This window comes from Prionailurus bengalensis, chromosome A2 (assembly GCF_016509475.1).
Source record: "Prionailurus bengalensis isolate Pbe53 chromosome A2, Fcat_Pben_1.1_paternal_pri, whole genome shotgun sequence".
Lineage (NCBI taxonomy): Eukaryota > Metazoa > Chordata > Mammalia > Carnivora > Felidae > Prionailurus > Prionailurus bengalensis.
The window spans coordinates 86,937,098-87,480,160 of NC_057348.1; the positions used below are offsets into that span (position 1 = coordinate 86,937,098).

Sequence of the window (543,063 nt, forward strand, 5' to 3'; positions counted from 1 at the left end):
CCATGATAGACTATTAGGGACAAAGGGTCTAGTGCTGGGATAAAAGAGGATATCAGTACCTACAATATATTAGGCAGTTACAGCAAATGGCTGAAGCATGAGGCATGATAAGTTATCAGAAATTAGGATATGGGAAGTTAATGAGAAACTCAGGGATTTGGGCTAGATACCCAGGAAATTATAAAGCAAAGACATAACCTTCAAGGTGTAAGGCGCCAGAAGGACTGAAAATTTTCTACTGCATCTTCCTTATGTCTTTGCTGCTTCTCTCATCCCCTCTTGGCCATGATCTCATCTCCTATATCTTTCTCTCCATTCCAATGGTTACTAATCCACAAGAGTATTCCCTTCCTCTTCTGAGAACCATTTTGCCTGACTATTTCTGATAGCAGTGGATTTCAGCTGATACCTTCTGCTAAAGCACTATAAATTTCCACTCGTTTTCTGGGACAGAACACTCCTTCTGAGCCTTTTAAACTCAGAGTTTGAAATAACTTAAGACATGGGGTTTTGAATGATTCTTCTACATTGATTATACAGATAACTAGGACTTAACCATAGCTCAGAGAATTTTTGTTACTACTGCAAGAAGAGATTGAGAGAGGAACGTGGTTTTAAAGTGAGAGAAACAGAGATAGAGAGAGACAAAGAGACAGAGAGAAACATCTGTTACATACAGGGGAGTCCCTGTAAGATTATCAGCAGATTTTTCAGCAAAAGTCTTTCAAGCCAAAACGGACTGGCATGATATATTTAAAGTGCTGAAAGAAAAGCAAACAAAAAAAAGCTTCCAACCAGGATACTCTACCCAGCAAAGTTATCATTCAGATTTAAAGGGGAGATACAGAGTTTTCCAGACAAGCAAAAGCTAAGGAGCTCAGACAACTAAAATGGCCTCAAAAGGAAAAAAAAAAAAAAAAAAAAAAACCTTACAAGAAATGTTAAAGAAACTTTTTTTTTTTAAGCTGAAAAGAAAGGGCACTAATTGGAAAACATATGGAAGAATCAATCTCACTGGAGAGGTGAATATACAGTAAAGGTAGTAGAATAGTCACCTATAAATCTAGTATGAAGGTTAAAAGATAAAAGTTGTAAAAGTAATTATGATTATAATAATTGATACACAAATAAAATTTGACATCAAAAATATAAAACTGAGTGGGTACCTTGGTGGTTTGGTCAGTTGATCGTCTGACTTTGGCTCAGGTCATGATCTCACAGTTCATGAGTTCAAGCCCCATGTCAACTCCCCTGCTTGCTCTCTCTCTCTCTCTCTCTCTCTCTCTCTCAAATATAAACAAATATTTAAAAACTGGGGCTAAATATAAACTGGCTAAATAAAAAGTTGGGCTAAAATTGTCAAGCTTTAGAATAGGATCAAATGTAAATTGCTATCAACTTAAAATAGACTGTTATTAAGTTGTTATATATAAGAAAAAAACCTATAGTCAATACACCAAAGAGAAAAAGAATTTAAGTATACCACTAAAGAAAAAATCAATCCACACAGGAAAAGAATAAGAGAAGAAGAAAGAAACAGAGAGGAACCACAAAACAGCCAGTAAACGATTAATAAAATGTCAATAAGTACATACCAATGAATAATTACATAGAATGTAAAAAGACTAAATGCTCCAATCAAGAGACACAGAGTAACTGAATAGGTAAAAACAACAACAACAACAACAAGGAGGATGCATCTGTATGCTGCCTACAAGAGACTCACTTTAGCTATAAGAACACACACAAACTGAAAGGGAAGGTATATAAAAAGATATTCCCAGCAAATGGAAGTCAAAAGATAGCAGGAGTAGCTTATACTTGTATCAAACAAAATAGACTTTGAAACAAAGAATGTAATAAGAGACAAATATGGGTGTTGCATAGTGATAAAGAGGTCAAACCAACAAGAGGATATACCATTTGTAAATATCCATGCACCCAACATAGGAGGACCTAAATATATAAAGCAAATATTAACACCCCTAAAGGGAGAAATAGACATCAGTACAATACTAGTAGGTAATTTTAATACCCTACTTACATTAAAGGATAGGTCATCCAACCAGAATATCAATAAGGAAACATAGGCTTTAAATGACACATTAGAAAAAATGGATGTAATAAATACATACAGAACATTCCATCCAAAAGCAACAGAATACACATTTTACTCAAATACACATGGAATATTTTCTAGGATAGATTATATATTTGGCCACAAAACAGATCCTAAAAAATTTAAGAGGATTGAAACTCGTTTCTGACCACAATGGTTTGAAACCACAATGGTATGTAATTAGAAAAGAATTACCTGGTGGCACCTGGGTGGCTCAATCAGTTGGGTGTTCAACTTCCACTCAGGTCATGATCTCATGGTTTGTGAGTTCTGGGCCTGCATCAGGCCCTCTGCTGTCAATGCAGAGCCCACTTCCGATCCTCTGTCTCTCCTCTCCCTCTCTCCCTGCCCCTCACCCGCTCTCTCCCTCTCTTGCTCTCAAAAATAAAAATAAACATAAAAAAAAAGAATTACATGAATAAAATAGAAAAATTCACAAATATGTGGAGAGTAAGCAACATGTTACTGAAAAACGAACAACCTTGTGGTCCTTGTGGTCACGGAAGATATCAAAAGAGAAATTTCAAAAATACCTTGTGACAAATTAAAATGGAAATATAATATACCAAAATTGGCGGGACACAGCAAAAGGAGTCCTTTTTATTTTTTTTAATTTTTTTTAATGTTTACTTATTTTTGAGAGAGACAGAGACAGAGTATGAGCGGGGGTGGGGCAGAGAGAGAGGGAGACACAGAATCCAAACCAGGCTCTGAGGTGCCAGCACAGAGCCTGATGCAGGGCTTGAATTTGCAGACCATGAGATCGTGACCTGAGCCAAGTCAGTTGCTCAACCAACTGAGCCACCCAGGGTCTCAGCAATAAAAGCAGTTCTAAGAGGAAAGTTCATAGTCATAAATACCTTCCTCAAGAAACAAAATCTCATATAAACAACCTAACTTTATACACCATCGAACTAAAAGAAAAGAAGAAATGAAGACCAAAGTTAACAGAAGAAAGGAAACAAAGATTAGAGCAGAAATGAAATGGGGACTAAAAAGGAAAAGGAAATAGGAAAGATCAAAGAAACTAAGAGTTGGTTCTTTGAAAAGATTAACGATAATGAGAGGCCTTTAACTAGACTCACTGAGTTATGGCTCCAAGGCAGACAAGGCAGATAGATCTGAGTTCTGTAGTTTGATGACAAGTTTTAAAACAAACCATAATGAAAAGAGAGGACATATGTAATTCCTTTGGCTCCTACGGCAGCCAAGAAAGGACACTACTCAGGATTCCCATAAGAAAGGGCCAGCTGAAAGTTGTGTAGTCAGCTGATGGTCTTTAGCTGATGCTCTCTCCCAGGGCAACTTGATGGGTGGGTGTGGTAGGGATACTTAGGTCTGGTCATTTCTTCCCAACGCTGAACTCACCCACCTTTGCATCTGCTTTCCAGAAGACTTGAACTGATGCAGCTCCAACTGAATTTTTCCAGAGCCAGATATGGAGGGACATCTTAAAAAACTTCTTCCATAGTGTAGGGAAAATATTCCTATCTTTTACAACATCTTAGCATACAGCATCGATGATAAAGAAAGAGGATGTTACTTACAGTAAGAAGAAGAAAAGCTCACCTTTTCTGGTCTGGAAGATTGTGGACAGGAGTGAGACGTAGGAAAGCCTAAGTGTAAGAAATGTATATGAACGTTCTGCTAAGAGAAGCACTCTGCCATAGAACTTAAGTGTTCCTGCATTTTCTTGCTAGGTATGGCAAAAATGCAAAGACTTGACTGCATTTACCTGGGCCATTTCTCAGTGTTGTACTGGTAGGAAACAACCTTAAGGGATGATATAATGTTTCCTTCCAGAACAAAGACGAGGCGTAATGTAAAAGCAGCAGATTTCCCAAGATCAATGTTCTTCAGCATTGAATCAAACTCATTATAGGCTCAGTGATCACCTGGGCCACTTTTTATCACCTCCGTGGAAATTGGGGTCAAAGGTAACCAGTGCCAACATCATACTCGTGCTGCTTGCTGTGTTAAAATAAAGTCCTTTGTCTCTGACCCAGAGACCTTGTGTCTTCTACCAGCATCTATGAAACAATAACAGGCTACCCTGTTAACTTCAAAGTAGGGTACAATCTCAGGCCTTGACACGTTCTCTCTCCCAGTTTTGAATCTCTAAGCCATAGAAAAATGGGTGACAAGAAGAGGTCCCTGGAGGTAGAAGAACCCATATCCCACCTGGAAGAGTTAGAGCAGACTGCTTTATAGATGATCCATATGCGGACTTGGAACTAGGTCTCACCAAAGAAACCTTGTGGCACAGTGGTAGATTAGGTTGACAGAGTCCTGGACATTAACTTACAAAGTATACCTGAGTTTCCCTGAGTTGAATGGAATTCTAGAATTTCTTGTGCTCCTTGTGAAAAGAAATTAAAGATAGTCAAGGGTGCTGGCCAGTTAGCTTATGGGAAGAGGAATAGTGATAGTGCAGATGGACCATCTGGGCTAAGCATTTCATGGGTGGCATAGCCAGATGCCAGTGAAACTAAACACCAGAGATTTGGGAGGTGAGGCTGAAATATCAAGGCCTTGAGACAAAATAAATTTTTTTAATGGCATTTTAATTCAACTTACGACCCTAGGTGCCTTAGGACTCTAGGACTTAATTTAGCTTAAGACTCTAGGACACTCTAGTGCCCTCTAGAGGACACTCTAAGGCATGGCTTGGATGTGAAGACACATTAACAGTAACACAAGATCACAGAGGTTTCCCTTCCTACAACCCTGGGAACCCTCTTCCTGAGAGAACTTGGGGGAGACAGCACTTAGCCACTTAAAACACTGTTAGTGTCCGAAGAGAATTGTGGACTGCCTGAAAGGACCGTCAAACTCACTTCATCATACCTAATTGAAATCAGAAGGGCTAAAGTGCTTTTCCTGCTATCTGGATTTTGAGAGCTTGTGGCAAAGAACCAAGTGATGATAAAGACAGTAAAGGAACAGGGTCTCCTGGGTGGCTTGGTTATGTGTCCGACTTCAGCTCAGGTCCTGATACCATGGTTTGTGAGTTTGAGCCTCGTGTTGGGCTGTGTGCTGACAGCTCAGAGCCTGGAGCCTGCTTGGGATTCTGTGTCTCCCTCGCTCTCTGCCCCTCCCCCTGCTAGCTCTCTCTCTCTCTCTCTCTCTGTCTCTCAAAAATAAATAAACATTTAAAAAGTCCTTTAAAAAGACAGTAAAGAACCATAGTTCCTCTGCTGAGTTGCAAAGGGAGTGGCTTTTGTGGCTCCATTTTATAACATGCCAACAGATGAGAGTAGAAGGTAAAAAATTTAAAACGCTAGGTGTACTTGGTCAGTTTTCTCAGTTGGTGTATAGTGTAGAATGTGTAAGAGATAATGCAGTTGCCTTGAAAAGCCTATTAAGGAGTTTTAGCTCTATTCTGTGCAAAGAGTAGGGTCTTTGGAGGGGATTTTTATGAGGGTAATCAGAGCTTGTTTGGAGGTTCTAGCAGGGGAGCACAGCTACTCGTATACCCTTGACAGAAGAACGCTCCTCCTCTATCGGGGAAGGTCGTCCTCTTCCACCGAGCGCGCAGCTTCCAGAGGGACGCACATGCAGCGGTGAGGGAGGAAGGGGACACCCGCCTAGCCAGCCAGATCAGCCAAATCAACGCTGGCGATCAATTGGGTGACATGTTGTAGCCAGATCACCCTCACATCCTAGGAGGGTAATAAGAGAATCCGTGATGTAATTTGCAGAAGTTCCTTCAATTAAAAAAATATGCATCCATTACTGGGTTCTACTCCTAAAGCCAAGACTAGACTGTATGTTAGTGAACTTGAATATACATAAAAAGAAAAAAAAATAATAATAAAAGGAAAAAATAAAAAAAGACGTATATGTATACATATATATGTGTATATATATATATACACATATATATGTGTGTATATATATGTATATATGCCTCCAGACACATAAGTATAAAGAATTGGAAGAAGAATGACACGAGGCAGTAGACTGGTATTAAAAGGCTGAATTGAGGCAGTCCCTTGATGCAGAGAAAATTTTTACTTAACACAGAGAGAACCTTGCCCTGTAGCAAATACAGCATCTACCACATCCCTCAAACGTGATAGATGAACTGATGTATGTAGCAAATGAAATAGTGATCTCCTCAGGAAAGTGCTTCAGTATTTCATATATGGATTTTCTGAAATCATTTTGTAGTATTTTTTCTGCTATGGCGAGCTATATCATAAAATGTGGTAAAAATGAATTCAGTTTTAAAGTCTCCCGTTTAGAAATGCTTTGACTGCTGGTCTACATATAGATGTGACAAACCGGAATAAATAAATTTACAGAGTTCCAGTGTGTGTCCTTTTTAAATAGAATTAATTAGTTGAAGAAATGAGACATTCTCACATTTAAAAATAAACTCCAAGCTAATTTTCAGATTGTTACCAAGAATATATCTGCAATCTCACTCTTGATAGAGTAAAAATGATACAGTAAATACTCATTTATGCACAAATTTTAGGGATTAGTTTATTTTTGACATATTGTTCTACTTATTGTAATAGTCTGGTTAATAAAAAAACAACAAGATACTCACATAAGCATTTCATATTTAAGAAGATGGCATTCCAAAAAAAAAATATATATATATATATTAGCACTAAGATTATTCTGCATGTACTTAAATCTTTGAGGATTTAGATGGCGTTTTATGATGACGTCACATAGAAAACTGTGCTCAAACGGACAGGCTGCATTGCTTTGCAAACTAATTTGGCGACTCAAAAAAGTACTCTAAGGAAATCGTGTTGTAAACTGCTATTAGATTATTTTGAGAATCCGTAAGAATCTTTGCAACCAGTGTGTCCCAGAAATACTTCACCCGTGTTAGCCAGCCTGCGTTCTGCTCCCTGAGAGTTAAGTATCCCCAGTGAGGAAAGGAAGAGACAGAAGGCACTGGCGTCTGAGAACTCAAGAAGTGGACAATAGAAGCGAGCAACTGACCGGAAGTGTTCACCAGGAACGGCATTAGAAGAAGCTTTTTAAAACTAACTCTTGTTCTGAATAAACGGCAAAAAACTATAGGGAAAATGGCATAAAAAGTCATTTTATTGCTTATTTGCCTTTTTCTTATGCCTGAGGACACATTCTTCTTTGTTATTCTAAGTCTCTCAACCAAGGGCTGAACTTTCCCCTTAAAGTATTCCTTTCTAAAAACCCTAATAGCTTTTTCCCTCCCCTGGTTTCCTTCTTCCACCTCCACCCCATCAAAAATGTCATTTGAACAGTTCAGGTGACCCCAAATGGCTTTTAGGTGGTTGACGAATTGATACTGCTTATGTGAATTCTAGCCCACTTAATTCTACAAGAGTTAGTAGCGTTTTAAAGAAGGTTACTTGATAAATCAAAGACATCTTTATTATATTAAAAAATTTTTTTTAAGTTTATTTATCCATTTTGAGAGAGAGAGAGAGGAGGGGCTGAGAGAGAGGGGGAAAGAGAATCCCAAGCAGTCTCTGTGCTGTCAGAGCGAAGTCTGACAGGACTCGAACTCATGAACTTGGAGATCATGACCTGAGCTGAAATCTAGAGTTGGATGTGGAACCGACTAAGCCACCTAGGCACTGCTACTTGACAGAATTTTTAAGATGAGACTGAAAGACTTTCTTCATATGTGCAAATGTTGCACATGCGAAATTATACCATTAAGTCTGGTAGGTCATCTTGATTCAGCTAAACTAAGATTTCTACAGTTGATTTTATTCATCAAAAGTTTCCATGGCAATTCCATGGGGGGAATAATTTTTTCAACAAATGGTTGAAATGGTTGGGAATAGATGAGTAGCCATATGTAAAGAAATAAATCCTGGCACATACTTCACAGCATACACAAAACTAATTTCAAATGGGTATACATCCAAATGTAAAAGCTAAGGCTATAAAAGTTCTTGAAGAAAAAAAAATTGAAAAAAATCTTAGTAATCTTATGTTTGACAAGAATTTCTTAAATTCAACACAAAAAACTGAAATGTCAAAAATTGGACTTAGTAAAAATGCTGCTAAGACATTGTTACCAAAATAAATGGAAACATGAAGACAGAGAAATATTTACAAAATCTGTATCTAACAAAGACTCTGTATCTAAAATATATAAAGAGCTCCTGCAACTTAATAATGAGAAGATATACAGCCAAATAAAAATGGGCAAAATATTTGAGCAATCATATCCCCCCAAAAGACATATAACAAGCACACGAAAAGATGCTCAACATTGTCAGTCATTGGGCTAATGTAAATGAAAAACCAAGATGAGATACTAGTGCACACCTAGTATTTATGACCAAAATTGAAAAGACTGAACATACCAAGTGCTAGAATGGGTATGGAAGAAATGGAACTCTCATACGCTGCTCATGGAAAGGTAAAATTGTACAATTACTTTGGAAAACAATTTAACAGTTTCTTCAAAAATTAAATATACACCAACTACACAAGCTGGAAACTCCATTCCGAGGTTTCTACCCAGGAAAAATAAATGGCTACATCTATCAAAGACTCGTGCATGAGTGTTCAAAGCAATTTTATTTGTAATAGGTGAAAAGAAAAAAAAAAGTCCATCACAGATTTATATACCCATCACAATGGTAATAAAAAGGAAGAAATTACTGAGACGTTCAACAACTGGGCAGAATCTGAAAATAATTATGTTTAGTGGAAGAAACTAGACACACAGAGAATATACTGTATTTTTCCACTTGCATACAGTTTAGAAAACACAAACTACTCTACAGTATCATAAACAGATGAGGGGTTCCCCAGGCATGGGGAGGGGCGAGGAGAAAGAAAGAAATTAACAAGGGGAATGAGGATATTTTGGGGCATAATAGATATATTCAGTATCTTGATTGTAGTAGTTTCACAGATGTACATATATATGAAAACTCAGAAAATTGCACATTTTAAATATGTACAGTTTATTTTACATCAACTTTGTGTCAATAAAGCTTTAAAAATAACAGTTTAAAGATAAAGTATTTTGGCCTCCATACTAAAGAGTTTGATTTTTCTCTGTAAGTACTTGAACATAGTCTTTGGATCCCTTTTTATAGGATCAAACAATGTTATAAATGGTAAGTATTCCAAATTCATCTGGTCCAATCACTTCATTTTACATATTTGGTAGCCAAAATATATTTTACATATTTGGAAGCAGAGAAACTAAATGGGTTTTCTAAGTTATCTGTCAACATGACAACTAGAATTGCATTCTGCTGGCTTCAGCTAGGATACCTTTCACACATTTCTGGAGTTTTTTGCTGTACTGTCCATGAGACCAAATTTCCTAATATGAACAGTGACAAAACTGACAAGGAACAGACATTCCAAGAAAGCTCCAAAAGTGTCTCTGCTTCTGCCATCTGTTCCTTAAGAATTGCATGATGAGAAAAAAAAAAAAATGTGCTGTCCTTTTATGTCTTATAAAATGTAAATCCTGAATACTCCTTTTGGTATCAATATTTTGCCCTTTTGCTTCAATTATGTAAAATGACTTTTTTTTTTGGTAAAATGACTCTTTATCCACAGTTAACATATTTTCAGAAAGCTTGCCCAAATACGACTTTCTCATAAACTATTGTGGCAAAAATTAAAATGTGTAGACTTTACCAACAAAATAATAGATTTTTTTTACATTGCCTGAATATAATGTTTTGCCAAAATTTGGATTTTTAAGCAGAGTGTTAAATCTCTGAATTATCAGTTCAGGAGGATGGATGAGTTCCTTGCCTATACCACACCAGTGTTACTAATTTTAATTTAAACTTTTCAATTTACTTGTTGCCTCAACAGATGATGTCTGTAGCAGATGATGCCTTTTTCTACTCAATCTCTCTCTCTCCCACTGTCTTTTTTTTTTTTTTTTTTTTTCTGATAGCTATGTTCGTCTCCTAGTGTAGGGTTAGAAACTACCTTTCCTGGATTCCCTGATGTAGGTGCTGACATGATCCTGATGTGCAAGTCTTCTGGAGGCTTTGGTTTGGTTGGGATGGACAGATAATCTTTCCTTGAGCACTGTCCTTAGCACATTTTGTGGAAAAAAAAAAAATACCTAGACCATCTGCTCGAGGACAAAGTCAATGCCCAGGATAGCAGAAGGAAAGATAAAAATTACCCGAGCCATTTAGGAATCCAGGGGGTGGGATGGAGAGCCCAGAGGGCAAAATGTAAACTCAGAGAGGGCAAAGGCAAGAGTCATAGCATATTCCTAGGCCTTGAAACCTAATATGGAGATTTCAAACCTAATCCTGCTACTTAAACCTAATCCTGCTATTAAACTACTTTGGATGGTGACTCCATTTTACCTACTCGTTTTCCCTGTTAGAACCAGAATATCTAGAAACTATTAACCTATGTCTGTCCCATCATTGTACGTTGGAATCAGAAAACAAATTCCTTTAGTTTCAAAGAGCCACACAGAGAAAAAAATTGTGCCCTAGTGGGTATTTGATAGATTATACCAAGAGCCTCATCTGCACCTGATGTAGAAGACAGATGATGAGATTCGGGATTTTTCAGCTGATGCCATAACAGAATGAGAACTTTGGGGACCTTAAGATGGGATAAACATAATTTGCATTTGCGAAGAATGTAAATTTTGGGAGGCCAGGGTATGGATTGCGATGCTCCAAATATGGCCACATCCTAATCCCCAGAACCTGAAAATATGTTGCGTTGCATGGCAAAAGGGACTTTGCTGTTGTATTTAAGGTAATAAATCTTTAAAGAGAGAGATTAGTCTGGATTATCTGGGTGGGTCCAGTCTCATCACACAAACATGAAAAGCTGAGAAGTTTCTCCAGTTGGAGGCACAGAAATGTTGTGGAGAAAGTCAGAGATGCCAAGCCTGAGAAGGACTCGACTGTCCATTGTTGACATTCAATGTGGAGGGCAGGGGGCAGGGATCTCAGTCCTAGAACCACAAGAACCAGAATTTTCCCAATTACCTGGATTCTTTCCCAAAGCCCAGGCAGCTGGTGCATTGACATTGGTCTGCTGAGATCTTAAGCAGAGAATCCAGCTAAGACATGTCCCTTGACTTTGGACTTACAAAATTCACAACATGATAAACTTGAGTTGTTTTGTGCTGCTTAAAACAAACAAATGTGTAAAATAAGAAACTCTTTAACGATTCTTTCAAATTAGATCAAATTCATGGAATAATCTCCAAGAGATCATTTCACTTGTCACTAATTTTTTTTTTTTTTGGTTGATAATTGAGTTCATAATTTTGTATTCTCCTTCCCCAGAAACCTAATTCTGATCCACAGAGAAGAAATCAGCTACAGTTTGGAAACACCTACAATTTGCAAACTGATATAAGCCAGCAGTCATCTTTGCTGAGAGGCCACCTTTCCCACATATCACTGTTTATTTAACTTGAGGTATTTTCAGATGTTTTGGAAATGTATCTATTGGCTTATTTTGCATGTTTCTGTGTATGCTTAACCTCTGCACCTTTCTTTCCTTTCCTTCAAGTATTAGTCTGCTAAGGCTGCTATAAGAAAATACCATAGGGGCACCTGGGTGGCTCAGTCAGTTGAGCGTCTGACTTTGGCTCAGGTCATGGTTCCAAAGTTGGAGCCCTGCACTGGGCTCTGTGCTGACAGCTTAGAGCCTGGAGCCTGCTTTGGATTCTGTGACTCCCCCTCTCTCTGTGTGTCTCTCCCCTCATCTCTCTCTCAAAAATAAACAAACATTAAAAAAATATATTTATTTATTTTGAAAGAGACAGAGTGTGGGCAGAGGAAGAGCAGAGATATAGGGAGACAGAGAATCCCAAGCAGGCTCTGTGAGGTCCGGGCACAGAGCCCCGACACAGGGCTCCAACTCATAAAACCCTGAGATCATGACCTGAGCCGAAATCAAGAGGTGGAAGCTTAAGCAACTGAGCCACTCCGGCACCCCGAATGCATTTGAAAAGCTAAGCTCTTATAAGGTTTCAAGCTGCATCAAGTGAAAAATAGGATTTGGAATTTTTTTCAATAACAGCTGTAGACACATTCTAAGAACAAATACAACTCAATTTTTCTTTATTGATCTAACTCAATGGCATTATTAACACTTCTACGCTTTAGGAAACACCTGGTCCAGTGCCTGGCATATAGTTTTTGAATATAAAAAATGGGTGCATGTTTTGGTTCCCTTGAATAACAGGCAAGAAAGTACTATGACCATAACCGTTTCTCTACTTTCCCTGGACCGATGACTGTTTATCGAAACAGCAGTTTCCTTGGGTTCCTCAAATACTACAGAAGTAGGCCCTGTATTATAAATGAGTGCGAGCTTGAAACAAGTATAAACCGTTACCATTAATGGCGTCCTATCATAAAGCTGCCAGAAACACTGTCTGGAAGCTGCCGCCAGATTCTTGCTTTAAAGCTTTGTAACTAATTACTGACCAAAACAACAATTTTCCTTAAAAAGAGAACTCCCAAAGAGAGTTTCATTTAACACCAAATCTCATTTAAATGACCTCTCCAAGGTCTAATAAAAATAGCAGAGAAAATGGCAATTTACATACATTAAGGTAAATGTTGTGGCCTGCAAAAATTGTCAATATGCTACTTGTTACCATTTCAAAAGCATTCATTCCCCATATCTCTTATCTGGATGATGCAGCTTCGAAAGGAATTTCAGGCTGCTGGTTCTAGAAACAAGATGTGGCAGAAAGAGACCCACACGCTTCAACGTAATGAGACCAATGGACTTTTTCCTTCTTAAGAAAGTTGACTGACATTTTCAAGGAAAGAGAAGTGAATTCTTTTCTAACTTCTTAAAGAAAACGAACACTAGTCTAGCATTGAATGTTTACATTTAGGCTTGACACGTTAGGAAACTTGAGTTTAACGGGCAAAAACTTAGGAAACATTCCTCAGACAGCACTTAAGGGTTCAGTAAATATTTATTTCTTTAGCATCTAAGTTGAGCTAAATACAAATTGTACATAATAGTACAGGCAAATGATGCAGTGCATAGCGGCAAATCCATAGGATAGTCAAAGGGACACACTGTCCATGGTCTTTGCACCTTACCACTAGATGATAATAAGTCTCATGGCTTATAATCAGTGAAAGAAATAAGAAAGCACATGCTGTTATGGGCCCAGGCAAATAAAAGGAAGCCATATAGGCCAGAACACCCCAATACAGTACTCTAGCTATAAGCCACTTAAACACAAACAGAACACATTCAATTATAATGAGAGCCAAAATATAACGCTACCTTCCCGAGAAAAAATAAACATACCAGCTTAAATAACACACTCCAATCAAAACAGCGTTCGTGGAAAATCTATTATTTATACCTGATTCAAATGCAACAGGTGTTGGCCTGAAAACTGAGCACTGCTTTCGAAAAAGCAACTTGATGTGATGATACTCTGCTGTAAGAGCAAGAACATGGACTCCTTATTGTCATCATAACTGCAAGCACTTTCTCCCGGGATCTCAAGTTTCCACACGAGGCTAAGCAGTTCTCTTAATGTCCCTGTCAGGCTAAAGACAACTCACTTTTAAGGTCAACAGCTGTTGTGTTTGTTTCATGCTTAACACCAACAGGCAGAACTATGTATCATAGTTTACAAATTGTACAAATGCTCATAATCGCTACGAAGATTTACAAAGCCCTACACCCTATTGCAAATATTAAACACTCAATAAAAACATCCTAACTGTTCAGCTAATTTGGGGAAACACAAAAACTCCAAAATATATACAGAATTGCCGCTTACTAAACAGGCAAAGACTTTCTGCTCCCTTTTATGTAGATTTCTTATTCGCGTTTATTTCTAGTTTAATCCCTGTTTCTCCAAGTTAATAGCTTTGCATTGAAATTTTCAGTGATAAACACATAGGAAAAAAATTAGCAATGTAGAATGTTAGACATGGAAGAGACCTCACAGATCACGAAGTGAACCCTCTTGGAGTTGTAATCCTACTTGCTAACAAATCTTCATCTCTGTATAGCTGACATAGAACTGAACGAGGAGGTGTGCACAGCTTGACCTCAAGGCTCATCCTATACACCGGGCCTCTCCGCTTACAGAGAATGTCCTAGCATTGGTCTGAAAAAGCAGGAGACCGATCCTGCATGGAGGTGCCTCTTTGAACCTAGGATGGGCAGTTACGATTCTTTCTCAGCTTAATGTTTGTTCCTAGAGGGCATGATTTCTCTTCACCAGGTCTCTGTCTGGGGAAAATACGGTGAGTCAGGGCCGACTCTTAATTCCCCCAAGTCTTGTAGGTAGCTAAGTACATGCCCTTCCTGAGTTCAAGAAAAAGAGGATAAAGCTGATCAACACATTAGTGATTTTCTAAACCTGGACATTTCTCAAAGGAGACCCTGAATTTGAATTCTGACGCCAGACCGAATAAAAGACTGGGAAGGCGTTCTGTGGTAGGTTTCAGATTCTCAAGGACAGCCACATAGGTTGTTGGTTTGTCTTTTGAGAGGGCAATACAGCTTTATCTTAAAGTACATCGTGATGTGTTCCTGTGGTGCAATGCATCTGCACACGTTTGGGGGAAGAAATGGGGAGACAGTAAGAAAAGGGAAAAAAGTATGTATGTATGGAAATTTAGTGCTCTTACTCAATTGTGGACTTGAGTCGTCAACATTTTCTTATCAAGATGCTCTTAAATTAGCATTTTAAAAAGCTCCCTCTCCTTAATGGTCATCTCATATTCCTTGAACAGCTTCAAAGTATATTTAATTCTTAAGACTTATTATCAAAGTTATTTTCCTCAGTCTTATCTCTTCAGTTATGAAATATTTTAGCTCATAAAGGACATTACTGTTATCCTTGTTAACAACTGCTTATATGCGCTATTGGGATTAAAATGTCAACTACGTAGGTGCTATATGCCTTACTTAAAAAAAAAAAAAAACCTGAAGAGAAAATCCTGCTTTCCTTTTTCCTGTATTAATGGAAGAATATTTTCAATAAATCGTGCTTTACTGACTTATCTGTTCACTTCGAGTATTTCAGACATAAACTTTGCTAAGGACCCCTGTGATCTGTGGTTAGGGTTCTACTTCTCCACACTGGGTGGGATTTTATTGAAATACACGCTGTTTCCAGTTAATACTGGTGGGCGGCAATGACCTCCGGTGGATTCTTGAGGAAACAGCAACTGGGTTTTTCAGAGAACGTTCTTTTTCAAAATATTTCTATCCTTCAGAACTTTTGGAGCTTCATGGCTTAACAAACGAACTTCTTAGACTTTCTTAAAACACTTTTGTATTTGTTAATTTTCAAATGAAAGTATAAGCTATTCCAAGTTCTCCACACCTTAACTTTCTTAATTATATACTCTGTAAGCTAGCTTTGAAAGTTGAAATGAATATCTAAATATTTAAATAAACATTCGTAATTGTTTTCACGTGTAATTCACTTGTTTTTAATTTTTATTTAAATGAAAAATCTCAACAAAACTTCCTATATTAGAAAGGTAATCACTACATTAAAAGGGGAAGGACGGACTTCAAGAAATAAGCATTCTCAAAAACTTTGGGTACTATTTATAAAAGTAAACGTGCTCTGGATATCTCGGTAGTTAAGTGACCCCGTGAAACAATTTTGTTATTTGTTAACATAAAATAGCGAGGAAAATTAGATATCTGAGCACAAATTGCTTTAATATTTTAAAGACAATAAACATGTTTCTGGAATGTCCTTTATATTTGAGGGAAGATTATTTAGAAGGCATAAAATTTAAGTTTTAATAGAGCTTCAGGGCTATAATATCTTCATTTTTGGCCTGTGAGGTAATAAATTATTCATAAACACATTATTTCCATCTTAAAGCATGACATAAGCAGTGAGACATTTTTAAGTTTTTTTTTTCTTCTGAAAATGGACAGGATGTATTAACAGAAACTGCTTTCAAATCTTTACTAGACAATCTGTAAAAAGAGAAAAAAGAGAATACACTTTTTCTACCACAAGAGGGTAGCAAAAACTTTTTCAGTTAGATTTCTAACTGTAACTTCATCTGTTTTTGGCATATTTTGCTATCTTTCTGAGAAGTTATCTTAATGTCATTCTTTCTGCACTGGAGTGAAATTCAAAGGATGTGTTTTCATCATGAAATGTAACTGTAGAGAATGTGGCTTATTGAATATTTTATGAAGGGCATGAGCCTCAAGGTGACCATAATTTTTCTTTCATGGTTTACAATAATTTCAACACACCTGGCTTCATAAAACTCATGGTTTAGATACTAACACAAGTTTTGTTTTGTTTTTTTTTCCCACTAATAAAATTCTTAAAAAGTACAGACAGTTCATGTGAGAATGATAAAGTATTTGGTATTCTTTACCTTTTACATCGTAGTGGAAAGGTAGAATTCAGAAAGATTAAAATATATATTTAATTTTCACATGATTATTAACATCTCTAATTTTTCAATATTCCAATAACCGTAAGTCTTCCAAGAGAAAATAATAATTGCCATGGAAAAGCAGCCAGGTACTCAAAACTACAGACAAGGTCACTTTTTGATAAATATTGTTTAGCAAAGTTAGTTAACTTTATGTGATTTTTAACCAGTCAAATGAGTACGTATAATAATTTATCATAATACCTTCACAGTCATTTCTGTATTACAGAAATCTGTTAAGCGATACGAAGCTGGATGGTTTCTCATTTTGTTCGTTTTCGGTTCCAAACATAAATTCTTCAGAAGCCAGGAGACGGTGTCACGGTGTCAGGAATCCAGCGTGTGCCTGGGCAGGCGATAGTGCTCAGCTTTGGGACGAAGCTTCTTCTCCTGTGGGTTGGCGTACTTCCACTTGGAAGGTGACATTTTAAGCTTTTTCCTCTTCTTATCTGTGCACCAGACCTTTTCACAGTATTCTTCCACTCTCTGGAAGTTGCTATAACCAATCAGCTGTAAGAATTCCTTGTACCATGGTTTTGCCCCCTGTGGGATGATACTCTGGGCAGGACAAGGCATCTTGGGAGGCCCATCCTCTTCCAAGTCTTTGTGAAACATCTCCTCTACTCTCTCCTCTTCTACTACCTCCAGAGTAATTTTGCGGACGGTATGGACAAAACCATGCTCTACTGTCTGGCAAAAATAGGTCCCGGCATCCATTTTTCGTACCCTAAGGAAGAGTAAGCCGAGGTCCATCTTGACCACTCTGTCATCTGTCTTCACCTGCAAGAACAAGAAAATCAATGGCACTGGAGTATTATCTAGGAGAGAACACCAGCCTATAACCCTTTTACTATCATCAGATTTTTAATTTTTGTTATTACATGATGAAATCCTGAGAGTCATACATACATATGAGAGAGAGCAAGAGAGTGAGAGTGACTGAGAGAGGGGGAATGACTAATTAAATCAGGTGTGTGTGTTGAACTTACTTGAGATCACTTCATATAATGACTTTGACGTCATTTCACATCAATATTATTAAGAGGCGAGTGAAAGAGCTTTCTCCCTAATGATTTCAATTAATCATTAGAAAAAAATATCTACTTCAGTACAGCACTCAGAGTTAGACTAAAATGAAGATCTATCAAATTTATTTTTTTTCTTAGTAGACAGCACAAATGCCATTTCTCCCATCAGTAGATCAAGGGTTCTTCCCTGATCATAAAGACCTGGGTCTTCCCCAGATCATAAAGACCAACATTTCCATAAGGATCTCTCTTAAGAGAGGTGAGAAACCTTCACTCTCTTTCTTTACCAAAAAAAAAAAAAAAAAAATCATCCATTAAATGAGCATGCTTATATTTCTACAAGGCTTTCTATTTAACAGAGACTTAAAATCAAGCCAGAAACATCCATATTCTTCTCGGAAGAATTTCACACCCTAATAATTTTAAGTTTGCATATAACTTCAGGACTCAAATACCTTATGTTTGTGAAATAATAGGTTATGCACATTATTTCTATAAATTATTACAATTCAAGGTAAGAAGAGCCCAATAAAGCTTTTGATAAACAGCTCATATCTTATTACTGATAGTTGTACTAGTGAGTATATGATTTCACATTAGACAAATCTAAATTGAAATTTTGGCACTAACTGTGTGATCTGGGGCATTTATGTATATTCTCTTAGTTTTCTTTGTAAAAATGCAGATAATCCAAATGTCACTTGAATGTTGTGACGTTTCCATAAAATAATGTATAAGTGAGAACACTTTGTACAGGGCTATCAACACCGACCTCTACCTTTCCTGTATACATTCTTCTAGCTAAAAACAAACTGGTTTTTGTTTTCAGATGACCCCAGATCATGCCATGATGGTATCAAGGTGACTCACACCTTACTGGCTGACTTCTCCCTTGAGAATACAAAACAAAAGCGATATTCTCCTTTGCCAGTATAAAAGGGGCATACGGACAACCAGAACCACTTTGGCAGCAAAGACCATTAAGACAAGCACACTTTTGCCCCAGTGGCAGGTATTGGCAAGACCTGCTGGGCTCACCTTTCCTGAACCTTAATCAGTTCCGGCACGTCCAAAGTTGCAATGTAATTACTCATGTGGACTCATTTATAGAATCTGTGAATAATGTGACAAAATGGCATTAGCAGTGTAGTAAGAGATGCATCTCAAATAGGAATGTTAAAGACAAATTATGAGACACTCAGAGGGTGTTTTTTTTCTTCAGCCACGTAGGTAAATAAATTACTCAGCAGCTTTAGAGTGACACAGTTGGGTGAAGGGGCTCCATATATCCTTGATATAGGCTTCATTTAACTTGATAGGACTATGTCCAAGTAGGCAAAACGTTAGCTCCACTAACTCAGGAAGTTCTCCCGTGAGGGATCAGGAAGAGCTGTCATGCCATAAAACACACTACATACGTCACTACATAAAACAGTTGCTTACTTGGTGACAGGTTTTGCTGAGAAAGTATCCTTGGCAACTGCCACAGCCAATACCTCTTAAATGACTTGGAGTCACTGCTCACATTTACCCCTACTTAATCCATAAATTCACCACCATGCCTTGGATGCTTCTGACTCTGAAACACAACCTCCATTGTTTTTAAACTTATGGCTGCATTTGACATAGAGGGACCCGCCTTCTTAAACTTTTTTCTGTGTGGTACCTGCCATTTTACTATCTTGGCTCTCCTCTTGGTTCTTTCTTGGTCTCTTGGTGTAGATTTCTCATTCTCTCTGAGGCACAATCCTCTACCCTTCCCTGATCTCATGTTTTATTTGCATTCATTTGGTAAGTCTTCTGTTTCCTCATTTCAACCAGCTTCCCTAAGACCGATCTCACACACAGATTATCCACTGTTTTGTATTTCCTGTTAATTACAAAACACTGACCGAAACTTACACCATCCTTCATTATTTACAATCCAGTGTCTCTCCACACAAACTGCACCTCCCCATTTACTAACTTCCCTATTCCTGACAATTACATTATTCTTCTTCTAGTTCCTCTGTCCTCATGTGTTGTCATACTTCTTACTCATTATTATGCCTTCATAGCCAACACATCACAAATTCCTATCAACATCTCTTCTGTGGTGATGGTGGGAAACATTCATTCCATTTCACCATTTTCCCACGTTAGACTTTCCCATGTTAGGCTCTTCTATTTTGTGACTGATTCGTTGACTTTATCTCATGGTAGATTGCTCCCAAATCTTCCTGCTTTCTGTGTCTGCTGCTATGCGCAGCTTGATTCTGTTTCGGGACCTATGCTGTTGTACCTGCCTGTAGGGACTTCCCCACTGCTGGTTCCTTATTGGAAAAGACTGAATGAAAATGTCATCTCTTCAAACAGGCCTCCCTCACAGCACTGTAAGAGTGTACTCCTTCCCTTATTACCACCATGTCATCTGTCAACCTTTCTACAAGTGGGCATGCAAAATTACCTGCAAAAAAGAACAAGTCCTTCAAGTAAGTTTCTTTTGACTAATACCTTTCCCCTTTATTTCAACAAATGTGTATTATTTTACTCTGTTTCAAATTTCATTTCCTTTTATCATGCTCCTTATTCAGATTCTATTGCTTGCCCAAGCAAGTGAAAATTGTTCAGTTAACCAGATCTTGCTTTTTCTTTTTTTAGAGAGAGAGAGAGAGCAAGCAAGAGAAAGAGAAAGCAGGGCAGAGGTGCACAGGGAGAGAGAATCTTAAAGAGGCTCCATGCTTAGTGTGGAACCTGACACGGGGCTCGATCCCATGACCCTGGGATCATGACATGAGCCGAAATCATGCGTTTGACACTCAACTGACTGAGCCACCAGATGCTCCCAAATCCCGCCTTTCTAAATCCGTATTCCAAAACAGCTTACTGCAGTGTTTCTCATAGGTTTGGTGGAATAGATACGTTTCTGGTGATCAATCAGTTTTATACAAAGACTTCGACTATTGTGTTTAGTTTTCATGATAATGTAAATTAATAAACTGTATTTGGGATCGTGGGGAAGATCAACTTCATTGTTAGTATTGGTGTTTATCATAGATTCTGAACTATTTTCAAAGCTTTAACAGTTTCCAGCTGCTGAGAACAAAGATGAATGTAGTATGTTAATGGTACGTTCCAGCCAGATGAAAACCAAACAACATCCCGATGTAGTAACGTACATAAAAAGTTTTGAAGTCACTTGTATCAAGTGTTAGGGGGATTGAGTCATCACACAGCAAAAAGTGCTCCAGGCAGATGTTTTATACACTCATGGACACACACACATATATAGTTGTCTGTGTCCCATGTTATGTTCATGGAGATGCCTTATTTCAGTGAAAAAAAAAATAACACATTAGATAAAGATTAAAAAATGCAAGTATTTATATCTTATTCGTGAATTTATTTTGTTTCTACATTTGAATAAAAGTTACAAGCAAAAATATGCACTCGTTTTATTCTTGTGCATATTTAATAAACATTTTAATATAAATTCTGCCAGCAGCACAGGACGTTTTACATTCAATGGCACAAGGTGGGAACAACCTGTAGATACACCAGAGTCAAATCTTCCTCTTTGTAACTCCTGTACTCATTTCCTTGTAGTGCCCCTTTATCGCTTCCATGTCTTATTCTAGTCTTACCCTTGCTTTCTGATAGCGAACTCCCTTATACTGTCTACCAATCCACTTTTTAAAATTTCTTTCCAAGTTTACATTTTCATTTCTTAATGAATATTTTCTTTTCAGCCAGATAGGTCTCATTTCTTTTTGTAAGTCACTAAGCATTCACATGTGTAGCACACAAGCTGGTATTTGCTCCTCTTCAAATAATTTTGTGATGCAAGTTTTTTCCCTTTAACCATATGACAAGTTTCATAAGAACAAAGGTCTATCTCTTAATTATTCTAAATAGTCCATAATGAGTAGTGTGCTCAGAATACAGAGAAATGACAACATACTGATTAGTCCAGAGTGTGCAAGAATGCAAGACAATGGGATACCCCAGTAACGATATATCCAGAAGTTATTCACTTGTGGATTTACTCCAGAAGTAAATCCAATAAGGATTTAGACGGAAGGAAGCAAAGATGATTTGAGGAGCAGTTAGTAACTATTGAAAGGGCTATGCTTTGCAGATATAAATAGGAAAACCACTTGTAGGACACTGTTTTCACCTGAAAGGAATCTGCATACCAACACCCTCACTGAATACGATCCTTTATCTTCTCCCTACTCTATATCCTGTGCGAATGCAAATATGAAAACAGGAAAGTCATCTATCCTAGTTTCTGGCATATACCAACCAGTTTATGAAAGTGTTCTAAAATAAAACAAAAAGCAGAAATGAAGATAAATACAAATCCTTGACCACTGGATTAGGAGTGCTTATTTTTTCAAGCATGTATTTCTTTCAAAATCAGAAACCCAACTTGAGAAACACCACACTGTGTATATATAAAGTCCACACTGGTTCAAAGATGTGGAGGCATGACAATTACAATGGGAGCTGTCCTACATCATTTATTTGCACATTGGAGATAGTTCCTGTCTCAGAATGTAGGTCTCCCCTCTTGGTTATGGTGTTAGAAATTGAGAAATAAAAGACATTTCAATTCTGAAATCTGGACGGCTGTATGCTATATGGACGTTAAATCGCCTTGAAAGTTAAATGTATCTTCCATAGCCTATGGATACCCAAAAATAAAAAAATGACTTAGAAATTTGTATTTGAAGTCCTTCCATGATTTAATCTTTCCACTTGAGTCCACATGGGCACCTTCGACAGCAAATCTTGATTACACAATTGTTTTCATCAGCTGTGCTTTCTCTATGTCTGAAGACCTGATTTCCTTGTTCAAGAAGATGATACATAATACATCCCTTTATCAAATATTCCTACAGGCAATCTACAAAAATAAAGCATTTCTTACTCAAAGTGGTTTTAATATTCTGAGTTATAAAGATTGATTCAGTATGTTTCGTAATGTCTAACAAAAAAAAAAGGTAATTGAACAAAGAACTCTGCACATCTGGTAGCTGGTCAGGAAGAAGGAGTGATTTCCATGTGTATCAACCATATGGTTCTACACTTTTCATAGGAAAAGAACAGACACAGGCCTTGAATTGGTTTCTTTCAGAATATATTTAACAATGAAATTAGTTTTAGTCAAGAAATAAAGGCCAACAATTTATATAATTGTTTGCTTATCCGGCCTACCTTCAATACAAAAAAAATATTGGTTGACTTACAAAAAATATGTCATAATACAGCATAAAAATTAAGCAAAACTTCTTTTATAAAAACACTTTCTAAATCTGCCTTATGATAGAGAGTATTACCCAACAGAAACAGAGTGAATTACTTGATGGCACATTTAGGGAAACCTATCACACTATATAAAGAAATAAAGTTGTAGGTATATACTTCAGATTAAAGACCCAAATGTGGAAAACCTGTTTCTTTTAAGTTTATTCATTTATTTATTTAAAGAGAGAGCTTGAGTGAGAGAGAGAGAGAGAGAGAGAGAACGCATGCATACGTGTGAGTGGGGAAGGGGCAGAGAGAGGAGGCGAGAGAATCCCCATCAGGCTCCGTGCGGTCATGAACCATGAGATCATGACCTGAGCCAAAATCAAGAGCCAGACTCTTAACCACCCAGGTGCCTCAATTAAAACGCATTTCTAATACAAAAAGATGCCGAGAGGTCATAAATATGAACTCAAAACCATACTGCAAAAACAATGTTACACTGAAAAACATCAACTATATCTATATCAGAGAAAAGCTTGAACATTTATATTCAAGAACTAATTAATGTACAGAAGATTCAAAGGACTCTAACGAGAAAAATAGGGAAAAAATATATAAACAGGCAAATCAGAGAAAAAACAACCCAAATGTTTAATAAGTATGCAAGTTAATGTTCAATCTTACTAGTAATTTTAGAAATACGAATTTAAATAACACAGCACCTTATCCCAATAAGAGAGGCACAAGTTAGAAAATACCAAAATTGGTGAGAGTGTGGGAAAATGAGAATCCACATAAACTGCTTTGATGGTACAGATGATGCCAAAATTCTGGAAAGCAAGCTGACAAAACTGTAGAAATGAAGGCTGTCAGAAGGCAAGAATGCAGAGATTTGCACTCACATCTGTAGGAGGTTATGTGAAGAGATGATCCTTAAAGATGTCATAGTGGGAATTAATTGGTCCACTCTTAGGGGTGTTGATCAACTAAGAGCAATGAATGAATGCTGTGGGATATGGGATATTGAGTTGCAGTCAGAAACAATGAAATAAAGACGCACACGGCAACAGTGATCAACTATAAAAACACAGTGTTGAGTTATAAAGAGAAACAGAGTAAGATCTCTAACTCAATAGCTTTATTTTTACAGTTCACGAATACTCAAAATGCTATATTCTTGTTCAATATAGTACAAATGATGTAGTACTGGACTTAATCCAATCATTACAATGCATGCATATGGCAAAGCAAAGATGAAAGTGGAGAAGGGTGGTCCAGGAAAAATTAAGTCAAACAAGAAAGGAGATCTGTGTGAACCCATTACGACAATGTGCTATGAACTAAATAATATGACTATAGTGATTATCTTGGTTTGGCAACCAATAAACCAGGTCTATAAGATCTGTTCAAGCTATGGTATACTGTTCAAGCTATAGAAATCATATGATTTCAGAAATAATGCTAAAAAAATAAACAGCAGTGTAAGGGTAATGTTTTATTAAAAATTTCCAAAGATAAGAATAATCAGGACAATCTAGATGAAGGGAAAATAGGAGAGGATCAAAGAAAGATAATGTTTGGACACATAAATGCTTATCATAAGGCACTAAACAACTACCATATTTGGAGTAGAAAGTCAACACTAAATTACCTAGTGACCAAAGCAAAGGGGAGAGTATGATAAATTCTAAGACCTGAATGTCTCTAAAGTATATTTTTGAAGTTATTCTTTATCATAGGGAATATAGTCAATGATATTGCAATAGCCTTGTATAGGGACAGATGGCAGCAAGCATAGCACAGCCTATACAGAAGCTGAATCACTATGCTGTACATCTGAAGATAATGCGACATTGTGTGTCAACTATACTCAAATAAAAAATTATTAAAAAGTAAAGGTACTCCTTATGTCAAGTACACCTTTCTCTGGCAATGAGGTCTGAGAAAAAAATCTCTTCTGTGTTTTCATAAAATGAGATATAGGTGTCCAAACAGCAGCACGACAGTAAACACAGTAAATGCAAGTACAGTTCAGTATAAGCTATTCTTTGGGACTAACACGATGTGGTACGGATACACAGTTCTATGTTCTTGTATCTTCATGCAGATGTACCCTTTTTATTATCTAGAAGACTATGTGAACTATAACTTTCACTGGAACAAAAGAAATTAAAAAGAGAATTCCTATGTTTGCTCTTTTTGAAGGTCTACCATGTGCTTGACACCGGCCTTGCTGCATTACCATGTTAGTGTAATCAGAAGCCTCGAGTCAGAGTAATCTTAGTGGGATAAAACATAGATCTGCATTTGATTCCAAAGATATGGGAATTTTAGTTTTCAAAGATGTTAAGTATTCTCTTGGAAAATTAACCAGAGAGGGTTCTATCTAAACCACTAGATCAACTTCCATCCTTAAGACCACAAACTTGCTCTATGTTTTCCTTTTACAGGAACTGTGTCTTTACCACTGTGAAGGAAAAAATGAAACTAATGGGCTCTACTAATTATTTCAGAACTAAAATATGGAGCAAATGACATAAAAATATGCTTGTCAAGGCTGAAAATGTAAATTATGAGTATCTACTTGTAAAGAATTGTTAGCTTAGAAAAGATGAACCGAGTTTTTTTTAAAGACTGAAATGGAAACACCAAAAAGGCTAAGCAGATGTTTCAAATGAGGCAGGGTTCATGCACTTTATGTTATGACAACAAGAAAAACAAATAATATTCATGTAGAACAAACCTCATGCTTTCAGTACATGTATATAAAGACAAAATCGCAAACTTATGGCTGTCATTGATCCCCTAGGCTTCCTGTCATGGGTTACCATTGGGAAGGTCAAGAAAATATGGGTCATCTAGCAAACGAGATAGAATAAGGATGAAATTTCACATCATATCTCTTTCAGTTTTGATGACATAATAAATGTGCAACATCAAGAGATGTAACTTGTATACTCCATTTTTCTTTGTTCTGTTTTTACAAGAGAAGCTGTCTCCACAATGTGCTGAATCATCAATAAAATTATGTTTTACTTAAAGCTGTACAAATTCTGTGTGGATGCAGTGAACTCTGGAAGGGACTGCTGGCGGATAAGGTAACCATGCCTCTTAGATTTCTCAGCAGTAATTAGATGACTCTGATGAATTTATCCTACTCAGTAGGTGGTCTGAAAGCAGAGTTCAAAGTGACAACTTGTGCCATCCAGTTAACAAACAGAATTGAGAGAGTGGGGTGAAACTGAAGTCTTGGGGTTTTGATGTCAACTTACATTCTCTCTTGGATTTTTTATAATAAACATGAACATGCGCATCTGTGCATTATTTAAGCAATCTGCACAATACATATAATCAGCTATTTTAAAGTGAGAGACTTTATTTTTAAGACACATAAGCACACACAAAAAACATTTTCCCTTAAATAAAGAATCTACAATGGAAAGATCAATGAGGATTAAGGGGAAAATGAAACTTCCATGCTTACCAAAGAATAGATTGTGATGCTGATCCTATGGGCCAGCAACTTTCTCACGTGCCTTTTATCACTTTGGAGAATATTTTATATGTTTTGGGATTGCCCTCCCCCAGTTTCTTCACTTGGAATTTACATACATTTATTCAATTTCTTCGTGGAACTCTACCTTGTTTACAGTGTCTTTGGGACACATTGGTTTTATCAATAAAGGTCTAATGAACAAAGTCTGAAACAACACACTCCAAGAAACTATTCATATTGTTTGGTTTTAATGAAAACTCATTCCAATGACATTATAGTTGCGCAGCACAAAATGGTGGCTTAGTTATTCGTGAAAATATTTTTTTTCTCCAAAATACAGAGATATTTTTCAGAATAATACTTATTTAATAAAGCTTCACTCTACCTCAAATCAGAGGCCAAAAAACTTCCTGTAAAGAGCTATATAGTAAAGGTTTTTGGGGTTTGTAGGTCATATGGTCTCTGTTATAAGTACTCAACTTTGTGGTTATAGGATGGAAACATCCACAGATTCTAGGTAAACACATGGGTGTGGCAGTTTTCAAATAACATTTTATTTACATAAGAGGTGGGAGACCAGATCTGGTCTCCAGACTGTAGTTTGCCAAACTTCTGCTTTAAATCGTCGTCAGGTTCAAAGACATACTCTGTCTTCAGGTTAAGATCATATACTCCAAACTTACAACATTCAAAGTGAGTAATGTATTAAGGTAAAAAGTTATTTACTTATGTTACGAATAGCTTGAACAAATTAAGGTTTTCTTTATCATGATTACTGAGAAGTACACATACTGAATAAACATTTAAAACTAAGCAATAAATACATAAGTAAATTTTCCCTCATTTACTTAGTTTTAAAATGTAGTGTTTGTGCATTCTAGAGAAAGAGAAATGTACAGAGAAATACTTCAATTGTCCAACCAGTGTCGTAACAAGTATGAATTCCTTTCCTTTGGAATGTTACTCATGATGAATTTTTGCATTTTGGGAGCTTATAAATTCAAGTATATGGAACTGAGAATTCATAAACTAGCGTGTATTATTTCCAGTGCTTTAGTTATGTTTATAACAGTTTTGTCCTCTGAAATTACAAAAATATAATTTATATATCCTTACACATATAAAGAAGATTTTAACTGATATTCCAAACTTAAATAATTATGGAATGAATTTGGAACAGCTAAACTTGGATTTTGTGGACGAAATTATCTTCCTTATCCACATACATAAAATCTTTATTTTCTTTTTTTCCCCCTTCAGAAAATGAGTGGTTTTTCTCTTCCTTCTTGAAACTCACAAACTCACAACAAAATTAGAATTTGTCTTCTAATTTTTCCTGGGATGTGGGTTTTTGCCTTGCTTCTAGGCTTTGCTCAAAATCACTTCTTATTTAGTCATTCTCCAAGGTAACCTACACAGTTGGAGGTACCATGACATTGTGACTAAGGGTCTAGAACTGAAAATAGAGTATCTGGTCTGAAACTCAAACTCATTTCACAGGCTATGTAATACTGTGAAAGTAACTCAATCTCTTTGTGCTTCAGTTTCTTCATCTATTAATTGGGGACAACAATACCAGGTATTTCATAAGACTCTTGTGAGGATTAAAAGTATTAAAATATGTAAAATTCACAGAACAGTGCCAGGAACACCGTAAGTGATATTGAAGAATGACTGCTGCTATATTATTCTTACTTTTATTACCTCCATGAATTTAATTACTACCTCTTTGCTGATGTCTCTCACATATCTCTTACCATTCCAAATCTTTCCTTTGAATTCTATATTCCTGAACATACATACACCACAGGAAAGCTCTACCTAAATGCTTTATCGAAGACCTCGGTTCAACATGGCCAAAAATGAATTCAACATCTTCTAAACTTTCTATTCCTCCCTGTGTTCTTTAAATCATTGTTATTGCACCATCTACTACCAAAACATCCAAAGAACATGTCAATCATTATGACTGCTTCTCTTGTATCTCACAAATTAAATGCACAGCGTGTTCTCTTATAAAAATGAAAACCTTTTTTTTTTTTTTTTTCCATTCCTACTACCATTGTTCAGTTCTGGTCAAAAGTCTTCCATGTGACTACTGAAATACCTTCTTAAACAGTCTTCGTGACACCCACTTATCCTCAAAGCTTACAAACAAGATTCAAGAGTAATGTGTCTAAAAGGTTGTCTAAGGTGTTCTCATTGGCTTATAAATAAAGTGAAATGGTTCCTTGATCTGTGTACTCATTTGTGTATCCTCATTTCCAGCCACAGATCTACACATACCACATTGTTTCTCATCCCCATCACATATGCTCATCCTATTCTCTCTGGTAGTTAACTTCTACTCATCCATTAAGACCTAGCTCACATGTCACCTCTGCCTTGAATATTTTCCTGATTGTCTATCATGCAACCTCCATAGCCAACCTGTTGGTTGACAGTTTTTCTTTTCTCGTAGTTTCTTTTTTTTTAATGTTTATTTTATGATTTTGAGAGAGAGCGAGCGAGCGAGCAAGCAGGGGAGGAGCAGAGAGCAAGAGGGAGACACAGACTCTGAAACAGGCTCCAGGCTCTGGGCTATCAGCACAGAGCCCGATGTGGGTCTTGAAGTCACAAACTGTGAGATCATGACCTGAGCCAAAGTCAGACACTTAACCGACAGCCACCCAGGTACCCCATCTTTTCTCATATTCCAACATAACTTTTATTATATTTATTATAAATACAATATATTCAACAATATAATTATCAGTTTACATTCTTGTATTCACTTTAAGACTATAGGCTTCTAAAGGGCTAAGGCCTTTATTCATTACCAATAAGGTATCCTCTGTGTATTTTTTATTTAAAATTGTTTTTCAATGTTTTATTTTATTCAATTGTTTTTAACATCTATTTATTTTTGAGAGCCAGAGAGAGACAAAGCATGACTGGGGAGGGTCAGAGAGAGAGGGAGACACAGAATCTGAAGCAGGCTCCAGGCTCTGAGCTGTCAGCACAGAGCCTGATGTTGGGCTCGAACCCACAAACTGTGAGATCACAACCTGAGCTGAAGTTGGACACTCAACCGACTAAGCCACCCAGGCACCCTTTCTCTGAGTATTTATTGAGCTCAAAACACTAATTGCAGACACTTTAAACAGCGAGGAGACCAGAAAGTTGAAAAAGTATTCATTCCACCTGAGAAGTTACATAGCCTTCAGGATTCTGAATAATAACAGAGGGCATGTGGAAAATCCCATTGCTATTATGTGTATGAGGCAGCCACATGTACATTATTTGACCTTGAATATAAAGGCACACTGAAAGTTAATGCTGCATCACATAAAATTATATATATTATAAAATATATTATATATTATATATTATATTATATTATATAATAATATATTATAATATATTATATTATATATTATATATTATATATTATATATTATATATAACATATATTATAAAAATATATTTATATTTAATATATTTTTATATTTATATATTTTGTTATATATTTTTATAAAATAAAACTTTTATAAATTTTTAATATATTTTATATTTTATGAATATATTTTATATATTTTATATTTACATTTTATATTTATATTTAACAAGTTATATTTATAATATATATTATAAAATATATATTTACATATATGTGTGTGTGTGTGTGTATATATATATATATATATATCTCAAGCAGTATCAAGCAGTATAAGGGTCGTTTTTCAGGTGTCATATTCTAGAATATCTGCTATATAAGGGTTTCCATGTGCTCCATGTCCCAGGGCATCTGAAACTGTATTTAGCCTTCCAATTTCAGAAGGTTGTGTGATTTAGTAGAAAGAACACAGACAGCTGGATTTGAGATGACTTTACTAGCAGTCAGTAACCAGGAAAGTTATTAAACATTCTGTGTTTCAATTGTGTCACATGTAAATCATGTCAAATAAAATGGTACAATCTATAAAATGCACATAGCAAATCGCTCGGTACTTAGACAATGATTAAATGTGAAGCATCTCAGCTATGGAGTCAGGAATATCTGAGTCCAAACCTTGGGTCTGTCACAGATTTTGTTTATGGCCTATACCTCTCTCACATTCCACATTTTTAAGATCAGGTTGATTACTTCTAATGTGCATTTGTGAGATATAAAAACAAAAGGTAAGTCACCTACCCACTATTGCAGCTCCTGTGTTCAGTAGATGCACACAGAAGGGACTTACCTATAAAGCCTCTTCTATTAAATCTTTTCCCTCAGGATATTATAGTAACTGATGCACATCTTAACTGACTAGGTCATTGAGTCTAGGGAAAATACTTCCTTATGAAGTACCTACACAACAGGCTTTCAATAAACATTTATGGAATTCATAAAATGTACAGAGATTGTGTTTCTTGCATGGAATTTAAGAAAGCAGGAGACCATAAAGTGCATCTTTGAGAAAACAGCAGTAATCCAGTCTGGAGCTAGGTAACTGAATTTCTAGATACTTTCTAGAAATTCAGCTATGTAGCATTTCAAAAACTTCATTTGAGCAAAATTTTTATCTACCTCAATATGTGGTTTCCACATAACTTGAGAGGGCTGAGTCTGAATTTGCAGACAGAAGTTCCAGACTCAAAAATTTTGGTTCCAGAAAAGGAACACACACACACACACACACACACACACACACACACACACACACAGTTTTTTACAATCCAAATTTTTTACAAAGCTTATGGTCTGACTGCAAAGCAATGACTTATGGATTGTAGTGTCTGTGATGGATCTTGATGGCTACTGTCAGGTGTAGTCTAAAAGCACTTCCATATGAGGAAAGAAATGGAGTGGACAAACTTAAATATATTATACAATGGTCAAGATTTGATAATAAAATAACTATCTGTCCATAGTAACTACCATCTATACATAAATGGTCTTTAAAAAAATTCTAAAAGCTTCAAAAACAGACTCTAAAATTTAGGACTTTTAAAAAACCCTCAGAGGACACACAAAGTTATTCTGTTTTGTGTATTAAGCATACACATCCATCTTTTTAAGAAGGTAGCAATTTTGTGCTTTGTTCTAGATTGTGAATAAATCAATATATATTGCTATGTATACAGAAACCAAGTATTATATTATTATTACACCTAATGCAGAGTAAATTCAAAATTTCAAATATCACTAAATACATCAGTCATGGAAATTTGAAAAACAGGGACTAAAATTTGGGGAAAGGAGAAGCAGATTATATTAACAATATGAGAAAGAAGCTTATAATTGAACATTGATGGATGCAGCATGTCAAAATGATTTGGAAAGGATTTCCAAATGAGGCAGATTATGGTGAGTTCCAAATTAGAAACAGAACATACTAAGGGAAGAAAACCACTGATGAAAGAATTACTTCTCTGTCTCCTGAAGCCATTCAACCAGAGGAGCTATAGAATATTCCCAGGTCCTCTCCTGCCAAGTGAGTTATGATGGAATTTAAAAATCAAGTTCACATCAGATTTGTGGAATGGAAAATATTTTAGTACCAAATCAACAATGTATTTTAGAGCAATAGGCTGTAACATTTTTGGACAGATGTTTATTCTTATGACGTCATGAAAATTTAGGGGAATTTTCCTGTCTCTGAATGCCTTACTATATTATCTCTAAAAGCCTTTGTTGAGTGCCTTCCTCTGTAATAACTATCCCAGGAAACTGGGATTTATAAATTTAATCATCTTCCAGGATGTATTATATAATTTTGGACCAAAAACATGTAATACTTTTAGTTTCACAGTAGACTAGAAAAAAAAAAAAGGCATCAAAAGTCAATGTGCTGTACATTTGGAATCTATAGTTGATGACTTCATTGATTCACTTTCTATCTACTATGCACGTATTAACTTCTCCCTGGGTCCAAAGATAGGTGTCTAACATTTATTTCCCTAATTCAATTTGCAACCTTCTTTTCACTATGGAACATTTTGCTAGAATTCACCAATATCTATTTCCTTTTAACCAAATTTCATTCTATTTTCATAGTTCCACTTTTGTGAAAATTGAGTTCAAAGCCCACATTAGCATCAACAATGCTTTATCTGCCTTCACTAATTGCTTCATGCCCTTGACTGTGCCAATATACAAGCAGATTTCTAGACTTGCATAAAAAGATTAGCCAGTAACTGCCTCTACAGTATTCCTTATGTGTAATTTAAATGCTAGGGTGCTGAGGAGGCTCAGTTGATTGGGCATCTGACTCTTGATTTCGGATCAAGATCTCACGGTTCATGAGTTCGAGCCCCATATCAGGCTCTGTGCTGACAGTGAGGGGCCTGCTTGGAATTCTCTCTCTTCCTCTCTCTCTGCCCCTCCCCCATTCATGAGCATGCATGTTCTCTCAAAATAAACAAACTTAAAAAAAAACAAACAGATTTTAAACGCTTCCTATTCTTACATCTACAAAAGCAGCCCAACTGATTCCTCTCTTAGATCATAATAAAAATATAATCTCTATTAGTCAATCCACCTAAAAGGACAAACAGATGCGTTTCTTTTATTTCCAGTGGGCAATAATGGGACCCCTATGTTGAATTTTCATATGTGATTCAATTGCTTTATCAAACAAATGTTGCTGGTGTTGTTTTAATTCTATTATCCATATGTCTAAGATATACATGTTAACGGTGTTTGAATTTGTTATTTTTCTAGAACATTACCTTGGGTGATACAATTTAAGACTATCATTTTGACTTGATACTAAAACCATGAAACTATGAGTACCTCCTGAATAAAAATCCAATTTTCAGAATCCAAGTTTATTTTATACACACACACACACACACACACACACACACATATACACACATATATACATATATGTAATTTATTTACATGTGTAGGCACTTTATATTTGATATATATACATATGTATATATATATTTACATGCTACTTATATACATATGAAAAATTTAAATATACACATAGGTTTTTATAGCATTTATAAATTGTATATACATAGAAATCAATGTATTTAAAAATTTTTATATGTATATAAATCACACATAATAAATAAATCCATTCTTTAAATAACATGTATAGCATAATAGACTAATTCATTTTTAAATACCAATAAATCATCATCTATTTACTATCACACACCATATGCAAGACAGCATGGTGTGAATATGCAGCTATGAATTACCTCCTCTTTTCTTGTGTCACGTCCTTTCTGCACGAACCAGATAACTTTGGCTTGCAACGATCGTGGGGTACATTCCAGCAAAGTACTGTTGTTCTCTATGCCATAGGCCAGTCGCTCTTCAGTCTTATCCAAAGCATCCCCTACAATATAAATGTTAATATTAACCTTAAGACTTAAATTTTACCAGTAATATGTTTAAAAGATTATTTATATTTCTGCAGCAAAGTAAGTATCTTTCATTACTTACTGCTAATTTCTATGCACAGTCACTTAAAGTAGTTATTTAGAGACAATGGCATACCAAAATCTAGGCTTTAAAAAGGTAGTGCAGGGTATGGAGAGGACCAGAAGGAAGTAACTGGGAGTGTGGGTCCAAAGGACAGGCAGTCAGTCAGAAAGTACGTCACTGTTAAATGCATGGACAATCAGTGACAATATCCACTGATAACGCAGGCAAGAGAAGAGGAGCACCAAACATTCATGTAAGACATAGGATAAACAAAATTGATGGCAACAAACAAAAATAGAAGGCAGAAATCGAGGTGATACAGCATTACATAATCACAAGCTTGAGTGAGATTTTGTCAAGGGATTGCACTTTATCTAGATATTGGGTTCCTGCATTAAGAAAACAGTACAAAACTGAACTACAGACTTCATGACCCACAGCTTCTTGATTATAATCTGTATCTTGGCCCAGAGAGGCTCTCACTGGACTTGAACTCTAATGTGCATATGGGCAAGTACACTTAACTGCAGTGGGGAATAAAACCAAGTGGACGTATTCACTGGTGTTTTAACCAGTATCAAATTTATTAACCACAACCTGGGATTTTTTCCCTTATGCCTGAGTCCTCCTCACTTTCAAAACTGACCCCTAAGTCTTCCTAGATGAAGATCCTACCTTCCTCCAGCCAATGTTCTCAGAGGCTTACATTCTGAACCAAACCCTCAGTCAGCCTTGGGTCTAGCGAACTGAGGCTGTGTAACCCCTGCACTGTGCATAAGCACTGCTGGTCTCCCAGTCATGATTCTTCATCTCTCTGTCACCTCCTGGTAAAACTGGTGATGCAAATCGCAGCCTGTTCCAACCACCAACACGGTGTGAGGAGTCAAGAGCGTAGTTTTCTCTGTTGTCTGACTTCCTTACATTTGCTGGAGTTGCAATTTCCTCTCATCCTTTACTCATCAGACCACCTATTACCTTTCCTCAGAAACTCACATTTGCACCATCAGCCTGAGCTCTAGGCTTCCTTACTCTAGTGGAAGAGTTAAAGCTTTTCATTTTGTTTTATCCCAAAGCTTAGTGGTGACTTGATATAAGTTGGATCACTCTTGAAAAGATTATTGTAGGTTATGTAACATGGTAAAGATATTCCCAGGGTTGAGATGGAGACAGAGGTCCCACAAATCGCTGTGGCAGAATCTTTTCTAAGATTCCCCTATGGTGAGGTCCAACAGCAAGGTTTCGTGGTGGTATACAGAACTTACTTTCCTAACTAAAAGTTCTATGGCCACATGTAGTTAAAAATTTTGTTTTAAAATTCCACTATGTGGAAGAAAAAAAGAATACTTGCAGTAACATTGTTCTAGTACATATCAATCACAAAGAAAGTAAAGACTCTTTAAAAGAGTTCCCAGTGTCTCTTCACTGTACACCCTGAGTAACCCATAGCAATTGATTTTCTATGGATTACCGACAAACTGCTGTCCAAAGCATTGCTGAGCTGCGTTGCCATGCCGAACATCTTGTCTGCGGAACCGCCTGGAAGAAAGTAAATGTGCTGAGGAGATGTTCAGATTTCAATTTTCCAGACTTGAAAATACAGCCAACCACATAAAAGATTCAAGTAGTATTCTGCTACTGAAAAAAATTGATCAGTCATACAAAACAAGGGTAAAATTCAAGTTTCATAGTTTCCCATATTTTCATTGAATGTTATTCAATGGATAAGATCTACATTCAACTTCTCTTTAAGTGTCCATGTAAGTTTGAATTCTGGATCCTGAAACAATTATTTTTTTTTAAAGTTCGTTTTTTTTTTTTTTTTTTTTTTTTTTTCAGAAAGAGAGAGCAGGGGAGAGGCAGAGAGAGAGAGAGGGAAAGAGAGAATCCCAAGCAGGCTCCATTGCTGTCAGCACAGAACCTGATGCAGGGTTCAAACTCATGAACCGTGAGATCATGACCTGAGCTGGAAACAAGAGTCAGATGCTTAACCAATTGAGCTTAACCCCCTCCAACAATAATTAAAGAAAGCTCTCTTTACGTTTTGTTAAAAATCTAGTGCAACAAGAATTCTTCGGTTTCAAATGGGTGTTTTGGGTGGTAGGGAAGGTATGCCAAAAAGACAATGGGATTTGAGGCAGACTATTTGAATAAAAAAATCATAAAACTCCTTCATATAATGGAAATGCATACAAAAAAGGTAAGGGTATTTGAACCCAAATATTTTGTTCTATTCTTATCATAATCACATAGCAAAAATATACTTAATAAAAAGAGATACACTAATAATATATTCAACTTACTCTTTTATTCAGATATTGTGTGTAGAGATTATCTGCCTCTATTCAATGTGATTGTGTTATACATATTTAATAGGCTGTCTTTCAAAACTGCCTATTAGATTTAGGATCACTTCTGGTGTATTGTCATATTTTATAGATTGCTTATATATATAATAAAAAAATAACAACATTCTTTATCCCTGGGGAAAAAGTTTATAATACAGATCTTGTTTTAAATTTGCAAGCACCTTTCTGAGGGATTAAACAATAGAAATTATTATTAGTACTGAAATTCTAAACTCAAAATTCTCAGTATATTAATTTAGATTAGAGATAAAAATAGAAGTATTACATAAAGGCAGAAAATACCACTTGCTTTTCTAAATCATGGCATTTCTTCAAGATTGAGGGAAAAACAGAAGGCAAAGCAGAAGTTTCACCACAGAGGGAGATGGTGAGGCTTCCAAAGTGACAATGAGATGCTTTAACCATATGCAATGATGAAATTTGAAAAAGGAACCAGATTCAAATCCCAATGCCATCACTCACGTGTTGTTTGATCTTATACATATCTTGTCTGTTTCTTGGTTCTTTCTGTCCCCTTTGTAAAATGAAATTTATCTAAATGACATCTAAAATCTAGTCCAGTCTCATTTTTTTTTTTTTTTCATTCTAGGCTCTCCTCACTGCTCCAAATGATGATAATGGAACATCATTTCAAGAGATGGAGTGCTTTCTCACATATAAGTTCAGATCTTAGTTAACTTAAATAATAATAATACTTAAAAAAAATGGTTTAGGGGCACCTGAGTAGCTCAGTTGGTTAAGCGTCCAACTTTTGATTTTGGCTCAGGTCATGATCTCACAGTTTGTGGGATCTAGGTTTGAACCCTGCTGGGCTCTGCGCTAACAACGGGAAGCCTGCTTGGGATTCTTTCTCCCTCCTCCTCCTGCTCCTCCCCTATGAGCACGTGCATGTGCTCTCTCTTTCTCTCACAATAAATAAACATTTAGAAAACAAAACAGAAAAACAATGGTTTAAGTATTTCCTTATATTATAAGCTAAAGCAGATGAATATTTCCAATCAATTTTTAGAATTAGGACCTGTGTGCAAAAGCATGCTGTTTTAAAATCGAGATTGTAGATTAGAAGAATTTATCTTAAAAACATGGTATTTTATAAAGATTAAAACTGCCGTATGAATCATTCTATTGATTTAAATTGAAAAAACAACTTGACAAAAAAGGAGCTAAAATTAAAAGTTTTACGCTTCTTTATCGTGTTACACTAGCATGTACACAGCTATGTATAACTGAGAGCAGATCTGGGTAAGAATTATACCACTGTTGTTGATCTGTCACTCCATTCAGTATTGTTTTGGTCCTGGGAATGTAAAGTCTACTGAGTATTAAAGAATAATGGAGCAGGGGTAAATCTGTGAAATGGGAAATAGTTTCTACTTTGAAGAAATGTTGTATCAGGTTTATTACACAAATGATGTGAGAGTGAGGGGAGATGGAATCGGATAGTTCTAGATAAGAGATGTGGATAAGAAGCATGCAAAAATTTTGTTTAAATTCACTGAAAAAGAATGCATTTTAAAAAAAGGTATCACATCCCCCAACAAGGTTTAAGTTCATTTTATGCTATCTTAATATAACTGTCTTTTATTTCAGGGTTTTAAAAAGACTGTAAGTGTTCAGGACTTTTAGAAAGGTTAATCAAAGTGGCCTTTTAGTCTCAAAGTCGCATATTTTTCTTATATCTCTTGCCACTTAGAAACTTTTTAAGAGAACACCGGAAATAGACAAAATGCGAGAGCAAGGGGAAGTAAAAGATTTAGCTCTATAACTTATAGTGTATTTTGGAAGACTATTTTAAACAAGTGGTTTGGATTGTGAATTAATGTTTTTTCTCTGTTGACTCATTTTCACTCTGTGAACAGAAAAGTATTTATTTTAATGACTAGTTTTCGATTTCTGCTGCTCGTCAGGTCTGAAGCAAAAACGACCTGCTATAAAAGCAAACTATTTTCCCTTAGTGTGCTGGAGCCTATCCAAAATGTTCTCCTCCAGGGGTGGATGATGGTTCAAAAGAATCTGACACCATGGAAAGATCTCCATTACATGTCACTGAACTGAACTAATTCATTTATGAGCACAGCTCCTGACTCAAACATTGTGCTCCTTCCTAAGATTTTGCCCCTTCATTTAACTTGTACTAAATAACTTTTTGTCCACCCTTTATAAATATATTATCAAGCTTGTGGATATCTACTCTAATAAGATGCACCATGTATCAAGAAATATTTAGCTTTGGAAACTGCTCAGTTAGAATTCATCACCCCTACTGCATGTTATTACAATAACAAAATACAATACTTGTAATTCATAAGTATTTGATTCAAGTCTTGCAAACATTGTTATTGTTGCTAATAACAATAAAATAATTAATTGTATTATTTTTGGTGAAATGACCTTTCCACCCTTCAAACCAGCTACTTTACTCCTAACCTATGGAAATACATGGTTTTCCCTGACCATTCTATGCTTTTTATATAAATTCCCTTTAACTAGACTCATATTTCTAACTACAAGACTGAGCTCAAAGGTTGAGTTATTTTGAAAATCAAATACTATATAATGGATATTGCACTTAGTTCAGTACCTTATACGTGGTAAGTGCTCAGTAGTGACCTGCTATCATTCTTATTTCCAATTCCATTCTCCACTTTAGGTTCTGATCCTGCAGCCAAGGAGTACTGACCTCTTGTTCATACTCCTCGCACATGGTACAGTAGTTAGCATAATGGGTGAATAAATCATTGAACAGTATTTTTACATAGTAACATGGCTATATTCCTTAACAAGAGTTTTTAAATATTAATAAGCATTTGTACAAGATCCATTAATTTGCTCACTGTTTTTTTTTTAACTTTTACTTTTTTTTTTTTTAATTTTTTTTTCAACGTTTATTTATTTTTAAGACAGAGAGAGACAGCATGAACGGGGGAGGGGCAGAGAGAGAGGGAGACATAGAATCGGAAGCAGGCTCCAGGCTCCGAGCCATCAGCCCAGAGCCTGACGCGGGGCTCGAACTCACGGACCGCGAGACCGTGACCTGGCTGAAGTTGGACGCTTAACTGACTGCGCCACCCAGGCGCCCCAACTTTTACCTATTTTTGAGAGACAGAGAGAGAGCATGAATGAGGGAGGAACAGAGAGAGGGGAGACACAGAATCTGAAACAGGCTCCAGACTCTGAGCTGTCAGCACAGAGCCTGAGATGGGGCTCGAACCCACGACCATGAGATCATGACCTGAGCTGAAGTCAGACGCTTAACCAACTAAGCCACCCAGGTGCTCCTTGCTCAGTTCTTTAAAATGGTTGGTAAGTTTAGTTTACAAATGTCCCCTCAAAGTTTCTTTTCACTATCTGTTTATTACGTACTTTCATTAAGTATATAATGATTTCATTAAGTATATAATATATAACATTGGAGTGAATGTTAATGTAACCAATGTCAAGTTAACAAAACTTCTGAATTAGTGGCTACATTTATTAAAAATGAGATTCTACTATATATGTGAACTTATAAAAATAACAACTATATTAAGGTGGGTTAGATTTTTATAAAGGTTTGAAGTAACCCACAGTGGAAGAATCAAAATTACTGAAATTAATAAAAATTAATTTTCAGTAAGGAAACTATACACAGTCCTATGTTTTTGCTTTATATTGTCTTCTGTCACTTGACTAGGAGAAAAAAAAATTGCTTGTTCTATAATAAATAAAAATATCTTCCTTTATTTTGTCCCCCAAAGAATGAACAATTTCATACGGCTCAAGTGAGGGAAGATCTCCAACCTTCAAAATACTTTCTGGACTTCAAGATTTCCTGTTCAAAGTATACCGGGATTTACCTTCTCTTACAAGTGGCAATGACCTCGCTGAATTGTAGACATTAGATTTTGGAAGTCTTTAAGTACCTTTCATTTGTGTTGACTTAAATCACACATTTCATTAATTATACAGGTCATGCATTTGCCTAGGAGTTAAAATATTCACTTTCAAAATGAAATAAATGAAGACCAGCTGGTTTAGAGGACACAGGGCGAATGCAGGATGTATTTTAGAATTTATTTATTTATTTTTCTTTTAAGTCTTTGAATCCCTCATGTGTGGTGCCTTTCCATTTCCACATTTTAAGTTTATCCAAACTGGTTTCATGTCTTGCAGGAAAACCGTCAGTAGGGAGAAGAGTCGATTCAAACATGAGTAAAGAAAAAGGACTCAGCAGCACGCTCCACTCCAATCTCTACACAGTAATTGACAGGAGTTATTTTCAGGGAAAATTCAACTTTCAAAGCTTATATTATGAACAAAACATTACTATGACGGATTTTTTAAACAAAAATAACATGGGTATTTTCATGGAACGTGTGCAGAAAGAAAAATATTTTAAGAAATATTATGGGTTTTCTAAACAAGGTAAATATCCCCTCGAGGACTCTCTCACCTTTTTGCATGAGTGCCCGTTGGGTAATACCGGGAACAGGATATGCCATCCCAGGCACAGTATGGGTCTCGAGCCAGGCAGCAATCAGCACAAGCACTTCCATACATGTCACACTGATGGAATCTCACTTGGGCCACGGCAGAAGCAGATCCGATATACAGCTGTTGCTAGAGACATCAAAGAACAGAGAGGCCACTAGTAGAAACGGGACAGAACTCTCAGTGATCTTCACCTCTGTGAATATTCATTTAAATTACTGCAGTTACTGAGGATGGATAATGGAACATCGATACTTCCATTTTTTCTAAGATGGGAAATACTCCTATAGACCTGGAAGCTCGAGCAACAAAACTGCTTAACTGAGCTTGACAAAATCTTAGGAAGCTGACTTTTCTTTTGTTATCTAAATAGAAAGACTCATCAATTAATGCTGTAGGCCTTTTTAAAAGACCTGGGGGAACGTCCAATAACAGACTGGATAAGTAAATGCTCTTTTGTTGTTGCATCTTTTTTTAAAAAATTTTTCTTAATGTTTTTTTAAATTTATTTTTGAGAGAGAGACAGAGAGAGAGAGAGAGAGAGAGAGAGAGAGAGAGAGAGAGAGAGAGAATGAGTGTGGGAGGGGCAGAGAGAGACAGTGCGACACAGAATCTGAACCAGGCTCCAGTCTCTGAGCTGTCAGCAGAGAGCCTGATGTGGGGCTCCAACTCACAAACTGCGAGATCATGACCTGAGCCAAAGGCAGATGCTCAACCGACTGAGCCACCAGGCATCCCTGTTGTTTCATATTTTAAACTGAGATGTAATTAACAAATAACATTATATTAGTTTCAGTGTATACATAATGATTCCATATTTGCATATTGGGAAATGATCAACATAATAAGTCTGGTTAACACTCTTCAACACGCAGGGAGAGTTGTTCTTGTGTGGTGAAAACTTTTCAAATAAGTATTAGGGTATTATTTAGTATAATCACCATGGCATACATTACATCCCCAGGTCTTCCTTTGTAACTGGAAGTTTGTACCTTAGGATCACCTGCACATTTTGCTCACTTCCCATCCCCTGCCTCTGGGAGCTGCCAAACTGTCCTATTCATGAATTCGTTTTCTGTTGTTGCTTTGTGTGTTTTAATTCCACATATCAGTAAGTTTGTATGGTTTTTGTATTTCTTCGACTTATTTCACTTAGCATAATGCCCTCAAGGTCCATTCACATTGTCACAAATGGAAGGATTTCCTTCTTTTTTGTGGCTGAATAATGTTCCAATATTCCACATATATACATCATTTTCTCTATCCATTCATCCATTGATGGCACTTAAGGTTGTTTCCATGTCTTGGCCATGGTAAATAATACTGCAATAAACATGGGTGCAGATGGCTTCCAGACTGAGTACTTTGTTTCCTTTGGATAAATACCCAGAAATGACACTGCTTAATCATATGCTGGTTCTATTTTTAATAAATTGAGGAAACTCTGCACTGTTTTCCATATTGGCTGTAGCAATCTACACTCCAACCAATAGTGTACATTAACACTAAACATTTAAAAGAGTAACGAAGATACATACAGAGAGAATGACATGGAATCAACTGTAAGATCTGTTGTGAAGTAAATACAAGTAGCAGAGCAATGAACGTTGCATGTTCTTGTTCGCCTAAACATAAATGGTTATTTATAAATAAATTTGAGGGAATATATGTACCAACTACTTCTGGAAAAAGTTTCACCAGTAACTGGTTCTAGTAAAGCGGAGAGGCGTTTGTGTTTCACTGCACATTCTTCTGTGTTACCATCATTACCGTTATTTTTTCCCTTAAAAATGTTAACAAAAAAATTACAGAATAACATCCTATCATGATTATAGAGGTAAATCTACTCTCATGTACTTTCCTCCAATAAGAGAAAATAAAGAAACCTACTACATGTAAACCACTATGTATTTTTACTAGAATACAACTGTAACTTGTTTATGTATAAACACATGTACTTATGCTCTTCATTCTTGCCTTTACTCACATATAGAACACAAACACATAACACACAACTTACTCTCTTTGAAGAAATCTCCATAGAAATAATAGGAACTGGATCCTGCAAGACATTTTTTAAAGTTCTTATTAAAGAAACATAGGAATATACCTTAATATGGTCGCAATCATCTGAACTCCTATTAGGTATGTGAGTGGTTCTATGCTAGTCCATAGCTTTCATTTTAGCAAATCAATAGGAAAACATAATTACATTAAAATATAGCTTTCTTTAAAAAAAAATCTTTTTAATGGAGTAGAACAGATATGTAAGATGAAAAAAGTAGTGGCTAATCTAAGTAGCTTACCATTTGTTTCTGAAATGTAATTTTTGTATTTGGGTTTGAATATTACTCTTGTTTGGGAAACCCAAATATCTCTAAATAAAATAATAAAGGCACAGCATTCTTTCTTACAATTTGAACCAGTAGAAGTGAAACAGTTATGTCTTTCAATTGGTGTTATTATTAGGAAACCATGTGATCTTTAATTGTTTTAATCCAAGTCTAATCAGAATACTTTTCTGTTGGGAGTTATTGTGGTCAAACACTATGAACCCAGGATGCTCTGAGAAAGATGAATAACTTCATTGCCTTAGAAATGCACCAGAGGAAAGAAAATCTATCACAACGTTGTTTTTTTTGTTTTGTTTTGTTTTTTTAATTTTTTTTTCAACGTTTATTTATTTTTGGGACAGAGAGAGACAGAGCATGAACGGGGGAGGGGCAGAGAGAGAGGGAGACACAGAATCGGAAACAGGCTCCAGGCTCTGAGCCATCAGCCCAGAGCCCGACGCGGGGCTCGAACTCACGGACCGCGAGACCGTGACCTGGCTGAAGTCGGATGCTTAACCGACTGCGCCACCCAGGCGCCCCTATCACAACGTTTTGAGAGCCTGTGTGTTATTTTAGGGTTGGTGATTAAAACTAGAGGGTCTCTAATGAGTACCACAACTCAGAAGGATTCTGCAAGCAGACAAGCAAGAGGCAGGTGAGATCTACACGATGGATGATTATTCTTCAAAGAATTATTTTTTGAAAGAGAAAATTTGATCCCGTGTCAATATTTTTTTCAATATTTTAAACTATAGAACACTTTATTCATGCATACATGCACTTATTTATTCATTCAAGTGATAATTTTTTTTTTAGTGTTGATATAAACAAGATACTGTGGGGGAAGGCTCCTAATATAGTAGCTATGGTCACTATTGTGAAATGAAATCTTACATAGAAATCCAATATGCAAGATAGACAAAAACATAGCTGCTCTGGTTGAGATAGGAACATGGTCAGCTTTGGGTGCAGCTATGGGGAATCTAATCTCCAGACAGCTAAGGTGAAATGAACTGTTTTTTATCAATAAAAATATTTTCATACATATTCATAACATACACATACAGTCAATCTTAATAATTTACAGACTGTTTTTTTTTTTTTTTGCAAATTTTCTGAATTGCTTAAATTTATTTGTAATCCCTTCATTAATACTTATGGTGTCCTGTGGTCATTCATGGACATGTGCAGGCACACAGAAGCAATACATTTTAGTTGCCTTATAAGTATGACCCCAACACAGGTCAATCATTGCAACACTCTGCCTTCTTGTTTCAGCTTTTGTATTGTAAACAAGTGTCCTTTCGATGGTCTATTTCATGCTTTGTGTTGGCAATTTTGATGTTTAAAACAGCCTTTAAGCAAAGTGTTGAAGCACTGTATAGTGTTTCTAAGCTTCAAAAGGCTGTGATGTGCATTGTGGGAAAATACATGTGTTAAATAAGATTTGTTCAGGCATGAGTTATAGTGCTGTGGAACAAAGTTCAATGTTAGTTAATAAACTATATGTGAAATAAGGTGTCTTTAAATAAAAACACAAAAAGAACAATGCTGTATATTGATCAGTTGACAAAACTGTTGTGACTAGAGGCCCACAGGAACGTAACCTTCTATTTCCCATAGGAGCATCAGTCAGTATTCACTAATTTAGTGTTCATGGTGATTCTAAAGACCATAACTGCCTTAAATATTGAGACTTGAGTCTGTGTGTGTGTGTGTGTGTGTGTGTGTGTGTGTGTATGCATGCATACAATTGCTTTTGTCATGTCTAATCCTTCCATTATCATTTTGCAGTTTTCTCTTTTTTAGTAAATTCTTTGTGTAATTGCTATGTTATAATAAAAGGCGATATGCTTATCATATCCCAACGTGCACAATATGAAACCTACTGCTTTGTCTGTGTTGACAGTACATTTGTAAAATGAGACTCTGCGATAATGATTCTGGAATTCGTATGTGGTATGTGTTATTTCTTTAAGTCACAGTTCATGCTAGCGAGGTTAATATTAGCATTTTCATTTGAATAGTCTACAATAATCAAACAGATGCATCAGGATTTTAAACCATTTCTCACTTCAGATTCACTCTGAATTCACAACATACCTGTTAGAAGAAAAAAAAAAAGTGAGCCAGCATCTTTAATATTTGCAACTCACTGGCAATTGTTAATACATAAATGTTGGCTATTTCATTTCATTTTATTTTTTTACTAAAAATACCTTGAATATCTGAAGTTCTTCTAGAATTACTTCTTCCATTGATTCTGTTTCTTGGTTATAAATCGTGATTACTTTCAGCACAATTCCATTATCTGTAAGAAAGCAAAAGAAGAGATAAACCAGAAGCTTATCACAATCTGGTTTTCAAAAAATTAAAAACCATGCAGCACCTATGAATTTGAATAAGATTTGAGATCTAGATGTATGAAAATTTTACTCATTGTTAGTTAAAACAATATGACCACTCATACATTCATATCTTAAAATGGCAAAAAAAAAAAAAAATAAAAAGGGCAAAAAATAACTGTATGTCTGGCTAAGAAATAAGACCAAATAATATGTAATTATTTTTCAAATAATGTGATTCAGAAACTCAATTAAAGACTGAGAAATCAAAATATATTAATATATATACAATTATATCTGGTACTATATTACATATATATACACTTTTAATAAGAAAAATGTCAGTATATACTACTGAGAGAACAGCATAAGTCCTCCCGTACTAATCATTTAACTTCTGTAATTATCAATAGTTTTATAAATTTAAATTCATAATTTAAAATTTCACCTAATTTTTATTATACTTGATATTCTGAGCTTGTTCTTTCCAATAAAAATTTTAATAAGACACTAATTTGCTTGTAAGAATAATGTGGTGTAGTGCTAAAAATAGCTCAGGAAAAATAAGCACTTTGAAGGTGCTGGTCTAAGAATTTCTATGGTATGTAAGCAGTTTGTTTAAAAATTACCAAATCATGAGGGTGGGTTAATAAAATTTGATTAAAATAAAATGAGTAAAAATTACCTATATAATACATGAAAAGGAATCCAAACTATAATTTTTAAGCCAAGAATACATAGCACCTTAAAATTATTATATCAAGCAAAACACAAAGATGAAACTCAAATTATTAATTTGCAACTAGTGACTTGCAATAAAGACCCTTCCTATATACAGTATTTTATACACACCCACACAATATTAAAGCACAGGGAAAAATCATTATCATTTGTGAGATTTTCCAATGTACTCACCACACATTCATCAAGTATCTTCTTTTGTGTTGAAAAGCTGTGGCTCAATATGATGGTATCCTTGAGTTAAAAATCATTTACATGATAGCATAAATATTTATCTGATATTTCTGGAATTCTCTCAAATAGCTTTGGTCAATCTAACAAGAAAGTATTTCTAAAAACAGTCTTGGACTGATATACTGTTTATGACCGGTACTTTTCCAGGTCATAAATATGTTAAAAATAACATACCTTTTGCCATGATTAATTTTTATCAAATATTTTTCTTACTTATGACTCTTGAAAAGAAAAAGCTCTATTAATGTCACTATGAGTGAATTCATGGCCAAGTAATTTGAAGTCTATTAAAGAAACGTGACACTTTGTTAATCTTGAATCTGCAGTGCAGAGAATCATGAACATTAACCTCCTAAAATAAGGATAAAATACAGCCTACACCAGAGATCAATTTCTGCAAATCAGATGAAGGTTTCCTTACTGAAATCTTTGCTTTTTAAAAAAGTGTGAGTGGAGAAGCCCAAGCACCAATATTAGTATCATATTCTGGTTCCTGATCTAAGTATATGCAATGTCTCTGTAGAATTATGTCTGTGATTAAAGTTACGTATGGTAGGATGCTTACTCTTCTAAATACCAACTGCTATAGCAATGATTATAATGTATATTAAAAAAAAACGAAACGATAATTTAAAAGATTTTTTAAATGTCTATAGATTTTTAAAGTACTTGACAGAATTTTTATCTATTATCCAGATGCCAAAAGGTCCAAAGATTTCAAATTCTCTACCACAAGCTATATGTATGGAATTGAAGTTATATATTTATTTGAAAATGTCCCTTTTCAGCATATTTCTTTGTTTTATTAATGCAGGATATTATAGCTTTGCTCTAAAAGTTTGCCTCCATTATGGGTAACAAATGCCCCATTTTTGTACAAATGGATGATTCTGATGGGGCCTGATAAGCAGTGTTGTGATTATAGACTCGGGTGAAGTTACTGTCCCAAGCTGTTTAACAAATCTTGAGACCTTACTTAACAGCCAAAGGCGGGAAGGGATCTGGGGACTGAGTGCAGAACCATCCTTGCTATGGCAGCCTACTTCTTCTAGGAGTTCTGTCTGGAACCAATGCTGTTTATGGAAATCAATTAATCCTAATCCATTTATTCAAGGATATTGACTGTGTATCAGGAATTATGGGCTGTAGCCGCCTCAAATCCTCTCTTCCACTGCAGAGAAAAAGCAGTGTGCAGGGGCACTTGGGTGGCTCAGTTGGTTAAGTGTCTGACCTCGGCTGAGGTCATGATCTTGTGGTGTGTGAGTCTGAGCCCCATGTTGGGCTCTGTGCTGACAGCTCAGAGCCTGGAGCCTGCTTTAGATTCTGTGTCTTTCTCTTTCTCTCAAAAATAAATAAAAACATTTAAAAAAAGCAGTGTAAAAATGGGCTAATGGATTAATAGATTTGTTGATAGGTTTTAAAAATATTAATAATGTTAATGATTTTAAGATTCAGTACATGCGTCTCAGTACTTTGTAATCTCTTTACCTGTCCCAATAAACAAGACATCATATTGGCCATCCTCAGCTTCCACTCGATCCACTGCTATTTGTTTCAGGTTATATCTTCCATCTGTTTTTACCAGGATTGGTTTTTTATGGGCAGGTTTTATGGGCTGGTACATAAGTGGATGGCTTCTTGCAAATCGGATGGCTTCATCAGGATAGTCTTTGGTGGTTCCGTACCTCCCACCATTAACTTTGCTGGCACACTGCAATACAAGTGGATAATATTTTTGTCTTACGCATAAAGAGCAAATTTGCAATCAATTATGAAAACAATCAGAAAACTGGATGTGTTCAATGAATTAACTGCAGTTAGAAATACTTAGTAACCACATATCCTTCATTAGAGAAATAAAATCTGCATTAACAATTGCAAATAAAGACTGAACCATCCCAAACATGCAGCACTAGAAAAATACAGAAAGCAGTGATATCTTGGGAAAGTGAAGTATATTTAATACTGTACAATTTGAAGGTGGTAAAAATGAATATCATCATAAATACTGTTATTATTTCCCATTTTCTGAAATTTTTTAATTTTTTCACATTGTAATTTAAGTTTTGAAGATAAACCATGTTTATAACAGAGCAAAAGCCTCTTTGTTGTGCTAAATCCTCCTCCCGAATTAAGGATCACAACTGCACAAAATAGTTTTCCCATTATTGAGACTAAGATAATATGATTGGTGATGGTTTCAGCAGACTCACTGACTATACAATCTTGGTGCTGTAACAAAGAAAACTATTTAAATTCTGTCAGTGTATCGCTTCTCGGCCTTTTGGCTAAGATCAAGTGTAAATTCTGTCAGTGTTAATTAAGAAAAAAAAACCCTCTCCATTCTACTGTAATCTGCATGAATTTATATTATTTCTGTATGGATTCAACACAATAAATTGAGAAAGTGAGAAATATTTGCAAAAACATGCTTAAATTCTTAATTTATTGACTCTAAAAATAAATGTTCAACAGCACCTAAGTAACTTCTTGGAATACCTTTAAGTGTGTTGATTCATGCTTGTTATTAAGCACTCCCTTATTTCGTATATTTCCCTCCAGAATCAGCAGCAATTGCAATGATTATGTTGATAAAGAATTTTCCACTTTAGAGTATAAATACAGTAGTGTAGTAATCAGATTCTGCAAAGAGGGCATTTTTAATGGTCTGTTTTAAAATTCAGGTCATATTTCTTAATTTGGCCTGAATTTTTCACTGGAGTGTACTTACATGATACATAATTGGAAACATTCTGGACCAGCCTGGAAGCAGTTCAGTAACCAGTCACTTCCTCCAAATCTCCTTTAATACCATGTGGTTTCAAGAAGCATTTCCAGCAAAGCCACAGGAGTGGGTTTTCTCCATTTAAATTGTAATTTCAATCAATAGAGTGAAATAAAGTATACTTTATGTCTTACTGGAAGTAATAATTTTAAGCTAGTGAGAATGATTGAAATGGTAAAGCTTTACACTTGTTAATGGAGGTAAGGTTTGTTTCCACTTTGAATTTTGGCTCTGCAAAAATGGTTTCTACTTGACTTGCAAGTACTTGTGGAATGAGCACAGCGATGGGTTTTCACCAGCTGCTCAAGAAAAAGTGTAGACTTTTGACTTGTATGACAAGTTAAATGTTTGTTCTCCGTGGTCTGTGAGCACATACAATGAGCTGACATTTTTCCAACATAGTTTTGCACAGGACACATGACACAAATTCATCATCATTGTCATTGGCATCATCGTTTTTAGATACACATGTAAGTAAAAGCACAAAAGCTTGGCTAATCAGGGAGAATGTCAGCAGCATGAGTTCACAGGTGAGTGGTGAAACTTCTGGAACTCTAGGAGCACTTTTGTATTGGCATTTTCCTTCTAAGAGCCAGGAAGGATGCTGAATGAGATGCTAAGTATACTGGTAAGGTAGAGAAAAAGCTTAATTCAGTGATGCTAAAGTGAGAAGAAAGGAGAAAGTGTGGCTGGGGGAACGTGGAGGCTGACTCAAATATTAGGATGTGAATACATGGTAACTTTCTCACGCTTGGAAATTCTATGTGGCACCAGTTCCTCTGAAGAAATGGAGGAATAGGATACTCTCTTTACTGGATGTTTCTGTGTTCACCAGTTATCTCAAAAATAAATTTTCTTTTGGGGATACTTAGCCAAAATATCAATGACAATCTATAATTTATCAGGCTGCTTAGATGTTCTCACTGTAGATTTTTTTTTCCATTAAATAAAAAGCGTACAACCAGATACAAGAATCGGTATTTCTTTACCATGCAAGTAATGAAGCACATTTTTAGATGTAGAATTTCTTAATTGTTTAATGCAAGTTTTGTAAAGCATCTGAAACACTGAATAAAATATTACTAAAAGAGCCTTTAAAACCTAAGAATACTTTGTTCAATGTCTAAACTTACAGAACCAGGTCTTGGGTAAGGGACTTTTCCTTCATAGAGTGACCAGTGGTATTCAGGTCCTTCCTTATGTGCATATGGTCCATTAAAGGCTGCCCGGATGCTAGACATATGATAGACACATATTGCATGCCCCCTAAATATGTTACTGGAAAAAAAAAGATAATTACTATACTGGAGCTGACTAGCAGTCATCTAATCAAATCCTTCAGACTACAGAAATAAGGATAAAGTCTTTTGGATAAAACAGTTGCAACATCTTAAGTATAGGATATTCTACAAATATGAACTACTGCAATATTTCAAGTACTGGAACTCTAAAACTTACCGTTTCTTTACCTTATTACAAGAAACTGAAAATGGCACTGTTAGACTAAAAAAAGTGACACTTGTCACCTCACTTTATTTCTAAATCTTACATTGTGTCTTTATATTTTTTATTAAGGAAAATATCGCCTGAATATTTAAAAAGATTCATTCCCAAGTTGAATTACTCATTTTGGAGAGAGCATGAGCAGGGGAGGGGCAGAGGGAGAGGGAGAGAGAGAATCCCAAGTAGGCTCCGTGCTGTCAGCACAGAGCCCCATGCAGGGCTCCATCTCAGGAACCATGAGATCATGACCTGAGCCAAAATCAAAAGTCAGATGCTTACGTGACTGAACCACCCAGGTGCCCCTGAATTATTCATTTTAAGCTTTATCTCCTTGTATGCTGTTTCATATTCTGAGTAGACAGTGCTCACCTAATCACTACGCTGTTAGTATTGCTAATTCCGTTCAAATTTTATTTGATTTCTCAATGTATATGATTAAATAACAAGTTAAAGTCTCATGAAACTTTGGGACTTTGTTCCATTCTTCATGTTAGGTCATACAGGCATTAATAAGCTTGCTGTATGTTCCCTTCTCCAGTGACTTCCAGGTCACTGAAACTGCACTAGAGTGGAAAGATGACTGGATTACACTAGATTAATTTGGGGAAAATGACTTAAATTGTATAAAACTCAGAATCTTTACCTCCAGAACTATCAGCAATTAGAATCATTTTTTTAAATAAAACGTTCTACTTATAAAGGATAAAGACACCAGTTGACTACAATGAGTTTTACTGGGGACATTTGTGATAAATTTCTGCAAAAAGGACATTTTTAAATAATTTGTTTTAAAAATCTGGCCATATTTCTTAATTTGGTATTATCTGAACAAATTCAAACATTTCCCCAGCCTCCTCACTGTGAGAAGCAAAATAATTAATGTTTGTGAAAGTGCTTTCAACACAAAGTTTCAACAACACATAGTTCTTTATAAACGTAAAAGTTCCTATACTCTGAGACACCTGTAGAGCAGCAGTTATGTTACTGTCTTAGGACATCAATTCACACATTTTATAACACACCTTGAAGCAATTGGAAATGCCTCCAATAGTGAGAAAACCAGAGATAGTCTCCCAACTAAAGTGGCAATAAACCTTTGATCACTATGCTACAAATATCAACCTTTAAGTCAGGTAACAGCTGGGACACCTTTTCCTCAGATTTATGTAAAAAATGAACAGTCAAAATTGAAATTATGGGAAAAAATAATGTGTTGTCTTTGAAATCTAGACAGTTCCATTATGCTATCATTTAGGAAAGTACTGTACAAAGTGATCATACTAACCTGTGGAAAAACTATTCTGGTTATCCCATAGCTTTTATTTATTATAAAACCATGGGATTAGAATGCAACGTGTAAATTCCTTACAGGCATGAAAGCGAAGATGAAGTTAAAAAAAAAAGTGAGGACTGTGAACTGTGACAACTTCCAATCTACATTCACTAATTTTCTTTGCATCAAGGAAGAACTGATAGCAAAATTGTTTCCATATTTCTCTGCTGAAGAGAAGGTCTCCTTACAATTGCACAATATTTATCAAAAGAACTTTATTATTTTTTTTTCAAAGTGACCATAAGAAATCACCTGCTGAAAAAAACAAACAACTTTGTGGAGAAATCGAGAACAAACAAGGTAAAAATTACAACATAGCTGAAGACCAGTGCAGTGCAAAAGAGGAAGTGAGTTCTGGCATTCTATCCTTGTCTAGAGAATTGAGGGATATTCTTTACTTCTCATTTAGAATTGAGGGATATTCTTTACTTCTCATTCCAGTCATTCAGCTCCAGTCTCTCCTATCTGGAAAGACACACTCAAGAAATTATATGTGTAAACTGTCAACCAAAACTGATGCTAGTAATATTTTTTCATTCATGTACTGCCACACATGAAGTAGTATTTCATTTTTCCCAACACTCCTCAATGGACATAAAATAAAACATGTTAAAGAGAAAAGTAATAGATTCTAGGCCCTAAACTTAAACATCTTATTTAAATTTAAAACATGGAAAGCAAATCATAAATACATGTTCTCTGTGAATCCACATAGGACTGGGACAGCCTGAGTAAGAGAGTGAGCATAAGAGAGAGTGCTCTATTTAAGAGCTCTTGATTAAGGAATCAAGGAGTATTTCTTATAGATGGCAACTGACAAGTACTGGTGAACTGATATAAACCAGTGTTGGAAGACAGTCATTTAAAGCAAGAGAGGTGGGTAAATAAAATCATAGTGATGGGACCCATGGATTCTGTCAAGGTATAATCTAAAAAGCATAACATCAGACAGCCAGAGGAAAAACTTCCAAAACTGAGTAACAGTTGACAAAGACATTTGAAAACCTGACTCGGAAAACTATATGACAATTAAAGTAATTATTCTACCCTCTATAACCCAAAACTCGGATCTTATAAACTATATGAGAAGAAAATCATTCTATTGTAGGTCAGAGAGGGAGGAAATTAGGATACTGAGCACAGAAGGATGCTGGGGTGCTTCAAACAGACACGCAGATCTGAATTGAGATCATGGCTTTAAAAATGAAAGAAAACTTGCAAACATGAGAGCAAAGAGAAATTGGTGACATAAAAAAGAGACAATGACAATGACAATGGGTCAACAGTATTTCCAACTTACAGACGGCATGAAAGGGTAAGGCATATTTTGTTTCATAATGTTTTTATTGACCGTATGCATTTCTCACCTGGTAGTGTTAAAGAGTCCAAATATCACTGGGTTCTTAGGATCTCTGGTATGTAGCAAGAAAATATCCTCTGAAAATTAAAGTCCATTACATTAGTATTTGTAGTCCTCTTTGCATGTAAAGAAAATATATGGACATAAAGTAGCTAAGAATCCATTACAGATATAAGATATCAATGTCTTTCCATACACGGTCATACGACCCTGACCAAATCACAAAAAAGCGAAATACTTGGCTATTCAGGATGACTCTGAGCTGGGCCTTACGGAAGGAACGAGGTGCTGACTGTAAGCTACACAGAGGGATCTCCTGTTCCTGCAACTCCTTTGACCCCACCATGTGGACCTGGCCAAAATGAGAAGAACGGAAACTTGCACACTGCAGGAAGCAAGTCTCCATAAGTTAGATAGTGAGGGTTTATCGAGGGGAACAAACATCAAAGGGTAACATTTAATTCTTTCAATTCAGTAAGATTTACCTAATTCATCAAAATATGTGTCAATTCCATTCATTCCTGGTACTGAGCAAACGAGTCTTGCTTTGAGGAATGTGCTCCACTTATTGACCAGTATTCTCTGTCCTCCTACATCATTCTGTGACAAACAAAATCATGCAAATGAGTACCAAAACAACTTTTTAACAACAAATTTTGCAATATTAAACAGGCAGATGGCAAGAGTTGTAGCTTTTTTATTTAATCTGGAAATTGGAGCCTAATACTCAAATAATACCACAGATGCATTTCCCCATAAACATTCTTTGAGATTTCCACCTTCCGCCTGGTTAGTATACTTTTACTCTGTCCATTAAATATACTTTCCAGGTGTTAAAGAATGCTAATAGACTGGTGTTTCTTATATAAAGCACTGGTAACGGTAACCTTCAATATTATTTTATTGATAAATACGGTATCATAATACGGTAACCTTCAATATTATTTTATTGATAAATAATCTGCTTATCTCAGAAAAAGCACGATTATTTTTTTCTTTTAGAAAAATCTTGAATTACATACACATACATATGCACACACCATACCTATATGTTTGCACACATATATACACACAAATGTACATCCATGGCTATACATATGTATTTATAACTTTCTTCTTCAATTTATTCTGAAATATCAAAGTAACTTAACAGCTGTAATATTATTAGCAATCTGTCAATATATATTGCTCCTTCAGTTGATTTTGAATGTCTCCCAACAGCCTATCTGTTGGTTAAGCGTCCAACTCTTGATTTCAGCTCAGGTCATGATCTCATGGTTTATGGGACTGAGCCCCACATCAGGCTCTGTGATGACAGTGCAGAACTTGCTTGGGATTCTCTCTCTCTCTCTTTCTCTCTCTCTCTCTCTCTCTCCCCCCCCCTCAAAAATAAATGAATGTAAAAAAAAAATATCAAACCTTCAGGAGATGTGAAGTATAATTATTAGACAGCAAATACTGATTTTAGGCAGCCTACAGAATACTAGAAAGTATTTTATAGTAGAAAGCCTACTGGGACACCTAGGTGGCTCAGTCCATTAAACGTCTATCTCTGGATTTTGGCTCAAGTCATTATCTTGCAGTTTGTGAGTTCAAGTCCCGTGTCAAGCTCTGTGCTAACAGCGCAGAGCCTGCTTGGATTTCTCTCTCTCCCTCTCTCTGTGGCCCTCCCCTGCTCACGCTGTCTCTCTCTTGCTCTATCAAGTAAATCAACTTACAAAACTTAAAAAGAAACTTAAAAAATAAAGAAAAAAAAACGAACAAATGACCAAGGCCTGACCATAAATTGTGAGCTAAGCACACGGATGAGAGAGAAAGGCAGTCCTCACCACACAGAGTCTCCCCACTCTGGTGTAAATTGCATGGGCACTGTTTTCTGCCTCTAGGGCCTTCTCGGTAAAAAAGAAATACACTTTGTTGTCATCTCGGTCTTCATTGTCAGGAATCATATATGAACCTACAAATTTTGGTTCTACAGGTATAAAAAGGTAGAAGAAAAGTAAAACAGCTATTACAAGAAAATGACAAGGTTATTCTAATATATTACATATCACACAAACACTTCAGCGTAACTTTCAACATTTCATGAAGAAATAATTTCCTTTAAATGTTGTATGCACACTAAAATCATGTAGATATCTCCATTCTCTTTGCAAACTAACATTTTGTTTGGAACTATTAGAGGCAATTTTAATAGGAAAATAAGAGTCACGAAAGGAAAAATCAGTTTGAAACAGCATACCTTAAAATTCATTCAAAGAACAGATTAGGGGCATGAGGGTGATCATCTGCATAAATTTCCTCCCAAATATATAAAAAGTCAACATAAATACCTAATAGAGATGTTTTAATAGAGAAGTTTATCAGTTTTTTAAGTTCATAGATTATCTATCAGGGTAGCTCACGGAAGACCATTTTAAGGTAGCAAATGTATTTTAAGTCTTTCTGTTTGTAGTCTAAGGGATCTGAGTGAACCCCCTTGACTGATACGGTATGTCAAATATTTTAATGGTAACATGCTGCCAGTAATGACTAAAGGTTAATAAAAAGGCTAAAGATAACAAAAACACTCACTATTAAATGAGACTTTAATCTCTGGATAGGTCAGGGTGCCCAAATATAAACATTATTCCTTATAAAGAATTCTATCAATGAATGGCTACTGATTTTCCTAGGGTTTAATTTGTCTCTAAACACAATGTGATCCTATTAAAACAAGTAAAACAATGGAATCAATTCATCCAAAATTATACCAACTGACAAGAGAAAACAAAGCTACTTACTAGATGAAAGGATTTTTTTGCTTTTCATGTATTTAGTTGCTTTTCTCCATTTAAATTCTGATTTCTACGTATTGTTATGGGGGTAACATGGTTTTATAATAATGTCAATCCATTTTGATATAAAATGTTATATGTATATTGCAGATTTTCAAGAACACTACTAATAAAAAATGCTGAAATTTGTAAAACACTATCAATGGCATTTGTATTATTACTATTATCAAAACATGGCAAGTTTCTCATGAGTTCTAGACTTGTTTTCAGTTCTGATTTACATACTCTTTTCTCCTCAACCCCACCTTTTAACAGGCGCTCGTCGTCATGCTCGGTGCGAATATGAGCCAATCGACCCATGCTCCGGAAGATCGCAGCATCTCTGCCCCAGTAGTCACTGTAGAGGCCAGCAAACAATTCACTACCTACAGGGAAATGTCAGTTAAAAAGAAGTCAGTATTTGTTTCTGGATCTGACGACCATATATAAGCCACAATTACAGTAAACATATCCAGGTTTACTGCACATACAACCTATGGAATTAATATAAGAGCATGGATGGTATATTCATATTGCCAGGCTTGGAATCCTGATTCGACCACTTACTAGCTGTGTGAAATTGGGCTAGGTGCTTAACCTACCTGTGTCTCAGTTTCCTCACATACAAATAGGAATAGCACTCAAAAGTATTATAAAGAGTAAAGCACTTCAAAGAATAGCTGACATATACTAAGACTATATGAGTATTTGATAAGTAATGTGATTCATCTTATTTTATTAAACTTCTTTTAGCCTTCATATGAAGGTGTTATTATTATTATTGGTACTACATGCAAGTCAGCTCACTCGAATCCTTGGAACAAGAAATTGCTTCCATTAACATAATTTTATTTTTCAAATTTTTTTTAATGTTTACTTATTTGTGAGAGACAGAGTGTGAGCAGGAGAGGGACAGAGATAGGGGGAGACGCAGAATCCAAAGCAGGCTCCAGGCTCAGAGCTGTCAGCACAGAGTCTACCCGGGGCTCAAACTCCTGAACTGTGAGATCATGACCTGAGCTGAAGTTGGACACCTAATTGACTGAGCCACCCAGGTGCCCCTCTGTTAACATGATTTTAGTGTAGGAACCACAAAGTCTGACAAAGTCACGTATAATATGATTAGTTATCATTTAATTTTAAGTTTGTGGCTTAGATAGGAATGGCATAAAGGATTTATAACTTAATCAGTCAGAATGAATGAAGTTGGCTCTAACATGCGGTGGAGGTCCCAGACTAAAATCAGACCAAGGAACCACAAATGTATGGTTCCTTGAAATGACAACGTGTCCTTGGTTTCAAGAAATGACAATGTGTCCTTGCAGACAGCCAGAAAGAAAGACATTAAAATAGCTTATGAGAAGGGAATAAAAATAACAAATAGAAAAATAACATAAAGATACAGGGAACTGAGGAAGACCAGCACGTATCAGGGACTTGGAGTTCTCTTTTGTCAAAGGGACAACAAAAGATAATCAGTGTGCCCATGAGTGATGCCAGAAGGATTGTCCCAGGCCTATGCCTGGCAAATAGCTCTGAAAAGAAGCAAATGAGAGTAGCAGAGAGAAGCAGTAACCTCAATTTAGGGTGGTAAAATTCTTATAAAGAATATCATATAACTCTGGTAAGGTTTAAAAATATATAACTGATGACTATACTGAACTCAACATACTAATGTTTTTCTGTTAAATAAGGAATGTGTACAGATATGTGTACACATGGTATTTAAAGTGCTTTACATGTAAGAGAATTGAAATGAATTGTATTTTTATTTAATGAATTTAATTGAATATTTAATTTTAGAATTAGAATTATTAAACTTACAGGTATAAAGATTTAACCAAGTATATAAACAGAATTTAAGAGAACTTGATATCATGTTTATACATTTTATTAATTCAATTTAAAAAATTATTTCAGCATTGATAAAGGGCTTTTTCTAAGTTAAGGCCTTTAAAAGTCTGAAAAATCTTGAGTAGACTATCTTTGTATGGTTGAAAATTTGAAAGAGCAATCAAATATGTTGTAAATAGGACACTTTACAAAGGAGTTTATTTTCAACTTCAGTTAACTGAATTTTTAAAAAGTGAAAATAATTGCTTTTGTTTTACCAGATTTAAAAAATAGAATAAGGAGATACAAGTTGAATTTGAAGGCTTGAGAAAAATAAGTTTTCAGGTATGTTATAATTATAAATTAATTTTCATTTATACAGAGGCAAGGACATAGTTTTTTGTTGTTTTTGTTGTTGTTGGTTCACAAAATCCACTATGAATACTTAAATAAATATAGGAAATACATAAATAAAATCCAGGTTTCCCACAAAGGAATTCACCTTTAAACTATACATAAATATAAAAAGAAAGAAGAGAGACAGAGGCAAATGTGGGAGAATATTAATAATTAATGAATCAAGGTAAATGGTATAAAGATGTAAATTTTATTCCTCTTTCTTCTTTGTATTTGAAATTTTTCAAGATAACAAGTTTAAAGAATGCTGTATTTACTGAGTTCATCTCATATACTCAAATGTATACTAAGTGAGAGGTGTGATAGAGAAGATAATAGAAACTGAAAAAACAAAGATGCTTTATATCTGGACTTAAAATATAATTGGATAGAGGAAAGTATTATCAGAACTCTTATTTAAACATAGTCTTTGGTAACAGGGGAAAAAAACGACACAATTTATATCAAAGTCAGTTAGTGTTATATTCAGCCAAAAGTTATACCTTATGTAGAGAAGGCACATTTTGAGATAAAATGGTATCAATAGTTAGGAATAGGAACCACAGATGGGATGCATTCTGCACTACTTGAGCATGGATAAAATGTTAAATTCATTAAAAGGCCTTGGGGAACATTATGGCCTAAATGAATGAGTTGATGCATAAAAGGGTTAACTGACTACTGAACCACCAGAGTGAGGATTTTTCTGAAATATTTTTGTTGTTAATTATTAAACTTCATGATATTACCCATATAAAATATAAAGTCCATTTTATATAGTTATTCTAAGCAAAACTTATTTTCCTAATATGGGCTTGGCTGAATGCTTTATGCATAATGGGTACAAAAAATAGAATTCTTAAAAATCATGATCGTTTTCTATTCCTTAAGCTTTTAATATTTGATTTAACTTAGTTTCTCAAGCTATTTCTAGAACTCTGATATTTGAAAACGCTACTATTATATGAATATAATCCTATTATTTCACATCAATTTCATTGCACTCACCCAGTCTGAAACACTGTGTCAAAGTTTTACTTGTTTTAATCAGTTTTACCAACTTAACAAACACGTACCCCTTGGAGCCACTAGATGGCAACCTTAGGATAGCAAATACTACTATATCCAAGGCAGGTTATCTGCACAACGGAAAAGATGATAGATTACCAATTTTACCCAATTTCCCTTTTTGTATTCAGATAAAAGAAAACAGTTTGTGAGCAATTCAAATAACACAATATGAACTGTATGACTTGAACTTCAAAGAAACCAGACAGGTGCTAAAAAACTATGCTGTGTAAAACTGAACCAAATGTGTTTCTGTTGGAAATGTTAGGTTTTCCTCAGAAGGGAAAGATTCTCCTTTCATAGCTTATTATCATTGTAAAGAACAAAATAAATCCAGAGCAATAGATAGTAATTATGCTTGATAAAATACTTTCCAAAGGAAAACACTTTAATGATAAACCATAAAGTAGAATAAGGCTTTAGGCACAAATATTACCTAATAGTAATTAAAAGAGCCAAAATATTCAGCATCATTATCATTGATACTGTTTACAACAAATATGTAAACTACATATCACAATATTTTAATCGACAACTTTACTTTAAAATTATAACAATTTGACATAATTAAGATAAATTTGTGAATCAATAGTTTGGTATTTTACAGAGTGCAAAAAATTTCTGGATAAATCATATTTTCATGGATTAAAAAGAAACATGTCTATAGAGACATGATATTCAATAAACACATTAACTTAGCCAGAAATTTAACTAGTATCTTATCTCTTGTTATATACTGAATATAAATAACCAACTTGATTTTTATGCCATACATTACTTTTCATTTGTTATAGCACTGACTTATATTGGAAACTGATGTTATGTTAATTTTAGATGGTCATGTGTGGTTATAATTAGACAATAGAACATCTGCAGGGTATTTTGACAGGTGAATGAAACTTATTATTGTCATGCTCAATGTACTCTCTTTGTACAGATACAACAATAGTTCTGTCTGCACTGGAAATCTGTCATACTAAGTCTCCAGCTCGAAATCTGCTGTTTGGCTGTGGCCAAACTGTTCAATAGCTCATGGTCTTGGTTACCTGTAAAATCAGAGACCAACATGTAATTTCTTGAGCCTGCCAAGCTTTTATGTTCTCTCTGCCTGGGAATGTTTTGCCTGGAACTCTGCATCTCCTTTCCTGTTTTACCTCCCATACCCAGCGACTGCCCATTCCCTCCATGAAGCCTTCCTTGGCTAAACTTTTGTTAGTTGAGTGATTTCTAGTACCACCACAGCCCTGGTGCCTATTTCTATCATACTGCTCATCCTACTATATTTTAACTGCTTATATGTTTGGCACTATGTCTCACTAGAATGTAGGCTTCTTGATATGTCTTGTATATTCTCTTGCACAGCATCTGAAATACAGGAAATGCTCAATCAGCATTTGTTGAATCAGTGAAGAGCATAATGAATTAATAAGTGAGCATATTTAAAAATTATTTTAGGTGTTTAAATTAAGCTATGAAAATACAATAAGAACACTGAGGACAAGATCCTGATTTCTCACAAATCTTCAGGAAAAAAAAATGATTAGGCATTTATATGAAAAACAGAGTTCCTTGAATTTCTGTTCCTTAAAAAGCTATATTTAATCATTTTAATTCATGAACACAGGACTCTATTTTCTTCCAGTATTTGTCCCTTATAGTTTCAGCCCCCAAAACTGTGTCTACACTAAATTGCTTATATGAAAGAAAATAAGACAATCATTTGACACTTTGCAGGATACAAAGTAAATCCAGTGTAAATAATTCCAAGTTACAATGCATCATTCAAATAGTTTTCTACCTAATTCCTTTTTTTACAATACAAACTCTAATTGAAGTTTCAGTTAAACATATTGCATTGCCTTAGTATTTTATGAAAGTTATCAACAGTTTTGCTCATGGGCTGTATACTTACTAATTGATTCAAGATTTTATTCACCATGTTTGAAATACAGATTTTAATTATTCGGTAAGAAAAAATACAGTTTATCTTCTTAAGATTTACTCAAGCATTTCTCCTGTTTATGCTGGAAATGTCTACACATCGAAATAATGTAAAGTATATTTTATATTTGCCTTATGGATAGCACATGGCTGAAGACTGATTTAACTGCCTCATTTTATAACTGAATTCTATAATTCTTTTAGGAAATCATTCTGATATCAGATGCATCATTTTGCAGAATGACTAAAACAGGCATCACGGCAAACAGAAACCAAATGCACTTGAGGGGAGAGGAAGGATACGAATGATCCGTATGTTCCAACATCCACAACCCAGGTCCCACTCACTCTCTGCTTAGGATGCTAAAAGAAATCAGGCAGAAAGTATCCCCCTATTAGTTACAGTTGTTTGGACTTTTTTTTTCTTCTATCCTTATGATTTTTTTGTTTGTTTTGAGGAATCCATAAACAAAATATTCAAAGAGCCCCTTAGAAACTCGTAGTTACAGCCAGAAGCAACAGGAAGCAAGTGGATAATTGGCATTTTGCCAAATGTGAGAGAGCAACAGACTTGGATAAGAAATTATAGAAATTCTTGAGGTGCCTGGGTGGCTCAGTTTGTTGAGCGTCCAGCTTCGGCTTAGGTCACAATCTCATGGTTTGTGAGTTCGAGCCTCGCATTGGGCTCTGTGCTGACAGCTCAGAGCCTGGAGCCTGGTTCAGATTCTGTGTCTCCCTCTCTCTCTGCTCCTCTCCTGCTCATGCTCTGTCTCTGTCTCTCTCTCTCAAAAAAATAAATAAACATTTTAAAAAATTAAAAAAAAAATTATATTCTTTAGGGACAGACGCTATATAAATGGAATGCCTTCAAGAAATAAGCCAATACACTTCACTTGCTATGTTTATAAAGGATGCAATTTTAAAGACATACATTTTACCTTCATTTAGATAGTTTCATTTATTTTTCTAATATTTATGAAGTCATATTTTGTGCCAGAACCATTCATTCATAACTCTGTCCTGAATACAATTAATTTAAAAGGAACATTTATTTAAAAAAAATTTTCATGCTATTAAGAGCTTGAAATAATCACTTAAATTTCCCCATGCATATATTCCAACCTCCTTTCATTCAATCAGCACTGACCTCCAATTCACAGAATATACAATGAGGAAATATATTCACAAAGATCTCATTATTATGAATAAAAGTGCAGGAAGAAAATTTCAGTGGCTATAAACTTTTAAAATTTATTTGCTGAAAAAGGTAATATAGGACCAAAAAAAAAAAAGCATAGAAAGAAAATTTCAGTGAGTAAAATATCTTATTCATGGTTATTTGTTGAAATAAAATTTAGTCTTTAATTTCAGAAATATTCTAAAAATATCCTAACAACAAAGCGAACACTTTGAAAGCAAAGAAAAAGTACACGACAAATTAGAATGATACCCTCCAAATGCTAGTAACATGCATGTTAGCATACTTTAGTCACATCAGGTATGGTAAATATTAAATGGCACCTGGGACTAGTGATACAAATCTGAATCAGAATGAAATGTTAAAAAAAAGGCAACAGAACTGAGAGGGCAAAATATAAGGAAAATCCTGCAGTTGCTGAAGGTGTTATCAACTTAGTAAGAGTACTGCAATATTACACCCAACACAGGTTATGAAAAAGAGTCAGCCAATATTTTCCTTCTGGGCCAAAATGATATATGACATAAAGAAAAGATTTCTTGCATTTTTTGGGTTATTTATTTTGAGAGAGAGACAAAGAGAGCAGGGGAGGGGCAGAGAGAGAGGGAGAGAGAGAGATTCCCAAGCAGGCTCCACACTGTGAGAGCAGAGCTTGATGTGGGGATTGAACCCGCGAAATGTGAGATCATGACCTGAGCTGAAGTCAAAAGTCCGAATGAGCCACCCAGGTGCCCCAAGAACCTTGACTTTTTATTTGGTAGCAAGGTAAGTACTAAGTATCTTTGGATGAAAGGTAGAGGAAAGTAATGTAGCAATTTATTTTACTAAATAATTCATTGTTTCAATAAAGTGTTTTTTTTTAATTTTTTTTTTCAACGTTTATTTATTTTTGGGACAGAGAGAGACAGAGCATGAACGGGGGAGGGGCAGAGAGAGAGGGAGACACAGAATCGGAAACAGGCTCCAGGCTCTGAGCCATCAGCCCAGAGCCTGACGCGGGGCTCGAACTCCCGGACCGCGAGATCGTGACCTGGCTGAAGTCGGACGCTTAACCGACTGCGCCACCCAGGCGCCCCAATAAAGCGTTTTTAAAATCAGGGTGTGATGTCTTATATTCTTCACACAGTTACTTAAGACCATTTAAAATACAATATTACTAATCACAGTGGGGGAGGGGGTGGGAAATGTGGCTAAACATGTAGAAATTTTGCACCTGCAATATGAATTTATATGCTACCAAGATAACATATTAATACCAAGTGGCATTTGAAGAGCAACCTAATTAATATAAGATTTGATATCAAATGATTTCTAAACATAGAGAACATAGCTTGCTTTACTCCTAAAAACCTGTTTCACGTGGAGTCACTGCACGATACAGCATTTCATTTCTACATCAGATTATAAAACATGGTCATCAACTTATCTTTTACCTAGCAAATACTCTTTCTTTAGTTTTTCCATAAGATTTTACTTTATGTGATCTTCAGCTAACTGAATTTAAGTGACTGAAACGAAAACTGTATATAAAGTTGAGAAATTAAAGACGCTCTTTGATTTGCCAGCACATTTATTTTTTTCCCTTTGGGGGCCTTGTTAGTTTTATGAGTATTGTTGCAAATTTGAATTCCTTATCACGACAGCACATCTTAAGGTGAGCAGGCACTAAACAGGTAGCGCGACCTATAATTAACAAGGAAACGAAGAAGTATCATGGCCTAAAGATGGTCATCATTTTGCCGAAGTCTTGTCCTAACCCATCAACAGAGAACACGTGTGGCCATAAAATACATTAACGCATTCTTTCCCTGTCAGTAAGTTACATCAAGCTTGCCAAACTCCAACTCAGGTAGCTCCATTTTTCCAGCCCAAATTCTTGCTGTGTTTTCAATTGGGTGAATTACTTCTACTTCCTCTCTTTTAGAGTTGCTGGCTCACACAGGTTATCAGGTTTCTATCTCAGTGGCTGCTTCATATCTACAATGAGTGAGTGATCTTTCAGAGGTACTTGGGGATGAAAGCTAGTGGATAAATGTCAAGAATTATATTTTTATTTCTTCTCTTTGGAGGGATTATTCCTCTAACTTTCGTGTTTGGTTTGGAGGGCTGTTAGGATTTGATTTCTCTTCTGAATAAGCGAAACAGCCACCCAGATGGCAAGCACTTCACATTTCGGCACAGTGTAATTTGATTTGGAAGTTCAATGAAACTCACTTGGAAATGTCCCTCCAGTAATATTTCCCCTCTTAAAAAATTCAGTTTTAAGTTCCTGGTTTCATGCATAAATAAGCTCCAGGGAGGCTTAGTGGTGAGTGGCAGGGTGACTGAATAAAGTGTTTCAACCTTTTAAATGAAATGTTAAAAATAAATGGAGTTCTAACCTTGGGATTTCTCTACAGATGTAGTGTTCACTCTGTAATTTTCAACTTTCAATATCATTTATAACATTCTTATGAATATTTCAAAATTTGTTTTTGGTTTGTTTGTTGAAGGATATTGACTCTATTCAGTGAATATTTATAGAAGTCCCATTCTGTGCAAGATGTACAGAAAATGGAATAAGAAAATCTATTCCAAACATATTCCAATTTTCAATCTATGAACTTGCCCCCCCACAAAGCACTGAAAGCATTAGAAACAAAAACTGTTTAACAAATACATGTATTTTAATTCATACGCTGCCATTTCTAACATTTATGGATCTGGCATTCATCAAAAGTATCACCCCCCCAAATTTTGATTCCAACTAAAGTTTAAACTTACTTAGCAATCTTATTTTCATATTTAAATTCTCCTTTCCTCATATCTTGTTCATACACACACACACACACACACACACACACACACACACACATACACACAAATAGGTTAGCAGAGGAACACAGCTACCTTAAAATACTATTTTTCTTCAAAATTTTATATTCTTTAAGAATATTACATATCTTTGTTCAACCTTCTGAAGAACTTCACTACTATGTGAAATATCATCTCAGAACTGCACTGTATTTATTTTTAAAAAATCTGCATACACCTGGACCTGTTAAGTTCAAACCTATGTTGTTCAAGGGTCAACTGTATGTATCAACAAAGCTCTGCTTGCTTGGACTTAAGTACCGTGACTGGGCTAGGGAAGCACAGAGAGTGGGATTGGGATCCAAGGCCCATCAAAATCAACTGTCTGGAATAAGTTCAGGGACTATAAAGTTCTTAGAACACACAGGAATATCTTTATTAACACAAAATCAGTGATATGGTATTCTGATTATTTCTCAGTGGGGAGTTTTAAGTGTTAACCCTTTAGTTTGAATCTGATGTCCCTACATGTTATTTTACACTTTCCCATTTTCTGCAAACAGGATGACCTAATAACAGCATACAACTCTAAGCAGCGCACGTGTAATAATAGAAATTTGTACGTCTGTGCCATACCTATAACAGAACCTCACAACACTGTGGGGAAAAAAAAACAGATTTCTAATGGCACCCAGTTAAATGTCAGGGATAGCTCTCTTCAATTTTACACTCGGAAACTCCTCCATTGTATCTTCACAGTGCTGGAGTACTTTGACAAGTGGGCTATTTAAAAATTTTTTTAATGTTTATTTTTGAGACAGAGAGAGAGAGACAGCATGAGTGGGGGAGGGCAGAGAGAGAGGGAGACAAAGAATCTGACACAGGCTCCAGGCTTTGAACTGTCAGCACAGAGCCCAACACGGGGCTCTAACCCACAAACCATGAGATCATGACCTGAGCTGAAGCCGGACGCTTAACTGACTGAGCCACCCAGGCAACCAACAAGTGTGCCATTTTTAAACCCCAAGAATATAAGAGAAAAAGAAAAAGAAGAAAGAGACAAAGATAAAAAGAAAGAAAGAAAAATTTCACTGTCTCTTAAGTGAGGTATTCAGGTACCTCATCTAATTAAATGGAATCAAATGGAAATCTACATCAGACATGCCAGCTTTTTCTATTATTTCAATATGGACATTTAGTACAAAGTTTAAACTGGTCAACCTCTGTAGTTTATATTCTAGATTAACAGGAGTTTAGATAAATAACATTAATTCTCAATTGAGATGACTTTCTACTGATACAGAGAAAGACACCAAGAAGAGAATCTAAGCTCCCCGGAAACCAGAGAGTAAAATATAAGTAACTAACCTATGTTAAAACAGTTCAGTTTCTCTAGCTGGCGATGTTTTTATAAAGTGTTACTATAACTGCATTTTTTGCACGATAAATGGCACACTGCAAGGTGTTTTATATCAGGTCCTAAGTAGAAATTTGTGTTTTCAGAATGAGACAGGCATACTTTATAGCAGCTGCACTTATTTTAGAGTTAAATTGGCTCAATTTAGCATGGTTTGAAATTTAACATTCTCGTGCTTAGAACCAATAAATAAATATGACAAGACAACACATATTAAGAAATGCTAAAAGAATCGGACTGACGTTTCAAAATCAATATGATGACCAACTGATTGTGGCGACAATAATTACCGATTAAGGTAGAGATGAAGGATGAGCTGGGATCAAAAGGGCACCTGCCCCTTCCTCTTTCTGACCTGTGTGGTTCCAGATGAAACAGGGGATCCTAGAAAGAAAACCAGACAAGCCGTTATGTATTTGCCAACTTTAATAAGAATCTAACTGCTCAGAGAAAACATAAACATCTTGACCTTGTACAGAACTGCTATCGGAAACAGGGCACCAGAGAGTAACATCAAGTTATTTAGGAGCAAACTCGGTTTTGTAAATAAATAGATGGGTTTTCAGGCCCACATGGATTCTCTCCCTCCTTCCTAGTAGGTATACAGGTGATGAAATGAAAGAAGTTATTAGCAGTTTTTATCACTTGAGCGAAGAGTATTAATTACTTTGAGATGTGTCAGTTAAATACTCCAAAGAAATGAAAACTTGCAGAAGAAAGGTTACTAAAAGGGACGTTCAGCGATAAATACAGAAATGGTCTTTTATTCCAGAAAGGCCACTATTGATTTTTTTTGAAGCGTCCGTAAAAGAAAAAGATGAAATTTTCTATCAATTTTGATTATTTCCATTTTAATTCTTCATCACATATTCTTTGTATAGACACTTAACTTTAATAATTTAGAGAATGATGGCTGCATAAATAATTACTGGAATATAGACGCATAAATAAATGTCACATTACGAGCAATATGTCAGACTCATGTCACGTAAATGAAACTGGAAAATAAGTATTTCTGTGAAGAACCACTACTACATTGGTTCCTACTGCAAACCCATAACCACAGAATATTCTCTGAATATTCTCGGAATTCAAAACTCTCAGCACATTTTTGTAATTATTATTAAGTGTGCTATAAGTGTTTTGGGTAAAAAAAAAGTACTTTGGAAAAGTGACAATAGGAATCAATATGTAAAATTTTGTAGGAAAAAAAAGCCCACTACTTTGCAATAGAATATTGTTGATACTGCCCATCGGTATCTATGAATAGCCCTGTGCATCTGTAAACTATGAACCTAAAAACAATCCTAATGTCCTGAATAACCTTTGAGAATTGCCAGCACTTTTTTCAAGCTTGATTTTGACTTTCTTAGGCACACTCCTTACTCCATGTTACCTGTTCTGTCCTTCTCTTGAATTGTTATTTGACACATTTTTCTTACTGTCTCTGATTTTCTAATATCACCATTCTGATCCTGTTGTTCTAAAACCTTTCCAGTAAACGCAGAGTTCACCTGACTTCTATAACCTTCCAGTCTTATCCTTGGAATTGACCTGTGGGAATTGACAGCCTATAGAGCAAATGTACGCTCCTGACCCAGAGGTGGCTAAAAGCCATAAAAAAAATTTTTAAGTCCAATTTTTTTCCCTACTCCTACATTTTACACAAATTAGCAGAGAGCAAGAATACCAATAAATAATTGGAGACATTTTTGTTTTTGCTCCTCAGAGGTGAGCAATTTGCAACGACATGAGAAAAAAAAGTTTGTTAAAATGAGACCGAATTCTTGGTCCTCCCACCTAACAGCTGTGCTGAACAGTTTTCATCTATTTGCAAAACTGACCCGCAGCACTATATGAAGGAGAAAGAGATCAAGTGTGTGAATGTAATACTCGTCTGACCTTTAGTCACACTGCCACTTTGTGGATTATTTGAGAAAAGTAGGTAGGACATACATTTTACATTTTTTCTAACACAGTCAAAAGTCCCAATATTTGGTTATAGAAAACCAGTAAAGAGACTGAAGTGCTTTCTTAAATCAAGACTTTCTATAACTTCAAAATTCTGAAACTCAACTTTTTATCACTAATGACAGGTAAAGGTGATTTACCTAATGGATAAAATTAGATAACTTCAGCACTAAAATTGAAGAGAAAAACAAATATGTTGCTTATTTATTCAAGTCAGCACAATATATTAAGTTTAAACTGTCAAGTAGATGAAACATAGAAAATGCAAACGAAGAATTCTAAGATTGAGAGAATCTCAAACTTCAAAGAAGGGTAGTCAGGTGATGGGGATGAAGTCACAGTTTCTTAGAGAGATCACAGGTTTCTTAAGTATAAATCATGACTAGGTTCCTGAAGCTGTTGCTGACTGCTGAATTTCAGCACATGTCTGAGGTATCAATTACCTGGCATATCAGTGTTTTCAGCTTTGAAGAGTAGACTGAATTGACAGAAACCTACATTCAAAAAGATGCCTACCACCCTAACATTTGGCAAACAACTAAGTGGAACCCAGGCTCATGTGGAATTTTTCATTCGATGTGAGTCTGTAAAAGGACATACTCTTTTACATAACCTCAAATTTAAACCTGAGAACAAATGAGTGCCGGACACTCAAATATTTGTATGCCTTATGTCCAAACTTGGATGTACCTTGACAGATCGCTTCCTCTTTTATGCAGAAGATTTCAAATATGTATCTCATTTTATGATTAATGGCTAAGACTATCTCAACGTATAGTCATTGTAAAATAAGTCAAATTAAAACTTTTTTGCCTGCTTTTACATCACTATTAAAAATGCATATTTTTGAATAGTTTAAGGGACAGACGTATCATTTTAATTTAAAAAATGCATGTACTCTTTAGTTTCTAATTGTTTAGCCCACTAGTGAATAAAAAGGAAAAAAAAACGATATACTCCTGGAAGACTTTTGCTTTAGACAAACACCATTATCTTTATGTAGAGAGAGAAGGAAGGTCCAAATCTTTAGAGGACATAGTCATTTCTTCCATACATAGCACTTGGTTAACAATACTCCAAGAGTCAAATAATGTAAAACTAAAAGACAAGGACAAATTGGATTGTAGAGCACGATACTTCTTAAATTTTAAAACTACTGAAATGTGCATTTTGAAGACTATAATATTTGTAACAAGCGAATGAAGAGTTGTTTTGAACACTTGAAGGTTCTGTAACTGCTCTCACAGTGTGGGTACCTGCCATTCTGAACTACTGGCAGGTTTCTGAATATCTCTTTCCCAGGTTCCTCAATGTGTTCTGGGTAATAATGCCCATATAATATTAAAAATTCAGCAGAGACTTTATGACCCCTGGGAATCCTGATCTGATCTCTTTGCCTGCTGTCGAATCTCTTCCTTTTCCTTTTTGTGTCCCTGCAAGCATCATATGAATCCCTCTTTTATACCATGTATTTTTCTGTATTATAATTGTCTATGTGTTTAACTCTCCTTCCTACTGGTTTGCAGGGTTTTCTTGAGGAAATTGCTCATGTGATGTTAATCTCCAATCCTCTGTATCAAATAAATGAACAACTGTTCATGATGTTTGAAAAAATACCACTTTTCTAGAAACATTTTTTTGCCCATGCTTATTTTCTTTTATATCTAAAAGAACTCACAGAACTGCTGTATATAGGTATATTGATTCAAAACTAGATAATATGTACAAGTTATTATGTTGTCCTATGTTGTATATGGTTTCTGAGGGCTACTCATATAGAAACATCATGGTCCTATTTTTTCACCGTATTTTGATTGCTATTGGTTTAGTAAAACTATTACATTATTCAAAAAACTAAAGAAAAGATATATTCTTTATTTCCCCAGCTACTATTTAATGAAGATAACACACTTACATATATACCCTTATGATTTATGATGAATTCTTGCCAGTACTAATGTATTAAGGGTTAGGATAAATATAACATAATTGAATATTCCACTGCATTTATTAAAAGTAAAATCAAATACTTAAGAATAATGGTATTTGTTTTATTCCCAATGACCCTATTATTATTTTTTATAATGTTGGTTTATTTTTGAGAAAGAGAGAGAGAACGAGCATGAGTAAAGCAGGGACAGGGTGGAGGGGAGACAGAGGATCAAAAGTGGGCTCTGTGCTGACAGCAGAGAGCCCAATGTGGGCTTTGAATTCAAGAAATGTGAGATCGTGACCTGAGCTGAACTGAGACCCTTAACCTACTGAGCCACTCAGGCACCCTCTCCACCATGACCTTATTAATGACAATATGTAATTTGAAGTAATAGGGAGGTGTGACATGAAGGTATAATCATTTTTTAGTTAAGGCTTCCCTGTCCCACATGACTGATTTATTTTTATTTTTTACTGAATGTCTTTTGATACTGCGGTGTGTGGTCATGAAACTGCAACACTGAGCTGGGAGTAAAGACTGAGTTCTGAATTCTTATCAAATAACTGACTTGACAGTAGTTTTTAATAATTTACCTGATATTTTGTTTCATGCTTTTAGAGCGGAGGCTTTCTTTACCTTGTTAAGCCACATGTGACAGAACGACACATTGGTTCAATTCATCTTAGTTCCTCAGGACTCAATATATTATTTTCGCAATTTCATACAACAGAGATGTTGAAATTGCTGAGAAGAGGTAAAAAGAAAAAAATTATCCTAGACTGGATAATGCTGATGTTGTAACACAATGCAGGCGAATTCCAAACTTCTATAGCTTTGTTCTGCACAGATCAAGCTGACTTCAAATTAAGTAGTTCCTCCCATTATCTTGAGAGTTCACTATAATCTTAAATGCAGTGTTTAATTTAGTGCACAATCCAATAAAATACTAAAAAGTGAGTAATATCATTTTCTTCCATGAAGTGGAATTCAGCAACCAAACCAACCAGAAAACTTGAGGCACGGTGACACTGTCAATGACCCCAAAGCAACTGCACTTATGGTTCAAGGAATACGTAACGTTGGTGTTTAACCTTATTGAGAATGTTGGCCAGTGCTTCCACTGGCTTTCCATTATCTGTGTTTTAACAGCTGGAATTTCTATGTGAGTAATGTGGCTTAAATTTACAAGACATCACTAGCATTAGAAGTGTGAGCTACACGTTTTGTTTCAGTGTGGCAGGAAGTTTTTCAATGGGTTCTCTTGTGCTCGAGAGGAAGCAGGGCCTATAGTTTGCAAATGCGTGAGCAGATGCACATGCTATTCAAATAACATTTAAAGAATAAACGGTAAGTCTTTCCAGGACAGTTTTTCCCTTTAGGCCTTGAGGGGAGCGCTCAGGATCCAGCAAGCCTGCTGTAAGCTATTTTCAATATGTGAGTTACTGCACATATCACGTGTTAAATGTCATGCCCATTAAATGAAATGATTTTCCCATTAATAAGTCAGCTTGATGAACTATTTGTGCCCTTAGTGTCAATAGTATATTCTGAAAGATGTCAGAGAAAAAAAGAACATTATAAATACTCTAAAACAAATCAAATAATTTCCTATTTTATTAACTATTTCTAATGGTTAGAGAAAAAGCAGTAAAATACACAAGGCACATATACATGTACTCATCAACAATGAAAAATAAAAGATGCAGTTTTGATATGTAAATGTCTAGAATAACCATATCATGTACTTTAATTCTTTACATAATAGCTATCTAATAATCTGCATCAAATTAACTTTAAATATGACTACATAGTTTTTTCCTTTCTTCTGCCAATCAATAAAAACATGTATTAAAGTATATTGGAAACATTTCCCAAAGGCTCAATAAACTAGCAGAAAAAATATGAAAAGGGACTGAAATTTTAAGTAAATGTTTTGACACCAAGGCTAACAGCTTTGCATTTTAATTTTTTTTTTTTTACATTTTTATCTCTAAAAAAATAATGTCATATTTGTATAGTACTTTAAAATTTAGGAACCATTTTTGCCTACATTATTTTGTTTCACCCTCAAAATAAGTCTATGAAGTATAAAAGCGTCAATAATATTGTTCACAAATATTATTTTCCTTTTATAGATGAGAAATCAGAGGCAGGGTGGTGCTTTGCAAATCTAGAAGAGTATCTTCTAACTTCTAGTGCCATATTCATTCTACAATATTATCTACCCTACCTACCAATGGAGATGGAGAAGGCATTACAGATGTGCTGCGGGCATGGCTGAGTGTCTGTTACGAGGTAATTCATGCATAATCAAGGTTTGAATATGTATATGAAGAATTATTTAAAGAAAAAAATACCGTAATGTAGTTATTAAATTACATATTTAAATGTTTTGTTTCCTTTAACATTATTGGAATAGCTTGCAAATGCGACCAAACATTTTTAAAAGGCATATAATACATCTAAGGTAAAATTCTAACTCACTTTTCTTATGCTGAATTTGTAAATAAACATTTGTTTAACCTGTATTTTTAAGAAAAATAATCTTTCCCCCCCCTTCTGTGTTTCCTTTAATTGTTACTTCATGATTCCATTCTCCTCACCCTCATCTTATTCCAACAGTCTCTTAAATTCCACACTATTAGCACAGTCTACCAGAAATGTATGCCTGGTGGAGTAAGAGTACTAGAAATAAATACTCTTCCAACTTTGATTATGTTGTCCTGAAGCCTACTTTTATTAGAAAACAGCGTCAACCTCTTCTTTATCACCCTCTCCAATACAACCATGTTTCTCTCTTAGGTACCTCCTCGCTGTTATAAAGTCTCATCTCCAGAACGGCAGTTCAGGATCTTCACAGGTTGATTTTAGGTTTTTTTCTCCCTCCAGAAACCGCCCCCCTCCAATCAAAACTCTAGCATCACAAGCTAACTGACTTTCTTTAAAGTTGTAGGTATGATAATATCCACAGCTCTTCTATTACATTTTCCCTTGGGGAAAAAAGGAATTCAATTCTTCCTTTTCTCTACAACACAAAAACCCTGTGTAATGAGGAAATACTGTTGAAAGATGCCTTCTTGCTGATATTCTCCAAGACTTCTCTATGCAAACCTTCTTCCACAGACTGTGCTACATATCTCTTGTAACATTATTTCCAATGTATTGTGATTATGCATACAAATGGGTAATTCAACCAACATTTAAGAAGCCTATGACAGCTCAAGCATTCAGTCAATATTCAATTTAGGAAACATGATGCATGCTACTCCTTTTAAACCCTATAAAATTAAGCAAAGCATCCTCTCTAATTGTAAATTTAACAAACAGAAACGCTAAAATGAACAGGTGACTACCACTAACATATTAGTTAATTTTTTATTAATATGTTAAATATAGTTCAATAACTAATAACTATATTTTAATACTTGAATCATATTAGGCAAATACACCACTTCAATGGCAGAAATAAAGTCTCTAATGTTATCTTTTAAACTACTAGGAAAAAGAAGAAGGAAGAGAATGAAAATAGGAATAGGAATAAGAAGTCAAATAAGAGTCAAAAAATGTTTTTCCAAAGAGAGCTAATCTAACATGGAGATAAAAAAGCCTCTGATTTGATCTATGGCTCAAGTCCCATAACCCCATTCAACCTCAATTTCAACACTTGTGAAAAAGAAGAAATAATATTTCCATGCTGCTGTCTCCTATGACTGTTGTGAGAATCAGAGGAAGGAATTTAATATAAAAGAAACTAAAAGCATCAGAAAATCTGAATGTGAAATAACTATATATGGGAAGAAAACTGAGCCCTTACTATATCCAAGGGTTTGCAACCAGATTTCATATCAAACCTGATGGTGCATAATGCTGATTTCATTCAGTATTATTTTATTTTTGTTTTCTGATGTTTTGCAGTTAACTTTAAAACCTTATTCTACCTTATGAGAAGCCATAAGTGTAAGAATGCACATTAATATGGATAGTATTTCAAAGCACTGTGGATAAATGATGGATTATTCGATAAATGGTGTTTGGACAACTGGAGTGCCATATGGAAAAAAATAAAGTTTGATTACTACCTCATGTCCTATAGCCCTATAGCCAAATTCCAGATTGATCAACAATTTAAACATAGGAAATAGGATTATACAAAGGAATAGAAAAAGACATAAAAATTTGGTATGTATCCTTCAGTGTGGTGTGGGAAAGGCCTTTTAAAACAAGACACAAAATCCAGGAGGCATAAAAGAAAGATGGATAAATAATGTAACTTAAAGATTTTGGGGAAAAAAATCTTAAAATGGGAAAACCATAAACATTATTTCACTCAAATAAAAAAGGGTTTCTTCTTTCCTTATTATATAATGAACTCATACATATCAATAAAGACCACAAAATAAATTAAAAAAAAATAGTCTGGTGCCATAAATGTACAAAGTGGCCTTAGAATATCTTTTTATTCTACAAAGCGAAGAAGCTAAGAAAACTATTAGAGTTATATCACAAGGCTTAGAAGAGGGATGTCGACTTGAAGAGGTATCTACTGGACAAAGATGAAACAATTTATTTATCAATAAGGAGAATAAAAGCAATAGACTGAAATAAACCTAAGAAAATAAAGATCTGGATGCTGACTATTTGCTGGACATATAAGGCCACATTAGGAAATGTCCTATTACAATTAAATATCTAGTTCTGAGCTTAAGAAATTTGGTATTTTAATTACGTGAAAAATAAGCAGAGCCAGTCTTGTAATAAGGACATTACTGGTTGTAATTTGTTTCATTTACCTCAAGATCATCTGTGTTTGCTTTTGGAAAAAGTCAACTTTAATGTGATAGAAAATCTATTACAGTATTTCTAGCCAATCCTTGCCTGGACCACCCAGTCAATCTGCTCCTAAATTTACCACTCATACTGAAACTGAAGCACCATTCTGTAATAAACTACTAAGTCACTCACTTGGAATCTCTTTACATCAACAAATTATACAATGTTCAAAGCAGGTCTACATATAAAAAGACTGAAGGAAATAGAGTTTTGCGGTAATGGGCATCATGACCTACTAGATTTCTTAATCTCAGCTGCTTAATAAAATGCCAAGAATTCTAGGGAATGTGAGTACAATCAGCTATCTTTTAAGCAAGTAAGGACTTCTATCCTGTGTAGATATTTTAGGGCAAATTTAGTAGGAAAAAAATCGTGGTAGTAAATATTTGTTCAGCATAAACAGGGTTTAACTTCTGATACTCTCTATACACTGTATAAAATAATTGCTATACCATAAATGAGCAATTATAGTCTGTTTCTTAGAATACATGGTACATATATGATAATTTTTATATGTTTATATAATAATCTACATATTTGACAATATAAGAATTTATATATTTTAACATGTAAAATATTAAGAGATATTAGTATTAAAATACTCCTTATTATAAACAACATTAATATTAATATCAACATGCAACAGAGAATGCTAGAAAAAATCATGAAGAAAACTTCATGTATACCTTAAAAAATTTAACTGAAGGATGGAGGTAATTATTTAGACATTTACACATAAAAAGAAAAGATCCATCTTAACTCCAGTTAGCTTTAAGATCTGGATTTCTTTTCGACACTATTTTTCCTGTCCACCTCTGGATTTGACTACTCTCACTGTTATTCTGACCACACACAATGAAGCAAAAAGCAAGATTCTTTTTTGAGGACAAAGATGCTTTTTATAAAACTATGAATATCTACTTTTCATGGGAAGGAAGTCATAGTCCCTTTTTAGCATACAGACAGCCTTTGGAGCAAGTCCTGATTTCTGAATCCCTGTTCCCTTTCCCTTGGACACATTTGAAAACTCCTCAATCTTATGAGTGTTCCTACTGCTGACTGAGTCATACATGATCACAAAGGATCACAGTCCTGTGTGGAGAAGAAAGAAAAGAATTGCTGGTAAAAGAAAAAATAAATTCACCATCTGCACAGTAAGAGCAGGACAGCTGCAAGGGAAGGGACACTTTCTTTAACAGCTGATTTGTCACTCAGTCCTGGCTGGACCCATACAGCTCTTGGAGTTAATGGTGTCATCAAAGGCAGTTTTGGAAAATAGAGTGAATGGGTAAAGTCTTCCATGGTTAGGAGAGTCTAGGTTAAGGGATTCCTGGCTTTCTCTTGGGGAAAGAGGAAGTCTACATATGAGGAATTGATTCTCTACTGTAGAAATCTTATACAGTTAGAGAAGAGTATTCCAAAATCATTTTCAAAGGTGATAATATTAAAACCCTTTCTGATTTGATGATTCCTGGGCCACGGCTTACTTTGCCATATACTTGAAGTGGGAAGGCCTGTTCCATGACCTTGAGAGTGAGGGTGTATGTTCCACCCTTCTTCTGGCATCTCATCCCTCCCTTTATCAAACCACTAACATCAGCTTATTACACAAACATAAAAGGGATGTGAGCATATTCTTAACATGTTTCTTGTTTTGAATGATTTCTTTGGAGGTCCATGCCTGTAGATACAGATGAGACAGAGATATAATACAATTAAAAGAGACAACAAGCATGTTTCACTAAGATCACATCATCAGTGATAACGGAATGGAGAATAAACACGGTACCTAACATACGCTAAGATATCTTTTCAATGTATATTTCATTCAATGCGCACTTCACAACTCTGCAAAGCACTGTGCAAGGTGCTACAAAAGTAATAAAAGTTCACTTCTGCAGAGCACTTAAAATACAAAACACTTTCACCTAACTATTCTCCTGTATTGCTTATTACAAATCTCTAACATAGGTATTTAAACGTATAGTGATTCTCCAAAAAACATCACAGGACAGGAGCTACATCTTTCAGGCTGTGTAGAGGGGGAATATAATTACTATAATGAGTGCTTCAGTGTGAAAAGTCCTAGAACAAGGTACTAACTATGATGAGAACAAGAACTTGGAACCTAATTTTAGTACTGGAGGTAGAGTGGTCTAGGCTGAGGGAAGGAGGGGTGATACCCTGAAATGTTTTTCTCAGCAAAACAAAAAACAAAACAAAAAAACTAAAGTTAGTGAAGATTTCTATTAGGAACTCTCTACATGTCAGTTATTGTTTTAAGAACATAGCTTATTTGTGTATTTCATTGTTACTGCAACCTAATGAGACATATATATTAAGTTTTATTTTCATTATTTATTTTGAGAGAGAGAGAGAGAGAGAGAGAGCGAGCGAGCATACGTGAGCTCAGGTACATGAGTTGGGGAGGGGTAGGGAGAGAGAAGGAGAGGGAGAATCCCACGCAAGAATCCATGCACTCTCACTATGGAGCTTGATATGGGGCTTGATCTCATGATCGCTGAGATTATGGCCTGAGCCAAAATCAAGAGTCAGACACTTAACAGACTGAGCCATCCAAGTGCCCATAATAACACTGCTTATTTGTTTATTCCACAGTTACTACAACCTGATAAGATAGATATCTGTATCCTATTTTATAAATAAAGTTCCTGAGGCTCAGAGATATAAAGAAACTTACCCAGATTTATATAGCTATTAACAGGAAGATCTAATTCCCAACCTTCCTAATCATTCTGCTAAAGGAAGATATTCTGGAAAGAGAAACAAAACAAAACAAAACAAAAAACACTTCATGATGAAGGGGTGGGTAAGAAAGGAGTAAGGAGTCCTGATTGATGGTAACCAAACTTGTACAGGGAAAGTTTAATGAGCAAAGGAGAGAAGATAGAGTGTAGGTGAGAGACACAATGAAGAACACGGGCTGTCTGAGATAAGGCACTCAGACCTCCTTCACTCGATGTGCAATGGTAAATCATGAATGTTCTGAAAAGACTTATTGTTTAGTGAAGTTAATTTGACAGCAGAGATAAAGCCAGAGTGAAGAGCCAGTGAGACTGTAAGGAAACTCGTGGGAGCGGTTAGGGATAATAATAGTTCTGGCAGAAGGAACAGAAAGAGGAATGAATTGGAAAGGTACTTTAAAGATACAGCTATAAAAAAGCATTGCTCCTAATTCAACTTGGGGGAAAGCTAGGCTGACAACAAAACACTGAGGTTTTAAGCTTGAGTGAAAAAGAAAAGAGTAATATCTTACTCTTTTCAATTACTCTTTTCATAGTAGAAGAGAATGAAATAATTGATTTTTAAGGAAACATGGTAAATTTCATACTAGGAATGTGTCTGATTTACTGATTTTGATACTTTAAAAAATGTTTATTTATTTTGAGATTTTGAGAGAGAGAGAACATGAGCAAGGGAGGAGCAGAGAGAGAGAGGGAGAGGGAGAGAGAAACTTAAGCAGGTTCCACGCTTAGTGCAGAGCCTGGCACGGGGCTCTATTTCATGACCCTGGGATCATGACCTAGCTGAAATCAAGAGTCAGACGCCCAACTGACTGAGCCACACAGGTGCCCCAGATTTGGAAACTTTAAATGACAGGAAGTCATTTATAAGATATCAGATATAAAATATCAAAAGCTATGTGAGAGCTGGGAATTCAAATTTGTGAACGAACATGTGATGGCAATGACTGACACCAACCATTGAAGAGCGTAAAGGAATGAGATGCTCTGGCTGGTGGTGACCATGAGAGTTGGTGATCCCTGGCATTCACTATTTGTCCAGCACTATTCTAGGTGCTTTACTTACATTACTCCAATCCTCATGATGACTCTATACATGGAATACTATTATAAGCTCATTTTATGGAGGAGGACACTGAAGGACACTGACATCGCCTCGAATTAGCCAAAAGGAGACTGGGATTTTAAGCCTACAGGTCTAGAATATAAACACATACACACACATTGAACCAGTATTACCAGTTTGGGTTGAGCACTTCCATAGAGAACATAAGAGGTGAGAGAGCCACAACCCAAATCAGGGGTGGTGGTTTCCTCTGGAGAAGGGAATGAGACTGAAGAGATGTTGAAAAATTGCTCTCAATTTGACTCAGTTCTTTAATTTCCTTAAAAGGAGTGGGCAGTGACTTGTAGGACTATAAAGGACTGAAACAATATCATTAATATTAAATCAATTTGTAATTATGGAGGAAAATATAGAATATTAATAAACTAAGGCTGAAAATAATGATTCTTCATAATCCTAACTAGAGAACCAATGCTGAAGCTGTGTTCTATTTGTGTCCAGTCTTTATAGCATCTTTGATATCTTATTTCCTAGAGCTCACGTTTGGCTGAGTTTACCTGGAGGTCAGACAAAAACTACATTCTATCTCCATTCCTTTAATAAATACTTTTCTATCTCCAGTTCTACAGTATTTTAGGTTCATAACTTTTCTTTAAGCCCCGCGGTTCATGGATTCTTATGTACACATCACTGGAGTGAAAAGGTGTCTACCAGCCTGGTAGGGCTTGAAACGAGGTGAGCGATTTCTCCATTTAAGTATCTCAGTGTCCTCTTGACTCCTGTTACTTCTGTCCTCTCACATATTTAACTGGGGTATAAATGTTGTATTATCTGATCAGTGATTCGGCCACCTGAGAGGAAGGGAATGCGAGTCCTGCGGGAAGTCTGGAAAGGGAGACAACCTGGGTGCAAGGTTCAATGACTTGTGTTTCTCCCTTCCTGCGTTTCCTACGGCTGTTAGCCTGCAGGCCAGTTGTGTGTGTTTGTGTTTTTGTTCTGTGTTATAGGCTTTCTGTATACAGCTTTATGTTTAGGCCAGTCTCTACTTCATGTAAGCAATGTGTTTCACCTAGCCCCTCTCCAGATGTTCCTAGCAAGGTCTGGAGAGTTTGCCCGAAAATCTCTCTGCTTCCCATAAGGAAGCACTGCTCTGTCAAGTAGTACTACTTGACCCTTAGTGCCTTCCTCCAATCTGGTTCTGCATCATAGCTAATAAAATGTCCTTGGACTTTCTAGCATATGGTAGCACTCACTCCTCCTTAGGAGCATATGCTGATGCACGTTTTCTCCTTTGGTAAAATCCTTTCAGTAATTTCAATAGAAAATCAGCAAATAAGTGGTTCCTAAGTGGTAGAAAAAGTAGGCCATTTTTTGTATCAGTCTGGATCCAATCAATGACAAAAAAAAAAAAAGATACAGTGAGTTAAACAGGAGATGTTTAATGTAAACAATGATTAAGTGATGACAAGAGAGCAAGTATGATGAAAGGAAGGCTAAGGAAGGAAAAACCTGGGAGGAGGCTCTCACACCTCACTAGAGAAGGTGTGGTTTCATGCCACTGGAGGGTGGAGTAGCTTGCACTATTGCCAGGGCTGACTGTCAGTGTCCCCAGGCAAGAGCAACAACTCCCAGGCACACAGAGGAAGTCCTGCGTGCAAAGGCCGTTAGGGGAACCTGGAGTTGGAGAGGCCTCCCTCTGCAGAACCTAGCATGCTGGTGTGGTGTGAACTGGGTGGCTCCCCAGATGGCCATCCCCATGGGCCCACAGTGTGTAAATGGTGGGGAAAGGGAGCAGGAGAAGCAGCAATCTGCATGTGCTCTTGGGCTCCCATGCTGCCTCTGCTGGAATTGAGAACTGAAGCCAGGTACTGTAAGAGATGGTGTATCCAGTGGACAGTTCACACTTAGAAAATCACCTGGTCTGGGGAGGGGAATAAAAAGAGCACTCTTTAGAAACCTGGTGAAGAAGCCATACCAGAACAAAGAGGACAGCCTCCACCTTCTGGAATGTCTCTCAGTGCCATCTACTGACAATGTTTAGTAACTGCCAGCTTAAAGAAAACTAATTAGGGACTAATTACACCAGCATACTCCCTTCTCCTTTTTAATACAATACACCCTGATCATGGGTGTGATATCACATCACCTTTGCTATATTCGATTGGGTAGAAGCAAGTTACAAGTCCCCCTCACTCAAGAGGAGGGGATTAGATAAGGCATGACTCCCTAGGCTTATCTTAGAATTTGACCTACCATAAGCTGCATTATTCATAATCACCCCAAACTGGAAAGGACCTCATTGCCGCTCACTATGTAAATGGATAAACAAACCATGATACATCCATGCTATGGAATATGCCTCAGTAATGTAAAGGAACAAATTACTGATATACACACTACTGGATACAATCTCAAATGCTTTACGCTAAGTGACAGAAGCCAATCTCAAAGTCTGACGACTGTATGATTCCACTTAAATCACATTCTCAAAATTATCAAACTATTGGGACAGATTACAGGTCAGTGGCTGCCAAGGGCTCAAGAGGGGCCAAAGAGTTCACCTCTAATCCTGTCAGTGGGGGTGATTTCTAGAATCTATGCATGTGTTCAAAATTCATAAGACAAATTTAGAATAGATGTGTCAAACAAAAGTGTGATTATACTGGATATAAAATTGACTCTTAATAATACTTTAAAAGAAACAAACAAAAAAAGCATGTATATTTTGTTGTTTGCACCAGAAAGAAGAGTTCCTGTTCCATGTTTTTAGTGAATGGTTTCAATGACTACTGCCAGGATTACGTTGGACCCTAAAGGAATAGAGATAGAAATGACAGTCTCTTCCCTAGACACACTCCGGCATTCATAGAGAAATCATTATTTATAATTAGGTTTGTCTTAAGTACAATGGAAATCCAAAGGAGAAGTAATTAACTTCACCAGGTGGAGGTCGAGATAAATATCACGGAGAAGGTGATGTATAAACTTAGACTTGCAAGAGGATTTATGATTTTCAAAGGAGAGAAAAAAGATAAAAGTTGTTCAAGTAAAGAGATCAGCATGAACAAAGCCAGGAGCCAAGGGACTGAATGCACATGATGTTGTGATTGCTTCCTTGGTCTTTTAGGATAAGGTGAGTCTTAAAGGTGGTGTAGGATCCATCTCCTCCCTCATCAGGGAGATTCTCCATCCTTTTCAAACTGAATTTTCAGAGTTTTAGTATTAAAACAACTCTTTCCTCGCAATGTCTCTAGGACATTATTTCATGGGCATCTAGCAGGCATAGGAAATGCAGATTTAGAGTTCTGGACAGAGGTCAAGCTTGGGAAGTAATAATGAGAGCCAACAATAGATAATATAGCCATGTGAATTCATCAGGATGTCAAGGAAAGCCTGAAATATAGAAAAACACATACCAAGGACAGAGCTCCTACAGTCACCCGCATTTAAAGGACTAGGAAGCTAGAATATTCAGAATTTCACAACTATGAAAAAAATTATGGTCCTCAAAACTACAAGAGGAAAGCTTTTATACAGAAATTACAAATGTTCTAGAATGCAATAGAGAAGAAGCATAAAACAAGGTATTAAACAGATACTTATTTGACATCCAGAAGGTCATAAGTAACTAACAGAATCAGTTTTTAAAAAGTGATAAATGTAGCCTGGATTGAAGAACCAATGGAATTTGAGAAAGTAGAGATGGTAAATCCAGACTATAGGCAGTTTTTTTCCCCACATATGATCTCAGAAAACCCATACAATCTGTCAAGCAAGGTATTACAAGAGAGACTTATATTTACAGGTAAAGAAACCAAAGTTCAAACATGTTAAGTAGTGACCCAAAGTCATACAGGTAGTGAGGTGCAGAACCTAGATTTGAAATTTCATCTGTCTAGTCCAAAGTCAATATTCTTCTCGTGCTATCATTTTACCTCCATCTCACCTCCAGAACTGTAGAGACTGCACAATTAAGGACTAACAATGACTGACTAGATGTACATGGGCTCATTTAAATAACAATGGTGATAACCAACATCCTCCAATTGTCTCTAATGATATTCAGAAGTTTCGGAGTCCCAGTGGAGAAAACAAAAGGTTCAAAAGAACCAGGATTAATAAAGAACAAAGAAACAAAGAACAAAGTCATTTGTGGTCGTGTTTTGTCACTTCAGTGAGGTCTACAGTGTTATCAAGAAGGTAGTAAAACCTGGAGATAAAGGATGAGAGAAAATGGAAAATGTCTACAGAAAGCAGATACAAGTCAAGAGTGTGGGAGAGCAGTGAGGAGCACAAATTCACACAGACGATGCCTGCTCACATACAATTATTACTACCATCACTGAACTCTTTATATGACACTTCATAGTTCACAAAATGCCTTCATGCAGTATGTCATGAAGGGAAGCAGCACAGCCTAATGGCAAAAACTTGATTTTAGACCATGAAACCCAAGTTTGGCCACTTAACTGGGTCGCGTTAAGAAGCAACTTTACCCTCTTTTTACTTTCCTCATTTGTTATTTGAGAGCAATAACTCCACCCTTGTGAGAAGTTATGAGTATCAAAGCAAATGAACTAAAACATCTGTCACAAGCATGTAGTCAATACATGATGATTACATTTATTAAGATTCTTAGTGGGATAATTTGATTCTCACAATAAGACTGTGAGCTGCACAGTGTTATTTCACTGATATGCAAATTTTAGATAACAAGATACCTTCTTATCTCATCTTACAAATGAGAAAATGAGGAATTAGAGAAGAAAGCAAACTTTCTTGAGGATGTGGTATTAGGATGAAACTGTACCTTGTCAGTGTTGCTCCAGAATTTAATTCAGGAAATAAAACTGAATCTACGTGTTGATCAATCAATCTACAGAGATGACCATAATCTGACAAATGTTTCAGGCATGAGAATATTGATGGACACATAAAAGCATATTTAACATTTTAATACTGGTTGAGTCTGTTACTTTTTTCTTCATTCTCGTGTTGGAAAACGATGGTGGTAAGCAACACGTCAAGAATCCTGTATTCCTATTGAACTCCACTTTTTCTTACCTTTCTCTGCCTACCTGTTTCATCTATACCAACAAGTCTTCAAGAAAATATATCCACAACATTAAAGAATTTTGAAAGTTAACACAATAAGGGGTGCCTGGGTAGCTCTCGGTTAAATGTCTGACTCTTGATTTCGTCTCAGGTCATGATCTCACAGTTTGTGGGATTGAGCCCTGCATTGGACTCTGTGCTGACAGTGCAGAACCTGCTCAGGATTCTCTCTCTCCCTCTTTCTCTGCCCCTCCTCTGCTCATGCATGTGCATTTTCTCTCTCTCTCTCTCTCTCTCTCTCTCTCTCTCCCTCTCTCTCAAAAATAAAGATGAAAAAAAGTTAACACAATAAATGAGTAAAATTAGAGTTTACTTACTTTAAATGTATCTCCCTTTGAGAATTAAAACCTGACAAAATTCAGTTTGCCAGACTGGAATAAGCAAGTCATTTTAATTAAGCCAATATTTTAATGAGACTACCAAATTTAACTCTATGTACATCTGTTCTATATCATGTTCATGAATTAGCAATATAGAAAGTGATTGAATTTGTAACTAATTTAACTTGACTACACTAATAAAATTCAAGTTGGTTGTAAGGAGCCAACATATCACTTAATCACCTAATGTTACTCAAACGTCTTAGTGAAAACATTCTTGAAAACAAGAAAAACCCACCACGTTAGCATGTTTTCCTCCTTACAGTTACTAAATTTTGATGAATATCAAATGTATCTTTAGAGTGAGATTATTTTATTAATATCCTAAGGTATACATTTTCAAAATTTCTTCAGATACTTTTAGGAGAATATTTAAAAACTGAATCCATTTCACATCACTGCCAACCTAGAGCTACTACAAAACATCTACCATTATTCAGTAGTCCACACAGAAGCATGGAAAGAGATCATCCGTCACGGTATGAGAAATGTGAAAAGTGATAAACTACGATAACATTAAGTTTTTGGCATGAGGTACAAAAGTCCATATCTAGAAAGTCTCTTTTTCTGTGTAAAAGACTTAGATTGTGGACATGGTTCATTATGTTGTTAATGTCCCCTATATAAATAATTATGTCATAATTATATCTCAAAGCTCAAATATGGAAAATGTGATATAAAGTAGCTACTTTCTGTTGAGTACTTACTTCACTATTGGCTGTATTTTTTATTTATATGTGACTTTTATTATAATTTTATACTTTAAATGTTTTTATGTTTAATTTTTAATGTATTTATTTAATTCTCACTACTGATGCTGAAGACAGTATAATTGATAAGCCTGTAAAATATCTAGTTAAGTTACAGGGAAAAAATGAGAACTCAGGTATTCTTGATTCCAAAGCTCATGCCATTAATCTCTAGACTGTTCCTTGTCATGAGAACTATGTAACTCTTTTTTCAAAGTCTTGTCTTGATTGAAAAAAAAGTCAGTATCATAATAAGGAAACAGAAGTTTTACCTCCCTCTCTGTTCCTTCTTTCTCATCTCTTTATATATAATCTAACTGTTATCTTTCACCAATTCCCCCCAATTTTGTTTCTAACCCTTATTTTAAACTTTCTATCAGTTTTGAAAAGCAAAGGAGTTATACTAGAAATCATCTATCAACAGTAGATAATTATTTTCCCCAAAACTGACTGGGATGCTTGATATTTGTTCCCTCACAAAATCCCCCAACAAACCTATGTGGCAAATGTCAAACACATCTTCAATGGACAATCAGAAACTTCAAGAGTGACTCAAAAATTCTAAGCCTCAATAAAAAGAAAAATGTTCAACTTTATTAGTCATCAGGAAAACAAAAACTGAAACCACTATGTGATACCACTACATACCCACCAAAATGGCTACAAAAGAGACATACAAAGCTAAGTACTGTCCGTGGAGTGTGGAGTAATTGAAACACTCTCATCGCTGTAGGGCATTCCAGTACAATGACTGGAAACCAGTTTGGTAGTATTTCCTCAAGTGAGGCAAATGCATCCTCCACAATACATGAATTCCACTCTCAGAAAATACTAAGCAAAAACATATGCATATGTTTACCAAAAGGCATGCACAAGACTGATCAGAGTAGCACAGTAACAGCACAAAGCTATAAACAACTCAAACAGTCATTAAAAGGAGAATGGGTAAATAAATGGAGGTAAATGGAGGTATATCTATACAAAGAAATACTACCCAGCCATGAGAACACATGAACTACAACTACACGTGACACAGATTATCTTACAGCTTTTTAAGCGAAAAAAAAAAAAAAAAATCTGGACACAACAAATACATGCTATGTGATTCTATCTACATAAAATTCTAAAATCGCCAACACTAATCTGTGGTGACAGAAGTCAGAATAGTGGTTATTTGCAGGGAATATATATTCACTGGAAAAGTACACAGCAGAGATTTTGGGGAGCTGGTGATGTTTTATTTCTTGACCTGGATACTGGTTAGGCAGATAGGTTCAATTTGTAAAAACAAATCATGGGTACATTTTGTTTTTCGATCTATACACTTTTCTGTATGCATTTTGTAAGTTAACAAAAAAAAGTATACCTAAAGAATGTCTCTGCTGTGTATATCACGCTGGCTAATTTATATTCTTAGGACCAGAAAAGTAAAAACATATACCTGTTATTATCATGTCATCATCAAACCTTTTCAAGAGTGGACAAAATCTACATAATTAAAAGAAAAACAATGTGTTGGGGAGGGTACTCAAAAATTCTAACTTATAAAAACTTCCACTAATTTCTCAAATTGGAATTCATAGTACCTTAAACAAAGTTTTACATCAAAGTAGAAATGTAACAAAACCCATTCATTCATTAATTCACACTCATTCATTGACTCCAAAGTTATTTCAGTGACTACTAGATTCGAGTACTTGAGGATCTGGGGGAAATTCATAATTATTCTGGTGCTTGGGGAACAAAGGCAAATGCCTGTCAGCACCAGGTGGAGATGACAAACCAGAAAAGAGCCTGGGTGTAAGTGAGAGGGATGGGGACCGTGAAACACTGTTAATAACATGCCCCTATGTAAAGAGTCCAGCAGCAACTACTCAGCACCAACAGATTCTTTTCATGTCACTTCAATGGAAATCACAATGTACAATGTGAAACCAACCAGTTTTCAAATGTAGGCTCTTGAAAAGAGAACAAACAAGAAACACTGTGACAAAGCACATCTGTGAGCCCAATCCAGCATATGGCTGCCAGTTTGTAACATCTGATTAAACTCCAGAGACATGAATGCTTAACTGGTCGACAGCCGTGAGGGGCTCATTTGCACGTTAGGTGCCCAACCCCTCAAGCATCATGCTCATTCTCTGCTTCACTGTAGGCTTAGGATTGACAGTTTAAAAATAAAATGCTTCATTACATACATTATGATTCGTTCTCACAATGAAATACTATGCAGCCATTTAAATGAATGAGACAGAATTACTGTGTCCTAACATATAATGCATTTCCATGAAATATTTTTGAGTTAAAACCAATGAAATCAGGACTTCAAGTGGAGTTTCACATTTTTTATTTTTATACAGACACGCACCCATGTTTAGAAAAAACTAAACATCAAACTCTAATCAGAGGAGTGCCACGGAAGAGGTGGGCAGAAGTTTGGGTGGCAACAATTTCACTTTTTATTTTATTTTCATTTCACTTTTTATTATTTCATATTATCTTTTGACTTCTTCCATGTATTCATGTTTTAGGTGAACAAAAGCCCTAGAGCAGAACTCCCAGTTCCCTGTGGATATGGCCTGCTACTTCTTTCATCAGTTCCAGTTCAGAACCAGTATCAGCCCTGCCTGATCCGGCCTCCAGGGGAAGTTGCTCTGCAACATGGCATCACCCAGTTTTTCTCGGTACCTTCCTCCTGCTCACAATACACAGAGCTGGAGAGAGGGGCTTCTTGTTAACTGCCTCACACTCAGTACGCAAAAGGGAGTCGTTAAGTCAAGTGTGTCAAACGGTTTCTATACGAAACCAAGAGGTTTCATATAGTCATTCTCAGACAAAGAATCCTGTTTTCCTGCTCACCAGATCACGTAACCTGCTTTCACTGTTAAAAGTGACAGAAGAGACGACCTGAAGGAACAGTTCCTCTGTGGAGACATTTTAAAATAACCTTAGGGGTTTTAAAAACCACAAAAATAACAGACTGTGAGCTCCTGATTGAAAGCACCATACTCCCTTTTGATTTCCAGCAAAGAAGGCAGAAGAAACAATGCAGACAATGACTGAGGACCCAGTTGACAAACCATATAATTTCTTTTAAAATATCGGGTCTATTTAAATCTTCTAATGCTAATTTCTAAATCATAAGTCTTGATACAATGTAATATAAAATGTAAAAGAGCCTTGTTTACCTTTTCACAACATTTTTGTCTTCTTTTTTAAAAGAACTATCAACATATTCTCTTTGGTTGCTACTGCGTTAGTATAAATAACTTCTCCTTCCACATTTAATTTTCAATATCCATTTTAATACATATTTCCATTCTCCTTGCTTAAAAATTAAAAAAAAGTATTATTGTAAGGTAATGTCTATTTTCATTGCCCATAATTTCAATGACATTTTCAGTCAAAAATACATAAACAACACCTGGTCTACAGAATGAAAAATATATAGAGTGAGGCCAAAACGAAACCTAAACCTGATTTCATAGGGTGATACGTATTGCCTTTTAATCACTTATTTTAAGGAGGATATAAAAAATTGTCATGATTTTTAAATCAGTAAGACATTTCTATACCCTTTCACATAAATGGATCAGGAAATTACAACCAGGGTTGCCCTATAAAACATGTGACCAATAAGATGGACATTTGTGTTAACTGAAGGCTAGTTTAATTTATTAAAATTATCTGAAAGTATGCATGTTCCCAAATACTTGAAGCAACTCTTCATATATCTATTCAATTCAAATGGGTAATGCACACCCTTGACTGTTACAAAATTATTTTAAAATTATTACCCTTACATTTTTTCACCTACTGTTATGATCATTGCAGTTAAACAAGTGGAAATAAACAGAGGCCTAACAGAAGCCCAGTGAAAGAACAAATTTAAAAATCTTTGTAATATTGTGGGTTTAGAAGCTGGGTGTGGCAAGAATGGGTATTAAACAAAATAATTTGTGAAATAAAAATATACAGATCTCTTTGTGAAAAGCACAAGGAATATTAAATGCATGGGTATACTGATCACAGCTGTGTAAAACAAAACACTAATATCAGTTACACAACTCTAATGGGTAACATTTTTAAGCCACAAGAAGCTGTTACTGGTTTTGTTGGCTATCCAATGGAATTTTACTCTGTACTTTAAACAGGAAAATTTAACTGACCAAGAAACCAATATTAATTAAGTACCTGTTAAAAACCATACTTCATTAAAAAATCCACATATTCATAACATGTATTTTGATCTCTTTTGAATATTTAAAAATTATTGCTTGAAATTATAGTTTTAGTATTTACTGAAAATACAGAGTTCAAACTCTAAAAGGCCAATATGTAAAACATATGGCTCCAAAAGGCAAGAGTCCTGTTGTGTCTAAATTGTAACCTCTTACTGGCATATTATAAAATGTTTAACTACAGAATTAAAAATTTCCAGTCTATGAAATATAAACATGGGCTAATTGTTAGGATCATTACTTGAATACAGTTTCTGACACACTTTCAAAGAGATTTATACTAGATCGAAGGATATGTATAACTCTTATGATTGTGAAGCTGATAATATCCCAACTTAAATAGCTGAGCTGCATTAGAGGAAATGTGTCAAAACCATACACTGAAAATCAAAAAGTGCATTATTGATTGTATTTGGAGCCAAGCATAGTTGCATGACTAATTTAGTCTGCATACTTAAAAAGTGATATAAATAGGCTTAAAATAAAAATACACTGAGAAAATATACCCTACATTAATGAAATATGACAGCAATGTATATTCAAATGTTCATGCCTGCAAGAATAAACCTATTTTCCCATGTTTGGGAAGACAAATTTTGGAGATGGCCCACATATTCATCCCTTAATCCTATGGTTCTTGCAAAAAGGAATGCAGACTTCTTTTAAGAGGAGAGCCACAAAGTTTAGAAACAAATGACTCATTTCTCACCCTTTATCCTATGCCTTTGCTTTGTTTCCCCCCAGAAAGAGCCTGTGAAAACATCTGTGCTAATACAACCTTTCTTTCATATGTAAGACATGGTAGGCAGAGTGTGAAGGGCACCCAAGATTCCAAGCCCTGCACAAAGATGTCCTGGCTAATCCTGCCCCTTCAGTGTGGCCAGAAAGCACAAATATGGTGGCAACCACTCTCTACTCTATAGCACTTTCTATGGTTATGGATGGTACAGCAATTCTCATGACTAGATTATATTGTATCACCCCCTCTTGGTAAACTAAACAGGAATATTGTCCTGCTGGCCTTGAAGAAGTATGCTGCTATGTTGTGATAGGGCCACATGGCAAGGAACTGCAGGTAGAATTCTGTGAGTTGAGAGCTGCCCCTGAGGGACAGACACCAAGAAAATGGACAATTGAGTCCCACAGCTCAGCAAGAACTAAATTCTGTCAACAATCACAAGAACCTAGAATATGACCTTGCACTCCAGAAAGATACGTGAAGTCTTGAAGACACCTCCAGCAGTGAGGCCAGCTGAGTAGCACCCTGGACTCCTGTCCCACAGAAAATGTGAGATAATAAATGTATGTTATTTTAAGCTGCCCAATTTTTGATTTTTTTTTTTTTTGCATCATAGAAAACTAATACAAATAGTAACATGCTAATATGATTTGCTAAAGTCTTTGTGTTCTAAGAGAAACTTAGGTTGTGCAGTAACAAAAACACTTTTAATTTTGCGGCAGTTCAAGGCCTTTTCCAGTTCTCTAGAAATACATGTTTGTTTGTTTTTTTTTTTTTTTTTTCAACGTTTATTTATTTTGGGGACAGAGAGAGAGCATGAACAGGGGAGGGGCAGAGAGAGAGGGAGACACAGAATCGGAAACAGGCTCCAGGCTCCGAGCCATCAGCCCAGAGCCTGACGCGGGGCTCGAACTCACGGACCGCGAGATCGTGACCTGGCTGAAGTCGGACGCTTAACCGACTGCGCCACCCAGGCGCCCCTAGAAATACATGTTTTATACCTGAACTGCTGGGTTTCTTTTTATCTGAACCTCTACATTTCAACACCTAACTTCCACTTTCTTTGGGAGGTGTGTAAAATTAGAAGTAAACACAAATGCATAGTATTTCATGTAGTACTCTATATTTGTAGAGCAGTGTGCTATTTAAAAGGTCCTATGAGTTTCTGCAAGGATACCAGCAGAGGCATATATTCTACCCTCTATAAATTCTCCCAGAAAAAACAGATGGATCAACTAGGGATGCAAAACCAAAAGCTCATTGACAACACTTAGAGCAAAACTGGCTGCTGAGACATCTCCATGAGTAACCAAGTACATGCTGGCGTGGATGAAGCACCATGAGCTATAAACCTCACAGGGTATTCATATATTTCAGGAAGAAGCAGACAGAAGCAACCAGGTTTTGATACACCACAGAAAAAAAGAGCTCTCCAATTTCCAAGGGCTCACAGGGAGTGTAGCATTGCTTTAGAACATCAGTTGAACCTGGTGGGAATTTTTGTGGATTTGATCTCTGAGTGACTGCAAGAAGTCTGTGGGAAAAATGAAGCTCTGTGAACCCTCAGAATTCACCAGTGCACCCCCCCCTTCCAAGAAGAAACTGCTGAAAGTAGAATATCATTTGTCCAAGAAAAAGATAAATAAGGCCAAATAAAAAGCAATATCCTGATAAAAGATGAAAAGATGATAGCCCCGAGATGTGTATACATAGCTCTCCATACTTCTTTTAACACTTCAATGAACAAAACAGAATGGTGAGTTCTAGAACATGAAGGTACTAGAAATCTATTCTGACCCACACTTCCCTTTTAAAAACTTAGGAAGACTAATTCTATATAAAAATGGGCAACAGAGAAAGATCCAGCTAAATCTAGTACAATGTTCTTATAAGAAACAAGAATAAGGAACAGAGTAATATTTACCACAAACCATTAAGGTCTGTCAAAAAAAAAATGCACAAAACAGATAAGAACCCAACCATAACTTAGTATTTCAATGGAATTTAGAATTAAGAAGAAGAAATAAACATAATCACCAATAAAAATTAGAAAAACTAAAAAATGAGGTGACAGTATTAAGGGTTTTGAAATTAAAAAAAAAACAATTTTAAGAATGAATACTAAACTAGAAGGAGCATATGAGCAAAAAATATCCCCAAAGTTTATGATATATGAGGGGGGAAAAAGGTGAAAATAAAAACAAAAAAATAAATCACTGAATCTAGGAAAATGATCTAGCCATTCATTTATTTTATATCCTGTATACTCCTTGTATTTATATTACACTTCAGTAAAAAAAAAAAAAAAAGAAAAGAAAAGAAAAGAAAATAGAGCACTGTGAAAAAGATAAAAGTGCTTCAAGAGAAAGTTGGCCTTAATCTTTAATGCCAGAAGACTATGATCTGCATCCACATTTTAATGAAACTCCTCTCATAAAAGCCTCCAAAGACTTTCTAGGTCCAATGACAGTTTGACTCTTCAAAACTTTTAACCTCGACGATCACTCCTTTATTTCTGCGCTGTCTCACTCTCTGATTTCCCTTCTAAACTTCTTGGTCACTCATTTTTAATCTCTTTGTGGGTTTCTCTTCCTCCACAAGCCTTTCAAGAATTGGTATTTCCAGGCTCCATATTTGGCTATTTTCCCCTTTTACTCAAATTCTCTTCCTAGGCAATGATATCATGCCTAAAGATCTCAGCTTTCACACACACACACATACACACACGCACACATCCACACACATGCTACTGATTCTCAAATCCGTATTTCTACCTTAGGTCTCTCTCTCCTGATATCCGTTTAAATCAAACTGCTGATGAGATCTATTAAATAGCTCACTGTTCCCCTCAGAAAACTTACTTCCCACCTGGCTCACCTTATCTGCAAGAAGTGGCCATTTCCTCTTACTGGATAACTGCTTTTTCTCTATCTGCTATCCTAAGAAAAAACTTCTTTCAACACTCCTATACTTCTTGTAGCTTTCCCTTATTTTTTTTTTTCATTAAGGAAATACAAGGAATCTACTTCTGGATTAAATAGGCAATATTACTATCTTTACTTTGTCACTATTCAGTCACTTAATCTCCTACATTCTAATTATTCATCCCTTTAGCAAACTGCCCTCTCTGTAGAATTGATGATGCTATCATTTTATAATAATTTTTATTATATTTATAATATACATAAATATATATTATTTTACTTATAATAAAATAAATTATATTATATATAATATAATTTAATTATATAATTTAATCATATGTATAATATAATTTTATTATATTATGTATAATTTACAATAATTTTCCCCCTTTCAAGTGTGATTATAAATTCTTTACTACCTGATTTGCCTTATACTACTCTGTCTGCTCAGTCTCTGTTTACACTGATACTCCCTAGACATTCACTGTCACCTATATCATAGAATTTTCCAAGTACTTGGATAAGGTGAGAGGGAGAGAAGGAGTAAGATGGAAGGGTGGAGGGAGGGAGGGAGGGAGGAAGAGAAAGAGAAAGAGAGAGGAGACACATTATGGAACAATTAACTACCTAGGCTTCAATAATTCAACTTATTCTGGTAACACCCTCTCCTAGTACACAGATCAATGTTTCAAATATCTGTACACAGAAATGAAAAAGTTACAACCGAGAAATACTGAGCATTTTTAAATGTTTTCACAAAACCTACTCTGCTTTCTTAGCTCCCTCTTGTTTTTCTTCTGAATCATCAAGAAATAAATTTGGAATGGTTTTTTAATTCCCTTTAATCAGCAACATCCAATAAAATGTTGTTATATAACCTCTCGACCACTAAACAGCTTCTCACATTGGTTCCACACTTCCTTTCCTTTGCTATTGTGACCATACTGTTAAATATCTTCATGATATTACAGACTCTCATAATAGCCTTCTTTAATTTCTGTCTTTCATCTCTCTCTGCTTGAATCAATTCTAAATATTACTAGTGTCATGTCATTCAATCTGCTCAATTCTTTTATGTTCTCTATGCTGTCTTTAGAAGTAACAACAAAATGCCACTGCCTGGCATTAAAATCCTGTGCCAATTTGCTCCCAGTTGTTATCTCCTGACATTCCACAACCTATTCTACTAATGTCTGCAAACCTATCTCATATGTGTGGGCCTCTGTGTTTTTTAAACAAAGTATTTTCCGGAGTGCCTGGGTGGCATAGTCAGCTGGGCAGCCGACTTTGGCTCAGGCCATGATCTCACGGTCCATTACTCTGTGAGTTCGAGCCCTGTGTCAGGCTCTGTGCTGACAGCTCAGAGCTGGGAGCCTGCCTTGAGTTCTGTGTCTCCCTCTCTCTCTGCACCTCCTCCACTCGCACTCTGTCTCTCTCTCAAAAATAAACATTAAAAAAAATATTTTCCTTGCCTATAATAATTTGTAATTTCTCATTCTCTCATACAAAATGTTATCAAGCCTCCAAATGGAGTTTGAGGAATCAATCTCTCACTATTCTTATTATCATATCCCACAAGCTCCTCTTATGCAATGTACAGAATTTTTCAAAATGTGTTTTCATTCATATTGTTACTTAAAAATTACACAAGAAAAAATGTTCAATACCATGCCTATGTAGGTGACTTATAGATCCATCTCTGCTAATGACAATCAGCTAGTCTGGACTCTCACACAGATAATAATGACAAACTAGTCATTTTTTTTTTTTTTAATGATCTTAAGAAAACGGAGATAGTTAAGAGCAAAGACAACAAAGTTTTTCACTCAAGGAAATCCCCTAATCTATATGGTGAGGAATGGCCAGAACTCGAGCAGAAAGCTCCAGACTTAATAGCCTGGAGAGTAAAAAAAAAAAAAAAAAAAAAGAAAAGAAAAAAGAAATTGAAAGTACCAGGTCAGCAGAAATGCAAGAGGAAATATCCAAAAACTGAGGGAGGAGGCGCCCTGAAATCCATGTCTACATTCTTTCCCAAAATCTTGGCGGACACCTGACTACACGTGCAAGCAGAGCATAAAAGGCACCGTCTGGAAAGTTGAAAGAGATTTTTGGCTGCCATCCATCACAAGAGATTTGTGAGTTTGAGTCCAGACAAGTAAGCTGCCTACTAGAATAAAAATCAACTCTCTTTAAAAGATAATCAAACCCACAATCTTGAAAACATATGATGTATAATGTCTGGTACACAATAAAAATTACTAGACATGCAGAGAAACAAGAAAATATGACCTACAGGTAAGAGAAAAAAATCAATCAATGCAAACTTACCTTAAGTTGACCCAGATGTTAAAATTAGCACAGAGGGATTTTAAAACAGCTGTTAAAAATATGTTCAAGAGCTTAAAGAAAAAGATAGTCATGATGAATAAAAATATGGGGAAATGCTCGTTAAAGAAATGAAATATAAACAAAATGAAAGTTTTAGAACTGCAAAGTACAATATCTGTATTGACCATTGACGGGGTTAGCTTAACAGCCCACTGGAGATGTCAGGAGAAAGGATTAGTAAACTTGAAAATAAATCAAGAGAATGTATCCAATTTGCAAAGCAGAGAAAACAAAAACAATAAAAATGGGCAGAATCTCAGTTATTTGTGGCACGATGTCCCCCCGCCCCCCACGAAACCCTGAAGAAGAGGAGGGCATAAAGCAGTAATATTATTTGGAATTATAAGGGCCAAAAATGTGTGAAATTAGATGCGAAACATAAGCTTTTGTGTTAAAAAATGTCAGTATTTCAAGAAATGTAAACACCAATCTCCCACCACCACCACACACAAATAGGGACACTATGGAGAAACTGGTGAAAACCAAACAGGAAGAGAAAATCCTCAAATACAAAGCAACTGCAAACAGGGTAGTATCAGTATGAATGAAACCGGAATTTACATCAGAAAAAGATCAGAAGACATTTGAAGCATTTTGAAATGCTAAAAACAAAACAAAACAAAACAAAACAAAACAAAACAAAACAAACCAACCCTGTGAACCCAAAATTCTATATCCAGGGAAAATTTCCTTCATAAATAAAAATGAAATCAAGGCATTTTCAGATAATGAAAACTGAGAGGATCTGTTGCCAATAGATCTGCACCACAAAATGTATATATTCTGGCTTTATATATATGCATACATGACTGCCAGTATACTTTTTTTAATGTTTATTTATTTTTGAGGGAGGGAGAGAGAGAGAGACAGAGACAGAGAGACAGAGCGAGAGAGCGAGAGAGAGAATGAGCAAGGGAGGGGCAGAGAGAGAAGGAGATAAAAGATCCAAAGCAAGCTCTACTCTGAAAGTCAGCGCTTAACATTGAGCCACCCAGGTGCCTCTGTCTGTATACTTTGTATACATGTAAATATTCTGACTCTGCACAGGGCAGATTTGCCTTATACATCTCCGATTAAAGTTCTTCCAATAGATCAGCTGTCTTTTCTCTTTAAAATAATTCAGTGAATACACTTGATGTGTTTGTGTATGCTACTTAGCTTTAATATACAAGGAGAGGTGGTTACCATTTAAAATAGACTAATCAAAAATCCCGCCTATAAGGACACTTACCAGCTGAAGTATCTCAAATCAGAGGCTCTCTCAAAAGGCAGCTAAAGTAAGCACTTCAGATATTGCTAATTATACGTGCACCTGAGTGTTAACTAGTATAAGGAATATCAGAAGTAATTTTTCACTAGTGAAATGAATGTTATTCTTTATATGTGGTGACTGAAAATATTTTAGGGTCACTGCAGCCCTTTCATAAATACAGTATGAGAATCAAGAGACTATAGACTATCTACATGTACGTTTTATCTGCATCCTGTCTTCATGTAGGATTCTGCCTTCTGACCTAAAAAAAGGGAGCAGATTCTGATGTCAGAATAGCGTTTAATATATTTCAGACTGAAAGTGTGATGTAAGGTGCTTGAAAATATGCCTTATAAATAAGTGAGAGTTGAGAGTTCATCTGACCTGTCAAAACAGGTTATTTGACTGATCTTCAAGCCAACTTGTTGGTCAGTATTATATGCGTGACAGAACTCATCTAAGATTTGTTTTCTTTCACCTAGTAGTGGGTCTGGGGCATACAGCTCTCACTCTTTAATACTTAGCTTCAGTTTGTAATCTCCCTCACTGCTCCCAACTCTACCTCCCTCACTTCACCTGCCTAAAAATAAGAGTAATTACAAAATCAACGTCTTTGCATACCCTTTATAAAATACTATATGTAGTAACTTTGTTTATATAAATTTATTTTTACATATATTCATGGTTGCATTTAGTTTGGCAGTTTACATTAATAAAATTTACATAAGAACACAACAGAGAACGAACAGTTTGATATGAAGTAATATTTTTAAGTGCACAATTAAGTAAATGAATTTGTTCAGGGAATGAATACGTAAAGAATTTATTGATTCACAGATTTTACAGTTGATGAGGATTTTAAAGGTCCAGAGAGATCCTTTCTCTGACTTAGGAAAATTTTACCAGTACATCACAAATGCTTTTCTCTTTCACCAAAGAAAATGCCACAAACTTTTTTTTTCTTTTATTTTTCATTCATTCATTCATTCATTCATTCATCCATTCAATCATTTATTTTTTAGAACATGAGCAGGGAAGAGGCAGAGAGGGAGAGAGAGAGACAATCCCAAGCAGGGTTCTATGCTCTCAGCGTAGAGCCTGACGCAGGGCTTTCTCAGGAACCATTAGATCATGACCTGAGCCAAACCCACTCGGGTGCTTGACTGACTAAGCCACCCAGGCACCCCACCCACTACTTCTCTTTTAAAATACAGTTATTTTAAGCATGACTTTTATTGATATGAGTGAACTTATCTTACCTCCAAATGGTATCCAACCCTGATGAAGGCACAAAGTGGGTCAAAAGCTCCAGTACCACAGGTCAGAAGATGTGTCCTATTATAGTGATGCAAAACTCGAACGTAATTTGCACATTCACTCTATAGCAGGGAAAAAAAAAAAAAGGAAGATACTGGTTAATATAAAAAAAAAAGTTTAGCCCTTTTTAATTTTTGTATTTCCTACCATACAAATCTCATGTTTAAGTCTCCCATGGCTAGTGGGGGCATGTGGGACAGATGACAGAGGGCAAGGAACAGTGGAAGAACAGACTGAGGTGACCAAAGCACACTGCAGTTAGCCACGCTGTGTGAATTACACTTATGATGGGATTCTGTCACTTTTCAGGTATTCTAGAAATGTATTCAATATAAAGATTTGCATGGCAATATGTTCCACTAGGTAATTAAGTTATTCCCAATGCTGTAATTTTTTTAAAGTACATGTAAACAGTGAGTAAGTACAAAGTCAGAAAACCAACAATTAGAGAAAGCTTCATTACTCTCAAGGAAACATGTACAGACTTTAAGGCATTACTGAGTTTTTTAATGGTTAGGGAAAATAAGTCATATATTCATATTCATACATTCACATACAGCACTTTCATAGAGAACTTTCAAAGAAATATATAAAAAGCTAACCAAGAGAAATACTTATTTTATACCTATTACTTTAAGACTGCTGTCCAGGAATCAGCAAAAAAATTTTTATAATGGACCAGGGAATAAATATATTTAGTTGAATGGTCTCTGTTCCAACTACTTACCTCTGTAGATAAGGCATGAAGGCATCCAGAGATAATACAAAAATGATTGTGTGCAACTGGCTTCCAATGAAACGTGATTTACAAAAATAGAAACTTTATTTACAAAAAAGATTACAAAAATAAAAAACTTTAAAACTTTATTTATAAATATATTTGGCCAAGAAGCTCTAGTTTGCCTATACTTGGATCCAAATCTAAGTTTTTTGAGGACAGAGTATTTATTTTACACACCTTTTATTCCCTGCTTCATCAAATACAGTACCAAATATATTGTATATGCTTAAGAAATTTTACTACATAAATCACTAGGTGAGTTTTATGACCAATAGGCTGAATGAAAAGAAGTCTAAAACTGCTCAAACCAACTTGTCTAAGTTAATTACAGCAAACACCTTCTTGGTAAATTAGGTACTGCTATTTCATTCAAAATTTTTTTTAATGTTTATTTGTGTTTGAGAGAGAGAGAGAGCAAGCGAGCAGGGGAGGGACAGAGAGAGAGAGGGGGAGACACAGAATCGGAAGCAGTCTCCAGGCTCTGAGCTGGCAGCACAGAGCCTGACGCGGGGCTCGAACCCACGAACCATGAGATCATGACCTGAGCTGAAGTTGGATGCTCAACCGACTGAGCCACCCAGGCGCCCTGGATACTGTTATTTCATTTAAAATAAGTTACAAAATAATATTTTAATGCTAAATATTACTCTAATATCAATACATGCAATAGTCAGGAAATGTAATGTTTTATAAGGACAGTTTGTCCTTATAAAGTCTCTCATATAACAGTATCGAATGAAAAAGTCACCAGAACTATCTTACCATAAATGATTCATATTATGGCATTCCCTTGGTAAGAATGAGGAACGTACTACTACCTTGATTATTCACAGCATGTAGATATATTTTCTTCAATTTCCAACTCATAGCATTTTATTATGAGAGTGACCCATATCACTGGAAAAATCTAATCATTCAGACATGGAGAAAATATTCTATCACTAGAAGCACCTGCTTTTCATGTCATCAGACGTTGTCACACCTTGAATGAAATGAACAACATTTGGCTCTGCTGGGCTGACAATGGCATAGCCTAAGAGTGTGTTCAATTGGTCTGCATCATGCTACGAACTAAGGCAGCAAGAATGTCTTGACTCACTCCTTGGCTGTGACCCAGTTGCTACAGAGACTCAGGAGTTGGTATAACGTGTGTTAGCCTTTTACATGTTTTTGTTTTTGTTTTCTCTCACTATAAAAAGAGGGAAAAAAAGGATAAGTTAACTTTCGAAAGGAGATGTGCATGCCTTCTTCCAAACACGTGTACTGTGTCATCAGCAGCTACTCCAGGCACAGGGAAGTCCCTTCGTACATGTTTTAGTGTGCTCAGAACTGGGTCGGGGCCACTGCTCCTGCACAAGCTCACACGCTGCAGGGAAGTTATGGAGAGATGGAATGTTAATTCTTCCAGTAAGAGAGACCCTAAGCACATCGTGGAAGAGGTAAAGCATGCATACTGCCTTTGCCTTCTCCTTTCTTTTCACTTTCTCTCCTTTTGTTTCTTTAGTAGGTTCTAATGGACTCATCAAAGCAAAATGAAATCTCACAAAGAATGTGCTTCGCTTTCCCTTGAATTAAAAACTGACCCGAAATTATTTTTTCCACAAATATGTAGGAAATAAGCATTAGTATAAGAAATCCATAAATCTGAGTGGATAAAAATATAATAAAACAAAAACCAAGACCTGCTTTACTCGCTTTACTCTAACCCTTCATTGAAATTAACTTGTAAATGACTATGTCTAAATGTATATGTATATGTATATATGGGTACATGTACATATATTTTTTTCTTCCTGAATCAACTGCATATATGCCTTTTGGAAGCAAATAAAAGGTTAGGGAGTCAGTCCCTTGTGACTGACCAGGGATATAATTGATGATGTGTTTAATTTACAATGAGTAATACTTACTGCGTCTTTTCCTTTCATTATGCATTCTTCTATTTTTAGTGCTGTGCTAGGCCAGTGTATCTGAAATAAAAGACAATGCACTATTATGCAAATGCATACAAAAATAAACCACACTGAAAAACCATTTCATTTTTTCTGGAATTTCAATATGTGTTCATTTTTTTCTATTTCCTCAGAAGATAAATTAAGACTTTATATTCTTTACATCATTATTCGTATAATGAAGGCACTTTCATTTGAGCTTTTATTACAGGCTAAAACTTAGTTAAAAAAAAAAGTCTTTCTTAAGGTTCCTTCAAGTCTCAGCCTTTCAGAAGCCACCCACAATTCAAGCAGCCCTGCTTTGTACTTAACCTGCCCTGAATTCTGCAGTCCAGTCTCTCCCCTGAACCTGACTGTCTGCTCCTCCTGGTCAGGCACCACCTTGAGTTCCCTTTGCATTTTTACCACTGAGCCCAGAGCTTGGCATATGGGGACTTGGTAGTGTTTGCTAAGTGACGGGATGAAAGGATGCATGACTCCTACATCCTGGATGGACACCCACACTGCCTCCAAACCTCTAGCACAACAAACATGGCACATCTTTGTACATGTCCCTCTGAGATCTATAAAAGTGCATCATTGCTATCATATGGTACCAATGGAGCAGGATTGGTATACATGACTCAGAAGTAGAAATACTGGGTCTTAGGCAAACACAAATTTAATCTGTTAACATAGCACCACACTGTTTTCCAGAATGGCAACATGTTCATACTCCACCAGCAATATCCCCGTATCCTCACTGACACCTGCATTACCAGCTTTCTAATTTTTGTACTAAACACCTCAAATTCAGTATTTAATTTAATCCTTACTACAACTTTATCAAAGATATGGTATTACTTCAGGACCTCCTTTTTTAAAACAAAAATTTTTTTTATGTTTATTTACGTTTTGAGAGAGAGAGAGAGAGAGACAGAGAGAGAGAGAGAGAGAGAGAGACACTGGGTGCAAGCCAAGGAGAGACAAAGAGGAAGGAGACACAGAATCCAAAGCAGGCTCCGGGCTCTGAGCTGTCAGCACTGAGGCCTGATGATGGGCTCAAACATACGGACTGCGAAATCATGACCTGAGCCAAAGTCAGAGGCTCAACTGACTGAACCACCCAGGTGCCTGAGGGACCTCCTTTTAAAAACAAAAAATGTGTGTTTCTCTGTCTAGCTCCACGACACATTAGATCTATGGATTGGAACTCAAATGTGATCCATATAAGTGTAACAAGTGGTAAGTTTATCCCCACATCTGCTCGATCAATCACCCACCCCCTCCCAGACTGAAAAAGCTCAACTGAGCCCTTTTGTGTCTCTCAGAATTCTGGGGAGCATCATCTCATGGTAATGTGTCATCTTCATGGTTTCTGCTGACCAAGTGATAGTAAATTCTGTTTTGGGAGATGCTGGCTCTCATGAGAATACTCTAATTTTTTCTTGATTGCCTTCAAAGGTTTTCTCCTTAGATCCACAAGTACTGGGGTACAGGACTGCTAAGAAGTTCTACTTTTTCTACTTCCATGGCACTTTGAGCTAGGCTACATCAGTATTTCTTTGGTTCTCTTCTGTTTTAGGCAATCACTTTCTGTTCTCAAGTTAACATTCTGGTGAAGGAATAGAAACTTTCCAGTAGAGTAGCCTGGAGCTCTTAAGGTATTAATATTTCTACACATAACTTTTTCCTCCTCAGGGTGCTCACGAGTCCCCAGAGGAAGGGTTCAGGGATATCTTTCTACAACTCAGGGTCAATGTTTCCTGTCATTAGAGTATAGTTTAGGCCTGGGCCAGTCAGCCAGACTCTTTTCCTATCTATGGCAATTTGTCCCTTTAAGGTCCCTATTATCTCTCCCTGATTTCTCCCCTCCCTCCACCTACCACCATCCCATTCTGTACTCTGCTAGCCTAAGAAAAAACTCTGGTTATCAAACTCAATATTAGATGTTGCTGATTGGAGGTATTTTTTTTATTTTGTGAGCACACTGTTTAATTATTTTTTAATTAGTCGCCGTTTACAAATGAGAACTTCTGCATAAAAATCAAAACTTTCTGATTTGCTTCAGATTTTTCTTTTACCTAATTGACCCCTGCAGTCATTTGAGTTTTTGAAAACTGATTTTCTATATACATATATATGTGTGTGTGTATATAACTGATTACATGTAACTGATTATAAAACATTATATATATATATATATATATATTTGAATCCCAAATATGGTCAAGATTTAATTTTTTTTAAAGCTATCTCCCATAAAAGTAATAGGTTAGGCATGTAGAAGAGGCTTATCACATACTATGTAGCCAAATCCAATCTGATACATGAATAATATTGGGAATTTATAAAAGTAGGGTCAATGGCATTTTATTCTGACGCTTTTTACATAGCTACATGTATTATCATAAAAACAAGTATTCTATGGCTTGAACTACAGGTGTAACATCTTACTTTGATATTCTTATTAGTGTAACAGGTCCGACCAGGTTTCTTACTAACAGTACTCAACATCAGGTGTTCTTTTGCTTTCCTAATGCAGTATATAAACTTTAAAAAAATCATGTATGTATATTTGTTTTGCAACAGAGCAAAATGACAAAGGAAAAAAGTAGGAGTGTGAAAGAAAACCAACTAAAAAGCCAAAGGCACAACACATAAAATCCTAGAATCGATGTGTATGATGGAAGCGGTGGATCCCGCAGTGAATCACACATGAATCAGGAAGACATCACATAAACACATCAATGTCAGGTTCAGATGCACGCTTGCATCAGCTTCAACAGAGTCACTAATACCATTACAGTGTAAACCTCCTAGAAGTGAAGTTGAATAAAAATTTTAGTGATCCATTATTTTGCAAAACATTTTTGCACCTGGGGTGAGATTTTTTTCATATGATTTCTAAGACCCATTTTCACTTGAGATTCAATTTAGTTTTGGAATTAAGACTTTACTGTAGATGTGTAAACTATTCAAAAGGATATGCTAGAACATGTGCGTATATATATACACAAATATGTGGAATGTATACATAGCATATATTATATATACTGTATATTATATATACACAAGTATAAATACAAATTTATTTTAGGATCATCTATCATTGGAAATATTTTCATGACTAATTCAGTTATCAGCATCAATAAATCAGAAAATACATTTATAATGCTTTATATTCTTTTTTTTTTTTTCAACGTTTATTTATTTTTGGGACAGAGAGAGACAGAGCATGAACGGGTGAGGGGCAGAGAGAGAGGGAGACACAGAATCGGAAACAGGCTCCAGGCTCCGAGCCATCAGCCCAGAGCCTGATGCGGGGCTCGAACTCACAGACCGCGAGATCGTGACCTGGCTGAAGTCGGACGCTTAACCGACTGCGCCACCCAGGCGCCCCAATAATGCTTTATATTCTTAACACACTTAGGACAAGCAGGACGATTCTTAAAATATTAGCATCACTTCGTATCGCTTTTTCATTATGTAAAATGACTTCTTTGCACTGTATTTACACAATTTCAAAGTATGAGATAACCAATTCTTTAGAAAAATATACCAAATTCAGCTTTTCAGTGTTGAAATAGTATCCAGAACAGTAAAACAACCTCAATGTATTACATCCTATATTCCCCTAAATGACTGCTTCATAATGATTATTTATTTCTAGGACTACTTAAATACACTGTTTAGGAAGCAATTTCCTACAAAATTTCTACTCACCTTTTGACACCTTTTGTTCTACATTATCTGCTCAAACAGGCTTAAAGATTGGGATACAACCTCCCTCCAGGGCAAATGAAAGACTAGTTTCCTAGTCTTCCTGACCAAGATAATAAAGATAATGTCTCCCTCTGGACAAAGGCTGAATACATTTGCTAACAGACACCTTAAGAGAGTTCATATTTCCTAAGCTTGAGGTTCATCGGGCATAACACATACTCCCTGTGTGTAGCATCTACCCGGGATGCTATGCACTACCCGCTGTGGGACTTAATGGGGACAAAGAAAATTACTGGAAACATGACGGCCATGCTGTATGCTATGCTGTGGCTAACAGAGTTCTTTGTCTCTGACCCATGAATCTCCTAACTTCTGGCAGCATCTAGGAAACAGTGACAGGTTAACTTGTCTCACAAGTAAGGTAAAATCTCAGACCCTTTACAGTTTTGACACCAACAAAAGATACTGTATTTTGTGATAGTGAATACAATAAATGGCTTGTCTAAGGATGGTCAGAATATGTACTGTTTTTAGCAACAAATGTAATAATGTCAATTGCTCTAAGAACGAAACCTTTCCTGATATCTTTTTATATGATATCTCTCCCTCCTTTGATCCTCTATAGTGTTCTTCTTACTTTCTCTACCTAAGATTATAATTGATTTATGTATGTAAGTTTAGCTCCCATATTAAACTGTAAGTTAGAGAGAACAAGGCATTATCTTATTTCAGTATTCTTACCAACGCACAATCCCAACTAGGCACAATGCCTTCAATGCAGTCACTGCTTATTCAAGGTCTACTGATGGACTTGTATCAATTTATCACATTCTTTGTAAAATCCATTCACTAAAAGAGTTAGTTTACAGTAAAATTTGAGAGATAAGCTTGAATAACATAAAACTGCTGTAACCAGTGGCAAAGGAATGAGACAATTTTCAGTTTAATCAGGAAGAAATTCTATAGGATGTTAACAAAATCTAGGCTTTGAAAGACTTGTAGGATTTCTGAGAGAAATCACTCCGAGAGGATGGAAGGGAGAGATGCAGAAGACTGAATTATGAACACTTCCTAAAATAAAGTGAAATATGGAGAACTCTCCAAAGGAACAATGTAATTATAGATTTACTCAAGTTTGTTGTTCTTTTGGTTTGTTTGTTTGTTTTAATTCAATAGGCTTAGGATGGCACTCGAATGTTCATTCATGTGACAAAAGATGACAGATCAAGGCCTCACTGAAAATGGAGTTATTTTAAAGCCATCATGTACAAATATCCTGTCAGGATAGTAAGGGAAATGACTGTCTTCATTTACTGTAGAAGTCTGGATGGCCTTTGGTTCTGCTCCAGAATTTAGCATCAACAAAAACCCATACAATTAATCTGTTTTCCTGCAGAAAACATTTTTTAAAGGCAGTTAAACTACAGGGTATAATGCTATTTCCAACTTTTCTGTTCCAAAAAGAGGCATAAAAAGCAAAAGGTTAAATATACATCATTTCGTCACAATACTCCTATAATACAATTTAATTGTTCCAATACACATTAATGGACTATTTACTATTCTTGCATATCTCAAAGGAGAAAATAATAAAGTAAAAATTAAATTACAAGGCTATTTTTTCTGGACTCCCTATTGAGTCTCGTAATTATGCTACGATTAAGGATTTAACAGCTTACTGTTACAAGACGTTATGGCACTCAGAGATTTAGGAAAGCAAAAACAAATGCACAAAGAGGGAATAATTTAACTGTCTAAAAAAAGACTTCCATTTTTATTTAAATAAATAAATAAATAAGAAATAAAGTGATCCAGTAAATCTCTCTTCATGGGATATATTTAAATGGCTAAGTCACTATTATGATTTCATCTAATATTATTTTTCTAAATTTTATTATTCTAAAAAAAAATTTTATTTATATTTTGTCTTTCTACATTTTACATCTATGCACAGTACCAGTGTCCATCGATGCATATTTTAACTATTTGTCCTAATAAATAGCATGAAAAGAAAATAGATATAACACATTAAAAAAGTCCTAATGGTTTATAAATGATACTCTTTAACCTATTACTGTTCTCAGTGTTTATGCTTCTGTACTTAATTATAACGACTGTCATTATTCAAGTAGTTTATATGCCAGAATTATAATCTTTTGAACTATAAACAAGATTTGTATTTGAAATGTTTATACTCCAAAGCATTTGAACTAGAACAATATTATTAGTACAGGAACATTATTGGCCTGCTTCATGCCCTTTTTAATGGATGAAATTTACTCAAATGCTATCATTAATGTGAAATACCATCTGCCATTTATATGCAAATTATTTTTAATGCCTGTTCCACCCAGTAAAAAAATTAAATTCTAAAATACAAGAAATTCCTTTACTTTTGATGCGGTAAAGTCGAATAAATGGGAAAAGTATAAATACTTTGAAAAACCAAGTGTCTAAAAGAGTTCTCTGTACAGATATTCCAATTAACTAGTGTAATGTTAGCTAAGAATAATAGTGGTGAGAATAATTTTAGAAAAAAACCCTTAAATTTAGAAAATTAGAGAACAACTGCTGATGAATGTTTGTTAAATTTAAATACTAATATGGGATAGTCTATGAAGTCCCATAAAATATAGCTTACATAAATATATCTATTTTTGATTTCTTTGGGAAATGGAAAAAAAGAAAAGAAAATGTTGTACCTCAAACCAGTATTGCAATCTTCCAGAGAAAAGTTTTTCTTTGTTTTTCAGGAAATTTCAGTAATCCTCAAATGAGCAGATTGCATGGGTCTATAAAGACTAAATACAGTCAAGCTAATCACTTACCATGGCTGAATACTGGAGTTGGCTTGGCTCTCAATCTCCGCCATAAGTAAACAGGTAGAGTAGAGTTCTTTCTTACACTTATCAGTGTTTTTTTCTCCACTCCACTCCTGTCACCAACAACTAACTATTCCACTAGTTCTTCACCATTTCGAAGGTAAAATACAGTCATGCTAAGGAAGAACCAAGGGAAAACAAACACCACGTAACAAAAGGCAGGGCTCATGGTATACTGAAGACTGGTTTGGGGGACATGAAGTTCACACCAAAGCAGTAATTTGCTTCTCAGTGGTGTGTAACAGTGGGAAGAGCATAGGCTTCTCGGACAGACACTTGGTTTTAAATTCTAACTACGACTTACTGGCTTAATGGCTTTATTTTCCTCTTCCTTCCATTCATCCAACATACTAATGCTCAAGTGATCACACATACTATAATAGCAGTTATGTTATGCACATCTTTAGAGCATCTCTCACTGGCTCATACATTGAGTAGATTAGGTTTCAACAGCACAGTGGTCAATATTCTCCATGATCTTATCTCAACCACATTTCCATCTTTAACTCTCACTCCATACCCTGTTCCCACCCACATCCCCCCACTTCACCTGTGTTAGCCATGGTTATTAGTTATTATTTTAAACTATTCTAAAATTTCTGTTCTTTCCTCACTCTGTTCCCACTACCAATCTGTACAGATTAAAATTCCAAGTATCATTAAAAGTCCAATTTAAATTATATCCACTCCAGGAACCCCTACCTCCCAGATTTCGTATACTTTCTTAGCATTTTATTTAGACACTTATTATAGTTTCATTTAAACTGTGCTATATATGACAAATGTATGTGTATGTATCTTCTCCATTATATTACAAATATCTTATGGTAGGGATGGTTCTATTCATTTCTTCATTTTTCATATCCCTATGTGTCTTTCTAAAATGTAGTTGAGGGGTGTCTGGGTGGCTCAGTTGCTTGGGTGTTCAACTCTTGATTTTGGTGCAGGTCATAATCTTGTGGTTCATGGGATCAAGCTCTGCATTAGTCTCTACACTGACAGCACAGAGCCTGCTTGGGATTCTCTCTCCCTCTCTCTCTGCCCCTCCCCCACTTGTGCTCTCTCACTCTCTTTCAACATAAATACACAGACATTAAAAAAAATTAGAATATAGTTGAATGGCCCTAAAATCACGTAGGACTCTTTCACCTTACTTAGAAATGGTAGCACATTAGAATCATGTTCTGATTCTATGTCTAGTTTACAAAATAAATTTTTCTCATGGAACATAGAAAACAGTATAAAAGTATTTTATTTTTATTATTTTTTAAATGTATATTTATTTTTGAGAGAGAGACACACACAGAGTGCAAGGGGGTAGGGGCAGAGAAAGAGGGAAACACAGTAGCAAATATTTAGATGGCACTTAGTATGTTCTAGGCACTGCTTAGGCATTTAATAACTCAATGAATTGTCTCAGAAAAGCTGTGAGATAAGTATTATGATTACCCCTCTGTCACGGATGTGGAATAAGTTGCCCTAGCTCACTCATCTTATAAGTGGCAGACTGGATATGGGAGCCCACAGCAGTGTGAGTATGTACTCTGTGTTCTTGCTACCACATTCTAGTACTTCTCAAAAAGTGTAGTAATATCTGTGAGGGGCCCCTGGCTGGCATCCGACTTCAGCTCAGGTCATGATCTCACGGTTTGTGGGTTTGAGCCCCACACTGGGTTCCATGCTGACAGCTCAGAGTCTGGAGCTTGGAGCCTGGTTGGGATTTGCATTCTCCCCTCGCACTCTGCCCCTCCCCCATTAACACTCTGTCTCTCAAAAATAAACGTTAAAAAAATCTTTTAAAAAATCTGTGAGTTAAAACAGTTAAAATGAAATAAAAAGGAAAATTAATATGTTGGCTATTTTTGCTAACTTTCAAAAAAATATTAACTGTTGGTTAGCTAAACCTTATTCTAGAAATAAAATACTGATCAGAAAAAATGAGGACAAACTTTCAACCAGTAAAGAAACACAAGAAAATATACCAGACCTAACACTTCTTTAATGGTAAATTTAAATAAATGTGATAAACACAAATAAGGAAATAAATTTTTCTCATGGAACATAGAAAGCAGTATAAAAGTATTTTATTTTTATTATTTTTTTAAATGTATATTTATTTTCGAGAGAGAGACACACACAGAGTGCAAGGGGGTAGGGGCAGAGAAAGAGGGAAACACAGAATCCAAAGTAGGCTCCAGGCTCTGAGCTGTCAGCACAGAGCCCGATGCGGGGCTTGAACCCACAAACTGCGTGATCATGACCTGAGCAGAATCGGATGCTTAACTGACTGAGTCACCCAGGCACCGCTAAAATATTTTCAATAATTCTTAGATGCTATATGAAAAAATTTACCTTGTGTAATATCAAGACGTATTTTTATTTTGATTATTACTAGTTTTAGGTTACTAATGAATTTTATCATCACTCATCATTTTGAAATGATATACATTATTAAAATGTTTTAAAGTCACATGAAAAGTTTTTTTTTAAACCTATTTTAAAGGATTGAATTACTACATAATTGTGTAAATACAGGGTTGATTCTTAAATGCTAAGAAGATACCAGCATAATTGTAGCTATTTGTTTTTTTTTTTTTCCTTTCTTGATATATTTGCTAACTTTCAAAAAAAGGTTTTTTTGAAGCATATTTTTGATATATCTAACATATTGAGAGGTTTTTTTTCAAATTGTTTAACTCTAAAAAAACCTTAACTCATTAATTTTGCATGTATCTATATAAATCTTCTTAGATTTAAGTCCAATTATATCACTGATTAAAGTTCAAAAAACTATGCGTTATGGAAAAGTAAAATTTAATTCTTTTGAGTGTCAAGTTGCTCACCAGAGAATTTAATAATAACACAATAAACTATAATTCTCCCTGGTGGCCACATCTCGACTTCTCAAGAGGTACAAACAAATTGAAGGTGGAACATGTGAGAAGAATCATACACATTTCTTTCCAAATGATCTACATTGGAAGTGCTTCCTCAATACAAAACTATAATTTTAAAACTAAGTATTAAATAAAAGAAAATTTAATGACGAATGTTTTAACAGATGAAGAACAAAAGCCAATTTAAACATGAATAGCCCTGGATTCCCATGGTTCGAATCCTATCCCAAGTTAGACACTGTGTTATTTCATCATAAATTGATTTTAAAAGATCCAGGTTGCATCTACAGGAAATCACGTGAAAAGCATCTGCCAGGATGTTATGTCTTCCCCCTTCCACATTTTCTATTCATACTAATGTCCTGGTATTGTCACAATGTAATCAGAACATCTCAAGATGCTTTAATTTTTCACTCATATAATGGTTTCCTCTAATTCATTCAAAACTTTTTATACCAAAGGATTTCAGAAAAAGATAAAAGGCAAAAATAATAATTTCATGGGAAGTTCTTGATGAAATCAGTTTCACCTAAGAAGTCTCACATTATCTGTAGATTTTATAGACCTTTGAAGAGAGCAATTGGCAGAAGCCACCCTTTTATGGCAGGTGTGAGGTTCTCATTAAATAAAATACAACATGAGATAAAACAAATGGAATTATAAAATTGAAATTTTCACAGGGAAGAGTATGATTTAACACGAGGAGTGACTTTTTTCAGTGTGAGTCATAGGGCTTTTATGAATGTAATACAAATACAACAGAGCAGAATTTCATTGCAAAAGACTATTATTACAAAGTCTGGGAAATGCTATGAATGAAAGAAATCATAAAGCAAAACCAGTAACTAAAAAGACTATTAAAAACAGTAAGTCTATTAAATAGTAAGTTCTTATCTATTTCAAAACTGCATAGAAAAAATCATTCTTACGTGCATATATACCCATAAAAATTCTGATTATTATATATAAAAAATTATTTATTTGCATCACATATAGGACCACTATTTCCTAGTGCTTACAGGAGCACATAATCCTTCAGCATTTCACAATCCTGGATGCACATACAATCACCTGAGAGAATTTTTAAAATCCTCACTTCAGCCAAGGGGGAGATGCATCACAGCATACATATTATTTACAAAGTCCTCAGGCATTATTAATGTGCAGCTGAAGTAAAAACTACTGTCACACTGTAAAACAGGATGCAACTTTGTTTGCCAGTGGGGAAGTGGGTAGGTGGTTGGTGGGGTTGGGGGTGGAGGCAGAAGGCAGACAAAATTAACCTTAAAGAAAGTAGAGAATAATTAGTTTTTTTTATGTGGTTCTGGCAACAAGTACAGTGGGATTTGCAAGAAGGCAGACAATGAAGAAAACGTATTTACTGGGTGATGTCAGGATTAACAAGAGATACATTTTTCATTCTTTTACTGTCTACATTCTTTGAGTTCCTGTAACTTCAAACCAGAATATAACATAATACTCACTCTAAAGAAGCTATCTTATAAAGTACACTGGCAAGTAAACAGTCAATTTTAATCAAATGTAAGAATCAAAATCAGACCAAGGTTTAAGAAAGGGAGAATCTTCAAATCTAGTTTAGAAATGAAAGGAAATAGTTTTTTTAAAAAGTGGATGTGTTGAAGGTTAGTCTGGGGAAGGAGAGTGTGTAAGGACAAGGAGTTATTAAAGGACAAAGAGAGGTGCTCAACATCAATAATCATCAAACCACAATAAGGTATCACTTCGGAACCATTAAAATGGCTATTAAAAAATAAAATGGCTATTAAAAAATAAAAAATTCCTCAAAAATTAAAACTAGAATGACCAAATGATCCAGCAATTCCACTTTTAGGTATATATCCAAAGGAAATAAAAAGAGAATCTCAAAGAGATATCTGCATTCCCATGTGGCCTTATTCACAGTAGCCAAGAAATGAAACCAAGTTAAGTGTCTGTCAAAGGGCGAATGGATTAATAAGATGTGGTGTCCATATACACAATGGAATATTATTCAGTCATGAGATAAAAGGAAATCCTGTCATTTACAACAACATGGATAGACCATAAGAGCGTTATGCTAAGTGAGATAAGTCAAAGACAAAATACTATGTGTCACTTAAATGTAGCGTCTCCAACAGTCAGACTCATAGTAACAGAGAGTAGACCAGTGGTTGCCAGAAATGGGGAGTGGGGGGGTGGTGGTGGGCAGGGATGGACATGGGAAGATGTTAATCCAATTTCCAGTTATAAGATGAATATAAGATGAGTAAGTTCTGAGGACCTAATGTACATGGTGTTGATAGTGATGAATACTGTATTATACACTTAAAAGTTGCTAACAGAGTAAATCATAAATGTTCTCACTACAAAACAGAAATGGTAACCATGTGACATGATGGAGGTGTTACCTAACGCTGTGGTGGTAAATCATTTTGCAACATATAAATTTATCACATCAACATGTTATTTAAACTTACATAATGTTATATGCCATTATAACAATAAAATTGGAAAAAGTGAAAACAGAAGTGATGAGTTAGCAATGTGTTGGTGTGGACAAGTGGAGATTACACTAAAAAGGTAGGTAAGAGTAGATCATAAGAACCTATAACTGCTAAACTGAGAACCTGATGTTTATTTTTACTTAAAATTTTTAATGTTTTATAAGATAAAAGTTACGGAGCAAGAGCTGTTAACTATGGCCTGAGAAATCAGGAAATGCATAGGCTTCAAAGAGAAAAAAAACACATCATTATGTATTTGCATAATCTCCAGTGGAAATTTGACATTTCTATCATACAAATGCAGGAAATAAATCAAAGGAGTATTAATATGGAGCTTAATAACCAAGAGAAATAACAGATATTTAATATTACTTTAGAATTGTTATAAGTAGCTCATATTATTAATATTCATCAGTAATTTGGAATTACAGTACTGAAAAGACCAGCTGCTAGGTATTATTATTGTTGTTGTTATTATGTTTTAAAGTTAATATTTACTTTTATTTATTTTTATTTTTTATTTTTTATTTTTAAAAAAAAATTTTTAATGTTTATTTATTTTGGGGACAGAGAGAGACAGAGCATGAACGGGGGAGGGGCAGAGAGAGAGGGAGACACAGAATCGGAAGCAGGCTCCAGGCTCTGAGCCATCAGCCCAGAGCCCGATGCAGGGCTCGAACTCACAGACCGTGAGATCATGACCTGAGCTGAAGTCGGACGCTTAATCGACTGAGCCACCCAGGCGCCCCTATTTATTTTTATTTTTTCTTTTTAAGAGAGAGACAGAGCGAGAGCAGGAGAGGGGAGGGGGACAGAGGGAGAAGGAGGAGAATCCTAAGCTGTCTTCAAGTTCAGTGCAGAACCCAATGTGGGGCTTGAACTCACGACCCTGGGATCACGAACTGAGCCAAAATCGAGAGGTGGATGCTCAACCAACTGAGCCACCCAGGAGCCCCTCTAAGTCTTTTTTTTTTTTTTTTAACGTTTATTTATTTTTGAGACAGAGAGAGAGCATGAACGGGGGAGAGGTCAGAGAGAGAGGGAGACAGAGAATCTGAAACGGGCTTCAGGCTCTGAACTGTCAGCACAGAGCCCGACACGGGGCTCGAACTCACAGACCGTGAGATCATGACCTGAGCCGAAGTCGGACACTTAACCAACTGAGCCGCCCAGGTGCCCCTAGGTCTTTTTATTTAATATACAATTACGAAACTACATGTTTTCGTACTATAAAATGTTATTTTTTTTTTATTTTATTTTAAAGTTTATTTATTTTTGACAGAGAGAGAAAGTGTGAGCTAGGGAGGGGCAGACAGAGAGGGAGACACAGAATTTAAAGCGGGCTCCAGGCTCCGAGCCATCAGCACAGAGACTGACGTGGGGCTCGAACTCACAGACCATGAGATCATGACCTGGGCCGAAGTCGGATGCTTAACAGAATGAGCCACCCAGGTGCCCCCAAAATGTTATTCTTGTAGTGTGGTAGCTGTATTTCAATATATTCATGATTTGATAACTCTTTTCAATATTTTATTTTGTAATCCTACATAATGATTTAATGCATTTAAGGGTCCACAGACTTCCCCAGACTGCCAAATGGATCAATGGCACAAAAAAGGTTGAGAACCCCTATACAAAACTATTATTTGTTGCTGATGTTATACAAAGAGAGGAAATGATATTGTAGAAAAGACAGAAAATAACCAATTCTTAAGAAAAGTCAACAGGGTGCACTATAGAGCGCAGGAAGAAAGAATGGCACTTCATGAAAGGAAAAAGAGCACCTACCCCCCCCCCCCCCCCGTAACAAGGAGGGAGGTATAAAAGTCACACAGAAGCAGCAGACTTGGTGATGGGACAGAGAGGATCCACATGTTTGATGGTTAGTAAAAATGAAGGTTAGTAATCTTCCTGAAGAGATCATCAGGGCTAATCCATTGGAACATAACCCTAGATAGTGGCTGCAGGCCCTATGGGAAGTACTGACGCCCCCCAACCCCAACCCAAGTGATCAACAATCAAGAGCTGGACTCATATCCCCACAAAATGCTCTGTGCAGCTCCCAATCTGACTCCACCCTTCCAAACCTTTCAAACACTTCAATTAAATCATCTCAAATGCCTGGTGTGTCTAGCAAAATCCACTGTAACTTCCACCTCTTTTTCCAGTGTCCTTTTACCTCCTTGCTTTAATTACACCCAGCATGTCCCCTGAAACTACTGTTTCTCAACCAGCCCTTTCTATTGGTAATGGCTTTTTCATTGTAAACCCACATGTTAAGGAAGATGATTTAATTGACCTTTCTTGTCTGTTAACTAATTAATCTTCACTCTCTCTAAATTCATCTACCCAACAGAAATTTAAAACTAAAGAGTGGGGGCACTTGAGTGGCTCAGTCAGTTAAGCATCTGACTCTGTCTCGGGTCATATTTCATAGATCGTGAGTTCGAGCCCCGCAATGGGCTCTGTACTGACAATGTGGAGCCTGCTTGGGATTCCCTATCTCTCTGCTCCTCCCCTGCTCGCTCTCTCTCTCTCTCTCCTCAAAATAAATTAATTAATTAAGAAAATAAAACAAAATAATAAATGTAAAACCCTTGCTATTTTGAAGCTCATGGGATCACAACAATACTTGCTATCTTTCCTTGTAGTCGTCCACCATCATTTTTTGTCACATGCTCATTAGTTGAAAGATTTTTTTTCACCTAGATTACTGTTTTTCTCTTCATAAGGATAAATCATTAGCTATTACCCATGCCAACTGGTGCCCTATCCTCTGATCATTCAATGATCTGGCCCTTGGAATCAACCTCAGCCATACACTCTGATGTTACTTCTCTAGCCCTCCATAGCCCAATATGGGAGCCATTAGTCACACCTGGCTATTGAGCCTTGGAATATGGCTACAAGCCAGGTGGCTTATCAAGTATCACTTCCCTGGAAAATCTTTCCCTGACCACCCTATCTAATGTAGCAACCTTGTAACTGTTGTCTCCCTAACTCTCTTTATTTTTCTTCACAGCACTTATCACTATCTGATACTACAGTATGGTATTCTCTTTTTCCTTTTTTTTAATGCTTATTTATTTTTGAGAGAGAGAGAGAGAGAGAGAGAGAGAGAGAGAGAGAGAGAGAGAGAAAAGGAGGAAGGGGCAGACAGACAGGGAGATACAGAATCCCAAGCAGGCTCCAGGCTCTGAGCTGTCAGCACACAGTCACATGTGGGGCTCCAACTCATGAACTGCGAGATAATGACCTGAGCCAAAGTCAGATGCCCAACCAACTGAGCCACCCAGGCATCCCATTCTTTATTTTCTTTAATATAATCTTTTATAATATATACATCCTGCTTCTGAAATAAAAATTGGGTTATGAAAATTATCATGAAAAAATAAAATCAAAAATAAATAAAAATGCTACTGTAGTTGCAAAGACAGTGAGGTATAAGGTGGGGGTAAACAAATGAATCAAGGGAAGACTAATGAAAAATACGTGGATGAAACAGACCAGTGGAAGGTCTGCAGAGTTTGTGGATCACTAGGAACTCAGACACTGCTAGAGGGAAGAGGCCTTTGTAAAACCACTTTCTACTTTGGAAAAATATTAGGCATTATCTTGTGCAGGTGAACATCAACAGTAATTAACCTATAACCAGCCATTTCACTCCAAAATATACGCCCTGGGGATATTCCTGCAGGAATGTATATTAGGAGATGTTTACAACAGTGATCACAGAAACATCAGTAAAACAAAATACTGGGTACCACCCAACTATCCTTTGACAGGTAATGAGTAAATTGTGCTATATTCATATGATGTAATACATTACATACAAGTCCAAGTGAATAACAAGAGCTTGTAACATAGTATCTAATGTGTGCCAAACATAGCTCTTGGTCCTTTACTTCCATTAACTCATTTTCATCCTCAGAGAAGACTAACACTTTTCCTTTTCCAAATGAGGAAACAGAGGCATAACAGGGTAAAGGAATTTACCAAATGTTATAAATGCAGAGCCAGGATATGAACCTAGAAATCTAATTTGTGTTCCTAATTCACTATTCTATTTCTACAACAAATGGACTACATCAACAAATATGATAACTGAATCTAAGAAATAATACTGAATAAAACAAAAACAAAATAATCCCACAAGACTGTAATATACTATTGTGTATCATTTTTACATAGCTCAAAATTAGTAACTCTAAACAGTATACTATACAGGAAAAAATTATGATAAAATGTTTTAAAATAAAAATAAAAACAAAAACAGCCATAAAATACAGGGTAGTAATTGCCTCTATGTAGCAGAGGCATGTGGAGGGAAAGATGGAGGAAGGTAAAGTGGCCTCTACAATGGGACTGGAGATAACTCTCATTCTTGACTTGGGTGGTGGGTTTACAGGTGTTAGCTTCAATATTATGCTTTATAACATGTTTATATTATTCCTATGTTTTAAGTATAAAATATTGCATTTCAAAAGACATTAAAAGCTAAGAAATAAATACAAAGTGACAAAATAGAGAAAATGGGCTTTGGATATCCTCAAGGTGCTTGATCTCATGGGAAGAAGGAGGGATTTCATGCTACATGGATACATATTTAAGGGTAGTTTTGTTTTTGTTTTTGTTTTTGTTTTTTTCATGGTGGAGTCTGGATCCTGCTTATAGAATGATGGGCTAGACTTAGTGGTTTGACCCTCAGCAATTTTGCCTCTGAAGGGGGATCTGGTAATGTCTGGAGACTTTTAGATTGTCATGACTATGGGGAGAGTTCTATTGGCATCTTGGAGGGAGGCCAGGGAGAGCTAAATAGTCTACAATCCACAGGATGCCCTCTTCCCCAACTTAAACTTGTTTATAGTATCAATAGTACTGAGGTTGAGAAACCCACAGATATATAAAGCAAAACAGAAAAGATTAAAAATATAGTACCAGGTAAATAATCGAGGGAGCAAGGTCCAGAAAAGATGAGAGGAAAGCTCGGCCCAGAGACTGACACACTACACCTTCAGAGCCTGGAAAGTACTGAAGCACCTTCATTCTCAAGTCCACTTCATTCAACAGAGGGTGCATGACATAGACCTAGCTCTAATTCTGCTGTTACTGAAAACAAACACTCAAGTACTAACTGAAGTTTCACCGCTAATCATTCTGTGGAAACAGACGGGGAAGGTACAATGTAACAATTGCAGCAGGGGTGAAGTTACCTCAGAGCTAATGAAACTTAAGCCTCAGGACTCCTTGCTGGTACTTGGCCCTTGTGGGACCCAGGGAAGGACCTTAGCAACTTTGAAACTTATGTTTGAATAAGTCTATTTCCTGAAGAGGTCTACTAAACCATATACACTTCAGGCCCCACAAAATGAGGCTTTACCCTTGAATGTAAGAAAGTTATTGAATTTAATAATTTGTGTAGCTACTTTCCTTGACATCCTTGTGAGATGGCACCCTGAAGCTTCAATAGCCACGTACTAGTCTGTTTAGTTCCCTAAGACACAGTTTATAAAATCCTACCACTCTCCTGCCTAAGGGTACAGTTAGGCCAAAACAATAAAGGAGAATAAGTGCATGATTCAATTTCCTCTGCTCTAAAAGGGGGATCACATTAATGTGGCAAGCTGATACCTCTTGATCTTAGTTCTAAGTAGGAAACAACAGCTGCGGAAAACCATTAGGAGATTCTATGTACATAGCAATCATTTAGAAAGCCTGCTTAAATATGGATTCCAGGGACCATCTCCATGAGGGTTACATGATCCTGACCCAAGGATAACAATTTAAGAACCAGTTCCATAATGCAAAGATTCTTAATCTTCTGGGGTTAAGATCCCTTGAAGGATCTTTCCATATTTACATACTTAAAATGTTAATACAGGGGTTATATTAGTTTATGATGGCTGTGGTATAACAAAACACCATGGATTGGGTGGCTGAAACAACAGAAATTTGTTTTATCTTAGTTCTAGAGGCTGGAAGTCCAAGATCAAGATGTTGGCAAGACTGGTTCCTTCAGAGGCCATTCTTCTTGGCCTATAGACACCTGCCTTCATGCTGTGACTCACATGGTATTTCCTTTCTAGGCATGCACCCCTAATGTTTCTTTGTGTGACCAAATTTCCTCATTTTATAAGGATAAAAATCATATTGCATCAGGGTCCATCCTAATGGCCTCATGTTAATTTAACCACATCTTTAAGACCTTATTTCCAAATACAGTCATATTTGAGGTACTGGGGGTTAGGGCTTAAATATATGAATTTTAGGGGACATTCAATCCACAACAGAGATTGTTCTCTGGATCCCATACTTAGGATCCCTAGCTTAGATATTCCTTCACAGGAAATCAGAGCACGTAGATGATCTGAGAGAAAAAGAAGAGGGCCATATGGTGAACACCACAGTTAGTGGGGGAAAGACATCCAAGCAGAGAGAGAGAGAAAAACCACTGAATTTGACTGGAAAGAGGAGGTCATAGATAGTCTTAGAAACATTTGCATGTGTGTGTGTGTGTGTGTGTGTGTAATATAAATACTATACATATGTTACATATATAAAGAGATAGCATTTCTTTTAAGAACTACTGAGAAAATAAAATTAAAGATGATAGTAAAAAGCAAAGAGTATGTGCTTCCACTCCCTCGTACAACTACTAAAATGACAGTAAAGGACACAGTCCAAAAAGGACAAACAGAACTTGAGTAGAGAAGCCAAAGAAATGTCAGCAACATTTTGGAAGTTCTACGACATATGGAAAAGTGTTGACTGGCTTTGCACACTAGAAAAGCTGAAATCTAAATGCTTGCAAGGTGAAGGGAGCCAATAAGCAAGCTGATTCATGAAAAAGAACTTTAGAAATGCTCAGGAATTCAAAGTCTACGGTCTCTCTGAGAATAGGAATGGTGGGTGTGGGTGAAATCAGGAGAAATGGTCCAAAGTTTGTACAATAAATAGGCCAGAAAACCAAGGGAAAGAGAATCAAGAGGAAAATAAAAAGAAGGAAAAACATTTAACAAATAATGAACATTTTCCAGAGCTGAAGGCCATGAGACCTCCTGTAGAAGGCCCAATGTGGATGAAAAAGATCAACTCTAAGAGAAATTTGAGAAAAATTTGAAACACAGAGGTGCTTGGGGTCAAAATTCAGGGTTAGGTTGCAGGAAACATGTTACATACAAAACTTAGAAATTAAAAAGGCATCAACTTCTCAGAAGCTATACTGAAAATCTGAAAACGATGGAATGATATCCTCAAACTTCTAAAGCCAATGATTTTCATTGGAGAATTTTATACTCACCTATCAATTGTATGTGAAGTTTGAATAATATTATTTTGAAACATAAAAAACTCAACATTTTACTTTGACTCCTTATTCAAGAAGTTACCAGAAGGCACACTTCCCCAAAAGGTCGTAATAAACTCAGAAAGAAGACTCTACAAATAAGAGGGAGAGTGGATGCTCCAGGATAATGGTGAAGTTAAACCCTGGGATGCTAAAAGAACCAGAAAGGATACGTCTAATTTAAAAACTGGTGGGGGGTGGGGCGCCTCGGTGGCTCAGTCGGTTAAGCGCCCAACTTAAGCGCTCAGGTCATGATCTCACAGTTCGGGGGTTCGAGCCCCGCATCGGGCTCTGTGCTGACAGCTCAGAGCCTGGAGCCTGTTTCAGATGCTGTGTCTCCCTCTCTCTCTGCCCCTCCCCTGCTCATGCTCTATCTCTCTGTCTCAAAACTAAATAAACATTGAAATAAAAAAAAAACTGGTGGGGGGATGGGCTAAACAGGTGATGGGCATTAAGGAGGGCGCTTGCTGCGATGAGCACTGGGTGTTATATATAAGCAATGAATCACTAAATTCTACTCCTGAAATTTAAAAAAAAATCTTGAAACTAATGAAAACTGAGAGACGGAGAACAAGTCTGGTAGAGAGTTTGGTGTTTGGTGAAAAATTAGTGAAAGTAATATAAAACTCTAAGCGAATAGAAAAGAAAGGGTGGGGATAATATTTAATCTCGGGATAAAAAAGAAGTGGGATCGATTTTCCTAATTATACTAATCTAAATGGTTATTACTTACTCAAAATTGTGCTATAGCTAAATGAGGGGACAGATAACTAGGGGATGTTGGTATAGTGCAGAGACATTTTAGCTACAGTACTGGAAGAAAAGAACACTAAAGCCTTCATCTTTCTTAAGAGAAAGTGAACAGATACTGTCTAAAATCAATGGTGTCAAGTAAGAACAGTATTAGAAATGTTATTTAGAAAATGGAGGTTAAGAATGAGAAGAAACAACAAAAGAGTTTGAAATAATTTTCTCTAGGGTTTAGGAACTGGCAGAGATGAAGGGATGCTGTTTTTCATCATAAATTCTTTTAAGTGACTTTAAAAACTACGGACATTGATCATTTTGACAAACATAAAAGTAAATGTGTATTATAAGGAAAATGTATTATGTAATATTTTTATGCCAAAAAATACTATTGTCTAAATATTTCTGCATGTTTTAAGATTGATTTGGGTCAGAAAAAAAAATTCAGCTCAACTCAACTCTGTATAAACACAGACTCAAAGTGCTGTCTTTCTCATCACAGTTAACCTTTGCTTGAAAGGCTGAAGGCTTGAAATGCTGGGCACTTGCCTATCTTAATACACTTCAATCCACCGAGTTTAAGGAGCATCCACCTGAATCAATGATATTACCAACAGAACATCAAGGGTTAGCTATATCAAGTTCACACAGCCATTCGTTAGGCTAGGGTTTTTGTAGTATAAATCCTAGATGGATTGTTGGTAAAAGCATGTTCGAACCAAATTCAGATCTCAGGACAGTGGGTGTGGTGACAAGGACCATTATGCAAAGACTAATGTCAAACACACTAATCCAAAGTCTTCTGGGAATACAGGATCAGTGATGTGCTAGAAAAGTTCATTCTTGATAATTTATAAATTTCTCTCAAAATGATTTCATTTTCAATGAATACTTTATTTCTTTCAAAAAGTAATCACTTAGAATATTAAAATGGCTGACAATCAAAAAACTAATTCAAGTAACACCATGCAATAAGTTATCTCCCTCACCCCTTTCTCTCCCTCCTGATACAGTCTGATGTTTCCATACCTCTCGATAGCCATTGCTGATTTGTTCCAAACTGAGAGAATATACAAGATCCTTGCCTCCCACAAAGAGTCTCTCTTGATATTCATCCAGAAGCATTGCGTGGAGATCAAGAAACCCAAAAGGACTATGAAAAATTGATGTTCGATTTAGATCCAAGAGTTCTGAAAGGCAAAAGAAAATGTTCACTCAACAAGTCACAATACCAATACCTTTGTAACACTTTTATCACGGCTCTATTGTCATGCCTATTGGAACTATATAGTTAACATTCATTTTATGACAAATGTAAAGCCTTTAGAATTTATTAATCAAAGGATTAAAAATATGCAGTGCTTCACAATACCATATTGAACACTTGAAAGTTGCTAAGAGAATAGATCTTGAGAGTTCTTATCACAAGAAAAAAATTTGACGTGATGTTATGGATGTTAACTAAACTTGCTGCAGTAGTGTATCCATAATATGTATGTATATCAAATCACGTTGTGCACTTCAAATTTATACAATGCTACATATTAATATTTTCTTGATAAAACTAGAAAAACTAAAAAAAAAAATTGTTCAACCAGTAAAAAAAAGTGTAACTGGGAATAAATTTTAATGTGCACAAAGTAAAATCTTTTATAATTTTGTGACTCTAAAATAAGGTAAATAGTTTATGTTTGTACATAAAGAATTATCTTTCACAATCTTTATGTAAAGTGCTATGTGGAAGAATCATTCTATTATGACTTTTATACTTTTCTATGTGTAACAAAAATTCTAAATATACAAAAAATATTCTTTTTTTTTCACAAAAAAATCTTCTAAAAGTGTTTCCATTTAATTCCAGATGAACACCAACTCACAAAAAAATATATCTATTGAAACTAGTTTTAAAAGTCACATCCATAATCAATTAATTACTACTGACCTTTATTTTACTGATAGAGAAACTTAGGTGCCCAGAAATTAAATGACTGCCCTATACCCCTATACATACATTATTGCAACAAGAGATCACTCAAATTATATATATACACATACCATGAGGATTAAAGTACAACCGATGCGTATGTCATCACAGAAAGTCCTGTAGACTGAGAATCTGAAGAGCCACATTCAAGTCTTTGCTTTGCCATTAACTGCCTGAGTCACCTTGAACAATCACTTAGCCTCTTTATTGACTGATGGTGAGCCTGGCTTCTTCACATGTTAATCACCCTTCTATATTCAAAATTATTAATTCTTTGACTAAACTGCATTTCTAGAGTGGAGGTCATAAAAATACTGTAAAAAAAAACAACAAACCCAACACCCAGATATTTTAGAGAGTCTTTGAAAGTGCAGTATAAAACCTGTATTTTTGGAAGTTTAACAAATGGAAGGAGTATAATTAATAAGTGTAAATATCACATGTGCCATACTTAAGCTTACTTAAAGGGAAGTAGTTAAAATATTCATTTATGACTTTTCATATATTTTAATTATTATAGGGTCTAAGAATACTTTTTTTTTAAGTTGTAAGGAATTTTGGATCTTATTTTGATTTATTTATATTGCCTCGGAGAAATTGCTGCCAAGATACATTTGGATACATTAAATTGAGTATCACACACATGATTTAGGCAAAAAGTCAAGAAATTTCATCACTTATGAAGACACTTCTAGAATAATTCCTCAAGTCACATTAAGTTTTTGAGTTTAGAAGACCCAAAGAATAGACTATCATTTTCTTTAAACATTTTCACAAAATGAGAGAAGTGTCCTGAGTTGCTTCTTCAATTCTCCACTTTGACCATCACCATACAACAGAATAGTGCCAAGGACTGATTCCTAAGATGTTCAAGCATGTCAGTAGATACATTATTTCAGAATCATGATACTGACCAAAACGTATCAATGCGACAATTTATATTTTTCTTATCAATTTCCACAGGCATATATCCTTACTGTGATCCTCAATTTTTGCTAAGACACAAACTGCCCTTCTTAGCTGTCTGTGATTCTCTGACAATCTTGACTTTAAGTCAGAAAAGGTCACAAGTATCCATTATGAGTAAATATTTGTGTTTTAAACGTGTATCTACATATATCTGGAATAATGGACACAGAGGCATTCTACAATAGAAACATTTTTTTTAAGGCTATAGATATTTTATGCTCTAAGATTAACTCTACTTTTCTACTCATTTGATTATTTAACATGCCTCTTCCCAAAAGGATCTGAGATGACTTATACATTCAACTGAGCCAACAAATTTAATGCTAGAGGTATCAAGATGAAGGGGGAAAATAAAGAAAATAAGACTGGAATTAATTTTATTAACTGAAAGTTTTTAATTTAATATCCCTATACATTGTTAAAGAAAATAACAAAATGGAACCCAGACTTCCTAAACTTCAAAGTAAAAGCCACCATAAAACAATAGAAAAACTGTATCAGGTGCTTAGGAATGTTGCTTGGTGTGATGGTTAATCTTATGTATCAGCTTGAGTGGATCAGGACTGCCCAAATACTTGGCTAAATGTTACTTCTGGGTATATCTGTTAAGGTGTTTCTGGATGAGATTAGCATTAATTGATGGACTAACTAAAGCAATATGGGAGGACATCATCCAATGTGTTGAGGGTATCAGAAGAATAAAAGGTAGAGGAAGGAAGAACCCACTCTTTGTTTGTTTGTTTGTTTGTTTTGTTTTTCTACCTGTCTGATTGAGCCAGAATATCAGTTCTCTCCTGCCTCAGACTGAGACTTACATCATCAACTCCCCTGGTGCTTAGGTCTTCAGACTCCAACTAAACCATTATCTTTCCTGTCTCTCTACCTTGCTGACAGAAGCCTGTGTGACTTCTCAGCTTCTGTAATTGCATAAGCCAGTTTCTCATTACATATAAATCAATCAACCCCTCTCTCTCTCTCTCTCTCTCTCTCTCTCTCTCTCTCTCTCTCTCATTGGTTCTGTTTCTTTGGGGGAACCCTGGCTAATATACCTGGTACTAAGGACTAAGAGAAACTTCTCCTGAGGTCCTCTAAATGAATGTGGTGGGAAACACTATGATGAACACCCAACATCACTGAAGAAAATAAGGTATCAAGAGCCATACCTGTGTTTATAATTACATGCTTTGATGCAAGTCAACTGAATTCATATCAAAGTGCAATCTACCAAAAGTGACTTTATGGCCATGATAGCCATGTTAGTAAGGATGTCAATGATTTCAATTAACAGAGATTAATTAAATCAGGCCAACACAGATTCAAGGACAGAAAGTTAAGCCTCATAGTACTGGAAAACCAACAGTAGCACAAGGAATTTGCTTCTTGAGAAATGGTATATCTTTGCTTCTTGCTTTTCTTAATGCCACTTCTTCACTGAATTGATTCTAAGGGGTTTATTCATTAGTTTGTTCATGCTAAATAGGTATGCATTAGCCCCCAAATGTATAACCATCCAGCACTCACCCCACCCCAGCATGACAATAATTTTTGCATCTTTCAATTCAAGTTCCCAAGGAAAAGAATGTAATTGGCTTAGCCAGTGTTCACAATTCATAAATTTTTGGCTTCCTATAGACTGGCTGCTTTGGTATGATCAATTAACCATCCATGGTTAAATGTAGAAGACATGTGCGAAATAGTGTGTTCCCTATAATTATGGGGGGTCAGGACCATCACCATAGCTAAGCCTATCTAGTCTGTCTTTATTCATGAATAAATGTATAGTAACAAATTCATTACAAGCTATATTTCCTGCAGACTGAATAAGTTGAGCCGCAGTTTATATATGTTTGATATAATCTTACTAAATTTTGAAGAACATCTTCAAATATGAACATCTGGGTCTTCATTATCTAATCTGAATCCATCCTTCCTAATAACTGAATTGTTAAAATTCTTCACTCAATTGGAGAATAAACCTCACGGTCTGCACAGAAAATACTACCTCCATTTTTGTTCTCTTTTGGGATAGGGAAACATTCATCTATCTAATCCAAATGAAACTTTTAGGAATTAAAGTATGATTTATAAAAAGAGCACTGTAAAAATTTTTTAAAATTAATAAAAGCAAAGCAGTACACTTGGATAAATTATGCAATTCAAAAATTAAAAAAAAACAGAAAAATATTTATTAAGGAAAAAGTTAGGGAAATGTATTTATCAGAGCATAGATATAAAAAACTTATTGGGGCGCCTGGGTGGCTCAGTTGGTTAAGCGTCCAACTCCTGGTTTTGGCTCAGTTCATTATCTCACAGTTCATGAGTTCAAGCCCCGCATCAGGCTCCAAACCGTCAGTGAGGAGCCTGCTTGAAATTCTCTCTCTCTTTCTCTCTCTGTGTCCCTCTGCCACTCTCTCTCTCTCAAAATAAATAAACTTTAAAAATTTTTAAAAACAAATTATTGACCTTTCAGCATGTTGAAAAAAATTTTAAATAAAGGAAAACATCTATTGTCAACTTTTTGTAAACAGACATGTCATAATGAGAGACTGACAAAAACAAATTCATACAAAAAAGAATTTACCTTCATTAAATACACAAAGAGAAGATGGCGGCTTAGGAGGACGCTAGGCTCACCGCACGTCCTGCTGATCACTTAGATTCCATCTACACCTGCCTAAATAACCCAGAAAACCGCCAGAGGATTAGCAGAACAGAGTCGCCGGAGCCAAACGCAGACGAGAGGCCCACGGAAGAGGGTAGGAAGGGCGGCGAGGCGGTGCGCGCTCCACGGACTGGCGGGAGGGAGCCGGGGCGGAGGGGCGGCTCGCCGGCCAAGCAGAGCCCCCGAGTCGGGCTTGCAAAAGCGGAGGGGCCGGGCGGACTGTGTTCCGACAGCAAGCGCGACTTAGCGTCTGGGAGGTCAGAAATTAACAGCTCTGCTCGGAAAGCGGGAAGGCTGGAGGACAAAGGGAGGGAGAGCTGCTGAGCCCCCTGACAACAGAGCTCAGTTTGGTGGGGAACAAAGGCGCTCGCCAGCGCCATTTCCCCCGCCCATCCCCCAGCCGAAATCCCAAAGGGAACCGGTTCCTGCCAGGGAACTTGCTCGCTCCGCGCAAACACCCAACTCTGAGCTTCTGCGGAGCCAAACCTCCGGCAGCGGATCTGACTCCCTCCCGCTGCCACAGGGCCCCTCCTGAAGTGGATCACCTAAGGAGAAGCGATCTAAGCCTGCCCCTCCTGCCCCAGAGCACCTTGCCTACCCACCCCAGCTAATACGCCAGATCCCCAGCATCACAAGCCTGGCAGGGTGCAAGTAGCCCAGACGAGCCACACCACCCCACAGTGAATCCCGCCCCTAGGAGAGGGGAAGAGAAGGCACACACCAGTCTGACTGTGGCCCCAGCGGTGGGCTGGGGGCAGACATCAGGTCTGACTGCGGCCCCGCCCACCAACTCCAGGTATACACCACAGCACAGGGGAAGTGCCCTGCAGGTCCTCACCACGCCAGGGACTATCCAAAATGACCAAGCGGAAGAACTCCCCTCAGAAGAATCTCCAGGAAATAACAACAGCTAATGAGCTGATCAAAAAGGATTTAAATAATATAACAGAAAGTGAATTTAGAATAATAGTCATAAAATTAATCGCTGGGCTTGAAAACAGTATACAGGACAGCAGAGAATCTCTTGCTACAGAGATCAAGGGACTAAGGAACAGTCACGAGGAGCTGAAAAACGCTTTAAACGAAATGCATAACAAAATGGAAACCACCACAGCTCGGCTTGAAGAGGCAGAGGAGAGAATAGGTGAACTAGAAGATAAAGTTATGGAAAAAGAGGAAGCTGAGAAAAAGAGAGATAAAAAAATCCAGGAGTATGAGGGGAAAATTAGAGAATTAAGTGATACACTAAAAAGAAATAATATACGCATAATTGGTATCCCAGAGGAGGAAGAGAGAGGGAAAGGTGCTGAAGGGGTACTTGAAGAAATCATAGCTGAGAACTTCCCTGAACTGGGGAAGGAAAAAGGCATTGAAATCCAAGAGGCACAGAGAACTCCCTTCAGACGTAACTTGAATCGATCTTCTGCACGACATATCATAGTGAAACTGGCAAAATACAAGGATAAAGAGAAAATTCTGAAAGCAGCAAGGGGTAAACGTGCCCTCACATATAAAGGGAGACCTATAAGACTCGTGACTGATCTCTCTTTTGAAACTTGGCAGGCCAGAAAGAATTGGCAAGAGATTTTCAGGGTGCTAGACAGAAAAAATATGCAGCCAAGAATCCTTTATCCAGCAAGTCTGTCATTTAGAATAGAAGGAGAGATAAAGGTCTTCCCAAACAAACAAAAACTGAAGGAATTTGTCACCACTAAACCAGCCCTACAAGAGATCCTAAGGGGGACCCTGTGAGACAAAGTCCCAGAGACATCACTATAAGCATAAAACATACAGACATCACAATGACTCTAAACCCGTATCTTTCTATAATAACACTGAATGTAAATGGATTAAATGCGCCAACCAAAAGACATAGGGTATCAGAATGGATAAAAAAACAAGACCCATCTATTTGCTGTCTACAAGAGACTCATTTTAGACCTGAGGACACCTTTAGATTGAGAGTGAGGGGATGGAGAACTATTTATCATGCGACTGGAAGCCAAAAGAAAGCTGGAGTAGCCATACTTATATCAGACAAACTAGACTTTAAATTAAAGGCTGTAACAAGAGATGAAGAAGGACATTATATAATAGTTACAGGGTCTATCCATCAGGAAGAGCTAACAATTATCAATGTCTATGCACCGAATACCGGAGCCCCCAAATATATAAAACAATTACTCATAAACATAAGCAACCTTATTGATAAGAATGTGGTAATTGCAGGGGACTTTAATACACCACTTACAGAAATGGATAGATCAACTAGACACACGGTCAATAAAGAAACAAGGGCCCTGAATGAGACATTGGATGAGATGGACTTGACAGATATATTTAGAACTCTGCATCCCAAAGCAACAGAATATACTTTCTTCTCGAGTGCACATGGAACATTCTCCAAGATAGATCATATACTGGGTCACAAAACAGCCCTTCATAAGTTTACAAGAATTGAAATTATACCATGCTTACTTTCAGACCACAATGCCATGAAGCTTGAAATCAACCACAGGAAAAAGTCTGGAAAACCTCCAAAAGCATGGAGGTTAAAGAACACCCTACTAACGAATGAGTGGGTCAACCAGGCAATTAGAGAAGAAATTAAAAAATATATGGAAACAAACGAAAATGAAAATACAACAATCCAAACACTTTGGGACGCAGCAAAGGCAGTCCTGAGAGGAAAATACATTGCAATCCAGGCCTATCTCAAGAAACAAGAAAAATCCCAAATACAAAATCTCACAGCACACCTAAAGGAACTAGAAGCAGAACAGCAAAGGCAGCCTAAGCCCAGCAGAAGAAGAGAAATAATAAAGATCAGAGCAGAAATAAACAATATAGAAACTAAAAAAACTGTAGAGCAGATCAATGAAACCAAGAGTTGGTTTTTTGAAAAAATAAACAAAATTGACAAACCTCTAGCCAGGCTTCTCAAAAAGAAAAGGGAGATGACCCAAATAGATAAAATCATGAATGAAAATGGAATGATTACAACCAATCCCTCAGAGATACAAACAATTATCAGGGAATACTATGAAAACTTATATGCCAACAAATTGGACAACCTGGAAGAAATGGACGAATTCCTGAACACCCACACGCTTCCAAAACTCAATCAGGAGGAAATAGAAAGCTTGAACAGACCCATAACCAGCGAAGAAATTGAATCGGTTATCAAAAATCTCCCAACAAATAAGAGTCCAGGACCAGATGGCTTCCCAGGGGAGTTCTACCAGACGTTTAAAGCAGAGATAATACCTATCCTTCTCAAGCTATTCCAAGAAATAGAAAGGGAAGGAAAACTTCCAGACTCATTCTATGAAGCCAGTATTACTTTGATTCCTAAACCAGACAGAGACCCAGTAAAAAAAGAGAACTACAGGCCAATATCCCTGATGAATATGGATGCAAAAATTCTCAATAAGATACTAGCAAATCGAATTCAACGGCATATAAAAAGAATTATTCACCATGATCAAGTGGGATTCATTCCTGGGATGCAGGGCTGGTTCAACATTCGCAAATCAATCAGCGTGATACATCACATTAACAAAAAAAGAGAGAAGAACCATATGATCCTGTCAATCGATGCAGAAAAGGCCTTCGACAAAATCCAGCACCCTTTCTTAATAAAAACCCTTGAGAAAGTCGGGATAGAAGGAACATACTTAAACATCATAAAAGCCATTTATGAAAAGCCCACAGCTAACATCATCCTCAACGGGGAAAAACTGAAAGCTTTTTCCCTGAGATCAGGAACACGACAAGGATGCCCACTCTCACCGCTGCTGTTTAACATAGTGCTGGAAGTTCTAGCATCAGCAATCAGACAACAAAAGGAAATCAAAGGCATCAAAATTGGCAAAGATGAAGTCAAGCTTTCGCTTTTTGCAGATGACATGATATTATACATGGAAAATCCGATAGACTCCACCAAAAGTCTGCTAGAACTGATCCAGGAATTCAGCAAAGTTGCAGGCTACAAAATCAATGTACAGAAATCAGTTGCATTCTTATACACTAACAATGAAGCAACAGAAAGACAAATAAAGAAACTGATCCCATTCACAATTGCACCAAGAAGCATAAAATACCTAGGAATAAATCTAACCAAAGATGTAAAGGATCTGTATGCTGAAAACTATAGAAAGCTTCTGAAGGAAATTGAAGAAGATTTAAAGAAATGGAAAGACATTCCCTGCTCATGGATTGGAAAAATAAATATTGTCAAAATGTCAATACTACCCAAAGCTATCTACACATTCAATGCAATCCCAATCAAAATTGCACCAGCATTCTTCTCGAAACTAGAACAAGCAATCCTAAAATTCATATGGAACCACAAAAGGCCCCGAATAGCCAAAGGAATTTTGAAGAAGAAGACCAAAGCAGGAGGCATCACAATCCCAGACTTTAGCCTCTACTACAAAGCTGTCATCATCAAGACAGCATGGTATTGGCACCAAAACAGACACATAGACCAATGGAATAGAATAGAAACCCCAGAACTAGACCCACAAACGTATGGCCAACTCATCTTTGACAAAGCAGGAAAGAACATCCAATGGAAAAAAGACAGCCTCTTTAACAAATGGTGCTGGGAGAACTGGACAGCAACATGCAGAAGGTTGAAACTAGACCACTTTCTCACACCATTCACAAAAATAAACTCAAAATGGATAAAGGACCTAAATGTGAGACAGGAAACCATCAAAACCTTAGAGGAGAAAGCAGGAAAAGACCTCTCTGACCTCAGCCGTAGCAATCTCTTCCTCGACACATCCCCAAAGGCAAGGGAATTAAAAGCAAAAGTGAATTCCTGGGACCTTATGAAGATAAAAAGCTTCTGCACAGCAAAGGAAACAACCAACAAAACTAAAAGGCAACCAACGGAATGGGAAAAGATATTCGCAAATGACATATCGGACAAAGGGCTAGTATCCAAAATCTATAAAGAGCTCACCAAACTCCACACCCGAAAAACAAATAACCCAGTGAAGAAATGGGCAGAAAACATGAATAGACACTTCTCTAAAGAAGACATCCGGATGGCCAACAAGCACATGAAAAGATGTTCAGCGTCGCTCCTTATCAGGGAAATACAAATCAAAACCACACTCAGGTATCACCTCACGCCAGTCAGAGTGGCCAAAATGAACAAATCAGGAGACTATAGATGCTGGAGAGGATGTGGAGAAACGGGAACCCTCTTGCACTGTTGGTGGGAATGCAAATTGGTGCAGCCGCTCTGGAAAGCAGTGTGGAGGTTCCTCAGAAAATTAAAAATAGACCTACCCTATGACCCAGTAGTAGCACTGCTAGGAATTTATCCAAGGGATACAGGAGCACTGATGCATAGGGCCACTTGTACCCCAATGTTCATAGCAGCACTCTCAACAATAGCCAAATTATGGAAAGAGCCTAAATGTCCATCAACTGATGAATGGATAAAGAAATTGTGGTTTATATACACAATGGAATATTACATGGCAATGAGAAAAAATGAAATATGGCCTTTTGTAGCAACGTGGATGGAACTGGAGAGTGTGATGCTAAGTGAAATAAGCCATACAGAGAAAGACAGATACCATATGGTCTCACTCTTATGTGGATCCTGAGAAACTTACCAGGAACCCATGGGGGAGGGGAAGGAAAAAAAAAAAAAAGAGGTTAGAATGGGAGAGAGCCAAAGCATAAGAGACTGTTAAAAACTGAGAACAAACTGAGGGTTGATGGGGGGTGGGAGGGAGGAGAGGGTGGGTGATGGGTATTGAGGAGGGCACCTTTTGGGATGAGCACTGGGTGTTGTATGGAAACCAATTTGTCAATAAATTTCAGAAAAAAAAATAAAAAAAAAAAATAAAAAAGTAACTAAAAAAAAAAAAATACACAAAGAAATAAATGTGAAAATATCATTTTAAATGGTATTCTAAAAAATTACAATAAGCAGTAAAAATGAGGCTCACAGTATTACTATTAGGACTCTCTTGGAGGCCAGTGTAACATTTCTATGATTTCCAAACTTTTCCCAGTGAACATGTATCACTTTATTAAAAACACAACTACATCCTTAAAAAAAGGGAAACAAAAGGGAAAGGGATTTTCTCTTGTGTTCTGATAGTGTTCCTTTCAGCCCCGACTCTCAAGGTAGTAATGACAGTTAATATTCATTGAGTAGTTATATGTCACATATTGTGTAGGGACTTGGCATTTACTGTCTCATTTAATCATGTGGCACTTCCATAAAGGAGGACCTACAACTACTCCCATTTTCTAGATGTTGACAGAGATCTGAAGAGATCTGGTGCACAGCTAGGGTTATATGGTCATTGTTGGTACCAAAATTTGTACAAGAGAAGTTGAATGAAGACCTTTGCCTTGAAAAATACATGTGAACTAGTTGTGTCTATCACCACTATGAACTCACACAGCTTAGTCATCTCCCGTCCTGGTACCCGAAGACAAAGGTCAAAAAGACTGACTTATTAAAAGCTCGTTCCTTACTAACACCAATTCCAGAACCCATGATATATAAAACTCTTCAAGAAACAACTGAGAAAAATCTAGTCATTAAGGAATTATAATATGTCTGAAATATAATGCATTTTTACAGAGCCTGATACAAATAGATAAAATGGAAGGTTTTCCCAACACTGAAGAGTTGGTATTAATACAAAATAATTCAACAGTGGCAACATCAACATGAAAATTCATATCAATTTTAGTTTTAATTTCCTTTAATATATGTTTTATAAACTCAAATAACTACAGAATTTTCCATGTTGCCTTGACTTGTAAATTTGTGACATTTTTGGCATCAGTCATCTTTTTTGAAAAAAGGATAATGTTTTTAATTTACCACAGAGTTTCAAAATGTATTGAAGTTTTAAGGTATGTATTAGCGAAAGAAATTCAGGCAAGAAGCTTCCCTCCCTCAGAACTTTTTCCTCTTTTTAGTTTTCAAGCCAGCACTTTGTCATATTAATGATTTTAGCTCCAAATTATAGTCTGTGGACTTGTCATATTTACCAAGCAATGGCTAACTTCTTTATCCATCTGCACTGCTTCAAGCTGCCTAGATGAAAGAATTAGAAAACATACAGGAAGAGGGGGGACAAAAGAAACTCTAATCTCAGGTAATCTCCAGACAACACAGTGCAAATAATGGACAGTGCTGACTCGGTTAAAAGGAGAGAGCTCATCTTGAGTTCTTCCTACTCTAAAAATAACATGAATTACTTGGGGGAGGGACTGGACAAAGAAACAAGACTAAACTGAGATGCACCAACTCAGAGTTCATCCGGAAATTTTCTCAAGAGGCAACTAATTATTACTGCTAAGCTGCATGCTAATTATCAGCTGTCAATGAAGATATACACAACGGATTTAGTCACTTCCTCTCACGGTCTTTCTTTTTTAACCTGTAAGGGAAATAGTTTTAAAAATCATTGACATCAGTATGTTACAGAAACGGTTCTCTACACTCTGTCAAAATATATTTAAATTCCACACACCCATGTGTAGTAAGAAGGGGGAGGAGGGAGGACACATTTTTCAGTTCTCAAACAAAAACAGATTCCCAAGGGAGGAGTGTTTTCTTCCTTTACTGTCACCTGCAAAGTAGCAACTTCCTGAGACCCAGAAATTTAAACTTGTCATTATTGTCTGAATCAATTATTTTATTCATTGCATGTCTTAAAGTTAATTTAACAATACTGAATTCCATACATAGTAAGCACTGCTAACGAAAATGAAATACAGAAATGAAATAACTATTAGAAATTTTCTTAAACTTCTTAATGGTCCCCAAAGGAAAAGGTTTCTTACAAAATGATGATTTTGACAGTTCCAATCAGTGATAGCTAATGGCTGGTAAGAATGTTGAAACAAAGTGGTAAAGAAATAACCAATTAACTTTTTTAAAAACTTTTTTGAAGTTTATTTATTTTTGAGAGAGACAGGCAGAGAGAGAAACCCAAGCAGACTCCACACTGTCAATGAAGAGCCCAATGGGGAGTTTGAGATCACAAACCATGAAATCGTGACCTGAGCCTAAATCAAGAGTCAGACACTTAACCGACTAAGCCACCCAGGTGCCCCTAGCTGGTTTTTGTTGTTGTTGTTGTTGTTTTTTAAGTGTAAACAAGGGATAGCTCAGTGGTTTGCTAATTCCTCTTTCTAGCAATGGAGCGGCTGGCCTTCATGCATTCTCTGAACTTTTAGATTCTATCTTACAAGGCAAAGGTTCACTACAGGCACTGTGGTGTCCCACGTTTTTAACTATTAACCACTTCCAACAAAAGCAAAAAGAGCTCAAATGCACATATAAATAGCCAGACATTAAAGAGATTTTTATTTCCTTGGTGAAGGAAAACAAAATAGTGTCAGAATTATAAGATTCCTTGTCTTCCTATCTTTTGTAAATTATTTAGTATTAAACATGCTGTTCTAGATTATTGGTGTCAGAACTCTACAAACACAAGGTCACAAAAGGGCAAGGTTACAAAGAATCATTGTCCATGAGCTATACATGTATTTGTATGCATGTATTTACTTATTTTCACTGAAGTTTATTTATTTATTTTGAGAGAGGGAGAGAGAAAGAGAGAGAGAATGCAAGCAGGGCAGGGGCAGAAAGAAGAGACAGAATCTCAAGTAGGCTTAGCACTGATAATGCGGAGCCCCATGTGGGGCTCGAACCCACTAACCATGAGATTGTGACCTGAGCCGAAACCAGGAGTTAGACACTTAACCCAGTGAGCCACCAGGCGCCCCTCCATGTATTTAAATTATTGAACAAAATCATAAAATACAAAGTGCTACTCTCTAAAAGTGAGTAACTAAACAATTTATTTTTGATTGCCTCCTGAATGTTTAATTATGATTACATTTCATGGGAGGCCAAAAGAGCAAGTTCTTGGTGAATTAATTTCCTAAACTGAACCTGTGTGCCAGGGGTACTCTGGACTAGGACCCTAGTAGGTCATTCATTCCACATTCTTTTAAGGATGTTGTAAACTAGGGCATGCTATTCTTTTTTTTTTTTTAATTTTTTTTTTCAACGTTTATTTATTTTTGGGACAGAGAGAGACAGAGCATGAACGGGGGAGGGGCAGAGAGAGAGGGAGACACAGAATCGGAAGCAGGCTCCAGGCTCTGAGCCATCAGCCCAGAGCCTGACGCGGGGCTCGAACTCACGGACCGCAAGATCGTGACCTGGCTGAAGTCGGACGCTTAACCGACTGCGCCACCCAGGCGCCCCTAGGGCATGCTATTCTAAGTGTAACAGGAGGGCCATCAAAGGTTTGAAGAGCAATTATATGATCAGATTTACTTAAAAAATACAAATGGCTTTTAATGTGCATAATGAGCAGAAGGGCGCACAAGTTAGATGAAAGGAGTTTTTTGTTTGTTTGTTTGTTTGTTTTAATCAGCAAGTGAGGAAATGGTAGTAGGAAAGCAAATTACCTTGTAAATGCAGAGACCTGAACAACTATGTGGAAGAAACCTGGGCATCAAATTTTATACAATAAGGTAAAGTATTTTTCAAATGTGTATTTATTTTGAGAGAGAGAAAGAGAAAGCGTGAACAGGGAAGGGGCAGAGAAGGAGAGAGAATCATAAGGAGACTCCACACTGTGAGCGCAGAGCCCAATACAGGGCTTGGTCTCACAAAGTGTGAGATCACGACCTGAGGCGAAATCAAGAGTTGCACAGTCAACCAACTGAGCCATCCAGGCACCCCAAAAAGAATTTTTTTTAATATTTAAGTTATTTAGGACTAGGATAACACCATCACTCAATTTGTTGAAAAATTCACTACATATGGACCTCTAGGCACTATCTGGGGGATTTCAGAGAGATATTAAAGATCAACCTAATTCTGTAAAAATAACACAAGTCAGATTTTGGTATCCCTCATTCTATTTCTCTAAAATAATTTTAGATGTGAGGTTTTCCAAGGTTACGTACTTGATATAATTGGGCCCTTTTATTTTATTTTATTCTATTCTATTTTATTTTTAAGGAAATGCACTTTATAGTTCAAAACCAAAAAGAATGCAGAAGGTTATGATGATAAACTCCCTCCTATCTGGACTTCCTCTTCCTCTGCAGTTCTCAGTCCTTTAACCTCAATGGCTTAACCATGTCTAGTTTCTTGGATATTCTTCCAGAGTTTCTAATACATATACAACAAATAAGGTAGACAGGTCTTTAATACCTTCCCAACTTTGTGCACAAAAAAAAATCATAATATAAACTCTGTTCTTTACTTTTTGTTCACTTAATACACCTTGGAAATTTTTCTGTTCAAAACTTAGAGAGGTTATAGTTGCATGGTATTCTATTTTAGGAATCACCTATTGGCATACATTTGAACTCTTTCAAATTTTTGCTATCGCCTTGACAATATTGTATTATTAAAGTTCAGGATTTTTGCTGATCTGATTGGGGAATTATTATGGGCAAAATAAGGCATCTTTTCACATAGAATACTGTGTCTTTATTTTTATCATTTTTCTCTTTAAGTCCATCCATAGCCTATTCTTCCACAAGATTAAAGGTGCTTTGTCAACATCTGAATTTAAGAACTTTTCAAACTTAAAGTTTTATGTGACATGAAGTTATGGTTAGGAGATGGAGGTTAAACCCTTAAACACACGTGTGCTTCAGCCACATTAGAAATATATTTTTAATGTGTTATGTTTTTGCTTTAGTAAATAGAGTTAATTTTTGACTGGGGTAATTAACCAGTTTGCCAATAACAGTACACACACACACAATGTTATGAATCAGAAGTGGCCAGAGAAAATGCTCAGTCTCCCAGAGGCTGAATTTGCATGTGAACAAACTCCTACACACAAATGTTCAGCTGGGCAGTTATGTACAGACAGGCAATGAGTGGCCTTGCCCACAGTGGAAGTGCTTTAGTCACCATGGTGACAATGGTTTTACAACCAGAGGCCTTGGTGAAATGCCTCCTTTCCTAGGACACTGCTAATGATCCAGACTTTTGGGTCCTCTCATTCATCCTCCCTGCCTTCGGGGCCATGTTTTCCATCTGGCCTCTTCAGATTCCAATTCCCTTAGACTTCTCTGGACTTTTCCTACAGCTCCATTTCTGAAGCTCCCTACTGAATCCATTTTGATTCTCTGGGTTTTAACAATTATTTTTAATCATCCATGATTTTCCAAATCTACTACCCTTCCTTAGACAGATTAACTAGGAGTTCTATTAAGAGCAACAATCTAGTATTTTCTTAGTAACTTAATCACGCCAATGAAATACAGGAAATCTGCTCAATATATAATTTCCCAAGGCCAATGCTGTGAAGGTCAATTTTTATTTATGGCCAAGCTTTTACTGAACAGTAACCAATGAGAAAGGCTCTTTCATATGGAGGAAAAAATGATTCACCCAAAACTGACCTTTAAGCCCTACTCTTAACTCTATAGAGATTTTGGGACACTTGTTTATAAGAAATTCAGAATTCCAAGTAACAAATATTTTAGAAAATATGTGAAATATTCAGTCAAAGCAGAAGCTAAGAAAGCCAAGAATATATGTGAAATACTGTAATGTTTTCTGTATGGTTAGTCACTGAAAATTTATGTTTGGGGTGGGATACATTTCTACAAGTCCTACAAAATGCTCTTGGTTTTCTAAGTGTACTACAGGTCTGATCACCATGAGAACACTTTCTTCGAAAATATTTTCATACAGTCTATGATACTGTCTCCAGCAACAAAGCTTTGATTTCATTCATTCATTCATGTGTTACTTATTTTTTAATGTTAGACATATATAAATGCATTCATTCACAGTAATATTTTAAAAGACAGTTTTTCTGGATTATGCCATTTCACTATGGCTCGGCTCTTGTTTAATATTTAAAACTTACAGCATAATAAAATACAATTGCTCTATAAATTTACATCACATTCTGTCAGAATTAGATTTAAAATAAATGAACAATAGCACTGTGTAATTAATTCCCTCTAACATATATTTAACAATCTTGGCTTCTGAGGCTCAGTCTATATCTGCATCAAAAAAATACATTTTGTAAGATGTTTTCTGAATTTTGGAAGTTGGCTAATACATACACAGTTGTAATTAGCTTAACTAGCTATTAAACTATGAATATATTTCAATATTAACTCAGAAATGTTTTATGTTATAAAATTAATGTGTTTTCTATAATCTGTATGTTTAATTGAATTTAAGTCCTGCTAAGAAGGTAAAAAGGTCTATTTTTTCATGTTGTATTTGATCATTTTAGTGTTAGAGTAATATAACTGATTAATACATAGCATAATTTTTTTCTTTTTTCAGTTTTACTGGGATATAACATTATATTACTTTAAGGTATACAAAATAATGATTTGGTGTACATGTATATTAAGAAGTGATTACCACAGTAAATTAATAGCAATCACTTCACATAATTACAATTTTTTTGTGGTAAGAACTTTTATAATCTACTCTTTTAGCAATTTTCAAATACACAATACATTATTGTTAACTACAGTCACCATGCTGTACATTACATCCTTAGGGTTTATTTATTTTATAACTGGAAGACTGTGCCTTTTGAACATCTTCATCCATTTCCATTACCAAACATTTTTCTATTTTTGTTGAAATTATGTATCTTACTCTAACAACAATTTTTATTGACCTTTGGCCTATCACATAAAATATTTTATCTAATAAATAACCATCACATAACAAAAAACAAACAAATTAAAATCTGAATCGTGTTTTTTACCTGATCATATACTGGTTCAAATATTTGATATCTGAAGTTCTTGAAAGAAACATGACTCTATTTTTAGATCCTATATTGACCCCCAAATCCATACTTGTTTAGCTGGTGTCCACTTGCTATTTTCTCTTAGAGTCTTAACAGTCTTCTCTGACTTAGCAAATGAAGAATAAACTCTTGATTTCCACCTATAAACAAACTCCTCTTCCAGTCTTCCACTCTCAGTAAATGGCACTTTGAGTCTTGTGAAGTACTTGTGATTTGTCCTGATTCTTGTGTCTCTGAATACCACATCATGTATCCTCAATATTTCTACTTCCACTCCATGGAAGAACCTCCTATTTTCTACCCTCCTATGCTTCTACCCTCCCTTAGGTCCCCTCCTACTGTTTACCTTGAAGTAGCCAGTGACTCTCCCAAAATATTAACTTGAATCATGAAGTTCCTTCCTCTGAATGAAACCTGGCAACTGTTTCCCAATATCCTTAGATTAAAATCTTAGTTCAAAGTCTGTCACAACCTTATCTGTCAGGCATACAACTCAGGCCAGATGTGGCTCCCACTTCTCCTTTGCTCAGGGAGCTCCAGGACACAGGCTTTAGAGTTTTTCCCTGACTCTCCCCTCTGCCTGATGTGTGCCTCCTGTCTTCTGTGTAGTTAGCTGGTTCCTCACTCTGTGAAGTCTCCCCCATCTGAGGAGTTTCAAGTTCCCATCCAGGCACTTGGTGTGGCATCACTGTCTTGCAACATAATCCTACACTGTGTAAATGTTACTTGGTTTTGTTTTCTGTTTGTATTTTTCCTTACTTGTGTATCTTTTTCCTTTTCTGACAAGAAACAAGTTGCACCAGAAGAGAGACTTTTTCCATCACGGTCACTATGATGACCCCAGAGCCTAGTCCAGGGCTAGCCACTTGTTTAGTAGGCACTGGATAAAGATGTGTGAGACAAACAGAATCTCTCTGAATCTCAACTTTTCATGTATGAAATGGTGATAACGATAACTAATTAGTAGGGTTGCTGTAAGAATCATATAATTCATAACAGATGGTCAATATATACGGATTTCTTTCTCCTTTCTTTGATGTTGATAAATTATTGGGCATTGAATGAAAATTTCCCCTGAAGAAATAGGACTTTCTTAATTATATTCTGTCAAGTGGACATAGTTGCTCTCTAGGCTTCTTGTATAGGCTTAGAGTGAAATAGGAAATTTTGCAAGTACATGATTACTATGATCAGTGTAAAACAGCTAGTCTGTATTTTAAGTTAAAACCTTGCTTTGCTCCCAATAGTACTTTGGAATAATTTTCTATTCCTCCTTTTAGTCTACATTTACCTCAGCTGGCAAGAGAAAATTTATGTGTTTTTTTTTAATCTGCTTCCTTTCTTCATCATTTATATGCTCAATCTATATTATACAAAACTATCTCTACCCTTGAAATTTAAAGTTTAAGTACCAAAAGAGCAGGTAAATAAATATTCTTTCATCACTTTTGCTATTACTATCAAAACTTGAATTTCTAGGAGTTTTCCAGCATTTAATTAGGTAGTTGTTTTTATTAAGAAGAGAGTTGTCAATTTCTAGACAGGTGCATGTTTGACTTCGTGTTAAAACATCACAGCGAAACAGCCTGCGCATTCTCATTTCCTGACCTCTAATAAAGAGCTTCAGTCTCATCTTTAGAAATAACAGAACTTTCTCTAAAGCCATATAATTTAATACTATAAAACATTCTTTCTAAAAAAAATGACTTCCAGACATACCATCTGACCATCTAACACACTGAACACTCGCACCTTTAAAAATATGTGGTTTGCAGACTCGTATCACCATCAAGTAATGACTACTGTGTATCTCTATTAACATCACATTTCCTCATGGCTTCAATTCTTACAGAATAATAACTGAATTTCAAATCCAAGCAGAATTAAAAGCAATTATATCATCTTTTGGTATCCCATTAATTAAATGGAAATTGAATCTACTCATTCACATTATAAGACAAAGAAAATAACACCAATAATACCGTTGGTAGATATACATCTGGATACAGAAATGAGGCTATGTGTTATCTGCCATCATTTGATAGGTTTGGGAAAGCTACACAACCACTAAAAGCTCATTTGCTCTTAAATTACATGCCTCAATTACTGTAGCTGCTGCCATGTGAACCGGATGCCTCTTAATAGGTAATAGGCCCCCTGGGTAGATGAGTTCTCTTCAGATGTGGCCGAGGAACGTGAAGAGAGGAGACAAACCATTGCTATGTGTACAATTCACTGATGACTTTCTTTCACAAAAACCTGCCTTAGTGACTAAGCTGCTAACAAATTCTTCTTCTGTTTTCCTTTTCTGGCAATCCTCAACAAGCATTGATTCAGTTCCCATAAACCCCTGTTGTTTATAACCTGTCACAAGGCAAACAGTACCTTAAAAGACCACCTGTGTTTTCTCTGAAAACTAGGAAGGGAAGAGAACACACATTCACAGAAAGGCTCTTGTGTGGCAGGTCCTGCATGAAATATCCAATGTATATAACTTCATTTGCCCTTCATAGCACTCCAACAATGGATGCATAATGTTCCTCCTTTTACAGATCAAGAAACAGAAGCTCACAGAAAAACTTAAAACCTCCTAGGGTCATACACCAGTTGAATGTCAATACCTCTGGATTGCTTAGTTTGTTATTTGACCATAAGAGAAGAATTTGCGTAATTACATAGTTTCTTCATAAACAGATTAGTCACAGGTTTTCAGTATGGTAAATCTCTCAGGAATATGTTACAGGTTTTTTCCATATGTCATGTGTGTATCAAGTCATATTTACCCATAGTAAATGGCCATGGACACCTTTGGAGCGGCATTTCTTTTCAACCTGTACCTCAGCCCTTTCTCATAACGTGCCTCATGCATCCTAAAAGCTACTGCACGGCAGTCTGTTTACCCTGCACGATCCAATCAAAACAGAAGAAAATGGGATGCAGAGGACCAGACAATGCAGATATCAGAAATAAATGAAATAAAAACCTATAACCTACTGACTTCAAATAAGAGGAGAAAGTGTTCTTAAAAGCAAAAATCTAAAAAAATAAGCACAGGTATCTGTGATTGGTTCCCAACTCTGCCACTGAATATACCACTTACAGGAGATTTAAATTCCCCATTTGCAGGATGAGAAGAATAGATGAAATCATCACTGAAGTTTGTTCACAAATCCTATCACATCATGAACTAGATCATCTCCAGTTAGGGAAAATATAGATCAGAAGCGTCCAAAAGATCCTCTCTAGAATTTTTAGATTTGTTAGTTTTTACCAACTATGAGAACTGCAGAATTCTAGTTATGTTAATTAGTATTAACATAAAGATAAGAATTAGTGCTAAAGGTGCCATTTTATATCAGCCAAGTTATTGTGTCATAAAGTATACCACTATCAGTATAAAAAGCAACAGTTTTATTGCTAGTGATCAGCCTTCCTGTAATTTTTGATAGGCTTTACATATTAAGGGAAGAATATAAATAAAATATTCTCTAACCTCATCATGGTATAACATATGTATTTAAAAAATGAGAAAATATGTGTAGGTCATGCTACATTAGAACTAGAGACCTGACAATACTTTTATAAATTGTAAGACAATCCCCTAAACCAAAACCTTAGTACTCAGGAAACAACTTGGCAAATGTGAATACCCTTCCACATGCCAAGAACAAGAGAATGCATGATAAGTAAGAAAAACCATGGAAAACCTGGAAGACATTTTTATAGGCAAATTAAAATGTTTTGTAGAACTCACTAGAGAAACTTCAAAGTATAAAATTAGCTATAGACAAGCAATTTATTAGTAGAGCAAGTTGAAAGATTGAAACCTAAATTTTGCCATGAAATTCAAGATCAGGTCCTTATTCCATAGTTTATGATGGGACTGTCAATCATCTCCTTTGAGATTCAACTGAATTTATGAAAATATCATTCCTGCCAGCTGGAGGCAAGAGTAAAATGCAGCTAAAAAGAGTAACATGTAGCTACCCTGTCCCCAGCCCCCGACTTTATCAGAACAGATGCCTGTACCCAGGTAACTGGCCATCCATCATCAAGTCAAATATGATTTTACATGTACTTGGATCCTTCTGGCAAGGTCACTGCCCCTATCGGAGAAAAAAATCCCATATAAAATTGGGAACAGGAGGTCAATTTTCTTTTCCTGCTATGACCAAGAAGAGATAGCCTCTGTCACTGGAAAGAGGCAAATGCATTAACCTTCATGACTAGCAGACAACTTTCATAGTGATAATGCAATTTTTTAGAATGCTTGTGGTTGGTAACTGCTAGGATTTATCACCTTCAGAGCTGTGTGTGTGTTTGAGAGAGAGAGAAAGAGAGAGAGAGAGAGAGAGAGAGAGAGAGAGAGAGAAAGAGAGAGAGAAGACATTTAAAGAATGTTAATGTACTGGGGGTGGCAAGCAGGTAGCATAAAAGTTTTCACTTCAACATTTCCACTCACTTTGCAGCAGGTGAAAAAACAAGAAAAATGGTACCTAATAACAAGAAACAATCATTTGGGCTATAGTTCATATTGCTAAAAATAATGCAAATTAACAGACATGATTCTGAGGTATTTAAAGCTATCAAGTCCCAGCCTGCTTTTGTAGAACTTCTCAATGCCAGACCCCCTACAGCCTCCTGATGTCCTATATGAGGAATAAAAACATATATTACTGTACCTAACTTATTACACACTTTTAAATTTGCTAAAATGTTTAGAGGAACAACATTCAAGAACATGGAAAAATGAACGAAATGACTGGTGACATAATTTTCTTTGGCAAAGGCAAGATTACTAACAGAGGCTATAATTCCTACAAAGTCAATTACTTTATTAAAAATTCTATAGTCACCTCATTCATGTCTTTAATGGTCACTGATAAAGCACAGTATATATGACATCTTATAAGGTATTTATGATAAATTATCTAGAATAAATTAAAATTTTGGAAGGCAAGTAATTTGGGTAAATAAAGTTTTTTTAGTGTATCAGTGGCAAATTACTGTGGTCAAAATAAATGACTTTTAACATAACTGACTACCCTACTTCTGTGACCAATAAGACACCATATTTGAGGGGGAAAAAAGACACCATATTGGGAACCAAAAAGACAAAAATTATTATTTTTTTTGATTAGGTAATGGTGAGTCCTCTGAACTTACTATGAACAGAAGCTTAATGTTTTCCAGAGGGACTAACCTAATAAGCAAGACTGCCTCTGTGGTATAATTTAAAGACAGGTAATGTAGAGAGGCCTCTGAGTCCAATTATTTAATCCCCCTCCTGGTTTCTCCAGTTATTAACATTTTACAACTTTGATATTTCTGGCTTTCAAAAGACCCTATTAAAATTTTGGGACCTCTGGGAGGGATTATACCTTAAATCTTTATCAACTAATAACTTGGCCTTGTCTGAATACTTGAACTGGGTCTCCTGCAAATATAGCATTTGATGAGCCTAGAGGAGGGGTGTTTGTCAAGGGGAAAAAAAGGATAATATTAAGTTAGGAATGTGTGGGGGCTTTGGGGGCACGTGGAGGTTGACACCAATACAGTGTTCATGATGTTGCCCGAACAGGCCAGGTTTCAGGTCCTGGCACACAGCTTTGCTATGTTGCCAAAATAGGGAGTCTAGAGCCAACTAAATTGTTCACTTTTGGCCTTGTTTTCTGGAGGCAATCAGACACTCTCCATGACACATGAGGGTATGTCTGAACGATGTCACAAAAGTTGATGTAATCTGGCCAAGAATTTACTTTGGCACCCATCAACCTGACAGAAAAAAAACATTTTCATGGTAAATTCAGGGCTCAGTAAGGGAGATTTTCTTCATGCCAATTTGAATCTGTTTTTTCCTAGAACTTTGGTTGCATGTTGAAATCTCCTGGAAGCTCTAAAAAAGGCTGAAACCTGTTTCCCTCGCCAAGACATGTGGGTATATTTGGTCTGCAACTAGTATTTGTTTTTAAATATCCCCAGGTAATTTTAATATGACAGAAAAACAGAGAACCTCTGCTGTAGAATGATTCTGGTGAAGCTCAGCTATTAGACAAGATTCAACAACTATATGCACATGATCACAGGTGTGCAACTTATGGATCAGTTACAAAGAATTGCCAGAATACCAAATTTACCAAAATGTTCCAGTAATCATCCAATCCTGAGTGAACAAAAGCAGGAAAATCAACTGATCACTGCTTGACATTACAGACAGACCAACAAGAGATGAGAAAAAAATCTTAGTTGACAATTCTATAGACATGATGTGGCTGCTCCAAGGTGTTTATGAACGTATTCCACAATGTGATTAATCAACACTTAGTAGAACGTCCTTCATCTGCCCCAGAAGACACCTCTGAGGTGATGAATCTGTTTGGTACAATGTTCAAGAAGCTAATTATATTTAAGATATCACACATCTTGCATGATGGCTAACTCTTGAATATTTGAACTGTTAATAAAGTTTATTTTTAAAAGATGGCGCTTCAGCATTCTGATTAATGGCAAAAGAATAAACTCAAAACGAAATGTCTGTGTTGAGTTCTGAGAGTTTGATTTTGAGCAGCTTTCAACACTCCAGATTTCTTAATAAATTCTGTTTCCTGTCATCTGCAGGTTTTTAAGGAATTGAGGTAAAAAAAAAAAAAAAGCTGGTTAGTCTAAAAAATGGTAGGCCACATCTAACTCATACACTGCAAAACTGTGGTGGAACAATGTACACAGTGCTTACCGATATTGGAAGTGAATCGTTTCTTTGGGTCAGGCTTAAATGTGTTTATTAAATAGAGAAATAAAACAGACATTTTAGGACACCAACAAACAGAGACTTGTCAAAGGGTTCTAATGTCAAGAATACGAAAACAACGTTCATGATTATTCCGAATGATTGCACTCCTTTGCTCGATAAATGAGCATCCTGTAAAGGTCTGAGCAGATCTAGTCCCTACCTACCAGCAGCTGGAATGCTTCTAAGCGGGAAAGAATTTGGACAAATGAGATCTCCATTCATCCAATGAGGTTAGAGTCAAGGGGAACGTCCCTCTCTCTTCTCTAATAGCAACAATTAAAATAGCAAGAAATCATTGTATGTTCTAGTTGCTGCAGTATATGAAAAGTATTTTCTGAGAAAAGAGCATACAATGTCATTGTTGCCTCTGTACAGGAGAGAAAGATCACAATTTGCTGATGTTATTTGTTTATCCCCTCAAAAATAGAAAAAAAAATTGATTAGAAGGTGAACAGTACAAACTGTTTAGGCCCATAAAGGTAAACTCCAGAAATATCCTAGGGCTGACATTTTCATTCATTTGATTCCCATGGTTAATTTAACTGAAGCGGTCATCCAAGTGGCTGCTCTCCCAAGTCTGTCCTGGTACTTACTGTTCCTTTAAAATTGTGTGCTTGAGGAAAGCAAACACCCTTGCCAGACAAAAAAAAAAAAAAAAAAAAAAAAGAAAGAAAGAAAAAGAAAAAGAAGAAGAGTCTTTGCAGAGGGAGATACCATTAGCAGATAGGCTGGCAAGTCCAAAGAAACTGTGTACACTGTTAAATTACTTATAGCAGAAACTTTTGTTCTGTTTTCATTTCTAGGGCCTCCCAAATCACAGAACTCTTGAAATACAAGCTGTGGATCAGCTGTATTCATTTTATTGTGTCCATAGACATTGGATAAAACAAGGTAGAGGGATGGGCATTATATGTTATTCTGATGTTCTGTGACTCCCAAAAGAAGGAAACAGGGGGGGAATTTAATTAATTGTATTTTAGAGACAGTTGTAGTTAATATTAATTTTGAGCTTAACAAATAGAAACACAATATATGCCAGATTTCCTTATAAGTGCAAACTATTTTGCAATTACAAAAACTAGTCTTAAGAAATAGTATCTGAAATTAGTAATTTATCATCTGAGGTCTGAAACTACAAGGGAGTGTGCTGAAAAGGAACCGGAGCCATAACAAAAGCAATTATGTGAAATTAGGTAAATAAGTGTGTTATAAATATCCTAGCATGTGCTGCCTCTGTACTTTGAATATGACAACATAAATTGTACCTGCTTTTTAATTTTGGCTTAACACAGAAATAAAAATAGTAGGATATATTAATACTACAATTTTAAAAACTTTATTTAATAATCTATAAAACCAAAAATGCTCTGAAAATCAAAGCTTCGCCACGAATGCAACGCATTTTTCTCAGTGCCTCACTAAAGCCAGAATACAGGCTAAACTTACTTGTATTCTTCAAAATGCATTTATACTTTTAAAATATCAAAGGAAGGGTACACATCAATTATAAAAGTCTCTGTCTGCGTATTTGTTTTAATGAACTGCCATTCATATTTGGTTGTTCTGGTTCTTTGTTTTTGGAGTTGTTAAGCCCCATGCTCACTCATTTCCAATTAGCTTGGTGTGTCCTCCCCGGTAATAGGTGGCTACTACATCACAGCTTTCTAGTTTTCAGACTCAATTAAAAAAGTGATAGTGAGTCTTGGCTCAAAATCAAGGCTGTGACCCCTGCACCCATCACATCTCCTTTAATCTCCAACAGTGCTGTTCCCTGACAAATTCCCTGGACAGCATAATTACCCCTTCCCATAACACTTCCAAATGCTCAGCTCAAAGTTCCCAGGGGAATCAGCACAGAGGTGCCATGAAACCTTTTAGATTAGAAGCAAAAAGTACACATTTTTCTCAAAACAAATTATTACAATGATTGTCTAGTGTTGATCGCATAAATGTTAAAATTTTATAAATCTAATTACACCATTGATAGTTAAGGTTAACTTGCTACAAAGTGGAAAGTCTATGAGACCATATTTAGGTTATCTTTTACCATTAAAAGAAAGGTACTTGTGGGTCTCCTTTAAAAAATGCACCTATGTATATATATCTTCATATTATAAGAGAAACCATTTGGCTGGGTGACTTCAGCACGTACATTTAGGAAAACAGTAACAACACTGTGTTCTTAGAACTCAGAAAACTAGGTTTTCAAGTGTCATTAACCAATTATATATGTTTCAAATAAATGCCACACTATTTGATCAAGCTGTCAAAATCTCTTTAACGTTTTTGGTATAAATGTACCAAAGGTACAAATTCAAGATCTAACAAGCTTCCAGTAGATCTCTATAATTTGTTTTTCCTAAAGACTTTTTTTGTTTTCTTAAAAATGACAGAAAATAAAAACTTTATTTATTCTCCAATATGACTGCATGCTAAACTTGACATTAAATATACATTTTATAAACTTTACTGGCTGATGGAATACCATGGTTAATGCGCAATCTAGGGTCTATTTCTCTCTTTAATTGGAAACTACTCAGCAGCATAGTGTAACATTCCTATTCTTAATCTAAGGAGGAAGAGAGACTAATGAAGTCAAGTTAGATTTTCACTGTCATTATTAACTAGACATTCGGTAACAAATTCTGAATAAATAGAAATAGGCTGCTTTCACCTGCATTTGTCAAGATAGTTTTTAAAAGAATCAGGAGACTTAGTAAGAGGGACAGGGAATAGGGGAATACCTGCATCCTAATTAGGTAATTATTAGTATCATATTTACTTAGATGCTTCACCTGCCTACAGGCATACTCTTCTTTCCTATAGGTGTATATACGTGGTAAGTAATAAAATGAAAAAATTATTTTTCCCACGCATGATTCTCTCCTCCCCCTTGAAACAGCAACCACCTTCAGCAGCAGAAGCTTGACTAATTGAAGTGTGCTTTGTCCTTGCCAGGGCAAATAAGAGATTAAATTTAAACAAAGCAGGGGCCTTGGTCAGATGGGAGATGGGGAAACAATCAGTCCACCGGGGGCGTCCCCCACCCAAGGCCTCATCTCCTTTTCCTTCTAGCCACTCCAGGCAGGGGGCAGAGGCCTCCTGGCAACCTCCTGCCCTGCAGGTGTTTTACTTTGTGCAGAGCTTTTGAAACTCAAGAAAGGACTTTTTTATGAAAAGTAGAAATGTCTTCAATTCCTATTAAATGTTGTTACAAAGTACTTGGAGTCTTAAGCATGAATTGTTCTTTTATATTAAAGGTGATCTGATTTCTCAGCACAAATTATCAAGAAAACTAGCAGAAAATGACACTGATTTCTTTAACGTACTGTTTCCTTGTCAAGAAAGCACTGCTTGGAAGAGGGGAGAGTGTGAGATATTCCTCATGTGCATCACCTTCCCATCACAAAATACTGAAAAAGTCCAAGATGTACCTGTACTATGACTGTTTGTCCATCTCCTTAATCCTCAGAGTGTACTATGGAAATAATTATTACCAGGGATCTTTGATGAGAGACTGCTCACCTAGAAATGGTAGGACTTACAGAATGTAAGTAAAAATTGGATTTTATCTTTTTCACAAATACTGAGGTGTTTTTTTTTTTTAACATTTATTTATTTTTGAGACAGAGAGAGCATGAACAGGGGAGGGTCAGAGAAAGAGGGAGACACAGAATCTGAAACAGGCTCCAGGCTCTGAGCTGTCAGCACAGAGCCCGACGCGGGGCTCGAACCCACAGACCGTGAGATCATGACCTGAGCAGAAGTCGGACGCTTAACCAACTGAGCCACCCAGGCACCCCCACAAATACTGAGATTTTACATGAAACAACAAGCTGTCATTATGTTGATGTTTTTATATAACATATCACAATCAACTATCAATTTTCTTCCCTGGAAAGTTAGTTTTACTCACTAATTAAGTATTCTTAGGCACAATACTGATTGCCATGTATAGTAAAGTATAAAATAGTCATGAAGTCATGGCTTCACAGGTACCCTCCTCTAAATGAAATGTTTTTTCTATTCTTTTTTTAATTTAAATATTTGAGGGGGGGAGACAGAGAGAGAGAGAGAGATAGAGAGAGAGAGAGAGAGAGAGAGAGAGAGGCAGAAAGAGCGGGAGAGAGAGAATCCCAACCAGACTCAGTGCTGTCAGCACAGAGCCCTACATGGGACTTGATCCCATGAACCACAAGATCATGACCTCAGCCTAAGTCAAGAGTTGGAGCCAACTGAGCCTCCCAGACACCCCTATTTTCTATTTTAAAGAGGAAATGTTTTCTTTCCAAATAGCCATTTAGACAGTTACATTAATTTTTAAGCATTGTTTGACAGATATACAAAAATCATGTAAAGATATTTTGGTCTACTTTTTTCAACACTGATTTTACTTACAAAAAAAATTCATGGTAAGGCTTATTTAAGGAAAAAATATACAGTAAAACTGTGATTTGCAAGCATAATTCATTATGGAAACATGCTTGTAATCCAAAGCACTTGTATAACAAAGCGAATTTCAAGAACCATTAGCTCAGTTTGATCTGTGACTTTCGGCATCACACATTACTCATGTTGCAAGACATTGCTTCTTTATCAAGTTAAAATTTATTAGAAATGTTTGCTCATCTTGAGGAGCACTCGCAGAACAAGTTATTCACAATCCAAGGTTTTACCATAATTCCATTATAAATAAAGATAATGCAAATCTGAAATCTTTTAGAATGCAAACAATACTCAGAAAATCTTAACGTGAAAGGGCACCTGGGTGGCTCAGTCAGTTAAGTGTCTGACTTCAGCTCGGGTCATGATCTTGCAGTTTGTGTGTTCGAGCCCTGCGCTGGACTCTTTACTGACAGCTCAGAGCCTGGAGATTGCTTTGGAGTCTGTGTCTGCCTCTCTCTCTGTCCCTCCCCTACTTGTGCTCTGTCTCTCTCTGTCCCTCAAAAATAAATAAAATCATCAAAAAAAATTTTTTTTAATATATAAAAAATAAAATCTTAACATGAAAATTATTTTCTATTACTTGATTCTGACACTGCTAAGAGATAATACTTGCTTGGATACCTAAATAGAATAAGTCAGCATTATGTCAACTCAATAATTACAAATAAATGTATATAAATGCTTATAACAGAATACATTTATAATCATCATTAAAGCCAATGTATTCTGATGTTTTCACAGCACCTAATTTTAATAGTTAACATGAGTGGACACAACATGGTGTGTTTTAGTAGTAGGGAATTAAGAGTTTCTTCACCTGCTACGTTGTTTTGAACTGTACCAGACATGCTTCAGAGAGTTTGGTTCTTAACAGTGCCTTCCAGTGAAACTACAGTAATAAATTTTAGTGAAAGTAAGGATGAACAATCAATCAAAGACATCATATATGCCTGTCAGGAGTATATATAGCATATAGTATATATAAAGAGAAGTTGCTACTATGAGAATCCTATATCCATTCAATACAATGTTTTGCTTCTTGAAATACAATTTTAAACTCAATGTACTCTTGTGACCATCAAAATGAAAGAACCGCCACACATCTTTAGAGTTCCTGTGGCACATCGACCCTATTCCTTTCAGGGTCTACAAGCACATGCATTGAAGTTACACATCTGCCTTGACAAGGAAAGACTTCAGCCATGGCCTTGATGCTCCAAATCATGTGTTTTTGCAGCTGCCTTATGCTAGACAGAGCATGAAAGACTGCTCCATGGCCTTTCCACACTCTATTCTGTAAATAACAAGCTGGCTTTGTAGAGGCAGAGGAAGAGTAAGCGATGAAGCACTGATACTTGCAGAGCTCATTCTAAATACATGGACAACTTCGCAAGTTTTATTTATCCAAAAGTTTAGGGAAAGAAAAACTATTCCTATTTTGGAATTTAATTGCATTTATATTACTGGAAATGCTGCTTTTGCTAAACTCCAAGCTCACATAGGGAAAAACATATTAAATAATCATTAAGAATTTGCAATGCACTGTCTACTAGCTTCCTCATTATCACCCACTCTCTTCTAAGGAGAGAGATTATTTTTCCTGAATATCTATTCCATTACCATATCATGAAGAATGTCATGAGGATTAGGGAGAAAAACAGCAGAAGCCTGAAGAAGCAAAATTACCATTAAACACATGAGAGGAAAAAGGAAAGTAGGGGATGAGGAAAAGAGAACATGTAAGCAAAAATACCTTTTGTTCAGGTGCTAGCAAGATACTCCATATACTTAACATGTAATGGAAAATGAGATTTTTTAGCTTCCAACCACTACTGGGATCTGAAGCAAGAGCCATTTGAAAGAGAAGGGACAAAGGTAAAATTTTAGGGGTATCTGAGGTAAATAAGGACGTGTTTATACAGGCATAGTAAATGAGGACCATGATGAAGAAGAGTGGTTTGGGGATCCTGAGTGAGAAAAGTAATTAGTAGAGTTAATTCCATTGGGAGCTTGAAAATCCCAAAGCCACTGTTTGCCTTAGAAGTACATAAATGTGTGAGGGGTGTAAGAAGTGGACAGAAAGAATCTACAGAAGGAATAGAAATGTGAACAAGTGTGCGAAATGGCCTTGGTTTTTCTCATGAAAGGAAAAAAAAAATAGGACATCTTTTGAGGTGGAGATGGAGTTGTAATTGGTACATAAGAATTATAGTCTCAATTTGAAGGTATTTATGGGAACACGCACAGAATGGACCAGATACGTGAGGAAAATTGTCTGGAGAACACTACAAGGATTCGGCTGAAGTTGAACGTGCATTAACAAGTTTGTGTTTTGCCAAATATGTTCATTTGTCCACAAATAAGAGACAGCAGATGAGTGGAACACTTAATAAACCATAGGTAAAGAAAGGAAAAGGTACAAGAAAATCTACAATGATGGTAATGCCAGTGGGTGAAACTGGAGTCTGGAAAAAGTTAAGAGAACATATAACTAGGAAAGAGGCTCACAGACTGGAAAAGCTGTGTAAAAATCAACTCTGGTTTCACCCTGAGTTTAAGCCTAAGCTTCTCTCAAGTATATCATTCTCACTCCCACATGTGCCAGACACAATCTGCACATCCACCCCACAGAGATATTTCTTCATTGCCATTTTATCGAAGAAAAAAACAAGGCACAGAGAGGTTAAATAACTTGCTTAAGATCACAAATCTTGAGGTTCAGAACTAAGACATGAGGTAGGTTGCTTGGTCTGTCCAATCCTCCTAGGCACCGCATTTGCCTCTCTCTCCCCAAACTTGCCACATAGTAGGTGCTCAATAAACATGTGAAGGATGAACAAACATATAAGGTATAGTTGAAGAAGGCTTATAATAAAAGCAATCCTGGTATTCATTTGTCATTGGCACTGCTAAGATATGATCTTTCTTCAGGCAATTTTCTGATCTCTCATGGTAGAATAAGACCCAAACTGTTCTGATCTGGACAGCCTGCATTCATTTAAATATTTACTGAGTGCCATTCACAATTCTCCTTTCAAGTTCTGCCTAGGAGGGTAGAGTTAGTGAATTACATTCATTAGGGGACTGGGGAATCTCAGGAACGGGCTAGCCAGACAGCTGCTGCCGTCTCAGTTACCCAGCCCCTTCGACAACAAAAGGACCTTGGAGAGAAGGGTTTGGCAACAGCATCAATGTTAGCTTTCTCCCTTATCCTCTTTTTTATCAACACCTCCCACCCCTACCATCCCTACAGCTCTACCAGTGGGGAATGGGGCTAACAGCGAATGTGGGCTCAGTGGAAGGAAGGCTGGTGAGGAGCAATGAGAACATGCTCAACACCAGCCATGGGGGGCCAAAGCCTCCTAAGGAATGAAATCCACCTCTCTCATCAGCACCAGAATGTTAACCTCTCTTTCATTTAAGAAAAACATGCAAATATAGCACTTCCAATTCAAATACTGTTTGGAGGACAGACAGGATGGAAGTTACCATTTAAAGACATAGCCACTCTGAGAGAATTTTTAGCCAAACTCAGCCTTGCTGATCACAGCAAATTGGCAAGTTCAAATTCTTTGTAACTGGCCTGTTATAAACACCCGCCCCAGAGAATAAGGTGGAACGCTGCCAGGTCTTGCTGGCCGACTCCCAAGAGCAACCTGCCTTTGCTCTGTTTGGGGCTCTTTGAGTACGGGACATTAGGTTGTAGGGTGAGTAAGATGTCAGCCACATGGCTAACTCCCACTTCTGCAGTCTGCCTGTAAATAGAATATTTTCATTGCAGTTAATAGATGCTTTGGTCCTGTTCTGGGAAGCACCTGGACTTTTTAAGATTTTTTTAAGATCCTGCATAGAGATGCACAAAATGCCAGTGGAAATTTTATAGGGACTTATGTAGCAGTTCATGCCAAGGCACATTTTGTTTTCAAATCACAGTCCCTCCCCGTAGTGTCTTAGAGACCAGCCTCTGCCAGGATGTGGGTTCTGACTTTCTCAACAGAAAAAAAAAAAAAAAAAAACCTTTACCAAGACAAATAGGCAACATTTAGGTCTAGCTGGAGAGGTCTGAGAGCAAATTTAGGCACCAATGTATTCCAATCTTGTACAATCTATAACAATGAATATATGAAAATTACTTAGTCGCTAAGCAACTGAATTATTTCTCATCAGTTAGGAAAAAGATGGTGCTAAGAGTAAAACGATTCTTTCTGGAATTTTGCTTTAAGTTGTATCTTTCCCTTAAGAAAATAAAACGTGTCTAAAATGAGTACAGATATGCAGCATTGTATTAGTCTAGCTGTTACAACAAAATACCACAGACTGGGTAGCTTACACAACAGAAACTTCTTTCTCACAGTTCTGGAGGATGGGAGTACAAAATCAAAGTGTTAGAGAATTCGGTTCCTGATGATGACAGCTCTCTTTCTGGCTTGCAGATGGCTACCTTCCTGATCCATATTCAAGTGATAGAGAACAGAATAAAGGAGCCCTTGGGTATGTCTTGTAAGGACACCGATGACCTTTATGATCTCATTTAACCTTAATTACTTTCTTACTCCACATACAATGACATTAAGGGTTAGGGTTTCAACATACAAATTTTGGGGGGACAGAATTCGGTCTATGGCAGATATCTTAACCAAAACTTAATCATTTGTTATCTAATTAATGCCACGAAGTCACTCAGAGAAGAGATTAAGAATTCACCAGATGCATTCTATGAAGGTGTTCTAAAGATGTTTATACAGGAGCACTACACAGAAATGTCATACAAATGTATCAGACAGGAGCATTATGGTTAATTTGTGAGAAATTAGAAATCAGCTTTCTCTTAAATTCTACCTTAAGCAAAAACTTTAGCCAAAGATAATTTTTAGTGCCTCATCTAGAACCCCTCAAATAATTTTGTTTTCCATTTTTTGTTTCTTTTTGTGTGCTTCTTTAAGTCGGTGGGTTTTTATTTCTAACATCCTGTATTCGCAGCTGCTTTTAGATCACTGCCCTCAGCTACTGGAACTCTTCTGCCAAGAAGTGCCTGCCAATTTATTTATTCAGCCATCCACTGACCAATTATGTGACAGTTGCAACAATATAAAAACCTTTGTTTCAGTCAGGGCACCTCAAGGGGTTAATTTGCAACCTAAAGTCCCCCTATGAGATCAAGTTCAAGCTATTCTTGTCTTTCCCCTAATTCTTTGTCTTGAGCCCCACTCCAGGACCCTTACAAACTTCCCCTGGGAGCACTACTTAAATAAATCATTTGCACACCAATACTCTTTTTTATTTTTAAATATTTTTGAGAGAGAGAGAGAGAGCATACCCACTTGAGAGCTGCGGAGGGGCAGAGAGAGAGGGAGACAGAGAATCTGAAGCAGGCTCTCCACTGAGAGCTGAGGGCCTGATGCAGGGCTCAAACTCACCAGCTGTGAGATCATGACCGGATCCAAAGTCAGATACTTAACTGAATAAGCCAGCCAGGTGCCCCTCACACCAATACACATCTTAGGATCTTCCATGGAATGCAATGTAAGACAGCACTTGAGATAACATCTATGACATTATCAAGAGATACGATGGCATAGAGGAGATATGTTAAGCATTACTGTCTTTTAATATAACATCCTTCTAGTGGTCTTTCTGTTACTAATTCAAATTTAATCTGTCATTCGTTGGTTCACTGTCTCATCTAGAACTTTTATCCCCTTATGCCGTGTCCACCTCCTTGAGACAATTAGCTTCACCTGATTTCTCACCTTTTTCCTAACACTCCTGTTATCCTTAATGAACCACAGAGACAAGTTTCAAGATTGACAGAAATACAGTCAGGAAGGCAAAGAAAAACAAAAATCATGTTCAGTCAACAACTCAAGCGACTTGAATGGCACAGGGTAACAAAAAAACACTAGCATAGAGAGTAGGTGAATCCAAGGAAACACACAGGAGGTTGGCAGACGGCAGTGGCAAAAGAGCTAGTGGGATGTGCCAGAGGAAATGAGCCTCAACGATACCTGTTCAGTGCTGCACACACTATGCACTCAGTTAGTGGTGGTTCTGTCTTTTCTTTATAATTCATGGTATTAGGTACTAAGAAGGCTAACTGCCATCTAATTAACCTCAACTTTTCGTGAGTTAGAAACTCAACAGTTTCGGCTTGTGATTTTCACAGAGAAGAGTGAGTCCAAGAGAAAAAGAGCTTTTGGTTAAGTCAAGAAGGAGAGAGATTATTCAGGAAAGATGCTAGAAAGTGGAGGTGGGATGGAATCAGAGGGTAGTGTTTAATCCATATCAATAGACAAATTTTACTCCAAGTGCTTCCACCTCACCAATCCATGTAAGTTTCATTTAAGAAAATAATCAAACATCTCTGCCCCGTCAAATTTACTAACTTTCCTGTTATTATCTTTTTTCTCTCTCAGTGGCATTTTCCCTCGTAGCCATTCTGCCATCTTGAACTCCATCTGTCCCTGGTTTTCCCGATACTTCCTGTTTGTTTTTTTCTCACTCTGGACCATCACTCTGTCTCCTTAATCTTAAGAAGGATTCCTCAGCTTTTCTTAACCATGGATATTATTCAGACATTTGCCAGTGTATAAATTTTTTTCTGGTGTTCCTACATTACATCTATGATTTCATATGAATTTTACCAAATTATAAGGAATATTGATGTGTTTTTCTTTTTTAAGACTAAATACGCCATTATTAGGGCAAGATCATGCCTTGTCTTTGCAATTCCATCACCTGAGACCTAGATGATAACTAATAACTGACTTTTAAATGAATAAAAAACAGACAATAAAAAAATTTTACACTCTTCTTTGGGAAAACACTTTAAAATCTCATTTAAAAATTCCATAAAAGAGGAAACTTATATTTGCCTAATCTGGAGTGAACTCTGAAACCATTTATTTCTGTATTAACTAAAACTAAGACTTCATAAACTATAACTGTCTAAGCAGAAATTACATTTTTTACTTGTACTTGGTCAAGTGTGCGTTATAAAACTTGCAAGGATAGCTCTCCCCTCCCCTCAACAGAGAAGTCATATCGGTAGAGAAATTTACAACATCCTGAATGCATTAGTATTCTATGCATCTACCTGAAGTACCTTAGTGGACACGAGGTTCTCAAATCTTCTGCATCAGAATAAAATCAAAGGGCCAAACCATCTCTAGGAAACCTGGACCCAATGTTCTCAAGCAAAGACACTTCTGATATCTCTTTGAGTACTTCATCAAAAGAAAAAGAAATTCCAAGTTGTTTCATTACTCACTAAGTTAGCACTTCCGGGAATGCAGAGAACACAATCTGGGCAGGGGCCAGGCCACATTCCTAGAAGCAGGTGGTGTGTTTTATCAATTTATTCAGTCACTGTACATAGCACAGAACTGTGGGTTCTTGAGCTAATACTGTCACTTTTTAAAAGCTTGTCTTTGCACAAAGTGATACATAATAGGAATATGCTTTCTCTCTTCCTGGTCTTCTTCTTAATCATCAGATTTAATATTCTATGGGGTTTTTTTTCCCCTTAGTTTTCTATATGTGTATCACAAATTCAACCCCAAGCTCTGCAGCAGTTGTCTAAATACCTTCTCGAAACTCCAGATGCATTTGGCAGTCCGTCAGCGTCACTGCCCTGGGGAACTCTCTCGGAGCCTCGGCCCAGCAGCAGAGTGGACTGGCTGCACTGTTGGGGCACACTCTCATTATAAAATGATCCATCACTTTTATCCTAGTGATTCATTTTGCTCTTTCCTCACCTGAATCCCTTCGTCCTGGATCTCTCTATTGTTTTGCTCTCTTGTTTTGGCAGACACACCCTCCGACAGTTTCCTAATACTGCATCAAGGTTAACTGAGGACTTGCATGTCTGAAATGTATTCATTCAGCCCCCTAGGTTAATTGATATTTTGGCTAGAGAATTCTACATTGGAAATCATTTCTCTTTGAAATATGAAAGCATTTTTCTGTTGCCTCCTGGCTTTTAGAACTCAATCTATGAACAAAGCATTCTAATCCCTGTAAAGTGCATAACTTACTTATCTTCTCTGGAACTTCACAGAGCCTCCTACTATTCTCCATGTTCTAAAATGTTATAACCTGCTTTGGTATGAATTTGTTTTCATCCATTGTAATGGACTCTCTCAATCTGGAAATAAATTTAAGTACTAAGAAATTTTCTTCAATGACTTTATTGATGACTTCTCTCACATATTCCCTATTTTCTCTATATTCAACGCTTTATTTTTTGAACTTCTGAGTTGGTCCCAAATTTTCTTATTTTATCTTTTTTATATCCTTTTTTTTTCTCTACTTCTGGGATATTAGCACAAATTTAACTTCCAAAACTTCTCTTGTGATTTTTATTCCTCTTAAATTCATGGAGCTGTTTTATTTTCTGCTTTTTTTAAAAAACAGCACCTAGTTGGAGGTGCCTGGCTAGCTTAGTCAGTAGAGCATAAAACTCTTGATCCTGGAGTCGTGGGTTCAAGTTCCACATTGGGTGCAGAGCTTACTTAAAAAAAATGCACCCGATCTTGTTTCATGGATGTAAAAATTATTATGAAGATCTTTTCTTTCTTCAACCATAGTTTTTTCTCTCTTCAGGTTCTTTTATTTTACTGGTCTCTACTTTTTATTTTATAAGCTTTCCTCAGCTGCCTAGTGCTGTCGCATTGAATGCTCATATTTAAGACAGAGTTTAAGAATGGAAGCTCTAAGACATGAGTAGGCTTTGCCACTTGAGACCTTTGCTCTAGAGAGGGTTGGAAGACTCTTTGAGGAAGTCAGGCATCAGTTGTTTCTTAGATTGGTCATATTCCTCTATGAATATTTTAACTGTGTCCTCAGAGGGAAGCCAGCATTTTAAGGCCATAAGAGAAAAGGACAGGCAGTTTTCAATCAGTAATGTGATGGAGCTGATATGAACCTGATCACAAGAAATGAGTGTGTACATATTTTTCCAGTTTTCAATTCAGGGACATCAAGTTAAAAGCTTGAAAATGGGGTTAGTGGTGCTATCTACACCAGGGAAATCAGCTACAAAACAAGGTAGAGAACTAGCTGTTAAACATACATGTGCACACTGCTGGTGTCAACATTTGTTATGTACGTATGTATTTATCCTTCTGCAGTTTCAAGTTTTTATTTAAATTCCAGTGGTTCAACATTCAGTGTATTTTACGTTTCAGGCGTAGACTTTAGTGATTCATCACTTTATATACAACACCCGGTGCTCATCACAACTGCCCTCCTTAATACCCATCACCCATTCAACCTATCTCCACGCCCCCTCACTTACAGCAACACTCAGATTGTTTTCTATGGTTAAAAGTCTGTTTTATAGTTTGTCTCTTTTTTCCCCTCTATGTTCATTTGTTTTGCAAGAGTGAAATCCTATGGTATTTGTCTTTCTCTGACTTACTTCGCTTAGCATAAAAGGCTCTAGACTTTTGTGGGTATACATCTGTATATAGATCACACATGTATCACACACACACACACACACATACCCCTCACAACTTCTTTATCCAACTTCTTTATCACACATATATATCACAACTTTTTTAACCCATTCATCAATTGATAGACATTTGGGCTCTTTCCCATAATTCGGCTGTTGTCGATAGTGCTGCTATAAACATTGGGGTGCATGTGGCCCTTCGAATCAGTTGTTTTTTATCCTTTGGGTAAATACCTAATAGTGCAATTGCTGGGTCATAGGGTAGTTCTATTTTTAACTTTTTGGAGCACCTCCATACTGTTTTCCAGAATGGCTACAGGAGTTTGCATTCCCACCAACAGTGTTAGAGGGTTCCCCTTTCTCTGCATCCTCACTAAAACCTGTTGTTTCTTGTGTTGTTGATTTTAGTCATTCTGATGGATGTGAGGTGGTACGTCATTGTAGTTTTGATTTCAATTTCCCTGACGATGAGTGACGCTGACCACCTTTTCATGTGTTGTTAGCCATCCAGATGTCTTCTCTGGAGAAATGTCTGTTCATGTCTTCTGCCCATTTTTTAAACTGGATTGTTTCTGGGCTGTGGAACTTGGTAAGTTCTTTATAAATTTTGGATACTAACCCTCTGTCAGAATGAGAGTCAATATTTGTCATTTAGTCTTTCACCTGGTTCCACTATTTGCAGTCTAGTTCTTCCAGTGCAGAGATGATCTGTTTTACCAGTCCAAAGGAAAAACCTCCCATCTTTGCAGAGATGTGCGAGAAGTAGTAGCATAGTCTTGCTGGATGAGGTAGATGGTCTAGGGGTTATGAACAGTCTATTATTAAACAGATTTTCAATCAAAGTTCTGAATCCAACCTTCACCCTCACTTCCATAGGTATGCGATGTTTCTAATTCCTGAGGCTTTGGGGGGATTCTAAGGAACAGTCAGGTTGTTTCTTGATTTGTGACCCTTTGGGCTTAGGATTTGGCTCTCTTGGTTTTGCTAAGTCAATTACACTCACTCATGTGCTATCCATTTCCCAAAAATAAGTTGCTATTTTCGGTCCCTTTCTTTTTGTGTAGTGATTTGTACATTTAAAGTCCCTTTACCGTCATTTTTAGAAGGACTGGGGAGAAAATGATTATGTAAATAAATGTACATATATGAAGCATTATCTTCATCCAACTTTTTAATTAATTATTCATATTGAAAGTATGGTAGGAGTGCCTGGATAGCTCAGTTGGTTAAGCATCCGACTTTGGCTTAGAACATGATCTCATGGTTCATCAGTTTGAGCCCTGTATCAGGCTCCGTGCCGACAGCTCAGAGCCTGGAGCCTGCTTCAGATTCTGTATCTCCCTCTCTCTGCCCCCTGCCCACTCACACTCTGTCTTGCTCTCTCAAAAATAAATAAGCATTATTATTTTTTTTTTTTAATATGGCAGAATCCTGTGTTACCTCATGATATGGCTTCCAGCTCTGGCCACTTCCATACCCACATTGTGACTCCCAAAAAGATGTGCCTAAGTCTCAACCATTAGTACCTGTGAATGTGACCTTGTGAGAAACTGAGGTTTTGTAAATGTAATCAAGGTAAGGTGAGGTCGTACTGGTAGGCTCTCATCCAATGACTAGTGTCCTTCTAGGGGATACATTTCTGTTGTTTAAAGCCACTCCATGTGTGGTACTTTGTTAAGGCAGCTCTAGAGAATTAATATAACCCCCAACAATCCACTTCCAAGGTCTGGGTTTTGCGCTTTCTTTGGAGTCGGGTGGGCCAAGAGGGAAAAAGGAAGGCTAAGCAGTCAGCATTCACGTAACTCTTTCATCACTAAGCCCTGATCCTGTGGAATACGTGATGTTTAGGTTCTTGCTCTGCCTACATATTCCCAACTCCCTTTGGTATTCAACCAGCAATGTTGTAATGGCATTATAGTACAAAGGCCTCAGATATATAGGTTCAGATGTATTTGTACTTCAACACTGAAAAGCAACAAGTGACAGAGACAGAATAGCAACATTTTGGTTTAAATATTTCACTTCCCAAATTTAGAAAGTTCAATTTTAGTTGGTAGCAAGACCAGTAATTTCAATGATTTCCTGAACTAAGACAGTATTTTCATTGTAAGTTTCTCTGAAAATCAGATATATTATGAATTACAGAGCCCTTTTAATGAGTTCCTATTTTTTCTTACTTTTGGTCATTAGTGAAGGATGCAAAGCATATCATTCGCAGCAATTATTATAAAAACATCTGCACAGTGAGTACATCTAGAACCTACTGTTTCTACTACAGAAATTGAGTGAAAAAAGATATGAGTGGTTAAAAATAGAATATAAATGAAAGAAAGTTGGCAGACACAATTCATAACCCCTGCTTATGCATATTATGATAATGAATCTCTAATTTATATTTATTACTGCGCTTATATAATTACATGCTTACAGTTTTGGTTATAATTTTTGCATAATTCCCTTTCTGGTGAAACATAAGTAATTGTCATCTCGGTTAGCATAAGGAAGGTTTAGAGTATAAACAAAGTATAAATAGTCTCCAAATAGTATTAGTGGTAAAAAATTAATCTTTAACAAGGGACCTATTAAGCATTTTTAACTTGGGGAATTAAAAAATTAAAATCTTGAAGAAATAATAGAAAGCTAAATATTAAAAATCCCAATTACAACATCCAATATTGTCATCTCTCTCTTTTGAAGTTAGAAGAGCAATGAAATATGATCCAGAACTGAATAGCAGCTTTGTTGGAACTGACAATATGGTTTGTTTAAAACTAGTTGAAATGCACGACAGATTGCCAGGAGGATGGCTGAAGTAATAAAGTGCTAACTAAAAACTTAGAAGATATGCTCATTAAGAGTACAAAGTGTGGCACAAATAAAAACAATACGGTCAAACTTCCTTCATAATCACTTCAACTCACTATTCATTTTTATATTAAATACTCCGTTATCCATAGAGGCAAAAAAAGACTGAATGAATAAAATCCAAGATCTCATTCAAGAAGCTACTATCTAACCTTTATTCATTTTAACACTTTCACTTACTAACTCCGTTTGTGAAGTATGACCTGTAAAATAAAGTATTAACATGGCTACATTCTCAAGTTCTTCAAAAAAAATCTTTAGAACAAATACATTTTCACAAAGTATTACAAGAATAAAAAGATAGAATAAAATTTACATGACACTGTAGTGATTTGTTTCTTTTTTATCTTCAGAAAGACTTTGAGAATTTTTTTTGATGAAATATACTGTAAAAGGCTTAAATATGTGAAAAATACACTTAAGTGGACAAGTAAATACTTTTTAGATGATGAGAGTGCTGTATCTTTAGAAAAATCTTCCAGACAAGGTCTGAGATTAGAAGACCATTCAAGTTGCCTGCTCTACCCTCTAAGGATTATCTTTCAGGTAGAGTATTTTAAATCGTTCATGTAGTGATCCTTGGAATGTAGCATAAGTGTTTTAAATAGTAACTAAAGAATGTTATGACTGCTTACAGAAGCAGCTCTTGAAATAACTAGAAAAATTATATTCTTGCTCAAAGAGGAAAAAGGCCATTTCTCTTCTTCCACATGGCATTGTAACTTGGCATATTCTTTACAGACAGCACCATGCCCTGAAACTACACCAGTAATTGCATCCATGTATCTGCCTTTGTTTTCCTGTGATTTTACTTTCTTGCTAAGGGGGATGGATTCAGAAAGACATTAACCAAGGTATAGAACAGTTAATAGCTGTCTTTGTATACTCCAGATAATTGGTGGAAAATTGAGCTATCTCCATCAAAAGCCAGCAAATATGTCTTATAAAAACATGAGTAGATGGTAAAGAGATTCAATTTCTCATGAAGAAACTAGACCTTGCCTTCAAAAAAAAAAAATTCACAAACATTTTGTAAATGCAGGCAGTCTCTGCATACAAACGTTTTTTAATCCTTGAATAGCTATGGTTAGGTAGGTGGTTGCTCAGGTGATCAGACCATCCACTAGTGACTCTAGCTAGGAGAGATAGGATTTCCTATTACTTGAAAGGGTGTTGGTAAAAGGTTAAGCAGCAACACAGAAACCCCGCCAACGTGTGCGGAATCCATGGAACAGAAACCTAGGCAGAAATACTTAAGCAGAAATCAAATATTAATATTTTCTCAGTGACAGAGACCCAACTCTCATCATACCAAGCATTTTTTAAAAAGCATTCGTCTGACTGATAAGTATATGAACATATTTCATAGAGTCAAAGAATTTGAGCTTCAGGGATTGAAATCAGGGTCTTGACACTAGTAATCTCTCCTCCCTTCACCACTTACTCACTTTATTTATTTGTTTGTTTGTTTGTTTGTTTGTTTGGATTATATTTTCCTCCCTCCGTCTGTAGTCAGGTTCACTCAGTAGGTAAAAAACCGCTTCCAGCAGGCCCAGGGCTTCAGTGTATCTGGACAGACCTCTTGCAACCCAGGGAAAACTACCCTTCTAGCACTACTTCAGAGAATTAAGGGTTGTTATTTTGATTATCCTGACATGCATCTCATGCCCAACCTTTGAACCTAATTTTGTGTTCAGGGATATAGAATAGTGTCAACGACCACTATGCCAAGAATAGGTGAGTGATTTCTGATATTTTGATTGCCGGCCTCCCTAAAGCTACATGGATTCAGGAGTAGATCCCTAAAGAAAAGGAATTACTCTTAGCCAAAAAGGGAAATGAGACAAGAACTACCACAGGCCAGCACGCTCAGACTATGCAATTAGATAAAGAGGATGGGCAAAGTGGACAGTCAGTTTGAGATTATCTAGGCTCTCTTTGGATTATTAGCAACCAGCAATATGACAAAGGTAAATTTCACCTCTGGTTGGTGTAATAAATATCTTCAAATATCTTTTTCTCTCATGTTTGTATGACATTTATTTACTCATCTAAAATTTACTTTCCAATTTAGAACAGATACTAAGTATGAAAATGCATTCTTTTAAGGTGCCAAGATATTTTACTTAATATTTGACTCCATCTTTTATTGTAAAAATTATGGGGGAAATACTTGTTTATTTTCTCTTTGATCAATTCGAACCATCTTAAGACATAAGACAGACACCTATGAAAATAATTTCAATATAAATATTTGCATTCCATTGTTGCATGTGGCCACCCTCAGGAGATGGGACATTTGGCTTTTGGCTCTGAAACCAACACATGGTAAGTGTGACTTTTTAAAAATTAGCATGTGTTGCTGATTGTTATTTCTCCTGGGTAAAAACATGTACAAATTAAGGAAATATACAGTTTCAATGCAATTTCCGCAATTTCAATGCAAATTTTAAGACATTTAAAAAAACAAACCAGGGATTTGTTTTAGAATTCGAGGTTTCTTTGTATCATCACACGTTTATTTTTCTTACTATATTCTTTGCCTTTTTTTTTAATTTAAAGACATAAACTGAAGCTAGGAAGCTGTATTCACATTCTAAAGAATAGGATTTAAAGAAGAGTGACAGACGGGCAAATGTAGGAAACCCATATTCAAGTATCTTTTATCTCCAGAACTGAGTATTTTCAAAGTATCTCTCTCATTTTCAAGGAGTCTGACACACCGTATGGCTCAATGTCATCAGGCATGAGCTTCAAGAAGGCAGAGACACCAAGTCGGCCTCATTCTACTTTTAGAGACAGGCACTGAGTAGAGTGGCACATAACAAGAATTCAGTAAACAGCTTCTCCAAGTGTGAAATGCATGAATGGACTGCATAATAACCTATAGCAAGATGTAACCTTTTCTTTATGAACAGAAAGAAGTTTGCTATGATGGAAACTATCTAACCAGGAATCTAGACACCTGGGATCTACGCCGTCTACACTTATAATCTCTGACTTATTCTCAATACTATTCTCAATAGTAATAAAAAGGGGATGGATGACTGTGCATGATTCTGAACTCCTTTACAGTTTTTACATATAATCTAAGTGAGATTATTACCCATTTCAAAAAAAGAAAAGAAATGTAAATGCAGTCTTGCTTTGCCTGTTTGTGTTAACTCATTAATAAGCACCACACGACCTGTAAGGTAAGGGATGCTCACCAGCGCTTCTGTTCTGTATTTTTAATACAGATGAATTAATTTTCACATGGTTTTCTCCTTCACTCCCTGCAAACCTCTAGGATTTCCCAATCCCCAAAAGAAGTATCTTAACTACACTATTCTAGAGTAACTTCCTTCTGTACCTTTCCCTCTTTTTCCTCCTCCCCCTTGACAGGACATTACCTGAATTTCCTTAGGTAACATATGGACTCCTAGAGTTTACAATCTAAAAGAAAACCTTTTAGAAAACCTTTTTCCTAAAAACCTAAAAGAAAACCTAAAAGAACACCTTTTTCACCTCCCTTTATGTGTAAGTCACACGTGGAAATTAAAAAACAAGCAAGATCCTTTATCTGAGACAAAACAGGGTGGTGAGGGGTTTCAAGACCCTCTTTTGCCTAATCAGGATTTTTCCACCCTAGAACAAACTACCTTCATCCAAAACTTCCTTCCCTTTTCATATTCTGCTTAACTGAGATTTGAATAACTAGAAAGGAAGAGGAAGAGTAGTGTACTATTGGAAGTGTGGTCAGTAAGATGGCCTGGGCACCGCGGATGGGGAAGGTCCTCTACTGCCTGCCTCCCCAGCTGTGTTGCAGGCCACTGTCCCAAAGAAGAGCTCACTCTCCTTGCTAATATCCACCACTGCATTTCTGCAAGGGCTTCTTGCCGCTGGAGTTCTCGTCTTCACCCAAAGTGCTTTCAACAATCCAAGTATCATTCCATGTAACCTATTTCAAAGGAAGTCAGCCTAGCTCTCATGTTAAGCCTATGCAGATTCTAGGTCATTTACCGCAGCTTTCCAAGTTTTTACACCATGCCCGCAGGTAGCGAATAGCTTTCACTTCACAGCCAGTACACGCATCGATGTAAAATATGCCATCTGAAAACAAAGTGCCACAAAGCTGTACGTACTCGGGGCACCTGGGTGGCTCCGTCGGCTGAACATGGGACTTTGGCTCAGGTCATGATCTCACCGTTCATGAGTTCGAGCTCCACATCGGGCTCGCTGTTGTTAGCACAGAACTTGCTTGGGGTCCTCTGCCAACACCCGCCCCCCCCCCCCGCCATTGCTCACTCTCTAACAAAAATAATAAATCGACTTTTGTAAAAATAAATAAATAAATAAAATAAAATGAAATAAAAATGGAAAAATAACAGTACATACTTTTACTACATGCATACATGTAATATATACACACTGATATTTTTCTGATTTTTTTTTTAATCCCCGATCTAAAAATAAATAAATGAAACACTGGCTGGCCCAATTAAATCACCATCTTTTTAGGGTGAGGAGCAGGGGTCAAGTTTTTTTTTTTATGGCGTTCGCCAGGTGATTCCCATGTGTAACTTTGGGACTCTTTTCAGATGGTTCTTTTCGATTTTGGAGCAATTCCGTCTTATCACTTGTAAAGAAGTTTTTATGTTTTCACTTAGTTATATTTCTTCTTCTTCTTTTTTTTTTTTTTTTCTTTTTTGTAATGGTACTTCCCCAAAGTTTTAAAACTTCCTGGACTAGTAACCGAAGCAAGCATGTATTAGAAAAGAAAACCAAACGAAAACTGGCCTTTTCCAGCTGCGGAGCCGCAGGGAGAAGAGCTGTTGTCTGTGCCGGCAGCCACACGTCCCGAGGGCCTTGTTCCTCTGCGCAGGTCATCAGACACCTCGCAGCCACCGCCACCGCCCAACGCAAAAGCCACAAGGGCCTCATCAAAACAAACGCGTGACCCCTAACCTAGCCGCCCTCGCTCCAGTAGAACCTACTGCTTCTGCGTGAGGAGCTGCACATGCGTGGAAGGCCACATCTGCGTGAAGGAGGAGGTCACGTGACCCGGATCTCCTCAATTGCCGGAGCTCTCAGAAGCCGTAGTCACCCATTATTAGAAACACGTGGATGAGGCTTCTGAGAAAGATTATCAAAGACATGCTCATCCAGCATGACCAGACCCTGCTGGTAGCTGATGCCTGTTGCCGCTAATCCAGAAAATTCGGAGGCCCTGGTGCCCTTGCTTGCTACCAGAAATCGTACAAATAAACCCATTATGAGGATCAGAGTTCACCTTTATAATAAACAGGGGTTGTGGAACTTAAGGTTATGCAAATAAATAAAAGATTAGCTGTGGCCTATAAATTGATTGCATATTCTATTAAACAGTCACAACTCCCAGTTTGTAAATCCATTGATTTAGAACTGGAGTCATCAAACTATGGCCCATGGGCCAAATGCAGTCTGCCACCTGTTTTTGTAAATGAAATGGTACTGGCACACAACCACACCGCTTTTTTGTGCATCATCTATGACTGCTTTCCTACCAGTGGGGTGGCAGAGTTGAGTAGCTGTGACAGAGATTATATGACCCACAGCGTCTAACCTGTTTCTTATCTGGCCTTAGAGAAAGTTGGCCTATCCCCCTTATTAAAGTAAGTATTTTGTCTTAGGGGGATAGAATTAGGATAAAATCAAAGAGGTTAGAAAATGAATTAGAATCCAAAATTTGAAAGGTCTTGTACTCAAAGCTAGGTATTGGATTTTATCTCAGGGGCAATAATGAACCATCCCCAGGTAGGAGTAAAACTCTTTTCTGATCAACAGTCTCCAGCTGGGTTCTAGACCATGAATATAAAGCACAATAGGTAGGGATGAAATTATATCTGGTTCCTTGGGTATATCTTCTGCCATAGAAAATGTTACCTATGAATCCCCTATGCACAGCTATGTGCCTTGCTTTGAATGTGAAACTCTTGAATTTTAACTCCCTTCCTATTTTTAGATAAAGGTTTCTATCTGGGTCTCATAACTGAGTTTCATAACTTTAGACTATATTTAGTGAGCATTAAAGGTAGATTTCCCTTATTCTCTCAGGAGCAGCGGTGTTGGGGATCAACTATGCATCCTGCCTGAAGCTATTGTGGTTTTGATAGGACATAAAATAAGCAGCAAGCCCATTAAATTAAAGGTGGTAAAAAAAACAATAAAAAAAAAACAACTCCTTTTTTTTTTTTCAAGCAGGTTATGCTTAATTAATTCATTAAGCTGACATGGTAAACATTTACACTATTCATCTATCTATGAAATATATTTGCTTTTCAGTTATCACAGCAACCATAGAGCTCTTAAGAGCAACTTAGATTCTAGTCACACTTGGTTCAAAGGTAGCATTAAAGACCTGTCATTGAACTTGAGAATCACTACTAAAGCCACATTGTTCTGGTGTTATAATCTAAAGCTGACTTTATGTATCTTTTCATATTCTAAAAGGTATGGTAAGAAAATATGCAGGAGGCAAAAGGTCTCAATTAATTACTGTGTGTTTTCTTTGCCAGGTGGGTTTTATTAACAAAGGTTAGAAAAATAGATCTTCACAACATGCAATAGAGTAGATAAATATATTTAACTTACAAATAAAGGTCCTATAAATGGTTTATGAAAAGATTTCTAAAGGAAAACAAAATTCCAAACCTAAATTATGATTAAATCCGCATTATACATAAAGAAAATGACGGTGGTTTCCAAAGAGAATGGTTATGTGTCAAAGAGAGATGTGAAGAATGCAGAAAGATTAATAAAACCAAGCAGGATCTCATTAATCAAACATCCTCAAGTGGAATGAATTATTTGATTTGAATTTGCTTCTATATACACCAACGATAGAATCTGCTTTTTTTGTGAAGCAGCCAAAATGTCAGCTTGATAAATGGGGTAAGTTTTTCAAAAGTACCTACACTGTAGTTTCTTAATATGTTGATGAATGTAATAGTAAAACTAAGATAAATTGTTTGATAAAAAAAAAAATCTAAATAAAGTTTTGACCACTGACTAAAAAGATTTGATTTTTTTTTTTTAATGACTAGACCAAATAAAACCTTTAAATTGCTGTTTAAAGGATTGAACATACCAGGAAACAACCACATCAAATGATTTCAGTTGGCCTGGAGAACATCGTAGATCAACTAAGACAAATATCTGTTACTAATATCATAGTTAGGGTTTTGAATAATTGATAACAATTTATAAAAATGGAGTAATTGCCTATATATTTCTAGTGTGATATGTACATGCTTGAGGATATTAGTTGTTTCTTTTTTCTCCTGAATCACATGAAAAATGCGGTAAAAAATGTATGCCCAAGTCTACCTAAAATAAAACAAGGAAGCAAAGAAGCAAAACAATCTTGCCTATAAAACAGCCCACTTGGGTTTTTTTTTTCAATAGACCGATATATTTTGATAGTTTTGAAAAACACTGCAAACTTTACAATAACAATTTGACACTATTGCTAAGTGAATATAACTATCCAAAACAAAATAACAACAGTAAGACACTATTCCTTGTCTTGTTAATAACATCCCCAGTGACAGTGACCTCACTGATAATCTAGGAAAGGAACAACTTTTGTGACTAATTTTATTATAGATTTTCTGTGAAAATATTCAGTATTTAGTTTCTATTTTATTCAATGGACATTGCTATGGGCCAAATTTTGTACCCCCAAATTCATATGTTGAACCCCTAACCCCCAATGTGTATTTGGAGATAGGGCTCTTGGGAGGTTATTAAGGTTTTTTTTTTTTTCATAGTTGAATATTTTTATTAATAAGACAAAACAATCAAAGCATAAACGAGGAAAATATCTCACAGAATTGACCAAGATGAAGGATTGATTCATTTAGAATGTCAAAATGCTATAATTTGATCTCCTTTCTTTATGATTCTCTATTTCATTTTTGTTAATTATTTTCCAAAATGTACTTGCCTCAAAATATGGTTTCTATGGAATGATGTATTTTATCCTTGAAGGTATGGTAGGAGTTTTGAAAAATATCAGAGATTTCCATAACAGTGATGTAAACAGGGTAAAATGCGTCCTTTATCTTTTTTTATTCTATCGTGTCCCGGTTGTACAGCTCTCCAAGGCCCAGACAATGGCTTTCCTGAATTGTATCTATTTTTCTTTCATGCAGTCATTTAATAGGTATGTACTTGGTTGTGACTAGCACCGTGCTAAGAGCTGAAGATAAATTCCTCTTGTGGAATTTATAGTGCAAAGCCTGCGAAAATGTGTCCATTAAATATCTCAGGTGTATGAAATGCCAAGCCGCCCTGCGTCCTCTGCTGAAAAAGTAGGGGGGGGGGGTCTCATGAGAACAAATAAAGGAGGTCCAGAATCAATCGAGGGAGTGTCTGTCATCCATGGCATAGGGGTGGGACCTAATCCAATAGGATTGGTGGCCTTGTAAGAGGAAGAGAGCAAGATCTTCCTTCCCATCCTCTTGCCATCTAAAGACTCAGCAGGAAAGCAGCCAACTAAAAGCCAGGAAGATAATGCTCCCTAGAAACTAAATCTTGATCTTGGACTCCCCAGCCTCCAGAACTGTGAAAAATAAACAAATTTCTGTTGCTTAATCAATTCTCTCTGTGGTATCTTGTTATAGCAGCTCAGGAGTAAACACACAAGTTCACACTTTATTTTATTTTATTTTTTTTAGTTTTTAAATTTTTTTTTTTTTATTCTTGGGGCAGAGAGAGACAGAGCATGAGCAGGAGAGGGGCAGAGAGAGAGGGAGACACAGAATCCGAAAGCAGGCTGGAGGCTCTGAGCTGACAGCAGAGTCCAATGTGGGGCTTGAACTCAGGAACCATGAGACCATGACCTGAGCCAAAGTTGGATGCTTAACCGACTGAGCCACCCAGGTGCCCCACACACTCACACTTTAAATAGTCAAGTACTTCTTCAATGTTTCTTATGAAAAATAGCCATGCCTCCACATTGCAGCTCTCCCCATGCTCCAATTCCCAATCACCAGAGCAGTGGTTCTTGACTAGGGAAAACCAACCTTCCCTCCACTGTCAACCCCCATACTGGGCCATTTGGCAATGTTTTGAGACATTTTGGTTATCACTAATGGAAGAAAGGAGAGAGAGTTGCTATTGACATCTGGTGGGTAGAAACCATGATACTCTTTTTTTTTTTTAATTTTTTAATGTTTATTTAGTTTTGAGAGAGAGAGATATGGAGTGCAAATGGGGAGGGGCAAAGAGAGAGGGAGACACAGAAGGTGAAACAGGCTCCAGGCTCTGAGCTGTCAGCACAGAGCCTGACGTGGGGCTCCAACCCACGGACCAAGATCATAACCTGAGCGAAGTCGGACACTGAACCGAATCACCCAGATGCCGCAAGGCCATGGCACACTTCTGCAATGTGCTCTGCACAACAGTGATCTGACCCCAAATGTCAGTAATGCCCACTTTGAGGAACATTGACTTATAGGCACTTTTTTTTTTAAGATTTTATTTTTAAGTAATCTCTACACACAACATAAGGTTCAAACTCAATCTCGAGATCAAGAGTCTCATGCTTCGCTGACTGAGCCTGCTAAGCGTCCCAATCTAGGCAATCTCTTTTAAGCTATAACTTTTTAATGTTTGTCTTCAAATCTGTAAATAAGATGGTTGTTTTCCTGTTTCCTAATTTTCCTTTTAAAAATAGCATAATCATTAAGGGACAATTCACATACACAACTGTATATGTATATACATATGTATACTAAGGTATAATTAAATGGTTTTTAGTATATTCACAGAAAAGTACAACTATCACCATGGTCAATTTTCGAACATATTCATCACCTCAGAAAGAAACCCCTTACACTTTAGCTATCACTCTCTACCACTGCCCCTTCCTTGGTTGCCCCTCTGTCCAAGCCCTAAGCAACTACAAATCTACTATCTGGCTCTATCAATTTCCCAATTCTTATTTTTAAGTTTATTTATTTTAAGAGAGAGAGAGAGAGAGAGAGAGAGAGAGAGAGAGAATCCTATGCAGGCTCTGCACCATCAGCACAGAGCCCAACGCAGGGCTCAAACTCATGAACCCCAAGATCACGACCTGAGCCAAAGTCAGACGCTTAACAGAGGAAGCTCAATTTCCCAGTTCTCACGAATGGAATCGTGTAATATGTGGACTCCTGTGACTGGCTTTTTTGACCTAGCATGTTTTCAAGGTTTATCCAGGCAGCAACATGTTTCAATACTTCATTCCATTGTACAAATACGCCACATTTTGTTTATCCAATTCTTCCAGTGATGGACATTTGGGATGTTTTCAGTTTTTGGCTATTATGGACAACGCTGCTATAAACATTTGTGTACAAGTTTCTGTGCGGACATATGCCTCCATTTCTCTTGGTTATATACCTAGAAGTACTGGGTCATATGGTAATTCTATGTTGAATCATTTGAGGAACTGTCAGCTGTTTTCCAGAGAACCTGCACCATTTTGCATTCCCACCAGTGTAGGTGAGAGTTCTGATTTCTCCACATCTTGGCCAGCACTTATCTTTTTGATTCTGGCCATCCGAGTGGGAGTGAAGTATTATCTTATTGTAGTTTTAATTTGCATTTCCCTGATGACTAATGATGTTGCGCATCTATTCAAGTTCTTACTGGCCATTTGTGTATCTTTCTCGGAGAAATGCCTATTAAGATATCTGTCTCTCGTCCTATCACAGCAATCCCCTTCAAGAACCTGTACACATAATGGAAGAGAATACAAACTGTACTCTTGTTAAATCAATGTTTTGTTGTTACATTATTAGATTATAACTATGTAAACATTTATGACAGCTGAATCATCTAGTATATTGTAATGTCATAACTGACCCCATCCCCCAGAATCATTAGCTTCTTGTTTTCTTCTCTGTACTTCTCAATACCACATCTCAGAACTCTTACTAAGTTGTTACTAATCTCAGATCAATACATTAAAATCAATTTTGTCTTCTTGAATAAATCTCTCCTGGAGCCATCTGAAATACTATCTGGGAAACTCTGTTCACAATCACCTAGGATTTCCCTTCACTCTCTTATGTTGAAAACTGGTTTCTTGGGTCTCCTGACTTTGACTTCCTTGGCTTTCTCTCTTGCACTGGAAGAATGCAATCTCAGGACCTTCCTGAGCAAGTGTACATGGGAAACAAAACTGTTGAGAGTTTACTTCATTCTACCCTTCTATTTATTTGATAATTTGGCTGGGAAGAGACTTCAGGGTTGGAAATTATTTTGCCTCGGAGCCTGGAAGAAATGGGTTACTGCCTTCTAGTTTAGTCCTGTTATTGCGTAGTTCTGTGCCATTCTGACACTTGTCCTTTGTATGAAACTATTCTTTTTTTCTGAAAGTGTTTGGGATCTTCTCTTGGTCCTGGTACTGTAAAATTTAATAATTTAGTTTGAAACTTTTCATCCTTTTCCCTAGTCTTTCAATTCTAGAAAATATTATTTATTTTATTAATTTTTTCCTCTTCTTTGTTTTTTGTCTCCATCTGTTTGTCTTTTTGTTCTTTCACTGGAATTTACTTCACCCTATGTCCAACTCATCTAGTGATTTTTTTTTTCTACATCACGTGTTTAACATAGACAACTCTTTTTCCTCTGATTTTTTTTTTTTTAAGTTGTTTCATGACTGCCGTGAATCCTCTTATCTCTGAGGATATCAGCGAGTTTGTTGGTTTGTTTATTTATTTATCTTCAAGTTTTAAAATTCTAGTTAGTTAACATATGTGGTAAAATTGGGTTCAGGTGTAGAATTCAGTGATTAATCGCTTACATATAACACCCAGTGCTAAATATTTATTTATTTATCCATCCATTTGTTGGTTTGGTGTCCTTGCTTCCATATAACCTCTGTTTTCTCTAAATTGCTTTTAATATGAAAATCTGGATTCTTCAATTTGAAATTTTTAAGTTTATTTATATATTTTGAGAGAGAGAGAGAGAGCGTGCACACCTGTCTATGAGTGAGGGGACCAATACGAGAGGGAGAGAGAGAATTCCAAGCAGGCTCCACACTGTCAGCACAGAGCTGGACTCAGGGCTGGAACCCATGAACTGTGAGAACATGACCTGAGCCAAATTCAAGAGTCGCATGCTTAACCGGCTGAGCCACCCAGGCACCCCCGAATTCTTTATTAAAGTCTTTCCTCAAATACTTGGTGAGACTTACAACTGTCTTTTCATATGTGAGACTGGGACACTAAAAGTTGACTAGAAATTCTAACTGGGAGCGGCTTCTCAACGATGGCCCTGCAGGGTGGTTTTGTTTGGCAGCTTTCTAAGAAAGTATAGCATCTTTCCTTTGGGCTGCTCTCACTCATTGCAGGACTTCTAATCTTTTTGTTAGGTCTAACCTAGTGCCAGCCTCTGCGAGTGCAGAGCGAAAGTGAGCTGGAATTTCAACCTGCTCTAGTAACATTTCTGTTCATCTCCAGATTTTTTAGAAGTTACCCTTCCTTTCAACTGTGCCTGATATGCCACAGTCAGAAAGTCTGTGTGTTATCCTCTACAAATAATACACTTTAACTGTTCTTATGATATAGAAAGTGGCAGACATCTAGTTGCAAAGAAGGGCAAGGAGTCTGCCGTTTACTTCTTAAACAGTCATTCGACCAATCTTCCTGTATTAAATATATGTGTTTGTGTTTTTGTATAATAGATAATTTGATAGAATGTTGTAGTGTTTCAATAGTTGAATGGGCAAAATAAAATCCACAGAGAAAAATCTGACCTTTTGAAATAACATATAATAACTCACCCTAGAAAGGAGACAGAAGATACAGGATTTTTGTTCCTGTCACAGATTGTGTCCATAACTTTTCATTATAGTTATTTGATCTTATAATCAACTTAAATGCCTGTCTCTCTCACTTGACTGTAAATTCCTAAAGAGCAAGGTTTAGGTGGTAATTTATGTTTTCATATGTATTTCTGCCTCTACGCCACTATAACTGATCTATGGTGGATGTTCAAAAACTTTTGACCAAGTTACTAAATTATAAATTCATATTATAACCAGATAAATAATGGAGAAATTTAAACAATAGCCTTTTTGTGCTTTATAAGTCCAAAAATGAGCGATGCTTTATGTATGTACAAACAATAAAAAAGTTAACCAGTCCTGAGGCTTCGGGAAGGTTATTTCCCATGTTAATATGGGTCACAGTGTTTCCCAATTGTATCTACTTGTAGGACTGGTAGAAGAGACTATATACAAATTATTTTTGCATAGTCTGTGCTTGATAAGCAGTAGTTATTATTATTGATGGTCTTGCACTGATAAAACACATGGATGGAGTGACATTGGGTGTGTGGAAACTGAGACAAATAGATGTAAAGTGATCTGGACAAGTCAACCAAAAAGAAAAAAAAAAAATTTCGTCTTATATGCCGTAGTTAATTCCCATGGATACTCCAACATACTGACCTTATTATTCCAAAAGCAATGATAAGATAAAGTTAAATGGGTTTTTCTTTGTGTCTTAGGAAAGATAAAAAGTCAAATCTATTAGTAGCTACAAGTACTAAAATACTTTGTGATTCTAAGGAGGCTGTGTATGTGTCTGGACTAATGTAAACTCAAGTTTGTATTTTGGGTCACTCAGTTTGATAGAGTTCCAACTCCTATCAACCTCTTAACAAGCTCCTTTGTAAAGAGAAGTTTGTGATTTAATGGCTCTAGAAATTTAAGGTGATAGATATGTAAAAATGCTTGTGGGGAATCAACAAGCCAAGACCTTCTATTGTAACTTAATAGTAAAATGAATTCCAGGGCACCTGGGTGGCTTAGTTGGTTGGGCGTCAGACTTCGGCTCAGGTCATGATGTTGCGGTTTGTGAGTTTGAATCCCGCATCGGGCTCTGTGCTGACAGCTCGGAGCCTGGAGCCTGCTTTGGATTCTGTGTGTGTGTGTCTCTCTCTCTGCCCCTCCCCTGCTTGTGCTCTGTCTCTCAAAAATGAATAAATGTAAAAAAAAAAAATTTTTTTTAAATAGTAAAATGAACTCCTTTTGGCAAAAGACGACAGAAATGGGAAGAGGTGGGGGAAATTGGTTAAGTAAGGCTCTTTCCCTAAGCATGTGAATAACTTTTTTTCCCTGGACTTGTCCTTTATGCCTATAAAATGGTGCACTAAACAATGTTGACTTCAGAATTGTAAATAACGCCCCCATTTTTGCTTGGCTATCATAGAAATAAAAACACAAGCTGAAACTTCAGGATCAGGATATTTATACCACTCTTGTTTCAAACTTTTTGATCAGTTTCAACTTTCAACTTTAATTAGGTCAATAATTCTTTAGTCATTATATTTTCCATTTAGCCTTCCTTCTTAAAAATCTTTAAATCGTTGCTTTCTCTTTCCTCTTTCATTGAGTAGGTTCCTTTCAGAATAAAGACATTAATAAAAACAATCCTATAAAGTACCAATTAAATTATTTCCTAAGGCTTCATAAGACATTTTGGAAATAGGCACTGCATAATTGGCTTATAGAAGACATTAACACTTTAAGGGCCTTTAATGGCAGGCAGCTGGTTTAAGTATGTTTAAATGGACTCTACAAATACCTTATATTGTTTCCTTCCTTACCTCACCATTTATTTAAAACCCTAATTACAGATAACTGAGAACTATAGTGCTTAAACAAATCCAGTGTGTGTCCTATCAAATAATATTGTTCAGAAATGGTGTTACTTCTTCATTCGAGCACTGACATATATAAATAATAATCAGTTTTAAACCCCACAGTGATGACTATTTACTGGTATGATGTCTAAGATACTACAGAGGTGCATTTGGGAGGCATGAGAGCTTCCTCGATGAGAGAACGCATTCTGCTGTACTGAGTTCACAATTCACAGTTAACATAATAAGTGCCAGATACCAAGCTCCTACATGTGTACTTTGTGCTAAGTGCTTTATGTGCATTACCTTATTTAACCATGACAACAATTCAATATGGCATATACTAATTATTTTTCTCCATTTTACTCACGGGAACACTGAGACTTAAGATTTACTGCCTATACACAGGTAGAGCTGATGTTCTAAGACGAGGGCCTCTGAATCTAAGCCCTGAAGATGGTTTTCTTCAACTAAGCCAGTAGGGTCTCATGCTGTGGTTTCATACATGTACCACATGGCTACCAAGTGGTTTCATGGCTCCTTAGAGTAGTTATGTATTTTTCAATCCATGATTCAATAGTTTCCTTGACTTGGACCAAAGATGTTAACTGATCAAATCAAAAGCTTTACTTGTTTTCTAATTACGTGCAAAATTAGTCTACTAGGTAAAATCATTTTCAAACTTAAACTGGTGCTAGCTAATAATACTACCAGTTGAAAAAATTTAATGAGCTTGTATCATAAATACACTAATAGGAAACTCACGATCCACTGACTTTGCTAAATCCAACAACTTACTATGACTTGCTGCGCCAGAAATGAATATTTGAAGATGTGCTTTTATTACACATCATCTACCCAATTTAATGTTTGGAAATGGGATCCCCGACTGAGTAAAGTCTACAGGGGGCATGATCCAAATAGAATTACATCCATTTGCTAAAATGGCAAATGTTCATTTTTCTTAAAACTTTTGAAGTCAGGATAACCCCCTTGGGGCTATGGCTTCACCCAGTTTCCAGTCCTATCCAATTTGGGTCCATCCCCCCAGGCTGCAGAGATGTGTATCAGGCCCTCCATAATGACAGAAGTCTCCCTCCAACCTCCAAATGCCCATTGATTTTTCTTGAAAGCTTTTCAAGCCTCTATTAAACCTGTAGTTTTATTTCCAGCATGATACCCCTTCTTTGGCAAAAAATTTTTGTTCAACCCTTCTGGGTCAAAACAGTTCAAGAAAAGCGGAAGCAAAAAATGGTAGAAAGAGGGACCATAGTGGAGAAAATAAACACACGGGCCAACAAGAGTCAAAGTGGGGCCAGTATAGAACAGTGCTGACTTCTAGGTATTAAGGACTTATGACACGGTTCCCTCCCTTCCCTTTAGTGCAGATAGGCTAGGAGAAAACTATGTTAAAAAACCATTTTCTAGTAATACACCAGATATATACATATAAGTATTTCTAAGATGGCCAGTGTTATATGTATCAACTTTGGACATTGGATGATACAGAACTACATGCTTATATTTTATGTTTTACGTTTTCATTTTAGAAACAAAAGTTCCAATGTCAGCCAATGGAATTAACTGTATTAGTACTTTATACTATTCCACAAAAGCACCAATATTTACGGGTGTCTGTCACCTGAACAATACAGGCTTACTGGATAATTTGATAACTTAGGTATATGAATACTAGGTATTTGATGGAATATGTTAAAGATGCATTGCTGTATGTGCATGTTGGGAGGGTGGAAGGAAGGAGAATGTAGTGACAGCAGAACTAGTGTAGGGTTAGTAGCAGAGTAGGGTGTGGGAAGAGGCAGGGAGGGTGTCTCGTAAAGAGACAGGTGTCCGTTTCTTGGCGGGAAGAGAGTAAGAACTGGCAAGATGAAGACCAAAACAAAAAAGACCAACGATTCCTGAGACAATTTTACTCACAACAAGTCTCAAACATGCATTTATGTTTTCTCCATTTGCTCATTTAGATTTCACTTTTGTGTCAATATCCAATATGTTACTTTGTATCAATATCGTTGTGTACTTTGAAATCACTCTTCATCGGTGTCCCTCAAGCTTTTCAATGCTGCTCTCTGAGGCCAGAGAAAGATCTCATTATCCTGTATAGTGTCACATTCTGATGAAGAATAAACCAGTGATAAATTAATACAGTGCACATTCAAGTTATATGGGGTGTATCTCCTTAGCAACAAAGATGTGGCAGGTATGTGTTCAAAACACAAAACATATTAGTTAAGGTAAATGTTACTGAATCCTAAGTCAAAATTCTATTAATGGAGATATTTATATCACTCAAAGTTGTTTGAACAAAAAGTGCATGACAAAATAAATTGAAAATGAAATTAGGGAAGCATAATGTCTGATTATGAAACAACAATGGCAGCAATTGAAAACTACAAGCAACCCAAAATGAGGCTGAGAGCTGTCCTACCTAAAATTTTAACCACCTGCCCATGTGAGTATACCCTAAGAGTTTGTAAAAAAAGTATCAAATGTTAATTGGAGTCAAATGTTCTTCTTAGAATACTGAATTAGAGTCCTGAGTATATTCTAATAGATATTATAATTTTATTCATGAATAAATAATGCATACAAATATAGTTTTATTGTGAATAAATTTGTAATATTTATGACTTTTATTTATTTTATTCATGAATAATTTATATAGTTTACTTTTTGTAAACTTCAACAAGTCATATTTTAAGTTATTTTTAATGTTTCTTTATTTATTTTGAGAGACAGAGAGAGGAAAAGAGAGCATGTGTGTATGAGTGGGGGAGGGGCTGAGAGAGAGAGCAAGAGAGAGAATTCCAAGCAGGCTCAGCGCTGTCAGCACGGAGCCTAACGTGGGGCTCCATTTCATGAAATGTGACATCATGACCTGAGCTGGAATCAAGAGTTGGACCCTGAAACGAATGAGTCACCCAGGTATCCCATATTTGAGGTTTTTTATTTGATTTATTTTTTAAATATTTCTTTTTGAGAGAGAGAGACAGAGAGAGCACAAGCAGAGGAGGGGAGGAGAGAGAGGGAGACACAGAATCCGAAGCAGGCTCCAGGCTCTGAGCTGTCAGCACAGTCGGATGCTTAACTGACTGAGCTACCCCGGTGCCCCAGAGGTTATTTTAATTAACATTTAAACAAAGTCAAAAATCACAGTACATTATGTACCCACAGGTACCACATAAGGTTTGAGATGCTAAGACCAGTTCATCATCACCTGATCTATAACCTTCCCTGGTTTTCTTCATTTGCAAAATTGTTGCTAAAATTTTAGCAAAAAGCCTAGACTTCATGCAAAAATATCATCAATCCAATTTTTGTATGAATGTGACTTCTCATCAAAATAGAATCGCCTATTCTGTTATTTTCACAGCCTAACTAAGGAAGGTGACTCATGGTAGTTTGGTTTGACTGGTCTACTGTGGTCAGACACACTTTGCTACAACCACCCCCAAAATGAAGAATGTATGGTATTATTATACTCTTATCAAATTATGTTTAAAGATTTATGTTTAACCTTAGAAAACTGGCTACTTGCCAAAATCTCTTGGTTGTTGCTAGAGGTGGTTATTAGGTTTGTCTAACACAGACGCAGGCCAAGGCAAATTTTCTTCCACCCACAAAGTTTCAGAGGGGTATATCCTGCCTTTTAGTTGCCAGATGAGGCAAACTGCCAGACTCCAGTAGGCTTACTCAGGCAGACGTATGAAAAACTTCGCCCACTCTGATGCTAGAGTAATCATCAATCTTTCAACAGAAAATAAAACACGTAAGAAGGAGGAATTGGTAGCATTTCCCAGTCTGGACGAGGCTGCCAGATCCACATGGGTGAACTCTCCTCCCCTCGGTAGAATATCTTCTTCCATTTCTGGCTCCAGTGAGTCCAAGATGGGCTCACAAACCAGAACTTTAGTTTCCTTTACTTCCTGTCTTTGTTCCAGGATTAATCTTTCTCTACTCCTCCTTTAACATATCATGTCTATTCCCCAGGCTTTTCCTTTCTCCATTTTCTTACCTATGTTTAAGAGCTTTTGGAGGAATGGAGAACTAGGATGGACTTGATACGTTCTCACACCCACACTGATGCTGTAAATCTGCAGGTAATTACAGACACTTAATTAATTTAAGTTTGCTACACCTTAGAGCCCTACTTTAAGTTCTTCATTGCTTGCTAGAAACAACTCAATGTATAAAGGTTTGTGATTTTCTCCTTTCCAAGATTTTGTTTTTATTTTTATTTTTTAGAAATTATGAGTATTACAGTACTCTATTTAGGCACACAAAATCTCATTATTTATCTAACTAAAATTATATATGACTACACTTTCAATAAAAAGGATGGAGGAGCTTCAGTTTAATGCACTACTGAGACTCCTTTCCTCTCTACAGAGTCTTGAGAGGATCCTTTCGGTCTTTCATATCCAGACATATTATTTAGTGGGCATATTCTCTGGTCTTTGATCCACACTTATCGCTTCTAAAATAATTGTGGTTCCAGGCTGCAGAGTTCCTTAATAGGCTGTCCTTCCTTCTGGTGTTTCTGAAACTTGGGCATTAAAAATTCTTACTGAGGCTGAGAATCCTACTGCCTAGAACACTAAGCACTCTCTCTCTAAGTTAACCACACAGCCTGTTTCTCTTACAACTGATCACCTCCCCAGAGACAGAAAAATGAGGCAAGTATGTGTCCCCACTATTCCTAGGATGCCCTAACTCCCTGGACTTTCTAAGCTAAGGACTCTTCTCACTCATAAATTCAACCCCTACCTCTCCCAGTCTAGACATTAACCCTCAGTATTTTAGGTTTGGGAAAACACAAGCCAGGAAGAGGGCTGACCTTTGTCTGGTAACTTCTTTAATTCATAAGACAAAGGAATATAAAAGTGTGGCTACCTTCTGGGAATTTAGAAATATAAAAATAGAACAAAACAGAAACTGTATCTCATTTTAAGCTGTATTTATTTTCTCACCAAATAATGGAAATTGTCAATAATGGAATTTACATTCTACCACATAAAGAATCAATTTTCCAGGCATGTGGAAGCATTGTAATCAATATCCACACCCCACCAACGTGTCTTTTGTAAACTTCTTTCATTTATGATGTATTTTATCATGCTATCTTATTTAATCACTCAACGAACCAGTACTACCCTCATTATCTCTAAATATTCAGGTATTGTGGTTACATAGTCTACAGGATACAGCTAAGTATAAGACTATCAGATGTACCTGAGTTAGAATCCTGATTCTACCACTTATTAGTCTGATAATCAAATCAAATTATTCTTTTCCAATTTTTGACATTTGTCACTATTTACTTTCCTTGACACACAGTCTAATACAACCTCTTTAATGATGTATTTTTACATTTTTCCCTGTTTGATTTTTATCCCATTTCTATCAGTAAAAATTAATGCACATTGTGCTTTAACTATTTCATCAATTCCCACTGAATCATAATTTCCCTGTTTGTATATCTAATCTATCTTATCTATCTTATCTTTCTTTAATCCCATATCCATAGAACATTTCCACCAATATCATTATCAAACATAAAACAATATTTAAAAATGAGTTAATCCACTTTTTTCCCCATCTTCTGCTAGATCCCAGACAAACGTCTTATAAGTTCTAAGTTTCCCTTTAGTGTCAACAAAGCGAATGTTTTCTCATTTTCCTAGAATATTATCTCATGAGGTCAAATTCAATTCTCTTCCCCCGTTTTGTTCTCTGCCTTCCTTGCTTTACCAATTTCACCTCAGCAATGAATGGTAAATAATCAAATTTAGTAGGAGTTTTCATATTCAAAATCAATAAGTCTTTTTAGTTTAATCCAAACGAACTCAATCATCCACACTATTAATATTGACATGTCTGGACACCCTCCCCCTATTCTGCAGAGATTTACTCTAGCCCATTATCTTTGTAAAGCAAAGACCACAGTTTTATTTACACTATTTGAGGTTACACTTGAGTCAACCCATAGAAAATATGTTAAAGAAATATCCAGAGCCAAGAAAATCAACTGTCTGCATTTATCGAATCCCCCTTCAAAGTTAAACAAATATGGTATTGAACATGAAGGTCACTGATCACTTAGAGAAGGGGCAACACACACATTCACAGTTGTATAAGATAGATGATACTTTGGTTGATCACTGCCTTGAAGGACTGATCAAATTGTTAATATCTTCAAATGGTAATTCTATTCAATTCCCATAGGCTAACTTCTGAATCCCTGTGCATATGTGATATATATAATGTACACAAGCACGATCAGGCAACACTTCACTTTAGCATTTTATATTTATCCTTTCAAAATAGGGGGAAGTAGAGCGCTTTCTTCTCCTTTTGTTGATTCTTTATAAGTTGGGGCAAATCTTTTCCAAAAAGTAAATATAGTAACATATTCTAAGGGTGAACAAGAAGTTACTATTGGACATTCCATTCATTCCGTTCATTTATTCAGGAAACATATGATCTTTTAAGTGATTTTTTGGTTTGTTTTGTATTATAGAATAGCCACCAGCTTCAGTACCTCACACTCTCTATTATTACATTCTGAGAGATTCTAATGAGAAAATACTTAAAAGGGCAAAAATAGGGGCGCCTGGGTGGCGCAGTTGGTTAAGTGTCCGACTTCAGCCAGGTCACGATCTCGCGGTCTGTGAGTTCGAGCCCCGCGTCAGGCTCTGGGCTGATGGCTCAGAGCCTGGAGCCTGTTTCCGATTCTGTGTCTCCCTCTCTCTCTGCCCCTCCCCTGTTCATGCTCTGTCTCTCTCTGTCACAAAAATAAATAAACGTTGAAAAAAAAATTTAAAAAAAAAGGGCAAAAATAAAATATCTCAAAATATAATTCCTTTACTTAACATTCCTTTATCATCTACCATCAGAGATTCATTTTTTAATCAGGTAGTTTGGAGGAGTTGACTAGGAGAAACTCCAACTATTTCTTAGGATCAATAATCCTCAACATTCCACAAAAGAACTGGAAAATATATACAAAGACAAATCGACAACAACAAAAAAATGTAAACAGCCCAACAGAAAACCAGAGTAAAAGATGATTGGACTTTCACCAAAGAGGAAATAAAAGCATCAATACATAAGAAAAGTTTTCAGCCTTATTACTGATAAAATTATAACAATTCAGAGGTTCAATGAGTCTTCATTTTAGACTCACCATATCGGAAAAAATAAAGATATAAGATAATGCTACTGTTGATGAATATGTGAATCAAAAGGAATGTTCTGGAACCAGCAAAGACCCTGAATAGCCAAAGTAATGTTTTGAAAAGCAAAGCAAAGTGAGACGCATCACAATTTCGTCTGTATTACAAAGCTGTAATCATCAAGATAATATGGTACTGGCACAAAAACAGACACAAAAACAATGGTACAGAATAGAGAACTCAGAAATGGACCCACACCTGTATGGTCAACTAATCTTCAACAAAGTTGGAAAGAATATCCAATAGAAAAAAAAAAAAAACAACAGTCTCTTCAAATGGTGTTGGGAAAACTGGACACTGACATGCAGAAAAATGAAACTGGACAGCTTTCTTAAACCATGCACAAAAATAAATGCAAAATGGATGAAAGATCTAAATGTGAGATGTAAAACCCATCAAAATCCTAGAGGAGAACCCAGGTGGCAACCTCTTTGACCTTGATTGTAGCAACTTCTTACTAGACACAGCTCTAGAGGCAAGGGAAACAAAAGCAAAAATGAACTCTTGGGACTTTTTTTGTTTTTGTTTTTTATCAAGATAAAAAGCTTCTGCACAGCAAAGGAAACAATCAACAAAACTAAAAGGCAACTGACAGAATGGGAGAAGATGTTTGCAAATGACATATTGGATAAAGGGCTGGTATCAGAAATCTCTAAAGAACTTATCAAACTCAACACCCAAAACACAAAAATCCAATGAAGAAATGAGCAGAAGACATGAACAGACATTTCTCCAAAGAAGACATACAAATGGCTAACAGACACATGAAAAAATGTTCACCCTCACTCATCATCAGGGAAATACAAATCAAAACCACAATGAGATACCACTTCACACCTGTCAGAAGGGCTAAAATTTAAAAACTCAGGAAACAACAGATGTCAAGGATGTGGAAAAAGGGGAACTCTCTTATACTGTTTGTGGGAATACAAACTGGTGCAGCCAGTCTGGAAAACAGTATGGAGGTTCCTCAAAAAGTTAAAAATAGAACTAACCTATGAACCAGCAATTACACTACTTGGTATTTATCCAAAGGATACAAAAATACTGATTCAAAGGGGCACATGTACCCCAATGTTTACAGCAGCACCTTCGACAATAGCCAAGTTATAGAAAGAGCCGAAATGTCTATCAACTGATGGATGGATAAAGAAGATGTGGTAAATATTTATACAATGGAATATTATTCGACCGTCAAAAAAGAATGAAATTTTACCATTAGCAATGATGCGGATAGAACTAGAGTATATTACACTAGGTGAAATAAGTCAGAGAAAGAAAAATACCATATGATTTCACTCATATGTGGAATTTAAGAAACAAAACAGATGAACTTAGGGGAAAGGAAGGAAAAATAAAATAAGATAAAACAAAGTGGGAGGCATAAGAGACTCTTAACCATAGAGAACAAACTGAGGGTTGCTGGAGGGGAGGCAAGTGGAGGGATGGGCTAAATGGGTGATGGGAATTAAGAAGGGCACTTGTTGTGATGAACACAGGGTATTCTATGTAAGTGATTAATCGCTAAATTCTATTCCTGCAACCAATACTACACTATATGTAAACTAACTTGAATTTAAATAAAAATTTGGAAGAAATTTAAAAAAAAAGTTTGTGGCTAAGTGTGTTCCTTTATCCTTTTTTTCCCCCCAGTCACTTAAATAGGTTTGAAAGAACAAACTACCTGATAAAAGTCACAGCATCTTTTCCCCACTATAGAGATAAATGTATGTGTTTTATCAGCTAAAATGATCTATAACTGAATTATATCTATCTTCTTTGCTATTTACTACCCATTTCTCTCACCAGAGGCAGATAGGTTCCCCATATAAGAAGCTGAGGTTCTCCATATAAGAATACTGAGCTCACAACAGTACAGTCATGAGTTGCCCAGGTTGCAGTGCAAATCCATGAAAGAATCAGCTCATATGACTTTTACAGATGCGAAGACCCCTAGAGATACCTAGCCTTACCCGTTTTACACATGAGGAGACTGGATCTCCTTCTTGCATTCTTATGATGCGTTCTCATTTTTTTTTTCTGGGATATACTAACTTCTCCTACCATGTGTTAGCAAATTCTATTTGATTTTCATTACTAAATTTATGTAACAATTATATTTATGATTCTTCAATTATACGTATTTGAATTAAAATGAATCTTACATAATTTTCACTGGGCAAGTAGTTTTTGTTAATCTATAATTAAGACATAAAATCAAAACAATCACTACTATACATTTTAATAGAAGTATTAATAGTTTATATTAATATAGCTCAATCAATTAGCAAAGCACATTAAAATAGGATTGTATTATAATAAACGTTCTTATTATGGGAAAACAATGTAATTTAATTTATTATTATTTTTTTTAACGTTAGGGGAACCTGGATGGCTCAGTCAGTTAAAGGTCCAACTTCAGCTCAGGTCATGAAGTCTCAGTTTGTGAGTTCGAGCCCCACATTGGGCACTGTGCTGACAGCCCAGAGCCTGGAGCCTGCTTTGCATTCTGTGTCTCTCTCTCTGCCCCTCCCCCATTCACACTCTGTCTTTCTTGCCAGCCAGGGAGGGTCGGAGAGAGAGGTAGACAATCCGACGCAGGATCCAGGCTCTGAGCTGTCAGCACACAGCCAGACATGGGGTTCAAACTCACGAACCATGAGATTATGACCTCAGCCAAAGTCGGACGCTAAACAGACTGAGCCACCCAGACGCCCCTAAGAAAATGATTTAAAATAAATACTAATTCACTATATAATTTCAATGTTCATTATTACTTCCAATTCAAAAATATTAAACAGTGTTCAATAATTATCATGAATGTCAATTATTAAAGAACTCCCAAGGGATACAATTATTTTAAACAAACATTAGCTAATATTTGACAGATTATTCAAGAAAGTTATTTCACAAGTTTCTATAAATTAAAATAAGTTAAGTTCTATACTTTATCTCAGTAAGATGCTAACAGTTGTACAATGGGAAAAATATATTCCTATTTCCTCCGATTCTTCTGAAAAATAAATTACTATGGCTGGTCGCTGGCTGTCTCTTTAGAATAAAGTTTAGCTGATTAAATGTACACTCTTCTATTCTCTGTCTTCCTCAATTAAAAACTATTCTGGAAGGAAGCTGTGAGGCAAACTCTAGCTTAATTCTAGGGAACAAAGCATTATCACTTCATTCAAAATGTATAAAGTAGTATTCAAAAATAATTAGTTTATTTTTACATCTACATAAAGTTGTTAAACTCAGTAAGATGGCTTTTCTATACCAACATCATTTAGAGGGATAACCTTTTTTTTTTCTGTGAACCCAAGTTATAGGAAAAATTGAGGTTCTTGTCCAAATAAGCCCTCCATTTAAGTAGTTAAGTAAGATATATTTCTATTAACTTTCATAATATTTGTAATTTAACAATCTGGGAAGGTAGATGTATTGTAAACAATGTTAATAAATGGTGGGGAGGGGGGGAGCCTTGAGGTAAATTTAGCCATTGAAAAAGAAAAAGACCAACATTTGAAGATATTATCAGTGATGGTTAATTCTGTGTGTCAGCTTGACTGGGCCATGGGATGGGTAGACATTTGGTCAAACATTATCCTGCCTCTGTCTATGAGGGTATTTCTGGATGAGATTAACATTTGAATCGGTAGACCTAGTAAAGCAGATTGTTCTCCTTAATGAGAGTGGGCCTCATCCAATCAATTAAAAACCAGAATAGAACAAAGATGCTGAGTAAGAGAGACTCCACCGATCTCACGAGTTGAGCTGAGATATGATCTGACTCTACGTATGTTTTTTGCCTTTGGACTTGAACTGAAAAATTGGCGCTTCTTGAGTCTCAAGCCTACTGATTTTCAGACTGAAATTATATCATCTCTCTCCTGGGTCTCCAGCTTGCCAACTGCAGATCTTGAGACTTCTCAGCCTCCATAATTACATGAGCCAATTCCTTATAATAACTCTCTGTCTCTCCCTCTATCCATCCAATTGGATCTGTTTCTCTGGAGAACCCTAACCAATATATCACCAAAGGTGCCCTCTTATACCATAAGTAATAACTCAGGTAGTAAAGTTGAAAAAATACCAGCCTTGATTTTTCAAAACAACATATTTTCCACATTGTTTTAATTTATAGGACTAGCACCAAGATTTTACTGAATAACTTTTTTGTGGTCTTCTGTGCTACTGGTATATGGTTTCAAAAGACACATATAGGACTATTTAAAGAGCATTTCTTTAGCAGTTTCCCTTTAAAATATAAAATGTGGCATTTGGGGAGGGAAAGATAGTTATAAAAATATACATTTATCCACTTTTCCAAAATTGCAGTTGTCAAATTATAAAGCAGGAAAACAATAATAGAACCACACTAATATTAGAAGAGATGTATTCCAGATGGGTTTCTTAAATTATGACTATATTTCAGAACTGAACTCACAATTTTAATACATTTTAAATAAAATTATAGTTGAGAATCAATGCTATCATGATAAGCCACAATAAAATGAAGTAATAATCCTTCTATTTTAGCATTCTACAAATGGAAGATTAAAACTCTTACCTTTAGTATTATTGCTAATGACTAATAATGTGTCATGTCTACCTTATTTTGGCTTACAGGTTTCAAATAAAGTGTAAATTTAGCCAGCTACATGGTTAGTTGATGATTGAAGCCCATTTTGGTTTAATAATCACAAGTAAGCATCAATAATTATTGCCGTTCTTTGTATCAATTTTGATGTAGCAAAACAGTATTAGACTTGGAACCAGAGAACCTTGGAACAAGAGAACCAAATCTTCACTGGAACAGTTGATGGCTATGATACTACAGAAAGGTCATACTTTTGAGTCTTAGTTTCCTCTTCTATATGATGATTCTTCTCTCTGATGGTATTTGATAGAATTATAAGACAAACTGTATATATTTTACATATTTATACATATACATTTATAATATATATAAATACATATACATATATTCAATTTACATATACACCTATATGCATACATATATTTGGATATAAAAGACTCTAGTATTGTGTCAAGATAAAAAGCAATCATTAATGGAAACTCAGTCTTAATGCTTTAGTTAATCCATATTTGCTTTAACATTATAAAAATTGTTACTTTTAGAAAATAGCATTTTCAAAGTAGGAAAAACTGTGGTGTCCTGCTTAGCTCACCTAATTGTCTTTCATGTAAAAAAAAATGATAATAATAAAAATGAATTTTGTCCGTAGAAATGCAATTTCATTTTGAGAGTTGGTATGCAATTGATTATTGCCTTAAGGAGAGATGCTTTGCATGTAATCCTAAATTCATGTCAAAGTTCCTTATTGTCCATAGATGCATGGTTCTTGGAATTTCCTTTTGAACTAGTAAGATAATATCTTATTAGATCTCTCTTAAAAAATGAGTTGAATTAATCTTTGATACATATTGATTTAATACTTACATGAGAGAGAATATAAGTTAAAAAAATGTTCTTTAAAACTGCTCTGCATTTTAAAGAAATTATATTATCTATATACCAATGAAATTTGCACTGTAGAAAATAATTTTTCAGAAGTCTATTTTGAGCATAAAATTTTGTTCCCATTATATCTTTTTAACTCTCACATTTGATCTTTTCTGAAGTGTGTAATAGAGTGTCAAACATGGACTGGGGTAAACTAATATTGTCAATTGCATAATACTGCTTCCAAAGCATAGTTTTCTAAAAATGATGTAAAGACACATGATAAACTATGATTTAATTTACTAGAAATTACTAATCTAAAAATCCTAAAGAAAGTATTATATATTATATATGATATGGAAATTTTCATGTCTTTTAATTGTATCCATTAATTGTTCTAAGGAAGTAGAAATATTCTCATAGAAGTAACAAAACCAACAATGAATGTGTATTTGCCAAACTGTACAAAATGGACAGTGTGAAAACACAGGATAAATTGAGAGTTAACCATACTTTTTCAACATGACAGGTGTGAGAACTCACCTTGATCTTCAAAATAACAATCCATTTTAAATGGGTTTTAATATTCCACAAATTAAACGAGAAGGTTTACTCACAGGAAACATCATTCATTCCTTTATTGTTCCTTTATGATAAAAACATTGTTTTCTGATTCCCTTGGGATTTTGACTGCCTACCTCTCTGTTGAGCTTCTAAAATAATTTCACAGTAGAATTTTCAGGTTTTTGCAAACGCTTCAATTTTCTCTTTCCTGTTTTTCAACCTTGCCTGCCTCCTAATCCCTGATCATATTCTTCCCTCTGGCAGGCAACTTCCTTCTTAACACCCTGTCCCTCAAGGAATCAATTGACGCTTTGAATTAAGCTGCTTTTTTTAAGCATATGCCCTTTGCGAGAGCACCCTATTACAATCTCATGAGCTCTCACAATAACGAGATGATAGCGTTTTCAATTCACTCTGGAAATTGTGTGTCAATCTTACCTGCAGGTGCATAATGACAAACTGATTTTAAAAGTTCAGCTATTCGCTTGGGGAAAGTATCCCATCAGTACACTAACAAATGATATTTTGAGATATCCTACTGCTTGTGTGCATAGCATCACTGAGTTTATAGTAAAAAAAATTTAAAAATGGATATTTTAGCTTAGATAAGTGGAGAAGCATACTAATTAGAATCTAAGGATTGAATTTTCCACCAGGTTTCAGCCAAAAAACCCCTCTTGAGAGAAAACTATAGACAAAGTCCCCACTAAGGTCACTATTAACATGGAGCCCTGGTGGGGAGGGGGCATGTGGTCCATGACTTCTATCAGACTCCTACGTGCACATTAGGAAAATGCAGTGCCACAGGATAACCAAGCATATGATGCATAATTCATCAGTCTGATATTCAGCATTTTAGTTAGAATTGAATATGCACATTTGAAATGAAAGCCTTTCAGAGGAAATAGTTGAAAAAGAACATTTTCAAAAGAATAATCTAAAACCACAGAGTTTTCTTAACCTTAAAGTTGAAAACAATCTTCGAGGATGATTTCTGGTTACATTTGGTATCATTTTTGCTGATTTTTTTTTTGGTTGAACATTTTAAATTGAAAAGGGCCTGCTTTTTCCAAACATGGACTCTAAACTGCATTTCTACAATGTGTGAGATGATTGTGTAAACATATTTGCCCACAGGGCTCTGGCTTCTGCCCAGAACCATTCTGAATCCCAGGTACGCAGCCAGGGCGGCAGGTAGTAGTAGGCAGAGTGGACTTTCTAAAATCTCCTTTTCCTGTCAAATGTATAAAATGACCACTACAGCAGGAGCAGTATCTTAGAAAGGCATATTCTATCCAAACTATTCCTTGAGACTGGCAGACATTGACTGTTAAAATGGGATACCTTACTCCAGAGGACCCTTCTTATAGAACACAGCTTGTCTGTAGCAAAGGGCATTTGGTTTCAGGTGACAAAAGGGCCTTCTTCAACTTTTAGGAAAGCCTATTATTTGCAACTGACTGCATGGAAATATGTCCTTAGGTTCTACTGTGGGGTTTTGGTAGCATGAAGCAAAGACATAACCCATCTCTCTCCAAAAAATAGAGGGGAAAGTTATTCGATAGATCCTGGAAAATCTTAGAATAATCCCAGAAGAGGAAGTAATGTAGAGCTAATTTCACGGACACAGGAAAGTCATCTGAAACAGAGGAGCTGCTCTCAAGGATGGTATTACACATCTTCTGAGCTCTCCTCTCTACCTACTGACTTGCTTGTTTACTCGTGGTTTCCACTTCCTTGTGATTTTGGTGGAATCAGTTCCCTTCAGAGCTCCAGTGTTCACTGCGGACAGGCATCCTTCTATGCCTCAGTTCAGATTCCTGAGAATCAGAATCTGGTCCTTAGACAGCTTGTGAATTGAGTAAACTTGCAATCAGGGACAGTGTTACAGATACAGTGATGAACAAGACAAAGTCCTTCATGTGAACCGCATGTAACTTACAGTGTTATGATTATCACTTGTAATGGGACATAGTCTTTTAAAGGTCATAGGACTGTGGAAAGGACAACTTTTCCATGAATGGGCTATAGACAAACAAGCAATGAAATAAATCCCTAGTAGAAGTTGCCCGCAGCTATTTCTCTTGCCATTGGTTTACCTCTGCCACTACTGTTTTTGCTTGTATTGTTGTGTTGACTTTTTTACTCAAAACCTCTTACTCATAACCAGGTACACTCAACGCCAGTATGGTTTCCAGACCAGCAGCTGCAGTAGCAGCTAGGAATTTATTAAAAATGCAAATTTTAGGGTCCTAGCCCAGACCCACCTAATTAAAAAACTCAAGAGTGGGGCCCAGCACTCTGGGTTTTAACAATGTTCTGATGTGTGCCAAAATTGAGAACCAGTGCTTCACGCTTTCAATCCAAATATGTCAACCTACTCTTATTTTACCTATTTTTCCTCAATACTGGAGCCAGGTGAAAACATGCATACATAACTGTATGATTCTCCTATCCCCATTTAGCCTTCCTTTCTCTAAGTTAAACAAAACCTTTTCACATTATTCTTCCTCTTGCCCACAGGAGTCAAAGCTGTTAATCAACTCCTATTTGGTATCTGTCTGGAATACTGCCTAAAATTCAACTCACCGAAAAAGAAATATAATCAATCAATTTTAAATTTAAGATGACAACAATTCAACCACACTGACTAGGTCTCCATTCATTTTTCAACCAGTTCAACCTATCATGTATGAAAACACTGGCAAATAGGAGCTGTCAAACTTCCTAAAATTCTATATGGAAGCCAATTTTAGAAATATAATAAAATACAGAATTAAAATATTATCTCTTAGTGGGTAGTAAGCTCACTTTCTCTAAAAAGTCACTGCATTATATAGCCTTTCAAAACATATTTTGCAAATAAAGCCATTGTAAAAAAATGAACCATAATTTGGGAAAGCTATATTGCAAGGAATTAAAGAAAAAGAGCTTTAAGTATTACACACACACACACACACACACACACACACACACACAATTAAATTACATTCCTGGAATGCCAAGTCCTGGTCTTTCAGGGTCAATGTTCTCCACACACATTCTTACTAATATGTTTTAAAGAGTTTTCAATCAATATATCACTTTCACCTTTGCTAAAATATTCTTACTAAATTCTATTGTTCTTCAGGCACTATTGTTGTTTAACAATTATTAATCATTTTTCCATAATCTTTCCTCCAATGAACTGTCAGTTCTATGAGGGGAGAAAATTGCCTTTGTAATGGCTAGAACTTCAGCACTTGACTCAGTCCCTGGTTCATTTTTGCTGTTCAATATATGTTTGCAGGGATGATGTAATAGAAAGATGGCAGTTATGTGGTTGGCAAAAAAGAATAAAAATATTTTAAAAAGAGAAAATAATGATTAGCTTAGAAATTGTTATGAGCTGAAAATGTTTCCTGGGAATAGACAGCAAATGCAATGAAGATTTCATGTGTTCTGTGATTTATCAATTTTTATATGGGTATCCAGGATATATATTTGATGTCTAAATTTTAATATTATAAGAGCTTTTCTGCTCCACTTTAAAGAAACTAGGACTACAGACTATCTAAACAGAAAAAAAAAGGCTGTCCATGTTTTTCTCTCTTTACAGAGGTGGAAATTTTATGACCTTTAGAATTCTTGCATTTTACCATACTGACAATAAAAAAGGATCCCCTCTGCCACCATAAGGCAGCTTCTTCATACCAATTGCCTCTTCTGAAGAGTCCTTCTCAGAGGTTTTTAAATCTTACCATTGTTCAGTTTTTTAAATGCATTTTAAAGTGATTTATATACTTCCTTTAATGTTTTCACTCTTTTGTGCTAAAAACACCTAACTCATTTAGCTTCTCTCATAGGCTATATTTGCAACCTTACTCAATGATCGAATCTTCTTTGAACTTCTCTTGTATTCCTCAAATTCTATTTCACGTGTGTAATTACAATTTCAGCGTACTCCATACATATTAACTCTTGGCTTCATCCTCTTACACAAGTTCTAATATGACCTAATGTGGTATCAGCTTTTTCTTACTTCAAGAGCAGCCTGTAGGTCCAAGGCAATCTTACTCCATTATACCTTAATGGCTGCCCCCAGTCTAGGCCAGTAGTGTTGACTATTTGTCCCAACATACTTACCTTTTCTAAATTCTAACATGTGTTGAAGAACTACTTCTTTCCCTTGCCTATTCTGTCTACACCATTTTATACATTATCTTTGTTATCTGGAATATTGACACCTATATATGTGTAATCATTGCCTAAAAATTTTCTTACAGAAATCTTATTTCTCCATCCAAGAAACAATTAGAGAAAAAATGTGGCACAGTAACTTTGAACTCTTCTAATTTTGGACTTAGTAGCTATTTGATATTGGACAAGTTAATTTCTCCCTATCAACCTCACTGTAAAGGAATGTGGGCAATATTGTCACAACTATGGAGGACATATCCTGAGCACATAAATAGTCAATGTATACTAGTTATTTTATTTGTAGAATTGTTTAAAAATTATAGAGACTTCAAAATTGGTTTCTAAAGGACACTTATATTGAAGAAAGTCATCAATTTTTATTCAGTCTTTGAGCATCTTTTTTTTAAATTTTTTTTAACATTTATTTATTTTTAAGACAGAGAGAGACAGAGCATGAACAGGGGAGGGTCAAAGAGAGGGAGACACAGAATCTGAAACAGGCTCCAGGCTCTGAGCTGTCAGCACAGAGCCCGACGCGGGGCTTGAACTCACGGACCATGAGATCATGACCTGAGCCGAAGTCGGCCGCTTAACTGACTGAGCCACCCAGGTGCCCCTGAGCATCGTTTTTTAAACTAACCTAAAAGTAATCAAATTTACACTATCATATTTAATAAAAATAAAATTCATACCACGTGTGTCAGTGTAGGGACATATACACAAATGTTTAGTTTGTCTTAAGATAAAATTTTTCATAGGAAAAACTGATATTTTCTGGCAAAAGTTGACATTCTGGGAATGGAAGGGAATATCTAGTTTGTTATGATCATTATTCTGAAATTGGTCAGTTTTAAAAATAACAGGAGGATAGAGACATTTTGATTTACACATAAATAATGACCATATGCTTATAATTTTCTATGATCATTGCAATTAAAGATAACCTTCAAAATTAGCGAGTTAAGTTACTTAATATCAATTATTTTAGCTTCCTTACCTTACCTTTTTAAGGTAAGTAATTCATCATACAGAAATGTATATTTTCATTTTAACCTTTTTAATTTTGGAGATAAAAAAGCTGTTTTACTGTATATCAGATACTCCACTCTTAGGTTCTTATTTATCTTATATAATACTGTTTTCTTTATCATTTTATAGAATGTAATAATTTTAAAAGTAACTATAAGCAGTCTTGTTACTATCTCCTGGAAGCCTGTTTAAAACAAACAAAAAAAAAGGAATTTTAAAGTTTTGAGTAAGGCTTTAAATGGATTAAGACTGTAAATTTTAGAGTTATAAGCTCTCTTTCCCTTGATCAATGCTCAATGTTTTATATGTAAATACTAGGACTGCAGCTTAATCTTCAAATATTAACCTTGACTTCTCCTCCCAGTTCTTTACTAAATAGAAACGCAAACCAAATCCTCAGGGACTTTGTGCAGAATTTTTATTGCTCAGGTCTCCCTTTGCCTGAAGGACATCTCAAGTTTGTTCCCATGACTATTTACAGTTTAAAAACAAATGGAAATAGCTCTGTTTTTTCTAGTAAAAAACCTTTAGTAGAAGTGGGAAATAAAATTAATTTTTAATTTGATGCTTATTTATGTTTGAGAGAGAGAGAGGGACAGAGTATGAGTGGGGGAGGGACAGAGAGGAGACATAGAATCTGAAGCAGGCTCCAGTCTTTGAGCTGTTCACACAGAGCCCAACGCGGGGCTCGAACTCACAGACCGGCAGATCATGACCAGAGCCGAAGTCGGATGCTCAACCAACAGAGCCACCCAGGCACCCCTAATATTAATTTTTAAAGAGCAAAAAGAAAATGGAAAGGCACGGAGTCATGGAAGAGAAGACTTTGTCATGGAAAAGTGATTCCAAAACCTTAACACGTACATTGACAAAGAGGCCATATTCTTAGTATGAGAGAAGAAAAAGAAAGAACCAGAAGGTTTTTTTTTTCTTTTTAAAGAGAGAGAGATGAGAGTGAATCAGATTGCTAGCAATAATAACTCCCTTCCCTGTGTCAGCATCTTTGGGTAATCCTCACCCACATAATCTATGTTAAACTATGTGATTCTCTGGCCAATGAGATGAGAGCAAACGTTATACAAGTGGGACTTTAACAGTGTTCACCTACGGAGCTTTTTTCTCTCTTGCTATACTTGTAACCTGTAGACCACTAAGTGAGCAAGCCTGTACTAACCTGCTGGAGAATGACGGCTCATGTGAGAAGTGAAGAGCCTTAGCCAATATCCACTAGCTGTCCCTCTGCCAACAGCCAGACATTCTGGAGACCATTCTAAACCATTCAGTAGCCAGCCAACCTGGCAGCTGACCAGACACACCAGCGAGCCTAGCGGAGACCAGCCAACCGATCACAGACCAGAAGCACTGCCCATTCCAACCACAGAATCATGAACTAAAGAAACTGGTGTGTTTTAAACCAGTTTGGAGGTTGTTTGATACACAGCAAAAGCTAACTGATATAAGGAACAATAAATAGAAGTGGGAGCAGTAGATTTTCCTGAGGAGTAAAATAAACTCTCCGTGGGGTGGTTCATTTTAGTTGTTGGCTTTTAAACAGGTTATTATGTCACTTCCCTTTGAAATGTGCATTTGTTTGATAAGTCTGATTCATCATAATATGGGGTGCCTGAGTGGCTCAGTCCGTTAAGCGTCCAACTCTTGGTTTCAGCTCGGGTCATGAGCTCATAGTCTGTGACTTCGAGCTCCACGTCGAGCTCTGCACTGACAGCATGAGCCTGCTTGGGATTCTCTGTCTGCCTCTCTCTCTCTCAAAATAAATAATAAACATTTAAAAATAAGTCTGATTCATCATAATTTAAGGGTTTTTTTTGCTGAAAAAGTGAAAAATAACAGCATACTACTATTTCCCTATTTCTAGATGGAGAAGAGTGGCAGGAGACATGGAATATATTAAAATTGTTCTTTGGATAGACAGAGGCAGATCACAGTATCATCACCTGATTCCAAGACAGAATCAAACCAAAGATCGGATCTGGGTTATATTCCAAGGACTATGATATCTTTAACACAATATCATTTAGAGACAAGTAAAAAGCGCTAATTTGTTAATAGTAAGACTTGATAATACAAATATTATTGATTAATTTCATTAACACATACTATTGGATGCGAGTTTTATTTGGTTCCACCATAAATTCAACCGGTATTTATGAAAAGTTACTTTCAATGTGTCTGACATTCTACTCATATTTATGCTTTCTACTCTTTTTGAGATTTAAGAAAGCAAACTTTCATGCAAAAGGGTTTGGTTTCTTTTATTTTTTATGCCAGCCCTTGGGCTTATAATTATCTGGAACAGCTGCAACGCAGTCTGCTCTCGGTGATAATTAAATGTTATTGTAAGCTGTGGGTCATTTTTTTCTGAACATCAAAGATCTACCAAAGATACACCATCTCCTTTCTTTGATTTTTCTAATCTTTGAATAATTGAAAGAGGAAAAATTGTCTAACATTTTTTCCTTGCATTTGGGGGGAAAAGTGCCAATTTACAAATCTTTAATAGGACAAGACTACATGTTATGACCTTCACAGTATAATTTCATCAAACCCACAAACAACTAGATAGATTCATCTATTTACAACACCATGAAGAAAGTTTTATTCACATAGTTAAGCATGTGGGGTTAAATATTTATTTAGTTGTATAGCTTCAAGCCTTGAACAGTGCACTCATTTATATTAGTTTACAAAGAAAGGAAAAGTTCAAGTGAATGGTGTCACATTATCAAAGAATTATCAAAGAATAACACATTATCAAAGAATATGTACTGGAATATATATTGGAATATAAATCTATTGGAGAGATATGTATAAAAGTAAATTTCATTGTAAGAATATTATATAAATTTTAATGAACTAAAAGTATGTTTCTCATAACAATCATCTTATTAAAATAATTTAAATTTTCATTTGCATATGCTAATGTATTGGTCATTCATTTTTCAATTTACCTGAGTACTCTTTAGAAGCTTATCTATCTACTGAATTATGATGGTTAATATTTTCCAACTTTTATTGGAAAATTTCGGATATATGCAAATGTTAGGTAAATAGTATATAAACTGTAAGGAACGATGGGAAATGTAAAGTTTAAAATTCAAGCCCAGCTGAAAATTGGTGTTCTGTTTCGAAAGAGGGAAAGGAAAATGCCACAGCTTAGACAACCATAAAATGGCTAATGCTTACCAAGGAGTTTCTAATGAATGCTCTTTTTCTGTAAGTAAATTTGCTATACAAATGTGTGTTTTTTAGTATCCCACATGAATGTGTAAAATGTCTTATACTGAAAGAACATGACAAAACTGTAGTTCGCGATCTTCATTGTAGCTAAAATTCCAAACAATTTTCATGATAGTTATGTTTGTTTTATATGGTTTCAAAATCTATAAGATGGATTTAATATTCTCTCACTTATGTGATACATTTTATACTCACTTCAATTAAATGTATTATCCATTTAATAACTATTCAAAGCACCAAAGAGTTAGGCCTAAACTTAAAAATAGTTATATTAAAATTTATGTATAAATGGGTAGATATCACATAATGATGGATATATATGGATAGGAGTTTAGATAGGTAGAGAAAGAGAGAGAAAGAGAGAGAAATACATTGATTGGATAGCACTACTTAGTCTCTAACAAGAGAGTTGGGACATATTTTATGTAAAACTCATGAAATCCAAAAGCGAAAGAATAAATTAGTGGACACGGGAAGAATATACAGCTTCTTTTGTCCCATGGGACCAAAACTTGGCACAAAGTGTTAAAAAGTAAATTGCATCCTAGCCCTTTGTTGCATAGTTTGTATTTTCCATACTCATTACTATTTTACCTTAAGTTAGAATTTGAACAATAGGATGTTAGTAACTTTCCAAGATTCAAAATGTTACTCTAATAATTTAGGGGATAATGCAGTATCTAAGACACACTCCAGTAGTTAAAGAAATCAGAGAGGTTTTGCAAGCAGCCACTTGATTAGTACTGTTATTTATTTTACAGATAGTATTGCATTTATTTTACACTTTAAGGTAATATATGGATATGTAATGCTTTGCCTCAATAAGTCTCTAAGAATGCAAACTAGACAAAACTGAAACACATTTTGAAAAGTGTTTTAAGATATCCACTCATTTTAATTCTAGATGGAACGTGATAGATGGCAGAGGGTTTAGAGCAAAGAATAGAGGAATATTGGCTCTACAAGAGAGAATGTAGGATAATTTGTTTAGATTATAAAAAGGTCAAAATAAATATATCTCAATTCAGAGGCTTGGAAATAATGTAATGTTTTGCTATTCCATCATCTTTGTTATAAGTGGAATAATCTTTCAGCATTTATATTTTAACAAATCATAAGGGAATAGCAAAAATGTCGTCCTATAAAATTTTATCTCAATTTTGACACTGTTCTTTTTTATTTTGAAATAAACTAACCTGAAATACATTAATTTGAGGAATCTGTGTAATCTAAGTGCTGCCAGATTTTGAAAAATATCTAAGTATTAACTTGTAATATTGGCACATGTAAGAAAAGGGATGTCTCATCATTTCTACATTTCTAAGGTTTTTGTGAAAGAACAGTTTGCATCCAGTTATGATTGTGACAACTTTCTCATAAGAAAATACTGCAATAAAACAACAACAAGCATTTCACATATTCCCCAAGAACATTTCTTTGGTTTCACATATTCCCCAAGAAACTTAATTTGGTTTCGTGGCTATATGGTTTAACATTGCTCTGTCAATTACCTTTTCTACTGTTGTAGCCATTAAAAGATAGAACCCAGAACTTGGACTATTAAAAGGCATCATCCACTACAGAAAAATGTTTTAAGCATTCCTTGCAATTCATAAAACAAATGAAAGGTTAATTATTAAAATGAAGATAGAGGGGCGCCTGGGTGGCGCAGTCGGTTAGGCGTCCGACTTCAGCCAGGTCACGATCTCGCGGCCCGTGAGTTCGAGCCCCGCGTCAGGCTCTGGGCTGATGGCTCAGAGCCTGGAGCCTGTTTCCGATTCTGTGTCTCCCTCTCTCTCTGCCCCTCCCCCGTTCATGCTCTGTCTCTCTCTGTCCCAAAAATAAATAAATGTTGAAAAAAAAATTAAAATAAAATAAAATAAAATAAAATAAAATAAAATAAAATAAAGATAGAGAATATTTCTTTTCTTCCACGACTATTCCAAAGCAAATTCCCTCTTACAGTAGAATCACTTGTAACTAAGAAGAGAACACCTAGAAATGTAGGACTCACTATAATAAAAAGCAGATGACTTCAGAATAAAAATGCATTATGCCTAAATTTGATTAAATGTAGACATAACAAAAGACAGCTTATTCAAATATCGGCCCTTTAGACCTGTAGAGCTTTGTTAAGTCCTTGGATAATAAAAGACACAGAAGTTATGGAATCAGTTAGTACCAATATTTGAATTAATCAGAATGTGTAGAAATTCAATTAATGACTACTCATATTGTAGTATTGAAGAGTTAAGTTTGGTCACATTTTATTGAGACAGATAGATTCTAAAAGATATAATACAACTTTTCCCATTATAAAATTTAAGTATTACGGATATACACTGAATTTAAGTTTTGTTAGACTTTTCATAGTTGAACGACATATTTAATTATCCTTAACTTTACTAGGACAGAGATTAAAAAAACAACTAATAGGGGAGCCTGGGTAGCTCAGACGGTTGAGAGTCCAACTTTGGCTCAGGTCACTATCTAATGGTTCATGAGTTTGAGCCCCGCGTCGGGCTCTGTGCTGACAGCTCGGAGCCTGGAGCCTGCTTCAGATTCTGTGTCTCCCTCTCTCTCTGCTCCTTCCCTGCTCACATGCTGTCTCTCTCTCAAAAATAAAGATTAAAAAAAAAACAACTAATAGCTGTTGGTTATTTATTATGCATAAACTGTATATTGTGTAACAAATTATATAAATGCAATCCACTTGTATGGTTTCATTGCTTTAGTGTGGTAACCTCGGTTTGAATAAGCAAAACAATACTGAATATTCTTTTTAACTATTACAACCAATTTTTAAATTCAAATTTAAAAATTGAAATTAAAAAATCTTTAAAAAAACTTTTTAAAATCAATTTATCATTTGTAACATACACAAAGAAATCGAATTTAGAGTTGTGTAGCTGTCTAATATATTTTGAGTTGGATTAGAGTAAATCAAATTATGACTAAAACTGGCCCACTACATTGGCAGGTATTTCTACATAACACTCTAACAATACAACCATTAGTATATGCTAAGAAAAATGGTAAAAAGAAAACATGTTAATAGGAATACTGGTTCAATGCAAAATGTTTTGTATAATTTTCTAGTCAATAAATACAATGTAGATTTGAATAAAAACTCTAGGAACAAGTTTGTCAACTTCCACAATTAATTATTTTCCTTTCTTAAATTCGTATTTACCATAGTCAATTTAAGATTGTCTAGTTAGAAAAGGAGCTGACACTAGTCCATAAACCTAGCTTGTTAAATTTGATTTTGAAAGATTAGCAGGGAATGAACTCACTGAAGAGTAAGTCATTCTTAGAAATATGATGAAGATTCTTGCTTTTACCAAGTTTAGTTAAATAAAGCACACTCCACTCTGTGCTTAAACAACCAGTCAATTCAGTTTTATGAATCAATTGCATTAAAAAAAAAATACATGCATTGGGTGCCTGGGTGACTCAGTCAGTTAAGGATCTGACTCTTGATTTTGGCTCAGCTCATGATCTCATGGTTCCTGGGAACCATGTTGGGGCTTTGTGCTGACAGCATGGAGCCTGCTAGGAATTTTCTCTCCCTTTCTCTCTCTGCCCCTCCCCCACTCACATGTGTCTGAGCTCTCACTCTCTCTCTCTCTCTCTCTCTCTGATATAACTTTAAAAAAATGCACAACAGGGGCGCCTGGGTGGCGCAGGCGGTTAAGCGTCCGACTTCAGCCAGGTCACGATCTTGCGGTCCGTGAGTTCGAGCCCCGCGTCAGGCTCTGGGCTGATGGCTCAGAGCCTGGAACCTGTTTCCGATTCTGTGTCTCCCTCTCTCTCTGCCCCTCCCCCGTTCATGCTCTGTCTCTCTCTGTCCCAAAAATAAATAAACGTTGAAAAAAAAATTTTTTTTTAAAAATGCACAACAATCTAGACTTTAGTAAGAGGATGAACTTCATATCATCTTAAATGTCTACAACATTCTTGCTAAAACTCACAGGAATAATCACAAATAGACAAAATATACTAATCTATTTCTTGTTTTAAAATAGGAAATTTCTTGACTGCTCAAGAAATTCTACAATTTATTGATGCTTTACACTCATCATTTCTACTACAAACTAAGTAATGTGGTCAAAAGTAAATTCAGCCTTACCACCACCTTCATTTTAGTTAAAATCACTGACTCGAATGATTTCCTTTCATGCTTCCTTTCAATCAACTCCTTCATTTTCATTTTCTCATGAAATCCTATATATTCTCTCCATCTACTATCATGTGTATCCCTTTCTCTTTACCTTCACTGGCCCTTACTCCATTTAGACTTTGATCATTTCTTTATTGTAGCTTACTAATTGAATAATTTTCCACTTATCTGGAGTGCACTTCCCCACCTCTCCATATACCTAATTCCCACTCTTCCATCAAACATACTTCATGAATTATCCCTAGGAGGCCTTCTTTAACTTGGCAATCTGATAAATTTCATTTCTGTGCTTCCTTACATGAAAGTGTAGACAATATACAATATACTTCCATTTTCCATCGGTTGAATGAAGTTCAAAAGTGAAATCTCTGGGAGCAATCAGTGGTGAGAACAAAGTTGTACAGAAGCACAGACCAGGTAAATAATGATCACGATTTATCAATAATAGACTAATTTCTATTTGGGCAGCCAGATGCTGGCGAGATGGGATTGCCATCTCATCACTTGCTTGAGAGACATTATTTTGAGATCAATATTCTCCTTTACGTTAACAATGAAATAAATATGTCTACTCTACAATACATATAATAATATAGATAATAGGGGGCACCTGGGTGGTTCAGTCAGTTAAGCGTCCGACTTTAGCTCAGGTCATGATCTCATGGTCAGTGAGTTTGTGCCCTGCATCAGGCTCTGTGCTGACAGCTCAGAGCCTGGAGCCTGCTTCAGATCCTGTGTCTCCCTCTCTCTCTGCCCCTCTCCTGTTTGTGCTCTCTCTCTCTCTCTCTCTCTCAAAAATAAATGAATTAAAAAAAATATAGATAATATATTCCACATTTATGGAGTACAAGAATTGGTACTAGGTAATTGAGATATATATATATATCTATATATCTAGATATAGATATAGATATAGATATAGATATAGATATAGATATAGATATATGCCAAGTGTTGACTGCATATATAAACTATTTTTTAAAAGTAGAGTGTACTCTTCATATACTCCAGACACAGACCATCTTTTAAGTAAACTCTGAACAGTGACAGATAATTTTTAAGTTCTCAAAGTCCCTTCACTGGTCCCTCTTCCTACACTCTTGCCACACTCCAATCCATGCTCCATGGAACAACAAAAGCAATCTTCCCAAAAGGAACTCAGTTACATCATTTCCCTACTTAAGCCCTGAGGTGTTTTCCCAGGACACCCAGGGTATATCTTCACTCCTTGCCTTGCCTTGGGCAAGAGTCTTCATCCTCTGGCCCCTGCCTGTTTCACCGTGTGTGATATTCCCACACTAATCATTGTTTCCAGTTCTCTGAAGATGCTAAGCATTCTCTGGTCTCTGGTGCTTCGCACCAGCTGTTCCCTGAGTCTGCAACGCTCTTCCACTGCTCTTCTCATGGGTAAATCTTTCTCTATGCTTACACTTCAACAGCAATGCCCCATTCACAGAGAGGCCTCCCCTGACCACCTTACCTAAACTAGGATCCCTTCCATTGTTCTCTAATAGAGCCTCTCACTGCTTTCATAGCACTCACTAAAGATAGCGATCAGTTTATGTATTTGCCTTCTCTTTTCTTTTCTGTTTATCTCTTTCACTAGCATATACATGGTGACAGGGAGACTTATCTTTTTTTTTTTTTAAACCATTATATCTTGAATATTTAACACAATTCTCTGGCAATCCATAAATGCTGAAGAAGTGAATGACTGAATGCCAATTAAGACGGTGTTGATTTGGAAGGTAAGTATTAAAGTAATGAGATAGAATGTCACAGAAGCCATTTATAATCAGCCTTATTGTATTAGGGTACTAAGACAGCATAAATTGATAAACGGCTGGGTAAATCAGCTCCTTCCGAACACGCTTAACAATTTATAGCTATTTCTCTTCACTATATGTGTCTTCTAGTCTGTATCTCAGCTTATTTGTGTTCATACAGTTTCTATTTTATTAAATAACAAATTCCAAGAGGACTTTAAAAACATTGTTTATTTTTATTTTGGGCAACTCATTGAGCTATCCTTATTAAGCCGTGAGCAGTGAGGATATAAGCCAATCAAGAACTCCACCACTGACTAAACTATGTGAAGTCTGGAAAGATATTTAACTTCTGTAGGTCCTAAGTTCCTCATCTGTGCCACCTACTTTGTAGAATTTTGGTACTATCAAAAGAAATAGCATATTCAATGCCATATACCTAACAAATGATTAATAATGGTAACTATAATAGGTTCAATGGTAGCCTGTCGACATCCCAGAACATGTGGATATAATCTTATTAGGAAATAAGGCTTCCTTATTTGGAAAAGAGTCTTTTGTGGATATAATTAAGGATCTCAAAATGAAATCATTTTGGTGGACATTGAATCCAATGACAAGTATCCTCATATAAGTAACACAAGGACGGAAGAGAAGGAAGCCATGTTAAAATGGAGGTAAAGATTGGGGTCACTTAAGTTCAACTTACGTATATTACAAAAAGCTAAAATATCACTGTACATGTATATGCAAGTAGAGATACATACATATCCCCATGTATCATCTTCATCTTATCAAGTCATTTTTATTTTCTATGAAACAATGGCATTGGGCCAGAGTAGAAGTTGTGAATCTGATATTAGGGGATCTTGTGGGGTACCTCAGGAGTCGTGAACCCCTGCCAATCAAGCAAATGTTGCAGTTACAGTCAAACATATCTTTGTCCTAAGTAGAACATGTATAGTTTTCATCAGAACTCAAATGGGTTTGGGACCATCAAAAGAGTAATAATCTCAAATTTGGAGAATCTTGAAGATCCTTTCTAGCTGTTACATCGATATAATGTTTCAGTTTTATATCACTTTAAAGCAGCCAAAGAGGTTTGGCAGGCTATTTTAATCAGTAAGAACCTATCTTTGAAGACCAAGAACAAGCCAAAGAAGAGACTATAATAGAGGCTGTTTTAAGTAAACTTATCTTCTTCCAAACATTATAATAAAACTCTACAGGTTTCCGTTTCCTCATGTGCAGTCTGTCATTACCCACCATTCTCCAGCAAGGAAATAATCTCTTATAGTCAACAATATAAATACAGACTCCAAGTTTCCTTGAGCTCTGAAATTGCTATATTCAAGTTAAAGGGTCATAGTACCCTTTAAAAGACAGAGAAGAGAAAGTAAATGAAACATACAGAGTTTCCTTATTTCTTCCTGTGCAGGAAACTTCAAGGTCATTCTGACTGGACAGGCATATTTCTGCATTTTGTACATGGAAGGTTATGAAATAAAGGTTAGTGTGAACAAGTATCTGAGAAGTGGATACTATGAAGTTCTTAAAGTTCACTGTTTTTCTTTTATTCCTCTCTGAAGTTTACCAAACAGAAACTGAAGAATTTTCTACAGAATATCATCACATGAAAAAATTTCAGAAGTATAAACATAAAAAATCTTATGTCAAGCAATTTCTTGTAAAGAAATTACGTGTCCCACTTCTTTCAAGTTAACAGAATTCCAAATCAGTTGAAGCTTGCAAGGAATATATTATGGATTATGAGACAATGTCTCTTGATAATTAAAGCAAACTTAGTTTTCAATTCATTCACTATGTATTTATATAAAGAATATGGAGACTACAAATGAAATATTAGATTATAACAAGGTGTGGTAGATCTGGCATAACAGCTCCTTTTATATGGTATAGGCAGAATAAGTGTCCCTTTATTATTTGAAAAGCACAGAAGTAATTAGGTGGGTAAAAGTCTTCCAGGTAAAAGTCATCAAATTGGTTTTAAAAGTTATGCTTTTGAAGAGTGATCGATTTCCCCTAAAACTGAACTTTTATGTGGCTTTGAAAAATAGCCTGGATGAACCGCTGGGTGAGACAATGGTAAACATTGGTTAAGAGTGCAAGCTCTTTCACCAGATTTCCTGCATTCTAGGTTGTTTCCACCACTTAAGAGTTGGGTGACCTTGGCAATTGTTTAACTTATGCACATCTGTTTTCTTTTCTCTAAAATGCAGGTAATAATAGTAATTAACTTAGAGTTGTTTGAGAATCAAATGAGTTAATACTATAAATTCACGGAATAAGTAAGTGTCCAGTGTTAGCTATAATTTTATTTAAAGTTTTATTTTAAAAAAGCTTTTTTTTAAATTAATGAATACTTTCATGAGTTTAAGGCTCATAGGTTATTCTATATGTCAATATCACAGTACTGTAGTTGTTAATAGGCATGTTGATCATTCATTCTTGTATTTAACTTTCATATATTTGGTGTATGCAATTAAAAAATACACAGCATATACTACTAATTCCATTTTGCATTTAATAATTCTTAAAGGAGTTAATCGGAGTGAGACCAGAAATGCAGTCATGTGTCTGTTATCTATTGGGTTAAAATGTTAGTATTTAATTGTGTCTGTAGAAAACAGTTAATGCTTTATCATTTAATGACAGCTGTTTCCCATTAGTACATTCCAATACAGTTTTTATCTCTCTTCAGTTGCATCTATCTTGCACCTTAAGATCTAAAAGACCTAAAAGATTCACCTTTTGGGGCCCTTGGGTGGCTCAGTCCGTTAAGCATCCAACTCTTGGTTTTGGTTCTGGTCATGATCTCACGGTCTTGTGACATGGTAAGTGAGTTCAAGACCCACGTCAGGCTCCGTGTCAGAGCTGACAGTGTGGAGCCTGCTAGGGATTCTCTCTCTCTCCCTCTCTCTTTGCCTGTCCCTTGCTTGCATTCCCTCTCTCAAAATAAATAAATAAAATTTAAAAGACTCACCTTTTTTGCAATTCAGTTTTCATCATATGTCCTATTTCTTTCATGTTGAAATATTTTGAGAAATCATTACTCTCAACTGACATTCCTCAGCCTTGTATTTATTTTAGGTCTTCTTGAACAACTATGTAATGTATTTGTATTTCTCTTTCCAATACTTCTTTTTTTAAGATTTTATTTTTTAAGTAACCTTTACACCCAACACAGGACTCAAACCCACAACCCCTGAGATCAAGAGTCACCTGCTCCGTGGACTGAGCCAGCCCCACTTCCAATACTTTGTATCTCTATCCTTACTATTTCGTTCATTCCAGTTGTTTCCTTCAACTTTCTACACATAACAGTACACTTTATATGGCTTGCTAAATGTTTTTTTTTGTCACACTAAATCTATTATTTTAAATGTTTATTTTTGAGAGAGACAGAGAGAGAGAGCAGGGAAGGGTCAGAGAAAGAGGAAGACAGAGGATCTGAAGCAGGCTCCACAGTGATAGTAGAAAGCCCGATGTGGGGGCTGAACCCACAAACCATGAGATCATGACCTGAGCCAAAGTCAGACAGCCAAACAACTGAATGCATGTATACTAAATCCATGTTTTCAAATTATTCTTTAATCATTTTAATTTTATAATTGAAAATCGTAACAAGTTTACTACAATATTTACTAAGGTGTTTTTCTTTTTTTTAAGGGCAAAAGGAGATGCCATTCATAATGTAAGCAAAAACCCCTCCTTGTTTCATTCACACAGAAACTGCCCACAAAAATCTGTTTTTTCTCCCAATGTCCAAAAACTTTTCTCCTTTCCTTCCTTTACAAATATATTACTTTTCTCTTCCAGAAATAAAGCTGTCCTTTCCAATTCAATCTATCATTTCTGGCATCTACTTTTTTCCTACCCATTACCCTGATTAAGCTTAGCCAGGAGCCAAGCTGGCAGACTCCGAATTTTTTTTAGCAGGCAAGAAGGTAAAGAACTGTGGATATACATATGCTACTTCTTTTTTTTGGGGGGGGGGGGGCGGGCGCTGCAGAGTTCTAAAATGTGTTTTCAGATATTAATCATAGGGAATTAAAAAGAGTTCATTATAATTCTCAGTAGATTTGTTGAGTTCAGTCCTCTGCAAAAGGAATACAGAGCACTTAAATACATTTTATATATATAAATAATATGATTATTTTGCCATTAAAATGCTTCTAAAATTTGCCACTAAAATGCTAATTCATCCAAGCAAAGTATCTGTACATATGTCCGGTATTTGCTGTCATTCTGCCATAGTCACTTAGAGTTTCAGGATGCAATTTTATTTTAATACCGATCACAACCTATAGTCCATAATATCTATTGGGTGTTTGTTGTGTTTTCCCCCCTCAATCAGAAATACTGCTTTATCACAACTATATATTCAGTTCAGAAATCCCCTTTTATACCATCCTTAATGCAGTAAAATTTATCCTCACATCACCAACATAAATGGGAAGCTGTCAACTGTTCACCACACAACGTATTGTTTGACCTTTGGGTATGTTTCTTATGTTTTCTAGATATGTTTTCTTCACATGTAAATGAACATGGTGATTCTAAGTCAACCTCTCACAGATATACTGCTTTTTTTTTTTTTAAATAACCTCTGTGCCCAATGTGGGGCTTGAGCTCACGACCCTGAAATCAAGCGTCCCATACCCTACCAACTAAGCCAGCCAGACACCCCAAGAATCTCAGATATACTGTTGATTGAAAATCAAATTCCCCAATGTTCTATTTTTATATGGTATGAGTTCATTTATGTAGAAGCTAAAAACCATACATACATATATAAAAACATGCCTATATGGTCATGTAAATATATATTATGTACACAAATATATATGTACACAAAAAATAAATAGAACATTTATAAATACATGAGCTTATACAGAAAAATGTTTAAAAGTATACTGCAAAGCTTTTAAAGATAATGATTATATAAAAGGAGTGGAAATAAATATGGGTTGTAAAATTTGCATCTGTGTTACATTTTTTTAACTCAAACACGTATTTGAGAATTTCTTATGTAATAAAAATATTTAAATGCTGCTGTAAGCAGTAGCTTCTCTATTTCTATAACCTTTTATACTTCAGCTATCAGTAGATTAATTTGATTTTCATCTATATGATTTAATTAGATTTGATTGGTATAAAACTGATAATATACTAATAGTTCTTTCGTAGCTTTTTTTTAATGTTAAAAGTCTCTCAGTTATAATGCTGTGTACAATGTATTCTCATATGTTCAAAGAAGCTGAAGAGTTGTTTATTTATTTATTTATTTTTTTTTTTTAAATTTTTTTTTTTCAACGTTGATTTATTTTTGGGACAGAGAGAGACAGAGCATGAACGGGGGAGGGGCAGAGAGAGAGGGAGACACAGAATCGGAAACAGGCTCCAGGCTCTGAGCCATCAGCCCAGAGCCCGACGCGGGGCTCGAACTCACGGACCGTGAGATCGTGACCTGGCCGAAGTCGGACGCCTAACCGACTGCACCACCCAGGCGCCCCTGAAGAGTTGTTTATTTAAAGAATAAAAAGAATCATGAAAACCTCTGTCGATGAATGCAGGCGCAGATGCACATTTAAAAGCGGTGAGGTATTTCTCTGGGTAAGGAGAGAAAGGGTATGGCCAGCTAATGTGAAGAGTCTCTAGTAATTAAGTTGAATAGTAAATCAATGTCACCTATTTGAACTACCAGCCAGTGAAGCAGATGACAAAAGTCACACATTATTATAGACGCATTTGCTAATAGCTCTAAGCTTAAAAGTGTTAGACCTTTTTTCCTCTATCTTAATGGTCTTTAAATGTCCTAATCTTGTTTCTGAATGTTCTAAATTATAGTCCGTATTTGCCTTAGAGCACATTAGCATTTAAAGTAAACAAAGGTCATAATAATAATAATAATAATAAAAACAGTGAAATATGTCATTTTAGCCACAGCTCCACTAGTGTAATCTCTGGAAATCTTGTCCACAAATCCCTATGGCTACTTTCTAAAGCTCCTGGGGGATTTTTCAGTTTCAGCATCTTGCACCTCACTTCCCAGCAGACACTGACAAGCCCATGTCTCTGTGGTGACATCCTCTGGACTTCCAAAGGTCACTTCCCATCTTTAATGGTTCACTCCCTGTTCACTATCATGTTCAATTCCATTATCAAGTTAGAATCAAATATATTCTCAGCTCTCAGTGAGTTGAGTTATGGTTTCAAAGTGCCATAACATACTTCATTGACTCAGTCAACTATCATTTTCTTAAATTGATTGTAATTTTACTCAGTCTTTATTCTGATGAGGCCGGAAGGTAACCTGATTAACAAGATTTTCTATTACTCTCAACACTATTCTTATCCTCTGACTTTTAAAAAATAACCATTCCTTATTAGGTTGATACTCTTCTCTTGTTTCTTCAGAGCAAGTTTCTTTCCCGTCCAAGATCACTATTTATCTAGATTTGCCTATTACATACATCTAGATTTTTTCTTTGAGAGAGAGACAAAGAAAGAGAGACAGAATCTTAGGCAGGCTCCATGCCCTGTGTGGAGCTCAACCTGGGGCTTGATTCCACGACCCTGGGATCATGACCTGAGCTGAAATCAAGAGTCCGATGCTCAACCAACTGAGCCACCCAGGTGCCCCTATACATCTAGATTATAACTTACGATGAGATTCAACAGTGCTTTCGTTCCTGAAAGATTTAAAGATTTGAGTTGCGTAAGTTTAAAGGTTGAGTTTCATAAAGTGGCTGGGCTTTCATGGAGGCTGCTTAGCTCTCACACAACTGAAATCTAACTAGTCCTCTTCAAAAGACATCTAGACAGTGCTGTGCAATAGAAGTACAATACAAGCCACAAATGTGAGTCACATAGGTATCTTTTAGGAGATATGGTTTTAGAAATATAACTAAGAATACGATGAAAATAAGTTTAATGGTTTTATTAGCCTACTATATTCAAAATGTAATTTGAATATATAATCAATATAAAACGTATTGAGATATTTTATAGTTATTGAAACTGAGTATGTATTTTACACTTAGAGCACATCTCATTTTGGACTAGTAATGCTTCAAGTGCTCAATAACTACATGTGGCTAGTGGCTATTTCATTGGAAGCTAGAGATCTGGATAGTTCTGAAATGCCAGGTTTCAAAGTGCCATAACAGTTTAAACTTGGTCTAACAACATGTTTCACATTAATACCTTCCTTAAATACCAAACTTTGGTATATGTCCAATGATGGGATCCTCACAGCTTGAAAATGGTTTCCTCAGATCAATACATAATAGTATGCTACCTGGATGCATATACTCCATTCTGCCTTTTCAAAATTACAGAAAAAAATATTTCCTTTAATACAATCATTTTTGTAATTTACTGCCTAAGCTAGGAAGCCCTATTTTCTGGTTTTCAGTTAAAGGATTGTGCTCGCTTCAGCAGCACATATACTAAAGGATTAACAATATATCCTCACTATAAAAAATCTAACACCATAGAAACATAAATTAAAAAGTAAGTGGTCTCTTCTCATATTCCCTATTTCATTCCATAGAGTTACTTGAGGTTTACTGTGTATCATTCTAGACATCTTTCTGTATCAAAGGGAATTTTAAAACGAGGTATTAAATACCCAAATTTGTTTCTAACATTTTATATAGATTTTCTTCCCCTAAAGGAGGACGAATCACTCATTAGCAAGGTTTAGTGCACAAACATGTTTGGTGACTACTGGAAGTGTTATGTTGCCTAACAACAACGAAGAAAAGCATTGCACTGTTTCTTGCTGTCTGAGCCCCTATTTTGTCTGAGGGCTCACTGTCACCTTTACCATGTGTTCAGAGAAGCGCTAAAAAGTGGGATATTGACCAGTGTTAAGTCCATTAGGTAATTCCCTTCTCCTAGCCAATGACTGACTTTGCCAAAGGTGTGTGATGTAATTTGGTCCAAGGAACAAGGAAGGGAATTTCTTGTTCATGAAAACATGAAGGTGCGTGAAGAGGAACAGTCGTCTTTTTTCTCCTGGACCTTACTGCCTACCTGTCATGCCTGTGATGACAGGAGCTGTGCAGGGGCTCTGAAGGGAATCACCGTAAGGGCAGAAGTGAAAATATCAAGAAGCAGCAGATGAAATGATAAACAAGATCCTTGATATCAATGAAGAACTGGTGTCTTCCTGGGATGGGACAGAATAACCTTCTTAATGCCAACCAGTGTCAGTTGTGTTTTCCGTTACATACAACTTAAAGCATCTGAATTTATGCAAACATCAAAACATGTTTATAGACTTTAGTCAAAATGAGATAGAATCTGTTTTCGTTAGTGAAATGAGAATTTAAGCCACCAGCTCTTGATGAGGAAGTTATTCACTTTGTTAATTTATTTCCATATGGCATCCACACATTATAACTTTATCTTAGATTTACTTGCAAAGAGTAATCCTCCAAAGAATAGATAAATAAATGTTTAGTTTTACTGCCAGGAGAAATAAAATTGACACAATTTAGATAAGCAAAATGTAAACACACCATCAGAGCTGCTTATTTTAGAAATTTTTTATATGTGTGAAAATCTTTATTGGATTATAAGATATCATGGGACATACTGTCAGTAGCAAGCTATAATTGTTATTTTACAGTGTGGTGGTTTTCTTCTTACAGAGGAAGAGGTAATTACTACAGTCTGCAGATCATTTAAGGAGTGTGTCTCGTGTTCCATACATCTTGAAGGAGGGGCTAAATATAAACGTATGCATTATATTTGTGAATCCATACACATTTATCACATATAACATTAACAAAAATAGTTTTAGCGACCATTTCGTAAAGCTGAAATCAAATATCCCTTCAACATTTCTTTTTTTTTTTTTTCAACGTTTATTTATTTTTGGGACAGAGAGAGACAGAGCATGAACGGGGGAGGGGCAGAGAGAGAGGGAGACACAGAATCGGAAACAGGCTCCAGGCTCTGAGCCATCAGCCCAGAGCCTGACACGGGGCTCGAACTCACGGACCGCGAGATTGTGACCTGGCTGAAGTCGGACGCTTAACCGACTGCGCCACCCAGGCGCCCCAGCATTTCTATTTAATGTACAGGTTTTAAACACAGAAATAAAGCAAATAGTTCGGGTAGATTTTTAAAAATATTTATTTATTAATTTTGAGAGAAAGGGTGAGTGCAAGCGGAGCGGGGGAGGGACAAAGAGAGAGGGAGAGAGAGAATCCCAAGCAGGCTCGGCACTGTCTTGAACTCACAAACCATGAGATCATGACCTGAGCCAAAATCAAAAGTCAGACACTTAATCGACTGAGCCACCCAGACTCCCCAATTTGGGTAGATTCAATGGGATGGGATCAAACCATACAAGGAATCAAACAGTGGCAACTTAACATCGTTTGAACTAAAATAAACAGCTAAAACTTTTTCAGAAAATACAAAAACCTGGTATTGTTTTGTATTTCAAAGTTGGTTTTCTTTTTATAATGAGCACCCAAGTGCAGAATGCTTAACTCACTTAAAGAATCCAGAACTAGAGTTCTCCTTGATGTAACAACTATAATATTGCAAATGGGACAAGGATCAAATGAAGATTTTATTTTTGTTGATGTACATCAATTCACCCTATGTAATTCTAAATCTAACATTTTTGAACCACTTATAACGTTAAATCCATCTTGCAAATTCAGTCATACAAAAAAAAAATGCAACCACAACACTGCTTTGTAAGTGTAATGCTCTGTTCTAATAGTGAGAATAAAACTATTTATAAGTACTTGTATGTTAATATACCCTGGTACTCATACGTTAGTGAGTATTTTTAACAGTTTATAGAAAACATAATGAAAAAAAATCTTTGCCGTAAACCTTAAAAATACTGTATATGGTAATACTTCTATTTTTAAAATATTGTATACATGCAAAAGGATGGAATTGGAACTTACAAATTTTTCTACAGCTCTGAGGATCACTATTCGATATCAGACTTATGCTTTGTGCTAAGTGTAGAGCGAAGCTAAATAAAATGAATAAATATATACTTAGGGTTAGGCTAATGGATATGTTGGGGGTAATATTTTGCTTGCTATATTTACAAACCATTAATTATTTCTAGGATTTAAAGTTCAATTGAATCTATCTTGTATTTTTTTATTTGTTTTAATTTTTAATGTTTATTTATTTTTGAGAGACAGAAAGAGACAGAGCATGAGTGGGGGAGGGGCAGAGAGATGGGGAAACACAGAATCCAAAGTAGGCTCCAGGCTCTGAGCTGTTAGCACAGAACCTGATGCAGGGTTCGAACTCACGAGCCATGAGATCATGACACGAGCCGAGTCAGACACTTAACCGACTGAGCCACCCAGGCACCCCAGGGGCTATCTTGTATTTTTAGCATTTTCTCTGGTTCATATAATTTTAAAATAACAGATCCAGATTTACATCTTTTTTCGATCTACCCCACCCTCCCACCACCAATGGCCATTATCCAGATTAAGCCCAAAGGCTTGGAGCTTTCCTAACATCACAGTAATATTTAGAAGTAAAATTATCAATACCTAACGATTGAATATACAGGGACATAGTGAAAGTGGAGAGGAAAGTAATAGGTTCAATTTGTTCTCCAGGAGGATATATAAAGTAGTAGGCAATTGATATGCAGTTTTCAGAGTCAGGAAAGCATCTCAACAGAAGGTGCTAAACTTGGGTGTTACCACCATAGAGGTGCTAGTTAAAATAAAGGGAGTGGGTCAAACAACTGAAGAAAACCCGGTCAGAGAGTGCAATGAACTGAATGTTATGTCTCTTCCAAATTTATATATTGGAAACCTAATACCCCAGGTAATGGTCTTGGGAGGGGGGGTGGTCTTTGGGAAGTACTTAGGTCATAACGGTGGAGTCCTTGTGAAAAGGATTCACACTCTTATAATTGTGACTCCAGAGAACTTTCCTGCCCTCTCTAAGCCATGTAAAGATACAACAAGAATTCAGCAGTCTGCAACACCAAAGAGGGTCCTCACCAGAATCTGGTCAAACTGGCACCATGATCTCAGACTTCCAGCCTCCAGAACTGTGGGAAATAAATTTCTATTGTTTATAAGCACCCTGTCTATGGTACTTTGATACAGTAGCCCAAACTAAGACAAGGAGGGAAGAGAAACAGGAGAGAAAGGTGTCTTGAAGGATGAGAGAAGCAAGGATATTTTAAAAGGAGGACATGAATAAAGTCAATTAGGTTGACACCCAAGAAGGGTTCACTGAAGTAGACTGCTAAGGTAGTGTGTGGCCAAATTACGGACAGCCTTGTTTAAAAAACCTTAATTACTGGATAGCCACCAAATATTTTGAAGCAGGGAGTGACAAGATCATGAAATCAAATCCATGTGGTAATATTTATCTCTGAAAGCTGTGTGAGAGTATGTCTATTTTTGTGTGTTGGGGGAGGGGAAGCTGATGGGACAGGGAGAGAATTTGGGGCCAGGTAGAAAATAGATCCTCTGGGGGCGCCTGGGTGGCTTGGTCGGTTGAGTGTCCGACTTTGGCTCAGGTCATGATCTCACGGTCCGTGAGTTCGAGCCCCGCATTGGGCTCTGGGCTGACAGCTCAGAGCCTGGAGCCTGTTTCCGATTCTGTGTCTCCCTCTCTCTCTGCCCCTCCCCTGTTCATGCTCTGTCTCTCTCTGTCTCAAAAATAAATAAACGTTTCAAAAAAAATTTTTTAAATAATAAAAAAAAAAAAGAAAATAGATCCTCTGTTGTAACAAGATGGCCATTGTGGAAATAGAAAGGAAAGCAAAGATCTAAAAAACACTTAGGTATAAAATCAAGAGCTGGGGCGCCTGGGTGGATCAGTCGGTTAAGCGTCCGACTTCGGCTCAGGTCATGATCTCACGGTCTGTGAGTTCGAGCCCCGCATCAGGCTCTTTGCTGACAGCTCAGAGCCTGGAGCCTGTTTCAGATTCTGTGTCTCCCTCTCTCTCTGCCCCTCCCCTGTTCATGCTCTGTCTCTCTCTGTCTCAAAAATAAATAAACGTTAAAAAAAAAATTTAAAAAAATAAATAAAATCAAGAGCACTTAGAAACTCCACGTGGAGGCTAAAAAGCAGCTAGGAGGAACTGGAGACGGCAATGGGAGTTGAACACGAAGCTCACCAGGGGGCTCTCAGCTCCCAAGGGCTCTCGACTCTAAGCAGACATGCGTGGAGGAGGACAGGTTCAGGATGTCGTCGAATGGATTCCCTCTTGAACAGACTGAGCAGTCAAGGTTTATCAACATTGAGAGAGCCATCAAGCAATGAGATACCTGGGTCTAGAGATAAAAAAGAGCTCAGATCTACAGATGTGGATCCAATTGATCCTCAGTGTAAGGGCATTTTATCCCCATATTTTTTAATGTATTTAAATACATTAAAGAAATATGTAAGAAAATGTGCACTGCATACACTCGTTTCCACTGATGGCATTTGCAAAAGTATAGTTACGTGTAAATAGGTAATAATTTGTAAAACTGTAACTGAAAGCTAAAAAGTGGAAAATACTTGATTTCACATTTGTTAAAAGTTACGCGTATGTCTGGAGGTCCACAAACCCGTTGTGTCCTGTCTTTACAATACACTCACTACTGTCACTGTGGCTGAGGTTTTTCCATAGAGTGAACAGGGCCAACACAGAGAACTTTGCCAGCTTACTCCAATTAAAGATTGTTTCTCTCTAGAGAGCAGGGAATATTTTTACCTTCTCCGTCAGAAGACACTCTTTTGTTTTGCTTCTCACATAACATTTTGTGTGTAAGAAGGTGAGGAGCTTCTGTGAGAACAATTTAAATTTGTTCAGCCAGCAGGAAGCTTACGTAATGCTTTGTTCCTTAATGAGGGCACCTGAATCTTCAAATAAAATTACCCATTTTTCCAGGTGCAGGTGATCAAATTAGGGATGGGAAATTCGCCAAACGTACGTAAACAAAGGAACCATTTCCAAGATGCTGACTGAAACAAGTGGAAACGGATCAGACTAAGCAGTGATGGAATGTAAAGGACTAATAAGTGAACCTACTGGCTCTCACCAGATTGCTGAAATAATTATAGCACGGCTATAGAGAGGACGGGTGCAGACTTTCCCAGTTTTTCTAGAAGGGTGTAAATTGCACATATTCTTTCTATTGTTTCCATATTAGAATATTGACGTATTAGTACCAAATCAAGCATACAACTTTTACTTTGAAAAATTCATTATATCAGACAGTTTCTTTCCTTCCTAATAATCATTTCTCCTTCCTAAGAACTTGAGTTTTGTTCACCTACTTAAACAGCTCCAAGCAGCTCCACACCCCATCCTCAGCTCCAGGGCAGGCAGAGTAGGTGAAATCCCCCGGCCAGTGACTGCTTTTAGAAACCAGGCCCACGACAAATGGTCTGAATGATTTCCTTTGCACCTGCCGTTGGATTAGTAATGAGCATCCAATCCAATTTATTCCAGTTAGGTCTTTGGAGGATGAAGTTTCCTGGGAACTTCTAGGAAAGCAGTCCTTTAGTTACTTTTTTAAGAAAGTCACTGCAATTGGCAGACCTCTTGCTCTGGACACCAGCTCTCAGCCTTGAACTGCTGCAGCTCTCTCGTTACCAGGGTAAGGATTAAGTGGCTTGTGAAGGAAAACTAAAGAGAATCTAAATTAAAAGCCAGAGTCCTGATTGAACATCTTGATCCAGCACCCTTTTATTTCATGATTTGTCCAGTTAAATAAGCAACTGTTTAAGACAATTAACTTGGTTTCTCTGTTACTTGCAACCAAAAGCTTTCAAATAGCAGTGTGCTTAAATAACAGTGCTTTCACAATTCCAAGACATATAAAATGGTTGCTGTTTTCCTTATGAGTCTTAGATTTCCTTTTACTTGATTTTGTGCATTTACTTGATTTTTGTGCATTCACAGAAGAGTTGTGAAAACAGCACAGAGTTTTTATTCATCACACTTTTCACTCGCTTTCCCTAATGTTAAAAACGGACTGTGGTACAATTATCAAAACTAAGAAATTAACATCGGTACAATGCTATTAACTAAATTATAGACTTCCTTCAGATTTCACCAGTTTTCCCACTAATGCTATTTTTTTTGTCTCAGGATCCAATTCAGGATCCCAGATTGCAAGTACTTGTCACTTCCTCTTGGTCTCTCTCTTCTATTCTGTGGTATTTGTTCATTCATTCCTGGTCTTCCATGACCCTGACACATTTAAAATTACTAGTCAGTTGTTTTGCACGATGTCATTAGATTTGGGTTTGTCTGATGTTTTCCCCCAAAAAGATTGAAGTTATGTGTTATTAGGAAGGACACCACAGAGGCGTATCACATCTACACGCATCACACAGAGGGTCATGATCCAGTTAAGTCTGGCGCTGTTTACCCTGATCCCTTGGTTAAGATGGTTGCCACGTTTCTCCACTGTGAAGTTACTATGTTTTTTTTTTCTTTGTAATTAATGTACTTTAGGAAGGGATATTTTGTGACTATGCAAATATCCTGTTTCTCCTTAAACTTCTGTCCACTAATCTCAGCATCTATCATTGTGTCTTGTCCACAGCAGTTATCACTATTGTGTTCTAATGATTTTCTATTGCCTTCATTTCTTCTGCATTTTTAAATTAGAATCCTCTATAAGGGACAGTTGTCCCTTCTCCCATTTACTTACTTAACAAGTTATTTATGTTAGTATGGACTCGTAGATATGTCTGTTGTTCTTTTGGTTACAATACACTACGTCATAATTCATTTGTTATTCAAACTGTTCCAGCATTGACCATTGTGAGCTCTTTCAGGTTGGCTTCTGTGTCCTTTTAATATTCAACCGTTCTTTTCTTTTCCTTCTATCCTTCCTTCCTTCTCTCCTCTCCTCTCCTCTCCTCTTCCTTTTCTTTATAACTCACGCATGATCCTGGTTCTAACCACTTCTAACCACTTCTAACCACTTCTCCAAGGAACCCTGGTTCCTTTTAATGGAGAATGCCGTGTGCTGGATATGCTCATTGCTGCCTGAGTGTCACCGGTTCCAGGTTCTCTCGGTGGATAAAGACAAGAGATATATGTGTGTATATTAACAGATGCATGTGCACTATTGTAGTTTAACTGTATAATAAATATATAACTAAATAAACATGGAAGAGTTTACTTCCATATCTATTTGTATATATATCTTAACAACCCATGAGAATAGTCTGTTAATCTTTCCTTTCCAGACTGCTACCTTCATCTGCTTTTCTACTCTCTGGGAAGAAGATGTTGTTCACCAGCTCTAGGTACCATTTCCCATTCTTATTTGCTGTTCTACCTGACATGGGATCTTGTGCCATGGGTGTCCCCATATCCTTCCCATGCCTTTCCTGTGCCCTCTGATCTCTTGATGGCATCTGGGGCATTTCTATATTTATAGGAACTTTTGTGAATCTTTTGGCTGCTCCCTAAAATTTTCCTAGGTACAGAGAAACAATATTAATAATATTAATATTAACTATTAATTGTTGGGGTCAAATAATCTAATTGAAAATGAGAACTTCTTAAGTCAGGGATTTAGAAAGCTCTCTTACCTGACAGTTCCATTAAAGGTCCTTTGATTTACATCAATTACTGCTTGCCCATTTAAACCTTAAAACGATGACCATGCTAGTCTCAATAAATCTGCAGAATGATGGCTAGACCAACAGGACAGGTGATTGCCTAACACTTCTATAAAGAACACTGATACTCAGCCTATAGAGCCACCAGTGCAATCACCTATGGATAGCACCTACATACTTTATACTCCTGGCAAGGCACAGACCTATAGAAGTATCTCTTCTGACACAAACACTGTGATTCACGAAGTCTAGGCAGACTAGACAAGCACCAGAAAAACAAACCAAAACACTTGAAATCATGATCTAGGCCTACCAAAACCTTGGTCATAGAAGTATCTGGTCACTGTAAGCCTCGGGCCTTATTAAAAAACAAAAAACAAAAAACCCTTGATATTATTTTTTTTTAATATGAAATTTAGTGTCAAATTCTTTCCATACAACCCCCAGTGCTCATCCCAACAGGTGCCCTCCTCAATACCCATCACCCACCCTTCCCTCCGCCCCACCCCCATCAACCCTTGATATTATTTCATGGTAGGTATTTTTGCTAACTGAAATGTGTCACTGCCAAAAAGAGTATTTAGTGATTTTCATTGTCTTAGCACTCAGTTCTTTGTGTTTATCCATTTTACTATCTTGTCTGCTTGCTCTACACATGTTCCTGTATGGTAGCTTTCACTCATTAGCTATGGTTTCTGTGAGCTGTCCTACCTATTAGAAAGTGTCCTATGAACATGTTCATTACATCGTCATAATTTAGCAAGCTGTCTAATTCTCTTACCCATTTCCAATCAGTAAGTGATGCTACATTTCACTGTACCATGTTCAACAATTTTGTCCAAACATAGCTTAAATGTGTATAAGACAATAACACACATCTGTACTTTTTCTTGGTGATTATTGCGGTAAATAGTATGAATTCATGAAATATTCACTCTGTAGATAATATAGGGTCAAGTTGCTGCCAACTCAATTCTAATGCCCCACCTCTCTGGTGTTCTGATAGAATGAATAGACCATACTTTGATATAACAAAAGAACTTAATTATCCTAATGGAAAAAATATTTATGTGTGTGTGTATATGTACATGTACATATAGTTACAGAGGAATACAAGAGACAAGGAATTAGATATAATAAAGATTTTAAAAATGGTCAGGTACATTTTGGTATTGCATTCCTGGAAATTGAGAGGAAGATAAATTTTTGGAAGGCATTGAAACCAACTTTGTACTGTTATTATGCTCATATTAATGTATCACTTGTGGTTCCAAAAGGCTCTCACATATACTATATTATCTCACAAATATGGAGATTAATGGCAGTTGGCTCCAAAGAAACTGAGAACGCCAGAGCAGAGGTGAGTTAGACCCACCTGTGGCAGCAGGATGAATCACCCAGGTCCCAGGTGGTACAAGGACTGTGACAGAACTTAAATGCAGTAAGATCTTGGATCCAGCCATTTTTTTCAGTATCTTTCTGTGTACTTCAAGTTTTCACAATATCAAATGTAATTGTTTTAGAAAGCCTTTCAAAGGCTATAAGAATGACACCCATGATAAATGCGGTCATTATATTCTATTGGTCAACTTTAGTAAATGAGTTAGTGAGGCAACACGCTGAAATAATTAAATAATATATATTGAATACTAGTGGCTTTTATAAATTGATCTTGGGTTTTATTTACCCATTCTTTTTTTGCCCTTATAGATAACCAAGTCAGTGTTTATATATAAAAATCAATGGTGAGTCGATGCTATTATACAGGCCAGAGTCTCCCTTTGGGAATACGCTGCATTGATAATGCTTGCAGTTTGCTGTTGTGTGCATTTGCAGAGCTCAAGCTGGGAGAATTCCAATCTTCTCTTAAAGGGACCGAATCCTCATACTCAACAAGGCTCCTAAGACTTAGCCATAATATAAATTACCTCCAGAAAACCTGTTGTGACACTCTTGGTGCTCCTGGAGCATCTCTACATGTCTTTATCAGCATTTATCCCATTACATGCTACACACTTAACTCCATATCTGTTTTCTCCTTGGGACAAAATCTATCTGGTATGCATTTTTATATCTCTAAGACTCCCTATGTCTAAAAGACTATATGTCTAAATATGTGGCACTTGGTATAATTAAATAAGCGAATAAGCAGTAAACATTAGGACATTTTTCTTTATAAACACAGACACTAGGACATTTTTTTGTAGAAAAAGCAGTTCTAAGTGAAATCAACTTAAATATTTGTATTTATCATTTATCACCCCTTAGAAAATTAATGTCAAATATGAAAGTTATAAGAACTCTAGTTTTTAAAAGGAAAAAATAAAATTAGATAAAGCTCTATGGTTTTGAAAGCCTTAGTGAAGCATTAAGGACACATTTTAATTAAATACAGAATGATGTCATTGTAAGCCACAAGTGTCTAATATTTTCCAGTTCTAGCCCTTTCGAAAATAGTAAATCTAGAGGAAACATTAAGTTACACATAACACAATGTCCCTTTCATTAAAAAGCTATGGGATTATTTTTTTCCCTTCTAGAGGGTAAAGTATTTTGTGGTTAAGCAAAAGTACAAAACTTCCTATGTGAATATGAGACACAGGAGAGAAGCAATTTAATCATTTTAATCTAATGGGTGCCAAAATCGTTCATTTATACTGCGAGCTTACATTCAATAACCCACTTTTCCTCCAGGGCTGATTTATAGCTATTAAATACTTTCATAGTTGGTCCTTAATGACTGTAAAATTAAGTTGGCTTTTGTTAACATAAACATGAACAGTTTTACCCAAGATGAACACAATAGAAATAAGTATTATATATATATGTGTGTATCTATCTATCTATACACACATATATACATAATAAGTATACATATATATATATATACATATATATATGTAAGTATCAATCTGTATATCTACCTATCTATAAATCTATCTATCTATCTATCTATCTAGGTACTTACTACCTAATGGCTATATATTAGACCAATTCCCACATTTAGGAAACCATTCAATACCATTAAAAACCATTAGAACTGCAGAATGAGATAAGTAGAATAAACAAAAGTAGATGTCTATAGTGTCCCAGTCCTGTTGTACAGCCAGCATTGCATGAGGTCTTGCTACAGTGTTGGTGTATTTATGCATGGGGTGTGTGTGCGTGTGTGTGTGTGTACCTGTTTCTAAATAATAAATAATATAATTGTTCTTGAAAGACCTTTTTGGAATTTTAAATGTAGACCCCATGTATATGTAAAGAATGGAAAGCTTTTTAAAATATGGGCATTCTCCACACAATAAACACATTTTAAAATTAATGGATTTGTAAAAAACTTAATTTTGAGGTAACAATCATTTGTCCATCAATCATATTACATAATATATTAATTTAAAAGCTTCCAAAATACAGCTCCCAATCCATGTTCCCTGTCTCAACCTTCCATCAAACATTCCCTACAAACTAAACAGACTATTTCTTGTGGCTATACCATGTGTATCTTCATCTGGGCCTTTGTTCATTAAAATCCTTCCCTTTGCTCCCATCTCTGGGAAATGCCCTTCCTTCATTTTCATCTCTGTCAACATTAAAACTTTGCATCACATTCCACCCCATAAATGGATGGATTACATTAGAAATTAAGGATCTAGAAATTACCAAGACCAAGAAATATTCACTATTGCAAGCATGGAAGAATCTCAAGCAATATAAAGATGAAACAAATAAAAAGAGTACTTTTTACGCCAAACAGAGTCAGAACCTTAGAGAAATATAAAAACTAGAAATGCATGGAAAAAGAGATTGTAAAAAGATTAAAGGATAGATTCCAATGGCAGCACTAAATAGGAATGGACTAGATTCTAGAAAGTTGTGGTAGGCTCTAGAAAGTTGTGGTAGGTGGAATAATGGACTCCCCAAAGATGTTCACACCCTAATTCCTGGAACTTGTGAATATGGTACCTTATATGGCAAAAGAGGATACAGCAATGCAAAGAAGTTCAGGATTATGAGCTGAAGAGATGATCCTGGATTATCTGGGTGGATCCAATGCAATCACAAGGGTCCTCCTAAGAAGGAGGTAGGAGGGTCAGAGTGAGAGAAAAAAAAAAATACAAGATGAGGAGAGCAGGGGTTGGGAGGGGGAAAGGAAGGGGCCCCTCCAAATTATAAAAGGTAAGGAAATGGATTCCTCCTAAGGTATCTAGAAGGAAGAAGGCACCCTCCAACATATTTAAGTCATCTGCCCTCTTGAAATGTTAAGATAATAAATTTGTGTAGTTTAAAGAAACTATGTTTATAATCATTTATTATAGTATCAGTAGGAAACCAATACAAAAGTCAACACAATTCAATGAAAGCTATTTGGGCTTTAAATGCACAATCTGTTCTGAAATCCCATTTTGCCATTTATTTCCTATGTGAACCTGGGTAAACTACTTACCCTCTTTGATTTATCCTCACACTAGGGAATGCACACAAGATCCCTTTTTCTTCTCCTGTCTATATTCCAAGTAAACCTGACTCTCCAGCTAAAGGTTTTTGGATCAGTTTGGGATAGTTAGGAAAGTCTCCCCCCCCCCCCCCCCCGAGAATTTGGACTTGGTCTTGAGAGATAGTCGTTAACGTCAGCTGGTCTCCTGAAATTGTTGCATGACCACCTTTCTCTTGTCCTGTGTACCCATAGAGAAAATCAAGCTAGAGATATAGATAAAACCAAACGTAAAAAACTGAGATCTTCCTTCCTGCGCTCCTAATATATTTTTAGATCTTGATTTTTCTTTCTTGAAGCCTGTTTACATATGGTGCTCTGGTTCATGAACTGTCCCTTATCTTCTAAAGAAATCTGCTCTGTTTGTTTAATCTCATACATGTTATTTTCTTTTACTAGAAAAAAAAATATCTGACATAAAATATACCTTGAAGTGGAGATGTAAGGACAAATGATAATGTAACTAATGTTTTAGCATAATTTTTGACATATACTAAGAGTTCAGAAGACGGTGACTATGCTTATTTCTATACTACCATTACTGCTGGCACCACTACGAGAAGGAAGGGGAGGTGGAAGAGGGCGAGAAGGAGAGAGAAGAGGGAGAAAGAAGGAGGATGTTTTTTTATGAACTCTCTACTATTGAGTAGAGAGGATTCCAATATGCTCCCGGTTACATTGGGAATGGGGTGGGTGGGAATTTTGTCTCTTTAATTCTGTTTCAGGGTAGGAGCAATGCAGTGTTTGTTTCCATCCCTGCCTGATCATGAGGCGACACAACGAAGCCAATAACACCAATAAGGTAAAGTAGAGAACGTGAGAAAAACAACAATATTATGTGAAGTTTTGAGGTAGTCACACATCACGAGTCACTGTTACCATATTAATTACCACTGCCTTCATACAACCTTTCTTGATATTTTATCAAAAGATCCTTTTTCAGGATACCTGGGTGGCTCAGAGTCAGTTAAGTCTCCCAGCGTTGGTTTGGGCTCAGGTCCTGATCTGTGGTTTTGTGGGCTTGCGCCCTTTGTTGGGCTCTGTGCTGGCAATGCAAAGCCTGCTTGGGATTCTCTCTCTTCCTCTCTCTCTGCCCCTCCCTGACTTGTGCTATCCCTGTGTCTCTCAAAATAAATAAATCAAAATTTAAAAATGATAAAAAGTAAAATAAATAAAAATGTTTTTCACATAGGCAATGTTCAATTAATTCCGATAAGCATGGCCCTCTCCATAGCCCCTCCCCCTCCCAAAAATGATGTGCCCTCATGTTCCTTTCAGAGGTCGAAGGCACCTGACACCTAGGAGTATGCTTTTTTTTTCTAGATGAGTCCTTAAATTTGACAGATTCTAATCTTATGACATAATTGAAAGGGTGCCAGGACTAATATCTTTTTGTGTGTGCATCCAGGAGCCAACTAAAGCATCTGAAGCAAAGAAAAATGCTTTTAACTCTATCAACTTTAACCCTCAAATGTAAAACTATTAAAATTGTCCCAACTTACCATACACTTTAAGTGCTCTTAAAAATTGGTTTCATTTTTCCTGCTCTGATTCCTCCCACCTTTTGTCTGTAATGTCCGTCTGCTGCTCTATTTTGCCCATGCTATTCATATTTGTTTAACACGTATGACTATTCCTGTTGTATTATAATTCCCTCAATAGCTGAAAGTACACTTGATCCCTTAGAGCACAAACCTTGTATATAGTAGGTCTTCAATAGATATTTGCTAAGAGAAATTGAAATGTAGCCCACCAAAATTGTGTAATTTTATATTGCTTTATGCGTAGGCCCAAGAAAAAGTAGTTATATAACACTTCTTCAATAAGCTTTTAACCCAACGCTGTATTTCTCCAAGAAATACTATTAACCCACTGCTCAAAGCCCTCTACTTCTGGGAATAATAAAGAATTTAGAAGTGGTAGGAATGTATACATCATTAGCTCCTACCCCTAAAACATCCCCAACATTCATGTGTTAATATGAGGGCTATTTCAGTTCTTGCTGTGTTAAGGAGGTGAAACATAAAAGAGAAAAGGGAGTAAAAACATGAAATATTGTGGCTGATCCTCTCTTGCTTTAAGTGCGAACCGGGATATCTCTAAGTTACTACCGGAGAGAAGGAGTGGAGTTTTATACTCTTATGACTTACATTCTAACACGATTTCAGTAACTTAGAACTACTCAATATAGAAAAATGGAGTATCATTTCAGAATAAAACTAAATGCGGCCGAGGCATTTTATTAAGGAGATCAGAAGCTACTCTACCACTAACATTGGTTTAAAGGTAGTGGTTTAACAAATTAATTCTAATGCCAGCAGTGAGGTGGGTACAATTCTATTTAAAGTGTCAAGAAAAAGACCAAAAGCTTAAAGATTTTCTCACAAAGCAAATGTCTTCTCATCTTTTAAGCCACATTCTTCTTCTATTTTTTTTTTTTTTTCTGCCTGCTATAGACCTTTGCATTCTTTTAAAAAGATATGTATAAAATCCTATTCATTTACTCTTTGGAGCTGCCTATGCGACACAACATACTTATAACAAGTATTTATATAAACACTTGCATACGCCTTTATTTAGATTTGGCCACTCCTTTTGCACATGAAAGTATTTTTTAAAGGCTGTAAGAAGGAAATTAAGGCGCTAAGAAACTGAATAGGAGGTTAAATACGCATAGAGTTTATCTCTTCTTTTAATGTTTATTTATTTATTTTTACGAGAGACAAAGTGTGAGCCGGGGAGGGGCAGAGAGAGGGAGACACAAAATCCGAAGCAGGCTCCCCAGGCTCCCAGCTGTCAGCACAGAGCCTGACACTGGGCTTGAACCCACAAACCATGAGATCATGACCTGAGCCAAAGTCGGACACTTAACCAACTGAGCTGCCCAGGTGCCTGGTGTGTAGAGTTTATCTTGCCAGATCATCCTCTGTCAGAAATGTCTTCAGATCAGAGAGTTGAGATTCATATCCCTAATTGAATGGTTCACATAATGGGCCTGAGGATAACCACATTTCTGGAAAGCAAAACCTGTTCCAACAACTCATAAAGAGCTTCTTCGATGGAATAAAGTGTATTAGTGCATTTGCAAAGCAAACAGATGAAAAGAGGACAGGAATTTCATCCTTCCCCCCAAAAAAGTGAAGCGGAATTAGTTTAATAAGGAATAAGTGTATATAAAGGCAACTCCTCTCTTCGGATGCTTTGTTCCATTTAAGTCCTATGTGTATACTCTGAATCAAGCTATCTACAGTTTATGAAAAACTGCCTGGCTGTTAGGGCTTTTAGACCAAATTCGAGCAGAAGTGATACAATTTTTTGGATTTGGTTTTAAACCTAAGTGGTTTTCTCTTTAGATATGCATAGAAATCTGTTATTATATGAACCCTTAAATTTGTAAGGAGATACAATTTTGAAATGAAAAACATCTGAAACAAATAATAAAATTTTGACATCTGAAGTATTCTATCAAACATTTTGAGACCCAGAGTTCTAATTACCCTTTGGAGAACAGGAATAATGTATCTGGCTGGCATTCAGCAGCCTCAGGTAACTATTCAAAATGGTCAGTGGTTTTTCCTGTCAGTGTGATCTACAAAAGACCAGCAGGTTGATGATTTGGTAGCCTTAATATATTAGCAGTTCATCCATTTGCTGGGCAATCTCGTGAGATTTTTTAAAAAATCAGGTTAGATATTACTGTTTTAAGCAAATACACACATTTTTTCTATTTGCATATTATATTGTGACCAATATTAGATTACAGAATAAGATCTAGTGAAGTGAAACTTCCAAGAAATATTTGAAGTTGAAGCTAAAAATAGTATAATTTCACAATGTTTGTGTTGCATTTAGGCTACTTACTCAGGATATGATATAGACTCCCATTCCTAAAATGTTACATCCACAGGAATATTATGTCAAGCTGTACCAACAACACTTTCTGATTAGTGCAACTAGAAATAGTTCAGAAAGACTAAACTTCTAAATGAGCACTCAAAAGTGTTATTCCAACCACTGAGATGATGCTGAGATTAGCTCCCACTGAGCTAATTTGCCTTTCCTTTTGAAACCACCAGGATGAAATGCCCTAAGGCAGTAGTCACATAACTTTAGAAAAGGACAGATTCCAACAGTCAGCTTTTGAATCCACGTGACAACAAATAACATGTTCAACTCTTTTTTTCAACTTAACTGACTTTGAATGTATGAAAATCACTGGCTATTTTGCGATTGGGTTATCAGCCTGATTCTCAAGAAATAAACTATAAATGTTGTCAATATCTTCTGTACACAAGAAATACATTCTTTCCCCTTATAATTTCACTACTGTGGTATCTTGGAGAGAACTTGCCTTACATATATATTAACCTTAAGGGAAACAGGCTGCCATATTGATTAGTCAGACAATTACAGGGTTTCACCCTCAGTTTTATCTATCTTGAAAAAACTCCCGTTTTCAAATATTTTTAATATTTCATAAAAATATGAACTGGTTTGTGAGTGTAATTTTCACTTATTCTATTTTTAAAAAGCTACAGAATAAAAAATCAGAACGTCGTTAAGTGTGACTGATGCAGTACTCCACTCCAGTTGGAGAATCAATAGGACCTTTCCTGAAGAAGTGATATTGGAGCTGAAATCCAAAGGATGAGTAAGGTTTGGGAGAGGGGAAGCAGGAGGACAAGGGAGTGAATGTGTAAAGTCACGTGTAGAGGCAGAGAGGCAAGGAGGGTGGGCTAGTCCTGGGAAAGGCTGGCGTACTGGGAAAAATGGTTGGAAGATGGGCACAGACCGCTTCATGAAAAGGAGCCTTAGAAACCATTTTCATTATTTATACCCTAAGAACAATTAGAAGCCATTGAGGAGTTTTAATTAGAGTGTGGTATCACCACATTGGAATTTTTAAAAGATTATTTTAGCTTTACCCAAGAGAATAAAAAGGAAAGAAGAATGGATATTCAGTGAACGCTTAAGGGATGATTGCATTTGTTCAGGTCCTGCTATTTGTTTTCAAGGTGCCTCATATTACTATATTATGTTTAATACAAACCAATGTAGCACTAAAAGGAATATTTAAAAAGAAGGAAATACTGATCTGTAATCTCATTATCCTTACAAAACTACTTTCATTTTACATGAGTTTCAAAAATTTTTGTCCAGAGCATGCACATTTTCTCCCATTGTAATCATAGTACATACATAAGTTTGTGTTTTTCTTTTTTCATACTTTTTCATAAACACTCCCTCTGTTCTCTGAATATATTATATTCCATCAACATGGTAAGTCACAGTTGGTACAACCAGGCTTTCACTGTGAGTCTGAAAGCATTGTAATATGAAGCCTGTGGAAACCACGGGTTTGTCTTATGGGAACCCATGAGCTATTTGACATACATATTTTAATTTTTTTTTAATTTTCATTTATTTTTGTGAGAGACAGAGAGACAGAGTATTGGCCGGGGAGGGACAGAGATAGAGGGAGACACAGAATTTGAAGCAGACTCCAGGCTCTGAGCTGTCAACACAGAATCTGATGCAGGGTGTGAACTCACGGACTGTGTGAAATCATGACCTGAGCCGAAGTCGATCAATTAACTGACTGTTCCCCTCCCTGAGTTGTTTCAATTTCTATACAACATTCAGAATGCACATGCAAAGTTTTGTATTTTTCCAGAGAATCCACAGTATTCTTCAGGTTTCAAATGGCATGTAATCCAAAATGAGCACATTTAAGCTGTCATAGTTGGTAAAATCCCAACTCTCATTGTTTGAGAGAGCTAAGTGAAAGAAAAGCAGACTGTGGTAAATTTGTAGCATAAAGTTTCATTCATTTTAAGGATTCAAAGGTTGACTATCAAGAATTAAAAGAAAAGTCATTTGACAAAGTACTAAGTATTGAGAAAGAGAGAGAAATATCTGGCAAATAACTATGTGTTGAGAAGGGTAATTTAAACATTATGCCCTACATCATTTATTGTTACACATACATTGTATCTCTCTTTAAAATTTTTTTGAATAATACTTTAACCACTGCTGTATATTTGATCACATAGCATAACCATGCAAGTTCAAAAAGGCTCCATCAATAATACAAAAAAAATATATGTTGAGATCATGTTAGTCTCCTACTTAAATAATGTGCTATATTTTTTTCTAATTTTCCAGTGTATTTTAAATATTGCAATAATAAAATTAAATACTGCACATTGATTATGGACAGTACATTTTTAAAAATTCAAAGAGACTCCCCTTTAACTGGATAGAAAATATAACTATATGCTACAATGAACTATAGAAAGAAATCAAAATAGTTATAGAACATAGTAAAACTTGAGGGGCTCCTGGATGGCTCAATTGGTTAAGCATCTGACTCTTCATTTCAGCTCACGTCATGATCTCACAGTTCCTGAGTTCAGGCCCTGTGTCAGGCTCTACTCTGATAGTGCACAGCCTGCTTGGGATCCTCTCTCTCCCTCTCTCTGCCTCTCCCCAGCACAGACCCACACCTGCACTCTCTCATAGATAGATAGCTAGATAGATAAATAAATAAATAATCTAAGAAACTAGAAATTATCAAGAGAGAAATTCCAAGGTCTCCCACCCACCATCAGTTTTGTTGACCACCTGTGTCAGTCCTCCTATACTCAGTCGTCCCTGTGCATTTCTGTGGCAGCCCGGCCTCTGCTCTGCTTCAGTCAATCCTAGAGGACTTCAGTCCCACTTTTGCATCATCAATTGTCTCTTCTCGCCAGATCATTTCATCACCAGGCAATCATAGTGTGGATCATCCACTGATAACCATCATTCTGCTTCACCTCGGCCTCCATCCAGCGGTCCACATAATTTCTCTGCATTGCCGCAGTTGCCTCTCCTGCAACCTTCCCCATGGAAGTGGTTACTATACTGTTCCAGTTGTTCAGGACAAAACCCTTGGAATCATCCTTGGCTTCTCTGTACCCTTATAACCTGATACCATCTATCAGCAAATTATATAGCTCTACCTTTAATATTCATAATATCTTTCCTTTCTGCCTCCATCAATACCACGCTCACCCATGCTACCAAATTCTCTTACCTGAACTATCAAAATAGCCTCTGAATTGGTTTTTCTGTTTCAAACTTAAAATCTATCATTGCTTAACCAGCAGTTGGTGTGACCTCTTCAACGTGAAAGTCAGACCAAACCACTTTTAATTCATAACTCCCCAATGGTTTCCCATTCATACAGCCAAAATCCACTCTTTAGTATGGCAGACAAGGCCAACAGATCAGTTCTCCACGGTACCTCACTGATTTCATCTCTCACTATTTCTCTTGCTCCTTTCACTGTTAGAATGGACAGATGATGCTTCAGCTTCAATGCTTCTGTATTTGTCAATATCTCTGTCCATAATGTTTCTTCCCAGGTTCCCATATTCCTTTAGGTCTCTAATATCACCTGATCAGAGACACTCTCTCTGGCCACCCTCTGTAAAAAGGAACCCCTACTATATTCTATCCTTAACCTGTTTCATCTGCTTTATTTAGTTATATTCAGATTATTACTCACTGCTAACGGATACACACACACACACACACACACACACACACACACGCATTTTCCCCAGAGCTAAAGCACAGTGATGACACAATTCCTTTCTTCATGTGTTTTCTCATGTTTTCAGTAAATACTTATAATTTCAAGGTCTTACTATGACAGGCACTGTGATCTAAAGTTTAAATATAATATTCAAATGAATGCAGAAAGTAATCCTCAGCAGGAGATGGGTATATTTTACAAACGGAGAAGTGAATCTTAGCCAGCAAAATACCCAAGGTCACGCAGCCCAAATATGACTGTGTTTTCAACTGATGAGAAAAATAAGCAACCAAGGTAACTGCCCAGTCCCCAGTGCCTTCCTAATGCTGAGAGTATATTTTGATAATTGTATGTGTGCAGTGTAAGCCTACCTTGCCTAATTTTACCTCTGGACTCAGAGTGTTCCACTGTCACTAGGGATGAGGAAAAACACATAAATGTCTATTTCTGGGAAGAACAAGCCCTTTGGAAGCCATGTTATTAGAGTTTATATAGTAAAGCTTCAACAAGATAGGTCCAACTTACAACATAAGTATTATAAAAGTTAATATTTCGTGTAGAAAAATACAATGAAGACTAATCTACGTACCATTGGGAAAGACAGTTTGATATCCTAAGCGGAAAGAGTCTTTCAAAACTATACCCATAACTCAGCCTGTTCTATCAGAAAGAACAGACAGACACTGGTTTGAATCCAGTTTTGTCACTTAACAGCTACATGGATTTACGTGGACAAGGCATTTAAATAATTGAGCCTCTTTTAGCTTATGCATGAAATATGAATAATAATATAAAAATAATTGAAAGATGGTGCATCTACATCATCAAGCACATAGTAGATACTTAAAAACAGTAACTTGGGGCACCTGGGTGGCTCAGGCGGTTGAGCGCCCAACTTTGACTGGGGTCATGATCTCAAGGCTCGTGAGTTCGAGCCCCGTGTTGGGCTCTGTGCTAACAGCTCAGATCCTGGAGCCTGTTTCAGATTCTGTGTCTCCCTCTCTCTCTGACCCTCCCCCGTTCATGCTCTGTCTCTCTCTGTCTCAAAAATAAACGTTAAAAAAAAATTTAAAAAAAAAAACCAGTAACTTTTATTCACATTGGAAGAAGCACCCTAACGTCATAACTATCCTACAACCTGAAAGTAAAGGAAACTGCCTTTTAGTGTCTCAATAAATCCATTTAACCTATCCTGCCCCTCTCACCATCCTCCCATCAATAGGTAAATAACAAACAGAATTAAATCTAAGAGACACAGAAATAAAAAACATGGGAAGGAATTATCAATTCTCCTTTGTGAATCAGGCTGTATGACTGTTTAAAGTAAGCCTCACAATATCATGCTGTTTTTAACAGAGAGCTGTAAACCACAAAACAATATGAAATGACTACTGTTTTCAGAAAATACTCTGTCTTTACTGATTTCATCTAAAATTGAACTAACAAGGAGCTCTATTTATCATTTACATAGAAAAACAGGCTTACTCTGAGCACAAGAAGTCAGGCCTAAGAATATCTCATGTTAATATAATTAACAAAGCTGTTGAATTAAGATTATTGGGGTTTTTTTTCTGCATTTGATATTCTTTTGTATTTTACAATCCACATTTCCATTTTTGTCATAATTAAAAAAATTTTTTAAATACGAAGATGGTAAACTAATGTGAAAAATTAAGGATAAACTCAAGAATGGTAATCTCAAGGGTGGTACAAACAAAATTTAAAAGGCAGTTCTTTCCAGACAACATTTTTTTCACATATCTCTTAGTTCCCACTATAACTACACATTTCATCTTAATTTCTTACTCCTTCCCACTAGAGAATAAGCAATGTAATTTTCTTCATAATCATTTACTGAAAAAAGTACACCCAAAATGACTTCTAAAGATGAAATATCTTTTAAAGCATTTAACATAAAAAATAAAATTCACATATAAAAGCAGACAGAGAAGAATTCTAGAAATCTTCTTGAATCTCTCAGTGAAGAACCAAATATGTGGGGTAGGAGAATGGAAAGGAGGATTACTTTCTTCACCTTTGCGTCTTTCTTGTTATTACTAAGAGTTGCTCTGTTGGCACGGATAATCCCAAATGATTATTCAAAAGCTGTACCTGTCGCAAGTCAATGCATTCTATACTTTGCCTTGTAAAGATGGGAGGCTAAAGAGGGTCAGATTACAATGACACAGGTAAGCCGAGCTCCTCACATTGCGCCAAGGAGCTAAAAATTTGGGAGATCAACAGCCACCAGATCTTACTTCCAATTCAGCACTGTGGACAGCCAGCCAGAAGCAGTTTTCCCGTTCAAATACAACAGCTGCTGTGTTTCTTCCTTGTAAGGAAAGAATTTCACCACATTTAGTGTCGAGAAAGTTGGCCTGGCACAATCAGTTATGCGGAGTGACACCTGAAGGTAATTTATGTGCGTGTGGAGAAAATAGTTTGCTTAGTCATGTCTGGGAGCAAAAATGTTTTCTTCACAAATAAATGTGTTGCCAATTGTCAGTCAAGAAAGGGCAGGCTGTTCCCCAATTAAAAAAAAAAAAAAAAAAAAAACAATGCTGGAAATCTCAAACTCAGTTTACACATCCAAGGCAAGTTTTCAAGTGGGACCCGGCTTAGCAAATAAGTCTGAGACCCAGGTAACAGAGGCCCCATCTTGGCAAGTGCATTTGTGACTGCTGAGGCAAGCAAAGGAAATGTGATAAATCACACTCTCGGTCACAGATTGCAGTTTCTGCACAGCACTGGCAATTGTCAATTCTGACCTCATTTAATTGGCCAGAGCGAGTCACAAAGCCATGCTAATTTCCAAGGGGAGGGAGGGATGGATGTGCAATTCTATCTTGTACCTGATGAAGAATTAAAAGATTAATAAACAGTTCAAATAGGACTTCACAATAATTTAAAGGCTTAAATAGCTTCCTACCTATTGTTCTTCAAGAATAGAACTAATTGAATATATGTAGGCATATATGTATTGAACCGATCAGTGAACAGAACAAAGCACTATATTCCCTGAAGAGAAAAGCGAATAAGATACAGATCCTGCTGTGACGTATTTAGACACTACCATCACTGCCACTTTCACCCTAGCTAATAATAGCAGCTAATTTTAATTGAGCACTTTCTCTGTGCCCAGCACTTTTGGAAGAGTTTCTGTGGCACCTGTCTACTTTTTATCTACTGAAATTACCATCACTGTTATCCTTAGTTTGAGATGTGATTCCTCTAAACTGTTCTAAAATGTTTGTACACTTTATGTTGTACATAGCATTCAATTCGCATCAGATTGTTTTTATACACCCTACTTAACAGATAGTGTGGCACTGAGGGACCTGGAGACAGAATAAAATAACGATGATAAGAAAAATGTAGCAAAAATTTAAGAGCTTGGATTATGGTCCAGAGGTTACAAAAAAAAAAAAAAAAAAAAAAAGGGCTCAGATGGGTTGTACCACAGTGTAGGCAACCATGGATGAATGGAGGGGCTTCTAGAAGCTGGCAGGGTGAGAGTATTTGTATCTTTAAGAAAAGGCAATTTATAGGTTAAAACTACATAACACTTCTAAGGTCATAAGAAGACTAACACTAATAATACCATACTTTATAGATCTCCATCATTGTTTTTACCACTAGAAGAGAGAGGTTTACACACATACACCCACACCTTCCCACTAGAAGGCAGATTATAGTAACTATAAAGCAATTTTACTGTTTTAAGTGAACCATACAACACTAGACAGAATGGTCTTAAATGGAAGATGCATGGGTGAGCTACCATAGATATAATAAAGAATGTGTTTTCAGTAAGCTTTCTGAACACTAAGCTTTGCTAAATACTAAGAGCTGTTGTGCAATCTCTCTCCTGAAAGCTTTGTTTATTAAATGGAATTTTTTCATCAGGAAAGGTTTTAAACAATCCTGCCTAGCTAGAGTAAAATGGCTTAGGTTGATTAAGAAAGGAAAAGAAAAACACGTCTTAAGTACTTGTGTTGTGGCAGGTTCCATCTATGCCCTTGAAGAGATTAGACCATGAGTGAATGAGATAACCTATCAGGGTCCCTTCCAAATCTGTTTTTGTGATTTCAATAATGACATTCAGTTGGGGGTAAATAGCTGCTGTGAATTACATGTGAGTCTATTGTCTTAATCTTTTGACAAGTGTAGTATACAGACTGCAAATAAAGAAAATAGTATTTTGAACAATGGCATCATGATAAGCAAAAGAGAAATGTCTGGATTATTAGAAAGCATGATCTAGGTAGTTAGGGAAATTATCGGTCATGTTATGACGACTTTTACAAAAAACAGATCTTTTCTTTTGCATTTTTCTACTTTTTTTGGTCCAAGTACATTCTAGAGCAAATAGAATTTCATTGTCTCTCTCATTTTGGAGATAACTAGTTCTGAGATGGGCTATTTTGCAGAATAGGAAAAGGAATTACATTTGAATGTTTACTTTTACAAAAATCATAATTTGCCATACTTTAGTAACTTTTAATAAAAAGAACATACCTAGCAAACTGGCCCCAATATACTTACTCAATGTCATTTCCAGCTCTTTTGTTGAAAGTTTGGCTTTCTCCTAAATTTCACTACAACCTCCATCAGTCTTGCCTTTTTGCATCAGCCTGCAAAGCCCATGTTTTTGTTCTCCCTTTAATGAACTCCTACCCATCCTTCAAGTCCCACATAAGATCCCACATCTGCCAGGAAACATTCTTCAAATATTCCAATTCATACTCTTTCTTCATTTAACAATTAAGTGGGTTAAAATTCTAAAATATATGTTAAGAATTATTATTTTATTTTGTTAATTTTAGTTAGTTAACATATAGCATAATATTGGTTTCAGGAGTAGGATTTAGTAATTCATCACTTACATATAAGGAATTCTTACTTTAAATAGCATAGACAAAGTCTAAAAAAATCTTAGCGTCATTTTTAGTAGTTTTGTGGGCAACTATTTCCTTTCCAGCATTAACTTTTATTTTTAATGTTTTATGTTCCTATACAATCCTCATTTTGCAGTAGTATTTTTATATAATCCTCCTTAAGAGAATGACCAATTTCCATTTTCACATATGAGGGCTAATAAATGCCTTACAAAGGTTAAGTATAAAGGAATGAAAGTAACCCCACCAAATATTTTTCCATAACTGTGTCACAGAGTATAAAGAAATTCCACTTCCTTTACTAGAATTTATAATTTGGATACATTGGTAACTAAGTGATTTTATGAAGGGGGAAATTGTAAATCACTGTTTGATGGGCTTTTTAAAAGGCTGTTTCATATACTAGATGTTACCAAAGATGCTGATCTGGAATTTATACAAAGCGGGGTAGTGCTTAAAAAGTATTCTTTCACAACACTGAAGAAATAATATCAACCTAAAAATGATGAATTTTATGGGTAACATATTTACGAATAATTTTGGAATTATCTGTGAACAGGCTATTTATGGCTCTCCTAAGTTAAAGAAAGATTCTTTTGTGCCACTGAAATGTAGCTTTTCCCATGTGTTTCTTGTACAGAATGAACACCCAGAAAAGACCAGTTGGCCATAGCACAACACATTCATCCATATATTTACTGATTTCCTACTCTTTGCTAGGTATGAAGATATATAGTTGTGATATAGTATTCAGTAAAATACAATCTCTATTCCCAACTAGTTTATCCTATAGAGCTTAATATACAAATAGACAATGTAAATCACTTATGAACTATGTATGGAGTGCTCCGGAGGCTAATGGAAGACTGGCAAAGGCATATCATGCCTAAATCGAGTCCTAAAAATGAGCAGTCGTTAAGAGTAAGCAGACGAGGAAGGGACATTGGAGACAAAGGAGAAAGCCATTCGTGGAAGCAGAAGCAATGTACAAAGACTTGGAGGCAAGAAAAGGCTTGACAGGTGTCCAGAATGACATGGAGTTCAGAATCACTGGAGATCGAAACTCAAAAAAGATCTATCACAGGAAAGAAAAGTTAACAGGGCTCAATCACGAAAAGCCTAGTGTACCACGTCAAGAAGGGTGCATTCTCTCTTAAAAGCCATGTATATTCTTCCATTAAAGATTTATCTGGGGGAATGAATGAGTAAGATTTGCATTTTTAATGATCACTCTGCTTATAGTATGACAAGTAGATTGGATTGACAGTAACATATTAGGAGGCTATTGTAATAAAGCAGATGGACCATAAATACATTAGTGGGACCAGAAAGATATAAATTGATTTAAGAAACAATGACTATGTAGTGTTCTTTGGACTTGGTGACCACCTGACTCAATACTATTCTCAGACTCATTCTTCCTCTACATTCAAAATTCCAAAAACGTGTGAGTAGCTCATAAACTAGTAATATAGGAAAAGGACATGCGATGAAGTTAATCCTATAACAAGAACAGAACAGACACCACAAATAAGTTTGATTACAAAATAGATTTTTAAAAATTTCATTTTAATGACATATACTTTTTAACATATAAAATCTCCAGTGAAATAATTTTTCTAGAGCTTACTATTGACTTACAAGGAGTTAATGAAAAAATTATTCTGAAAAATCATATGCCTCTTTTTTTTTTTTTTAATTGCAGTACTTTCTACAAATACCCAGAGAGACTGGCAAATCTACAAAATGACAGCAAATTAAAGTTACAAAATTAAGCAATCACAGCTATGGTGGTATTTTAATTCTGCCATTCTGCCGTGGTGACCATTCCAGATTCTTTTTAAATAAAAATTGTTAAGACATTTAAAAAGTCTCCTATTTTAGCTGTGAAGAAAGGTTGTACTTTATTTCTCCGTATTAAAAAATTTCAGGTTAACCTTTCCCTTACTATAGTTATATAAATTACTTAACAATGTTTATGAAGAAAACCAGCAATAACATCTATTAGTCGGCATCTTCCCTGAAAGCCAAAAGCATAGTAGTTTATATATGCTATAACTTAAAAATTGTCTTAAATGTGGGGTACCTGGATGGCTCAGTCGCTTGAGCTTCTGACTTCGGCTGAGGTCATGATCTCACAGTTCATGGGTTCAGGCCCCGCGTCGGGCTCTGTGCTGACAGCTCAGAGCCTGGACCCTGCTTCGGATTCTGTGTCTCCTTTCTCTGCCCCTCCCCTGCTCACACTCTGTCTCTGTCCCTCAAAAGTGAATGAACGTTAAAAAAAAATTGTCTTAAATGTGTGTTAAACTTCTTCCAAACACTGACATTGTAGAGAAATCCACACAATGTGTATTTTAAATTTTTAAAAATACTTTAAAAGAAATTTCTATACTGAATATAAGTGTTATCATTTCTAACTAGCTAAATTTCCTACAGATAATAAATGTGGAAACTGAGGTTAAGAAAAATTAAACACAAGTGAAAACGGTCTTTGAATGTGGGCACGTCTCACTCCAGAGCTCATGTCCTTCTCCAGGACACCACATGCTGTTATTGTGCTTATGATTCACATTCGACATTAGAGAGAGTGGGAGAGAGTTTTCCTTAACGTCGACGAACAAACCACGCATGCGAAATAAAGGAAAGCATTGGCTTAGAGCCTATGTGAAAAACCTGACAGCAATCTCACCGTAAACCCACAGGTTGGCCTATGTGCCAAATGAGCTACTGTCACTCAGGTGGCTTTAATAAATAAAAGTCGCCAGTTAGCGTAACCACTATTCTGTGAAGGGAGAGGCGTCTGTTGAGTATTGATTGTGGTGCTCCGTTTTGAGGGGGACATTAACAAAGAGGAGGATGGTCGGAACCCTGACAGTACAGTCAGGATAACCATGGCACGAGAAATGTTCACCCCACACCACAAAAGTGCATGATAACTCTCTTTAAACATTTGGAGGTCGGCCATGACCTAGAATCTTACGGCAGGAGAGGAAAGAACTACAACAAAAAGTGAAAAATACAGGGGTTCCTGGGTGGCTCAGTTGGTTAAGCGTCTGACTCCTGATTTCGGCCCAGGTCATGATCTCATAGTTGTGAGTTCCAGCCCTGCATCAGGCTCCTGGTGACACCGGCTTGGGATTCTCTCTCTCCACCCCTCCCCTGCTCATGCACTCTCTAACTAAAAAAAAAGTGGAAAATGCAGTAATATAGATTTGGATTGGGTATGCAAATGCTTTCTCCTCATTAGAATATTCAAAAGTGGAATGGACTTGTGCCTGGCTGGCTCAGTTGGATCTCGTGAGTTTGAGCCCCATGTTGGATGTAGAGATTACTTAAAATAAAAATAAAAATTAAAAAAAAAATGGAATGGACTTCCTTACCAGCTAGCGAATTCCCTTTCCATGAAAATGTACAAATTCAAAATAACAAACTCATCTGACTACCTGTCTGGATGCCACGGCAGAGAAAATACTCTGATGTGGGTAAAATTCCACAAGTATTTTTAAACTCCAGTCTTCTTCTAATCATTTATTTTTATTTTGGTTGGAATAGGTATATGAAATTCTATGCATGTCACATGGGTCTTAACTGCATAAGCGTAATTATTGATTTTTCATATTCCACCAGTAAATTCTCCCTCCTCTCCTCCCTTTCTCCTCATCTTCTCTCCATTTTCTGTCTCCTCTCTCTTGCTCCACTCTTGCTTTCCAGGGCTCTCTACTGTTCTTTCCCTCTCCCTCTCTCCCTCTACTTTCCATCAAACACTTAGCATTGACTAGGCATCGGGCACTATTCTAAATGAATTCCAATGGTCCTTCATTTAATCCTTATTGCAATCAGTGACATAGGTGCTATTTATTTTCCATCGATTTGAGTCAGAGAAGGGCTATGTGTCCGGTATCACATTAATAAATTTGTTTCTGTTACATTTGTTTTCCAAACGGTGTTTCAGAGTGGAAAAAATAACAGTGTGCATTTCAACCAATCTGTCTGGAGCAGCCGGGTCTCAGAGTCACAGCCAGATGAAGGCAACGTTTTGGAAAAACATCGTTTACCTATTTTTTTTTAATTGCCGCAGCAGGAAAGATTATAAAATTAAATGAAATAATAAAGTTAGGAATGGACCCACCCCAAATTATTTAGATGCCAAAGTAAGCCAATCCCAGCTGTTATTCCTTACCCTGGCTGCCATCCTCAGCAAGAGCAGTATGGGGGAGTGTGGGCAACCGGCTGCAGCAGCAGCTGGGTCTATTTGTTAGGAGGAAAAAAATAGTCAGTGAAGACAAAGGGAAATTTCAGGGGCTAGCAGTATGAATGGAAACTTGGAGCCTGGCTGGGGGAACCTTAGAAGTGAAACGCCATGCTGGAGGCAACAACATTGCAATATTCCACAAGCATTTACAGGCACAGCACTGCCTCCAGCAAGCGCCTTGGCTGGCAAGAGTTTTATTCCACAACAGCAAAACTTCCCAATGATACATTGTGGGTAAATGTCCTCCTATTACAGCATTTTGGACACTGGAAAACAAAGCAACATCAAGATCTGTTCCAACGAGGCAGTGGGTATTTATGAGCAGACTAATAGGACAAATGGCATTCTAATCTAAACAAAATCTATTCCTAATTATGTTCATTTATATAGGCATGCAAATGCCTAGTGAGCGTAAGTATATATTCCAAAACGCAACTGCCTACAACAAAATCCTAGTATTCTATTTATTTGACCTCCCTTGAGACCAATATGCTAAAAGGCATCTAATGTGTTTCTGAGTGATTACTGCCTTATTTGTGCGTAGACTTTCTCATTGTTATTAATTTCCTAATCTTTCATTTCTATTCTTGTCTAATTTTATTGATTTTAAGCCTTAGAGACTTCTCTTTTCTTTTCCCCCTCCAGATATGAAAATTTTTTTCTACAATCTTAAAATACATCAGACTTCAGTTTGGGCATACATATTTTGGAGCAAGTAAAAAACATTTGGCAAAAAAATCTGTCAAAAGCAGTGCCCAGTACATAACTTTTATCTTATTTCTGAGAAATATAATGACAAAGATATAATTATATTCTTTTAATTATAAGCATAATTAACTTAACTGTAATATTTTTCTTCTTGCTACGGTTATCTAAATATTACAAGGGAATTCTGCTTTGGGAAATTACTAGAAAATCAAAGCATATTAATGTGTTGAAGTTTAAACATTAACTTCTCATAATTGTAACAATGTAGTAACAAAATTGATTTTTTGGGTGGCTTGTAATACCATTCCAGTGTTTTATAGTCCTAGCTTCTTTCTTCTTTCTTCATTCTAGACAGATTAAAAAGAACTATTAACTTGTCCCTTATGAACAAGAAGATGCAATTATATGGATAATTGAGTACACCAACTAAAATGATAACATTTGACTTTGGAAAAAGGTTTTTTTTTTCTATTTAAATTTTAAACACGGGTGGGATGGCTATTCTAAGAATACACCATATGGTTAACTCAAGTTTAAGCAGACCCTTAAATTTTCAGCAAGCTCAATATTCTAGTACTCTTTCCAAGCAATTGTAAAGTTATCTGTCACATAATCACTCATCTGACCGGAAATATGTGTAGCATTTATGCATCATGATAATGTTGAACTTGAAGTTTCTTTTTCCCTTCCTTTTTTTTGTTTCTGTTTTTGCTTTTGATAAGGAAAAATAGCTATATCAGTTTCATCAATAATGACAGAGCTATTTCAAAAGGAATCGCTTTTATTTTCTGTATTTTACACATTTTACTTTAAAAGTATATTACTTTTACCTTGCTCAAAGTGATCAAAATGATCCTATTTTCTATATATTTATTTGACAACTTGACTTTGGTTTCTAAAAATAAGATAATCAGGTGCTTCCTGTTTCCATATGTATTTACTCCTTATAGTAGAAAGGGACAGTGACAAAATGTGTGCTTTCTCCTGAATTAACTTCACTTTTAACCTTTCTGTTTATGTCCATTAATTTCTGCTTTCACATTAGATGTATTATATTGGAGTAATTAGTATGGTGTTAAAAAAAAAACAACTCAAGTATACAATGATTTCAAAACATATTGTCAATTTTTGTAAGATAAAATCTTAAGGCAAATTTTTCACTGGTTCTTTCTCAATTAACTTGGGCTGGGAAATAAATTGAAGATAACTTGCATAAGCTAATTTAATTATAAAACTTGTACAGAGTGCTTATTCTTCTCACTACATTATTGCCTATAGCCATGCTTTTAGAGCAATAAATGCACAAAACAAAAGCAACATAGTCAAAATATTCATAAATCTTCCTTTCCACAGAGATGAACTGATAAAAACAAAAAACTATTCTTGCTTTTGTTCATTTAGAATATTCTTTGGAAACAAAGGTGTTGAATAAGTTACTACCCTTTTATAGTCTTGCCTTTTTCTGCTTTGTGGCTGATTTCTTTGTCTCTCTTCATAGTTCATCACTCTAGAAATGAATCCGCTGCTACACTGGACACTGGAGATTATGACTGAAGCAAACGGAAAGGTGCTTGAAATGTGACATCTATCATGTAATGGCCCAGATGAATTCAAACCACCTCTGCCAAAGCCTTAAACTGTACCTTCCAATAATATACAGATATTTCCTGAATAATTTAAAAGCAGTTCTGGATTTCTCTTCAAAGCTTTCGTAACAGAAGACCTGAAGCCAAAGTGGGACCTAACATTTTGGAGCAGGGATAGAAGAGAATTATTCTCATCGTTTTTCCTGACTTCTCGAATGCTCCTCCTGCGAGGCCTATCATCTCATTTTGTGCCACCTGTATTAGGAACCTATTTAGATGTGGCATCCAGCTGAAGAATTCAGATTGGTAACATTAAAGTGAATAAATCTAACACTTACATTCATACATTAAATGCAACAGACATAATAAATTTATCAAGTACATAAACCACATTAGCTTCTAAGGATCCAAACAATAAAACAATAAACCTGCCTTCAAAAATTTCAAAATTTACCTGTAAATTTGTATTAATCATATTACTCAAACAAGAAAAGTGAGAATGACTTAAAGTCATATTGAAATGGGGGCGATTTGATTGACCATGAACACAGAGCATTTGTCATACTATTGTGTGTAGGAAAGCTATGAACACAGTGGGATTCAGTTACTTAGATATCCAAGGGCAGCCGTGTTTGTAGGAGGACACAGGGCATTACATGCAGTAGGACGGCAGTCGGAGGGAGGCAGGAATGGTGGCAAGATGGGATTGGACCTGGATGATTTGCTCCACGCTTCTTGCCTAGACTTCTCATCCCCAAGACTGTGCTCTGGTTCTTCTTTCCAACTCCATGCTTCCACAGGCTCTTTGTGTTAACTTCAAGTATAGAAAAAAATCCTGCTTTATCACGACTTGTCTCTTCTTACAACTAGACCTTACGGCTTCACAGGAATACTGCTTGAGTAGAGGTGCTGTGTGTGTGTGTGTGTGTGTGTGTGTGTGTGTGTGTGTTTAATAAACTTGTTACTTTAGAATAGTTTTAGATTTACAGGAAAGTTGTAAAGATAGTGAAGGGAGTCCTCATAAAGCTACACCCAATTTCCCTATTATTAACACCTTACATTAGTATGGTACTTGGTCACAGTTGATAAGCCAATATGGATCCATTATTATTAACTAAAATAAGTTTTACTTTTAATGTTTCCAGGATCCCATCCAGGAAATGCATCGCACTTACAAAACTGTGTTTTTTTAATTATTCTTTTTATTTTTAATTATTTTAATGTTATTTTTGAGAGAGAGAGACAGACAGATAGAGCCAGGGAGGGGCAGAGAGAGAAGGAGACGCACAATCCAGAGCAGACTTCAGGCTGTGAGCTGTCAGCACAGAGCCCGACACAGGGCTTGAACTCCTGGGATTATGACCTGAGCCGAAGTCAGACACTTAACTGAGCCACCCAGGCGCCCTGTGTGTTTTTTATTCTTAAATCCCTAGCATGATGATCAGTCTCTAAAGATGGAAGAAGCTCACCAACTAGTCATGGAATAAGTGAATGGCTGAATAAACAAATATTTCTTAAGAAGATACAGAAGCTTCTGAGTCCCTGAAGGAAAAGATCAGGATGTATAACAACAACAACAACAACAACAACAACAAAAAAAAAAAAAAAAAAAAAAGAAGTAGACCTAATTTCATTAGTCCGAGAAAATATTTCACTGAGAGACGAAGGAGTTCTGGAATCTTATAAACTGCTTTTCCATAATCCACCAATATTCGAGGTTTTCTCATCTGAACTCAGTGATAGCATGACGTGTCCTAATTTACACCATCAATAATCATTAAAAACAGATTTCATTTACATGTTAAATTATTACCCATATGTCATCTAGTAAAAAAAAATAATAGGTAGAAAATGGTATAGTATATAATAGACACTCAGGTATTTAAGTATATTTATTAGGATCAAGGGTGTGATTTGGAAATTTGAATAAACAACACCCCGAACGTAGGCAATGGACCTAAAGGGGAAAAAATGAAAAAGGTAACATAAAAGTGAGGCTCCCCTGGAGCATCATCCCAAACACTTAGCCCAGCGTTTCTCATGCTCCAGTGTGCATGAAGTCACCTGCAGGACTTAAAACACAGCTTCCTAAGCGCCAGAATCACTGATGAAGAAGCTCCCAGGAGAGCTGGTGCTGCCAGTCTCTGACACTTTTCATAGCACCCCAGTGTCTATCTCCTCCGGATCCTAGCTTGGAAGAGGAACAGAAGAAAATCCCAAGCAGCTTCATCTCCTCTGCAATGAAATTCAACTAAGCCTTCTGTCACGCAAATTTTTTAGCAGTAGCTCTATCCCTTCAAAAAAATTAAAGAAGCCTTTATGATTTTGTCATTTTGACCGTAACATGGAAGCCAACGACAATAATAAAAAGTTTTGTTTTGTTTTTATCCCCTAGATGGTCAACACCCAGCCTGTAATTACTGGCTTTAGGAATGATCTGGTAAGTCATTTTATTCTATTCACAAGAGTCCTATCAAAAATATTTTTAAAAATTAAAAAAATTAAATGTTCCTTGCCCTCAAAAATCATAAAATGTTTAAAGACAATTCAATAGACAATATTTTAAGGCACAACAACAAAATGTATGTTTCCATGATACATGTACGTATTCTACAATATTGTACGAGATAGATAGTGTTCATCAGTCCCTTTATACTTGTGAGGAAGCTAACCCTTCGAAGTTCAATGATTTAGCAAGAATAACACAGTGTCAAATAGGATATACGTACTAAACATTCAGACTCAGGATTTTAAAATCGTGAGTCCTTACTTATTCTTTCCACCAGAACATAATGTTTCCTAATAGGAATTTTTAAAGTATTTTGGAGAAGTTCTACACACTGGGAGGTCTAGTAAGGGAAGGAAAAGAGTCCTAGAATTTTAGAATTGGAAAGGATCTCAGGAATCACATGATGCATAATAAACTTTTGGAGTCGGGTTTAGGAAAAAAGCCATCAGGAGGCATGAATAGCTATGTGCAATGCTGTCAGCACATTTCCTCTTTGATTTTAGTTCTATAGCGCATCTTGAGCTTTGAATTTAAAGCCCTCTTCATTTCCCATCATTTCCGGGAAGGGAATTGGTCAGAGGGGAAAAGGTCAGCGTCCCTAGCTGCCCTCTACTTTCTGCCTCTTTTATTCCCATTTTCTTTGCTGCTTTGCTGCTTTGCTTCTGGTTCTGGAATTAGTTTGGCTACCTAAACCCACCACTGAGACTTATTCTTAGGGACGCTGCTCCTCTTGCTCTATCTTGTGAATAAAACCCTCTTTTTATTCTGGTTCCAATGAATTAAAACTTAAAACTCAGAGAAAATGAACTGAAATGGCCTAGAAAAAGATGGGCTTAACATGAAGAATATCCTAACTTACACTTAACCCAAGCCTAGCCAAGGTGTAGAGGCGGGGCATGGTCCCTCCTTCCAGGTACCCTAATTCCCTCCTGCTCCAGTCCCCACAGCCTTGACATAACTGGCAGCATGAGCTGTCCATTAGAAACACAGGTGAGACTCAGGGAGCCTGGGTCGCTCTGTCGGCTAAGCGTCCGACTTCGGCTCAGGTCATGATATCAAGGTCTGTGAGTTCGAGCCCCGCGTCCGGCTCTGTGCCGACAGCTCAGAGCCTGGAGCCTGCTTCAGATTCTGTGACTTCCTCTCTCTCTGCCCCTCCCCCACTCACACTCTGTCTCTGTCTCTCTAAAAAATAAATAAAAAACGTTAAGAAGAAAAAAAAAAGAAACACAGGCGAGACAAAGAGGGTGAGTCGTCCAGGTGGCTAGTAAGTAACTTATTTCCTAAGTCATGAATTTCACCAACTTTTGAATGCCTAATGAGTATAATTAAACTTTGTTGTTTAATTCAAAGGTCCTGTCTTCTGTTGATTAAATTAGAGAATAAAAATGAAACAAATATTGAAGATAAACTGAGGACCAATAAATATACACCATTCACCAGAAATATGTTTTCATTCTACTTTTGGGCTAAGATGAGGGTGAAATAAAAATATCTACCTGGAACAAAAGCAGAGGAGGAGGAAAAAAGGGAGAGAGGGGTGGTGATAGCAACACAGGGGGGTAATCAAAGAATGAAGTGGTAAGAGAAAAAAGGGGAGGTGTCTGGTGATCACCCAGGAAAGACAAATGCAGCAAAAAGTAGAGTAAAGAAGAAGACGTGGGAGAAGTGGGAGGAAGAAGAGGATGAGGAAGAAGAGGAGGAAAAGGAGAAGGAGAAGCAGAAGCAGAAACAGAAGCAGGAGCTGCTGCTTGGTTATAAATGAGCAAATATGGTTAACATGTCTGGAGGCCCTGGTTGCTTCACTACAATGCAGCCCCGAGAGGCCTGAGGGTGACTGGGGAGAGAAAGCCCTAGCCTTGCTCCTAATGCATGCCTCACCGAAGGAGCCATAAACAGTTCTTCAGGATTCCTTTGTTTCCTTGGCGTTCCTCATGCCAACCTCCATCAGACTCTCCTTTACAAAACACGACTCTAAATCGTTTTGTTTCATTTATATACCCACTCAATGCTCACTATTGAACACCTACTAAGAGGTCAGGAGCGGTGCCCCAGCCCAGTTATCTTACCTGTTTGTCCAAGGGAAGATAGAATGGAAAGCTTTCTTTCACTTTCAAAGCAAACAATACATGCTAGGCTGTTAGCTGCTTATAAGACCCTGTTTTGTTTAACTTTTGACTGTGTGGTTCAGTCCTGATAATATTAGTTCTATGTGCTTTACAAAGCTGGGTCTACAATAACCTTTGTTAGTAACTTTTGTTTATGCTGTGGCTTTGGTCTGCTATCTCCAAGGTACCAATCAGAAAAGTTGCAACTTTCCTTTTCCTTGAAGTTCCAACTTCCTAATGAAGGATAAATTAATTCCTTATCCTATCAAAAAATAAATACATCTACAGTGACTTACAAACACGAGAGACCCCAAAATCCCTTGTTCCTTCTAGTCATCTACTCCTATAAGAGCTGGATTTCATGAAATAAAATCTTGGCTTGCAAGTAAAAAACTCTAGTGATTAAGGATCCTCCCTTATTTTAAGTTATAAGTTAATAATTAACTCATGATTGCTTTTAGAATTAAAAAAAAAAAAAAAAAGGAACCAGGGTAGGCTAATTCTCACTGAACCTCTGATTCATTGTATAACCTCTGAAAAGCTTCCTACAGTAAAGTATTTGTTGCGCTAATTTGCATGATCTCATGTAATTCTTTCAGGATATTGCAAGTTACACATTACCCCATTTTACAGATGAGGAAATTCATAGTCAGAAAAGAAAGTAACTTGGGATCATACAGCCAGAAGCAAGATTCATATTAGGTATGCCTCCTTCAAAGTCTACAGAGATTTTAGGCCACTGAAGATACAATGTGAGACAGTTTTGCAATACCTGGGCTTAAACCACTCTTCTGTGTGTACTGTGCCAAGGCCATAAGCTGAGTCCTCAAACAGAGAGCAACAATGGCTGAGAGTTTACTTACCAGAAACAGAAGCAGAAATACATTTCTAAGCCCCAGATATCAAGCAAATCATGGATTTCTCCTTTTCATTTCCACACTAGCTGTGGAGGCAAGGTTACCAGGGCAATGGGGCCATTTGGTGGGCATGCCATGAACCAGGCATTAGAACTAAAGAAGGCTGAAAATTTCTTGAGTAATCAGTTGCCTTGGCCAACCCTAGGGCCATATGAAGTCAAGTTATTAGTTCTTCAGACTTTCTGTTCTTGAAATCAGCACATTCTTTGACAGAAAGTGTTCTCTCAATATCAGAGACTAAAACACTTTGTTCAAATGCGGTATTCACATATCTTTTCATTCATAGTCTAGAAAATCCAACCTATAAAATACCCAGTCTTGTCACTGTCATCCATATCATGAGTACAAAGAATAATGCTTGCTTAAGTCCAAGAAATAACTCATGACATTGATAGTTTCTCTTATGCTTCAAATGTTATTTAAAACCATGCTGTGAAAAAAATCATTATTAAAATAACCATAATCCTTTGTATAATTTATATAATATTCTTCAGTGTCAGATGTTGGGCTGAAGACTATTACCAACATTTAGCCCTGCGTATTGAAACTAAGAAAATAATCTAAATCTTCACTGTGCACTTTTTGGAAAGTGTTTTAATGGTATAATTTTACTTTTGTTTTGTTTTAAATTCTCCGAGACTGAACTTAGAAGACCACTTTAACACTGCAGTGGCTATGTATAAAGGGGCATGCATGCATGCAAAGTGCCATTTCTGGATTCCTGCAGACTAAATTCCTCTACTAAGCCACAGAAGAGTTTTACACACAAAGATAAAGGAGTAAATCTTTGCGCGCTCTCCCACTAAGAACTCCCAATGATGATTCCAATAGATATCTTTGATGAAATAAAACTGACTCTGCAGATTGCTAACAATAATAATTTTCACCAGCAATGACCAACTTGATGTTTGGTTCTTTATTGTGTTGTCATAATAGAACTGAGGCCATCAAGTTGATCTCATCCCAGAGAGACCCTCCCTATGAAATAGTCTGAGGCTACAGGACAACTCTGACATAGACAGCAAAGTGACAATATGGCAACAGATTTTTGAAAGAATATTCCATTGGGACCACATGCCCACTGCATATATTTAAGAGTCAAGAACAAGTATCAGTTCTATATTACGTATAGGACACTCTCTTTATAAAGACTTGAGAAACGATTTTACTCAACTATGTTATTTTTCAGTCCAAAATTGGCCCAGTTCATTTACAAATTCCATTTACTGCTCATGCTAACTCTGACCTCCCTTCGCCCTATCTCTATATTAAAGCACAACGGCTTTACCAATGTAACACCCAATATCCAGGTAAGAAGTAAATAATTCATATTCATTCAGGGACTTCAATATATCCATATGCATTTCTGTGATATGTGAGCAGTATCTGTCTATCATAATATCAAAACTACAAAGGATAGCACCATCTAAAATCCTTACACAGACTTCACCTACAGAAAATATATTCTGGGTAAACCAAACTCAACAAAACATACTGTCATTCCTTTCATCCTACCCAGTACTTTTAATTTCACATAAACTATTTCTTAATAAATCTACCACTTAATTCTCACCGACTCTCCCTGCGGGAGAACTGGCACGAGGTTTGTATTTACTCCTGGGTCCTATTTAGCAACTTTCTTCATGAATCATGCCTTATGACCACTTTTTATTTATTAACCACACAGGGATATGTGACTAATGTCACTATTGATAATACTTTGTTACTGGCTGAAAAACCAAAGCTATGAGCTGGGTCAGGAAAAACTGGCTCAGCCACTGCCTCTTTTTTGTATTTGCTCTGGATATGAAATGAATACAGCCTCCAGGATGATCATTTAAAACATTTCATTTTTGTTATGCTCTTCTACAATTCTATCTCAATTTTCTTTCACATAAGCTAGAAAAAGAAACAGAAAGGTGTGGTGTGAGGTGAATATGTGTAATGAATAGATATACTACATACACACCAATAGCAAAACTATTGGCCATGAATCTTGTAAAAATGCACGGATGCGACCATCTTCTAAATTATTATAACTAGAGATCAAAGGTATGGAAGACGGGATTTGGAGTGAATGCAACCTATCATGGTAAACCATGTATTTTATGCTAATTAAGACCAACTTCTTCTTTCTTCTGTGTTAACATCATCCTAGCATTTATTGATATCCAAACTCAGGCCATTCCCCAAGATTTTTCTCCTTAGGACATGTTTCCATCTAACCTTCTTCGTTTATATCAGTCTTCACAAAACATTGATAAAATAATTTTTAGGTTATAAGGTACTTTCACGGTTTCGTCGTTCCATTTGATTCTCTCAAAAACCCAGTAAGATATACAGCGAAGGCACCATTACCATCCCTATTTTCAAATTAAGGAGACTGAGGCACAGACAGTTACCATTAGTATAAGTGGAAGGAGAGACCTCTGACTCTGCATCTGAAGCTATGACAACTCTGTATTTAATTGGTTATAATATCGAAATACAGATAGACTAACACTCTTTATCCCACTTTTTTATATGGATAGATATATATTCAATGCTCAAATCTACATTTATAACATCAACATCTGCTAAGAACGATCTTCGGCCATATTTATGCCTTCACTTCTGTATCTCCTCACCAAACATCCTCTGATTACACAGCCATTCTCCTTGGCCTCTGTGACTGTGTCACTCTTTATTGGGTCTTTGAATACCTACCCCATCTGCCAAGCTCCCTTGACTGAATTTCTGGGGTTTTCCATGTACGTTGGGATTTCTTCTTTGACGTGGGGCTTTGCTCATTTGTTTTTTCTTGTTTGAGCTCCATGAGCAAGAAGGTTATTTTTGCCTTCCCTGTAACCTCATTAATGCAGGATGGTGAGAGATAAGGAGAGAACAGACATCGACAGAGGGCAGAGGCTGCATCTAGCAGGATTCTTCTCCCTTTATTTTCTTTCCTTCACTTCTGTCATGAGAATCAGAGCTATTTTTCAAGGAAATCCTTGGGTAGAATATTATAAACTTGCAATAATCACACCAATATTATCCTCTTTAGAGTACTGGCTATAAAGTTGGCCATAATTTTTAACTATTCATAAACACTTAAACACTTGCCTGGTACCGTTAATCTCAACTCAAATCTTGACTGAAAAGTCTTACAAAGGAGAACAGCAACTTGCTATAATTTTATTTGTTAACACAATTTATCTTACACCTGTAGAACACATTAAAGATACAGGCATTGCCTCAACAAGAGTAAATGTGTCATCACTTAATCCACTAAGCCTGCTTCTCAGTTAGGGAGAAATTCAATATTTTCCCACTGCAGGTGGAGCGCAGTGGGAAATCAGCAAGAAGATGCTCTATATCTGATACCAATTTTCTACCTTGTCTCACTCCCTCTCTGCCTTTTCCCCCTTTTAGCTCTAATGATCTCTCCTCCTCTTAAACACTGTTTAAGGACATGCCACATCCAAAGATAGAGAAGGATAGAGGAAAAGGGAAAGTCATTGGCATTTTATGTAATTCAGCTCAAACTTTTTATATGATGCTGCAACTTCTACCTCTTTTTGGGGAAGAGACATTAGACTTGTGGTCTCAGGTGCCATCTTGCTAACGAAGGAGGTAAGAAAAATATTTGTCTTTCTCCCATAGAACATAAACCACCGCTATGAAATGAATCCCTGGAATAATCCAGTAGGTCACCTCTAGAGAGCCCTCGAGATTTATCTGCTGGGGGTCAGGCGGCAGTTCAGAGGTGTTACAGTATTTGTATACAGCACTGTTTATATTTTGAAGGACCATGTACTCACTTACAGTATCAATCCACTAATTGATCCATTAGTAAAATTGTACCATTTCTGGTATCATTTAAGGTAGCAAAAGATTATACTCTGAAATACCCCACCCTTAGTTTTTGGATACCTCTAAGACGTCCACTGAATTTCAGAGTGTAAAGAGTGTAAAGGCTGTTTAGAGTGTGAAGAGTAGATGGGGCTAAATATTCCTGCTCCAGCAGTCCTTCCCTTGCACTGAGTCACCTGCAGTGCCTACATTTGCTGCTTCTGGTTGGATCTCCGTGGTGACCTCTCAGCTGATTTTGCTGGCTAACATGCACAAGTGAGAACAGTCTATTTTCAGGTGACTGTATATCGTCTTTGTAGAAAAGCACAACATTGTGCATTTCAGCTAGTGCCATCACATCAAAAGGTTAAGAAAAACCAAAGGGAAATTTTGTGGTACTTTTCGGTCTAGAGTCCACATAGATAGAAGTTCTACTCCCACATCATCTAACACAACCCAAAAAATCCATTCCAGATTCCTCTGATTAAGAGAGGTAGTGGGGTGGGGGGGGAAAAAGATGTAGTCAAGGTGAGTCTGAAAACAATAATATGCATAGCATTTAGTTGCATTAGAGAGTTTGGGTATGCTTTGACCAGATTACAAACTCTCTAATGAAATATTAATATGATATAGCTTCAAAAATATACTGATAGTGAACTACTGAAAACAAGTACCTAATAATGAGGTATAAAAGGTTGATACCAGGTGTAGTTAGAAGAGTGGCTCACCAAAACTGGCAGCTTATCCACTTGGCTACACAAGAAAAACAACCCATTTATTACATTCTTCTCCTGACATCCTTCTTTGTCCATAATTCATCACATCAAATTTTTTACATTTTGATACATTCGATCAAGCTTCTTAGAAATATGCATTTTGATACACACCATGATACATCTTCCCAATTCAAATAATTTGTGCTAATGTTAGGTACTGTATTTTAAATCCTTTACAGATACACTGTCCATGTGTCTCTTAAACTCATGTTATCTACCGGGGAGTACAGTAGGAAAACTATTTAAAAGAAGAAAGTATTCATAGCTTGTTAACTAGTCTAAAAATGAGAAATTTCTATGGTCCAAATCAGCGGATGACTGTCCAATAAAAATAAACAAACAAACAAAAAAGGTCAATCATGACATCTAAATTTGAGGCTTCCCTTTGTGTTTCTCCCTCTGGTAAAGATTACACCTATACTTTAAAAATACAGGTTTCTGTAACCGGGACAATTTAAAATCTTACACAATGGAAAAGTGGTTCTTATGTAATTGTTGTTACTACAACTGTTATCTGTCTTAGTGACTAATGACAGATAATAAATACTTCGTTGCAGAAAATTTTTTCCAAATTACATTTGGGTCAGTAGTCACTTTCTCAATGTGTGGGTTTTGTTTGCTGTTTGTTTGTTTGTTTGTTTGTTTACAGAAGAATCACCAAATCTATTCATGACTGGCTTTTACTGGTCCTGATGCAAAAGCTATCTTTTGATCATTTATTTATGACCAAATGCTGCTTTACAAGACATAGCTCAGAATAAAATATTTAAGCACTTTCTCCTAGATCTTCAGTTAAGCAATATGAATTTACACAAAAAGAATCAATGCTAGTGAATAGTATCCTGATACTTGAATCGATATAAATCAGTTTACAAGGATTGCTAATAAACGCTGAACATTTTTTTTTTGCCAGACATAAAAGAAATTCTAATAATCAGTTCAACTAAAAAGCTAATTTATATCAGTCGTTGGTCATTTTAATTACACGGTGATGACTTTGTCATCATGGGCAAGAAATCATTTTGCTTCTCAGGAATTTCATTTTCCCCTCCTCCTCTCATCCCCATTGTGGACAACACCAAACCTATACTGCACCTCTCTCTGAAGCCCTTCTCCAACATCCGTGTTTCCCATCATGCATAAATTGGTATTCAAATACCTACTGCTAACTTGGATTCAGCCCCTCCAGGCTATTTACAACCTGCTTCCTGTCCTCTTCTGTTGTGTCTGCTAGTGAGTGAACTTCTCATTAATAAAACCCAATATTTACAAGACAAAAATAACATCTCCAAGTTGGCATGCAATTTTGCACTATTCTCAGATGCGGTATGACATGCTAATCAGAGGCACTTAGAGTCTTAGGTCAGTTTGGCAATAATGTTTTTCAGCTGCATTTTAAGGGTCTGTGAAGACCAAAGATCTAGGTTAAAGGGCTTTAATTTTTTTCTCTCTCTTTTTAACAAAAGGATCTAAAAAGGTGACCTACCTTTATGTGACAGACGTAGGCGGGGGTGAGGGGTATCTGCCGTGTGCCCTCCCGTCCAAAGCTCCAGTAAGTAACCCCACAGGAGCCAGGTGACCAGGTTCGCGGCCGATGCCATGCTGCCTGCTCACCGGGCAAGCCCTCCGATCCGCACTTGAAGGCGGGTCTGAGTTTTACTTAGGACTCCCCTCCAGGGGCAGCGCGTGAGAGGCTTTGTCACAAATCGAACGCGTTGTCATCAGAAAGCACGGTCCCAAAGTGCCATTTGCCAGGCTGTATTTGGCTATGTAAGACCTTTCTTCCCCGAGGACAGTTGTTTATAAGCCGGGAGCAGGAGGACATTCCAAGGAGTGAGTCTTTCGAGCCATGTCCTGTCCAGAGCTCTCTTCAGTAACTGTGCGGGTGGACTCGGGAGGAAACTGTGGGGTTTTTTTTTTTAGTCACTTCTGCAAGCGGTTCATTGAGAAAAAAAAAAAAAAAAAAAAAAGCCCTGAGCACACGCACTGCCTTCCCCCCGTGGAGCTCTTCTCTTCTGGCTCCTTGAAGCCTCTCCGAAGTCAGCCTCTTGCACTGACTTGCCAAACAGCTAGTTTTAATTCACCTTTCACCTTGCTAATTAAAAACAAGAAGTGCCATTCCCTCCAGGAGTTGCAGGATCCACCCAGCAGGGATGCGTTCTGTCAGCGAGCTGTGTTTACAGGGAAAGTTCAGGCAGGGTTGAGCTGTTTCTAGGAAGTGTTTCTGATCCACGTGCCCCGCTCCCACCCGCCCTCCCAGTATTACTGGCCCCACGTCACTCAGCGCAGGAGACAAGTCCGCGCTTTGATGGGGAGCGGGGATCAGGAGGGAGAACGGGATATAATAGGCTGATTATTGAAGTACATACAACAGAAGAGGATGGAGCCTCAGGAAGGGCTTTTAAATGCTCGCTCACCAAGATTAACCCTTGAACACACGCAGATTCAGTTTAAATAATGGATGTGTCACCATCCAGCACCCACATTGATTTTTCTTCAGTTTCTGCTGAAATTGTATTTTTTTCACATTTATGGCTTTTTTAAATTGATTACATCTTACTAATGTATTTTCAACTCTCGTATGTTTCTTATATGTTTCAAGAGCCTGGAAAACATGTCATCTGTGATTGTTTCATCTGTTAATGTGTTACTACTAACAAATTATTTTACCTAGGCGAATTCTTCAAACCTATTAAAAGCAAAACCTTTTTTCTTAAAGCAAACCATAAATTTCAGCCCAAGTTTAAGAATACATTTTGAAGTAATTTTCTCCTAGATATGGTAACTATGGAAAAGTTGAGGTTTTCTATAGGACACATCCCAGTAAAGCAGGTATTAGAAAGCACAGGATGTGAAACACGTTAGGATTCCACTGCTATGCACTTTCCGAGTTTATTTTCCAAGAACTATGTTTGTGTAAATAAGCTTAACACAATAGGTCAACTTTACAATCTACTTTCAATCAATCTCAAAAACTAAACCAAACACTCTGCAGCGGTTGGCATGGAAATGAATGTTCCTATTTGAAGATACCAATAAACTTGAATAGGTATTTCATTTGATACTTGAGAGTTAAATGGTAAACAAACGATTTCAGCTATGATAACTTTTCTTAATTCTGTTTTTAAATGGTACTGTTAAGGGCACTTCTTGAGAATTATGTTCTTAAAATCATGTAATTATAACAAATAGATAACGCAGGTTACCCTGATACTTTGCGATACAGGCAAATGTAGAACCAGGCGTTATCTACCCATTTTCCTAAGCATGACATGTACTATTACAAGCAGAGTATATTTAGTAAAATGTAAATGTCACTGGATATTATAAATAATTAGATTTCCAAGGGCTACAAAAGATAACAAACTCTAAACATTATTTAACAGTAGAGCAACATGAAGTATTTAGAGACTTTTAACCTGGGGTGGTCTCTGTAGGCACACGCATATTTTAAAAGCCAGTCTGATGAGCCACAGACCTAAAGGTAACTCTAAGGGTGATATAATGTACCTCTGGAATCCTCTTTTACTCTCTTCCAGAATTGAAGTAACTAGGAAGTAAATAGCAGCTTTTATATGTGTTATCTAATGGTGGGATTCCAGGAAAAGTAAAAGTAGTGTGTATAACTTTTATCATAAATACATGGTTAGTCTTATACAACTGATTTTCCACACAAGATTGTGCAGTGCCTGTTCTAACTCTATGATGGAGCTGAGGCAAGGTAAGGCATTATAACAATTTCATTAGGGTATGAAATTCATATCATTAATGTCCTTGAGACAATAAATGTTATGAATGTAAATTTCATAAGTACCAGCTACATGCAAAGATTCATCTTCAGTGTTACCATCCTTCAGATTACATTAGGGTATTTTGAAGTACATGCCAGAATAACGAACTCCTGTGGATTTCTCAAAATGTGCTCTGGTTTATCCTTCGGTTATCAATGAATGCCATTGCTTATTCCCTTTAACTCCTCTGTGTGTCCTTCTACCTTTCTTTCTAGTCTATAATCTAAAGATGATGCCAAAATTTGGGGCGCCTGGGTGGCGCAGTCGGTTAAGCGTCCGACTTCAGCCAGGTCACGATCTCGCGGTCCGGGAGTTCGAGCCCCGTGTCAGGCTCTGGGCTGATGGCTCAGAGCCTGGAGCCTGTTTCCGATTCTGTGTCTCCCTCTCTCTCTGCCCCTCCCCCGTTCATGCTCTGTCTCTCTCTGTCCCAAAAATAAATAAACATTGAAAAAAAAAATAAAGATGATGCCAAAATTTAAAAAAAGACTATTAAAAATACTAAACATCCAGAACTAACCATTGCCTCGGCTGCTCCCATGTGGTTTTATCAATGGAATGAAGAGTCTTTGAGAACAAATCCATCATTTGCCTCATAAAATAAAACAGGAAGAACCCTCCGGGGCAGAGTAACCTTATTATTTATCATCCAAATGAGAAATGTTTTAAGGGTAAAAGAGTCTTCTGTTAATAATTACATATGGGGGCGCCTGGGTGGCTTGGTCGGTTGGGCGTCCGACTTCGGCTCAGGTCATGATCTCACAGTCCATGAGTTCGAGCCCCGCGTCGGGCTCTGGGCTGACAGCTCAGAGCCTGGAGCCTGTTTCAGATTCTGTGTCTCCCTGTCTCTCTGCTCCTCCCCTGTTCATGCTCTGTCTCTCTCTGTCTCAAAAATAAATAAACATTAAAAATAATCACATATGAGCCCAGACCATTATATTCAAATCAGGACATCATGGTAAGTCAGCCTTCATGGGAGAGATTTCTAGGTACCCCTGGGAAACACGGAAATAGAAAAAAAAATTAAAATACGAAACTGATTTGCCACCAATGTTGAGTGAATAGCTTCAGTGAGCTGAAGAGCTCTGGGACTAGCAACAGTATCTGCTGGTATTATTGTATTCGATGAGAAGAGCTAGGCTGCCGGTTTGAAGAGCCTTAGACAACATGGAAGACCAGGTAAGAAGGGAAATGGCAATTCTGCAGGTATTGCCTGCCAGGCCAAATGTCTCATTCCAAAACCTTAACCCTTTGTTGCTAGGGTCACACAATGAGATAGTGAGGAAGAAAGGGGGTGGGGGGGGGATTGAGTACTCACCAGGAGTTCCATAGTGGATTCTCTCACTGGTTCTCCACTTAATAGTCAAAGACCAACTGGCCTCTGAAATAAGCTTTCCCAGTCTGTGGTCCCAGACAATCTGTGGCTGAATCACACAGGGTATGTGAGAAAAGAACACATTCCTACATCCCACTTGATATTCCCAGTTTGTCTAAAGTTGTACCTACTAAAATTTGAGTTTTACAGTGATTCCTCTTAGGTCAGTGCTATTAAAACATTAGACATCTGTTTGCTACTTTCACCATTTTTATCCTAAGAGCATAGTATTTGCAGATCTTATATGAACATGAACTAAACATAGGTTATGTTACTCTACTTGGTTTGTTACTGTTGCATAACATAGCCTCTCCTAACTAAATGCACACTTTACCTACTGTGCTTTGGGAAACATCCTCTTGGGTGAACACAGAGCATCAATAAGTCACTGATACTGCATTCTTTCCTATCTGTCACTAAGACTTACTTCAGAACTTACTTATGTATAGCCAGTAAGAGATGTGCATACTGAGGACTAAGATACAAAGTGAGTCCCATGTCACTTTTAGAATAAAGTGGGATATGCCCTGAGCTTCTCCCGTTGAACTCTGTACACATAAATGATGCCATAAACAGTATTTATAGGCGAACAAATAGCACATCTCAAGAACATTATGATTAAAATCATTAATACATCAACATATCACAATAGAGAGGATGATGAGTCTTTTAGGAACTAAAGATAAACTTTCCTGATGGTGGTCAGGGCACTTGAGGTTTCCTAATCCTCCTACTCTGGCTAACGCTGCTATCTGGAGCGTCTCAAATGTCCCACCAATGTGACCTGCTGCTGCTGAAGCTGCCGCCATCACAATTACTGGGTTTTACAGGCCAAGATCCCTAATATATTCACTGGTTAGTCAGTCAAGATACCCTATGTCACACACTCTGTGAGAGTTCCAGAAGTCTGGATTGACTGTTTCCCACATTCAGTGATTCAAGAAGATTGGAAAAAATTGATAAGTACATTATCTTGTACATCGTCAAGAGTAGTCCAAAGAATGACATCCCATCAATGAGTCCCATCCAGGATCCATTCCAGTCGCTTGCCTGCAAGAGGTTTGGTTGATGCCATTTCTTACATCGTCATTTAGATAGCTAACAATTCAATACACTGGGTTTTTATCTTTCTATGTTGATCAGCTATTCAAAAAAAACCCTCAAAATTTGAACAAAATTATATTTTATAAAATTTTGAATTCTTTGTTTCTGACTTACACTAGGTTTATTCTAATTTTGTTTTAGGTCTTTGATAGTGAAGAAAAGCAGGATAAGCATTGTGAGTTGAGTATCAGCTTTTAAGTGATTTTAATCAAAGAGTAGCAATGTTCCTCGTGCCCTCTTTATGACAAAATAAAATTGTGTTTGCCATTAACTCTGAAATCCTTTATTTTTTTATTTTCATTTTTATTTATTTTGAGAAAGAGAGAGAGCATGAGTGGGGGAGGGACAAAGAGAGAGGAAGAGAGGGAGAATCCCAAGCAAGCTCTGTGATCGGTCAGTGAGCAGACCCCGACTCGGGGCTCAAACTCACGAACCCTGAGACCATGACCTGCACAAAACGAAGAGTTATATGCTTAACTAACTGAGCCACCCAGGTGTCCTGAAAACCCTTTAATGTGTTGGTCCTGAGAGGTTTTCGTATATTCTTCCTTATGAGTTACAGAGAATTCTTTAAAAAGGTCGAGCTCCAATCAGGTGCTTTAAAAAAATGTAACAGAAACTTCTCGAATATATCATAATTTATTGGTTTATGTCTGTTGTAACATACATTGGCGAGTAACTGGTGGCACCAATGAGGAATTGTTAGTAATATGTGACTGGTATCTGCACCATCTAGCACAGTACTTCAAACTGATTCCATTAATGGAATAAAATTAGCAATATAATTTAATAGTGTTAATTTGTTGCGGTCTATGTATGCTAGGCACCTTGTAAGGCACATTCATATATAATCGAATTTAATCCAGACAACAGCCCCATGCCATAGAAACCATCTTTACTGTCGTTTACTCGTAAGAATCTGGGATACAGATGTCAAGTAATTTGCCTGAAGTGAAAGATGGTAAGTGACAGACCCACCACTTCAAACCCAGACTCTAGGACCTGTGCTCCAACCATTATATTTGTCTTCTTGGAAAATATTATTTAGATAAGACTGCATAGTGACTCTTCCAAATCATTACACTAAAAGGAACTTACCTTTAATAAGTTGATAATGACCTAGGTAGACTATTAGAGGATAAAGTCAAGGCAGTTGGTGCTTCAGTTGACACCAGCCTCTGTGACCGAACTCACCGGATGAAACTCTCCCCCTGAGGTTGTCACAGATGGCACAGCGCACTCTGTTCCTTCTGCTTCCAGTGTCCAGCTGCACAAATGTACTCAGTTTTTAGTTGTCTAGATCTAACTCTTGTAGGCTGTTAGCTTTGTCTTCTTACCTTGGTAATTAGGCACACCCTGGAGCTAAATAATATAGCGGGCAGAATTATTGAAGACTAAATCTGCAAGGGAACTAAGCAAATAGCTTTTATTCCTAATAATATTCTTTATTCTATATTGAAAATATAATAATTGTGTAATAAATAGGTATTTTAAAAAAATTGTCAGGTAATAATAGTTATTCTTATTTCTGGAAATATGTATGCATGTATGTGCACACACACATATTTTTAGTTACAATTCCAGGAGAACGACATTTCCAACAAAGTATTTAAGGGTAATAAATCACTTACAAATAGTTACTGATGTTTATATGATTTCGTCCAAAAGAGTCCAACATTTTCAAACGACATTACCACTAATGTACCTAAAACAAAGGCAACGCTTTATACTCAGTCCTGTTAAGAAATGGACTCAGCATGAAACCAATAAGTGTCATAAACTACAGTAGAGAAGTTAACCCTCCACTGGCATCTGTAATCTCATTCTAGAATTTAAGACCATTTTATATTTTTAAGACCATTTATTTGTCTTCCAGGCAAGAAGTGATCTATTTTTTTCAAGGTCAGTTCCTGGATTATTTACTTTTTTTAAAAAAGGAGGGAAGGAAAGAAAGAAGGGAAGAAAGTGATAATAACAGTAATTCAATGGAATTGAATTGATAATTCAGTATAATTTTAAAACATATTTTCTTAGTTTCAATTCTTAAGTCCTCTTTCGTTTTCTCTGTGCTCTGCATTGTTTTTTTAACTACCACTGCTAAAGCCAGATCCAAACCAGTTGGCATGAAGTAATTTACTCAATAAATATTTAAATGGGTGAAATAAATGATAAAAGGCATGTTATATGGCTTAATATGGAGACCCAAAATCAGTTTCTTTCTGTTAATTATTTGAATAATTTCTTTAATTGTCCACTTTCTCTTGACTGAATGACTGATACATAAGCGTGAGTGAAGAAAACAGTTGGGTCCCATTATGAAAGAAGAAGAGGAAGGAATTAGATAAAGCCAGTGCAATTATGCCTTAGTCAGCTGGCAAGAACCTGAACAAAAAGGCCAAATGTTTTATAATATTTTATAGTATCTTCAATTGTCATACAGTTGGCAAGTGGATAAAAAACTTTATGCCATCAACTCAATGTATATACCTGTTTCACATTAAAATAAATGGAAACAAAACACTAACTTTAAAGTTGTGAAGAATCTGACAGAAAATCAAAATATTCAAAATAAATCAGATTTTGGCTATGAAAGTGACTTTTAGAGTTCAAAGGAATCACAATGACGAAAGAAAAAACCTGGCAGAAATCCTACAAAATCTCTTTTCCAAGGATCTCCTTTCCTTAACACCATTCCAAGTAGCCATCTACGGAAGAGAGAAAACAATACATAGATAAAAAGAAAAAGTGATGTTGAGCCCATTCGTGAGATCCCCGAAGATGAAACAAGAATCTCTAAACTTATCATTTCATGTCATTTTTATTTAGCTTCACTATAATTTCCACAAGTGACTTGGCAAAATTATTATTGTGCACAAGCCAGCTTTTACATAAGGCAAAATTTCAGGTATAGCGCCTTTTTATTTGAATCAGTTGTTTCATTACTGTGATTAGTTTTGATGGGCAGTAGGAGTGGTTATTTTGCATTACCAGGTAGTTTGGGCCGAGATCTCCCAGGACATAACACCAGCACCATGTGGAGGCCAAGACTGGTACTACATGTTTTCATTTGTAAATGAAACTACTTTACAAACCTGCTCCTGCTCGCAATTGGTTCCCTCTAACAAAATAAAAGAATGTGCTTTATCCAGTGATAATGTGACACTTTATATTCTGAGCATAGCCACTTTCCATGACTGATAAAAATGGGTCTTGCCAGTTAAGGGAAAATAATCTAAGTTTTCTTGGAGAACATTTAAGAAATATTAAGACTTCTGTTCAGAAAATATTTACGAAAAGGCTTTGAATTTTGAAGAGATGACCATAAATGTGTCAGAAAAAAGGTAATAAATAGGAAAATATGTCTTGTGAAGACATATCGGTTAGAATTTAGCAAACTCAGTAGAAAATTTCATAGTTTGTAGAACTCTAAATTTAATCATTCCTATTTTACGACTATGGTGCCTCATACCTAAAGCATCTCTAACATTACAATTACTATGGGATAATATTATAATTGCATATAACTATCTTTTCTTTATATACTCTCATGTGTGTAATAGGTAATAAATTATGCAAAAATATGAACAGGAAAATATCAATGGCTCTACACTCCAACCTCACTCTGCTTGCTGACCAAAACAAGCAAACCCTCCTTCCCCCAGAGATCTAAACAGAAAGAATATTTCAAGCTAGGATTTCACTTTGTATTAGATAAGACTAAGAAATTAGCATTTTTCCAAGGATAAATTAGAGTATGTGCATAGAGCTATGCCTAAAATCAATTACAGGGGAATTTTAATAAGTTGCCTAATGACAATGGATCACTTACCATTATAAGGAAAAGTATAAAAGTGGAATTTTAATAAAAACTGTACACTTTGAATAAAATTTTATTTATTTTACTTTCTTAATGTTTATTTTTGAGAGAAAGAGGGGCAGAGAGAGAGAGGGACAGAAGATCCAAAGCGGGCACTCCGCTGACAGCAGCAAGCCCAACAAGGGGCTCAAACTCACGAACTGCGAGATGACAACCTGAGCTGAAGTCAGATGCTTAACCAATTGAGCCACCCAGGCATCCTTGAATGAAATTTTAATAGCTAAACATTAAAGCTAATTGGTGCAACGTATTCTTACAGTAAGTCTGATAAACTGTATCTTGGACTAAAATAAAAGAAACAACAATGTGTGTTAAAAATAAAGGTGAAAATTGAATTAGAGATTCACTGAGTGATGTAAGTTTTCAAATCAAAAGTCCGCCTTACCAATTATTTTCAATGAAGTAATTTTTACAGCATTAAGAACATGACATACCAACTATTTCTTTCTGATTACCTGATTAGGGTGCCTGGGTGCCTCAGTTGGTTGTGTCCAACTTCGGCTCAGGTCATGATCTCGTGGTTCATGAGTTGTGAGCCCAGCATTGGGCTCTGTGCTGACAGCTCAGAGCCTGAAACCTGCTTTGGATTCTGTGTCTCCTTCTCTCTCTGCCCCTCCCTCGCTCGTGCTCAGTCTCTCTCTCTTTCTCTCTCTCTCAAAAATAAAAACATTAAAAAATTTTTTTTAAATTATGCGAATTTGCTTCAATTCCCAGAATATTGTTTTTAACTACAGCAATATTAGTATCTGTATGAGAATAATGCAAATATAATTTCCCTAGTTTTGATAAGCAATCAAGTAAACTAAATGTTTTTCCTAGAATTTTCTGTTATTTCTATTATTCAGTTCATAATTCCTTGCATCAATTTAATTATTTTCTATAGGACCAAATAATTTCTCTCTATTGCATAATCCCCAACCTCATAAAAAATGTAGTAACATTTCCCACCATAAAAATAAATCTGCCCCTACCCTTACATATCCTCCAGCTGGAGATCCATTGCTGAGTTTGAAGTTACAGTTAAATTCTGTCAAAATAGTATCTATACTTTGTCTTTATTTGTTCACCTCTCATTTTCTCTTGAATGTATCCTATGAGTTTGAATTAGGTTTTGTTGCAGGCAGCAGAAAAAAACCCAAATGACAGTGGTTTAAATATGACAAATCTGACTTCTCTTTTAAACACGGTCCAGGGGTATGTCTAGGGCTGGTGTTTCAGAACAATGAACATGATCTTATTGTTTATCGATCCTCAATAGGTGGTCTCCATCTTAGAGTTTAAGATCTGGAACTCACACCTCTTTGCAGCCAAAACTAAGTAGGAATTAATGAAGGACATGCCCTTTGCATTTAAGGATACTTCCTGGAAACCCTTATATTCCTGACCTCTAAATTTTTAAGTCCTATAGGATTTAGACCTACTACCTCATTTCTTCTGTACCTATATTCACCTTGTGTGGTGCATTTGCCACATGTGGATTTGGCTAAGCTGAACTACCTCTCCCAGAATTCCCTTTTTGTCTATTTCCAGTTAGGCTGGGCCATGCAGGAAACTCTTAGGAAATTTGCAGGGTGGAAAAAACAAACAAAAAAAACCCAAAACAACAACAAAAAACAACTAACCAACCAAATAAAAAAACCAGCAATCATTTTGTAACACACATATTGTCTTTTATTTGCAACTACTCCACCTTCCCAAGAAACTCCTTCAGGTTTTCTGTCTCCAAGGTCAAGGGTGTATCTTTATCACCATAACTAAGAGGCTTGGCTTCTTCCAGACACCCACATCAGAAGCAACAAGTGTGGACACTGAGTTCAGCCCATCTTCGCTGGATTCAAGTTCTTATTTGGTTCCAGCTTGTTATTTGCCTCTACTTCTCTTCTGCCTGCCCACTGTACTTCAAATTCTAGCCTCAGCTATGAAGACACCAGCCTTACAAAGACCTATTAACAAGCTTCGGCAAACATGTAGGGTTAAATCCCTGTAACAAATCCATACATACCTCCTAAAAGGTCCTACTTCTTCCACTGAACACTTACTGGTACATCCTCTAGTAATCTCATCCAAGACCATGGCTTTTCACAAAATCTGTTCACTGAGGATGCTAAATTCACATAAAAACAGAAACAAAAACAAAACAAAAACCCTGAACCCCTTCAGTACACTCAAATAGATGTGTATATCTAATTACCTTCTAGATATTTCCACTTGGATGTTTAATAAACATGCTCAAAGCAGAATTTTTGGTTTCTGACTTGCTCTTTGCCCCTTCAGTCTGCAAACCTACTACCCCCATCTCAGTAATTGGAAAGGTCTAGGTATCCTCCCACCAACGTTTTTCCAATCCATATCAACAAGAATAAGGAATCTCTGTGAGGTTCTTCGGGGTCTGGCCCCTGCTACATCTTCTACCTTATCTATCATTCCTCTCTCTCACCCCCCTGCAATCACACTGACTTTTTATTTGACAGTTCTCAGCCTGGCTAAGCACACTCCATCTCATAGCCTTTGTACTTGCAATTTCCTCTGTGTATAAAGCTTTTCCCTCAAAAATCCAAGTCATTTACCATACTAACTCTACATTTGTATTACAAGCCAAAAAGTTAAAAGTTGTAATTACTAAGAAATAAATGCTAAGCATAATTATAATATATAATGTTAAACAACTAATTTCTTATATTTCAACCGTCTATAAATATCTAGCGTGATATGACAGAAGAATTTTTTTTAGACCAGTATTTAGGGTAAAAAGGCATATTTTGAACCCTGCTTTAATCCTGTGTGGCTGGCTGCCCTTATTACTTTTTACTGAGCATTATTTTCTAGGATCTGTAATAGAGACAAAATGAATAAGTGTTTTGAAACCGATATAATTATATTTAAAGCTTTAACACAAAAAAATGCTATAATTTTCGATATTGTTTTCGTATTAACATTAGCACCTTAAAATATTTAAATAAGTTCCATTTCAATTTTGGGGGTATGAAAAGATCTGCATAAAGGTCTATAAATATGTTTTTTTTTAATTATTGCTAGCATTTGAACAATGGGTTAAAATATTTTTTTTTTATTAAGAACTATCTCTTATTAGGTACTTCTGGAAAAAACATTACAAAAAGGATGATTGATTTTTCAAGATTTAAATAACTTGGCTCTTGTGTCATTTCTAATGTTCTATATATTCAGAGGCACTACTGTAGATATGGAATGCCTTCTGTGTACTGTTGAAGAGATGTAGGTATGAGGCAACCCAATACCTCTCCATTCCCATTAATGAAATGAATGACCTTTGCAGAAAGACAATCTAGTCTCTCAGAATAAAAAGGAGCTCAAATCCTACAATCAATATTGGAATAGTCGTCTTTAACACATTTTCAACAAGGTCAGAATCTAAAGGAGTATAAAATGCTTTTGAAAACTATGCTGAATAATTAAATCTTCAGAGCAAAATATTGTATAAAATCTGCACCAGAGAGTAATTTGAGGGATTTGTTTCTTTATAAAAAATAAAGGAGATTTGTTATTTAAAAAATTTTTTAAAAATGTTTATTTAGGGGCGCCTGGGTGGCGCAGTCGGTTAAACGTCCGACTTCAGCCAGGTCACGATCTCGCGGTCTGTGTTCGAGCCCCGTGTCAGGCTCTGGGCTGATGGCTCAGAGCCTGGAACCTGCTTCCGATTCTGTGTCTCCCTCTCTCTCTGCCCCTCCCCCGTTCATGCTCTCTCTCTCTCTCTGTCCCAAAAATAAATTTAAAAAAATGTTGAAAAAAAAATGTTTATTTAATTTTGAAAGAGATAGGGGCAGAGGGTAAGTAGGGGAGGGGCAGAGAGAGGGAGACACAGATCCAAAGCAGGCTCCAGGCTCTGAGTTGTCAGCACACAGCCCGACGTGGGTCTGGAACTCACAAACCATGAGATCATGACCTGAGTCAAAGTCAGACACTTAACTGAGCCACCCAGGCACCCACGGAGATTTTTAAAAAAATATATATTACTTACACTTTGGGAAAATGGAATATTTGTTTTTGATAATATGTATATTCTTAGATTATCTGGCATTATATAAGCCATTATGTATACACCATATTATATATACCATTAGAAGCCTGGGCATAAAAACTCATCTCAATGTATTCATGTCAATTTACTCATTACTGAAGAGTGAAAGAACAAATGAATGAAATATACCGTATACTTTAAAATTGGGTAAAGTGTCTTTTTTTTAATTTTTTTAACATTTATTTATTTTGAAGGGGAGGGCAGAGAGAGGAATACAGAGGATTGGGAACAAGCTCCTCACTGTGAGCACAGAACCCCATGCGGGGCTCGAACTCACAAACAAACCGTGAGATCATGACCTGAGCTGAAATCAAGAGTCGGCCACTTAACCAACTGAGCCACCCAGGCCCAGGCACATCATAGGGAAAGTTTTATTATTCGCAGAAATAGATGATTAGACACAAAGACTTTTGGGGGCAATGGATATCACTATTTTGATTTATAGTGATGGTTTCATGACTATATGTGTCCATGTGTCAAAACTTATCAAACTGGACATATTAAATATGTGTATTTTATTGCCTGTCAATTATACCTTAATATAACAGTTTAACCATTGATAATTAAAACATTTGTATAAATTTTTGACTTATAATTTTTTTAGAATATACTCATTGAAGATAACCCTAATAATACAGAAGAAATTTTGAAAAGACAAACATCTTAAATCATCATGCTGTATTCTGGATATAAAGTGAAACGGTCATTTAAAACTATTTTTGCCACGAACATGCACTCCTCATATAAAGAATATTTTGTCCAAAAATAAACTTTTGTACCTTTCAGCACTGAGTGACCAAGACCTTGCTGTGTTGAGAACAGAGCTTTAAAGTTCACCTCTGCCTCCCTACAACAGGACAATGAGGGTTTCCCACCGCTCTGGTCTACAGTCTCAGAGTACATCATGTTCAATACCCATCCTTCTCAAAGGCAAGTACTCACTCACCTTTGAAAGAACTCTGTAATTTTGGAGCTTATTCTTTTTTTGAACTAACCACTCTCTGCCTGCCACCTCCTAATACCTCCAATCTTTCAACAATGACTATGACACCTAGCTCATGCATCCTAAATGATTTCAGTATTTAAATAATAGACTTGTCCAAAAACACTTTAAATCCCTTGACCTTCTAATCACCAATGATTAGCCTCTCTCTAGGTTTCAATCTCATGGTTACAATCTGGACATTTGTACTATAAAATTGCTCTGTTTCCAAAAGCATTAATTCTATAACCATCCCCTGGACAAAACTCTGCCACAATTTTAGTTTCTCAGTCCTTTGATTTCTAATCCTTCTAATCCTGCATTTTCTATCTCAGGAACCAGACAGCAAGTATTTCAGGTTTTGTATGCACAGGCTCTTTGTCACAACCACTCAACCCTGCCATTGTAAGTGCAAAATCAGCCACGGACAATATGTAAACAAATGGGTAATGGCAGTGTTCACAACAAAAAGCTTTTTTTATAGACACTGCAGCTTGAGTTTCTTACAATTTTTATATGTCTTAAAATATTACACACCTTTGATATCTTTTCAACTATTTAAAAATGGAAACATTTTTTAGCTGCAGGCTGTACAAAGACAGGAGATCTACATCCCCTGCTATCTATCTCAAGAGGACTTTTAGATTACACCTCTTTTTTATTCTTCAGCCATTTGGCAAAACCCCAACTTTAGGTTAACCCGATTACCTGTTTTCTCCATGACTAAACTCAAAGTAGCTAGGCACTACTACAGAAAGTTATGGCAGGGAGGAAAGATGTTACATTGAAGATGCAAACACTGGGGACCTGGGTGACTCAGTCAGTTAAGCGTCCAACTCTTGATATCAGTGCAGGTCATGATCTCACGGTTTGTGAGTTCGAGCGTCCTGTAGGGCTCTGCACTGACCGTGTGGGGTCTGCTTGGGATTCTCTGTATCCCTCTCTCTCTGCCCCTCCCCTGCTCTCTCGCTCTCTCTCTTTCAAAGTATATAAACAAAAAAAGATGCAAACACTAACTCAGCTGGACTTTTCATACTCCCTGGCGATCTCAGCAAGTTTTACTAGTAAACTCATGGTTCCACTCTTCTCAGCACTTTTTTGGAAAGAATTTCTTCTCAAATGTGTAATCCATCCCACCCTCCTCCAATCTCCCTCAGTCATAGCAGATATCTGGATGACTATTTCATAGAAAAAACTAGAAACTTGCCTCATATACTTTATCTTTCTTCTGTCTGGTTAAATTACATGTAGTGTCCTTCACCTGCCATTAGCATCTCCAACTGTACATTGGACTCTCTTTCCTTCAGCCTTTTATGAGCTTTACCTGTCAATCATTTCTCTTTCTCTTTCAATTGCTCTGAAAGTAAATGTTTAAATATCCTCAATTCTCTCCATCTTAAAACAGCAACAACAACAACAACAACCATCTTCCTTCTAAAACCACATCCCCAGTACTATCTCCACATTATCCTCTTTCCTATGGTAACACTTTTCTTTAATCCCCTTTAATCTTTTTTATTCTTCATCTTTCTTTTCAATTTGCCTATAGTCAGGCCACCCCTCCTACCATATCACCAAAATAGGTGAGTAATGTTCTCCATGTCACTAAATCCCTACTCCTTTTGCAGTTCTCATTTAATAAATAAATAAATAAATAAATAAATAAATAAATAAGAAAGAACAAAAATGAAGAAACCAAGAACATATAACTCTTACATCAAGATTCAACATGTTCTATAACCATTTCCTTCTGTCCATTTAAAGACCTACTTTTTGGGGGTGCCTGGGTGGCTCAGTTGGTTAGGCCTTTGACTCTGGCTTTCAGCTCAGGCCATGATCTAATGGTTTGTGGGGTTGAGTCCCGCATAGGGCTCTGGGCCAACAGCACAGAGTCTGCTTGGGGTTCTCTCTCTCTCCCACTCTCTCTCTTTGCCCCTCCCCATCTCAAAATAAATACATAAACTTAAAAAAGAGACTGACTTCTTTTCAACTGCCTACTTTACAAACATTTAATTCTCAATAAAAGAATGCTTTGAGCATATATTTAAAAAAATCATTATCAATATTCTTTTCACAACAACCTTAGAAATAATGATACATTAACCATTTTTTTTCCAGATAAGTATATTATCTATTGCTGAGGAATAATATCACAAACTCAAGGTTCGAGAACACATTTGTTATCTCATAGTTTCTGTGGGAGGAGTCAGGCATGGCTTACCTGTTTTCTCCACTTAAATTCTGCCAAGGTTGCCATTCTAGTTTCTGTCAGAGCTGAGGTCTCATCCTAGACTAAGGGAAGGATTGACTTCCAAATTAACTCAGGTTGTTGGTAGAATTCAGCTTCTTTTGACATTGGAATAAGGGCTTCAGTCTCTTACAGGTTGTCCCTGAAGGCTGTCCTCAAGTCCTATAAATTGTCATCATGTGGGATTCTTCAACATCATCACTAGCATCCTCAAAGTGAGTGAAGGAGAAAGACACTCCAACAAAATGGCCAGTACAATCTCATATAAGATAGTCACACAATCAATACGTATAGACATGTACGTCCCTTCACCTTCGCCACACTCTATTGCCATATTCCACAGTAACATCACGTATAAGATAGAAATGCACCCTGAGTCAAGAGAGGCACATTGTACTTAAAGGGAAATTATAAATGTCCATTTCAAATTATGTGAGTTATCTCTTATTTGACATTCATCCTATTCTTCAAGCAGCTGTTTTGCAATAATTTATCATTTGAGAGGCACTTTCCATTTTAAAGGGCTTCCAATCAGTTATCAGTAATCTTTTGGAAAAAAGAGGTATAATAAAAAGGTAATTTTAAGATCTATACATGCAAAAAAATAGTTTGGTCATATTCACTTTGGCTATTTTTATAATTTTTTTGAGACTGCCTCTATTCAAGACTGTCTGTATTTCAGGGAGGGTGGTTTGCTGTTGTCTTCTGTTAGCAGACTCCAATCAAGTTGTGACCAAAGTTACATCTGACATAACAATGTACTGTTTTCATAAATACAATGACACTTTGAGGCCAGTTTTTTATAAAAGTATTCATAATTGTACCTTAAGCATGATTGTAGAGTGTCAGCTTACCCAGTGTTTACATAAGGCAATTCTCACAGAATACCAAGAATAGCTTTACGTTAAGTAGCAAACGGTATTACACATATGTATGCACACAAACACGCTCTCTCAATAAATTTGGGAAATTTAAAACAAGCTTTGGAGAAATGCTTATGCCTAGTTAGATGAAAACAAATGTTTACAATTTGTTAATCCTATAAAAAATTACATTTTTGGAATTTAAAAATTTTAAATGATTACATTTTAACTAAGATTCCATTCTGATCTTTTTCATCTCTATATTGGAAGACAATAAGTTACTTTTCTAATAATAAGAAATGTTGGTGTGATATGTTTTTACTCCTAACAATAAGTAGGGGACAGTCGCAAATTGTAGATAGTACGATTTTCCTGCAAGAGGCCAACACAACTACAGAATTCATTTCAGTGTTTTTGTATTTGACATACGATCTTTGTTATAACATGGCTATAAAGTTTTTTGTTATTTTCAAGCAGGAGGAACCATCGTATTCACTTTATCTATCTATCTATCATCTATCCATCCATCCATCCATCCATCCATCCATCCATCCATCCATGTAGGCAATGTACAACGAGTATATTAACCACAGTTCAGGAACTCCTCGTCATCTTAAATTATAATTACAGCAGTTTTGAACATGCTCTCTTTTGTCTAGGTATGTAGAACCTCCATTTCTTTTTCAGGAATGTATCCAGAAGAATTAACACTTTTCAAACATCTTATGGCTATTTTTTAAAAAATACTTTTCTAAATTATCATTAAGTTTACGATGCAAAATACACCCAGGTGTCTCCCCTTCGTATGTAAAAGTACCCGCCCTCTCCCTTGAGGTGCTTCTTCAGATGATGCCCTTAGTCATCTTCTGAAATCTATAATTAGGTATGCCTGCAGCCACTCTTTTTTTAGGTTTAACGTGTTAAACTGAGTAATCATTACTCATTCTCTGAACTTTCACTTATCCTTTCTTTTTTTTCCCCACTGTTCTGTCAAGGTAACGAGGTCTAATAAAATGTGACACAGCTTTATGTTAGAATTTTACGTAGATGTTTAAAATCCTGTTTTTGGAAGCCCGTTTAATAACACGTACCAACAAATAACACAAAGGAAAGTTTATGAAATAACACTGGGTGAGAAAATTAGAATGTAACATTGTATATAAAGTAATATTTGTACATGTGCAAAAATATCCTGCTAAATAGAGTTTAACAGTGTCTCTCTCTGAAAGAAATCATCTCCATAATTTTAAATTTCTCCTTTTCAATTTTCAATATATTCTACTAGTATGTCTTACATCATAATAAAGGACATTTCCTTCTCTTTTCATGATGGTCTTATTTTATTGTCTTCTATTATTGTCTTCACTGTGATTTCCAGGTGTTTGAGACCAGATCCATTCTGTTAGCAATTCTACATTTCACTTCTGAAATCTTCTATTACTCCTGCATTAAAACACACACAGACACACACACACACACACACACACACACACCTTATAGAAGATTACTGTGCTGTAGAATAGAGGTCATGAAATTATAGCCCACAGGCTAACGCAGCCTGTGATTTTTAAAATAGTTTAAAATAGCTCTAGAGAATTATTGTAAGTATCGGCCATACACCATAGGAGTAGCTCTAAGCCTCTCTTTCTCAGTATTGATAGAGGGACAAAGTGGACCATTGTGCTGGAAGAGCATTTCCAGGGAAGAACTAAGGGGTTACAAGCTCTGTGGTGTGGAGTGCTCTCTGTTTGGATTCTCCTCTCTTTCTAAATTGCTTCCTTTTCCCTTAGGCTGGTATGGGGAGGATGAGTTTGCGATTACTTCTTCTTGGGAGGTCCCTTTGTCCTTTTAGGTTTAACAAAACCAGAGAAAGGTTGCCTGGGGTGGCCGCTTTACAGCAGCTCTTCTATAAACCTTAGGGAGAAAAATTCTTTAACTCAGGTCAATATTCCTCACCTCCTAACAGGGAAGGAGGCTCTAAGGAACAAAATTAGGAAGAAGGCCACTAGGACTAATTCCAGTCTAGACCTTGACTAAAAAGATAGTGAAATTCCCAGCATATTTTGGTATTACAGCCCTGGTAATAAATGCAAATAAATAAACAAACAAACAAACTGAAACTTCCATTTACACTGCAGTTGTATTCCTAGAAAATCTAGTATATTTAAAAACATGCCCCCGATACTTTTGTCTTTACTTATAAACAACAGTGGGATTCTAGGTTCCGATAATTATAAATAGGCATTTCAATTCTATGAATGTGAAGTAGCTATTTCAAAGTTATGAGAAATTCGTCTTTGTGCCAAATGGTTCTTGTATTGCAGTATGGCTATCACCCTTGGCTGTCAGCTGCCAAATGCTGGTAGTGTCCCTCAATCACTGTGAAAATCATTGTCCGTGTCCCCTGGTGGTACAAAATTTAAGAACCTACGCTATAGAGCAAAGAAACAGTAATAGTAATAGCAGCAACAAAACACGTTTCCAGGGTACATCACCTTAATTCCTCTAGCAATGAGTTCATCTCTATGCATCTTTCACAGAAAACTTCAAAGCACAAGAACGTAAATTCCTGTACATCCAAGAGCCTCCAGATGGCTTTTGGCGCGATGGTGGCAGACAGCGACCCCGCACTCCCTCAGACTATTCTGGAAATATCCGAAGCCGCAGAAGCCGACAAGGAGATGTCACAGGAGCCGAAAAGCCCTGAGCGAACCCCACTTTCAGAGGAAACACTAAGCCCAGGCCGAACGCCTCGAAACCGAAGGAAGAAATGAGCAGATGAAAACAGAAAACTTGAAGCTGCTGGCACCTCTGTGAGCGCGGCGCTGTGCTCTGCAGACAAGCACAACACGGCCCCTGCTTACTGCAAGAGGGCCCGTGAGCTGGATCCTGACATCAGTCGTGCAAGAAAGTCGAAGACAGCGAAGGAGGCTGAGACAGGTGCCGAACCCCCGGGAGGTGTCGGCAGCTTGGATTTCGCAGCGTGCTACGCAACCCGAGCTCAATGAGCAAGGCGTCAAACCTCATGAGCAATCTCCACGTTCAACAGTTGGTGTCCGAGATGGCTTCCGGTGGCCCTAACCCCTCGCAGACTCGCAGAAGGACCTGGCCAGTCTCATCCAGACCAGCCAGCAGTTACTTCCCTCACTGGATGAAGCAGCAGGATCCGGAGCTGAAAGAATAGCGCCAAAGACGGGTACACAGTGGTGCCCTATGCCTGTCACAACTGGCAGGAATGACTGCCACCTATTCCAGCTCCGTCGCGCCCTACCCCAGCTGGAGGCCTTCCTGCCTCTTGTGGTTTTCTCCCATTGGACTCCCAAAGAGAGAAAAAGGAAAATAAATTGGACCTGGATGTCAAGAAAGAAAGAAAGGAAAAGAAAGGAAGGAAGAGAAAGAAAGAAAGAAAGAAAGAAAGAAAGAAAGAAAGAAAGAAAGAAAGAAAGAAAGAAAGAAAGAAAGAAAGAAAGAAAGAAAGAAAGAAAGAAAGAATTTAAATGTATAAATCATTTGACTATCCTTAACATGGGCCTAACTGCACGTTCGATTCCTTTCAGGCATTTTTCTTAGTTCTCAATCTTCTTTGCCTACCTCATTATCAGCTTGGTTTACAGCCGAGGTTCTTCATTCATTCCTTTAACATCTACCAAGCACAAGTCAGCGCCTAGCACAGTGATTAGCATTTTCTTAATCTGGTGTAGCCTTTAAATCAGAACAGGATTATCTAATTATGTTATCTATGAGAGTGAAATTGAAACTTTTTTTCCTTTAATAAGTATGTACTAATTTTGTAAATTTATCAATATTGTGTTACTGTATACAATATTTCTACTAATTCTTTGCAAGTTATAAATTTCATGCATCTAAAGTTCTTATACATACAGAGAAAAACCATTCACCTACTATTGGTATCTGGTCTTATTCCTTTACATTTTAAGTAGGTTTCTCTTTGAAGATCTGGTTTAAATTTCAGTTCAACGGGAGACACCTGAATGAGTAGCATAAGAAACTGATTATGATGCTTTCCTTTATAGAATATTGTATTTTCTGGGAAATAAGCCAGAATCTGATCTAACTCATCTCTAGCACTTTTAACTTTAAATACTTTACCACATACTACCTTGCAAAGTCTTCTGCAAACAGTAATAAACTGTCTTTCCAAAATAAATTTATTTCCATGTATTTACTAACAATCTTAAACAACTCGTTAGACGAGTTTTAGCTCCTTTTCCCCCTAAAGTCGTAAATTGTAACCAATGACTTTTGAAGTTGCCATTCTTATAATGTTTAATATTTTTCCTCTTTTCTTTTCCTCCATGTTAAAATGTGCTGTTAAATCAAAAGAGTCCATTGCAAGAGTGGTTTCTAAATGAAGAGTTGGAGTAACTTTTTCCTTTTTATAATTTAGGATTGGGCTCCCAGGTTGGTGCACAGTCTAACAATAGGGCGGAATTTATTTTTTGCCTTCTAAAGCAGAAGTCACTTCAATAGTTTTAAAAGCACTGCAAATGACTGCCTTTGACAACCTGGAGGCCAAGGAAGGTCTCTCAGCTCTGAAAATGGAAACAGCTGGACTAGTTATGTGGTAGTGATTCAGCCTGAGCCACAGGCCCACACCCAGGTGGAAAGGGCAAACCCTGGGGGCTTTAGGGATCCCTAGAGCCTGGAACGTCCTATAGGACTTGTCCTTGTATCTGGATTGACGGGAGTTTCAGAGACTATTTCTTGTTCTTTTTCATTTTTCTTATGGTTCCCCCTATCTTTTCATCATTACGTATAGGATTCTTTATTTACATTTCTGATAAGTACTGGTGAGTATGAGTCATTGCAGAATTAAGGTATGCCTAGTATATATACACCTGACATGAGGCAACTCCAGAGAAAACACTAACAACCCCATAGCTTCCTTTAGTCTGAAGTCTGGAGGAGTCCAAATATTTCTGGAATTCCCAGAGGCAATAGCGCTTCAAGTCTAACACAATAGCAAACAGATTTAATGAGATACAGCATACAGGATATAGAGTAGTACTTAACCTGCCCACTTAACCCATTTTAATAAAAGCATTGGATAACAGTGACCAGTATTTATTCCGGGCAGGAACTCTGCAAAAACACTGATCTCCATTAATATATTCCAACTACTCTGTGAAGTGGATATTGATATTATCTCTGTGGTCATGCAGCTGGTAATAAGTGAAGCCAAAAAGGAGACACAAGATTCCAGAGCCTAAACCCTTTACTAAATTATGATGGTTAAAAACTATTTTTTTCTGAATAAATAACTTAAATTTTAAGAAGAAGCATAATCACTATAGAAGAGTAATCATCTACGTTACAGGCGTATGTTAAGCAAAACCTACATTTAAGCACTGTTCTAGTTACCAAAAAAATCAACAGTGAATAAAATGGACAAATGACCTAAAGGAGCTTTCCGAGAGGAAAAAGATAATCAATAGAATAAATAAATAAACAGATTGCATTGTGGTAGACAGTAAATGCAATAGAGGGAAAAAAATTTAAAAAGGACAGTAGGTTATGGAGATGTTAAAATGTAAATCCTGTGGTCACTAGTGATCTCCAGAGAAGGTGATAATTAAAGATAATTAAAGACCTGAAGGAGGCGAAGAAACAAGCCCTTCTCCATCCTCAGTTCAATCCAATCTCCACGGCAAATAGCATTCTAGCCCAAAAGGACGGAGTTCAAAGGCCCTGAGGCACTGGGGAACATTGCTAGGACGATCTGGGAACAGCAAGGAAGGAGACCGGGACCAGGAGGAGGTTGGCTCTGGTGGAGCATGGGAGCACACAGAAGGGGAGATGGGACCTGAGAGATAATGAGGCAAGGAAGGGAAAGCTACTCCAAGAATAAGAAGAGAAGCTATAGTGTGTGAAGCAGGAGAGGGACATAATCCACATTATGTTTTTAAAAGGATTACTCTGGCTTTTGTATAGAGAATTGACTAGGGGCATGAGATGGAGGAGTGATCAACTAGAAATTGCTGTTAGGAGATCCCAGGAATAAGACGAAATTGTCTTGGCCCAGAGAAACAGTATTGAAGGTGTGGGGAAATGATTTGCATTCTGGACATATTTTGTAGGTGGAACTGACATGATTTGCTTATTAACTGAATATGGTATTGTAAGTAAATAAGCTGCGTCAGACTTGAACATCTGGAAGAGTTGAGATTTATCAGCCAAGATATAGAAAGTGGTGGATATTGCAGGGTTAGGTGTATTTCTAAGCAAATATGATGAAGAAAGACAATCAAGTTGAAAGAACAGGCAGAATGGCCAGGATGATTGACCACAGGATATGATTAGGCTAAGGAAGATAAAACAAAGGTGGGCTGGGAGGGACAGTGTGGAGATGACAGGGTCAAGGACTGGAGACCCTTCCGAGGCTGTAGGGTGTGGCATCCATATTGGAGACTAATGTATTCATTCAACATAAACTATGACTCGCTCGAGTCGAAAATTGGTTAGAACATGCCCTAGTCAGAGTCCCAACTGGAGGCCAGTTCCTCGGACTCCCATATATTCTATTCTCATATTAGCCTAAATTCCTTGGAATGATTTAGGACTGAATGGTTTTCCAAATATCTAAAAATTAAAGTTTCTAACAATTAACACTTGAGTGCTTGTAAGATAAGATTTGGCTATTTGAGGTGTACTTGAGAATTCCTGGACTAAAATAGATTGTCCCACGTTAGCAGTCAAAGCACGTATTACAGAACAGAAGTTAATGCCTGATAAAAGAATTAAAAATGAAATAAAATGTGTTAGTATAGAGACTTAAAGTCTCATTATTAATTCCTCTCACTACTTTTGAAATGGATGGAACACACCTTCAAATTTTAAAATCTTAATGTTAATCTAATTATTGGCAAACTCTTATGAAACCATTTTACAAATTCCTAAACCATAGATTATGATAAAAGTTACATTTTCTTAATGAATTTTATTAAAATAGAAGGATATCATTGGTTACATTTTTGGTCATACAAATAATTATATTATGTTTAAGAAAATGGGGCATTGCTGATGCACATAAAAACTCTGTATGATAGATTACCCACATTTTGAGATTTTCCATGATTGCTTGGAAAGTTGAGAAAATACATGGTCCTGCCATCCTCCAGGAAAATGACTTCATTTTCTGTAAACATCTGCTTGTTCCATTCCCAAGCTCTTTAAAAAATATAAGTAGGCTTTCATTACAAAAAGTGTGGGTGACCCCAAAACGTTTTTTTTTTACAATGTTAATTAATCATAAAACAACTTGTATGACCAGGAGGCATTTTTTAAAATCTTCATTTATTTTTGAGAGAGAGACAGAGAGACAGAGAGAGAGAGAGAGAGAGAGAGAGAACGGAGGAGGGGCAGAGAGAGAGACACACACACACAGAATTCGAAGCAGACTCCAGGCTCCAAGCTGTCAGCACAGAGCCCAAAGGGAGGCTCAAACTCAACAAACGGTGAGATCTTGACCTGAGCAGAAGTCAGACGCTTAACTGAGTCACCCAGGCGCCCGACCAGGAGGCATTTAAAGACAATCACTGATATTTATTATTGGCTAATATTTTACTCCTTTATTATTCTTTTACTTCCCAAATTATTTCATTTCTCATTACCCTACCACGTTAACAATGATGGAAGCATGCTTGGATAATAGTATGTATTCTCTATGTTGTGGCCATCCATCTGATTACATAGTTTCTAGAAATATTTCTCTATAAAATTAGAGGTTACTCATAAATTAGTTGTAGTACTTTAATTTTTTTTACTAAGATGTGGAAGAATTTAAATCTTTTTTTTATTATTATAAAGAAAAACACAGCATTTTGTGTTAACAAAAGTAATGTCATATTGGGGGAATGAGGGAGTTGGATTGCCACCTCTAGATATATTCACATTTGAAATGCCTTTCCAAATATGACCTTCCAACCCATTGGAATATTTGCCATTATGTCGTTTCTGTGTTCAAAAACCTGCACCTTAAAACCTATATGTTACTTTTGAGGTTTAATATACTGATTCAGAAGTTATTTGACATTGTCATCATCTAATCAAAATGAGCAAAGTCATGGAGAGAATAAGCATTGATCAAGTATGCCTGCTGAACAATATGGGAAGGAAAAGATCTTGAGGAAAGGGATTGGCCTAAGGGAGACAGGTCCAGGTTAGGTGACAAAGGGACAAAGGGACAACGTCCTGGCACTTTGTCTCTATTAGTTGGTCTCTATCCACTTATTAGTGGTCTCTATCCACTTTAACAATTATCCATGCACTGACACTTGGTAGTATGCTTTTGATGAAAATGCAGCAGATATCCTTTTCATTATGTAATTAAGATTTTGTTTTTGATTTTTGATTTTTTGAGAAAAGCTGAATCATTATATAAAAGCTACAACTGGAAAAATGTAAGTAGAGATCCAATGATTTGTATTTCTGGGACAACATAAATGCTTTTTTTTCTTTAAGGAAAAAAAATACTTTTCTTAGCAGGAAGAACAACATACAGGTTTAATTTTATGAATCAGGAATGCAGTGTAAAGGCCAAGAAACTTGATATTAAGTATCAAAATGTTATTTCAGAGTTGTTATTATATTATCTTCAAAAACAAAGTGATTTAAGATGGGCAAGAAAATACATATTTTAAATGGGAGGATTTCCTTGTGCCTAAATAAGATATTGGGAACATATAATATATTTATCTGTATTATTGTATTATTTTCCAAAACTATTATACTGCCATTCTTTAGAAGACATCCTAACTTAATAAGTGAAAAATTTATATCTGGATTTCAAACAAATGCACTATATCTCTGTTAGGGTCAACTGTTCAAGCAAAGACTTATTTATTGCGTACAGGCAAACTTGCATAGTTACACAGACACATTTACTATGTACATCAACTCTTAATAATAACAGTAATAATGATGACAGACTACCAAATGTTCTAAGCAGTTTCCACGTGTTTACACATTACACAAACGTTGAGATAGATTACATTATTATACTCACTTTACAGATAAGAAATATAAGACAGAGAGATCCCAAATAATTTGCTGAAGATTGCATCATGAGTGAGAAGCTAAACTGGTGTTCACGTGCAACATGGATACACTGGGAAGGTGACAACACGGTCAGAGCCTCAGAGAGTCCATTTTCAAAAAGTCTCAAAATTACTGACTGTCTTTTCCTACTAGCTTCAGAGGAATGGAGTAGTCACAGTGAGATCTCAGTAGGCATGAACTGAAAGTGAAGGCATTTATTTTAATGAGGAAGTAGTAAATGGTCAATTTTATTGATTGCTAAGCCTATCAATCCCTGCTGGGAAAGAAGTGGGCAATGCATCAAAAGTTGCCAAAAGGAAGTATGACCTTTCTTGAACTTAAAAGACAAGTAGGAGCTTTCTAAAAGATGAAAGGCTGGGGGCAGGGACGAGGAAATGGGACGAGCAAAGAAGGCAGGCAAGGGGTTCAGAGTCAAAGGGGATGTGGGGAGGGATGGGTCCAGGGATCTAGGAAAAGGTAAGATTAGGGAAGCCTCGGACGAACTGCCAAAAAGCTTTAACTTTATCCATTATGTAATAGGAGGCTTTTCATGAGTTGAAGCAGAGATACAACATGTTTGTATTTACGTTTTGTATCAATTTTTTAAAATTTTTTTAATGTTTATTTATTTTTGAGACAGAGAGAGCATGAACTGGGGAGAGGCAGAGAGAGAGGGAGACACAGAATCTGAAGCAGGCTCCAAGCTCTGAGCTATCGGCACAGAACCAGACGTGGGGCTTGAACTCAGACTATGAGATCATGACCTGAGCTGAGTTGGACACTCAACCGACTGAGCCACCCAGGCGCCCCTAAATTTTTTTAATCTTTATTTATTTCTGAGAGAGAGAAATAGAGCATGAGCAGAGTAGGGGCAGAGGGAGAGGGAGACACAGAATCCGAAGCAGGCTCCAGGTTCTGAGCTGTCAGCACAGAGCCCGAAGCTGGGCTCAAACTCACAAAGGGTGAGATCATGACCTGAGCCAAAGTTGGATGCTTAACTGACTGAGCCACTCAACCACCCCTATTTACGTTTTATATAAATCACTTTGACAGCTTTGAGGAGGATGTACTTGAGAGGGGAAATTTAGTACTAGAAATGTTGCTGCAATGATCCAGGGAAAAGAATATATGATTTTAAGGAGAGTGGCTAGAGTGATTGGGAAAAGGAAGCGTGTGTATAAACATGTAAGAGGTAAAATGAGCAGGTATTGTCATTATTTGGAGATTACTAAACAAGGAGGAGTCATCTCCTGGTTTTCTTGCCTTGGTGGCGGGCTGCTTGTTGTAGCCAAAACATAAGATAGAAAACACAACAGTAAATACAAAATGTTGCATTAAATTCTGGACAAGTTGAATATGAAGTTCCTATAGAAGATACCATGGGGACATAAGGCAGAAAATGGGAAGAAAGGTCAGGAAGTTATGGTCTAACAGGTGTCATTTGGCAGTAACCAGACTATGGATTCCAGTTAAAACCTCAGATTGGAGCTGTGAGAATGGATGTGAATATTCGGCAAGAGAACATTCAAGAACAGAAGTTGGCTGAGGAAAAAACTCAAGAGAACAGTAACATTTAACTGTCTGACGGTGGGAAAAAGCAACCAGAAGGAATCAAGAAACTATAAACTAAAGGTAAAGCACGCAAGATCCAAGGGAGGAGAGAGAATTTCAAGAAGGGAGTCCTGTCTCCCTTTAAATACAAACTGTAAGTACAACTAGACCCTTTGGTTTGGCAATCAGGGGAGTCATTGGTTTGCTTCCTGGCGCAGTCACTCTCAGTGGACACAGAGCCAGATCATGGCTGCTGTGACGAGGGAGTAAAGAGCTGAGCCTCCCATGAACTCCAGATTTCCCCTAATGAGTCTCACCTTGATCTTGCTCTGTTGTAGAAGGCTCTCTGGTTTCTGCGCTGGGAGGCTCATGACCCCTCTCCTCTCACTGTTCTTCTTCTTCTTCTTCTTCTTTTTAATGTTTATTTATTTTTGAGAGAGAGGCACTGTGTGAGCAGGGGAGGGGCAGAGACAGAGAATCTGAAGTGGGATCTGCATTGATATCAGAGAGCCCCGATGTGGGGCTCGAACTTACAAACTGTGAGATCATATTCTCAACAGTTTCACAGCCAAAGCTCTTGAACTTAATATGCAAACTAATTTCTTTCCCTTTCTTTCTTTCTTTCTTTCTTTCTTTCTTTCTTTCTTTCTTTCTTTCTTTCTTTCTTTCTCTTTTTCCTTCTCTCTCCCTCTCTCCTTCTGTCCCTCCCTTCTTCCTCCCTTCCTCCTCTCCTCCCTTACTCTCTTTCGCTTTCTTTCTAGAGAGGACATGAGAGAAAGAGCCTGCTGAGAGTCTGCTGAGCACAGAGCCTGATGTAAGGCTTGATCCCACGACCCTGGAGCCAAACTCCAGAGTCAGACCCTCAACCAACTGAGCCACCCAGAGGCACTTGTAAACTAACTTTAGGTTGTATATGTAATATGGTGATTCCTTATCACTTTGAAGTAAACTACAACATTCTCAGGAGTAGCATTTAATAGAACGTTATGGGGGCACCTGGGTGGCTCACTCAGTTAAGCACCAGACTTCGGCTCAGGTCATGATCTCATGGTTAGTGGGTTCGGGCCCCGTGACGGGCTCAGTGCTGACAGCTCAGAGCCTGGAGCCTGCTTTGGATTCTGTGTCTCCCGCTCTCTCTGCCCCTTCTTCACTCTCTCTCTCTCTCTCTCTCTCTGAAAAATAAACATTAAAAAAACATTAAACACAAAGAAAGTTATGTATAGAACCACCCTCTGTAATTTCCACCACTAGGAAAGAAAAATATTAGTGTATGTTCTTAATTGTTAGTTTGGTTGTTAATATGCAATATATATATATATATATATATATATATATATGTGTGTGTGTATATATATATGTATATATATATACATATATATATACACACACACACATATATATATATATACACATACACACACGGAGATTACAAAATAATCTCCACATTTATTTATGATAGGCAGGCTTGTGACTTTGTTTCTACTCCTTTAAAATGATGATTATGTCAGGTTCTACAATTTTTATTATCTTAGAAATATCAAGTCTGTGCAGTTCCCATTACTTCACTCAATAATTGTACAACTTTATTTTATAATCTGAGGATGTGATTATTATTTACACACTGACTAACACCTAAAACACAGAAACCAAAATCTTTCAAACATGATTAATCTTTATGGTTCCTATTAGGAAAACATCCATCTTTAAACTCAGCCTTCTTGGGTCCTTAAACCAGCAGTGGAGACTGAGAGAAGGCCCAAGAGTATGCAAGTCTTGGAACTTGTTAGTTAGTAAGAACTATGCATTATGTATCATTAATTTCCTCTTTAAGGCTCTCAAGAACATACAGCTCCTATCATCATTTTTAATAATTTGCAAACCCAAGACAAGTACATATATCTTCAAGGAAAAGGGAAAAATATAACACCAAGGTGGTTATTTTAGCCCAGATTTCTTTAAAAACATTTTTTTTAATGTTTATTCATTTTGAGAGGGGAAGGTGCAGAGAGAGAAGAAGACACAGAATCTGAAGCAGGCTCTAGGTTCTGAGCTATCAGCACAGAGCCCAATGCTGTGGGCTTGAACCCACAAACTGGGAGATCATGACCTGAGCCAAAGTCAGACACCTAACCAAATGAGCCGCCCAGGTGCCCCTAACCCAGATTTCGTCATAGTGGGTAGAAGATTTAGAAACTATACATAATTATTTCACAGCTATTTTATACTTTTACAAACATCTTTGGGTCATCGTTAAGAACAGGGGCCTACTTACTTACACTATCCATCTCTGTGTGCCCAAACCCTATTCTGTTAATGTAAAATTATTTAATATTACAATAACATAAGTCATTGAACTAAAGAAACATATTTCTTCAAAAAAGATTTCTATTTTTTTTTCATAGAAAGTGGAATGTTGTGATGTACTCATCTGTGCATTTTTTTTTAAATTTTTTTTTCAACGTTTTTATTTATTTTTGGGACAGAGAGAGACAGAGCATGAACGGGGGAGGGGCAGAGAGAGAGGGAGACACAGAATCGGAAACAGGCTCCAGGCTCTGAGCCATCAGCCCAGAGCCCGACGCGGGGCTCGAACTCACGGACTGCGAGATCGTGACCTGGCTGACGTCGGACGCTTAACCGAATGTGCCACCCAGGCGCCCCTCATCTGTGCATTTTAAATAGGTTTGGTGGGAATATTTCCCTGTTTGTATACCTTCTCAAGGAAAAATTAAATTGACCTTAGCTACCAGGTTATTTACAATTCTATCTGTTTCCATCATAGTGTGTGTCAGGGGCTGTATTTATCAAATCTCAAGGAATTCTTTAAGAGTTACAGGAAATCACATTTTTTTTTTTTTTTTGGCACAATACTGACTCTTTTGCTATTTGCTGGATTTCAAGTTTCTGGAAGTTGGACACAACTGAAATAATGAGAAATGGGGTGGAGAGTAATGGTTTGCTTAAGTAACTGTGAGAGATAAGGTCACAAAGTACCCAGAGTTTCCATCTGATTCACAGAAGGGAAGGAAGCTGGGAGGAGCAGGTGTGGAGGTGGGATCCTGGGGTGGAATCCTGGTGGAGGTTTCTGGACTGATAAGGTCCAGGACTGTGGGAACCTTCTCCCTGGTTTCAGCAGCTGTGCTCTGTAAAGAAGGCTTGACAAGCTCCCTCCTTGGGAGGAATGGATGGAATGTGGATGCTCCACTTTACCTTGGGCTCTGAAACCACAGGGAGCTCTAGACCATTCTGAAGCCACAGCCAGCAGAAGGCATTCAGGCTCCGGAGTGAGGGTCCAGGGTTTCCCCATAAATCAAAGACTGCCCTATTGCAACCTCAGTGATCACATGATCTTGGCATTATTTCAACGTAGTTTTAAAAATAAAACCAAATAAACGACAAATTAAGGAGTAGGGGAGGAGGTAAACGAACGCACTATCTAAAAGCCTATTACAGTTTTGGCCAGATCTTTGACTCAGAACATGGTGTTGCACAAAATTGTGGTGTAATCTTAAATGCCATAAACAGTTAAGCATGTGTAACGTCTACCTAATTGTTTGGAATGAAGAAAACAAACAAAAGCATTACAGAAACACAGGATTGGCACACACAGGGTACTTGACAATAATATGCTGCGTAACTTGGGAGGTAATTTTACCTCCCTGGGTTTCAGTTTCTTTAGCTAAAAAATAAAGAATTTGGACTAGGTATTTAAAATCCTATTATCTCAAGTTTTTGATTTTTTTTTTAAATTATAACTGTTGGTCTCTTTTAAATATTATAAGCATCGTATGATTTACAAGTAGTCATTTTATATTGGCTTTTATTTACCAAGTATAAAGTCATGTATGCTCAATGAAAAAAACAAAAACAAAAACAAAACAAAACAAAAAACAGAGAACTATTGAAAACTTAAGAAAGCCTATAAACTCATTATCCTGAGAAATCTACAATAAACTTGTTTGTGTTAGTAAGTACAAACTTCATATATATAAATGGTATAGATATATAGCAAGTTAGGATTATACTACTTATGCTGTTTCATTATCCACTTTTTATCTTAAAATACAGTGTGTATATTTTTAATGGCTGTATTTATTAGCTTTCCTTATTTTTAACGGCTGTGAATTTTACTGCAGGTATACTGGGTGTATTTGTATCGTCATTTAAGAAATCATCTTGATGCTGATCAGCTTTATATATTAACAATTTCAACAACATATTCTGTTGAACATTTAAATTGCTTCTTTCTACTATTGTTTACAATGTTTCAGTAGACATATCTGTACACTTCTCTGAATATTCCCCAAAGATAAATTCCAGGAAGTAGAATTGTTAGATCAGAGGCAATGTGAGTGAATGTTTTAATCTGACAGATATTTTTTAATCAAAAATACTGTAAACATTTTGTTAAATGTATAAAAATCATGATTCATCCTAATTTCAGCAAACATTTTATTGAACTTTCATTGAGTGATATTTATTCTATGAATATTGCCTTTAACAGTGCTGAGATTAAATACATTTGCAAGAATATATTCTGAAAGTAACAATGTTTCCCACTCTATAGATGGGTTTTGAGAATGAAGTAAGTGCTAAAACCTAAATGGTAATTCCTGGGCCCTGGGCTTGCTTCTCACAGGACAATTAGCCGGGAGGCAGGCACTGAGCAGGCCCCATACTCTGGAAACAGGCAGGGTGATAGTGAAGGGTCATGGGTTACTGTCCTTCTGAGCCCATATGAATTTGGTTCTCCCTCTTTTTCACATGGTGTGAGTGAATGACCCTACTCTAAAAGCTATATGGGGCGCTTGGGTGGCTCAGTCTGTTAAGCATCTGACTCTTGGTATTGGCTCAGGTCATGATCTCACGGTTCGTGAGTTCAAAACCACACTGGGCTCTGAGCTGGCAGCACAGAGCCTGCTTGGGATCCTGTCTCTCCCTCTCTCTCTCTGCCCCTTCCCTGCTCATTCACTCTCTGTCTCTCTCAAAATAGATAAATAAACTTAAAAAAAAAAAAAAGCTATAGAATCAATCTAATTATTTTACAATTTTAACTGGCATCAACTTGAAAATGTCTACTTAGCTACAAATGAGTACAAACTACTACAGTTGATCCTTGACACTCGGTGAGTCAGGGTGCCTACCCACCTTGCAGTCAAAAATCTGCGTATAACTTTTGACTACTAGAAACTTAACTACTAAGAGCCTACTGTTGACTGTTACTGATCACGTAAACAGTCATTTAACACATATTTTGTATATGTATCGTATGATGGATTATATACTATATTCTTTACCATATACTCTATTGACTGGAAAAAAAATCCATATGGAAGTGGGCCCACACAGTTCAAACCGATGTTGTTCAAGAGTCAACCACATTTTAAAGTGACCTCATATGAGACACCATGCTTTGTGCCTTAAATGCATTTCCATTCATCCACAAGAAGAAAGAAAACGCGACATAGCAACTTAGGTTCTATGATGCCTATGTAAAGATGAAGAAAATGAAGGGTACGATGAAGGCACCCACGGTAAAAAAGCTAGCAAATCGAGGACAAAAATCAGGTCTGAGGGAGTTCTGTTCATTTGTACACTAGTTCTCTTAAATCACTGCGCGTTAGCAAGTTTACAGAGCATGGTAAATTCATCACAATACAAAGATCAGGGAAGCTCCCCACTGCATAGAGCATGAGTGAAGATGGTTACATTCTCATACTTCTCCTAATACTTGTCCATCCTCAAAACAGAAGGTTTGGGGTGAATTCTGTTCCTTACCTTTTCTCCTACAAAACCTGGGATGGGGGAGTTGCTCTAACTTGCTACTTTTTTCTCCCATTCCAGCTCACTGGTTTCTTAAATAAAGTAATACTTTGTATCCCACTCATTTATTCTCATAAGTGGGAGGGTCGGTTTGTTTGTTTGTGTTAATAATTGTTTAACAGATGAGCCGTTTCCCCTAAGAGCCCAAAGCATATATCAGGATTACGGACGATCGGTAAGATACAGTTTTGTTTTTTGTTTTTTCTTAAATTTGATGGGAGATTTAAGGGATTGCTAAATAAGTATCCTGGGCTTTTTGAAAGTCTGCATTACACCATTTTATTTTCAGGAAAGACCTACATTAGTACCTGTTTTCATTATCTGAAAGAAATGTGAAGAGGATTTGCAGTTTTACGAAAAAAGAAGAAAAGCAAAAATAGTGTTGTGTTTGTTTTGCGGCCACATTGGAGAGGTAGCTCGCTCCCCAAACAGTGAGAGTGGCGCCGCCAAGCGCCTTTCTCGGGAACTACAGTCAGCATCTCAGCGTCAAGCTACTATGGCTGTGAACAGGGTTTGTGAGCGTTTGAACTTTATTTCTATATATTCTGTGCATCCATTAGCAAGATGTGTCCTGAGGTATCAGAAAAGCCTAAGAGAGGTTATTTGTGGGGTCTAGGAATACTAAAAGAAATCCTATTTAAATTAAAGGTAATAGCTTCTTTGCTCTATGCCATTTCAGCTTACAAAAGATTTCATAGAAGCCCTCTACTTTTGGATAGCGAGGGAAACCTGTACTTTTGTTTTATAAAAGATGCACATATATTAAATTTCTTCTATCATGTAAATCTTAACATTTTATAGAGCCAGTATATTCTCTCTGAGACACATAGGTTATTTTTCCCTCTTTAAATAGTTGAAAGAAATGGAATCACAGAAGTATATTACGTGACCTCCCCAAGGTTATTTAGCAGACCAACTGCAGAAATGCAGAGTTTAGTTAAAACCAGCTAAAAGTAAAACAAGGGAGTACTTTTCAAATATAAAACTATAGAGGCTTTAGGATAATCAGCAGAGTAGACTAAAACTACTTGGTATATGCTAAACAATCAAAGAGGTTGTTTTATTTTTAATCAAAGGCAGATATTCTAAAAGCATGTAGAGTTTTTAATCAGAAAATATCCTCAGATAAATAAGATTCACACAGGGATTAAATCTATTCAGTCCGGTTCAAAGTTATAGAGCAAGCATAATAGAGAAAGGCTTTTAGAAATCTACTTGAGTAAGCCATTTTGATCTTTTTATCTTGATTGCTCTTTATCTCCTGATAGTTTACTTCTCAGCTTTAGTGTTGAGTTAAAAAAAAAAAAAAAAAAAAAAAAAGTTGGTCAGCCTTTACTTTGTGCTTGCCTGCTTATTGTATTAAGGATTCTATGTCTATAATATTCATTCCAAAGTGGATTGTGCATACTCTTTGTTTAAATGGTTAGTTCCAGAAATATTTAAGAAGCTTTCTCTACCTAAAATAAACATTTTGAAGAACCATTCAGGAGTGTGAGAGATGATGAGTGGAATGTTTTATGTTACGCGTAACTGTGGCTCAAAGGATGAAATCTTTGCTATGTTGTAAAAATAGTCTCAATTCCTCTTCATTAAAGCAAATAATTTGGTTGCCTGAAAGTCTAAGTTACCCATATCATCCAAACAGAAATCCAAGGACTGAAATATGTGTGGCATTTGTTATTTGAATTCCTCCACCTTTCCATGCTACAGTGCTAACTAGATGGTAAATTGTGAAATGCAATCAAATGCAAAGCTTACAATAAAATCAGGTCATCAGCTGAAATATTTACAAGTTCATATGATATTAACAAAATCTTACTGAAATTTTTATGACATTTATTTAGTGTAGAAGAAAAATCAATCTTACTATGAATACCTAACTCATGGAATGGATTCTTCTGTAAGAACCTGATCCCTTAATATGATACCTTAATATTGGAAGTATTTGAGAAAAGAAAAAAAGAAATAAATAGAAATATGCTTTATATTAAAATACTTGAGATCAAGAATGAATTAATCTAAATCATGCTTAAAAAAAGAAAACACCTCTCTCTCTCTCTCTCTCTCTCTCTCTCAGTTGATATAATTGCCTTAAATAAGTACTAATTCATTTCAGAGCAATCTAGCCTAAAACTCAAATTTTCTTTACTCTTACTCTGTGGCATTTTTACTATGGAATTTTGGAAACATAACTAACTTATTGAAAGCCTGTAAATGGACTTTCTCAAGAAAACTGGTAAATTCTATGCCTCTAGAGATATCCAAATTTCTATAATATATATTTACATGTGTGTATATAGTGTGTTCTAAAGAGAACTCAGTTGTACATTTAGTTTATTTATGAATACTTCCAGAGTTCATGATTGGATTTGGTAACTTTAGGGTCCATTTAATCTAAAAGAAAATCTGCTTAGAAAAAAAAAAAAGAAAGAAAAAGTCCATAGTATGTAGAATGGATATGGCACTGACATTAAATAAAATTGTAAATATGGGGGAGCCTAGGTGGCTTAGTTGGTTAATACCCGACTTCGGCTCAGGTCATGATCTCAGGATTCATGGGTTCAAGCCCCACAACAGGCTTTCTGCTCTCAGAGCCCTCTGCAGTCAGCACGGAGCCTGCTTTGGATTCTCTGTCTCCCTCTCTCTCTGCCCCTCCCCTCTTGTGCATGCTCTTTCTCTCAAATAAGTAAGCATTAAAAACTTTTTAAAGTTCGGGTGCCTGGGTGGCTTAGTCAGTTGAGCGGCTGACTTTGCTCAGGTCATGATCTCGCGGTCCGTGAGTTTGAGCCCCGCGTCGGGCTCCGTGCTGACAGCTCAGAGCCTGGAGCCTGTTGCAGATTCTGTGTCTCCCTCTCTCTGACCCTCCCCCGTTCATGCTCTGTCTCTCTCTGTCTCAAAAATAAATAAACATTAAAAAAAAAGTGTTTAAAAAAACTTTTTAAAATTATAAATATGTAGTTAGGATCATAACACATTAAATTGAAAATCAATGTTATGCTTTATTAAAGTCAGGTAAAAGGAGGTTGTGCTTTACATTACTATTATTTACTAAAGCAACAACCTTTAACATATTCTTTTCCAAAGGAAATAAAGACAAATATCTGATTACTATGAAAAAGTAACTGTAGGTAGTATAAAAAGAATAATTCTATTATACTACAAAAATTCCTAAACTCATTAACTGTAAGCTAAAATTACATATGGCAAAAAATCACATAGCTGGCAATAACAGCATAATTTCCAACTACCGCATAAAATTACCAATTTCCAGGGAGCTGCAAAATTTCACACCATCACAGGTTATACATTTTTTTCAAGTGAGCATAATGATTTGGGTACTTATTGTCACACTTCTGACAGCATTAAGGTAGAAATGTATACGAAATTCTTAAAGCCCAGATTCTTGACTCAGAAAATAAATGTAAATAAAAATTACTCCTCAAATTATCTTCATGTCAAAGAAAGATAAATTATGTATCAGGTCTGATTTTTTTCTTAGGAGATCAAATCGTTTCTTGAAAATTTATATTATCCTGATTATAGAAAGAAAGTCAATTTAATTCTCTCATGAGTTTAGTAATATAGTCATCAAACATTTTTAGACATCTATTAATTGTAATCCTCTACAGAAATGAATGCTACTAAGCATCACAAGGTATGGGACTCAGTCTCAGTTCTGCCACTAAGTTACTGTGCTGTTTTTTTTTCCTACTTCACTGACCTCATTTGTGAAAACCATGGTTCAGAGTAAATAATCTCTGAAGTCCCTACCATCTTTTAACCTCTCAATGTGTAACTGAGATGTGGTTCCTGCTCTCAGAGAGTTTACAGTGTTTTAGGAGAGAATAGTAGAGAATGTTACAAGAGTTGTAATTGTAAGGGAGGAAAAATAATTTTTCTGCTACCCTTCCTGGTTCTTGGCTGAGACACCCCAGCCCTGCAGTAAAAAGACAGATTAACCAGAGAAAAATAAACAAGTTAAATAGCATGTATCCCTCCTGCATATGGAGACACCCAGGAAAATTGAGTAACTCCCTGAGATGGCCAAAGTCACCACTTTAAAGACCTTTTCCACCTAAAGACAAAAGAGAAATGTTGGGGGTCAGGGGAGGCCAGTTATAGGACACTGCTAGAAAAAGCACAGTAAACAAACGTAAGGTTGTTGTGCAGATTTAAGACTGTACCTTCTCCACTGATAAGAGTTTCTACAGATTTAGTCATTTTCCTCTTCCTGGTACAGAGAGGAAGACAAGGGCACAAATGATGTTTCTTTTATAAATGTAAGTGTCTGTTACAAAAGGGTAACCTACTTACTTTTCAGAGCTTCTCCTGTGTCCTGTTTCCTAAAAATAGGCAGCCTAAAATAATTTTATGTCAAAGAGGAACATTCTGGGGTGGCACATTCTGCTCCCCTTCAAAATAGACCAAAAACGTTCAGACGATGGTGGCAGGGAGGTCAGTAGGTATAAAGGAAGTCCTCCTAGAGGAGGTAGCCTTTGAAATTGAATATGAAAATTAATAGAGAATAATTTTTCAAATAAAAGTGGGGGGATAAATTATTTTAGATGAAATGAAAGCAGTGAGAGAAGGCGTGGAATTTGGAAAGCTTATAGAACTTTCCGGTTCATGACACTTAGTATCTCAGTATTTTTTTCACATTGACAAAAACAAAAACACAAAAGCAAAAACAAAAAAACTTGACAGTGTGAAAATAAAGGAAACCTCATTTAAAATGGAGTCGGGGGGGCTCCTGGGTGGCTCAGTTGGTTAAGCGTCCGACTTTGGCTCAAGTTGTGATCTCACAGTTTGTGAATTCCAGCCCCGTGTTGGGCTCTGTGCTGATGGCTCAGAGGCTGGAGCCTGCTTCGGATTCTGTGTCTCCTTTTCTCTCTGCCCCTCCCCCACTTGTGCTCTGTCTCTCTCTGTCTCTCAAAAATAAATAAATGTAAATAAATAAAATAAAATAAAATAAAATAAAATAAAATAAAATAAAATAAAATGGAGTCAGAAATCCCTGAAGGGCAAGGTCTGATGAACCACTCAATGCAGCCTGCACAACCAGCAGAAAGAAAGAAGGTAAGAATCACCTTGAAAATGGAAGACATTTTTCACACAGGAATTTCATTCCCTGCTTTTAAGAAAAAGAAGGAAGATCCTTCCCTGGCCCAGCAACAACACACCAAGCACCGCTCACAGTCAATGAGAAACCATCACAACCTCAAACCCTTGTTCCTCTCCAATAAACTTTTGTTCAAAACAACCCTCCCGAATTTCCTCTTTTCCTGTATAAAAGAAGACCCTCTCCTTTGTTATTCATGTTTGCCTAGTGTTCACTCAGAGTTTGCTTGCCCCAAATTGCAATTCCTCTGCCATTTGGTAGTAAAATAACTGGCTATTTTGTTTTTAATACTGACAACAGATACATTTATTAAGTAGTTTAAATCCAAACAAATTATAGTAGTAGTTCATATGTACGGTATGCAACAAATACCAATGTATTTTCCTTGCATATTTAAAAGACCTGACAGTGCCTCTAAGCGTTTATTGCTGTGCCTCATGGTTCAAAGTTTGGGAACCAAGATTATAGTATATTTGGTTATAGTGTATTCCAGAAATGGCAAAGAAGTTTTCTTACATTGTGAGCTACATGCAAGACTAAAATTTTAATAAAAGCAGAGCTTACATCGTCCAGCCTGTCTATGGGCTAGCATGGGAATGTGGGAATAAATCCAGAAATAAGAGGAAATAAAAAATTTTTGGATATCTAATTCAAAATCCTAAACAAAGATGAAGAGATTCAGTTCATTACATAGAGCTTCTGTACTCCCCATCCCCTCTTTTTTCTGTTAATCTTTCATGGTAAATCTTCCCCACTCTCTCTGAACTCCAGTCTGCCTCCAACACTCTCCACATTCTGAACTGCAGAAAATCCTGGAATTGGTTGGCAAAGCCATAGAAGAGAGAAGAGGTATAGCAGAATAATTGTAAATAAAAATTATAGTCTTTTACTGCAGAAGTGGATAAAATAGGATTATTGTGTACATGTTAATAAATTTTGTCTCAGTCACACAGCCCCCATCTCATGAGTTCCATTTTTAATGACCCCATCTGGACATTCTATATATGGTCTAATCCCATCCCTTTTTCCATACTTAATGGGGTGCTTCTGGAGGTTCTTACTTGCTCTAAAATATTTCCTTATTACAAATCTAATTGCAGAGGAATGTGGGAGGAAGGGGAGCAGAATTTAACACCCCAAAATATGACTCTTTGGTATAAGGATTATTTTAGGTTCACTGTTTCTTTCTTAAATTAAAAAATATATATATATTTGAGAGAGAGAGAGAGAGCATGCATGTAAGTGGGGGGAGGGGGCACAGGGACGAAGAGAGAGAGAGGGGGCAGGGGGAGAAAGAGAATCCAAAACAAGCTCCACAGTCAGTGTGGAGCCTGAGATGGGGCTCAATTCCATGGCTGTGAGATCATGACCTGAGCAAAAATCAAGAGTCAGAGGATCAACCAACCGAGCCATCCAGGTGCACCTTAGGCTTGTTATTATTATTTTTTTAAAGTTTATTTATTTATTTTGAGGGAGGGTGGGGGGGGCATGGAGGAGGAGAAGAGAGAGATGAAGAGAGATTTCCAAGCAGACTCTGTCCTATGAGTGGCGAGCCTGACTTGGGCCTCAAACTCATGACCCATGAGAACAACCTGAGCTGAAACCAAGACTCAGCCACTTAACCAACTGGGGCTGCCCTAGAACCCCTAGGCTCATTATTTTTACAAAACCATAGACAGGAGAAGCTCTGAAAATCCTGAAATACCAATTAAGAAGAGTAAAAGTTACCCTTTTGCTAAAGACATTTACATTTATAAGGGAAATTTCCATTTCTAAGAGTGTCTCCCACACTGTATACAGAAGAGGAGGATGATCAAATCTGTAGAAACTCTTATCAATGCAGAAGGCACAGTCTTAATTCTACATAAGAACCATACCCGTATTTATTGTGCTTTTCCTAGTAATCTCCTTTAACTGGCCTTTGCCTACTCCCAATGCCTTTCTTCTATCTTTAGCTAGAGATGGTATTTAAGATCATGGCTTGGACCATTTTAGGGAGTTACTTAATTGTGTATACAGGAATATACATGTTATTAAACTTGTTTGTTTTTCTCTGGTTAATCTGTGTTTTACTATGGCTGGTGGGTGGGGGGGTGGATCTCAGCCAAGAACCTAGAAGGGTAGAGGTAAAATTATTCTTCTTCCCTCTAGGGGCATTCTGAAAGACATATTCCTCAATGTTAGAGTTCAAAAGCATTTTCTCTACTGTCTATCTTCTTAGCTGAGTGAGAAGAATTGTGTATATTCTGAGTTCTTTTCCTCATAAGGGTAGATTTCCATAAGATACTCCTTGAGGTCACAAGTAAGGAAATGCTAAGTCCTCTTAAAGTTTTCAGCTATCTAGGGAAACACATTGGATTTGGCCAACACTAGCAATTGATTTTTAAGGACCAGAACACAAGAGCACAATGGTTAAGAGGAGCCCATTACCCCTCTTTGTCACACTGGAACCAAATGAGTGAGAAAAGCCTCTTACTTTAGCTCTTGATTTGCTTGGGAAGGGTGGGAAAAGGGAGGAGGGGAGTTCTCTTGAACGGTAAGGGAAAATATACTTAATCCTAGTCACCAGGACTTTTCTTGTTGGACTATAATTGAAACATATATTGTCACTTTCAACTACCCAAACTATCAGTGAGGTGAACCTCAGCTCCAATATTTACCTTGTTCGTGGAGCAGCATCATGATAGTCATTCTCTATTCTTTTGTCCTTTTTAACTTCAACAATGGCAGGAATTCAGAGTTCACTGAGGGTATATAGTAATGCCAAGGCTGACACTAAGTGACTCATGAACTAGTCTGGTTCAGTTATTTTTATTAGCTAAACCATGCTTCTTTATCTCTGGGAGGGAAATATACTGCTGTAGAGGTCATTTTTCATTTTTTATCACAGATATGTCAATTACATGGTTATTATTTAAACATAATAACTTCATCTCCTGACCAATTGTCATATGCTTTTGGTAGGGCAGTGAAACACTCCTCCAAAAAAAGGATTATCTTACTGGAGTTACAGCAGATTTTCTCACATGCCTAGTCTCTGTAACTCTCTTACAAAAACCTATTCATTGTCTCCTCACCCTATAAAAGCGACCTCTGGCCCACCAGTGGTAAGAATCTCCCACTATTTTTCTAGTACAATTCTTCAAAATTTGAATCACGAAAGATCCCAAAAGCCAATGGCAAAGATGAACCCCCCAGAAGGCAATGGGAAGTTTAAAAACAGGGAGTTCAAATTCTTTTTAGGTGTGAAGGTGAGGAAGGAGAATGGGAATGTTCTGTAACTCACAATGGGAAGTAAAGCTCATATGCTACTCAGGCTGGTGGCTGGAAGGAAGACCTTGGATACTAGGCCCAAGAGCTTTCTGCAAATAATAACACATTAATTATCATTACTCTTTTTGAGTTTGAGAAAACAAATGAATCAGATGGAGATTTGCTTCAGGATGAAATGTCGAAGATGGAACAAAACATTTGTCAGGCTTGAGTTAAAGTCAACAACTAGGCTAATAACACACGGCCAGGCCTAGAGTGATAAAGGCTTGAACTTGGCTGGTGGCAGTGAGAATTAAAACAAAGGGGGAAAATCAAAATAATAAAAGTCTGTACAGAGATAAACTCAAGAGAACATGGTGACTTGGATATAGCAACTGGAAAGTCGGAGAAAGGAGTTAATTCAGTTTTAAGATTTTATGTATCCGTGGCCAACAATATATATCTTACTAAAATATAGAGGGGAATCTGGAAGATAGACTAGTCCTCGCCTGAAGACATTGCTTCCCCTAATGCTCACAAGTACTACTCATATTGCTGGGCCCTTATTGATTGATCCTAATTGATCTTTATTGTCACTTCCAGACCATATCACCTCCCCCCTTCCTACAGTCCTCAGTTTTGAATCTCAGGTCAGCACACCGTGTCACCTACGTCTTCTCCTTGTTACGGAGAAGAAATTTATGAAGATGTTATCTTTTGGTTTACCAGGGCTCTCTCTAACATTCCTCATGCCATAATTCCAGATGACTTTCATAGATTTAATGGTATTTAACACTGATACAAAGTTTATTACTACATGCCAGGCAATGTTTTATGTGCTCTACGTATATTAACTCATTTAAATCTTAACAACAATCCCATAAAGTAGATAACTACAATCATCACCTCGATTATACAGACAGGAAACTGAGGCACAGGAAAATTAAGTAAATTATACAGGTAGAAGTCTAGTTGATTTGAGTTCTGGCATTAAAGCTCTGAAGCTCATGCTCTTTTTTACTCTGATGTATTAGCGGGTAGATGATTTGTCAGATCTTGACCTTCTCTCCTCCAACAATCTACTTTTGACCCAACTACAGCTGTTCACTACTCTGGTCACAACTTAGACACTCTCCATAATTTTAAATATCCTTAATTTCATTTTCAAATATTTCACTCCAATTGTCACCTCCCAACATGCTAGCTCCAAATTAGAACCAAATAAAACAATTCTTTGACCCTGCTCTGACATAGCATTCATTAATCCTACCAGCTTTTTATTATTCCTTACTCCATCATGCCTTACTTTTCTCATTTTACAACTTAAGATTTAGACTCAATCCTTAATCCCTCTTTCGCATGCATACTCAATTCTTTTGACCCTTATATTTGTTCAGCCAAACTATAGTTCTGGTTTAATTCAACCCTCAATCTAAACATCTAAGTTTATTTTATTTATTTTGAGGGATAGAGAGAGCACAGGCAGGGTTGAAGCAGAGAGAGAGGGAAGGAGACAGAATCCCAAGCAGGCTCTGCACTGTCAGCGCAGAGCCCAATGCAGGGCTCGAACATGCAAACCGTGAGATCGTGACCTGAGCTGAAATCGAGAGTAGTATGCTTAACCTACTGAGCCACTCAGGTGCTCCAACCGCTAATCTAATCCTAGCCAACATCCACATGGTTGGAACAAGGCTAAGAAAAGAACATACAACCAGACTCCCAGTTTTCATGTTAAACTCATGCCAAGAACCTGAATGTTATTTGACGGCCATGTTATATCTTCCCAGAACATTTGCTCTGCTAGCCTCCCAAACCAGTGGCTTGCAAAGTTTGGTCCGCAGTCTCCTATAAATCCCCATGATCCTTTCAGGGGGCGTCTGTGAAATCAAAGCTATTTTCATAATAGCACTTACATGTCATTTGCCTATTTCACTGTGTTGACATTAGCTCCAAAGGTGCAAAAGCAACAGAGGGTAAAATTTGTTGGTGTCTTAGCACAGTCAAGGTACTGGCACAGACCTACAGTAGAAGCCACAAGCTAGCACTTGAGGTTAAAAAAATGTCAGTTGCATTTAAGAATGTCCTAGAGGAAGCAGTAAAAATATTAATATCAAATTTCAACCCCTCCATGTATGTCTTTTTAATGACACATAAGGAATTTCTGCTGCCTACTAATGTACAAAAGTTGCTTCTAGAAAAACTACTTGTGCTTTTTTTCTTGAAATACCATTTTTATTTGAAAGAAAAACTGACAGACAGATTATTGCAATGCCTAACTGGGTATCTGGCAGACAGTTTCCTACAAATGAAGAAAGTGAGTCATTTCAAGGAAAACAACTAACCCAATTTGTTGCCAGTGATCAATTTTGAGCTTTCAAATGAAAATTTTGATTATGGACACTTTGTGTTTGCCACTTTGTGCTTTCTAATACTTAAGTATTATTGTTGTTTTTTAATTAAACGAGCATGATATAAATGAAAATATTTAAAAATATTGTATAATAAAATATGTGAACATGTGGAATATTTACATAACTCAGTGAGCCAATATTTTCCAAATGACCAAAACATGATGCTATAAAATCATGCATGAATAAAAAACCCAAACAAAGCTCAAGACAGACCAATGAATTTCACTGCAACAGTGCAGAATGTTTATTGATATGGCTTATTGCAGCTAACCTTTAAAAGACTGCAGTTCATTGAGCTATATAGTGACAAAGCTATATACAGTTTGTTGTGGTAGAGTGACAAAGAAGATCTATTATCATCTAAAAAGTGATTTCTCCCTTTCCCAATCACATATCTGTGGGAGGCCAAACAAATACAACTGCTTATGACCCCTTCATCTCTGTGACATACAGAGCAAAACATACAGTTCAGCAAATCGTACTCTACCATTGTTTTTTGCAGGGAGTTCTCTCCCCCCTCCCCAATCTATTTTATGTTCCCAGTGGGTTGTTTGTTTGTTTGTTTGTTTGTTTGTTTGTTTTTTAAAGTTTGTACTTGCTGGTGCAGATGTCTCTTCTCCCTTTACATAGCCATAGTCTCCCTGCTTTCTCTTCTTAGTCTCAACAGAGGGACTAGAGTGATCTTGTAAAATACACAAATCAGATTATGTCATGCTTCCACTTTAATCTTTCAGTGTTTCCCAACTCATTTGTTCTAAAAGTTCTAGTCTTTAGCATGACTTAGATGTCACAAACACAGAGTCTGATTCCCTGTTAACTTTCTGACTTCTGATTTCCCCTTTGTTCGCCAGACAGCCGGTGCACTGACGTCCTTATTTATTTATTTATTTATTTATTTATTTATTTATTAACACATTAGGCAGGCTTCAGGATTTTGCATTTGCTCGACCCTCTGCCTTCAGTGCTCCTCCTCCATATTTCCACATGGCTGCTTATCTCACACTTTCAGGACTTTACTCAGATACAACCTCAGCAAGGAAGGACATGACTACCCCTTCTGAAATTGTAACTCCATCTATCCTATTGTTTACTATTCTCATTCACAGATCTATTTCTTTTCTATAACATTTACTAACATCTAGTGTACTATAGAGCCTCTATTTTTACTTTCTATTATAACTTTCACTATTCTAGGATGCAAACCCTGTGAAGGTAGAGATTTTTCATCATTTTGTACACTGCTCTAACCCATTACCTAGAACAGAGCCTGGCAAGGAATGGGACTCAATAACTTTGTATTAATTGGATGAACTGAGTAAATGAGTGTCTATAGTATAAAGGCACTGTGCCAGACTCTAGAGACCAAAGGATGAACAAGACATAAGTTCTAACTAAAGAGTTTAAACAGAGTGAGGAAAGAGAGCGTATGGAGCATGTAGTAGGGAAATAATCAGATAATATTGGTTTCCTCCATGTAACTTTATTTGTTGGTGTTTCCCTTTAACACTTCAAATGGTTAACGCCCTCCTAAATAAAATCCAGTTCAACATCATATTGGGTTTTTTTGTTTTGTTTTCATTTTTGTTTTTTGTTTTGTTTTAGGGGGCAGTGAATTTTAAGCAGGCTCCACGCTCAGTGTGGAACCCAGTATGGGTTCAATCCCATGACCCTGGGATCATGACCTGAGCCGAAATCAAGAACTGGACACTCAACCATCTAAGCCACCCAAGTGTTCCTCAGAATAACGCTTTTATGGTAAAGAACTCCATAACTATATTACCAAGAACACTTTAATCATGTCTGATATATAGAATCATGTTGCTATAGAGAATATAGAAATTATTTTCAATAGAGTTATTTAAAGGGGAGTGAACTGACATTAGCATTATTTCAAGTAGACCTATAATGATATAAAGCAGCTATTTGAGGCAGAAAATGAAGAACAAAACCTTCAGTATCCACCAGCCTGGCCCAAATCAATGAAATGTTCCTATTTGGAAACATAACTTGGTTGACACATTTAATCTTTCTAACACATTACTCAAAATTATGTGTGAATTATATATGTAAAGCATAAATGATTTGGCTTAAGAATTTAAAATGCCATCCTCCTTTTTTTAAATGCAAAATGCTAACTGTGGGAACTAAACTAGTTATAATGGCATAGTACATGCTAAAGTGAGGCTGCCTTATATATAATAAGGGTCTGGGGGAACTATGTCTGCATGTCATAGTGAAAAAAAATCATGTATTTTACTAAACTCTTCTGTATGATAATAAAAGAGATTGCTAAATACCGAAATGCATACGGATCAATCCAGGCAAATAGATGCTAGAGAAAGTGTCAGAGGAACAAAATAAACTGGCATATTTTCATTCTTGGCTAAATGTCTGCAGAGAATGATAAACAAATTGTAAGAAAGTTATTAGTGATTTAGGGGCACCTGGGTGGCTCAGTTGTTTGAGCATCTCACTGTTAATTTCTGCCAAGGTCATGATCCCAGGGTCATGGGATTGAGCCCCACATAGGGAGCCACGCTGAGCATGGAGCCTGCTTAAGATTCTCTCTCTCTCTCTCTCTCTCTCTCTCTCTCTCTCTCTTTCTCTCTTTCACTCTGTCCCTCCCCGACTCTCACACGCTCTCTCTCTCTCAAATAAAAAAATAATAATAATAAAAAAGAAAGCTATTAGTGACTTTTTATTTCCTTTCATTCACATTACCTAATTCAGGATGGGAAAATTCTTATAACTTTTATATTTTTAATCCTTGTTTTACTTCAATATTTTAATTGGACTGTTTCTTTATCAGTTCTCACTTCTGAATCCTTTTAAATTTAAATTTCTAATATATGTAAGTGAGTTAAGTATTAAGTTTATTATTTGGTTTGGCCTTTGGAAAAACCATTCTGAGTCTTAAATTTAGATGTGTTTGACGTGTTTTGGTTTACATTTCTAATCAAGAAGGTTGAAGTTCTGCTATTCATAATCTTTTACTTCTTTCCAATTACAAAAATATCTCCTGTGACAGAACTATTCCAGGAAAAAAAAAAAGAGAAGAAAGTATCTCCTATTCCATGAAATAGTTTGATTTTTAGGGAAGGGATAGAAATGAGAATTACCAGGGGGACCGGACATCTCTTCCAATTGACAATTCCCATCGTGCCCATTGATATTTGGAGGTTGCTGTATTGTTATTATGAATGGAGTGATTTTGACAGATTTTCTCTCATAAGAATATATGTTTGATAGTTACATATGACTTCAGTGCTATAGTAAATAAATATTGTAATATAAAAAGCACACATTTATATTCAAATAAATCGACTACTGCCCAAATCTCACAGTTTGGTGTCCTTGTACATGCCAGCAGCTCTGATAGGACCTCTACTCCTACTTCCCTCACACCCTGTCTATCCCTTGTTTTTATTTTTTTTTTCCCATTGAAGCCACAAGGGTGGCTTTGTTAGTAAAGTACTGGAGTCCCTTACAGAATGTAGGGCTGCTAGGCCTGGAAGCAAGAATGAGAAAGTCTTCAGTAAGCCAGTCGTACTTCCTCTTTATTTCTTATCTCTGCTTCTCTCTGGGTCTTTTATCGACCTTCCCAGCCTGGCTTTTTTGGCTTCCACATATAGATAACGGACTACAGCAGACCTGAATTTACATCCCTCGGTTCAAGTTACACCCTTATAGACTGATGAAGTCCAAATTCCTAATTCCTAGGAGAGAACATCTGGAGCAGTTTGGGTCAGGGGGTTATTTATGGTCTAGTCAATTGTGGCCAGCAGAGAGGATCTAATAATAACAATATGCCTGTCAAGGGCAAATCCCTGGTGGAAGGTGTGGTGAAGGGAAGGGCAATTCTCAGAATATATGGTAACCTTTTACTTGGCTAACATCCTATGAAACCATCAAGGCCTAATTTTGGTGTCATCTTTTCTGGTTAAATCTTTCCATCCTTATCACTATTCCCATATCTGGGGATAAATTCCCAGAATTTAGTGCCACTAATCCAGCACCCATCTTGTCTCCTTCACCCACTGTACAGATACTTTGCCTTTCGAATTTATTATGTCTAATCCTGTTTTGTATGGTTCTATGGCAAGCCCTTTGGAAATGTTTGTTGAATAAATATACCAATGAATGAAAAAAGATTCATACCTGACCAGCAGTTATTTCCTTGTTTCCCCAGTACCCACAGCAGGCTTTCCTAACAACAACAAAATAAATGACTTGGAAATATATAGATTGTAAGATTTTTAAAAACAGTGGAATCTATCCTCTTTCTTTAAAAAAAAATATTGAGATACAACTCATATACGATACAATCTGCCCACTTACAGTGTACTGTTCAATGTGCAGAGCTGTGTCAGTTACCACAAATTTAGAACACTGTCATCAGTCCCTGAAGAAACCCTCTCCTCACCAGCAGTAACTCTCCATTTGCCTTCCTTCTCTCAGCCCTACATAATCACCAATCTACTTTCAGCCTCTACTGACTTGTTTATTTTTGAACTTTCCTACAAGCGGAATCATACCTCACATAATCTTTTGTGACCGCTTTTCATGTTATGCAATGTTTTCAAAGTTCATCCATGTCTGTATCATGTATCAGAAATTCATTCCTTTTAATGACTTAACACTTTACTATTATATGGATATACCATCTTTTATTTATCCATGCATCATTTGATGGACCTTTGGGTAGTCTCCACCTTCGGCTATTGTGAATAATGCTGTTATGAATGTCCTTGTGTTTTATTTCTCTTTGGTACTGACATAGCTAGAGGTGGAATTGCTGGATCATATGGAAACTTCATGCTTAACATTTTGAAAACTACCAGCCTGCCTAAAGGCTACCCCAGTTTATGAAAAGAGCTGAAGAGACATACGTCCAAAGAAGGAAGATAAATCTCCAATAAGCACATGAAAAATACTCAGTGTCATCCTTAGAGAAATACAAATAAAAACCACAATGAAATATCCCTTCATGTGCACTAGGGTGGTAGCATAATATTCAGTCTATACTGTACCATGCTTTTTAGTTTTTACACACACACATACAAATATTTATTTTCAAGTGTGGAGAACACACTTGCTATACTTACATTTTGTAACAGTAACTGCAAGCAAGATAGCAGATTTGACTACATTAAAAATTATATATGACGGGAAAAGGTGCAGACATTTTAGAAATCAACAAAACATTTGTGGCAAATATGTTTTGCTTTTATCATTTAATAATTTATCTTGAGAATTATTCTTTATTATTTCTGCTCTATTCTTTGTAATGGCTATAGGATATTCTCTTTTAAGGGCGCCCCATAAAATAGTTCACTGGAATTTCAATACCATTTTATGACTCGTTTAGTTGGTCCAGATGTTCTACAAATATTTTAAGATGGTTTCTATACATTCATCTTCTATTCAGTCCTGTCGAGATATTTTGTTTTTTTACCTTGCATTTTTTTAATTAAATTAGTTATTATCTGAAAGCACTAGTATTCAATAATGCAAACACAAAATGTTAATTGAGGTATTACCACAGGTTGTTTCTACTTTGGCTCAATGAGAACAGACTGACATATCCCTTACAATAGTAGGGGGAAAAAAACTTTTTTCTTTGATTTTCCAAAACCAAAGAATATAGGTCACTTTTTTGGGGGAGGGGGAGATTTTTAAAAAAGTTCCTGAAAATAATAAGTTCACATATATAATTTAGAGGTTTGGACTCTGTGTGTGTGCGTGTTTGAAAATTTGTTCTTTTTCATTTATTTAGAAATGCATTCACTTATTTATTTAGGAAATACATATTCTAACTCAAGTTATTGATTTATGAAACACCTTCCCAGTCACCTATGGACTCATCGACTCATTAGGTGGATCTGACTGGACAGGCAACATTTTTGACTTAATCAGTATCTAGGACTCATAGTCTATCTTCATGACCATAGAGATTTGCGCTTTTAAAAGGTTAAGATATACCGACCGTTTGCTTGTTTCTATATCCTTCTATAAACTCAACACACAAGAACAATTGGCCATCTATCACAAACAGAACACTATAGACATTACTCAAAGAGATTACTTAAGAGGGAGAACTGGAGAAGATGGTGGGTAGAATCCTAAGAAACAATGAATGACTATGAATGATTGTATTTATGAAAAGCTGTGTAAGAGATTGAAAAGCACAGGAAACTCAGAGAGGATTGTTTCAAGCAATTCCATCTGGCCCAGTCTCCAGGTCATTGGAAATCACTGCCTTTCCCCCTAAATACCTGCCACATTGCCTCTCACATGCCTAATCCTTCCGGTCAATACGCACCTCTCCACATTCTTTCCAGTCCCCCAGTAATGTAAAATCAACCCATCTTGAGTTTCATTACCTCTGTGCACTGCTGGGAGACTGGATAATTAATGTTTTCAAGAAATTTGAACTACTGGGTTAACGATATGCCAGATAATACTTTTATTGTAACAACTGCACACTCTCAAAGGAGCATTAGTGTCAGAATTCAGGTCCCTCAGCAGGATCCCTTGGCAGGGGGGCATATCTTGACCTCTTTCAAATTGGACTGAGTGATAAGTTACTTTGCCATAGTCTGCTCAAATTTTACATAATCTCTAGCTGTCTTCACATTGAAGATCTTTCTCATAAATTTATGTTGAGTTAAGGTCTCTGCTAATACAAAGATGTTACAATCTGACATTTATAGTTTGCAGATTTCCCCATGTTTACTATCTCAGTGCAGTGATTCGTAGTTGCAAATCCCTTTTTTATTCTTTAAATGGGATCTCAAATACATGAAAGAGCTTTTTAATTTACGGTTAGGGCAGAAGAATTGTTGCATTCTTCAGACGAGGCCATGTTGCCTTGACGTTTACATTATTTTTTCATTTCTTAACGCTAAAATATAATTATATCAATGTTATAGTTCATGTATCTCATATCAAATGACTAATTTCTCTTGTAGATTTTCTGTTTTAAGAAAAAATTAAAAATTATTCATCATTAAGATGAGATTATCAAGTATAATTCTAAGATATGACCAGGGAATTATTCAGTCTTCTCTTAATCTGATTATCTCTTCAGAGTCCTCCCAAATTACTTGCAGGTTCTGGCAAATTTTGTCACTTTATATATATTTCCTGTTTCAGAGATTTCTTCTTGAAAATTATATTTAATCTCAAATAGCTTTAATCTCAAATAAGCAGCATAAAAATAGACTGTGAATCTCGTAGAATATATTCATCTAATAGGCAGTGGTGAAACATTCTCATGAGCTAATGTAAATATTTTGTCTCTTTAGAGCTACCCCTCAAGCTGAAGTTGGAGACGGATAAGGCTGTTTCATGAAATTTTGTCTTGGCTTTTAGTCAAATCTGATTGACTTTTTCCCTAACATCATATTTTCCCACTAATTTCCATAGCCTTGAAAATTCACTGGTCAAAGTATAAATATATTACAACAAGTATTTTGGTACTACACAGATAGTTTCAGAATGCTACAAAGATGTTAATATAAATTTCTAAGAGTAGAGTGGAAAGTAAATCTCTCTCTCTCACTCCCTTTCTGAATTTGTCTTTAGAATGGTTACAATGATTTTTTCTATGAGAAATTGAGTACATACTTTTTTTTTATTTTCACAACAATCCTATTTATCACTAAATCACAGATATTTTTATTATAGTTAAAATTTCTTAGTATTTTAAATGACATAATAATGTACTTTGTGATATAAGCAAAATAATACACTAAAAGAATGCATGTATGTGTCATTTGTAAATATATTCTCCCATTCCATCTGATGCCTTTTAGTTTTGCTGATGGCTTCCTTCACTGTGCAGAAGATTTTATCTTGATGAAGTCCCAAAAGTTCATTTTTGGTTTTGTTTCCCTGGCCTCTGGAGACATGTCAAGTAAGAAGTTACTGTGACTGAGGTCAAAGAGGTTGTTGCTGGTTTTCTCCTCTAGGATTTTGATGGCTTCCTGTCTTACATTTAGGTATTTCATCCATTTTGAGTTTATTTTTGTGTATGGTGTAAGAAAGTGGTCCAGGCTCATTCTTCTGCATGTTGCTGTCCAGTTTTCCCAACACCGCTTGCTGAAAAGACCGTCTTTATTCCACTGGATATTCTTTCCTGTTTTGTCAAAGATTAGTTGGTGATACCTTTGAGGGTCCATTTCTGGGTTCTCTGTTCTGTTCCATTGATCTATGTGCCTGTTTTTGTGCCAGTACCTTACTGTCTTGATGATTACAGCTTTGTAATACAGCTTAAAGTCCAGAGTTGTGATGTGTCCAGATAGAGGGTTGGTATCCAAAATCTATAAAGACTTCTCAAAATCAACATCCAAAAAAACAAATATTCCAGTGAAGAATTGGGCAAAATAAGGGATAGACATTTTTCCAAAGAAGACATCTAGATGGCTAATAGGCACATGAAAAATGCTCAACATCACTCATTATCAGGGAAATACAAATCAAACCTATAATGAGATACCACCTCACACCTGTCAGAATGGCTAAAACGAACAACTCAGGCAACAACAGATGTTGGTGAAGATGCAGAGAAAGAGGAACCCTTTTGCACTGCTGGTAGGAATGCAAACTGGTGCAGCCACACTGGAAATCAGTATGGAGGTTCCTCAAAAAAATAAAAAAATAGAACTACCCTATGACCCAGCAATTGCGCTAGTAGATATTTATCCAAAGGATAAAGGATATAGGAGTGCTGTTTCAAAGGAGCACGTGCATCCCAATGTTTAGAGCACCACTATCAACAATAGCCAATGTATGGAAAGAACCCAAGTGTCCACTGATGGATGAATGCATAAAGAATATGTAATATATATATATAATACATTATATATTATACAATATATATAATGTATAATTATAATGATGTATAAGGTAATAATGTATATATAATATATAATATATACATTATATATATTGTATAATATATAATGTATATGTTATATACATATATATTATATACATATACATATATACATATACATATATATACATATATACATGTATACATATACATATATACATGTATACATGTATACATATACATATATACATATATGTATGTGTATACATGTATACATGTATATATATATTATATACAAATACATACATACATATACATATATATACATATATACATATATACATATACATATATACATATACATATATACATGTATACTAGTATACATATACATATATACATATATACATGTATACATATACATATATACATATACATATATATGTACATACATATATATACATATATATATACATTATATATATTGTATAATATATAATGTATAATATATATTATATATTATATATTATACAATATATATAATGTATAATTATGATGATGTATAATGTAATAATGTATATATGATATTTATAATGTATAATATATATACATTATATATTATACAATATATATACATTATATATTGTATATATATTATACATTATATATTATACAATATATATAATGTATAATTATAATGATGTATAATGTAATAATGTATATATAATATTTGTAATGTATAATATATATACATTATATATTATACAATATATATACATTATATATATTGTATAATATATTATACAATATATATACATTATATATTGTATAATATATTATACATTATATATTATACAATATATAATGTATATATATTACACATATATATGTATATATATTATATACTATAAGAAGATGTATATATATATATATATATACATAAAATGGAGTATTACTCAGTGATCGAAAAGAATGAAATCTTGTCATTTGCAACAACGTGGATGGAACTAGAGTGTATTACGCTAAGCAAAATAAGTCAGTCAGAGAAAGACAAATATCATATGATTCCACTCATATGTGGAATTTAAGATACAAAACAGATGAACATATGGGAAGGGAAGCACAAATAAGATAAAAACAGAGAGGGAGACAAACCATAAGAGACCCCTAAATACAGAGAACAAATTGAGGGTTGCTGGCAGGGTGTTGGGTGGGGGATGGGCTAAAGGGGCCAGGGGCATTAAGTAAGACACTTGCTGGGATGAGCACTGGGTGTTATAAGTAAGGGATGAATCAGTAAATTCTAATCCTGAAATCATTATTACACCATGTGTTAACTGACTTGGATTTAAATTTAAAACAAAAAAAGAATGCATGTATGTGCAATGAACATCCCTCCCACATCCCCATCTCCTCTCACACCCAGGTGTAACGCATGTGGAAAACCCACTGTGACAGTCTTCCAACACCTTTCTCCTTATTGACTAAATGTAGGTAGGCATAAATACATATCTAGACAGGTATTTTATTACCTGGGTTTTAAAACTAATACATAATTATACTACATATTTTACTCTGCACTTGCTTAGTTTTAATTAACAATATGTCATGGATATTCCTACAGTTCCATATAAGCATCTACTATATTACATAAAGGCTCAAGGAACTCAGAAGGATAAGGGGCAAAGACTATGAACAGAAAATACAAAGAAAAAAAACAAGTGAATATCTGAAGTGCTGATTAACATGAAAAATTTCAAACTTGCTGGTAATAAGGGAAATGAGAAAATATCGGCAAATTAAGTTAGGACGCTTGTCACAGATGAAGATGTAGAAAAAAAGAGTAAAGAGTTACATTCCTTTAAAGATGATGTGGCGATATCCATTGAATAAATCTACTTGCAAAATAATCTATTAGTTATCTACCTATCAATCTACCTATCATCTATCTATCATCTATTCATCTTTTTTTTTTTTTTTTACCTTTTAACCCAGAAATCCTACTCATTGCCTAACTTCTATACGGAATAGAATAGTCTATTTTATGGAATAGTCCATAAAAATGAAAGCACTAGTATTCAAAAGATAGGCACAAGATATTCGTGGGAGGTGTTACCATAGGTCATAGGAGTCATGTTGGTTGAGAGGGATGGAGAAGGGAAAAGATACAGTCAACTGACAGAAAAATAAAAGACTACTACAAAGAGGAAATGTGTTATGATCCTATTTATGTCAGGTTATTTTATATGTACATGTTCATCTTCATTAGTACCCTAGGACAAAAGTTAAGTTCCATATCAACCTGTTATTTCATATTATCCAGGATAACACTATCTTAGATATTTTGGTAAAATGTCATATTTTAACTATTTGAAAACAATTACAGTAAAAATGATTCCCTGACTGTGTCTCTTTGCACATAACACCAGGTACGCAAGTTTTCCAAGGTTCACAATCGGTGTATTTCCAGAGTATTTTCATTTGAGGTAATGAGGCCTATCTTTTAGAGCTATTAAATGAGGAATTGAAATAAGTCCATAGTTTACAGGCATATCTAGTGTTATTGCACTTTGCACATACTATGTTTTTTATATATTGAAAGTTCGCAGTAACCCCGTGTAGAGCAAGTCTATCTGCACCTTTCTCCAACAGCATTTGCTTTCTTTGTGTCTCTGTGTCACATTTGGGTATTTCTCACAATATGTCAAAATTTTTCATTTTTATTATATTTGTTATGGTGATCTGGGATCAGTGATCTTTGATGTTATTACTGTGATTGTTTGAGGGCGCCATGAACCGTACCCATATGATGGCGTACCTAATCAATAAACATTGTGTATATTCTGACTACTCCACCGACTGGCCATTCCCCCATCTCTCTCGCTCGCCTTGGGCCTCCCTCTTCCCTGAGATACAACAATATTGAAATTAGGCCAGTTAACAACCTTAAATGGCCTCTGAGTATTCAAGCGAAAGGAAGAGTCGCATGTCCCTCACTGTAAATCAAAAGCTAGAAATGATTAAGCTCAACGAGGAAGCCATGTCAAAAAACACAGGCTAAAAGCTAGGCCTCTTGCACCAGACAGTGAACTGCTTTGTGAATGCAAACGTAAGGTTCTTGAAAGAAATTCAAAGTGCACCTCTGGTGAACACACAAATAATAAGAAAGTGAAACAGACTTAGTGCTGATATAGAGGCAATTTTAGTGGTATGGGAAGATCAAACCAGCCACCACATTCCCTTAGGCCAAAGCCTAATCCAGAGGAAGTCTCTAACTCTCTGGAACTCTATGAAGGCTGAGGGAGGTAAGGAAGCCATGGAGCAAAAGTTTGAAGCTGGCAGAGGTTCATGAGGTTTAAGGAAAGAAGTCGTCTCCACAACATAAAAGTGTACGGGGAAGCAGCATGTGTTAATGTAGAAGCTGCGGCAAAGTCACCCAGGAGATCTAGCTAAGATCATTAATGAAGGTGGCTATGCTAAACAAGAGGTTTTTAATGTAGAAGAAACGATCTTCTATTGGAAGCAGATGCCATCTAGTTCTTTCCTAGCTGGAGAGAAGTCACTTGTTTTCAAAACTTCAAAGGACAGGTTCACTTTCTTTTTTTTTAGGAGCTAACATAGATGGTGACTTTAAGTTAAAGGCAACGCTCATTTAGCATTCAAAAAATCCTAGAGCCCTTAAGAATTAGGTGAAATCTATTTTGCCTGTGCTCTATAAATGGGAAAGCAAAGCCCAGGTGACAGCACATCTTTTACAACATAGTTTATCTATTTGAAGCTCACTGTTGGGATCTACTGCTAAGAAAAAAAGATTCCTTTCAAAATGTTACTTCTCATGCATGTGAAGCATGCATGTCACCCAAAAGCTCTGATGAGATGTACAAGATTAATGTTTTCATGCCTGCTAACACAACAACCATTTTGAAGCCCATGGATCAAGGAGTCATTTTGACATTCGAGTAGTATCATTGAAGAAATACATTTCATAAGGTTATAGCTACCATAGGTAGTGGTTCCTCTGATGGACCCAGGCAAAATCCATTGAAAACCTTCTGGAATGGATTTACCATTCTAGATGCCATTAAGAACACATGTGATTCATGGGGAAGATGTCAAAATATCAACATAAACAGGAGTTTGGAAGAAGGTGATTCCCATCCATACAGATGACTTGAGGGATTCAAGACTTCAGTGGAGGAAGTAACTTCAGATGGGGTAGAAATAGCAAGAGAACTAGAATTAGAAGTGGAGCCTGAAGATGGGACTGAATTGTTGCAACCTCATGATAAAACCTGAGCAGATGATGAGTTGCTTCTGTGAATGAGGAAAGGAAGTAGTTTCTTGAGATGGAATCTATTCCTGGTGAAGATACCTTGAAGAATGTTGAAATGACAACAAAGGAGTTAGAAGATTACAGACATTTAGCGGATAAAGTAACAGCAGGATTTGTCAATTAATATGGCAAACCTCATTGTTGCCTTATTTTAAGAAATTGCCACAGTCACCCCAACTTTTAGCCACCACAACCCTGATCAGTCAGAAGCCATCAACATCAAGGCAAGAGCCTCCACCAGCAAAACAGATTATGACTCCCTGAAAAGTCAGATGATGAATAGCATTTTTTAGCAAGAGTATTTTTTAAGGTATGTACATTGCTTTTTTAGACACAATGCTATTACAGACTTAATAAACTATAGTATAATGTAAACATAACTTTTATATTCACTGGGAAACCAAAAAATCATTTAACTCGCTTAATTGCGGTATTCACTATATTGTGGTGGTCTGGAACTGAAACTTTGGTATCTCTGAGATATGCCTTACATTGTGTTGTTGCATACCATAAGTAACAAACACATTTTCTCCATATTTCTACCCTGTCCATTTCCAGAAACCTCTGGTCCCTTAAGATTTCTTCCATTCTTTTTCTAATGTCCTTGTGGGGCATTTTATGCATCCACATTTAGTGTTGGCCTTTTAGCCTGGGTGGCTCAGTCAGTTAAGTGTCCAACTTTGGATCAGGTCATGATCTCACTGCTCCTGAGTTCAAGCCCCGCAATGGGCTCTATGCTGACAGCTCAGAGCCTGGAACCTGCTTCAGATTCTGTCTCCACCTCTCTGCTAAATCAATAAATCAATAAATCAATAAATAAAGTTGGCCTTTTATAGGGCACCTGGGTGGCTCAGTCGGCTCAGGTCATGACCTCACGGTTCATGGGTTCAAGCCCCACATCAGGCTTGCCGCCTTCAGCGTGTCAGTGCAGAGTCTAGTTCAAATCCTCTGTCCCCCTCTGTCTGACCCCTGCACTCTCCCAAAACTAAGTATCAAAAAAAATGGATAAACACTCAAGAAAATTTTAAAGTTGGCCTTTATCAACTGTGCCACGAACACCCACTCATTGCGGATGAGGGGCTAGTGTTTGTGCTTGTGGTTACCACTGCATTTCCAGCCTCCCACTGCTTTGGATTCAGCTGCCTAACCGCCACGCCTCTGCTATCATTTCAGATTGGGTGTGAATTAAGAGACAAGTTACCCAAGAGAGGCTGAGGAAACACGCTGTTGTGTTCGCTCTAATAATGCTGTGCTGTGATACACGTATGCCAAAGCCACACTGCGTTATTCATCACATCAGGATGCTAATACTCTCACTGCCTTTATGTTAAGCTTTGTAAGAGTGGAAACATTTTTCCCTTTCTAGGTTTTTTGGGTAGTCTGATGATTGAATTTACATAAAACAAGATTCACAGAAAACAAACCAATTTCTTACATACAGGGCCTCATACAAATATGAAACCCAAAGAGCAGCCGTGTAACTGAGGCTTATATAACATCCTGAGCTAAAGAAAGGGTTGGGGATCTGGGGATCTAAATGGGAAGAAGGCCATCCATGGGAAGGCAGAGGAGAAGTTTGGAAAACAAAGGTTGCCCTGTTAAGCAGATAAGTTTTTCAGGTAAAAAGGTATCTCTGGTAATGGCTCCTTTCCCGGTATGGATCCCTTTCCAAAGTAAACTTAGGCAGTTAAGGGGGAAGGAAAGAACTTTCTCTGAATCTCCTGGGTTTTGATTGCCTTTAGCTCAAAATAATTTTTTTAAGTTTATTTATTTATTTTGAGAGAGAGAGAGAGAGAGAGAGAGAGAGAGAGGCAGGGAGGGGCAGAGGGAGAGACAGAATCCCAAGCAGGCTCTGCACCCTCAGCACAGAGCCCAACATGGGGCTTGAACTCACAAACTGTGAGATCATGACCTGAGCTGAAAGCAAGAGTCAGAAGTTTGACTGAGCCATGCAGGCGCCCCTCAGCTCAAAATAATTCTTACGCTAAAGAAATATTGTGCAGTAGCAAAATCTGCTCCCTTTCGGTTTCCAGATATCTCACATTGATTTTTATTTGAAAATAATTCTTGACACTTTTATTTGTACCTCTGCCCTTAAGATGCATAGGCAAATCTATAAGGGGCTTGAAATAAGACCCAAATTCTCGTGAATATTAGTGTGGTTTATTTACAATTTCCGTTGTTTCCTGGGATGAAGACTCCCTCACCCAAAGGCTCTATCTCTGGTAAAAGTTAAAGTCACGAAGCCAACTTGCATAGTTAAGTTTATACCCCAACTAATAGGAAAAGGTAGCAATGTTTCTCTAGAAGAAGCTGCCACCTGTAAAATACACTAAGCTACACAGGAGGGTTTATAGCTCTAAACAGAGACATTCTTATTACCTTGGAGTAACTCTGGGATTTATTGCCATCGTGATTGCCTAATATTTTGCAAAAAGTAGATCCTGATTAAATTGTTCTAAGTTATATGTGCATTTTAATAGATGTTTTCACTGATGTCATAAATTTTAATATGATTTGGCTTTATTTCTAGGGCAAGAAAATAGTTAATTTCCGACTGAAATGAGTTTTTAAATTGGTTATTACTGAACGTTAAGTGAAATATTAAACTTTTTCTGAATATCTTATAATTTACAAATTTTGATATGGGAGTTGGAAATGGGTCATTTAAGAAACAAATGATATACAGATTAGGTTACAGAACATCTTGAGGTAATACAAGTCTTTCACTTTTCCTATCAGGATTTTTAAAAATTCTGTTTTTCAGCCTTTTGGTTTATAGCATTACAGATACTTTCAATGAAATTAGAGCCTTGTAATTCTACACAGGGTGCAGTTTTTCACAGCACAATAAATATAAAACTGTACCTGTATCTTGGGTCTTCTTGTAGCTCCTTGGGAGGAATAATTGTCCAAACAAAAACTTTTAACTGCTTCAAGTTATTGAACTGTTTAGATTACTTTCTTTTTGTAGAAGTAATAAAACTAATCGCGAAACTAAGCCAGTGAAACTTGTCACATACTCAGAGTTACAAATAATTTTGTTTAAGGCTGATGTAAAGCTAAGCATTTGTTACCATGAAAAGCGTATTTGTTGAACAGCCAATAAAGTTCAAAGACCTGGAGTTTTGCAGCCGGGCACTTTCTCGATGGAGAGAGGTGTTTACTGCAAACTGCCTTCTCTTTTGCCAATTAGCACCTGCCCATGATTTGGTCAGAAGACCCCTGCCAAGCAAAGTGTTTGCAGAGAATTTCTCTTTCACTGATAAAATGGAAAAGGTTATATAAATTTTGTATTGTGTTTTTATTGAAAATGATCCAGGGTAGCATTTTTAGTAATAACATTTACTATGGAATACATAATGGTTAAAAAGAAAGGAATTTCTCTAACTTTTTCCATTCATTTTTTAAAAATACTGATAAACTAAAAGGTCAGTGAGCACTTAGAAACACTTGTGATTTTTTTTACACGAATTTTTATGAATGCATTGATTTTCTATGTTGGTATCCGTAAAAATGTTAGAGCAGTGTGTTAAAGTGTACCTAATTATCATATTAAAGTCAAGCAATTCATTTTCCAAGTGACGGGGAAGCAGTTGTTTACTTACATGAGTCTTTTAAAATATTACAGTTGATCTCTAACAAAATAAATTTTTCTTTCATTACATTGTGACTCTTTTGAGGGGCGAGTGCTTCGACAGGATCATAATATAATAGGCAATGTGTAAAATTCTATAGTTAGAGAAGGGTAATGGTATATGACAGTGAATCAAAAATCATTATCATGGAATAATAGATTTTAGTGCATATAACCATACTTGTACCAATTTTGAATTATGGAGTAATAGAAACTGCTTAATAGTGAGTTATTATATAACTGGTTTCCACTCCTTTGCAACTACTTTGCACTTGGTTTCAGTTCCCACTACTTATTTAAGGGGTGGTTAGATTTTAACTGGAAGAGAGTGGCATTTCAGTGACTTTCCGAAAAAAGATATATAAATCTACCAGATGAAATCAATAAGTTTTGGAAATTTCTGACATTGCAGTAGTCCAAAGCAATGATTTTCCAAAAGGACTAAATTGAAAATTCAATGCATCTTCTTTCAAAAGCACTTTTTAAGTTTACCAATTACACTGGTATGTTTCAGTGAAACCTATTGTCATGAACATAACTTTTTGACAGCATATCAAATATCCCATAATATACAGAACATTTTGCATATTAAATATTTAATATGTCACATTATAAAGGGAGTTTTTATTTAACTGTTATTCTATTAACAAGATATTTGCCCAATAATATTACTTTATAGCTTCACTTTTTTTACTTTGATTTGGACTTTTAGGTATGTTACTGCTTGTCTAACAATTCTGCAAAAATTTGAGTGATGATACTGGAAAATTACTGATATCATCATGAAGAGTTTTGCATAGAAGAAACCAAAAGTAAGTTAACAGGGCCCTGAATGTAACATTAATTGCTATAATTTTTTTCCAGATTTTCCTCCCAGCAAGAACAGGCATTCCACAGAAAACTGATCTGGCATATTTTAGAGTAAGGCTGGGGAGAGAAGTATGTTAAAATTTTGAATCATGTTTCTCTAGAATTTGTAGGTTTATATCCATGTAACTTGAAGCCTACCCATATATTCAACATTTGGTATCTTTTTGATAGTATACGTAATAACTTTGTATTTCCATTTTTAGAGTTATCAAATAAAAATTTCTATTTTCTGCTCTTATTACCCCGCTAAGAGTTAATTTGTTCAACATTTATTTTTATGTATTATTTACCATGTTAAGCATAAAGAAATAAAAATAAACCACAAGTTCTACTGCCAAATGATCACATACATGTTTAGTAAGGAAAATAAATGTTAAACAGTTGATTATACAAAATCTATACGGCCATTCAAACAGAGATATGTACAAAGCGGGGTCCCTAAGTGAGAGAGAATCAACAAAGCCATAGCTATGAGAAATAACAAGGAGGAGAAACACAATTTGTTATGAAAGGTCAGATATAAAAAAATGTTTAGATAATTTTTTTGAGATGTAATTCACACACCCTATAACTTACCCATTTAAATTATCAAACTGAATGGTTTTCAGTATATAGACAGAGTTTATGAACATCACCTGAATCTAATTTTGTAACACTGAAAGATGTATTTATTGAAAGACATTACAACACATATTACAAATATTTGAAGTTCAAATAATTTGCAATTTAGAAGAAATATTGAAACACATTTTGGGCTGATTGCCTAAAAACTGTTATGAATTACTTGGCATATTTCAAAAACAGTTGCAAATGACACATAACTTGAAATTCATTCTCCCTTGAATTAATGCTGACTACTAGATGGATGGACTTAGAAGAAATAGTTTTCCAACCTTAGTAACATTCAATGTCCCTTTTGATAAGAATGGAATAGAGCAAGGTAAGAATAATTCAAATATAATACATTTCATTCAGGCCTACATTTTGTGTGTTCACTTTTAGAAGAAATGAATTATTTATTATGAGATATACAAAACAATACTAACTTCACTTGAGAACTAAGAGCATGGCTTACTACTTAATGATCAGGGTTACCTATTGATTCATTAAAATATTCACAACATACTCATATTCAAATTCAAAATTCCGGAGTTTCAGGCTGTTCTGACTCAATGTAGATGTTTCCATGTTTAAATAAGTGGTAACTTTATATTTCACTGGCCTAAAACACAAGTTTCATACACACATATACACACAATATTCCATGGATTTATTTTGATTAACCAGGACCCATTTGATGTAAAAAGTAAGTAATTTAAGTGCACTGTAGATACATTTTACTTCTATAGTCCAATGCAAACTTGGAGCATTATACCTAGGTTACTTTAAACCCAACACGTTAACATAAATCTTTTATGATCTCCCCCCTCCTTTTTGTTTGAGAAGTGAAGCAGAGGATACAAGTCTGGAGGAAGACAGAAACTGAACTGTGCTTTAGTTAAAAGTGGTACATTGGCAAAATTCAAAACTAATGTGGATTTGATAATGAAAATTTGAAATGTGAAGTTTTTGAGATTTGAATTCTTTTAGTGTTTCATTCTCATACATCGCACGCCATTCAAATCACATTTTCTTGAATGAGAAAATTCAGATATAACTTGTACAGGTGTCCAGTGACTCATCTAATGATTCATAAAAATTCCAATGCTGGACTCTCAAAATGATTTTATAAGGCTTTTGTTGTCGAACACCTGGCTTTTCAGAAAGAATGGATTAACTAAAAAAGTATGTAGTGTTAATAAATGTGTTGATCTAATGCACTTTACTCGAAAATTTATATTTAGAATATGAAAAAGAAACCCAAACATTTATATATAGTTGATGCTTGAACAACACGGATTTGAACTGTACAGGTCTACCTATATGGGTTTTTTTTTTTAAACAAATATATTGGAAAGTATTTTGGAGGTTTGCAACAATTCAGAACAACTTGCAGTTGCAATAGCCTAACGTATTGAAAACATTAAGAAAAACTTAGGTATGTCATTAGTGCATAAAATACATGTAGATGTGAGTCTATTTTGTCATTGACATAAAGTATGTACAAATTTATTATAAAATGGTAAGATTTATCAAAACTTTCACACACAAACACTCGTAGACCATACACAGTGCCATGTGCAGTGGAGAGAAATATAAACAAATGTGACGATGCACTATTAAATCATAACTGCATAAATTAATTGTAGTACATACTGTACTACTATAATAATTTGGTAGCCCCCTCCTATTGCTATTACGGTGAGCTGAAGTGCTTTTTGATTATCTGCTTAAAACGCAGTGTGATGCTAATGATCTTTGTGTGAGTAGTCTCTCCAGTAAATTGCACATCGCGGTAAAAAGTGATCTTTCCTGGTTCTTGCAGATTTTTCTTTGTGTTTAGTGCAATACCCTAAACTTTGAGTAACACAATAGGACCCATATGAAAGGCCACTAATGATGCTTGGGAGTGCTCTAAAGAAGTAGAAAAAAGTCATGACATTACTAGAAAAAGCTGAATTGGTTGAGATGTACTGTAGACTGACATCGGCAGCTGTAGTTGTCTGCCATTTTAATTTCAAGTTAACGATTCCAGCATAAAGACCGTTGTAAAAAAAGAAAAAGAAATTCATGAAGCCATAGTTGCAACTATCCTACCAGAGGCAAAAACCTTGAACTTTTTGCAAAATTCCTTTTTTATCTCATATTGAAAATGCAGCTTTTATGTGGGTGGCTGGTTGCTATAAGAAAGATATATGCACAAGACTCTAATAAGATTCAAGACGTCATTTATGATAACTCAAAACAAACGCAAGGTAAAAGATCTAAAGCTAGAGAATTTAATGCCAGAAAAGGATGGTTTGATAATTTTAGACAGAAATTTGGCTTAAAAAATGTCAAGATAAAAGGAGAAGCATCTTCTGTCAAACAAGAGGCAATTTTATTAAGAAAATAATTGAAAAGAAAGGCTATCTTCCTGAACAGATTTTTAATGGAGATGAAAATACCCTATTCTGGAAAAAAAAAGCCACAGAGGACATTTGTTAGTAGGGAATGGAAATGAGCACCAGAATTTAAGACAGGCAAGGCTAGACTAACTCTACTGTTTTGTGCAAATGCAGTCCAGTTTATGATCACGACTACCCTTAACTTTAAAGCCACTCACCCCTGAGCCTTCAAAGGGATAAGATGAATACCACCTGCTAGTTTTTTGGTTGTATGACAACAATGCCTAGATAACAAAAGCCCTTTTTCTGGATTGGTTCCATCAATGTTTTTTTGTCCCTGATGTCAGGAAGTACTTTGTCAGTATGGCACTGCCTTTTAAACATCTTTTGATATTGGACAGCATCCCTGGCCACCCAACATCCCATGAGCTCAACATCAAGGGTGTCAAAGTGGTCTACTTGCACCCAAACATAATGTCTGTAATTCAGCCATTAGATCACGGGGTCTTAAGGTTCTTTAAGGTTCATTACACATGGTACTGTATGGGAAGGATTGTCAACATTATGGAAGAAAACCCCGACAGATAGAACATCATGAAAATCTGGAAGGATTACATCATTGAAGATGCCATCATTGCTGTAGAAAAATCCATGAAAGCCATCAAGCCCAAAATAATAAATTCCCGCTGGAGAAAACTATATCCAGATGTTGTGCATGACTTCACAGGATTTATGACAAAGCCAGTCAAAGAAATCATGAAAGAGATTGTAGATACGGCAAAAAAAAAAAAAAAAAAAAAAGGAAAAGGGATGAAGAATTTCAGTCTATGACTCATGGAGAAATTCAAGAGCTCACAGACACTACACCAAAAAATTAACAGAAGACGATTTGTTGGAGATGTGTGACCTCACACGGTGCCAGATGATGAGGAAGATGACACAGAAGAAACAGTGTAAGAAAACAAATTGACATTACACACCAGCAGAAAGAGTTCCAGTTGGTCAAGACTACTTTCGATTTCTTTTATGACATGGACCCTTTTATATTGGCACTGATAGTGAAGCAGATGGTAGAAGGATTGGTACCATATAGAAGCATTTTCAGGGAAGTGAAAAAGCAAAAAGACAGAAGTTACGTCTTTCTGTGAAGTTACACCCATTGTGCCTGCCTCTCCCCATCTCTTCCATCTCCTCCACCTCTTCTGCCTCTGCCACCTTGAGACAGCAAGACCAACGCCCCCTACCTCCTCCCTCTCAGCTACTAAATGTAAGGATGATGAGGATAAAGACCTTTATTATAATCCACTTCTACTTAAGGAAGAGTAAATAACCATCATGGCGTACGGTAAAATGTATCTGTTGTGTGTGTATATGAGTGTCTTTCTGTGAATATCTAATAACTGTACAGCAAGAACTGTTTGAGACGTTTTTGTGTCATCGCCATTATTGTCGCCTAAGTGTTCGCCATGTAGAACATCGTGCACAAGACTTGGATGGAAGTGGATAGCCTATCCTTACATAGGCACGAGGTAAGTGATATTTCATTAAAAATTAACAATGGGTTCATTTTCTTACTGTTTTATAACTTTGCATTCAAAAACTTACATTACCATATGTATTAGATTCATTCATTAGTACGCAGGCTAGGCTACTGTGAAGTAATCATTGTCAATTATACTAGGCTACCATAAAGCAATCCTATTACAGCTTCTTCATTACCAATGCATGAATCATTATACCTGTAAATAAATATGAATTTCTTTTTCACATTATCTTTTCATTTTTGATGTCTCGTGTTCTTAATATATACAACATCGACAGTGTTTTGTGTCATATAAGACACTATTAATGTAGGGACCAATACACAAATGATTCCTCTTGTAAGCAGATGACATAAGTTGATGATATTGGTAAGTATAGTATAGTGTTATAAATGTATTTTTCTTTTTTATGATTTTAACATCATTTTCTTTTCTCTAGTTTACCTTATTGTAAGGGCCCAGTATATAAGAAGGGGTCAACTGTCTTTGAAAATTATACTTTAGGAAATTATTATAATTATGTTATTATTAAATTCATAAGGAAGAACCACAATAAATTCCTGGAATTTCTTTACTATGATATATATCAAACAATGGCTTTTAATTATGACTATAATAAAAATCACAGATAGATAAAGGACTAAAGCAATAGGATTATAAAGAATATAAATCTTACAAGGGATCCTAGAACTTACATACCAGGGCTTGGAGCCCATGCACAACTCTTTGTCAACTATTCATTCCACCCTCATTTGAGTACCTTTAGTTTTGGGAAAATATATGGCCCTGAACTGGTCTAAATTTTCTTATTTTGATTAGAAACATTCTCCAGTTTATCTATGATGCTTTAAAAATATGCTGCTAAGAACAAAACTAACTACTCCACATTCCCTCCATTACCATGAATTTGTCATAAATATCCACTATTATTAGAACAATTTTTCTTGCAAAGTACCACCAGAGAAAGGAAAATAGTTACTCTTGATCTTAATTCCCAACAACCGTGAAAATTTCAATGAGTGTTTTTTTCAAAACACAACATAATGCCTACTAAAGGTGTTATTTAATGTGATCTTAATTTATAGAATAACTACTTTCTGTTAGTGGTCATGTTTATTAGAAAACAATAATGGATGCTGCTTATTTGTGATTTCATAAACATTACTGTTTAGGAGAAGATCAATGTGGGATTTGATGTTAAGACAGGAGTCAACTTATAAAAAAAATACTGTGTTTAGTACGGTTGATCCTCATAAGATGGTATTATGACTAAGTGAAATTTGGCACGATGGTTCTCTGCTTTTAATGGTAATGTATACGTGAGGTTGAAATATGTTATCCTTCTTTCAAAGCAGTGAAAAATTGGAGCAGAAAATTTTTTAATTTCCTAAAGAGGAACATCGTTTTAGGTTTATTGAACTTTTTACACAGATCTCTTTCCAATAAGTTTTGCTGCTTCGGAAATCACAACACATCATGAAAGCAAATTCTTTAGCATGGAACAAATCTGGACTAATGAGAAATCCTTTCTCTATGGCCAAATCACAGTAGAACCTCTCTGTAAAACACAAATTGGCAGTAAGCACCGCAGAAGAAGGCATTTGTGGAAAAGTTTTACAGGATAGAGGAAAGTATTCTCAAAGAAGCAACACTCTCTTCATTTGTTTAATGATTCTTAAGGCAGCAATTTACTTTATCTTATTTCTGTTTAATATAGTTTCTTATCGGCAGCAAAAAGTGGGGGTTTCAGACTGTACATGATTCACCGGTGAGTATTTCTCCTTCATTAACAAGGTGGTGTTTTGAATGGATTATTATGTTTATCCAAAAAAATTATCTCAACTCATCAACTCACATTAACTATGAAGACTTCTTTGCCTTCTCCCTTCCACCAAGTGGAGAGAATTTGAAAGCTGTTAAAATGGAAAGGAATTAGGCATTTGGTAAAGTATCAGTTTTATATAAAACATGTAATTCTCCTGGCATGCATGTCTGAGAAACCAGCCCAGACCAGAAGAACTGCACAGCTCAGGCAATCCAAAATACCCAACTGCAGAATCATGAGTTAAATAAAAGGTTGTTGTTTTAAACTACTAATTGGTAGAGTGGTTTGGTACTCAATAAAAGCTAATTGCTACAAGATTTAACCTTACCTGGCTGATTTCAGACTCTGAAAGCCCAAATATGCATCTGATCAGCTCAGTTCATGGAAACAAGTAAAAGCTCTTAAAATATCTTCAATTATACAAATAAGAAACAAATGAGAGAAAATATATAACATCAAAAGAATAGTGATACAGCATCTGGATTTTTGGTTTACAACTCATTGGAGTTAGAAATAAGGGTTGACTATTTATAAAACTAAAGGAGTATGACAGTGAATCTGTATAGAAACAGAACTAAGCCAAGTCTTATTTTTACATTGCATCTAATTTAGGAAAATAGAACTATAATCATGGAAACCAGCAGTCATTAAAAAAGGTTAGAAACATTGTAAAGCAATAACCCAATGGAGAAAGAATAAGTTAGAATGGAACAGAAGAGAATAAGTTAATGGAAATTATAATGAGGGAACGTACACAATTTTCTTAAGGAAGAACTTTGACAGTTAATAAAGACAAACTTGTTTTTAGTAAGAAAAAGAATAGCGCATATTCTTGCATTCTGCATTCTGATTTCAAGTAGTACCGCTGTTCTAATAATGTGTCCCAGAAATGGAGAAATAGCATTCCCAAAAGCAGAGCAATTATTAATAGTAATACCATAAAGAAAACTATAATTTTTCCACTGTTGGAAAATAATATGTCAGCATCTACCTCCAATATGTTTTCAATATTACATTGAATTTATTTGAGGCTATATGGCAATACTGTTAAGCACCAAGAGAAAACAGTCTGAATATTTCATGTTCACATACATTGTGAATGCTAATTTTATCATATACTATCTATTCGCATGCTGTGTAACAATCTCAAACAGTGGCTTGAAAGAATAACAACGATTTATTTAGTTTGCAAGTCTGGGTTCAGGTAGGGAGTTCTGGCCTAAGGTCTGTTACCAGATTGCAGTCAGCGAGTGAGGGGGGTCATCTCAAGGGTTCTTCATGCACTTATCTGTTACCTGATCTGGGAAGATGCAAAGAGCTGGACTTCTGTGGGCATCTCTCTCCCTGCCTTGATGGGACCTGCCTATGTTGTCTTTCCATATGGTGGAACCCAGAATAAGCTACCTGACCTTTTTTAACCAGCTTCAGAAGTCAAGGCATTACCATGTCACTTGTGTTACATTCTATTGGTCAAGGCAGTTATAAAGCTGTACAGTTTTGAGGGGAGGGAACTGAAGCCCCACTTCATGATGGAAGGACTGTCAAAGAATTTGGGGGAAATGTTTTCAAACCACTATACATTTATATTTGTGTTTACCTTTATAAATACTTTTCCTTTCTGTCTCCAATATGCACACCACGGGTACACTCTAGGAACAGCCCATCTGGTTGTGTAGATCAAAGGTGAATAGGTTCATTTAAATTTGTTGCTTTAATTGTATACAAAAGTTTTTGGTTTTGTTCTCCTGTGACGACTTTCAAAAGTTACTTAACACAGGGGTGCCTGGGTGACTCAGTGGGTTAAGCGAGCATCTGACTCTTGATTTCAGCTCAGGTTGTGATCTCACAGGTAGGGCTCTGTGTTGACAGCATGGAGCCTGCTTGGGATTCTGTCTCCCTCCTTCTTTGCCTCTCCCACATCTCAAAATAAATAAATATATAAACTTAAAAAAATGTTACTTAACACACCTTCGTAGAATGGCTCCTTGGATATATATGTCTACATTTTCAGCAACATTTGTACAAATAATTTTCTGCTTTTGTCTACCAACTGTGTAAAATCTAAGGAAAGCTACCTAGAAAAAGTTTAAGATGGAATATTTCCTCTTATAAATGTAAGGACGACTATAAGAGGCAAAGGAAAATTAACAGGTTCTGTCTTAGTAAAAAAGCCAGACATGCAATATGTGTCATTCACAGGACAAAATCCATACCTTTGTATTGAATAAAGTTTGTCCGGTATGAAAATAAAAATGCAGCTATTGCCTTAAGTACAGGATTATGTTGACTAATTAGATCACCAATTTCAAAGCTTTTTGAAGTGCTGTTTTAATGTTTTGGTATATTTATGTAGTCGCTGACATAACTAAAATTTTGGAGATCCCAAGTAAATATTTTAGAAAATGAGCATTTTTCTTTGGTTAATTGCCATCCCCGTGTTTCTTAATATAACGGCTATAAATGCAAAGGCTACAAATTATTAATAACCAGAATGAGGGAGGAAAAAGGTGGATGAGGACATTTTTTACACTTTCCCCATCCAGTCTACAACAATGTGAGCAATTAATTATCAATATGTGAGTAAGGTATTTTTAATGAGAAAAAGAGCCTGTAAATTTAAAGAATTGAGCTAAGAAATGACCTAGTACAAATGGAATATTTAGGCTGCTGAGGAAGAGGAAGTCACACCACACCTGTGAATGAAGCCCTTGAACAGTGAAGTCCTGGGAACTTGAGTTTACTCTACTTGGAGCTTCCTGAGAGAACATTACTTACCTAGCTTTTGGGCCAGGAGCTTCTGGGTGAAAACAGAAAACTAAAACTAAACTGTTCCATGTCTAGCAATGTTTTTCACTCTCTGTGTTTCTGCAGAGAGCATCTTCTTTATTACCAACCTGTGTTCTTTATAAGTAGTATACATGGCGAGCATCACTGGGGTTTCATGTGGGGTTTTTTTTGTCTTGCTTTTAATCTTTATAAGGGACAGATTTATAGTGCCCCATTTCTTTGATGGAAAGATCTGTGCTAACTTCAAGATTTCCTGTTTTGTAGGTAATAGAAAGTGATGATCTATGTGGTGTTATCATCCCTTACCTAACCTTCTTCCAAATTCTGCCCAGCATTCAATTCAACTTTTCCTACAAAAGGAAATCCTAGAGAAAGTCCACCTTGATGAGGTAACTTGTGGTAAAAATATCTAAAGCAAAGAATATTCATGCTTAGGCAAGCCCTGATAAAATTTCCTTATAATATTCCTGCTCATGTCAGAGAGGCCCAATATGGAAAGAGACTAGAGACTCTTTCAATACACACATGCGTGTGCACACACACACACACATGCACACACACACACATATGCATACACATAAAGGCCTGAAGGACTGTTGACTTGCCTGGCTTCCTCACTTTGCACCTCAGTCTTGCAAACAACTACTACTATGCCTCAGCAACTTGCTGACCTGCATACACACACAGGAAAGCCAACACAAATACCCAACTACAATATCCCCTTAGTAAAACGCAGGCTGGTGGGGGTAACCTTTATTGATAAGCACCAAGACCCGAACAGATGAAGACATATAGGCCATATTCTTGATGGGATATTCAGTGTAATAAATATATAAATTCTCTGAATATTGATCTATGAAAATATGGAATTCCTATCAAAACCTAATGATATTTTTTAGAGAAATTAATGTCATTCTTAAATCCATGTGAAATATTAAAGGTCCAAATTTAACTAAGCTGTATTTAATAAAAGGAATAATTGTAGAAGACACCATCCCAGATAGCAAGTTTATTATAGTATTATAATAATCAAAAGCCATAGATCAATGAAAAAGAATAGAAAATTCGAAATAGAACCAGGATGAAGAAAAATTGCATGTGGCAAAGATGGCTTCCCAAATCAGCAGAGAAGCATGGATCGGTGTTTCACTCTCATATGAAAAAAAATTTAGATCATTACCTCAAACTATCCATTTAAATATGTGAAAGTAAAATTATATCAAATGCAGAGCTTTATAATTTTCAGACAAAATATGGAAAAAAATGTTTTATGATAATAAGTTAGGGGAGAATTTCTTAAAGAATATTCACAAATAAAAAAAGAATATTCACAATACAAACCACTAGAAAATGCATTAAATGTGTAAAAACAACCTTGTTAATGTAATATTTGATTTCTTGAACTTGATGGTGGATAGTTGGGTGTGTTCACTTTAAGATAATTTATTTATACTTAAGATTTGCACATTTTTTTCTGTACATATAGCTAGTTAAAAAGTTTAAAAATACATGTAACAAAATATACTTTTTAAAAAATTCAAAGGAAAGCCATACCTCTCAAGAAACTATTCAATACATGCAATTAAAAACCTAATGGGGGGGATAAAAGTCGTATCCAGTAACTATGAAAAATAAAAAAAAATTACCTCTGGCAAATTACTGAATAGCCAATAAATCTATGAAAAGATACTCATCTTCTATAATAATTGGGATAATACAAAATAGCAAAATAATATTATTTCACATTCATCATATCGGGGCAAAATTTGAGTTGTTTACTATTAGTTATTAGTGAGAATAAGGAAAAATATAAAGACATAAAACTGCTATTAAGAGCAACAACCATATGGCTCAGTCAGTTCAGTGTCTGACTTTGGCTTGGGTCATGATCTCACAGTTCATGGGTTTGAACCCCGCATTGGGCCCCAGGCTGACAGCTAGGAACCTGGAGCCTGCTTTGGATTCTGTGTCTCCGTCTCTCTCTGCCCCCACCCCCCTGCTTGCGCTCTGTCTCTCTCTCTCTCTCTCTCTCTCCAAAAATAAATAAACATTTAAAAAAACTAAAAAACAACAACAACAACAACAACAAAAAATGAACAACAACCATAGAGGATTTAGCACTGTGTTGCTGGACTGTTGGAATGAAGAATTTCTGTTTGAATAAGTCTCAGAGGAGCTCAATAATGTACATTTCTAACAAGTTCCTTGATATTGATACTGCTGATTTGGCATCACACTCAGAATCACTGGTGTAGGATATAGGTGACATTGCTAAGAGCCTTTTCAAGAATAAGTTTAAGAGAGAATATATGAGTATTGCTTTGTAATTTAATAAGCACTTTTTTTTAAAAGTAATCTCCATGTCCAAAGTGGGGCTTGAACTCACGAGCCTGAGATCAAGAGCCGCACGCTCCACCAACTGAGCCAGCCAGGCTCCCCTGAACACTTTTTTTTTATGGTACCACTGTCAAAAACTAACTTAAATGAGAGTAAAAATCTATGTAGCCATTGCCTTAAATATTGTATATTTTGAATATTAGAAACAGAATTCACTTATTAAACAGTACTGATACCTACAAATTATAATAATTGCTTACTTTTTTTAATTAAAAAAATTTTAATGTTTACTATTTGTGAGAGAGACAGAGAGACAGAGAGACAGAGAGTGAGTGGGGAAGGAACGTGGGTGGGGGGGCACAGAATCTGAAGCAGGCTCCAGGCTCTGAGCTGTCAGCACAGAGCCCAATGTGAGACTTGAATCCACAAACTGTGAGATCATGACCTGAGCCGAAGTCGGATGCTTAACTGACAGAGCCACACACACAGGCACTGCTTACTTCTTGACTTGAAATATGACTAAACTAGATTTTATGCATTTAATGTCCTGATAGTTTATCCAAAAGGCGTTTTGAAATACAGGGTAGCATATATGTATATACTAATATATGCATACATTTATACACACATACACATAAATATTTAGAAATATGTATTGGCCTTCATTGGTATCTGACATTTAGGAAACGAACAGCAAATGGATATTTGATAAGCAATTTAAACAAGTCCTTTAAATTAAGATCCAAATTTCAATAGCACATCAGTTTCAAGTACTAAAAGTATTTCAGGATTACTTGCATTTAACTTGATAACTCTCTGGGCTATCTGTGTCTTTGGGAATTAAATATGAATTAGAATTGCTCTATGGCTTTGCACTAAAATCCATTAAGGGAAATGTAGCCCAGAGAGATTCTGTTACATCTGACATTGCTTAATGTGCTTATAGTATTAAAAGGATACTCTACAACTAAAGAATAATAATGTTATAAAGAAGTCACTTATGTGGATTTTTCTTTTCTTGATATTATTTTCATGCCTAAAACTCTTTCTAATGAGGTTATACATGTATTGATTCATTTTAATTGGAAGAGTTTTAATTGGGACTTCAAAGTAAATTTTTAAAGTGATTTTTAATTTAACCTTTTTTTTTTCCCTCTAAAATTTTAGGTTAATTAATTACTGTCACTTTCTGGCTGTCCTTCACATTTATATCTTTTTAGTGTATCAGGGAGGCAGTAATGGACTACAGACTATGAATTTGGAACTATGGCTACATTTGGCAACACATCAAAATTACCTGTGAGAACTTTAAAAAAACAAACATATTTCCAGGTCACATACCTATTTCCTAACAGTTCTTATTCACTACGTCTAAGGAAGGACTCAAAGTGTGATTTGTATTCCAACGTTGCCTGGAATTGATCTGGCTGCAGAGGAACCATGGAGAGTGTAGGGGACCTTCGGGAACATGACAAATGTTTCACGGAGGCCCTCACCTACACCAAGCGCTCACCTCATCATTTCCAATTGCTGAGGCCATGTAAAATTCTCAGTTTTCCTGACTCTGGGCCACAATAAATGCCCGGCCACTTCAGCACAAGAAATGCCTGAGAAGCAAGTCGGGCCTGAAAATCCATAACCTGAAGGAAAACACCATCTACCTTCAAAAAAAGTAATCTTGCTTCTCTATGTTCCTGCTGTTACTCTTGCAGTAAAAGAGCTAAATACGCCTCCTCCTTTGCCAACAGCAATACACCTGCATGAGTTTTCGTTATCAAAGCCTTGTACTTCTCATGCTTGTAATCTCTTGACAGTTTCACAACCACCATTACCTCTTCATGTTTCTTCGGACACAGCTAATACCGTGCTCCCCACATGAACTCTAGCTGCTTTACCAGTGTGGGCTTTTCAGGACACAAATGCAGAAAGATGTAAGACTGATCATGTAGTTCAATGAATGGACTCTTCACTGACTTCTTTTCTTAAACAAGTAAGTCCAGAGCAAGCCAAATGTACAATTACATTTGTTTGGGGCTTTTCTAATGCCCTGTGCACATCTCAGTTCCTTGTATTGTGTCACGGTTTTAAAATGATCTGTGGGTTGTGTTTGTATTCTACGCTAGACAAAGACTCCTTAAAAGTCTGCTATCATTGTTATGTCATCCTTGTATTATGTCACCATTTTTAAATGACCTGGGTATTGTGTCTGTACTCTATGCTATACAAAGACTCCTTAAAAGTATGTCATCAGCATTAGGAACAACATCAGTGGTTGTAGCATCATAAGATTATAAGGCAACATTTGTTGACTGCTGATTGTTATTTTATTTATTAAAAATGTACATAGCACACATTACAGGCACTTTACAAATAGTCTGTCATTTCAGTCCTCAAAAGAGTCCTTCCTATGAGATAGATAGCATGCTGCTTTATGTAGGCCCAGTTATTTCTCTCAGCAACTAAGTTGAATATAGGTTCATATTCTTCCCATTTTGCAGATGTAGAAAAGGAAGCCTGTATTACTGATTTTAAAATACCTTCGCTTCTGACCTGTGCTAATTTTATATCCATATAAATGCTGGAGATCCCAACATAAATGAGTAACTGAGCTTCATTGGTCCTCGCACTGTACTAGACGCTGACGATAAATATAAAGTCAAGATGTTTGTTGGGAGAATATTTAGTGTGTTAGGGGTGAAGTAATGACGTGGACTGTTGAGCAACAATTTGGCAGGTCTACACCAGTGCTACCCTTTACTCTGCCTTGAAAATAATTCTGTCCCTCTTTTAACCATGACGTTGCCCTTTGATCTAGGGAGGAAGCCTGAGGGAGGAAGGGTGGAATTTAGAACCTTCCGTGGCTGTGTTTAGGTAAACAAACATGAGAAAGATACACCACCAACCAAGAAAACAGCCCCAGAGAAATACGTACTCTAAGGAATATTTGATCTGTTTTGGATTGATTAATATGTTTGTTCTGCCTCCACAGATCTGAGATATGACAAAGCCCAGAGCTCTTCATCTGTTCACCCCCAACGGTGTTGCTATTGTTCTCTGATGTCGCTGATATTTCTAAGTGAGTTTTAGGCGGATTACTTGTCTTCATACTTTGAGATCTTACTGTTAAGTTCTGAGGGCCTTTGTCCAAAGCTTAAAAATAAATTAACAAATAACGATTCTGCAATAACCGTGCTAGAAATGAGGAACTATCGTAAGGAAACAGTAAGATAACCTTTGTTCTTGAACTGTTTGCTCTCTTTCTCTCCCCCATCCCCCTTTTTAAATTGTTCCCCACTGTTTTTAGAACATTAGACTATTTTTTCTAAAGCAGGATTATAGAACAACATTGTAGCCATTCTCATGTGGCATTTTCCACTCAACTTTCAAGATAAATGATGGAAATAACCATATGCCTGTATATTAATGCAGTATTCTACAGTTTAGTAGAGTATAAAAGTAAATAGCTAAACTTCCCTTTAGTAACTGTATTTTCAGTATCCTTTCCTATGGGCACAATTTTAAAAGTGACTACTCATTCTCTCTACTATCCATAACACCCATGAGCAGAGCACTAGGACATGTAAACTATAGGAATCACTCGTCCCCAGCTTCCAGTGTTTTATTCATAACTTCTTGAGTCATTTTATTCAATTTAAGCTCTACAGTCAAGGGATCAGGAGAAAAAAAACGGAAAAAAACGAAGTTATTCAGATTGCCAAGGACTATGGAAATATACATTTAGTAATGATTTTCAAGCACACAGAGATGGTGATCCCTATCTGCCTTGAGGCTGAAAAACAGAGGAGCCTTATGCCACAGATTAAGAAGACTGTGTTATATATATATTATTATTAGCATATAATATATAACTGACATTACATATTATATATGGTTATAGGAGGTCAGAGTGAAAAAGACATAAAATCATCTGGTACAATCTATACTCTTTCAGACAGGAGAAAACTCAAGCCCATTGTAGGAGCCCCTGTGTGGAAGGTTGTATCATAGGTGGTGGGCTGGAGCCTGTGGCTTTTGTTCCAAGGTCTCCACTTCTGAAGGCAGCTAGATATGGGACTAGATTTCCAGAAGATGATGGACTTGCCTTCTCAGAGTGACAAGATTTCATGAAAACTCTAAAGGATAAGCTATCGTTTCATTTTTTGCACTAATCACTACAGAGAACTTTAAATTATTTTCACATGATGCAAGTAAAGAAAAAGAGATAACATGTTTTCTATTTATTATTTTTCTCTGTGGTTGTGAAAACTTGTTTGGATGAGTCCAGTAAATATACCCTGAGCACAGTGTCAGATGCTGTGCTTGGGAGAATTGAGTGGGCTTTCCCAAAGAAACTACAGCTTGGTGCAATGATTTCCCAAAACTGATATGCGGATGGGTGCATGCTTATTTATGAAACAGTTTTAAGCAGTCTGGGAAGACAATGTTGCAAATGTTTATAAATCCAAATTCACCTTTCTTTCTTTCTTTCTTTCTTTTTTAAATATCATCATTCCTACCTGTTTGGTGCTAAAGTACCTTTCATTTCATTTATGAAATGATACTTTGATTTGGTATTAGGATTTTTAATTATCTAATTTGTTAAAGAATACAATAGTTCTCCATGAAATTAAATAATCTGATATAGGGACGCCTGGGTGGATCAGTCAGTTAAGTGTCCAACTTTGGCTCAGGTCATGATCTCGTGGTCCATAAATTCGAGCCCCGGGAATTCGAGCCCCGTGTTGAGCTCAGTGCTGACAGCTCAGAGCCCAGAGCCTCCTTCAGATTCTGTGTCTCCCTCTCTCTCTGCCCCTCCCCCATCCACGCGCTCTCTCCCTCTCTCTCTCAAAAATAAATACACAGAAAAAAAGTCTTATCTAGTGACATTAATTGGCAATTTTTCTACTGAAAAATATGCAGTGATAAACGTACAGGAATCGTGGAAGAGCCCAGGAACACTGTATTAGCATCAGATTTAGCCACATTTTATAGCAAACAACATACTATTATATAAAATATATGTCTTACATAAAAAAGTCTAGAATTAGGCAGTACAGGGCTAAGGATGACTTCTTAGCTCCTTCCAGCTCACTGCTCTATTTCCTTAGAGTATGGTTCAAAAGAGCTGTTGGACGCTATCCAGTTCATTCAAAGGGACAGAGAGGAAAAAAAAAACAACAAAAACAAACAAGCAGACTTTTAAACTTTTTGCCATAAACTTACAGAAGAGACTTCTCCCAGAACTCCCTCCCGGGGCACGTGGGTCGTTCAGCTGGTCAAGCGGCCAATTCTTGATTTTGGTTCAGGTTGTGATCCTTTCGTTGTGGGACTGAGAGCCACGTCAGGCTCTGCACTGAGCATGGAGCCTACCTGAGATTCTCTCTCTCCCTCTGCCCCTCTCCCACTCATGCATGTGTGCTCGCACATTCTTTCTCTCTCAAAATGAATAAACTTGCAAAAAAAGTCCCCCTCCAAAGATTTCTTATAAAACTTAACAGAAGACCATGGGGGAGGGAAAGAGAAAAAAAAAGTTAGAAGAGAGCCAAAGCATAAGAGACTCTTAAAAACTGAGAACAACCTGAGGGTTGATGGGGTGTGCGAGGGAGGGGAGGGTGGGTGATGGGCATTGAGGAGGGCACCTGTTGGGATGAGCACCGGGTGTTGTATGGAAACCAGTGTGACGATAAATTTCATATTAAAAAAAAAGATTTCGTATCTCTCAAGGGCCAAACTAGGTCATACGCTGACTGATGGATACAAGAGAGTTTGGGGAACTGGCCATTTTAACATGGGCCCCGAGTAAGACTGGGGTCTGCTGAATTGCAGCAAAAAGCAGTTAAGAGGGTCTTTTCAGTTATTCAGTGTTTAAGTACAGTAGTGTGAACAGAGAAAGGAGAAAGAAAGGATTGGGGGATGACAGCAGTTAGCAAAGAACACATACGTTATTATTTTCAAAAACTATGAAGTAACTTCTTTTTCTTCAGGAATGATTTTCTTTGTGTTTTTCCAGAAAAAAAAATCTGATTTTTCCAAGTAAGGACACTTGATATTCTACACACAGAAGGAGCTTAGAAATGCAGTTCTATGTGCTCTTGACTGAAGTAAATGTTAGCTTTGGTAGAATTAATAGGTTCTTCTTCCTGCTGATGCCTCTTAAAAACAAATAAACTGTTAGAATGACATCAGTTAATGGTAACTTGTCCAAAGATTATTCTATTTTTGCATATACTTAAGCAGAGTTCAATCTTTGCCTTTGTAATTAAAGAGCAAAGTTTTAGTAAACCCCTTTATTGTTAATAATTAAATTTGGTATTTTAGTTAAAAAGAATGAACTCTCCTTCTTTTATTAAGTATGTAGTATATAGAGATCTATTAGAATTATTTTATCTCACCAACGTATGTTCTATTTTGAAGTAATACTTTAAACTTGAAATTTCATTAATTTCCTTCCATTTTTGTTTTGCTTTGTTTTGTTTTTGTTTTATTTTAAAAAAAATGTTTATTCATTTTTTTTGAGAGAGAAAGAGAGAATGTGCATGAGAGGGAGAGGGGCAGAAAAAGAGAGAAAGAGAGAAAGAGAGAACCTTAAGTAGGGTCCATGTTCAGTGCAGAGCCCAATCTGGGGCTAGATCTCACAACCCTGAGATCATAACCATGCCATCATGACCTGAGCCCAAATCAACAGTCAGATGCTTAACCAACTGAGCCACCCAGGTGTCCCTGTTTAATTGTTTTTAAATCACAATCCCATATAATCAATGTCAGGTTATCTAAACTCATTCTTGTGGGATCTCCATATCAAAGTGGCTTAATATAGATGTTTATGTTCCATTATAGCAATAACTGTAAATATTGTATTTCGTTCCAATTCAAGGTAAGTGTGTATAAGATCAGTATCATCACTGTATGGTGTGTGTGTGTGTGTGTGTGTGTGTGTGTGTGTGTGTGTGTGTGAGTCAGGGATGGACTTCCCCACTTATTTTTTGATTCATAGTCCCAGTATAGTAAATTGACAATACTGTGTGGTAAGCCTCCAAAATCCAACTGTGATCTCATTTGGTGAGCCATCCAAATTACTCAAAAGGACAAAAACAACAGAAAAGAATGAGTCATTTTATTTAAAGTAAACTCTGCCTTTCTGTTTTTAGAAAGTGGTACACCTTGCCTTTCCTGCTTAGAAAACAACTTGGAGCTTGTAATTCAGATTTGTGTTCTGGTTTTCCTATTCAACCTAAAATTTCAGAAATTAATGTCACATGGAAAAATCCATCTTACAGTAAAGTTACAGGCAGTGCATTAATCATGCAGTGAATAAAATGAGTTTCTTCCTAGGGTATTTGGGGTAGAAGAAAAAAGATCAAAATATAAAGTTTATGACAAGTGCCCTGTATAATTAAATATTCTCTTTAAGGATGAGGTTTCTATAATTGTGATATCTGGCAAAATGTTTGCCTTTGAAAATGTAGGCTTTTTACAAATTTTTTTAAATTTTATTTTAGAGAGAGAGAGAGCAAGCGGGGGAGAGAAAGAGCGAGCGGGGGAGGGGGGAGAGTGAGAGAAAATCCACGCTCAGTGTGGGGCTTGATGATGTCGGGCTCAATCCCAAGACCCTGGGATCATCACCTGAGCTGAAATCAAGAGTTGGACGTTCAACCGACTGAGCCACCCAGGCGCCCCCAAAACGTGGGCTTTTTGAATCACAGTTTACAACAAAAGAAAAAACAATTTTGACTAGGTAATATACTCCCAGGGTTCCAAAACAAAAACAAAAACAAAAACAAAAACAAAAACAAAAACAGACTTCTAGACATTATCCACTCCACTCCTACCCTTAAGTGCTCTTAATTAATTTCTTAGGTAAAATTCTGAAGTCTTCTGCCTTCCTGAGTTTTTTTAAGCATACATGAAGAACCATAAACATATATCTTATCTCTCTTTTTTATACAAAATGTAGTCTGCATATTGCTTTAAACACTGATTTTGTTGTTGTTAAGGGACAACATATCTTGGAGTTTTTCAGTATTAGTGTATTTGTGGGCTTTTTAAAAAAAATTGAGGTATAATGAGAAAATGGTTGCTAAAGTAAATACTTTGCTTTAAAAAAGTCAGCGTTAATTTTTAGCAACTTCTTAAAATTTTTTTTATAATTTATTTACTCAATTCGTGTAGCTTCCTAACTATATAATGGCAAGGTTTTGTGTGTATTAGATCAGTGGGTAGGGGCACCTGAGTGGCTCAGTCAGTTAAGCATCCGACTTTGGCTCAGATCATGATCTCATGGTCCATGAGTTCAAGCCCCACGTCGGGCTCTGTGCTGACAGCTCAGAGCCTGGAACTTGTGTCAGATTCTGTTTCTCCCTCTCTCTGACCCTCCTCCGTTCATGCTGTCTCTCCCTGTCTCAAAAACAAATAAACATTAAAAAAAAAAAGATCAGTGGGCATATTGTTCTAATTTATATACTATGCATGATTTTTATATACACCTACCTGATCATCTTATGAATTCTTATGAAAACAGTACACATTGTAGAAGTCATTCTATTAAAATAAGACTATTAGTTTCTCTTAGAATACCAGAAAATTCTGTTTCCAACAAAAAATCCCTATTATTTACTCATCAATGCTTAAATATTGACTAGCTTTTATTGGCTACAAAATGCCATTCCAAAATTTGTTAATCAACATTGATTAACTCCTTTTAAGGAGCTCAATTTTATTTCAAGATAAAATTCTAGTAATACTTAGATAATGACTTCTATAGGTTATTATCTCTTAAGTGCAAATGAAAAAGAGAGTGGGGTGGGGGAGGGAGGGAGGAAGAAAAAGTTGTAAGTATAATCAGCACACACTTCCCCCACCTTTGTATGCTTTCTACTCCCATATTACAGCCTCGATTTTCCAGCAGACGCTTATAACCACCACACTGAAACCAAGTTTTCATGTGTATAATTAAGTCCTGCCTTCTTTAAATGACTCTTGTTTTGTGGGACTTGACCTGGTCAATGGGGTTAGGCCTTCATTCCAGAAGTAAATCTATTTTCCAAAACCATCCAGCAGTCTGGCCAAGTCATGGAAGTCACCTTGCTCTTTTTGAGGAAAACAAAACAAAAGAAACCCCAAAACCTGACAAATAAGAACAACCCAATATAGGCTGCCCTCCTAAAGCAATTAGTGGGAGGAACTAGAGGACTTATGTTCAGGGGAGGAAATCCTGAACACCGTCATCTAATATTGAATATGAAAGTAAAGTGAAGACTTTGACAAAAAGTCTCTATCTACTCTTGAATTCAGTTTTCACAAAGATGTAATGAAAATTGTGAACAGAACATTTCATTTCATTGTGCTACATAAATAATCGGCATATGTAATTCATATCTATTTAAAATATGTTTTGTTCTTTGCTATGAGCTAATTGCAATCTCCTACTATAGACCAATATATTGTTCATGTGTTCCTTGTACATTTTTACTTATTACCACCTATTGTTGCTAAAACTAGAAGTAAACTAGCATTGCAGATCCCCAATTCCTATTCAACTTCCTACGTAGGAACTTTCTTTGATATCTTTCCTAGATGTCCTTAAAAATTAGCACATTATTGGAAAAGATTTTATAATTTTTACTTCTTTTAAACTTACGTTAAATGTTTTGTTCACTCAACACTCTTTTTGAGATATGTTTGAGGTTGTCGAGTATTTTGTTGCTTACTTTTATTATAGTATTGTATTGCATAGTACGCATCTCTTATATTTTACTTTTCCATTTCCCCAGCGATGCCTCCTAGGTACTTCTGACAACCACAAACATTGCCAGAATGAACTTCTTATAAAGTGCCCATGTGAAACCATGTGAGACTTTCGCTATCATTTTGAGAAGAGTACATTGGCTCCTCCTGTGTTTACCATGTATATTCCAGAATTGCAATGCACTAATGACTGCTACTTATGTTTCATTCCTCCATCTTTGTGATACCAACACTTGGTATAGCTGTCCTCGTTCCATCAGGCATATTGTCAGGGTTGGGGGATGGTCTTTCATGTGTCTGAATCCAGAAGAGACCCATCTGAACCTGAGGTTGAGACTATCAGCACCCAGAGATACTAGACTTGGACCATGGTGCCTATAATCTTATGAGATTTCTCAACAGAGTATAGTTTTCTGGTGCAAGAGAGGGTGAGCCAAATGACCTGAAGGGCAAACCATGGTTACCATTAATACTGCTCATGAAGTATTTCTGGCTCTCTGCCTTTTGGGTAAATGATAGTGTGGGACAATGTGATAGAGGTGACATCTGTCAATTCTAATCCAAACATTGAAATTTTGATGTAAGACCTCCTCTGAAACATTCTTCTTATCTATCACACTGACCAGCAATATTACAGATGATATTTTTCTGTCAGTCTGTGCTCAGACATGAAGACAATGCCTAGAAAACTCTCTGCAAGATCCATGATGGACATGTGATGTAAGAATAAATCTGTGTTGGTTTAAGAAACTCATATTTGGAGAACGTTTGTTAGCAGAGGATGATCTAGTCGATAACTGACAGAGGCATATATACTGAAAGAGTAGGAGCCTTGGATCATTGGGTATCCACACATAATTTTGCTAAATACTTCCAAGTGTCCTTCATAAATCCTTGCTAACACTTGGTATTATCACTTCTCTAAAAAGTTTGCCCTTCTTTAATGTGTAGGGCATAATGATTTTCTGCATTTTCTATTAGCTGATTCCTAAATACTTAAAAGCTTTGCATTGTCATTGTGAATGTACCTTTGCTATTATTATACTATCATGTATGTTGTTGCTATTATAGAAGTTATGAATTTTTTTTTAATTTTTTTTTCAACGTTTATTTATTTTTGGGACAGAGAGAGACAGAGCATGAACGGGGGAGGGGCAGAGAGAGAGGGAGACACAGAATTGGAACCAGGCTCCAGGCTCTGAGCCATCAGCCCAGAGCCTGATGCAGGGAAGTTATGAATTTTTATAAGTTGGTCTGGTACTGGTCATAATTTCTGGATATGCTTATTAATTATTTACGGTAAGGTATTTCTGTGTATGTGAATATACAATAATAATGACAGTATTATCCCTCCCTTCCAATCCATAAACCTGCCATTCTCTTGTCTTGTAATATTAATGAGAAATTCTAGTATCATACTAAGTGCTAACATAGTTGTTCAATTCCTCAATATAATGAGAATGACTCTAAAGTTTCATTTAATGCAATGTTTTGTAGAAGTTAAGGCAGTTGCCTTATATTCAAATCCTCCTAATGTTTTTTAACATAAATAGGAATTGAAGCTTACCAACTGTTCTTTGTCCTTCATTTAGTCTATTAACGTGATAGATTATGTCGAAGCTTTAAAAAATAGTGTTAAAAATATTTTTGTTTACGGGAAAACCTATACTTGGATATAATGCATTGTTTTAACCTATTATTGGATTCAGCCATTAGATGTTTTATTTAGGATTTCCATACTCATATTCACAAATAAAAATATTTTAAATCTTAAAAAAGTCTTTTTATGGTGTAATCAGAATCAAATTAGATGCATAAAAGGTGCTAATGAACTTCCTTTTAACTTTCTATTTTTATTAATATCATGAACATGCTATTATTAACATTATTATGTTAACATCTTTATTATCTTTATTATTAGATTATCTTTCCATTAAGTGTTTGGTACTATTCAACTATAAAACTATTTAGAGGGCTTGGGAGGCTTTTTAGATAGATCTTTGATTTAAATTTCAATTTCTTTAAAGGATATAATTCTACTCAGTTTTCCTATTTTTTTGGTGCCAATACTGGCATTTTATATTTCCTAAGATTTTGTCTTTGCCATCTAGATGATTGAACTTATAAGTTTATATTGCTTTTATATTCTTTGAGCATTTTAATCTCCACTATTTAAAGTAATACACATGACCATTATAAAGTTTGTAGCTTTGATCATTATTGCCATATGTTTATATATTTTATATATATATATTTTTTAATTTTTTTTTCAACGTTTATTTATTTCTTGGGGGGGGGACAGAGAGAGACAGAGCATGAACGGGGGAGGGGCAGAGAGAGAGGGAGACAGAGAATCGGAAACAGGCTCCAGGCTCTGAGCCATCAGCCCAGAGCCCGACGCGGGGCTCGAACTCCCGGACCGCGAGATGGTGACCTGGCTGAAGTCGGATGCTTAACCGACTGCGCCACCCAGGCGCCCCAATATATTTTATATTTTTTAAAGACTTTTGTAATCTTGTGTGTTCTCCTTATTTCATATTTTTGCTCTCTTTCTTTCTTTTTTTTTTTTTTTTACCATTTCCTGCTTTCTTCTTCTGTGACTCTATTCTGTTACTTCCTCCCAACCCCAGCTTCTTGATTTGAATGCATAAGAGGTTTAATGTGTTTATTTTGAATTTTCTGTTTTCTCATATAATTTTATAAAATTAAAAATTTTACTTTGAGTATCAATTTAGTGTGTTTCACAGATGGGGTATAGTGTTTTCTTGGCCATTGTTTAATGAGTATTTTGAAATTTATAATTTCCTTTTTATAGCTTCTTCTTTAAGTAAAAGTTAAATTTCTTGGAAGTACTTTATTTCTACACGGAACCTTAAAAACAACATTTTTACTTATTTAACAAATACTTTTTGAGTATTTATTATGTTGTAATACTGGAATACTTGCTGCACAAAGCAAACAAATAAACCCCAGTCTTTGTGACACATCCACATGGGGAAGACAGAGAAGGAAAATAAATATCACAATTAAGTAAATAAGTGTGTTATGAGGTGAGGAGTACTATGGAGAAATATAGAGTTCAGGAAGAGAGATTGAAAATCAAAGATGGGGAACTTGCCGTTTTAGGGAAAGTAGTAAAAGTTTAGCTTCATTGAGGAAATAAGATCTGAGTGGATTCAGTTTCAAGGGGTGAAACAGAAAGGAGGCTAGTGGGATGGGAGGGCAGTGAGGAATAGAGAGAGCCTCTTTTACTCTGATGGTAGTTGAAATCAACTGACAAGATGAAATAAGGGAAGTACTGAGGGGGGCATGGCTTTAGGAAAACTATGAAGGTTCAAGATAGTTACTGCGGGCAATGGAAGAAGGAGCTAATTCCTGTTGTATGTCAACACAAGGTCAAGGACTCACCTTGTGTCGGAGTCCATGGACTTCTACAAAATCACTCCACATATGTGCTGTTTTCTCCAAACATTCAGTAGCTCAAAAAGCCTACAATTGGATGGATCTAAAATTGGAAATTTTCCAGATGTCTGAGGCTAAGGGATGAAGCAGCAATGGTGTTAAGAGTTGGCAAGAGATTGAGTGAGGTGTTCTAATTTAGTTTCACAGAGACAAGGAGTCTTGTGTAGGGAAGCAGGGACTTAGATAATGAAGAGTACCCCCCACCCTCTGCCAAGAAATCAAAATATGATGCAAATACATGCATGTAGGCACACACATGGCTTTTTCCTGCTAGAGTAGGCCTTTTTGCCTATACTTGTGATGGAGGAGGACTGTAGAGCAAGGGTGACATAGCAAATACGTTGCTTAAAAGGAATAAAGTCTCTCTTCTCCAGGGAAGAGAGGCTGACCATTTTCTTATTAATGAATGGTATTCCTGATCTTCAAGGGAGGGCAAACAGTTCTTTTTGGTTGTTGTTAAGAATAGGATCTAATATAGCTTTTCTAATGAATCATCCAATCTCATTTTAGAGCAGAATCAGAAGGAGCCCTTAACTCTTCATAACCTAAGTAAGTAGAGAGAGAGAAATCAGAAAAGTTACAGGTTAAGGTGAGGAAAAGAAGAAACGATACTGGATCTTAGATGAAGGACTACTGAGCCTCTTTCCTGAGAGTAGCGTTGTTGGTGGAGGGAGAGACTAAACCCCAGGAACTGTGTTGGATCAGAAGACTGACCTCAGGTGTGCTGACAGGTCTCAGGTGTTTATCATGTAAGCGGGAATATTGGCCTATCTCTGATTTGCCTGCCTGCTTAAATGTCCAGTCATCATAGGAGTGTTTCAACATCTTGTTTTCACTTTGAGATTTCACATGCCACGTTGTAACCACAATAGAGCACCGACCTGAAATCTTTCAGGACACTAATTCTCTCTACAAGATGATTAGATACTATTAATTTCCACTCCTGTATAGTATGTTGATTGAAAAGATCACATAAAAATCATTTAAGGATTGTATTCAGATTTTAGAACAGCAGAATAAAACATCTTAAAGTTTAAAATGATAAAGCAACTAACTCGGGGGAATATTAATTATTAACTTTTCTATCTAATGCGAAGAAATGTACCTCTCTTCAAATGTGCATGCAGGATTCTTTTGCTATATCGTACTAAAATGTACTAAGTATTAGACTGTGGGAAATGTATGTACAGTCTTAATTTAAAGGCATTAGACACAACTGTCTCAGAAAAAAAATTAATATACACATTTTCTTATATAATTTACTAGTAATTGAACTACAGATAAGTTAGTTATTTATAGCTGTTACAGGTATTAATTCCACTTCTAATTCAATGGATATTATATTTAAGTTCAACAAACAGACTCATAACTTGAGGAGTATTCTTAGAGCTTATGATACAAATCAGGCATACACTCCAACCCTTTGGTGAATTCATTAGTCCATATTCACAATTTATTAATGTTATGATATTCAAAGTAGCGTATTAGAGGTATGGTTTTTCACCCTTGCAAGGAGAATATAATAGTTCTTTAATGAAGTCTGTATTTCTTTCACAAAGTCTATTTGTGTGTGTGTCTCTAGAATCATCCAAGACAACTTACATCTTATTCTCTTAGGTGTTCAAAAGGACCTCTTAATGAGTTGTGCTCCTTTGGTAAATGATCCATGATTTCTAGTTTATCTGTTTAATTGGAACTTTCTACATTGTGATGGCTCATGCATGCAAATGATTCAATCTAGAATTAGATGACAAAAGATCACTATTTATTTAAGCCAGGTTTTATTTTCATTTCATTTATTTTCCTTAAAGTTTTGATAGGGCACTATTTTATGTTTTAGGGCTTATTTATGACACTGTTTGTTTAATTAGCAGAAGACGGTTTCTCACATAGTTCATTTCACTGTTAGTCACCTATATTTAGGAATGATTTGTATATAAACAAATGTTCTGAAATACAGTGGTGATGATGATTCAGAGTCTCATGCCAGTTATTGATGACAGTTACTAGCGTTATAATTTCAAGTATTTTTATTTTATACTGTTACTGAAGAATATTGCAGAATGCACCCAATTTGTTTTGTCAAATTAGCAACAAATGTAATCTTTGATCAGATATAATGTAAACAAAGACATCAAATGAACTCTAAAAGAAACCCAAATTCCTATTATTAAGATACAGCTGTCATCAAATGATTTTTGAATTTCTTTCCCTAGCCATGCTATAATTGGGATGAAAACTAATTGATATAATTTTAACGTGCCCCAATTCTACAACACTAATTTCCCATTAAATGTACTAACCACTCAGAAATCTAGGCAATTAATTCTGCCTACTTTAAGATGGAGTTTCAGACTTTTTATTCTTGCAAAGTCTGATGTAGTATTTAGAATATAATGTGTGTTAAAAATGTAATCGTAAAAGCATTTGTGAATTCCTCAGCTTTTAACTGGCAAAATATTTAAAGTAATACAAGATTGCATATCCGGCCTCTGTGTCCAAAATCACTTTTAGAGTTTAATTTATAAATGGGATGCTCAGCCTGCTCCTGGATGTTGATTTAAGTGAAGATCTTTCTACCCTCTAAGGGACATGTAAAAAAATACCTTTGATGTGCTAGTCTCAAGCACAAAATACTATTGTACAGAGTCAGCGTACTGATTACTTTCTTATTTGATGCTTATCACATGTGCTTTGAGAAAATGTCTTATTAAAATGTTCCGCTTACTTACAATCTTGTGAAAAGCTCAGTCGGTTGGGCACTGACTTGTGTTCAGGTCATGATCTCACAGCTTGTTGGTTCGAGACCCACATTGAACTCTGTGCTGACAGCTCAGAGCCTGGGACCTGCTTCAGATTCTGTGTCTCCCTTTCCCTCCCCTGCTTGTGCTCTCTCTCTCTCAACAATAAATAAACATTTAAAAAAGAAAAAAAAAGAATCCATCCCATGCCTCTCTCCTAGCTTCTGGCAGTTGCCAATATTGCTTGACTGGTGGCTGTGTCACTCCAGTTCCTAGATCTATGTTCTTATCACCAGCTCTTTATTTCTGTGTATCCCTTTGTGTCTTTTATAAGGACCCTTTCATTGGCTTTAGGGTGCACCCAAATCCAGTATGATCTCATCTTGATCCTTAATTTAAGAATATCAGCAAAGACCCTATTTCCAAATCATATCACATTCTGAGGTTCTGAGTAGACATGAATTTGCAGGGGGGCGGGGGAGAGACCCTCTTCAAACTACTACAGGTATGGAAAAATACTAACACTAGTAAACGTGAATAGAAAATCACAACACCCGTTTCTAGGTATTAAGACTACCTAAAAATTTGGAATCATTACTATGGAACAGGCATTACTTCAGGTATTAAAACTTTTTTAATACTCAGGAAAACTCTATGAAGAAAATGCTGATGATACCATCCCCAATTTACAGATGAAGAACCTGAAGCAAAGAGAGGTTGAGTATCCCCAATTTACAGATGAAGAACCTGAAGCAAAGAGAGGTTGATAAATGACAGGGCTATGGTTACGTCCAAATATTCTAAGACAGAGATTACACTCTTAATCACCATATATTACCAAGCCTCCTTGGTTAAAATGAGAGGGAAAAAATGGGGAAAAAAAAGCAAATAAACCAACAATTTTGAAGGACTAATATGCCCAGGTGCATGTGTTAGGTGGTTTAACCTTAATAAACCTTACTCTGCTAAGTTTTATCGTTATCCTCCATTTTCTTGGTAAAAGAATGACAGTTAAGAGACAGGAAATTGTCCAAGCTTCTGTAGCTGCTTTCAAAGCTCACTATTTTTCTTGTATGTTGCCTTTCATGTTCTAGGGGTAATGGATTTCAACAACCTTCTTAGTATGTATAGTATAGTATAGTAAATAGTATATATATTCCTACATGAATTCATTTCCAAATCCTGAAAGTAATGTGTTGTGCAATTATGAAAGTAATAGACTTCATTTCTTCTCAATTCATAAATGTTTAACTATATTTCTCAAATGTGTTTATCATGAAATATTTTACAGAAAATATTATGGTTGTAATAGCAATACTCATAAGTGAGAAACAATAGCTAATATTTTATAAATAGTGAATAAATAGAAAATTAATAGAATAAATGGGTTTGGAAAAAATATATAAATAAAATTTGAATACATTACTGTATATACCATATATAGACACCCACATATGTATGTTTATATATGTATAATATTCCTAAGGCATTAACATATATATGCCTAAATTATAAATTTTTAAAGTAATTTAAAATGATTTAATTTTGCAGCAGTATAAAAGCGAATACACTTTTGGGCCAATTTTTAGTTACATTTCCAAAAACTTAAAATAGGAATAAGTGCTCACTGATATTTCCAGATTGAGTATTTTAGAAACCAAATGGAAATCGTGAAAAGTAATTTTCTGACCTTTATAATGACATTTTTTTTCAGGCAACACTAGCAAATAAATATTCAGCAATATTTTTCTTTTAAATTGTCTTATAAACAAAATTTTATAAATAAAAGCCCTATTTTTTAGATCACTCTGACAGTTTTTTGTCCTCCATATATTTATATCCAATTGGCATTTTTACCATATAGCATATTATCTTATCTTTGCATTCTTGGCATTGAAATGCTTGCATACATTTTGTGGAGAACAGTATGTTAATAGAAGCCATCAATTAATTTGAAAAAAAAAAATAGCCATTAATTTTGGTTGGTAAATTCCTAAAGAATCATGCCAATCACTATAAAAAAGAATAAATGAAAATAATTCTATGGGAGTTGAAAGAAATCAAAGTCAAATTGCATATTTATAGTATCTACATTAATTTCAACATTTGTTAAAGACAGCAAGTTATGTCATATTCACCCAAACAAAAAATATACTTTATCATATATTTGCTTTGGGAGTCCAGCGAAATGCTAACGGTACATTCAATATCATGGTCACTTACAGAAATAATAAAACCACTTACTGGCTTCAGGAGAAATTTCTACATACACAAGAGGTTGTTCACTAAGAAGAGTTAATATAATTATAAGTCTTCCTTGTCATGTGTCACTTAAACCTGTCATTCACCATCTCTGAAGTATTGCATTAGCAACCTTTCCCAATAGGGTCTATCAGCAAATATGTAGTGGGGAATAGACATGGAAAATTTTCTCAGTTACATCAAATGATCATTTATGAGTTAATTCAGTAAATATTTACCAAGCACTGACTCGTGATAGCTATTTTTGCTGCGCAATAGAGACTCATTGTTTAGGGGGTTAAAAAACACAGGCTATGCTTCTCAGTGGGCACATGCTCACACAAGGTTGAAAACATGTGGGAGTGATACTCAAAACTTTTGTGTTGAATAAGGAGAGCACAAACAAAAAGTCAGATTAATAATTCATGAATATGCCAACGATACTACTTTGGCATTTGACTAGACACATTCCAGCCACGCAGGGTTGTTTTGTGGGAAACGTTTTTATTTTTCCCCCCTTAGAGAAAGGCAGAATGAGTATGTGCACATCAAGGCACAGGTACTGAATACAGCGTTTTCCTTTCCTTAGTGAACACGATTAGTGATGATTATAGAAGGAACAGATGTCCTTCCAATGAATATTTAAATATAGATGTGCATCCTTATACCAGGCTTTAATCCAAATGTATTTATGATAACCTAAAAAGGAAAATCAGAGGTGGGATGAGTAAGTATATGACACTTTCAATACCTATTCAAGAGGGGAAAGGGGACAAGTAAAGTGTTCAACTCTAAAAGGCAAGTAAATGTTGCTTTTGGTTGCCAAATTTGTGATATATTAATATTGATACTGTTTTTGTTCATGTATTTTTCAGGAAGGATTATATGTTTTTAATTAATTATGGATGTTAAAATAAATCAATAATTTAGGGGACATTGTTTGCTTTCCATTATTTCATCTCCATGGCCTTGTTCACTCTTCTGCTGTCTGCAAACATACAATTTACAAACACACACACAGAAACACGCAAACATGCACATGCACGCACATAGAGCTTTGTGGGTTTTTTTAAGTTTATTTATTTTGAGAGAGAGGCAAACATGCAAGGGAGGTGCAGAAAGAGAGGGAGAGAGAGAATCCTAAGCATGCTCTGTGATGTCAGTGAGGAGCCTGACATAGGGCTCCATTCCACAAACCATAAAACCATGACCTGAGCCAAAATCAAGAGTTGGACGCTTAACCAACTGAGCAAGCCACACATAGAGTTTTGAATACTCTCCATGACATCCCCCCTTATTTCAAATTCATATCAGTACTTTAAAGACAGGTCAAATCCTTAATCCATCCTGCTATCTTCCCCATTATCATCTCATGCCTGAATTTCCATAACAATTATTTTCTGTATAAACTATTTAGTTTAAAGGTGGGGTTATATGTACTGTGCAGTGATGACCATGGTGGACCCTTCAGATTTAGACTGCTTGGGCTCAAAGCTTAGTCTTATTTTGCAACCTTGAGCAAATGAATTAAATCGTGGTATCTTGGAAGAACTAGATGAGGTAAGTATACAGACCAATGCCTAGAACATTCAGACATTTTCTATTTTTATCTAATGATTTCATACAATGATTTTAAAAAATCAATAGTGCTAAAAGATATAAAACAACACCAGAACAAAACTAGTTCTCCCTCGCCCTCTTTCCAACTCACCCACCTCATTCCTCTCCCCAGATGCAATCACTTGACCATATATATAATATTGTGATCAATGGCACAGATTTGGGAGATCTGGCCAATACTACAATGAAGTATTTGCCCACAGAACAATTCAGGGATCACACATTAATGGCAAACTTAGTCACAAAATACAGGCACTATACAAGGATAAGTAATATATTGTAATTAAGTGAAATACGTAATACATATATGAAAAATACAATCAAGGTAATCAATAGACAAGGTTAAAAGTATTTATTCTACCATAGTACTTTAAGATTGTTTCTTTCTCTTTCATTCTCTTAAAAAATGTTTTAATTTTTAAATCTGATTAGAATTTTTATTGTGTGAATGTTGAATTCTAGATATTTGAAATTTCTGGGTTTTCTTTTCTCCCTACCTCATGTGCTATGACAACAAAGGAATAAAAGGATATTCCAAGACTGACTCAGGTTGGGTTCTCTTTATGGCAGACTCTGAAATGAAGTTTAGTCGCTTGAAAGCTTATCAGGGAATTTCTTTGTGATCAATTATGTTGGAAGGAAGAAGGGTGAGGGAAGGAGTTGAACTGAAGGGAGGGAGATGTACATCTATCCATGTGCCATGGCTCATCCCACAAAGAGCTCTGGAGCTAACACATAAGAGTTGTTTCAAGTTGCGTCAAGACTGCGAGTTTATTATATCCCTACATCTAGGCTGAATGGTGTATCTCCAGATCAATCAGTCATTGGATATAGGCAGCTAGCTATGCAGAGTATAACCATGGGCAAATTGGTCTACTGCAGCTGAGGCAATCCTGAAGGTGCTGTCAGCTGAATGTAGTCCACTGATAGCACTCCCTGAAGCTTTGACAAGAAGTTTTTCTTTGAAAAGGGATATAAGTGGGCCATCTCTTTGCCATCATAGTGGCTTCTGTAATCTTTGAAATAACTGTGTTGGTTCAAGAACAATTTACAGACAATGAAAAATACCTTGACAAGTTATAATGAATAACAAGAAATGCTGAGTGACAGGTGATAAATTAATAAAATTTATTTCATTGAAATGGGCTTATTTTTGAAGGCCATTGTTTGATTAGGAAAAAGTATTTGAAAATTAGCATATCTGGTCTACCTAACAATTAGAAAAAAATACACTATAGAAGCCTAGTTACTTGACATTTTAAATAAGTTTAGGAAATTTGTAGGGTAAAAAATGATACTGTGTGTTTGTCTTCACTTTCAGGAAAGAATTTTAATTCTAGTTTTTGTAAATAATTACTCAATATTGATGGTTCAATGATTCTTCCACAGGCTACCAAAGGCTATTGTGGAGTTCTGACTCTTCTGTTTTCCAAGGGATATCAGAAGATTTATGGCTTCAACTCACTGAATCAACTGCATTTTTTGGTTCAGTGAATTGGAGACTATCCATCCTATGGTTTTAGAGCTAGCAATTTAGAACTAAGGAGTATGAAATAAAGTTTGCAGGATGGTGGCCCACAAGTGAAACCTGGCCTGCTGACAAGGATTGTCTGTCCTACTTTGTATTCATATATATTATGAATTAGTTGCTATAGACTGAATTAGTTGCTATTCTCTGCCCCATTTTGGGGAATTAGACTTCCCATCCTCCTGGCCATTAGTTTTGGCCATTTGACTGTTTTGGCATGTGGAAGTTTATTGACTAATTTTAGCTTTAAGAACTACGGAATGACTAAGCACCTTCCTTCCACCCTCCACACCAACTCAGCCATTCTGGCATGAATATGATCTGTAGCGGACATGAGGCACAGCTGGGGCCAACCTGGGGTTCCATTTAGAATGGACAGGAAGTAAATTTTGTTGCCGTAAGCCATTGGGATCCTAAAATTGTTCATTACTACAGTATAATCTTGCCTACATTTAAAGATTTGTCAATCAGTATATTTATATCATAAAAACCTGTTTTGAAAATTTAATCAGAAAATCAACAGTTTCAGTACTGAATCGTGGCAGCTTCTTTAGGTAAATAGCGCATGACCCAGTTTATCAAGGTGCCCACATGATTTTTGTCTAGAGATCTGTCCCCTGTAGAAATTATGTTTACAACTCCACCCTGAGACCTTCCCTGTCAACCCAAGCATCTTATGGACCATGTGAATTGAAGCTGTTTGTGAATATTGTCAGAGTAACAAGGGAGCCATTAGATTGAGGAGTTTCATGCCTTGGTGAGCCATGTAAGTGAACTGAAATCTGAGCTAGAGTCAATTCCTGCAAATACCTCAAGGTGAAGAAGAACAGCCAATTACAAATAGCCAACCAGACTTTCCCAAACAATGCAAGTGTTTAAGCAATAGCCAATCAAATAATTTCCTTGCTTTGCTTCCATGTCGTCCCTAGGCATAAACACCTTGCCTTTAGCTCCTGTTCATAGTGTTCCTAACAACCTCCTATTTGACACTGCTGAATTAAAATCAATGTGTGCTCAAATAAACTCTTAAAAGTTGTAATATGCCTCAATTTATCCTTTGAAAATATATACAAACACATGCATACACACACATTCACACTCATCATGTTACTAGAAACTTTTGAAGTATTTTCATTAATGTCAGAAATAAAATAATATGCCCACTACCAGTAATATGTAACATACTATTAGAAATATGAGGCAATTCACAAATTCACAAAGGGGAGCAAAGTTAGGAATATTGGAAAGGATGAGAAAAGATTGTTAAGCTTTACAAAAATGCAACTCTACCAATTAATACCAAAAGATTTAAATAATTATCAAAACTAATATGAGATGACTATTATTACGTCTTATAAGAAGATATTCCATAAGTCACAGTTTCTAGTATATTCACAAGACACAGTAATACAATATAATGGAAAAAATAACCTTACAATAGGAAAAACTATACAGTTGCTTGGGGAAAAAAACACTAAAAGAAAATGTTCAGGACCTTTTTGTTAAATGCTGGAAAATATCACTGAGGATATTTCAATAACAGATGAGATATGCTATATTTTTTAATGGTGAAGTTTAGCACTGTAAAAGTAGAAATCATCATTGATTAAGTTATATATTAGCATAACTGTAATCAAAAATCCAAATATTAGGGAGCATGGTAAGATGATTCTAATATTCTACCAGGCAATAAAAATGCAAGAGCAGCAAGGAAAATTGTGCAGGGATATAAAATGACATTACAATGTGTCAAAAAATAAAATAATCAAAATTAGTGTGGTAACATCTTTAAAGACAGAGAAAGCAATGAAACATCAACAAAAAGAGACTCCTAAAAATGAGAATTTAGTATATATTGCAGATGAGAATTTTTTTTTTAAATGGGTGAAATTTGGGGCATGTGGGTGGCTCAGTGGGTTAAGCATCCTACTTTGGCTCAGGTCATGATCCCACGGTTCATGGGTTCGAGCCCCGCATCAGTCTCTGTGCTGACAGCTCAGAGCCTGGAGTCTGCTTCAGATTCTGTGTGTCCCTTCTCTCTCTGCCCCTCCTACACTTGCACTCTGTCTCTCTCTCTTTCAAAAATAAATAGACATTAAAAAAAATTTTTAAGGGGTGAAATGACTATATATAGTATGATTTTATAAGCATGTTGTTACCTGAGGAAGAAACTGCAAAGGTTTTACTCAATTGCATAAAAATGTGAAAAATGTAAAATCATCAAAACTCTATGACAAAAATGTCATACACACAATTAAAAGTAAAGAGAATTAAAAAAAAAGTAAAGAGCATTATTATAAATCAATGAAAAAATGTATACTCCAAAGAAAAAAGGGACAGAAAACATGAATTTTTGTAGCAGTCAAGAATCTTTCAGTATTGATAAAAAAAAAAAAAAAAAGGACAAACCAGCTTGACTATAAAAGGATATATCTGGGGTGCCTGGGTGGCTCAGCCCCTTAAGCGTCCAACTTCAGCTGGGGTCATGATCTCTCAGTTTGTGAGTTCGAGCCCTGTGTCAGGTTCTATGCCCACAATTCAGAGCCTGAAGCTGCTTCGGATTCTGTGTCTCCCCTCTCTCTCTGCCCCTCCCCTTCTCACACTTTATCTCTCTCTCTCTCAAAAATACATAAACATTAATTAAAAAAAGGATGTATTCATTCACTGAGCTGGAAAACCGAGGCACACAGGCACCCCGTTTTAATTTTCATTCTGAGTATTTCACATTTTGATCACTGATATTTAAAGTTCATTTTGAAGAATGAGTATTTACCCCCAATTATATTTAGATTTTTTTTCCAAAAACATGTTCTAAAAGAACCTTGATTTTCTTAGACTCAAAAATGTTCATGTCATTAGTTGATTACTCTCAATATACTTTGAGAAAGTCCACATCATCAATATTTAAAAGATATATACTAAAATAAGTGTATTGTTAGTGGGTTTCTACATTCTGAAAAGGAGAGCATCTGGGTAATAAAACATGTTCTAGTTTATAAATTTATGAGGTGATATCAAAAATATAATTCATGTTCTGGATTTGGCCCATGAAATAGTTTAACCACATATATTTTAATGAAACACATTTATTATGTAATGTAGTCCATATATATTATTTGGTTACCTGCATAGGAAGCCCAAATCACCAAATAGTTTTTCAGTATATGAAAAGGTAAATATAAATTACATTAAAAGCTGTTGTGGAAATAATAAAACTCATAAGCTCATCAAATTATATAAATACTACTGTTACAGCTCATTTTGCGTTAAAAAAAATTGACAATTAAATACAAATGACAGTGTAACCACAAGGTAATCAATTAAATGAGACAAATAAAAAACTGAAAAACTGGGGCATCTGGGTGGGTCAGTCAGTTAGGTGTCATTCTTGGTTTCAGCTCAGTTCATGACCTCATGGTTCCTGGGATCAAGCCCCCCATCAGGCTCTAGATGGACAGTACAAGGCCTGCTTGGGGTTCTCTCCTTCTCTCTCTGCCCCTACCCTGTTCATGCTCTCTCTGTCTCTCAAAATAAATATACATTTAAAAAATAAAGTAAAATAAATTACAAATCTGAGATCCACAATTTTCTTTAAGTTGTCTGTCAAATATTTCCTTCTATTCATCTTTCTATGAAAATGAATGACTAAGAATCCTGTGACATAAATTTTTCCTGAACCAGAAAAAAATTTCCTTTCATTTCTAGGAGTTTGAGGCATTTTCACATCAATTTTAGGCTAAAGTGAAATAAACCACTAAAAAAAAATCAATTTCTCTAGCCTTTGTTTTGGAGATCAGGTTATCATTAACCTGGAACAAAAAGTAGTTTTGAGATTTTTTTTCTCTTCTGCACAATTACTGAAATGACAGTCTTTAGACTGAGGTGTGATTGTAGGGCATACTATTACTTTTTGAACAGCCAGGAGGAAATAGTTAGGTTGAGTTATTTTTCTAGACATGACTTCTAAGTAGCAGTCTGGTTGATCTGGTTAATGACCCAGACATTACCGTGAATGTTTCCAAACACTACCACCCATGCAGAGCAAATATGCTGCTCCAAATATTGCTCTCCATGTTTGAAAGCCCACATTCCATTCATTGTTCATTATACCCTTACACAGTGATGTCATTATTTCATTGCCAACTGAAACCATTTCCTTATTAGCCAAATAGTTTCTTTCTCAACAAACAAGCAACAACAACAAAAGAATGGAAGAAACGATTAAAACTAGCATATAATCTAGTTTTGAATGAGACACTGGGGTGATATCTAACTGCAGACTTTCAATTCAAGTCTACAAAATAGTTTGAGAAATACAAAATATTTTTGCTTTATGCAAAAATTTATAGTCACTAATGAAGGTACAATAAGTCATCTAGTATTTGTAGCATTTGTCGAACGCTTATAATTCCCTGGTATTTTGTTAAGCATTTTATTAAAAAGTGTGTCAATACATAAGTATAACACACACAACATAATCTCTGAATTTAGGTACTAACGTGAAATTGGCTTCCCAGCCAACTGAATCTTAGCAAAGTTAATAAATCTCCCAAATTCAAAGTTAGTACATGTTTGGGTTATGATTTATACTTGGGTCTGCCTGTCTCCAGAGCCACCATTTTTACCCACTATATTATACTTCTCTTTGATAATAACAATATTCTGTGTTCCTCATATATCCAGTGCTATGGAAGAATAGGGGAATCCTTAATATTTTCTGAAGCAAGGTCAAATTATATATTTAAAAAAGAAAATACTCTTCGTTGTATCATTCATACACCAATTGTTTCATAACAGCAGTGACATTGAAATAGAATCTTAGAAATTGAATGTATGGGAAACAAGTCAGAGCATTTCAAATAAACGTGTATCATGCAGAAAGATGCAGGACTGTTTGGTGAAGAGCAGTCACTGAAGGTAGAAAATTAATTGTGTTTTGCAGTGAGCCATTGCTGCTCACGGTTTTTGCTTGCTTTGACTTTAAGAACTTCAGCAATTAATGGGGTAGAAGTATTCACCAAATTTCTTCAATGCAATTAGACAACGATAGAATAAGTGTGCCTAAACGACAAACACGTTTATTGAGGAAAGAGACATCATGAACTCTTCCTGTTAGAACAAGGTGGAAATTTGTAGATGTGAACACACTGGAATTTTTCCACTCAGGAAAGAGGGAAAAGGTCATTCCAAGTAGTGGAAACATGAGCAAAGGTTTAATGGTTTGGAGTAACATTTTGAATTGTGAGAATACTTGAAATGTTTGTTGTGTGTTTAGACTATCCTGGGAAGCACAGGATGATGAGAGATAAGGGTTGTCAGGTAGAGAGAATTTTAAGCTAAGGATCCTGGAAATAACATCAAATTTTTGTCTTGGGAAGTGTGGCAATGTGGAATTGTGAAGTAGAAGAGTTGTGGGGCAGAGATACAAATTAACGGATGGTTAATACAGCCTACAGATTTGAGACAGTGAATCCTAGCATTAAGGAAGTGGGATTGGAAATAAGAGATGCAAAGCTGAGCTGGGAAACATGGACAGGAGTGGGTCATAGGGAGCGGTAGGCACAATCTAGGATGAGGCAAAGGACCAGGTACACAGGAACAGAGTAATCATCTAAGGTCCACTTGAGAGGACATGCCCGTAGCTGGCACTAGGGAGTCTAATCAGGGCTGTGGTAGCACGAGTGAGCACTCTGTCTCCCTCATGCCAGAGCCCCCACCATTGCTCTTCCCTCAGGTGTTGAGAGAGCGCGTCCCATCACCTGTACCCAGCATGTTACCTGGAGACTATTCAGCATACATGACTCCAGTTACATTTCCCAGTATTTTGCTCAGTCCTCCTAAACTCACCCTCATTTAGACAATCCTTCTCTAATTTCCTGACAGTCATAAGCCCCAGAGAATCAGAAAGCGGATCGTGGAACCCCAAGCATATGAAAAGAAAAGCCTATCTTCAACCTCCCCACTCAAGTATTTCTGAATAAGTCAGTTTGTTATTTCTTCAGAGCCAAGGAGATATAAAAGCATTCACTCTTGTATTGAACTCAAAGAGAAATGGATTGGTAAAAAGGGAGGAAGGTGTAATAACTCTTCCTACCTTGTATAGTTTTAATAAAAATTAAATGATATATATGAAAACAGAGATACTTTAAGTTCCAGACTGGTAGTTGGTTTATGAATTATGCTGCATTATAGCATGACTTTCTGGGAGCCTTTAGCATAGTGCCTTATGTTGTAGATTCACAGTCTGTATTTGTTGACTAAGGAAACCCTTACAAGCTTTTAGTGGCAAAATATCCTAGAAGGTAAATAAATTAGGAGAAATGTGAAGGAAAATTTTGACTTCAGCTGTCACTATGAATACTAAGTCATATTATAAAATGTTCAAGGCAAGTCTCTTTGACATTGCCAAGGAAATAAATACAGCATTAGCATAAAATAATTTCTTGTTTATGTAGAATGACACCTCATTATAAAATCCAGTTCTAAGTTAGAAAGTGACCTTGTTTTGAGTTTCTAAGAGGCATCACTTGCTGGCAAAGCAGGAATTTATAAATGAGTTTATCTCCTTTAAATGCATTAATGACAAGGAGACAGAAATTAATTTTTATAGTTTAATCCAAAACATTTAAAAAATTAATCAGAAGTCAGTTTTCAATTTTCAGCAATTGTAAGACAGAAATTGACACGGGCTTATAACTTCAAGCCCAGTGTCTTCTATAAAATTAGGGATGTGGTTTTATTTTGAATGCAGATTGGACCACCAAGAGTTTTACACTAACAATTAGTCTACATTAAAAACACATTTTAGTTGCACCTGGGAGGAGAAGATGATATAACTATTTTTCTCTCTCATAGTGAGGACCTCTCAGACTGTAATAAACATATCTAAAAAAACTACCATGAATGAAGTATAAGAACATAATAAAATATCGTACAGAAGCCTTATGCTAAATACGTTTTCAGGTGTAAAAGGCAACAATAATGAATAAAGAGGTAATAAAAATATAAGATAGGAAAATATATGATAAAAGGAATTTCTAAGTACGTCCTTCAACCAAAATCTATTTGTGTCAATTAACTGGCTACATAGATTGGCCTATATGAGTGACATTTCTATTGGTACTTTTTTACTTGGTATATTTATTATGTAAGATGGGGTCAATATGTGCTATAAACTATGCCAGAAAATGGCAATATAAAGATAAATTAGACTTTTTCAAAGGGAGTACCTATAAAGATAGGCATAAGGAAATATTTATAACAAAATAACAGAAATATGTAATATCTGCTATGAGAGAATGGAAAAAAAACTAAGCAAGCACATCTCCTTGTCACCTTACTCCCACCCCGTCCCTGAAGAGGACTGGAAAACCACACACAAGAAGGCTTGGGAAATGAACAGGAAATTTATAAGCAGAGAAATAAGAATAAGGAGTGATTCAAAGACACTAGAAAAATATTAAGGACAATAAAAGGCAGCTTGAATCTTTGCATTCTATATTAATAATCTCAAGATGACACCACGGTCAGTGAACATTTGTGGAATATTTATAGACAAGCAACAAGATCACACCTGTGACGTTACTCTGATCTGTGTGGAGAAAGTTTTAGAATAAAGAGAGAGTGTAGACTGAATGGAAATAGTGGCAGGGGAGGAAATCGACCAGTTATCTATTTCATAGAATACTGTTGTCCTAACACACACCTTCAATGATGTTTTCCCCCTGGGGCCCTTCCTAGTAGTGGGGATCTGGAGATAGAGGATGCTTCCATATTGTGCTACCACTATCTTGAATGCACAATCTTGGATCACAGCCAAAAGGTAAGAGAGAGAGCTACCTAATATTCCCAGAAGAGACCTTAACAGCCAGGTGGAAGTGGTTTTCATCATTTTCTCCCACTTTCCATTAGATAGAACTGTTCATGTGATCCCAAGTTAACTGCAAAGGCTTTCAAATATAATCTTTCTGTGTGCCAAGGAAAAGGAAACAGGTTTGATGAATATCTAACCATTTTCTAATACAGTCTACCCTTTGATCATTAAATATCATTTTGACTTACCCTTTATTACATATAATATACTCATTTCCTCCCCAAAGAGGAAAAATCGAAGTTCTTTGCAGAGACTGCATCAAGTTCAATGTACTATACATTTTGGTAAGGTGCAGTCCTCTCTGACAGTTGAGCTATGATTTCTTTTATAATAGCAACCTATCAACTAAATGAATAAGATCTTTAACTACCTCCCCCCACCAACCCCCTGAAGACTATGCCCAATGATAGAACATAGAAAGAATAAAATTTCCCATTCAAAAATGGAAAGAAAAGAAGACATACAGTGGACACTGTCTCATTACAATTCTGAAATCTCACTGGGAAGACTTTTGAAGGTCCATTACCTTGATCATGGGGTTGGAGAGAGGATGTTACCTTGATTACACACTAATTCATCCCCCTAGAAGGAAATGTGTTTTGTTTTGTTTTTCTCTTTTCTCTATGGCTCTTGATTTACTCATCTGGATACTCCTTTTAGTACAACATTCTCCAGGACTACATCTGAAGTGAGTGTTAGAGAGAATACCTTCACTGGGGCTGTAATGCCTCCAAAGTCTCACCCATCCTGGTGGAAAATTGGGAGCTCAAGGTTTTACTATTTCTATTCATTTTTGTTTGTTTGTTTTAAGTCTGAAACAGTCAAAGGCTTTCATTCAAATCTGTGATTTCTTTCAATAAAATTGTATTAAACCAATAGACTGCTGATTTGTTTTACTCCTGACTTGTACAGTTGTTCCCTTATCTGTGGGTGTGCGAGCCAGACTAACACCATCTTGGATATATCCTCCCTCCATGATGACCACTCTGTAACCTGAAGTCTTCTTGAATACAGTTCCCCACCCTCACACACACATTCTTTCTTTTTGTCTAATCACTCCCTTAAGTACATCGTTGGGACATAATGTCTTTGATCTGCTCTAGAGATATGACTATGGCACACAACTATTCTCAAATATTTCCTCCCAGGGCATCTACAAGCACTGTCTTCTCAGCCTCTAGTACTATAAAAGCAGGCCTTACCCATAGGAATATTTGTGGACAACTACTCATCCTGTGGCCACCCAAGATATGCTTCTGTCTGTGAGTCCCTTTAACAAACTATTTCCTGTCAGGCTGGACTTGACAGCCTTTTTGCTCTGTCTTACGGCTCCTTCAACCTCTGGAGGTCATTGTGCAGATACTTGCCTTTCACAGAACACTGCGGGGGGGATATATTTTAAGACCCCCAATGGATGCCTGAAACTACAGATAGTACCAAACCCTATATATACACTATGTTTTTTCCTATACCTACATACCTATGGTAAAGTTTAATGTATAAATTAGGCACAGTAAGAGGTTAACAATAATAATAGTAAAAAGAACAAGTATAACAATCTACTGTATAAAAGTTATGTAAATGTGGTCTTTCTCATTCTCTCTCAAATATCCTATTGTACTGTATTTACCCTTCTTGTGTTGGTAGGAGATGATAAAATGCCTGCAGGAAGAGACGTACTGAGGTGACTGATGCAGGCTTTGCGACACAGTATTAGGCTGCTATTGATCTCCTGACAATAGGTCGGAAGGAGGAACATCCATTTTTTGAATGAGGTTGACCCCAGGTAACTGAAATCTCAGAAAGCACAACTACAGCCAAGGGGGGCCTACTGTACCAGTAATCACAACACCAAATTTCTTTCCCAGCTGTAATTCTTAAATATCTTTATTTCACTGCTTTTTACTGACTTGTTTCTTTCTTAATAGTGACCACCTATCTAGGACAATGGGTGGGAAGATTATACATATACTTACGGATTTTAGCTTTGATTTATTCACCTAAGGCACCTTAGTAGATCTTTGCTGTTCAAACCTTTTAAAATACTGTCACCAACTGCTTGGAGTCTGTAAGCAGTTAATTTTCTTTTTCAACTTTCCAAAGGCACAGAATTTCAGGACTCTATTCTCTTTGATTTTTGCTTGCAAAATGGCCAAATTATTCCCAAGTTCCTCTCTTGAAAACATACTAATTCTTTTATTTTTTTTCTCAGCTATATCCCCTACATTTTCTAGTTGAATAGACTCAGAGTGTGTCTTTCAAGTTATGACATGCATCAGTTTTACCAAATGTTTGCCTCTTCACAATATGGATCATCATATTTCTAATTTTTTTTTCATTTAAAAAAACTGTTTTAATGTTTATTCATTTTTGAGAGAGAGAAAGAGAGAGAGACAGAGCATGAGTGGGGGAGGGGCAGAGAAAGAGAGACACAGAACAGGAAGCAGGCTCCAGGCTCTGAGCTGTCAGCCCAGAGCCTGCCGCGGAGCTCAAACTAACAAACCATGAGATCACGACCTGAGCTAAAGTTGGAGGGTCAACCAACAGAGCCACCCAGGCACCCCTTTTCTAAATTTAAAAAAAAAATTTTTTTTTAACATTTATTTATTTTTGAGACAGAGAGACAGAGCATGAACGGGGGAGGGGCAGAGAGAGAGGGAGACACAGAATCGGAAGCAGGCTCCAGGCTCCCAGCCATCAGCCCAGAGCCTGATGCAGGGCTCGAACTCACGGACTGCGAGTTTGTGACCTGAGCCGAAGTCAGACGCTCAACCGACTGAGCCACCCAGGCACCCCCCCTTTTCTAAATTTCAATGTCAGTTTTCTTGCTGTCCATCCCCTGATCTCCAAACCTAAACCACATATTTTAGGTCTTTATTATGGAGTTGTGTTCACATAATACCAATTTATGAATTAGGGTAGAGTAAGGTATGCTCTGGTTAAAATTAAAGCATGAAATCTTAGTAGCTTCGTAACAACAAAGGATTTATTTCTTCCTTTTGTCACAGTTCAATGTTCATTGGGATTGATTCTCTTTGGCAGTTTACCTTCAAGCAAGTACCCAGGGATTCAGTCTCTTTTCATCTTGTGACGCAGATAATTTAAATTCATGATCCCTAAAGAACATCCAAAAGAGGTCCTGGAAATAGCTCAGGAAGTACATATATTATTTCCACCCACTACCATTGGCCAGAAGTAATAGACCTGGACTCAACCCAGACACAAGAATATGAAGTCATACTGTGTTTTCAGGAAGAATAACTTGATGAGCATCTAGACAGTATGTGCAACATATCTCCTACTGTTATTTTTTCAAAAATTATAGAAAGGACCAAAGTATGTAGTCTGGAAAATGCTTATTAAAAATAATTTAAAAGACAAGATATCTTTCCCCCTAATACATCGTCATTAAAATAATGTCATTCTGTTCCATTTTCCTTAAAATGAAACTTCTTTCTTATTTTTCCCAGTGACATCAATTGTCATTTCTTTCTACTTTTCTCTTTCAGAATATCACTTGGCCTTATTGTTTAATTCATTCACTTTCATTTGGCAAAAGAGGATTCCACTTTTCTCCCATCTGTAAAACTTCACAGTTTACCAGTGGGAAGCTTCCTAAGGAGAAAACACACTTGTCTAACAGTTGATTCGTTAACCTCCTTGGTCTTTTTTCTTCATAACAGGGAACACATGATTTTATGATAGCAGTAATCACTGGTCCTATCTGCCAAAGCCAAAGAAATGCTGGGCCATATTCAGGCCCCAGGATTTTGTGGAATATGAGAGGACTACCCTTTGGGGATGGTTGTTGGGTTTATCTCATCCACACTAAACTTTGATAACTGGGAAACACCAGGGGGAGGAGTTGCCAAATCAATCATAATTAAGATTTTGAGACCTGAATCCCTGCCATTCCATAAGATAACAACAGTGACTGTAAAGAGTGTGATTTTTCAAAATTGCAAGTCTATAAATAACTTTTAGTGCAAGGCCTTAGCGATGTTCACAGAAATGGAGGCATCATGGGGCACCTGGGTGGCTCAGTCAATTAAGCATCTGACTTTGGCTCAGGTCACGATCTCAGGGTTGGTGAGTTCGAGCCCCGTCTCAGGCTCTGTGCTGACGGCTCAGAGCCTGGAGCCTGCTTCGGACTCTGTCTCCCTCTCTCTCTGCCCCTCCACCACTTATGGTATGTCTCTCTCAAAAATAAATGAAGGTTAAAAAAATTAAGAAAAAAAAAGAAATGGTGCATCATTCTGGCTTTAAATCTGCTCAGCTTTTCTGGTTTCTACTGTATATCCTAACCACCTTTCAAAGTTCTAGAATTGGCTCCTGGACTCAAGTCCCATGCATTTTTGCATTCTGAAGTTCTCAATTTTCTGGTAATGATTACACTAGCAGTCCCAAATCTTGCTCACTTGCAAGATGGTAGATACCCCAGGACCAGGTCTCCACCAGTGACAAAGGGCAGAGAATCTGAATTTAGGCCAATGGCGGTTGTATTGAGCTCTTCTCTTGGCCCCAAATTACTCTGGTTTTATAAAGAAGTGAATTTCTGGAGATTGGTTTAAAAAATAATTTAGTTCGATTTTACAAGGGCATTTTTAGATGCCTTCAGTCTAATAGACTCACAGTTTTGAAGTGCTTTGGTATAATCTGTTCTGAAACATTACATTTTCACCTTAGCGACTTCAATTTATATGTTATCAATGCAATTTCTCTTTGGCTTTCTATTGTTGTTCCAAGAGTCATGATGACTTCTTACTATTTGTTAATGGCATTTACATTTTTCCAACATTTTCTCCCCCAACAGTTTGGAAATCATAGAAGTGTACTTTCATCTGAGGTCTAAAATTATGATTTTAATCTTAGGACCCCTAAAACCCAGAAAATGGTTCCCAAAATATAACAGTTATAAACCAAAAAAGCACTGAGATTGAATTTTTAATTTGACAAAGAAACATTCTAACAAATAATTTCATGTTTTTTAAAGTTTATTTATTTATCTTGAGAGAGAGCATGCGTGTGTGTCCACGCACATGTGTGAATGGGGGAGGGGCAGAGAGAAGGAGAGAGAGAATCCCAAGCATGTTCAGCACTGTCATTGTGGAGCCCAACATGGGGCTCGAACTCATGAACCACAAGATCATGACCTGAACCAAAATCAAGAGTCAGACACTTAACCAACTAAGCCATCCAGGCGCCCCTAAATAATTTCAAATAATACAATTCTTTACCAATTTTAAAAATAAATAAAGGAATAAAGGAAAAGGCCATACTAACCTGGGTCTAACAGAACACACTGATTTTTTGGATGCATGATTAGATGTCCATCAAAGATGAAAAGTCTCAGGGTTTTTATTTTTCTATTTCAAAGTAGGTTTTATTTTTTTTAATGTTTCTACTTCTAACTTTTATAACTCAACTCGTGACATATTCATTACATCATTTTATAGTGTAAGTAACTGAGAAGTGTATTCTGAGACTATGAAAACTTTTAAACCAAGTTTTATTGTAATAGAGATCATAATTTACTTAATGCTCTACAATTTCTCAGAATGATCTGCATTCTTTTATACTAGCCAAGTGAAGAGTAATTTTGCAAATTCAATTGCATGTATCAATGTGTCTGCTAAGAATGGATTGAAAAGTATAGTAAGAAATCCCTTCCCTTTTAATACCTACTTTGCCAGATTAAAAACAATAGTGCTGGAATAGCACCTTAGTTACATACTTGGGAAGCTTTGGCGTCCATGAATTGAATGACCGATATCAACAGCACTGGGGTAAACAAGACCTTCTTCCGTAGAAATGAACTTAACACTGGCTTCTTTTTATTACTATTAAATCAAAAGATTTAATCAAGTGAATTTATTCACTTTGAATAAAGTGGTTTTTAATGGTCACATCTGCTGCATATTTAGAAGAATACTGATGTCGAAAGTAGCATATTTCCTAGAGAAATACCTTTCACTGGGCAAGTGGAGGCATGGCCCAAAAGTCAATGTTAATATTATTCTTTCAAGTGTTTTTAACGTATATAAACATGACCTTTTATTGACTCATTTAAGACTCTTAGTGGAAATCTTACAGTTCATGCTACAATAACTGATCTTTAGGGATTCAAGTGGGCAATTTCTCAACTAAATAAAGGGATTGCTTTTCTAATCTGCTCTTGTAATATTTAGTTAACTTGTTCAAAACCAAGCACAGGGAGACATTATTTCTTGTTTCCTTTTTCTTAGGAGTCATATGGGACCATCGATGAGCTCCTGAGCAGCACCATTATAAACTGGATTTTAGAAATGCATTATAAGTTTTGTGCACATCTCGGAAATGTGAAGCAGAGAAACGCTTTCTTAATATTCCAGTTGGCAGAGCAAATTTTTCAAGACTGTGAGAAGGAACATATTTCCCCCATTATTTTAAGTTTATAATTTAAAAAAGCTAGGCTTCCTCTGTTCAACCAAGGAAGCATAAAATACTCAATTTGAGAACAAAACTATTACAGATATTCTTGATGCGTATCTAAGAGACACATTCTTGAGATTTCAGGTGTACTGAATATGAATATTTCTAACAAATATCTGGAAATATATCATCACTGTCACTGAAGATCCAGTATCAAATTAGACATGTGAGTTGGGTGAGAGGTTACAAAGTTTTGGATTATACAGCTACAGTATAACCCAATGCAGGGCTTCATGAAGACTTTCTAACACCTGTTAAAAGGCACATACAATAAAATAAAGTTCCCTCTGGTAAACTCCACACAGATGGTGACTGAGATGAAACAATAACATAGTAAGGGCACATGTTTATAAACAACTTGATTCCTGAGACAGGGATAGTTCACTCAGGGTAACTCTGGCAAATCTGTAAGGTGACTATGAGTGTATTATCTCTCAGTAGTACAGGCTCAGGAAACCTACCTCTCATGGAGTTTTCTCTGGAAGTCTCTACACAGTCACTTAAGTGGAGATCCTAGAAATAATTCAATGGGGAAAAAAGTCCATGGACTGGACAATTTTCTTAAAGTGATTTTTTTTGGTAAATAATCAGGATATATTACAGTTATGCAAGGTGTTCAAAACATGTGGACAGAGCAAAGATTCTATGATAATATACAGATTGACAAATATTAAATGAATGCACTTTAATCCCCATGCAAAACCTGCTCTTGCAAATTTCCACCCTTTTTCCAACTCTGATGTTTGCCTCCCCAGGGCAAGGGCTGATGGGCACTTGACCTTTCTGATTTACAAAAAGCCTTTAAGCCAGACTTCTGTCTTCAGAGAGGATTTTCTAAATCCTTTTCTTTTTTTTTAGCATTTCAAGAACCAAGCCTAAGGGTTCAGCTGAAAACATTCTTCCATATTATAGAAAAGAAACAATGGAGTCTAAGGCTTTCTGTTCTAGGTTAGAAAATGGTCATGGGGATTGGGAAGAAAACAGAACACAGAGATAGGGCCTTCCATCTACAGTGTTCAGAGCTCAATATTCAGAGACTCAACGTCCACACCTATGCAGACAAATTTTCTTCTCTGGGGTTTCATGAGCATGTACCCAAGATTAAGCCTCACTATTATGTGTGCCTTGATTTATGGGAAAATGGAGAGGGACTTGAATGGCCTAACGGCATCTTCCCCTCACCACTCTGCTCCTGTGGATAAAGTCCTGCAGCCAAACAATTGGTTCATCACAAGGACCTGGTGCATGTCCTACTAATTATCTCTGACTATTGGGCTTCAGTTTCCAAATCAGCTCCTGGCATTATTCAAACAAGCCAATCCTGGAATATGCAGAGTACTTCAGTCTCCTGATAAGGCAAAGCCTGCTTCCCGGAGGTTCCCGTGCAGCCCCCATGTGGCCCTGGGTGATAGGTGGTATTCTCTTTTCCCAAACTATGAGGATATGGGATTAATAAACTATTGTCAATTGCATCTGCCCAGAATTCAGCCACCCCCATAACCCTAGGAAGAGAATCCCTCCTTCCTCAACAGGATAAGGAGCTGGCAATTAAAACAGGGAGGCTTATTATTCCTATACCAGGCTCTCCCAATGCTTCCAAAACTATTTGTTATACATGCATATCTGATCATATTTCTCCCCAGCTTAAAACACTGGGATGGTTGCTTGCTGACTGATGCCTTTCAGATGGGTTCTTAGCAAAGCTTACAATGTCTTCCATTTCCTGCTTCCATCTCTCTCTTTACTTATTTCACGATATCATTTTGCTTCCTCTCTTTCCTTCAGCCACTCTGAGTTGTTTGTTTAATTTGTTGAGCAGACTATTTATCTCCCCTTCCAAGCCTTTGGCTACAACCTTCCCTCTGCTTCCCCAACATGAGTAAATTAAAATGTACTTCTCATTCAGAAATCAGATTAATTATTAATGGCTTAGGAAAGTCTTACTCTGAAGCATCAAACTGCTCTGTTAAGTATTACCAAAACTTCTAAACATTCTTTGTAAGGCATTTATCACATTTGATGTTGTTTGTTTGAGGGACATTGTTCTCCTCTCCAGTCTCCAATTGTAAGAGCACAAAACCCAGGGCAGAGACTATGTCTGTCTTGTTCACTGTTACATGGTCAATGTTTTGTCTACAGTAAGTTTTTAATATTTAATATGCATTGAATGGTAACTGCAAGAATGTAAGATAAGCTCTAACTAGGAGGGAAATGAAATAACTCAGGCTGTAAATTTAAGAGCTTAGAGAAATAACCATCATGGACTATTTGATGACCAATGCAAAAAAACACTAGGAAGCTGGCATCACAGGATTCAGAGCCGGGGCCAGACTGAAAAGTACTTCTCTACCCGTCTTGGCAAACCCAAATAGTTTTACCTAATACTTTTTCTGCAATCTCAGTTTCTTTTGTCTTCTTGGTATTTTCATTGGGAACATACGTTTTGTAGGAGGAAAGGATGCCAGATACACCCATTAACACGTCTCTGTGGTTTTCTTTACCTTCAAGCTCTCCCCTTTCCACTTTCCATTTGCTTCCCCCTCCAGCCATGTGAAGCCATACAGTTAAGTATCTCTGTAGCCTCTGTTTACGTAGTCACTCAGTCTTTATTGCAAACTTCCTCTTTTGGGGGGGGGATGCCAATTATAGGTTATCATGTATAAGTTATTATTTGTTAACCACTTGAAATGCAATTGGCTAAAATATATGTATTCACACTGAAAAGCAGAGATTTAAAAACTTCAACCCCTCCTCCCCACTGCCTTTGGTGACTTTTTAATGTACTCTTTTATCAGTTTTAGAGTAGCATTGCTATATAAGATAACTAATAACATACTTTGGTTGTTTATCAAGATTTTGAGCATTATAATTTACATGTGTAGTTCTTTTGTTTTCACATACATTGAAAATCAACTCTTCATAAACATTGGGAGGGATAAATAGGGCAAGAACTTTATAGAAATATTTTCACAATCCAGGCTATATAACTTTCCAAACTGCACATGTTAGTGAAAAGGTGTTTGTATTTCTAATTTTGATATAGAGGAAAAACCCTGAAAGTGCAATACAAACCCACACATACACAAACACACCACAGCATAAAACACACAAAAACACCAAGGCTCTCCTGCTTATTAAATAGATACTAATTCTCTATCTTATACCAAATTCCCAAATTGAGATCAATATTATATATCCAAATCTTGCTAAAGAATCTTATGCTTAATGGAAATCTGGAGTGATACTCATATTTTTGCATGTATTATGAGGGAATTTAACTGATATCATCTGTTTTTTCATCAAGAACTGCCAAAATTATCTTTTTTCTTTGAGTAAAGTGAAAAACGATTAGAACTCTCATGCTATAACCACGCAAGACTCTTTTTTTTGTGCATGTTGTGTTTATCCCTTAGGATTCATAAGTTTCTACAAACTGTGTCCCTCATGCATAAATGCTTTTTGAAAGGAAGGGGCATTTTTAAAATCCGTAGAGTATCTACATGCATTCCATGCTGAACAATCACTGTTAGTATAGCTTGTGTGTGTGTGTGTGTGTGTGTGTGTGTGTGTGTATTAAAGCACAAGAACACTTAAAAAAGTGTTAGCTTTTAAGATAATTACTGTATGTGGAGCCATTTCCATCTAGGGTTGAAAGTGTGAAACAATCACCATTGTCTTTTTAACTTGTTAATAACACATTATTCAGAAAATAAAGAACACAATGTATCATACATACCACAATAATAGATCCAAGTTCCAATTCTTCTTTATAGCCCTTTAAAGACCTTGCCAAACCTTTTTATCAGTTGAAATGACAACAAGACATTGTATTTTTAAATTATTTGAAAAAAAGAATGAGAACAAAATGGAAGTAAAGAGGGAAAAGGAACACATTCAACTGAGGAGTCAAAAATTTTTTTTCTTTTTGGACACAAAGGTCTTTTAATTGGGAACTTTGCATATAAAGACTTTTTTTTTTAATCATAAGTGTACTCTTTGATCTCCATCCCGTTTCCCCCATCCTCCCACCCACCTCCCCTCTGTTAACTATCAGTTTGTCCTCTGTAGTTAAGAGTCTGTTTCTTGATTTGTCCCTCTCACTCTGTTTCTTGAAATCCACATATGAGTGAGGTACCTGTCTTTCTCTGGCTGAGTTATTTTGCTTACCATTACACAGTGTTGCAAATGGCAAAATTTCATTCTTTTTTATGGCTGAATAATATTCCATTATATATAAACACACACACATAGTAAAATCTTGAATTGTGAGTAACTTGTTCTGTGAGTGTTCCACAAGATGAGCAAATATTTCTAATAAATTTTAACCTGATAAATGAACAATGCCTTGTAATATGAGTAGTACATGATGCAGAATGTCACATGATCACAACTGAGCCAATGGTTTTCTCTCTCTCTCTCTCTCTCTCTCTCTCTCTCTCTCGCATGATTGTGGGTGATCATCAATGCAATGGCACATTTCTGTGAAGTCCCCCAAAGGGGGCAAAAGCAAGTGTCATTGGATAGGTTCCTCATTAAAGTTGCATGAAAAGAAAAAGATTCCATTGAACCAATAGATAGCAGTGATTCTGTTAGTGATAGTGAAGGTCATCCTATACAATAGCCCTCTCTAATCTCCCACACATCAGCCATGAAGGTTTTCTAAGGTAAGTGCAGGTTAATTTATTTTTCTTTATATTTGGTATTTTTTTTATTATTTTATATTATATTATAGTATTGTAATCATTTGTCTATGAATGTTTTGGGGTTGTGGAACAAATCATCTGAGTTTCCATTATTTCTTATGGGGAAGTTTGCTTTGATAAACAAATGCTTTGGAATACTAGCACTAGCATGTTTCCAGAACGAATTATGCTCACAAACCAAGGTTTTATTGCATATATTATATATGGGTGTGTATATATATATATACACATACACACCACATCTTCTTCATCCATTCATCTATCTATGGACATATGCATATATTATATATGGGTGTGTATATATATATATCCATTCATCTATCTATGGACATATGCATATATTATATATGGGTGTGTATATATATATATACACATACACACCACATCTTCTTTATCCATTCATCTATCTATGGACATTTGGCCTGCAAAAAACTCATTAATGAAAGAGGAGAAATAACAACCAATACCACAGAAATACAAATAATTATACAGTATATTATGAAAACCTATATGCCAACAAATTGAACAGCTCAGAAGAAATGGATAGATTCCTAGACACATATAACCTATGAAAAATAAAGCAGGAAGGAACACAAAATTTGAACCAGGAATGAAATTGAATCAGTAATCAAAAAATTGCCAAGAAACAAAAGTCCAGGACCAGACTGCTTCACAGGTGAATTTTACTGAACGTTTAAAGAAAAGCTAATACCCATTCCTCTCAAGCTATTCCAAAAAAAAATACAAGAAGAAAAACTTCCAAATTCATTCTATGAGGCTAATATCACCTGATACCCAAACCAGATAAGGACACCACACAAAAAAGAGAACTATAGGCCAATATCTCTCATGAATACAGATTCAAAACTCTTCAAGAGAATATTAGCAAACTGAATCCAACGATATATTTAAAAAAAAAATCATACACCACAAACAAGTGGGATTTATTCCCAGGGTTGAAGGGTGGTTTAATATTCACAAAACAATCACTATGATAGATAACAAAAATAAGAAACAAGATGAGAACCATATGATCATTGCAATAGATGCAGAAAAGCATTTGAGAAAGTACAAAATGCATTCATGAAAAAAGCCCTCTGAAAAGTAGGTCTAGAGGGAACATATCTCAACATAGTAGAGGCTTTCTATCAAAAAAACTCCCAGCCAATATCATACTCAATGGCAAAAAACAGAGAGCTTTTCCCCTAAGGTCAGGAACAAGGCAAGGATGTCCATTCTCACCACTTATATTCACATAGTACTAGAAGTCCTAGCCATAGCAATTAGATGATATAAAGAAACAAAAGGCATCCAAATTGGTAAGGAAGAAGTAAAACTTGCTATTTGCAGATGATACGATACTACATACAGAAAATCCTAAAGATTTCAGCAAAAAACTACTAGAACTGATAAATGAATTCACTAAAGTTGCAGGATACAAAAATCAATGTACAGAAATCTTTTGCATTCCTATATACTAATAATTAAGTAGCATAAAGTGAAATTAATAAAACAATCCCATTTACAGTTGCATCAAAAACAATAAAATTTCTAGGAATAAACTTGAATAAAGAGGTGAAAGATCTGTATTCTGAAAAGCATAAAATACCAATGAAAGAAATTCAAGACAATGCAAAGAATGGAAAGGCATTCCATGTTTATGGCTTGAAAGAAAAAAATGTTCTTAAAAATGTCTCTACTACCCAAAGCAATGTACAGATTTAATGCAATCCCTATCAAAATAACAGCATTTTTCAAAGACCTAGAATAAATACTCCTAAAATTCATAGGGAACCACAAAAGACCTCAAATATCCAAAGTAATCTTGTAAAAGAAGAGCAAAACAAAAATAAAACAAAAATCACAATTCCAGAGTTCAAACTATATCACAAAGTAGTAGAAATTAAAACAGTATGGTACTGGTATAAAAACAGATCAATGGAGTAGAGTCGAAAAATCCAGAAATGAACTCACAATTACATAATCAATTAATCTTTGACAAGGGAGGAATGAATATAAAATGGGAAAAAGACAGTCTCTTGAACAAATGGTGTTGGGAAAACTGGACAGCCACATGCAAAGGAATGACACCAGACACTTTATTTCACCATACACAAAAATAAGTTCAAAATGAATTAAAGACCTAAATGTGAGACCCGAAACCATAGATATACTAGAAGAGAACACAGGTAGTAATCTCTCTGACATTGGCTGTAGCAACATTTTTCTAGATATGTCTCCCGAGGCAAGGAAAATAAAAGCAAAAATAAGATATTGGGACTACCTCAAAATGAAAAACTTCTGCAGAGAGAAGGAAACAATCAACCAAACTAAAAGGCAACCTACGGAATGGGAGAATAAATTTGCAAATGACAGATCCAATAAAGAGTTAGTATTCAAAATATAGAGAGAATTAATAAAGCCAATATCCAAAAAGCAAATAATCCAATTAAAAATGGGTAGAAGACATGAACAGCCATTTTTCCAAAGAAGGCATTTAGATGGCCAACATCACTCATCACTAGGGAAATGCAAATCAGAACTACAATGAGATATCACTTCATACCTGTCAGAATGACTAAAATCAAATACACAAGAAACAACAGGGGTTGGTGAGGATGTGGAGATAAAGGAACCTTCTTGCACTTTGGGTGGGAATACAGCAAACTGGTACAGCCACTGTGGAAAAGAGCATGGAAGTTCCTCAAAAAATTAAAAATAGAACTACCCTATGATCTAGGAATCTCACTTCTGGGTATTTACCCCCCAAATTAAAAAAAAACACTCATTCAAAGGCACCCCTTTGTTTATCGTGGCATTATTTACTATAGCCAAATTATGAAGAGTCAAATTCAAAATGAACGGAAATGTACTTATACTCAGAGCTCTTGCCCTGACTTTGGTAGTTCTGTTATGACCTTTGTCCAGTTATTCCTAGTATGTAGTTATTTTAGTACCTGTCTGAATCTTTTTAGCAAGCAGGGTGTTTATTATAGTCACATTTATATTTCTATATTATATAATACTGTCCTCAGCACACAGAAGCTTCTCTGTAATTATTTGTATTGAACTTGGTGTATGGATGTTCCAAGTTTGAGGTTGTGGAATTCCTAATTTTCTGGAACTTCTCGTATTGTGAAATAGAAAGAGACTCTCCCATTTGTCCCTTTATTTAAGGGAATAATCAGCTCTTATTGCCAAAAGAGAATACCTGCTCCACAAAGTGGTAATCTGGGGTTAACTTAAAAATGGGAACCAAATATTTTTGAGGATTTTACCTTATTTTTAACAAAGAGACATAAGTAAAAGGCTGTTCACTAGCATACTGCCTAGACAGTATATATGGTACAATGTCCTCTTTGGATGATTAATATTAAAATATATTATGAACTATGTCATTTTATAAATTGAAATGACAGGTTATTCAGACTCTTGAAATTATTTTATGTGGTGCATTTTAATATTATTAGAAAAAATAGAGTTTTAATGAAGACTACACATTTGTATTTAAAGAGCTTTCATTTATTGCTAAAAGTTTAACTTATCCATTTTATACATGTTTTTAACTTGTTATAAAAATTTTTAAACTTTTTTTTAAATCTGAAAGCTCACACTGTTATCATTTACAGGAAATCAGTTTTTAGCCTTTAAATTTTATATCTAGTGCTTTTAAAAAATAAATTATTCTTACTACTACTCCTAAGTTCTAATTTTTACCAAATACAATATATTTAATTGTCTTCAAATTGAGCCATTAAGTACATCAAGATGTCAATGGATGAAACCATTAGATTTTAGCATACTAAATCAGTGGCATATTTAGTTGTGACAACAAATATTTGTAATATTATTGCTAAGGCATAAAGAATGTCATGAGAGCCCTCCTTCAAAGTAGGCAAGAATGATTCATGACTCTCATAGGAAAATGCTCCTGAAAATAGTAATTCACTTCTGGAAAGGAAAAAAAAGTTTTTTTTTCCTGTGTTTTTTTCATTTCTTTCTTTTTCCCTTTTTAAGAAGTAGTTATAAAATAGTAAGCTTAAGAGAACAAGCTAATTCAGGGGGAAAAACACACACATTTAGGCTGAAATATTTTAAATTGCCATTGAAAGTTTTCTAATTTACATTCTTTCTCCTTATTTGGTGACCCTCAGATTTAACTTTTAGAGCAAGATCTTGCAACGATGGAAAAGTAGTAATAGGAAATTACTACTAAAATCCTTTAAAAGTTACCAGAATTTATCTCTTTTTATAAGTAGCAATATTGTTTGATCCTCACATAGCATTTTCTGTTGGTTCTATGGAGTGCTTTCTTTTTTTCTTCTTCCTTTCTATCCTGTCTCCCTCTCTTTCTCTTTCTCCTATGTAACTAAGCAATCTAACATATGACAATTTCCACGCCACCTGTCTGGCGGCCTGTGGCGACACCGGCCCGGGAGGCTGCAGTTGTCCCCACCAACCGTGCAGAAACTGTGGGGACTCCACTTAGAGCTGTCAGGGCCACATTCCATCACTCTTGAAAACACCAGAGATTTATTCTACCATCTTGTGCCATAAGATGCATTCAGAGAGTTAAGTGAAACAAACAAACAAAAGTTTGAAGTGTGTTTTTTTTCCCCTTTTATTTCACTTATGTGTAGCCATCAATCAAGAATACACCAGGAAGACTGGACCAGACGAAATTCTGAGCAGCAGATACGATTCTACCCACACCAGTCCATGCCTGTGGCTTTTTGTTGGGGGGGTGTGGGCAGAAGCTTCTTTCCTGTACTTCATGGGAAGTCCCACATTCCTTTATGCAAACTGAATCCCAGTGGACCCGAAGATAATCCTTTTGAGGAAGGCTGTGGTCTCAGACACCTGTGATGGTTAGTTTTGTCTGCCAAGCTGAGACCCCCCGCCTGCTACAAGTAATTGACCCTCCGTAGCTGCAGGAACAGGGTGTTTGAATCTGATGTGAATTACCAGAGATTGAACGAGAGTCAGCCTCAATTTTGATTCAATTTGCCTACCACTGTCTCCTTACAAGATGATATCCTCATCTTACCTCTAGCTCATATTTCAGCAAATACACAAACAGAACAAACCTTCAGAAAGAGAAAATGCAAGATAGCTTCATACAGCTTCACATGGAAACATGTTGGTCCTAGGAATTGCTAACTAGCACAGGCATCTTTCACATTGTATTGGAAGCAGAAAACGTCAGATCTGTACAAGTAAATGCAAAGATTACTAGATCAATAAAAATCCAGGTGATGGGAGCCCACAAATTGTGAACTGAGAATGCGTGTGTAGCTGCTTGGGAGTGTGTGGGGAGTGGAGGGGTGTGGGTGGCAGGGAATAACTGAGGAGATTTTACAGTTGGTTTTAAATGCCCCAGTAGGAAACAAGTGGCCATTCCATTCAAACCAAAAAAAAAAAAAAAGAGTGAAAGGAACAATGAAAAAATCCATACTGAAGACAACTATTTGCTTTACATTCATCTAGCTGAGTATTCTGAATTTTCACTATTTCCTCAATGGGAAAGCATTGAAAGATTACAAGAGAATGACTATATGCTTTTTTTCTATTTTGCCTTACCTATCCCTCTCCATGCAAATACTACCAATGCTACTCCATAAGCAAATTTATACTAATATATATACACATATAATCTTTACTATTTGTAAGTCCTGATTAGAGAACACCTGTTCATATATTTTTTACCTATTGATAGGCTTTAATCATGATTCTTATGCATTTAGTAGCCTGAACAGGTAAATAGGACCATTTCCATGTTCTACATTAAATTACTACACTGGGGCACCTGGATGGCTCAGTTGGTTAAATGGCTGACTCTTGATTCCAGCTCACATCAGACTCTCACAGTTCATGGGTTTGAGCCCAGGGTAGGGATCTGTGTTGACTGTGCAGAGCCTGCTTGGGATTCTCTATCTCTCCCTCTCTCTCTCTGCCCCTCTCCCACTCATGGGTGCGTGCTCCGGCATGCTCCCACTCTCTCTCAAAAAAAAAAAACAAAAACCTAAAAACAGTACTACACTAAACAAGATTCATTTTATTCATATATACTCAAATGGTGTATGATTTTTTTTCTTTTAATGGTGCCAAGTTACTAGATGGTATAGGATACTTATGAAAATAAAGCGTACGTCACACTTATGGTAATAAGTGTTACCTCTATTACAAAAAAAACCCCAAAAAACAAACAAACAAAACAAATGTTATTTATAATTCCCTACCCACTACTGTAGAATGCTAGATACTGGTTCAGAGAAGATCTTCTGTCTGCTAAGAGGAAACAAATTCAGTATCTATGCTAAATATATTTTCCTGTGTATCAGATTAAGGGTGAGAGGATTCAAGTTTGAAGAAGCTGAAACAGAAGTTGTTCTGTGTGAGAAAGGGAGTGATACACAGAGGTGATCAGTGAGGGATGCGATTCTGGACCCCGAAGGCTAGTGCCAGGAGTCTGGGGAGGACGGAGGGCAAAAGATTGGTGGAGGCATTCAGAGAATGGCTGCAAGTGAAGAACCCAGAAAGAGAGGTAAAAGGAGATGTTTGAAGGCCATGAAATAACACGCATGTGTGTACATGACTGGACGATGTGCATGGTGGACATTTTTCTGTCAAGTCAGATACACTGAGAATAACAGTAGCTGATGCTTATGCAGCACTAAGATTTCACATACATTTAGCCATTTTAGACATTAGTCATTAATCACATTAAGCCTATGAAACGAGTAAATGATTTTCATTCTACAAATGACAAAACTGAGGACTAAGAGGTGAAATGATTTGTCCAATGTCACTCAACAAGTAAGTTGCACAGCCAGATCCCAACCCAGGCTCTGAAATGGGTGGTTCTGACCTCAATGGCATAATGCGTAAAAGAAGAAAACTGCTCTGGCCTGCTATGAGGTTGGCACATGATGGAATTAGAGGCCGTTCTCCTCGCCCAAGCATATCTTGGCCCTAAGCACGTAATAATACAGTGGAAAGATTTATAGATGAGCTCTTGTGTTTTACTTAAGAAGTTTCATTCTGTGCCAAATGGCTTGATGTAACCTTAAAAACAATCAGAGCATTGTTTCTTCTTAACATCTCTAAACTTGCTTTTGGTTTCATTATGCTGTCTTTGAAAAACTCATGGGATTTCTACAACATGCATGTTTCTAGGCAGACACAATTTTTAGAGACAATTATCTTTAAAGTAAAGTTAGTGACTGGTCTTTCTTATTGTGTTCCTTTTTGTTATTTAATAAGTTCAAAGTCGATCATAAATGTATTAGGAACTAACCGCTTTTATTACAGAATAGTTGCTACAATTCTTATTTATAATCTGTGGCTTTATTAACTTTAATACTCATGATAGGTAGAAATCTGAGTTTTTTTCTTTTATTGAACCATAATTAACTCACTGAGTTTAGCCCATAAATGTATGCTGACATATACTTTCTTACATTTCCTGGAGGTAATAAAAATTATTTTTTTTCAGATCCCTGTAATCATCTCTCTCACAAATAAATGTCAAGGACTTTAAGGTTAAGCTCACAGATACTTATGCTGGAAGAGTGCTCTCTTAAAAAATTAAAAGTCCACTGTAGGATTTTCTAAGTTGATATGAAATCCTAAGGGTTGAGATTCCTGCAACTCTTTTTTGTAGGGTTTTGTTTCTTTTTATCACGCTTTCTTCAACTCCCCCTTTTTCTATTAACTACCTGGCTAAATGTGATCTGATTCATAAATGTGAACTTATTCATTATAATTCTCTTGGGAGAGAGACTCTTTCAGGACCAGTCTGAGGGTCAGTGTCAATCAATACTGACCTGCACAAGAGATGGAAATCAGGGGGAACATCATTTTACAAGAAGCTGACCTCTGAATGGAGCCTATGTAGTCAGAGGCAGATGTTGTGAGTAAATCACTGGGATGTCTACCCTCAGCCACCTGAGTATTTTTCAGTTCCCACGGAATAGCCATAAATTAGTAGGAGTGCTGAAAAGTCTGTCGACAATGTCGCATGCCTGGAGTGACCAGGCTTTCATCTTTTCTTAGATAAACAGAGTAAGGATCAATCTTAATATGATTAATAGGTTAAAGGGACCACTTTATTTCTTAACTTGGAAGATAAATGGAGACTACCTTTATTAAAACTTTATAACCAAAAGCTCCTATGTCCCATAACAATTTGTTAAGTATCCATCGCTTTATTCAAAGTAGTAGTTAAATAACTAAGATCTCAAGAATGAAATATTTCTTTAAAAGTTGAACTAATTGCTCAAAGGAAATACATGTGATTTAGACAACAATAAATATCCACAAAATTGAAGCTCTACTTATAAATAAAATGACAGACCAACTTACTGATGTCATCTAATTCCTATTCAACACTCTAAGGGTTTCCAGACTTTAGGTGCATTTCCATTATTTCATAAGAAAAAAAAATGGCATTCCTCCCACCTTCTTCTGACTATGAGGAAGTTATTTTCAACTTTTATAGTTCAAAACACACCTGTGCTGCTACCCATATAAATAAATTTAATATATTGCAGTTGTAAAATACCGCTGATGGTTGGAATGTGGTTCCCAAGAGATTACCTAAATGCTAAGTTTCAGAATTTGTTTACCAGAAGTTGTTGCTGCTGCTTCAACCCCACTGTACGTGTCCTCTTCCCACAGCCCCTAAGACTTGTTCTACTGGGATTAGCCTCAAAGGCCCAATAACGACTTTAAATTATAGGCCCAGGAGCAGAAAACTGTTTCAGCCATCAAATTCACTTAATATTGGCCTTGCTTCTGTTCAACGTTATGCTGCTCTCGAAGGCTGCCCTCCCACTGAGCAATTCCCCCAGAGCCAAAAAGAAATGTTTGCTCTTAGGTTAACAAAATTCTATATAATTTTGTCATTCTAGTTTCTGCGCTGTGATTTGCTTGGCAATGACCTTCCTTTCAACTCCCCATAGCACTTTACATGTGTCTCTCTTACAGTACTTTTCTTATTTCACCTTGTACTGTAGTTACATTTTTACTTATTTTATTGAATAATTAAGTGTTATAATCATAGAAGGAGAGCAGTATCCTTCTATCTTTCTCTATACCAATTCCATAACATGAATTAAATATTTGTGACTATCAATTAGCTTTTGCTTTGGTGGTGAGCCCAATTTTAGGGATTTAAGTTTTGGTAATTCTTTTTTTTTTTGAGGGGATATTCTAAATAGATAGTTTTTCTTTCTTTTTTTTTTCTTACTGCATATAATTATCTGATTCTCGGATTTTGAGTCTAACATTTTGAAAAAACAGCATGATTCAAATCCATCCCAAGGTTTATACTCTATTACATTCTGTTCCTAAACACAGTGGTGTTCTCATATCACATTGTTCCTATTTTAAGGTTGTTCTAATGTTCATCCCAACAGTTTTGCAATAACCATGGTTATGTGTCACTGCACAAAGCAAGGAAAATACTGTAGGCTCAAGAGGGCAGCAGAATCCTGACGCCTCACAGATCAGGAATGAGTAGCTCCTCAGTCATGAAAGAGAAGAACAGGTGCAGAATTAGCCCCAGAGAGAGAGGCATCTTGGTCTTACAGAAAGTGTAGAGAGTTCTTGGGGTCTAATTTGTCTTCCACTTACTAAATAAAGTACAGCACGATTAAACATGCCCTCTTTATCATCTACAAAAATGCAGACAGTAATACATACCTCACAAAGTTGCTGTGAAGGATTAAATCAGGAAACATTCATTCAACCCATTTACTAAGTTTCTACCATATGGCATTCTCTGGTCAGAACACGTCTGGACCACTGTGATAAGCTATGGGTTAAATCTGGAGCCAACGGGCACAGGTCCAGAGGGGATAGTGGAGGAAGGTAACCATTATAGAGGTGGTATAAATTAGACAACTGGAAATGTTAATCTTATTAAACTAAATTACTTAAAGAGGATGCAATAGCTATCATTTAGCTAGCTTCCAATTATGGTTGAGATGTGCTCATCCTGAAAAATAACTTTATAATAGTGGGGATTTCCAAATAAAGCTTTAGGAGTAGGACTGGATACCTATCTATTGTCAATAGAGCAGAAAGAGGATGCTGAAAGATGAGTTCTAAAATGTCCCACAAGTAAGATTTCCTGTGATAGTACTTTCCTACTCTGCAGTGCTTTCTAACACTGAACTCCCAATTCTCCAGACCACAACTGAGTATCTAACAATTCAATTCAATTCTGACACTAACTACCCGGACTTAGTGCAGAGCCCAAGGTTAAGGGCTCAGTCCCACACAACTGCCTCCACGTCACACAAAGGAAGCAAGTCCAGGGCCTCTTGTACTACTTCTTTCTTTCTTTCTTTCTTTCTTTCTTTCTTTCTTTCTTTCTTTCTTTCTTTCTTTCTTTCTTTCTTTCTTTTTAAATTACTTTTTAATGTTTATTTTTATTTTTGAGATAGAGAGAGAGAGAGAGAGAGAGAGAGCAAGCAGGGGAGGGGCAGAGACAGAGGGAGACACAGAATCCGAAGCAGGCTCCAGGCTCTGAGCTGTCAGCACAGAGATTGACATGTGTGTGAATCATGTGTGATTCATCTGTGATCATGACCTGAGCCAAAGTTGGATGCCCAACCAACTGAGCCACCCTGGCACCCCAAGGGCTCCTGTACATCTGATCAACTAGCTATAAATTGACACTTCCATGACCCCTCATCAGGATCAATAATTTGCTAGACAGGCCACAAAACCCGGGAAGTCACTTTGTAATAACTTAGGAAGAGCCAAGTGGAGGGGATGCGTAGAACTTCCATGCTCTCTGTCAGCACCTCTATGTGTTCACCAACCCAGAAGCTTGCCAAGTCCTTTTGTTGAGGGATTTTAATGGATGTTTCCTCATGTAGGCATGATTGATTATTAACTCAGTCTTCAGCCCTCTTCCCTTCCCAGAAGTTGGGAGAATGGGGCTGAAAGTTCCAGGCTTCTAATCCAAGTTGTATCTTTATGAAGATTAGTCCCCATCCTGAAGCAGTCTAGGGGCCTGCCAAGAGCCATCCCATTAGAATAAAACATGTTTCTATCACTCAGGAAATTTCATGGTATTAAGGAGCTCTGTGTCAGGAAGTGCCATATTTGGGCATACACATCCGCGTGTGCGCACACACACACAATACACACACATACATACATACATACTGTTATATAGTATACGTGTTCTTAGAACAGGCCTAATGTTACAAGTGTAACTGACTCTCACTCTGAATTATAGAAATAAGAATGCTTATTTGGACAGATCAGCAAAAAGGCAAAGAGCCAGGAAATTCTTGACCATATCTACAAAGTCAAATGTGGATGACTGCATTTTTTTAAATGACTCCAACAGTGTTTTTCATCTCATCTGATCTTCTTAAAGCTCTGATACTCCTTGGGGCGCCTGGGTGGCTCAGTCGGTTAAGCAGCCAGCTTCGGCTCAGGTCATGATCTCGCGGTCCGTGAGTTCGAGCCCCGTGTCGGGCTCTGTGCTGACAGCTCAGAGCCAGGAGCCTGTTTTGGATTCTGTGTCTCCCTCTCTCTGACCCTCCTCCATTCATGCTCTGTGTCTCTCTGTCTCAAAAATAAATAAACGTTAAAAAAAAAAAAAGCTATGACACTCCTTCCTTGAAGAGGTGGGTCCATGTTCCCATCTTTTAAACTGGTGGGAGTTTTATGATTGTTGTAACCAATAGTTATTGGCAGTGATACTATGTGACTTTTGAGGGTAGGTCATAAAAAGAATCCAGCTTCTATCTGATAGGCTCTTTTTTGTATGCTTACTGTTGACAAGCTAGCCACCACACTGTAAGGAAGCTCAAACTAGCTATTGTGGGGAGATCAAAATAGAGAGGACCTGAGGCTCTCAGTCGACAGCTAGCATCTACAGATTTGCAGATAATTCTAGTTCCTAGACTCCAGGATTTCCATTTTAGGTTTTACACATTTCTCAGTATAGATAATTCATCCCTTTTGTGCCTTGTCTGAATCCTGGATCCAAAAAAGTCAGTGGGTATAATAAATGGCTATTCGAAACCACTAAGTTTTGGAACAATTTGTTATGTAACCATATGTATTAGGGGTCTCAAGAGAAACATACCAATAGAACTAAGATATATAGATGATAGATAGATAGATAGATAGATAGATAGATAGATAGATAGACAGATGATAGAGGTAGAGATATGAGCAGATTTACTGCAGGAATTAACTCACGTGCTTATGGAGGCTAAAAAGTCCCACAATCTACCATATGCAAGCTAGAGACATGCTAGTGATTAAATTCAGTCTAAGTCTGAAGACCTAACTGATGATTTCTAATTTCCTTGAGCAATTAGAAGTATGGAAAGGCTACTAATAAGATGAGGAAGACACAGGAGAAACGGGTTTTTGAAGAAAAATATTAAGAGTTTATTTCTATACAAATTCAGGATACTAATTAGACATTCAAATGGGGAGTTGAACAGACAGTTGGATGTAAGAATTTGGGATCATGGGAAAGGTCTAAGGTGAAGATAAAATTTGAGACCTCAGAATATGTAGATGGCATTTAAAACTATGAGGCTTTTTGAGACCAGAAAAAATAAATAAATACAGAGAATTCAAGATTCACGGACTGAGGCTTGAGGCATTCCAAGCTCTAAAGAGGAACAGGAACAGTGAAACTGAAAGATGAAACAACACAGTTTGTCACAAGGGATTTGAAGAAATTGGTTCAAGCAAAAGGAGTAATCAAGTTTGTAATCAAACAAAACAAAAGAAACACTGCTTCTCTGATAGGAGAAGTAAACTGAAATGGGTCATAGGATTTACTAACATAGAATTTGTTGGTGACTTCCACAAAACCAGCTTGGTTCTGTCGTGGGGGCTCCAAACAAATGGGCATGTGTTATTGAGAGAACATAATAAGTGATATTAGAGACAGTGACTCTAGAAGATCTGCCCTGAAAGAGGGATATAAAATTAGTCTGTGGTCGGTGGTTAAACCAGGATAAACAGAAAGATTTGTTTGCTTTTTGAGAAGGGGGAAATAATAGCTTGTCTGTATATTGAAATATTTATGATGATCTAGTAGATTCAGCATAAAGGGAAATATTGAACATGCTGCAAATAGAGAACTGTATAGCCATGTCCTTGTAGATGGAAGGAAAAAGGTTTAGTGTACAATGAAGGGACTTTGTCCTCAGGTAGGGACATAGACATTTCATCTATGGTGATGGTAGAAAGTCAGAATATAAGGAAACAAATATAGAAAGGGGGTAAATTTAGGGGTAAAAATCTATGGAACTTATCTCCTGACAGTTCAACTATCTTACTGACAGAAGCAAGATAAATCAGTTGAAAATGGAAATGGAAAGGAAGCATAACAAGTTATAATAATAAGTGGATGGTGTAATGAAGTTTTAAAAAAAAAGTAGAATTACCAGGCAGGAAAAGGGCCCTCTCCAGGTTAATGGTCACAAATTTAAAGTAAGATGATTCAGCACTGATTGTGTGTTTTTCTACAGCCATATTCACCTGTGTGGGTATAGGCATGGAGAAAGAAAAGAGTTACATTTCCAGGCTTGTGATTGATTGATTGATTGATTCATTCATTCATTCATTGTACCAAATAAGGATGGTAGAACATCAGATGTGAGGGAGTTAGGATTTTTGCAAGAGAAGGATTAAAATGAGTGTCATAGAATATAAGATGGATTAGAACATTAGAAATGTATGAAGGATCCTGAGGGAAACCAAAATGGTAGTAGTATCATGAGTTGAAGATTTCATTATTTTTCCAGTCAGGATTTTAGGAGAGAAATGGAAAGAGGTGGTGGTCAGAAACTGGAAATGCTTGGACTTAAAACTACAGAAAGGTTACAGCTACTGGTAGTAACAGGTCTAGTTTATGACAACTGAAGTAAGTGGCTGGGGTTGAATGAAGGAAGGTAACTGGGAAAGAAGATATGCAAGGGGCTCATAAACCAGAGAAATGAGCAGCATAATCTCTATTAATACTGAACTCACTAGGAAATGTAACAGGAGTCATATTGGTCAACATTTTCCAGAGAAATGGAACCAAGAGGATATATATGGAGAGAGAGACAGAAAGAGATTTATCATAGGCTATTGGCTGATGGGATCGTGGAAGGAAAGAAGTCCCAGAATTTTCTCTTTGCAAGCTGGTGACTCAGGAAAGCTGGTGGTATAGTTCCAGTCCAAACTACAATGCCTGAGAACCAGAAGAACTAAGAGTATAAATACCAGTCTGAGCCCAAAAGCCTGAGAAACAGGAGCACTGATGTCCATGGGTCGGAGAAGATGGATGTCTTCAGATGCTAATATCTTCCTGAAATACCCTTATAGACCCATCCAGAAATAATGTTTTACCAAGTATCTGGGCATCCCTTAGTTCAGCAAATTTGACACAGAGAACGAACCATCACAGATGATAAGCCAGGAGTTAAAATCTTCAAAGAATTAGGGATGTAGCCAAGAGATCATTTGTTTCTAATCTTCCAGAGAACAGGTCTGAGTGTTTTTATGTGAAAGGAAGGTGTGTGTGTGTGTGTGTGTGTGTGTGTGTGCGCACGCATGTGTGTGTGTGTGGCGGGGGAGAAGGTGGGAGGTAGGGTTCAGCATGTAAGAGATAAAAGGAGAAAAAAGTGAAGAGACTACAGATTTAGTGCTGTGTGATGGAAAGGCCAGAGAGGAACTAGGTTGGCAATGGGTTGGCCAATAGGGATTTTGAGGAACATAAATGTCTTATTTGTACTGTAATGTGGCTTGTTGTCTATTGAACCCTACAGCCTGTCTCTTACGCCCAGCTCCACAGTAAAATCTACCAGACTCACACATGCTCTGTGTATACAGTAAAAGTTTGGAATGCAAGTAACTTGTTCTACAAGTGTTCTGCAAGAAGAGCAAACATTTCTAATAAATTTTAACTTGAACAATGATGTCTTGCAATATTAGTATGTGATGCCAAATGTCACATGATCACAACTAAGCCAAAGGTTCTTCTCTCTCTCTCTCTCTCTCTCTCTCTCTCAATCTGTGTCTCGCTCTCATTGTGGGATTGTGGGCAATCGTCTCTCATGCTCAAATGCTCCGTCTCAGGCCACGGTGTTTGGCAGAAGTCAGTGATTTTTCAGAACATTGGAAGGTGCCCCAACTGACAGTAATCTATTATTTGTCCTTTCAAAGCACCTATAGACAGTCCTTTGCTTCTCCATACAAGAATAAGCTTAGGAATGTTTTGCTTCATTCTAGGTCAGACTGCCTGCAGATATAGACCTTTTCCTCTGCTGTCTTATTGCCAGTTACAGTAAATACAGTATATGACAAGAGTTTATTAATACTATATTGTAGTCAACTTCTATGCAAGCATATACAATGGCCCCCATGCAGAAAAAGATTCCATGGAGCCAATAGATAGCAGTGATTGTGTTAGTGATAGTGAAAGTTGTCCTACATGATAACCCTCCTCTCTCTTGTCCCCTTGCCACCAGCCATGAAGGTTTGCAAAGGTAAGCACAAGTTAATTTATTTTTCTTTATATTTTGTATTTTATTGTTTGGTATTATGTTACAGTATTGTAATCATTTTTATATGAATATTTTGGGGTTGTGGAACGATTCGTCTGAGTTTCCATTATTTCTTATGGGGAAATTCGCTTTGATATACAAATGCTTGGGATTATAAGCACGGTTGTGGAACAAATTATGCTCCCAAACCAAAATTTTACTGTATATAGTTTTAACGTTAATATTACTTTGTAAACTTATAAAGTGGCTCTGTTCTGCATTTTGGTTGATAGAAGCTTGAAAAGAGACTAACAGAGAGAAGAAATTAAAATGTGGAGAAGACCAAGAGAATATCAATTCAGAACAAATTTGAGGAGTATTTGGAGATCCCTATATTGGGAATTTGGAGGACTCTGAGTGTATGGTGTTTTAGCCAAGTTCCTTATCAGGAGACTGGGAGCAGATACGTCCAGCTATCTTTTGGTCTATATCTTTTATCTACCCATGTTGCAGTTTACCTTCAGCAGTGTTTCTTAACTTTTTTTTTTTTTAAGAATCAGTTCCCTAAGGAACCTTTGTACACAATTTTTTTCCTAAATGTGCCTCCCACCTTCATCCCATAAAATTGTAACAACACAAATATATTGAATATCTGTTTATGTACTGTGGTCTTTGGAGGTCCACAAACCACTTGTAGTGTCTATTTTTTTTTCATTGTCCCCAAGAACCAATTTTTACCCCCTTGGGGGTGATATCAGCCTTATTGAGCTTCTATGTTCTAGAGATACACAGTTCCATATGCTGAATTTCTTAATCTAGTTTCTTCTTTTTACTGTAATCGTGTTCTCCTGCTCAAGGCAAACTTACTGCTTTCTAGAAAGATTTCTTTAGGAAAAATAATTTGTCATGTATCCCTATTACAAAATCTATCCTGCCATGTGTTTTTTCTTCATAACTATCTCCAATGAGGATTTCCCAGTAGATTTTCCGAAGCAATTTAATTCCTTATTAGTGTGGTTGATTCATGAACACTTAAGCAAGTTTCCACTTTCCTTAGGGGCCCAGGGACATGTTAAATGGTTTTGTATCATCATAGTCTAATCCTAAGTAATAAAATATGATCCAGGAACAGCTGGTTAAATGACTTGGCCCCCCAGTACACATTTCAATTTTTCTAGGGCCATAAATCTTCAATCATTTGTAGCAAACATTCTCTCCATTCACACCAGATGTGGATAGAAGAATAGGAGGAGGATGAAGGAAGGTAAGGAAAATAATTGTATATTAGCCTCATTCAAAACTTGAATTTCCAAATTCTATGTAAATGTATCTTACCTAAATTCCTTTGGTGTCACAGTTAGGATAAGAATTTCCACCTAGTGTATTTTTTATTTTAACAAATATAGTGAGATTATTTCACCTCGTCTTACATATTTCTAAGTTTTTGTCACATATATAACATATATTACCGTGATCTTGGACTTGCCAGTCTTCAGAACTGCAAGAAAAAGATTTTCCCTTATGTAAGCCAACCAATCTGTTGTATTTTATTATGGCAACTCTAGTGTGCATGCACACCCACACACACATGCATATATGTTGTATATATTGTGTAACAATTGTGTATCCTATGATATATATATAACATGTATATATATATTTATGTATAAAAACACTATATATAAATTTTATATATTCTATAATAAGTGTATATTGTATAACAGTATATGTAATACGCCACATAACTAGACTAGTCAACTTGGGCTGTCATAACCAAATACCACATACTAAATGGCTTAAACTACAGAAATTTATTTTCTCACCGTTCTGGAGGCTAAAAGTCCAAGTCCAAGATCAAGGTACTGGCACGTTTGGTTTCTCCAGAGGCCTGATGAGGGCCATCTGAACAGTGTGTCTGGCCTTTCATTTTGGGCACACATCCCAGATGTAGCTCTCTCTTCTTATAAGGATAACAGTCACACTGTGTTAGGGACATACCCTTATGATCTCATTTAGCTTTAATTGCTGCTTTAAAAGTCCTATCTCCGAATACAGTTACATCAGGGGTTAGGACTTTAAAATATGAATTTTAAGGAGGACACAATTCAGTCTAAGCCATTTTAAAATTAATTAATTAATAAAAAAGAATAGCAAGTACAGTTACTATGAGTTCGGCTACAGATGTATCATATTTAGTGACTCTAAAAATGGTAAAATAATAACTTTATATACAAGAGTCATAGTATCATTTTGTATCTAGAATGTACATCAAATACACATTAGAATATATCTTATATTAGGACTATTAGAAAAATGCAGTGGTACATACTTACTAGTTGTCACATAATTATTCTTTCTACGATGAAGGATGGTTTTTCCTAAGGTGAGCAGGAAATCAGGAATGTAAGAGAAAATCAAGAATTTGTGATACAAGTTGAGCAGTTTTGCATCTTCCCTCTTACTCCACTGTTGACCTCCTGGTCAGAGACATTGCTGAAGAGAAGTATACAGCTTTTGTGGATATTGGCAGGAGAATTGAGTTTTAGGAAGTACTTGTATCACCTATTACCTATTTTAGCACTTGAACTTTCCTTTTGAAAATCAGTATACCCAAAGTGAATAATTTACTTCTGTTTCTCCTGCCTAAAACAGTAAGTACTTAAACAAAATATCTGCATGACAGCAATATAGAGTGTTAAACCAATCCAGATGTTTAGATCTTTTTACATTTGATTTGACTTAAAATAAAACTTAGGTAGCATAAACCCGGCCTTAAGTATAGCTCTACATTCCATCACATACTGCTCTCCCAACTTACTTTTTTTTTAATTTAAACTTTTCCTTTTAAATTTATTTATTTTGAGAGGGAGAGGGAGAGAGAGAGAGAGAGAGAGAGAGAGAGAGAGCGAGCGCACACGTGCACAAGCAGGAGAGGGGTGGAGAGAACAAGAGTGAGAGAAACAGAGAGAGAAGAGGAATCCTAAGCATCGACAGTGCAGAGCCCAATGTGGGGCTTGAACTCATGAACCATAAGATCATGACCTGAGCCAAAACCAAGCAGTCGGATGCTCAACCAACTGAGCTACCCACGGGCCCCCTCATCCCCCATGTACTTCTTACAGAATGGTATCATACTACATACTTTTAACAGTATTTTTTTTCCTATCTAAATAACATCTTGTAGCTACTGGCTTTTGGGCCAATATCTAAAGGTCTAAATAATTAATATAATTAATTATATCAATTATAATATGGATGTTCAATTATTTGTTCAGTTTTTCAAATAGCAGTCACTATTGTTTCCAGTTTTTGTCACTCCAAATAATGATGCAATGAATATTAGTGTAATATATTCTTATTTACTGCTTCGTTAATTTCAGAAGGGCAAAGTCTTAGAGGTGAGACAGCATGTTAAAGTATATGCATATTTTACATTTTCTTAGAGCTGCCAAATGCCCTTCGACAAACATGTCAGCAAACTTTATACCAGTAGCTTTTAAGATTATCAGTCTCTTCTACCAACATTTGATATTATTGTTTTATTTTATATTTTTAATGTAACTTTAAAAAAATTTATTGTGAAACATATCATACATAAAATATATGATAAAAGTACATTTTAAAGGCTAATAATAAGGTGAACATCATGTTCACCAAAACAAAGCAATAGAGCATTGTCATGGACTTAATCTCCTGTGTTTCCCCTCCTCTCTGTCTCTAACAGATGAGAACTTTACTTTAAATTTTTAGTTAATCATTCTTGTTTTATTTTTTTTTTTAATGGTTGTTTTGGTTGGTGTTCTCTAGAAAAACACAAATAATAGAGCATACATAAATACAGAAAAAGGTTTATTATAAAGCATTGGCTCATGTGATTATGGATGATGGCAAGCTCCCTAATCTGAAGGGTGTTTCCAAGTTGCTGACCCAGGAAAGTCAATGGTATAGTTCAAAGGTAGGAAAAAAGCTAAAGTCCCAGCTCATAGGTCATCAGACGGGAAGAATTCCCTCTTGAGGATGGTCAGCCTTTTTGTTCTATTTAGGTCTTCATCTGATCTGATGAGCTCTTCCCATATTAAGGAGGACAATCTGTTGTATGCATTGTTACCTCATTTTTTTCCATCTTTATTGAGATACAATGGACATAAATCATTGTGTAAGTTTAAGGCATACAACATATTAATTTGACACACTTATATATTGCAAAATGATTACCACCATAGTGTTAGCTAATACCTCCATCATGTCACTTAATTATCATTTCTTTTTCCATGGTGAGAACATCTAAGATATACTCTTTCAGCAACTTTCAAGTATGCAATAGAGTCCTGTAAACTATAGTTACTGCACTATATGTTAGATCCCCAGAACTCATTTGTCTTATAATTGGAATTTGTGTCTTTTGACCAACACCACCCAATTTGGCCGGCCCTCTTGCCCATTCTACACTCTGTATATATGATTTCAGCTTTCTTAGATTTCACATATAAGTGATATTATAAAGTATTTGTTTTTCTCTGACTTATTTCATTTAGCATAATGCCCTCAAGGTCATCCATGTTGTCATAAATGGCAGAAATTCCTTCTTTCTCTGGGCTGCATAATATTCCATTATCTATCTATCTATCTATCTATCTATCTCTATGTATCTATATATGTATATGGAATATTATATATCTATATATCTATACCTATAAAGATATATAGGTATATATGTATCTCACATCTTCTTTACCCATTCATCTGTGGGCAGACACTTAGGTTGTTTCCTTATGTTGACTACTGTGAATAATGCTGCAACAATCAATTGTCCGTATAATGGGTAAAACAGCATCTGGTCATATTGGCATTTTCATGTCCAAGTTGCATATTATTTCATGGACTTATTATCCCTTTTATTTTCATCTTCTCCTAAAATCATTAGTTATAAACCTATTTTCCCTTTGAAATAAATGTAGCATTTTATTATGTGGGAAATGCATAAATATATACATATTGCGATATGTTTATTATATACAGATTTAGATACGTTTACGTCCTTCACTTTATTCTACCAATTTATTTGTGGTGCTGTAGATATGTATGTACACATGTCTGTCCAACATTGCTTAATTACTATCTCTATAGCAAGTTTTAATGTTTATGGTTTAATGCCTTATAATAAAATAGGTTTCCACTACCAAAATGAAGTGAAAAAAGTAATTATCTAACTGCATTATTTATTAAAGATGTGCTCATTTTCTATGTAATGAATTAGACATTCTAGATCTTCAATGGTAGTGATATATTCAGGATAAATGGGGAACTTCTTTCCTTCAACATGTAATAAGATGGCATTGTGCAAACTACTACAATTAGTTTTGCAAATATAGGCTTATACAACGCAACTTGAAATAGGTTCATTTAGGCTTAAAAAATCCTTCTGTCATGACACAGTACAAATTTCTATTTTAAAATTGAGCTAAATTTGTGTAATACAAATATGTGCATGGCAAAATAAACTTTGAAAACCCAAGATCCATTTCAGCACGACACAAAAAGGAACTCTTTTCCTTTTCTAGAACAAGCAGCTGTCATGTTAGAGGCACCTTGTTTTGGTGGGAAATTTGATGATGGCTTAAAAAACCTTGAAGTTTCCAAAGCAATTTAAATATGATCTTTAATGACTTCGGAGTGGATTAGCCCTTGACCTTTCTGTTCCCATGGTATTTTTCCCATCTAGCTTTGACATATGTAACAGAAAATTGTGCTCTTCAGATCACTTTGAAACTTCCAATTATGTCAAGAGGCTTAACTTGATTTTTGATTGAGTTATAATGGCAAGCACTGATCTCTGGAGGGGGTAACAAATGCAAATCAGTGCTGTTTGGGATCCTATGTTATTAGCTGTCATTTTGCTAATACTAAAAGGAGATATTTAAAAATAATCAAGTTGTGATAGGATTTATGTGTACATCATTTTGAAAAAAAAATTTCCAAAAATGTCTAAATTAGATTATTTTATATGACTGCTACTCCTGTAATATCACTTCTCATCATGGTCCATTTACTTTTCAAATCCATACAAAACGTCTGAAAAGTAGAATACCATAACATCCAGAGATAAAAAAATTTCATACAACTTAGTTTGAGAAAAAATAATTATAAAATTAAAAAGAATTCCAAAATGAGTAACAGGAAAAATCATATTAAACTTGAGTGACTAACAAATGAAGCTCTTATAAATCAGTTTCAAATGCAAATAAAAAGAAAGGAAGCAAATGTAGAAAGTAAGCTGAGACAAGGAAGAAGAAATATTGAAAATCTCCAGATGGTAAATAGAAACAACAAAATGATCACTAAAGTACTCTGTGCTTTAAAGAGGATATTAGCTTTACGTGAATAATGCTGAAGGGGGGAAAGAAACATATTTTGTAATTGAATTATTTATGTAGGAATACATAGAGAGTATAGACTATGAAAAATGGATAATTAATATTTTGAAAGTGGAATTTGAAGATATTGATGATGAAAAGAAATTTTCATTTGTTTATAACTCTTAAATGCAATTTTAATGTTTATTTTTGAGAGAAAGAGAGACAAATTGAGAGCAGGGGAGGTGCACAGAGAGAGGGAGGCACAGAATCCGAAGCAGGCTCCAGGCTCTGAGCTGTCAACACAGAGCCTGAGTGAGATCATGACCTGAGCCAAAGTCGGATGCTTAACTGACTGAGCCACCCAGGTGCTCCTTAAAGGCAATTTTAAAGGAAGCACAAGTCAGAAGGAAGATTTGTTGTCTTTCCTGTGAATGAGGAAATTAGATTTTAAAAATCTGCTTTTCACTAAGTTAAGTCATGATATTATTTTGATTTTAATTCTTGTGTCCTAGTAACATAGGCCTTATATCACTTACAGGATATACAATGAAGGTGTTAGATTAATGCATGAGAATTTCTTCTAGTTAAATTTATGTTTGTTTAATTTCTATATAAATTCTTCTATTCAAAGATACAAAGTGACATGGATTGAATTCTATCCTGCAAAAATTCATACCCTGAAGTCCTAACACTAGCACCTCACTTAGTACTTGACCTTATTTGGAAATAGGGTTTTTGCAGATGTAATTATTTACGCTAAAGTGAGGTATATTGGAGTAGGGTGGGTCCCTATTCCAGTATGACTGGTGTGCTTATAAAAGTATACCCTGTGGAGAGACAACTATACACAGGGAGAATGTCAGGGGAGGATGAAAGCAGATGTTACGATGATGTTTCTAAAAGCCAAGTAACACCAAAGATGACCAGCAAACCACCAAAAGCTAGAGAGAGAGAGGCTTGGAACGTACTCTTTCTCACAGCCTTCCAAAGGAACCAACCCAGTTGACAGCTTGATCCTGGACTTCTAGCCTCCAAAACTGCGAGACAATACATTTCTCTTGTTTAAGCTATTCTATTTGTGGTACTTATTTGCAGCCGCCCTAGCAACAAATACAATAAGCATCCATTAATCCTTCTATTTTTTCTATGATGCAGTTAAAACCAATGAAATAGAGATAAATAAAGACTATACTGGGGGTACCTGAGTAACTCAGTCAGTTAAGTGTCTGACTTTTGATTTCAGCTCAGGTCACGATCTCACTGTTTGATTCCTGAGATCCAACCCTGCCCTCAGCGTGGAACCCACTTGGGATTCTCTCCCTATCTCTCTGCCCCTCCCCCCTCCTCAAAATAAACATTTTAAAAACATTTAAAAAAGCTAGTAAGCTTGTAACAAAGAAAGCATGAGTTATAGTGCCAGCATCAGATAAAAAGGCAAGCACAATTTAAGCAATTCAAGTGAATCCTTACCAAGAGATTTACAAACAAAAGGAAAATTAGCTAACTGCTTATAATAACTAAGAGCAAATGTTGTGATCACAATTCCTTTGTCCCCGGGCTAATAATTAAAATTTAAATGATTCAATAACAAATATGTACCATTTCTTATTCTACTAATATATAGTTTTTCTGTACATTCATTATCTATCATCTATCTATCTATCATCTATTGTCTATCTATCCATCTCTCTAAACTTAGATACATCATTCATTTATGTAGCTGTCCATAATAAATTCTGCTAAAAATTAGTGCATTGAATATGTCAGAGATATATTACTCTAGTTTAAGAGTTTAGGCCTACAAATAACTCAAGCACTTTAGATGCAGGGTCTTTCACCCTGTTCCTTCTTTCTGCTGTACCTCATTACTGGAAGTGCTTTTAAGTAAGAGGAAAATAGAGGAGACTAATGACATCATGACCTATTAAAATTTCAATGAAAGCCACTATAATTTACCTCACGTAAACCATTCACAAAATTGACTGACATACTCTACAAAGTCCATTTATTCATTGAGATCTACAATATGCAGATTTATCTAGGATACTAAGCTGTTCATTAAAATACATGAACATTCCTGCTTACCCACAGAAGTGTATTCTAATTAAGAGTCAGGTGTTTGTTCCCTAAGCCAGTTTATTCAAATTTTAATTAGAGATTTCAGTCATTATTCTATAAACCAATGAAATATGAGTCCAAAAAGAAAAAAAATAAAAGATGTGTTGTCCACTAATAGAATGCTTTGGGGCGCCTAGGTGGCTTTTCCGGTTAAGTGTCAGACTTCAGCTCAGGTCATGATCTCACAGTTCGTGAGTTCAAGCCCTGCATCAGGCTCTCGGCTGTCAGTGCAGAGCTCATTTCAGATCCTCTGTCCCCCTCTTTCTGCCCCTCTCTCACTTGCATGTGTGCTCTCTCTCTCCCTCTCAAAATAAACAATAAAAAACATTAAATAGGGGTGCCTGGGTGGCTCAGTCAGTTGAGCGTCAGACTTCTGATTTTGGCTAAGGTCATGATCTCATGGTTTGTGAGTTTGAGCCCAGGGGCAGACTGCTCACAGTACTCTCACTGCCAAGCCTGCTTGGGATCTTCTCTCTCTGCCCTTCCCCTGCTTGCACATGCATTCTGCCTCTCTTTTCCTCTCTCATTCTCTCTCTCAAAATAAATAAATAAACTTTAAAAAAACACATTAAATTAAAAAAAAAAGAACGCTTTGGAAAATCTTGGTAAGGACAAGCCAAGCAAAAAAGTGCTGTCAAACTTAGTCTGGTTGAAACAGCTATTAAAAATTGGAAGAAAAACTTCTAGAATTACTGTTCACTCAGAGAGCTTTGTAAGTATCTTTAAGTTCTTTTTAACATGTTTCAAAGTGAAAATCATAGCTCATCATAGGCATGCTGTATGCAAAATGCCATGATAAACCTCAGTTAATGGACCCTTACACAAGGAAGAGGTCAGACTCTCCATCACAGAAGTGGAAAGTTCACACATATGTTAATACTTTGCATTAAAACAAGACGTATAGGGGCGCCTGGGTGGCGCAGTCGGTTAAGCATCCGACTTCAGCCAGGTCACGATCTCGCGGTTCATGAGTTCGAGCCCCGCGTCGGGCTCTGGGCTGATGGCTCAGAGCCTGGAGCCTGTTTCCGATTCTGTGTCTCCCTCTCTCTCTGCCCCTCCCCCGTTCATGCTCTGTCTCTCTCTGTCCCCAAAATAAATAAACGTTGAAAAAAAAATTTATAAAACAAGACGTATAAATTTTATATGAATTTGTCTAAAAATTCCCGACCTAAAGAAAATATTTTAATTAACCAACTAGCCTACTAATTCTGATCTATTCAGCTGGGAGGACGTCAAAAATTTGGTCTTCACTCTAAAATGATCTGCACTGACAGAAAAGTGGGTAAGGTCAAATGGCTGAGACTCTGGATCTTGCTGCAAAGGTTGAGATAAAAAATATGGCAATAAACATGAGTATAGGAATAAGAGGGAGGGAATCATGCAAAAGAAAATCCCTGCATTATTTCTTATTGACTAAAACTATCCACTTAAAGTTAAAGGTTAGGGCATAATTAAGCTGTTACAAAGTAAAATTAATCATATTTGACAGGGACCAAAACGGAGAGACTTCTGAGATGAAATACAGAACAACAGTATGGTTCTGAATAAGGACAGGATCTGGTTCAGACCTCACACTCAACCATTCTGCCATGCTGCCTCGTTAACAAATTTCATTAGGAAGATGACACAATATTTATATCAGCAAAGAGGTTGCATAGGTATTCATAAAATGTTTGTTTGTTTTATGTCCTATCCACTGTGTTGTGTCAATTCTTTGCTTTCCTTTCGGGGGCTACAAAAGGAATGAATTAGAGTACTCCATTCTTAATAAGGAAGGGAGAGAGGATCAAAAAAGAATCAAGATCTTCTGAAAAAGAGCTACACTTTGATTTGAAACCTTTTGAGAAAAGAATTAAAAAAAAACACATTCCCCAAACACCCTTAATTTTAAACAGAGCTGGATTTTAAAGACCTTATTGGATTTTGCTAGGTATGCTTGGATATCAAAGAATAGATCTAAACATTTACCTCAAGTTTTCTAGAGTAGAGGAGACAGAAATACAAGTCTGGAGAGATGAAGGTTGATGCAATTTAAGTTCATTTAGTTTACATTTTTACATCATTAATAATACCAGAAAAATGGGATTTCTCCTATAGGACACATAATGCAATTTAGGATTTTCACAGATCAGCTAATATTCTGGAATATTAAACTTGTATCTTGTTGAAACATGACCTATCCTTGAAGCTTCCTAGATACTCAGGAAGATATGTTACTATATAACAAATAAGTATGTCATTGAAAATTACTATAATTATATTTTTAACAATACATTTTCAAAATTTCCCAGAATAAGGACAAAGGACCATACAAATAGGATAAGAATATTGTGGCATAATTATACCTAAATAGGAATAGGCTATACTACATTGACCTTGAAACTTTGATTCCATCAGGCATATGAATTGAAGGCAAAGCTCCATTTATGTGGCAATAATTTTTACTTTTTAAGAGAGATTGTGTTGGATTTATATTGGTTGCTCAGTGAGGAAGCTAACCAATGATGGTGTTACAGTAATCCAGGGGAGAGAAAATGGTGATCTGGAACTGAGTTTGTTTGGATATTAGATATACTTTGAAAGATTTCTTAAGTAATTACCTGTGGAATATGAGACAAATAGAATCAAGAAAACTATGATTTTTGAGTAACCAGATGTATAAAGATGTATATTAGATATATTAGATATACTTTGAAAGATTTTTTAAGTAATTACTTGTGGAATATGAGACAAATAGAATCAAGAAAACTATGATTTTTGAGTAACCAGATGTATGAAGATGTATAAAGAAATATAATGTATTTGGTTTGGACATGATCTTTAACAATGAAATTAAATATCCAAATAAAGATGTCAAATAGACACCTGAATATATAAATCTGGAGTGAGAGCGAGAGAGAGAGAGGTGGTTGGGAATATATATTAGAAAATTATTGGCATAAATATTTGCTAATATCACCAAAGGAATGAATATACATTGAAAAGAAAAGAGGATCGAGACTGAGACTACACACCCCAACATTAAGAGGTTCAGAATGAGAAGGGGAAGTGACAAGTTCAGGGAGATAGAAAAGAAAATCCAGAGGGTTGTGCAGCTAGCCAAATGAAGAAAGTGTTTAAAAAGGAGACACTGAGACACTGTATCAACTACTTTTCATAGGTCAAGTATGAGGAGTAGTAAGAATTGACTATTGAACTGTGTAAAATGGAGGTCTTTGGTGATTTTGACTAGTTTCCGTGAACTGGTGAGGGCAAAGCCCTCACTGGAGTGCATTTAACAGAGAATGGGAGGAAGTAACTGGACTACTCTCTGTAAGACCAAAGAAATTGAGTGGTAAGTGGTCAAAAAAGTGGAATCATAAGAAGATCTTTTATTTTGTTTTGTTTTGGTCTTATATGGTAGCAATCATAGTAAATTTGAATGGTGATGGAAAGTATCGAGTAGGTTCGAAAGCATGGATGATTTAGGAAATTCTGGATTGCTGCTCTTAAGCAGATAAGAGGCGATGAGACCTAAGGTACACATGGAAGGATTAGCTTTAGAAAGGAGCAAGAGTAATTAATTTATGGTCATATACACTAATCTCAACATCTTTGATTTCTGAAGTACAAATTAATGCAAATCCATTGGCTCCTTACAGGCTTCTTCTGTGCATATTTGAGTTTCTTTTCTGGTAGGTTGAGGATTTTCACTTCATGATTTGTTTTTCACCTTACAAATTTTTGTTTATATCTTTTATCTCTCATCATCACTCCATTCAATTTTCCTTTTCCTCATCATTTTTTTAATTTACTACCATTTTTTGAGATTTACAGAGAGATTAGACATATAAAACATTCATATCAGTGGATCTTTTTATTTACCCTTTTGGACTGCCATTAGATTGTTTTCATTTTAAATGATAGAAGGTAAAAGATTTCATATTCCATTTTTTAAAGGTTGTGATATTTTAGGCACTGCATGGATAGATATTTTCAATTTTAATACTTATAATAGTCATTACCTTATTTTAGTGGATATTAATCTTTACTACTTATGGCAAGTGACACTGGTTTCCATTTACCATTGTGATGCACAATTTATTTTCTAAATAAATTTATTAGAGTCAAATAGTGAGTTGATTTAAAATTTTAAAATTAACTATGTAATAGTATATGAGGCATGCTAATATGGCAAAACTCATAAAGGTAGACTGCAAATGATGCTAGTTTCAGAGACTCATGTATGTGCTGGTTAATTTTATGTGTCAACTTGACTGGGCAAAGGGATGCCCAGGTAGCTGGTAAAACATTATTTCTGGGTATATCTGTGAGGGTATTTCTGGGAGAGTTTAACATTGAATCAGTAGACCTGAGGAGACTAAAGGAGAACTGCCCTCACCAATGTGGGAAGTTATCATCCAATCTGTTGAGGGTCCCAAAAGAACAAAAAGATGGAGGAAGCATTAACTCACTCTTCCTAAACTGGATGGCCACTGTCTCCGGTCCTCAGACGTCAGAGCCCCTGGCTTTTGGATTTGTTATGAATTACACCACTAGCTTTCCTGGTTGTCCAGCTTGCAGAGAGCAGATAATTGGACTTTTTGGCCCCCAAAGCCTCATAAACCAATTCCTATAATAAACATCTCTCCCTCTCTCTCTCCTTCTCCTGCTCTCCACCACCCCCTCCCCGCCCCATCACTCCCTCTCCCTTTCTTTCTTCCCCTCTCTCATTATATATATACTTTTGCTTAGGGTTCACTGGCAATGCTGACTAAAACAAGCTCACTTAGGCTACAAAGAATGTCCCTTCTCTGAAAGTAGTAACTATTCCACAGACATAACTCTGTTCCCTAGATACGAATAATAAGGTATATACAAAATGAAAGACACTAGCATTTGCTTCTCATATTTATAGCATGATCATCTATCCACATGCTACAATATAGAGTGGTGAAAACTGATGTTAGCTATTAAGAAATAATCACCAAGCTACAAACACCTTGATGTAAATAAGATTATCAATCTTTTTCAATATGATTATCAACTAAAGGGCGCATGCTAAAAAATCCAACAGACTACTGGACATTTTCCAGTAGTAGACTACTGGACATTTTCCATGGAGGGATGTGCAACAGATCCACAGGAATATTCAGAACAGATGAGCTGGAAGGAATGTAGAAGGACTTTGTGGTAGCAGCAAGGATTGGAAGTAGGAAAAGGCTGATGAACAGGGAGTAAATGTGACAAGAACAATTGAAAAAGGCATGAACAATCTTGGTTTAGTTCACCGTTTGTGCCAAGACCCGTATTGCCAGTAAATAATAATGATAAGTCATAAATCTTTCAAATATGGCTCCTGTGTGCTATTTTCTAGTCTAATTCTCTTGCATAGGTGAATGAAAATGGCAATCAGTAGATGTTATTTGTGCTGGTTTAGCAACTCTGTGTAGCTCTGAGAATTTTTTTTTAAGATACACATATTTCTTCATCTGAAAATCTTTCGTTTAATGCAAGTATTTAAAGGATTCTTTTCAATCAATTGTATGACTTCCTTGTAGACTCCCCTGTAATATTTCACTACTTGCTTGGCAGTGAATGAATTACCCAACTGCCTTTAAACCCAATTGATAACATAACTTAACCAATACAAATTGTAATGGCTTGAAGACATAAATTATTTAAGTAAAAGTAACAAAATCAAAGAGCTACAACAAATACTCATCAGGGAAAATGGATGCCTGCAATTAAAGATGAGCTTTCTATCTCCATCATCTAAATTAATTACAATGCCTAAAATTTATGGAAGATACTTCTCTGGCCCTTAGAAACACCTTCTTTAGTTATCATGTATCACTTAGATTATATAGCACACCAAAATTACCTTATACATTTAAATATTTATAACAAATAACCTCCCAAATTAAAATGCTGTCTTTTCAATTCAAATGTACCAGCCTTGCAATGCTATCATTGAGATGTTAACTGATTAAATATTCATACTTAGTATTAAACATTTATTGTACAAAATTTGAAAAGTATTAGGTGAACAGAATGCTGCAGTTTGTTTTCCATTGAAACATTTGATCAAACAACATTTGAACAAAGCAAATGTTAGATTTAAAACATGGCTGTGAAGTCATGTATCTTTACTCCCAAATGGCTTATTCAACACTCGTGTTTCTCTTCAGATCATACAAATCTTTTGCCTTTCAGAAAATGGCTTATTTATTACCGCTTTTCTCTGCTCAGTTCCCAGATTTTTTCCCTGTATTTCTTGACAACTTGTATTATCTCAAAACTGTAAATTCAGTAGCAAAAGCTGTAATTTTAAAATTATAAAATTAATATAAATTATAATAAAACAATATATAAAGTACTTATGTTTTAGCTGGACTAGAAAAGGGTGGTTTGTGTCTTTATTTTTTTTGTTTTTGTTTTTGGGGTTTTTTGTTTGTTTGTTGTTTTTTAATTTTACTCCTCAAAGTCTGGTTTGAGCCAGATGATGCTGAGGATGTGAAAGAATACACAAAGTCTATGATTAAAGTGTGAAAATGTTTTTGCTATTTCATTATTGTAGGATATAGTTCCAGCATTTCCACTTCAATGATAAAGCTAAAAGGGACTGAAAAACACTAAATGCTTAAAGAAACATATTTGGATTCCAAGATCAATATTTACTATTCTGAAAGACCTAATTTTCTTGCATTAGAAAAGTATTAAGAGTGATTTAAGCTGCGATATTATTTTGAGAATTGCTCAATTTTATCATCAAGGGTCAAAGGAGAACATATCTAAGGTGTCTTTCTCTCTTATTCTGTTTTAAAGCCACTCTAATCAAGCTTTCATCACCAGCATGACATGGAAACTTCTCTTATAAAGGATACCAATGACTTTCATGTCATTAAATCCAATTGTCAATTCCCAATCCTCATGTTTGGCCTTTGGTCATAATTAATATTTAGTCTTCCTACAGTAGATTAAAAATGAACATGGATATTTTTATACTTCTCTCAGCTAGAGTTGAGGTCTATGCTCCTTCCCTCTCCTATATGGTGCAGGTCACACTGTCCCATTTTCTGGACTCAGCCCTTAAGGCATAGGCAGCTTCAATCTTTTGCCTAAAAGAACATATTCCTGAGGTGCCTGGGTGGCTCAGTTGGTTAAGAGTCCAACTTAGGCTCAGGTCATGATCATGCGGTTCATGAGTTCAAGTTCCACATTGGGCTCTGTGCTGACAGCTCAGAGCTTGAAGCCTGTTCTGGATTGTATTTCTTCCTCTCTCTTTGCCCCTCCCCTGCTCATGCTCTCTCTCTCTCTCTCTCTCTCTCTCTCTCTCTCTCTCTCTCTCTCTCTTTCTCTTCCTCTCTCTCTCTCTCTCTCTTTCTCTCTTTCTCTCTTTCAAAAATAAATGAACATTGAAAAAATTTAAAAGAACACATTCCATCCATCACATCATCATGAAGTAGGTCTGACTATACTGAGACGGTCATGGTGTAAATGCCATTTGTAGGTGCTCTGATAGACCATCCCAGCTGAACTCAGCCTTCAAGACATCCCTGGGAAGAAGCTACAATGTGACGGGAAAATGTACTGGACCCTTCAGATCAGCTCTCCACCGACTGATACCACTGGGGACCTTAGGTAATACTATGAAGAGCAAAATAATCAGCCACGAGAGCCCAGCCCAAATTCCTGACCCACAAACTGTGATTTAGAATAAAATAGCTGCTGTTTTAACTAGCTAAGTATCAAAGTGGCTTCTTTTTATTATAATTTATCGATTTTTCTTCCAAGACAGAAACACTTTCCTGGTTTTCCTCTCACCTCATGACAGCTTATTCTTTTTTTATTGGTCATTCCTTGGCTGGTTCATTCACTCTTCATTGTTTGTGTCCCTGACTTAGTCCTTGGCCTCCTTCCTTTTCTATTTGTATTTCACCTTTTTTGATAATCTAATAGAGTCTCATAGCTTTAAGTCAACCATGTATTAATGAGCCCAAAATGAGATGACATGAGATATAAGACTCATATCTGGGGCACCTGGGTGGCTCAGCTGGTTGAAAGTCTGACTCATGATTTCTGCTCAGGTCCTGATCCCAGGCTTGTGGGACTGAGCTTCGTGTCAGGCTCCACACTTAGACGATTCTCTCCTTCTGCCCCTCTCTCCCTCTCATGTTCTCTCTCTTTCTCTGTCCCCTCCTCCCCCCAAAAAGACTCTTATCTAACTGCCTGCTTGAACTTCCACCTACATTTTCTACAGACAAATCAAATGAAACACGTCAACTAAACACTACTTCCCCCTGACCTCCTGACTGTATCTCTCAGTGACCATAGGAAAACCATATAACTTATCTTTCCAACTAGGGACTTTCAAAGTAAAAGATGGAGTATACTGGATTACAGGCATAAGTTGAGATATATAACTGGGATATAGCATCACCCTAGAAATCCATCTTTCAATGCTAAGATTAAAAGAAACACACACACACATACACACAAAACCTTGTAGTCACCTATGTCTGATCCCTTTCTTTCCCTTTATAATCACCACCTAATCCTTCTCCAACTATCTATTCTCTTCTTGGTGCAAAAGGTCTCCCAATTTCCTTCAGAGTCAAAACAAAAGTTCTTAACAAGTTGTAATGAGTTGTGATGGTTCCCAGCCCATCCCTACTATGTTACCTATACTGTCCTCCTTGTCTTAGAATCTTTGTAGTGTTTCTTCTTTTGTGTAGCATATCTTTTAGACAGCACCTTGGTTTGCTCTTTCAACTTCCTTCTTGCTTTTCCACTGTCACTTTCTCAATCATCTTTTTAAAATTGTATGTGGTCCCCCGACATCCTTCCTGGCATTTCTGATCACCTTTTAACATGCTATATAATTTACTCATGTTAGTTTTATTGTATATATTCAGTTACCCATTGATAAATACAAGCTCTATATGTTCACCAACACATCTCAAGTGCTTAATGTAATGTTTCACATAGAATAGATGCAAAATACTTATAAATAAGAGAATAAAATGTATAGTATTTACAGACTGTAGAAAAGGCTATAGGAAATGCATTGATCAAATCTAAGTGTAGTGATAAAGAACATTTAAATTGTGTTATGATTCTTTCATTTTTGAGTCCATATTGGGTGTTTTTGTCATGTAGGTAATGTTTTGATATGTGTAAATGTTATTTACATTTTAAGCAACATTTGTATTTTCTTTCAGATAGCTATTTTATGTTTGTTTTTGTCACGTACTTGTTCTCTGTGCCTGAAATTATTAGTAATGCTTAGGAGAAGTGAGAGATATATGCAATCTGTCACATTATGCTTCCAGCTAACAATTTTGTCAGCTCTGTGATTTGCAGTCCTGTATATGTTTTGATTTGTATAAATCACACATTAAACCATTTTGCCTTTACCATGTGATACAAAAATGTAAAAATAGTTGTTTCAAATATGTTATTTTTAAAAACATAAAATGATTATATCTTAAAAACAAAACCATATCTCTCATTTTGATGTGAGTGTGAATAAGTATTGTCCCGATTTCACCCAACCTCATGAGGCTGTGATATGCTCTTATCAGAGCAACTGCTATCACTTACTAACAGATTGACTACCATGTAAACTGATTAATTTCTTAGTCATCATTTTAAATATAATCTTTTCCGAAGATATTTTTTGGCTCTGATTAAAATGTGCTTGAGTCAGGTGAAAGGAGTCAGGTAAATGTGAAATGAGTCAGTCACACATTTATTGTGTGGAAGGAAAACTGGTTATTGGTTTTATAAAAGAGGTTTATGAAGGCTTCATAATTGCTTCCTTTTAATCCTTTTTTTAGGGGCGCCTGGGTGGCGCAGTCGGTTAAGCGTCCGACTTCAGCCAGGTCACGATCTCACGGTCCGTGAGTTCGAGCCCCGCGTCGGGCTCTGGGCTGATGGCTCAGAGCCTGGAGCCTGTTTCCGATTCTGTGTCTCCCTCTCTCTCTGCCCCTCCCCCGTTCATGCTCTGTCTCTCTCTGTCCCAAAAATAAATAAACATTGAAAAAAAAAATTTTTTTTTTAAATCCTTTTTTTATTTAAAAATAATATTCATAAAAAGCTTTAGTAAGTTGTGGTTTTAATAGATTAGTGAGGAAGTTGTTAAAATATTAAATATTAAGAATGAAAAAATAATGCGTTTATTTCACTTTTTATGTGTATATTTTTTCTTGTTATGCTACAATTGGTTATTTATTGTACATATTTTGTTAAAAAATAAAGCAACTCATTATTCTTATTTTACAACATGGGTGGCCAACTATGATCCTTTAATTTAGGTTAATTTTATATTTTGTGACTCTGATAGTAGTTTTTTAAAAAACTATTAGTCATTTTATGTCTTTTTATAAAAACCAGGCTATGTTTATCCACTAAGTGAAAAGACTCACTATACTTACTATCATCTGAATCCTGACTTGGATATAAGTCAGGATTCATTAAGAGTGAACCAAGGATATACCCATAATAGTAAAACAACAACCAAAAATCCTCCCAAGTAACATAATATATAATAAACATACACAAGCATTATTAATAGAATCTAAAATATGTGATACTGTAAATTCCATATTATCTTTGGTTATTTACTTCTTTGTGTCATAATTCCTATTTTTTTAAGTATAATTAACATACAGTGTTAGAGTGGTTGCAAGTATACAATATGATTCCATTCTATATGTTATTTAGTGTTTGTATTTAAGAGTCTATTTTTTGTTTGTCTTTTTTACTCTGTCCATTTGTTTTGTTTCTTAAATTCTACATATGAGTGAAATCATATGGTTTTCGTCTTTGATATATTTCACTTAGCGTTACACCCTCTAGGTCCATCCATACTGTTGCAAATGGCAAGATCTCATTATTTTTTATGGCAGAGTCATATTTCATTATATGTATTATGTACATAAAATATATACACTAAATACACACACACACACACACACACACACACACATTTTCTTTACCCATTCATCTATGGGTAGACATTTGAATTGTTTCCATACCTTGGCTACTGTAAATAATGCTGCAGTAAATGTACAGGTACATACAGGAATCAGTGTTTTCATTTTCTTTGGGTAAACATCCAGTAGTGGAATTACTGAATTATATGGAAATTTTATTCTTAGTTTTTTGAGGAAGCTCCATACTATTTTCCACAGTGGCTGCACCAATTTGCATTCCAATTAACACAGCACAAGAGTTCCTTTATCTCCATATCATTGCCAACACCTGTTATTTCTCATCTTTTTTTTTTTTTTTTAGCCATTTTGGCAGCTGTAAGGTAATATCTCATTGAGGGTTTTACTTGCATTTCCTTCATGATTACTGATGTTGAGTACCTTTTCATGTGTTTGTTGGCCAGCAGTATGTCTTCTTTGGAAATACATCTATTCAGGTCCCCTGCCCATTTTTAAATCAGATCATTTGGTTTTTGTTTTTGTTTGCTTTTTTCTTTTGACACTGAATTGCATAAGTTCTTTATATTTTGGATATTAACCCCTTATTGGCTATATCATTTGCAAATATCTACTCTCACTTAGTAGTATGCTTTGTTTCTTTCAATGTGCAAAAAAGCTTTTTATTCTGGTGTAGTCCAATACTTTATTTTTGCTTGTGTTTCCTTTCTCTGAGGAGACATATCCAGAAAAATGTTTCTATGACCAATCTCAAGGAAATCACTGCCTACGTTTTCTTTAGGAGTTTATGGTTTCAGATCTTAATTTATGTCTTTTTAAAAAATGTTCATTTATTTATTTTGAGAGAGAGAGAGCACAGGGGAGGGGCAGAAAGAGAATCCCAGCAGGCTCTGAGCTGTCAGCGCAGAGCCCAACACAGGGCTCAGTTTCACGAACCAGGAGATCACAACTTGAACAGAAATCAAGAGTTGGACACTTAACTGACTGAGTCACCAGGTTTTCATTCTTTTGACCCCTACTTTCATTCTTTTACATGTAGCTGTCTGTGGCTTTGATAGTCATTTGTGCCTAACTTTAACAAATAGAATGGTATTTCTGACTTACTCATGTTTCTCCAATTAAACTGTAAATTCCCAAATATACAGCCATTGAATAAATTTAAAAAGGAAATACATTGGCCTATCTACTATAGGTGCTCACAAGTATTAGATAAATTATATGTAGTATTTTTCTAATGCGTGTGTTAATGAATCATGAAAATAAATTTGCCAAAATGCCAAAACCTAGTATTAGATACATTATATGTAGTATTTCTCTAATGGGTGTGTTCTGAATCATGAAAATACACTTGCCAAAATGCCAAAACTTAAAAGAAAGCACATACATACACATTAATATATTTATAGTCACAAATTTGTCAAGATATGCTGAATGACAGAAGTCTTACACAAAGAACACACGAACTGTATGATTCTAATTATGTATAATTCTATAATAGGCAAAAGGAGTCTATGGTAAAGAAAAAGTCAGAACAGTGATTAACTACTAAAGGCTGGGAGTGAAGACTGAGTGGCAAGGAGCAAGAGGGAACTTTTGGATGAATGGCAATGTTTAATAGCTATTTGTATACACACTCCTATGCATTTGTCAAAATTTATAGGATTGTATGGTTAATATTTGTGCATTTAATTGTGTATAAATTTTACATGAAAAGGAAATGTAAACAAATATTGAAAATTTTAATGATACATGCTAAAATGTTTATGATTGTTTTCAACTTATATAAATGTTTATAAATTTTCATAATAAAAAATTCCTCAAATTTGTATATTAGCTTTTCAAATTCTCTTTTTAAATTTAGTTATTTTGAGAGAGAGAGTGAGCATGAGCAGGGAGTGGCAGGGAGAGAGGGAGAGAGAATCCTAAGCAGGCTCCACAATGTCAACATAGTCAACACAGGGTTCAAACTCAGGAACTGTGAGAAAATGACCTGAGCCGAAATCAAGGGTTGGATGCTGAACTGACTGAGCCACTCAGATCCCCTCAAATTCTGTTCTTAAAGATTTTTTTGGTGAAAATAAACTTTTCTTCTTTTACATATGTGCATAATCATGAGATATCAATATTATCAAAGGCTTGATAAAATTCTATGCAGAACAGAATCTAATTATATAATTTCAGGTTAGTTACATTTTACATTAAGCTTTCTTGATCTCTATTTGTTAAGAAAATTTATTTGGGTCCTCAAATAGAATAAAAGCAAATTATAATTTTTTTGCCATGAATTAGTACATAAGAAAAAGAAATCTATTTCCTGTTAAAAAACGGTATTTTTAGCTTCTCTATCAAAGAAAACTACTGTTGTATACATTCCTAAAATTATAATATCCTGACAAAGTGTTTTATATAATCAATGATTCTCATGGCTTAGAAATAGAATTCTCTTGCATCTCAGATAAATATTGGCATAACATTTATGTAAATAGAAAATACTAAGTATAAATTGGTTCTGATGGGTCTCACTTGATGCACTAGCCTCTAATCAGAAAGAATGTAGTGTACTAAGTTAATCACTTTTTTACTGACATATTAAAAACTCATAGGAAGCATAAAATGATGTATAAGTAACTAATTATTTGCCTTCAGAGTGAAAGGCACATCAATGTCAGGAAACAAATGGGTGGGCCCAGAAGAATGACGAGACAGTTAATTTTAAGTGTCAACTTGGCTAGACTATGCTGCCCTCTTGTCTGCTCAAATACCAGTGTAAATGTTGTAAAGGTTCTTTTTACATGTTATTAACATTTAAATTAGTAGACATTGAGTGAAGTAGATTATATTCCATAACATGGTGGGCTTCATCCACTCAGTTGAAGGCTTTAAGAAAAAATATTGAAACCCTGAAAAGAAAGAAATTCTGTCTCTAGACTACCTTTACACTTAAGACTGCAGCATCAACTCTTATTGGAATTTTGAACTTCTAGTTTCTACAATCATAAGAGTTCCTGAAGTACATCTCTTTCCAATATATATATATATATGGATATATATATATCCATCCTATTGATTCTATTTCTCTGGAGAACTCTAGTACAAATTATTAGAGTTATAAAGATCTAAAGAAAATCTTTAGAAGATCTAAAGAAAATGTGGCATAGGTAGCAGGCAATAAACTTTCTCAATCTCTACTTTTTTCACAAACCTTAACTATCTCTGTAATGATTCAAATGTGTAAATACTCACCATAGGAAAAGGCTCTCAAAAATGTATATTTAATGGAAGAAGTAATACAGACTAGTCTTTCAAAACTTCCCCTGAAATGGAAATGTGCTCACTGATCACAGGGAGTTTAAAAGGAATACTTTTCACATGCAACATTGAGTGTGTCGGCAATGTAAAAAAAAGAAGACTCTTAGTTATTTTGGACTGCTATAACCATAAACAGGGTGGCTTAAAATAGTGCCAACCAGAATGGTCAGGTACTGGTGAGAACACTGTTCTGGGGTGTAGACTGGCTACTTCTTGTTTCCTCACCTGGTGAAGAGTAGAGAGAGAAAGCAAGCTCTCTGTGACCCTTATATGGGCACTAATTCCATTTATGAGGGCTTCACCCTCATTTTCTCATCTATCCCTAATTACTTCCCAAAGACCTCACCTCCTCCTACCATAATACTGGGAAGCAGGATCTCAACATGAATTGTGGGGACTTAAATATTTAGTCCATAACACAGATTCAACGGTAATAAGATGAGAAGCTTTAAGAAAGCATTGGATCTTTTTGTAGGTACATAAACTTCCCTCCCTATGGGATTTACATGAAAATTCTATTTCAGGGTGTTTACATGGGTAAGGATGGTTAGATTTAAGTAAAAGTTTCAATAAATCAAAATAATATGAGACTTACTGTCAAACCCTGCCTCATCCAATATCCAAATTTGTTCCATACAAAGTTCCACAAATTTTATCTCCTAAATATTTCTTGAATACTTTCCCTCATCACTTTTTCTATCATCACATCTCTGCTTTCAAATCCCATCATTCTTCACTTTGGTTATTTCAATAGTCATTCTTTTTCTGCCTTTATTCCAGGCTTATGTCGAGCTTCACAGAGCAGTGTTGTTTCCTTCTCATTATTCTGATCTTGGCCTCTTTTCTTTCCTCAAAAGTATTCAATTTCTTTTTCCTAAGAAGTAGACATTTTTAGGATGTAATTTCCAATTGAATGAGAACATAATTTTACCAAATGTATTTGAAGGGGCAGCCTGGCACAGAACCGAAGCCCGTGGGCTCCAGAATAAGAAATGTATCTCACTGCTGACTCTTTCACTTCATTGCTGATCTGAATGAACTGTCCCACTAAGTTCCAGTTTCCGCAACTCTGAAATACAAATAACTAAGGTGCCTACTTCATGCTACTGAGAGGAAGACAAAAGGTAATGAGATAATGAATAAAAGATGCTGGTTTGCTACAGTTCCTGACACAAATAAGCACTCAATAAATGCCAGTTATTGTTATTTGATTGAGAATATAAAGGTTTGTTCTTACCTTATTTTAATTTTTAAAATTTTAGTTTGACCAACTTAAATTGATGCTATAAGAAAATACTTCTTTAAGCAGGACATTCACCTTAACTAATTTACTAAAATGTAACATATTCATTTTTGCAAATGTTTGATCATTGCTCTGTGTTCTTCCAATACTTGTTTTCTTCTAGTTCTTTCTTTGTATCATATTTAGATAAACATATCTCTAAAAAATTTTCCCTAGAAATTGATTTTTAAATGGCTTTATCTCACTTCTAAAATTCTTACTAGTAACAGTAAAACTTAAAAAGTGAAAATATGTAGTGAACAACTCTACCCTACTTCTAGTTGAATTATCCAGCAAAATACCAGGTAGTTTCATTTCATTGTGATAACTTAATAATCATAAAATATGCCTTCAGACTTCTGGTTATTGTTATATTTATTGAGTATGAACTTGTAAGTAGTTGTTTGAGTATACCATTTATATTTATAAAAGGTGATCTGGGGCATTTTTCTCATGTGAAGTTCATCTGGCTGTACAATATGTATATAGTTATATGGTTAAAAAGAGCTCTAAAGAACAATTTTGAAAGCAATAATGACAAAATTTCCTTCTGCTTTATTTATTCAGTGACATCAAAATTAAATGTAACACCAGGTATTATTTTTGGTTAAGAAAAAGAGTTATGTTAAAAATAGGGGTGGTGACTCAAAATGGTAGTATAAGAAGATCCTGAACTCACTTTCCTTCATGGACACACCAAATCAATAGCTATACATAAAACAATTCTGTTGGAAATATTCCTGAAAACGAGCTGAACAAATCTTCTCCAACAAAGGAGAAAAATGACACACCAAAACAGGTAGAAAAGGTAGTGATGCCTTCTCACAAAAAAACTCACCCCTGGCACAACAAATTATAACAACTCACAAATAAGATATGCGGAGCATATCTCCGAGGAGTTAGAAACTTGAGCCCCACAACAGGCACCCCAGCTCTTGGGACCTGTACTAGAGAAATAAGCCCCCCAAACATCTAACCAATGGAACTTATTTTCAGGAGAAACAAAGGGATATAAAAAACCCTGAGAATTACCCTTTGAGTTCTCATGCACAGACTTATCTACTCTAGGGCATAATACAGAAAGAGCAGGTTGAAAAGTGCCTACACAATATGTGAAAAAGATTCACTGGTTAATCTTAAAGCATTTGCTGGAGGGGGAGGGGTCTGTTGGAACTATCTAAGGACAGAGGCACTGGCAAGCACCAATTTTGTACTCTTCTCCTATCTTGCTAGCACTGCTTGCCCAGACCTGTTGCTTTCCTGTGGCTCCACCCTGATGCACCTGGTGAACCCGTGATGAAGCAGGCCTCCCCTGTCTCCCCTGATATGCTAAACCCAATGGGAAGGTGCACTCCAGCCTTGTGTTCCCATGGCCCTGTCCCACTAAATTTAGTTGGCATGCATGCTCCACACAGGGGATGTCCTTTGAATGCCTGGCTCTGGTGACCAGGGACGCTTTCATTTCTTTGCCACATACGACCAATTGGAAACAACCGAAGAGACTGTTCTTGGCAGGCTACCACCCCAGGGCACTGCACACACTGAACGGAATAACACACACTCCACATTCTTGGGACCATTCCTTCAAGAGTGGGAATGAGTCCTTTCACCTAATATATAAAAACAGTCAAGTGAAATGAGGAAATAGAGGAATGTGTTCAAAAAAAAAGAACAAGATAAACACTCCTCTCAAAAAAAAAAACTTAATGAAATGGAGGGAAGCAATTTGCTTGATAAAAAGTTCAAATTAATGGCCATTAAATATGCTCACTGATTTCAGGAGAAGAATGGGTAAACATAGTAAGAACTTCAACAAAAGATGTAAACTGTAAGAAAGTACCAAACGGAAGTCACAAAGTTGAAGAATACAATAACTGAACTGAAAAATACACTAAAAGGATTCAAAGGCAGACCAGATGAAGTGGAAGAATGGATCAGTGACCTGGAAGACAGGGTACTGGAATTCACCCAAACAGAGCAAGAGAAAGAAAAGAGAGAGAGAGAAAAAAAAAAAAGAAAAGAAAAGTGAATATAGCTTAAGTGAATTATGGAACAATATCAAGCAGAACAGCATTTGCATAATAGGGGTCCCAGAAGGAGAAGAGAAAGAGAAAGGTACAGAAAGAAATTATTTGAAGAAATAATTGCTGAAAAGTTCTCTAACCTGGGAAAGGAAATAGACATCCAGATACAGGAAGCCTAGAGATTATTAAAAGAGATGAACTTAAAGAGAATCATACCAAAGCACATTATAATTAAAAATTGAAAAGTTAGAGATAAAGAGAGAATCTTAAAAGTAGCAAGAAATGACATATCTGATAAAGGATTGGTATCTAAAATCTATAAAGAACTTATCAACTCAACACCCAGAAAACAAATAATCCAGTGAAGAAATGGGCAGAAGACATGGACACACACTTTTCCAAAGAAGACATCCAGATGGCCAACTGACACATGAAAGATGCTCAACATCACTCATTATCAGGGAAATATGAATCAAAACCACAATGAGATACGCCCTCACACCTGTCAGAGTAGCTAAAATGAACAACACAGAAAACAACAGATGTTGGTGAGGATGCAGAGAAATGGGAATCCTCTTACAATGTTGGTGGGAATGCAAACTAGTGTGGAGGTTCCTCAAAATGTTAAAAACAGAACTACCCTATGATCCAGCAACTGCACTACTAGGTATTTACCCAAAGGTTACAAAAATATAGATTTGAAGGGGTACATGCACCTCAATGTTTACAGCAGCATTATCAACAAGAGCCAAACTAAATGAAAGAATCCAAGTATCCATTGACCAGTGAATGGAGATATATATATATATATATATATATATATATATATATATATGGAATATTACTCAGCCATCAAAAAGAATGAAATCTTGCCATTTGCATCTGCAATGATGTGCATGGGGCTAGAGTATATCATATTAAGTGAAATAAATCAGTCAGAGAAAGACAAATACCATATGATTTCACTCATATGTGGAATAAAAAAAACAGATGAACATATGAGAAGGGGAAAAAAGAAGAGAGACAGAAGCAAAGGATAAGAGATTCTTAATGATAAAGAACAAACAGGGTTGATGCAGGGGAGAAGGTGGGAGCTGGATATTAAGGAGGGCACTTGTGATGAGCACTGGGTGTTAATATAAATAACTAAATGTAATATAACTTAAATATAATATAAATATAATAAAATAACTAAATTAGACTCCTGAAACCAATGTTATACTGTATGTTAACTGACTATAATTTAAATAAAAACCTGGAGAAAGAGAGAGAGAAAGAGAGAGAAAGAAAGAAAGAAAGAAAGAAAGAAAGAAAGAAAGAAAGAAAGAAAGAAAGAAAGAAAAAAAAACAGCAAGAGATACACAGCTTGTTATGTACAGGGGAACAAACCCCTGTAATACTGAAAGCAGATTTTTCCACATAAACTGCAAGCCAGATGGGAGCGGCATGATATATTCAAAATGCTAAAAGCCAAACAAAAACAAACAAACAAAAAACTTCTAACCAAATTACCCAGCAAAGTTATTCAGAATTGAAGCAGAGATAAAGACTTCTCCAGATAAGCAAAAACTAAAGGAATTCACCACCACTGAAACATTTATGTAAGAAAATAAAGAAACTTTTTTTTAATGTTTATTTATTTATTGAGAGAGATAGGGAGACAGAGAGAGAGAGGGAGAGAGAGAATCCCAAGCAGACTCTATGTGGTCAGCGCAGAGCCTGATGTGAGGCTTGAACTCACGAACTGTGAGATCATGACCTGAGCCAAAATCAAGAGTCAGAGGCTTAAGTGACTGAGCCGCCAGACTCCCCACTAAAGAAACATCTTAAGCAGATAAGTAAAGGTACTAATTAGTAATGAGAAAGCACATGAAAGTGAAGAAATCACTGATAAATACACAGTAAAGGTCATGGACTAATCACTTACAAAGTTAACAGGAAGGTTAAAGACAAAAGTGGTAAAAGTAAGTCTAACTACAAGAATTAGTTAAGGGATACACAAAATAAAAATGTGAAATGTGGTGTGAAAAATTAAATGTGGGAAGAAAGGAGTAAAAATGTAGAGTTGTAGAATGTGTTCAAACTTAACTTGCTACTAACTTGAAATAGGCTGGTATATATACAGCCTGATATACATAAAGCTAATGGTAAACACAAAACAAAAACCTATAGTAGATACACAAAAGAAAATGAAACTAGAATCTAAACATAAAGCTAAAGGAAGTCATCAAATCACAAAGAAAGAGAGCAAGAGAAGAAGAAAAAAAGAGAAAAGAACTACAAAACAGCAAGAAACAATTAACAAAATGGCAATAAGTACATACCTATCTATAATTACTTCAAACATAAATGGAGTATTTTCTCCAATGAAAAGACACAGAGTGACTGAATGAATAAAACAAGATCCTCTATATGCTGTATATAAGAGATTCACTTCAGATTTCAGACATAAGCAAATGCACAGAATGAAAGTGAAGGGATGAAAAAAGATATTTCATGCAAACAGAAACAAAAATAAAAATGGTGGGGTAGCTATACTTATAGAAAAAACTGACTTTAAAACAAAGACTGGAATAAAAGACAAAAATGCACATTACATAATGATAAAGCGTTCAAGCCAGCAAGAAGAGAAGCCTTTGTAAATATTGATGTACCTAACATAGGAGAATCTAATTATATAAAGCAAATATTAACAGACCTAAATGGAGAAACTGACAGCAATACATTAATACTAGGAGACTTTAATACCTCTCTTGGGTCGATGGATAGATAATCCAGACAGAAAATCAGTAACGAAACATCACCCTTAAAGGACACGTTAGAGTAGATGGACTTAATAAAGACATACAGAACATTCCATCTAAAAGCAGAAGAATACACATTTTTCTCAAGTGCACATGGAACATTCTCCAGGATAGATCATATATTAGGAGACAAAACAAGTCTCAATAAATTTAAGATTAAAATCATATCAAGCATCGTTCAGACCACAGTCGTAGAAAACTAGAAGTCAATCACAAAAAATAAAACTGAAAAAGTCAGAAATATGTTAAGATTAAACAACATGCTATTCAACAACCGAAGGGTCAATGAAGAAATCAAAAGAGAAATAAAAATATAAAATATTGTATGAAAATATAATATCCCAAACTCTACAGGGTGCAGCAAAAGCAGTTCCAAGAGAGAAGCTCATAGGAATACAGGCCTACCTCAAAAAACAAAAAAATATGGAGCACCTGGGTGGCTCAGTTGGTTGAGCATTTGACTCCTGATTTTGGCTCAGGTCATGACCTCATGGTTCATGACTTCAAGTCCCTCATCAGGCTCTGCACTGACAGAGAGGAGCCTGCTTAGGATTCTCTGTCTTTCTCTTTCTCCTCTCCCACGCATGCCAGCACACAGACACACACACACACACACACACACACACACACACACACACTCTCTCTCTCTCTCTCTCTCTCTCTCTCTCTCTTTCTCTCTCAAAATAAATAGTTTTAAAACAATCTTTAAAAAAAAAACAAGAAAAATTTCAAATAAACAACCTAACTTTACACCTAAAGGAGCTAGTAAAAGAGGAACAAGTGAAGCCCAAAGTTGGTAGAAGAAAGGAAATAATAAAAATCAGAGCATAAATAAATAATATAGATTCTAAAAAGACAGTAAAGATCAGTGAAGCTAAGAGCTTGTTCTTTCAAAAGGTAAACAAAATTGATAAAACTTTGGCTATACTCAGTAAGAAAATACAGAGGGCACAGATACATAAAATCAGAAAGGAAAGGGGGGAAGTCACCACAGATAGCTAAAGAAATACAAAGGACCATAAGAAACTACTATGAATAATGATACACCGCAAACTGGACAACCTAGAAGAAGTGGATACATTTTTAGAAAGATATACAATTTTCTAAGATTGAATCATGGAAAAGTAAAAACCTGATGAGACCCATTTCTAGCAAGGAAATTGAGTCAGTAATTAAAAATCTCTAACAAACAAAAGTCCAGGGCCAGACAGCTTCACCTGGGAATTCTACAAAACAAAGAAAATTTAACAGCTATTCTTTTCAAAAGCTTTCAAAAAATTGAAAAGGAGAGAATTCTGCTTCCAAACTCATTCTACAAGCCAAGTATTACCCCTTATATCAAAACCAGACAAAAACAGCACAATAAAAGAAAATTATAGGCCAATATCCCTGATAAACATAGATGTAAAAATCCTCAACAAGAATTTAGTAATGCATTAAAAAGATCATACACCATGATCAAGTGGCATAATTTCCAGTGGTGCAAGGACGATTCAACCCCTGACAAACAAGGGCCATGTTATACCACATTAATAAAATGAAAGATAAAAATCAAATGATCATCTCAATAGAGGCAGAAAAAGCATTTGACAAAATTCACTACCCATTTGTGATAAAACATCTCAATAAAGTGGGTTTAGAGGAAATGAGCTTCAACATAATAAAAGCCATACATGACAAGCCCATACCTAATATCATAAGTGATGTCAAAAAACTGAAAATTTCTCCTCCATGATAAGGAACAAGACAAGGATGCCCACTCTCACCATTTTCATTTAACATAGTATTGGAAGTCCAAACTGGAGCAAATAGGCAGGGAAAAATAAATAAATAAAGTCATTCATATTGGAAAAAAAAAGTAAAACTGATACTCTTTGTAGACAACAAGATTTTATACACAGAATAGCCTTTCAAAGACTCCACCAAAAAACCCTTTTAGAATTAATAGATAAATTGAGTAAAGCTGTAGGCTACAAAATCAATATATTACAATGTGTTGCATTTTTACACATTAACAATGAACTATGAGAAAGAGACAACTGCAGCAAAAATAATAAAATACCTAGGAATAAACTAAAGCAAAGAGGTGAAAGACCTGTACCTGTACTGAAAACTATAAGACACTAATAGAAGAAATTGAAGACACAGAAAAGAAAAGCTATTCCTTGCTTATGGGTTGGAAGAATTAATATTGTTGAAATGTCCAATATTACCCAAAGCAATATATGGATTCAATGTAATCACTATAAAGCTCACAATAGTATTTTTCACAGAATTAGACCAAACAGTTATAAAATTTATAGAGAACCTCAGAAGATCCTGAAAAGCCAAGGAAATTTTAAGAAAAAAGAACAAAGCTGGAGGCATCATGCTCCTTGTTTTCAAACTACATGACGAAGCTCTATTAATAATACAATGTAGTACTGGAAAACACACACACACACACACACACACACACACACACACACACACATCAATGGATCAGGAAAAAGAGCACAGAAATAACCCACATATATATGGTCAATTAATTTATGACAAAAGAGGGGATAATATACAATGGAAAAAGAGCAATCTCTTCAATAAATGGTGATGGGAAAAATGGACAGGCACATACAAAGGAATAAAAATGGACCACTCTGTTACACCATATACAAAAGTTAACTCAAAGTGGGTTAAAGACTTGAATATAAGACCAGAAACCACAAAATTCCTAGTAGAAAACACAGGCAGTGAGTTCCTCAACATTACCCTTGGAGATATTTTTTTGGCTTTCACTCCAAAAGCAATGGTAACAAAAGCAAAAATAAACAAATGGGACTACATCAAAATAAAGAACTTCTGAACAGCAAAAGAAATAATCAACGAAACAAAAAAGTGACCTACTGAATGGGAGAAGATATTTGCAAATCATATATCCAGTAAGGGGTTAATATCCAAAACATATAAAGAACCCCTACAACTCAATGATAAACAATCTGATTCACAAATGAGCAGAAGAGGTGAATAGATATTTTTCCAAAGAAAACAAACTGATGGGCAACAGGTACACAAAAGACGTTCATCACTAATCATCAGAAAAATGCAAACCAGAACTACAGTGAGATATCATCTCATACCTGCCAGAATAGCTATTACCACACAGATAAGAAATAACAAGTATTGACAAAGGTATGGAGAAAAAGGAACTCTTACACTGTTGGTAGGAATGTAAATTGGCACAGTCACTATGGAAAATAGAATGCAGGTTTCTCAAAAGACTAAAAATAGAATTCTCATATGATCCAACAATTCCACTTGTGGGTATTTATGTGAAGAAAATGGAATCATTAATTTGGAAAGATATATGTACCCCTATGTTCACCTCAACATTATTCACAATAGCCAAGATTGGAAACAACCAAAGTGTTCACTGATTGATGAATGCATAAAGAAGATGTGGTATGCACACACACACACACACACACACACACACACAATGGAGTACTACTCAGGCATAAAAAAATATCCTGCCATTTGTGACAAATGGATGGACCTTGTGGGTATTATGCTAAGTGAAATAAGTCAGAGAAAAACAAATACTGTATGATTTAAATTATATGTGAAATCTAAAAACAAAACAAATAAAACAAAACAAGACCCATAGGTACAGAAAACAGACTGGTGGTTGCCAGAGGGGAGGGGCCTGGGGGTTAGGTAAAATGGGAGAAGGGTGTCAAGAGGTACAAACTCCAGTCATGTAATAAATGAGTCATGGGGATGTAATGTACATTATGGTGACCATAGTTAATAATGTTGTATTGTGTATTATGTAATTTAGCATGATGAAAGAGAAATAAGACTTATTGTGATCATTTTTCAGTGTATACAAATGTCAAGTCACTATGTTATACACCTGAAACTAATATATATGTCAAGCAGACATCAGTAAAAGAAAAAAAAAAAAGGGTTAAAATCTGTATAATTAAGTCTGGGACACTTTCATTTGGCAGGTGAAAATGCATGTATATTTTGAATTTTGCTACTTGGTTTTAATATCTTTTTAATTTGATAATGGTGTGAAAAACAGTGTATTTGATGAAGTTTTAATAAAGTGATATATGCCTTATTCTATAATTAAGAATTTGGATTTTATAATTTGTATATTTAAGAAAATTATATTTTCAAGTGTCTTCAAGTATGGTTGTTAAAAGCAATGTGTGACTAATTTTTTAAGCTATACAATATTTTCAGTTGTATATAAAGAAAATCAATTCTAATTCATGAGCAAACTTTAATTTCTAACTATTTATAATAAAATACATTTTAACATATTATAAAGGTAATATAGTTCTATAATTCATGCAAATGAAGTTGTTAATACATCTGATCTACATCTGATCTCTCAATTATCCCAGGTAATTTCATCTAGTTACCAATTTTGACCTTATATAAGCTTTTCAACTGTAAATTTACTGGATGACTTATTCTATTACTTGGCTGTCAGTATGGTCTTTCAGAAGTAATGATTCTGTGTCTCTAGAGTACCTAAATTTCAACAAGTTAATTATATACACCCCAGGAGAATAGATTCCACAATTTGATGAGGAATATCTTTCACTTGGGAAAAATATCAATGAGCAGCGTATATACCAATGTTAGTCCAGAACCAGATGGTAAGAGGATTTTTTGTTAAATTTTATATTTAGAATAGAGAAGGACCTCTCCCTCTATTTCACAGTGATCTGTCAAAGCTCACAGCAGCCAACCTATTTCCAATGTTTATTATATTTATACAACACCAGATGTTTTACTAGAAGAAAGATCATTTGGTTGATTAATCATTTTTATTTCCTTGAAGAATAGGAACACTCCACCTCTGCATATAAATCTTTATTGTGGAAAACTGCCAAGCTTATGAGTAATGAATTTCTATGCCATGAAAATCTGTGAACTTAAAAAAAATATTCAAATATATTCTTTAGTTTTCCATAGTGATGAAGTTATGAATAACTATTGTTATTTTAAAAGATATTTAATTCTTTTGCAATGTTTTACAGAACACCATAAAATGATATATTTTAAATTCATTTTCTTAATGATAAATACTCAGACACTGAGGTGGCTTCTTTTGATGATCACCAACATATTTTCAAACAGTTAGGAATGCAGAAGGGTGAGTGGATTAAAAACATAGGATTTGGAGTCAGACCAATCTGGCTTCCTTGTTACTTTGTAACCTCAGGCAAATTTCTTAATATCTCAGAGCCTAATCTTCCTTATTTGTAATAAAAAGGCATAGCTCATCATAATATTTGCATCATAATATTTGAACAAGATATGTCAAAAGCCAGACACAGAAAATTAACTCATTAAAATTGAGTTTCTTCTCCCTATCATTTGATTAGAAAGAAAAGGGGAGGGGTAGTAATAGAAAAACAGATCTCTGAGATTAAACATTTTTAGATTATTTTATCATCCAGCAATACTCCAAACTGGGCCTTTTTTTCCCCTCTCATACACTCAAATTTTAATTGTGTGCTCTTCCTGGAACAAGAAAATTGCATTCACTTTGAACAATGCATTTGTTCAAAACCAATTCAAACAAGTGCTTAAGCTAATTATTTTGCATCCAGGCTCAGACCTCCAGGGTATGACTGGCATCCCTCATTATGCAGTTTGTGTTTATAGTTCTCCCTTTCTAGAAACCACAACCTCACCAAACTTGGATGTGGGGTTCGTATTCACTACATTCAATACATTGATTGGTGTATTCTCTGCAATTTCTATAACACTTATCATACAAAATGGGAAGAAGAGCTCATATCTACCATTATCAATTAGCATTTATATCCGTGGTGTTTGGGAAATAAAAGTACCATTGAGCACTGGGATTCTATTACATACAAAATTCCTTTGTTTATACTGTTCTGATTTGTGTTGTTGAGCAATTTTAACAATACCTTTTTAAGTTAAAATACGGCTTCACAAAGGCCCAACTGCAGGCTCACTGCTCCATAAATCAGAAGCTTAACTATGTACAATTCTGATAGTCACAAAAGCATGCAGACTACTAGTAATCCCACCTCTACATCGAGTGGAGGTTGAAACCAGTCCTTTGTCCTAAATAATGAAATGCCTAGAGTAAATCCTTCATTTACTTGATCACTTGCTTTCGAGCCAAGTGAAAGAAAAGCCCTACTATGGTAGGGTCCCCTCCCTAAGGGAAAAACAAACAAACAAACAAAACAAAACAAAACAAAAAACCTCAAGGCAACCTGGTTACACTCACGTGACAACATCCCTCACAACCTTGTAACAGGAGATCACTTAATCAGACTACATGTTTGTGTGTTACCATATATGAGAGACAAAAAAGTAAAAATGTATAAAAAACTATGCCACGTGGTGTTCGGGGCTCAGTTCTTTGAGTATGAACCCCAATGAGCAGTGCCAGCAGGAAATAAAGTTGCTTCCTGGAAAGAAAAGCTTCAGTGTCAAGACTCTGTGGGAGAATCCCGCTACACTACAACATATTGGAGCTTTTGTTTGTCCAGTTGATAGGAGTGTTGACATGATATCTAGCAAAATACAAAATGCCCTCACAAGTTGGACGTGGCTTTAAAAAAAGAAACTTTAAAATAGGGGCACCTGGATGGCTCAGTCTGTTAAGCATCCAACTTCTGCTCAGGTCATGATCTCACAATTCGTAAGTTCAAGCCCTGCATTGGCTCTGTGCTGACAGCTCAGAGCCTGGAGCCTGCTTCCAATTCTGTGTCTCCTTCCCTCTCTGCCCCTCCCCTGCTCACACTCTGTCTCTGTCTCTCTCTAGTTTCTCTCTCAAAAATAAATAAGAATATTAAAAAGTCCTTAAAATAAATCATTGGGTGATAATGCAAAATTAGATAATGCAAAAATTAGAATAAGAACATGTCCAATATTGGCTTATAGAAAGGCTATTATGAAATAATTGCAACAATTCGATATTTTTGTTCTTATTTTCACTTCACAATAGCAAAATAAAGAAGCTTATGTAACTACAAACTTTTCTAAAGAGCTGAATTTCTTATTTAATATTATATAACTCAAAAGTGAAGGAAATTATTATTTATTGAATACCAATAATGGCAGATACTGTGATAAGCATTTTAACATATTACTTCAGCATACACGTTGGATTCCCAAATATGAAGATAACTTTTTCTACTTGAGCATTCTCAGTACTTTTTTGAGGATGCACCAAAAACTATCCAGCCTCCCACACAGTCTCCAATAACCTTGCCCCCTGGAATGCATACCCTATGTAATACCATTTCACATTGAACCAGAGTTGGTCTCATGATCAGTATGCTATGGAGAAGTAATGGTATGTCACTTCATAGTTTAGGTTATAAAAGATTATGGTTTCTATCTTGGACATTCTCTCTCTTGCTCTCTTTTTCTTGCTCTCTCTTATATCACTTGCTCTGGGAGAAGCCACTTTCTACATAATGAGCTGCCCTATGGAGAGGTCCATTGGCAAGGAACTGAGGAAGGTCTGTAGACAACAGCTAGAAACTGAGACCGTTGGTCCAACAGCCCATAAAAACCAGGCTTTCCCACACCCATGTGAATGAGCTTGGATGCTGATTCTTCAGCTACTGGTGAGCCTTGAGATGATTGTGCCACTCAAGATGCTAGGAAGCTTGACTGCCACCTCTTGAGGGACTCTGAGGTATGCATTAACATAGTTCCTTGTTTTTATCTTTCCAAGAAATAAAGTGAAAATGTATCATTCATTTCCTCAAAGAACAGCTTTGTATCTCTCAATCTGTCTCTCCTTTTGTTTAACAAAATTGGATGTGAGATGATTCGGGATTTACTTCCTTGGGCAATCACCTTATTTAATGTTCCTTCTTCCTCATCTTAAAAATGGGACTTATCATGATTGCCATTTACTGAGTACCAACTATTTATTAACCACTTACCATCTCCTTTATCCACAAAACAATCCTGTTGGATAGCTATTATTATTCCACTTTTCAATGAAAGATCTGAGGTTTGGTGATTATTCATGGTATGTGGTTAGTAAATTGAGATTTAAACTCATTCAAGTCTAGCTCCAAATTTCTGTTACAACTTTCTTTGTTATGCATTTTATTACTGAGATTCCAGGAGTTTGATTAAGCAAACTTATATATCAAACCAAATCTCACCTTTTTCAAAAACAGAATGTATACCCTCCAGAAGAGCAGAGTGCATAATCGGAAAAGCAGATGTCAGATTTCTCAGGGTTCGAATCCAAAGCTGACTACGGTCAAAAAACATCCTGTGCTTTTTCACAATTACAAAATTTATACAAATCTAACACCTTTTTTCCCCCCTAATAATTTCTAAATGTGGGAAGAGGTTTAAATATTTTCTTCCTTCAGCTTGAAAAAATGTCTTTTCCATCCACATTATTCCTTCACTTTGCTTTTCTGATGTAGGACAGCTTAGCAGAAAGATAATATGGCCGAGTCAGTCAAATGGGGCTTTGAATGCACAAATCTGTTCCACTTTCTCGGATTTCAATGTCCTTATCTACAAAGTGGAATAAGTGGCATTCAGGATTGTTTTAAGGATTAAACAGGGAATAAACAAACGGTGTATAAAATGATAAATATTACTGATCCATAATTCTGAGATTCAAAATACTTTGAAAATAATAGACTTTCTGCAATTCACATAGTGACAATATATAACCTGAATTGATATTAAGACTACTCATAGGGGGAATAATATATTTTTCACTGCAGGCATTCTGAGGAGTTTCATTATGAATTGTAGTTCTAGATTGTAGAGAAAATATGACATAACATATGGCAAATACACCATTTAACATTTTCAAATCTGCAAATCCTGAATTCTCCCCCCCCCCGAAAAAAAAACATCTGGCCCCAAAGTCTTAGAGTATATGGCAATATTATTAAAAATATTAAATATAGTTAAATTCTAGATTAAAACTTCTATGTAAAAAAAGAAACTGTTATAGGTAGTGATACTATTCATTAAGTTTTGTACTGAATTCTTAAGATTTATATGAACACACTTCTGACTTGAAGTGATAACGTTATTTTTGTAAGTGGCAATTGGTAAAATTAATATGACCTTTTCAAAGCTGAAGAAATTAAATTATAGAAAGATATATTTAATTTAAGGAAAATTAAGTTAAAAATTAAGATCACAGTTGGGATTAAGAATCCTTAATTTACTTCCTTTGTGTTTAGCTCCTTGATTAGGTATCTCACATTTTCAGCTCAAGTACTTTTGTAAATGAGCAATTTTGCAAAGGGATCTCATTTTCTCAACAAGAAATTAGCAGCTCATCTTTTCTTTTTTGCCTTTTTAACTTCAAATTAAGGCATATAAACTAAAACTGTGGAGGGGGATGTCTATACATGAACCTTCTATTTGCCATTGGTTTATACAAATTTGCTCTAATAGTTCAAAAATGCATCATAAGAATACATACGACATCTAACAAAATACACATATGCAAATCTACATAACTGCTTGTTAGTCTAGTGTTTTGTTGTTGTTGCTGTTGCTGTTGTTTTGAAAATATTTATTTATTTTGAGAGAGACTGTGTGAGCAGGGGAGGGGCAGAGAGAAAGAAAGAAAGAGAGAGAGAGAGAGAGAGAGAGAGAGAGGATCTCAAGCAGGCTCCACACTGTCAGAGCAGAGTCCTACATGGGACTTGATCTCACGAACCACGAGATAAAGACGTAAGCTGTAATGAAGAGTCAGATGCTTAACTGCCTGAGCCACACAGGTGCCTCAGTCATCTAGTGGTTTTGAAATAAAATTCATGGCCAAAGTAGAAATTACTATGTAACCACAACTATGGAATCTTTACTGTTTAAATTACCTAGCATGTTTTCAATACTTGAACATTATAATTTAGCCACATAATGAGGTCATGTTTTGCTTAGCAAATCCTGATTTCAATTTTTTAGGAATCTTGTCCACTCACTTCTCCCTCTTAATATACAAAAAAAAAAATCTGAACTACTTGCTATTTCGTTGTTGTTTTAATGTTATTTTTGAGAGAGAGCAAGCGTGCACACACACATGCAAGCAGGGGAGGGGCAGAAAGAGGGAAAGAAAGAATCCGAAGCGGGCTTCTCACTGTCAGTGAGGAGCCTGATGAGAAGACTGAACTCGGGAACCATGAGATCATGATCTGAGCTGTAATCAAGAGTCGGATGCTTAACCAAATGAGCCCCATGGGGCATTCGTGAACTACTCACTATTTTAACTTAGTTTGACTCCATACTGAAATCCATCAGTGGTACACAAAAGTTTTGCAGCTTTTCCTTATGTTAGAAGATTGACCTTTCCTAACACATGATTGCTTTAGAGTAAAAGGAGAATGAAAGGGCTGTGTTTTCTAATAGTAGAGACAACAGTAAAAAGGAATCATAACCTCGTATTTACATACTCTCCCATTATCAGACTTCTTATCTTTGTGTAGAGTATACTATACGCAGTTTCACATATTTTATAACATCAATCAGCCAAAGATATATTAAAATATCAAATATAAAGGGGATTTGGATTATTTTATGTTTTAGAGCCCTTACTCTATTTGTGAGTCCTTGGCCTTACCTAACGAAGATCTGTTTAGTCTTGTTTATCCCTTAAGGTTTGCCATTCTTTTTAAAAAAAAATTTGGGGGGCGCCTGGGTGGCTCAATCGTTTGAGCGACCGACTTCGGCTCAGGTCATGATCTCATGGTTTGTGAGTTCAAGCCCCGCGTGGGGCTCTGTGCTGCCAGCTCAGAGCCTGGAGCCTGCTTCGGATTCTGGGTCTCCCTCTCTCTCTCTGCCCCTCCCCCACTTGTGCTCTGTCTCTCTCTGCCTCAGAAATAAATAAACATTAAAAAATTTTTTTTTTAATTTTTTTAACGTTTACTCATTTTTTGAGAGACAGAGAGAAACAGAGCATGAGCGGGGGAAGGGGAAGAGAGAGAGGGAGACACAGAACCTGAAGCAGGCTCCAGTCTCCGAGCTGTCAGCACGGAGCCTGACGCAGGGCTCAGCTCACGAACTGCAAGATCATGACCTAAGCCGAAGTTGGACGCTCAACCAACTGAGCCACCCAAGTGCCCCAAGGTTTGCCATTCTTTACTGGAGATATTAGCACAGATATTAACAGATATCAAAGATATTAACACATCTATGAAAATTATGTGTATGGGTATTGACTCCTGATTAACTGATGAAACCAATTCACCTGTAAAGTTAAATTTAAAATCTCGTGTCAAATCTTTATGCTTACTAACAAAAGCCAACGTAACAAAAGTTGTTTTATTCTTCACTAACTTTATAAGCCATAACTACAAAAGTGTTGATTTTTAAGCTGTTATTTCCCAGCCATTTTCTTTGCAGATTCCTAAGGACTATATGCATGTCCAAAGTGGAGATTGAAAACAGTTGTCTCATCTCATGGAGGCCTTTGGGTCATATATCTTTAGGGCCATGCTGGTGTGACCAACTCTGTTTGGTCAATGTCACTGAAATCCTTTATCTTAAAAAGGTAACACAGGATAGTGCCCATTGCAGAAATCTGGACTCTAGATAAAAAGAAACCAAAGAATTCCCTACCTTTTGTTCTACCAATTACTGTACTTAAAGTGAATGGCTATTTTATTAGTAATCTTATACATTATTATCTTTAACCACTGACATTTGAGCCTGCCTCAGATGGAAAGTCTTATTAAATAAGATTATAAACAGAACTATATATTTGCTATAGCAACTTTAAAGTTTTCAGGTGAACTGATAAGTGCTATATTCTTACAAGTTTTTTAAAATTTGAATTAATCTATGTAAAGGTTTTCTTTATGCTTTAGGAATTTTGAGTTAAAATACATCCATTTTCTTGGGTGACAACTTATCATAAAAGGATATTCATTGATGATTCTTTTCAGAATGGAAAGATATTATGTCTGACATCTTGGTGGTTTTTTTTCCTTCCTATTGTTCTGGGATGTCATTAAATTATAAATACTAATTGAAAAACAGATGTTTCATTATTACAAGTTAAATGAACAGGTGTCTTTCAACAGTAAAATAAAAGTCTTTAGTGTCCTTACAGATATGATTCTTACTGGTTTTTTTTAATGCATAATGGGGATTTTTATCTTCATATCTCAGTTTAAATTCAACTTAAATACACAATACTTTTAAAAGTTGGAAAGTCTTAACTATCTATTTTAGAGTTTTTACACTTAAATTACTTAATCCTTTTCACAAAGAACTGACATGTCATTTCTTGAAAGAATATTGCCTGGGAGATAATTACTTGAATTAGATATTTATACTCCTGGTTTCTTGGCATTCAATGGAATATTTGGCTGGAATTATTCTGAGGTTTTAGAAAAAAGGTACACAGGAAATAAATTTAAAATATAATGCTTCCATTCAGATAGAGCAGAACATGGCAAGCCTCTACTTTTGGAGATGAACAAAAGGATTTAGGGAACCAGAACCCTATCTAGGAAAAATAGACACACATTTAGGAAAAGATCATCTTGGAAGGTTTCCCCTGTTTCGTGTCAAAAAGTAACGCTCTTCATCTAATTACAGGAATGGAAAAGAACAAAGAGAGACAGTGCTACACATCCAGAACACTGTAGCAAAATAAGCATGCACACACACACACACACACACACACACACACACACACACACACACAATTCCTGTCCCTTCGAAAAGCACTGAAATAATTTGGGACATAATTTACTAATTGCAGCCAGTTAATATTACTGGTGACATACTGATTGGCAGAAGGCACAGTTACAAGGTGTTCAGTGATGTGTACTCCCACTGAGCTAATTAGTGCACCTCCAAGCTTTAGCTATGGGCCCCCTTATCAACAGAAGACTGTATCCAGGCCTCTGTCCCCTTTGATGTCCCAGGGCTCAAACATCAGAGTGCAAAGCCGAGCAGGTAGCTTTAAGACTGGACAGAGTTGGCAATACCTGTTACACATTTCCCACACCCTCTTCCATTAAATATAATAGTTTCAGAAACTCCCAGTGTTAGAATGACATTTGGTAACAGACCGTCAGTGCTGTCATTTGGGCATTAAAATAATCGAATGATTTTTCTACTTTAATTAGCTTGCTTTTCCTACTCTAATATCAACTGAAATTTGGAATTTAAGAAAAATGATGATGATGAGCCATATTAGCATCCGTCTGTTTTTCTCCTTGGTGAAGGGAGCTGTTGGAAGCAGTTTCGCTATTCCAAATATAGCGTAACATATAATGTATAAAAAGTATTCACGTGTCATCTAAAATAATTATAATTATTCTGGTGATGCTGTGAGATAAGAGCTTTTGTGTGTTAGGTGACGCACTGGGTGATTTCACTTGGGAGTCTAAATACACTCTTTTAAAAATGCAGATTTGTGCACTGGTGTTTCTTAGAAGGACGAAATGTATGAGTAGGTAAGACAGAGATGTGTCCACTGAAGTCATTTTAAAATTAAACATACTTTGATTTGAATTCCAGCTCTTCCACTCATTGAGCAAACAATTTAATCTGACTCAATTTCCTTCTCTGTAAAATGGGAATAATACATCAGAAGTTCTTTTGAGGATTATATTAGGAACTATATACTGCTTAACCCAGTAGCTACCACATAATGAGTACTCAACACAGCTTTTATTATGTATTTTTTAAAACAGTATATTTTTAGGTATTTTCTACACCCAATGTGGGGCTTGAATTTACAATCCCAAGATCAAATGTCACATGCTCTACTGACTGAGCTAGCCAGGCACCCTTCAATTGAGCTTTTAAAGCGGTAATATTAATGTGATATTACATATAGGCTCAATAAATAATTCACTCACAATTAATTATACTTAATACAATTATAAAACAAAATAATATATTTTATTAGTCAATGTTTTATAATGGATGGTATATAACATTCTTCTAAAATATATTAGCTATAACATATACTTTATAGTACATCATAATATACTATTAACATACTATAATCACAAAATAAAAATTATATAAAGTATATTTCATATTATATTAAAATTGGATTATTAAAATTTAATAGTATATCCCCTATTATTATTGAAATTAAATAAATAAGGGAAGAATGGAAAATAATGTCATTTATTTGATTTTTTTTCTCAATAAAGTATATAAGCTTGTTACATACCAAACGTTTCATTAGTACTTGAGTGAAATGTCAATTGCATAACTGCTAATCTCTGACCTTCATGAAACTACAGGGGAATTAGAATATCTAAATTATAAAGGAACAAAATAACTCATCTTTTGGAACATCCCATTCTTTCTTCAACCTGAAAGTCTCTTAAGCCCCAAAAGAGAATCAGTCTTCAATGGACTCTGTGAGCACAGACCAAAATGTAGAATCACAGCTTGCTCTGAGAATTCTAACGATAATTGTGAATTTAGCTACTCAGGAGAACTGGGACACGAAAATACAACCACAGTATGAACAAATATTGCTTGAAGTGGCTTCCGTGAAGTCAGGAATTTCCCTCTTATAAGTTATTCTTGGGGCGCCTGCGTGGCTCAGTCAGTTGGGCATCCAACTCTTGATTTCAGCTCAGGTCATGATCTCACGGTAGTAAGATTAAGCCTTGCATCGGGCTCTGGGCTGGGCATGGAGTCTACTTGGGATTCTCTCTCCTTTTCCCTCTGCCCCTCCCCAACTTGCACTTGCTCTTGCTCTTAAAAACAAAAGCAAAAACAAAAACAAAAACAAAAACCAGTAGAAAGTTATTCTCTCCATTTACATGAACTTTCCGAAAGAGAACTTTGTATTCTGAGTTTATTGGTTTCTTTGACTTTCTTCTGAACTCGCAAACTACACTTAAATTGCTTCCAAAGAGTCTAATATTAAGCAGTCTGAAATAAGATGCTTTGGCATTAATACACCAAAGTTCTTGTTGATCTGACTTGGCACTGTCCTGGGTTTGTGGTAGCTCATTAGGTGACATCACCACAGATCTCGGCATTTTGGCACAATCATTTGACCTATACTGAGAACACTTATATTAGACAAAGAAAAAATGGAATACTTTATCCAGAATTTTCTTTTAGTAAACTATGTAATTTCTTTGTAGATTTTACTATAAAGATAACTTTCTTAGAAGTCTTTTTTAAAAAAGAAGAAAGAGTGATCAAATATGTATCTAATGTTTTGGTCTGTTATCTGGTTAACAACTCTTCTACGCTGCTACTTGGTATCTAAGACATAGTTTATTATATGATTACAGTTTCTTACCCACAGGAAAATAATAAAATATTAAAAGCCTAGTCCCAGAACACTATCCTATTCGGCAGGTACAAGTACCCTCCAAATTCAGGGTCGGTCTGCGAACTGTATACAGGTAGTTGAAACCACGTGGCTAGCTGAGATCTCTTGATGGATTAGGCTTGGAAATACAAAATTTGATTCAGGAAAGGGTAGTATGAAATCACTGAAGATGAAGAATCTCTGCATATGAGAGTCATTTCTGGGAGAAATTCCCTTGGATGCTCAGCTCAGCTCTGATCTGGTCAGGAATAAGCCTCTGGCACTTTAGCCAGTCCACTGTGTCGTGCCACTCTCAGCCAAAGGGAAGTTGATCAGCATAAGGAATCAATAAAGAAGTCACACCTGGGTGGCTCAGTCGATTGGGCATCCGACTTCAGCTCAGGTCGTGATCTCACAATTCCTAAGTTCAAGCCCTGAATCAGGATTTGTGCTGACAGCTCAGGGCTTGGAGCCTGCTTCGGATTCTGTGTCTCCCTCTGCCTCTGCCCCACCCCCACTAACACTCTGTCTTTCTCTCTCTCAAAAATGAATAAATGTTAAAAAAAAAAAGAATCAATAAAGAAGATAAATGAACCTCATAATCCCCCAAAAAGATGTAATAAGAGTAATGTCAACCATTGTATGTGCCAAGAGCTGTCCTAAACAGTCCATGATTTTTGTCATTCGATAAGAAAAAGTTTCTCTAATTTGGTTACTGTTAAAATTTATAATCCATAGGCTCTGTCTTATAAAAGTCCCAATCTCCCTCTATCCTCAAATTCCTCAAAAGTGTGAGTTGCTCATCAAAGAATAAAACTCTTCAAAGTAATGGCAGCAGTAATATGAGTATAACACAACAATACAAATTATCAGTGTAAGGTTAAAAGGCACTAAATGGTTAAATCTCTGTTTCTGTGCGTGCACGTGCACATGTGTGTTTCAAGTTTATTTATTTTGAGAGAGAGAGCGCGAGCAGGGGAGGGGCGGGGAGAGAATGAGAGAGAGAGAGAGAGAGAGAGAGAGAGAGAGAGGGAGGGAGAGGGAGAATCCCAAGCAGACTCTGCATTGTCAGTGCAGAGCCTGACTCAGGCTTGATCTCACAAACTGTGAGATCACGACTTGACCTGAGATAAAGAGTCATATGCTCAACCCAGTGAGCCACCTAGGCACCCCATGTGTGTGTTTTGAATGTTGCGTGTTTGCGAAGTGTTAAAAGTTAAGTGTATATACACCTTGTCTATAAAAATAATAAATTGTCTAATACAAGTATACAGAAATTTAGAGACGCAGTATATGCTGCATATGGAAAATCCCCAAATATATAGGAAATAAGCTATCTTACTATTGCAGAGAAATGCTTTGAGATGAAGATAATGTTTTTCTTTTACTGCTAGGGAATAAAGAGCTCAATAAACCAAATCCTACAAGAGACAAAATATACAAAAGCTTAACACACGAAAGGATAGACTTAGCTCATGTTTTTTTTTTCTTTTAAAAATAACTCACCTTACTTATGATTTTAAAGAGATCATTAATTTGTAGTTCTCCTTTATTTTATTTTTTGAATGTTTGCTTATTTTTTCTAGAGACAGTGAGCAGGGTGGGTGCAGAGACAGGAAGGGACAGAGGATCTGAAGCTGGCTCTTTGCTGACAGCACAGAACCTAATTCAGGGCTCAAACTCACCAACCAGGAGATCATGACTTGAACTGAAGTCAGACACTCAACTGACTGAGTCACCCAGGTGCCCCTTAGCTCTCTTTTAATAATAGGATTCAATTGTCATAAAATAAAACTAAGGTAAAATATACTGTAACTTTAAAAATTCTAGGGGTGCCTGGGTGGCTCAGTCGGTTAAGCGGCCGACTTCGGCTCAGGTCATGATCTCACGGTCCATGAGTTCGAGCCCTGCGTCGGGCTCTGTGCTGACAGCTCAGAGCCTGGAGCCTGCTTCGGATTCTGTGTCTCCCTCTCTCTCTGATCCTCTGCTGTTCATGCTCTGTCTCTCTCTGTCTCAAAAATAAGTAAAACATTAAAAAAAATTTAAAAATTCTAACACATTCATGAAAATACTAAAAGGTGAGAATCTTCTTGTATTTTAGGTCATGCGGAAATGTTGCTCACCCAGAATCTTTACTTTCTGTTCTTGAATGTGATATGATGCTGAGTTTGCCAATACAAACATTTAGATCAGTTAGGAAGTTGTATTCTTAAATGGAAAAGGGGGAATGGCATCATAACTTAAAAATATTATGTCTATGGGGCGCCTGGGTGGCGCAGTCAGTTAAGCGTCCGACCAGCCAGGTCACGATCTCGCGGTCCGTGAGTTCGAGACCCGCGTCAGGCTCTGGGCTGATGGCTCGGAGCCTGGAGCCTGTTTCCGATTCTGTGTCTCCCTCTGCCTCTGCCCCTCCCCCGTTCATGTTCTGTCTCTCTCTGTCCCAAAAATAAATAAACGTTAAAAAAAAAATATTATGTCTAAGGCCATTTTATTTTGACCTACTATTACAAAATAGTTTGTTACTGTCCCACATAAGCTTTCTTATAGAGAACAATTCAGGTGATCAGACAACATGAAGATTTTAGGCTGAACGGCAATCTAAATTAAAAAATAAATACTATCACAACAAAACTCTCTCTTCAGAGTTTGACTATCACAAGCACCGATTACCCATACAATAAACAAGGGCACACAGACACATTATGCAGAAACTTCCAAATAGGAAGGCAAAAAGTAGATAACCAAAGGAAACCATTCTAATTTTCATAATGGAGTTCTACAACAATAATGAACTAAAGCAAAGAATAAGCTAAGTATGTATCAAGAAATATCCACAACAAAAATGCACTTAAGGAGAATATAATTGATAGATCTAAGACTTAGAACAAACAAAACAGCCAGTCATCTAACTATAAAAATCAATAATAAAGTATATTTTATTTTATGATGTTCATTAATTTTATTGCAATTGTATTTATCACACTACACGATATGACTATGTTATACACTTTGCTTCATTTTTCTTGCTTCTTCAATTAAATGTTTAAGTGCTATGTCACAAAAATCATTTGTATATGCCCATATACACTCCACATCAATTTAATTTTAGCTGTACATGCCACTACCAAATGTGTTTGTTGAGTGCAACATGGACATAATAGTTCATCAGCCTACACATTATGAAAGAAATTCAACAAGCATATTGCCCTGATAAAGAAGCAAAATAATCTATCATTTGTTTGGGTAACCAGAGGAGTTTCATATGAACTAGTCAGACAACGTAAATAACTCGAGATGTTTATATAACAACTGGTTAGAATGTTTATTTGTAAATAAATACCACGGCTAGAAATAGCTGCTTGAATAACAGATAATGATATCTGTTCTGTATGTTGATATTCATATTAAATGTGCTATAGCAATAAAATTTTGCCTAACTTGTAGCAGCATCAGACTGTGATGGTAATAAACAGCAGTAAAGTTTATTTCCAAAACTCTTTGAAGTGTGAGCATGGTTCATGATGCTTTTGAGAGTTGTTAACTGCTATCACTCATTGTGATAACCTGACAGATGGAAAAATAAAAGGCACAAAGGGGTATAATAACTCCCGACATCGTATTAGAGTCACTGAATAGAGAAAGATATCAGGGCTTGAAAGATTGTTTGCCAGTGTATACAAATCTCACATTTCCTTTGACAAATTTCTCCTAGAAACTACTCTCATTTTTTTTCAAGTGACATCTGTAAGATTTTTATTTATATTCGTAACTATTCTTCACTATCAAATATTTCAGTCTGCCTAGAAGGTTGAATATTTCGGGTTCTCTTTAACTTTCTAACACTATACCTTTTAACTTGAAAGCAGAGACAATGTCTTTGTTGTTCACCTGTAGATCTCCATTGAGTAGGACGGTGTCCAAGGTACTACATTCAACCAGCAGTTATGGAATTCCTGTATGTTAGTCCCGGTTACTGACTTTATAGTATGCTACTTTCCAATTATAGTACCACTTTTTGCAGTAATAATTCCTATCTACATGGTTGTTAAATTGTTTATAGCTTGAATCCATTAGGACAGCCCCTGTTTTAAGTGCTGGCACTCTCCAAGTCTTCTTCCTCTCTGATTCAGTAACTACTTTAGATGTTAAATACTTGACAAAACATAGGAATAAAAATTAAGGAAATGAAATACTTCCTTCGAAGCAATTAATATTTCTAATGTTTTCTTAGTTTAACACTTTAATAAAAAGGAGTTTAAGTCCTCTTTGTACTATGTTATCATTTTATTCTGTTTTCGGGATTCTTTAAAGATTGTCTATAAATTACCATTAATCCAAATGTGTTCATAGCAAAATGTAAATCTATCATCTGGTATTGATAAGGACTTGGTAAAATTAATGTTGCATTGTCTCATGGCCTGACAAAGGAACACCACTCCTGCCTGGAGACATTTAAATGTACCCTGAGAAAGAGTCTATGCAGTGTTTCCATGTTATCATCACAAATACCTACCAGTGTTTATAGTTATCAGCACTACTAAAATAGCCAGGAGGGCTAATTAGCTCAATTGGAAAATGTGACTTCAGTGAGGTCGATACCCTCCCTTGGAAATGGAATTTAAGCCACCAATACACCTCAGGGTGAGGTTCAAAAATGCACTGAGCATTTTCCAGGCCACACCTGTAAATTGTTTGTATGGTATATTTTCTTTTGGTGAAGTCTTGCCTGAAGTGCTTCTTAAGTGCTTCCCCTTAAGTAGGATTCTGCCTTAGCGACTAGCAAAGACAACCTCAAATAAGAAAGGCAGTTTAATGTACAGTCTAAAAGAATGGATTCTAACATCAGAGTAGCTGGGTTTAAATCTGCCTCAACTTCCCTGTATGTCACCGTGCATGCATGATACATTACCTAACAGGCACATGTCTGTTTCCTCATCTGTAAAACAGACATAGGGTACTTAAATCTCAGAACTACTGTAATGAGTAAATGAATAAATACGTGTGAAGGTATCAGCTGGGTACATACTAAGTGCTCTGTGAAAATTAGTCTTTGATTATTAATATATTAATGCTTGATGATTCCAATGTACAAAATACATTCAGAGCTGATCCTTCCAACCCTCTGGCCTCTGTTTGCTGGATTCTTCTCCAACAGTTTTGTCCTCTAACCTATTTCAGCCATTCAGTCTCATACTGCACTGCCCAATATGGTAGATATATGTGACTATATTTAAATTTATTACATTAAATTTTCATTTTTCAGTTTCACGATCTACATTTCAAGTGCTCAATAGCCACATGTGGTTAGTGACCATTATATACACAGCCCAGAAATAGAGCATTTCTATCATCACAGAAAATTTTATTGGATACTATTGCTATAGACCTTGCATTGAATAACTTTAATCTTTTCCAAACCTTAGTATCATGCATTCTACTCTTTTATCAATACCTCTTATCTTTCCAGACCACTCCATATTTTACTATGATTTCAACCATATTTTTAACTTACCAGTTATTCTAATTTAGCAATTCAAAAGATTTTTAGTCTTAGGAACACTTTACAGTCTTAAAAATTACTGAAGATGCCAAAAAGCTATCATTATGTGGGTGATATTTATTGTTTGGTGTTTTTTTTGGTTGCTGTTGTTGCATTATAAATTAAAATGAAAAACTACAAAATAATTTAAAAGTTTATTAAAATAGCAATAAAAAACTGATCACACATAAACATAAATACCCATTTTAGTAACAATTCCCGCATTTGGGAAATGACTACATTTTTCAAACAAAAAATGGAGAAAAGTGGACTGTTTGTTTGCATTTTGAAAATCTCTCATGTCTAGCTAAAAGAAGGCAGATGGATTCTCATATCTGTTTCTGTATTAAATCTGTTTGGTATCACACATAATGAGTTCTGCAAAACTCCACTGTAGATTCATGAGAGAATGAAAGTGAAAAAGGCAAGTAACCTCTTACTAGTGTTATGAAAATAGTTTGGATTTCTGGCAAGAATGTCAGAGAATCTTCAGAAATGCCCAGACCACACACAGAGAACCAGTGCTCTAGATGCTACCATCTTATCATTTGTTGTTCCTCACTCCATGCTTTACACAGCTTAAATAACTCCCTTGTCTGTGAGATTAATTTCCTTGCCTATACGTCTCTATCATACCAGTTTGGCAAAGCCACAACCATGTTAAATGCTTTTCTGCCCTATTTCACACCTGTATCTGCACAAATGAAAGCTGGGGTAAACTCACACAATCCTGTGGACTTATCTTACTTTGTATCTTGGACCTCAAAAGGACTCTCGGTATTGCCAAGCAATGCCGCTATGTATCATAAACTCTTAGTGCTTATAGTCCACTTTCTTCTTTAACCCCTAATCCCCCAAATCTCTTCCCTTATGCCCACTCTCAGTGATCTACCTTACTGAAGAAAGCAAGCATTCAGAAGAGAAATTCCACAAATTTCTACCACCTCATGTACACCCTCTAGCATCTATTTGTTCATGTATGATCTCTGTTACTATCCACTGCTAATGGAAGAGTGCCCCATTCCAACAATTCAATTCTCTTTTCCCTTTATGTCACCAGTATTCCTTCCCTGTTGGATCATTCCCTTCACCATACAAACAAGCTGTTTCCTGAGTGAAAAAGTTCTTTCTCTTGACTCCATTTACTCTGCTAGCTACCATCTGATTTGTAGCAAAAATCTTCAAAAAGTCACCTATAAACCCTGTTTCTAAACTCCCTCTCCAATACATTCCTAAACACCCTCTAATCAAGCTTTCACTCTTATTTTCCTCAGAAATTGCTCTGTCAGTTGCATCTAGGTTGCTAAATCCAATGCTTAATTTCCAATTCTCATCATAGATGACTTATCAAAGTACTCGACAAAATTGATTACTTTTGCCCCTTTGGTACATACCCTTCACTTGGCTTCTAGGACATCGCTCTCCTACCTACACCCTTTCCTCAGGTTCTTACCTGACATTTCTTTTTGGTGTGTCTCAGTTTATCTTCTCTTCTCTGTCTACACTTGCAGTTTCAGTCATCTCATCCGGGCTTTACTATCCTCTGTATGCTGTTAACTTCCAAATTAAAAATTTCAAACAAACCTCCCTCTTGAATACCTGACTTGTATAGCCAAATGCCCACTTCTTCTCACTCCCTGCCCCCAATTTCTCCACCTAGAGGTCAAATAGATATCCTTAGTTTAACATGCACAAATATAATTACTAATCTCCGTGCACAGTCTTTCTCATCTCAGTTGTTAGAAAATCCATCCATCCATCCAATCCATCATAAAATTCTGTTGGCTCTGCTAAAATGTGGCTAGTGAAACTGAGGAACTGAATTTTAAACTAAATTTTAAGTTAAATTTAACAGTCGCCTATGCCTAGTGGTCACCCTATTAGATACAGCACAGGTCTAGATTAATGACTCAAACAATAAAAACTGTACAACCACTGGTAAAAAGAAGCTGAGAATAAAAGTAAATATATGCAAAAGAAAGTAAGATAGAAAAGAAGAAAGAATATAAACCAGGCAGGACAAAAAGAAGGCAAACAGGATCTATAAGTTTTAGGTTCAGTTACATATTACAAGTGCCTAAAGTAGTACGTACCACAGAGTAATGCTAAGTAAATAGTGAATGGATGTTAGCACTAATGATTTTACATGTTATGCATCCAATGAGTAAACCAAAGGACAGATTAATATTTTGTGGGTTTTTCTTTCATTTCGTGATTTCTCTTTTATTTCTAATATTTCCAAATTCCAACAATTAATGTTTGTGTCGCAACTCAGAAAAATACCATCATCTTTAGCTCTTGTCCATAAAATGTTAGTTTTAAATGGCTTAAGGTCCCACATAAGTGGTTTCTTAACATACAGTCCTTTGCATAGAAATTAAAATGCTGCCGATCAAGTTTTTTGCTGCTGACTTTTAAGGATTGGAATTATCTATAATCAGACACAGAATATAATCTCAAAAGTTAGAGAAAGACTAAGTTTCTTCATATTCTGTTTGGAAGACTTTAGACTCTGGATAGATTATAGATAAAAATTTTTTCTCCAATAACAATATTTTTGTCAATCGGACTTCTACTTCCTATAGTTTTGTCAATAAACTTGTTTCTACTAATTAGAAGGACCGATATTTCCTAAAGTTTGCCATGGGTTGAACATGATGAAGTTTACTTTATTTTAAGGGGTTCATGCAAAGAAAAAAAAATATATCAAAAAGTACATGTGTTACCTTTAAAACTTTACATTGTCTGACCATCTAAAAGAATAATAAATACTTAAGGAAGATTCTGTTATTTCATTCATTGATAAAATAAAGTTAGAGAAACACTTTTTCTTTGTGCGGTAGCATTAAAAACAAACTTATATAGTTACATTTACAAATGTCAGGACTATTGGGTGGCAAAACGTGTGTTTTTTACCAAGATAAAAATTCTTCAATAATGATCCATAATAATCCATTCTATAAAGTAATATATTTTAGTTATTATAGTGTAGTTCTTCTTCCTTATCACTTTACATCAAGTTTAGTCTCCCCCTACATTCCCTGCTTAAATTTGAGTATTTTTTTTTTTTAATTTTTTTCTACGTTTATTTATTTTTGGGACAGAGAGAGACAGAGCATGAACGGGGGAGGGGCAGAGAGAGAGGGAGACACAGAATCGGAAACAGGCTCCAGGCTCTGAGCCATCAGCCAGAGCCTGATGCGGGGCTCGAACTCACGGACCTCGAGATCATGACCTGGCTGAAGTCGGACGCTTAACCGACTGCGCCACCCAGGCGCCCCAAATTTGAGTATTTTAAATTCAGCATTGCCAAACCATAAGACTCTCAAATACAGAAAACAAACTGAGGGTTGCTAGAGGGTATAGGGTGGGGATAATGGGCTAAATGGGTGATGGGCCTTAAGGAAGGCACTTGGGGTGAGCACTGGGTGTTATTTGTAAGTGATGAGTCACTTACTCCTGAAACTATTATTACACTATATGTTAACTAAATTGTATTTAATTAAAATTAAAAAAATTAAGGGGCATCTGGGTGGCTGAGTTAAGTGTCTGACTTTGTCTGAGATCATGATCTCATGGTCCATGGGTTCAAGCCCCACATCAGGCTCTGTAGTAACAGCTCACAGCCTGGAGCCTGCTTTAGATTCTGTCTGTCTCTCTCTCTGCCCCTCTCCCGCTCACACTCTGTCTCTCTCTCTCTCTCTCAAAAAAAAAAAAAAAACTTAAAAATAAATTAAAAATAAATAATTAAATAATAAAATTACTAGACCCCCCAAAATAATTAAAATAAATAATAAAGTAAATAAATAATAAAAATTAAATAAAATTTAGCATTGTCTTGGTAATAATCTTAAATATAATTTTAAAATTCAGCAAATTCTTGGAAAAATTCAGTCTATATTTTCATTTTGTATTATCCTTAGTCAGACTTTCCCTCTTGGTCTCTGGAAGAATGAGCATTTTGCCTTTTACATTAATGATTAGACACAAAAACATAATCTCCTAAATGTCTGTCTTTCTATCTATCTACTTACCTATCTCCTGCAAAATGCACTTACCAAAGTTAAAAAAAATCAATCCACATCTACTCTTTAACTATATTCAATATCATATCCATAACAATGGAAATAAAATGTGGATTATTCTCCATTGCAATATAAACAGAAACCACTTTTCTTAACATAAATATATTTAAAATATTTTAAAAGTCTCAACGTGGGATATAAATTTTACTTTTAAGAGTTTATTTTTAAGTAATCTCTATACCTGCTCGAGAGTCCACCCAAAGATCAAGAGTTGCACACTCCATTGACTGAGCCAGCCAGGTGCCTCAAATTATCCTGAATAAAATAAAGTTAACTGATATAGAGATCAAACCATATTTTACTTTACAACATGCTTTATCATATCTCCCATGAGACAGACAGTAATGTATTCTCTCTTTCTCCTTGCTCCTTTATGCCTTTTTAAAAATTACTTTTAAAGTTCTGATATGTTCAGGCTCACAGGTAAATTTCACCTTTTCATTCCTATCATGTTTAATTTTGAAAGTTTTTTGATGCTAGTCTATAACCCACAATAAATTACTTAACTATGTCTCTAGAATAAAATTGTAACAAAAATAATAGATCCTTTAATCATAATTAGTATTAATTTCTCTAATTTAAATTGATATGATGGTGTTGCTAGGCTGACATAACATTTACAAAGCTAAGAGCTCTTTCGTGCCTTGGAGTATTATCTATGCAAGTATAACACAGCTCACACCCATATGTATTCATCTACTCATTCTTGGAAAATATAGTCACTTTGGCCCTGTTTAGATTTATTTGCCTAAGATTTTAAATAAATTGAAGAGCCTGTCGATAAATCTATTGATTATAGAAACAATAAACATGGTGTTGCAATAGGTTTTAATTTTTAAAAATGTGCTTATACACAAAATGAGGAGACAGAGGAATGAAACCCAAATGAAAGAACAGAACAAAACTACAGCAAAAGGGCTAAATAAATGGAGATAATGAATATTCCTGATAGTGAATTTAAAGTAATAGTCTTAAAGATACTCACTGGACTTAAGAGTGGAGGGTATCATTGAGACTCCCAACAAACAGATATAAAATATAAAAAAAAAAAACAATCAAAGATGAAGAACTCAATAAATGAAATAAAAAATACATTAGAAGAAGTTAATAGTAGATTAGAGGAGACAGAAGAACAGATCAGTGAGCTGGAAGACAAAGTGATAGAAAGCAACCAAGCTGAACAGCAAAAAGAAAAAAGAATAAAAAAAAATGAGAATAGGTTAAGAGAACTCAGTGACATCATCAAGTGTAATAACATTCACATTATAGGGCTCTCAGAAGGAGAACAGAGAGAGAAAGAGGCAGAAATTTATTTGAAAAAAACTTCCCTGAGGAGGAAACATATGTTCAGATCAAGGAGGAACAGAGAGCACTCCCAACAAATGCAACAAAGGAGGTACACAAGACACACAATAATTAAGGTAAAAAGTAGTAATAAAGAGAATTTTTAAAGCGGCAAGAGACAAGAAAACAGTTACATACAAGGGAAACCCCATAAGGGTATAAGCTGATTTTTCAGTAGAAACTTTGGAGGCCAGAAGAGAATGGCGTGATAAATTCGAAGTACTACAAGGAAAATAACCTACAACCAAGAATACTCTCTTAAGAGTATCATTCAGAAAAGAAGGGTAGATAAAGACTTTCTGAGACAAAGTTAAAAGAATTCATCACCATTAAACCATCCCAACAAGAAATGTTAAAGGAAGTTCTTTGAGTGGAAAGAAAAGGCCATAATAAGGAGTAAGAAAATTATGAAAGGAAAAAATTTCACAGGTAAATACAAACATAATGAAAGCAGTACATCAATCACTTATAAAACCAATATGGAAGTTAAAGCACAAAAGCAATAAAATCAATTATATCTATAAAAATAGTCAGTATATTTACAGAATAAAAGAATGTGAACTATGACATCACATACATAAAACATGGGATGGGAAATAAAACTTTAGTGCTTTTAGAATGGGTTCAAACTTAAGTGATTATCAAGTTAATATAGATTGCTATATGCAGAAGATGTTATACATGAACCTAATGGTCACCAAAAATCAAACACTTGTAAGAGATACACAAAAAAATAAAGAGAAAGGAATCCAAGCATGTCACTAAAGAAAGCCATCAAACCACAAAGGTAGAGAGTTAGAGAAGAATTATTTAAAAATAAAAAAAACACTCTTAAATACAGAGAACAAACTTGTGGTTGCCAGAGGGGAGGTTGGGTGGGGGATGGGTGAAATAGATGAAGGGGATTAAAAGTACACTTATGATGAACACTGAAAAATGTACAGAATTGCTGAACTGTTATACTGTACCCCTGAAACTAATATAACAGATGTTAATTATACTTCCATAAAAAATAAATAATAAAACAAAAAGCAAAACAATAAAATGCTTATCTAAACAGGAATTTACTAAATATATCCTTATAATTTTTATAAAATACTCGAATCTCAAAAAAAATGAGCTAAGAGAGGGGCGCCTGGGTGGCGCAGTCGGTTAAGCGTCTGATTTCAGCCAGGTCACGATCTCGCGGTCCGTGAGTTCCAGCCCCGCGTCAGGCTCTGGGCTGATGGCTCAGAGCCTGGAGCCTGTTTCCGATTCTGTGTCTCCCTCTCTCTCTGCCCCTCCCCCGTTCATGCTCTGTCTCTCTCTGTCCCCAAAATAAATAAACGTTGAAAAAAAAAAAAATGAGCTAAGAGAACTTAGACACAAACGACATGATATCTTCTTACCAAAGTAGATCAAAGCAAATGGGAATAAGGCTAAGAGTGTGGTTAGAGTACGTGTGGAATTTCACAGTTAGTTCTGGATACTACTTTTCAAATTGTGTTCACATGCTATAATGCATTAGAAGACAGTAACAGAAAGGGGTGCCTGGGTGGCTCCGTTGGCTAAGCATCTGACTCTTGATATCCGCTCAAGTCATGATCTCACACTTCAGGAATTCAAACCCCACATCAGGCTCTGTGCTGACAGTGAGGAGCCTGCTTGGGATTCTCTGTCTCCCTCTCTCTCTGCCCCTCCCCTGCTCATACTTTCTCTCTCACTCTCTCTCTCTAAAATAAATAAATTAAAAGTTTAAAAAAAAAAAAAGACCGTGACAGGGAAAATGAGGTAACTCCAAATCAAAATAATTTATGGATTGATTGACTGATTGATTGATTGATCTTCCCTGTTTCATCCCACAACTGTTTTCAGGTAGCTTATATAAATATATATAAGAGATTGAAATTTAGTAGAATAAAATGTCAAGAGCAAGTAGAGTATTAAAGGAGCTAATGGTTATAGAGAAATGCAACTTTTAATGACTGTGTGGGTTGTTGTGGATACATGGTCTTTACAATTCTAGAGTTTCCTGGCATCCATTTAGAAAATTTGGTTATTAATCTGAGTCATATCCTAAAAGACAAAAAAAAAAAAACAGTACATGCAAATTACTTAGGCTCTTCATGGCAGTAGTCCTGAGAACAATGACTCATATGGCTCTTCATGTGGCAAATATGGAGTAGTAATGAAAACAACGTCCTCAAAAACACCTCTCCAAAAAATAGAGTAACAGGTTCCATATGCCACCTACATTGTCGCACAGTGAAAGCCCAGGACAAATAGTGTGAAAAGAATTCCTCCAATGATCCAAGATCATATTATATAGCACAGAATTTTCTGCACTTTAACTTGATTCAGAGGTAAAACCTATCAAATCATGGATTACTTGAGACCAAGCCACTGGGCATGTTCAGGACATTTTGGCAGCAGGGAAAGTGGGGGCAGTTACTGTGTGAGCTGTACCGCACAGTGGTTAACTGGACAAGCCTGGGGCCAGGCAGCCTGCATTTAATTCCATCTATGCCACTTACTGACTGTGTAACTTGACCAAATAATGGAACTTCTCTGTTTTTGTTGGCTTCTTTTAAAAATAGAGATGATGTGGGCACTTAGGTGGCTCGGTCGGTTAAGCATCTGACTTCAGCTCAGGTCACAATCTCACAGCTTCTGGGTTCGAGCCCCAGGCTCTGTGCTGACAGCCTAGAGCCTGGAGCCTGCTTTGGATTCTGTGTCTCCCTCTCTCTCTGACTCTCCCTGGCTCACACTCTGTTTCTCTCTCTCAAAAATAAACATTAAAAAAATAAAAATAAAAATAGAGATGATCTTGATATTTCTACTTCATACAACTGTTATAAGGAAACAATGGGTAAATATAAGTCCTGTGAAAAGGGGGTTGACACCTGTCAAATGCTAAACAAATATTAACTATTACTTTATCTTCACACATGGGGAGGGCTAATATGCAAGGAGGATTTAGGTTTGTACTGTTTGACTCCAAGAATGGAATTAGAATAAATACAATCATCAGTATTCAAGGACACCAGTTTGCAGATTTACCTACTTATCACAATTTATTTATATATCACCCCACATTAATACTAGGGGTGTGCCTTTGCAGTCATTTGCAGACTTCAAATGTGAGTAGCCCAATGTGCATTTTCCCCACTGGGGTGGAAATAGGCCACGCTCTGTCTTTTTCGGTTCACATTCTTTAAACAAGTATCCTTTTCATGGTCTAGTTATTTCCACTCCCCCACCCCTGCATTTTTGTGCTTTTTGTTGGTAGTTTAGCTGTTTAAAGTGGCCCCCAGACATAATTCGGAAGTCCTATCTGGTGTTCTTTTTTTTTTTTTTTTTTTTAATTTTTTTTTTCAACGTTTATTTATTTTTGGGACAGAGAGAGACAGAGCATGAACGGGGGAGGGGCAGAGAGAGAGGGAGACACAGAATCGGAAACAGGCTCCAGGCTCTGAGCCATCAGCCCAGAGCCCGACGCGGGGCTCGAACTCACGGACCGCGAGATCGTGACCTGGCTGAAGTCGGACGCTTAACCGACTGCGCCACCCAGGTACCCCCTATCTGGTGTTCTTAATGCAAGAAGTTGTTGTTGTTGTTGTTGTTGTTTTTCTTTGGCTAGAGGACTTTAACGTGCCTTTGGGAAGAAGGGGAAAAAAAGGAAAAAAAAGGAGGTGGCAAGAGTCTGTAGTCTAACCTGCTGTAACAGTTAGTGTGTCCTTAGTTGTGATGCTGAAACATACACTGAATGCCACTTACCCTTGATCATACAGAGAGGAAGCAAATGACATTCACATTTCAGACATGAATCTAATAGCTGTGTGAAATATTAAGACAATAGAGAAAATACATTTCTTTGGGAATCAGATTATATTTCAGAATTCTGCATCTTTTTTTTTTCATTTTAGTTTGGACAAAATTATTACCGATTTGTTTTTTGTTTCATTTTTAGTGCTTAACTGATTTTTCAAATGTTGCACTTATAACTGTGTCAGGACAAGATGAGTTTGCCTGATTTTATACACAATGTTTCTGATGTGCCAAGCTCTAAACTGACGAGATTTTAACCCTTGAGTTTGTATTTTACTTACTAAACCTGTTGTATTTGGTGTGGTCTTATTAACACTTCTTTGTATACCTAACACTTGCCCTGTTGAGAAGGAAGAATTGCCTGAACATGCACACTCAGTTATGTGCCTATTTCCAGGTCTACTGCTTATATGATGTGTACTGACACGCCCACAGATGAGGAGGGAGGGTAGCTCAGTCTATTTTAATGACATTTTCTACACTCCCGTCAGGTGGCTTTTGCAGAAAACGCTTAAGTATTTTTATAACTCACAGTTCTTGTGCAGTTGCAAGATTGCTTCACACTGGCCAGCAAGGCCTTCTGCTGGAACGAAATGTTATAAAAGGAGTACTTTACGGTCAGGGTAAGAGAGACACCTTTTGCCTCGGTATGCGAGGAGGACATTTCCCTATAAATCAGAGGAAGTATAGGCTTCTTATTTTCAGCTATTTCTCAAATTTCATTGATTCATTGATTCATTCATTGATTCATTCATTCTGCTGGTTTGTAAACATAAATATTACAGATACTCTGGTGGAACACAGATCAGCTCAGCTCTAAATCAAGTTCAACTACTTTTTAATGATGGTAAAAGAATACTCCAGTGTCTTGGCAAAATGTCCTGGAGTAGTGATATACTAATATACATATAATGTATTTACGAAAGCCCATACTTCAGTTAACTTAGCTCACATTGTCTTTGTTTTAATTCCTAGCACACTGAAGAGCCTCCTATTAGCCTAGCTCTTTTCTAATCTATAGTATTCTCCTGGAAGAGCTAGCCAGGGTAGAGATGACCTGGGAATAACTACTGTTTTATAAAGTCTATTTTTCCCATTAGGTATGTAAACTGTAGTTTAATCCTCCAGCTTTTAGCATACCTGGGCCAAGGGAAGTAAGACACTGCAAGGTCATCCACCCACAAAAGAGGAGACAAGAGTCTGTGATAAGATGAACTGGAATGACACGTGGTACCCAATTTAGCACAGACTCTCACCACTGGAGTAAAATGGTTCAAAGTTCAAATTTAGGCCTTGAATGCTTTGTTGTAGTTCTGAACAAAAGTTTCTCCTGATCACTATTATATTTTTTCCTAGAAAGTCTAAAGTTGAGAGAAGAAAATGTACTGATTCTTTTATTCCTATATTGAGATGCAGGATGTTTTAGGGTTGAATGCTACTTAGCTTGGATTTAATATTTTGATAAATAAATTCCTTGATTAGTCAACTGATTATAAGCCTCTGTTATCTAGAGGAGGTAAAACCGCAAAGCAACTAGCATGTTCTATGAACCTGCCATCCCCCCACATTTTATAAATATTGGTATGTTTTACTGATAATTGATTGCTGCAAAGAATGGATGCTGTAAAATGCTTCCATACTAAACAGAGTTCCTTAAGAAAGAGAAAATATGTATAGTCACAGAAGCTAGGAAACTGATAATAAAGTGTATCTTTTGATCTAGAACATTCCCAGTCCCTTACATTCACCTGTGTGAACTTCCTCGCTCCATTTAACTGCTTCACCTTCAGATTCCACCACTATTCTGAATTTTGGGCTAATCATTTCTTTCCTTTTTGTTTGTTGAAATGATCTTATCACTCTATTTATGTAGGGACAACCTGCATATTGTTAGATTTTGTTTACTTTTGAGATCAAGAAAAAGGTTATCTGACTGCTAGTATTCATATCTTTTGTCAAGTGTTGTTAATATTACTCTATGTTGTTCCATATAGTTATATTTCATTTATTTCCATTTAATAATTTCAAAAATGTCTGCATAATATTCCATTGTTTATATACCACAGTTTGCTTATAAATTGCCTTTTCCAAGAACATGTGAGTTGTTTTAACTATTATAAATAGCATCTAAGTAACTGTATCCTGGCACATCTGTAAAAGAGTAAAATACTGGAAAATACACATGTTCATTTTTACAAGGCCATGCCCAATTATCCTTCAAAGTGTTTTACAATAAACATACTTACCAGCTGTGTAAAACAGTTCTATTGACTCACATGCACGCCAGCACTTGGCATCATCAGCTATAATTTTTGCCAATCTACTGGGTATAAATGGAAATGGTGGCTAATTGCAGTCTGAATTTATACATTTATAATCATTATCAAAAGTAAGCAATTTTCCTACATTGAAGGTCCTTGTTGTTTCCTCCTCAGTGAAATGCTTGTTCATGATTTTTTTAATAGCCTTTATTTTTTAGAGCATATTTAGGTTCACGGCAAAATTGAGAATACACCAAGATTTTCCATGTACTCTTTGCCTCTGTACAACGTCCCCCAGTATCAACATTCTGCCTATTCATGAATTTTGTACCCCTGTCTAGTGATTGGTATGAATTCTTTAAGGACAGTCATCCATTTGCTAGTCTGGCTTGCCATTACACAGTTTTAGGGTGCCTTTTGAGAAATGGAAATTCTTTTTATTTTATTTTATTTTATTTTATTTTATTATTTATTTTTATTAATATGAAATATATTGTCAAATTGGTTTCCATACAACACCCAGTGCTCATCCCAACAGGTGCCTTACTCAATACCAATCACCCCCTCCCTCTCACCCCCCATCAACCCTCAGATTGTTCTCAGTTTTTAAGAATCTTTTATGGTTTGGCTCCCTCCCTCTCTAACTTTTTTTTTTCTTTCCCCTCCCCCATGGTCTTAAATTTCTCAGGATCCACATAAGAGTGGAAACATATGGTAACTGTCTTTCTCTGTATGACTTATTTCACTTAGCATCACACTCTCCAGTACCATCCATGTTGCTACAAAAGGCCATATTTCATTCTTTCTCATTGCCATGTAGTACTCCATTATGTATATAAACCACAATTTCTTTATCCATTCATCAGTTGATGGACATTTAGGCTCTTTCCATAATTTGGCTATTGTTGAAAGTGCTGCTATAAACATTGGGGTACAAGTGCCCCTATGCATCAGCACTTCTGTATCCCTTGGGTAAATTTCTAGAAATGCTAATGCTGGGTCATAGGGTAGATCTATTTTTAATTTTTGAGGAGCCTCCACACTGTTTTCCAGAGTGGGTGCACCAGTTTGCATTCCCACCAAGAGTGCAAGAGGGTTCCCATTTCTCTACATCCTCGCCAGCATCTATAGTCTCCTGATTTGTTCATTTTAGCCACTCTGACTAGCGCGAGGTGATATCTGAGTGTGGTTTTGATTTGTATTTCCCTGATGAGGAGCGACATTGAGCATCTTTTCATGTGCCTGTTGGTCATCCGGATGTCTTCTTTAGAGAAGTGTCTATTCATGTTTTCTGCCCATTTCTTCACTGCATTATTTGTTTTTTGGGTGTGGAGTTTGGTGAGCTCTTTATAGATTTTGGATACTAGCCCTTTGTCGGATATGTCATTTGCAAATATCTTTTCCCAATCCATTGGTTGCCTTTTAGTTTTGTTGATTGTTTCCTTTGTAGTGACAAAGCTTTTTATCTTCATGAGGCTCCAATAGTTCATTTTTGCTTTTAATTCCCTTGGAGAATTAATCTGCCTTTGGAGATGTGTCAAGTAAGAAATTGCTGCAGCTGAGGTCAGAGAGGTTTTTTTCCTGCTTCTCCACTAGGGTTTTGATGGTTTCCTGTCTCACATTCAGGTCCTTTATCCATTTTGAGTTTATTTTTGTGAATGGTGTAATAAAGTGGTCTAGTTTCATTCTTCTGCATGTTGCTGTCCAATTCTCCCAGCACCATTTGTTAAAGAGACTGTCTTTTTTCCATTGGATATTCTTTCCTGCTTTGTCAAAGATTAGTTGGCCATACTTTTATGGGTCCAATTCTGGAGTCTCTATCCTATTCCATTGGTCTATGTGCCTGTTTTTGTGCCAATACCATGCTTGATGATGACAGCTTTGTAGTAGAGGCTAAAGTCTGGGATTCTGATGCCTCCCGCTTTGGTCGTTTTCTTCAAAATTACTTTGGTTATTCGGAGTCTTTTGTGGTTCCATATAAATTTTAGGATTGCTTGTTTTAGCTATGAGAAGAATGCTGGTGCAATTTTGATTGGGATTGCATTGAATGTGTAGATAGCTTTGGGTAGTATTGACATTTTAACAATATTTATTCTTCCAATCCATGAGCACATAATGTTTTTCCATTTCTTTATATCTTCTTCAATTTCCTTCATAAGCTTTCTATAGTTTTCAGCATACAGATCTTTTACATCTTTGGTTAGGTTTATCCCTAGGTATTTTATGATTCTTGGTGCAATTGTGAATGGGATCAGTTTCTTTATTTGTCTTTCTGTTGCTTCATTATTAGTGTATAAGAATGCAACTGATTTCTGTACATTGATTTTGTATCCTGCGACTTTGCTGAATTCATTTATCAGTTCTAGTAGACTTTTGGTGGAGTCTATCGGATTTTCCATGTATAGTATCATGTCATCTGCAAAAAGCGAAAGCTTGACTTCATCTTTGCCAATTTTGATGCCTTTGATTTCCTTTTGTTGTCTGATTGCTGATGCTAGAACTTCCAACACTATGTTAAACAACAGTGGTGAGAGTGGACATCTCTGTCGTGTTCCTGATTTCAGGGGGAAAGCTCTCAGTTTTTCCCCATTGAGGATTGTATTAACTGTGGGCTTTTCATACATGGCTTTTATGATGTTTAAGTATGTTCCTTCTATCCCGACTTTCTTGAGGGTTTTTATTAAGAAAGATGCTGAATTTTGTTAAATGCTTTTTCTGCATCAATTGACAGGATCATATGGTTCTTTTCTTTTGTTAATGTGATGTATCACATTGATTGATTTGTGAATGTTGAAGCAGTCCTGCAGCCCAGGATCATGGTGAATAATTGATCATGGTGAATAATTCTTTTTATATGCTGTTGAATTCGATTTGCTAGTATCTTATTGAGAATTTTTGCAACCATATTCATCAGGGATATTGGCTTGTAGTTCTTTTTTTTTTTTTTTTTTTTTTTTTTCTGGGTCTCTCTTTGGTTAAGGAATCAAAGTAATGCTGGCTTCATAGGATGAGTCTGGAAGTTTTCCTTCCCTTTCTATTTTTTGGAACAGCTTGAGAAGGATAGGTATTATCTCTGCTTTAAATGTCTGGTAGAATTCCCCTGGGAAGCCATCTGGTCCTGGACTCTTATTTGTTGGGAGATTTTTGATAACTGATACAGTTTCTTTGCTGGTTATGGATCTGTTCAAGTTTTCCAGCTCTTCCTGTTTGAGTTTTGGAAGTGTGTGGGTGCTTAGGAATTTGTCCAGTTTTTCCAGGTTGTCCAGTTTGTTCGCATATTATTTTTCATAGTATTCCCTGAGAGCTGCTTGTATTTGTGAGCGATTGGTTGTAATAATTCCATTTTCATTCATGAGTTTCTCTTTGGGTCCTCTCCCTTTTTTTTTTTTTTTTTTGAGAAGCCTGGCTAGAGTTATCATATTTGTTTATTTTTTCAAAAAAAAAAACTCTTGGTTTCATTGATCTACTCTACAGTTTTTTTAGATTCTATATTGTATATTTCTGCTCTGATCTTTATTATTTCTCTTCTTCTGCTGGGTTTGGGGTGTCTTTGCTGTTCTGCTTCTATTTCCCTTAGGTGTGCTGTTAGATTTTGTATTTGGGATTTTTCTTGTTTCTTGAGATAGGCCTGGATTGCAATGTATTTTCCTCTCAGGATTGCCTTCCCTGCATCCCAAAGCGTTTGGATTGTTGTATTTTCATATTCATTTAGTAGGGTGTTCTTTAACCTTCATGCTTTTGGAGGTTTTCCAGACTTTTTCCTGTGGTTGATTTCAAGCTTCATAGCATTGTGGTCTGAAAGTGTGCATGGTATGATCTCAATTCTTTTATACTTATGAAGGGCTGTTTTGTGACCCAGTATGTGATCTATCTTGGAGAATGTTCCATGTGCACTTGAGAAGAAAATATATTCTGTTGCTTGGGATGCAAAGTTCTAAATATATCTGTCGAGTCCATCTGATCCAATGTATCATTCAGGGCCCTTGTTTCTTTATTCATCCTGTGTCTAGATGATCTATTCATTGTTGTAAGTGGAGTATTAAAGTCCCCTGCAATTACCACATTCTTATCAATAAGGTTGCTTATGTTTGTGATTGTTTTATATATTTGAGGGGTCCTGTATTCGGCACATAGACATTTATAATTGTTAGCTCTTCCTGATTTATAGACCCTGTGATTATTATGTAATGCCCTTCTTCATCTCTTGTTACAGCCTTTAATTTAAAGTCTAGTTTGTCTGATATAAGTATGGCTACTCCAGCTTTCTTTTGACTTCCAGTAACATGACAGATAGTTCTCCATCCACTCACTTTCAATCTGAAGGTGTCCTCAGGTCTAAAATAAGTCTCTTGTAGACAGCAAATAGATGGGTCTTGTTTTTTTAATTCATTCTGATACCCTATGCCTTTTGGTTGGCGCATTTAGTCCATTTACATTCAGTGTTATTATAGAAAGATATGGGTTTAGAGTCATTGTGATGTCTGTAGGTTTCATGCTTGTACTGATGTCTCTGGTACTTTCTGGTGCTTGCAACATTTCACTCACAGAATTCCCCCTAGGATCTCTTGTAGGGCTGGTTTAGTGGTGATGAATTCCTTCAGTTTTTGTTTGGGAAGACCTTTATCTCTCCTTTTATTCTGAATGACAGACTTGCTGGATAAAGGATTCTCAGCTGCATATTTTTTCTGTTCATCACATTGAAGATTTCCTGCCATTCCTTTCTGGCCTGCCAAGTTTCAGTAGATAGGTCTGCCACTAGTTTTATAGGTCTCCCTTTATAAGTTAAAGCCTGTTTATCCCTAGCTGCTTTCAGAATTTTCTCTTTATCCTTGTATTTTGCCAGTTTCACTATGATATGTTGTGCAGAAGATCGATTCAAGTTACGTCTGAAGGGAGTTCTCTGTGCCTCTTAGATTTCAATGCCTTTTTCCTTCCCCAGATCAGGGAAGTTCTCAGCTATGATTTGTTCAAGTACATCGTCAGCCCCCTTCTCTCTTCCTCTTCTGGAATTCCTATTATACGGATATTGTTCCATTTGATAGCATCACTTAGTTCTCTAATTCTCCCCTCATACTCCTGGATTTTTTTCTATTTTTCTCAGCTTCCTCTTTTTCCATAATTTTATCTTCTAATTCACCTATTCTCTCCTCTGCCTCTTCAATCCGTGCTATGGCCACCTCCATTTTATTTTGCCTCTCCTTTATAGCATTTTTTGCTCTTTATTACTATTTCCTAGTCCCTTGATTTCTGTAGCAAACGATTCTCTGCTGTCCTCCATGCTTTTTTCAAGCCCAGTGATTAGTTTTATGACTACTATTCTAAATTCTTGTTCCATTATATTGCTTAAATCATTTTTGATCAATTCGTTAGCTGTCGCTACTTCCTGGAGTTTCTTTTGAGGAGAGGTCTTTCGTTTCATCATTTTGTGTAGTCCCTAGGATGACTCCAAACCTTAGTCCCTGTGCTGTCTGGAGTAACTAGTGTTGGTGGGTGGGGCCGCATTCAGACCCGATGTCTGTCCCCAGCCCACCCCTGGGGCCATAGTCAGACTGGTGTGTACCTTCTCTTCCTCCCCCCCAGGGGCAGGACTCACTGTGGAGTGTGTGGCCCCTGTCTGGGCTACTTGCACACTGCCAGGCTTGTGGTGCTGCTTTGACGGGATCTGGCGTATTAGCCGGGGTGGATCCACAAGGTGCACAGGGGCGGGAAGGGCAGGATCAGCTCACTTTGCTGTCGGTGGTCCCCTGCAGGAGTGGCCCTGCAGCGACTGGGAGGGAGGCAGACCCCTTGGAGGGATGGATCCACAGAAGCAGTGTTGGGTGTTTGGGCGGTGCAAGCAAGTTCGGTGAGGTGGGAACTGGTTCCCTTTGGGATTTTGGCTGGGGGATGGGAGAGGGAGATGGTGATTTCCAGGTTCTTTGTTCCGAGCTGAGCTCTGTCCCCTGGGGCTCAACAACTCTCCCTCCCTGTGTCCTCTCACCTTCCCTGCTCTTTGAGAGTCGAGCTGTTGACTTTTAACATTCCAGATATTAAGTTCCCTTGGCTGTCAGAACTCACGCAGTCTGGCCCCTCCCCTTTTGCAAGCCAGACTCCGGGGCTTTGCCTTGCCAGGCGGGCTGCCCCTCCACTGACCGGCTCCCTCCCACCAGTCTGTGTAGTGCACACTGCCTCTCCACCCTTCCCACCCTCTTCCTCTTCTTGTCTATGCTTGGCTCTGGAGAGTCCATTCTACTAGTCTTCTGGCAGTTTTATGGGTTATTTACGCAGATGTGGGTGGAATCTAAGTGATCAGCAGGACATGGAGAGCCCATCCTCCTCCTATGCCGCCATCTGCTCCCCAAGAAATGAAAATTCTTAATTTAAATGGATATTTCACCCATATTTTCTTTTTTGGTTATTATTTTTCTGTTTTGTTTGCAGAACCTTATTCTAGCCCAAACCCTGAAAATATCTTCCTATAGGTTCTTATAAACATTTTTTGCCTTTTATATGTGAGGTTTTAATCCACCTGAATGAATTATTATAGACAACAATAACAGTGTAGCATAATTATTATTATTATAAACTTAATATAAAGTTCTATTGTAACGCTGTTTGACAGCAATAACATAGTCCAGGTTTGATCTGTATCCTAACTCCTCCCACCCAAAATAGAAGGGCTTTAATAGACTATAATTCTGATCATTCCTTCCTCAACATTCTATCGTGTCCATTATTTGAGTTATGTTCTAGTTTTAAACTCTAATAAATCAGGCATTATTGTTTTATATAGTTAATGTTTATATATAATGTTTCATTAGGCATTACACTTTTATATACATAATTAATATAATTTTTATATCAACATTATATATATATATGTAATGTTTTATATAGATAATGTTTCATTGATTTACACACAGGCTTTTTAATTTCTTTGTTTTCCATTCTTGCATCTCAAAGCACCCTTTTATAATTATTTTCCTTTTTCTGGAAGATCATATAGGATATTGTAGGTCATTCCAAAGTATTTGTTCTCACTCAGTGAAATGGGGAGCTCTTTGTGGTTGCCAGGAGAGAAATGCATGATCTGACCTATGTTTAATAGGATCGTGCTGGCTGCTCAGTCATAACAGGGGTGCAGACAGAGCTAAGTGGGCAATCGGGTAGGAGGCTACTGCATCATCCATGAGGGAGATGATGGGGGATTAAATAAGGGCAGTAAGAGCTGAGGTAAGAAGGAGTGGACTTATTTGAAGGTGAAAGCTATAGTATTAAAATATAATTATGCTACTTTTCTCAAACACCTTTACCTAATAAGATATAAAAAATAATGCTTGAAATTTGAGAAAAATGTAATATTCAAGAAACACATAATAGGCTTTCTTTTGACAGAAACTAAGTAGTCAAAGTGACAGAAATCTTTTCTCTTTTGTCTCAGCCGCTGGAAACAGCAATAATTGCATCATACCATATGCCCAACCTAGTATGTTGGCTTTCCAGTAATACTTGTTTCATTTAAACATATTGTCCAATTTTGTGTTATGCTTAATCACAACATCTCCCTTGAATCGTTTGGCCATGTCTCATTTGTTACACAGGTTTGCATGCTCTGTGTCCTGAATATTTTATATTTTAAGGTGCGACTCCTATTTTCACCAAGACTTAGGGTTTCATCAGTAACTTTAGTTACTGGGGGAAACCATCAGCTTTCTTGAATAGGGACAGAGACAACAAGTGTGTTTCTGGAATTAATGTGTAAAAATCCAGTTCTGGAAAATAGGGAGTTTCCAGAGGCAGGTGATCGGAAGAGTACATGGAAAGAACAAAGAAAAGCCTAAGACTAGATCAGCAGGAAGGAGAACAACGTTATGACCCAAGTTAAGGTATTTAAACAAAGACATTCCAGTTCTTAAGCTAAGAGAGATGAAAAAAAATACTCCACTTCTGCTGCACATGAGAATGTGCTGGGAGACATGTGACTGTGTTCACAAGGGAAGATTGAATTAAAAGAAGAAATTGGAATACAGCATTAACTTTTCCACTCGTTGTCTAGGATTCTTGATGGTTGGGTTATTTTCATTAATACTAAGGTAGCACATTGTGAACTTTGTGAGCTCAGTTTTCAAATGGGGGGATCTCACACCTTCAAAATGAATGTGATACTGGAGAAGCCTCAGTCACTTCCTGATTAAAAACTAGATAAAACCATTTGCCAAGATTGTGTGGGATGGATAACCAGCCAGCAATTCATAAATAGCTGCTGAGTGAGGACCCATAATGGCACAAACAGTGTCCTGGGGTAAAAACCACAGGCTTAATCAAGAACAAATGAACACAAGTGTAAGGTGAATCTGGTAGTTAATACCAGAAAAAGCAGTAGTAGGATCTGAAAAGATAAATGCCACATCATAAATGGGGTTTATAGTGAGAATCAAGCAATCAAAAGAAGGAAGATTTGGAAACATAAACATGTTCACAGAAATATTAAAAATAAGGGCCCACATTACTGAACCAAGTGGATACAATGGAAAGAATGAGGGTCTGTACATACAAGGCCCACATCAACTTCTGCCTAACAGATAAATAGTGTGCTTTGGCTGCCTTTTATCCTTAATTTAAGACATTTGAAACGCTGGCCTTCAAAATTCTAAGACTTTTGGCCTTTCCAAGAGGTTATCTTAAAAGTGGTACATTTCCAGACGCCTGCCTGGCTCAGTCAGTAGTACACGAGTCTTGATCTCGGGATCATGAGTTCAAGCCCCATGCTGGGCCTAGAGCTAACTTTTTAAAAAGTGGCAAATTCCCTATACATAATAAGTACTCAATAAATGTCTATTTAATTCAACTGAATTGCATGTTATAACAAAATGTCGGATAGATATTATAGGTCAATGGATGATTGACAGGAAGGAAGGGGAAAAAAGTGAGAAAAGAAGGAAGAAAAGAAGGAATTAAGAAAGTTTTATTTTCAAAGTCATATTATTCAAAAAAACTTTTGATCTTTCTTCTACATTTGAGGAAGAAGGCTTTTGTGGAAGAGTAGATAGAAGAATCACATGTTAAGAATTATTTGCAAACTCCAACTAGAATGCATTTGTAGAATGAAGGGTCACTGGGGTGCCTGGGTAGCTCAGTTGGCTAAGCGACCGACTCTTGATTTCGGCTCAGATCATGATCTCAGGGATTGTGAGATCAAGCCCCACACAGGGCTCTGTACTGACAATCTGTCCCTCCCCCTGCTCTCTCTTGCTCTCAAAAATAAATAAACATAAAAAAAAAATGGTTAGGGTATAGCAGAGGCAGTGGAACCTAAACACAAGAGAGGTAAGGGCATATCTCATGAGACATTGTAGACTATACTTTTTTTTCTCCCCCTCCCCCCCCCCCCCAAGAAAGCAGTCTTAACTCCTAATAGCTTTGGTGCTCTTTCCCTCTGGTGCTCCTACAGGTTGTGAGATATCATGCTCTGGTGACTTGTCTACGATTACACGTAATGGCTTTTTAAAGGCCTTTTTCTACTTCCAGGAAATGGGAATGGCCTGACAATGAATATTCCATGACTACTAATGAGTTCCTTCCCTCTTAGTACTGAAAGAAAATTACTCGGAAAAGGAAATGCACTTATCCTAAGCAATTTTGTCATAAAATGATACTCATTTGAACTACTTACTCATACAAAGATGCATGTACCACTCAAATGCATTAGGTAGGGCTAGTGATGGAAAAGACCTAAAAATAATTATAATCATTAGCAATATTATCGAATCTTTGTGACACAAACACCATAATTAGATGTGTCTCTGCACAAATTCACTGACAAAATTTTTAGTCAAGTAGTTTCACTGGTGTGTAAATAAAAGACATTTCTTTCTGGTTCTTCCATGCACTAATACAAGCTTTAAAAATCATTCAGAAATTTAGAGCTCAAGGACAGTGAATATCATACTTTCCTGATGTTTCTAGTTGGAGTAGATGAGTGATATTTTAAAAAAGGACAACACCTGTTGAAATTGAGGAACCTATTGTTCCTGTTGGTTAAAGGAAACAAAGCTTTATTCTATTGAGGTTTCTCTGCCAGACACTACTGCTTTGTATATGGAAGTGAAAAAACATCCCATGAAGATCCACTCCTTAGAGATTTCTGAAGGTATTTCAGAATGAATGAAAACTTTCGTTAAGTGTCCATGAATACAAATAATGTTTTAAATTAAAAACAGGGAATAGGGCACCTGGGTGGCTCAGTTGGTAGGGTGTCCAACTTCTGCTCAGGTCATGATCTTGCAGTCTGAGTTTCAGCCCTGGGTCAGGTTCTTTGCTGACATCTCAGATTCTGCTTCAGATTCTGTGTCTCCCTCTCTCTCTGCCCTCCCCTACTCATGCTTTTTCTCTCCGTCTCTCTCTCAAAAATAAATAAACATTATTATTATTTTTTAAATACAGGGGTATCTGGGTGGCTCAGTCAGTTAAGTGTCTGACTTTGGCTCAGGTCATGATCTCAGGGTTCTTGAGTTAGAGTCCCACGTCAGGCTGTGCTGACAGCTCAGAGCCTGGAACCTGCTCCGGATTTTGTGTGTGTCCTTCTCTCTCTTCCTCTCCCCTACTCCATTCTGTCTCTCAAAAATAAACATTACTTTTTTTTACATATATTAAATACATTTGGGAAAGTTCTATGTTGATTCTTATTTTTAAAATACAGATAAAATAAAATAAAATAAAATAAAATAAAATAAAATAAAATACAGATTAAATTGAAAGCAAAGGCAATACATCACAATGCAGTAATACACTGAAGAATAATTAGTTATTTCTTAGCTGTGGTATGCTTTTAAAATGACAGGGAGGGTTTGGGATAAAATCAAGTAGAATGGAGAAAATGAATCTATGATGTCCTTCAGATAAAGGAAAAATTATGGAAATATGACCAATTATTCTTTATTCTTACTAAGAACAGGACAAGGAGGAATGTTACATTCCAGTGGGGGCAGTGGCGTGGGGGATAATTGAAACAGAATGGGAAGAATCTAGGGCAACTAAGCTTAACTGTTTCCTCCACTGGGACTTGTCTCCATAAATGAAGGTTGAACTGTTCAGGCAAGTCAACTAAAATGACAGCAAAGATGTGCAGCCTGGAGCTCTTGTCAAGCAGAACAGATATGACACTGTGCTCATCATGAAACATGAACAAAGAACTTAATAAAATGGTGAGTAGCTGACAATGAGGCTGGGGGCTTACTTGTTTTGTATATTATTGAAATACATTCCTCTGGAATTATATACCTTTCCATACAAATCTTTTTGTGAGGTTTATCATGAGGTGACCATTGTGGGGTCCAGAAAATGGAAACAAAACCAGAGAAAGCAAAGAGTAACCGTGAGTGTGTCAGGTGTAAGATCAATGAAATTACTAAAAATCTTACCAAATGTTCTTTAGAGGGAAGTGAAACCACATAAGAAAATCTGGGTTGGAGTAAGAGCCTTAATGTAAAAAAAAAAAGTTGTACTATATTATATGAAACAGGAAATTATGTAATATATATATTTATATATATATATAGTGTGTATTTTTGTGTGTAGATGTGTACATTTATGTATATACATATATGTGTATGTTTTAGTGAATCCCCATTGGTGAGCACTAGGTACATAGGACAGAAGGAACAAATTTATTGTCACGGACCTTTATATGATATAAAGCAGGAAGAAGTGAGACTCTACCCCACACCCCAACAAATGCATACTCCTCCAAGAGCCATGGTAAAGGAAAATCACTATCTAAACACAGGGCTCATGGCTGAGACACTTTTTGCTTGGCAGGACAGAAAAGTAGAAGGAAAAACTGGAGGTGGGGGAAATAAACGGGAGTATGACAGGAGGGGTGTGTGAAGAAAGAAGTGTGGGCAGAAGGAAAGAATGATCACAAGATGGGTATCATTTGCTTTAGGGAATAAAACTTGTATCAAGCAAGATATGCTCAAGGTGGGTTTTGAGGAAGTTCTGGCTATAATATGTAATGATAACTCCCTCCCCAAACCCCATATGCCCAGGAATCATTCAGAGAAATCTCCATCACTCATTAATCCTTTTGGTGTTAAACCTGTGGTATTTTTTCCTCAGTCACAGCCACGGCTTGTTGAAAAGATCACTCTTTGTTGCTCTCACTTTGCCCTCTCTCCCTGTCAGCAGTTCTTTCATCCTTGGGTGCCCCCTTGAAACAACACACAATTTAAGTGTCCTTACAGCACAGGGAATCAACCAAATTTGTACACTACTCCATTCCTCCTGAAGACACAATAAAGATTTCACACTAATCAATATATCGTTTTGCTTATACTTGGATATTTATCATTATAAACAACAAATAAAGTATTTTAAATGTCCCACATACAATTTGATGTTTAATAAAGAATTTACTTGTGGGGCGCCTGGGTGGCTCAGTTGGTTAAGTGTCCAACTCTTGATTTCAGCTCAGGTCACGATCTCATGGTTTCTGAGTTTGAGCCCCATGTCAGGCTCTGCACTGGCATGGAGCCTGCTTGGGATTCTCTCTCTCCCTCTCTCTCTCTGCTCCTCCCCTGCTTGCACGTTCTCTTTTTCTCAAAAATAAATCAATAAACATTAAAAAAAATAAGGAATTCAATTATTTAATTAAATTCTATGTTAAATATTGCATGTTAATTCTGGAAATGAAACACTGAATATTTGTGAAACTGCATAATTTCTGAGATGCCATTTCTTTGGCAAATAAAGCAGCTACAATTTAATCTAGATTTTACAAGGTTTTAAAAAGTTACCTCAAACTTCATAAATAGTAAGTATGATGGTAAATGTATATAAGAAGTATGATTTAGCCATAGATGTAATTACAAAATAAAGAAGTAACTACTCTTTATTGCTCATAAATTTTAAAAATTACATATTTTTGATACTAGTTTACATAGAATTTCCCACATTCAGAACCAACCTATTGATTTCATTGAAATGAATATTAACTGTGCAGAAAATTAGAACTAGAAAAATGATTCATAGTTCAGTAAATTAATCATTTTAACCAGATTTTTGTTTGGGTATTAGATTAGAACAGATTTAGTCAATTCTAACAGAAACCTTCACTTATATCCCCCTTTGTAAAGTATACAATTAATTTATGTTACATACAAATACCTTAACAACTTATCAGTTGGTTATATGACCTAATTTAGAGAAAAAAAATTAAATTGTTTGAATTATTTCAGACTACAGAATTTAAAGTCTAAAAATGAATGTTGCCTGGAAGATAAGCATATTGAGTTTATAAGACAGTAGGAATTCTACAGGGGTTCCGTACAATCATAGGTGACTTGGATTTTTACAAGTCAAGTGCTGGTTACTGGATAGTTTAGGAGAGACCGATACTGTGTCTGTTCTGCATGATCACTATGTTTAGGGGTCCAAATAACAAAGAGGTGTTGACATCTGAAATAGGTAAAATCAACAAAGATGTAAAAGACCCTAAAACTCAGTGTTATCATTGTTCATTGAGAAGCTATTTTCTTGAATTCCACATTCATTCAGCAAATTATATTAGCATTTGTTATGCAAAGAAAGTGTATTTGATTGTATGATTAAAGCCATATGTTCTTAAACCACACAAGTAAGGAACTCTGTTGCTCAAGCACGGCAACACACACCTATAGAAAATGACAATGTTCCCTTCCTTCGGCTCTCTTCTTCCCTTATGCCCCTCGACACTTCCACTTTTCATCTGTAAGAAGCACTTACAAGCTTAACTGGAAGTTGCTTTGTTTCTAATATTTGATCCATTTTCTGATAAACTTTATGAATCAGAATGCTTCCAAGCCGCAAATAAGACAACCCAACTAAAAGTTGCTGAAAACATTGACATATCCTCTTCACAGAACACAAGATCTGAATGCCAAGTCATTTTTAGCTTGTCCCCTATGGTCTAAGATGGCATCACAGTCAAAAACATCATATGGAAGTGGAGAATATTCTTCTTCTGTGTGTTCCTTTCTACTAGAAAGGAAAAAAAAAACCCAAATACCAGACATCTTCTCAGGTTCTGTCTGTACTAGGCCCATGTCCTCACTACGAGTTGCTAAGAAAACAAGTAGCTGATATGTTCAGCTATTGGAGTGGGAGACCAGCTTTGGCAGGAAAAAAAGAAATAGGTGGGGATAATGCTGCAGAATTAGTAGACAACTCACACCTCTACTGGCTATGTCCAACACTGTGTATATTCTGAGAGCCAGTATATGTAGAGTAAAATAAATACATACAATCAATGGATTTCTCTATGTGAAATCAAATTTTATTATTGTATATAACAGGTTTTCCATTGGTATAACCATTTTCACGCATCAAAAAAGATAAACATATTGAGTTGTATTTGATGCATACTGAAGTCACAGAAGCATAGGCTTCATGGAAAATTCTTGTACAACACAAAAGAAACACCAGTTTAGATGAGTTTAATATTATATGAATGTTATTTCATGGATATTTTGTATCATTGAGCAATTCTGTTTGATGTTACTCTTGCAATTTACATAATTACTTCCCCCTGCTTTCAAATTAACTGAGTCAATTTGTTAATATTTTATATCAAGACATAGCTTTTTCTAAAGATCAATATTGAATCTAAAGATTAATATATCCTACAGGTAATATAATAAATGTCACATGTATCAATAGATTATTAGTGCAGTCAACTTTTATTGAATATGTTTTTATGTGTCAGGTACTATAAGCACTTTGTATTTCTTAACTCTTACAACAATGGTCTGGAACAGGAAATATTATTATCTCTACTTCACAGCTGAAGAAATAAGACACAGGGAGAGATTTTATATCTCACAAGTACACTGCAAGCAAATGAAGGAACTGGGACTTGAACTCATGCAGGCCTGGTTCTAGATTCCAAGCTTTTAACCACTACAAAATTCTATACCAATTTGAGAGTACTTTTCTGATTTCTGGTAACTTTCCAGCAGGCATTTCTTATCCTAGGACAGGCCCAGCTGTGCATTTTTCCTTTGGGTTTCAAGAGATATCCCTGTGAACTTACGGTCAATAGTTACTTGCTATCAAAAATGCTCCGATAAAGATGGTAAGAAAGACTGTACCAAAGTCTGCTTGTATCCTTTGCTGTGCCCTTTTTAAACCTTAGTGCAATAAATAGGTATTCATACTGAGTTGGGGGTTTCCTCCAGGAAGAATATATTTAACTCAGAACTAGAGAGAACAAATAACTCTTCCATTTCCAGAAACCAGCATAGAGTCAATCAAGAGTGATGCCTTCTGGGAAACAATATAAATCAACTGAGATTTCTTTTCTCAAAACTTCATGTTGTTTAGTTGCTGAGAACTGTGAGAGACCCATAGGGTTTGACAACAAAACACTGCCACTGCTGTTTAGAATAGAAGCTTTGTGCAAGGGTCTAAATTGGACATGTCAGTCCTTTTTCAATGAGAGATCAGAATCTGGGTAAAGTTTCAAACCTTAGAGATCAGTCAGGTTTTGGCCCTGGCAACAAGTTTGTTTGATGTGCTTGAAAAAAGAACTGTAATTGTTTGCCTATACTTTTCTCAGAAAAAAAAAAGACAAAGTTGATGGATGCCAGTTATCTCTGGGCTCCTACAAGACAGATTCGGGGAACCCAATGCATTCATGATTGTAACTATGGACTCATTATATTTAAATGCCTAATCCTGGGTATAGTATCGCTTTTAGATAAATGATAGAGGAGAAATGGGAACCTGGTTGTATTCAGATTGACAATGTAAAGCATAAATATGATTTCTCAATTTAATTGATAGCGGGTTGCACCTATAGCTATAGTAAAAAATTCCATCTGATAACTACAAAAACTTAGAGATTATATTTTGAATTAAGGCATTAAATGCCAAGCAGAGAAGTTCTAAAGAATTAATAAAGTAGCTATAAAAATGCCTCCCATAGAAGGCACTATGGCATCACAACTTAGAATACATTTGTGAACAGGATTCCTAATGAGAGAAAAAGTAGAGTCAATAGGAACAGTCCTAGAAACCTGCATCAGTAACGCAGAGGAAAACAGTGACTGGGAAATATGGCCAAACATGAACATAATAAATGCAGATGACCACATTTACATTGGAGCCTGCCAGAACGTGGTTCCTGCCATTTTAGAAACTTCTTCATATTTTCTGTCTCCCATCTCAATTTGGAGGACATAAAGTTATTTGAGTCGAAAAAGAATACAACTGATTCTCCATTTCTTTCCAAGATTCAGTGCTCCATGAAGATGCCTCTTGAAAACAGAGTTCCCAGCAATTATCACCATCCATCATTGGAAATGTTTACTAATAGCATAACACAACAGCCAGGACTTAATAAACGTGTCCTCACTTGGTCGGATTAGCAGCAACAGTTACAAAGTCTCTTCAAACTGTAGCTTGACAAGCTACACAATCATCATTGAAAAATAAATTTCACATAAGATTTTATTTCTTTCCCAGATGTGAGAGAGAGTAAGAGCTCTAAACTCCCCCATCATATCTTTCTCTCTCAGACTTCGACTTGGCCAAGTCTATAGTTCCTCAGTCACATACACAGTCTTGAAAAGTACTTTGATGCATTTTGTAAATTATCCTGTAAATACTTTATTATTAATTTTCTTTTGTGGGGTGAATAAATTAACTCATCTCACAATGTCTGTGAATTACTGTAAGCTCTCAGAGAGCAGAGACTGGGTCTAACTTAGTAGCATTTTATAGCACACTGTCGTGTATGGTCAGAAGATTACTAGCAAATTCTGGGTGACATTTAGGATTTGTATCATGGTTTATAAAGCTTTTTTTTTATTCTAATCTAGTGATTAAGCATTTTTATCCTTCACAGTTTTTAATTTTTAAGCTCATTATAGACATGACCACCCAATGTAGAGTCTAATGAAAACTGAGAATTTATTTTTTGTGTCTATTTTTCCTTAATTTTTAAGTGCATGTAAAATTTAAAGGAAAGGCAAGCCACATGGTTTCATTCATTTGTATTTAACTCATGAAATATTCCTTTCCAGGGCTCTTTGAAGTTCAAGGAGATTTTTAATAGCCCATTTAAGCCTTTTTATCTCTGAACTAGGATTGCATTTTGCCAAGAATAAACAAAGACAAACGCCTAAAGGTTAGGGTTCAGCTAGAAATTTCAAACCCTCATATTTTCCTCCATGTATTTAAAAATTCAAAGCAAAACTTTTCTTTAGGACCAACTGGACAATGAGCAATTGGAGTGTCCTCTTTCCTAGATGCTATTCCCTTACATCTGTAGGTGTGATTTTCTTTTTATCAACAGTATTTTATAGGTGATATTGCTTCACAATATACTACTGGAAATATAAGAAAGCTGTTTTGTTTTGGATACTCCATTAACTGAAGAGAATATATAATTTTATTTAGTACATAGTTTAAAACTATTATTTCTACAGGGCACCAGGGTGGCTCAGTCGGTTGAGCATCACACTCTTGATTTTGGCTCAGGTCCTGACCTTACAGTTTCTTGAGGCCAAGCCTTGCAGTGGGCAGTGCACTGACTGAGCTGAACCTGCATGGGATTCTCCATCTCTCTCTGCCCCTCCCCAGTTTGTGCTCTCTCCGTCTCTCTCAAAATAAATAAATAAACATTAAAAAATACTATTATTGTTATACTGTAAATGTGTTATTTCCATAAATAGGTGCTAAGGATAAAGAGAAAACAATCCACATCAGCAGGGAAGATGGTCAATAAACAAAACAGTAAAGATCTAACAGAGGTAAAGCACCTTGTGCAGGACATGTTAAATTCAAAGATCCTTGACTAATTGCAAAGTATTAATCAAGATTTGCTGTAAGATATTCATTCAACTTTCCTTGGCTCTTGCTTAATCTATCACTTATATTTCCATCCTTATACCTCACCAAGTTATCATTTTTCTATCTATATTAGTCCAAAAAAGATTAATGGCAGCACCAAACTTTGCATGAGTGTGGCTCTTCATTAGTAGAAATAACACCACATGTTTATACGCATTGGTGGATAGGAGGAGTTATGGCCTCCATGTGTCAAAATGTCAGTGGTATGAATGGCTACCTCAGCCATACAGTATGAAGTCTTATTGGAAATAAAATGATCTAGTTAAGTTGCATTGTCTTATTGATGTACACGGTCATGACAAGTAATTAAATGATAAAAACATACTCAAAGTAAGTGCATCTGATACAAAAAAGAAATGAGAAATGAATTGGAAAAATCATTACTTTGTAAGTAATAGTAGGTTTGCAACATTCCATAATAACCACACAATTATGTAATGGATGGAAAATATCAATCACCTGTATATACCATATCTAAAATTGAGTCAGCAATAAATTTTTATTCTTATCAATACAGTATCTCTGAGGCTTATAAGGAAATTTAGCATAATTAAACTATGAGTATTGTTGAGAAATGTAAGTAGATATGGAAGAACTCTTCTGTGACATGTTATAATCTGCATTTTTTTTAATGATTTAGAGACACTATACAAACATCGAAATTCTGTAACTTTTGGAATGATACTATAGCAGCACTGCCTCTAGTTTTTCTCCCTTATAAGAGTATCAAAAATGGTGTGTTCTCAAATATAAGACTGATTTTCCAACATGTAAAATACTTTCACACATAAAATATAAATTATTATATAATTCCATATATATGTTCATTTCTATTATCAGATAAATGGTAAATTATAATGCAATGTATATTGGGCTCTGCTACTAAGAAAAAACAGTTGAAAAATCCTTGAGTGTATAAGCTCTCTTTCCTTCCTGATTATAAAATATAATATCCATATTTTTATTCATTATTTTATCTTTATTTTCCTCTTCAATATTTTCAGTTTTTTATAGTTTACTTTGCAGGATATCTTTTTCTCTAGTATAACATACCAAGTCCTGGCTCTCCCAGAGAAAGCAGGTGTGCACATACTTTAGGAAGTACAGTCTTTTATAGGCTTAACCACGTGACCAAAGTGGTTCTGTCAGGTGCAGAACAGTCATCTTTTTTTTTTCTTTCTTATTTTTTCATCTTTATGTTTTATTGTACTTGCATGAAGAGACTTGGAGTAAAGCAAACATGCTGTTGTCTGTGTACCTATATTTGAACTCTTCTGTTAAGAAAAGAAAATGTGGCCACACTTTCTCAACTACTAACTTCCTAGCAATTTCATGACACAGAATAAATTTTGAACTCAGAGTCCCCAAAGTGGACCGATTTTCTGTTCTAAATGAAAAAATGTGATTCATCTCAAGATACATAGGTATATAAAAGTGATATCAAAATGATTTCTCATCTCAGTTTATGTGAGCCATTAACATCAGAGAGTGTACATTCCAAAGGCAGACAACTATGCAAAAATGTCAAATATAGGGGGCTAAAAACCTGTCAGACAACTCTGGAACCTGTACTCCTCTCTAGAGCATCAAAGCTTCAGGAGTTGAAGAGTAAAGGAGGGGCATTAAAAAGGATTCAAGAAAATTGTTGGTATGTTCTGAGCACCAACAATCTCTTCATCTCACTACAAGACTTGTGACAATGGCTTCAGTGAAACCACTTAGAGATTTTTGTATGTATTCAATAAAGTTAGGAATATACAGGTGGACTCGTGTCTGAGATCTGACTGAGAAATTTAAAGAGATGCAGAGTTATTAAATGCTACTGCATCAGCTGCAACATGCCTGATGAAGGTCCCGGATCACTTTGCCAAAGCGGGTTTAGTGTAGCATGGGGGAAAAATCCTAATAGAATTATGTTAAGATGTATCTGTTAAAATAGATTGGCACGGAAGTATAGACTGTGAGTATAGACAAATTCTGGGATGAGATACTCTGTACAGGGTGCAGAAAAATGGGGCAGGGCAGATGGGCTGGTGAAAAATGGCCTTTTAGTTTGTAAGGAGTGTTTTATAGGAATAATCCAGTATGAAAAAATGACTTAGGAGAGAGAGCACATATGTGATTGTAGGAACAAAGTCTTTGGTATGCTAAAAGAGATGGGATACAGTGCATAAGAAGAGTGAATGACTTTTGATAGATTCAGGGAGAATCCATCCTTTGTAGGAGGAAGGAAAATAAAACTTTAGGAACAAGTCCAAAATGCTGATGTCAGCTATAAGACTTAAGATTATTTTGAACTTATCTCCAGCCTTATGTATTTCTTTGTTTTCTCTGCAAAAATGCTGACTTCTTTTATTTGCTTCTACAGTCCCTCATTGTTTTGTCATCACAAAGTCTGCACACGCATTCCCTCTACCTGGACATGTGTGCTCCACGTAGGCAATGACTGTGACGTCCTTCCTTCTTCCTTTCTCTCCTTTACTTTTTTTTTTTTAACCGGAACATTTATTGTGCAATTCATCAACTAATCATCGAAATCCTTAAGATGAACTGGATGCTGCAACAAGGTTCTCTTGCGTTTAGGTGTTGTTCCTTCATGAAATCCACGCCTGAATCTGCGGTATACAATTTTCAGGTGCCTCATTTGACCAGTCGAGCAGCATTTTGTCTTTTAGCCTTGGCACTCCGGTTATATTTTCTCTCCAGTTGGCAGTATAGTCACATTTGCCACAGGTGGACTTATGCAGGTGGTATGCCTTAGAGCCACGGCAGTGGCACAATGTGTGACTCTCACTTCTCTGCTTTCCAAGTGATGATGCCCCCTTCGCCAACTAGTTTCTATGGATGAGACCAAGTTATGCCTTTCTTATGACAATGCTGCATCCTATAGTGGTTGACATATATTCTATACTTAATGAATTTGCTGACTGATCAACCTGTTGCATGGTGAGTCTAAGGGAAATTCAACCCTTAGTTTATCTTTAATCAAGTCTCTAAATCTATAAAGCTCTTCAAAATACACATTTAATACAAGGAGAGCAATTACACTGGTGTTCATTAACACAAAATTTAAGGTGAGTGAGCAACCACTTAGGGGCAGAGAAAGGCAGGCACAAAACAGAGGATAAATAAACTCAATGAGAGAAGAGGTACCAATAAAGATCTGAGTCATTGGCTCATGTTTGGCACAAAACTGGCTTAATGGAAGAAATAAAGTCACCCTGCTCTCTAAGGAAAAAATACAAATTTCCCCACACTCTGTTTTCAATTGAGGCAAAATAACACTGGTCTTTTCTTTTTTGTTAACCTGATCATGCTTCAGACTTATGCTCAATTTAGAGAACTTGATTACTCTTAAATATGGTTTGGCAATAACATTTTCCATCTTGCTCCCATTAACTGAGTATCTGCTTTATATTATTTTCCAAATTTGTTTTTAGAAGTTGAATGCCAACCAATTTCCAATGTAAATATTAATTTTTTGTTTTCCTTCTGTATTTCTGACATAGCTACCTTTTTCAAATTGTTCCTGAAGAATCATTAAGTGTTCAATCCATATTTTTTGCGTATGTTATTTTTTGAGAACTTACAACATAACAGGCATTTCTTTTCTGGTGTAGACAAGGACACAGGGCATTTACTTCCTGCATAGTGACACAAATAGATATATAACTAATTATTATAAAATACAGTGGAGGGTGATCAGAACTACTGGAAGACTATAAGTGGTGTACCTTTCGAGCACAGTTAAAAGAATAATAAATTGTCTCCAACGAACTGAATAGCGCCATAGAGAACTTCTGGTGGGGCCTGTGCTCAACACGGTATTCAAGTAGAAAGAAAGGCATGAGTACCAGCACCGAGGTACAAAACTGTGCTTGGATAAGTGACTTCTCTGGTGTGACAGCAACACAGTGCATATAAACGAGGAAGATTAAGAACACGAAGCAGGAAAAAGAAGCTAGAGTCAAAGTGCACGAGACACTGAATGGCTTTCTAAAATTTAAAATTTTACTCTGTATGTGATAGAGTGTAATCCAAATTTGGATTTTGAAATAAGACTAATTTGCAAAAATGGGTTGAAAATTTGGGAGCGAAAGAGCCCAGTTAGATAGCCACGGTCAAGGAAAGAGACATAGAAAGATCTGAACTTGGGAGAATAGAAACACATTCGTTGCTGAGCTCCTACTAGGCACCTGGCAATGAGGGAGATGCTTTTAAGAACTATAGAAGGTTTGAATTAAAACTTGCAACACTCTTCTGACTTAAGTACTTCTAATGAGAGAAATAATAAAAAGAGCAATATTGACCTGCTCATTATGTAAGTGCTCTTCATTTAATTCGTTTAATCCTCCCAGCAATTCAAATAGAGGCCCAGAAAGGTTAAATAACTTGCAAAGTGACATGGTTTCTAAGTGGCAGAACCAGGATGCAAACTCAAAGAGCACAGTTCCAAGACTCTTTCTTTTAAATCTTTGCTGCCTGATAAAGAGAAAGTCAATATACTAGGCCTAAGACTGTACGATATTATGGGTTGGCAGTGAACATGCTGGAATCACTGAGGATAATGTAGGATAGGGAGTGGAGACAGAAATTGCAAATGAGATACAGAGTTCCTTTAAACTGATTTTTATTCTTGCTATTTTGTTATAAATTTGAAAAATAAAACTATTTAATAAGTTTTAGCTTTATAATTTATCTTTCTACTATCCAGCATAGTGTAATGGTTAGGAGTATGAACTCAAGAGACTTGAATGCCTAGGTTGAGTTCTGTCTTTGCCAGTTACCAGCTGTGTGACCTTCAGGAAATTATTAACTGCTCTGTGCCTGTTTCATGTCTGTAAAATAGGGATATCAAAGATTGTCCATCTCAGTGTGCAAAAGATTCAATGAGTTAATATTAATAAAGCACTTATAACAGTGCTTTGATTACACTATAATTAGCACTACAAGTGTTTTTCTAAATAAAATTAAAATACCAACTAAAATCTCAACTATAGCATTCACTACCATTAAATAAAATTTTCATTTAGTGCAAGAGAATAAAAATTCTCTATATGTATTGACTTCATTAATATATAATCTCAGGGGAGGGGGGTTATATCTTAGTTAAAAACAAAAAAAACAAAAAAACAAAAAAGGAAAATCCAAACAGATAATTTCTGTTTTTTGATTCTGTACTGACTTTTTCTCTTCCTGGGAGGACCTAGGAATATCTTACTGGTGCCTAAGAAGTTTAACAAAAGTAAACCTTGTATACAAATACGTAATATGCTAAACATTAACAGGGATCTGATGAATTTCTCCAAATATCCTTCAGAGAATAAGCCTGAATTATTCATTGCTACTGGATTGAACTTTGACATTTTATGATACATAAGTAAGCACATTATTTTTTCTTCAACTATTAACTGCACAGAGTCATATTTTGCTTTGCTAAAAATGAAAAATTGAATAATTTTCATCTTAAGAAATTCTTAAGCATATCCCAATCTCAGCATGTTTGGGGAAATAACCATATACATAAAATAACCTGACAGAATTTGAGTGGAATTTTTGTTCCAGAATGTTTATCCTTAGACTTTGATTCAAACCAATAGGCATCATAATCTCTAAGGTTTTTAGAGTGAAACAATCAGGTTTTGTGGTGAATTCTTGCCTGTTTAAGAGGTATATTTTTAGAATCTATTGTCAAATTTAGGACAAATGCAGTAGATCAAGGGTGAAACAATCGTTGTGTGGAGAATGATGGTGTAAGTCAAAAAAGCAAAGTCCTCATTCTTTTCAAATTATTTAGAATGGTCCTAGATATTATAGATTTATTTTTTTTCCCTCCTCAATGCATTTCCCTTGCAAAAAGAAGCTGGCTTTGAATTGGTAAGTAATTCAGAAAAGAAAACCTTGGATGAGTTCAATGAAGTGCTAACGTAGCTTACCTGTGGCCCTGAAAGGATGAAAAAAGGGGTATTAAAAAATCAGCTGAGACCACTGACAAGGTGCCTATGCTTATGCTACAAAGAACTGCTTATCTACCCAGTTGATTATTTTCTCCCATAAGTTTCCAGTAACATGAGTCCATCCAGCACTTTCCAATTTTCTCTCCTAGCATAAAAAAATAATCTACTTGAGCTCACCTACAGGTTAATAAATATTCCTACCAGTTTTCTTTAGTAAACAGATAGGCAGAAATCTGATGATAGTTTCAACATCCAAAAGATGAGATAGCACTCTCACGTGCAATCACCTTTTAAACCAAGTCTCAGTGTGTGTCATTGCATCATCCACCATTTGATTGAAATGTATATATTTGCAGTGAAGTCACTAGTTTTTTCTAAACAAAGTTTTGCTAGAAATATTCATTTTTGAAACACATTTGTTTAAAATATTCTACTGTGAGAAATGCAGCATCTTCCAAGGGATAGATTCTGAACTTGTCCTGCCCAGTCTAGTTTTAAAAGTTGCAGCCTTCGGTTAAGCTGATACTGGTGTATGCTGATTTTTAGTCTTTAAACAATAGAGGCTATTGGTCATCTTGAGTTAAAGATTAAAAGATTTTATTTTCACTGATAGGGAATGCTTGAGGGCTATAATTAACATATAGGTAGACATGAGAGGAGAAAATATTAAATACAAAGAATTATAATCTCCAATCTTTAGCCTTCAAAGTTGGATGGATCCCAAAGAAGATCCCTGACTAGTAAGGTAGATCACTGAATGGATATTTTGCTGCAAACAGCAAAAGCTTAGAGAGTCAAATTATCCCATGTGAAAAAGAAATAGGGAAACTAGGGATGTAGATAGAAACCCCAGAGGATGTTCTTAGCCAAGAAGGGCTAAGTCTGCAACCAGAATAAGAGGATACAAAAGATGTACCAAGGGCTTTTAAAGAATCAGATGTTGGGCAAAAAGAGAGTTTTAAAAGGGTTTTTAAGTTTGTTTGTTTTTTTTCTATATGTCCTCTAACCCTCTCCTCCATTCTCTTGCATATTCAGAAAAATCTTGACTCCCTGTAATAATGTTATTTTAAAATTTTATTTTGTTACAAGGGTGTAATGTTTTTTCTCCTCTTATTGACTAAGTTATTATTTATAGACAATAAAACTAATTTTAAGTGTTGGGGAAGTGGTGGTGAATAAATGCTTTACACTTCTTTGCTTCCACCTGGGATGAGTCCAAAGAGCCACATTGGCTCTGGAGCTCCCCATGGATCAACCCAAGCACTGTGACTGAATTGCAGTTCAACTTTTTTTCCCTGCCCAATCCCGCTTCCTTTATAGCCATGCAGGTGTGGCCCAGTGTGTGCTCTCAATAAACTTCCCGTACAGAAATCTCTACTGCATTTTGTTCCCAGGAATCCTGGCCTGAGGAGTTGGCATTAGCAAAGGCTCTAGGGAGCCGACTCTAAAGTGAGAATTAGAGGCTTGCCTCACCTGCCAGCCAGATAATAATGAAGATCCCATCTCTGATGGTGAACAGAACACCGGTAGCCCTTGATATTCTCTAGTAAGGTGAGTGTGAAACCCTCTGGTGGTAAACGGGCATGGATGCCTGCAGGAGGAATGTAATGGATATCCCAAGCATTTGGAAGATGCAGCAGAAAGTAGTATTTTTAAGAATGATGGAATTAGATGGTTGTTGTTAGGAGCTATCAGATGCACTAGGGGAAGAAATGGAAGGCTGAAGGTGAATAATCACCAACTTAAGATGAAAGATGAAAGTCAGAGAGTTGTTTCTTTGGCTGCCTATAAAGAGATCCCCATCACCTACAACTAAAGGGCAGGAAAAAAAGGAAGATCAGGCCCAGAACTTAATCATAAGGCCAGAAACCTCTAGAGAGGTTTGCCTTCTCAACTCTGGCAAGCTTGCTCCACCACGATTAGGCACTGGTAGGTAAATAATGGAGTCTTGAGATCTAAGATAGGGACATCTTAGTTTATGACTTTGAAATCTCTAAAACTTCAGATCTCCCTGAGCTCTCTGAACCTACAGGAAGCATCTCAGTCTCTTGCTTAAATGTTAGTATGCCCTCTTGACCCTTGCTTGTAGGACATGCAGAGGTCTCTGCCTTGAAAGACATGATGCTCTGCCCTATAGAATGCACCCTTATTTCCCTACCTGGCCACTGGACCCACAGTTTGAGTCAAATATCAGCATAACCCAGTTGAGGCAATGTTGGGCTTGCTAAAGAAGGAAAAGGAACACACTCCAAAGAAGCTTTGGCATCTAGGCAACATATACCAGAGAAAGAGGAGAGAACATTTTGGGTGGGGGATTAAGGAGACAGGCATAAAGTCGGATAACAAAGAGTTCTCCCATAATAGGAGACTGAATATTTTGGCAGAGACCTCATGACACAGTGTTAATAAGCTACCAGGATGGTCTTGGATGTCGGGAGAAAGTGATCACCTAAGCTACATGCTGGAGGAAGAGCTAAGTCTTAGTTTTCTCAGGCTACACAGACTGCTGGAACAAAAGAAATTTATTTCTCACAGTTCTGGAAGCTGGAAAGTCTAAAATTAAGGTGCGTACAGATTCATTTCTTGGTGAGGACCCTCTTCCTGGCTTGTGGACAGCTATCTTCTTGCCTTACCCTCACATGGCCCCAAATCCTAATAACATCACATTGAGAGTTAAAGGCATCAACATATGAATTTGGGGGGGGGGCATGCATTCAATTCATAACAGTAACCAAATGCTCAAATGGGGTGGAGGGAATGCTGTAACTTCTATTACTAGGAAAGGCTGAAAAACCCACAAACCAACTATGTTCAGTGGGAGTGCCCAAAGGACATTCCATTTATCAAAGCAAAAAGGAACATGTTAGTGAGAGTTAGCAGGTGTCACTGAGAAGCTCTGTGGCGGTTGTCCACCATTGGCTAGGATCATTGTAGAAAACACTGATTTGGAACAGAGGTCCCTGAAAGGAATAAGGATCGTGAGGTAATAGAGTCCAGCTGGTAGACCTTAACCATCAGAACTCAGGTGGGAACAATTACCATAATGCATAGCAAGGTCTGAGGAGCAGCCTGTGATCCTGACCCATAGAGAACTATTGAAAAAATAGAACACAATGTTCTGAAACACACAAAAAAGTGTAGAAGCCAATAGGAATGTTGCTTAATATATACAATAAAAAAAGTTGGAAGATGGACAATGAAGAGGTTAACCACAGCCTCCCCAGTAAAATGTCACATTCTCAGATCCAGTTTCCAGACATGATCAAACTCTATGACTGAAATCCACTGACTGAAGAAGAGGCATGGAGTCCCCATGAGGAAGGATTCTACAACATGAACAGAGGTGTAGATGTTAGTGATACCCCCAGTGCTTTTCTAAAGAATCTCATGACTGTCTGCCTGTCAACTATGTGTTGGGAGAGAAGAATAGGGATTTTAGCTCTAGAATAAAGGGACTGAATCAAATACCAATAATCCAGGTCTCCAAATGTCATCACGGTGCCTCTGTTAAACAGGAGTAATTGGACTTGGTAATAAATTAAGTCCTGGCCAACGTCTAGCTCACATTGTGCCTACTAGGTCCACAGACTCACTAAGTATTTTTTCCTCCTGTCCTCCACCCCCACCATGTCCCTGAGGTTCTGGACAAATAGAGTTAAGGGTGGTCTTTTGAAAGGGCAACTACAGGTCAGCTTAGACAAGATACCCTGTGCCATTCTCCATGAGGACACGGTACATACCCCACACCAGTGAAAACTATTCTGTTCCCAAATGGTAGGATGCATGGGTAATGGAACCAAAGGATAGTGGCACTGTCACTCCCAGTGAGACAGTTGGGGAATATGTGCTTCTCATTCCCTAAAATTTCATCTCTGTGGGCCTAGGCCAATTGGAGATGATTTTGCCTTTCCTCCTGGGAGGAATGAGGGGCAGTTGACAATGTCTACAGACATTTTTAGTTGTCACAACTGGAAGACACTACTGGTAAGTAGTTATTAGAGGCCAGGGATGCTGCTAAACCTCCTGCAATGTACCAAAAGTTTCTTAAAACAAAGAATAATCTGGCTCAAAATGTCAGTGGAGGCAAGGTTGAGGAACTCTGATCTGCACATCCTGGTTCCCAAAGAAGAAATTGCTCCCACCATGGGAGAGAGTTAGAGTTCCACTGAACTTCAAGCTATGGTTGCCACACAATCACATCAGGATCCCATGCCCAAAGTACAACATGCAAAGGAAAAAATGTCGTCTGGTGTAACTGACCCTGATCAGCTGGAAAAGTCTACTGTTCTGTCTCAGGACAAAGAGGTCTATGTTTGGTCTAGGTTTATCTTTGATCTCTTGGTGGTATCTTTGGTACTACCCTGACCAATTTTGATGACAAATGAAAAAATGCAGTAGCCATGGCCTGATAAGGACGTGGTGACCAGGGCCTTAGAGGTCTGGATCACTTCACCAGGTATGCCACACGGAACAGCAGAGGTGCCATCCATTGGCATGGGGAATCTAAAGGAAGGAGATGATGAGTTTCTAAATCAGCTGGAGCAGCAGGGAATTGAATCTCTTCCACTAACCTTCAACTTTTAAGCTTCCCCAGAAGATGAGACAAACCAGAATCCTGAGAAAGTTGTTTCCAGACAGCTTGAAATTACCAGAAGTATTAAATGGATCTGAGAGGAGAGTAGTGACCCTTTGATGTGCTATCCATAAAGATACCATAAAGGTATCTAATCTCCCAACTGATAGCACATCAGCTACTGAGGTCTCAACGCTGCATCCACCCCAGAACTGTCTTTTCACATTAATGTAGGGATGGGTATACGACACCTGGAATGCTTACCTCCTTAGCAGACTGCTCTCAGGGTAAACTATGGTGCAGCTGAGGTCGTTTTCAACTGCTTTGCAATTCAACTTCTCTGCTTGATCCCGCTTTCCTTACATCTTAGAAATGGTATTCCAAAGGGCACTCCTTAGTAAACCTCTGCTGAAAATTTCCAACTCAGTCCATCTGTATGTACACAATCTAAAATCTAAGTCAGAACTAATGACATGATTCTGCAAATTAGGATGAGGAAACATTGCCCTGAAAATGTACATGAAGGAGGTACATCTAGAAATAATGTACTAGATGAAATGAAAGAGTTTTAAAATCATTTTCATTGTCAATAAAAGAAAACAGAGACTCAACATCACATGTCACAATACACTGGACAAAGGATGACTGAAATAAAAAAATGAAAATAGTAACAGCAAAATCAGCACTACCATTCACAGTATAAATTCAAATACTTCATACTTACTTGGTGATAGCAATAAAGTCAAAAGCGTTGGAAGAAAACAAAGGTAAAAGAAGAGATAAAAGTTGTATGAGACAAGGTTAAAGACTCATGGACAAAATATGGACGCTGAACTCCAAAAAAGAGAAACCATAAGTTAAAAAATATATATTTCTGAAAAACTGGGATTAGAGGTTAACGAAAGAAGTTTCAAAAGAGGAGAAAATGTGACCCCAGAGATGAAAAGCATGTCACAGGAGGTCCAAGTAAATTAACTTAGAAAACCTTAGAGAATAAAGGAGGACCTAGTTCAAGGTGAAGCTGAATAAGCACATGAAAGCTGCAATCTATGTGGTCCTAGGAGTTAACTTTTTTGAAGTTTGAGAACAATGGAAGCTACCAGGGTTTATGAGGAAGGGACAGATATGAGCAGATTTTCCTTTAGGAAGATCTGTCTGGCTTTACAGTTACAGTGTGATCTGACCTTTTTTCTTTTTAGATTTTATGGAGGAAAATTTTAAACATGTACAAAAATAAGTACAATAGAATAATGAGACCTCACATATCCTTCATTCAGCTTCATTAGTTATCAATGCATGGCCAATCTTGTCTCCCTTCTACTTTTACTGCTCAAACTCCCATATTATTTTTAGGTAAGTTCCACCCAACATTTGCAAAGATGAAGTAAAAGATACATTTCTATAGGTTCTTGTTAAAATGAAATTCATAACATTTCTTTAATTGTTTCACTACACAATGATAGCCTTAAAAGAATTATGTTTAAATATTTCATCTGTTAGGGGCGCCTGGGTGGCTCAGTTGGTGAAGTGTCCGACTTCGGGTCAGGTCATGATCTTGCAGTTCATGAGTTCCATCCCCGAGTCCAGCTCGATATGGACAGCTCAGAGCCTGGAGCCTGCTTAGGATTCTGGGACTCCCTCTCCACGTCCCTCCCCCGCACGCGCTCTCTCTCCCTCTCTCAAAACTAAATAAACATTAAATAAAATTGAAATATTTATCTGTTAGATTTTAAGGAAGTATAAAATTTGAAAATGATGCATAAAGGTGTTCCTATGGTATGGATATTCTAGGATACTTGAAAAATATCATCACTTAAAATGTCAACATTAGGGATACCAATAAGCAAACTGGAGGCCTGTCATATGATAGACTATTAAAAGTTTCCCTTTACATTAAGCAACATTGGGCACGGTGGGATCAGCTGCCCTGGGAACACTGCCTCAGACCCGAGCCTGCTCTCAAACACTCTGAGAACAAAGCAATGCTTAGGGAGTGATAACGTGGTTTTCAGTCTTCAGGCCTCACAGCTGCCATGCATCAGAAACCTTGCCCTGAGGGGACAGGTGAGAGAAAGGTGTTTCCTAATGGAGCACTGAAATTCCAAGCAGGCTTCTACTTTAAAAACCTAATCTTGAGGAGTGCTGAATTTGATGAACTTCCTCCAAGATTTAAGAGTCACGAGATGAATTCATTTGAAATCAGACACTGACTTACCCTGTTGAGTTCTTCATATTGTGTCTCCGAGTTTGTGGTTTTTATAACTTTGCTTTTCATTGGAATTCATAGAGAAATTAAAAAATAATCATATTTCTGTGGCGATTCCAATTTCGTCCAGTTTAGCAAGTGAGGTACAGAGCCTAAGAATCTACATTTTAAGCCGTTTCCCTAGTTCTTTTGTATTCAAGGAGTGGTCCTTGGACAAACAGCCTGTTATCACTGGGCACCTTTGGTAACCGAGAATCTCAGGTTCCACCCTGAACTTTCTGAATGAGAATCTGCATTTTGGTAAAATCCCCAGGTATTTTGTACACACATTAAAACTGACAGGTGCTGATCTATGGAGTCCACTAGATACCCAAGTTTGTTCACCAGATGATGGAAGTTCAAGGAATGATGGGCAATAAGACAACACTTTCTGTTATGATTTGGTTACATGTGCCTCCAACGTATTTGGTCTGTTAACCGATACATAATTAACCCATTTGGTCTGATAACCCATGCATAATTAAATTTTGGGAATTGTTTATCAATAAAAAAGAAGTCTTAGCCCTAGAATGAACCCATGTCTTAACCACAGAAGCAGCAACTATTGTGTGAAGTTCTTCTCTATAGGATATTTATCACCATGTATAGTATGGAACGCATCAAGATTTCCACAGAACCACTCAAGTGAACTGAAGTGGAGAAGCTCAGTCAGAGAACTGACAAAACCTACCAGGACATAACTCAAAGCAACATGTCTTAGCTTTGCTGTATCTGGCAGTAGTAGCAGCAACAAAATAAAACTAGTCACAGGCTCTTTATTCCACGCAAATGTAAAAAAGATCAAGAAGCCAAGAGCAACAGACTTTGAATTTTCAGCAATAAACCCTTGTATGGTCTATTCATGTTTATACACTGTTAAAAGGACTATTTGTCATGCATCCCAAAAACAATAGCAATACAATAAGCCCCATTGTTTATTACCAAAAAAAACCCACAAAGAACAAAAACACACAATAAAAACCAAGAAGCGATACAGAGAGTGTGATGGAATCAACTTTTTGACATTAAAAGAGGAACAAAGTATTCTAAGAGGCGCAAAATACTGTAACTGCATGATGAAATCCTGGCATCTTTTGAAAGAATAGTGAGCACACTCAGTCTAGATCTGATTGTAATATCATAGCATTTGACAAATCACAGCTGGGACCCTACTAGAAGGATGACGAGAGAGGCTGAGAATCAAACTGCTTAAAGGTTTTGGTGGTACCATGAAAGGATTTGAAGATGCATGTCAGTTGATCTGGAAGTAAATCTTAATCTTTTCATATACGAGGCCATGTTTTTATGTCCACATCTCTTAATTACTGATGTCACATAATTTATTCATGCAGAGGTGATTTAATGTTGGTTTGGTGTCTACCCCACACTAAGGAATATGTATTCCCTAAAGGCAGAGGCCATCAGCAGTCCATTCCCTTGCTGTTTTAGGAGACCAAATTCACTTTAAGCTGGTGAATAAGATGCTTTCCTCTGTGTGGCTGGGTTTATAGCAGTTACTGAGAGAGACCGGAGAGACTAGAAGGACAGATAGAGGTACAGCAGGGCTGGTCGGGGGATCGTGAGTGCCATCCCCAGTGTGCATCACCTATTTTCACACATCTATTAATCATGAGCAAGAAGAGGCTTTCGATAAGTCAGTCCTGCAGGAAACATGTTTGCTCGATGACAAATGGAACATCAACATCTAATAGTAGAATGAGAGTTATAATACCAAAAGTTTCATGTTATTTAAAGACAAAGTCTGGGGCACCTGGGTGTCTGACTCTTGGTTTCAGCTCAGGTCATGATCTCTTGGTTTGTGAGTTTGAGCCCCGTGACAGGCTCCACGCTGACAGTGCAGAGCCTGCTTGGGATTCTCTCACTCTTCCTCTCTCTCTCTGCCCCTCCTCTACTCACACTCTCTCTTTCAAAAGAAATAAACTGTAGGGGCGCCTGGGTGGCTGAGTCGGTTAAGCGCCCGACTTCAGCTCAGGTCATGATCTCACAGTCTGTGAGTTCAAGCCCCGCATGGGGTTCTGTGCTGACAGCTCAGAGCCCAGAGCCTGCTTCGGATTCTGTGTCTCCCTCTCTCTCTCTGCCCCTCCCCTGCTCATGCTCTGTCTCTATCTCAAAAATAAATAAAAACATTTAAAAAAATTAAAAAAAGAAATAGACTGTAAAAAAAAGATAAAGTTTAACTTGTGACAAGTTTGCTGTTTCTTTTTAATAGGAAAATAAATTAGAGCAGTACACACGATCATGGATTTAATGCAGTTTTCAGTCAGAAACTAATGCTGGATTTATTATTATTAGTTATTATTATTATTACAGTATTAATAATAGCTTCAGGTAGATTACTGTCTGCAGTGCTATCAGACATGATGTGTTATGATACCAAATTGCCACAGCTTATAGAAGAGCTTGGATGTATTTAGTAAAACAAAGTCCCCCAAATACAGTTCTTGTCAGCTAATCCTGCTTCACATAATAACTGCACCATATAAAGAGAAATACACACACACAGGGACATGCATGCATACAAATATGCATGCATACATATGTTCTGGAGTATATATTTGCCCAAGAAAATACCCAGGAGGACAAAAGTCAAACGTGAAGCTACCACAGTGGTTTTCCAATCTGGATGCACATCCAAATCACCCAGGGAGCTTTAAAAATTACTGATGCCTGGCCCCACTGCCATCCTAGAGAGCTGATTTCGTTGGTCTAGAGTACAATCTAGGCTTTGGGATTTTTTTTCAAAGCTTCCCAGGGATTGAAAAATACACCTAAAACTTAGCAGCTATGGAGCTAATATCACAAAGTGTTTTGATTTTTCTTCCTTTGAGCAAATACAGCTGCCAGCCTTCTGTTTCTCAGAAATTATATCCCTTTTTTCATGAAAGCTTTTTCCCCTTTAGGATTGATTTGAGTGGATAAGGGGGGATGAAAATCACCATACAATGCAGGTGCATGAGTGATAGTGACTCTGTCCAGGTCATCACTGCACCCACAGTATCTCCAGATGCCTATACATATTAGCCACTTAATAAATATTTAATGAATGAATCAATGTTGCTGTTACAGTTACTTTGGCTAAAATCTCGTCTCCCAAGATTCTCTATTTTTCACTGATTCTCCGCTTTCTATTCTTACTGTGTCTCTTGCTATGTGTCCCAGGCTCTGTCATTGTAACTGGAAAAGAGATTTTTGATGTGAGTATCTTCCTGCAAATTTTCTCCCACATCACTGGGATAAGGTCCTAATGCAGAGGACTGGACCTTGTTCCATGGCTCCCTGTGTGAGAATGAAACAAATGGTCCAGAGGAGTCAATTTCAGTCCTCTAGTTTTGTATTTATATTTATATGGTAGTGGAAATTGCATTTGGCAGTAATGTCTCTTCAACAGGGAGAGTGCCTGGTTTTCAGTTTTTAAATCCCTATGAGAGACTGAAGAAAGTTGCCTGTGAAAATGTCACTGCATTATGCCATGTGAATGATTCAGATAGAGCTGCCAAATTGCTAAGAGCCTAAGCAGTCGCTACTAACCAACGTCTTGGCTATGAGGTCACCAAACCCTTCTGAATTCCACAATACTCAGATCCAGAGTCACCAGCATTTAAAAACAGACAATAACAATTAACAAACTGTCTTTGTATGTTGAGGCTAATCATTAAGATTCAAAGTCCTAGTATATGATTTAATGACATATATGACTTTTTGAAAAAGAGCCCATATCCTTAATGTTTTAAACACCTAATGACGTAAAATCATGTTTTATCATTGCAGTGATTCTGATAGTCTATTTTAACCATTATGTGCATTGCATAAGTCAGATCATAATCTCAAATGGCTCCAACCTTTCATTGGTGTATCATAATCAGAATATAATTTACAATGCTTTATGTGTCTTGCAAGATCCTATAATCAGACACCTGACCACCTCGGCCACACTTCTCCTTGCTCAGATACTGTTAACTCTATCGGGTCCTCATAGAGGGCACAACACTCATTGTGCCAACCAAGATCTGTTCTTAAGATTTTTGTCCTTGTTGCTTACACTCCTAGAAGTCTGTTCTCTTGAATAGCCAAATTGTTTACTTCATTTAAGTCTCTTCTCAAATGTAACCTCATCATAGAGTCCTTCTCTACCCATGTGTGTAAATTAGTACCCATATCTGTTACTCTCTACCCCTACTTACCCTTTTCTTTGTTTATTTATAAACAACTTGATATCTGACATATTCACTATCAACTCTCACTCCAACACATATGCACGCACACTCACAAAAATGTCAACTCTAATTTTTTTTTTCCACTGTGGAATCCTGTGTACTTATAAAATTACTTACTGCGTGTACTCAATAAATATTGGTTAAATGCACGCGCAAAATGACAGATCACTAGAGATGATTTTTTAAGATGTGAAGTTGAGGAGCTGTTGGTATCCATGTTTCTTGACATTCGAAATTCATTAGATTTACAGTTTAAGAACTTGACAATTAGATCAATGAATATACAGCAGGCAGACTGAATGTCAAGTTGGTTTCCAGATAGTTTTTTATCCAGGTGATAAATCATTTTTGATGTAAATGCAATGAACTTATTTGGAAAAATCTACATACAGATGCATAAATAAGTGACTTTCATCTCTAGTGTTTGTAGTATCTGATTTAGAATTATGGTTTAAGGTCATAAAATATGGGAATTTTCAATTGCATTCAGTATTTTACTTGCATTATCAGAATGTGTCACAAGTTAAAATACAGAGTGAGATATTTATTTCAGAAAAATCATGTTATGTCCTGAGGAAATTCATGCTGTAAAATTTTAGCAAGAGTTAATGAATGGTGATCATTTCATAACATATATAAAGATTGAATCACTACGGTGTATATCCAAAACTAATACAATATTCTATGTCAACTATCATTCAATACTAAAAATAAAAAGTAAATGAATGAAAGACTTGAAGAATTGGGGGATAGAAAGAGATTTCAGATAAATGCCTTTCAGGTAGGTTAAAATCTGTTTGTGGATGTAATACATGCATAGGCACAAGATATTACAATTCAAGGTAGAAAGTGACAAGTCAATGGTAGAGAAAGCAAGTTAAACTTTGAGCAGAGAAGACATTCTGCAGTCATAAAAAACTTTATGGAGGAGTTAGGGTAGTGTCTACACTAGCAATGAAATATCAACACTGTTCTAAATTACCCAAAATGAATGCTGAGAAATTAACAGCATGATAACTGCCCAAAGCTAAAATAGTTAGAAAAAAAAGAATGAATAATATGAATAAAGCTTTCTAACCCAGCCAGGATCATATGTAAACCTCCAGGTGATTAATTGACTACCACAAAAGACAATAATTCCTATTTACTCTAGACATAAAAAGTTACTGCTCACACAGCTTCTTCCCTTTTGAAGGGGAACACATTCCTTTAATGTTTTAAATGCCTGCTGAGTTGACTATAACTCACAGGTATCAACCATGTTTCCCTTTCTAATGAACCTGGAAAAGTGATGACATATCAGAATAATGTGAACAAACTGCCCTTTTAATGCTTACAATAGTGAATGGCCCTGAGTAAATTTGCATTCTGGATCAAACTGAAAAGAAAACTATTTAAAAATTGCTTGGGTCAGTGACAGGACTCGAACTTCAGATTCCATCCTTGTTATTCAAAGAATCTGAAAGTCTGTTAGTCTCAGGCTGTGTTACGTTGCTATCGTTTTATTAAAACCCCTAATGATTATATTAATAGGACAGTTTTCTTTAGGCAATGATTTAATATCTATATACACACCCCAATCTATCTGATGCACTATTTCTACACGATTTTGTTGTTTTCACCTAATTTAGAAGTATTTCTTTCCTTGTGCCAACTCCAACCCTTCAGCTCCAATCACTGCCTCACACATGCACCTGTACATCACAGCAACAGATGAGCAAATACAAGTGTTTTATTTTCTTTATAAAGGGAATTAGCATGAGGTTAAGTCTCAGGTACTCATTACCAGAGGGACAATTATGTTAGACACTCAACGTAACGCTTCTCATGGAAATGGGAAAAAACATGAAATTGTTAGAAGTGGTCTATGTGTACTTCCCTTCAAGCTGCAAAAAGTATTTGTCTACAATAAACTCCAAATCAATGATTTTTACCTTAAAGCCATGTAATCGTATTCTCTTGTCTTCCGCTTACTGTCTCACACAAAACTTTGTAACAATCCTGATATTCCAAGCCACAGAAAATTAGAGACAATAAACAACAATCAAGAGAAGGTAAAAGTCTACCAAAGAAACATTAAATCAAATGGAAAAATTCTCAATTAAAAGAGAAAGGGGGGGTTCTGGTTCAAGATTGGCGAAGTAGGAATATCTTTTCCCACAGACATGCTGAGTCTACAGCTATGTATGAAACAGTGGGAAAAAAAACAAAAACAAACAAAAAAACAAAGCAAAAACATAAAACAAAAAACAAAACAAAACAAAACAAAAAACCAAAACAACTAAAGGCCAGCTGAGCATAGACTACAAATTGAGCAAAGAAGAAAAAAATCACAACAAACACATCCACTGAGTAGGAAAGGCTGGGACATAATCTTGCCATAAACCCAGCCTCTGGTGACCCACAATCAGGAGGGATCTCAGAACTCAGAGCTTCTCCTTGAGTGAAGTGTTTGAACCCCACAACGGGAGCCCACAATTTTAAGACCGGCGTGTGACACACGATCTCCCCAAATACCTAGCTTTGAAAACCAACTTCAAGAGTCCCCCAAGGTTGTGAGGAGCTGAGAAACACCTCTCAAAAAGCTCACACCTGTGGACTTACCTGGACCGGGGCCCAGCGCAGAGGCAGCTGATTGTGAGGGAAGGAGACTCTTTTGCTTATATTATATTGTTGGCCTGATGGGCATAATTAAACACTCACATCCAGGAACCCGCACAGCCAGGCGGGGATATAGCCTGGTAAACCACAGTCTCCTGGAAGGGAGCGCTTACCTGCTCTGGTGCCGCCTGGGGGGATACCTCTTGATGGCTTCGCTCTGAAGGCCTGGGGAGCTTGTGTCTGGGGTCCCATTGCACTGAAACAATTGGAGAAAAAGTTCTGATAGGCTACAGCCCCCTGGGGCATTGCACCACAGCTGACTGAAATACTCCTCAGTCTTTCCGTGAAAGAGGCCTATTTGCTTATCCAGAGGCCTCGGCCTGAGGGCCAGGCTTCTGGCTCAGTATCCATCTAGAAGCTGCTTTGAGGGAACAGAGGCTGGTGGATGACATCTTTGTTCTCTCCCTTTGCCTAGCTCCAGGTTGCCTGTGGCTCCTAAAGACGAGTTTAAACCTTGCCTGGTGCCCCAAGTTTTGTGGCTGCTGCTAGGGACACTTCTACTGTGGCTTGGCTGTAGGGGTAACATTTCAAGTGCAAACTTGGCAATGGTTGCCAGGGCACAGCAGATGGAGCCCTTGATCAATTATTCTCCCAGCTGTTGGAGGTCTGGGAAGTACATTCTCATGGCGGCCACATGGGTGCACTTCAGACCATGTTGTTGTTCTGATACCAGTGAAGAAAGAGGGGGAAGGGGAAAGGATCAGGTGGTAACAGCCTCAAACTACCGTGCAACTCTGAGAAACTCCCACTAACCTGATTGAGACATTCTGAGGAAAGATCACCTGATGGAGGAACGAAATGACCCTCATGAGGCACAAATGACACAGTTCTTGTCCTCCCACTGTTCTTAGTCATTGAAAGTAGCCCAGGAAGAAAGCAGCTTTGGCATAAACACCATATCAGATTCTAAAGGTGCAGCACCTGGGGGCCATCAGCTACTTACATTCTTTGGAAAAAGTTCTCTCGAAGAAAATCTGAGTGGTGCACTTTCATGGTTGCCTCAAAATTTCATGGGCAAAAATCATGTGAAAATAATGTGTCTAGCAAATCTTTGATTTTACAAATTACACAATATAATAACGAAATGAAATGACTTTGCAAGGTCACATCGTTAGTTGTGTCACAGTCAAGGCTAAAACCAAAATGCGTTTATCCTCTACACAGGATTATTCAGTTCCATGACGTAGCAAATTACGTTTCTTTCTTTACTCCCACCACTAAAGTCTCCAAATGATTACAGGATGGAGAAAAATCCAAATATGACAATATGACTTGCATCCTAACTTAATCTTTCTTTCCTTTCTTTATAAATTTTGAAACTGTTAAATTCTCAGGACCTTAAGATCAATACGTGAAGATATTTTTTTTTCCACTAATTTATTTTGATCTGAAAATGAACAGATAAAGCCAGAGGTGGAATTAACTTTTCTGACCTGGTCTGAATAGTGAGTGATTATACAGGATAGCCCAACTCGTCTATCAAGAGAGCATCAAAAGAAGCCACTTACTTCTTTGGATGCACTTCTTTTCATATATTTGAAGATGCTTCTGTTGACAAGATTACTTGTTATCTGTTAACAAAAGAGAGTAATAAAAATCACTCATGTATAGGCCATTAACCAGTACATAATCTTCAGGCCCCACTTATGGAATGTGAAATCGCGATTTTGTGAAAATACTTTGCAGCATTTTATTATTTTTTCTTTTTAACATGGAAGACAACTAACTACAAAGAATGTTGAACCTTGCATAAAGAAAATTCGAGAATACAATTAAAAAAGGTGGATGTGGGTGCTGTTATTTCTGATATTAGGTGTTCTTAAGAAGTTATAAAACTAGGCTCTTTGTCCATATTTTCATCTTTTCCCTCTATTTGTTCAGTTGCTAACAGTGTGAATGCTGTTTATGAAATTGGCTTTATAATGTGTATTCTAGGGTAGTGTTTATAACTTATCACCAAAACATGAAATATCCTACCTCTTCTATGAAGTCTTTTATGACTGCATGGTCAGTCATGTCTTCTCCTTATTGCTTTCAGAAGAAAACAAGTCAGCATTGTAAACTAAAACTGAGTATCTATTATTAGGGCACGTGGGTGGCTCAGTCGGTTAGGTGTCCGACTTTGGCTCAGGTCATGATCTCATGGTTTGTGAGTTCAAGCCCCACATAGGGCTCTCTGCTGTCAGCACAGAGCCTGCTTGGGATCTTCTGTCTCCCTCTCTCTCTGCTCCTCCCCAGCTCCTGTGTGTGTGTGTGTGTGCACTCTCTTTCAAAACTAAATAAACTTTTTTTTTTAATTTTTTTCAACGTTTTTTATTTATTTTGGGACAGAGAGAGACAGAGCATGAACGGGGGAGGGACAGAGAGAGAGGGAGACACAGAATCGGAAACAGGCTCCAGGCTCCGAGCCCTCAGCCCAGAGCCCGACGCAGGGCTTGAACTCACGGACCGCGAGATCGTGACCTGGCTGAAGTCGGACGCTTAACCGACTGCGCCACCCAGGCACCCCGTATAATCTATATCATTAGACAGTAAGTATTAATTAAATTATTGGGACCTGTGCTACATATAATGGTTTTACTGAAGAAATTTAAGACTTTCTTTGGATTTACTAAGGGCTTTATCACCAGAATCTCAGATGTAAAGTGGGCCTGGAGACTATCTAATCCAACTTCTTCCCTGTGCATCCTGCTAGAAAATAGCCAATAAATTAGCAATGACTTGAGTCAGGAACAACTCTAACTGTTAGAGAGTGTCTTCCTTGTATAGGCTATGCTCATCTCCTCTGATGCCTCTTGTCCCCATGCCCTAGCCACCCATGCTACTGTGGCTTTAAATTCTGGATTTCATTAAAGAGCCTTGTCTAAAGGAAGCACATTTGGGACAGTAGGTAGAAGTTTTTATTTCCTTGACTGCTTTAAAAAACAAGTTTCTTGATGAGCATCAAAGGACAGGAAGAAATTTAGCATCTTCAAATCCTGTGGACTCCAGAATTAAATCTCTGGGGAAATTATGGGAGAAAGGATAGAAAGGGATGAGTTTTAAAAAGAATAGAATCTGATAATTAGATTTAATTGGGTCACCTCCTTACTATCATAATAATCTCATCTCTCACTTAGTGTTATTACACATAGCAGGTGAAATCATGAGAACACTTTTGTAGTGAACAAACTGAAAGTAAAAAAAAGTGATAAATTTTAAAGAAAGTAAAAGATCATTGTAGCCAGTTTGAAAATTACTTTATATTTTTGCATATATGCATCCTAGCTTCCATTATGTAAAAATTAGAATTATATAGATCCTTGATAAATGTGAATGGGATTTTGCAATTCTAAGCAGAAGATAAAACTAAAACTGTGATTTACCCTTTTAAATATGAATGTTTAAATTATTTTAAATAAGAGTCATGTCCAAGTTCTACAGAAATTAAATTTACACTAGCATACAGGTAATCTAAGATTCACTGTCAGCCATGGTCTAATAATATCCCTTTAAAATTTGACCATTTAAAATTCTATGAAGTTGAATATATGTGGTTCCAATTACATAGAAACCTATGGTGAAGTTAGAAACATCATCTGCAGATGTCTTTATGCACAAAGGGACAATACAGTAATTTACCAAGGGTATGCTATACATGCAGTTCTAGATTTTTATTTTTTTATTGTATTACCTTTTGGTAATGGTATTTTAAACCAGTTTTTGTGATTTTATTATTATTTAGCACTTAAACTTAATTAACTCTTAAAATTCATTAAGGTCCACAACAAAAGGGAAAGATGTTCTTCCAGAGGTATTATGATTGTATATAAGTTTCTCAAATCTCACCAGAACAGCAAAAAAAAAAAGAATAAATGCTCAGATGAAGCAAAAATTATTGCCTATATTATTATTCTAGCTTTCTACTCCATATATGCTAGGTTATTCCATTAAAATAGTATAATTTGTGCAAAATAAAGTAAAAAGCTTATTAGGCTGGAGACTGAAAATTTCTAATACATTCAGTCCTATAGTTGTGTATAACATTTCCTATTTTTATTTTGCTAGATTTCTCCTTCATTTGTTTTGGAAGTAATATCCAGATTTATTTTAGGAATCTGGCTTCCTCATTCATGTGGCTTTAACAGGGTTCCCAATTACCGAACTCTGTTCTGAATTTTAAGAGTGAGAATTTAATTCAGGCTTGGCCAATAAAGTACCTTATCCTTCAAGTACATTATTGGCAGAGATCTGATAAAATCTTGAGCTTTTATATGCAAACACTGGGAAAGAGAAAATATTTCTCTTCTCTAGGATAGCTGCCTGGACTGAAGTAAGCTTGGATTTGTCAGAGGTCATGACTCCCAGGTAAGTTCCAAGTAAGTTCATCTGGAGAAGCAAGATCAAGAGGCCAACTTACAAGAAGAAGTCCAGGAGAGAGAGAGAGAGAGAGAGAGAGAGACCAACGAGTACCTGAGGACACTGCCTAAGAATGAGATTCCTTGATAAAAGCACCAATAAATCCCCTTTGTCTTGATTTCTCTATTTAGCAACTACAGAATCCTCACAAATACAAAGTGCAATAAAGTAATAGCCTGCAAAAGAGGAACAAAGAACAGTAACTTATTCTACAGAAAAATATATATGGTAAGATTACAATGAATAAAACAGTGAAATGTAAAACTTTGTTCAAGAATCCACAAGTTAAACCAATGAGAAAATACTGTGTGGGAAGGATGTGTGTGTGTGTGTGTGTGTGTGTGTGTGTGTGTTTGTGTATGTGTCAGGTGCATGAGACTGGGAGAGAGAAGGAGAGAGAGGGAGAGAGAGAGGGAGAGGTGAGTGGGAATTGATACATACCAACAGACAATCAGTTGAATATTCACCAAATAGAGCTAAAGTGTCTGTCCACTTGGGGGATAAATCAAGCTCCACACTCCACAATATACTGTGTGCGTGTGTGTGTGTGTGTGTGTGTCTGTGTGTGTGTGTGTGTGTGGTGTAGTTACATGTCATATGTACTCACATGCTAAAATTTCAGGCTAAAAAGTTACAATAAAAAGTGAAAATGGATAAAATATATAGGTGAATGTTTAATGGCTGTAGAGATGGCAAGGACATATTATTCTAAAAAGCAATGGAATTTTTTTAAAAAGCCAAAGCATTTCTACACACAAATATTGGAATATCCTATAAATCAGAAATCTGAAATCAAAAATAATAAATGCTGGGGCACTGGGGTGGCTTAGGTGGTTAAGCGTCCCAACCCTTGATTTTGGCTTAGGTCATGATCTCGCTGTTTGAGAGTTCAAGCCCCATGTCGGAATCCGTTTGACAGTGCGGAGCTTGCTTGGGATTCTCTCTTTCCATCTCTTTCTTCTTCTCCTGCATTCTCTCCCTCTCTCTCAAAAGTAAATAAACTTTAAAACAACAACATGAACAATAATGATAAATGTTACGAAGCAAGAGATAAGACAATTAACTAAAGAAACACAAATCACCAATAACTGTACATGAATGTTCAGTATCACCAATACTCAAAGAATGCCAATAAAATTACAAAAAAATTAAAGATAGAAATAGATATCATGATGAGAGTATGGCAAGTTGGGAATTGTAATACATTTCTAGTAGAAATTTAATCTGATGCATCTTTTCTGGAAGAAAATCTGCCTGTTTCAGTAAAACTTCTTAGCCTTCATGGTCTTTTAATGACCTTTATAGGAAGCCTCTCAAAGCAGACTTTTCAGTTGTGTTTCTGCATATTTAAAAAAATAAAGCACGGTAACAATATTAATTCTAAGATAGTCATTCAATTATGGTACATTCACAGAAAGGAAGATATGGAAGCTAATTAATTTTTAAAGCATAGATAAATGTAATAGGCAAAATAAAGAAAACACAGGACAGGGAAGAGAACGATATGTTATTACTTTTATTTCATATTACAAAGAAAAAAAAAGAAAGGAAAAGGGGGAAAAAAGGAGTCAGAGAAGGAAGGGAGGGTGGGAGGGCTTTCCGGAAGAAAAAAAATGAAAAATCACCAATTTTGGATATGTGAGATCATTATAAGAGATTCACTATACAGTTAGAACGCCTTGGAAAAATTTCCTCAGGAAAGTTATACTAATTTTATTATAACCTTTTTTTAAATATCAGGGATATAAATATAACTTCTGATTTGTCTAAGGATCTGTAGCATACTCAAGTATTCTCAGGCATTATTGGGAAAGTAGATTTTAAAACGTTTATAATCATTATTTTCATTTCAATTTCAGTTTTCCTTACATAAAAATGTCATTGAAATTAGGACTTTAAAATGGTGACTAACAGCGGTTGTGAGTTGCCTGGTTATGTTAGAGTCTATTTATAAAAGAGAAAAGGATGAAAGAAAGTTCTCCAACCCAAACCACCAAGAAGGCAAGTTTTCAAGGCTTTCAAGAAATAGTGAAGAGGAACAAATGTCTGAACAATTTAGTCATATTCTTCCATACTTTAAAATGAATTCATTTAATGTCCATTACATTTCCAGAGAGTATGGTTTGGCAAAAAAATAAGAAAGGGGCTTTCTTGCCTTCCAGATTTCTTGGATGTGAGTAGAAGCTACAAGCAGCTTTCTTGCTGCTGTTTTCACAGGATACTTTTCCTTCCTAAATATATAGTTTTTTTCTCCCAACCTTTATATTGTGAAACAGCTTGAATTAAACCAATATGAACATCCAGATGAAATTTAAAATCACAAAACAAGTTATCTGCTAAAAGTATTTAAAATCTTTTTGCTGAGCACAAAATAAAGCCTGGCAAATTAAAGACAAATTCAACAAACTGTATTGTACTAGGCAGCCTTGAAGATAGCCCTTAATGATCCAGATCTCCTGGTATTCACAGCTTTGTGTAATACTTTCCCCTTGAGTAACTTGCTTCCAACCAATAAACTATGGTGATGTTGAGAGGAGGATATGGCTTCTGTGATTAGGTTACTTACAAAAGGTTGTGACCTCCATCTTGATAGATGACTGTTGCTTTTGTGGCTTGCATACTATAACGATGCAAGTTGCTGTGTTGGAGAAATGAGGACAGAATCCAGCCAGTGGACACGGAGGAAAGGAGGTCCTCAGTCCAGCACCCTGAGAGGACTTGAATGTTCCTGGCATCCACAGAGGAGCCTAAAAATTGTGGCTTCAGATAAGACAGCATACTCTGAGTCCTTGATGTCAGTCTTGTGATAAACAATGAAATAGAGGACCCAGCTGAACCATCTCCATATTACTGACCCACAGAAATTGTGAAATAATGTGTGTTGTTTTAGTCTGCTAATTTGGGGGGTGTTTTGTTAAGCAATAATAAATAATACACAAAATTCAACTTCATCATGATGAGTTTAAATACACAATTAGTGTAGTTAATACATTTATAGGGTTACCAAAGATGACAAGTTCCAGAAATACTGAATTCAATTGCTTCTATATACTTTATAAACACAGATTCTTTATTTTGTAAAAGTAAATTTTTTTAGCTTCATCTGTTACTGGTGAATTTGAAGAGGTAGAGAAAAGAAATTAAAGTTGAGTTTGAAGTTAGATTAGAAGTATTTCCTCTAGAATAAACATACTGCACTGTACATTTCTAATGGAAATACTGTATTTGTCTAACCATAGTTAAGATGATAACCAAAATGCCCCACGGCCATACATAACACCCTCATGCATAGAGTACATTGATTGATTGATTGATTCATTCATTCATTCATTCATTTTTCCCATAAATATTTATTAAGTAAATTTTTTTATCAGAAATTCGTATAGATACATGAATCACAGTGGTAAGCAATATGCATTATTCTACTTCCCCCCAATTACAACCATTGAGGTTGACGGTCATTGCCAAAGTTGAACACTGGTTCCTGAAGTTGACATTCACTTCCATGCCACTGACGATTTGGACTGTGAGATTTGGTACTTAATGGTCTAGATTTTTACTTCTTAATAAAACTGAAGTTAGACATTCTTACATAATCCCTTTTTCACATTGTTTTTTTAAAATAATATCTATCATGAAAGATTTAGAAGTTAAGATAAATCATTCTTTAATTGCGGGGAACATATATGCACATTTTTTATCACAGTAAGTTATACATAAAAATGTTGTGTTTTTTCATGCAAAGTAAAATTCAAATATGTTATCAAGTGTAAATAATCAGAGAAAGACTATAAGGTTTGCATGTTTAAGTAAAGTCTAGACTGTGAATTTTGAGTGAGTTCTAGAATTAATTTTGTGGATAAAACACAAAGTTTAGTCTTTTTCTAGATTTCCTCTAGATAATAATCATTCCAAGTTTTCTGACTATTGTCAATACTTATAGAAACTCCTTCTTTCTCCATTTAGTACATGGAATAAATATACATATGCAAAAAGACAGATTTTGCATTTAGCCATCACTTTTTGGTAGGTATCCGGGCTACTAGAGGTAATATAAATTAATCTAACCCCTATTTTTCTATATCATGCTACACGTAGGTGAGTTTCTTCAATATATCAACCTTATCCAATCCCCACAAGGAAATTTTCCGAAGAAAGTATGTTTTTTTTATTATTGATTCTAACATCACACTCTTGGTTTCATTATGCAATTATTGGTAGGGCCATTTGGTAAGGCACACTTATGCAGACATCAAATTCTTCCATTTGTTTCTTAAAGGGAATGTTGTTCTACATGCAAAACATTCCAAGGGTAAAACATTGTTTCTTTTTTACACAGGAGGTAATATTTTATTATAATTCCATGCAAACTGAGGAATTTTATATCAAATTCTTCATTTGCCTTAAAAATGGCTCACTAATAAATATACCCGAGGTAGTACTATATAACTCTTAAGTCTCCGTTTTAAAGCTTTCCTCAATTAATATTGTTTCAGTAAGGAATCATTTCAACATGTGCTATGTTCACAACTGGTGGTTCGGAGAGTGTTTTGTGGTATTACTGTGATTCACTGACAGAGCATGTGGTAATTTCAGAGAGCCTTTCCTCAATATTACTAACTCAATAGAAACTATTTCAGGGTAGGAAGGAGACAACAAGCCAGACCTAGACTACTGAACTCTATGGTTCCCTTGAGAGTGCATTGCTTTTAAAATTTGAATATGGCTTTGAAAAATGAGATCATGGGTGATCATTTCTAACAACACAGTTAAAACCAAATATGTTGGACATGATTTCCCATGTAAACATACAGGCTCTCTCTCCCTTTTCTAAAATTTCTTGTTTAAAATTTCTTGTTGCTTCCTTTTTATTATCTCCAGAATCTGTATCACTATTGCTGCTGTTATTACTATTTCTACCAACAGCTAATATTTATTGGATGTTTGTGCATTCTAAATCTTGTATGTACTAAGTCTTTGATTTCTTAGAACAATCCCACCAAGGTAGTACAATTATTATCACCCCCATTTTCCATTTAAGGAAACAGGGATAAATAACTTATTCCATGTGACACACATCAGCTAAATATTGGAGCTAAGATTTAGTGAAGCTAGTCATGCTGTTAATAAATAACCACTACTTTATCCGAGGAAGCACTAAAAGCACCTAAACCTTCAGGTGAGTTTCAGGAGTAGTGATTCAGGAGTTTCACATTGTGGTTGTTGCCAAACATACCAACACTTTCAGAGTGATCACTTGCCTCTTTTTACAATGTACATGCATCATACAGTTTCTCTTCTGGTAAAATGTCTGTAATTTCTTGATTATTGCTTCTCAATTGTGTTAACCTTTATGAGCACAAGGAGCATTTAATACAATAATTCATTCCAAGGCTAAGCATTTTATAAGGCTTATACAACCAAATGTATATGTATGAATACACTTCAATTTGGCATAGACAAGTACTCTACTAAATAAGTGTGTGTTAAGGCAAAAGAAAGATTTAAGTATGTGGCCAGCTCCCATATATCTTATTCAAATATGACAAATTAGTAATGAGTGCCATTGTCTTCGTCATGACTATTAGTTTTGGCGACTCGTGTTTCTGTAGCTAGAGCCGACCATGCCATCTGCTGTACAGAATGGTTTGCTGCCATCAACAGTGAGACAACAAATTCAGGAACCCAGAAACCCACAGTCTCTGAATTCAATGGATTTTACTCCTTAGATTTACTTGATGAGACTGGAAATCATAAAAGGATATTAAGAACTTCTTTCAGATAAAGAATGGAGGGTTACAGCCGTCCTTAACAATAAAACTACAGGCAACTACCTGTTGCCATGATCTTAGGCATTAATTCCCCTTCTCCTTCTTCCCTCGTCCCTACCTCACACGGATCAAACGCCTCTATGGTATCATCTCAAAACCATGCCCACTGCTGAAGCACTGCAAGTATTTGCTCAGGGTGTCTTTCAGAAACACACCAAATGAAATGCTAAAAACAGTAGGAGTAAACTGAACAAAAAGAACATTTGGTCTTTCTAAGAGGAAAATCACAAAGGTAACTAAGCGCTAAGGAAAACTCTTGTAAGCAGGTTGAGGAAACACAAATACAAATACTTAGTGACACTGTCATTAGTATGTGTAAAAAATAAAACATTAAGGAATATTAAAAGCATATTCAACAAAATTACATGAACAGCCTCAGCTTGGATTCAAATCCATGTGTCTCCCCTAGCTACCCTCCTCAAAGCTGAATTTCACTCTGTTGTTCACATGGAGGTAATTGTGGTGCTCATCTCGGAGGATCATTGTGGGGGTTAAACTAGAGAGTACACATAAAACAAAAAGGACAATTCTTAACACATAGTAAAGACTCACATGTTTGGCAATGAAAAAGCTATCTACCAGAAAGGAATACGATGGGTTGGAATGACAGCTCCACCAAGTTCTGTCTGACACAGTTCTCCACCATTGTAGGGTCTAATTCATTAGCTACAATTTAGTCCCGTAGCCACACCAAGCTTCAAGGAAAGCTGTGCTTTGTGATCAAGGTTTTGTTAGAAAAAGAAGAGAGGAACATATATTGGGATATAAAACTATTAGTCTCTGACTTAAAAGTGTTGCTATTTCAGTCTAAATTTGAACTGAGCCTGTTGCTCATTCATAATGACATACTGAATATTCACCTGTATTTGGGCTCTTGATAATGACCAACTGCTGTACCATGAAATATACTCCTAAACTTTGCAACTCCTAATTCGTCTCTTCTACATAAATTACATATATAGCATGATTCAATTTTTTTATCATGTAGACACAGTGTGTGTGTATGCACTAAAGTTACCCATATAAATGTAACAAGTATTTACAACAGTCTATTCGGATATGCAAGGGATATCACTTTGTACATTCTAAATTTCCCATATTCTCTATATTGTGGTGTTAAAACAGAGTTCATTTATTAGAGTGAATGGTTTCTATAATGCACGACGAAACCTGAAATTTGTCGCTCTGAACTGTGGGGTTTATTTTAAACCACACACATTTAAGAAAAATACACATTAATCCTAATGAATAAATCAAATGCAGATGCCTATAGCTAGATGGTGAAATAGTTTGATTGCTAAGAATGGAGGGCTTTTTTCTTGTTATTTGTTTTATACATTGTTGCACATATCAGTGGCTTGCAAAGTGTACTTTTTGGTATCCTATGTTCACTTACCTACCACAAGGTCATGAAGTTGTTCTATGTTTCTTGCAAAAAAATTACTTTTTATAAAAAATAAATGTATTTTTATAAAAAAAATACTTTTATTTACATTTTTAACTTTCACATTTGGAACATGGTATGAGGTAGAGATCCAAGGGTCTTTTTATTTTTTTTTATAGGTATCCGATTGTTTTAGGACCACTTATGGAAAAGACCATCCTTTCCCCTCTAAACTACAATAGTGCTGTTGTCATACATGAAGAGCCTCGTCTGGACTAGTGCCCAACTATCTTTATTATTGTAGCTTCAGTATAAGTACGAAATCTCGTTATGTATGCTTTTCAAATTTGCTTTTCTTTTTAAAATTTTCTATTGCCTAGTCTAAGTCACTTGTATTTCCACATGGTTTTTAGAGGTTTCTGTACTACCACAAAAAGAAAGCATTCTGAAATATAAATCATTATTGCATTGAAGCTATCGATCAATTTGGGAGAAGAACACTGAGTTTCCCAATCCATGAGCAAGAAAATCTCATTCTTTAGTTAGGCCTTTTAAAAGAGTTTTAGCAAAAACCTAACACATTTCTCTGAGAAAAGATCTAACACACTTGATCTTAATAAGATTGTAAATGGTACTTAATAATTGTTTCCAGTTGTTTGTTCCTAGTACATAGAAACATTGATGATGCACTGAATGACTTTTCTAAATTCATTTATTAACACTTTTATACATTCTTTTAAATTTCTAGACATACTTATATCACCTGTGATAAATATAATGTTACTTCTTTCTGTCTAGTGTATTTATAAGCTTAATTACCTTCTCTTGTACTGCACTCACTAGGATCTTCCATACAAAATTGAAAAGTGATGAGAGTGGATAGCCTTATCTTTTCTCTAACCTTAAAGATAAAGCATTACATATTTTGCCTTTTAGTATGATAGCTGTAGACTTTTTGGTAGATAATCCTTTATGACATCAAGGGAGATCACTCCAATTCCTAGTTTTTTTTTAGAATGTCTATCATAAATGGTTGCTGAACTTAATCAAATGCAGTTAGTGACTCTCGAGATGGTTATATGGTACTTGTCCCTTATTTAATGTGATAAATTACATTGGTTGCCTGGGGAACAATAATTAATTTCAAATTCCTGGAATAACTCCAACTTGGACATGGTGATATAGATATAGATATAGATATAGATATAGATATAAATATAGAGATAATATATATATAGATATAGATATAATAATAGAGATAATATAGATATAGATATAGATATAGATATACAGATGATATAGATATAGATATGTGTGTGTGGTGTGTATTTATATACATACATATATATGACACTGATATAATTATGAATATTTTGTTCATAGTTTTTATATCTAGGTATATGAGACATGTAATAATTTTCCATTCTTGTAATGCTCATAGCATATATTCATATGATGATTACGCTGGTTTCAACAAAAGACTTAAGAAGTATTTCTTCCTTTTCTATTCTCTAGAATAATTTGTATAAATGTTGTATCATTTATTCCTTTAATATTTGGAGAAATATATCATAAAGACAATCTTTAAATGCAATTTTCTTTTTGGGGATGTTTTCAAGTATGATTTCAATTTCTTTCATTTTCTAGATTGCAATTTTTATATTTAATCCTCAAGTCTAACTAAGGTAAAGAACAAGAGTATACAGTGAGTGTTGACAAGTGAAACTCAGGTAAATATAAGAACTCAGAACATGTAGAAGGGTATCACTTCATACAGAAGTTCAAGTTACTGATGTTAGAAAATATGGAAGGTTGATAAAGGGGATATCATGTCCCGTTTGTAATAAACAGGAATTATATGTATAATTTTAAAACCTATATTATTGTTAAGAAACAGAAAACTTTATGAAATGTCAATGGATTTCAGAAGTTTGAAGAAATTGTTGATTTATTCTATCAGATTATTTTTCTATCTAAATACAATTATCTGAATTCACTTGTACTCAAAAGTGTCAGTTATCTAGCTCCTTTCACCCCAAACATAAACAACCTACAACCTTTAGGAAGGCTGAATGAATTTCTTTACGTTTGGTTTTAATTATGTCCTCTGATCGGCTCATCCATGTTTAAACAGCAAGAATTTCTCTTTTGAGGGGCACCTGGGTTGCTCAGTTGGTTAAGCGTCCGTCTTCAGCTGTTAGTGAGATTGAGCCTCACATCAGGCTCTGCACACTGACAGCATGGAGCCTGTTTGGGATTCTCTCTGTGCCCCTGCCCAGCTCATGCTTATGCTCTCTCTCAAAATAAGTAAATAAACATTAAAAAAATTCTCTTTTTAAACAATTCTAACTTGATATAAGGAATTTTTACTTGATATAAGGAATATTTACCACAAGTATACTTTATTTTTCTTTCAAAGTACTAATGCCTTTCTAATTTGAACTGACCTCAGAGAGGGAAAAAAGCATATGCATTCTCTGTTTGAGTCCATAATTTTTACCAGAGTCATCCATGAAATAGTTCCTCATGCCACTGCACAAAATGATACATTTATATTAAATTACACAGTTTCCTTGTAGTTGGTGATATTATTTTAACTATGACTTTCCTAAAGCAAAGTGAGAAAGCAAACAGTAAAAAAAAATAGAGTATTTATATTGGTATCACTTTCCTAAATATATAATTAGCCCTTAGGAAAGTTATTTTTTTCACTTTGAGAATTGCTTCACATAGAAAATAGATTCTAAAATGTCTACGCTTGAGTTACTCATTTTTTCAACAATTTTTATTAAGCACCTACTATATATTATCACTGAGTTTAGTAGTGATGAGGTGAGGATTGGTAAATGTCTAAGGAATTACTCTCTCATGCTAACGTAACAATTTACACAATATGATTTAACATGCAATTCATCAGTTTCTAGAAAGAGTTTTAAATTATGTACTTGACAAGCCAACCCATAAGAAGCCATAGGAGAATAATGTGTTAAAAATTACTTTTGCCTGATAGAATTTCTATGACATAATTGAAACATAATTATTTCATTAAGCATTTGATTAAATCATTAGGCAGACTTGTTTTTAATCTAATGTTCATCAGTAGTGTATTTCACAGATAAGTTTTAATAAAGATAAATTCATCATCAGTTAAGCAAATAACATATTGCACTTAAATTAGAACTCTTAATTTTTGGAAAACGTTAATAATCCTTATTAGCTTTTAAAACATCGTTTAAAAGTTTAATATGTTTTTTTGTACTTCAAAATCAGTATTCTGTCCTCTAAATTGGAAGCTATTTTATAGTAGGGATCTATCTTATTTCCTTTGAAACTCTGGCACCAGGCCAGAGGTTAGACACTTCAATAAATGTTAGTTGAATGAATCAAAAAATTTAATATAATTTCTTTTCTTTGTGGAACTGAATAACAAAAGTATCATTATTTTTGTGATGTCACCAATTTAACCCTAATGGTGAAAAAAACCCCATGTTCATGGAATATATTTATTTTTTTTAACGTTTATTTATTATTGAAAGACAGAGAGAGACAGAGTGTGAGCAGGGGAGGGGTAGAGGGAGAGGGAGAGGGAGGCACAGAATCCGAAGCAGGCCCCAGGCTCTCAGCTGTCAGCACAGAGCCCAACGTGGGGCTCAAACTCACGAACCACGGGATCATGACAGAGCCCAACGTGGGGCTCAAACTCACGAACCACGGGATCATGACATGAGCCGAAGTTGGGAAGTTGGACGCTTAACCAACTGAGCCACCCAGGCGCTGCAGAATATATTTTAAATAAACCAAATAACTTGGATACATTTGCACTGAATTTCAATGTAACTTTTTCCTATTGTGAAACCTGGAATTTCTCAATTCCTTCATCTTCTCCTTTCTGGTTATTCTTTTGATCAGAAGCTGAGGTTCCTTCCTGTTTTAGCTACTGAACAAGGGGGCCTGGTTTAGGAAATATCTCATTGGAGTTAGCTCCAGGAAGCCAATTCTCTTCTGTTTGTCCAGTCATAAAACAAACAAGAAACAAAAACAAAAAACAAACAGTTTCACATAAAGCCAGACTTTACCATTTCTCACATGCCCTTCATTCATTCGAAACCAAGTTAATATCTTCAAATAAGAAAGTGGGAATGGGTATACTACTCTTATTTTGTTCCAGTCAAGGTCATTTTAATTTCAAGGATTCATGAGTCACTTAAACAAAGATCATGTAAGGAAATGTTGTGAAATAAACCCAGACTCAGAGACTTTGAGAAATGAACATAAGGAGAGTCTGCTCTCACAGAACCTGGAAAGCTGGAAGTAACTGAACTTTATCTCTGTCTCTCAGAGCTTACACGTCTCCTGTTTCTGCCTCTCTGCTTATGTGCTATCTACTTGCCCATTTTGGTCAGTAAAATGGCTTCCTCTGCTTACTTGTTACCCTTAAATAACTCAAAGCTTGTAGCTTTAACTGCAAAATATGTCATTTGGCTAGCATCCAACGTTGGTTGACTATAATCTATGTTCTTGAAGTTCTTAAAGGAAAACATCTGATTGGTTCAGTTCACCATATGAATCCCTCCTCTACCTATGGGTTGTGTGCCTATCCCAATGCAAGCAGCAATGTTCAGGGCTCTGGACTCATGTCACACCAGGGCAGCCAATTCCAGAAAGTCTGCATGGGGTAAATGCTCTGTAACAGGCCCTGAGTGAGGCAGGCATGTGCACTAACATGACTGGTACAACACTGCCATCAATTTAAAGAGAGCATTTGCCCTTGTTCACTGCATAATGGAATACGAGTCTATTTTCTTTCTTTTCTGGTTTTCTTTTATTGCTCTCCTTTTGGAAGCTTTTCAGGTTAGGCTAATTTAGTGCAACATTTAAATGGTTTTAAAATTGCCATCTTTGTTTCTATTGCTTGCCTAGACCACTTATTTTTCCTTAACTCATCTTTTTCTCCACTTGAAAATATCAATAACCTACATAATGGTAACTTAAAAGTAGTTAAAAAAATTATAAAGCATAATTTTAAATGTATTATTTCTAAAGACTTAGTTTATACCTTCTCTGTGCTCTCATCCCCCATGTGGTGATATGGTGATACAGATGGAGGCGCAGAGCATACTAGGCAATAACGCAGGCTCAGGAGTTAGCTCAGTTAGTTTCTCAGTCTAGCTCCACCTCATCTGAGCATTAAGGTCTTGGGTCATGTGCTTAGTTCACGCAAATTTCTTATCACATATAGGTTGCTGTATATATTAGGCATAATAGGTGCTTAGTAAAGATCAACTATTACTATTATTACTATAGTACAATTACCATGATAGCTATCATTAAAACTACTATTACTACGACTCAATTATCTTGAAAGTATATTAGTTCCTTGGAGTTTGAAAATTAATTAAACATATTCAATCACATTTTTTGGCTTTTCTACAAAGAAGAATATATAACATCTAACATGAGCCTCATCAATAAACTTCTGTCACCTTTACTGAATATTGGTCCATTGGAAAAATTCTATCTGCTAAATCAAGATTCATCCAAAACCTTTGCTCTGTTTATCCTATGAAATGTGTCACTCGCAGGGCTACGTCACTGCATTTACCATCTACATCTTTGCTCCTAACGTTCTATTCTCATCTTGATTGGCAGTTCAGAACACATCTAGGTTTTTAAGGGATGGGATTAAATTATCTAGCATTTACTTTTTTATAAATTTATTTTCAATTAAATTATATTATTTTCAACTATCTTACATAAGAAGAATAAGAAATAATTGAATATATGACACTCCATTTAAATGAAAATTGTATGTTTTTATCAGTTAAATATTTTACTGTAGTCAGGGAAATGAAGCTTTTTGATGAGCCGATTTTCAGTATGAATTTTGCTATCATAGATCCGCATGTATCATAGGTTCTACATTTCTGCGTGTACCTAACATATTCTTAGGTGGAAAGAAAATACAGATGAAGGGAGGACACTGGACAATATTTAAAAAGAAAGCACACCTCATTTTCTTTATAAAACCTTAGCTGTCTATTTTACAAAAACAGTATACATGAGTAAAATATGTGTCAAATATGCATATAAATTATGAATGCAGAACAATCTTTTCCATTGGGATAATTCACATCATGGCAACCCTTGATTTCCCTCAAATCTTGGTTTTATATAAATGTTTATATCACAAGTACAAATCAAGAGGAAGGTCTTTTTGGATTAGTGTTGAATTTGAGGATACATGACAGCTAAATTGCTGGAAAAAAACACTCTTTGGTGCCTCCAATCTTATTTCCAAGAAGGGCATTCTTCATGCCTGTTCACTAAACTCTTTCCAGGAAGGGCTCTTTAAGCATGGCAGCTGGTTTGGAGCCATCATGACATTTAAATTCTTTAGCTAGTCATCCTTGGGAGGAGGATCATGAAACAGATGTACGGGAAACCTTATATTTACAAGTGATGATAGTAACTCAAGTAGAGATAATAGAGATGAGACTTCTCTTTCACTTTTGTAAAAGCCTAATCTTATTAAGTGAAACATCATATTTTGCTCTACATAGATAAAATAAAATCAAATCAACTATAAATATTTGAAACCAAACAGATGGTTTCTAAACTCCAGCTAAATTATCTTGTCATATGAGGATTTTGTTTGTTTTTTGGTTTTTGGTTGTTTTTTGTTTTTGTTGTTTTGTTTGTTTTGTTTTGTTTTTATTGGCCTCTTTTTTGGCTTCTCCAGTCAATGATAAATTGCATTCTGATAAACAGTAGTAGGTTTATAGAATGCTGTTCCAAGGTCACTGAATTAAGTGTTTTTGACCAAAACTCCCCCCTCAAAATCCAGTTGTGTTGTTTTTGTTGCTGTTTCTAATTTCATAGTAGAAATAATGTGTTTTTTTTGTAGCAAGTGAGTTATTTTAGGAACTAATTAATTGTCTTGATGTCTCTAGGTTACTGTACATTTTATACTTCTGGAAGGAGTGTGATCTTTAGAATTTAAAGAGAGTAATAGTTACATCTATTATACTTTATGAAAGTAGAATTCAACAAAATGCAATGAATCTGCATTTACATTGCACTCAACTTATTTACAAAGAGAAGAACATTATATTTGTATTTGCAAACATACTGCCATACCCAATAGCTAGCACATTTCAGACACTAATCTTTCAGTAGGTAAGTGCTAGAGCCTATGCTGTCACTTAAAGTGTAACTCAGAGGACAAGAAACAGAGCTAAAAGAAAGGGGTAGATGGGGTATTTCCAGAGAGGAGGAATCAAGTTATTAATTGGCTAATTCATTCAGTGTGCCTTTGCAAAACATCCTGCTCAATCCTATTGGATACTGAAGTGACAAAGGCAAGTAAAATGATGTACCTTCCTTTAAGTCATTTGAATGATAGGAGAGAGACTACTCATTTGCATGATTGGTATAAAGGAGTCTATAGAGATGAGTTATGAGGAACATTTTGAGTAATGAGCTATGCCAAAAATTGGCAGCCTCAGAGTCCCATGTTGTTGTTACGGTATGAGCTTCTCTGAAACCTCATCTCAGGAGCAAGGTTAAAAAGAATGCCAGATGGTGGGGTGACTTTTAAATTCCATCCCTGGGTCAAAGTTGATGACCAGATGTAATGGATCTGGAATAAGGAGTCTAAACCAGATGGAAAAGGATTTTTTTTACTGTTTATTTATTTATTTTGAGATGAGTATGTGAATGTGCGGGCTGGAGGCACAGAGAAAGGGAGAGAGGGAGAATCCCAAGCAGGTTCTGGGGCTGTCAGCACAGAGTCCAATGCAGGACTAGATCTCACATCCCTAAGATCATGAGCTAAGCCGAAATCCAGAGTTGGCCACTTAACCAACTGAGCCATCCAGGTGCCCTGGAAAGGGACTTTTAAACACACACATACAAACATATTTTTATTCTACATATTACAGGAAGGCTACAGTCCTGTTTTATCTTTAATAAGTTACTATTTTGTGTCTATTTTCCAAATAGAGAATTTATAAGTTAAAGGTATTAACAGTGAGAGAGCTACCAGTTGTAGACTTATGTTGACAAAAAATATGGAACTCCATTTGTTTTTAAAACATTATATTAGCGGGATTATTAATCAAGTAGTAATAATAGTAACTCTTAATGTGTCAATATCAGTGACCTTGATTCAAAATCCTTATTATAGTATAAAAACATTCATACGGTTTTTCTTCCAAGTCCCCACCCCCTTTTGAGACACTTAGTCCTTGAATTGCTCTCAGTCTCCTATGTAGATTTCCCTTCCTTAGGTCTTACTTATTTTTCTCCCATTTCCTGTACAGTCTTCCAAATCAAAACCCTCTGTGATATCTATTGCTCTGAAGCACGTGGTCTGGATATCTGAATAGCCCTCTGGAAATAAAATAATGAGATACTGAATCATTGAATCATTGAAAATACAAATACTTTTAATTCATTACCAGGATAATAAAAAAAGAAATTTTGGGGATGAATAAGAATAAGAAATAAAAACAACAACAATAAAAACATTGAGGCAAAATGAAAATAAAAACCAAAATGAATAAATGTTAAAATTAGAATTTACATTATCAGATCTGCAATAAAAGAATTTCTACCAGATATACGTAAGGAAGAGGAAAAGAGACATAACACACAGAAAGGAATAATGAGCAAAGAAATAAGTAAATATGTGAGTAAATTGCAATATGTGTTCTCTCTATATAGTAAAATATACAGGCTAACTGTATATTTAACAAAAACATAAGTAAAATTTTATATAATAATGGCATATAAATCAGGAAAGAGGAGATCAGAATTTATATGTTCTAAGTGCCTTGTATCATTTGGGAGGGGATTGAGAAACAGAATAATTTTATAAATTGTTAATTATATCTAATAAAATTTCAAAATACTTCTATCCAGTGGGGAAAAATTAAAAGGAAAAGGCAATCTTCATGTCAAAAAAGTAAAATATAAGAAAAACAGAAACAGAAAAGTGACACATTAAAAGTATAAAATAAAAATGGTAGAAATGAGTCCAAATGTGTCAGCTATCACAATAGATGTGATAGGCCAAGTTTGTCAGAAGGCAGGTTGTCCAATAAGAGAATGAAATAAAATCCACTGAAGTGTTTACTACTTGTATAAGAATAATATGGGAGTGCAGAAACGTCTTCACTGGCAAAACTAGGAAGTGGTTAGTCAACATTCTGAGGACAAGTGTCCACAAGTCAATGCCATGAAAATAATAGTGAAGATGGAGTGGAAGAGATCAGTATGAATGAGTAAAATCAGTGTGTGTATGCACTGTGAAACAAAAAACCAAATTCAATAACTATATCTTGTTCCAATACTGATTTAGATAAGCCAATTATAGATAAGCCAATTCTAAAAAGGCATATTTTAGTCAATAAGGGGAAATCTGAACAGGAGAATAGTGATGAAGTCAGTTTGAATTGGACAAGGTAAATTTGGAGGCCTGTTACCAACGGTTCAGGGCTTGGTTCAGAAATGAAGATTACACATGTAGGGTGCCAGTCCTGCAAAATCACGGTCTGTATCTTCAGCGATAACCCAAGAAGTCAACTATTTCACGTAAACGGTGTGTACCTCTGGAACATTTTGTACATTTCTTCGGCTATGCTGGTTTGCCATATCTCAATGAGATTATAAGCAGGTTATATATTTTTTTCTAAACTATATTATGAGCCTCCCTATAGTAGGAGCTCTAAAGCTACACCTGACAACTTTTATTGACCTTGAATACCAATAATTCATTTAAATTATGAAGGTTTAATTCTATATGGGTTCTCAATTGATATCATAAAGTTAATTCTACTAATATGAAAATGAGAGAGTATTATATAATTTACTGCTACATAAAAATTGAGTATCCCAATGTGTTTCCTCCAGGATAGACCTATGCTAATGTCACACAGAATGGCTTGATTTTTCTTTTTTTTTTTTTTCTTTTTTTTTTTCAACGTTTATTTATTTTTGGGGCAGAGAGAGACAGAGAATGAACGGGCGAGGGGCAGAGAGAGAGGGAGACACAGAATCGGAAACAGGCTCCAGGCTCCGAGCCATCAGCCCAGAGCCGGACGCGGGGCTCGAACTCACGGACCGCGAGATCGTGACCTGGCTGAAGTCGGACGCTTAACCGACTGCGCCACCCAGGCGCCCCTGGCTTGATTTTTCTAAGTGAACACTCCACCATTCACACATTGAGTCCTGAAGTGCTCCCTCCTTACCCACAGATTAAGTCAACAAGGTTCACAACATCTTTCCTCCCCAGTCCTTGTTCAGGGTGTATTTCTAGGCTGCATTCCAGGAGTTAACCTACTCACCCTAAGTGTCACTAAACCTTGAATTTGGTCCCTGACTTTTCCTTGGGTTTAACATTTAACATTTTGAGAACTCATTTATGTCTCTGCCTAAGGCTACAACTTCATCTTACCCCTTGCCTTTGCTTCACTCCTGTCATGCAAAGCTCCATCCCAGTTAGAGCCACTGTAAAGCTCAGGTCTAAGGGGAGGGCCCAAATGTCCAGTTGTCCAAGAGAAGAGTATGCATTCATTTCAAAAGAATGGGATTCTAAGCCTATTCCTTATTATGATAAGTCCTTCTGGCCATGTAATCATCACGCTTATATATCATGTCCAGACAGTCAAATATGTGCAATTGGGATTCAACAGCACTGATGTTGACCTGCAAGGGAAAATACAAATGAATACTAAGTGTGGAAGGTATGCTTGGCTGTTTGCTAATATCTTGCTTCTGTGTCTTTTTTCATAATGCATCCTATGTCTGCAAGCTTTCTGTGAGCGTCTGGACTGTGAAAGTGACACCTACATTCGTGTTCCAACAGTACCTTCTGTTATGACTCTCCTACATTTTTGACATTATCGTTGTTTTGTCTGTCACTGAACTAGATAGAAGCCTCTTATTCCCCTTTCTTTTCTCAGTGTCTATCATGGGATCAACACATAATGTGTGTTCATTGAATATATATCACAAATATAAATACTAAATTGCTGAATAAATTATAAATAATATTTTATAGTCTGGATCCGTATCATTATGTAATACAGTTTTCTTTTTTACTTGTGCTGTGTTGACCCGGTTTTGAGTCCCTGACTAGAGTTCAATAAGTTCCTTTTCTTGAGAAGCTAATTAAGTACATACCCGACTACTTCCCTTGGTGAGCCCTCCCACTCTAAGCCCCTATGAATCAGCCCTAATCATCCCAGCTCCAGGAAGACACAACTGAGACAGCCCCTGCGCCTTAGAGCCCGCCCAAGGATTCAGTTTAACCAATCTGCAAGGAACTTGAAAAACCTTGCTGTTCCCACCCTGCTTGCCGTACAAAAACTGCCTTTTAGAGTTCCAGCTTGCTGTTGCTCTTTCCCTGGGGGCAACTCCCTTTCAGCCTTGCCTGGCAGCCTTCTCTAGTTTGGCGCTGTAAGTAACAAATGGTCCTGCTTTTCATCTAGCTGGATGTTAGGGTGTTATGTTCTACCATCAAAAGAGTCTTCAAATCTTATGCAACGCATGACAACCCCTACCTAAAGCTCTGTGCATCAAATAAAACTAATTTAACATTTGTATTCAGGACTCAAAATAAGGGTTCCTTGGAATTTGGGAACAAAAAAATATTTGTAATCAAAAACCTTGAAATAACTGTCCTGGTGTGGACAAAGAAAATGTTGCCAGCCATCATTTGTAACTAACTTTTAAACTCCTAAAAAAGAAGCAATTATGCCTTCTTCCCCACCTATGTGACTCATATAAATCTAGGTGCATAAGTGGAACTTAAAGACAATTGTCAACTGACTGTGTTCAGGATTTACAGTAGTTCCCCTTATCCACAGTTTCAGTTACCCATTCAACCATGATCTGGAAACAGATGCTTCTCAATAGGAGCCTAACACAAGACCGACACCATTCACCTCACTTCATCTCATCACGTAAGCTTTTCACATCATCTCACATCATTACAAGGAGAGGAAGAGTAAGTATTGTACAATAAGATATTTGAGAGAGACACACACACACATTCACATAACTTTTATTAGAGTTTATTGTTATAAGTGTTCTATTTTATCGTTGTCATTAATCTCTTATTGTGTTTAATTTATAAATTAAACATGATCATAAGTATGTACTTATAAGAAAAAATACTATATATACATACACTATAAAAATACTATATATATACTATAAAATGCTATATATATACTATAAAAATACCATATATATACTATAAAATACTATATATGTACTATAAAAATACTATATATAATAAAAATACTATATATATACTATAAAATACTATATATACTATAAAATACTATATACTATATAAAATACTATATATATACTACAAAAATACTATATATGTACTATATAAAAATACTATATATACATACTATATAAAAATACTATATATATATATATATATATATATATATATATATATATATACAGGGCTTATTACTATCCATAGATTCAGATATCCATTAGGGGGCTTGGGACATATCTCCTATGGAAAAGGGAGATTACTGTATTATAGATCTTTTAAAAAAAATTTTAATGTTTATTTTTGAGAGAGAGAGAGACAGAGAGACAGAATGTGAGCAGGGGAAGGGCAGAGAGAGAGGGGGACACAGAATCCGAAGCAGGCTCCAGGGTCTGAGCTGTCAGCACAGAGCCCTATGCAGAGCTCGAACCCACGAAACGCGAGATCATGACCAGAGCCGAAGTTGGACGCTTAACAGCTAAGCCACCCAGGCGCCCCTCAGATTGGCCTTTCTCAGGAAATAATTCTCAGTGTTTCATTTTTTCTGTGTGAACAATTTGGTGCAAGCTAATTATATTAATTTAAGGTGGACTTAAGACACCAAATAAGTAAAATAGATCAATTAGCATCAAATATAATTGCATTAGAATACGACATAAATAGTATGTTATTTTAAACAAAGCTAGCTGCAGCTAGTGTTCCTTTTTGCAATTTCCAGCATCTGCTGAATTTACTCTATAGGTTGTATTGTCCTCACATTTTGGCAGAAACATAAGAGAGAACATATTTTCCTTACTGCCCCTCACACCCTTTGATTGGAAGGTTCCACTACTTTATTTGGACATTTTCCATTATACCTCTTATAGTATCCATATGCTAGCTTTTTATGCCTATTAATGTTTTCTTTACTCTGGGCACCCTTCCAAACATACTACTTTGAAATATGGAACTCCTTATTCAGTTATATAGCCAATATCTAAAAACCTCAACTAAGAAAAGATTTCCACCAGAATTTTCGAAGGTGCTGTTAAGATCAATCAAGGCAGCCACTCAATGAGTGTGGAAAAGACTCTTATAACAGCTCAGGAAACCACCTCATAAAGCCTCCACCAAGGGGAACATATCAGAAGACAGAGACTACAAACCACCATAAGGGGAAACCAGCCAAACTCAGCAGCAACAGATGGAGAAGAAAGCACTTATTGACTAACTTCCTTGTGATGCTGTATTTATGTTTCTACTTATTGGGTGCAGATTATATTTTCCTTACAACAGTAAATGGTATTGATTTAATACATGTGACAGCTCTACACCACTGAAATGGAGGCATGGAATACAAATTTAAACCTCTTTTTCTAAGATACCAAAGACAACCCCTGGACTATTCAGACACTTTTGCTCAAGAAAGGCTCATGGCTAAGAGGAACTTGTATATTGTCTTTTGAAAAAAGTATAGACATGAAGCAAAAATACAGCTTGGACGGCAATAAGCAATGCTGCTTCTTTTCCAGATGTCTGCCTAATTTCCTTGCCAGAAATTTCAAAGGTTTGTATAAAATTTTTCTTAAAAAATGCTTACCAATACTCTGAAAGAAAAAAGCAAGGCACATAATGACTTCATCATCTCAGAGTGAATCATAATGAACAAGATACTACACCATTACTGAGAAAATACGAGTCCGGGGAAACCAGAGATCCAGGGCTCTCTGGCCATTGGCAAAACCATGCTGGCTAACATGAGCACAAGCTTTTGATACCATTGTGAATATGCTCTGTTGTGATGATGACATTCCATGTCTAGCATTCAAGAGGTAAACATTTTAAAGTAACTAGTTATGCCACTTGAAAATCAAATCCCAGCAATACTGGCTCCAAGCCAAGGAGTTACTCCCAGATGCATAAGAAAGTGGTTGCAGCATATAATTAGGTTAATGCTGGACTAGACCCTCTTTTGATGAGTTGGCAACTCCCATGACTGCTTTGCTGTAAGTGGGCTGGTGCCTGAGAGGGAAATATACCTATGGGACTTAACAGGAGACAAGCACCAGAAAGCAATCTAAGGGCTGGGATTTCAACAAACCTTTCAAATAATGGAATCATAGAACAGAAAGGTCGTCTGTTCGGTTCCTGACACTACACGCGTTTTAAGTCTGAAAGATAAATTCTGGTCTACTTTTTCATTTAGAATTCCACAAAGGAGACTCCATCTTCCTTCGGGAAGGCTTTAAGGTCTAATATATCAAAAACTTCTTCCATATGACTCTTCAAAATCTCTTTGTTGTAGTTAAGTTCCAGTAAATTTCTTTCTCATATATCCTTTTGTATACATGTGTGATTCCTTTGTATTAATGCTTATAATGTCTGTACTTTTTTTCATTAGAGCCACTTTTTACGCTCTGAAATGTTCACTTTTTGGTGGTTCAAAATTGATCATAATTCCATCAATTCCTAATTCTGATAACATAGGAAGTATTACACTCTGGTTCTTGGATTTCCTGCTAAAGTTCTTGTCTTTTTCAATAAAAAGCATATTCTGGCTTATTTGACACTTCGGCTAATTGAAAGTATCATGAGGGGAACTAAATACACATGTTACTCAATAGTAAAGGGTTAGGTTACTTAAAATCAAATATGGCTAGAAGTGTGAATTATAAAAAAAAATCAACATATAGAATGAGTTTCTGGTATTCAAGAAGAAATGCTGATTTTTATGTAAAATAATACAACATTATTATTCAATTATTAAACAGAAATGTATTTCCTAAAGACTTAATTTTTCATTGAAAACTATAAATTTTTCAAAAATTTTAACTGCTATAATATGCCTGAGTTATACACTAATACTAAAATATGAAATATGAAGTTACTTTCAGGTGCCTGAATGGCTCAGTGGTTTAAGAGTCTGACTCTTGATCTTGGCTCAGGTCATGATGTCACAGTTTGTGAGTTCGAGCCCTGCATCCTGCTCTGTGCTGATGGCGACCAGCCTGCTTGGGATTCTGTCTCTCCTCCTGTCTGCCCCTGTCTCTCCTCCTCTCTGCCCCTCCCCTGCTTGTTCTCTCTCTCTCTCTCTCTCTCAAAATAAAAATAAATAAACTTAAAAAATATGCAGTTACTTTGAAACAGCACATTTAATAATCTCCTTAAGATTTTTTGTGCACTGTGGTATATAATTCAGGGAAATGTTTTTCAACAGCATGTTTTCCAGAAGGAATTTTAAACCAAGGAGTCATACGTGAGAAAATCTCAAGACTATATTGACTTGTAATGTTTAAAATGGTTGGCAGACTATAGCAATCATTTTGACCAGCTTTTTATTTAAAACGCTAGCCTTCACAGACAGAAAATTATGAGGAACTGTCCTCTTGAATCATCCTGTAACTTTATTATTCTGAACTTTTGATGAGAAAAACAAAATGTGCTATAGGTGCATACTTTTCTCTTGTACTTTCTTTGTTTCTTCAAACATTGTGTTCTTTATCATGTCAGTATCAAAACTGATTTATCAAAGATTAAATGTATATGACCTTGGGTTTTTTTCATCCTACTGAATATTTATGTTTATGTTGACACTATGTTTTTAATTTATCATTATGAGAAGAATAACCAAATAGGTTTAGCGTTTTTTCTTGAAATCACACGACCTAAATTACATGAAATAACTAAAAATTAAATACTATCATTAAAGAATTAAACCCTGCTTGTTAATGTTAAAATGTTAAAATACACACAATTCTATAAAGATTAAAACTATTATACAACTCTTATAATTACATTACAAAACTATCATACAATTACTTTTTACAATTTTGTCTTTTATATTGTCATGAAAATGTATTACCTTAAAAAGGATAGAATATTGTTCCTAAAATGACCTAGTTAATGCATTAGGTCTTATAATATTTCTTATTTTTTTTAAGTTTATTTATTTATTATTGAGAGAGAGTGAGCAAGCCAGGGAGGGGCAGAGAGAGGGGGGAGAGAGAGAATACCAAGTAGGCTCTTTTCAAAGAAAGAGGGGCTCGAATTCAAATGGTGAGATGATGACCTAAGCCAAAATCAAGAGTTGGACACTTAACCAACTGAGTCACCCAGGGGTCCTTGGCCTTTTAATATTTCTAGGATTTCTTATCTATTAAAAACTTACTATTTTGGTTTATATATGTCAATATCTTTCACAATCATGATTAATTATTGTAGCATTTCACTCTTGACAAAAATAATGAATGCTTATGTGTGTGTGTTCAGAAAAATATTGGTATCCTGAAAAGATATTCTCAAATTCTAGCTACATTTTAATAGGCCAATCAGGGGGCACCTGGGTGGCTCAGTTCATTAAATGTTTGACTCCTGATCTCAGTTCAGATCTTCATCTCTGGGTTGGGAGTTCAAGCCTTGTGTTGGGCTCCACACCTAGAGGGGAGCCTTTTTTTTTTTTTTTAAGTGAAAACACACACACACACACACACACACACACACACACACAAATAGGCCAATCAGAGGCTACATGTTTGGTCTGTACCAGATTTCATTTGTTTAATACAGTGGTCTAAGCCCTTCCTTCCTTCCTTCCTTCCTTCCTTCCTTCCTTCCTTTCCTTTTCTTTCTTTCTTTTCTCATTCTTCTCTTTCCTTTTCTTATTTTCTTCTCTTTCCTTTTCTTTCTCTTTCTTTCTTCTTTCCTTTCTCCCATTCCTTTCCTTCCTTTTCTTTCCTTCCTTTTCTTTTCTTCCTTCCTTCCTTCTTTCCTTCCTTCCTTTCTTCCTTCCTCCCTTCCATATCTCTCCTGCCTCCCTCCCTCCATTCTTTCCTTCTTTCCTTCTCTACATCCCTGTCCCAGAAGAGAGGAAAGAAGAGTTAAAAATTCTCAAGCAATTCTAAGATTTGAGCCAGTTTTCAGACCCAGAATACCTTGAATGAATGGGAGACTAGGTCCTCTTGAATAAGGATTTGGCTATACTGCCAAAAAATATATGTTGTTATTTTTCACTCATTCTTCCAAGAAGGGAGCTTTGGAATTTTCAAGAGTGACTGGCATTGGTGAAAAGGAAATAATCAAATTTGGGGGGGATTTCTGGACACTGGCTCTGAACTAACACTAATTTGAGGAAACCCAAAATGTCACAGTATTCCACAAATAAATAGGAGTAGGGGCTTATGGATGTCAGGTGATCAGTGGAGTTTTAGCTCAGGTCTGTCTCAAAGTAGTTTCAGTGGGTCTGCAAACCCATCTTCTGGTCATTTCTCCAGTTCTGGAATGCATCATTAGAAAAGGCATACTCAGCAACTAGCAGAATCCCTATATTGGTTTCCTGACCTGGAGAACCAATATGGAGTAAGGGCTATTATAATAGGAAAGGCAAAGTGGAAGCCACTAGAATTGTCCTACCTATGAAAATTGTAAACTAAAAGCCATATCACATTCATGGAGGGATTGCACAATTTAGGGTCATCATCATGGGCTTGGTGGGTGCAAGGATTGTGATTTCTACCACATCCCCGTTCAACTCACCTAGTTGGCCAATGAAGAAAACAGATCTTGGAGAATGACAGTAGATTATCAAAAGCTTAACCACATGTTGACTTCTAATGCAGTTCTGTACCAAACATTACCATTGCTTGAGCAAATTAACACATCCTCTGGTGTCTGCTATGTAGCCATGATTGAACAAATGCTTTTTTTTTCTCAGTATCTGCTGGTATAGACCACTATAACAGTTTGCTTTCAGCTGACTAGGCTAGCAAAACACCTTCATGTCCTACTTCAGGGGTGTATCAACTCTCCAGCTCTTGTTTATAATTTAGTTCGCAGGGGATCTTGATTGCCTCTCCCTTCCACAAGATGTCACACTAATTACATAGATGTTATATTGATTGGACTTAGCAAGAAGTAGCAACTACTCTGGACTTATTGGCTGAACATTTGCATGTCAAAGAGTGGGAAATAAATTAAAATTTCATTGACTTCTACCTAAGTGAAATTCCTAAGGTTCAGTGGTATAGGGCATATCAAGATATCCCTCGTAAAATAAAGGGTAAATTATTATAACTGGCTTCTCCTATAAACAAAAAAGAGGCACAATGCCTAGTGGGCCTCTTTGCATTTGGGGTAACATATTACTCAGTTATATGTGCTACTCTGGCTCATTGACTGAGTAACCCAAAAGCTGCTAGTTTGGAGTAGAGCAGAGTACAAGACAAGGCTCTGCAGCAGGTCCAGGCTGTTGTGCAAGCTGATGTGCCATTTGGACCAGATCCAGTGATACTTGAAGTGTTAGTGGCAGACAGAGATAATGTTTGGAATCCTTAACAGGGCCCATAGATGAATAATAGCATAGATCCTCCAGATTTTGGAACAATGCCCTGCCATTCCTGGGGATAACTAATCTTTTCAGAAACAACTTTTGGCTTCCTATTGAGTTTTAGAAGAGATCAGGTTGCCATGTAGCCTGAGCTGCCCATCATAAACTGGGTGTTGTCTGATCCACCAAGTGACAAAGTTGGGTGTGCACAGCAGCAACACTCCATCATCAAATGGAGGTGACATGTATGAGACTGGTCTCAAGCACGTCATGATGGCGCAACTAAGTTACATGATAAAGCAGTTTAAGTGCCCATGGTTCCCACTCTTGTTATATTATTTTTCTCTCCCGGCCTGCATCCATGGCATCATGGAGAGTCTCCCACAATCATTTGACTGAGGAAGAAAAGCCTCAGTCCTACTTTGTGTAGGACTACTTTGTGTATCGTTCTATGAAATATATAGACATCTCCCAAGAGTGGACATTTGTAGCACTACAGTCCCTTCTGAGACATCCTTGAAGGACAACAATGAAGGGAAATTCATCCAGTGAGTAGAACTTTAAACAGTGTACTTGGTTATTTTTTTTTATTAGATGGAGAAAGGGCCAGATGTGTGATTTTATACCAATTCAGGGACTATGGCCAATGATTTGCCTGAATGGTCAGGGACTTGGAAAATTGGTGATAAGGAAGTCCAGGAAAAAAGGCCTATGGACAGATTCTCTGAATAGACAGAAAATGTATAGATATTTGAGTCTCACGTGAGTATGATTTTAATAATAAAGTGGATATGATGTCCCATTTTGTTGCTATGATCCTCTTTCCCCAGGCACTCCTGTCACTTCCCAATGGATTCATGAACAAAGTGATCATGGTAGCAATGACAGAGGTTATGCATGGATCCAATAACATGGGCTTCTATTCACTGAGTCCAATCTGGCTATAGTCACTGCTAAGTGTGCAGTCTTCCAGCAACAGAGGCCAATACTGAGCCCCTCTAGCACCATACTGCAGGGTCATCAGACTGCTATTTGGTGATAAGTTGGTAACATTTGACTGCTAATCATCATTTCTTATTAGAAAAGACACTTCTTTGGATATAGATTTGACATGCTTGCATGCAATGCTTCTAAAACTACCACCCATGGGCTTACAGAATTCCTTATCCACTGTTACAGTATTTCCACACAGTGTTGCTTCTGACCAAGGAACACACTTCACAACAACAAAGTGCATCAGAGGATCCATCTCATGGGATCCATTGATCATGTTCCCCATCATCCTGCTCTAAATCAGCTACCAATATATTGTACCGTTTTTCCCATAGCCACGATCCACGGGTCCAAAATTCAAGGGGTAGAAATGGAGGCGACACCACCCATCATTACATCTGACGTTTCAGTAGCAAAAAAAAAATTGTTTTATTTCTGAAATCTTTTTTTAAAGTTTATTTATTTACTTTGAGAAAGAGGGAGAGAGCAATCTGGGGAGGGCAAGAGAGGGTGAGAGAGAGAGAACACGAACTAGGCTCCACCCTACCAGTGTGGAGCCCAATGTGGGGCTTGAACTCATGAACCGTGAGATCATGACCCAAGCTGAAATCTAGAGTCTGACATGAAACAGACTGAGCCACACAGACGCCCCTCTGTTTCTGAAATCTTATGTTCTGCTGTTGTAGCAGACTTAGAACCAAAGGAAGGAATGCTTCCACTAGGAGAGGCAACAATGATTCTACTGGACTGGAAGTTAAGACTGCCTCCCAGTCCCTAGACTCCTCATGCCTCTGAAACTACAGGCAAAGAAGAGAGTTAGTGTACTTATTGAGGTTATTGATTCTAAGGGGAAATTGGACCGCTGCTCCACAGTGGCAATAAAGAAGACCATGGCTGATACACAGATCCCTTAGGTGTTTCTTAGCAGTACCATGCTCATTAAAATCCATGCACAGCTACAAGTATCCAATTCATGAAGGACTACTAATGGCTCTGAATCTTCAGGGATGAAGGTTTGGATCACCTTATGAGGCAAAGAAACATAACCAGTTTAGGTGTTTGCTTGGAGTAAAGAGAATAAAGAATGGGTAGTGAAAGAATGTAGTTATAAATACCAGCTACAACTATGTGATTAGTTGCAGCAATGAGTTGTAAATGTTCTGAGTATTTATTCCTGATTGTGTTGTGAATGTTTGCATATATATTATATATATTTGGAGACCCCTGACTCATACAAAAGTATAGACAAGAAAGATGATAACAAAAAGTTATGAGAGTTAGGACACACACAAAATAATAAATGAAAAAAAAAGAAAGATGAAATTAATCATTTGAAACCCCTTCAATGAGTACAATGAGCCAAATGAGTCAATCATCTGAAACCCCTTCAATGAGCATTCAAAAAGGTGAATGAAGCAGCATCTTCATACTGATAAAGACACTGACTGACAAATATCATCATCTTTATGTAGATTCTTATGCTGATAAAAACCTTAATCAAAACTACATAATTAAATAGGGCTTTTTATTATTATGATCCAATTAATGATTTTAGAGAATCATTTAAAACATAGAATTCACAAAAATATCACATCTCACACAAAATACTTTGAAATGACATTTTAAAATTATCACACTTTTATGAGATCTTAGTCTTACTGAAAACCAAAGGTTGCCTATTTGTTTTCTGTAAACAACTCTTTACAAAAAGACTGTGTGTGTGTGTGTGTGTGTGTGTGTGTGACTTATACCAAAACATTCGATTGTGAAGCCTCTGTTGATCTCATGTTTGCTTCATTAGCATGTAACTTAAATAAAAATGCAGTGTACCAACTACCTGAAGAAAAGGCAAGAAAGAACATTCAACTTTATTTTATTTATTTTTTATTGACACTTTATCTTTTCAGAGCAGTTTTTGATGCACAGCAAAACTGAGGGAACCAGACAGAACTCTCCCATATACCTCCTCGCTCCACACAAGTAAAACCTCCCCCATTATCAACATTCCCCATCAAAGTGGTACATTTGTTATAGCTGATGAGTCTACATAGACATATGACAATCACCCCAAATCCATAGTTCACATTAGGGTTCATCTGATGTTGTATATTCTATGGTTTAGACAAATATATAATGACATGTATCCATTATTATGGTATCATACAGAATATTTTCACTGACCTAAAAATCCTCTGTGCCCTGCTTATTCATAACCTCTTCTCCCCCCACCACCAACCCTGACAACCACGGTTCTTTTTACTGCCTCCATGGTTTTGCCTTTTTCAGAATGTCATGCAGTTGGAATCATGCCATATATAGCCTTTTTAAATTGGCTTCTTTCAACTTAGGAATATGTATTTATCATTCCTCCATGTCTTTCCATGGCTTGGTAGTTCACTTCTTATCATGAATAATATTCCATTGTCTGGATGCACCACAATTTGTTTATTTATCCGTCACCTTCTGAAGGACATCTTGGTTGCTTCCAAGTTTTGGGAAGTGTGAATAAAGCTGCTATAAACATTCATGAGTAGGGCTTCGTGTGAATATAAGTTTTTAATTCCTTTCGATAAATACCAAGGAACATGACTGCTGGACTTACAGTATACGAGACCTAACTCCAGGTAAATATTGTGGGGGCTTCCCTATGACTGGGCCCCTCTGGAGATTTTTAACTCTCAGACTTGTCCACACTTGAGTCTCCAGCAATCCATCACTTACAGTTCAGGTTTTCCTACCACAGAGCTGGTTTCTACTTCACTGGTTTCCACTTGTGAGTCTCTGCTCCAGGAAAAAACAGTTCCCCGTATTTGCCTGTTTTTCTCTCTCCTCTTGGAAGCAGCATTTTGCCCTGTGTCCTCCCCTCTTCTGGATGCAAGAAGAGTTGTTGATGTTTTAATCTATTCAGATTGTTACTTTCTGTTAGGATGGAGTGGCAACTTCCAAGCTCCTTACAAGCAGAAGAGAACTTCAACTTTATTTTGAAATATAGACAAAGAGAGTTTTAGTTACACATTTTTGGGCAAAATCTGTTTGCCTTCAGCATTCAAGGTGAAAAGTAACGTTCTTCAAAAAAACGTAAACTGCATATGAAATATTAAATTAATCGCTAAAATAATCCGTTTTGCATCAGCATTTGAAAAACCTAAAAATGAAAAAAAATGCCTAACCTTAAACATTTCACTTTAACATCTGCTTTTGTTGCATCCCATAGGTTTTGGAATACTGTGTTTTCTTTTTCTTTTGTTTGGAGACATATTTTGATTTGCCGTTTGATTTCTTGTTTAGCCCAGTGCTTTTACAGTAGTATGTTGTTTAATATTTACATATTAAATATTCAATATTTACATTGTAGGTTTCTCCAGCTTTATTGTTGATCTTCAGTTTTGTACCACTGCGGTTGGAAAATATACTTGGTATGTTTTCAGTCTTCTTAAGTTTGTAATATTTGTTACGTCCCTTTTTATGTGATTTAACCAGGGGATTCTTCTCTTCTGTATGTACTGGAAGAAAATGTGCATTCTATTTTTCTTGGATGGAATGTTTTACATATATCTTTTAGAACAATGTATTCTGAAGTATGCTTCCAGTAAAAAATGTTCTTGTTGAAAAACAAATAACTTTAACCTGAGGGTACTTGTTTAATGTTTATTTATTTTTTGAGAGAGAGACAAAGACAGAGCATGAGTGGGGGAAGGGCAGAGAGAGAGGGAGATACAGAATCTGGAGCAGGCTGCTCCAAGTTGTCAGCACAGAGTTGTTCCAAGTTGTCAGCACAGAGCTGGACACAAGGCTCAAGCCCAGGAACCAAGAGATTATGACCTAGGCAGAAGTCAGATGCTTAACCAGTTGAGCCACACAGGCACCCCTGATGGTACTTGTTTAAAAAAAGCATATCAGAGTGGAGGTGAATGGGGGGATGGGTGAAACGGGTGAAGGGGATTAAGAGTACACTTATCATGATGAGCACTGACTAATACAGAATTGTTGGATCACCATATTGAACACCTGAAACTAATATAACACTATGTCAACTATATTGAAATTAAAATTAAAAATCTTTATAAAAAGGGGGGAGAATTAACTAAAAACATATTCTCATATGAGAAAAATACAAATTCTTAGGATTAATTTAAATTATGAGATCGTGTGCATAAGATAATGACCTAAATAAATAAACGAGAAATTTGTTACTCATAGCTGTAAATTTTATGTCATTTGATAAATGTCAACCATTGTCAATTACTGTGCCTTACTATTATGAAGGAAAACCCCCCAAGTTATTTTTTTGACTGTTTGATCACTGGAAAATCAGTAATTGTAATATACCTTTGAATAACATTCATAGGCTGCTATATGACAATGTAACTTTTAAGAGCTGCAAGCATTCCATAAAAACATGAGTAAATATATCGATTATGTGCCATGGGCACCTCCTAACCTTGATGTCATTTAAAAAAAAAAGCTACTGCCATGGTTCCAGAAATACTGCTTTTGTATTTTGCTACAATTACCAGTTTTCTCTTTGGTTTATCTTAAATATAGTTGACAACTTGGGTTTTTCTCTAAAGAGAAAGTCTGCTCCTTATTATAAACTTGTGAATATATTTTTGAAGCTTGAAAGTAAAACCAGAACATGAGCAAAATGTGAAAATGTATTTAAAAGTTGATAAAGGTTAAGTGTGCTATTTTGATTACAATTTGGAATGCTTAGCAAAACAAAAGAGAAATGACAGATTCTTGACTTAGGCATATTTGAAGGTATCTTCTTTTATCAGTTTAAAATGTATTTATTAAAAATGAGAGAAAATTCAAATAAAAATGAAAGCCAGTAGCAGTCATGCTTATAATCTAGAAGTGAATTGTGACAAATATTTTTAGATCAATATTAAAAGTAGCAATTGAAAAGGAAGAGTGTAAATAGTTGATAGGTCTTTGATTAGATGATGATCAGTTACTGAAGAGAAATGAATCATATGAATTCATTTGAGAAACTGATAATAAAAATAATGTAAAACTTATAGTGTGCTACTATAATCAGAGTATGGAATATTTAAGAAACAACCATATGACTTACAAGATTATGCCTTATATAGGAAGAAACTTGATAGATGTTTTCCCAATTTGACAGTGATCATAAAAACTTACATAACATTAACTAACAACAAGTTGTGAGATTGAAATATTTCTAACAGAAGTATTTTTCTATTATCTTTATAATAAATGCTATTAAAATTATTGTTCTTTAAACTTTTTTTAATGTTTTATTTATTTTTGTGAGAGAGAGAGACAGAGAATGAGTGGGGGAAGGGCAGAGAGGGAGACACAGAATCTGAAACAGGCTCCAGGCTCTGAGCTGTCAGCACAAAGCCTGACGTGGACCTTGAACTCGGGAACAATGAGATCGTGACCTAGGCTGACATTGGACGCATAACCAGCTAAGCCACTCAGGTGCCCTTAAAAACTATTGTTACATTAAGAGGCAATCAAAGTATACGCAACCAAAAATGTAAGAAAAAAAAGTGTTATTAAAAGACTGTCAGACCACTAAGTCTTGCACAACATAAGTTCCTAGACACTCTTGGTAAAGTGGATTTAGATAATAGAGTTGCTTTAGATTACTCATTGGCTAAACAAAGAAGAGTCTGTGCCATGGCAAATACCTCTTACTCTACCATGACGGATGTGTCTGGTATTAAAGCAAACATAAGAAATTTACAAATAAGCCACTGGGCTAAAATACATTAATGCTCCTTCAGGTACATCCTTTGATTTATTTGATACCAACTGGCTTGGTTCATGGGAGCCTTGGCTAAAGAGTATACTTCGATCTCTCAGTCTTATCACCCTAATGGTCATAGCTGTAGTCTCTGGGTGCACTATTTTCTCTCAAAGGTCTTTGGGGAATTCTATTGTGAGTAAACAGGAATTTACTATAAACGATACTCCTAGTTTATATTTAGCCTTTGCACAAGATGGATTCCATGTCATCTTTTCCTTCATTAAAAAAGAAAATGATCCTTTTTAAACCTTACTTTTTAAAATATTTTGTCTCTATGTTCAATATTTAGTTGTTCTCATATGGAACTTGTGTTTATTTATAAAGGAATATTTTTCTAATTTATCGATATAAGCAGGAATCCTTTTCTGCTTTTCATGATGTTACCTCTGTGTAATATTAAAATACGCAAAATCTTTTTAACCAAAGATTCTAGAATAATGTTGGTTTTCTTCAGTCAGTGTTTTCCAATCTGTTCAGCAATGTTACTGGGATACTGATTAGAATATTTATTAAATCAGTAAACACATGCCTCATAGGACCCTTTAAAACTGATTTTATCCTACCATAGGCAAAGAGCATTACTTTTACATTTCCTATGCCATAAAATGTATTTACACAACACTAATCTATATAATTGCACATATTATATAAAAAAATATATGCTTTCTCTACCTAGGTACTAAAAAAGTTTACTTCCAAATGTTTCACTACTAGTCTTTTATGAACATTTGTTGACTATATATTTTTTATAGAGAAAGATACAGGAATAGTTATCTTCTGTAGTAGTTTCCTGTTGACACAACAACAAATTACCAAAAATTTGGTGAAATCTTTAAAATTGCATCCACATATTATCTTTCAGTTTCAATGGTTTGAAAGTCCAGGGAACGTGTGGCTCAGCTGGTTCTTTGTACTGGGTTTCACAAGGCAATATCAACGGTTGGAAGACTGTGTTCCTTCATGGAAGGTTAAGTAATGAATGCACTTCCAAACTCACTCAGGTTTGGCAGATTCTGTTCCACTGGCGATGTTTTACTTTTCGTCAAAATTCCATAATGTCTGACATTAGAAAATGGCTGGATTCTCCTACCTGCTTGTGAAAAACTCTACTATACACTTATGAACTAACTAGCAAGAAAAGGCAAATAACACATTGAAATTATTATTAATATACTTTTGATCTTATGGAGCCCCTGAATGGGGCTCCGGGTTCCCTAAGAGTCTGAAGAAAATACTTTGAAAAGCATTATTCTAGAGGACCAATAGAAAAAAAAAGATTATTTAATAGAGTGACAAGTAAGGAGGAGGATCATACAAAGTGTACATTTTTAACTAAGTAACCAGATTATCATGTTATGGAGGGCATCATTCTCAACATAAAATGGTCCTTCCCAATTCTGGGCAAGAGAAGAAAGGACAATAATAAACTGAAGCATGTATTTTAATTTATGTTAGAGTAAACCTAGTGAATTCTAATTTCGTAACAAGTATTTGTGTGTGGAAATGTATCGAGGTCTTATTTCCTTGATTTTTACCAACCTATTCTTAGGTGTCTGACCTGTAGTTTGGAGATGGTGATGATCTTAGGCTTTCAAACTTGTTTAAAACTACTCTCTCTGACTAAAATTCATTATGGCAGGAGTCAGATTTTCCATTAGTGGCTGGTGTAAGCTGCCACCTACCTTCTATTTGAAGTAAGTTGTCCATGATTTTCTTTGATGAAGCTTAAGAACATTTCTTTGCAAAAACAGAGGAAAATTATTGAGCGTCTGGACATGATATTTTTAGTGGATGTGTCCTTCAAATAATTTTCTTCATGATTACTGATAAACTGTTCTCTGCCTTCAGCTCAATTAGTTAAAGTTCTGTTAGAGTATTTAGTTCCTAAATATGATTACCTAAATCCTAAGCAAGGGAAAAGGAATAAAGAATACAATGCCTATATACATTTCATTTCAATGTTTTTCCACTCAGATCACTAGTGTTTCACAATTTATTTTATTTTTACCTATAATAGAGTGTCTTGTGAATTTTTTATTTACCTAACCTCAGAATTCTGTGCTTTCCTGAATGCTTTATAAACTAGAAAATTAGGAATTGCCTAGCATCTTTTGTGAATTATTAAAAAAAATTGTTGCTCTCATTCAGAGCAGATGGGAAAAGAGCAACTCATTAGGAAATGTGCACAGAAATAGCACATGATGTTGGACAAAATATGTTCCAGAAAGTAAAGACAATCAATTACTCTTTTGATGTTACATTTAACTCTTTCTCCATTCATTTTCATTGATTCGTCAGTCATTTACTTATTTTTAATAGCTCTTATATACTAACAGCTCCAGGTCAGGCACTAGTCTGGGCACTGAGATTATATCTGTGAGGAGACATACCATTAGGTCTTGCTAACTTTACCCTGAAGAGAGAATTCCAAGCTGGTTGTGTGCAACTTAAATCTAGTCTAAAGACATTCTAAAACAGAGTATTTTATTTTTATTACCTTTTTGAAAGCTTTTTTAAGAGCAGTTTTAGTTTTAGTTTTATAGCAATATTGAGAGAAAGGTAGAGATTTCCCCTGCCACAGAACATGCATGGCCTCCACCATTATTACATTTCCCACCACAGTGACACATTTGTTACAGATGATGAATCTACACTGACACATCATTGTACCCAAAGTCCATAGTTTACATTACCATTAAATCTTAAAGTGGTACATTCTATGGGTTTGGACAACTGTATAATTTCATATATCCACTCTTATAGTATCATAGGGAGTAGTTTCACTACTCTAAAGATCCTCTGTGCTCTGCCTATTCATCCCTCCCCCTCTCCCCACCCTAATCCCTGGTGAGCACTGTTCTTTTTACTGTCTTTTCCAGAATATCATACAGTCGGAATCACATAGTATGTAGTCTTTTCAGATTGGCTTCTTTACTTACTAACATACACTGAGACTTCTTCCATGTCCTTTCAGGGCTTGATTGCTCATTTCTATTTAGCACTGAATAATACTTCATTGTTTAAATATACCATAGTTTATTTATTTATTCACCTACTGAGAGACATCTTGGTTGCTCCAAGTTTTAGCAGTGATGAATAAAGTTACTATCAACATCTATGTACAGGCTTTTGTGTGGACACAAGTCTTCAACTCCTTTAAATAAATATCAAGTAACACGACTGCTGAATTGTATGGTATGAGTATCTTAAAAAACCACCAAACTGTCTTCCAAAGTGGTTGTGCCATTTTACACTCCCACCAACAGTGAGTAAGAGTTCCTGCTATTCCACATCCATGCCATCATTTGGTGTTGTCAATATTCCAGATTTTAGCCATTTTAATAGGAGTGTAGTGATTTTTCATTATACTTTGAATTTGCATTTTCCTGATGATACATGATGTAGAGCATCTTTTGATATTTATATGCATATGAATATCTCCTTTGCTGAGGTGTCTGTTAAGGTCTTTGGCATATTATTTCATTAGGTTTCTGTTTTCTGATTGTTGACATTTAAGAGTTCTTTGTATATTTTGGAGAACAGTCCTCTATCAGATAGATGTCTTTTGCAAATACATTCTTCCAGTAGGTGGCTTGTCTTTTTATTCTCTTGACATTGTCTTTCAAAAAGCAGAAGTCTTTAATTTTAAGGAATTCTAGCTTACCAATTTTTCTTTCAAGGATTGTACTTTTGCCATTGTATCAAAAGTCATCATGAAGCCCAAAGTCAAGCAGATATTCTCTTACAGTTTTGCATTTTACATTTAGGTCTGTGATCCATTTTAAGTTACTTTTTGTGAAGGGTGTAAGGTTTATATCCAGACAGATTTTTTCTTTCTTTTCTTTCTTTTGTTTTTAAATGTGAATTCCATTTGTGTCAGAACCATTTGTCAAAAATACTTACCTTTGCTCCATTATACTGCATTTGCTTCTTTGTCAAAGATAAGCTGATTATATTTAGATAGGACTACTTTGGGGTCTCACTCAATTCCATTGATCCATTTGTCTATTTTTTTCACCAAAACCACACAGTCTTGATTACTATAACTTCATAGTAATCTTGAAGTAGGGTAGTTTCAGTCTTACAACTTCATTCTTCTTCAAACTTATGTTGGCTGTTCTGGGTCTTTTGCCTCTCCATATAAAATTTAGAATCAGTTTGTTGGTATTCAAAAAAGTTGCTTGCTAGGATTTTGGATTTTGATTGGGAATGCATTGAATCTATAGATCGAATAGGTCAAAGAAAGAACTAACATCTTGACAATACTGAGAATTCACTACGCAGGGTTTTTTTGTTTGTTTGTTTTGAATAAGTATTTGTCGATGGGCATACACATTTCCTTTCACTTAAAGTGTCTTCTCTGGGGTCACCTGGGTGGTTCAGTTGGTTAAGTCTCCAACTCTTGATTTCAGCTCAGGTCATGATCTCACAGTTCGTGAGTTTGAGCCCCACATCGGACTCTGTACTGACAACATGGAGCCTGCTTGGGATTCTCTCTCTCTCTCTCTCTCTCTCTCTCTCTCTGCCTCTCTTATAAATAAATAAATAAATAAATAAATAAATAAATAAATAAAGTGTGTTCTCTGGATCAGCAGCATTGGCATCACCCAGGAGCTTGTTAGAAATGCATAATCTCCTACCCCACAACAGATCTATTGAATTAGAATCTGAATTTCAAAAAATTCCCCCAAATCATTTGTATGTTAAATTTGAGAAGCACTAGGTTAGGTCAGCATGAGTTTATGACCCTTTTGTCACTGGCCCAGACATGTATCTGACCCCCAATTCACACAGTACTTTAGTTGGTGAAGTAAATACATTATAGAAAGGTGTCTTTAGCTGTTTGCATTGTACGGGGGCAGGTGTGCAAACAAAAAATGCAAAGGGAAAGACACAAATTTTGTGGGGGCATTGTCTAGGGAGACACAAATTCTTCGGTGAGAGAAACAGTTGGAAAAGATTTCATAGATGTGGCATTTGAGCTAGAACTATAAGAATAGAAAGAAGCATGAAAGCATTTCCTGGGCAAGGGCAGAGAAACATGAAAGATCATGGAGTATTTGGAGAATACCAATCATTATAATAAAAGTGGGTCTTAGCCTGAACAGCAGGCTGAATAGGATGAAGTAGCCAGAAATAAAAGTGAGAGATACAGCTTAGGATCCTATCAATGTATGCTAGGCTAACAAGAAAGTTATAGGAAAAGTTTGTAAACAGACCAGTGGCATCATATTGGAACTCTGAATCAAATGAATAGAAGGAGGAATGTTAACTTTGTGAATAATTAATATTATGCAGTGTATAAAGCAATATACTGAATACTTTGACAACACTGAAAACTCTTTTACATAGAGAAGATACACAGCAAGGTTTAGAGCTTAGTTTAGATTATACGATGTGTTAGTTTACAGCTTCAACTCCCCAGTTGCCAACTCCCTGTTGCCAAGCATGAAATATTAGGGAGGACCTAGGACTGTCCACATCCAGTTTCAATACTATAACATAATTGATCATTTCACTTCACGTTCCCTTCTTCTTGAGAAAGCCACACTCCTATTTAGATGCAGTATTTAAAATACTATCCCATTTTGGCTTGACCTTACTTGTGGAATTCTCAAATTCAGAGTCAGTACTCTGCATTACGCTATGTGTGTAAAGTCTACTAATAATAGAAATATGATATGACAGAGGGATGATGCATTGATCTTATTAGATAATATTCCCAAGAATCAGTTATATAGTCATTTAGGAAGGTTTTCAGGGTTTATGATATTCTGGGAATACATACATTTTTAAAAACTCAAAACTTAGGGCACCTGGGTGGCTCAGTCATTTGAGCGTCCGACTTTGGCTCAGTTCATGATTTCATGGTTCGTGAGTTCGCACCCCATACCGGGCTTGAGGCTGTCAGCCAGTCACAGCAAAGCCTGCTTTGGATCCTCTGTCCTCCTCTGCTTGCCCCTCCTCCACTTGTGCCCTTCCCGCCCCCAAAAATATTCCAAGTGCGCATCTATTGGAGGCCTGACACTGAGTTAGTCCTTTTTACATAAATCGTTTTTATGAACCTTAAGATTCTACTGCACAAAGCAAAACTACAGTGAGGCATCACATTATACCTGTCAGAATGGCAAAAGTAAAAAAGATAAGAAATAACAGTGTTGATGAGGACATAAAGAAAAGGGAATCTTCATGCACTGCTGGTATGAACGTAAATTGGTTCAGACACTGTGAAAAACAGTATGAAGGTCCATCAAAAAGGTAAAAATAGAATATCATATGACTTAATAATTTCACTATTGTATATTTACACCCTCTCCCCAAGAAGAACACTATTTTAAAAAGATATGTGCACTCCTATGTTTATTGCAGCATTATTTACAATAGCCAAGATATGGAAACAATATGTGTCCAAGGATGGATGAATGGAAGATATGGTATGGACACACACACACACACACACACACACAGACACACACACGCAAAGGAATATTATGCAGTCATAAAAAAGGATGAGACTGTGTCACTTGTGACAACATGGATGGACCTAGAGGGTATTACGCTAAAGGAAATATGTCTGACTGAGAAAGACAAATATTGTATGATTTCACTCATACGTTGAATCTAAGACCAAAACAAACAAATGAATACACAAACAAAAAGCAGAATCAGACCTATAGTATTAACACAGAAACTGATGGTTGCCAGAGGGGTGGGAAATAAAGGGATGGGCAAAATGAGTAAACAGGAGTAGAAGATACAGGCTTCCAATTATGGAATGAATAAACCATGAGGATAAAAGGCACAGCACAGGGAAACGTAGTCAATGAGATTGGAATGGCACTGTGTGTTGACAGACAGTAGCTACACGTGTGGGGAACATGGCATAATTATTGAGGAGTTGAGTCACTATGTTGTACCCCTGCAACTAGTGTAACATTGTGTGTCGACTATATTCCAATAAAAGTTTGGAAGGAAAAAAAGACTTTGCTGTAAAGAAGATTTTGTCAAATCCATTTTCATGTTTCAGGAAAACAAGACTCAAAGATATCTCGTTTCTGCTCAAAAAAAATAAAGTTCACGGCTGATATGTCTGAAATGTTATGACAATGATGTATAGCTAACCTCCAGTCCTATTTCTCTCTCCCACTGGAAATAATATCGAACTCCATTGCTTAGACTCTATTGCAGTAAGGGGTGGCATATGAATGGCTTCTCATCGCTGAATGCCAGTGGAAATGACACACAGAACCTCTAAAGGCAGCTTGTAAATTCTGGAATCTCCATTCATATTTCCCTTCCACTAGGTGATTTTTGACTCCCAAGCTGACTTTAGAAGGCATTAGTTGAAGGTGATAACACCTTCCCTAACCTGCAACCTTATAGGACTTGCATGGAAATACACTCTCTCACCCCTTTCTTGGTCAGCAACATCAGATTGGATTTTATAGCAACAAAAGTAAACAAACACACTTTCATAATAGAAAGTCGCTGAGATTCCAAGAGTTCTGTCTTATGTCAACAATCATCACCCTGCCTTGAACTGCTCATAAGAAGGCCTGAACCGTGGAGGTGTGGTTGGGAGACTGAAGTTGTCAGGGAACAATCTGTGAGCAACATGTTGGGTCTAATGCTGGAGCAAAATTTGAAAGAGGCCAATGAACATCAATGATGAAGGCAACGAGATCTTGTAGGATCCTGAAATTGGTTTTCCTTTTGCCCAGGGCTCATCTAATTGATAGGGTTATGAGGATTTACACAAGTTATTGTATCTTTATACCAATAAGATTATGTTCTTAGAGTGAGAAGAAGGTTCTGAATTACTACAAATTAGTGAATCCCTCCTACTGGTAATATAATGAGTTTCTGTGTACTTTGTTATTTTGCAAAACGTGCAAAATCGCTCTATGAAATTTTAGATGCTGTGTATGTGAATTAGTATTCCAAGACGTCTCAAGACAGTTGATTCAGCTCTGAATCCTCTGCCAGATTTAAGATTCTAGTTTCATACACTCATGTGCCTAAAATGTTTAAAGCAAAGCAACAGCAAAATGAAAGAAAGCAACCATCTTTAGTCTACAAAATATAAATGAGGAGATTGAAGTTTCCTTGAAAGAAAGATGTGAGTAACATTCAATAATAAAGCAAGATCCCCTTTGCCTGTTCTCATTCTCAGAATCCTGTTTGTTCCCCCTCACCTTCTTCACTACATATATGCTCTTGTATTAAGTTTAAGGCTTCAAAAAACCCTGCTTATTTTAATAATATTTACCACTAGAGGGCATTTTCCTCCCATCTTAAACTCTTCGTCCCTGTCTTTTTTTTTTTTTTTTTAAACTGGAGGTACTGAGTATACTTTATTAACTTGCAAAGATAAAATATTTCAGATCAATAAATTAACTCAAATTATTAAGAACATATATTCTTTATGGCACATAGTTTAAGCATCCAGATTCTATAGTTAAACTAGCTGGAATTTAAAACATTGATCCAACAAACTGTTTTCCAGTTTAGATTATGTATCAATATATCAATACACTCACATACATACATATATAGGGCTTTGTAAACCATTTAAATGATATAAAATAAACATAGTGGCCACAAACCATGCCTCTTATTGTATTTTAGTTATCTAAATGTGTATTTGAAAAGATTTGTTAAAAGAAAGGTGATTTTTAGTTAGGTTAAAAAATGAAGTCTTTTTCCATCGAAGAGGACAAAGTAAATGGTCACAGCAAAGCTGTCTCATGGCTTGAGTTGCTGTTTACATTCTCCTGGAAGCCCACTCCACGGTGGAGTCACCCTGCAAGATGTTCACGAGGGAACACCATTGTGTTCGTCACCCGTGGAAGGTAAGGTGAGGAAGCAGGATTGGGCAAAGACTCAATTCAAATCCTTCACAGGATGGCAGAAGTCAGTCCTGTCCGATGCTCTGGAGCTAAGAATGGTCCATTAGATTTGTCCAGAGTTAGGCTGAAATGGCCCGTCTTTGTATTCCTTATCCACCAATTGTTGGATGTGGACCATGGAGGGGACTAGAGCAGTTAAAGAGTCAGTATGTGCAGCTGAGGAATTCCTAAAGAGGTTAAAGGTCAAATACAGGCTAAGTCCTTCTGGGAAGGGAGATCTGGGAAGTGCTTGGCTATGTCTATCACAGCTTAGTTCTATGGAAAATTTATACGAACTTCTGATTAAGTGGGGGCTCTGGAATCGGTAAGTGTAGCCGGGAACAAAAATGCATTTTGTAGACCAAGTAGTATTTTTTCAATGTAGTGATTAAAAAAAATAGTAATAACATATCAGTGTTTAGCGCATACTGTTAAAATTACAGGTCAGAAATTGAGAGAAAAATGTGAAGTTCCTTTGCATACGTGAGTGGTGTTTTACTTGGAACAAAGAATTTATTTAAGTAATTCAACATGAGGAACGCCTGGGTGGCTCAGTTGGTTAGGCGTCTGACTTCGGCTCAGGTCGTGATCTCATGGGTTTGTGTGTTCGAGCCTATGAGCCCACGTTGGGGCTTGGGATTCTCTCTCTCCTTCCATCTCTGCCCCTCCCCCGCTTGCACTCTCTTTCTCAAAATAAGTAAACTTAAAAAAAACGAAAAAAATTCAACATTAATAAAGCTATTACACTTGCTCTAATTGAAAATATTGATATTAATGTCCTTGAGTAGAGAAAATTATGTTTGACTTGCCAAGAATTTCCAGATTATTGAATAGATAACTTACCAGAAGGCATTTACAAGAACATATAAATAACAAGTTAGGAAAAGAAAACTTAACTGTAAAATTAGAACTTTTCTGTCAAAAGACATCTCTTTGTCCTTTTTCCCCCTTAAACACACTTTACTTTTTAGAGTGCATTTTTCCTTTATTTTATGAAATTGAGAGTGGAATGAAATACTGAGAAATAAATGATATTTTCAACAATTTCTGTAAGTCAGCTTCAAATAACTGAATTCTCTTTGTTGACTTTGTTCACCAGGAAAGCCTTCTGTACGTTTGTGATCTCAGCTACCAGAAGATGGCACTCTTGTTCCTCAGCAGTGAACCTGGAGGCTTTGAAGCTGTCAGGAGTATCAGTCACCTATCTCTCCATGAAAGAAATATAATAAAGAAGGCGCCTTCACCCTGTTTATCTGAACCGATTGAGATTCTTTATGTGCAGGTGCAACTAATCCTTTCAAGATGTAATGAAGCTCAATAAATCCTCCTTCTGCAATACCTTCACTAGTCTTTGGAACTGATTTTGCTTTTTGTGAGAGGCCAAGTGCAGAATGGCTTCGCACAATGCCGTGTGTTTAAGCAATAAGGAGACTGCCCCATTGTCTTGTGTCAAGCTGCCTGGGATGCAATTTCCTTTTTCCTGTTCTCAAAATTAGCTGATGAGAGCAAGTTCCCCAGGTGAGCATAAGTTCTCCAGGTTTCTTTTTTTTTCCCCCTGAAAAGTAGGTGACCAAAGAATCATGCCTTCACTAGCTGTTATTCTCAACTTTATGTCCTAGCAAATTCACATGGTCACAATATATGATCCTATATCTCCATCACTGCTTCTTATTAGTAGAACAAAGTACTTCCCTCCTATTCATTTTCCTTTTAGTGATTTGTAAATAATGAAGTTATACATTGGAAATGTTCAGAATTATCATAAACATTAAGATCACTAGCATGCAAATGTATATATATGTGTATGTATATGTATACTTACATTTTATATATATGCCTCTGTGTGTGTGTGTGTGTGTGTGTGTGTAATTAATTTCTTTGTTTACTTATGTAATACACAACACCTTGCCTTTTGGACTTGATAGCCAGTAACCATCGTTTCAAGCTAGCATTTTTTTTTGTCATTTTGTAAGAAATTTCAAATAAGGTGTGGTTAATAAGAAATACTACTGCTATTTAGCTATGTGCTTCTGTGAGAAGTTGTGTAGATAACAAACAGGACTTTTCTGAGTTATTCATAGCTTGGGAGAATTACAGTAATATCGACGGATAAGCTATGGGTCTCACCCCTTCACTCTCGGTTTTGAAAACCAGTAGCTGGCAATGAGAGTGAATAAAAAGCCAATGCAGAGGAGGCCTGCTACTCAGGACAATTATTTCGTGCTGATATTGCCTTCTTTCTGTATTCTTCAGCTTTTCCACTGCCGTTTCATTGGTACTAAAACACGCTACTGTGACCCAGCTGAGTGAGACGTCGGAATGACATGGTGTTCCTACCCCAAGTTTTCCCCTCTGTGACCATATGCCAGTTGTTGAAGGACTAAGCAAACAAAATACATTTCTCCAAAAAAACAAACAGGTCTTTTAAAATCCTCAGTCAGATTGAGTCCATTTCCAGCTTCTTTTAAGATCTTTCAACATTTTCAAGTTGCGTATAAAATTAAAATCCACATAAATCCTTATGTCACATGCATTTTGATTTTCTCTTTAATAGGTCTCCTACCCTTCTACCCACAGCCCATTGAACTCCAGGGGCACCAGCCTAACTTTGTTTCCTGGAATACAGCATGCTTGTTACAGCCTTAGTATCTTTACTGCAGCCATTTCTTCTATCTGAGCATTCTTAGTGCTCATTTTTTGTTTTGTTTTGTGGCTAGCTCTTTATTTTCATTCAGATCCCAGAATCAATGTCATTCATTGACTTTCTATCATTTCATTCTCTTTTTAATTCTTCATCACTGCTGTATTAGTTTCCTAGGACCACCATTTTAAACAAATTATCGCAAACTAGATATTCTGTTCTGGAGACCAGAAGTCCGAAGCCAAGCTGCTACAGGGGCTATGTTTTCTACAGATGTTCCGGTGGGAGCCTCCTGCCTTTCGTCTTCTAGCGTCTAGTGCCTTCTCACATTCTTTGTCTTGTGGAAGCACCACTCAATCTTGGCCTCTTTCCATCTTCATAGAGAGACTTTGTGTCTCTGTGTATCTCCTCCTCTTCTTATAGGGATGATAGTCATTTGATTCAGGGCCACTGCAATCCAGTATGACCTCTGCAAAAGTCCAATCTAAACAAGTTCTCATTTCTGAGGTTCTGGTTAGACATGGATTTGGAGGGACATTGTTAAACCCACTGTACTCACTATTTGATATTTTTCTTGATTATGTATTGATTTCTTTATTGTTCTCTTCATCCCATCCACCAGTAGAATGCCAGCTCCCTGACACAAGAAACATTGTCTATCTATCTATATATACAATGGGAATTTACTAAATTTTTAACAAGTAAATGAAGAAGCGATGATTGCAATCTTTGTAGCTGAGGCTCTCAAACACACGCCATTTGAGGCATATCACTAATTCCTCTTGTTCTGATTCCAGGCAAAATGAAAATCTCCCTCTGCATGCTTTCTCTGTCATTCACAGTTTCTGATTGTAAATTAATAAGTTGTCCATCTGCTTTCCATATTGTATTTTGCAGTCTGGAGTCAGTATCCCCAAGTATATCGGTTCTTGAAATGTGGCAGATCACGTTTCTGAGTATGTAAGGACCAGACATTGGAACTTGCTGAATACAAGAAGGGAATTCTATTTTATGTGGCCTTTGTTTGGTTAATTTTTAGGATATCCCTGGAGATCCTCTAACACAACACAGCCTGTCTTTATTCAAACCTCTCTCTCTCCCAATAAAAGTCAGTGGTAATAGAGGAAAACTGGCAGAAGATAAAGATAATATCGGAAATTCTATAAAAACCTTTGAATATCAAAATAGGCACCAAAGATGCAATCCTTCCTTTGGCTGTATGAGAGTATATAGGTGTTTTAAATTCCTATCACAGAAGATTTCATGTTTAGCTGCACATTAATAACACGTGGGAGCTTTTAAAAATTCTGGTCCCCAGGTAGGACCCTGGACCAAATACATGATAATATCTGACACTCAAATACTGAGGTCTCAACATTCTTTGAAGAGATTCCAGTGCAACAGTGGTTGAGAATCACTGCTCTCTTTGATCTGGTTTCTTTGATTGCTGTTTCTCTTTCATGGGGGTGATTCTCCAAAGATGCCCTGTGGTCTATCAAAGAGTTCTTATCTGTAGTTCAGCTTCTCTTTCAGGTGTTTAGCTCTTTTAGATTCTGAAGTCTATCTGAGGGCAGAATGCTCAAACTACAACTGGCCTTTCTACTACTCACAGTTTTCAATGATTCTGGCAGAGAGGCAAGACTAACCTCAGAAAGAAATGTTTCTGCTCTTCTGTTCTGGACTTTCTGCCTCCCCACCCCCACCTCCCGCTGCTTTTCTCCAGCATTGCCAGCCACATAGAACATCATCTTTTTTTCCAACCCCGGAAGACAAACACCAATACTATAACTTGTCTTGGTGAACAGAGATGTGTCATGTGGGATGGGGCAGAGGGGTGGCAAATGGGCTTATTAGGCTAGCAGATAGACTATTCCTTTTGTGGGACCTCAATTAATCCTACTAATGTTACTTTAGCTCCCTCTCACTCCAGGAACCCCTCATGGGATTTCTCAGGCTTCAGTCCTAACATGTTTTAAAAACCCTACTCCGCCAAAGTTTGATAAGCTGACATTCTTCTACTTGATCAAAGTTTGTCTCTTTGCAGTCTATCAGAAATAGCTGATCTTGGGGTACCTGGGTGGCTCAGTCAGCTATGTGTCCAACTCCTAGTTTGGCTCAGGTCATGATCTCACGTTTCGTGAGTTCAAGCCCTGTATCCAACTCTGTGCTGACGTTGTGCTGTCTGCTTGGGATTCTCTCTCTCTCTCTCTCTCTCTCTCTGCCCCTCCGCTACTCTATTTCTCTCAAAATAAAAAAAAATAACTTGGGGCACCTGGGTGGCTCAGTCAGTTGAGCATCTCATTCTAGATTTCAGCTCCAGTCATGATCTCACAGTTTGTGAGTTTGAGCACCACATTGGGCTCTACACTGACAGCATGGAGCCTGCTTAGGATTCTCTATATTTCTCTCTCTCCCTCTCTCTCTGTCCCTCTCCCATGCTCTCTCACTCCATCAAAAATAAACGAACATTTAAAAAAAATAACTGACCTTCTGGAACTTTGCTTCCCATTTCTGCACATGCTCTTCATTTATTCAATTAAAAAAAAATATGTGTGTGTGTGTGTGTGTGTGTGTGTGTGTGTGTGTGTGTTTGCAGTTCTAGGGTATAATGTTAGGGAAGAAAAATATAACTGTGTTCAATATGCCTTTCTGTCCAATGCTATAGTATAATATCAAGTTATTTACACTTGCTACTATGCCATATATATACAAACACATACATACACACACATTTTTCATTCATACTCAAAGATGGCGCTATTGATTCTAATATACTTGTTAAGAAAATTTAACATGTGTCTGGTAGTACTTTAACTTTAAATAAATCAATTAAACATGTGTTGAGTACTTACTACTATGTGTCTAGAACCAAACTAGGAGCTACAGATATAAAGATAAATAGGACACGCTTGTTTTCCTCTCAAAAAGCTCACCATCTGGTTAAGATGCCAGTCTGATAAAAATATAGAGTATATCTCTGTATAGATATATAATATAACGAGTACTAGAATAGGAGCATATTTGGGAAGTTTGTCTGAGGATAAGCAAAGATAAAATAAATAAAATGACCTATGCCTTTGAAGGATCAAGATTTTATATCTGTCATTGTTTTTTTGGTTTGCACTCATTGTCAGTTTTCCTTGGTGTTCTTCACTGGAGATCAGGGCCTGTCTTACTGGGAGGACAGTGGTGCTTTGGTTAAGGTTTCACAGTTTGAGTCACGTGGCTTCCTATGGTCATGGCTTTCTGAGCACACAACCCTTTCTGTTGGTTTTTAATTTTTTATACAACCTGACATTGACTCTGCCTCTTTGTCTTTTGAGCTGTATGAAATCGTTCCTTCAAATATGTCACTGTATCTTAACCAAGTGTCAGACTGAACTACTTGTTGCCATTGTTTTGCTGGAGACAAATCTAGGTGGCAGGTGCATTTCCTCAACACCTTTATTGTATTATTTTCTGCCTGGGGTCACAATATTTGATTTTAGAAATCATCTTGTTACTGCTTTTCTTCATATACACCTGGCCCAAAATGGCTTGAATAGAGTCCCAATTATATAGAACTAGAATGGGTTTTCCTCAGCCAGATCTTAGAGGCTCATACTTGCGTTTTCTCATGTGTGGCATAGACATTTCATGCTTCTGTTTTTTAAGAAGAGAAATACATGTTAAAAGATGATTAAAATTTAATTATATGGAAGTATTAAGTTGCAGTTTCCTTTTTTACCTATTAGAGAATTTGGGATTTTTTTTTTTAATTTTTTTTCAACATTTATTTATTTTTGGGACAGAGAGAGACAGAGCATGAACGGGGAGGGGCAGAGAGAGAGGGAGACACAGAATCGGAAACAGGCTCCAGGCTCTGAGCCATCAGCCCAGAGCCCGACGCGGGGCTCGAATTCACGGGCCGCGAGATCATGACCTGGCTGAAGTCGGACGTTTAACCGACTGCGCCACCCAGGCGCCCCAGAGAATTTGGGATATTAACTAGCTGGTAGCTTTCAGAAAAGTGGAAATCATTCTGTATAAAATTGTTTTAGGTTGATATGTTTTCCTGACATTTCACATATCTTTATAAAAGTTTTATTTGATATTCTACAATACTTCTGAGATTATTTTCTGCATATTTTTGCATAAATATCTAATATAACTCTCTTTTCCTATTATCTCACTGCATTTAATTTGTTATAAATGTGATCAAGGTAATAAAACTATTTAATTAATATAAGGTAGTAATAAAAATTGAGAGGTGGTTGAAATAGTGTGAATTGAAATATTTATCCAGATAGTTTATTCCAGATTGAGCCTTTGCCCCAGTATACCAGAGAGTATATTTTTCATTATATAGCTAACTGAAATGTATACCTGGTTAATTATCAGAGTTGGTTTAGTTAGCAATGAATAAGAAGCACAGAATCTTTAAAGGAAACAAGTGTTAAATGTTTTGGAGAAAAAAAATTCACCATATTTAAAACAGAATTTTGTTATATCCTAATGGGAAAGTCTTTTTTTTTTAAGTTTGATTTTACTTTTAAAATATTAGGTGCTCTAATAATATATAATTAAGATTAATAGTCTTCTCATTTCAAAAGTAGAGGAATTAAAGTTCTTTTATAAATGTACCTCTCATTTGAAACCACAGTCATTTGGAGAATTTATATAATATCAGCTTTCTCAATTAACGAAGAATTTGGGAAATCAATTCAAATAAGAAAATATAAATATCCAACTCTACTGGGTTTTCAGAGTTAAGAGATAGTGGCAGAAAAGAGTTGCTGTTAAGAAAACATTCCTGAGTAAGTAGATTGTCCACATTTTCCCATGTTAAGCTATCCCATTTATTCATTGGATTTTATATGACTTCCTTTCCCCTATCCAACCAGGTTTTATTCTCTAATAGCTCATAAGGAAAGTTAGAAAAAAAAGCATACTTTTTCATACTATGTATTCTAACAAGTAAGACCTTAAAGGCTAAAGAAATAAACGTTGGGTGCTGGTTTAATTAATCAGTATTTGCAAGTATACTTATTCACCTGTTTATTTTGGTTCTCCAATAGTTTATTTGGTTCTCCTCTACAGTGAAGGATTTTAATTTTGTGATTTATGACACCTACTATCTTTTAATAAAACAGGCGAATTTAGTAAATGAACTAAATCCATGTATGGAATCTACACATGTCAAACACTTTGACTCCATGTAATTACAACTTCAAATAGCATTAGTTAAGTTCTACCAACTGACACTGATTGAAACTATCACAGATTTACAATGCGTCATTTTCCCCCCTGGAGGTTCTTAATTCAGAGAAGGACACATGTTGAGATTCAAACTGAATGGGGCCAGTTCTCCATTAAATGGTTTCCACTTGATTCTGTGGTCATGGAACAAAATTTGTGAGTGAAAGCTCTCACATGGTTGGACAACAGGAATCAATTTAAACAGAAGGATGTGAAGGGTCGGTTAGCTGAGAATTTATATTATGATAGCATATGGTAGAGTTTGTCCCATATTAAAGGATTTCTGTGTGATATTTCAGTTTTAAGTAAACACACATTAGAGGTGCTCAAAAGTTGCTGAATTAATGACTTAAGGTGTATATTGTAATCAAAGCTTAATTGTTAATGATAATAGAAGGGAAGGGATATAGTACAAGAGTGGAGCTATCAAGTAACGTAACTACCAGTTTTCATATGTGTAATGCATTTTATTCCCCCACTTGGTACATCTGCCATTCCCAGTACTTTCACCACCTTAGTTTGTATATTAAAGCCACATGGAAGAGACTAATTTTCATCCACAGCTGGTGAAGTGCCTGGTTAGCCATTATGGCCTTCATACCAGTACTGACCCATGTTCTATTTTATGAAGTTATCACTGTCTCTTGTCAGGCTGATCCAAAGCATTAGCTGAAATCGCTCTTGCTCCTCTGTATATCTTTGTTTTAAGTTATAAATTGTCTTGTACCATCCTTGAAGATGAAGAATGAGTAACAAGTTTTTATTTCATTCTTCACGTGCACTTAGGGCCACCCAATCCCACTTAGCTGTATCTAACCACTCACTTCTTGCCTTCAATTTCCATAACATTTACAATGTGTAACACGTAATTTTGTGCTGACATAAATGAGCATTTTTCATCATTTACTATAGGCAAGGCACTGTGACTTACATATGAAGTACATAACATTTGTAAATCTTTATAAAAACCCACTAGACACCTCCTGTTATTTTCAGTTATCAAAGATGACAAGTAGTTTGCTAGTAAATAGCAAAGCCAGGCTTTATCTTTCATTCAGCAAATAGTTAATAAACACTATGTACAAAACACTGCTTGGTACTAAAGAAAATTGTGGGCTACTAGATACTAGTTATGTACTTATTTAATGTTTTATTGTCTGTTTCACACATTGAAATGGAAAAGCGCTTACTGTAGGAATTGTGTCTTCTTTTTTTTATCCACTAAATATTCAGCAGCTAGAACCATGCTTGGTTTGATGAGTAGTGCCCATCAAACATTTACTGAATGAACGAATGAGTGAATGAAACATGGTCTCTTGGAGTGATGATATATGGATCAGAGGTACAGAAAGAGATATCATCTGCAGAAAGAATTCCTTGTCCAGCAATACAAGCCCAATCTAAAAAGGGGAACTAATAATTACTTCACAATCTCCTTTTATGCTCATTATATAATTTCACCACAGTTTTTTTTTTAAATATTAGATTAAATTAAAATTCCTTCAAAATTTTCCAAAATGCTAGAGGCGGAGAACAAAAATCAAACAACGAAAGGGTTTCACAACTCCCTAACAGTTGGGAATTACTGTAGGATGATCTGTAAAAAGATTTTACTTCATGTAAAGAAATCACACAGGAGTGGGTCTCCAGGGAAGAAGGCAGGTGCAGGTTGGCTAAAATTATGGAGTTTTTGTTACTCATGTGGATTCATGTAATGTTACATTCTTCAAGATAATGACACATTGAGATGTCTTTGATTTGAAAAATAAAATGTCAAAAACAAAAGTTGCCAAGAAATTCAGACTGAGACATTTTATGATGTGAAAATAGCCTTTGCAAAATCCCTGGATACTCATATCCTGAGAGGTCTTTACTTGCAAAGTTGACAGACTGTTGATGCTTTCCACCAGTACAAACCCATTCTCAAGATTGAACTCTTCCTGAAATACAGTTTTAAAAGCTGAACACATGTAGCTAAATATAAATTGTGCATAGCATCAGTTATGTGAAGGATGTGAGTAATCTAAACTGCTAGGATCTTTCCACATAAAAACAAAACAAGTATTAAGGAGGGATTAATAGGTATGAAATCATAAAAGTTACTAGTAGGCACACTGAAAAACAGAAAGTTACCAAGCTGAAATGTTTATGCCTGATATTTCAAAAATATTTACACAAAGCATTCTATATGAGTGAATTTGTATAAATATTTCAGTTACCATGGAGAAATATTTATGTTAACTTACACATTATAGAGACAGTGATAATTGATATGAAAAGCACCCTATAATCAATGCCTTCCACTACTTGTCCATTTTTTTGTGTAATGGGGCTAAGAATACTGAATCTCCCTGAGAGAAGGGAGTTTTTCCAGAATTACTTCTGAGATTCTTTCTAGACAATGTGATCTATCAATTGCTATAGTACGTACACCTCATGTTCTCTGAAAATGTTCATCACTTTCTATCACATGTTTCAGTTTCAACTCCTATCTCTACTTAAAGGTTTTAATCTCCTAGAAGTCAGATTTAACCTCTTGTGTGCAGAACAAAGTAAGGACTTAATAAATAATTTCTGAATGAATTAATGAGATGTATCGATCTCTACTGGTCTTCCTGAACCTAGGGTCAATTCCACAACACGTGTTTCATTGTTAATTTTTACATATTCTAAGATAGATGATTGTCTGTCATAATGCATTTGTTTCTGATTGATAAAGCCTAAGTTAACAAAGAGTATGATGATGGTATGAATGCGTTATAGTATATAGGATGATTTTTTTTAAGTGGGTTCAGATTGTAACCATAGTACAAGAGCCTAAGTATCCACAATTGTAGGCAGAGATGAAAAGGTTTCTCAGGGAGAGAGTGAAGGTAAAATGAGGTTCATAGGCAGGCATAAGAGGCAGTAATCTGGATGATACAATTTGAGGCAGACACTTTCAGCCTCCCAGATACTTCTCATTTAATATTTGATGATACTATCACTTAGATTTTTAAAATTCTCTCAGTTATAGCAATTATTTTCTTTATGTTCATATGTACAAACTGGGAGGTCATTAGAGACACATTTTTTAATCTTTTTGGAACAGTCCTATAATATTTGTAGTAGATCCTAAGGGACTTACTTGGTTTACTTTCTTTCCTTTGGCATGCATGGGACGAGTTTGAAGAAAGACTCGGAGGCCTATTTTCATCTCCTCCTTTAAAAAATGCACTCTAAGAAGTAAATGAGAATAATGCATTGAATACTCTCACATTAGACAGAAGAAAGACTCCGGCACAAACCTTCCCCTTGTCTGAAGTCTGTCAGGGTTTATATTAACTCTTAAAAGGGATTAAGGGAATCTAAAAAAGCAGTGTAGACATATTGCTTCTGTTGTTCAATTATAATGGGACATGCCAGGAACTAGACTGTGTCAGGAATAGAAAGGTAGGGGCACTGGAGGAATTGGGAGGGCACCAACAGTGGTACCAGGGACACTGTGATTTCCTAGAGCACATATCTAGTGTTGGGGATGTAAGTGTCGGCAGAGATGGACTCAAAAGAGTACACACAACAGTGTCACAGTCAGCTTGAGATGGGTACAGGTCTGTAGTCATAGAGGCTTGGAGTTGGGTTGGATGTAGAAGAGCAGCAGGACCTGAAAATTGGTTGCAGCAGGGTCTCTGGACAGAACTTGGAGGGCCAGGCTTTCCAGGAAGAATCGACAACCGTGAGGTGCCATATTGCATTTTATTTTTCCAAATGAGTTGCCTGTGACTTTTGTGACAAAGGTAGAGTTATTGGGTTTCTTCCCACTGGACTGTATATTCCTAGTGAAAGAAGGGCTATATTCCATTCTATTGGCAAACGATGTATGAAATGCAAAGATGAGGAAGGTGGGTAGGTGCTTGAGACGTAAAGACTGTAGATTCTCCACAAGTAATTTTAGCTTTGAATTTAAGGTTTCTAAATGGTAGCTGCTTTCAAATTTGAATAAATGGAGAGAGGGCTCTCATGTTTGAATTAGTTAAAAGGCACACACACACATACACACACACACACAAGCACATGCACACGGCTCTTTAAGAACACAGATAAAACAAACCAAGATTTGAAAACCTGTATTTCCAGCTAAATAAGAAGCTTCCTGAACCAATCCCCTCATTTTTGAGATTAAGCCCAACAAAAATTCTCTTCCTTCTAGCATCAGTGTAACTCTCCTTTTGAAAATTCAGACTTCCTAAGGGAAGGAAGGAAAAGTTGGTTACCCTTCCACTTTCTTTCCTACTTCTCTCCCTACTTCCACTTTCTGGTATGTCCTCTGACCTCTCAAGCACACACAGCTGTTTTGCTTTGCCCTGGAGAGACATCCTTCCTCTCTGAAAGTGGTCAGAGTTCTCCTGCCCCTGTCCTCTGCCCTTGTCCTACATGGTCCTCTCTTCAGCTGCAGAATGGAAAGTGTCATTCTTCCACCATGATGAACAATTTTCTTTTTTTTTTTCAAGATGAACAATTTTCTAACACTTCTGACGACTTAAAGCCTTGGCCATTTTACATAACGAATATAAGTTATAAGCCACTGGCCACTACTCTGGGGGTCAGCACAGGAACTGATCAGGAAAGGAATATGGATTCTCCAGTGTACCCGGTCACCAAAATAGCTCTCAAAGGCTAACTGGTCCTTAAAGAAACTGTCACAAATATACGTCAAGACAACACATTGGTACTGGAGACCCAAGAATGGAGTGGATTACCTACTATCAATAGAGTTTGGGATTTTTAATATCTCTAGCATTGGGTTTGGGTTAATGACATAGCTGTTAATGCTATATGAGATTTTATCCTAGGGTTGCCCTTTTACGTTAAAAATATAAAAATATAACTTGATATTAAGTCATATGAAGAAACTGATACTCAATGGTACAAAAGTAATTATTTCGTGACTCAAGGACAGTAAACTAGCACCTCTTTGGTAGTGACTCTACTCTGTCCTTACAACTTCTCAATTAGTGTAGTCTGTCTGCTAAGGAAACATTCTCGTACCTCAAACTGCCCCAGACTCTCATTCCCAGTGCTCCCAATTTATCCTTTTTCCCCAAGAAAAATTTAGGAGTCTGTGTTACACATTAGCAAATCAGCAGTATTTTAAAATGATTTACAGAGAGCTTAAGAGAAAACTCACTTTTCAAATTCCATGGCTGGAAACTCCCTTGAGCTTTAATTTAAAGTCCTCACTTCCTGAAATCTCATTGACAGAAAACATCCAGTACTTCAGTTATAAATGTTTTTTTTGGAAGTGACTTTTAATAGGCCCACATTT

The 543,063-nt window shown here is 36.3% G+C and overlaps 1 protein-coding gene, 1 long non-coding RNA gene and 1 pseudogene across 2 annotated transcripts; 2 read left to right on the forward strand and 1 right to left on the reverse strand.

Moving 5' to 3' along the window:
* Positions 1 to 13,021: 13,021 nt before the first annotated feature.
* Positions 13,022 to 256,937, reverse strand: SEMA3E (semaphorin 3E). Its single transcript, XM_043588729.1, has 17 exons — positions 256,227 to 256,937; positions 122,130 to 122,290; positions 100,979 to 101,038; positions 98,230 to 98,349; positions 66,908 to 67,001; positions 56,238 to 56,357; positions 54,985 to 55,127; positions 53,641 to 53,755; positions 53,163 to 53,232; positions 50,093 to 50,237; positions 47,663 to 47,885; positions 45,074 to 45,165; positions 42,542 to 42,583; positions 40,484 to 40,650; positions 35,154 to 35,221; positions 33,457 to 33,596; positions 13,022 to 17,298 (listed from the first exon to the last, which is right to left on the reverse strand). Exons 1-17 carry the CDS (start codon positions 256,339 to 256,341, stop codon positions 16,846 to 16,848), a joined length of 2,328 nt encoding a protein of 775 aa, XP_043444664.1. The 5' UTR covers positions 256,342 to 256,937; the 3' UTR covers positions 13,022 to 16,845.
* An 18,622-nt stretch (positions 256,938 to 275,559) lies between these two features.
* On the forward strand, positions 275,560 to 276,218 carry LOC122488245 (annotated as a pseudogene).
* Positions 276,219 to 518,485: 242,267 nt separating this feature from the next.
* On the forward strand, positions 518,486 to 531,217 carry LOC122487827. Its single transcript, XR_006298485.1, has 2 exons — positions 518,486 to 518,625; positions 530,979 to 531,217. It is a non-coding gene; the product is annotated as an uncharacterized LOC122487827 (long non-coding RNA).
* Positions 531,218 to 543,063: the final 11,846 nt, after the last annotated feature.

Excerpts from the sequence above, each read along its gene's own strand:
- SEMA3E (XM_043588729.1), bottom strand. The coding sequence starts at position 256,341 with ATGGCATCGGCCGCGAACCTGGTCACCTGGCTCCTGTGGGGTTACTTA. Across the intron at positions 53,756-54,984 it reads GAGTGGGGAGACTCTGTGTG|AATGATGTAGGAGGACAGAG; the intron begins GTGAGGACTGCC and ends TGTTTGTCACAG. Across the intron at positions 35,222-40,483 it reads ACGGGCACTCATGCAAAAAG|GCGGTTCCGCAGACAAGATG; the intron begins GTGAGAGAGTCC and ends ACTTTCTTCCAG.